This window comes from Mobula hypostoma, chromosome 3, assembly GCF_963921235.1.
Source record: "Mobula hypostoma chromosome 3, sMobHyp1.1, whole genome shotgun sequence".
Classification (NCBI taxonomy): Eukaryota; Metazoa; Chordata; class Chondrichthyes; order Myliobatiformes; family Myliobatidae; genus Mobula; species Mobula hypostoma.
The window spans coordinates 231,356,352-231,837,195 of NC_086099.1; the positions used below are offsets into that span (position 1 = coordinate 231,356,352).

The 480,844-nt window shown below is 45.3% G+C and overlaps 2 protein-coding genes across 6 annotated transcripts; both read right to left on the minus strand.

Annotated features, from left to right (window-relative positions):
• Window positions 1–185,107: 185,107 nt before the first annotated feature.
• On the minus strand, window positions 185,108–399,960 carry mapk15 (mitogen-activated protein kinase 15). 5 transcript variants are annotated; one of them, XR_010017473.1, is made up of 16 exons: window positions 399,870–399,960; window positions 371,912–372,010; window positions 371,300–371,329; window positions 361,809–361,899; window positions 352,246–352,376; window positions 335,694–335,857; window positions 311,301–311,440; window positions 271,196–271,253; window positions 270,977–271,114; window positions 257,644–257,749; window positions 242,598–242,838; window positions 228,905–229,053; window positions 228,538–228,705; window positions 208,005–208,131; window positions 206,887–206,967; window positions 204,176–204,596 (listed from the first exon to the last, which is right to left on the minus strand). XR_010017473.1 is itself a non-coding variant. In XM_063044743.1 (15 exons), exons 1-14 carry the CDS (start codon window positions 399,936–399,938, stop codon window positions 208,012–208,014), a joined length of 1,704 nt encoding a protein of 567 aa, XP_062900813.1. In that variant the 5' UTR covers window positions 399,939–399,960; the 3' UTR covers window positions 204,176–204,596; window positions 208,005–208,011. The 5 variants fall into 5 exon arrangements, 4 of the variants coding, with proteins under 4 accessions (XP_062900811.1, XP_062900812.1, XP_062900813.1 ...); XM_063044743.1 differs by lacking the exon at window positions 206,887–206,967; XM_063044741.1 differs by lacking the exons at window positions 204,176–204,596; window positions 206,887–206,967; window positions 208,005–208,131 and adding an exon at window positions 185,108–191,375.
• Window positions 399,961–401,446: 1,486 nt separating this feature from the next.
• vps28 (VPS28 subunit of ESCRT-I) lies at window positions 401,447–450,910 on the minus strand. Its single transcript, XM_063042446.1, has 10 exons — window positions 450,791–450,910; window positions 441,192–441,250; window positions 431,848–431,876; window positions 431,301–431,338; window positions 430,366–430,455; window positions 412,626–412,731; window positions 412,091–412,192; window positions 407,458–407,511; window positions 404,550–404,641; window positions 401,447–403,222 (listed from the first exon to the last, which is right to left on the minus strand). The coding sequence occupies exons 1-10, from the start codon at window positions 450,862–450,864 to the stop codon at window positions 403,102–403,104; spliced, it is 765 nt and encodes a 254-aa protein (XP_062898516.1). The 5' UTR covers window positions 450,865–450,910; the 3' UTR covers window positions 401,447–403,101.
• Window positions 450,911–480,844: the final 29,934 nt, after the last annotated feature.

The window sequence follows — 480,844 nt, forward strand, 5'->3', positions numbered from 1 at the left end:
TACGAAGATTGGTGGAGGGGCAGGTAGTGTTGAGACAGGTAGGATGCAGAAGGACTTAGACAGATTAGGAGAATGGTCAAGAAAGTGGTAAATGAAATACAATGTTTGGAAAATGCATGGTCATGTACTTTGGTAGTAGAAATAAATGTGCAGATGATGTTCTAAAAGGGGAGAAAATCCAGGAATCTGAAATGCAGAGGGACTTGGAGTACTTGTGCAGAACACCCTGAAGGTTAACTTGCAGGTTGAGTCGGTGGTGAAGAAGGCAAATGCCATCTTACCATTCATTTCAAGAGGTCTAGAATACAAGAGCAGGGATGTGATTCTGAGGCTTTACAAGGCACTGGAGAGGCCTCACCTTGAGTATTGTGAACAGTTTTGGGCTCCTCATCTTAGAAAAGATGTGCTGGCATTGGAGCAGGTCCAGAGGAGGTTCACAAGGATGATTCCAGGAATGAAAGGGTTATCATACGAGTAATGTTTGATGGCTCTGGGTCTGTACTCGTTGGAATTCAGACGGATGAGAGGTGATTCTCATTGAAACCTTTCAAATGTTGAAAGGCCCAGACAGAGTAGATGTGAAAAGGGTGTTTCCCATGGTGGGAGAGCCTAGGACAAGGGGGCACAGCTTCAGGATAGCGGGGCACACTTTCAAAACAGAGATGTGGAGAAATTTCTTCAGCCAAAGGGTGGTAAATTTGTAGAATTTGTTGCCACATGCAGTTGTGGAGGCCAGGTCGTTGGGTGTATTTAAGGCAGAGACTGATAGGTTCTTGATTGGACATGGCATCAAGGGTAAGGGGGGAAGGCTGGGAACTGGGGTGGAGGAGGAGATAAAAGATCTGCCATGATTGAATGGCGAAGCAGACTCGTTGGGCCGGATGGCCTAATTCTGCTCCTATGTCTATGGTCTTTTGGTCTGAAATGCACCCAATGATTTGACCCCCAGAGTTCTCCATGGCAACGAATTCCACAGATTCGCCACCCTCTGACTGAAGGCATTCCTCTGTTTCCATTCCATAGGATGCCCTCCGATCCAAGACTCTCCTACTGACGGAAACATTCTTTCCACATCCACTCTACCCAGACTTTTACATATGAGGTAGGTTTTAATTATATTCTCCATCACCCTTCTGCACCCGCCCACTCCCCCATATGTTAACCTTTTCATTTCTGGGATGATTCTCATTAACCTCCTCAGAACCCTGTCCGATGCCAGCATATCTTTTAGAATGGGGCCAAAAATGCTCACAATACTCCACATGCAGAGTGACTATCATCTCGTAAAGCCTGAGTAGTACGTCCTTGCACTTACGTTGAAGTCCCCTCAAACTTAATTCTAACATTGCATGACCTTAACATATTTTTTATTCCTTACACCATCGGCAAGTTAACCCTGAGGAAATCCTGCTCTAGGATTCACTTCCTTTGCACCTTTGGTTTCTGAATTCTTTCCTTATTTAGAAAATTACTTAGACTAATTTCTTTCTTTGTCTTCTGAATGTGATTTCCTTCCCATAAAGATTCATTGACTGAACACGCCCAGGCGTCCACTCCTTCACCCGTGGCCACGTTTACAGATGACAGAAGGAGAAGGATGGGTGGAGCAGTAGGTAGTGAGGAGGAAGCAGTGAGTCTGCGGATGGACCTGGACAGATTAGGAGAATGGGCAAAGTGGCAGCTGAGAGAGAGTGCAGGGAAGCATATGGTCATGATGCACTTCAGTAGAAGCAATAAAGGTATAGACTATTTTCTAAACAGAGAGCAATTTCAGAAATCAGAGGTCCAAAGGCAATAGAGTCCTAGTGCCGGACTCCCTAAAGACTAACTTGCAATTTGAATCCGTAGTAAGAAAGACACATGCAATGTTAGCATTCATTTTGAGAAGACTGGGATATGCAGGCACGGATGTAATACTGCGACTTGATAAGGCATGTCTTAGAGTAGACATTGCTGCATACACATGGTCCGTAACCCCCACTCACTTGTGCCTGTCCAAATGCCAACTTCATGGAAAGTGTCCTATTGGGATACATTACGGCTTGCTGAGGTAACTGACCTGCAGGTGATGACAAGAAACCTCAGAGAGACGTGGATACAGCTCAGTGCGTCAGAAACCAGCTTCCTCTCCATGAACGCAAACATGAGGAATTCTGCAAATCCTCTCCATGAATTTCTGTTTGTATTTCTCACTGCCTCATTGAAGCAACCAGCATAATCAAAAATCCCACCCAGCCAGACATTCTCCCCTCTCCCTCACATATGAAACCACACCACCTAGCTCAAGGGCAGCTTCTATCTCACCGTCGTAAGGTTGTTGATCAGTCCCAGAGTAGGAAAAGATGAACTCTTGACCTCACAATCAACCCTGCCATGTTTTCTCGTATGAGAATATGGACTTGAGCTCACAAACTACCTCTATTTCATCTTGTTCTTTGTTTTCCTACAGGGCACTTTCTGTAGCTGCTGCACTGTATTCCACATTGCTACCATCTTACCTCAATGCACCGTGTAATGATTCAATCTGTGTACACAGTATGCTTAATAGCAAACCAACTCTCCTTTCCATCTACCATCCCAATCAGTCTCTCAGATTTATTGACTCAACATATACCTGAACCTCAAATATTTTGATAACAGTGGGAGTAATGACATACAATTATGTCTTCACAACATAATTGTATAAGGGCTAAGAGAGTTGTAAAAGAGCGCCTGAAGGCTTTGTGTGTCAATGCAAGGAGCATTCGTAATAAGGTGGATGAATTGAAAGTGCAGATTGTTATTAATGATTATGATATAGTTGGGATCACTGAGACATGGCTCCAGGGTGACCAGGGATGGGAGCTCAACGTTCAGGGATATTCAATATTCAGGAGGGATAGACATGAAGGAAGGGGAGGTGGGGTGGCGTTGCTGGTTAAAGGAGAGATTAACGCAATAGAAAGGAAGGACATAAGCCGGGAAGATGTGGAATCGATATGGGTAGAGCTGTGTAACACTAAGGGGCAGAAGACGCTGGTGGGAGTTGTGTACAGGCCACCTAACAGTAGTAGTGAGGTCGGAGATGGTATTAAACAGGAAATTAGAAATGTGTGCAATAAAGGAACAGCAGTTATAATGGGTGACTTCAATCTACATGTAGATTGGGTGAACAAAATTGGTAAAGGTGCTGAGGAAGAGGATTTCTTGGAATGTATGCGGGATGGTTTTTTGAACCAACATGTCGAGGAACCAACTAGAGAGCAGGCTATTCTGGACTGGGTTTTGAGCAATGAGGAAGGGTTAATTAGCGATCTTGTCGTGAGAGGCCCCTTGGGTAAGAGTGACCATAATATGGTGGATTCTTCATTAAGATGGAGAGTGACATAGTTAATTCAGAAACAAAGGTTCTGAACTTAAAGAGGGGTAACTTTGAAGGTATGAGACGTGAATTAGCTAAGATAGACTGGCAAATGACACTTAAAGGATTGACGGTGGATATGCAATGGCAAGCATTTAAAGGTTGCATGGATGAACTACAACAATCGTTCATCCCAGTTTGGCAAAAGAATAAATCAAGGAAAGTAGTGCACCCGTGGCTGACACGAGAAATTAGGGATAGTATCAATTCCAAAGAAGAAGCATACAAATTAGCCAGAGAAAGTGGCTCACCTGAGAACTGGGAGAAATTCAGAGTTCAGCAGAGGAGGACAAAGGGCTTAATTAGGGAGGGGAAAAAAGATTATGAGAGAAAACTGGCAGGGAACATAAAAACGGACTGTAAAAGCTTTTATAGATATGTAAAAAGGAAAAGACTGGTAAAGACAAATGTAGGTCCCCTGCAGACAGAAACAGGTGAATTGATTATGGGGAGCAAGGACATGGCAGACCAATTGAATAATTACTTTGGTTCTGTCTTCACTAAGGAGGACATAAATAATCTTCCAGAAATAGTAGGGGACAGAGGGTCTAGTGAGATGGAGGAACTGAGCGAAATACATGTTAGTAGGGAAGTGGTGTTAGGTAAATTGAAGGGATTGAAGGCAGATAAATCCCCAGGGCCAGATGGTCTGCATCCTAGAGTGCTTAAGGAAGCAGCCCAAGAAATAGTGGATGCATTAGTGATAATTTTTCAAAACTCGTTAGATTCTGGACTAGTTCCTGAGGATTGGAGGGTGGCTAATGTAACTCCACTTTTTAAAAAAGGAGGGAGAGAGAAACTGGGGAATTATAGACCGGTTAGCCTAACGTCGGTGGTGGGGAAACTGCTGGAGTCAGTTATCAAGGATGTGATAACAGCACATTTGGAAAGCGGTGGAATGATCGGACAAAGTCAGCATGGATTTGTGAAAGGAAAATCATGTCTGACGAATCTCATAGAATTTTTTGAGGATGTAACTAGTAGAGTGGATAGGGGAGAACCAGTGGATGTGGTACATTTGGATTTTCAAAAGGCTTTTGACAAGGTCCCACACAGGAGATTAGTGTGCAAACTTAAAGCACACTGTATTGGGGGTAAGGTACTGGTGTGGGAGGACAATTGGTTAGCAGACAGGAAGCAAAGAGTGGGAATAAACGGGACCTTTTCAGAATGGCAGGCGGTGACTAGTGGGGTACCGCAAGGCTCAGTGCTGGGACCCCAGTTGTTACAATATATATTAATGACTTGGATGAGGGAATTAAATGCAGCATCTCCAAGTTTGCGGATGACACGAAGCTGGGTGGCAGTGTTACCTGTGAGGAGGATGCTAAGAGGATGCAGGGTGACTTGGATAGGTTGGGTGAGTGGGCAAATTCATGGCAGATGCAATTTAATATGGATAAATGTGAAGTTATCCACTTTGGTGGCAAAAATAGGAAAACAGATTATTATCTGAATGGTGGCCGATTAGGAAAAGGGGAGGTGCAACGAGACCTGGGTGTCATTATACACCAGTCATTGAAAGTGGGCATGCAGGTCCAGCAGGCGGTGAAAAAGGCGAATGGTATGCTGGCATTTATAGCGAGAGGATTCGAGTACAGGAGCAGGGAGGTACTACTGCAGTTGTACAAGGCCTTGGTGAGACCACACCTGGAGTATTGTGTGCAGTTTTGGTCCCCTAATCTGAGGAAAGACATCCTTGCCATAGAGGGAGTACAAAGAAGGTTCACCAGATTGATTCCTGGGATGGCGGGACTTTCATATGAAGAAAGACTGGATGAACTGGGCTTGTACTCGTTGGAATTTAGAAGATTGAGGGGGGATCTGATTGAAACGTATAAGATCCTAAAGGGATTGGACAGGCTAGATGCAGGAAGATTGTTCCCGATGTTGGGGAAGTCCAGAACGAGGGGCCACAGTTTGAGGATAGAGGGGAAGCCTTTTAGGACCGAGATTAGGAAAAACTTCTTCACACAGAGAGTGGTGAATCTGTGGAATTCTCTGCCACAGGAAACTGTTGAGGCCAGTTCATTGGCTATATTTAAGAGGGAGTTGGATATGGCCCTTGTGGCTACGGGGGTCAGGGGGTATGGAGGGAATGCTGGGGCGGGGTTCTGAGTTGGATGATCAGCCATGATTATAATAAATGGCGGTGCAGGCTCAAAGGGCCGAATGGCCTACTCCTGTTTTCTATGTTTTCTATTCCATCTATGGGATACTCAGCAGAGCCTTGTGTATTGGAAATCATGTCACACAAATTTATTTGTTTTTCTGATGCAGACCAAGTTATCTTTCAGCAAGAGAATTGACAACATAACTTAATTAGTTTACAAGGCTATTTGCAACGCCCTGAGTTGTAGGCTGGTCTGAACTTTGAGATCATGTGGGATCCAGGATAAGTTAGTCAACTGGACACAAAATTGGCTTGTTGGTGAGAGTTCGAGGGGGATAGTGGAAAACAACACACACAAAATGCTGGAGGAACTCAGCAGGCCAGGCACTATCTATGGAAAAGTGTACAATCAGCTCAGATTTCCAGTGTCTGCACATTTTCTCTTGTTTGTGGTTGGATAGTGGAAGGTTCTTGTTTAGATCAGAGGCCTGTGACCAGTGCTGTGCAGCAAAGATTGATAATACATCAACTTTCTTTGTCATGCATATTAACAATTTGGATGACAATGTTGTTAACATGGCTAGCAAGTTTGCTGATGACACCAAAATTGATAGTGAAGAATGTTATCTGTTTTGTGGAGGTATAGACCACATTAGGAAGTGGGTCAGAGAATGACCAATGGAATTTCATTGGCAGCTGTTTCTCCATTTACATTGGGAGATGTGTGACATTGTAGACTTATTATGGCAGAAGCATTGAGGATCTTGGCACCCATGCCATTATCTGTTTGACCCACGACTGCCAGGAAGGATGTGCATGATAGTAGGACTGGGACTGCCAGACTGGGTAACAGCTTTATCCGTCAGGCTGAGAGATTGATGAATACCCTGTCACCTCTGTGATCTTATCACTAGGACAACAAGCTGCTTACTGTTTATCTGTTCTGCGCACTACTTGCATTTTGAACTATATTTTCACTTAGTGGTAATATTTTTTTGTTTTGTGGGTGCACCTTGATCCGGAGGAATGTCGTTTCGTTTGGTTGAATATACGTACAGTGAGGTGACAATAAACTTGAATGATCATTGTCATACGTGTGTGGATGATAGCAACATGGAAGGCCATGTAGCAGGGAGGGGTTAGATTGATCATACAGTAGGTCAAAATGTTGGCACAACATGGTGGGCCAAAGTGCCTGTAGTGGTCTATAGAGGATATTGATCATCTCCATTTATGCCTCACATAACTTTATAAACTTCCATTGAAATCACTCTTCAAAAAAAAACTGGTGATACGTGCAGACAAGTGCATGATGTTGCACTTTAAGTTAAATAAGGGCAGGGTGTACTTGGTGAAAAACAGGGTCCTGGAGAGCATTGTGGAACTGAGAGACTTTGGGGTACAGGTACATAATTCCTTGAAATGGGACACAGGTAGACATGTTTGGCATGCTTGCCTTTGTTAGTCATGACACTGAGTATGAGTTACAACATATTTGTAATTTGATAATAATGAGACCACACATGGAGTACCCACAGAATTGCCCTACCTACAGAAAGAATGTCATTGAGCTTGAAAGGGTACAGAAAACTTTCACAAGGATTTTGCTGGACTGGAGAGGTTGAGTTACAGAAATCGAATAGACTGGGACTTTTTCCCTGAGTGAAGGATGACTTTAAAGTGGTTTATAAAATCAGAAAGGGAACAGATAAGGTGGCTGGCTAGTCTTTGCCCTGAGTGGGGGAGTCTTAAATGAGAGGGGATTGGCTTAAAGTGAGGGAAACCTGAGGACAGGCTTTTCCAAAAGCAGCTGGTGGGTATGCGGAAGTGGTAGAGGCAGGCACAATTACAGCATTTAAAAGATACTTAAAGTTTTATGGATAGGAATGGTTTAGAGGGAAATGGCCAAATCCAGCCAAATGGGACTTGATCAAGTAGACATCTTGATCGGCACAGATGAGATTGGCCCAAAGGGCATGTTCCCATGCTGTATGACTCAGTGAATCAGTCAATCTCTCTACAGAGAGCAAGCATTGAATTGATGGGCAGAATGGAGTTTTGTTGCGCTTTTGTATAAAGTCTACCAAATACTTATCCCTTAAAGAAACTTGACAGGAAATCAGACAGGGTCCAGCACATAATTCTCTGTAACTTCTGCCATTTCCAACGGGATCCCACCACCAAGCATATCTTTCCCTCTCTTCCCTCCACTTCACAGGGATCACTCTCTACGCAACTCCCTTGCCATTGATTCCACCCCGCTCATCTCCCTCCTGCCACTTATCCTTGCAAGCGGAACAAGTGCGTCACCTGTCCCTACACCTCCTCCCTCATTACCATTCAGGGCCCTAAACAGTCATTTTAGGTGAGGGGACACTTCACCTGTGAGTCTGTTGAGCTCATATTTAGGGTCCAGCGCTCCCGGTGTGGCCTCCTGCATATTGGTGAGCCCCAACGTAGATTGGGAGACCACTTCGCTGTCCCTCCTACTCTCTGTCCGCCTGAAAAAGTGGGATCTCCCAGTGAGCACTCACTTTAATTCCGCTTCCCATTCCCATTCTGCTATGTCAGTCCATGGCCTTCTCTACTGTTGCAACGAGGCCACACTCAGGTTGGAGGAACAACACCTTGTATTCTGGGTATTCACCAACCTGATGGCAAGAACATCAATTCCTCGAACTTCCATTGACGGCCCACCCCCTTTCCTTCACCATTCCCCATCCCCTCTTCCCTCCCTTGCCTGCCCATTGCCTCCCTCTGGTGCTCCTCTCCCCCTTTTCTGCCATGGTCTTCTGTCTTCTCCTATCGGCTTCCCCCTTCTCCACCTCTATCACTCACTAGTCAACTTCCCAGCCCTTTACTTCACCAATCACCTTGTTTCTCCTGCCCCTTCCCTCACCTTTTAACTCCACTCCTCACTTTCTTTTCTCCCATCCTGCTAGAAGGTCTCAGCCCGAAATGTTGACTGTACTATGTGACGAGAATACACATAAAATTAAGATGTTTGCTGGCCTGGGTTAGCATCAGTGACATCAGCAAGTGGTCTGCCACCTGCCCTCAGGGGAAGGAGAGATAAGGAACAATGGAGCAGCGTCTGGAGATGTGTAATGAAGGAACGGGGGAGAGAGAGCTGTCTGGAGTGGCTCCCCCTTTGAACCCTGAACTGTTTGAAGTGGTGGACAGGCGATGCCCCAGTAGGGGGATAAAAAGGGACAGGTTCGCTAAGGCAGGACACACGCCACCCGAGGTAACGAGACCCTGGAAGCGGTGCGCCTCTCACGAGTGGGTGAGAAGTACCAGACAATGACCAGGGTGGAAAGGTACGATCAGCGGGAACCCGGTGTGTGCCCGCCCTTGCCTGGGTGCCGGGTTCACTGCAGAGGATCGACCGCATCTGGAGGAGGGGTCACAGTCGGTGACCTCAGGTGACATCACCAAGGACCCGCCCAAAAGTTGCTTGTGAGCAATATCGCCGGTCTGTGAGTGAAGCCGTTCTGAATGATCAGTTGTTCCTATTCTCTCTCTCTCTTCTCCCACGTTGTCCATCGCCATGGCAACGATTACTGCGAACTGAATTACTAAACTGAACTGAACTTTGAGTCACTTTGAAATTTGGTCATTTACCCCTAGACAACGATAGAGCTTGATTGATGCTGTTATCTTAATTCTGTGCACATGTGTGGTTATCATTGCTGAACTGTTGCATTTATTATCCTTTCGATTACTGTGTTGCTTGGTTCTTTAATAAAACTTTCTTAGTTCTGGTAATCCAGACTCCAACTGAGTGATCCATTTCTGCTGGTTTGGCAACCCAGTTACGGGGTACGTAACAACTATTTTTGGCCTGCTGAGTTCCTCCAGCATTTTGTGTGTTGCTTTGGGATTTCCAGCGTCTGCAGATTTTTCTCTTGTTTAGGGTGGATTATCTGAATATTGCTGAGAGGCAGCTACATAGGTTTCTATGGCCACATTTTTCCACTATATTCCCTGCATTACAAGAGATATCATATCCAGGCAATGCTGGCAGTGGAGTCCCCTTACTTGTGGTGGTGGAAATTCAACCTTTGCTTAGGAATTAAAGAAGGAATGAGGAAGATTGTGCATTACCTGTGGGTATGTGTTCAGTCACAGATGGGCAGAGCCAAGTGGCCGAAACTGAAGACTGCATTGCATGGCAAAGGACTGGCAGTTGAATGGGCAATGTTCTTTAGGTCAGGGCCTAGTATGGCTCAAGCTAGGAATTCTTCATCACTCACCTCCTTGACTACTTGGATTTCTAAATTTGTACCCAAAGGCTTCCTCCCATAATCCTAACAAACATGCAGGTTATGGGATTAACTAGCCACAGTGAATTGCTGCACTTGTCTGAACTCTAGGTTCAAGATTGTTTAATGTTATTTCCAGTACACAAGTGTAAGCAGAATGAAATAGTTATTTCTCTGGATCTAATGCAGCACAGTAATAAAAATACATACGACAAATACACAAGATAGTTTATTGATTGAATGTCCATAAGGTGACACCAGGCTGTACACAAGGTGACTGATAAGACACAATGAGAAACTGGGTGGGGTTTAGAGGAATGCTGCAGAAACTGGAAGACGTGATATTACAGTGACAACGGGTGCTTGATGATTAATATGGAGGTGAGGATCCAAAGGGCTTACTACATTATTAATTTTGCTTTCATGACTATTTGCACAGTGATCACTATCTCTCTGAAGAGCAGGTCCGGACTTTGGACCTGCAATAATCAACAACGATTTATCTGCTTTGACTCCAAACCCACGCCCCAATGGAAGATTACAAACATAAGATGTGTATGATTTTCTCCAGAGTTTGTTCTGCCCAATTTATCACTACTGCTGTCAACCCTCCCTTATCTGAGCCTAGGCTCTGTGCTGTGTTTTCACTGAACATTGATAACACACCTCACCACACCCATTGCCACTTTCATCCCATTCTTGTTTCTAAAGGTAAAGTTCACGATTCCCTGAAAATGACTACATGGGTAGGTAGGGTGGTAAAGAAGGCATGTGGCATGCCAAAAGATCAGGGATAAGAGTCAGGACTTCATGGTCAGAATATTGTGTGCAGTTCTAATGGCCCCGTTACAGGCCACCACTCTCCTAGGATACATCCTCATCAACCTCTTGTGGTTTAGAGGGTATGTGCTGTAAGGAGAGGATGGACAAATGTGGAGTTTTCACTGAAGCACTTGACAAGACCTGATGGATGTTTATAAAATGATAGGGAACATCGACAGAGAGAGAGATAGAGATGAGTTATTAACTTCAAACTTTCTGCATAATCACTCTACGAGTTGAACTGCACGTGCATGTAATGACAGCTGTATAACTCATCTCCTTCTACCTTAGGCCACAAACTTAGCAATCACCCCTGCTGTGGACCACTTCTGGAGGTCCAGGACGCCAACTTCTACAAAGAAGGGATCCGTATGCTCCACGACCACTGGATTAAGTGTGTAAATGTAGGAGGGGACTATGTTGAAAAATAAATGCGCTAGGTTTTCTAAAATTGACTCCTTCTACCTTAGGCCATGAACTTATCAATCACCCCTCGTATATCAATGATTTAGATGATGGAGTAGATAGCTTTGATGCCAAGTTTGCAGACGATACAAAGACTTGTGGAGGGGTAGGTAGTGTTGAGGAAACGGGTAGGATGCAGAAGGACTTAGACAGATTAGGAGAATGGGCAAGAAAGTGGCAAATGAAACACAATGTTGGAAAATGCATGGCCATGCACTTTGGTAGTAGAAATAAATGTGTGGGCTATTTTCTAAACAGGGAGAAAATCCTAAAATCTGAGATGCAAAGGGATTTGGGAGTCCTTGTACAGAACACCCAAATGGTTAACTTGCAGGGAGAGTCAGTGGTGAGGAAGGCAAAAGCCATGTTAACATTCATTTCAAGAGGTCTAGAATACAAGAGCAAGGATGTGATGCTGAGGGTTTATAAGGCACTGGTGAGGCCTCACCTTGAGTATTGTGAACAGTTTTGGGCCCCTCATCTTAGAAAAGATGTGCTGGTATTGGAGAGGACCAGAGGAAGTTCACAAGGATGATTCCAAGAATGAAAGGGTTACCATAGGAGGAACATTTGATGGCTCTGGGTCTGTACTCACTGGAATTTAGAAGGATGAGGGGGGATCTCATTGAAGCCTTTCGAAATTTGAAAGGCCTCAGCAAAGCTGGTGTGGAAAGGATGTTTTCACGGTGGAAGAGTCTAGGACAAGAGCGCACAGCCTCTGGATAAAGGAGCATCCATTTAAAATGGATGTGTGAAATTTCCTTAGCCAGAGGGTGGTGAATTTGTGGAATTTATTACCACAGGTGGTTGTGGAGGCCAGGTCGTTGGGTGTATTTAAGGCAGAGCTTGATGCATTCTTGCTTGGCCATGGAATCAAAGGTTACAGGGAGAAGGACAGAAAGTGGGGCTGGGGAGGGGAGAATAAAGGATCAGCCATGATTGAATGGTGGAGCAGACTTGATGGGCTAAATGGTCTAATTCTGCTCCTATGTTTTATGGCCTTATGGTACAAATGAGATACTTGAGTTGGATAAAAGGTGAAAGAAAGCAATTAAGAAGGAAATCCGGAGGGCTAAAAGAATGCATGCATTTGCTCCATTAGACAAGTGAAAGAGAGTCCCAAGGGATATGAAGGGCAAATGGATATTTAAGGACTAAACCAGTCGTCTAGAAGATCAGAATGATAATCTATGCATGAGTTGGGGAAGATCTTAAATGATTTTTTTTGCATCTTTTAATTACTTGCCGGTAGACTCAGTTTACGGGGGACATGAGCCTCTCAGGGCCCGATGAGGTCCTTTGACCCTGTGGGAGGCTAATGTAGAAATTGCAGGGACCCTAGCAGAGATGCTCACAACTTCCTTTACCACAGGCGATGTGTTGGAGAAATGGAGGATAGCTAATGTTTTTCCATTATTTAAGAAAGTGTCTCAGAATAAGTCGGGGAAATTATAGATCAGTGAGCCTGATATCACAGAGGGTAAATTATTGGAAAGTATTCCAAGAACTGGATATGTATTGGGATAGACTGGGACAGGTTAAGGATAGACAATATGCCCTTTTGCATGGTAAGTCATGTTTAACCAATCTTTTAGAGTTTTTTGAGGAAGTTGCTATGAAAATTGATGGAAAGGCAGTAGATGTTGTCGACATGGATCTTAGCAAGGCCTTTGACAAACTCCTGCATGGGACGTTAGTCAAGAGAGTTCAATCGTGGCATTAAGGTGAAGTATTGGATTAGACATTGGCTTCATCGGAGAAGCCAAGGGTGGTAATAGATGGCTGCCCCTCTGCCTGGAAGCCTGTGACTAGTAGTGTTCAGCAGGGATCAGTGCTGGGTCCATTGTTTTTCTGTCATCTACTGTACATCAATGATCTGGATGATAATGTGGTAAACTGGATCAGCAAATTTGCAGATGACACAAAGGTTCAGGGTGCAGTGGTCATTGAGGACGACTATCAAAGTTTGCAGCGGTATCTGAACCAGCTGGAAAATGGGCTAAAAAATGACAGGTGGAATTTAATGCAGACAAGTATGAGATGTTGCACTTTGAGAGGTCAAACCCAAGTTGGGCTTGCATGGTGAGCAGTAAGGCATTGCAGAGTCGAGTAGAGCAGATGGATCTGACAATATAGTTCCAAAGTTCCCAAGTTCCCTGAAAGTGGCATCACATGTAGATGAGTTGTAAAGAGCGTTTGATAAGTTGGTTTATGAAAGTCAAGATATTAAGCACAGGAGTTAAGATATTATGGTGAGGCTTAATTTGGAGTTTTGTGTCCAGCTTTTGTCACTTGCCTACAGGGAGAATGTAAGTAAGACTGAAGGGATGCTGAGAAAAATTTTAAGGATGTTGTCCGGATTTGAGGACATGACTTGTAGGGGAAGATTGATTAGTTTTGGACTTTATTCCCTAAAGCATGTAGAAGCATGAAGAGAGACATGATAGAGGTGTACAAAATTCTGATGATATAAACAGGGTAACGCAAGCAGTTTTCTCCCCACTGAGTGTGGGTGAGACGAGAACTAGTGGTTATAGTTTGAGGGTGAAAGGGGAACATGAGGGGGAGATTCAATAAGAGGGTGCTGAGAGTAAGGAATGACCTGCCAGTGGAAGTGGTTTAAGAGAAATTTAGATAGGTACTTGGATGGGAGGGGTATGTAGGACTATGATCTGCGTGCAGGTTGACAGGACAGGGCAGAATAATAGTTTGGTATGGACAAGGTGGGCCCAAAGGCCTGTTTCTGTGCAGTAGTATTCTCTGATGTTATAAATCCTCACCCTCTAGGTCAAACTCCCCAGCACCCCTTTGAATATCCCCTTTTCACCTTTAACCTATCCTGTCAACCTCAGCCTCTCATGTCCCAGTGAGAACGAACCTAGACGATCCATGCTCCTGCTCTAGCTATTGCGAATAGAGTAATGTTAGAGTAATACGTCCTGCCTCGTCCCCGTGCCGAAGACGCCGCGCCCCAGCGGCCTCAATTACTACAGACCGGTGGCATTGACCTCCCACATCATGAAGACCCTGGAGAGACTTGTTCTGGAGCTGCTCCTGTCTATGGTCAGGCCACACTTAGATCCCCTCCAGTTCGCCTACCAGCCCCGACTTGGAGTTGAGGATGCCATCGTCTTCCTGCTGAACTGTGTCTACGCCCACCTGGACAAGCCAGCGAGCACTGCGAGGGTCGTGTTTTTTGACTTCCCCAGTGCATTCAACACCATCCGCCCTGCTCTGCTGGGGGAGAAGCTGACAGCGTTGCAGGTGGATGCTTTCCTGGTGTCATGGATTCTTGATTACCTGACTGGCAGACCACAATACGTGTGCTTGCAACACTGTGCGTCCGACAGAGTGATCAGCAGCACTGGGGCTCCACAGGGGACTGTCTGGGCTCCACAGGGGACTGTCTGGGCTCCACAGGGGACTGTCTTGTCTCCCTTTCTCTTCACCATTTACACCTCGGACTTCAACTACTGCACAGAATCTTGTCATCTTCAGAAGTTTTCGGATGACTCTGCCATAGTTAGATGTATTAGCATGGTGTGAGCAGAATTATCTGCAGCTTAATGTGAAAAAGACTAAAGAGCTGGTGGTAGACCTGAGGAGAGCTAAGGTACCGGTGACCCCTGTTTCCATCCAGGGGGTCAGTGTGGACATGGTGGAGGATTACAAATACCTGGGGATACGAATTGACAATAAACTGGACTGGTCAAAGAACACTGAGGCTGTCTACAAGAAGGGTCAGAGCCGTCTCTATTTCCTGAGGAGACTGAGGTCCTTTAACATCTGCCGGACGATGCTGAGGATGTTCTACGAGTCTGTGGTGGCCAGTGCTATCATGTTTGCTGTTGTGTGCTGGGGCAGCAGGCTGAGGGTGGCAGACACCAACAGAATCAACAGACTCATTCGTAAGGCCAGTGATGTTGTGGGGATGGAACTGGACTCTCTGACGGTGATGTCTGAAAAGAGGATGCTGTCCAAGTTGCATGCCATATTGGTCACTGTCTCCCATCCACTACGTAATGTACTGGGTGGGCACAGGAGTACATTCAGCCAGAGACTCATTCCACCGAGATGCAGCACAGAGCGTCATAGGAAGTCATTCCTGCCTGTGGCCATCAAACTTTACAACTCCTCCCTTGGAGGGTCAGACACCCTGAGCCAATAGGCTGGTCCTGGACTTATTTCATAATTTACTGGCATAATTTATATATTACTATTTATGGTTCTATTACTATTTATTATTTATGGCGCAACTGTAATGAAAACCAATTTTCCCCGGGATTAATAAAGTATGACTATGACTATGTTACTCTGAGCGGCCTAACTAACATTTCATGCAGCTGCCTTTGTACTTAGTAATTAACATTCCACAATTTGTCACTTCTCTCCCCAACCCTCCAGCTGATAGATCCCTTCAGAATTTAATGTCATTGGAAAACTGACTAAACGCATCTCATCCAACTCATTTATATACATGAAACAACAATTAAGTTTTCAGCATCAATCCCTGGGGTATAGAATTCCAATCAGGGAAAGAACAGCAGCCTTCCACCACCAATGTAGTAGACAGTGAGGAAGGTTTTCAGAGCCTGCAGAGGGACTTGGACCAGCTGGAAAGATGGGCTGAAAAATGGCAGATGGAGTTTAATACTGACAAGTGTGAGGTATTGCACGTACAGGGTTAATGGTAAGGCACTGAGGAGTGCAGTGGAACAGAGGGATCTGGGGATACAGATACAAAATTCCCTAAAAGTGTCATCACAGGTAGATAGGGTCGTAAAGAGAGCTTTTGGTACATTGGCCTCTATTAATTGAAGTATTGAGTATAAGAGCTGGAATGTTATGATGAGGTTGTATAAGGCATTGGTGAGGCCGAATCTGGAGTATTGTGTTCAGTTTTGGTCACCAAATTACAGGAAGGATATAAATAAGGTTGAAAGAGTGCAGAGAAGGTTTACAAGGATGTTGCAGGGACTTGAGAAACTCAGTTACAGAGAAAGGTTGAATAGGTTAGGACTTTATTCCCTGGAGCATAGAAGAATGAGGGGAGATTTGATAGAGGTATATAAAATTATGATGGGTATAGATAGAGTGAATGCAAGCAGGCTTTTTCCACTGAGGCAAGGGGAGAAAAAAAACCAGAGGACATGGGTTAAGGGTGAGGGGGGAAAAGTTTAAAGGGAACATTAGTGGGGGCTTCTTCACACAGAGAGTGGTGGGAGTATAGAATGAGCTGCCAGACGAGGTGGTAAATGCGGGTTCTTTTTTAACATTTAAGAATAAATTGGACAGGTACATGGATGGGAGGTGTATGGAGGGATATGGTCCGTGTGCAGGTCAGTGGGACTAGGCGGAAAATGGTTCGGCACAGCCAAGAAGGGCCAAAAGGCCTGTTTCTGTGCTGTAGTTTCTATGATTTCTATGGTTTCAATCCCATTTTGGATTCAGATTGCTGACAGCCTGCAACTCGCACCTGGTATAACTTTGCGGACCAGCCTACCACGCGGGACCTGGCCGGAAGCCTTCCTGAAGTCTACATAGACAACATCTACTGCCCCTCATTCATCTTATTTTTAGTGTCCCTCTTCTCAGAGCCAAGACCTGCACGACAGGAAACCACACTAATCAGTCCCCATCTTTTTATGCTGCCTCTCAGGATCTTCTCCAACAAATTCCTGAGCACTGATGTAAGACCCACCAGCTTGCAGTTTCCATGTTTATTTTGACTGCCTTGAAGAAGAGAATGACGTTATCTCTCCTCTTGGCACGACATCTCACACACGACAAGTTGGAGTAAAGCAACATCGACAGTGTCACATCAAACGCTGTCGTGAGGTGGAAGGACAATGGTGTCTCCTGTTTCAAACTTTACATTATGATCTGATTCATTTTTGTAGCTTTACAAAGAGGTGACGTAAGAACACAAGAACCTAAGAAATAGGAGCAGGCGTCGGCCATCCGGCCCATCGAGCCTGCCCCGCCATTCAATAAGATCATGACTGATCTGTCCGTAAACTCAGCTCCATCTACCTGCCTTTTCCCCATAACCCTTAATTCCCTCACTACGTAAAAACCTATCTAACTGTATCTTAAATATATTCAGTGAAGAAGCCTCAACTGTTTCATTGGGCAGAGAATTCCACAGATTCACCACTCTCTGGGAAAAACAGTTTCTCCTCATCTCCGTCCTAAATCTTCTCCCCTGAATCTTGAGGCAATGTCCTGTAGTTCTAGTCTCACCTGCCAATGGAAACAACTTTGCTACTTCTATCTTATCTATCCCTTTCAAAATTTTGTATGTTTCTATAAGATCTCCTCTAATTCTTCTGAACTCCAGAGAGTATAGTCCCAGGTGACTCAATCTCTCCTCATAGGTTAACTCCTTCATCACTGGAATCAACCTGGTGAACCTCCTCTGTACTGCCTCCAAAGCCAGTATATCCTTCCTCAAGTACAGAGACCAGAACTGCACACAGTACTCCAGGTGTGGCCTCACCAGTACCCTGTATAGTTGCAGCATAACCACCCTGCTCTTGAATTCAATCCCTCTAGCAATGAAGGCCAACATTTCTGTTTTTCCCAGAGAGTGGTGAACCTGTGGCATTCTCTGCCCAGGGAAGCAGTTGAGGCTTCTTCACTAAATATATCTAAGAAACAGTTAGATAGGTTTTTACACAGTAGGGAAATTAAGGGTTATGGGGAAAAGGTAGGTAGATGGAACAGGGTTTACGGACAGATCAGACATGATCTTACTGAATGGTGGGGCAGACTCGATGGGCCGGATGGCCTACTCCTGCTCCTGTTTGTTATGTTCTTACGTTATGTAAAAGGGGAGATAAAAGGAGGAAATGATTTTATGCTGTTGGAGTGTTGGAGTGTAGACTAGTCTGAGGAAAATGAAACTTCTGCTTGTATTGGAGCCCATCCTAGCTGTGAGGAGACTAAGTACAGACAGGAGAGTGTGAGACCAAGACCATGTGACGACAAGAATAGGACAAGAATAATGCCATTTGGCCCATCGACACTGCACCACCAATCCATCATGTTTGATTTATTAACCCTTTCAACCACATTCTGCATAAAACTGTGAGATATAGAGAACGAATTAGGCCATTTGGCCCATCGAGTTTGCTCTGCCATTCAATCATAGCTGTTACTTTTCTCCCCCTCTACGGCCCCACTTCCCAGCCTTCTCCGTGTAACCTTTGATGCTGTGTCCAATCAAGAACCTATCAAGCTTTGCCTTCACAGCTGCCTCTGGGAATAAATTCCATAGAATCACCACCACCGTCTGGCTAAAGAAGTTTTTCCACATCTCTGTTTTAAATGGATACCCCTCTGTCCTGAGGCTGTGTCCTTTTGTTCTAGACTCCCCCACCATTAGAAACATCCTTTACACAACTAGTCTGTCTAGGTCTTGCAACATTCGAACAGTTTCAATGAGAGACAGAAACATAGAAAACCTATAGCTCAATACAGGCCCTTCGGCCCACAGAGCTGTGCCGAACATGTCCTTACCGTAGAACTACCTAGGCTTACACATATCCCTCTATTTTTCTAAGCTCCATGTATCCATCCAGGAGTCTCTTAAAAGACCCTATCGTTTCCGCCTCCACCGCCACTGCCGGCAGCCCATTCCATCACCCACCACTCTCTGCATAAAAAACTTACCCCTGACATCTCCTCTGTACCTACTTCTAAGCACCTTAAAAATATGCTCTCTTGTGCTAGCCATTTCAGCCCTGGGAAAAAGCCTCTGAATCCCCTCAGCCTTCTGAATTCCAACAAGTACAGACCCAGAGCTTTCAAATGTTCCTTGTATGATAACCCTTTCATTCCCGAATCATCCTTGTGAATCTCCTCTGATCACTCCCAATGCAAGCGCATCTTTCCTTTGATGAAGAACCCACACCTGTTCACAATACTCAAGGTGAGGCCTCACCAGCGCCTTATAAAGCTTCAGCAACACACTCCTGCTCTTGTATTCTAGACCTCTTGAAATGAATTGCATTTGCCTTCCTCATCACCGACTCAAACTGCAAGTTACATATAGGGTGTTCTGCACAAGGACTCCCAAAGTCCCTTTGCACCTCATTTTTTTCCCAACCAGTGAGGTCAGGCTAACAGGTCTATACTTTCCTTTCTGCTGCCTCCCTCCTTTCTTAAAGAATGGACTGACATTTGCAATTTTCTTGTCCTCTGGCACCATGCCAGTGTCCAATGATTTTTGAAGGAACATTACTAATGTCTCCATAATCCCTACCGCTACCTCTTTCAGAACATTGGAGTGCAGTTCATCTGGTCTGGTTGACTTTTGTAGACTTAGGTCTTTCAGCTTTTTGAGCACGTTCTCCCTTGTAATAGTAATCGCACTCACTACTCTTCCCTCACACCCTTCAACATCTGGCACATTGCTAATGTCTTCCACTGTGAAGACTGGTGCAAAGTACTCATTTAGTTCATCTGCCATCTCCTTGTCCCCATTACTATCTCTCCGGCCTCATTTTCTAGTAGTCCTGTATCCATTCTCACCTCTCTTTTATATTTTTTACGTACTTGAAAAAGCTCTTACTATCCTCTTTGATATTATTTGCTAGCTTGCTTTCATATTTCATCTTTTCCATCCTAATGCTTCTCTTAGTTGCTCTCTGTAAGTTTTTAAAAGCTTCACAATCCTCTGTCTTACCACTAATTTTTTTGCTTTGCTGTATGCCCTCTTTTGTTTTGACTTCCCTTGTCAGCCACAGTTGTACTAGTTTGTTATTCTTTGTTTTTGGAATACACACCATTGCCGCTCTGCTGTCATCCCTGCCAGCATCTCCTTCCAATTTACTTTGGCCAGCTGCTCTCTCATACCACTGTAATTTCCTTTACTCCACTGAAATATTTTCTCCCTGTCAAATTTCAAGCTAAGCTCAATTATATTGTGATCACTGCTTCCTAAGGATTTTTTTTTACCTTAAGCTCTCTGATCACCTCTGGTTTATTACATCTGGTATAGCTGACCCCCGGTAGACTCAGTGGCAAACAGCTCTAAAAAGCCATCTAAGCATTCAACAAACTCTCTCTCCTGAGTTCCATTTCCAACCTAATTTTCCTAACCCACCTGCATGTTGAAATCTCCCGTGTCTACCTTTTGACATGCCTTTTCTATTTTCCGCTGTGATCTACGGACAACATCCCAGCTACTGTTGGGAGGCCTACAGATAAATGCCATCAGGGTCCTTTTACAGTTACAGTTTCTTAGCTCAACCTACAAGGATTCAACATCTTCTGAACCCATATCACAACTTTCTACTGATTTGATGCCATTCTTTAACAGCAGAGCCATAGCACCCCCTCTGCCGACCTTCCTATCTCTCTGCCACAACGTGTAACCTTGGACATTCAGTTCCGAACCACAATTATCCTTCAGCCACGATTCAGTGATGGCCACAACATCATGCCCGACAGTCTGTAAAAGTGTAACAAGATCATCCACCTTATTTCTTAGACTCTGTGTTTTGAGATATAACACTTTTTTGAGTACTGTATTTCCTACCCTTTTTGATTCTGCATCCCTAATGCACTGATATTCACCCGGCTGGCTGCAATTTTGACCTATCATCTAGTTGCCCTTCTGAACAGTCGGACAGGACGCTATCTTTGCTTTTTTACCACCCGTCCCATGCAGAGTCCCATCACTCTGGTTCCCATCCCCCTGTTAAATTAGTTTAAACCCTTCTCAGCAGCTCTAACAAACCTGCCTGTGAGAATATTGGTCCCCCTCGGCTTCAGATGCAACCTGTCACTTTTGAACCGGTCATAGCTTGCCCAGAAGAAATCCCAATGATCCAAGAATCTGAAGCCATGTATTAATCTGCCAAATCATCCTGTTTCTACCCTCACTGGTGCATGGCACAGGCAGGAATCTGGAAATTACTACCTGAGAGGTCCTGCTTCTCAGCTTTCTACCTAGCTCTCTAAATTCTCTTTTCTGGATCTCATTGCATTTCCTTCCTATGTCATTGGTACCAATATGTACCAAGACATCTGGCTGCTTGCCCTCCCTCTTCAAAATGTTGTGGATGCAATCTGAGACATCCCTGACCCTGGCACCAGGGAGGCAATGTACCACTTGGGTATCCAGTTCACATCCACAGAATCTCCTGTCTGTTCCTCTCACTATCGAGTCCCCTATCACTACCACTCTGCTTTTCTCCCTCTTTCCCTTCTGTACCACCAACCCATGCTCAGTGTCAGTAAACTGGTCTCCGTGGCGTTCCCCTGGGAGATCATCCCCCACAACAGTATCCAAAGTGGTTTACTTATCATTGAGTGGAATGGCCACAGGGCTGCTCTGTGCTAACTGCCTATTCACAATTCCATTTCTCCTGACAGTCACCCAGCTACTTCAGGGTGACTTCAGGGTAATTTCAGGGTGACTACTTCCCTGTAACTCTGATGGATTATATCCTCACTCTCCCATATAAGCTGAAGGTCATCCAGCTGCTGCTCCAGATCCCTAACACAGTCTTCAAAGAGCTGCAGCCGGATGCACTTCACACAGATGTAGTTCCCTGAGAGACTCTGGGTCTCCCAGGACTCCAACATCCGGCATGAACAATACACAACAACCATTTCAGCTATTTAAGGATGTTGTTCCCTTATTCAAGAAAGGGAGTAGAGATAGCCTAGGAAATTATAGACCAGTGAATCCTACTTCAGTGGTTGGTAAGTTGGTGAAGTAGATCCTGAGAGGCAGGATTTATGAACATTAGGAGAGGCATAATATGATTAGGAATAATTAGCACGGCTTTGTCAAAGGCAGGTTGTGCCTGATGAGACTGAATTTTTTGAGGATGTGACTAAACACATTGATGAAGGTAGAGCAGTAGATGTAGTGTATATGGATTTCAGCAAGGCACTTGACAAGGTACCCCATGCAAGCCTTATTGAGAAAGTAAGGAGGCATGGGATCCAAGGGTACATTGCTTTGTGGATCCAGAAATGGCTTGCCCACGGAAGGCAAAGAGTGATTGTAGACGGGTCATATTTTGTATGGAGGTTGGTGACCAGTGGTGTGCCCCAGGGATCTGTTCTGGGATCCCTACTCTTTGTGATTTTTATAAATGACTTGGATGAGAAAGTGGAGGGATGAGTTAGTAAATTTGCTGATGACACAAAGGTTGCGGGTGTTGTGGATAGTGTGGAGGGCTGTCAGAGGTTACAGCGGAACATTGATAGGATGCAAAACTGGACTGAGAAGTGGCAGTTGGAGTTCAACCCAGATAAGTGTGAGGTGGTTCATTTTGGTAGGTCAAATATGATGGCAGAATATAGTATTAATGGTAATACTCGTGGCAGTGTGGAAAATCAGAGGGGTCTTGGGGTCCGAGTCAATAGGACACTCAAAGGAGTTGCGCAGGTTGACTCTGTGGTTAAGAAGGCGTACGGTGTGTTGGCCTTCATCAATCGTGGAATTGAATTTAGGAGCCGAGTGTCACGGTCCGGTCCGTTGACTCCTCATTCCAGTTAATTTCCTTTTCCCTGTGTTCTACCAGGCTCCTTGATTAGGGCACCTGATCCTCATCTGAATCGGCAGCATAAAAACTCAGTGCTGGACCGTCACACCGCAGCCCGTGCGGTAATGCATGATCTGGGGCCACCGAGAATGGTGCATTGTAAGTGGCTTCGGTGCCTGGGGTTGCTTCGGGAATTCTGTCTCTTCGTGTTCAGCTAAGTGATTGCCGGCCATTTGCCACTTCATGTGCTACCTGGGTGTCTGCGTTCCACACTTGGGTCCACTTCCTTCACTCCTTGTAACACCGAGAGGTAATGTCGCAGCTATATAGGACTCTGGTCAACCCCACTTGGAGTACTGTGCTCAGTTCGGGTCGCCTCACTACAGGAAGGATGTGGAAACTATAGAAAGGGTGCAGAGGAGATTTACAAGGATGTTGTCTGGATTGGGGAGCATGCCTTCTGAGAATAGGTTGAGTGAACTTGGCCTTTTTTCCTTGGATGGAGGATGAGAGGTGACCTGATAGAGGTGTATCAGATGATGAGAGGTATTGATCATGTGGATAGTGAGAGGTTTTTTTCCCAGGGATGAAATGGCTAGCATGAGAGGGCAAAGTTTTAATGTGCTCGGAAGTAGGTACAGAGGAGATATTAGGTGTAACTTTTTATGCAGAGAGTGGTGAGTGCATGGAATGGGCTGCCGGCGACGGTGGTGGAAAGTGGATACGATTTGGTCTTTTAAGAGACTCCTGGACAGGTACATGGAGCTTAGAAAAATAGAGGGCTATGGGTAACCCTAGGTAATTTCTAAAGTAAGGACATGTTCGGCACAGCTTTGTGGGCCACAGGGACTATATTGTGCTGTAGGTTTTCCATGTTTCTGTGTTTTTATATTATGCTAGGAACCTCTGACACAGTAAGAAAAAAGTGAAGCTTAACAGAAACTTACCCCGACAACTTACTCAGTGTCGATGCTTTTTCAGAGCTGAAGCCTCCTTTGAGCCAAAACCTGAGAGATGCCTGGTCTCCAGAACTCCAACATCCAGCAGGAAGAACACACAACAGCCACTTGCTAAGGTAGGTACAGTGGAGAGAAAAAAAGGAATCTTAACAGAAGCTTTCCCAGAGCCAAGGCATCTTTTCAGCTGAAACCTTCTTTGAGCCAAACCTAGCACTGCTACTCTCATCACTGGCCTACCGCCAGCAATGGCCACCTCACTTGTCCCTTCTGCACTTTTAAACAAGCCTCACTGACCTGTGGGAAACCTTGTCACAGTGGCCTGGTCTTGCCACTGGGCCGCTGGAATTCTCCTGGCTGCTCTCCATATCCTTTGATATCCTGTCTAATCAAGAACCAATCAACCTCTATTTCAAATATACCCAAGACTTGGCCTCCTTGGCTGTCTGTAGGAATGAATTCTAGAGATACACCGTCCTCCAGGTAATGAAATTTCTCCTCATCTCCATTCTTGATGGACTTCCCTATATTATGAGGTATGCTCCCAATCCTGGACTCCTCATGTCTTCTCCACCTCCGCTCTTTCTCAACTTTTCAATATTAGATAGATTTTGATGTGACTCCCCTGTCCCAGACATCCCACCTCTCCCGGAAGTTCCGGGAGTCTCCCGCATATGAATAGTGGCTCCCTGATGCCCGCAAATTATATACAATATCACGGAAATCAATTTTTTTGAGAGTAAGCGAGCGAGAGAAAGCGAGAGCGCGAGCGAGAGAAAGCGAGAGCGCGAGCGAGAGCGCGAGCGAGAGAGCGCCATGGCAGAGTGTTCCAAAAAAATATAAAACGTACGTCAGCCCAGACAACACTAAAGTGTACCCCTGCCTAATAGGGGTCAAAAATAATGACAGTGTTGCTCGCTGCACTGTTTGCAACAGTGACTTTTCTATTGCCCATGGTGGGTTAAGACTGTAAAAGACATGTTGAGGTGAGTTTAACAGGTGTCATTCATTCATTAGCATAGCGAACGTTATTTAAACTAGCTGACTAGCTGCTAAGGAGCTACTCTATTGCAGACATCCCACCTCTCCCGGGAGTCTCCCGCAAATTGATGGTGCTACCTCCCTGAAATCAGTTTTTGCAGGGTGGGATGTCTTTTGTCCCAACCCCCCCCACCCTCTCCTTCTAAACTTCAACGAGTACAGGCCCTGAGCCATCAAATGCTCCTCATATGTTAATACTTTGATTGGCAGAATCGATTTTGCTTATATCTGGACCCACTCTAACACCAGCACGTCTTTTTTTAAGATATGGGGCACAAAACTGCTGGCAATACACCAAGTACAGTCTGCCAATTGCCTTACAAAAGCCTCAGTTTACAATTTTGCTTTTATGTTCTAGTCCTCTTGACATGAATGCTAACACTACATTTGCCTTCCTTAGTACCAGCTCAAGCTACAAGTTAACCTTTAGGGAATCCTGCACTCCCAAATCCCTTTACACCTCTGTGTTTTGAATTTTCTCATTTAGAAAATAGCCTACTCCTTTATTCCTTCTACCAAAGTGCATGGCCACACACTTCCCTACACTACATTGCATCTGCCACTTCTTTGCCCATTTTCCTAATGTGTCTGAGTCCTTCCGCAGGCTCCCTGCTTCCTCAAAACTACCTGCCACTCCAGCTGTCTTGGTATTGTCTGCAAACCTGGCCACAAGGCCATTAATTCTATCATCCCCCCAATCACTGGCATTTAACATGCCAAGAAGCAGTCCCAACACAGCCCAGTGGACCTGAAGAGGGATTATAGGCTGCTAGGTTGAAAGCTGAACAGCAGGACATCCTAGATTGTGCCACAAATCAGTGAGGGTAAGAATAGGACAATGTGTGGCTGAGGAATTGGTGCAGGGGGCAGAGCTTCAATTTCTGGGTCATTGTGATCCGTTCTGGGGAAGTATGACTTGTATAAAAGGGATGGGTTACACCTGAACCCAAAGAGAACCAACATCCTTATGGGCACATTTGCTGGAGCTGTTCTGGAGAGTTTAATCTGATTTAGCAGGGTGACGGGAACCGCAGCGACAGGGGTGAGGATGGGGTAGTTGGTTGGCAAACAGAGGCAGCGGGCAATGAGACTGCCGGCAAGGTGAGGCTGAAGACGGGGCAAAATTGGGGAGGCCACGTGATGTCGTGCCATTGCTCGGGTGTTTCCCTGAGTAACTCCCACACAAACTTTTCTTACAACCTGTTTATAAGGCTCTCGTGTAACCTTAATAAAAGCAATGGTTAAAAGGAGAAATCCTACTGGCGCTGTCGCTGCCGGCCTTGCGCTCCCGGGATCGCGTGGAGTTGAGGGACGCGGGAGAAATGGAGATGAGGTCTGCTCGGCGGATGTTTCCCCTGAGCCTGGGGACGGGGACGGGGACGGGGACGGCGCAGCGCGGTGTCGGCTCGGGCAGTGACCTCGCGGCCGCGATTCACCAGTTGGCCGATGCAGTCCGGACTTTAACCGGTAGGATGGACAAATTCGAGCGTCATTTTGGACCTTATCATGCAGGAATCTAAGGAATGAAACAGACTTTGGAATCTTGAAATTTGCGAACCCAGGATTTAGAAAATAATACGAAGGATGTTGTGAATAGATTACGAAGCCTGGAAAAAGAAAAAAAAGATTCCTGGAGGACTGAGAAATTAAAAATAATGGATAAACTGGACTCCCTTGAAGTAATAAGAAATAATATCTTTCTTTCAAGAATGGATCCCCAAAGTTATGGGGAAAAAGCATTAATTATAGAAGGAGCCCACAGGACTTTAATCCCCCAACCATCTCCAGGGCAGAGGCCGCGCTCTACACTTAGACGCTTTTTGAAGTATCAAGATAAACAAGAAGTATTACGAGCTGCAGCAACAGAGGCCAGAGAGAGAAATGGCCTACTAGAGTTTGAAGGGGGAAAGATATTCTTCTGTCCAGATATTAGTGTGGCCTTGTTAAGAGAAAGGAAAGACTTTGACTTAACAAGGAGGTTATTAAAGAATAAAAGTCTTCAATATTCTTTATTATATCCAACAAAGCTGAGAATTACTCTGTCGGATGGAGGGAGGAAATTTTTTACTAACCCCCAGGAGGCGATAAACTTTATTCAAAAAATATCTGAGACATCGTGATTCGGAATATTCTTCTGGAACAAGAGGCCTAGAAAGATGTATTTTGGACAAAATATATGAAGAAAATTATTTGATTGTCTTCATTAATATAGTTTAATTTTAACAACATTATAATCTTGAACTTTGAATCTATATGATTATGGATGAAGACTATTACGATTTAAAATATTGATTATGGATGGTCTTTTTGAATTATACTACTTAGGAACGATATAGTTCATCTAATTTTGTTATAACTAGTATGAATAGCTTTGATTATATAGATGTCATCTCTTGATATGTTTAATTTTTGGTATGCTGGATATGTATTAAGTTACAATATTTAGGGTTATATTTAGTAAGTTTTTTTTAAATTCTCTTCTTTATTCAGATATATTGCTATATTTACAAAGTAAATGGCAGGATACTTGGTAGTGTGGAGGAGCAGAGGGATCTCAGGGTACATGTCCACAGATCCCTGAAAGCTGCCTCACAGGTGGATAGGGTAGTTAAGAAAGCTTATGGGGTGTTAGCTTTCATAAATCGAGGGATAGGGTTTAAGAGTCGCGATGTAATGATGCAGCTCTATAAAACTCTGGTTAGGCCACACTTGGAGTATTGTGTCCAGTTCTGGTCACCTCACTATAGGAAGGATGTGGAAGCATTGGAAAGGGTACAAAGGAGATTTACCAGGATGCTGCCTGGTTTAGAAAGTATGCATTATGATCAGAGATTAAGGGAGCTAGGGCTTTACTCTTTGGAGAGAAGGAGGATGAGAGGAGACATGATAGAAGTGTACAAGATAATAAGAGGAATAGATAAGAGTGGATAGCCAGCGCCTCTTCCCCAGGGCACCACTGCTCAATACAAGAGGGCATAGCTTTAAGGTAAGGGGTGGGAAGTTCAAGGGGGATATTAGAGGAAGGTTTTTTACTCAGAGAGTGGTTGGTGCGTGGAATGCACTGCCTGAGTCAGTGGTGGAGGCAGATACACTAGTGAAGTTTAAGAGGCTACTATTCAGGTATATGGAGGAATCTAAGGTGGGGGCTTATATGGGTGGCAGGGTTTGAGGGTCGGCACAACATTGTGGGCCGAAGGGCCTGTACTGTGCTGTACTATTCTATGTTCTATATTAATGATACTTTCAATATTATAGCTTATGTTAGATATTTAGTAATAACGGGTGTGGAATATAATTTATTTTTACAGATGTTTAATTGAGTTATTGGGGGAGTGGATAATTTTTTATCTTTTTTTTAAAAAAGATTAATTATGTTACATGTTAAAGAATGTCCATCTTTAGCGCGATGTTTATCGGACCCCACAGTGAAAGGGGTTAAGGCGCCGTGGACTTGGAGCGCCAGTTGGGAGGGTTTTTCTCCCTTTCTTTTTCTTGTTTTTAATTTTTTTTCTTTTATTTTCTTTCCTCTTTGGTTTCCTCTCTATTTTCTATACTCTATTGAGAATGGCACCAAATATCTCAGAGTCACTCAAAGAAGTAGGATTAATTTATACTTTTTTTGTGGGCAGGATTTATCAACCAATAAAATCTTATAACTATGAATAGAGCAATTAAATTTTTAAGTCTTAATGTTAATGGGATAAATGGACCGATAAAAAGGAGAAAGGTCCTGGCATATCTTAAAAATAATCATATTGATATTACCTTTCTTCAAGAAACTCATCTTACAGTGACAGAACATAACAAATTAAAGAGAGGATGGGTTGGTCAAGTAATAGCATCCTCCTTTAATTCAAAAGCCAGAGGAGTGGCGGTATTGATAGGGAAGAATTTGCCAGTGAAGGTGGAGGGTATGATCATAGATCTGGCCAGGAGATTTGTTATGGCTAATTGTTAAATATATTCAGAATCCTGGACACTCTTGAATTTATATGCCCCCAATTATGACGACGAGAAATTTATCCAAAATATTTTTTTTGAAAGTTGTTCAAGGATATAGAAACATAGAAATATAGAAAATAGGTGCAGGAGTAGGCCATTCGGCCCTTCGAGCCTGCACCGCCATTTATTATGATCATGGCTGATCATCCAACTCAGAACCCCGCCCCAGCCTTCCCTCCATACCCCCTGACCCCCGTAGCCACAAGGGCCATATCTAACTCCCTCTTAAATATAGCCAATGAACTGGCCTCAACTGTTTCCTGTGGCAGAGAATTCCACAGATTCACCACTCTCTGTGTGAAGAAGTTTTTCCTAATCTCGGTCCTAAAAGGCTTCCCCTCTATCCTCAAACTGTGGCCCCTCGTTCTGGACTTCCCCAACATCGGGAACAATCTTCCTGCATCTAGCCTGTCCAATCCCTTTAGGATCTTATACGTTTCAATCAGATCCCCCCTCAATCTTCTAAATTCCAACGAGTACAAGCCCAGTTCATCCAGTCTTTCTTCATATGAAAGTCCTGCCATCCCAGGAATCAATCTGGTGAACCTTCTTTGTACTCCCTCTATGGCAAAGATGTCTTTCCTCAGATTAGGGGACCAAAACTGCACACAATACTCCAGGTGTGGTCTCACCAAGGCCTTCTACAACTGCAGTAGTACCTCCCTGCTCCTGTACTCGAATCCTCTCGCTATAAATGCCAGCATACCATTTGCCTTTTTCACCGCCTGCTGTACCTGCATGCCCACTTTCAATGACTGGTGTATAATGACACCCAGGTCTCGTTGCACCTCCCCTTTTCCTAATCGGCCACCATTCAGATAATAATCTGTTTTCCTATTTTTGCCACCAAAGTGGATAACTTCACATTTATCCACATTAAATTGCATCTGCCATGAATTTGCCCACTCACCCAACCTATCCAAGTCACCCTGCATCCTCTTAGCATCCTCCACACTGCTAACACTGCCACCCAGCTTCGTGTCATTCGCAAACTTGGAGATGCTGCATTTAATTCCCTCATCCAAGTCATTAATATATATTGTAAACAACTGGGGTCCCAGCACTGAGCCTTGCGGTACCCCACTAGTCACTGCCTGCCATTCTGAAAGGCTCCCGTTTATTCCCACTCTTTGCTTCCTGTCTGCTAACCAATTGTCCACCCACACCAATACCTTACCCCCAATACCGTGTGCTTTAAGTTTGCACACTAATCTCCTGTGTGGGACCTTGTCAAAAGCCTTTTGAAAATCCAAATATACCACATCCACTGATTCTCCCCTATCCACTCTACTAGTTACATCCTCAAAAAATTCTATGAGATTCGTCAGACATGATTTTCCTTTCACAAATCCATGCGGACTTTGTCCGATCATTTCACCGCTTTCCAAATGTGCTGTTATCACATCCTTGATAACTGACTCCAGCAGTTTCCCCACCACTGACGTTAGGCTAACCGGTCTATAATTCCCCAGTTTCTCTCTCCCTCCTTTTTTAAAAAGTGGGGTTACATTAGCCACCCTCCAATCCTCAGGAACTAGTCCAGAATCTAACGAGTTTTGAAAAATTATCACTAATGCATCCACTATTTCTTGGGCTACTTCCTTAAGCACTCTAGGATGCAGACCATCTGGCCCTGGGGATTTATCTGCCTTCAATCCCTTCAATTTACCTAACACCACTTCCCTACTAACATGTATTTCGCTCAGTTCCTCCATCTCACTGGACCCTCTGTCCCTTACTATTTCTGGAAGATTATTTATGTCCTCCTTAGTGAAGACAGAACCAAAGTAATTATTCAATTGGTCTGCCATGTCCTTGCTCCCCATAATCAATTCACCTGTTTCTGTCTGCAGGGGACCTACATTTGTCTTTACCAGTCTTTTCCTTTTTACATATCTATAAAAGCTTTTACAGTCCGTTTTTATGTTCCCTGCCAGTTTTCTCTCATAATCTTTTTTCCCCTTCCTAATTAAGCCCTTTGTCCTCCTCTGCTGAACTCTGAATTTCTCCCAGTCCTCAGGTGAGCCACTTTCTCTGGCTAATTTGTATGCTTCTTCTTTGGAATTGATACTATCCCTAATTTCTCTTGTCAGCCACGGGTGCACTACCTTCCTTGATTTATTCTTTTGCCAAACTGGGATGAACAATTGTTGTAGTTCATCCATGCAACCTTTAAATGCTTGCCATTGCATATCCACCGTCAATCCTTTAAGTGTCATTTGCCAGTCTATCTTAGCTAGTTCACGTCTCATACCTTCAAAGTTACCCCTCTTTAAGTTCAGAACCTTTGTTTCTGAATTAACTATGTCACTCTCCATCTTAATGAGGAATTCCACCATATTATGGTCACTCTTACCCAAGGGGCCTCTCACGACAAGATTGCTAATTAACCCTTCCTCATTGCTCAAAACCCAGTCCAGAATAGCCTGCTCTCTGGTTGGTTCCTCGACATGTTGATTCAAAAAACCATCCCGCATACATTCCAAGAAATCCTCTTCCTCAGCACCTTTACCAATTTGGTTCACCCAGTCTACATGTAGATTGAAGTCACCCATTATAACTGCTGTTCCTTTATTGCACACATTTCTAATTTCCTGTTTAATACCATCTCCGACCTCACTACTACTGTTAGGTGGCCTGTACACAACTCCCACCAGCGTCTTCTGCCCCTTAGTGTTACGCAGCTCTACCCATATTGAAAATATCTTAATTGGAGGGGATTTCAATTTTTGTCTGGATCCAATTCCAGATAGATCAGTTAAAAAAGTCGGGAAGGTCAGGGCAGCAAAAACCACCCTGGCCTTCATGAAGGACTTGAATAGATGCTTGGAGATGGCAGCACCCAAGGGAAAGAGACTACTCTTTCTATTCAAAACAATATGATTCCTACTCTGGAATTGACTTATTTCTAATGTCAGTTAAATTAGAAAGTAGGATCATTCAAACAGAATATGCCACCAGACTACTATCTGACCACTCACCTTTAATTTTATCAATTGAAATATCTGATAAACAAAAATATAGATGACGTTTTAATCCTTTGCTGTTGAAAAGACCAGAGTTTTGCAGTTTTATTAGAACTCAAATAGAATTGTTCTGTGAGACAAACTCACCCTCTACTGCCAATAATTTCTTATTATGGGACACATTAAAAGCATACTTAAAAGGACAGATAATTGGATATGTTCAGGATATAAAAAATAAATATGTAACAGAATTAAATAAATTGGAGAAAGAAATAACACAATTAGAAAAAGTGTCAGAATTTAACAACAGAGGAAAATCATAATAAATTAATAAATAAAAAATCAGGGTATAACACAAAACAAAGCTATAGAATAGAAAAAATGATACTAAAATCAAAACAACAATATTATGAATTAGGAGAGAGAACCCATAAAGTACTATCTTGGCAATTGAGGGTGGAAGAAACCTCCAGAACAATAAATGCGATTCAAACAGGGGAAGGTAAGATTTCATATAAGCCAAAAGAAATAAATAATACTTTTAAGCAGTTCTATTCAGAACTATATAAATCATAATCAGTGGGTGACTCACTGAAAATTGATGATTTTTTGTCTAATTTACAAGTTCCCAAATTGAGTCAACAAGATCATGAAGAATTGAATGCCCCCTTTTTCTAGGGATGAAACTGAAAGAGCCTTAAGCGTATTACAGGCTAATAAATTGCCGGCAGATCATGGTTTCCCCCCTGAATTTTATAGAGAATTTAAGGATAAATTAATGCCCCTTTTTATGAGGATTGTGACTGAGGCTGAGGAGACCCATACTCTACCGGAATCCCTTTCAACAGCAATTATTACGTTAATTCTTAAGAATGCCATCTTGGACAATGTCTCCCATCCACCACATAATGTACTGGTTGGGCACAGGAGTACATTCAGCCGGAGACTCATTCCACTGAGATGCAACACAGAGCGTCATAGGAAGTCATTCCTGCCTGTGGCCATCAAACTTTACAACTCCTCCCTTGGAGGGTCAGACACCCTGAGCCAATAGGCTGGTCCTGGACTTATTTCCTGGCATAATTTACATATTACTATTTAACTATTTATGGTTTTATTACTATTTATTATTCATGGTGCAACTGTAATGAAAACCAATTTCCCCCGGGATCAATAAAGTATGACTATGACTATGACTATAAGAAGGATAAGGATTCGCTAAAACCAGTATCTTACAGGCCTATCTCACTTTTAAATGCAGACTATAAAATTATAGCAAAGGCATTGGCTAATAGATTAGCTCGATATCTGCCAAAATTGATTAAATCCGATCAAACAGATTTATTACAAATAGACAATTATCTGATAATATTGGCAGACTATTGACTATATTACATTTAGCTAGGATGAAGGTGGACCAGACTGTAGCAGCGGCTTTAGATGCTGAAAAGGCCTTTGATAGACTTGAATGGGATTTTTTATTTAAAACAATGGAAAAACTTGGTCTAGGCCAAGTATTCATAAATTGGATAAGAGCACTTTACCATCAGTCTAAGGCCAAAATAATTACGAACGGGCGGATTTCATCAGTTTTCTCTCTACATAGATCCAGTAGACAAGGTTGCCCACTATCTCCAGCTCTATTTGTTCTGGCAATAGAGCCATTGGCTGAGGCTGTTAGACGGGATCCAGACATAAAGGGTTTTAAAGTGGCCCAGGAAGAATATAAAATTAATTTATTTGCTGATGACATTTTCGTATATTTGGCAGACCCAGCCGGCTCTTTGGTAAGACTGAGGGCCTTGCTGGACAATTATGGTATAGTCTCGGGATATAAAATAAATTGGAATAAAAGTGAAATTTTACCTTTCGATAGAGGAGACTATGCCCATATCAATATGTACTCAGTTTAGATGGGTTAAATTCAACATGAGATATCTGAGGATTAAGTTTAATTGTAATTTGGATGACCTTTATAAACTTAATTATCTCCCCTTGCTGCAGAATGTTGAGGAGGACCTACGTAGGTGGATAAAGCTTCCCATCACACTGATGGGCAGGGTAAACTGTATAAAAATGAAGATAATGCCAAGACTTCAGTATTTTTTTCAGTCTTTACCTATCCCATTATCCAATTATTTTTAAAAGATTCTCAATGGACATATTTGTCTATTTTTATGGTCAGGTAAAATATCTAGGATCTCCATGGAAAAATTGACCTGGAACTATAAATTGGGAGATTTATAGTTCTCCCAATTGGGAGAATTACCAGATTTTAAAAAATATTATTTAGCTGCACAAGCATGTTTTATTGCTTTTTTTGATGAAACAACTATTCCTTCTTGGGTTACAATTGGCTTACATATGGTAGGAGAAGAGATGGCAGAAGAATTTATATATAAATAGGACTGCAAATTAATTAAAAAGAAAACAAACAATCCTCTACTGAGACATGTAATTTATATCTGGGAAAAAATTAAACAATTTATGGGTCTAAAAAAAGGAATATCCTCAAAGATACCTCTATCTCAGAACAGATTAATACCCATGACTCTGAGTAATAAATTTCAAGTCACCTGGTATCAACACGGTATCAGGCGCATTGAAGATTCTTATAATCAGCAGAAGCAATTTATGTCTTTTGAGGGACTTAAGAATAAATATAATTTGTCTAATAACACATTCTTCTGCTATCTCCAATTACAATCTTTTTTGAGGGACTATTTGGGTCTATCACTGGCCCTACCAAGGTGCTCAGACATGGAGATTCTAATTTGAAAGGGGAATACAACTAAACTTATTTCTAATATGTATTCTTTATTCCAAGACCAATGGCCAAAGCTTGGTATATACAGACTGAGGGAGAGATGGGGGTCAGATTTGGGCATTGTAATTGATCATCAATGTTGGTCACATCTATGATTGGATAGTGTTATCACTCTTATCAACTCCAGATACAGAATGATACAACTGATGTAAAAAATTAAAATGTATCTCACACCTGAAAAAATGCATAAAAATAAACTAGAAATTTCTGACAAGTGTTTCGGGTGTGGCACAGATGTTGGTACCTTTTTGCATTCCACCTGGCTGTGCACGAAACTGAGATCTTTTTGGATGGATCTGGAGGAGGTACTGGGAAAGATTCTGGGAATGGATTTCCCTCCAGACCCAGTATTGTTTCTCCTGAGGAACTTATCAGTTTTGAAAGTTAACCTCCCCAGGAATAAATCCAAATTTATTAAAATTGCGTTGTCAGTGGCCAGGAAATGTATAGCTGTAGCATGGAAATCCGATTCCCTTGTACATATTGATCGTTGGAGTAAAGAAATGCTAAGTTGTATACCCCTTGAGAAGATTACTTATACCCTTAGGAATGGCTATATTCATTGAGATTTGGCAACTATATTTGGATTACTTAAATGCCCAGATTGTTTAATCTATTTACTTTAATTTTTTAAAATTAATATATCCCTTATTATAAGCTAGTTTCTTTAATTTGGATTTTAAACTGACTCTGAGAGCTGGATGCCTACTCTTCTTTTTTTTTTCTCTTCATTTTCTTTTTTTTCCTCTTCTTTTTTCTTCTCTCCTTTCTTTCCTCTGTCTTATGTTTTTTTCTCCCTCCTTTTTTCTAAATGCGGGGAGATGGTGTTGGGATAGGTGTTCTTTTTTTTCTCTCTTGGACTTATTGAAAAAATTAATTCAATTACATTAATATGTATAAATTGTATTAATTGAGTCCTTATATTTCTTTAAAAAATTAAAATATTAAAAAAAAAGATAGGGCAAAATTACAGTCCACAGATAACTTACGATGTAAAAGGGGACAAAAATCGAAAAGGATGATGAATGCAGGACTGAAGGTTTTGTATATGAAGGCATGCAGTATATGGAATGAAGTAGATGAACTTGTAGCACAGTTACAGTTTGGAGCTGGGAGAAGATTATAGCTGGGAGCTTAACGTCCAAGGATACACATTGTATTGAAAGGGCTGGTGGGTAGGCAGAAGAGTTGATGTGGCCCTGTTGGTAAAAAAAAATTAAATCTTTACAGCCACACACATCAAAGTTGCTAGTGAACGCAGCAGGCCAGGCAGCATCTCTGAGGAAGAGGTACAGTCAACGTTTCAGGCCGAGACCCTTCGTCAGGACTAACTGAAGGAAGAGTGAGTAAGGGATTTGAAAGTGGGAGGGGAAGGGGGAGGGGGAGATCCAAAATGATAGGAGAAGACAGGAGGGGGAGGGATGGAGCCAAGAGGTGGACAGTTGATTGGCAAAGGGGATATGAGAGGATCATGGGACAGGAGGCCCAGGGAGAAGGAAAAGCGGGAGGGGGGAAAAACCCAGAGGATGGGCAAGGGGTATAGTCAGAGGGACAGAGGGAGAAAAAGGAGAGAGAAAAGGAATGTGTGTATATAAATAAATAACGGATGGAGTACGAGGGGGATGTGGGGCATTAGCGGAAGTTTGAGAAGTCAATGTTCATGCCATCAGGTTGGAGGCTACCCAGACGGAATGTAAGGTGTTGTTCCTCCAACCTGAATGTGGCTTCATCTTTACAGTAGAGGAGGCCGTGGATAGACACATCAGAATGGGAATGGGATGTGGAATTAAAATGTGTGGCCACTGGGAGATCCTGCTTTCTCTGGCAGACAGAGGGTAGGTGTTCAGTGAAACGATCTCCCAGTCTGCGTTGGGTCTCACCAATATATAGAAGGCCACATCGGGAGCACCGGACACAGTATATCACCCCAGCCGACTCACAGGTGAAGTATCGCCTCACCTGGAAGGACTGTCTGGGGCCCTGAATGGTGGTGAGGGAGGAAGTGTAAGGGCATGTGTAGCACTTTTTCCTCTTACAAGGATAAGTGCCAGGAGGGAGATCAGTGGCGAGGGATGGGGGGGACGAATGGACAAGGGAGTCGCGTAGGGAGTGATCTGTGTGGAAAGCAGAGGGGGGGCGGGGAGGGAAAGATGTGCTTAGTGGTGGGATCCCGTTGGAGGTGGCGGAAGTTACGGAGAATTATATGTTGGACCCAGAGGCTGGTGGGGTGGTAGGTGAGGACCAGGGGAACCCTATTCCTAGTGGGGTGGCGGGAGGATGAGGTGAGAGCAGATGTGCGTGAAATGGGGGAGATGCGTTTGAGAGCAGAGTTGATGGTGGAGGAAGGGAAGCCCCTTTCTTTTCCCTTCCTTTCTGGAGACAGCATATCTACTGATGTCTACTGTAAGCCTACTGACTCTCACAGCTATCTGGATTCACCCTGCCCTCAAGTTTACCTGGTCCATTTCTGACACCTCCCTCCCCTTTCTAGATCTTACTGTCTCTATCTCTGGATGCTATCTACCGATGCCTACTATAAGTCTACTGACTCTCACAGCTATCTGGACTATTCCTCTTCTCACCCTGTCTCTTGCAAAAATGCCATCCCCTTCTCGCAATTCCTCCGTCTCCGCCGCATCTGCTCTCAGGATGAGACTTTTCATTCCAGGACGAGGGAGATGTCCTCCTTTTTTAAAGAAAGGGGCTTCCCTTTCTCCACAATCAACTCTGCTCTCAAATGCATCTCCCCCATTTCACGTACATCTGCTCTCACTCCATCCTCCTGCCACCCATAGGAATGGGGTTCCCCTGGTCCTCACCTACCACCCCACCAGCCTCTGGGTCCAACATATTCTCCGTAACTTCCGCCACCTCCAACGGGATCCCACCACTAAGCACATCTTTCCCTCCCCCCCCCCGCTCGGCTTTCCGCAGGGATTGCTCCCTACACGACTCCCTTGTCCATTCGTCCCCCCCATCCCTTCCCACTGACCTCCCTCCTGGCACTTATCCTTGTAAGCGGAACAAGTGCTACACATGCCCTTACACTTCCTCCCTTACCACCATTCAGGGCCCCAAACAGTCCTTCCAGGTGAGGCGACACTTCACCTATGAGTCGGCTGGGGTGATATACTGCATCCGGTGCTCCCGATGTGGCCTTCTATATATTGGCGAGACGAGACGCAGACTGGAGATTGTTTCACTGAACACCTACCCTCTGTCCGCCAGAGAAAGCAGGATCTCCCAGTGGCCACACATTTTAATTCCACATCCCATTCCCATTCTGATGTGTCTATCCACGGCCTCCTCTATTGTAAAGATGAAGCCACACTCAGGTTGGAGGAACAACACCTTATATTCTGTCTGGGTAGCCTCCAACCTGATGGCATGAACATTGACTTCTTAAACTTCTGCTAATGCCCCACCTCCCCCTCGTATCCCATCCGTTATTTATTTATATACACACATTCTTTCTCTCTCTCCTTTTTCTCCCTCTGCCCATCTCACTCTACCCCTTGCCCATCCTCTGGGTTTTCCCCCCTCCCCCTCTTCTTTCTCCCTAGGTCTCCTGTCCCATGATCCTCTCATATCCCTTTGCCAATCACCTGTCCAGCTCTTGGCTCCATCTCCCCGCCCCCCCCCGTCTTCTCCTATCATTTCAGATCTCCCCCTCCCTCTCCCACTTTCAAATCTCTTACTAGCTCTTCCTTCAGTTAGTCCTGATGAAGGGTCTCGGCCTGAAACATCGACTGTACCTCTTCCTAGAGATGCTGCCTGGCCTGCTGCGTTCACCAGCAACTTTGATGTGTGTTGCTTGAAATTCCAGCATCTGTAGATTTCCTCGTGCAGGAGGAAAAGTGTTGTATTTGAATGCACACAGTATGCAGAATACGGTAAATGATCCTCTAGCACAGTTACAGATGACAGGTATGAAGTTGAGGGGATTGCTGAATCGTGGCTGAAGGACCAGAATTGGGAGCTCAATATCTAATGATACACACTGTGTTGACAGGACAGTGCAGGGTACAGCTTATAAAATGATTCATGTAAAAAGGGCAATGTTACAATAGTCATGGGATTTTTAAATTTCCAGGTAGATTGGGAAAATCAGGTTGTGCTGGATCCCAAGAGAATTAATTTGCGGAATAACTATGACTGACTTATTCCAAAGGGAGGATAAAGCAACATAAGAACATAATAAATAAGAGCAGGAGTTGGCCATCTGGCCCATCGAACCTGCTCCACCATTCAATAAGATCATGGCTGATCTGGCCATGGACTCATCTGGCCATGGACTCATCTCCACCTACCTGCTTTTTTCCTATAACTCTTAATTCCCCAACTATGCAAAAATCTATCCAACCTTGCCTTAAACATATTTACTAAGGTAGCCTCCACTGCTTCATTGGTTAGAGAATTCCTTTCATTCTTCTGAATTCCAGTGAGTACAGTCCCAGGCGACTCAATTTCTCCTCACAGTCTAACCCTCTCATCCCTGGAATCAACCTGGTGAACCTCCTCTGCACTGCCTCCAAAGCCAGTATATCCCTACTCAAGTAAGGAGACCAGAACTGCATGCAGTACTCCAGCTGTGGCCTCACCAGTACCCGGTACAGTTGCAGCAAAACCTCCCTGCTCTTAATTTCAATCCCTCTAGCAATGAAGGCCAACATTCCATTTACTTTTGATAGCCTGCTGCACTTGCAAACCAACCTTTTGTGATTCATGCACAAGCACTCCCAAGTCCCTCTGCACAGCAGCATGCTGCAATCTTTTTTTTAATCATTTAATTAATAATCTGCTCTTCCACTTTTCCTGCCCAAGTGGATGACCTCGAATTGACCAACATTGTACTCCATCTGCCAGACCCTTGCCCACTCACTTAACCTATCTCTATCTCTCTGCAGACTCTCTGTATCTTTTGCACAATTTATTTTTCCACTCAATTTAGTGTCATCAGCAAATTTAGATACACTACACTCGGTCCCCTCTTTCAGATCGTTTATGTATATCATGAACAGTTGTGGGCCCAGCACCAACCCCTGAGGCACACCACTCACCACTGAATGCCAAGCGGAGTAACATCCACATACCCCAATTATCTGCTTTCTATTAGTTAACCAATACTCTATGCATGCTAATATATCACCCTCAACTCTATGCATCCTTATCTAATGGATATCTTTTATGTGGTACCTTATCGAATGCCTTCTGGAAATCCAAGTAAAGAACATTCATCTGTTCCCCTCTATCCACTGCACTTGTTATATCCTCAAAGAACTTCGGTAAGTCTGCCTTTGCTGAATCCATGTTGCGTTTGCTTGATGGATTCATTTCTTTCCAGATGCCTTGCTGTTTCTTCTTTAATGATAGCTTCAAGCATTTTCCTAACTACAGATGTTAAACTAACGGGCCTGTAGTTACCTGCCTTTTGCCTGCATCCTGTCTTGAACAGTGGCATGACATTCTAAACCGTCTTCCAATCTGCCGGGACATGCCCTGAGTCCAGCAAATTTTGGTAAATTATCACCAAAGCCTCTACTATAACTTCTGCCATCAGGGCCGGATTAAGCTGGTGCAGGGCCTGTAGCATATGTTGTAAAGGGGCCCTAAATTTAAAAAATGCACATAAGTATTAAAACATAAATTATTTACTTGCATAGTAAAGTAATTCCATTTTTTCATTTGCTATACAGCCAGGTAATACGACAAATGTCTGACACTTCAGTAATAGTATTACTTGCATGTAGGTATCAATTTCAAATGTCAAAAGTTACAAAACTACAATTTAAAAGTTAGATTTTCTAGATTTAGCATGAGCAAATTTGTTGTTGGAAATGTCTATTTCACGCAGAAGTTCATGTTCAATGCTCTTTAGAGTGAGATTGTTCAATCTGTTTTGACCCATAGTGCTCCTTAGTTCTTTTTTAATCCTTTTCAGTTTTGAAAATGAGCGTTCTCCATTGCAATTGGTAACCATGAGTAACAAATAGATGCGCAAGGCATTTTCTACATTTGGAAAACATGACTCCAAAGAATTGTCAGTTATCAAACGGTACAACTGTAACTCTACAAGGTCTTGTTTGGCGCCAATATGAGAAGCAAGATGAGTTTTCAACAGTTCAGTAAACTGCACAAATTCTTCGTTAAGATTTTCTTCCAGATCTTCCGGGTATGATTTAATAAGATTTGATGACCTCTTTACAATCTCTTCAGGTGTAAACGACTGTAACTGATGAAGTAATCTAAAAACACCATTCACCCTTAGATAAGCTTTCTGCCTTTTTGACAGGGCAGAAAGCAAGCTGTCAATAATGGCAAGAAATGTTCGGCTTTTAAACTGAGAAGGTGCTTGAGATTCAATAAGTGGATCAAGAGTGCTGGAACCACTGAAATCATCATACGCACGATTTTGCTTGTGTTTTCTTCGAGTTTGCTGTTGATAATCTTCACACTTAGTCAGATCCTTGGCTTTTTGCTCAATGTTTGAAAAAGTAGATCACATAGCTTGAATACATCTATGCAAGGATTCATATTGTGCACAGGCTGTGTTCAAGTCTTGGCCAGAAGATTGCAAAGAAGCACTGGTCATTTGAAAACGCTGTAATACTTGATCCCACAATATGACCATTATTCCTGTTTCCAACTTTATCAGGTTGAAAGTCGTCCATGAGCCTGTTGTCGACACTCTGCCTTCTGATCATTGTTATTTGAAATGTCATCCAAGACTTGTTTTATTGCAGAAAAGCTGTGTAAAAGTGCTTTTGTTGCATCTGCACAAGCTGACCACCTGGTATCTGACATTCTTTTCACAATGGGCAAATGAGCACCACCATCAGATAATGCAGCAGAAAGGAGATCCCACCGATAAATAAATAAATTAATGATTTAGGTGAAGGGATTAAAAGTAACATTAGCAGATTTGCAGATGACACAAAGCTCGGTGGCAGTGTGAAATGTACGGAGGATGTTGAGATAATGCAGGATGACTTGGACAGGTTGGGTGAGTGGGCAGATGCATGGCAGATGCAGTTTAACATGGATAAATGTGAGGTTATCCACTTTGGTGGCAAGAACAGGAAGGCAGATTACTATTTGAATGGTGTCAAGTTAGGAAAAGGGGAAGTACAACGGGATCTTGGTGTCCTTGTTCATCAGTCACTGAAAGTAAGCATGCAGGTACAGCAGGCAGTGAAGAAAGCTAATGGCATGTTGGCCTTCATAACAAGGAGAGTTGAGTATAGGACCAAAGAGGTCCTTCTGCAGTTGTACAGGGCCCTGGTGAGACCACACCTGGAGTATTACGTACAGTTTTGGTCTCCAAATTTGAGGAAGGACATTCTTGCTATTGAGGGAGTGCAGCGGAGGTTCACGAGGTTAATTCCCGGGATGGCGGGACTGTCATATGTTGAAAGATTGGAGCGACTGGGATTGTATACACTGGAATTTAGAAGGATGAGAGGGGATCTGATTGAAACATATAAGATTATTAAGAGGTTGGACAAGCTAGGGGCAGGAATCATGTTCCTGATGTTGGGGGAGTCCAGAACCAGAGGCCATAATTTGAGAATAAGGGGTAGGCCATTTAGAACGGAGTTGAGGAAAAACCTTTTCACCCAGAGAGTTGTGGATCTGTGGAATGCTCTGCCTCAGAAGGCAGTGGAGGCCAATTCTCTGGATGCTTTCAAGAAAGAGTTAGATAGAGCTCTTAATGATAGTGGAGTCAAGGGTAATGGGGAGAAGGCAGGAACGGGGTACTGATTGTGGATGATCAGCCATGATCACAGTGAATGGTGGTGCTGGCTTGAAGGGCCAAATGGCCTACTCCTGCACCTATTGTCTATTGTTTATTGATAAGTAGATGCAGAAAAAAATGTGTACAGACTTTCTACAAATTGAAAGAAAAATAGTGCTTCTTGACAACATTCAGCAGCACATTTTCCAACCAAATTTAGTGAATGTGCAAAACATGGAATGTAATCCACAAACTCATTCAACTGTTTAATTCATGCTTGTAAGCCATTATACTTGCCACTCATGTTGCTGGCATTGTCATAACTTTGACCATGGCGGTCTTTTATATCAATGTCATTTCCCTTTAAAAAATCAAGTAAACTTTGAGCGAGCTGTTCAGCACTGTGACCTTTTATATCCAAAAACTTCACAAACCTTTCAACTGGTCCAGCAGCAAAACATAGCACACAGTCAAAGTCAGCTGGTCCACATTAGATATATCTGGAGTAGAATCCAATGAAACAGAATAATACATGTATTTCTTCACTTCACTAATAATGTGATCCAGTATGCTGGATCCGATCAGATTAATGAATTCCTCACATGTTGTTTTAGATAGGTATGATTTATGTCCCCTTCCTTGGTTTTCATGAGCATTTATGTGCTCTGCCAGAAAAGGGTCAAACTTGACCAGTAGTTCTGACAACCCCAAGTAATTTCCATTATGAGGAGAGCCGACAGTTTCACCACTACCGTGAGGGAGGAGAAGATGGTGGCGAATTGCAGCTTGCAGCGGCCACTCCAGTGAATGATATCTATTATCTGTCAAGTAGGGTGCCATGCACAATCCTGATTTGATGGAGACAGACGTGACAGCACGGAGGAACATCTGGTGAAACTTCTGAAATGCCTGTTTCGCTGCTGCTGCTACTGTGTGATCCAGAACTCCGGAGGGGAAGGTCCCGAGTCCCCGGCTTTGCTTGTTGCTCAACGGCCAGGGCAGGGTCAAAGCGCTCGGCAGAGATGGTGCTCGGTGCTCGATGCTCGCTGTCGGAGGGCTGGTCAGAGGCTCAAAGTTTTCGGACAAACTCAGCGTCGGCTGCGGTCGGGTGCTTCCAATGCATCAGTAAGTTTGCGGTGCTTAGAGGGGCAGGGAGAGTTTTTCCCTTCTATGCCAGTGATGGGGCTATTGGGAAGAGACTTTTTTTTACCGTGCCCATGGTCTGCTCTTCATCAAATTACGGTATTGCTTTGCACTGTTGTAACTATATGTTATAATTATGTGGTTTTGTCAGTTGTAGTCTTGATTTGTCCTGTGTTTCTGTGATATCTTTCTGGAGGAATATTGTATCATTTTTTAATACATGCATTTCTAAATGACAATAAAGGAGGACTGAGTGCCCTCATAATCTAAAATGAAAGGCCTCGTTCTGCTAAAAAGGTTACTTTAATTATTCGCTCTGGAAGTGTGCGCCAATACTTCTGTTCAGTCTCCATTTCTTTCACAAGGTGGGAATCGACACGTTTAGCTTTGTTTTTGCACATTGACAGTGAAATTAAAGCTTGTCTATTTGAGGAACTTTCTTCATGTCAACTTAATAGATTGCTTGCACTCTTCCAGTCATTAAACCCCTCTTCACTAAACTTTGATGAACATCCTGAAGTCATAACCTTGCATGGGAAACAGTATAGGCTGCCTTTGCTTGCTGAATAGCATAACATGTTGCTTGTTTGTAGGTTTATGAACATATGTAAAATAAGACTTCTGACAGTGCCGGGGTTTCTTTTTATTGTCATACAATCGCATGGATGAAGAGAGGTCACTTTCAGTGTGTTGACGTTCATCACTTCCCTTGGCTATCCAATATTCACGATCTCAATTATCTAGATTGTTTGGCCATTCACCAATATCATTAGAGTACTTGTTCTTTGGCATTCAAAGGGTGCTAGCTGTTGCTGTATCATGCCTTCTGCTGCATTAGTACTAGTTGTTCCTATATTTCCAGCTTCAGCCATTATAGCACCATCACCATCTCCATGAACATCAAAATATTCTGTCAACTTACGTGTTTTTGATGTCACAAGTTCTTCTCTTCTTTCTTCTTCTTCCTTTGCTTTACGTTTTGCACTTCCAGAAGCATAATAATGTCCAATATCTCTGGCTCTATTGCTCATTGCTATCTACATGAAAACAACAGTGTTCCCAGATCGTCATCGTTGTGGCATGGATGAAATCACAGAGCGTTGTGTTGCCGGTAGGTACAAGACAGTTTCTTTATTCGACAAAACAAGGTTACAGCAGGCAGAGACCCCTGACACAACAGGTCTAACTGGCATGTGACTGAGGCTCGATATTTATTTGCTAAACACAAAGGACAGTTCATAGCTACAAGTATAGACAATTCTTTGACGTGTTCACATCTTTTGATTAAATTAATTCTACTAGTGCCAGTATGCCGAAGCTGGCATTCATGGCCTTTAGGAATGCAAGTTAAAATGCATAATATATTCCATTACATGCTAACATAGAGGACAATTCATATTCAAAAAGCATAGATATGGTGTCTTCGCACTACCTGTAAACTTAGCATTCTTGTTTCAGAGGCGCCGCGCCAGAGACGCAATGTTACAAATGAAAGTGGGTTCACAGCTTTTAGGAAATGCATTGTTTTGAAATCAATCCACAGTACTTTGTCAAAGAACACAAGACCAATGGCTGAAGCCATTTGTTTAAGTGTAAATGAATCATCTACCCAAAACTCACTAACTGTCGTGAGAATACGGTGAGATTGGATGCTGATTTCACCAGACTGCAGCTTGCAAGCATTTAGTGCGGGCAGGGCCCTCGAAAATGCAGGGCCCATAGCATATGCTACTTTTGCTACTAGGTTAACCTGGCCCTGCCTGCCATTTCTTTCAGTACTCTGGGATGCATTCCATCAGGACCAGGGGACTTATCTATCTTCAGGCCCACAAGTTTGCTCAGCACTACCTCTTTAGTGATAGCTATTGTATCGAGATAATCACCTCCTATTGCATCCATATTATCTTTCTTCGGCACGTTAGATGTGTCCTCTATTTGAAGACCGACACAAAATAGTCAGTCAAAGCCTCTGTCATTTCCTCATTACCCAATATCAATTCCCTCTTCTCATCCTCCAAGGGACCTACATTCACTTTAGCCACCCTTTTCCGCTTTACATATAATTATGAAAACTTTCACTATCCGTTTTTATATTTTGTGCTTGTTTATTTTCATAATCCGGCTTCCCTTTCTTTATTGCTCGTTTAGTGGTTTTTGTTCTTTTTTAAGGTTTTCCCAATCTTCCAGTTTCCGACTACTCTTGGTGACTTTGTACACACGAGCTGTTAGTTTGATGTCTTCTTTCACTTCCTTAGTTACCCAAGGCTGACTCTCACCACCCTTACTGTCCTTGCTTTTAACTGGAATATATTCTTGTCGAGCACTGTGAAAAATCCATTTGAAAGTTTTCCACTGTTCCTCAAATGTCTCACCATATAGCCTGTGTTGCCAGTCTACACTAACCAAATCCTCCATCATCCCATTGCAGTTTCCATTGTTTCGGCAAAATACCCTGATTTTTGATCAAACTATTGCTCCCTCCATGCAGCATTCCAAAAATGCGTAAAAACAAAAAGAGAAGGCATACAGTACAGTGAAATGAAGTGGGAAGTTCAAGGATTGGGAAGCTTTTAAACCAACAGGTCAACTTAGAAAAACAGTAAGGAGAGAAAAGATGAGATATGAAGGTAAGCTTGCCAACAATATACGGTAAAAGAGGACACTGAAAAGTTTTTTCATACATATGAAGAGAAAAATAGTGTGAGAGTGTATCTATTTCCAAGCACCTTAAAACTCTGCCCTCTCGTGCTAGCCATGTCAGCCCTGGGGAAAAGCCTCTGACTATCCACACGATCAATGCCTCTCATCATCTTATACACCTCTATCGCTCCTAGGACAAAAGGCCGAGTTCACTCAACCCATTCTCATAAGGCATGCTCCCCAATCCAGGCAACATCCTTGTAAATCTCCTCTGCACCCTTTCTAGGGTTTCCACATCCTTCCTGTAGTGAGGAGAACATAACTGCACAGTACTCCAAGTGGGGTCTGACCAGGGTCCTATATAGCTGCAACATTATCTCTCAGCTCTTAACCTCAAACCCATGGTTGATGAAGGCCAATGCACCGTATGCCTTCTTAACCACAGAGTCAACCTGCGTAGCTGCTTGGAGTGTCCTATGGACTCGGACCCCAAGATCCCTCTGATCCTCCACACTGCCAAGAGTCTTACCATTAATACTACATTCTGCCATCATACTTGACCTACCAAAATGAACCACTTCACACTTATCTGGGTTGAATTCCATCTGCCACTTCTCAACCCATTTTTGCATCCTATCAATGTCCCATTGTAACCTCTGACAGCCCTGCACACTATCCACAACACCCCCAACCTTTGTGTCATCAGCAAATTTACTAACCAGATCTTGGGGTCTGAGTCCATAGGACGCTCAAAGCAGCTGCGCAGTGTGACTCTGTGGTTAAGAAGGCATACGGTGTATTGGCCTTCATCAATCGTGGAATTGAACTTAGGAGCCGAAAGATAATGTTGCATCTATATAGGACCCTGGTCAGATCCCACTTGGAGTACTGTGCTCAGTTCTGGTTGCCTCACTACAGGAAGGATGTGGAAACCATAGAAAGGGTGCAGAGGAGGCTTACAAGTATGTTGCCTGGATTGGGGAGCATGTCTTATGAGAATAGGTTGAGTGAACTCGGCCTTTTTTCCTTGGAGCGACGGAGGATGAGAGGTGACCTGATAGAGGTGTATAAGACGATGAGAGGCATTGATCGTGTGGATAGTCAGAGGCTTTTTCCCAGGGCTGAAATGGTTGCCACAAGAGGACACAGGTTTAAGGTGCTGGGAAGTAGGTACAGAGGAGATGTCAGGAGTAAGTTTTTGACACAGAGGGTGGTGAGTACGTGGAATGGGCTGCCGGCAACGGTGGTGGAGGCAGATACAATAGGGTATTTTAAGAGACTTTTGGATTGGTAGCTGGAGTTTAGAAAAATAGATGGCTAGGGGTAATCCTAGTAATTTCTAAGGTAGGGACTTGCTCGGCACAACTTTGTGGGCCGAAGGGCCTGTATTGTACGGTAGGTTTTCTATGTTTCTATGTATCCCATCCCTCCTCTTCCTCATCCAGGTCATTTATAAAAATCACAAAGAGTAAGGGTCCCAGAACAGATCCCTGAGGCACACCATTGGTAACCGGCCTCCATGCAGAGTACGACCCGTCTACAACCACTCTGCCTTCTGTGGGCAAGCCAGTTCTAGGTCCACAAAGCAATGTCCCCTTGGATCCTATGCCTCCTTACTTTCGAAATTAAATTCACGCCCCGCCCCCGTCCTGCCGTCCAACTTGGATTAATTACACACACCATTGATGCTTAACCCGGTTTAACCCAAATCCCACCTCACTTTGCAGAACCGTTACCCTGGATTAATCACTAACGCTCCTTGGCTCTTCTAACAAGATTAATCTCACAGTCCTCTCCCTCCTTCTCAGAGCATGCACTGGCCCAGGTAGTGCTATCCCAGTCGGTCTCACTCTCTGCCTGGCAGACAGATCGACTCGGCGCCTGCTCCTGGGACTGACTTACAGAGTGGGGTCGGAAGAACGGACGGACGGTCGCTCGGTCAGGCTGTCATGGGATTCACAGCAAGTCTGCAGCCGCTCTCATCTCCGGTCTCTGCCTCCTCGTGCACGCAGCGCCTTTTCTAGTGAGCGGCTTCCACACCCTGGCGGTAACAACTGCGGTCAGCACTTGCTTTCCGGAAACTCCGGTAGGCGAGCGGCGCCACACCCAGCCGCCCATCCCCGTCGAGGAATGCAGAACGCTCCCCCTCACCTTAGCCTTAACCCTTAGCCGGCCGGGCCCCACCAACTGGCCTCCACACCCCCGGTTCCTTTTCCAGAGACTCTCTCCAACACATCCCAGCCAGCCAGTCCATTTCTATCCATCCCTCTCTCTCCATTCTCCCAAAATCTCACCCAACTCGTGCCCACTCCTTCTCACATTATCCCAGTACTTCCCAGCTAAGTTCCAGCCTTCACCCGAACTACACCTGATCTTGTCTTCACCCGGCAGCGAAAACGATCCTGGATCACGGGGCAGCAGGGATTCCCCACCCCCCCCCCCCGTACTGATTTCAAGTTTTGCTGTGGTTCATGTATTGATACTGGATGGAAACAAGCTCTTTGGCTCAAATCCTCTAAACCGAACAAAATTCGATCAAGGCGGGGGAATAGCTGACGGCTCCCAGAACGGATACATGGCTGTAGCAGCAGTCAAAATTAATTTCAGTAGCTGTCAAAATTCGATCAAAATTCAATTTACTTGCATTTGTCCCACAATCCTTCAATTTTCTAATTCCATAATCCTCTGATGTCAATACTCTTCTAATTCTACTAAAGCCCGGCTCTAACAACCCTCTCCAGTAACACTCCAACCGCTGACGTTCGGCTCACTGTTCTACACCACGCATACGCAAATGCCGAGGAACTCAGGAGAACTGGCAGCATCTAGGAAAGGAGTACAGTCGACCTTTCAGGCTGAAACCCTTCAACAGGACAGGGCTCTAGCTTGTCATTTGCAGCCCTGAAATCAAGGCACCACGTTACCCAGCCTCTAGTTTTCCGCTACCTCACTTCCGGCACCGATATATCGGCAGGGCGCCGGTAATTCTTCACTTGCTTCCCACGTCCCATGGGGTGTCAGGGAGGGGTAGCACCTCTGGTGGGGGAACATGTCGCGTCCTTTTCAGGGCGGTTAGTCCACCTTTGGTCCCCACTTGGCACTCAGCTCTCACCTGTGGCTCCCCGTAGCTGTTTGCATGTGACAGCGGCCACACCCCGGGCAACGGCTTCGACAAGCCAGCTAAACCAGGTGAGGGTAGCCGACAGGTCTCAAACCCTCGGTGTGATAGGGAGTTGTCTATCCCAGCATGTGAAGACAGGCTCCGGCGGATTGAGCGGACGAGACCAATGGAAGGTCCAACGGTCAAGAAGGCGGTCTCTGCAAGCGTCGTGGAACGTGTAGAGCAGGACAAGACACAGAAGATGTCCTGGTCATCCACTGCGCCTGGTCCCATCTCCAGCCGTCTTGACTCTGTCTTGCCACTGGATCCAGATGGGAATTGGGAAGAGAGAGAGAGGCTGACGCTGCGCAACTCTCCCTCACTTAAATCCAAATCACACGCTAGTCTCGACACTATCATATAATGGTGTCAAGGTCCTCGTCGACGTTGACGATGGACGAACACACTCATGTCACATGTCAACTGGTCAGCTCGGGCCATTATCCAGCTTAATGTGCCTCAAGATCTCATTCTTCGTAGTGTCAATGTGTCAGGCATCTCTGTAATCTTCCTTGAACTGCCTTTCTTCCAGGACCTGATTCGAATATAGAATGCTCCAATCACAAACAAGAGAAAATCTGCAGATGCTGAAAATCCGAGCAACACACGCAAAATGCTGGAGGAACTCAGCAGGTCAGGAAACATCGGTGCGGGAGCAAGGAGTGCTCGAGGTCGACGGACGACTGGAGATTGGAGGATCGCAGGATCAGCCGTTGTAGGTAGGCCGAGGAAGATCGGGACTACCGAGGCATTACCTGAGAAGGAAGGTAAAACTGCGCAGGCGCGGGTGACGTCAGCGGCGAGCGCGGAGTTTAAAAAGAGGCCCACTTTCAGGTGCAGGCAGCGGTGTGCGCGGGAGCAGAGTGCTGGACTTTGGCTCAGTGGGCTTCGGCGTAAGGGGGTCTTCGGTGAGAGGTAATCAGTGAGCCTGAGAACGTGCTTGCTGAGGAAAAAAGGTAAGGTTGGTAGGTACTTTTTCATTTATTCTGATTAATCTGGGATCAGGTAATGGGGGAGATAGAGCAGTGGTGTGCTCCGTATGCAGAGTGTGGGAGGTCAGGGTCAACGCAGTTGTCCCTGATGACCACACCTGCAGAAGGTGCATCCAGCTGCAGCTCCTATCAGAGCGAGTTAGGGAATTGGAGCTGGAGCTGGATGAACTATGGATCATTCGGGAGGCAGAGACAGAGATAGATAAGAGTTATCGGGAGGTAGTCACACCGAAAAGACGGGAGGAAGGCAACTGGGTGACTGTCAGGAGATGGAGGGGGAGCAGGCAGAGAGAGCAGAGCACCCCTGTGGCCATTCCCATCAACAATAAGTATACCGTTTTGGATACTGTTGGTGGGGATGACCTATCAGGAACAAGTTGCAGTGGTCCTGTCTCTGGCACTGAGGTTGGACCCTCGACTCAGAAGGGGAGGAGGGAAGAGAGGACAGCGGTAGTGATAGGGGATTCTATAGTCAGGGGGCAGATAGGAGATTTTGTGGGGGAGATCGGGAGTCTCGGATGGTATGTTGCCTCCCTGGTGCCGGGGTCTGGGACATCTCAGATCGGGTGCAGGTTATTCTGGAGAGGGAGGGCAAGAATCCAGATGTTGTGGTCCATGTAGGGACCAACGACGTGGGTAGGAAGAGTGAGGGGGTCCTGCGTAGTGAGTTCAGGGAGTTAGGTGCGAAGCTGAAGGGCAGGACCTCCAGGGTAACAATCTCAGGATTGCTACCTGTACCACGAGCGAGTGAGGCGAGGAACAGAAGGATTATACAAATCAATACGTGGCTGAGAGGATGGTGCAGGAGGGAGGGCTTCAGGTTTTTAGATAATTGGGCTTTGTTCCAGGGAAGGTGGGATCTGTTCCGATGGGACCGTTTACATCTGAACTGGAGGGGTACTAACATTCTTGCAGAAAAGTTTGCTAGTGCTGCTTGGGGGGTTTTAAACTAAATTTGCAGGGGGCAGGGATCCAGAATGTGAGAGAGGATAGCGAGATGAAGTATAAAGGACAGGTGGGGAGCACATGGTTCCGGAATATTAAGTGTGAAGTAGAGAAAGGTGAGGCGGAACAAGTGATAAGGAGGATACATGCGCGGAGGGATGGTCTGACGGAGCATGGAGTTAAATGTGCAGAAAGAGTAAGTAAATTTAAGAAGGACAACAAAATTCAAGGGGCGTATAGCCCGGTGAGAGTTTGGGGAGCTGGGTTATGCACAATAGGCAGTGATTTAAACAGAGAGAGGAGAAATGGGTTAAAAATTCTATATCTGAATGCGCGAAGTATCAGAAATAAGGCGGATGAACTTGAAGCTCAGGTGCGAATGGGTAACTATGACGTTGTTGGGATAACGGAGACATGGCTGCAGGGGGATCAGACCTGGGAATTGAATGTACAAGGGTATACGTGCTATCGAAGGGACAGAAAGGTGGGCAGAGGGGGTGGGGTGGCCCTGTTGGTGAGGAATGAGATTCAGTCCCTTGCAAGGGGGTACATAGAATCAGGAGAAGTAGAGTCAGTGTGGATAGAACTGAGGAACAGTAAGGGCAAAAAGACCCTAATAGGTGTTATCTACAGGCCCCCAGACAGTAGCATGGATACTGGGTGCAAGTTGAATAGGGAGTTAACAATGGCATAAAGTTGCAGTGAAATCAAAGCAAAAAGTATCAAATACTGGTCTTAAGGTGTTGTACTTAAATGCACGCAGCATAAGGAATAAGTTGGATGATCTTGTTGTACAGCTACAGATTGGCAGGTATGATATTGTGGCCATCACTGAGACCTGGCTAAAGGATGCATGTCTCTGGGAGCTAAACGTCCAAGGATACACGGTGTATCGGAAGGATAGGAAGGTAGACAGAGGGGGAGGCGTGGCTTTATTGGTAAGAAGTGATATTAAATCATTAGAAAGAGGTGATATAGGATCGGAAGGTGCAGAATCTTTATGGGTTGAGCTAAGAAATAGCAGGGGTAAAAGGACCCTGATGGCAGTTATTTATAGGCTTCCAAACAGCTGCAGGGATGTGGACTACAAATTACAACTGGAAATTGAAAAGGCTTGTCAGAAGGGCAGTGTTATGATAATTGTGGGGGATTTTAACATGCGAGTAGATTGGGAAAATCAGGTCAGCACTGGATCTCAAGAGAGAGAATTTGTAGAATGTCTGCGAGATGGCTTTTTAGAACAGATTGTTGTTGAGCCTACTAGGGGATCGGCTGTACTGGATTGGGTATTGTGTAATGAACCGGAGGTGACTGGAGAGATTGAGGTGAAGGAACCCTTAGGAGGCAGTGATCATAACATGATTGAGTTCACTGTGAAATTAGAAAAAGAGAAGCCGAAATCTGAAGATGTCGGTATTTCAGTGGAGTAAAGGAAATTACAGTGGCATGAGAGAGGAACTGGCCAAAGTTGACTGGAAAGAGACACTGGCGGGAAAGACAGCAGAGCAGCAGTGGCTGGAGTTTATGCGAGAAATGAGGAATGTGCAAGACAGGTATATTCCAAAAAAGAAGAAATTTTCGAGTGGAAAAAGGATGCAACCGTGGTTGACAAGAGATGTCAAAGTCAAAGTTAAAGCAAAAGAGAGGGCATACAAGGAAGCAAAAATTAGTGGGAAGACAGAGGATTGGGAAGTTTTTAAAATCTTACAAAAGGAAACCAAGAAGGTCATTAAGAGAGAAAAGATTAACTATGAAAGGAAGCTAGCAAATAATATAGAAGAGGATACTAAAAGCTTTTTCAAGTATATAAAGAGTAAAAGACAGGTGAGAGTAGATACAGGACCGATAGAAAATGATGCTGGAGAAATTGTAATGGGAGATGAGGAGATGGCAGAGGAACTGAACAAGTATTTTGCATCAGTCTTCAATGAGGAAGACAGCAGTATACTGGACACTCAAGGGTGGCAGGGAAGAGAAGTGTGCACAGTCACAATTACAACAGAGAAAGTACTCAGGAAGCTGAATAGGCTAAAGGTAGATAAATCTCCTGGACCAGATGGAATGCACCCTCGTGTTCTGAAGGAAGTAGCTGTGGAGATTGCGGAGGCATTAGCGATGATCTTTCAAAAGTCGATAGATTCTGGCATGGTTCCGGAGGACTGGAAGATTACAAATGTCACTCCGCTATTTAAGAAGGGGGCAAGGAAGCAAAAGGGAAATTATAGACCTGTTAGCTTGACATCCGTGGTTGGGAAGTTGTTGGAGTCAATTGTCAAGGATGAGGTTACAGAGTACCTGGAGGCATATGACAAGATAGGCAGAACTCAGCTTGGATTCCTTAAAGGAAAATCCTGTCTGACAAACCTATTACAATTTTTTGAGGAAATTACCAGTAGGCTAGACAAGGGAGATGCAGTGGATGTTGGATATTTGGATTTTCAGAAGGCCTTTGACAAGGTGCCACACATGAGGCTACTTAACAAGATAAGAGCCCATGGAATTACGGGAAAGTTACATACGTGGATAGAGCATTGGCTGATTGGCAGGAAACAGAGAGTGGGAATAAAGGGATCCTATTCTGGTTGGCTGCCGGTTACCAGTGGTGTTCTGCAGGGATCAGTGTTGGGGCCGCTTCTTTTTACATTGTGCATCAACGATTTAAATAATGGAATAGATGGCTTTGTGGCTAAGTTTGCTGATGATACGAAGATAGGTGGAGGGGCCGGTAGTGCTGAGGAAACGGAGAGTCTGCAGAGAGACTTGGATAGATTGGAAGAATGGGCAGAGAAATGGCAAATGAAGTACAATGTTGGAAAGTGTATGGTTATGCACTTTGGCAGAAAAAATAAACGGGCAGACTATTATTTAAATGGGGAAAGAATTCAAAGTTCTGAGATGCAATGGGACTTGAGAGTCCTCGTACAGGATACCCTTAAAGTTAACCTCCAGGTTGAGTCAGTAGTAAAGAAGGCGAATACAATGTTGGCATTCATTTCTAGAGGAATAGAGTATAGGAGCAGGGATGTGATGTTGAGGCTCTATAAGGAGCTGGTGAGACCTCACTTGGAGTACTGTGGGCAGTTTTGGTCTCCTTATTTAAGAAAGGATGTGCTGATGTTGGAGAGGGTACAGAGAAGATTCACTAGAATGATTCCGGGAATGAGAAGGTTAACATATGAGGAATGTTTGTCCGCTCTTGGACTGTATTCCTTGGAGTTTAGAAGAATGAGGGGAGACCTCATAGAAACATTTTGAATGTTAAAAGGCATGGACACAGTGGATGTGGCAAAGTTGTTTCACATGATGGGGGAGTCTAGTACGAGAGGGCATGACTTAAGGATTGAAGGGCGCCCTTTCAGAACAGAAATGCGAAGAAATTTTTTTAGTCAGAGGGTGGTGAATCTATGGAATTTGTTGCCACGGGCAGCAGTGGAGGCCAAGTCATTGGGTGTATTTAAGGCAGAGATTGATAGGTATCTGAGTAGCCAGGGCATCAAAGGTTATGGTGAGAAGGCAGGGGAGTGGGACTAAATAGGATAAAATGGATCAGCTCATGATAAAATGGCGGAGCAGACTCGATGGGCCAAATGGCCTACTTCTGCTCCTTTGTCTTATGGTCTTATGGCATGTGGCAAAGGAAATGTCGCAGTAGTTATGGGGGATTTCAACATGCAGGTGAACTGGGAAAATCAGGTTGGTGCTGGACCCCAGGATAGGGGTTTGTAGAGTGCCTCCGGCAGCATTTTTGGAGCAGTTTGTACGAGAGCCGGCCAGGCATAAGGCTATTATGGATTTAGTGTTGTGCAATGAACAGGATTTGAAAGCGATCTTGAAGTAAAGGAGCCATTAGGAGGTAGTGACCATAATATGATAAGTTTTTATCTGCAAGATGAGAGGGATAAGGGCAGATCAGAAGTGTCAGTATTGCAGTTGAACAAAGGAGACTATGGAGCCATGAGGGAGGAGCTGGCCAAAGTTGACTGGTCGGATATCCTAGCAGAAAAGACAGTGGAACAGCAATGGCAAGTATTCTTGGGAATAATGCACAAGGTGCAAAATCAGTTCATCCCCCGGAGAAGGAAGGATTCAAAGGGGGGAAAGTGGCCACAGTGGTTGACAAAGGAAGTCAGAGATAGCATAGCATTAAAAAAGAAGTATAGCAGAGCTAAGGTGAGTGGGAGGACGGATGATTGGGAAATTTTTAAGGAGCAACAGAACTTAACTGAAAAGGCAATACGGGGAGAAAAAATGAGGTATGAACGCAAGCTAGCTAGGAATATAAAGGAGGATAGCATAAGTTTTTTTAGGTATGTGAAGAGAAGGAAGATAGTTAAGAACAATGTTGGGCCCTTGAAGAATGAATTGGGAGAAATTGTTATGGGAAACATAGAAATGGCAGACGAATTTAATAAGTACTTTGGATCTGTCTTCACTAGGGAAGACACAAGCAATCTCCCAGATGTATGGATGGGCCAAGGACATAGGGTAACAGAGGAACTGAAACAGATTGACATTTGGAAGGAAACAGTGATGAATGGACTGATGGGACTGAAGGCTAACAAATCCCCAGGTCCAGATGGTCTGCATCCTAGGGTACTAAAGGAGATGGCTCTGGAAATTGCGGATGCATTGGTGATCATTTTCCAGTGTTCCTTAGATTCAGGATCAGTTCCTGAGAATTAGCGAAAGGCTAATGTCATCCCACTTTTTAAGAAAGAAGGGAGGGAGAAAACAGAGAACTATCGCCCTGTTAGCCTAACATCAGTAGTGAGGAAGATGCTAGAGTCCATTATTAAAAATGAAATAGCGGCATATCTTGATAGCAGTGATAGGACTGGGCCGAGCCAGCATGGATTTACCAAGGGCAAATCATGCTTGACTAATCTATTGGAGTTTTTTGAGGATGTAACCAGGAAGATAGACGCAGGAGATCCAGTGGATGTGGTGTACCTTGACTTTCAGAAGGCATTCGATAAGGTACCACGTAGGAGATTGGTGGGTAAAATCAGAGCTCATGGCATTGGGGGGTGGATATTGACATGGATAGTAAACTGGTTACCAGATGGAAAGCAAAGGGTAGCAGTGAATGGGTGTCTCTCGGAATGGCAGGTGGTGACTAGGGGGGTGCCACAGGGCTCGGTATTGGGACCGCAGCTGTTTACGATTTACGTCAATGATTTAGAGGAAGGCATTGTGAATAACATCAGCAAGTTTGCTGATGATACTAAGCTGGGTGGCAGTGTGACATGTGATGAGGATGTTAGGAGAATTCAAGGTGACTTGGATAGGCTGGGTGAGTGGGCAGAAACTTGGCAGATGGTGTTTAATGTGAATAAGTGTGAGGTTATTCACTTTGGGAGCAAAAACAGGAAGGCAGATTATTATCTGAACGGTGTAGAATTAGGTAAGGGAGAAATACAAAGAGATCTAGGAGTACTTGTTCATCAGTCTCTGAAGGTGAATGAGCAAGTGCAGCAGGCAGTGAAGAAGGCTAATGGAATGTTGGCCTTTATTACAAAGGGAATTGAGTACAAGAGCAAGGAAATCCTTTTGCATTTGTACAGGGCCCTGGTGAGACCACACCTGGAGTATTGTGTGCAGTTTTGGTCTCCAGGCTTAAGGAAGGACATCCTGGCTGTGAAGGAGGTGCAGCGTAGGTTCACTAGGTTAATTCCTGGGATGTCCGGACTGTCTTACGCAGAGAGGTTAGAGAGACTGGGCTTGTACACGCTGGAATTAAGGAGATTGAGGGGGGATCTGATTGAGACATATAAGCTTATTAAAAGATTTGACAAGATAGAAGCAGGAAATATGTTCCAGACGCTGGGAAAGTCCAGTACCAGAGGGCATGGTTTAAGAATAAGGGGTAGGTCATTTAGGACAGAGTTGAGGAGGAACTTCTTCTCCCAGAGAGTTGTGGAGGTGTGGGACGCACTGCCTCAGAAGGCAGTGGAGGCCAATTCTCTGGATGCTTTCAAGAAGGAGCTAGATAGGTATCTTATGGAAAGGGGAATCAAGGGTTATGGGGACAAGGCAGGAACCGGATATTGATAGTAGATGATCAGCCATGATCTCAGAATGGCGGTGCAGGCTCGAAGGGCCGAATGGTCTACTTCTGCACCTATTGTCTATTGAAATGAATGATAACATTGCAGTTGCCTTCCTCACCACAGACTCAACCTTGATGGAATCCTGCACAAGGACTCCCAAGTCCCTTTACATCTCAGTTTATTGTATTTTCTCTCCATTTAGAAAATAGCCAACCCTTTCTTCCAAAGAGCATGACCACAGGACACTGAAAACTGCTGCACAAGTTGACAATGCTGTTAAGAAGGCGTATGGTGTGATGGCCCTCATCAGCTATGGGGTTGGGTTCAAGAGCCGTGAGGTAGTGTTACAGCTATATAAGACCTTGGCTGGACTCCACTTGGAGTATTGTGTTCACTACAGGAAAGATGTGGGAACCATAGAAAGGGTGCAGAGGATGTTGCCTGGATTGGAGAGCATGCCTTATGAGAATAGGTTGAGTGAACTTGGCCTTTTCTTCTTGGTGTGACAGAGGATGAGAGGTGACCTGATAGAGGTGTATAAAGTGGTTAGAGGCATTGATCATGTGGATAGTCAGAGACTTCTTCCCAGGGCTGAAATGGCTAACACAAGGGGGCATAGTTGAACAGGTGATGCTTCAAAAAAGTGGCATCCATTGTGAAATGACCCCACCACCCAGGACATGCCCTCTTCTCATTGTTACCATCAAAGTGGAGGTTCAGGACCTGAAGACACACACTCAATGTTTCAGAAACAGCTTCTCCCCCTTCACCAAGAGACTTCCAAATAGACAATGAACCCATGAACACATGCTGTCCTCAAACTATCTATCCGTTTGTTTCACTAACAAGAGAACATCTGCAGGTGCTGGAAATCTGAGCAACACACGCAAAATGCCGCTTGTCCCTAACTCAGTAGGACAGGCAGCATCTATGGAAAAGAGTACAGTCAACATTTGGCGTCGAGATCTTCAGCAGGACCTGTTTGCTCCTTATTTATTTATACCTTTCTTATTGTAACATGGTGCTTTTGACGTATTGCACTGTACTGCAGTTGCATTACAACAACTTTCACAACTTGTGTCCACGATAATAAACCTGATTTTCTGATTTTGAGTTAGGATGCAATGGTGAAGCTTTATAAGATGATGGTGAGGTCGAATTTGAAGTATTGTGCATAGTCTGGTCACCTACCGGCAGGAGAGATATTAATAAACTTGAAAGAGTGCAGAGAAAGTTTACATGGATGTTTCCGGTAGTTGAGGACTTGAGTTAAAGGTTGAATGGGCTAGAACTTTATTCCCTGGAGTGAAGGAAAGTGAGGGAAGATTTGATAGAGGTAATCAAAATTAAGAGGGGTATAGATGGGGTAAATGCAAGCAGGCTTTTTCCACGAGTTAGATGACACTAGAAATAGTTAAGAGACAAAGGTGAAATGTTTAAAGGGAACCTGATGGAGGTCTTCTTCACTTAGAGGGTGGTGAGAGTGTGGAACGAGCTGCTAGTGGTGGATATGGGTTTGATTTCAACCCTGAGAAGTTTGGATAGGTACATTCATGAATGAGAGGGGTATGAAGGGCCATGGTCTGGGTGCAGGCAAGTGGGGACTTGGCAGACTGGGCCAGTATGGACTAGATGGACTGAGGGGACTATTTCTGCATTGTAAGAGTAGATTTTTACTTTCCATGTGAAAACTAGTTTCAAACGAATTCAACAGGCCTCCTTGGACGCGATGGATAATTTATTAACATTTCCATGGTTGCAGAGTTTCGGAAGGTGGAGTGCACTGGGTGGATCGGTACTGTGGCTGGTTCCTGGAGTCCAGAATGAGGGAACTTTAAGGTGTACTTGGACCAGAGAGAACCAGACGCTGTAAACTCTGTCTGTGGCCCGTCTAACGGCACCTACCCCCTCAGGGAGGGGAACAGGAGTAGCCACTGCACCGATACACGGCTTTGAGGTTGTTTGGAGAACTTCTACCCCAATTGTGCATAAAATCTACTCCATCCCTTCAGTGCAGTTCAATCCGCCCTCATTAAAAAGCAGCCCCTGCCCCCCGCCATCTCAGCCACACTGTAAGGTCCGATCCGATCTCCGTGGTGATCTCCACTTCCATCCAGTCCATGAGGGTGTGCTGTTGGTCTGTTATACTCAGTGTCGATGTTGGGTCCGGAGGATCGCGGCCAGTGAGTGAGCAGCCGTGTCTACGCATATTGTTGGCAGAACTTCTGGTAGAAGCACTTGAGTTTGCCGAGGAGGGCCTTCAGTTTGTCCGTCTGGGGCAGGATGGTCATCCTGTGGGTAGGGGAGGTGAAGCGTGGGAGGTCAGAGGGCATTGCTCCTATGTACCATTCCATCCAAGCCCCTCACCCCTCTTCCCAAACTCTCCTGGTCAGCCCTGTCCCTAATCTCAGGGACGACCCCACCCCACCCGCCACCCAGTTTTGAATGTTGCTCCCCAAACTTCAACCCTCACCAAAACTGTGGCACAGCAGTATTAAGGGAGCATCACACTGTGGGAGGGGTGATGCTCAGGGAGGGCCACGCTGTGGTGTGTGAGTTCTGTTTATTTATTTCAGCAATAAACCCTGAAGGACGGTGACGAGGACGGGAAGGTGTAGGAGTGAGGTGTCTCATCTTTGGCAGAGCACTGCAGCAGTTTTCCTCTTGCACGAAGGCTGCTGCACTGGGTTTTGTTGAGTCTGTGCTCAGGCAACAGTGGCTGGCGGTTTGCCAAGGTTCGCGTCTGCAACTTTTACTGGGAGCTGGGAGGAATTTCTCCAGCTGTAACATCGCTAAACCCTCTCCCACCCGGAGTACTTGGCCCGGGATAACTGGTGAAGAGTTTTGCAGTGAATGCTTGGACCGTCGCTCGGATGGAGGAACAGGGGAGTGGCTCGCGTGCACAGTGGGTGAAGTTTCATTGACCAGACTGCCCTGCCTGTCTGGAGGAGATCCCTACCCTTTCTCTCTTCTCGGAACTGTTCTTCAAATGACTGTTAATTCAGTCACAAACCCTTCCTCCGATATAAGCCCCCACCTTAAATTCTTCCATATACCTGTCTAGTAGTCTCTTAAACTTCACTAGTGTATCTGCCTCCACCACTGACTCAGGCAGTGCATTCCACGCACCAACCACTCTCTGAGTAAAAAACCTTCCTCTAATATCCCCCTTGAACTTCCCACCCCTTACCTTAAAGCCATGTCCTCTTGTATTGAGCAGTGGTGCCCTAGGGAAGAGGTGCTGGCTATCCACTCTTATCTATTCCTCTTATTATCTTGTACACCTCTATCATGTCTCCTCTCATCCTCTTTCTCTCCAAAGAGTAAAGCCCTAGCTCCCTTAATCTCTGATCATAATGCATACTTTCTAAACCAGGCAGCATCCTGGTAAATCTCTCCTCTGTACTGTTTCCAATGCTTCCACATCCTTCCTATAGTGAGGTGATCAGAACTGGACACAATACTCCAAGTGTGGCCTAACCAGAGTTTTATAGAGCTGCATCATTACATTGCGACTCTTAAACTCTATCCCTCAACTTATGAAAGCTAACACTCCATAAGCTTTCTTAACTACCCTATCCACCTGTGAGGCAACTTTCAGGGATCTGTGGACATATACCCCGAGATCCCTCTGCTCCTCCACACTACCAAGTATCCTGCCATTTACTTTGTACTCTGCCTTGGAGTTTGTCCTTCCAAAGTGTACCACCTCACACTTCTCCGGGTTGAACACCATCTGCCACTTCTCAGCCCACTTCTGCATCCTATCAATGTCTCTCTGCAATCTTTGACAATCCTCTACACTATCTACAACACCACCAACCTTTGTGTCATCTGCAAACTTGCCAACCCACCCTTCTACCCCAACATCCAGGTCGTTAATAAAAATCACGAAAAGTAGAGGTCCCAGAACAGATCCTTGTGGGACACCACGAGTCACAATCCTCCAATCTGAATGTACTCCCTCCACCACCACCCTCTGCCTTCTGCAGGCAAGCCAATTCTGAATCCACCTGGCCAAACTTCCCTGGATCCCATGCCTTCTAACTTTCTGAATAAGCCTACCGTGCGGAACCTTGTCAATTGCCTTACTAAAATCCATATAGATCACATCCACTGCACTACCCTCATCTATATGCCTGGTCACCTCCTCAAAGAACTCTATCAGGCTTGTTAGACATGATCTGCCCTTCACAAAGCCATGCTGACTGTCCCTGATCAGACCATGATTCTCTAAATGCCTATAGATCCTATCTCTAAGAATCTTTTCCAACAGCTTTCCCACCACAGACGTAAGGCTCACTGGTCTATAATTACCCGGACTATCCCTACTACCTTTTTTGAACAAGGGAACAATATTCGCCTCCCTCCAATCCTCCGGTACCATTCCCGTGGACAACGAGGACATAAAGATCCTAGCCAGAGGCTCAGCAATCTCTTCTCTTGCCTTGTGGAGCAGCCTGGGGAATATTCCGTCAGGCCCCGGGAACTTATCCGTCCTAATGTATTTTAACAACTGCAACACCTCCTCTCCCTTAATATCAGCATGCTCCAGAACATCAACCTCACTTATATTGTCCTCACCATCATCAAGTTCCCTCTCATTGGTGAATACCGAAGTGAAGTATTCATTGAGGACCTCGCTCACTTCCACAGCCTCCAGGCACATCTTCCCAACTTTATCTCTAATCGGTCCTACCTTCACTCCTGTCATCCTTTTTTTCTTCATATAATTGAAGAATGCCTTGGGGTTTTCCTTTACCCTACTCGCCAAGGCCTTCTCATGCCCCCTTCTTGCTCTTCTCAGCACCTAGATGGCCTGGAACATCTTAGAATCGTTTTCCTTCTACAATCCTGCTTGACCTGTCAGGTATTCTTCTGCCGGTACCTTAAATTTTAAACAATCCTCCCTCAATAGAGCTTTTTTGAACTACGCCCCGAACTGGAATTCAAAGCCTATAACTAAAAGAGATGCAAACTCTATTGACACTTACAAAGACCAGTGCAAACACTATTTATGTAATCTTGCTTTTAACTGTAATGTTTTTGTCTTTTATTTTCATGTTTCTTTTTATCTTTTATTTTCATGTTAGTACTTTTATCTCATTGTAAACTACATCGCCTGTATGAAAGGTGCTCTATAAATAAAGTTAGTATTATTATTATGCACCCCAGCTTCCTGCAATCTGGTTGGTATCTGCCTTAAACATGGCCGACATTCGAAGTTGTTTGGCGGATTTTTACTTTATTCGGGCCAGCAGAGTCGATCTGTGGGCAAGGCAGAGAGAGAGAGAGAGAGGGACCGACTGGGATAGCACTACCTGGGACAGTGAATACTCTGAGAAGGAGAGAGAGGAGTGTGAGATTAATCCTGTTTAAAGAGTCAAGAGGGAGAATTAGGTGTGGTCTGAAGGGTTCTTTTCCCGAAGAGATGGGGTGCGATAAAACAAGAGGGTGGAGGTTGAAGGTCAGAGGTGAGGGAATTAGTTTAGTTTAGAGATACAGCACAATAGCAGGCCCAACGAGCCCGCGCCACCAATTACAACCAAAGGACCAATGAATCTTCTGGTACATTTCTGGAATGTCGGAGGAACCCTGGGCATGGGTCTCGGGTAGATTGTACGCGCTCCTTACAGATTACGGCAGAACTGAGCACGGTCGGTGGTGCTGTACCAGCGTTACGCTCACCGTTATGCTACAGTGCCGCCCTTTAACGAGGCATCAGGGGCCTCTTGTTCACACAAAGGATGGTGGGGATTTGGAATAAACTGTCAGAAGATCGGAGTGGTCGCCTATGTGCGGAACCAAAGGAAACGGGGGAGATCTTAAATAGGTTTTTTGCATCTGTATTTACTAAGAAAACTGGCATGAAGTCTATGGAATTAGGGGAAACAAGTAGTGAGATCATGGAAACTGTACAGATCGAAAAGGAGGAGGTCCTTGCTGTCTTGAGGAAAGTTAAAGTGGATAAATCCCCGGGACCTGACAGGGTGTTCCCTCGGACCTTGAAGGAGACTGGTGTTGAAATTGCAGGGGCCCTGGCAGAAATATTTAAAATGTCACTGTCTACAGGTGAGGTGCCGGAGGATTGGAGAGTGGCTCACGTTGTTCTGTAGTTTAAAAAAGGTTCGAAAAGTAATCCGGGAAATTATAGGCCAGTAAGTTTAACATCGGTAGTAGGTAAATTATTGGCGGGAGTACTAAGAGACAGAATCTACAAGCATTTGGATAGACAGGGACTTATTAGGGAGAGTCAACATGGCTTTGTGCGTGGCAGGTCATGTTTGACCAATCTATTGGAGTTTTTCGAGGAGGTTACCAGGAAAGTGGATGAAGGGAAGGCAGTGGATATTGTCTACATGGACTTCAGTAAGGCCATTGACAAGGTCCCGCATGGGAGATTAGTTAGGAAAATTCAGTCGCTAGGTATACATGGAGAGGTGGTAAATTGGATCAGACATTGGCTCAATGGAAGAAGCCAAAGAGTGGTAGTAGAGAATTGCTTCTCCGAGTGGAGGCCTGTGACTAGTGGTGTGCCACAGGGATCAGTGCTGGGTCCATTGTTACTCGTCATCTATATCAATGATCTGGATGATAATGTGGTAAATTAGATCAGCAAATTTGCTGATGATACAAAGATTGGAGGTGTAGTAGACAGCGAGGAAGGTTTTCAGAGCCTGCAGAGGGTCTTGGACCAGCTGGAAAAATGGGCTGAAAAATGGCAGATGGAGTTTAATGCAGACAAGTGTGAGGTATTGCACGTTGGAAGGACAAACCAAGGTAGAACATACAGGGTTAATGGTAAGGCACTGAGGAATGCAGTGGAACAGAGGGATCTGGGAATATAGATACAAAATTCCCTAAAAGTGGCGTCACAGGTAGATAGGGTTGTAAAGAGAGCTTTTGGTACATTGGCCTTTATTAATCGAAGTACTGAGTATAAGAGCTGGAATGTTATGATGAGGTTGTATAAGGCATTGGTGAGGCCGAATCTGGAGTATTGTGTTCAGTTTTGGTCACCAAATTACAGGAAGGATATAAATAAGGTTGAAAGAGTGCAGAGAAGGTTTACAAGGTTGTTGCCGGGACTTGAGAAACTCAGTTACAGAGAAAGGTTGAATAGGTTAGGACTTTATTCCCTGGAGCATAGAAGAATGAGGGGAGATTTGATAGAGGTATATAAAATTATGATGGGTATAGATAGAGTGAATGCAAGCAGGCTTTTTCCACAGAGGCAAGGGGAGAAAAAAACCAGAGGACATGGGTTAAGGGTGAGGGGGGAAAAGTTTAAAGGGAACATTAGGGGGGGCTTCTTCACACAGAGAGAGTGGTGGGAGTATGGAATGAGCTGCTGGACGAGGTGGTAAATGCGGGTTCTTTTTTAACCTTTAAGAATAAATTGGACAGATACATGGATGGGAGGTGTATGGAGGAATATGGTCTGTGTGCAGGTCAGTGGGACTAGGCAGAAAATGGTTCGGCACAGCCAAGAAGGGCCAAAATGTCTGTTTCTGTGCTGTAGTTTCTATGGTTCTATGGCTCTAAATAGGGGTCAGGGTGGGCACAGAGGCTCAAACACGGACAGATGGGAGTAGCTCGCCAGGCAACACAGACTACGTAGACGAGTGGGTCCGCTGCCATCTTGTTTGACTTGCTGAATCAATAACGAAGTGGAAGAAGTCGAGAGAAGTGGACGAACAGACAAATAACTTTGTTATTGTCAGGCGGTGGAAGGCGATCTGTGACGTTGGTTTTGTGGCCACCACGCTGTGAACTGGTTTTCTGAACTAACCACAGCTTGATTAAAGTAATCAACACCTCTCACTGATCTGCTAAATCAGAGATCTTTTCTCCATCAGAAGTTATTCCGATGATGTCCTTTGACGAGGTAGAAGAATGAACGGAAGACAACTCATTGTCCAAACTGAAGTAACCCGGGCCCAGTCTGTGACAGTTGCATCAGGCTGAAACTGGCCTTACTCAGGAAAATGCAGGGGAATGACATCAGAAACTACTCCTCACTGTATCGTCATCGTACCCGTAGCCACGCGAACAAATGAGAGTCAGCCCAACGGAAACAAGGGATAACAGTGCAGAAATGATAGGAAACGATCGTAATAATCCGATGTCAGGTGTCGAACGGCGAGAACTAACGTAAGAAAGGCCACGCACCCCCAACTATCCTTCGAGCAGGCTGAGGAAGATCCATTGCAACGGGAAATAGTGTTGTACATTGGAGCGGAGCTCGGGGTGAGAACCCGAACAAGACGATCACCGCGTTCAGGACCTGCCATCCGGGCCGGGAGCGCCGACTGTACATTCAGGACCTGCCATCCGGGCCAGGAGTGCCGACTGTACATTCAGGACCCGCCGCTCCGGGCCAGGAGCACCGACTATACATTCAGGACCCGCCGCTCCGGGCCAGGAGCACCGACTGTACATTCAGGACCCGCCGCTCCAGGGTGGGAGCATCAAGTGTGTGTGCTTTTTTTTTGTTTGAATGAACAGCAGGTCTTGCGATCCTGTTTTTGAAGCAAAAACTCAGCGTACTCTCCACCGTATCTCCGTATATAAAATTGCGACAGCCTTTGGGGATGTACATCGCATATCTTCCTGAAGCATCCCCCCTCTCATTGGAAATGCTTCTGAAATTGCTACTCTTGGAAGAAGATTCTGACTATCTACCCTAGCAGCGCCTTTCATAACTTTAAATACTTAAATCAGGCCTCTCCTCAGCCTACGATATTCCAGAATAAACAATCCATGTTTGTTACGTGGACGGAGCTGTCAGACGGAAGTGTCCGGGTACAGTTGGAACACTTGAAGGACATTGGTTGGGTTATAGCATATAGAACACACAACAGGACGGCCCACCAATAGGCCTATGACCTACTTGATTTTGCTGAACTATTTGAGCTAACGACAGCTAATTAGATGAATCCTTTCAGTCTGCTTATTACGCTAGAAAGGGGCTCGGTACTGGTGGTAGATTCGAATGCATCGGTAGTGTTTACCAGGCAGTTTATAAACTATACGGATGTGCAGGGAATGCAGGGGTACGGATAACGTGCAAGCAACAGGGAATTATTCACTCAGGAGAGTGTTATGACATCACCATGCCTTCGTGATGAACTTCACCACCATAATACAATCGACCCCCAAACTGGAATTAGAAGACCACATATGCAGAGAGAATGCAATAAGATACCGGATTATATGGTTGTCATAATAGGGGATTTTAACTCTACTAATGTAGACTGCAACCGCCATAGTGCTCAGGGCTTAGATGGGGTGCAATATCTTGTATGCAGGCAGGTTCCTCAGGCTGTACGGGGACATGGGCAAAGCTCGACCTACTCTTGAGTAATGGGGCTGGGTGACTGAGAAGACAGTGGGGGAAGCACCTTGGGACTGATGGTCAAATTTATATTAGTTTTAAATTAGTTGTGGAAAGGGACAGATTTGGGCCACAGGTTCAAGTTCTAAACTAGGCAAGAAATTTGGATGGTGTTGGAAACTTGCACAATCTGATTGAGGATGTGACAGAGTTAATTGAGGAAGGTAGAGCTGTGGATGTTGTCTATGTGGATTTTAGACAGTAGATGAAGCCATGGATGGACATTTCTGGGTGGGAATGGGAAGTGGAATTAAAATGGGTGGCCACTGGGAGATCCTGCTTGTGATGGGAGATGGAGCATAGGTGCTCAGTAAAATGGTCTCCCAATCTACATCGGGTCTCACTGATATACAGGAGTCCACACCAGGAGCACCGGACACAGTGTTGCCTCAGCTGGAAGAACTGTTTAAGGTCCGGATGGTAGCGAGGGAGGAGGTGAAGCACTTGTTCCACTTGCAAGGATAAGTGGCAGGAGGGAGATCAGTGGGGTGGGATGAATGGACGAGGGAGTTGTGTATGGATCGATCCATGTGGATGTGTGGAAAATGATGCTCATGGGGCGGGGAGGGAAAGAAGTGCTCAGTGGTGGGATCCCATTGGAGATGGTGGAAGATGCTGGAGAATTATGTGCTGGACGTGGAGGCTGGTGGGGTGGTAGGTTAGAAATCATATGTATTTTTTTACACACGGAGTGGTTAAAGCCTGGAATGCTCTGCTAGGGGTTATGATGGAATTAGGCAACATTAGGGCTTTCAGGAACCTCATGGATTGGCACATTAATGTGCAATAAATGGAACGTTATTGACATGCCATGGGGAGAATGGATTAGTTTAGGTGACATTCAATTACCAGTTTAATTAGTTCCGCACAGGGTTTGGGCTGAAGAGCATGTTATGTGCTGTGGAATTGTACACCTCTGACCTTAGTTATCCAGATCAGGCTGTCTCATTGCTGATAAGGGAGGCCCAACTGGTCAGCTGATTCCATGAGATGACAGGAATGGGCTGTGCTCAAGCACCAGAACACCAGGGCACTCTTCCATGTGACTATTGTCCATTTTGTTACATGTCGACTTGTTCCACCTCTAACAGCACTCACCAGGGGAAATCATTCCTGTTCATCAGAGAACTGCCTACACTAGATTATCCCTTTCCCTCCCCTGCTGCAGACATTTAGCTCAGTCTCTGTGGCTGACGCCCTGAATAGCCAGGTCACTTTGATCATTCAGCACTCTCACTCCTACCAACCCCTGCTCTCCCAAGAGGAGCCCAGCAGTGAGTGGGCTAGGAGCCACACCTGAAGCAAAGGGCCCTTTTGTCATGAGTCTGAGCTGGGAGCAGGCAGGTGTGGTCGGGTTGTCAGAGGAGAGGGTGTAGAGAGAAGTAACATTCCGCAGAGCAGCTGTGTTCTGGAATGACGTGGGACAAGTGATTCACTTACGAGAGTCAGCCTTGGGCTGATAACCTTCCCTCCTGCTGATACTGCATTTACAATGGTGGGAACTTGATATACGGGGCCGAGTGATTGGCAGGGGATGCAAAAAACTGAAATAATTGCTTGGCAAAAATCCACATATCAGTTGTACCCGATGGTGGTTCCTGATAGAGGATGGCAACAGTAACAGGGGACTCTATAGTCAGGGGGACAGGCAGGCAATTCTATGGACGCAAAAAAGAAACATGAGTGGTAGTTTGCCTCCCAGGTGCCAGGGCCCACGATGTTTCTGATCACGTCCACAATATCCTGAAAAGGGAGGGTGAGCAGCCAGAAATCGTGGTACATATTGGTACCAATGACATAGGTAGAAAAAGGGAGGAGGTCCTGAAAACAGATTACAGGGAGTTAGGAATGAAGCTGAGAAGCAGGACCTCAAGGGTAGTAATCTCAGGATTGCTGCCTGTGCCATGCGACAGCGAGGATAGGAATAGAGTGGGGTGGCAGAAGTGGCTGAAGAATTGGAGCAGCAGGCAGTGATCCAGATTTCTGAGTAATTGGGACCTCTTCTGGGGGAGGTGAGAACTGTACAAAGGGGACAGGTTGCACTTGAATCCGAGGAGGACCAATATATTTGTGGGCAGGTTTAGTAGAGCGGTTGGGAGTGATTTAAACTAATATGGCAGGTTGATGGGAACCAGTATGATAGAGCTGAGGATGAGCCAGCAGGTTTACAATTAGATGATGGGTGTAACATGAAGGTAAAGCCAGTGTTTGGGCACAAATGCAGACAGAGCAAAGAGTTAAATTGTATCACAAATGCAAAATTCAAAAGGGCGAAGAATGTAGAAATGAAGGTGCTGTATTTAAATGCGTGTAGCATTTGGAATAAGGTGGACAAACTTGTGGCGCAATTAAAGATTGCTGAGTATGATGTTGTGGCCATCAGTGAGTCATGGCTAGAAGGCCATAGTTGGAAGCTTAATATCGAAGGATATAGTTTGAATCAAAGGGACAGGCAGGAAGGCATGGGTGTGGTGTGGCTCTTTTGGTAAGAGATGGAATTACATCTTTAGAAAGTGGTAACATAGGATCAGGGAATGTTGAACCTTTGTGGGTGCAATTAAGAAACTGCAAGATTAGAAAGGCCAGTAGAGGGATCATATACAGGCCTTCAAATAGTAGCCAAGATGTGGGGTTGAGATTGCAAAGGGATCTGGATAAGTGTGATGTCACAATTGTAATGGGGGACTCCAATATGCAAGGAGACTGGGACAAATCAGGTTGGTGTCAGATTGCAAGAGAGGGAATTTCTTGAATGCCTACAAGATGACTTTTTCAAGCAGCTTGTGCTTAAGCCTACTCAGGGAAAAGTTATCTTAGGTTGGATGTTGTGCAATAACCCAGATCTTATTAGGGAGTTTAACGTATAGGAACACCCAGGAGGCAGTGATCGTAATGTTATTGAACTCATGCTGCAGTTTGAGAGGGAGAAGCACAAGTCACATAAATCAGTATCACAATGGAGTAAAGGGAATTACAGAGGCATGAGAGAGGAGCTTCACAGGTGATTGGGGAAGGATACTGGTGGGAATGATGGCAGAGCAGAAATGGCCGAAGTTTCTGTGAATAGTTCACAAGGTGCAGGATAGGTATGTCCCACAGAAGAAGTAGGCAACTATGGCTGACAAGGGAAGTTAAGGACTGCATAAAGCCAAGGAAAGGGCATTTAATGTAGCAAAAGTGAATGGGAAGTTGGATGATTGGGAAGCTTTTAAAATCCAACAAAAGGCCACTAAAAATCTAAAAGGGAAAAGATTAAATATGAAGGCAAACTAGCCAATAACATAAATAAGATAATACTACAGTTATATAATGAGTAAAAGGGAGCTGAGAGTTAATATCGAACCACTGGAAAACGATGCTCATGAAGTAGTAATGGGAGACAAAGAAATAGCAGAAGAACTTAATGAGTACTTTGCATCAGTCTTGCTACCACCCAAACTGGACCCCCTACAATTTGCCTACCGGCACAACTGATCGACAGATGACACAACAGCCACTGCTCTACATTCCATCCTTACACATCTGGAGAAGAAGGATGCTTATATGAGAATGCTGTTCTTGGAAAACAGTTCAGCATTCAACACAATAGTTCCATCCAGGCTTGACAGGAAACTCAGAGACCTTGGCCTTCACCCTGCCTCGTGCAGCTGGATCTTGGACTTCCTGTCAGATCGCATGCAGGTTGTAAAAGTGGCCTCCCTCACCTCCACCCCTCTGACTCTCAACACAGGTACCCCTCAGGGCTGCGTACTGAGTTCCCTCCTTTACTCCCTGGCTACCCATGACTGTGTCACCACCCACGGCTCCAATCTGCTAATTAAATTTGTCGACGACACTACATTGATTGTCCTTATCTCAAACAATAACAAGGTGGCCTACAGGGAAGAAGTTATCCCTCTGACACAGTGGTGTCAAGAAAACAACCTCTCCCTCAATGTTGCAAAAACAAAGGAGATGGTTGTAGATTACAGGAGGAATGGAGATGGGCTCACCCCTATTGACATCAATGGATCTGGGGTTGAGAGGGTAAAAAGCTTTAAGTCCCTTGGCATCCACATCACCGAGGACCTCATGTGGTCTGTACGTACCAACTGTGTAGTGAAAAAGGTTAAGGGAGTTTGGTATGGACCCCCAAATCCTAAGAGCTTTCTACAGGGGCACAATTGAGAGCATCCTGACTGGCTGCATCACTGCCTGGTATGGGAACAGTACCACCCTTAATCTGAAGAGAGTGGTGCAGACAGCCCAGTGCATCCGTAGTTGTGAACTTCCCATAATTCAGGACATTTACAGTGATAGGTGTGTAAAAAGAGTCTGCAGGATCACTGGGGACCCAAGCCATCTCAACCACAATCCATTCCAGCTGCTACCATCCGGGAAGTGGTATCGCAGCATAAAAGCCAGGACCAACAGGCTCTGGGACAGCTTCTTCCACCAGGCCGTCAGACTGATGAACTCATGCTGACTTGAGTGTACTCTGTATTACATTGACTGTTCTATTTATTATAAATTACTATGATTGCACATTGCACATTTAGATGGAGATGTAACGTAAAGATTTTTACTGCTCATGTATGTGAAGGATGTAAGAAATAAAGTCAATTCAATTTAAATTCACTGTGGAAGACACTAGCAGTGTGCCAGAGGTCCATGAGTGTAAGGGAGCAGGCGTGAGTACCACCGCTATTAAAACGGGAAAAGTGTTAAGCAAACTCAGAGGTCTTAAGGTGAATAAGACATCTGGGCCAGATGGACTATATCCCAGAGTCCTGAGAGAGGTTGCTGAAGAGATAACCAATGCATTGGTTATGATCTTTCAAGAATCACTTGATTCTGGCATGGTCCCAGAGGACTGGAAAGTTGTAAATGTCACTCCGCTCTTTAAGAAGGGAGGAGGACAAAAGAAATGAAATTATAGGCTAATTAGCCTAATCTCAGTGGTTGGGAAGGTGTTGGAGTCTATTATTAAGGATGAGAGTCCTGGGGTACTTGGAGACTAATGATACAATAAGTCAAAGTCAGCATAGTTTCTGTGAAGGGAAATCTTGCCTGACAAATCTGTTTAAGTTCTTTGAGGAAGTAACAAGCAGGGTGGGTCTCGGCCCGAAACATCGACTGTACCTCTTCCTATAGATGCTGCCTGACCTGCTGTGTTCCACCAGCATTTTGTGTGTGTTGCTTGAATTTCCAGCATCAGCAGATTTCCTCGTGTTTGCATGGACAAAGGAGAGGCAGTGAATGCCATTTACTTGTATTCAGAAGGAATTTGATGAGGTGTCACTCATGAAGGGATTAAAGGCAGATAAATCCCCAGGGCCAGATGGTCTGCATCCCAGAGTGCTTAAGGAAGTAGCCCAAGAAATAGTGGATGCATTAGTGATAATTTTTCAAAACTCTTTAGATTCTGGACTAGTTCCTGAGGATTGGAGGGTGGCTAATGTAACCTCACTTTTTAAAAAAGGAGGCAGAGAGAAACCAGGGAATTATAGACCGGTTAGCCTAACATCGGTGGTGGGGAAACTGCTAGAGTCAGTTATCAAAGATGTGATAACAGCACATTTGGAAAGCGGTGAAGTCATCGGACAAAGTCAGCATGGATTTGTGAAAGGAAAATCATGTCTGACGAATCTCACAGAATTTTTTGAGGATGTAACTAGTAGAGTGGATAGGGGAGAACCAGTGGATGTGGTATATTTGAATTTTCAAAAGGCTTTTGACAAGGTCCCACACAGGAGATTAGTGTGCAAACTTAAAGCACACGGTATTGGGGGTAAGGTATTGATGTGGATAGAGAATTGGTTGGCAGACAGGAAGCAAAGAGTGGGAGTAAACGGGACCTTTTCAGAATGGCAGGCAGTGACTAGTGGGGTACCGCAAGGCTCAGTGCTGGGACCCCAGTTGTTTACAATATATATTAATGACTTGGATGAGGGAATTAAATGCAGCATCTCCAAGTTTGCGGATGACACGAAGCTGGGCGGCAGTGTTAGCTATGAGGAGGATGCTAAGAGGATGCAGGGTGACTTGGATAGGTTGGGTGAGTGGGCAAATTCATGGCAGATGAAATTTAATGTGGATAAATGTGAAGTTATCCACTTTGGTGGCAAAAACAGGAAAACAGATTATTATCTGAATGGTGGCCGATTAGGAAAAGGGGAGGTGCAACGAGACCTGGGTGTCATTATACACCAGTCATTGAAAGTGGGCATGCAGGTACAGCAGGCGGTGAAAAAGGCGAATGGTATGCTGGCATTGATAGCAAGAGGATTCGAATACAGGAGCAGGGAGGTACTACTGCAGTTGTACAAGGCCTTGGTGAGACCACACCTGGAGTATTGTGTGCAGTTTTGGTCCCCTAATCTGAGGAAAGACATCCTTGCCACAGAGGGAGTACAAAGAAGGTTCACCAGATTGATTCCTGGGATGGCAGGACTTTCATATGATGAAAGACTGGATGAACTAGGCTTATACTCGTTGGAATTTAGAAGATTGAGGGGGGGAATCTGATTGAAACGTATAAAATCCTAAAGGGATTGGACAGGCTAGATGCCGGAATATTGTTCCCGATGTTGGGGAAATCCAGAATGAGGGGTCACAGTTTGAGGATAAAGGGGAAGCCTTTTAGGACCGAGATTAGGAAAAACTTCTTCACACAGAGAGTGGTGAATCTGTGGAATTCTCTGCCACAGGAAACAGTTGAGGCCAGTTCATTGGCTATATTTAAGAGGGAGTTAGATATGGCTCTTGTGGCTAAAGGGATCAGGGGGTATGGAGGGAAGGCTGGGGCAGGGTTCTGAGTTGGATGATCAGCCATGATCATACTGAATGGCGGTGCAGGCTCGAAGGGCCGAATGGCCTACTCCTGCACCTATTTTCTATGTTTCTATGTTTCTATGAGGCAGCTTAACAAGTTAAAATCCTACAGCATTCCAGGAAAGATACTGATATGGATAGAAGAATGACTGACAGGCGGGAGGCAGCGAGTGGGAATAAAAGGGGCCTTTTCTGGTTGGCTGCAGTGATTAGTGGTCTTCCTCAGAAGTCAGTATTGGGACCCCTGCTTTTCACATTGTTTGTCATTGATTTAGATAATGGAATAGATGGCTTTGTAGCAAAGTTTGTGGATGATATGAAGATAGGTGGAGAGATCGGTACTGCTGAGGAAGCAGTGCAATTTCAGCAGGACAGATAAATTAAAGAATGTGCAAAAAAAGTTCAGATGGAATACAGTGTTGGGAAATGTATGATAATGCATTTTGGTAAAAGGAACAATAGTGCAGACTGTTTTCTAAATAGGGAGAAGGTTCAAACATCAGAGGGGCAGAGGGACTTAGGAGAGCTTATCCCCGAAGGTTAATTCACAGGTTGAGTCCGTGGTAAAGAAGACAAATGCAATGTTGGCGTTAATTTCAAGGGGAAAAGAATATTAAAAACAAGAGATAATGCTGAGATTTGATAAGACACAGTCAGGCTGCAATTGGGGTATTGTTAACAGTTGTGGGCTCCATAGCTCAGAAAGGATGTGTTTTCATTGGAGAGAGTCCAGAGGAGGTTCACAAGGATGATTCCGGGAATGAAGGGGTTAACATATGAATTGCATTTGGCAAACAACAGGAATTCTGCAGATGCTGGAAATTCAAGCAACACACATCAAAGTTGCTGGTGAACGCAGCAGGCCAGGCAGCATCTATAGGAAGAGGCGCAGTTGACGTTTCAGGCCGAGACCCTTCGTCAGGACTAACTGAAGGAAGAGTGAGTAAGGGATTTGAAAGCTGGAGGGGGAGGGGGAGATGCAAAATGATAGGAGAAGACAGGAGGGGGAGGGATAGAGCCGAGAGCTGGACAGGTGATAGGCAAAAGGGGATACGAGAGGATCATGGGACAGGAGGTCCGGGAAGAAAGACGGGGGGGGGTGACCCAGAGGATGGGCAAGAGGTATATTCAGAGGGACAGAGGGAGAAAAAGGAGAGTGAGAGAAAGAATGTGTGCATAAAAATGAGTAACAGATGGGGTACAAGGGGGAGGTGGGGCCTTAGCGGAAGTTAGAGAAGTCGATGTTCATGCCATCAGGTTGGAGGCTACCCAGACAGACTATAAAGTGTTGTTCCTCCAACCTGAGTGTGGCTTCATCTTTACAGTAGAGGAGGCCGTGGATAGACATGTCAGAATAGGAATGGGATGTGGAATTAAAATGTGTGGCCACTGAGAGATCCTGCTTTCTCTGGCGGACAGAGCGTAGATGTTCAGCAAAGCGGTCTCCCAGTCTGCGTCGGGTCTCGCCAATATATAGAAGGCCACATCGGGAGCACCGGACGCAGTATATCACCCCAGTCGACTCACAGGTGAAGTGTTGCCTCACCTGGAAGGACTGTTTGGGGCCCTGAATGGTGGTAAGGGAGGAAGTGTAAGGGCATGTGTAGCACTTGTTCCACTTACACGGATAAGTACCAGGAGGGAGATCAGTGGGGAGGGATGGGGGGGGACGAATGGACAAGGGAGTCACGTAGGGAGCGATCCCTGCGGAATGCAGAGAGAGGCGGGGAGGGAAAGATGTGCTTAGTGGTGGGATCCCATTGGAGGTGGCGGAAGTTACGGAGAATAATATGTTGGACCCGGAGGCTGGTGGGGTGGTAGGTGAGGACCAGGGGAACCCTATTCCTAGTGGGGTGGCGGGAGGATGGAGTGAGAGCAGATGTACGTGAAATGGGGGAGATGCGTTTAAGAGCAGAATTGATAGTGGAGGAAGGGAAGCCCCTTTCTTTAAAAAATGAAGACATCTCCCTCGTCCTAGAATGAAAAGCCTCATCCTGAGAGCAGATGCGGCGGAGACGGAGGAATTGCGTGAAGGGGATGGCGTTTTTGCAAGAGACAGGGTGAGAAGAGGAATAGTCCAGATAGCTGTGAGAGTCAGTAGGCTTATAGTAGACATCAGTGGATAAGCTGTCTCCAGAGACAGAGACAGAAAGATCTAGAAAGGGGAGGGAGGTGTCGGAAATGGACCAGGTAAACTTGAGGGCAGGGTGAAAGTTGGAGGCAAAGTTAATAAAGTCAACGAGTTCTGCATGCGTGCAGGAAGCAGCGCCAATGCAGTCGTCGATGTAGCGAAGGAAAAGTGGGGGACAGATACCAGAATAGGCACGGTACATAGATTGTTCCACAAACCCAACAAAAAGGCAGGCATAGCTAGGACCCATACGGGTGCCCATAGCTACACCTTTAGTTTGGAGGAAATGGGAGGAGCAAAAGGAGAAATTATTAAGAGTAAGGACTAATTCCGCTAGCCGGGGCAGAGTGGTGGTAGAGGGGAACTGATTAGGTCTGGAATCCAAAAAGAAGCGTAGAGCTTTGAGACCTTCCTGATGGGGGATGGAAGTATATAAGGACTGGACATCCATGGTGAAAATAAAGTGGTGGGGGCCAGGGAACTTAAAATCATCGAAAAGTTTAAGAGCGTGAGAAGTGTCACGAACATAGGTCGGAAGGGATTGAACAAGGGGTGATAAAACAGTGTCGAGGTATGCAGAAACAAGTTCGGTGGGGCAGGAGCAAGCTGAGACAATAGGTCGGCCAGGACAGGCAGGTTTGTGGATCTTGGGTAGGAGGTAGAAACGGGAAGTGCGGGGTGTGGGAACTATAAGGTTGGTAGCAGTGGATGGGAGATCCCCTGAGCGGATAAAGTCGTTGATAGTGTGGGAGACAATGGCCTGGTGCTCCTTAGTGGGGTCACGATCGAGGGGTAAATAAGAGGAGGTATCCGCGAGTTGTCGCTGTGCCTCGGCAAGGTAGAGGTCAGTACGCCAGACTACAACAGCACCCCCTTTATCAGCGGGTTTAATAATAATGTTAGGATTAGTGCGGAGGGAGTGGAGAGCAGAGCGTTCCGAAGGAGTGAGGTTGGAATGGGGACAAGGTGCAGTGAAGTCGAGACGGTTGATGTCCCGTCGGCAGTTGGCAATAAAGAGATCCAGAGCAGGCAGAAGACCAGAGCGGGGTGTCCATGAAGAAGAGGAGGGTTGAAGACGGGAGAAGGGGTCATCGGTGGGGGTGGAAGAGTCCTTGCCGAAGAAGTAGGCTCGGAGACGGAGACGGCGGAAGAAAAGTTCCGCATCGTGGCGAACACGGAACTCGCTGAGGTGTGGGCGAAGGGGGACAAACGTGAGGCCCTTACTGAGAACAGAGCGTTCTGCCTCCGACAGTTGAAGGTCGGAGGGGATGGTAAAGACCCGGCACGGATGAGAGCTGGGATCAGAGGGGGGGATGGGGGAGGCTGGGGGTGTCAATGGAGAGGGGAGGGTTGGGGTGAGAGGAAGATGGAGCCTCTGAGGGCCCAGGAGCTGACGGTGGGATCTGAGGAAGACGGGGCTGCGGAGTGGTGGTGGGGGAAGGGGAGACGGGAGTCACAACAGCAGCACATAAAGACCCGGCCTGGAGTTCAAGGCTGGAGTTGCAGTTGGTGGTTGCGTAATCACTTCGAATGTGTCCATGGTCGTTGCTGGAGTCCGGGTTTTGAATATGTCCTGAGGTGTTGGAGCCGCCGAGATCAATGGCAGGGGCCGCAATTGAAAGTTCATGCCTGCTAGCGTCGGGGCCGGCAGGCTCTGGAGTCCGTAGATGTAAGATCTTGCGATCTTTGCCTAACATGACAAAGTCAAAAAAACGGCGATTGCAGGCGTGGATCCGACGGAGGATGAAATAACGGGTAGGACCATTACAGACGGCGAAGAAAGTGTCCCGAAGGTGTGGAAGGGTCTGGGATAGGGACACCAAGTACCTCCTCATGGCGGAGAGCGTCGCCTTCAGAGCTTGACGGGAGAAGCGGCGAGAGGCAGAGTCAATAAAATGTGAGTACCTGGGATTCTCAGAAGGTCCAAATTGAGAGGCTTGGAAACGAATCCTAAAGCCAACTGGAGTAAGTTGGCGACGGAGGCACGTTCCAAGAAAGGATACATGGCTGTGATAGCGAGTTTGAGTCAAAGTGTGGTCGAAAAGTTGAAGAGCCGAAGAAATTACAGATGGGGAGCAGTGAGAGATGGTTTATCTGCTATCTGGACTATTCCTCTTCTCACCCTGTCTCTTGCAAAAACGCCATCCCCTTCTCGCAATTCCTCCGTCTCCGCCGCATCTGCTTTCAGGATGAGGCTTTTCATTCTAGGACGAGGGAGATGTCTTCATTTTTTAAAGAAAGGGGCTTCCCTTCCTCCACTATCAACTCTGCTCTTAAACGCATCTCCCCCATTTCACGTACATCTGCTCTCACTCCATCCTCCCACCACCCCACTAGGAATAGGGTTCCCCTGGTCCTCACCTACCACCCCACCAGCCTCCGGGTCCAACATATTATTCTCCGTAACTTCCGCCACCTCCAACGGGATCTCACCACTAAGCACATCTTTCCCTCCCCCCCCTCTCTGCATTCCGCAGGGATCGCTCCCTACACAACTCCCTTGTCCATTTGTCCCCCCCATCCCTCCCCACTGATCTCCCTCCTGGCACTTATCCGTGTAAGCGGAACAAGTGCTACACATGCCCTTACACTTCCTCCCTTACCACCATTCAGGGCCCCAAACAGTCCTTCCAGGTGAGGCATCACTTCACCTGTGAGTCGACTGGGGTGATATACTGCGTCCGGTGCTCCCGATGTGGCCTTTTATATATTGGTGAGACCCGACGCAGACTGGGAGACCGCTTTGCTGAACATCTACGCTCTGTCCGCCAGAGAAAGCAGGATCTCCCAGTGGCCACGCATTTTAATTCCACATCCCATTCCCATTCTGACATGTCTATCCACGGCCTCCTCTACTGTAAAGATGAAGCCACACTCAGGTTGGAGGAACAACACCTTATATTCCGTCTGGGTAGCCTCCAACCTGATGGCATGAACATTGACTTCTCTAACTTCCGCTAGGCCCCACCTCCCCCTCGTACCCCAGCTGTTACTCATTTTTATGCACACATTCTTTCTCTCACTCTCCTTTTTCTCCCTCTGTCCCTCTGAATATACCTCTTGCCCATCCTCTGGGTCACCCACCCCCGTCTTTCTTCCCGGACCTCCTGTCCCATGATCCTCTCGTATCCCCTTTTGCCTATCACCTGTCCAGCTCTCGGCTCTATCCCTCCCCCTCCTGTCTTCTCCTATCATTTTGCATCTCCCCCTCCCCCTCCAGCTTTCAAATCCCTTACTCACTCTTCCTTCAGTTAGTCCTGACGAAGAGTCTCGGCCTGAAACGTCAACTGCGCCTCTTCCTATAGATGCTGCCTGGCCTGCTGCGTTCACCAGCAACTTTGATGTGTGTTAATTGCATTTGGCAACTTTGGGCCTGTACTCAGTGAAATTTAGAAGAATGCGGGGAGATCTCATTGAAACCTACTGAATGTTGAAATGACTAGACGAGGTGGATGTGGAGAGGATGTTTCCTATGGTGGGGTTATCCAGAACTAGAGGACACAGTCTCAAAATTGAGGGGTGACCCTTTGGAGCAGGGGTAAGGAGGAATGTTTTTAGCCAGGGAGTAGTGAATTTGTGGGATCCGGGATAAGACCATAAAACCATATGACATAGAAGCAGAATTAGCCCATCGCATCTGCTCCACCATTCCATCATGGCTGATCCTTGATCCCACTCAACCCCGTATACTTGTCTTCTCGCTTATCGTTTGATGCCTTGACCAATCAAGAAATGATCAGCTTCTGCCTTAAATATACCCATGGACTTGACCTCCACCTCAGTCTGTGGCACAACATTCCACAGATTCACTGCTTACTGGCTACAAAAAATCCTCCTCACCTCCTTTCTAAAGGGTTGTCCCTCAGTTTTGAGGCTGTGTCCTCTAGTTCTGGATACCCCCACCATAGGAAACATCCTCTACATATCCACCCTAACTTGTTCTTTCAACATTCAATAGGTTTCAATGAGATCCGCACACATTCTTCTAAATTCCAGTGAGTACAGGCTCAAAGAGGCCAAATGCTCTTCATATTCTAAGCCCTTCATTCCCAGAATCATCTTCGTGAACCTCCTCTGGACTCTCTCCATTGGCGATATATTCTTTCTGAGATTTGGGGCCCAAATTGATTATCAATTCCAGTATCCAATTCATTCACAAACAATGTGAAAAGCAGCATTCCCAATACTGACCCCTGAGGAACGCCACTAGTCACTGGCATCCACTGTCTCTCCTTTGTCCACCCTGCTTGTTATCGAAGAACTCTACCAGATTTGTCAGGCAAGATTTTTCTTCACAGAAACTATGCTGACTTTGACTTACTTTACCATTAGTCTCCAAGTACCTCGATCAGCCATGATGGAGTGGTATGGCAGAATTGATGGACTGAATGGCCTAATTCTTCTCCTATGTCATGTGTGCTTATGGTCTTATTTGTAATTGTCCTTTCTTCATGGTCTGAGCTTGGAGCAGGCAGGTGTTGTCCAGCTGAGGGAGTTGTTGTTCTGGCAAGGAGCAACCTTCCTCAAAGACGTGCAAATAACTTTACTTGTCAGTACTGGTAACCTTTCCGCTGATGTTGCGTTATCACAGGTGAGTACTTGTTAAATGGGGCGGAGTGATCAGTGGAAGCTGCAAAGATCTGAAATATTTACTTAGCAAGAACATGCAAGTCAACCAGGTTTAAAGGGAAACCTGCCTTTGATGTGGTCCTTCTCCGTGAAGCTGAATGACAGAACACTGCAGAACTGACTGCTTCATTGCTGTCAGCCGTAGTCAGGGAGCAGAGCTGCTTTGTGTGAGTTCTTTGCCTCTCAGTGACAGCGGCAGTAATACAACAGTATTGTGCAAATCATAAAAAAAATGTCAGATGTTACAATAAGAAAATAATAACATATGTGATGTGTGGAATCTGAGGTGCAAAACCTCCTGTTGTGTGGATGCCGTGTGATCTGTCCCCGTGACAAATCAGTACCGCGAAATAACAGACAATACACCACATGCAATTAAACATTTTAGCTTTATGATTCTTCATTTGACTGAAGGGTTAGTAAAGTAAAACAAAAAGAAAAGGGCTCATTTTAATGAAACAGTCTAACGTGCACAAGTTGGAGCTGACGGTTTCCCTTCCGTTGGTCCTCCATTGATTTCCCCAGGCTTTGTTGACTCCCGGCCCCACTCCCAGTCCATTCCTTTCTGGTAAATACGACCTCTCCTTTCTGGCATCCTCTCTCCCCATCTTTGGATGAACAAAAGACCCAGATCACCTTGGTCTCAGGCGCACAAGAAAAAAACACTCCCTTCATTGGATGGCGCACATTCCAAAGCTCCCGTTATCTCTAGCCATAACCCAAACACTGCTGTTACAGAAAACCATTACATTAGCAGTGCTACTACAGAAAGACCGTTACATTAGCAGTGAAACCTTTCCCAGGGTGTTACACTCTCCCCCACCAAATTTAGTCATGTCCTCATGACATTGAGATAATTTGCCAACCCTTCATGCAAAGCAGAAAGTCCAACTCAGGTGGAAAAGGCAGTGACATAGCTCCCCAAAATGGTAGGGGTCACACTCTGTCCCCCTAGTGCTACATAGGCCAGCCTATCCAGTGGCCTCCTGATTCTTTGTGACCTCTGTAACCCCTCATCTACTTCTTCATGTTCCGACACTACTGGGATTACTTCTGGTCTACCTGGTGAGGCCTCCCCTGGTCTATCACTGGTGCCCTCCTGCAACTCGGACCCCTCTGTCCCTTGGCTGAGCCCTGTTTTATCCCTTGCAAGGTCCCTCTGAAACCCAGGCTGTCCACAGATAGCACCAACAACCCCCCCCCCCCCCCACCGATTTCACCTGACTCAGTGTAAGAAGTGTTGGGAATCTCTTCCTCAATCAGTGGGGAGTTAGCAAATAGCAGCATATATCAATAAGTCTTAATGAGGTGGTTTGTGTGTTGATGGAGAAGATCCTGAGAGGCAGGACTTATGAACATTTGGAGAGGCATAATATGATTAGGAATAGTCAGCATGGCTTTGTCAAAGGCAGGTCGTGCCTTACGAGCCTGGTTGAATTTTTTGAGAATGTGACTAAACACATTGATGAAGGTAGAGCAATAGATGTGTATATGGATTTCAGCAAGGAATTTGATAAGGTACCCCATGCAAGGCTTATTGACAAAGTAAGGAGGCATGGGATCCAAGGGGACATTGCTGTGTGGATCCAGAACTGGCTTGCCCACAGAAGGCTTTCCAGTCCTCTATCTTCCCACTAATTTTTGATTTGTTGTATGCCCTCTCTTTTGCTTTTACGTCAGCTTTGACCTCCTTTGTCAGCCATAGTTGTACTATTTTACCATTTGAATATTTGTTTTTTCATGAAATACATCTATCCTTCACCTTCCTAATTTCCCCTGAAACTCACACCGTTGCTACTCTGCTGACATCCCTGCCAGCATCTTCTTCCAATTTAATTTGGGAAACTCCTCTCTCATACCACTGTAATATCCTTTACTCCACTGAAATACTGCTACATTGGCATTTAACGTGTACATGTCCAAGTATTTGTTAAATGTTTTTACTGTACTCAGCTCAACCACTTCCTCTGGAGTCTCATCTAATGACTGTCGTCTAGATGAAAAATATGCCCCTCAGGTTCCTATTAATTTTCTCTCCTTCATCACATGCCTAAAGTTCTAGTCTGCCGAACCCTGGGTTAAAAGCTGTACTCATACACTCTATCTCTGCCTCTTGTAACTATTTCTCTATGTGCATCCCCCATTCTGTTATACTCTAATGGATATAGTCCCAATCTGCTCAACCTGTTTGCACAGCTGAGGCCCTTGTAGATCCATAAGAACATAAGACATAGGGACAGAGTTAGTCCATTCAGCCCATCAAGTCTGCTCTGCCAGGCTGATCCTGGATCCCACTCAACCCCATACAACTGCCTTCTCGCCATATCCTTTGATGCCTGACCAATCAGGAAACAAAGAACTTTTGCTTTGAATATACCTGCAGACTTTGCCTCCACCATGGTCGTAGCAGAGCATTCCACAGATTCACCACTCTTTGGCTAAAAGAATTCCTCCTTACTTCTGTTCTAAAAAGGTCGCCCCTCAGTCTTGAGGCTGTTCCTTCTAGTTCTGGATACCCCCACCATAGGAAACATCCTCTCCACATCCACCTTATCCAGTCCTTTCAACATTCAGTAGGTTTCAAGGAGATCCCTGCACATTTTTCTAAGTTCCAGTGAGTACAGGCCCAAAGCTGCCAAACGCTCCTTATATATTAACCCCTTCATTCCCAGAATCATCCACGTAAACCTCCTCTGGATTCTTTCCAGTGACAACACTTGCTTTCTGAGATATGGGGCATCCTTCTGAGATATAGGTACAGTACATCCTTCCTGAGTCTCTCTGCTCTCTCGGCATGTCTGGATGTCTTTAAAGGAATATGTACCTCAATTCCATTTTAAGGCATCCAGTATCTCCTCTGCTGTAATGCAGATTATCTCCATGACCAGCCCTTTAATGGTAAAAACTGAGGACAAATTGTCATTAAGGAACTTGCCTATTTCCTGCAGCTCTATACAAAGATAGCCAAGTTGCTCTTTGAGAGGTGCCATTTTCTGTCTAGATACTCTTGTCGGTGGTGTACAGTGCCAGCTGTAAGACAGGGGTTTGAATTACCGCCATTGTCTACAAGCCGTTTGTATGTTGTCCCCGTGAATGTGTGGGTTTCCTCGGGATGCTTCAGTTTCCTCCAACATTCCAAAGACGCACGGGTGGGATTAGCTGCCTGTGGCCATGCGACGTTGGTGCCAGAAGCATAGTGACACCTGTGGACGGCTCAAATCCTTCTTCAGATTGAATTGACGCAAACGACATATTACACCGTATGTTTGGATGTACATATGACAAATAAAGCTAATCTTTAAAACCTTTAAGACCTTTAGCCTCTTAGGATACTTGTTAATGTTCATCTGCTTTTAGTATTACAGCGGTCTCCACTTTGAAACCAAACGTCTTGTCATCTTCAGAAGTTTTCAGATGACTCTGCCATAGTGGGATGTATCAGCAAGGGAGATGAGGCTGCGTACAGGGCTACGGTAGGAAACTTTGTCACATGGTGTGAGCAGAATTATCTGCAGCTTAATGTGAAAAAGAGTAAGGAGCTGGTGGTAGACCTGAGGAGAGCTAAGGTACTGGTGACCCCTATTTCCATCCAGGGGGTCAGTGTGGACATGGTGGAGGGTTACAAATACCTGGGGATACGAATTGACAATAAACTGGACTGGTCAAAGAACACTGAGGCTGTCTACAAGAAGGGTCAGAGCCGTCTCTATTTCCTGAGGAGACTGAGGTCCTTATAACATCTGCCGGACGATGCTGAGGATGTTCTACGAGTCTGTGGTGGCCAGTGCTATCATGTTTGCTGTCATGTGCTGGGGCAGCAGGCTGAGGGTAGCAGACACCAACAGAATCAACAAACTCATTCGTAAGGCCAGTGATGTTGTGGGGATGGACCTGGACTCTCTCACAGTGGTGTCTGAAAAGAGGATGCTGTCCAAGTTGCATGCCATCTTGGTCAATGTCTCCCATCCACTACATAATGTACTGGGTGGGCACAGGAGTACATTCAGTCAGAGACTCATTCCACCGAGATGCAGCACAGAGCGTCATAGGAAGTCATTCCTGCCTGTGGCCATCAAACTTTACAACTCCTCCCTTGGAGAGTCAGACACCCTGAGCCGATAGGCTGGTCCTGGACTTATTTCATAATTTACTGGCATAATTTACATATTACTATTTAACTATTTATGACTCTATTACTATTTATTATTTATGGTGCAACTGTAATGAAAACCAATTTCCCCGGGATCAATAAAGTATGACTATGACTATGACTATGTCTCACTGGGGTGTTGGTGCCAAGCTGGTGCCAGTGAGCAATGCTCAATATCTTCCAGAAAGCCCACACAAATATCCTTTTCACTTCTTTTATGCCTGTCTTTCACCTTAAATGTGTTTCCGGGATTGTTAGAACTAGGGTCTGATTGGAGATGACTTGAGTGCTCCAGTGCTTTGCTGTCTCTGTGAAACAAACGTGTACTTGGATGGCCTCAATGCAAAGAAACTTTGAGATGGGGCATCAGCCGATGTTCAATTCCATTTCGCCATTTAAAGCATCCATGAGTGGCTGAAGCATATTGAGACATCGAGGCGAAAGAGGAAGCAATTGAGAGTTTCCGCATCAACTGCCTTCGTTTTGATCGCTGCTGGAGAAGGAGTGTAAAGCTGTGTGGCCTTCTGTGACAGGCAGGTAGGCCTCTCGGCCTCATGTAGTGCCCACCTCTTTCGAAGCATGCCGGTGATATTGTAGGCTGCTATCATGCTTCTGCGTTTATGGACTTATGGACTGCAGACTTACGGTTTTCGTATTAATAGCCCATTCCTATTCTGTTCTGCTGTGTGAGGGGAGGGGGACTGGGGGCTGATGATCTGTTACCATAGAACCATAGAAACTACAGCACAGAAACAGGCCTTTTGGCCCTTCTTGGCTGTGTCGAACCATTTTCTGCCTAGTCCCACTGACCTGCTCACGGACCATATCCCTCCATACACCTCCCATCCATGTATCTGTCCAATTTATTCTTAAATGTTAAAAAAGAACCCACATTTACCACCTCGTCTGGCAGCTCATTCCACACTCCCACCACTCTCTGTGTGAAGAAGCCCCCCCTAATGTTCCCTTTAAACTTTTCCCCCCTCACCCTTAACCCATGTCCACTGGGTTTTTTTCTCCCCTTGCCTCAGTGGAAAAAGCCTGCTTGCATTCACTCTATCTACACCCATCATAATTTTATATACCTCTATCAAATCTCCCCTCATTCTTCTACGCTCCAGGGAATAAATTCCTAACCTATTCAACCTTTCTCTGTAACTGAGTTTCTTAAGTCCCGGCAACATCCTTGTAAACCTTCTCTGCACTCTTTCAAACAACAGGAATTCTGCAGATGCTGGAAATTCAAGCAACACACATAAAAGTTGCTGGTGAACGCAGCAGGCCAGGCAGCATCTCTAGGAAGAGCTGCAGTCGACGTTTCAGGCCGACACCCTTCGTCAGGACTAACTGAAGGAAGAGTGAGTAAGGGATTTGAAAGTGGGAGGGGGAGGGGAGATCCAAAAGATAGGAGAAGACAGGAGGGGGAGGGATGGAGCCGAGAGCTGGACAGGTGATTGGCAAAAGGGATACGAGAGGATCATGGGACAGGAGGTCCGGGAAGAAAGACAAGCGGGGGGGGCGGGGGGACCCAGAGGATGGGCAAGGGGTATATTCAGAGGGACAGAGGGAGAAAAAGGAGAGTGAGAGAAAGAATGTGTGTATAAAAATAAGTAACAGATGGGGTACGAGGGGGAGATGGGGCATTAGCGGAAGTTAGAGAAGTCAATGTTCATGCCATTAGGTTGGAGGCTACCCAGGCGGAATACAAGGTGTTGTTCCTCCAACCTGAGTGTGGCTTCATCTTTACAGTAGAAGAGGCCGTGGATAGACATGCCAGAATGGGAATGGGATGTGGAATTAAAATGTGTGGCCACTGGGAGATCCTGCTTTCTCTGGCGGACAGAGCGTAGGTGTTCAGCAAAGCGGTCTCCCAGTCTGCGTCGGGTCTCACCAATATATAAAAGGCCACATCGGGAGCACCGGACGCAGTATATCACCCCAGCAGACTCACAGGTGAAGTGTTGCCTCACCTGGAAGGACTGTTTGGGGCCCTGAATGGTGGTAAGGGAGGAAGTGCAAGGGCATGTGTAGCACTTGTTCCGCTTACACGGATAAGTGCCAGGAGGGAGATCAGTGGGGAGGGATGGGGGGAACGAATGGACAAGGGAGTCGCGTAGGGAGCAATCCCTGCGGAATGCAGCGGGGGGGGGGAGGGATTCGTTTTATGTGTGTTGCTGCACTCTTTCAACCTTATTTATATCCTTCCTGTAATTTGGTGACCAAAACTGAACACAATACTCCAGATTCGGCCTCACCAATGCCTTATACAACCTCATCATAACGTTCCAGCTCTTATACTCAATACTTTGATTAATAAAGGCCAATGTACCAAAAGCTCTCTTTACAACCCTATCTACCTGTGACGCCACTTTTAAGGAATTTTGTATCTGTATTCCCAGATCCCTCTGTTCCACTGCACTCCTCAGTGCCTTACCATTAACCCTGTATGTTCTACCTTGGTTTGACCTTCCAATGTGCAATACCTCATACTTGTCTATATTAAACTCCATCTGCCATTTTTCAGCCCATTTTTCCAGCTGGTCCAAGTCCCTCTGCAGGCTCTGAAAACCTTCCTCACTGTCTACTACTCCTCCAATCTTTGTATCATCAGCAAATTTGCTGATCTAATTTACCACATTATCATCCAGATCATTGATATAGATGACAAATAACAATGGACACCCACACCACTAGGCACAGGCCTCCACTCGGAGAAGCAATTCTCTACTACCACTCTTTGGCTTCTTCCATTGAGCCAATGTCTAATCCAATTTACCACCTCTCCATGTATACCTAGCGACTGAATTTTCCTAACTAACCTCCTACGCGGGACCTTGTCAATGGCCTTACTGACCATGTCCATGTAGACACCACTGCCTTCCCTTCATCCACTTTCCTGGTAACCTCCTCGAAAAACTCCAATAGATTGGTCAAACATGACCTACCACGCACAAAGCCATGTTGACTCTCCCTAATAAGTCCCTGTCTATCCAAATGCTTGTAGATCCTGTCTGTTAGTACTCCATCCAATAACTTACCTACTACCGACGTTAAACTTACTGGCCTATAATTTCCCGGATTACTTTTTGATCCTTTTTTAAACAACGGAACAACATGAGCCACTCTCCAATCCTCCGGCACCTCACCTGTAGACAGCGACATTTTAAATATTTCTGCCAGGGCCCCTGCAATTTCAACACTAGTCTCCTTCAAGGTCCAAGGGAACACCCTGTCAGGTCCCGGGGATTTATCCACTTTAATTTTCCTCAAGACAGCAAGGACCTCCTCCTTTTCGATCTGTACAGTTTCCATGATCTCACTACTTGTTTCCCTTAATTCCATAGACTTCATGCCAGTTTCCTTAGTAAATACAGACACAAAAAACCTATTTAAGATCTCCCCCATTTCCTTTGGTTCCGCACATAGCCGACCACTCTGATCTTCAAGAAGACCAATTTTATCTCTTACAATCCTTTTGTTCTTAATATACCTGTTAAAGCTCTTTGGATTATCCTTCACTTTGACTGCCAAGGCAACCTCATGTCTTCTTTTAGCCCTCCTGATTTCTTTGTTAAGTATTTTCTTGCACTTCTTATACTCCTCAAGCACCTTATTTACTCCCTGCTTCCTATACATGTCATACAACTCCCTCTTCTTCTTTATCAGAGTTGCAATATCCCTTGAGAACCAAGGTTCCTTATTCCTATGCACTTTGCCTTTAATCCTGACAGGAACATACAAATTCTGCACTCTCAAAATTTCCCCTTTGAAGGCTTCCCACCTACTGATCACATCCTTGCCAGAGAACAACCTGTCCCAATCCATGCTTTTTAGATCCTTTCTCATTTCTTCAAATTCGACCTTCTTCTAGTTAAGAACCTCAACCCTAGGACCAGATCTATCCTTGTCCATGATCAAGTTGAAACTAATGGTGTTATGATCACTGGAACCAAAGTGCTCCCCTACACAGACTTCCGTCACTTGTCCTAACTCGTTTCCTAACAGGAGATCCAATATTGCATCCCCTCTAGTTGGTCCCTCTATATATTGATTTAGAAAACTTTCCTGAACACATTTTACAAACTCTAAACCATCTAGACCCCTAACAGTATGGGAGTCCCAATCAATGCATGGAAAATTAAAATCCCCTACCACCACAACTTTATGTTTCCTGCAGTTGCCTGCTATCTCTCTGCAGATTTGCTCTTCCAAGTCTCGTTGACTATTGGGTGGTCTGTAATACAATCCCACTAATGTGGCCATACCTTTCCTGTTTCTCAGCTCCACCCATAAGGACTCAGTAGACAAGCCCTCTAATCTGTCCTGCCTGAGCACTGCTGTAATATTTTCCCTAACAAGCAATGCTACTCCCCCACCTTTCATTCCTCTGCCTCGATCACATCTGAAACATCGGAACCCTAGAATATTAAGCTGCCAGTCCTGTCCCTCCTGTAGCCAAGTTTCACTTGTGTTGTGTTCTGTTAGTTTTTTAAGCAGGGGAGGGTTTCTTTTTTGGGGGACAATGCTCCTGTTTTGTGTGGGGGAAGGTTGTTTTTAGGGTAGGTATGATCGGGATATTGTTTGTTTTTGTATGGGGTGTGGGTTTCATATTTCTCTCTGAATGATGATCATGTTTTTTCTTGTTTTCGTGTCTATCAGGAGAATACAAATTTAAAGTTGTATACCAATCACAAACAAGAGAAAGTCTGCAAATGCTGGAAATCTGAGCAACACACACAAAATGCTGGAGGAACTCAGCAGTCCAGGCAGCATCCATGGAAAATAGCACAGTCAACCGACCACCCCACCAGCCTCCATATCCAGCGGATAATTCTCCACAACTTCCGCCATCTCCAACGTACTCCCACCACCAAGCACATCTTTCCCTCCCAGCACTTTCTGCTTTCCGCAGGGATTGCTCCCTATGCAACTCCCTTGTCCATTTGTCCCTCCCCACTGATCTACCTTCTGGCACGTATCCTTGCAAGTGGAACAAGTACTACATCTCCTCCCTCACTACAAACCAGCACCCTGAACAGTCTTCCAGGTGAGGTGACACTTCACCTGTGAGCCTGTTGGGGTCATATACCGTGTCTGGTGCTCCTAGTGTGGCCTCCTGTATATCGGGGAGACCTGACGCAGATTGGGAGACTGCTTCGCTGAGCACCAACACGCTGTCCAGCAGGGAAAGCAGTATCTCCCAGTGGCCACTCTTTTTAATTCCACTTTCCATTCCCATTCTGATATGTCTGTCCATGGCCTCCTCCACTGTTGTGATGAGGCCACACTCAGGTTGGAGGAAAAACACCTTGTATTCCGTCTGGGTCCCCTCCATCCTAATGGCATGAATATAGATTTCTCAAACTTCTGGTAATGGCCTCCCCTCTCCTTCATCATTCCCCATCCCGTTTTCCTTCCCTCATCTTATCTCCTTGCCTATCCATTGACTCCCTCTGGTGTTCCTCCCTTCTCTTCTTTCCTCCAGGGCCTTTTGTCCTCTTCTATTAGATTCTCCCCTCTCCAGCCCTGTATCTCTTTCATCAATCAACTTCCCAGATCTTGACTTCTCCCCACCCCACCCTTGCCTTCCAGTTTCACCTATCATCTTGTGTTTCTCTCTCCCCTCTCCCACTGTTTAAATCTACTCCTCATCTTTCTTTCTCCAGTCTTGCCACAGGGTCTCAGACTGTATTCTTTTCTAGAGATGTTGCCTGGCCTGCTGAGTTCCTCCAGCATTTTGTGTGTGTTTCAAGTTGTATACATGCTTTAATAATAAATGAACCTTGAACCCTTGTTGAAGCAGATATGTTAAGAACACTTTGAGACCCTTAGATAGGCACATGAATGCAAGAAAAGTCAGGGTTATGTGCTGTGCAGGAGGGAAGGCAAAGACACACAAAATGCTGAAGGAACTCAGCAAGTCAGTAGCATTAATGGAAGAGAATGGCTAGTTGACCTTTCCGGCTGAGACCCTTAATCAGGGATGGAGTGAAAGAGGGCAGATTCATCGTGGGGTAGGTTTGCATAGGTTGATATTATGGATCAATGGGCCTGCACTATGCTCTGCCGCTCAATGGTCCATGTCTAACTCTCAGTGGCTACTTCATGAGGTACGCCTGCACACCTGCTTGATAATGTAATTATCTAATTGGCCAATCACGTGGCAGCATGCAGACACGGTCAAAAGGTTCAGTTGTTGTTCAGACTAACATCAGAATGGGGAAGAAATGTGATCGAAGTGACTTTGACCAGGGAATGGTTGATGGTGCCAGATAGTGTGGCTTGAGAATCTCAGAAATTGCTCTCTCCTGGGATTTACATGCAAAAATACCTAACTAAACGAATCCCTCTGCCTGCACAATGTTTATCCATTCTCTGCAGATTCATGTGTCTACCAAGCAACCTCTTAAGCACCTACATTGTAGCCGCCCCAACCACCATCCCTTGTAGAGCATTCCCATCTCCATCACTCTCTGTATGAAGAAAATCTTGCACCTCATATCTCCTTTGAACTTTTGTCCTCACAACATAAATACATTTCCTCTGGCTTTAGACTTTTCTAACTTGGGGGAAAAAGACATTGGCTGCCAGTCTACGCTTATTGTAATCTTATCAGCTGCAATCTGACACAATGGAGTTGTGGAGTTTTTGCAAGCAATGATTTCAGCTTGGGCGTTTGGTTGTTTGCTGAGCTTGGCAAAATGTTGCAGACTCCCGTGGAAGCCAACAATCTGAGGAGACAACACCCTCAACTGTGCACTGGTGATGGCTTCTCGATTGGAGCCAAACCATCTACAAACACTTTGCCAAGCTCATTAATCACCAAACTTCCAAATAGTCAAACCAAGCTACCAATATTCCTCAATTATTTCACCTCTTTTGAATCCTCTGCTGATCACTCGGCCCTATTTAGCAAATTCTCACCTGTATAAATGCAGCATCAGCAGGAAGAAAGATTATCAGCCCAAGGCTGACTCTGGTAAACAAATCACTTGTCCCACATGTCATGTCAGCACACGTTACTTCTCTCCACACCCTCTCCCCTGACAACCCGACCACGCCTGCCTGCTCCCAGCTCAGACTCATGACAAAAGGGCCCTTTGCTTCAGGTGTGGCTCGTAGCCCACTCACTGCTGGGCTTCTCTCGGGAGAGCAGGGGTTGGTAGGAGTGAGAGTGCTGAATGATCAAAGTGACCTGGCTACTCAGGGCGTCAGCCACAGAGACTGAGCTGAATGTCTGCAGCAGGGTAGGGAAAGGGATGATCTAATGTAGGCAGTTCTCTGATGAACAGGAATGATTTCCCCTGGTGAGTGCTGTTAGAGGTGGAACAAGTCGACATGTAACAAAATGAACAATAGTCTTGGCAAGACTTTTCAGGCGCAGATCCATGGTCTCGCAAGACTAATGGATTGCACCACCAGCACATGGAAGACTGCCTTGGTGTTCTGGGCTGTGACAAGATAAGCCAAAGCCAGCATGGTTTCCTGAAAGGAAAATCCTGTCTGACTAATCTACTGCAATTTTTTGAGGAAATTACAAGCAGTATAGACAAAGGAGATGCAGTAGATGTGGTGTACTTGGATTTTCAGAAGGCCTTTGACAAGGTGCCACACATGAGGCTGCGTAGCAAGATAAGAGCCCATGGAATTACAGGGAAGTTACTAGCATGGGTGGAGCATCGGCTGATTGGCAGAAAACAGAGAGTGGGAATAAAGGGATCCTATTCTGGCTGACTGCCGGTTACCAATGGAGTTCCACTGTTTTTTACAATACTGTATATGCCAATGATTTGGACTATGGGATTAATGGATTTGTAGCTAATTTTGCCAATAATACTTCCTTGCTCATTCTCCTCATCTGTCCAAGTCCTGCTACAGCCTACCTGTTTTCTCAACGCTACCTGCCCCTCCAATAATCTTCATATCACCTGCACCTTGACAAAAAGCAATCTATTCCATCATCTAAAGCATCGATATACTGTACAGCATAAAAAGAAGTGGTCCCAACACTGAATAATGTGAAACACAACCAGTCACTGGCAGCCAACCAGAAAAGAATCCTTTCATTCCCACTCACTGTTTTCTACCAATCAGCCAATACTCTAACCTTGCTAGCAACTTTTGTGTTATACCATGGGCTTTTAACTTGGTAAGCAGCCTCATGTGTGGCACCTTGTCAAAGGCGTTCATTTAGTTTATCTGTCATCTTCTTGTCTCCAGTTATTATTTCTCCGGCCTCATTTTCTAGCAGTTCTATATCCACTCTCATCTCCCTTTCATTTTTTATATACCTGAAAAAGCTTTTTCTATCCACTTTGATATTGTTTGCTAGCTTGCTTTCATATTTCATCTTTTCCCTCTAATGATTCCTTTAGTTGCTCTCTGTAGGTTTTTAAAAGCTTCATAATCCTCTGTCTTCCTGCTAATTGTTGCTTTGTTGTATGTCCTCTCTTTTGCTTTTACATTAGCTTTGACTAAACTTGTCAGCCACGTTTGTACTATTTTCCATTTGAGTATTTCTTTGTTTTTGTGATACATCCATTCTGCACCTTCCTCATTTTTCCCAGAAACTCAATAAGACCATAAGAAATAGGAGTAGACGTAGGCCATTCAGCCCATCGAGTCTGGTCCACCAATCAATCATGTGATGTGACTAAACACATTGATGAAGGTAGAGCTGTGAATGTAGTGTATATGGATTTTAGCAAGGCATTTGATAAGGTACCCCATGCAAGCCTTATTGAGAAAGTAAGGAGGCATGGGATCCAAGGTGACATTGCTTTGTGGATCCAGAACTGGCTTGCCCACAGAAGGCAAAGAATGGTTGTAGACGGGTCACATTCTGCATGGAGGCCGGTGACTAGTGGTGTGCGTTAGGGATCTGTTCTGGGACCACTACTCTTCATGATTTTTATAAATGACCTGGATGAGGAGGTGGAGGGATGGGTTAGTAAATATGCTGATGACACAAAGGTTGGGGGTGTTGTGGATAATGTGGAGGGCTGTCAGAGGTTACAGCGGGACATTGATAGGATGCAAAACTGGGCTGAGAAGTGGCAGATGGAGTTCAACCCAGGTAAGTGTGAGGTGGTACAATTTGGTAGGTCAAATATGGTAGCAGAATGTGGCATTGGTGGTAGGACTCTTGGGAGTGTGGAGGATTAGAGGGATCTTGGGGTCCGCGTCCATAGGATACTCAAAACAGCTACGCAGGTTGACTCTGTGGTTAAGAAGGCATACGGTGTATTGGCCTTCATCAATCGTGGGATTGAGTTTAAGAACCGAGAGGTAATGTTGCAGCTATATAGGACCCTGGTCAGACCCCACTTGGAGCACTGTGCTCAGTTCTAGTCGCCTCACTACAGAAAGGATGTGGAAACCATAGAAAGAGTGCAGAGGGGATTTACAAGGATGTTGCCTGGATTGGGGAGCATGCCTTATGAGAATAGGTTGAGTGAACTCGGCCTTTTCTCCTTGGAGTGGCGGAGGATGAGAGGTGACCTGATAGAGGTGTACAAGATATTGAGAGGCATTGATCGTGTGGATAGACAGAGGCTTTTTCCCAGGGCTGAAATGGCTAGTACGGGAGGGCACAGTTTTAAGGTGCTTGGAAGTAGGTACAGAGGAGATGTCAGGGGTAAGTTTTTTACTCAGAGAGCGGTGAGTGTGTGGAATGGGCTGCCGGCGGCGGTGATGGAGATGGAAACGATAGGGTCTTTTACGAGACTCCTGGATGGATTCATGGAGCTTAGAAAAACAGAGGGCTATGGGTAAAGCCTAGGTAGTTCTAAAGTAGGGACATGTTCGGCACAGCTTTGTGGGCCAAAGGGCCTGCATTGTGTTGTATGTTTTCTATCTTTCTATGTTTCTATGATCCAATTCTTCCAGTCATCCTCACTCCCCTGCCTTCTCCCTATACTCTTTGATACCCTGGCTAATCAAGAACCTATCTATCTCTGCCTTAAATGCACCCAGTGACTTGGCCTCCACAACTGTTCGTGGCAACAACTTCCACAGATTTACCATCCTCTGACTAAAGTAATTTCTATATTCTATACCTCTAGAAATGAACGCCAAGATTGCTTTCGCCTTCTTCATCACTGGCTCCACCTGCAGGTTAACCTTTAGGATATCTTGCATAAGAACACCCAACTCCCTTTGCATCTCTGCATTTTGAATTCTTTCCCCATCTAAATAATAGTCTGCCCGTTTATTTCTTCCACCAAAGTGCATGACCATACAGTTTCCAACATTGTATTTCATTTGCCACTTCTTAGCCCATTCCCCTAAACTATCTAAGTCTCTCTGCAGGCTCTCTGTTTCCTCAACACTAATAACTGCTCCACCTATCTTTGTATCATTGGCAAATTTAGCCACAAATCCATTAATCCCATAGTCCAAATCATTGGCATATGCAGTATTGTAAAAAGCGGTGGTCCCAACACCAACCCCTATGGAACTCCACTGGTAACCGGCAGCCAGCCAGAATAGGATCCCTTTATTCCCACTCTGTTTTCTGCTGATCAGCTAGTGCTCTAACCATGTGTTATACCATGGGTTTACAACTTGGTAAGCAGCCTCATGTGTGGCACCTTGTCAAAAGCCTTCATTTAGTTTATCCGTCATCTTCTTTTCCCCCATTATTATTTCTCCAGCCTCATATTCTAACAGTTCTATATCCACTCTCATCTCTCTCTCATTTTTTATATACCTGAAAAAGCTTTTCCTATCATTTGCTAGTTTGCCTTTATATTTCATCTTTTCTTCCAAGTGATTATTTTAGTTGCTCTCTGTAAGGCAACTTCTGATGGAAATATGACCATTTATATTAATACTCACATATCCAGACCCCAAAATACCTTGCAAAAACTTTACCATCATGATATCAGGCTCACTGGCCTATCATTTCCTGGATTCTTTTTAGAGCCTTTCTGAAAGAGCGGCACAACGTTTGCTCTCCTCCAGTCCTCCCGTTCCTCAGCGGTAGTGATGGTGCTTTAAATATCCCTGCTAGGGCCCCCAGGATGTTCGTACTTGCCTCCCACAGGATCTCTGGTAATAGTTTGTGAGGCCCTGGCGATTTCTCCACCCTAATTTGCCTCAGGACAGCAAACATCCCCTCCTCTGTTGGCTGTGTAGGGTCCATGAAGTTAATGGCGCTATAGCTCACTTCTTTTGTGTCTGTCTCCGTCTCGAGGAAAAGCGAATGCAATAAAAATATTTGAGACAATCCCCATCTCCTTTGGATCTACACATGGATTACCACTCTGATTTTCTAGAGGACCAATCTTGCCCCTTGCAATCCTTTTGCTCTTAACATTTCTGTAGAATCCCTTAGAATTCTCGTTCACATGTTGCTAACGCAACCTCATGCCTTCTTTTAGCTCTCTTGATTCCTTTCTTAAGTGTTCTCTTGCACTTCCGATACTCCATAAGCACCCCATTTGTGCACCTGCCTGTATTTGCTATGCATCTCCTTTAATCCTTAACCAGGGCTTCAATATCTCTTGAAAAACAAGGCTCTTTAAACCTGTGCACGTGAATTCGGACGGGCAAATAGACTTTGCCGCTTCCAATCCCTGTAGCTGGCCACACCCTCTCAGGTTCTCTGGAGTGGCACCACATAAGCATCATTTGCTCCATTCAAATCACTGTCATCTGCTGAAAGGAAAGTTGAAGTGCTGCACCTTTTTTTGGTATCAGATATCAAGAGCTGCCCCACCCGATATGAGAGAGAGCAGTCTTGGCTCCAGGCTTCTTCCCCAAGCAGAGCACACCCTGACATTCAATGCTGATCTCTTCTCTAGGTTACTCTCTGTGCGAACAATCGTTGCTCACACATTACCGGTCTCAGCCCACCCCAGGGCTAATCGTAAACACCAGGAATTCTGCAGATGCTGGAAATTCAAGCAACACACGTCAAAGTTGCTGGTGAATGCAGCAGGCTAGGCAGCATCTCTAGGAAGAGGTACAGTCGACGTTTCAGGCCGAGACCCTTCGTCAGGACTAACTGAAGGAAGAGCTAGTAAGAGATTTGAGAGGGGGAGGGGGAGATCCAAAATGATAGGAGAAGACAGGAGGGGGAGGGATGGAGCCAAGAACTGGCCTCCTGTCCCATGATCCTCTCATATCCCTTTTGCACAATCACCTGTCCAGCTCTTGGAGAGGATAGTTCCTACGGTGGGAGTAACCAGAACTAGAGGGCACAGCCTCAAAATTGAGGGGTGACCTTTTAAAACAGAGGTAAGGAGGATTTTTTTTTAGCCAGAGAGTAGTGAATCTGTGGAATGATCTGCCACAGACTACAGTGGAGGCCAAGTCCGTGGGTATATTTAAGGCGGAAGTTGATAATTTCCTGATCAGTCAGGTCATCAAAGGATATGGTGAGAAGGCAGGCGTATGGGGTTGAATGGGATCCATGATCAGCCTTGATAGAATGGCGGAGCAGACTTGATAGGCTGAATGGTCTAATTCTGCTCCTGTGTCTTGTGGTCTTATGAAGATAATCCCTGGTCAGTTCCTGGCTTTCCAAATGAACTTAAATCCTATATTTTTAGAATTTTCTTTAACAATGCCTGCAATCTGAGGGAATGAACATAGATTTCTCTAGCTTCTGGTAATTTCTGCCCCTCTCAATACCTTCTTTTTGCATTCCCCATTCCATCTCTCCACTCACCTCTTCTCTACCCTTCATTCGCCCATCATCTCTTTCTGGTGACCTGCCTCATTTCTCTTTCGAGCACCTTCCACTGTCCTCTCCTATCAGATTCATTCTCAGAAACATAGAAACATAGAAAATCTACAGCACAATACAGGCTCTTCGGCCCACAGTGCTGTGCTGAGCAAGTAGTTACTTCAAAAATTACTATGGTTACCCATAGCCCTCTATTTTTCTAAGCTCCATGTACCTGTCCAGGAGTCTCTTAAAATACCCTATCGTATCCACCTCCACCACTGTTGCCAGCAGCCCATTCCACGCATTCACCACTCTCTGCGTAAAAAAAAACTCACCCCTGACATCTACTCTGCACCTACTTCCAAGCACTTTAAAACTGTGCCCTCTCGTGCGAGCCATTTCAGCCCTGGGGAAAAGCCTCTGACTATCCACATGATTAATGCCTCTCATCATCTTACACACCGCTATCAGGTCACCTCTCATCCTCCGTCGCTCCAACGAGAAAAGGCCGAGTTTACTCAACCTATTCTCATTAGGCATGCTTGCCAATCCAGGCAACATCCTTGTAAATCTCCTCTGCACCCTTTCTATAGTTTCCACATCCTTCCTTTGTCAGCTGACCAATTCTGAGCACAGTACTCCAAGTGGGGTCTGACCAGGATCCTATACAGCAGTAACATTACCACTCGGCTTTTGATCTCAATCCCATGGTTGATGAAGGCCAATGCACCATATGCCTTCTTAACCACAGAGTCGACCTGCGCAGCAGACTTGAGTCTTGACGAAGGGTCGTGGCCCGAAACATCAACTGTACCTCTTCCTATAGGTGCTGCCTGGCCTGCTGCGTTCACCAGCAATTCTTATGTGTGTTGCTTGAAATTCCAGCATCTGCAGATTTTCTCATGTTTGCAGCTGATTTGAGTGTCCTATGGACTCGGACCCCAAGATCCCTCTGATCCTCCACACTGCCAGGAGTCTTACCAGTACTACTATATTCTGCCATCATATTTGACCTACCAAAGTGAACCACCTTACACTTATCTGGATTGAACTCCAACTGCCACTTCTCAGCCCAGTTTTGCATCCTACTGATGTCCCGCTGTAACCTCAGACAGCCCTCCATACTATCCACAACACCCTCAACCTTTGTGTCATCAGCAAATTTACTAACCCATCCCCACACTTCCTCATTTAGATCATTTATAAAAGTCATGAAGAGAAGGGGTCCCAGAACAGTTCTATGAGGCACACCACTGGTGACCAACCTCCATGCAGAATATGACCCATCTACAATCACTCCTTGTCTTCTGTGGGCAAACAAATTCTGCATCCACAAAACAATGTCCCCTTGGGTTCCATTCCTCCTTACTTTCTCAATAAGCCTTGCGTGAGGTACCTTATCAAATGCCTTGCTGAAATCCATATACACTACATCTACTGCTCTACCTTCATCAATGTGTTTAGTCACATCCTCAAAAAATTCAGTCAGGCTGGTAAGGAACGACCTGCCTTTGACAAAGCCATGCTGACTATTCCTAATCATATTATGCCTCACCAAATGTTGATAAATCTTGCCTCTCAGGATCTTTGCCATCAACTCACCAACCACTGAAGTAAGACTAACTGGTCTATAATTTCCTGGGCTATCTCTACTCCCTTTCTTGAATAAGGGAATAAAACCTGCAACCCTCCAATCCTCTGGAACCTTCTCCATCCCCATTGATGATGCAAAGATCATTGCCAGAGGCTCAGCAATCTCCTCCTTCGCCTCCCACAGTAGCCTGGGGTACATCTCATATGGTCCCAGAGACATATCCTACTTGATGCTTTCTAAAAACTCCAGCACATGCTCTTTCTTAACATCTATATGCTCAAGCTTTTCAATCTGCTGTGAGTTATCCCTGCAGTCACCAGGATCCTGTTCTTTAGTGAATACAAAAGAAAGTATTCGTTAAATCTGCTATCTCCTGTGGTTCCATACACACGTTTCCACTGTCACACTTGATTGGTCCTATTCTGTTATGTCTTATCCTCGTGCTCTTCACATACTTGTAGAATGCCTTGGGGTTTTCCTTAATCCTGCTCACCAAGGCTTTCTCATGGCTCCTTCTGGCTCTCCTAATCTTCCAAATCTCTATCATTACCTAGTTTTTTGACCCTTTCGTAAGCTTTTCTTTTCTTCTTGACTAGATTTTCAACAGCCTTTGTACACCACGGTTCCTTTACCCTATGTTTCCCTGTCTCATTGGAACGTACCTATGCAGAGTGCCTCGCAAGTATCCCCTGAACATTTGCCACATTTAAGACCATAAGATATAGGAGCAGAAGTAGGCCATTCAGCCCATCGAGTCTGCTCTGCCATTCAATCATAGTCTGATCGAATTCCTCCAGTCATCCCCACTCACCAGCCTTCACCCCATACCCTTTGATGCCCTGGGTAATCAAGAACCTATTTATCTCTACCTTAAATACACCCAATGACTTGGCCTCCACAGCCACTCATGGCAACAAATTGCATAGATTTACCACCCTCTGACTAAAGTAATTTCTCCACATCTCAGTTCTAAAAGACACAGGTTTAAGGTGCTGGGGAGTAGGTACAGAGGAGATGTCAGGAGTAAGTTTTTTACTCAGAGAGTGGTGAGTGTGTGGAATGGGCTACCGGCAATGGTGGTGGAGGCAGATACGATAGGGTCTTTTAAGAGACTTTTGGATAGGTACATGGAGCTTAGTAAAATAGAGGGCTATAGGTAAGCCTAGTAATTTCTAAGGTAGGGAGATGCTTGGCACAACTCTGTGGGCCAAAGGGCCTGTACTGTGCTGTAGGTTTTCTGTGTTTCTATATGTAACATCCTTCAATCCTGAAGTTGTGCCCTCTTCTACTAGAATTTCCTACCATGGGAAGTAACTTTGACATATCTAATCTGTTCATGCCTTTTAACATTTGGAATGTTTTTATGAGATCCCCCCTTATTCTCCTGAACTCCAGGGAATACAGCCCAAGAGCTGCCTGACGTTCCTCAATCAGTAACCCTTTCATTCCTGGAATCACTCTCGTGAATCTTCTCTGAACCCTCTGCAATGTCAGTACATCTTTTCTAAAATTAAGAGCCCAAAACTACACACAATACTCCAAGTGTGGTCTCACGAGTGCCTTATAGAGCCTCAACATCACATCTCTGTTCTTATAATCTATACTTCTAGAAATGAGTGTCAACATTGCTTTCGCCTTCTTCGCCGCCAACTCAACCTGGAGGTTAACCTTTAGGGTATCCTTGTTATAGAATAGTACAGCTCAGTAGAGGCCCTTCATCCCACATTGTTGTGCCTACCCTCAAACCTTGCCTCCCATATAACCCCTCCATATACCTATCTAGTAGTCTCTTAAATTTCATTAGTTTCACTAGTATCCTGCACAAGAACTCCCAAGTCCCCTTGCATCTCTGCATTTTGAATTCTCTACCAACCTAAGTAATAGTCGGCCCATTTATTTCTTCCACCAAAGTGCATGACCATACACTTTCCAACATTGTATTTCATTTGCCACTTCTTAGCCCATTCACCTAAACTGTTGAAGTCTCTCTGCAGGCTGTCTGTTTCCTCAACACTACCCACTCCTCCACCTATCTTTGGATCATCGGCAAATTTAGCCACAAATCCATTTATACCATAGTCCAAATCATTAACATACATCGTAAAAAGCTCAATAGCGAGATCTGTGGAACTTCACTGGTAACTGGCAGCCACCCTTTATCCCCACTCTATGTTTTCTGCCAAATAGCCAATGCTCCAGCCACATTAGTAACTTTCCTGTAATTCCACGGGGTCTTATTTTGATAAGCAGCCTCATGTGCGGCACCTTGTCAAAGGTCTTCTGAAAATCCAAGTACACCATGTCTACTGCATCTCCTTTGTCTACCCTGCTTGTAAGTTCCTTAAAGAGTTGCAGTGGGTCTATCAGGCAGGATTTTCTTTTTAGGAAACCATGCTGGCTTTGTCCTATCTTGTCATATGTCTCCATGTAATCTCATCCCTAACAATCGATTCCAACAACTTCCCAACCACTGATGTCAGCCCAATACGTCTATAGTTTCCTTTCTGCTGCCTCCCACCCTTCTTAAATAGTGGAGCAACATTTGCAATTTTCTAATTGTCTGGTACAATGCCAGAATCTATCGATTCTTTAAAGATCATTGTTAATGCCTCCGCAATCTCTCCAGCTACTACCTTCAGAACCCAAGGGTGCATTCCATCAGGTCCGGGAGAGTTATCCACCCTCAGACCATTAAGCTTCCTGAGCACCTTCTCAGTCGTAATTTTCACTGCACAAACTTCACTTCCCTGACATTCTTGAATGTCCGATATACTGCAGACGTCTTCCACTGCGAAGATTAATGCAAAATACACATTCAGTTCCTCTGCCATCTCTGCACCTCTCATTATAATATCTCCAGCATCATTTTGTATTGGTCCTATATCTACCCACGACTCTTTATATACTTAAAAAAGCTTTTAGTATCCTTTGATATTAGTCGCAAACAACAGGAATTCTGCAGATGCTGGAAATTCAAGCAACACACATCAAAGTTGCTGGTGAACGCAGCAGGCCAGGCAGCATCTGTAGGAAGAGGCGCAGTCGACGTTTCAGGCCGAGACCCTTCGTCAGGACTAACTGAAGGAAGAGTGACTCACTCTTCCTTCAGTTAGTCCTGACGAAGGGTCTCGGCCTGAAACGTCGACTGCGCCTCTTCCTACAGATGCTGCCTGGCCTGCTGCGTTCACCAGCAACTTTGATGTGTGTTGTTTGATATTAGTCACCAGCTTCCTCTCAGAATTAATTTTTTCTTCCAGATGACCTTCTTAGTTTCCTTCTGCAAGTTTTTAAAAGCTCCCCAATCCTCTATCTTACCACTAGCTCTGGCTTCCTTGTATACCCTCTCTTTTGCTTTTACTTTGGCTCTGATTTCACTTGTCAGCCACGGTAGTGTCCTTCTTCTATTTGAAAATTTCTTCTTATTTTGAATATATCTGCCTTGCACTTCCCTCATTTTTTGCAGAAACTCCAGCCATTTCCTCTCTGCTGCCTTTCCTGCTAGTGTCCCTTTCCAGTCAACCTTGGCCAGTTCCCCTCTCATGCCATTGTAATTTCCTCTATTGCACTGAAATACTGACACAATGGATTTTATTTTTTCCCTCTCAAATTTCAATGTGAACTCAATCATATTGTGATCTAAGGGTTCCTTAACCTTAAGCTCTCTTATCACCTCTGTATCATTGCACAACACCCAATCCAGCACAGCCGAATCCCTAGAGGGCTCAACGACAAGCTATTCTAAACAGCCCTCCATTAGACATTCTACAAATTCTCTGTCTTGAGGTCCGGTACTGACCTGGTTTTCCCAATCCACTTTCATGTTAAAATCCCCAACGATTATCATGACTTTGCCTTTCTGACACGGCTTTTCTATCTCCTGCTGTAATTTGTAATCCACATCACGGCTGCTGTTTGGAGGCCTGTATACAACTGCCATTAGGGGCCTTTTACCCTTGCCATTTCTTAACTCAACCCATAGAGACTCTACACCTTCCAAACCTATGTCATCTCTTTCCAATGATTTAATATTATTTCTTATACACAAAGCAACAGCACCCCCTCTGCCTACTAACCTATCTTTCCAATATGCCATTTATCCTTGGACGTTCAGCTCCCAATGGCAGCCATCCTTTAGCCAAGTTTCAGAGATAGCCACAACATCATATTTACCAATCTGTAGCTGAATTTCAAGAACATCCATTTTATTCCATTTTACTCTCAGTCCAGTAGTTGTTGCTTTCTGTTTTAACTGCACCACGCCTCTATTTCCCTGTAACTCATGCCACTGGCTGTGATTAAGCCTCATCTCCTGCCTGTTCTTTCTATAATCTCTGTTGCACGCTATCTTTGATTTATTTCTGTTTTCCCCTTCCTCAATCCTGTCACTGAGGTTCCCATCCCCCTGTCAAATTAGTTTAAACCCTCCCTGACAGCTCTATTAAATGTGCCCACGAGGATATTGGACCCCTTTGGGGTCAGGTGTAACCCATCCTTCTTGTACAGGTCGTACCTCCCCCAGAAGAGGCCCCAGTGATCCAGGAGTCTGAAGCCCTGCCCCCTACGCCAGTCTCACAGCCACACATTAATACGCCTGATCATGCTATTCTCGCACACGCTAGCACGTGGCACAGGCAGCAATCCTCAGATTACTACCCTGGAGGTCCTGCTTACAATATCTCCAGCGTCATTTTGTATTGGTCCCATATCTACCCTCGACTCTCTTTTACCCTTTATGTACTTTAAAAAGTTTTCAGTATCTTCTTTGATATTAGTTGCCAGCTTCCTTTCATAATTCTTTTCCTTCCTAATGACCTTCTTAGCTTCCTTCTGCAAGTTATTAAAAGCTTCCCAATCCTCTATCTTCCCACTAGTCTGGTTTCCTTGTACTTTGCTTTTACTTTAGCTCTCACTTCACTTTTCAGCCAAGGTAATATCCTTCTTCCTTCCAAAATTTCTTCTTATTTGGAATATATCTGTCTTGCACTTCCCTCATTTTTCGCAGAAACTCCAGCTATTGCTGCGCTGCTCTCCTTCCTGCTAGTGTCCCTTTCCAGTCAACTTCCGACTGTTGCCCTCTTATGCCATTGTAATTTCCTTTATTCCATTGAAATACTGACCCATCAGATTTTATTTTTTATTTTTTCCCTCTCAATTTTCAATGTGAACTCAATCGTATTGTGATCACTGCCCCTAAGGGTTCCTTAACCTTAAGGTCTCTCAGCACCTCCGGATCATTGCACCACACCCAATCCAGCACAGCCAATTCCCTACTGGGCTCAACAACAAGCTGTTCTAAAAAGCCATCCCTTAGACATTCTACAAATTCTATCTCTTGAGATCCAGTACTGACCTGGTTTTCCCAAATCCACTTTCATGGTAAAATCCCCAACGATTATCATGACATTGCCTTTCTGACACGCCTTTTCTATCTCCTGCTGTAATTTGTAATCCACATCACGGCTGCTGTTTGGAGGCCTGTATACAACTGCCATTAGGGTCCTTTTACCCTTGTCATTTCTTAACTCAACCCATAGAGACTACACCTTCCAATCCTATTGTTTCTAATATTATTATTATTAATATTATTTTTTATACACAGAGCAACACCACCCCCTCTGCCTACTAACCTATCTTTCCGATACACTGTATATCCTTGGACATTCAGCTCCCAACAGCAGCCATCCTTTAGCTAAGTTTCAGAGATGACTACAACATCATATTTGCCAAACTGTCGCTGAATTTCAAGATCATCCATTTTAATCCTTATGCTGTGTGCATTCAAATACAACACTCTCAGTCCAAGATTTGTTGTTTTCTGTTTTAACTGCACCATGACTCTATTGCCCTGTAACTCATGCCACTGGCTGTGATTAAGCCTCATCTCCTGCCTGTTCTTTCTATAATCTCTGTTGCACGCTATCTTTGATTTATTTCTGTTTTCCCCTTCCTCAACCCTGTCACTCAGGTTCCCATCCTCCTGCCAAATTAGTTTAAATCCTCCCTGACAGCTCTATTAAATGTGCCCACGAGGATATTGGACCCCTTTGGGTTCAGGTGTAACGCGTCCTTTTTGTACAGGTCGTACCTCCCCCAGAAGAGGCCCCAGTGATCTAGAATTCTGAAACCCTTCCCCTACACCAGTCTCACAGCCACACGTTCATATGCCTGATCATGGTATTCTTGCACATGCTAGCACGTGGCACAGGCAGCTCGGTGAAGTAGCTCCTAATCTATGTTTGCTCTCACCGATATACAGGCTGCCATACTGGGAGCATTGGACACTGTATGTGACCCCAACAGACTCACGGGGCCCTGAATGGTAGCGAGTGAGGAGGTGTAGGGGCAGGTGTAGCACTTGTTCTGCTTGCAAGGATAAGTACCAGGAGGGCGATCAGTGGGGAGGGGTGAATCGACTTGGAAGTCACGTAGGGACAGAAAGTGGTGGCGAGGAAAAGATGTGTTTGGTGGCGGGATCCTGATGGAGATGACGGAAGTTTTGGAGAATTATGTGCTGGACGTGAAGGCTGGTGTGGTGGTAGCTGAGGACAAGAGGAACCCTATCCCTGGTAAGGTGGCAGGGGGATGGGGTGACAGCGTGAAATGGAAGAGATTTGGTTGAGGGCAGCATCGATGCTGGAGCAAGGAAAGTCCCTTCTTTGAAAATGGAGGACATCTCCTTTGGTGTAGAATGAGGGGAGATGCATGGAGACTGAGGAATTGAGGTAAGGGGATGGCATTTTTATAAGTCACAGGGCGGGAGGAACTACTGTCCAGGTAGCTGTGAGAGTCTGTGGTGTGGGTTTGTAATAGATATTAGTAGACAAACTGTCTGCAGAGACAGACAGAGGGAGATCGAGAAAGGGGAGGGAGGTGTCAGAAATGGACCAGGTAAATTTGAGGAAAGGGTGGAAGCTGGAGGCAAAGTGGATAAAGATGACAAGTTCAGCATGGGTGCAGAGTAGGTCGTCGATGTAGAGTAGGGAAAGTGCGGGATGGTCACCAGTGTAGGCTTGGAACATAGACTGCTCCATGTAGCCAACAAACAGGCAGGCATAGCTGGGCCCATGCGAGTGCCCAGGGCGACACCTTTTGTTTGAAGGAAATGGGAGGAGCCAATAGAAAAATTATTTAGATTGAGGACGAGTTCTGCTAGGCAGAGGAGAGTGGTAGTGGAGGGGAACTGGTTGGGTCTGGTGTCCAGAACGAAACGGAGAGCTTTGAGGCCTTCCTGGTGGGGGATGGGAGTGTATAGGGACTGGACATCCATAGTAAAAATAAGATGATGGAGGTCAGGGAACCCGAAATCCTTGAAAAGATTATAGGAAGGTAGGAAGGGACTGAACTAAGGGGGATAAAACAAAGTCGAGGTATACAGATATGGGTTTCCATTAGTGGAAAGTGGGTGTTTTCTGTGCTGTGTTAAGCTGCGCTGCATCTACAAACTCCTGCTGATTCTTATGCTCAAAGACAGAGCAGTTGTCGTATCAAGATGTGAGGTACTCAGATAGGGTGCAGTGTATGGTGTATCGATAAAACTTGGTCGGGGTCAATGGGTACGTGCCAAATTTCTTTAGCCTCCCGAGGAAGTGGAGGCACCGGTGAGCTTTTGTTTTGCTCATAGAATTAGATTAGAGTAGATTATGAGGACACTCAGTCCTCGTTTATTGTCATTTAGAAATGCATGCACTAAAAAAATGATACAGCGTTTCTCCAGAATGATATCACAAGAAAACACAGGACAAACCAAGACTAAAACTGACAAAACCACATAATGATAACATATAGTTACAACAGTGCAAAGCAATACCATAATTTGATAAAGAGCAGACCATGGGCACGGTAAAAAAAGTCTCAAAGTCCCGATAGCCCCATCATCTCATGCAGACGGTAGAAGGGAGGAACTCTCCCCGCCATGAACCTCCAAGCGCTGCTAACTTGCCGATGCAGCACCATTGGAAGCACCCGACCGCAGCGGGCTCTGAGTCCGTCCGAAAACTTCGAGCCTCCGACCAGCCCCTCTGACACAGCCTCTCCGAGCACCACCTCTGCCGAGCGCTTCGACCCCCCCCCCCCCCGGCCACCGAGCAACAAGCAAAGCTGAGGACTCAGGGCCTTCTCCTCCAGAGATTCTGGACCACACAGTAGCAGCAGCAGTGAAGCAGGCATTTCAGAAGTTTCACCAGATGTTCCTCCATGCTCTCACGTCTGCCTCCATCAAATCAGGATTGTGCACGGCACCCTACAAATAACAGACATCACCACCGGAGTGGCTGCTGCGAGCTGTGTCGCGCCGCCATTTTCCTTTCTGATATGGCCGGAGGTTATTGGTAATGTTAACTCCTGGAAGCTTGATGCTCTCAAACCTGTCTACCTCAGCACTGTTGTTGTAGATTGGAGTATGCATACTTCCACTTGCTGAAGTCGGTTCAGTTTTGCTGATGTTGATGGAAAAAGGGGTTGTTTAGATTACGTGTTAATAAGATTTCCATTTCCTTCATGTACTCTGATTCATTGTTATTTGAAAATCACCCAATTTGGTGGTATCATCTGCAAGGCTGTAGTTTGAATTAGAGCCAAATCTAGCCACACAGCCACGAGTGTACAGGGTCCTGGGGCCGGCACATTGTGGAGAACCAGTGTTTGAAATAATCGTAGCTGAGGTGTTGTTGCCTATCCTTACTGATTACGGTCTGTTGGTCAGGATATCATAGATCAAGCTATCTCACCAAACTGTAGACCATGGTAATCAATGCCTCCCTCTGCAGCTGGGAATTATAGTCTTGAAGGCAGAGCTTCAGGTGTCTTTACCGTCCAGGCACACTGGAAATGAATGCAGGCCAGGGAGAAGGCATCTTCCGAAGACTCTTCTCGGTGGTAGGCAAATTGCAATAGTTCGAGGTTGTCTGGGAGTCGGAGTGAATGTGTGCTACGACCAGCCTCTGAAAGCATTTCATGGTGGCAGATGGCAGCACCACTGGGCAATGGTCGTTTAGAGAGGTTATCTTGTTTTTCTTCAGTACTAAGATTACGGTGGTCTGCTTAGAGCAAGTAGGAACAACAGATTGAAGCATGGAGAGTTCAGAAATGTCTGCAAATACCTGACTAGCTGATCTGCGCAGAATCCGGGTGCATGGCCAATAACACATTGGGGCCAGGTGCTTTCTGCGAGTTCACTCTCTGAAAGACTGATCTTTCACCTGCAATGGTAATTCTAGGTTTAGCTGCGCTAGAGGCTATCAGGGTGGGTGGTGGCATACTAACCTCTTCTGTTCAAAACGTGCAGAGAGTGAGTTAAGAGTATCGGAAAGGATGTGCTGTTGATAGCATGCTTCCTGACTTTGTACTGTAGCCCGTTACGGTCTATAAGCCCTGCCTCATCTGGTGGCTGGTCTGGGACTCAATTTTGGACTGTTAATGTCTCTTAGTGACCCTTACAGCTGTATGGAGGAGATATCTCAATTTTTTTGTAAAGGTCAACATCACCTGATTTGAATGATGCAGATCCAGATTGCAGAAGGTAGTGGCTCTCCCGTTCATCAATGGCTTTAGGTTTGGAAAAGCCCAGACACTGGGCCTTCGACTACCCCAGTGCACTCACAGAGATACGCAGAACTGCAGCTCTGGCCGACGGGCCTCAGCTGGACATCTGATTCGACCCTAGGGCTTGACTGCTGGACGCCTATCACAAACACATGGCCTCGACCTGTGAACTCAATGATAACAGGACCTCAAACACTTATCCTCCAACTCTGACCTCACCGATTCCCAAGTCCAGGACCTCAACCCTTTGGCCCGCAGCCTGACCGAAAACCGACTCTGAAAACTTGCTGACACTGGAAGGGGAAGGGGTGTGGTAGTGACCAGCCTTTGTCCGTGCTGGTCTGCTGGCTCGATATCCAGCCGGACATGCCAGCCCATCCGCAGATATTCAACATCCACTTCACTGGCCTTCAAACGTAGAGTGGAGACATAAAGCTCCGGCCTGTCCTCTAATTATTCTAACTTTCGTTTTTGGTACACAGTCCTTGACATATAGTTCCTGAAGGTAGTGATGTACTGAGAGATCAGTTTTCGATCATAGAGCAGAGTACCGATTCAAAACAGTATCTAGAAGCTCATCTTTTTTCTGAGATCAGCACTGAATTTCTTTCTGCACTGAACTCTCCCGCTTCAGCTTCTGTTAAATAATAGAGACAATCCTATGAATTACAGACCAGCGATTACATCACAAACTAATGAAAGGGCACGAGTTAAAAGCATGTGGAAAAGTATACTTTTATAAGCTTTACTATGTGAGACTTTCAAGAACAAACAAATGATGAAGGCAGAGCAGTGGAAGTGGTATAAATGGATTTAATTAAGGCACCTGACGAGATTCCTCGGAAAGTTACGAGGCATGAGATTCATGGTGGCTGCATGGATTCAAAGTTGGTGAGCTCACAGAAGCAGGGCCTGGTTGCAGACAGAGCAAGGAGACTTGTGACTAATTGAGTTCTGCAGGGTTCCCTGCTCTTTGTGATTTTCATAAATGACTTGGACGAGGAAGTGGAACAGTGGGTTATTAAGTTAGCAGATGACATGAAGGTTAATGGTGTTATGGAGAGTGTGGACAGTTTTCGTATAACGGAACATTAATAGGTTGCAGTTGGGCTGAGAAGTGGCAGATGGAATTCAATCTAGGAGAGTGTAAGGTGATAGTAAAGTAGTAAATGGCCATTGTGTATTCTTCATGTCGGATGTAGGAGTCTTGGGAGACCCAGAGTCTCCCAGGGAACTACACCTGCGTGAAGTGAATCCAGCTGCAGATTCTTGAAGACCGTGTTAGGGATCTGGAGCAGCAGTTGGATGACCTTCAGCTTATACGGGAGCTAGGAGATAGGAGTGAGGAGATAATCGATCCCTGATACAGGGAAATAGTCACCCCGAAGCCGCAGGAGGTGAGTAGCTGGGTGACTGTCAGAAGAAACGGAAATGTGAATAGGCAGTTAGCGCAGAGCACCCCTGTGGCCATTCCATTTGAAAATAAGTATACCATTTTGGACACTTTGTGGAGTATAACCTCCCAGGGGAATGCCACTGAGACAAGGTTACTGGTACCATGGGTCCGTGGAGCAGAAGGGAAAGAGGGAGAAGAGGGGAGTGTTAGTAATAGAGGACTCACTAGTCAGAGGAATAGACAGGAGATTCTGTGGATGTGATTAGGACGCCTGGATAAGATGTTGCCTCCCAGGTGCCAGGGTCAGGGGCGTCTCAGATCGTGTCCACAGCATTTTTGACAGGGAGGGAGAGCAGCCAGATGTCTTGGTACCTATTGGTACCAATGACATCAGAAGCAAAAGCAATGAGGTCCTGAAGAGTGAACTCAGACAGCTCGGCAGAAAGCTGAGAAGCAGGACCTCTAGAGTAGTAATTTCTGGATTGCTACCTGTGACACACACCAGTGAGGGTAGAAACAGGATGATTTGGCAGATAAATCCGTGGCTGACAAGCTGGTGCAGGGGCAGGGCTTTGGGTTCTTGGATCATTGCGATCTCTTCTGCGGGAGGTATGACCTGTACAAAAGTGACGGTTGCACCTGAACCCGAGGGGGACCAATATTCTCGCGGGCAGGTTTGCTTGAGCTGTTGGGGAGGGTTTAAACTAAATTGGCAGTGGGTGGGAACCAGAGTGAAGGGACTCAGGAAAGGACAGATTGTAAAAAAAGCAAAGATAGTGTGCAGTCAGACTGTCAGGAAGGGCAGGCATATGATAGGACATAATTTCTGCCAGCAGGGTGAGTATCAGTGCGTTAGGGATGCAGAGTCAAAAAGGGTAGCAAATACAGTACTCAAGGTGTGATATCTCAATGCAGAGTATAAGAAATCAGGTGGATGATCTTGCTGCACTTTTACAGATTGTCAGGTATGATCGCAAACAAGAAAAAATCTGCAGATGCTGGACATCTGAGCAACACGCACAAAATGCCGGAGGAACTCAGCAGGCCAGGCAGCATCAATGGAAAAAAGTACCATCAAGGTTTTGTGCCAAAACATCGACTGTACTTTTTTCCATTGATGCTGCCCGGCCTGCTGAAATCCTCCAGCATTTTGTGTGTGTTGTCAGGTATGATGTTGTGGCCATCACTGAATTGCGGCTGAAGGGTGGTTGTAGTTGGGAGCTGAGTGTGCAAGGTTACACATTGTTGGGAGGGATAGAAAGGAAGGCAGAGGGGGTGACATGGCTCTGCTGGTAAAGAATGCCCATTAAATCAGGAGAAAGACGTGACATTGGATTGGAAGATTTTGAATCCTTGTGGATTGAGTTAAGAAACTGCAAGGGTTAAAGGACAATAATGGCAATTATATACAGGCCTCCCAACAGTAGCTGGGATGTGGATCACAGATTACAACAGAAAATAGAAAAGGCGTGTCGAAAGGGCAATGTTGTGATAGTCATGGAAGATTTTAACAAGCAGATTAATTGGGAAAATCAGGTTGGTAATGGATCTCAAGCAAGTGAGTTTGTTGAATGCCTATGAGATGGCTTTTTAGAGCAGTTTGTCATTGAGCCTACTAGGAGATCAGCTGTACTGGATTATGTAATGAACTGGAGGCGATTTGGGAGCTTAAGGTAAAAGAGCCCTTGGGAGCCAGTGATCACGATATGATTGAGTTCAACTTGAAATTTGATAGGGAGAAAGTGAAGTCTGATGTAGCAGTATTTCAGTGGAGTAAGGGACATTACAGTGGTAAGAGAGAGGAGTTGGCAAAATTACATTGAAAAGAGATGCCGGCAGGGATGACAGCAGAGCAGCAATGGTGCGATTTTCTGGGAAAAATGAGGAAGGTGCAGGACAGATATATTCCACAAAGGAAGAAATCATCAAATGGTAAAATAGTACAACTGTGGCTGACGAGGGAAGTCAAAGATAACATAAAAGCAAAAGAGAGGGCATACAACAAAGCAAAAATTAGCAGGAAAATAGAGGATTGGGAAGCTTTTAAAAACCTACAGTGAGCAACGAGAAGAATCATTAGAAGGGAAAGATGAAATATGAAAGCAAGCTATCAAACAATGTTAAGGTGGATAGAAAAAGCTTTTTCGAGTATGTAAATAATAAAAGAGACATGAGAGTGGATATAGGGCCACTGGAACATGAGGCTGAAGAAATAATGATGGGGGACAAGGAGGTGGTGGATGAACTAAGTAAGTATTTTGCATCAGTCTTCACTGTGGAAGACACTAGCAGTGTGCCAGATGTTGTTCTGTGTGTGGGAGGAGAGAAGTTAGTGCAGTTACTATCACAAGGGAGAAGGTGCTCAAAAAGCTGAAAGACCTAAGGGTACATAAGGCACCTGGACCAGATGAACTGCACCCGAGGGTTCTGAAAGAGGTGGCTGTAGAGATTCTGGAGGCATTAATAATGATCTTTCAAAAATCACTGGACTCTGACATGATGCTAGAGGACAGAAAAATTGCAAATGTTACTTCACTCTTTAAGAAAGAAGGAAGGCAGCAGAAAGGAAGTTACAGACCAGTTAGCATGACTCGGTGGTTTGGAAGATGTTGGAGTTATTCGTTAAGGATGAGGTGATGGAGCATTTGGTGACAGAGGACAAGATAGTACAAAGTCAGCATGGTTTCCTTAAGGGAAAATCTTGCCCGACAAACCTGTTGGAATTCTGTGAGGAGATTACAAGCAGGATAGATAAAGGGGATGCAGTGGATGTTGTATATTTGTACTTTCAGAAGGCCTTTGACAAAGCACCACACGTGAGGCTACTTACCAAGTTAAGTACCCAAGGTATTACAGGAATATTACTAACATGGTTAGAGCATTGGTTGATTGGTTGGAGGTAGTGAGTGGAAATAAAAGGATCCCTGTCTGGTTGGCTGCCAGTGACAAGTGGTGTTCCATTGGGGTCGGTGTTGGGACCACTTCTTTTGATACTGTATATCAATGGTTTAGATGATGAAATAGATGGCTTTATTGCCAAGTTTGAAGATGATACAAAGATTGCTGGAGGGGCAGGTAGTGTTGAGGAAACAGGTAGGCTGCAGAAGGACTTAGACAGATTAGGAGAATGGGCAAGAAAGTGGTAAATGAAATACAGTGTTGGAAAATGCATGGTTATGCTCTTTGGTAATGGAATAAATGCGTAGAATATTTTCTAAATGGGGAGAAAATCCAAAAATCTGAGATGCAATGGGACTTGGGAATGCTTGTGCAGAACATCCTAAAGGTTCACTTGCAGGGACAGTCTGTGGTGAGGAAGGCAAATGCCATGTTAGCATTCATTTCAAGAGGTCTGGAATACAAGAGCAGGGATGTGATGCTGAGGCTTTATAAGACACTGGTGAGGCCTCACCTTGAGTATTGTGAACAGTTCTGGGCTCCTCATCTATGAAAAGATGTGCTGGCATTGGAGAGGGTTCAGAGGAGGTTCACAAAGATGATATTGAGAATGAATGGGTTATCATATGAGGAACTTCTGATAGCTCTGGGTCTGAACTCGTGAGAATTTAGAAAGATGGGGGTAGAAAATCTCACTGAAACCTTTCGATCTCTGAGGATCTAACCTGGTCCCAACATATCAATGCAGTCATAAAGAAGGCAAGACAGCGGCTATACTTCATTAGGAGTTTGAAGAGATTTGGTATGTCAGCAAATGCACTCAGAAACTTCTATAGATATACCTTGGAGAGCACTTTGACAGGCTGCATCACTGTCTGATATGGGGGGGCGAGGTGTGTTGTGCTATTTCACAGGACTGAAAGAAGCTGCAGAGGGTTGTAAATTTAGTCAGCTCCATTTTGGGTACTAGCTTACAAAGTACCCAGGAATTCTTCACGGAGCAGTGTCTCAGAAAGGCAGTGTCCATTATTAAGGATCTCCAGCACCCAGGGCATGCCCTTTTCTCACTGTCACCATCAGGTAGGAGGTACACACTCAGCGATTCAGGAACAGCTTCTTCCCCCTGCCATCTGATTCCTAAATGGACATTGAATCCTTGGACACTACCTCCCTTTTTAAATTCATATTATTTCTGTTTTTTTGCATGATTTTTAATTTATTGAAAATTCATATACTGTAATTTATTTATTATTATTATTATTTTATTTTGTTATTTTTTTCTTCTATATTATATATTGCATTGAACTGCTGCTGCTAAGTTAACAAATTTCACGTCACATGCCGGTGATAATAAACCTGATTCTGATTCTGAATGTTGAAAGGTCTAAAGCAGTGATTCTCAACTGTTTATTGGCCACGGCCCCCTTAGGAGCTCTTCTCAGGTTCCAGGGCCCCCCTTTCAAACAGAGATACAACATGAACAGATAGACAGAAAATCATTTATTATTGAACACCAAGAAAACTTGAGCATTCCGACAAACTGGACAAAACTTAAAAACAGACTGTATGAAATTAAACATCTATCAGGCCCAATGCGACCCTGGAGCTTGGTGCTTTTCTGCAAGTTTCACGATATCAGGCTCCAAATTAGACAATGACAGTCGGAGGTCACCACTTGTTGCAATATCAATTCTGTTCCTGGATTTTGTCAAGGAAACTACCTTGCAGAATCCGTTCTTAACAAAATATGCTGAGGGAAAGGCAATAAAAAAATCTTTGGGCTTTTTCCCACAGTGTTGTAAATTTACTCGGCAGATCACTCTTGATCCAAAAATCTTTTGGAAACTGACTGAACTGACGACATGCAGTTATATCACTCTGAAGATCAATCAAACTCTCTTGAATTTCTGCCTCAACTTGGGTGGGTTGTACTTCAAATGGATTCAAAATCCAATCCGGGATACCGAGGTTTAACAGGTCATTAAATCTTTCTTGCATATCCTTGTTTATCTGCTTGAGATGTTTCACATAAACGGTAAGGCCATCGTCCTTCAGTGCCTCTGTGATCGTCCTCAGGTTTGGAAATTGTAAAAATTCCCGACGTCCCATATTGTGGCAATGGACTTCGAGTTTCTTAAGGAAAGAAACAATGGCTACCTTACAATATATGAGGTTACTGGTTTTGCCCTGTAAGGTCTTGTTTAATAAATTAAGTATCCGAAAGATATCTGCCAGATAAAATATGTCCGCCTTAGTATCAACGAGTCTTTCTCCATGCTCTTTATCAGACATGAAGGAAACTGTGGTATCTCAGAGTGTAACAGAACATTGAAGACAGTTTCCCTTGGAAAGCCACCTCACCTCGGTATGCAGCAGCAGCGTCCGGAAGTCTTCATCATTTTCTTCACACAGCTGCCGGAAAAGATGATCCTGAAGGGAATGGGATTTGATGAAGTTTACAGCATTTATGACAACTGAAAACGAAAGTTTTTAGCTACTAGGTGCTCCCTGTGAATGACGCAATGAATAGTAAAGATAGAAAGTATAACTGTTTTTAGATGGGTGATGAATCTTTTGTATCGACCAACCATAGAAGCGGCACCTTCAGTTGCACAAACAATTATATTCTCCATTGGAATATTGTTCTTGCTTAAGTAACTTTTTACTTCTTCAAAAATAGACAGTCCCTTAGTATCCGTTTTAATCCTCCTGGCAAACAACATCTCTTCCATCAGTTTGTTTCCATTCCAGAATATCACATAAATCATGAGAAGAGCGTCATTATCTTGTAAAGTAGTTTTGTCTAATTGTAAAGAGAATTTCTTGGATTGTAATGAACTGATCAATCCCTCTTCAATGTCCCATGCCATCTCATCGATTCTTCTGGCAACAGTAGAATTACTCAAAGGAATTGCCTGAATTGTTTCTTTGGCACTCAAATTCATGACATCAGGTATTATTATGGCCACTGAAGGCAGGATAAGCGACTCACTAATGTTGTGAGCATTTCCAGTTTTAGCAATCAGTTTACTAATTTCGTATGATGCAACAAGACCCTTCTCTCATTTCTGTGACGTTTGAGTAAGCATTTGTTTCAGCATTGGCCTTCTCTCGAAATTATCTCAAAGGTTTTTGAATAAATCTGAGTGTTTATCCTTCTTCTTTGGGTGCGAGGTATCCAAATGTTTTTTCAATTTGCTTGGCCTCATGCTTTCATTTGACAATATAGTCATGTCGTTCAAACACATGGGCAAAGATGGGTTTTGCGGAGAGGCGATGAAACCATACGATAATTAGTCCACTGAAAACTGCCGACAGTTTTTTTTCGCCAAGGAACTCATGGGTAGAATTATTTCTGAAAATAATAAGTGCGCGAAATACAGACACGTTTCTGACAAAAAATGCTGTCACCCGGAGCCAGGGATTTTCTTTTTGGTGACTTTCTAAGCAGTAATAAACACTTTTCACAACCTACCTTAACATATAATATATCCAAACACATATACTTTAAGGTTACTAGGCTAAAAAAGGCCTAGCAAGACACTCTGATCTTCGGAGAGTGAAGTATTGCGATAATGGCTGTGAGAAACCTTGATTGAATACATTGACACAATGCAGTCTGATTTGCGACCGACTCTGAAGTGAGGCTGTGTGGGAGGAGCTTAAGCAATGAATTTATCAGGTGCGCAGAATTCAAATGGTGTGTTGGAAAGATATTATAAATAGGAGGGAAACTATTGACTCCAGTGAAGGTTGCTGCTTGGGTATTTCATCGGTTCAGTTACCAGGGCCCCCATAAACCCTTGGGGCTCCCCTTCTCACAGTTTTCAGTTGGTGACCCCCTTCAAAAGTGCCAGGGCCACCAAGGGGCCATATGGCCCCCGTTGAGAATGGCTGCTCTGGATGGTAAATGTGGACAGGATGTTTTCCATGGTGGGAGTGTCTTGGACAAGAGGGCCTAGCCTCTGGATAGAGGGGCATCCATTTAAAACAGATGTGGAGAAATCTCTTTAGCCAAGCGTGGTGAATTTGTGGAATTTGTTGCCACAGGCAACTGTGGAGGCCAGGTTGTTGGGTGTATTTAAGGCACAGCTTAATAGATTCTTGTTTGGACACGGCATCAAATGTTGCGGGGAGAAGGCCGGGGAGAGGGACTGAGCAGGGGAAAAAAGGATCAGCAATGATGGAATGGTGGAATGGATTTGATGGGCTAAATGGCTTTATTCTGCTCTTATGTCTTATGGTCTTTTGGTCATATAAGACCATAACACATAGGAGCAGAATTAGACCCATTCATACAAATGAGACAATTCTGCCATTCCATCATGTCTGATTCCCGGATCCCACACAATCTCATGCACCTGCCTTCTCGCCTTATACTTTCAGGAAATGATCAACTTCCGCCTTAACTATACTCACGGACTTGGCCTCCACCACAATCTGTGGCAGAGCATTCCACAGATTTACTATTTTCTGGCTAAAAAAATTCCCTCTTATTTCTTTTCTAAAGGGTCATCCCTCAATTTTGAAGCTGTGCTCTCTAGTTCTGGATACCCCCGCCATAGGAAACATCCTCTCCAAATCCACCCTATCTGGTCCTTCAACATTCGGTTGGTTTCAATGAGATCACCCACCCCCCCCCCGCATTCTTCTAAATTCTAGTGAGTACAGGCCCAAAGCTGCCAAATGCTCCTTATGTGTTAATTCCTTCATTCCTGGAATTATCCTTCTGAACGTCCTCTGCACTCTCTCCAATGACAACACATCCTTTCTGAGATATGGGGCCCAAAACTGTTAACAGTACTCCAAGTGGTGCCTGACTAGTGTTTCATAAAGGATCAGCATTATCTCCTTGTTTTTATATTCTATTCTCCTTGAAATAAATGCCAACATTGCATTTGCCTTCTTTACCACAGACTTACCCTGTAAATTAACCTTCTGGGAGGCTTACACTTCTAAGTCCCCCTGCGCCTCTGATGTTTGAACCTTCTGCCTATTTATATAATAGTCCGCACTATTCTTCCTTTTACCAAAATGCGTTATCGTACATTTCCTAACACTGTATTCCATCTACCACTTTTTTGCCCATTCTTCCAAATTGTCTAAGTCCTGCTGCAATTGCATTGCTTCCTCAGCACAACCTACCCCTCCACCTATCTTCATATCATCCACAAACTTTGCCACAAGGCCATCAATTCCATTATCCTGTTATGTACCAGCAACAATAGATGTAGAATGGAGTTGTGGAATTAATGCAAAATAACTAAATTTATTAACATTTATGTAGAAATATAGAAAATTAAACAAATGACTCACTTAAACAGAAGTTAACAGTGTTCTGGATACCCCAGTATATAGTCTATAGTTCCCAAACAGTCAAACTTAGAAACAGTTCTTAACAAGTTCTTACTCAAGCACAGTCTTAGAGTGGCAGATTAGGAAGTCCAGGTGATTCATGAAGTAAGTGAGAGGACAGACCTGTATATTCGCGATGCAACAAAGAGACGACCTTGGAGATTCACAATACAGCGGAGAGGCGATCTTGAAGAAGCAGTTACCAGAGTTTGCAGCCGTGGGAGTCCAAGAAGAGCGAGATTTCACAGAGTAGCTGATAGGGAATGTCCCTTTTGCCAAAATGGTTACCACACAGCACCCGAGACCATGCAGGGGTTAACCAAAAGTGATTGCCACAATCCGTGTATGGATTATACAGAATGTCAGTCACATTCAAAATGCACAGAGTGCTGCTGGCTAGCCCAATCCTTTGGGTTTGTTCGAGGCCTGCAGTCTTCACTCTCACTCTCTTCCGGTTGATTTCTTAACATCTCCTTACCGAGCGACTCCCCAATGAGCGACTGCCCACTAAACGACTGCGACTCTTTTGATACTGTCAGTAATATATCATCCCATGACTCTCACAGAAACAAAGTCATGGATTCCCCCATGACGTGGCGCCCCCAGGAATCGAAACTACAAGCTTCCAGCAAAACAAGACTATAGATACATCACCCTTAGTAAGTGAAACTAATATCAGTCATTTCCACAGGAATCGAAACTGTGGACCCATATCAATCCAGATCATTGACAAACAATGTGAAAAGCATTGGTCCCAATACTGACCCCTGAGGAACACCACTAGTTACTGGCGGCCAACCAGAAAAGGCCCTTTTTATTCCCACTCGCTGCCTCCTAACTGTCCGCTATCCATTGCAGTACCTTTCCTGTAACACCACGATATTTGTGTCCCTTCAGTTCCAGTGCTAACCATCTCATATATGGAGGTCCCACCTTCCCTGGAAGAGAGACTAATGATCCAAAAATCTGACACCCTCCCTCCTCGAGCTACTCCTTAGCCACGTGTTAAACTATATGTTCTTGTTTCTTCTCAGCCTCAGTAACTCACGGCGTGGATAGCAATCCTGAGATCATAACCCTGGAGGTTCTGTGGCTTGACTCTATGAATTCACTTTGCAGAACCACATCCCTCTTCACACGCATGTCAATTGTATCTGTATGGACCAGGACCCTCGATTGCTCACCCTCCCACTCAGATCCAGTAAATAGAGACATCATAATAAGAGTAATAGTAATAAAATCAGTAAACTAGTAAACAGATGAGTGATTTGCTGGATTGACTGATAGGTTAATAACAGCCAGAACATGAGTTGTATGTCCCTAGATTGTGGAATCAGTTCAGAGTTGAGGGGAGTGTAGTTATCCAAGCTGATTTGGAAATATTGGATGTCGTGTGTTGTTTTGCTTGCAAAGGAACCTCTTTCAAATGGAACGTTTATAAAGCTGGAATATCTAAAACTTAAACTTTGCATTGTTGCTCTTGGGCTGAAGTGAAATATTTGTGGTGAGAGGAGTATAGAATGCAGTGCTGCACAGCAGGAGGCAAACCCTTTGACCTGAAAGTTGTGCCGAACTAAATAACCTCTAAGTAATGTAAACCCTCTTACCAAACATTAACCATATCACTCACTTCTCCACATCTTCATGTGTCTGTCTAAGCCTCTCTTAATTGCTCACCGGACAGTCTCTGTGTAAGTTAAAACTTGTTTCTTGTAATTCTTCTGATCTTTCTCCTTTGCACTATAAACAGATGCCCTAAAGTACTAGATATTTCAGTTATGAGGAATAGGTAATGGGTATCCTTTTTATCTATGGCTCACATAATTTTATAAAATTATGTTGAATTATGCTTCCATCTCACTGCTTGGGACACAACAGTCACAGCTTGCCCAACATCTCCAATTAGCACAGGCTCCCAAACTGGACAGAACCCAGTAAACCTCTTTTGCACTCTTTCCAAAGCCTCCACATTCTTCCTGTAGTAAAGCAACAAGAAGTAACCACAATCATCGGAATCTGGCCTAACCATATTTTTATGAAGCTATCATATCATTTCATGCCTTTAAGCATTGCCTCAACCAACAAAGGGAGACTTGCCATGTGCCCTCTTTATTGTCTTATCAATCTGTGTTCATCCCATTTCGGAAACCATGGGCCAGGGCACTTAGAACAACTGTCCATTCAGGCTGTTGAGGTTCCTGTGCAATCACTCTTTATTTTGGATCGTCCAAACTACAGCAAGTCACTCTTGTCCAGTTTTTCTGGAGTGCAGGACGCAGGAGTATAATAAAGAAGGAATTGGAAAAATTTGATTGAGGTAGCTTTGCCTGAGGAGGTTATGGTGAATACAGAAGATTTTATACGTATATTGAAAAAATTAAGTAGAGCGAGAACTGGGCCAACCTGAAGATTTCTGCATGGAGCCAAAGGAGATTGGTAACATCTTCAATATATGTATCTCTTTTGTACTTTGCTTTACAGTAGAGAAGGAAACATGGACTTTTGAACATGAGAAAAATAATGGGGAGGTTTAGTGGACCCATTGCAAGAAACTTGTCCCTTTGCAACAGCCGTCCAGAGGATGACATATCAAATAGTATAAATGATAGAAATTGGTAAACAATTTGTGCAAAGGAGGAATAGTGATGTAACATTGATAGGTTCATGGACTAGTGAAAAGTCTGAAGGCAGAGGGATTTCCATGGTGTGACCCAGTCTATTCAAGGACTGTGAGAAACAATAGTGGACATTTATTTCCAGGGGAATAGAATATAAAAGCAAGGAGATAATGCTGAGCCTTTATAAGACCCTAGTCTGGCAGCTGTTGGAGTATTGTCAACAGTTTTAGGCCCATTTCTCAGAAAGGATGAGGGACGGGACTAGATATAGATAGGGTACCACATACCCAATAAAGCAGCACCAGCCCCATTCCCATGGGAGCCAAAGGTATGCCCGATCACCTCATATCCAATAAGTCCCATTCAGAGTCCATGGGACCGCCGTGGGAGTACTGGTCCCATCAACCTAATAGGTGCTCAGCTGAGCACATTTCCTTTGGCCCATAAAACAGCTTCAACTTCCCTTACACCAACAATGGTCAACCTTCTGCAGGATCACATGTAACATCAAGGGTGTGGAATTACTCAAGTTTTAAGACCATAAGACATAGCAGCAGAATTATGCCAATTGGCCCATTGAGTCTGCTCTGCCATTCAGTCATGGCTGATCCTTTTTTCCCCCTTCAGGAAGGCAAAGACGAAGGAACACATACCAATCCTTATAGAGGATCAGAAGTGGAGAGAGTGAGCAGTCTCAAGTTTCTGGGTTTCAAGATCTCTAAGGACCTAACCTGGTCCCAACATATTGATGCAGTTATAAAGAAGGCAAGACAGCGACTATTCTTCATTAGGAGTGTGAAGAGATTTCGTATGTCAACAAAAACACTGAAAAATTTCTATAGATGTACCATGGAGAGCATTCTGACGGGACTGCACAGGACTGACAGAAGCTGTAGAGGGTTGGAAATTTAGTCGGCTCCATCTTGGGCACTAGCCTACAATGTACCCAGGACATCTTGGCCTAATTGGCCCAATTGGCCTAATTCTGCTGCTATGTCTTATGGTCTTATAGTCAGCATGGCTTTGTCAAGGGCAGTCGTGCCTGACAAGCCTGATTGAATTTTTCGAGGATGTGACTGAACACATTGATGAAGGTTGAGCAGTAGATGTAGTGTATATGGTTTTCAATAAGGCATTTGATAAGGTACTCCATGCCAGGCTTATTGAGAAAGTAAGGAGGCATGGGATCCAGGGAACATTGCTTTGTGGATCCAGAACTGGCTTGCCCACAGAAAGCAAAGAGTGGTTGTAGACGGGTCATATTCTGCATGGAGGTCGGTGACCAGTGGTGTGCCTCAGGGATCTGTTCTGGGACACCTACTCTTTGTAATTTTTATAAATGACCTGGATGAGGAAGTGGATGGATGGGCTAGTAAATTTACTGATGACACAAAGGTTGGGGGTGTTGTGGATCGTGTGGAGGATTGTCAGAGGTTACAGTGGGACATCAATAGGATGCAAAACTGGGCTGAAAAGTGGCAGATGGAGTTCAACCCAGATAAGTGTGAGGTGGTTCATTTTGGTAGGCCAAATATGATGGCAGAATGTAGCATTAGTGGTAAGACTCTTTGCAGTGTGGAGGATCAGAGGGATCTTGGAGTCCGAGTCCATAGGACACTCAAAGCAGCTCCGCAGATTGACTCTGTAGTTAAGAAGGCATATGGTGTATTGGCCTTCATCAATCGTGGGATTGAGTTTAAGAGCCAAGAAGTAATGTTGCAGTTATACAGGACCCTGGTCAGACCCCACTTGGAGTACTGTGCTCAATTCTGGTCACCTCTCTGCAAGAAGGACTTGGAAACCATAGAAAGGATGCAGAAGAGATTTACAAGGATGTTGCCTGGATTGGGGAGCATACCTTATGAGAGTAGGTTGAGTGAAATCGGCCTTTTCTCCTTGGAGCGACGGAGGATGGGAGGTGACCTGATAGAGGTGCGCAAGATAATGAGAGGCATTGAGTGTGTGGATAGTCAGAGGCTTTTTCCCAATGGCTAACAAGAGAAGGCATAGTTTTAAGGTGCTTGAAAGTAGGTACAGAGGAGATGTCAGGGGTAAGTTTTTTATGCAGGGAGTGGTGAGTTTGTGGAATGGGCTGCTGGCATCGGTGTTGGAGTTGGAAATGATATGGTGTTTTAAGAGACTCCTGGATGGGTACATCGAACCTAGAAAAATTGAGGGCTATTTATAAGCCTAGGTAGTTCTAAGGTAAGGACATGTTCGGCACAGCTTTGTGGGCCGCAGGGCCTGTATTGTGCTGTAGGTTTTCTATGTTTCTATCTTTAAGGAGTGGTGTCTCAGAAAGGCAGCTTCCATTATTAAGGACCTCCAGCACCCAGGACATGCCCTTTTCTCACTGTTACCATCAGGTAGGAGGTACAGAAGCTTGAAGGCACACACTCAGTGATTCAGGAACAGCTTCTTCCCCTCTGCCATCCGATTCCTAAATGGACTTTGAGTCTTTGGACACTACCTCACTTTTAAAATATATATTATTTCTATTTTTTGCACGATTTTTAATCTATTCAGTTGGCATATGCTGCAATTTATTTATTTATTTATTTATTTATTATTTTCTTTTTTTCCTTCGATATCATGTATTGCATTGAACTGCTGCTGCTAAGTTAACAAACTTCACACCACATGCCAGTGATAATAAACCTGATTCTGATTCTGATGTTGGGATCCTGGAGGTTGGTAGTACGCCCCAGCCCCTCATATATTCTTGTTTTTTTACACACACGCACTCGCACACATGTATATCCACCTTCCCCCCCCCCCCGCCCCCACCGCCCCTCAAGGTTGTCAGTATGATTCCAGAATCTGGAATGAGGAACTGGACTCCGGTTGTAATGCATTGGCTGGATGACATGCCGGCTCACATTTTCTTTACCGTGAGCCCCAAGTTCTTTGGGTGAAAACAACGGGCTCAGGACCAGGGACACATGCAGCCTCATGGTCTCTGCCTCGGGAAACTGAGTCTGAGCGTAGTCAAAGCCACCGTCCAGGCAACCCGCCGCAGCCAGCCTTTCCGGACCGGTGGCCACAATTCTGTTGAAGGCAATTGGCCCAAGCTTGCTCTCATGCTCTACGGCCAGCTTTTGATAATGGTCATCTGAGTCGGGATCACGAAAGGCGGCAGTACAGTGCGATATAGTGGTGACAAGGTGAGTACTTATAAATTCCTCCAGATACCCTTTCCCTTTTATTGGTGTTAATATGTCCTGCCACAGCCAATTTCCTAATGCGAAACCACCTACGTGTCAGGCGTATATTGCTGCCTGACGAGAGGGGAGCCCCACTGTTTGGTACATCATAGTGCGAAGCTAAAGGACCTTCTTATCAGGTAGCTCAAGAAACAAGCCTTTGGGGATGCAGTGGATAATGCCATTCTACTTACAAAGGGCCGCCGGACTAACAGATTGACAAGTAATTTATCAGCAATGGTGAAAGTGACCTCCAGCTATCCACTGTTGGGACCGTTTCTGAACGTTTCAGGAATGCCACAGAAAGCCTTACAGATGATAGGACGATAAGGATATAAGACATAGGAGCAGAAAATAGACCATTTGGCCCATTGAGTCTGCTCTGTCATTCAATCATATCTGACCCCTTTTCCCCTCCTCAGCCCCACTCCCCAGGCTTCTCCCTGTAACCTTTGATGCCCTGTATAACTGATCAAGCTCTGCCTTAATAACCTCCAACAACCCAACAGCCTACCCCCCACTGCTGCCTGTGGTAATCAATTCCACAAATTCACCACCCTCTGGCTAAAGAAATTTCTCTGCATCTCTGTTTCAAATTGACGCCCCTCAATCCTGAGGCTGTGCCCTCTTGTCCTAGACTCTCCCACCATGGGAAACATCTTTTCCACATCTACTCTGTCTGGGCCTTTCAACATTCGAAAGATTTCAATGAGCTCGTTCCTCATCCTTCTGAATTCCACCAAGTACGGGCCCGGAGCCATCAAACATTCCTCGTATGATAACCCCTTCATTCTCGGAATCATCCTTGTGAACCTCCTCTGAACCCTCTTCAATGTCAGCACATCTTTTCTTAGATGAGGAGCTCAAAATTGTTGACAATACTTGAGGTGAGGCCTCACCAGTGCCTCATAAAGCCTCAGCAGAACATCCCTACTCTTCTATTCTAAGCCTCTTAAAATGAATGATTACATTGCATTGCCTTCGTCACCATTGACTCTATATGCAGGTTAATGTTTACAGTGTTTTGCTCAAGGACGCCCAAGTTCCTTTGCATCTCAGAATTTTGGATTTTCTCTCTGTTTAGAAAATAGTCTGTACATTTATTTCTGCTACCAAGGTGCATGACTATGCATTTTCCAAACATTGTATTTCAGTTTATACTTTCTTGCCCATTCTCCTAATCTGTCTAAGTCCTTCTGCAGCCTACCTCTTTCCTCAACACTACTTGATCCTCCACCAATCTTCATATCATCTGAAAACCTAGCAACAAACTATCTATTCCATCATCTAAATTATTGATATACAGCATAAAAAGAAGCGGTCCCAACACTGACCCCAGTGGAACACCACTAGTTACTGGCAGCCAAGCAGAAAAGGATCCTTTTATTCCCACTCATTGCCTCATACTGATCAGCCAATGCTCTATCCATGCCAGCAACTGTCCTGTAATGCCATGGGCGCTTAGCTCGGTAAGAAGCCTCATGTGCGGCAGCTTGTCAAAAGACTTCTGAAAGTCCAAATATACAACATCCACTGCATCCTCATTATCTATCCTACGTGTAATCTCTGCAAAGAATTCCAGCAAGTTTGTCAGGCAGGATTTTCCCTGAAGGAAATCATGCTGACTTTGTACTATCTTGTCCTGTATCACCAAGTACTCCATCACCTCATCCTTAACAATTGACTCTAACACCTTCCCAACCACTGAGGTCAGGCTAACTGGTCTATAATTTCCTTTCTGCTGGCTTCCTTCTTTTAAAGAGTGGAATGACATTTGAAATTTTCCAGTCTTCTGGCATTGTGCTAGAGTCCAATGATTTCTGAAAGATCATTATTAATGCCTCCACAATCTCTACTGCTACCTCTTTCAAAACCCGAGGGTGCAGTTCATCTGGTCCGGGTGGCTTGCGTACCCCTAGGACTTTCAGCTTTTTGAGCACCTTCTGCCTTGTATTAGTAACTACACTCAGTTCTCTTCCCTCGCACCCTTGAACATCTGGCTCACTGTTAGTGCCTTCCACAGTGAACACTGATTGAAAATACTCATTTAGTTCAGCTACCATCTCATTGTCCCCCTCCGGCCTCATTTTCTAGCATATCCACTCTCATCGCTCTTTTCTTACATCAGGGGTCCCCAAACTTTTTTGCATTGCGGACCTGTTTAATATTGACAATATTCTTGCGGACCGGCCGACGGGGTGGCGGGGGGTGTTAATCACGACCAGAATATAGGTGGTAAGTCAACTATGTCACTTATAAGTGGCTAATACACTCAATTTCGTTTCTAAAAGGGTTTATCTAACGAATTTAATATTAAACACACAGCGCATATTTTTCTGGCATGAATATAGTGATAAGTCAATTATAAGTCACTTATATAAGTCACTAGCATCATAACATTTTAAGTAACATTTGGCTATTAAACACACAGTGCATATTTTCCCAGTATGAACATATAAAATAATTGCAACACACCAATATGGCTGAATCAGTGGGAGCCCTGGGCTTGTTCCCCTGCAACAAGACAGTTCCATCGAGGAGTGATGGGAGACAGCGATACTGGAAGGGGGTTCCTTATGTAATGACCTCACGTGCGTTCAAATTCCAACAGTGGGCGTGACAGGGAATGAAGAAAGGTGCAGCTGACTCATATCGTTTCATATTGCCAAATCATCTCGTTTCCGCGCGGCCCAGTAGCACATGCTTTGTGACCCTGTACTGGTCCACAGCCCGGTGGTTGGGGACCAATGTTTTACATCGTTGAAAAAGCTTTTACTATCCACTTTAATATTGTTTGCTAGCTCTGCTTTCATATTTCATTTTTCCCTCCGAATGATTATTTTAGTTGCTCTCTGTAGGTTATTAAACGCTTCCCAATCTTCTGTCTTGCTTTGTTGTATGACCTCTCTTTTGCTTTTATATTAGCTTTGTATTCCCTTGTCATATTATTTTACCACTTTGAGCATTTCTTCATTTTTGGAATACATCAATCCTGCACCTTCCTCAATTTCCCCAGAAATTCAAGCCATTGCTGCTCTGCTGTCATCCTTGTCAGCATCTTCTTCCAATTTGCTTTGGCCAACTCCTCTCTCATACCACTGTAATTTCCTTTACTCCACTGAAATACTGCTATGTCGGACTTTACTTTCTCCCAATTAAATTTCAAGTTGAACTCAATCATACTATGATCACTGCCTTCTCAGGGTTCTTTTACCTTAAGTTCCCTAATGACCCGCTGGTCATTACATAACATCCAACCCAGTATAGCTGATTCACTAGTAGGCTCAATGACAAACCATCATGCAGGCATTCTGCAAACTCACTCTCTTGGGATCAATTTCCAACTTAATTTTCCCAATTGACCTGCATGTTGAAATCTCCCATGACTATGATAACATTGTCATTTTGATATGCATTTTCTATCTCCCATTAAAATCTGTGGTCTGCATCCCAGCGACTGTTGTGAGGCCTGTATATAACTTGCAATTTCTTAACACAGTCCACAAGGATTCAACATCTTCTAATCCTATGTTGCATCTTTCTACTGCTTCGATGCTATTCTTTACCAGCAGAGTCACGCCCTCTGCCGACCTTCCTATCCCTCTGATACAACATCTAACCTTGGGCATTCAGCTCCCAACTGCAACCATCCTTCAGCCAAAATTCAGTGATGGCTGCAACGTCATACCTGATAATCTGTCGCATTGCAACAAGATCATCCACCTTATTGCTTATACTCTGTGCATTGAGATATAACACTGAGTACTGTATTTGTTACCCTTTTTGATTCTGCATTCCTAATGCACTGATACTAACCCTGCTGGCTGCAGTTATGTCCTATCATCTGCCTGCCCTTCCTGACTGTCTGACTGCACAATATCTTTGCTTTTTTACCATTCATCCTATCCTGCGACCCTCCACTCTGGTTCCCACCCTACTGCTAAGTTAGTTTAAGAACTGGCACCTGATTGATTATGTGATCACAAGGTGCCGGGACATCAGGGATGTGATCTTCACCAAAGCGATGAGAGGTGCAGACTGTTGGGCTGACCACATCCTGTTGAAGAGCAAGTTGTCGTTTCAGGCCTCCATGGCACACAGGCGCCAGCAGCCTGTCACTAAGCAGAAGGTGAACATTCAACGGCTCGCTGACCCCAGCATCAAAGAGCTGATCAGCAAACTGGAGGAACAACTTGAGCAACTTCCTGAGACTGTCTTCAGGGTCACCCTGGTTCTTGGGCACCACAGGAGGAAGCATCAGGATTGGTTCAACGAGAACTACTCTGATATTGTCACCCTTATCAAGCAGAAGCAAGAAGCCTTTGCAAGGTGACTCAGTGACAAGCAGTCAACCTCTGGACATGACTGCTTGAAGCGCCTCCGTAGTAAAGTCCAGGCTGAACTGCAGAAGATGAAAGATCAGTAGAGGGAGGCCAAAACAGTCGAGCTTCAGCACTACGCTGACCAGAACAACACAAAGGAAGCTTTTTGATGGTGTAAAGGCAGTGTACGGACTTTCCTCTAACATCATGGCACCAGTCTGCTCCTTGGATGGAGCACTCCTCACTGACAAAAGCGACATTGTCCAACACTGGACAGACCACTTCAACCAGCTGCTGAACAGGCAATCCCAGATAGACAACCAGGCCATAGAAGACAGGCCCCAATGCTTGGACTTGGAGGCCCTTAATGATCCCCGCACATAGCTAGAAGCTAGGAAGGCAGTCAACCAGCTACAGCCAGGTAAGGACCCTACAGCCAGGCAAATCCCTCCTATAGAGGCTGACAGAGCCCATGCAGCATTTCTGGGAGAAAGTCTGTGTACCACAGGGCTTTAGGGATGCAAACATCATCCACCTGTACAAGAACAAGGGGGACAGGGCATCCTGTGACAACCACAGGGGCATGTCTCTCCGAGCACAGCTGAGAAGATCATGGCCCGTATCATACTGATCACGATTACCGCTCACCTCCTTGATGACGTTTTCTCTGAGAGCCAATGTGGTTTCAGATCTAACAGAGGGACAGTGACATGATCTTTGCTGTCAGACAGATCCAGGAGAAGTGCCAGGAACAGAACCAGAATCTCTACATCCTCTTTGTATACCTGACGGAGGCATTTGATACCGTCGGTCACACAAGTGTTTGTCACATCCTTACCAAGTTCGGCTGCCCCACAAGGCTGCTCAGCATTGTCAGATCATTCCATGACAGCACGATGGCCAGGGTAATCGAAAACGGCGGCACCTCTGACCCCTTCCTAGTAACTAATGCAGGGCTGTGTCCTCGCACCTACTCTTTTCAGCATCTCTTAGCCATGATGCTCTTCTCTGCTCTCTCACAGACTGATGTGGGAATAACAATTCGCTACAGGACTGATGGGCACTTCTTTTACCTGCGACGCCTCAAGACCAAGACCAAAGTGCTGGAGCAATAGTACCAGACTTCCTCTTTCAGATGACTGCGCTCTTGCAGCGCACAGTGAAAGGGGCTTGCCGGAGCCGGAGCTCGCTGACTGCCTGGCTGCGGTAGCAGGACAATTCGACCTAAACATCAGACCGGAGAAGACAGAAGTTCTCCTTCAGCCCGCAGTCTACAAAGGCACCAGTATATTCGAAGCACAGCGGCTGAAGGACCTCGATCAAAAGCGCCAAGACCGCAAGAAGAGACGACCCGAACCTTCCTTGGCCGTTACGTCCCGACCTGTGGGCGCGCCTGCGCTTCCCAGTTTGGGGTTGGGGATTCGGTCTCATCAGAGGCGTCACTGACATCATCGTCGTTCCGAGGGACTTTCAAGAAGAAGCCAAATTAGTTTAAACCCTCCCCAACAGCTCTAACAAACCTATCCCCGAGAATATTGGTTACCTCCGGATTCAGGTGCAGCGCGTCACTTTCGAACAGGTCATACCTCCCCCAGAAGAGATCCCAATGATCCATGAACTTGAAGCCCTGCCCCCTGCACCAGCTAAATCATCCTGTTTCTACCCTCACTGGCGCGTGGAACGGGCAGCAATCCAGAAATTACTTCCCGGGAAGTCCTGCTTCTCAGCTTTCTACCTAGCTCTCCAAATTCTCTTTTCAGAACCTCATTGCTTTTCCTTCCATTGTCATTGGTACCAATATGTCCCGAGACATCTGGCTGCTCTCCCACCCTCTCCAAAATTGCTGTAAATACGATCTAAGACGTCCTTGACCCGGGCACCTGAAAGGCAACATACCATTCAGGTGTCCTGTTCACGTCCACAGGATCTCCTGTCTGTTCCCCTGACTATCGAGCCCCCTATCGCTACCGCTCCCCTCTTCTCCCTCTTTCCCTACTGCACTACGGACTCATGCTCAGTGCCAGTAACCCAGTCTTCTGAGAGGGCATTCCCCACAAAAGTATCCAAAGCGGTTTACTTATTTTTGAGGGGAATGGCCACAGGGGTGCTCAGCACTAATTGCCTACTCACATTTCCATTTCTCCTGACAGTCACCCAGATACCCGCCTCCTTCAACTTCGGGGTGACTACTTTCCTGTAGCTCTGACCGATTATCTCCTCACTCTCCCGTACAAGCCGAAGGTCATCCAGCTGCTGCTCCAGATCCCTAACACGGACTTCAAGGAGCTGCAGCCGGATGCAATTTTCTGGGAGACGCTGGGTCTCCCAGGACTTTCAACAACCAGCATGAAGAATACACAACAGCTATTTACTGCACTGGGTGTGTAAGAGGGAAAATGGAATCGTAACAGAAGTTTAATGCAAGGCTTCTTTCGAGCCAATACCTGACACTCCTGATCTCACCACTGACCTACTCCCAGCAATGGCCGTCCGGCTTGTCATCGCCGACCTGCGAGAAACCTCGTCGCTGTGGTGTGGTCACGCTGATCATTGGGCTGTCGGAATAAGCCTGAATGCCCGCGAAGCTCTCCTTTTAAAGGTGGTGTATATTCAATCAGGACAGACGCTCTTTTGTCTCCTACTTCAATTTTCAGGAGATTTAGATTAGATTTAGATTTAGATTATGAGGACACTCAGTCCTCGTTTATTGTCATTTAGAAATGCATGCATTAAAAAATGATACAATGTTCCTCCAGAGAGATATCACAGAAACACAGGACAAACCAAGACTAAAACTGAAAAGAAACCCCACATAATTATAACATATAGTTACAACAGTGCAAAGCAATACCGTAATCTTCTCCGCCATCTTCTCCTTCTTTGGATTCCAAGAGGAATCCAAGAGGGTCCTCTCTTGGATTTTCGGACAGCCTGATCATAGCCGCCTGTATCGTTGTCCCCTCTTGACTGCCCTATTGGGGTCCGAAGGGATTGCGGAGGGTAAAGGGGGTACTCTGTCCAGTATGACTGTGATCTGGGCCCTCTTCCCTGACCCCTACTATCCATCTCCGTGACTGCAGTGCGGCAATCCCTGGACCAATCTCCCCGCTTTCCACACTTTCTGCAAACCCCGCTTCTGCAGTCCTTAGCCGAGTGTCCTCTTCGACCACACCGTCTGCACTGATCCTGCGACCCGCTTGGGTTCTTGGTTGCGACCCAATCTCCGTCTCCTGACGACCGGTTCTCTGCGCATACTGTCCCTTTTCCATGGCCCCTTTAAAAGTCCTTTGCGCTCCATATTAGTCCGAATTTGGGTCACTTGGGGCCAAGTCTGGGTCTGCCAATTAAAGATAGTTAGCTTAAAGGAGCGCGCAATCTCGGGGTCGAGGCAGTTTAGAAAAGTCTGCACTGCCAGCTGGGGTATGCCAACACTGGACTTCCAAGTATCCTTAAAACGAGCTATAAGGTCGCAAGGGATTCTCCTATTTTTTTCTGTAGACATCGGGTAACCTCGCCAAAATCTCCATGCTGTCAGTTTGCAATTAAAGTGGATTTCCTTGCCTCAGCGACCTGCTATTCCATGGCTGGTCTTACATCACTCTCCTCTGGTGGTTCTCGGTCGCCTTCGGGACTCTATCGGGGAAAGGGTAGCCTACTACCTGTCCCTGCACAAGAGGTTCCATATATAACCCCGAGGAGTGTGTGCAAGACTCCGGGCAGGGGCAGGAAAACTTGGCGTCTGTGTGAGCCAATTTTGAAACGCCACTGTTCTTCTTAGCGGTTCAGGGGCATCACTTACATTCCGTGCCTCAGCTGGGGTCCAGGGCTTTAGAATTGGGATGTCTCCCACCATTATTCGGGGAAGATGACTGATATCTCCCCCGGTAGAGCTATCTGCTGTCTTGGCTCTTATTCTCTTGGATTTCGGTGTCTGCTCAGTCTGTTGCCATCTGATGGGTGTGAATTCCGGGAACCGTTCCGTCCCAGCCGCTCCTGGCGCGGAAACAGCAGTGGGCGCAGAACAGTTGGACGGCTGCCGCTACCTCAAGGACCTCTGAGAAGCATTGAGACGGCCCATACGGGGGAGGGGAGGGGCGGGAGCAGCCGGCTACTTTGTGTACCGACCATTGGCGGGTCCCGGAGTCGCGGTCGTCGGTGTCATGGGATTTTGTTAGAAGTAGCTTCTTTCATAGCTTTTGTTTTAGGTTGTTGGTGCCGTTTGGCCATTTCTTCCCATTTATTAAAACAGCACATCATACAATCGAGGACCCAGGTGGGATCCCCGCTACATGAATCAGTCATCTCCTTCCTTTTTTTTTAAACCAGGTCTAACAAACCTTCAAAAGACCAATCCCCTTGACTCCAACCACACAAATCACTACAAAATGTAATAGAGTACCTTCTGTCCCCTCTTTCCAACCAAACCTTATCTGAAGGCGATCCCGGGGAAGGCAGCATTTTCTTTGTACTTTTCAATTTTCTTCACTGTGGTGTCATTTACCGCTATTTTCGTTTTAGGATCACTCGGGCGCAGCTCGCGAGGCACCGTTGTTGTCCGTTTACCTTTAGACAAGGCCGCCAATTTACCGGGACGGTTACCCATCATTTTCCATCTTAAATCTTAGTTAACAGGTGTTAACCTGTTCCCGTGCCCCAGTTATCCTCTTGTATAACCAGCTGATTATGACAGCGAACATCTGGGTCCCCAAAAGGATCAGTTTTATTTTAATACAATTTTAAATTTCAAGGTTCCCTGTCCCTTCTCCCATTTTCCGTTTTGTTCTTACCGAACTCAGGAACACTGGTCACCAGCCGGTCAGGGACAATCTTGTGTGAAACAGGCCCGGTCTCCGGTCTTGAATCCCGTCTTTCAGAGCAATCTCACGGGCAACCTCTTTCCCTTCCAAGGGGCCAATTTCCCGGTCAGGGGTTCGCTGCATCCCATTTAAAGGGACCCCATCCTCGTCGCCAATATTAGACAATAGACAACAGGTGCAGGGGTAGGCCATTCGGCCCTTTGAGCCAGCACCGCCATTCACTGTGATCATGGCTGATCATCCACATTCAGTACCCTGTTCCTGCCTTCACCCCATATCCCTTGACTCCGCTATCTTTAAGAGCTCTATCTAAACCTTTCTTGAAAGAATCCAGAAAATTGGCCTCCACTGCCTTCTGAGGCAGAGCATTCCACAGAACCACAACTCTCCGTGTGAAAAAGTTTTTCCTCAACTCCGTTCTAAATGGTCTACCCCTTATTCTTAAACTGTGGCCTCTGGTTCTGGACTCCCCCAACATTGGGAACATGTTTAGAACATAGAACATAGAATAGTACAACACAGTACAGGCCCTTCGGCCCACAATGTTGTGCCGACCCTCAAACCCTGCCTCTCATATAAGCCCCCACCTTAAATTCCTCCATATACCTGTCTAGTAGTCTCTTAAACTTCACTAGTGTATCTGCCTCCACCACTGACCCAGGCAGTGCATTCCATGCACCAACCACTCTCTGAGTAAAAAACCTTCCTCTAATATCCCCCTTGAACTTCCCACCCCTGACCTTAAAGCCATATCCTCTTGTATTGAGCAGTGGTGCCCTGGGGAAGAGGCACTGGCTATCCACTCTATCTATTCCTCTTATTATCTTGTACACCTCTATCATGTCTCCTCTCATCCTCCTTCTCTCCAAAGAATAAAGCCCTAGCTCCCTTAATCTCTGATCATAATACATACTTTCTAAACCAGGCAGCATCCTAGTAAATCTCCTCTGTACCCTTTCCAGTGCTTCCACATCCTTCCTATAGTGAGGTGACCAGAACTGGACACAATACTCCAAGTGTGGCCTAACCAAAGTTTTATAGAGCTGCATCATTACCTCGCGACTCTTAAACTCTATCCTTCGACTTATGAAAGCTAACACCCCATAAGCTTTCTTAAGTACCCTATCTACCTGTGAGGCAACTTTCAAGGATCTGTGGACATGTACCCCCAGATCCCTCTGCTCCTCCACACTACCAAGTATCCTGCCATTTACCTTGTACTCTGCCTTGGAGTTTGTCCTTCTAAAGTGTACCACCTCACACTTCTCCAGGTTGAACTCCATCTGCCACTTCTCAGCCCACTTCTGCATCCTATCAATGTCTCTCTCCAATCTTTGACAATCCTCTACACTATCTACAACACCACCAACCTTTGTGTCATCTGCAAACTTGCCAACCCACCCTTCTACCCCAACATCCGGGTCGTTAATAAAAATCACGAAAAGTAGAGGTCCCAGAACAGATCCTTGTGGGACACCAGTAGTCACAACCCTCCAATCTGAATGTACTCCCTCCACCATGATCCTCTGCTTTCTGCAGGCAAGCCAATTCTGAATCCACCTGGCCAAACTTCTCTGGATCCCATGCCTTCTCACTTTCTGAATAAGCCTACCGTGTGGAACTTTATCAAATGCCTTACTAAAATCCATATAGATCACATCCACTACACTACCCTCATCTATATGCCTGGTCACCTCCTCAAAGAACTCTATCAGGCTTGTTAGACACGATCTTCCCTTCGCAAAGCCATGCTGACTGTCCCTCATCAGACCCTGATTCCCTAAACACCCATAAATCCTGTCTCTAAGAATCTCTTCCAACAGCTTTCCCACCATAATTACCTGGACTATCCCTACTACCTTTTTTGAACAAGGTGACAACATTCACCTCCCTCCAATGCTCTGGTACCATTCCCGTGAACAACGAGGACATAAAGATCCTCACCAGAGGCTCAGCAATCTCTTCCCTCGCCTCGTAGAGCAGCCTGGGGAATATTCCATCAGGCCCCGGGGATTTATCCATCCTAATGTATTTTAACAACTCCAACACCTCCTCTCCCTTAATATCAACATGCTCCAGAACATCAACCTCACTCATATTGTCCTCATCGTCATCAAGTTCCCTCTCATTGGTGAATACCGAAGAGAAGTATTCATTGAGGACCTCGCTCACTTCCACAGCCTCCAGGCACATCTTCCCACCTTTATCTCTAATCGGTCCTACCTTCACTCCTGTCATCCTTTTGTTCTTCACATAATTGAAGAATGCCTTGGGGTTTTCCTTTACCCTACTCGGTAAGGCCTTCTCATGTTCGCTTCTTGCTCTTCTCAGCCCCTTCTTAAGCTCCTTTCTTGCTTCACTATATTCCTCAGTAGGCCCATCTGATCCTTGCTTCCTCAACCTCATGTATGCTGCCTTCTTCCACCTGACTAGATTTTCCACCTCACTTGTCACCCATAGTTCCTTCACCCTACCATTCTTTATCTTCCTCACTGGGACAAATTTATCCCTAACATCTTGCAAGAGATCTCTAAACATTGACCACATGTCCATAGTACATTTCCCTGCAAAAATATCATCCCAATTCACACCCGCAAGTTCTAGCCTTATAGCCTCATAATTTGCCCTTCCCCAATTAAAAATTTTCCTGTCCTCTCTGATTCTATCCTTTTCCATGATAATGTTAAAGGCCAGGGAGCGGTGGTCACTGTCCCCCAGATGCTCACCCACTGAGAGATCTGTGACCTGACCCGGTTCATTACCTAGTACTAGATCTAGTATGGCATTCCCCCTAGTTGGCCTGTCCACACACTGTGACAGGAATCCGTCCTGGACACACTTAACAAACTCTGCCCCATCTAAACCCTTGGAACGAATCAGGTGCCAATCAATATTAGGGAAGTTAAAGTCACCCATGATAACAACCCTGTTATTTTTGCACCTTTCCAAAATCTGCCTCCCAATCTGCTCCCCTGTATCTCTGCTGCTACCAGGGGGCCTATAGAATACCCTCAATAGAGTAACTGCTCCCTTCCTGTTCCTGACTTCCACCCATACTGACTCAAAAGAGGATCCTGCTACATTACCCACCCTTTCTGTAACTTGATCTTCTCAGTCCACCTGCATATTGAAATCCTCCAGGACTGACATTGTATTGTCTTTTTGATACGGTTTTTCTGTCTGTCGCTCAAAGTTGTAGGCCACATTGTGGATCATAAGAACATAGGAGCAGGAGTCGGCCATCCGGCCCGTCGAGCCTGCCCCACCATTCAATAAGATCATAGCTGATCTGTCCGTAAACTCAGCTCCATCTACCTGCCGTTTCCCCATAACCCTCAATTCCCTTACTATGTAAAAACCTATCTAACTGTATCTTAAGTATATATAGTGAAGAAGCCTCGACTGCTTCCCTGGGCAGAGAATTCCACAGATTCACCACTCTCTGGGAAAAACAGTTTCTCCTCATCTCCGTCCTAAATCTACCATGAATCTTGAGGCAATGTCCCCTAGTTCTAGTCTCACCTACCAAGGGAAACAACTTTCCTACTTCTATCTTATCTATCCCTTTCAAAATTTTGTATGTTTCTATAAGATCTCCTCTCATTCTTCTGAATTCCAGAGAGTATAGTCCCAGGCGACTCAATCTCTCCTCATAGGTTAACCCCTTCATCTCTGGAATCAACCTGGTGAACCTCCCCTGTACTGCCTCCAAAGCCAGTATATCCTTCCTCAAGTATGGAGACCAGAACTGCACACAGTACTCCATGTGTGGCCTCACCAGTACCCTGTATAGTTGCAGTATGACCTCCCTGCTCTTGAATTCAATCCCTCCAGCAATGAAGGCCAACATTCCGTTTGCCTTCTTAATAACATGTTGTACCTGCAAGCCAACTTTCTCTCAACAACAAGTATACCGCATTGGATACTGTTGGGGGAGATGACTTACCTGGGACTAGCTGCAGTAGCCGGATCTCTGGCACTGAGTCTCGCTCTGCAGTGCAGAAGGGAGGGGGGGAAAGAGGAGAGCGGTAGTGATAGGGGACTCGATAGTTAGAGGTGCAGATAGAAGGTTCTGTGGTCATGACAGAGAACCCAGGATGGTTTGTTGCCTCCCGGGTGCCAGCGTCAAGGATGTCTCTGATCGATTGCATGACATTCTGAAGTGGGAGGGTGACCAGCCAGATGTCGTGGTGCACATCGGTACCAATGACATAGCAAGGAAGAGTGAAGAGGTCCTGGACAGTGAGTATAGAGAGCTTGGTAGGAAGTTGAAAAGCAGGACCTCAAGGGTGGTAATCTCAGGATTGCTACCTGTGCTAGGTGCAAGTGAGGGTAGGAATAGGATGCTCTGGAGGAGGAACAAGTGGCTGAGGAACTGGTGTAGGGGGCAGGGTTTCAGATTTCAGGATCATTGGGACCTCTTCTGGGGCAGGTGGGACCTGTACAAGAGAGACGGGTTACACTTGAACCACAGGGGGACCAATATCCTTTCAGGGAGGTTTGTTAGTGCTATTGGGGAGGCTTTAAACTAGATTTGCAGGGGGATGGGAACCAGAGTGCCAGAGCTGATAGTGTGGCTGGGGTGAAAATAAATGATGTTGAAAGTTTAAGCAAATCCGCTGATAGAAAGGTTGTGAGTGGTGGTAAAAATCTTCTGAGGTGTATATATTTCAATGCTAGGAGTATTGCGGGGAAGGTGGATGAGTTGAGGGCGTGGATTGACACGTGGAATTATGATGTTGTAGCAATTAGTGAAACTTGGCTACAGGAGGGGCAGGACTAGCAGCTTAATATTCCAGGGTTCCGATGTTTCAGATGTGATCGAGGCAGAGGAATGAAAGGTGGGGGAGTAGCATTGCTTGTTAGGGAAAATATTACAGCAGTGCTCAGGCAGGACAGATTAGAGGGCTTGTCTACTGAGTCCTTATGGGTGGAGCTGAGAAACAGGAAAGGTATGGCCACATTTGTGGGATTGTATTACAGACCACCCAATAGTCAATGAGACTTGGAAGAGCAAATCTGCAGACAGATAGCAGGCAACTGCAGGAAACATAAAGTTGTGGTGGTAGGGGATTTTAATTTTCCATACATTGATTGGGACTCCCATACTGTTAGGGGTCTAGATGGTTTAGAGTTTGTAAAATGTGTTCAGGAAAGTTTTCGAAATCAATATATAGAGGGACCAACTAGAGGGGATGCAATATTGGATCTCCTGTTAGGAAACGAATTAGGGTAAGTGACTGAAGTCTGTGTAGGGGAGCACTTTGGTTCCAGTGATCCATTAGTTTCAATTTGATCATGGACAAGGCAAGGATAGATCTGGTCCTAGGGTTGAGGTTCTGAACTGGAAGAAGGCCAAATTTGAAGAAATGAGAAAGGATCTAAAAAGCGTGGATTGGGACAGGTTGTTCTCTGGCAAAGATGTGATTGGTAGGTGGGAAACCTTCAAAGGGGAAATTTTGAGAGCGCAGAGTCTGTATGTTCCTGTCAGGATTAAAGGCAAATTGAATAGGAATAAGGAACCTAGGTTCTCAGGGGATATTGCAACTCTGATAAAGAAGAAGAGGGAGTTGTATGAAATGTATAGGAAACAGGGGGTAAATCAGGTGCTTGAGGAGTATAAGAAGTGCAAGAAAATACTTAAGAAAGAAATCAGGAGGGCTAAAAGAAGACATGAGGTTGCCTTGGCAGTCAAAGTGAAGGATAATCCAAAGAGCTTTTACAAGTATATTAAGAGCAAAAGGATTGTAAGGGATAAAATTGGTCCTCTTGAAGATCAGAGTGGTCGGCTTTGTGCGGAACCAAAGGAAATGGGGGAGATCTTAAATAGGTTTTTTGCGTCTGTATTTACTAAGGAAGCTGGCATGAAATCTATGGAATTGAGGGAATCAAGTAGTGAGACCATGGAAACTGTACAGATTGAAAAGGAGGAGGTGCTTACTGTCTTGTGGAAAATTAAAGTGGATAAATCCCCGGGACCTGACAGAGTGTTCCCTCGGACCTTGAAGGAGACTAGTGTTGAAATTGCGGGGGCCCTGGCAGAAATATATAAAATGTCGCTGTCTACGGGTGAAGTGCCGGAGGATTGGAGAGTGGCTCATGTTGTTCCATTGTTTAAAAAAGGATCGAAAAGTAATCCGGGAAATTATAGGCCGGTGAGTTTAACGTCAGTAGTAGATAAGTTATTGGAGGTAGTACTAAGAGACAGAATCTACAAGCATTTGGATAGACAGGGGCTTATTAGGGAGAGTCAACATGGCTTTGTGCGTGGTAGGTCATGTAGGTCAAACGGGGAAACTCCCATTTATACCAACTCTCTACCTTCTATTAGTTAACCAATCCACTATCCATGCCAATACACTTCCTCCAACTCCATGCATCCGTATCTTATTTATAAGTCTCTTGTGCGGCACCTTATCAAACGCCTTCTGAAAATCCAAGTATACGACATCCACCTGTTCCCCTCTATCCACTGGTCTCATTATCTCCTCAAAGAACTCCAGTAAGTTTATCAAACAGGACCTGCCATTTCTGAATCCATGCTGCGTCTGTATAATGGAACCACTGCTTTCTAAATGTTTTGCTATTTCTTTCTTAATGACAGCTTCAAGCATTTTCCCGACTACAGATATTAAGCTAACTGGCCTATAGTTGCCCGTCTTTTGCCTACATCCTTATTTTAAAAAGTGGCGTGACGTTTGCTGTCTTCCAATCAGCCGGGACCTGCCCAGAGCCTAGACCGTGAAGACTGACCCAAAATAGTCATTCAATGCCTCAACCATTTCCTTATCACCCAATATCAATTTCCCTTTCTTGTCTTCCAAGGGACCTACATTAACTTTAGCCACCCTCTTCCGCTTTATAGATTTATAAAAACTTGCTATCTGATTTTATATTTTGTGCTAATTTACTTTCATACTCTATCTTCCTTTCCCTTATTTCTTGTTTAGTTGTTCTCTGTTGCTTTTTAAAGTTTTCCCAATCCTCCAGTCTCCCGCTACTCTTTGCGACTTTGTACACATGAGCTTTTAATTTGATACTAGCTTTTATTTCCTTAGTTATCCAAAGCTGGCTCTCCCCACACTTACCGTTCTTACTTTTGCCTGGAATATACTTTTGTTGAGCACTGTGAAAAATCTCTTTGAAAGTATTCCACTGTAGCAGCAATGTTTGGGTTATGGCTAGAGATAACGGGACTTTGGACTGCAGGGTTTAGCCAATAAGGAGTTTGTTGCCCTGTCTTGTGATTCTGGAAGCAGTTGTTTTCGCGGGCTTTGGTCAGAGGAAGAGAGAGAGAGAGATGAAGAGAGAAGACGCGAATGGAGAGATTTGTTAGACCGCAGGACGGGGTGGACTCGAAGTGGGGGTCCGAAGGTCGGCGAAGCTCGGAGGGAACGGATGGTGGAAGAATGACTACTGAACTACGTGAGCTCCAACTTTTGTGCACAGACTGTTTATTATTAAATCTTATGATTTGGGCCCTTTTTCTTTTATATTTTGTTTTTCTATTAACTATATAGTCAAAGTAAGAGTTATAAAGCTTAATCGTTTAATCACATATTGTGTACTGTTTGTTATTTCGGGGTACTGATTTGTAACGGGACACATTGCGCAGCATCCACCGAAATGAGATTTCTCAAGTTTGGCTGGGCAGGGAGCTATCACCCCCTAGATTAAGCCGCTAGGCGAAGTGAGTGTTACACAACCAATCCTGTTATCCCCATCATGGAGTTCTTATTCTTGCAATTTCTTAACTCGACCATTAAACGTTTTACACCTTCCAGTCATAATCAAGAGGAAATCTGCAGATGCCAGAAATCTGAGCAGCACACACAAAATGCTGGAGTGGCTTAGCAGGCCCTTACTTTTTCATTTCCTTTAAAGTCATTTGGTAAAATAACTCGGTAACGTATGTACAGGTTACTACTTCCCTGGTCTTTGGCAATCCATCCCAACTTTCATGTTCGTAAATTTAAACTTTTGCATTGTTGCCTCCCCCATCCCCCATTACCAAGATTCATAAACAGTGAAACTGTCTGCACATTCCGCAGACATCTTAAATCACGATAATTAAGCTGACAACTACAAAGGTCTGGTGAAACGGTGATGGCTTCTTTCCAGGATTACATTTTGGAACCTTATCTTATTCCAAATTATCCAAGACCTGGCACATTCAACTGTTTAGTTTTGTGATAAAAATTCCTCATTTTGGTTTTAGCCTTGGAACATGGACTGTCCCACATATCCGACAAAATGGTAGGTGTAACTGGGGACCATGCTAATGCCAAATCATTTATTAAGGGCAGAAATAAAGAGAGCACCAAGATCTCAGAACAGCCGTGCTGTGGGTGATGAGATATGAGAAAGGTCGCTTTCTTTCCCAGGCCATCCTTACTGCTGATGCTGCGTTCTCACAGGTGGGAACATGCTAAACGGCAGAATGATCGGCAGACACTGCAAAAACTCTTGGCAAAAATCTACAAGTTAATAAAATTAATGAATCCGCATTCTTGCACAAACCTCACAAGTCCTCACTGATGATAGGGCCTCGAGGGCTCCTGGAAAAGTCTCCATCTGGCTAATCAATAACCGATCTATCTCTGCCTTAAATATACACAATGGCTTGGGCTCCACAGTCTATGCCAACAAATTCTTTACTTTACTTTATTGTCGCCAAACAATTGATACTAGAGCGTACAATCATCACAGCGATGTTTGATTCTGTGCTTCGCGCTCCCTGGAGTACAAATCAATAGTAAATACTAAAAATTTAAATTATAAATCATAAATAGAAATAGAAAAGGGAAAGTAAGGTAGTGCAAAAAAACCGAGAGGCAGGTCCGGTTATTGGGAGGGTATGGCCCAGATCCGGGTCAGGATCCGTTCAGCAGTCTTATCACAGTTGGAAAGAAGCTGTTCCCAAATCTGGCCGTACGAGTCTTCAAGCTCCAGAACCTTCTCCTGGAGGGAAGAGGGACGAAAAGTGTGTTGGCTGGGTGAGTCGTGTCCTTGATTATCCTAGCAGCACTGCTCCGACAGCGTGCGGTGTAAAGTGAGTCCAAGGATAGAAGATTGGTTTGTGTGATGTGCTGCGCCGTGCTCACGATCTTCTGCAGCTTCTTCCGGTCTTGGACAGGACAACTTCCATACCATGTTGTGATGCACCCTAGAAGAATGCTTTCGACGGTGCATCGATAAAAATTAGTGAGGGTTTTAGGGGACAGGCCAAATTTCTTTAGCTTTCTCAGGAAGTAAAGGTGAACTCTGCTTGGTTGGACCAAGTCAGGTCATTTGTGATATTGACCCCGAGGAACTTAAAGCTTTTGACCTGTTCCACTTGCGCACCACTGATGTAAATGGGGTCGTGCGGTCAGCTACTCCTTCTGAAGTTAACAACCAATTCCTTCCTCTTGCTGATGTTGAGGGATAGGTTATTGTCTTCACACCATGCCACCAGGTTCTTAATTTCCTCTCTGTACTCAAACTCATCATTACCCAAGATACAGCCTACAATTGTGGTGTCAGCAAACTTATGTATTGAGTTCAATGGAAACTTGGCTACACAATCATGGGTGTACAGTGAGTACAGCAGGGGGCTGAGTACACAGCCTTGTGGGGCACCGGTGCTCAGAGTGATTGTAGAGGGGAGCTTGTCCCCTATTTTTACAGCCTGGGTCCTGTCTGTGAGGAAGTTAAAGATCCAGCTGCAGATCTGAATGCTAAGGCCCAGGTTCTGGAGCTTAGGAATCAGTTTATTTGGAATGATGGTATTAAAGGCAGAGCTGTAGTCAATGAAAGGAGCCTTAAGTATGCGTCTTTATTCTCCAGGTGTTCTAAGGAGGAATGCAGGGCCAGAAAGATGGCATCTGCCATTGATCTGTTGCTCCGGTAGGCAAATTTCAAAGCATCGAGGTTGGCCCGTAGGCTGATTCTCCACCCTCTGACAAAAGCAATTTCTCTGCATCTCTGTTCTAAATGGACGTCCTTCATTCCTGAAGACTGCCCTTGTGTCCGAGACTCTCCTACCATGGGAAAACACTTTGCCATATCTAATTCATTCAGGTCTTTTAACATTCGGAATGTTTCTATAATATCCCCCCACATTCTCCTGAACTCCAGGAAATAAGCTCAAGAGCTGCCATACGGTAACCCTTTCATTTCTGGAATCATTCTCATGAATTTTCTCTGAACCCTCTCCAATGTCAGTATATCCTTTCTAAAATAGGGAGCCTAAAACTGCACACAATACTCCGTGTGGTCTCAAGAACACCTTACAGAGCCTCAATATCACATCCCTGCTCATATATTCTATACCTCTAGATATGAAAGACTACATTGCATTTGCCTTCTTCACCACTGACTCACACTGGAGGTTAACCTTCAGGGTATCCTGCACAAGGACTCCCAAGCTACACCATCTCTACTTCATCTCCTTTGTCTACAATGCTTGTAATTTCCTCAAAAAATTGCAGTAGGTTAGTCAGGTGACATTTTCCTTTTGGGAAACCATGCTGGATTTGGCCTACCTTATGATCTGCCTCCAGGCACTCCGTAATCTCATCCCTAACAATCGATTCCAGCAACTTCCCAATCACAAATTTCAGGCCAACAGGTCTATAGTTTCATTTCTGCGCCTCGTACCCTTCTTAAATAGCACAGTAATATTTGCAATTTTCCAATCATCCAGTACAATACCAGAATCTATCGATTCCTGAAAGGTCATTGTTAATGCCTCCACAATTTCTCCAGCTACTTCATTCAGAACCTGAGGGTGCATTCCATCAGGTCCAGGTCAAGATCTCTGAGGATCTAACCTGGTCCCAACATATCAATGTATTTATAAAGAAAGCAAGACTGTGGCGACACTTCATTAGGAGTTTAAAGAGATCTGGTATGTCAATGCTCAAAAACTTCTGTAGATGTACCATAGAGAGCAACACTGTCTGGTATGGGGTGGGGGCTACTGCACAGACTGAAAGAAGCTACAGAGGGCTGTAAATCTAGTCAGCTCCACCTTGGATACTGCCTACAAAGTACCCAGGACATCTTCAAGGAGCGGTGTCTCAGAATTGTCTGGGGTAGAGTTTGTTAGGTGTGCTCAGGAAGGTTTCTTGACACAATATATAGATAAGCCTACAAGAGGAGAGACTGTACTTGATCTGGTATTGGGAAATGAACCTGGTCAGGTGTCAGATCTCTCAGTGGGAGAGCATTTTGGAGATGGTGATCATAATTCTATCTCCTTTACAATAGCATTGGAGAGAGATAGGAACAGACAAGTTAGAAAAGCATTTAATTGGAGTGAGGGGATTTATGATGCTATCAGGCAGGAAATTGGAAGCTTAAAATCGGAACAGATTTTCTCAGGGAAAGGTACGGAAGAAATGTGGCAAATGTCCAGGGGATATTTGTGTGGATTTCTGCATAGGTATGTTCCAATGAGACAGGGAAGTTATGGTAGGGTATAGGAACCATGGTGTACAAAGGCTGTAATAAATCTAGTCAAGAAGAAAAGAAAAGAGTACAAAAGGTTCAGAGAGCTAGGTAATGTTAGAGATCTATAAGATTATAAGGCTAATAGGAAGGAGCTTAAGAAGGAAATTAGGAGATCCAGAAGGGGCCATGAGAAGGCCTTGGAAGGTGACTTATGCAACTTGATACTTTCCAAAAGCTCCAGCACATCCTCATTCTTAATATATACATGCTCAAGCTTTTCAGTCTGCTGAAAGTCATCACCAAGATCCTTTTCCATAGTGAATACTGAAGTAAAGTATTCATTAAGTACCTCTGCTATTTCCTCCAGTTCCATACACACTTCCCCACTGTAACACTTGATAGGTCCTATTCTTTCACATCTTGTCCTCTTGCTCTTCACATACTTGTGGAATGCCTTGGGGTTTTCTTTAATCCTGCCTGCCAAGGCCTTCTCATGGCCCCTTCTGGCTCTCCTAATTTCCTTCTTAAGCTCCTTCCTATTAGCCTTATAATCTTATAGATCTCCAACATTACCTAGCTCTCTGAACCTTTTATTCCCCCTTGTTCAATCCCTTCCGACCTATGTTCGTGACACTTCTCACGCTCTTAAACTTTTCGATGATTTTAGGTTCCCTGGCCCCCACCACTTTATTTTCACCATGGATGTCCAGTCCCTATATACTTCCATCCCCCATCAGGAAGGTCTCAAAGCTCTACACTTCTTTTTGGATTCCAGACCTAATCAGTTCCCCGCTACCACCACTCTGCTCCGTCTAGCGGAATTAGTCCTTACTCTTAATAATTTCTCCTTTGGCTCCTCCCACTTCCTCCAAACTAAAGGTGTAGCTATGGGCACCCGCATGGGTCCTAGCTATGCCTGCCTTTTTGTTGGCTTTGTGGAACAATCTATGTTCCGTGCCTATTCTGGTACCTGTCCCCCACTTTTCCTTCGCTACATTGACGACTGCATTGGCGCTGCTTCCTGCACGCATGCAGAGCTCGTTGACTTTATTAACTTTGCCTCCAACTTTCACCCTGCCCTCAAGTTTACCTGGTCCATTTCTGACACCTCCCTCCCCTTTCTAGATCTTTCTGTCTCTGTCTCTGGACACAGCTTATCCACTGATGTCTACTATAAGCCTACTGACTCTCACAGCCATCTGGACTATTCCTCTTCTCACCCTGTCTCTTGCAAAAATGCCATCCCCTTCTCGCAATTCCTCCGTCTCCGCCGCATCTGCTCCCAGGATGAGGCTTTTCATTCTAGGATGAGGGAGATATCTTCCTTTTTTAAAGAAAGGGGCTTCCCTTCCTCCACTATCAACTCTGCTCTTAAACGCATCTCCCCCATTTCACGTACATCTGCTCTCACTCCATCCTCCCGGCACCCCACTAGGAATAGGGTTCCCCTGGTCCTCACCTACCACCCCACCAGCCTCCGGGTCCAACATATTATTCTCCGTAACTTCCGCCACCTCCAACGGGATCCCACCACTAAGCACATCTTTCCCTCCCCGCCTCTCTCTGCATTCCGCAGGGATCGCTCCCTACGCAACTCCCTTGTCCATTCGTCCCCCCATCCCTCCCCACTGATCTCCCTCCTGGCACTTATCCGTGTAAGCGGAACAAGTGCTACACATGCCCTTACACTTCCTCCCTTACCACCATTCAGGGCCCCAAACAGTCCTTCCAGGTGAGGCAACACTTCACCTGTGAGTCGGCTGGGGTGATATACTGTGTCCGGTGCTCCCGTTGTGGCCTTTTATATATTGGCGAGACCCGACGCAGACTGGGAGACCGCTTTGCTGAACATCTACGCTCTGTCTGCCAGAGAAAGCAGGATCTCCCAGTGGCCACACATTTTAATTCCACATCCCATTCCCATTCTGATGTGTCTATCCACAGCCTCCTCTACTGTAAAGATGAAGCCACACTCAGGTTGGAGGAACAACACCTTATATTCCGTCTGGGTAGCCTCCAACCTGATGGCATGAACATTGACTTCTCTAACTTCCGCTAATGCCCCACCTCCCCCTCGTACCCCATCTGTTACTTATTTTTAATACACACATTCTTTCTCTCACTCTCCTTTTTCTCCCTCTGTCCCTCTGAATATACCCCTTGCCCATCCTCTGGGTCCTCCCCCCCCCTTGTTTTTCTTCCTGGACCTGCTGTCCCATGATCCTCTCGTATCCCCTTTTGCCTATCACCTGTCCAGCTCTTGGCTCCATCCCTCCCCCTCCTGTCTTCTCCTATCATTTTGGATCTCCCCCTCCCCTTCCCACTTTCAAATCCCTTACTCACTCTTCCTTCAGTTAGTCCTGACGAAGGGTCTCAGCCTGAAACGTCGACTGCACCTCTTCCTAGAGATGCTGCCTGGCCTGCTGCGTTCACCAGCAACTTTTATGTGTGTTCTCTGAACCTTTTGTAAGCTTTTCTTTTCTTCTTGACTAGATTTATTACAGCCTTGGTACACCTTGGTTCCTGTACACTACCATAACTTCCCTGTCTCAATGGAACTTACCTATGCAGAACTCCACACAAATATCCCCTGAACATTTGCCATATTTCTTCTGTACTTTTCCCTGAGAACATCTGTTTCTAATTTAAGCTTCCAATTTCCTGCCTGATAGCCTCATAATTCCCCTTACTCCAATTAAATGCTTTTCTAACTTGGCTGTTCCTGTCTCTCTGCAATGCTATTGTAAAGGAGACAGAATTATGATCATTATCTCCAAAATGCTCTCCCACTGAGAGATCTGACAACATTGGCACACTGAAAAGAACTTACAAGATACTTTACCTTACCTAAACCTGATCTTGCCTTAGCCTGCTGAGCCAAAGCCCCTGTAAACGTTGGCACTCTGGAAAGAATGGGTGCTTTGCTCACACCTGTGCTATTTTTATTGACATTTTCTGATGAATTCCTCTCACTGATTGGTCCCTCCTCAACTCAGAGTACTCACTGGAGTATAGAAGTATGAGGAGCCATGTCAATAAAACCTACTGAATATTGATTGGCCTGCACAGGGTGGAGATTGGGAGGATAGTTCTTGGATGACTGATGTTATGTTTCATAACCTCAAAGCACAAAACTAATTTAAAGGAAGCTAAAGAATTCTGAGATTGTGGGTCTGACTTCGAGTTCATTTTAAGTGAGGTGCACATGCATCATGTGGTAGCGTGATAATATATGCAGTTAACATATTTTTACCTATAACCCATAAACAACTATTTAAACTTAAAAGAATGAGAGTCTCCCAATATACGAGGGGTGATTGATAAGTTCGTGGCCTAAGGTAGAAGGAGATGAGTTATTAACTTCAAACTTTCTGCATTTTCACTCAAAGAGTTGAACTGCCCTGTGCATGTAACAAGAGCAGTATAACTAAACTCCTTCTACCTTGGGCCACGAATTTATCAATCACCCCTGTTGTGGACCACCTGGAGGTCCAAGATGCTCTTGTTACATGCAATTGCAGCTAAACTCTTTGAGTGATAATGCAGAAAGTTTGAAGTTAATAACTCATCTCCTTCTACTGTAGGCCACGAACTTATCAATCACCCCTGCTGTGGACCACTTCTACAAAGAAGGGATCCGTATACTCCATGACCGCTGGACTAAAGGCAGCCCCCGGTCAATACCCCACTAACCGTGTTTATGTTCCCAACTCAGTCCGCTCACAGGTATTGCAGTGGGGTCATTCTTCCTGGTTATCCTGTCACCCTGGAACCAAGCATACTCAGGCCTTCATCAGTCGGCGGTTCTGGTGGCCCTCCATGGGAGATGACATCCACAACTTCATCTCAGCCTGCTCAGTCTGTGCTCAAGGCAAGAACTCTAACCGGTCACCCGCTGGTCTATTACAACCCCTGTCTATCCCCAAGAGACCCTGGTCCCACATTGCCTTGGATTTTGTCACCGGACTTCCCCCCCACCCCACCACCCGCCCCAACCCCCCAGTCAGATGATAATACCACCATTCTCACAGTAGTTCATAGTTTCTCCAAATCTGTAGACTTCATTCCTTTACCTCAACTTCCCTCGGCCAATGAAACAGCCAAATTACTAGTACTGCACGTTTTTAAATTGCATGGTTTACCTGTAGATGTTGTCAGACAGGGGCTGTCAATTCACATCCAGCTTCTGGAGGGCATTCTGTAATCTTCTGGGTGCCTCTGAGTCTGTCTTCAGGATTCCACCCACAGACCGATGGCCAGACCGAGCGGGCCAACCAACAGCTAGTGACAGTATTGCAGTGTCTGGTCTCCCAGAACCCCTACACATGGAGCCAGCAGCTACCTTGGGCTGAGTACACCATAAACTCTCTTCTGTCCTCATCCACCCATCCGTCCCTTTCGAGTGCTGCCTTGGCTACCAGCCTCCATTGTTTCCTGTGCTGGAGGAGGAGGTTGACAATCCATCCGCTGAGGCATTCAGTGGACATGGAGGCACACACGCTCTGCCTTTCTCAGTGCCTCTGCCAGGGTCAAGCTGCCTGCCATCACTCCAAGGCCCAACGTTACTGCCAGGGACAGCGTGTGTGGCTTTCAACCCAAGACCTGTCCCTCAAGGTGGATTCCTGCAAGCTCGCCCCTCACTTCATCGGCCCCTTTCCCATTGCTAAAGTCATCAGCTCTGCTGCCGTCCATCTCAAGCTCCCCTCCACTCTTTGCCGTAATCATCCCACCTTCCATGTGTCCCGCATTAGCCTTTCATGAGCCACCCCGTGTCCTGTCCCCCAACTTCCCCCTCCCCCACCCCCCGCAAGGCTCATTCATGGGTCAGAGGCATTCATGGTGCGTTAACTGCTGGACATTCGTCACTGGGGCCGTGGCCTCCAGTACCTTGTGGACTGGGAGGGCTACGGTCCTGAGGAGAGGTGCTGGGTCCCCGTCCGTAACATCCTGGACCCCTCTCTCATCAGGGACTTCTATCGCCAGCACCCAGCTCTACCTGTTGTGATACCAGGAGGTGTCCGTAGAGGGGGGCGGGGGTACTGTCAGTATTTCCAGTTGAACTCTGTCTTTTTGTGTGTTTCCCCCTAGCTGTCAGCCTGTGGTTTTGTATTGCCATATGCTCCTGTCCCTGCTCCTGCTCTACTCCGGCCCCTGTATTACTGAGTACTCCGTCTCTCACCTGTTTCTCATTATTACCTGTATTGGTGGCACCTGTGTCTCATTGTGCTCCACCTATCATCTGCCTCTCTGTTTATTGTCAGTGTATTTTAGTCCTGTGTTTGCACCTATTTGTTGCCAGATTGTGCGAGTGAATTTTCCTGAGCCTTTCCAGTATTCGTATCTGTACTCTGTCCGTCTGACTATCAACACACTGTTTCCAGATTCTGGTTTTTGGATTTCTCTGGATGTTTTGACCTCTTCCTGAACTTTGACGCCAACTTTGTTTGCATCTCAGGATTTGTTACTCAATTAATATCACTGTGTGCACAGTACTGGCTCTGCGATTGGATCCCCACTCCAGCACCCTGACACTTCCATCTCGTTTGATTACGGTGGTTACCAATCTGATCTTCCAAAGGAAATTTTGTCTCTTATTCCTTTAGCTCTTAACATATTTGTAGAAATCCTTAGGATTCTCTTTCATGTTTTGTGCTAAGGTAACCTCAGCCTTCCTTTAGTCCTCTAGATTCCTTTTTGAGAGTTCTCTTACTTCCGCTTTCTCCATAACGTGCAGATTTGTTCCTATCTGTCTACACACCACTATCTCCTCAAAATCTAGATTCCTAAAATGGCATATTCAAGCCTTGTCCTCTCCAAATGTCACTTTTTAGGATCTCCCAATTACCAAATACAGTACACCTTTGCCAGAAAAACAACCAGCCTGCCACAATCCACACTTGCCGGATTCTTTCTGTCCTTCAAAATTGGCCTTTCTCCATTTTAGAATCTCAACCAGACTAGACCAGAACTATCTTTTTCAATTCATACTTTGATATTAGTGGCATTATGATCACGAGATGCAAGATGTTTCACTACACTATCTTCTTTCACCTGCCCTGTTCTGTTCCATCATAGCCTTCTTCCCCATAAGCTTTCAGGCCCTGACCAATTAAGACTCTATCAACCTCTGCCTTATATATACATAAAACCCTGGCCTCCACGGCTGCCTCTGGCAAAGAATTCCACAGATTCACCTTTCTCTAGCTAAAGAAATTCTGCCTCATCTGTTCTAAAACTACTCCTCTCTATTCTGAAGCTGTGTCCTCTGGTCTTAAATTGTCCCACCATAGGAAACATCCACTCTGTCAAGGCCTTTCTCCATTCAATAGGCTTCAATGATGTTACCCCCTCATTCCTCTGAATTCTACTGAATAGAGGCCCAGAACAATCAAACACTCTTCATATCACAAGTCATTCAGTCCAGGAAATCATTTTTGTGAACCTCCTTTGAAACCTCTTTAGTTTCAGCACATCCTTTTTAATGTAAGGGGACAAATCTGCTCACAATACACCAAATAAGGCTTCAACGGTGCTTTATAAATCTTCAATATTACATCCTTTCTTTTATATTCTACTCCTCTTGAAATGAATGTTAACATTGCATTTGTCTTCCTCACCACAGCCTCAACCTGCAAATTAATCTTTAGGATATCCTGCACAAGGGCTCTGAAGTCCTTTTGCACCTCAGTTTTTTGTATGTGCTCTATTTTGAAAAATATTTAACCCTTTCATTTCTTTGACCAAACTGCAAGACCATACACTTCCCGGCACTGTGTTCCATCTACCATTTCTTTCCCATCCTTCTGATCTAAGTCCTTCTGTAGCCTCTCTATTTCCTCAAAACAACCTGCCCCTCCACCTATCTTCATATCATCTGCAAACTTTGCAAAAAAAGCCATCAATTCCATCATCTAATTCATTGACATAGAATGTAAAAAGAATCGGTCCCAGCACAGACCTATGTGGAACACCACCGGCAGCCAGCCAGAAAATGCTCCCTTTATTCCCATCTTTGCCTCCTGCCAATCAGCCACTGCTTTATCCATGCTAGAATCTTCCCTGTAATACCATGAGCTCACAGCTTGTTAAACAGCCTCATGTGCACGTCCTTGTGAAAGAACTTCTGAAAATCCAAGTACATATCAACTGATTCTCCTTTGTCTATCCTGCTTGTTATTTCTTCAAATAATTCCAGCAGATTTGTCAGGCAAGATTTTCCTTTGAGGAAACTATACTGAATATGGCCTATTTTATCATGTGCCTGCAAGTATCTTGATCCCTCCTCCTTCTCTGTACTCATTAAGGAAAGTTTCCTGAACACCTTTGACAAATTCTATCCAATCTCAGCCTTTTACATTATGGGAGTTACAGTCAATATGTGGGAGATTAAAATTACCTATTATAACAACCTTGTGTTTCTTGTAACAGCCTGCCATCTCTTTGCAAAGTGGTTCTGCTTAATCCCCAGAACAGTTGGGTGGTCTGTAGAATAGCCTCATTAATGTGGTCTGTATAGGTAAGTGTATGGTGTATAGGTGTGTGGGTATGAAAATTGGCATGACAAGGAAGTGGTTAACAATTAGGAATTTGTGGGCCTGGTATGTTGTTGGGCAGATTGACCCTTGATACTAGATAAGGGGAGAACAATATGTGACTCTGGTCTACCAGATAACATGCCTGAGAGACAGCTAAAAGTGCTGATTTGTGTAAAATTAATTAATCACCTTGTCTCTAAAGAATGATTTTTACATTGTTTGTTTGTAAGATTAATAGGATGCATTGTCCCTGAGGGGGCAAAGGCCGGTTGATAACGGTCACCTGACCGTGGTACTTGCAGTTATGGAGGATGTATGTTGGCTCAATACATGGCCAGGACTTGGATTGGCCCAAGTTAGGGCCGTGTAAGCGTCAGATTGGATGCCTAGCCCCTTCCAGCTGGACTGCGAGGTGGTGATAGTGCTATAAAGGTGGACAAGTTCTTTCTTGGGCAGACCACTCGCCTGGGTCCCACCTTCAGGCTGAGCAGCTGAACAGGTGCCTAGGACCTTCACCCTAGCCAGTCCATGGTCGATCGCCTGCCTCAGGGACCACGCAGACGTTGCTAAGTATACTTGGCGGTGTAGACTACCAGGGGTTGCTTAAGTTAGCCCTACGTGTCAGTGGTGTAGGTAGTGTACAATACAAAGCATTTCTCGCAACTCTCTATTTTCTTCTCTGTATTAACAATAAAGTGAGTCTCGGAGGAACTACCGAGTTTGGGTCCATTTGTTCAAGTGAATCCAAATAGTTGCAGCATCCACCCGTCATGGTTATTCTCATTGGGTATCAGTTTTGTGCAACAGTGCTCATAACTTTCTTATTTCTCATTTCCACCTATAATGCCTCACTGGTCGAGTTCTCCAGTCTGGCCTGATGGATCATTACTGTGACATTTTCCCTGACTAGTAACGCCACCCTCTTCCTTTATTCCCTCCCACTCTGTAACATCTAAACCAAGGGGACCTTAGAATATTGGGCTGCCAGTCCTGCCTCTTCTGCATCCAAGTCCCACTGATGGCTACAATATCATATTTCCATGACTTGATCCATTAAAATATACAGTAAAATAGACATTGCTCAGTTAATTTGTCACACCATGCTCAACCATTTGTTTCCCAACTTTGTTCGATATCTTAACAACATCTGTCCCCACAAACTCTCCATGATCTGTTCAGGGAATGTGGTTCCTATCCCCCTGCTACTCCAGTTTAAACGCACCCCAATCCCCTTAACCCATCTCACCCAATCCATGCAGAACTCCCAAAACTTCCCACTTGGATATGAGTCCCTGTCCAGTTTATGCGTGCAATGTCTCTTGTGTATAGGTCCCACCTTCCCCGGGAGGTAGCTCAATGATCCGAACAGTCTGACATCCTTCCTCCTGCAGCACCTACTTAGCCATATATAATTTTCCTAACTGATCTCAGTAGCATGTCACATGGAGAATAATCCTGGAGTCTTGCTCTTTAACTCAGCACCTAAATCACTTTGCAGAACCTCATCGCTCTTCCTAGTTTGTAATTGGTAATTAAATGGACACAGCCTCTGTCTGTGGATCCTCCCACTGAAGAATGCTGAAGACTCTGTCTGAGACGTCCCGGACCCTGGCACCCAGTAGGCAACACTGATCCTCCTTTTCTGTTCTCCGAACTAATGAATGACCTACCACCACATCTTGTCCCTTCTCCCCTCTTCCCTTGAGGATCACTGAGACAGAAATGATAGAGATGTAGAAATTTGTGGGTGGCCACTGGGAAGTTTCACCTCTTGTGGCAGATGAAGCTAAATTTCTGAATGAAACAGTGCCTGTGTCGAACCACACCAATAGAGAGAGGGCTGCAATGGGAGCCCTGATTACAATAGACAACACTGAACGACTGGCAAGTGACCTTGCCTAACAGAACTGCTTGTCTCCTTCAATGGCGGTGAGGGGGCTTTGTGTAGGGCAGACATAGCTCTTGCCCCCTTGCATATCAGGAGGAAGATCAATGAGCAAAAGGGTGATCTGTAAAAATTGATCCCTTCTGAAAGCAGAGAGTGGTGGAGTTGTGGAAACTTTGCTTGTGGTAATATCCATTTGTAGTTGGAGGAGGTTATGGAGGATGTTGGGCTAAATGTGAGTTTTCTGGAATATTGGGTAAGGACAAGAGGAGATCTATTCCATTTAGTGTAGTGGCTGGATAGAGTATGGTGATGTCGGGAAATGGGGGAGATGAAACATAGAAATATAGAAAACTTACAGCACAATACAGGCCCTTCGGCCCACAAAGCTGTGCCAAACATGTTGTTGCCTTATAAATTGGTTATCCATAGCCCTCTATTTATCTCAGCTCCATGGACCTATCCAGGAGTCTCTTTAGAAAAAACCCTAACATATCTGCTTCCACCACTGTTGCCGACAGCCCATTCCACACACTCGCCTCTGTCAGCATAGTAAAAAAAACAACTTATCCCTGACATCTCCTCTGCACCTTCTTCCAAGCACCTTAAAATTATACCCTCTTGTGCTAGACATTTCAGCCCTGGGAAAAAGCCTCTGACTATCCATACGATCAATGCCTCTCATCATCTTATACACCTCTATCAGGTCACCTCTTATCCTTCGTCGCTCCAAGGAGAAAAGGCCGAGTTCATTCCACCTATTCTCATAAGGCATGCTCCCCAATCCAGGCAATATCCTTGCAAATCTCCTCTGCACCCTTTCTATGGTTTCCACATCCTTCCTGTAGTAAGGCGACCAGAACTGAGCACATTACTCCATGTGGGGTCTGGCCCAGGGTCCTAGACAGCTGCAACATTACCTCTCAGCACCTAAATTCAATCCCACAATTTATGAAGGCTAATACATCATACACCTCTTAACTACACAGTCAACCTGCGTAGCAGCTTTGAGTGACCTATGGACTCGGACCCCAAGATCCCTCTGATCCTCCACACTGCCAAGAGTCTTAACATTAATACTGTATTCTGCCATCATATTTGACCTACCAAAATGAACCACCTCCACACTTATCTGCTTTGAACTCCATCTGCCACTTCTCAGCCCAGTTTTGCATCCTATCAATGTCCCGCTGTAACATCTGACAGCCCTCCACACTATCCACAACACCCCCAACCTTTCTGTTATCAGAAAATTCACTGACCCATCCCTTCACTTCCTCATCCAGGTCATTTATAAAAATCACGAAGAGTAGGGGTCCCAGAACAGATCCCTGAGGCACACCACTGGTCACCAACCTCCATGGAGAGTATGACCTGTCAAAATGACTCTTTCCCTTCTGTGGGCAAGCCAATTCTGGATCCACAAAGTAATGTCCTCTTGAATCCCATGCCTCCTTACTTTCTCAATAAGCCTTGCATGGGGTACACTATCAAATGCTTTGTTGAAATCCATATTCACTGCATCTACTGCTCTACCTTCATCAATGTGTTTAGTCACATCTTCAAAAAATTCAATCAAGTTTGTAAGGCACGACCTGCCTTTGACAAAGCCATGCTGAGTATTCCTAACCATATTATGCCTCCCCAATTGTTCATAAATCCTGCCTCTCAGGATCTTTTCTATCAACTTACCAACCACTGAAGTAAGACTTACTGGTCTATAATTTCCTGGGCTATTTCTACTCCCTTTCTTGAATAAGGGAACAACATCCGTAACCCTCCAATCCTTCGGAACCTCTCTCATCCCCATCGCCAGAGGCTCAACAATATCCTCCCTCGCCTCCCTACAGTAGCCTGGGGTACATCTCATCTGGTCCCGGTGACTTATCTAACTTAATGCTTTCCAAAAGCTCCAGCACATCCTCTTTCTTAATATCTACATGCTCAAGCTTTTCAGTCCACTGTAAGTCATCCCTACAATCGTCAAGATCCTTTTCCATAGTGAATACTGAAGCAAAGTATTCATTAAGTACCTCTGCTATCTCCTCCGGTTCCATACACACTTTTCCACTGTCACTCTTGATTAGTCCTATTCTCTCATAGAAACCATAGAGAAACTACAGCACAGAAACAGGTCTTTTGGCCCTTCTTGGCTGTGCCGAACCATTTTCTGCCTAGTCCCACTGACCTGCACACGGACCATATCCCTCCAAACACCTCCCATCCAGGTATCTGTCCAATTTATTCTTAAATGTTAAGAAAGAACCCACACTCCCACCACTCTGTGTGAAAAAGCTCCCCCTCAATGTTCCCTTTAAACTTTTCCCCCCTCACCCTTAACCCATGTCCTCTGGTTTTTTTCTCCCCTTGCCTCAGTGGAAAAAGCCTGCTTGCATTCACTCTATCTATATCCATCATAATTTTATATACCTCTATCAAATCTCCCCTCATTCTTCTACGCTCCAGGGAATAAAGTCCTAACCTATTTAACCTTACTCTGTAACTGAGTTACATATCTTATCCTCTTGCTCTTCATATACTTGTAGAATGCCATGGGGTTTTCCTTAGTCCTGTCCGCCAAGGCCTTCTCATGGCCCCTTCTGGCTCTCCTCATTTCATTCTTAAGCTCCTTCTTGCTGGCCTTGTAATCTTCTTGACCTCTGTCATTGCCTAGATTTACAACAGTCTTTGTACACCACAGTTCCTGTACCTTACCATCCTTTCTGTCTCATTGGAACATACTTATGCAGAACAGCATGTAAATATCCCCTGAACATTTAGACCATAAGACAAAGGAGCAGAAGTAGGCCATTCGGCCCATCGAGTCTGCTCTGCCATTTGCCACATTTCTGCTGTACATTTGCCTGAGAACATCTGTTCCCAATTTATGCTTCCAAGTTCCTGCCTGATAGCCTCATATTTCCCCTTATTCCAATTAAATGTCTGTTCCTATCCCTCTCCAATGCTATTGTAAAGGAGATTGAATTGTGATCACCATCTCCAAAATTCTCTCCCACTGAGAAATGAAGGTGAGTGCAGACTGATGGTAGAATCAGAGAAACACAAGTACTTACAGAGATATGCTCTAGAGTGGGAACACTATCCTTGTCGTATCGAAATGGGATTTAGACGTAATGGCAGACCTGTGGGATATGGAGGAGATACATTTGAGGGCTGAATTGCCAGTAGTGGAGGGGGAGAACTGTTTTATTTAACATAAAAATGGGACGTGGACTTGGATGTGATTTCTGGGTTGTTTCAGATAATGAAATGCATTGGTGTTCTTTTGTTAAAGATGCGATTGGTGGTGTCTGGGTATCATGAAAGACAGTGGAAGTTAAATCCCATAAAAACTCCCAGCTCATGCAAGAAATCTCAAAGTCGAGGGCACAATCAGCAGGTCAGCCACATCAGTGGCAAGACTAAGAGTTGATGGTGTAGGCTTGGAACTTGTACTGTTCCATGTAGCCAATAAAAACGAGACATAACCCAGGGACAATGTGCCTGAACAAAACACAGACAGATCATCCAGTTCTCAGAACAGTCTTCCCAGGTGCCATGAGCTATGTGACGGCTCACTGTGTCACCCAGAACATCGCTACTGCTGATGCTGCATCTCACAGCTGGGGACACGATAAACTCGGCAGAGTGATCAGCAAACGATGCAGACAGATGAGATAATATTTTGGCAAGTGTCTACAAGTTAATTAAGGTTAATGATTCCCTGCTCATTTGCACACAAAGCACACAAGGGCTCAATCATGACAGGCGCTCCAGGGCTCCTGGAATAATCTCTATCTGACCTCCAACCTCAATGCTTTGTAAGAAGATAGAGAGGGAGGTGAAAGGTCAGACAGTTGTAATACTATGAAGGGGCAAAGTCACAGAGGAACACAAGGGAGATGTAATGAATTTATCGACTGAGTCTACTTGAAAATAGGATGAACTTGGTTTTTGTTTCCGCTGGAACAGTGTAGGCTGAAGAGGTCCAGAAGATAATGAGAGGCAATGATGGAGTAGAGAGGCAGTATCTCTTTCACAGGATTGAAGTGTCTTGTACCAGAGGGCAGGTGTTTAGGGTGGGAGGTAGTAGATTCAAGGCAGATGTGGTGGGCAGGTTTATTACACAAAATCTGCATGGAGGGGCAGGTCGTGTTCAAGAAGCAGGGAGTCTGCAGAAAGTCTTAGACAAATTGGGATCATGGGCAAACACGTGGCAGGTGGAATAGAACAGAGAATGGTACAGCACAGGAACAGGTATTTCAGCCCACAACGTTGTAAGGAACCAGCTAAAAAACAAATCAAAATCATCCACACAGTAATCCCTCCTACCTACACCATCCCTCCATCTTCCAGACATTCATGGGCTTATCCCAACATCTCTTAAAAGCCTCCATGTATTTGCCTCTCCCACCATACGAGGCACCACATCCCAGGCACCCACCATTCTCTGAGTTAAGAACTTACCCCTCACATCCCCTTTGAACCTACCCCATAAGATCATAAGACCATAAGACATAGGAGCAGAATTAGGCCATTCAGCCCATCGAGTCTGTCTGCCATTCCATCATGACTATCCCAGATCCTACTCAACCACATACACATGCCTTCTGCCCATATCCTTTCATGCCCTGACTGATCAGGAAATGATCAACTTCCCCCTTAAAAAAGCACAGGGCCTCCACCACAGTCTGTGGCAGAGCTTTCCACAGATTTAACATTCTCTGGCTAAAAAAATTCCTTCTTACCTCTGTTCTAAAAGGTCATCCCTCAATTTTGAGACTGTGCCCTCTACTTCTGGATACCCACACCATTGGAAATATCCTTTTCACCATCCACCCTATCTAGTCCTTTAAACATTCGGTAGGTTTCAATGAGATCCCGCTGCATTTTTTAAAATTGCAGTGAGTACAGGCCCAAAGCTGCTAAATGCTCCTCTTATGTTATCACTTCATTCTCGGAATCATCCTTGTGAACCTCCTCTGGATTCTCTGCATTAACAACACATCCTTTATGAGATATAGGTCTTGCATGAGGATTCCTAAGTCCCTCTGCACCTTTGTTGTTTGAAACTTCTCTCCATTTAGATAATAGTCCGCACTGTTGTTCCTTTTACCAAAATGCATCATCATACATTTCCCAACACTGTATTCCATCTGCCGCTTTTTTGCCCATTCTTCCAATTTCTCTAAGTCCTGCTGTAATCACATTGCTTCCTCAGCACCACCTACCCCTCCACCTATCTTAGTATCATCCACAAACTTTGCCACAAACCCATCAGTTCCATTATCTTAATTATTCTTCCCTTGCCTACCCCTGCCATTTGAGAACTTCTCCCTCTGTGGGACATAACTATCCTGTGCCTTGAGAACTATTTCCAGAAACTTCTGCCATCAGTCTCTTCAGTATCCCCTTCCAATCTCCCTGGGAAAGCTCCTCTCTCTCAACCTCTGTAATTCCCTTTATTCCATTGTGATACTGATCCATCTGACTTGTGCTTCTCCCTCTCAAATTGCAGTGTGTATTCAATCATATTATGATCACTGTCTCCTAAGGTTTCCTTTATATTAAGCTCCCTAATAAGATCTGGGTTATTGCACCACACCCAATCTAAGACAACCTTTCCCCGAGTAGGCTCAAGCACAAGCTTCTCCAAAAAGCCATCTTGTAGGCATTCAACAAAATCTCTCTCTTGCGATCTGATGCCAACCTGATTTTCCCAATTCCCTTGCATATTGAAGTCTGCCAATAAATTGTGGCATTACCCTTATTGAATGCCTTTTCCAGCACCCCTTGCAATTTCAACTCCACATCTTGGCTACTATTTGGAGGCCTACATATAATTCCCATAATGTTTTTTTCTCCCTTGCAGTTTCTTAACTCCACTAACAAAGATTCAACATTCTCTAACCCTATGTCACATCTTTCTAAAGATAATTCCATCTCTGACCAACACAGCCACAGCACCGGCTATGCCTTCCTGCCTGTCCTTCTGATACAAAGTATATCCTTTGATGTTAAGCTCCCAACTATGGCCTTCTTTCAGCCACGACTCAGTGATGACAACATCGCCATACCGACCAATGTCTAATCGTGCCACAAATTTGTCCACCTTATTCTGAATGCTATCTGCATTTAAATACAGCACCTTCAGTACTGCATTCTTTGCCCTTTTGAATTTTGAATTCTGCCTCTGTGGTACAATTTAACTCTTTGCTCTGTCTGCATTTGTACCCAATCATTGGCTTGTCCTTCCTTACATTCATGTTACACCCATCATCTACTTGTAAACCTGCTGACTCATCCACAGCTCTATCATACTGGTTCCGATCACCCTGTCATGTTAGTTTAAACCGCTCCCAACAGCTCTCGTAAACCTGCCTGCACCTCAGTGCATGCCCTCATGTATTAGACATTTCAACCCAGAAAGATACATACTCTCTGTCTGCCTCTCATAATCTTGGAAACCTCTATCAGATCTCCCGTCAGCCTCCGGTGCTCCAGAGAAAACAACCCAAGTTATCCGGCCTCTTGTGACAGAACATGCCCTCTAAACCAGGAAGCATCCTGGTAAGCCTCATCTCCAAAGCCTAAGCATCCTTCCTACAGAGGGGCAACCAGATCTATCAGCAATACTCCAGATGTGGCCTAAATAAAGTTCTTGCCTTTTGCACTCAATGCCTCAGCTAATAAAAGCAGGCATAGAAACATAGAAACATAGAAACATAGAAAATAGGTGCAGGAGTAGGCCATTCGGCCCTTCGAGCCTGCACCACCATTTATTATGATCATGGCTGATCATCCAACTCAGAACCCCGCCCCAGCCTTCCCTCCATACCCCCGACCCCTGTAGCCACAAGGGCCATATCTAACTCCCTCTTAAACATAGCCAATGAACTGGCCTCAACTGTTTGCTGTGGCAGAGAATTCCACAGATTCACCACTCTCTGTGTGAAGAAGTTTTTCCTAATCTCGGTCCTAAAAGGCTTCCCCTCTATCCTCAAACTGTGACCCCTCGTTCTGGACTTCCCCAACATCGGGAACAATCTTCCTGCATCCAGCCTGTCCAATCCCTTTAGGATCTTATACGTTTCAATCAGATCCCCCCTCAATCTTCTAAGCCTTCTTCACCACCGTATCGACCTGTGTTGCCACTTTCAAGGAGCTATGAACTTAGGTCCCAAGATATCTCTGCAGTTGAGGATCTCTCAGTCCATATCTGCAAATTGAATCAAATTGAATTGACTCTATTTCTTACAAACTTAACATATACGATGAGTATAAATCTTTATGTTACGTCTTGTCTGAATGTGTATTGTGAACTTTATAGTAATTTGTAATAAATATTATGTACAGTAAGATAAACAACAGAAGAGTCAATAGAGCTTAGAAATACTATTGTGTCAGCATGAATTAATCAGTCTGCTGGCCTGGTGGAAGAAGCTCTCCTGGAGCCTGTTGGTCCTGGCTTAAAGGCTGTGGTACTGGTTCCCGGATGGTAGCAGCTGGAATAGATTATGGTTGGGGTGACTCAGGTCCCCAGTGATCCTTCAGGCCCTTTTTACACACCTGTCACTGTAAATGTCCTGAATAATGGGAAGTTCACATTCACAGACGTGCTGGGCTGTCCACACCACTCTCTGCAGAGTCCTGCGATTGAGGGAGGTACAGTTCCCATACCAGGCAGTAATGTAGCCAGTCAGGATGCTCTTAATTGTGCCCCTGTAGAAAGTCCTTAGGGTTTGGGGACTCATGCTGAACTTCATGATTCAAGACAAGATAGTACAAGTCAGTATGGTTTCCTTCAGGGAAAATCCTGTCTGACGAACATCTTGGAATTCTTTGAGGAGATTACAAGTAGGATAGATAAAGGGGATGCAGTGCATCTTGTATATTTGGACTTTCAGAAGGCCTTTTACAAGGTGCCACACATGAGGCTGCTTACCAAGTTAATAACCCATGGTTTATCAGAAAAGTTACTAATATGGTTAGAGCATTGACTGATTGGTAGGAGGCAGCAAGTGGGAATAAAAGGATCCTTTTCTGGTTGGCTTCCAGTGACTAGTGGTGTTCCACAGGGATCGGTGTTGGGACCACTTCTTTTTATGCTGTAGGTAAATGATTTAGATGATGGAATAGATGCATTTGTAGACAAGTTTTCAGATGATACGAAGATTGGTGGAGGGGCAGGTAATGTTGAGGAAACAGGTAGGATGCAGAAGGACAGATTAGGACAAGAAAGTGGCAAATTAAATACAATGTTAGAAAATGCATGGTCATGCACTTTGGTAGTAACACTAAATGTGCGGGATATTTTGTAAATGGGGAGAAAACCCAGGAATCTGAAATGCAGAGAGACTTGGGAGTTCTTGTGCAAAAGACCCTGAAGGCTCAGTCAGTGGTGAGGAAGGCAAAAGCCATGTTAGCATTCATTTAAAGAGGTCTAGAATACAAGAGCAAGCATGCGATGCTGAGGCTTTATAAAGCACTGGTGAGGCCTCACCTTGAGTATTGTGAACAGTTTTGGGCACCTCATCTGGAAAAGATGTGCTGGCATTGGAGAGGGTCCAGAGGAGGTTCACAAGGATTATTCCAGGAATGAAAGGGTTATCAGACATGGAATGTTTGATGGCTCATCTCCTTCTACCTTAGGCCACGAGCTTATCAATCACCCCTGAAGAGTTATTAACTTCAAACTTTCTGCACAATCAGTCAAGGAGTTGAACTGCATGTGCATGTAACGACAGCTGTATAACGAGGGCAGGTATGGATTCTCAATATTCCTGGATTTCAGTGCTTTAAAAGGGATAGAGAAGGCGGAAAAAGGGGAGGAGGGGTGGCATTACTGGTCAGGGATACTATTACAGCTACAGAAAGGGTGGGTAATGTAGCAGGATCCTCTTTTGAGTCAGTATGGGTGGAAGTCAGGCACAGGAAGGGAGCAGTTACTCTATTGGGGGTATTCTATAGGCCCTCTGGTAGCAGCGGAGATACAGAGGAGCAGATTGGGAAGCAGATTTTGGAAAGATGCAAAAATAACAGGGTTGTTATCATGGGTGACTTTAACTTCCCTAATATTGATTAGCACCTGATTCGTTCCAAGGGTTTAGACGGGGCAGAGTTTGTTAAGTGTGTCCAGGACAGATTCCTGTCACAGTATGTTGACAGGCCAACCTGGGGGAATGCCATACCAGATCTAGTACTAGGTAATGAACCGGGTCAGGTCACAGATCTCTCAGTGGGTGAGCATCTGGGGAACAGTGACCACCGCTCCCTGGCCTTTAGCATTATCATGGAAAAGGATAGAATCAGAGAGGACAGGAGAGAAGGTAGATGAGGGGAGACATGATAGAGGTATACAAGATATTAAAGGGAATAGATAGAGTGGACAGCCAGCGCCTCTTCCCCAGGGCACCACTGCTCAATACAAGAGGACGTGGCTTTAAGGTAAGGGGTGGGAAGATCAAAGGGGATATTAGAGGAAGGTTTTTTACTCCGAGAGTCGTTGGTGTGTGGAATGCACTGCCTGAGTCAGTGGTAGAGGCAGATACACTAATGAAATTTAAGAGACTACTAGACAGGTATATGGAGGAATTTAAGGTGGGGGGTTATATGGGAGGCAGTGTTTGAGAGTTGGCACAACATTGTGGGCCGAAGGGCCTGTACTGTGCTGTACTATTCTATTCTAAGGAGGTAGCCACCCCTGGACAGCAGGAGACAGGTAACTGGGTGACTGTCAGGAGAAACAGGGAAACAGCCAGCAAGTGCAGAACACACTTGCGCCCATTCCCCTCAATAATAAATACACATCTTTAGATATGATTGAGGTGCGACCAGGACAACCGAGACAGTGACTAGATATCTGGCACTGAGTCTGGCACTGTGGCTCGGAGGAGCAGAGAGGTGAAGAGGAGTTCAGTGTCGACAGGAGATTCTGTAGCCTGAGGAACAGAGACGAGGTTCTGTGGGTGTGATAGAGGCACTCAGATGGCATGTTGCATTCCTGGTGCCAGGATCAAGGATGTCTTGTATCAGGCCTGTGGTATTCTCAAGGGTGAGGAAGAGCACTGATGATGTAAGTAGACAGGGTCAGGATGTCCAGAAGAGAGATGGGAGGGAAGTAGGTAGAAAGCTGAGAAACGAGGACCTCCCTGTCTGCAAATGGAGTAGCAGTAATTTTGTGCTGCTCTTCGTTTTCTTTCTCTCCCCCTAGTTTAAGCTTTGAATTTAAAATTTTTACTTGCTGATTCTTGAGGGGGAACAATATGCCTATGGCTACGATGAAGTGGGAAGAACTTACCTGAACCTAGTGACAAAGGTAAGGGGAAAGGAAAGGTGCAAAAGGAAAGATCTGATGAAATGCCACCATGTGCTGAAGATATCGTTCGGACACTGAATGCAATTAAAGATCAGAATGGATCAATTAAAGACCAACTGGAAAAGAATAGTAATGAAATGAAGTCATTTCTGGGAAAACTTAAAGACCTGGAAACTCAAGTTATTACACATGAAGAGGAATTGAAGATAACTAAGCAAAAGTTGTCTGAAGCTGCAACTCGTTTGGAAAGATATCAAAATAAGATTATAGACCTGGAAACTAGTTCTTGACGAAAGAATATACGAATTGTTGGGCTGCAAGAAGGAGCTAAAGACGGAGATTTAACTCTTACTTTGGTAAGCTTTTCCATAGTTTATTTCCTAACATTTTATTAAAGCCACCTGCTATAGAAAGGGCACACAGGGCGTTTACTTCAAAATTGAAGGACTCTAGTAAACCAAGATCTGTTCTGGTTTGCTACCATCACTTGAAAATTAAAGATCAAATAATGCGACAGGCATGAAAACAGTTTTTAGATTTATGGAATCTGGGCTCCGTTTTTACGAAGATTACCCAAGAGAGATAATGGAACAAAGATCAAAATTTGCCCTGGTAATGAAACAGGCATATGATAAAAACCTCTTTCCCTCTTTGAGGTACCCAACAAGACTTACAGTTTTTCCTGCTAATTCTCCTCCTCGTACTTTCTTTGATCCAAAAGCTGCACTACACTTTGTTCAGGCTATACCCACCGCTGCTGAATGATCCATCTGAAAGGTTGTTTCGCTATCTGTATATTATACTTTATACTTTATACTTTATTGTCACCAAACAATTGATACTAGAACGTACAATCATCACAGCGATATTTGATTCTGCGCTTCCCGCTCCCTGGATTACAAATATTAAATATTAAAGATAGTAAAAATTAGTAAATATTAAAAATTTAAATTATAAATCATAAATAGAAAATAGAAAAATGGAAAGTAAGGTAGTACAAAAAAATCGAGAGGCAGTCCAGATATTTGGAGGGTACGGCCCAGATCCAGGTCAGGATCTGTTCAGCAGTCTTATCACAGTTGGAAAGAAGCTGTTCCCAAATCTGGCCATACGAGTCTTCAATCTCCTGAGCCTTCTCCCAGAGAGAAGAGGGACGAAAAGTGTGTTGGCTGGGTGGGTCGTGTCCTTGATTATCCTGGCAGCACTGCTCCGACAGCGTGCGGTGTAAAGTGAGTCCAAGGACGGAAGATTGGTTTGTGTGATGTGCTGCGCTGTGTTCACGATCTTCTGCAGCTTCTTCCGGTCTTGGACAGGACAACTTCCATACCAGATTGTGATGCACCCTAGAAGAATGCTTTCGACGGTGCATCTATAAAAATTAGTGAGGGTTTTAGGGGACAGGCCAAATTTCTTTAGTTTTCTCAGGAAGTAAAGGCGCTGGTGGGCCTTCTTGGCAGTGAACTCTGCTTGGTTGGACCAAGTCAGGTCATTTGTGATATTGACCCCGAGGAACTTAAAGCTTTTGACCTGTTCCACTTGCGCACCACTGATGTAAATTGGGTCGTGCGGTCCGCTACTCCTTCTGAAGTCAATAACCAATTCCTTCGTCTTGCTGACGTTGAGGGATAGGTTATTATCTTCGCACCATGCCACCAGGTTCTTAATTTCCTCTCTGTACTCAAACTCATCATTACCTGAGATACGGCCTACAATTCTTGTGTCATCAGCAAACTTATATATTGAGTTTGATGGAAACTTGGCTACACAATCATGGGTGTACAGTGAATACAGCAGGGGGCTGAGTACACAGCCTTGTGGGGCACCGGTGCTCAGAGTGATTGTAGAGGAGAGCTTGTCCCCTATTTTTACAGCCTGGGTCCTGTCTGTGAGGAAGTTGAAGATCCAGCTGCAGATCTAAGTGCTAAGGCCCAGGTTCTGGAGCTTAGGAATCAGTTTATTTGGAATGATGGTATTAAAGGCAGAGCTATAGTCAATGACGTTGCTGGATCTTGAGCAGCAGTTCAATGCAATACATAATACAGAAGAGAAAAATAATCATAATAATAATAAATAAATAAATAAATATGTAAATCAATTACAGAATATGTATATTGAATAGATTTAAAAAATGTGCAAAAACAGAAATACTTTATATTTTAAAAAGTGAGGTAGTGTTCACGGGTTCAATGTCCATGTAGGAATCGGATGGCAGAGGAGATGAAGCTGTTCCTGAATCGCTGAGTGTGTGCCTTCAGGCTTCTGTATCTCCTACCTGATGGTAACAGTGAGAAAAGGGCATGCCTTGGGTACTGGGTGTCCTTAATAATGGACACTGCCTTTCTGAGACACCGCTCCCTGAAGATGTGCTGGGTACTTTGTAGGCTAGTGCCCAAGATGGAGCTGACTAGATTTACAATCCTCCGCAGCTTCTTTCGGTCCTGTGCAGTAGCCTCCCGCCCCCTCACCATACCAGACAGTGATGCAGCCTGCCAGAATGCTCTTTTATCAAAGTATGTATATGTAACACTCACTTTGCCGAGTGGCATGATCTTGGGGATGGTGCCCCACCGCCTCCGCCCGGCCAAATTTAGAACTCTCGTTTGGGTGGATGCTGCCTGATGTGTCCCCTGTGTCAGACCAGTACCCCGAAATAACAAACAGTACATAATATGCGGTTAGACAAGTAAGATTTTATAACTCTTACTTTGACTATGAGACTAATACAGAAATAAAATATAAAATAAAAGGCGCTAATAATCTTATTAAACAGTCCAGTGCACAAATCGTTGGAGCTCACGCATTTTCCTTCGCTATCTTCCTTCAATCGTCGTTGACCTCTGGGCTCCCGCCCAGAGCCCAGAGGGTCGGGCAACCCACCAAACCTCAAGTCGCGTATTCTCTCTTCATCCTCCTCACGCCTTCTCCCTGAAGCCTGCGCAAGCTAACAGCTTTCACACAGACAAGAAAGAATAACATCTCTTCCATTGGTTAGCACTGAATTCCAAACTCCCGTTATTTCTACATATTAGCCTTAGCAGTTAACATAAAAGAGAAACCCTTACATATAAACTATGTAACCTTGAGATTCATCTGCTCAAGAGGCATAACTTGTTATAAGGGTTGATAAAGGAGATGCAGTAGACGTGGTGTAATTGGATTTTCAGAAGGCCTTTGACAAGGTGCCACACATGAGACTGCTTAGCAAGATAAGAGTCCATGGAATTACAGGGAAGTTACTAGCATGGCTGATTGGCAGCAAACAGAGTGGGAATAAAGGGATCCCTTACTAGCTGGTTGCCAGTTACCAGCGGAGTTCCACAGGGACTGGTGTTGGGATCACTGCTTTTTCTTTTATATGTCAATAATGTGGACTATAGGATTAATAGATTTGTGGCTAAATTTTCCGATAATACAAAGATAGGTGAAGGAGCGGGTAGTGTTGAGGAAACATAGAGCCTGCACAGAGACTTAGATAGTTTAGGGGAATGGGCAAAGGAGTGGCAAACGAAATGCAATGTTGGAAAGTGTGTGGTCATGAACTTTGGTGGAAGAAATAAAGGAGCAGACTATTATGTAGATGAGTAGGAAATTCAAAATGCAGAGATGCAAATGGACTTGGGAGTCCTTGTGCAGGATACCCTATAGGTTAACCTCCAGGCTGAGTCAGTGGTGAAGAAGGTGAATGAAATGTTGGCATTCATTTCTCGAGGTATAGAATATAAGAACAGAGTGATCTACAAGGCACTTGTGAGACCACACTTGGAGAATTGTGTGCAGTTTTGGGCTCCTTATCTTAGAAAGGATATACCGAGATTGGAGAGGGTTCAGAGAAAATTTACAAGAAAGATTCCAGGAATGAAAGGGTTACTGTATGAGGAATGTCTGGCAGCTCTCGGGCTGTATTCCCTGGAGTTCAGGAGAATGAGGGGGGATATCATAGAAACATTTCGAATATTAAAAGACCTGAGCAGATTAGATATGGCGAAGCTATTTCCCATGGTAGGGGAGTCTAGGACAAGAGGGCAGCTTCAGGAATGAAGGACGTCCATTTAGAACAGAGATGCGGAGAAATGACTTTAGTCAGAGGGTGGTAAATCTGTGGAATTTGTTGCCATGAGAGGCTGTGGAGGCCAACTGTATTTAAGGCAGATCTAGATAGGTTATTGATTAGCCAGATGCAGATTTTTCCAGTTGTCCTCGAGGCCCTACCATTCATGAGGACTTGTGGGGTTTGTGCAAAAATGTGGATTCATTAATCTTATTAACTTGTACATTTTTGCCAAGAGTTTTTGCAGTGTCTGCTGATTATTCTCCTGGCATTTTGTCGGATATGTTGGACAGTCCATGTTCCAAGGCTAAAGCCAGAATGAGAAATTTTAATCGAAAGACTAAACAGCTGAACAGGCAGAGTCTTGGATAATTTGGAATAAGATAAGGTTCCAAAATATAACCCTGGAAAGAAGCCATCACCGTTTCACCAGACCTCTGTAGTTGTCAACTTAATTACCGTGATTTAAGATGTCTGCGGAATGTGCAGACAGTTTCACTGTTTATGAATCTTGGTAATGGGGCATGGGGGCAAAGAGGCAACAAAGAAAAAGTTTAAATTTACAAACATAAAAGTTGGGATGGATTGATAAAGACCAGGGAAGTAGTAACCTGTACGTACGTTACCGAGTTATTTTACCAAATGACTTTAAAGGAAATGAAAAGGTAAGGGACTAGCTTCCGTGCATCCAGTTTGAGTTACATAGAAACATATAAAACCTACAGCACAATACAGGCCTTTCAGCCCACAAAGTTGTGCCGAACATGTCCCTATCTTAAAAATTACCAGGCTTACCCATAGCCCTCTATTTTTCTAAGCTCCGTGTACCTATCCAAAAGTTTCTTAAAAGACCCTATTGTATCCGCCTCCACCACCGTTGCCGGCAGCCCATTCCACACACTCACCACTCTCTGCATAAAAAAACTTACCCCTGACATCTCCTCTGTACCTACTCCTCAGCAACTTAAACCTGTGTCCTCTTGTGGCAACCATTTCAGCCCTGGGAAAAAGCCTCTGACTATCCACACGATCAATGCCTCTCATCATCTTATACACCTCTGACAGGTCACCTCTCATCCTCTGTCGCTCCAAGGAGAAAAGGCCGAGTTCACTCAACCTGTTTTCGTAAGGCATGCTCCCCAATCCAGGCAACATCCTTGTAAATCTCCTCTGCACTCTCTACACCAACTGCGACTCTAGCCTTGAACTCCAGGCCGGGTCTTTATGTGCTGCTATTGTGACTCTCGTCTCCCCTTCCCCCACCAGCACTCTGCAACCCTGTCTCCCTCAGATCTCACCGTCAACTCCTGGGCCCTCAGAGGCTCCATCTTCCTCTCACCTCAACCCTCCCCTCTCCATTGACACCCCCAGCCTCCCCCATCCCCCCTCTGATCCCAGCTCTCATCCGTGCCGGGTCTTTAACATCCCCTCTGACCTCAACTGTCTGAGGCAAAGCGCTCTGTCCTCAGTAAGGGCCTCACCTTTGTCCCCCTTCGCCCACACCTCAGCGAGTTCCGTGTTCGCCATGACGCCGAACTCTTCTTCTGCCGGCTCCGTCTTCGAGCCTACTTCTTCGGCAAGGACTCTCCCACCACCACTGATGACCCCTTCCCCCACCTTCAACCCTCCTCCTCTTCATGGACACCCTGCTCTGGTCTTCTGCCTGCTCTGGATCTCTTTATTGCTAACTGCCAACAGGACATCAACCATCTTGAGTTCACCGCACCTTATTCCAATTCCAACCTCACTCCTTCCGAACGCTCTGCTCTCCATTCCCTCTGCACTAATCCTAACCTTACTATAAAACCCGCTGATACGGTGGGTGCCGTTGTCATCTGGTGTACTGACCTCTACCTTGCCGAGGCACAGCGACAACTCGTGGATACCTCCTCTTATTTACCCCTCGATTGTGACCCCACTAAGGAGCACCAGGCCATTGTCTCCTACACCATCACCAACTTTAGCCGCTCAGGGGATCTCCCATCCACTGCTACCAACCTTATAGTTCCCACACCTCGCACTTCCCGTTTCTACCTCTTACCAAAGATCCACAAACCTGCCTGTCCTGGCAGACCTATTGTCTCAGCTTGCTCCTGCCCCACCGGACTCGTTTCTGCATACCTCGACACGGTTTTATCCCCCCTTGTTCAATCCCTTCCTACCTATGTTCGTGACACTTCTCACGCTCTTAAACTTTTCGATGATTTTAAGTTCCCTGGCCACCACCGCTTTATTTTTACCATGGATGTCCAGTCCCTATATACTTACATCCCCCACCAGGAAGGTCTCAAAGCTCTCCACTTCTTTTTGGATTCTAGACCTAATCAGTTCCCCTCTACCACCACTCTGCTCCGTCTAGCGGAATTAGTCCTTACTCTTAATAATTTCTCCTTTGGCTCCTCCCACTTCCTCCAAACTAAAGGTGTAGCCATGGGCCCCCGTATGGGTCCCAGCTATGCCTGCCTTTTTGTTGGCTTTGTGGAACAATCCATGTTCCAAACCTATTCTCGTATCTGTCCCCCACTTTTCCTTCGCTACATCGACGACTGCATTGGCGCTGCTTCCTGCACGCATGCAGAGCTCGTTGACTTTATTAACTTTGCCTCTAACTTTCACCCTGCCCTCAAGTTTACCTGGTCCATTTCCGACACCTCCCTCCCCTTTCTAGATCTTTCTGTGTCTATCACTGGAGACAGCTTATCTACTGATGTCTACTATAAGCCTACGGACTCTCACAGCTATCTGGACTATTCCTCTTCCCACCCTGTCTCTTGCAAAAATGCCATCCCCCTTCTTGCAATTCCTCCATCTCCGCCGCATCTGCTCTCAGGATGAGGCTTTTCATTCCAGGATGAGGGAGATGTCCTCCTTTTTTAAAGAAAGGGGCTTCCCTTCCTCCACTATCAACTCTGCTCTCAAACTCATCTCCCCCATTCCCCCATTTCACGTACATCTGCTCTCACTCCATCCTCCCGCCACCCCACTAGGAACAGGGTTCCCCTGGTCCTCACCTACCACCCCACCAGCCTCCGAGTCCAACATATTATTCTCCTTAACTTCCGCCACATCCAACGGGATCCCACCATTCAGCACATCTTTCCCTCCCCCCCCCTGCTTTCCGCAGGGATCACTCCCTACACAACTCCCTTGTCCATTCGTCCCCCCATCCCTCCCCACCAATCTCCCCCCTATCCTTGTAAGCAGAACAAGTGCTACACATGCCCTTACACTTCCTTCCTTACCACCATTCAGGGCCCCAGACAGTCCTTCCAGGTGAGCTGACACTTCACCTGTGAGTCGGCTGGGGTGATATACTGCGTCCGGTGCTCCCGATGTGGCCTTCTATATATTGGCGAGACCCGATGCAGACTGGGAGACCATTTTGCTGAACACCTACGCTCTGTCTGCCAGAGAAAGCAGGATCTCCCAGTGGCCACACATTTTAATTCCACATCCCATTCCCATTCTGATATGTCTATCCACGGCCTCCTCTACTGTAAAGATGAAGCCACACTCAGGTTGGAGGAACAACACCTTATATTCCGTCTGGGTAGCCTCCAACCTGATGGCATGAACATTGACTTCTCTAACTTCCATTAATGCCCCACCTCCCCCTCGTACCCCATCTGTTATTTATTTATTTTATATATATATATTCTTTCTCTCCTTTTTCTCCCTCTGTCCCTCTCACTGTACTCCTTGCCCATCCTCTGGTCCTCTGGGCTTCACCCCTCCCCCTTTTCTTTCTCCCTGGGCCTCCTGTCCCATGATCCTCTCATATCCCTTTTGCCAATCACCTGTCCAGCTCTTGGCTCCATCCCTCCCCCTCCTGTCTTCTCCTATCATTTTGGATCTCCCCCTCCCCCTCCCACTTTCGAGTCTCTTACTAACTCTTCCTTCAGTTAGTCCTGACGAAGGGTCTCGGCCTGAAACATCGACCATACCTCTTCCTAGAGATGCTGCCTGGCCTGCTGCGTTCACCAGCAACTTTTATGTGTGCTGCACCCTTTCTATGGTTTCCACATCCTTCCTGTAGTAAGGCAACCAGAACTGAGCACAGTACTCCAAGAGTGGTCCAACCAGGGTCCTATATAGCTGCAACATTACCTATCGGCTCCTAAATTCAGTTCCATGATTGATGAAGGCCAATACACCATGAGCCTTCTTAACCACAGAGTCAACCTGCGCAGCTGCTTTGAGTGTCCTATGGACTCGGACCCCAAGATTCCTTTGGTCCTCCACACTGCCAAGAGTCTTATCATTAATACTATATTCTGCCATCATATTTGACCTACCAAAATGAACCACCTCACACTTATCCTGGTTAAACTCCATCTGCTACTTCTCAGCCCAGTTTTGCATCCTATCAATGTCCTGCTGTAACCTCTGACAGCCCTCCACACTATCCACAACACCTCCAACTTTTGTGTCATCCCTCCACTTCCTCATCCAGGTCTTTTATAAAAATCATGAGGCGTAGGGCCCAGAACAGAACCCTGAGGCACACCACTGGTCACCGGCCTCCATGTAGAATATGACCCGTCTACAACCACCATTTGCCTTCAGTGGGCAAGCCAGTTCTGGATCCACAAAGCAATATCCCCTTGGATCCCATGCCTCCTTCCTTTCTCAATGAGCCTTGCATGGGGTAACTTATCAAGTGCCTTGCTGAAATCCATATACACTACATCTACTGCACTTCCTTCATCAATGTGTTTAGTCAAGAAGAAATCACAGACTACTTCTCTGAATGAAACCCTTTGGCGTGAAATGTTGACTGTAAATTTTTCCATAGATGCTGCCTGGCCTGCAGAATTCCTCCAACATTTTGTTTGTGTTGCTCAGATTTCCGGCAACTGCAGATTTTCTCTTGTTTATGACTGGAAGATGTAAAAGGCTTGATGGTCGAGTTAAGAAATTGCAAGAATAAGAACTCCATGATGGAAATAACAGGATCCATAATGTCGTCTACAAATTAGAATGAGAGATAGAAAAAAGCATATCAAGAAGACAATACAATATTTGTCCTGGGGGATTTCAATATGCAGCTAAAATGAGAAGATCAAGTTGATGATGGATTCTGAGAGGTAGTTTGTGGAATGCCTGTCAATAGCTTTTTGGACCATCACGTGGTTGTTTCCACAAGGGAATCAACAATTCTGTAATGAGTCAGAGCTTAAGTTAAAGAACTTTTAGGAAGCAGTGATCATAATATGATAGAATTTGCCCTGCAATTTGAGAGGGAGAAGCTACAGTCAGAAATACCGGTCCTTCAGTGGAGCAAAGGGAATTAAGAAGCATGAGAGAGGAGATGACCACCGTTGATTGTTAGGGGATGCTCGCAGGGATGATGGCATACAGCAATGGCTGGAGTTTCTAGGAGAGTTTCAGAAAGCGCAAATTAGATACATCCCAAGGAAGAGGACATATTCTAAAAGCAGGACAATACAACCATGGCTGACAAGGGATGTCAAAGCAAATATAGTAGGAAGAGCGAAAATTGGGAAATATTTTAATGGGAACTGAAAAGCATAATAGGAGAAAAGTGAAATATAAAAGTAAACTACCAACACACACAATCACATAGTGAAAGAGAGTTGATTGTAGATATTGGATTGCTGGAAAATAACAGTGGAATGATAGTAATGGGGTATAAGGAAATGATGGACAAACTGAATAAGTATTTTGCATCAGACTTCATTGTGGACTACACCAGAAGTGTGCTGGAGGTTCAAGGATGTCATAGGGAAGATGCAATTAATAGTGAAATGGTGCTTGGGAAACTGAAAGGTTCCTGTAGACTACAACCCAGGGTTCTTAAAAAGGTAGTTAAATGGATTGTGGAGGCTTTAGTAATGAACTTTCATGAATCAAAATATTCTGGCATGGCTTCAGAGGACTGGAAAATTGCAAATGTCACTCCACACTTCAAGAAAGGAGGGGGAAAGAAAAAAGGAAATTTATAGGCTATTTAGTCAGATCTCAGGTGTTCAGAAGATTTTGGAGTCAATTGTTGAGGATCACTTTTGGAGTACTTTGAGGAGCATGACAAAATAGACTGACTGAAGTCAGCATGGCTTCTTTAAGATAAAATCTTGCCTGTCAAATCTGTCAGAATTCTTTAAAGAAGTAACAAGCAGAATAGACAAAGCAGAACCATTAGTTTCAATAGGTACATTTAATGTCAGAGTAATGTATACAATATACATCCTGAAATTCTTTAGTGTATGTTGTGTATTTGGATTTTCAAAAGGCCTTTGACAAGGTGCCTCACAGGAGGCTGCTACAGAAGATAAGAGCTCAGTGTATTCCAGGAAAGATACGAACATGGATGGAGCATTGGCTGATTGGAAGGAGGCAAATAGTGGGAATAATGGGGTCTTTTCAGATTGGCTGCCCGGGAATAGTCTGTGTTGAGACAGCTGGTAAATATTTGGATGATGAAATTGGTGGCTTTGTGGCCACCCAGGCCGATGATATGAAGGTAGGAGGAGGTGCAGGTAGAGTTGAGGAAGCAGAGAAGCTACAAAAGGTCAGGAGAAGGGCAAAGAGGAGGCAGATGGATTATAGCTTCATGCACTTTGATAGAAGGAATAAAAGCATAGCCTGTTTTCTAAATGGGGAAAAAATTCAAAATTCTGAGGTCAAAATCAGGATCAGGATCAGGTTTATTGTCACCGGTGTGTGACGTGAAATTTGTTAACTTAGCAGCAGCAGTTCAATGCAATACGTAATAGAGAAGAGGAAGAAAATAAAACAATAATCAGAAATACATAGTGAATCAATTTACAGTATATGCATATTGATTATACTAAAATCATGCAAAAAAATCCAGAAATAATTTTATATTAAAAAAGTGAGATAGTGTCCACAGGTTCAATGTCCATTTAGGAAACGGATGGCAGAGGGGAAGAAGCTGTTCTTGAATTGTTAACTGTGTGCCTTCAGGCTTCTGTACCTCCTGCCTGATGGTAACGGTGAGAAAAGGGCATGTCCTGGTTGTGAGAGGTCCTTATTAATGAATGTTGCCTTTCTGGGACACTGCCCCTTGAAGATATCCCAGGTTATTTGGATGCTAGTACCCAAGATGGATCTGACTAAATTTATAACCCACTGCAGCTTCTTTCAGTCCTGTGCAGTAGCCCCCTCCCCCTCCCCCTACCAGAGAGTGAGGCAGCCTGTCAGAATGCTCTCCACAGTACATCTATAGAAGATTCTAGTGTATTTGTTGACATACCAGATCTCTTAAAACTCCTAATGAAGTATAGTCGCTGCCTTACCTTCTTTATGACTGCATAGATATGTTGGGACCAAGTTAGGTCCTCAGAGATCTTGACACCCCGGAACTTGAAACTGCTCGCTCTCTCCACTTCTCATCCCTCTGTGAGGATTGGTTCACAATCAGCTCTTTCATCTTACTGACATTGAGTGCAAGGTTGTTTGTATTGTCCAGGTGCTCTGAGGCTGTGTGAAGAGCCATTGAGATTGCGCTTGCCGTTGACCTATTGTGATGATACACAAATTGCAATGGGTCCAGGTCCTTGCTGAGGCAGGAGTTCAGTCTAGTCATGACCAACCTCTCAAAGCATTTCATCACTGTCAATGTGAGTGCTACCGGGTGATAGTCATTAAGGCAGCTCACATTATTCTTCTTAGACACTGGTGTAAGTGTTGCCTTTTTGAAGCAAGTGGGAACTTCCGACCGTAGCAGTGAGAGTTTGAAAATGTCTTTGAATACTCCCACCAGTTGGTTGGCACAGGTTTTCAGAGCCTTACTTGGTATTCCATTGGGACCTTCCGTCTTGTGAGGGTTCACTCTTTTTAAAGACAACCTAACATCGGCCTCTGCGACAGAGATCACAGGGTTACCGGGTGAAGCCGGGATCTTCACAGCTCTAGTTGTGTTCTCCCTTTCAAAGCGTGCATAGAAGGCATTGAGTTCATCTGGTAGTGAAGCATCGCTGCCATTCATGCTATTGGATTTCACCTTGTAGGAAATAATGTCTTGCAAACCCTGCCAGAGTTGTCATATATCTGATGTCATCCCCAACCTTGTTTGAAATTGTCTCTTCACCCTTGCAATAGTGCTCCGCAAATCATACCTGGTTTTCTGGTACAGACCTGGGTCGCCAAAATTGAATGTCACAGATCTAGTGTTCAGCAGACAACGTACCTCCTGGTTCCTCCATGGCTTTTGGTTTGGGAATGTACAGTAAGTCACACACTCATCTACACAGGTTCTATGAAATTGGTAACAACTGCAGCATCCTCATCCAGATTTGAAGATGAATCCCTGAATACAGTCCAGTCCACTGATTCAAAGCAGTCCTGTAGGTGCTCCTGTGCTTCCCTTGTCCACACTTTCTTGGTCCTCACTACTGGTGCTGCAGTCTTCAGTCTCTGCCTATACTCAGGGAGTAGAAGTACATATGGGTGATCAGACTTCCCGAAGTGAGGGCGTGGAATAGCATGGTAGGGATTCTTGATGGTGGTGTAGCAATGGTCCAGTGTGTTGGTTCCTCTGGTATTGCAAGTGATCTGTTGATGGTAGTTGCTTAGTGATTTTTTTCAGACTGGCCTGGTTAAAATTCCCCAAAATGATGGTGAAGGCGTTAGGGTGTGTTGTTTCATGCACATTGATCACATTGCTCAGATCATCTAAAGCCTGATTGACATTGGCCTGAGGTGCAATGTACACCGCTATCAAAATGATCCCAGAAATCTTCTGTGGTAGGTAAAAAGGACGGCACTTAACTGCTAGATATTCCAGGTCTGGTGAGCAGAATTGGGACAGCACTGATGCATTTGTGTACCAAGAGGAGTTGATCATGAAACACCTCGACTTTTGAGAGACTCTATAGATCTATCCTGATGGTGTATAGTAAACCTGTTGATCTGAATCACTGCATCTAGCAAGAAAGGGGGTTAACCAGGATACCATGAAATAAAGGACATATGCGGTCCTGATGCCCCTCTGATTCAGCACACCAGCTCTGAGATCATCGATTTTATTCCCCAGAGACTGCACGTTTGCCAGCTGGATAGTCGGTATTGGGAGTTTGAAACCCCATTTCCTTAAACACAGTTGTATCCTTGACCTGCAGCCACATTTCTCGCATGGAATCCGTCCCTAATCGCATTGTTTTCATCAGTTCTAAGCATCAATATTTTGTCTAAACGCATTCAGACATCTTTGTTGACTGTACTGACTTTGGAAGCAGTTGTGCTTTTCAGCTGTATCAGGCTGAAACTAGAATATTTATTCATATTCATCGAGAATTCTGCTGCCACACAAGTTGCCTCGAGGCGACTGGGAGGTGCAAGTGTACTTGGGAGTCCTTGTGCAGGATTCCCCAAAGGGTAACTTGCAGGTTGAGCCTCTGCTGAATCTGTGGAATTCTTTGCCATAGGCTGCTGTGGAGATCATTGAGTGTTTTTGAAATGGATGTTGATAGATTCTTGATAATTCAGGGCGTGAAATGATAAGGGAAGATCGCAGATAAATGTTGAGGTATCGCACTCCGGTAGGACCTACCAGGATAGGTCCTACACAGTGAGTGGTTGGGCTCTGAGGAGTGCGGTAGAACAAAGGGATATGAGAATGCAGGTCCATAATTCATTGAAAGTGGTGTCACAAGTTGATGGGGTCGTAAAGAAAGCCTTTGGCATATTGGCCTTCAAAAATTAAAATACTGAGTACAGGAAATAGGATGCTATGTTGCAAACAACAGGAATTCTGCAGATGCTGGAAATTCAAGCAACACACATCAAAGTTGCTGGTGAACGCAGCAGGCCAAGCAGCATCTGTAGGAAGAGGTGCAGTCGACGTTTCAGGCCGAGACCCTTCGTCAGGACTAACTGAAGGAAGAGTGAGTAAGGGATTTGAAAGTTGGAGGGGGAGGGGGAGATGCAAAATGATAGGGGAAGACAGGACAGGTGATAGGCAAAAGGGGATACAAGAGGATCATGGGACAGGAGGTCCGGGAAGAAAGACAAGGAGGTGGGGGGGGACCCAGAGGATGGGCAAGAGGTATATTCAGAGGGACAGAGGGAGAAAAAGGAGAGTGAGAGAAAGAATGTGTGCATAAAAATGAGTAACAGATGGGGTACAAGGGGGAGGTGGGGCCTTAGCGGAAGTTAGAGAAGTCGATGTTCATGCCATCAGGTTGGAGGCTACCCAGACGGAATATAAAGTGTTGTTCCTCCAACCTGAGTGTGGCTTCATCTTTACAGTAGAGGAGGCCGTGGATAGACATGTCAGAATAGGAATGGGATGTGGAATTAAAATGTGTGGCCACTGAGAGATCCTGCTTTCTCTGGCGGACAGAGCGTAGATGTTCAGCAAAGCGGTCTCCCAGTCTGCGTCGGGTCTCGCCAATATATAGAAGGCCACATCGGGAGCACCGGACGCAGTATATCACTCCAGTCGACTCACAGGTGAAGTGTTGCCTCACCTGGAAGGACTGTTTGGGGCCCTGAATGGTGGTAAGGGAGGAAGTGTAAGGGCATGTGTAGCACTTGTTCCACTTACACGGATAAGTACCAGGAGGGAGATCAGTGGGGAGGGATGGGGGGGGACGAATGGACAAGGGAGTCACGTAGGGAGCGATCCCTGCGGAATGCAGAGAGGGGGGGGAGGGAAAGATGTGCTTAGTGGTGGGATCCCATTGGAGGTGGCGGAAGTTACGGAGAATAATATGTTGGACCCGGAGGCTGGTGGGGTGGTAGGTGAGGACCAGGGGAACCCTATTCCTAGTGGGGTGGCGGGAGGATGGAGTGAGAGCAGATGTACGTGAAATGGGGGAGATGCGTTTAAGAGCAGAGTTGATAGTGGAGGAAGGGAAGCCCCTTTCTTTATGTTCCGTGCCTATTCTGGTATCTGTTCCCCACTTTTCCTATGCTACATCGACGACTGCATTGGCGCTGCTTCCTGCATGCATGCAGAACTCGTTGACTTTATTAACTTTGCCTCCAACTTTCACCCTGCCCTCAAGTTTACCTGGTCCATTTCTGACACCTCCCTCCCCTTTCTAGATCTTTCTGTCTCTGTCTCTGGAGACAGCTTATCCACTGATGTCTACTATAAGCCTACTGACTCTCACAGCTATCTGGACTATTCCTCTTCTCACCCTGTCTTTTGCAAAAACGCCATCCCCTTCTCGCAATTCCTCTGTCTCCGCCGCATCTGCTCTCAGGATGAGGCTTTTCATTCTAGGACGAGGGAGATGTCTTCCTTTTTTAAAGAAAGGGGCTTCCCTTCCTCCACTATCAACTCTGCTCTTAAACGCATCTCCCCCATTTCACGTACATCTGCTCTCACTCCATCCTCCCGCCACCCCACTAGGAATAGGGTTCCCCTGGTCCTCACCTACCACCCCACCAGCCTCCGGGTCCAACATATTATTCTCCGTAACTTCCGCCACCTCCAATGGGATCCCACCACTAAGCACATCTTTCCCTCCCCCCCTCTCTCTGCATTCCGCAGGGATCGCTCCCTACGTGACTCCCTTGTCCATTCGTCCCCCCCATCCCTCCCCACTGATCTCCCTCCTGGCACTTATCCGTGTAAGCGGAACAAGTGCTACACATGCCCTTACACTTCCTCCCTTACCACCATTCAGGGCCCCAAACAGTCCTTCCAGGTGAGGCAACACTTCACCTGTGAGTCGACTGGGGTGATATACTGCGTCTGGTGCTCCCAATGTGGCCTTTTATATATTGGCGAGACCCGACGCAGACTGGGAGACCGCTTTGCTGAACATCTACACTCTGTCCGCCAGAGAAAACAGGATCTCCCAGTGGCCACAAATTTTAATTCCACATCCCATTCCCATTCTGACATGTCTATCCATGGCCTCCTCTACTGTAAAGATGAAGCCACACTCAGGTTGGAGGAATAACACCTTATATTCCGTCTGGGTAGCCTCCAACCTGATGGCATGAACATTGACTTCTCTAACTTCCGCTAGGCCCCACCTTCCCCTCGTACCCCATCTGTTACTTATTTTTATGCACACATTCTTTCTCTCACTCTCCTTTTTCTCCCTCTGTCCCTCTGAATATACCTCTTGCCCATCCTCTGGGTCCCCCCCCACCTCCTTGTCTTTCTTCCCGGACCTCCTGTCCCATGATCCTCTCGTATCCCCTTTTGCCAATCACCTGTCCAGCTCTTGGCTCTATCCCTCCCCCTCCTGTCTTCTCCTATCTTTTGGATCTCCCCCTCCAACTTTCAAATCCCTGCACACTCTTCCTTCAGTTAGTCCTGACGAAGGGTCTCGGCCTGAAACGTCGACTGCACCTCTTCCTACAGATGCTGCTTGGCCTGCTGCGTTCACCAGCAACTTTGATGTGTGATGCTATGTTGTAGTTGTTTTGGCCAGATTTGAAGGATTGTGATCACCTACCAACAGAAAAGACGTAAATGAGGTTGAAAGAGTACAGTGCAAATTTACAAGGATGTTGCCGGGTCTGGAGGACCCGAGTTATATGGAAAGGTTGATAGGTTAGGACATTACTCCTTGGAAGTTGAAAGAAGATTTTACAGCATTACACAAAATTATGAGGGATATTGATGAGGTAAATCCTAGCAGTCTTTTTCCACTGAGGTTGGATGCAACCACAACCAGAGGTCCTGATTTAAGGGTGAAAGATGAAAACTTTAAGGGGACGTGAGGGGAACCTTCTTTATTCGGTGGGTCATGAGAATGTGGAGCAAGCTGCCAGCACAAGTAGTGCATGCAAGCTCAAAGTTTAAAAGAAGTTCCCATAGGTACAAGGATGGTAGGTGTTTGAAGGTCTATGGTTCTAATGCAGGTCAATGGGAGTAGGCAGTCTAAGTATCTCATCAAGGCTCAGCACAGACTAGATGGGCCGCAGGGCCTGTTTTGATGCTGTACTTTTCTATGATTCTATGACTCTATAACTGCTCACCACTGAAAGGTTTGTCACTTTGCCAGGTTCATTGCCCAACACAGATCCAGTACAGATCGTATTCTTGTTGGACTATCTACGTATTGATTTAAGAAACCTACCTGGATTCTCCAAGCAAGTTCTGCCTCATTTAAACATCTTGCACTGAGATGTTCCCAGTTCATATTCATGTTGAATCCTTCACGACAATATTGCTATTGTCTTCAAACCTTTCCTTAATCTACCTGCATATCCATTCGTCAATGTCCTGGTGATGATTGAGGGGTCTGTGGTATGATCAATCGGAGTTCTTGATTCCTTGCTATTTTTGTGTTCTACCCATGTAGAAATAACTTCACAATGCTTCCTCTGAGGGCAGCCGTGATATTGTCCATGATTATCTGTGCAACACCCTCCCCCCACCCATCTCTTTCCAACCTTCCTGAAACAACCAGAATGGAGGTCAGATGGAAACTTTTCCAGGAGCCCTCGAGGCCCTATCATCAGCGAGGACTTGTGAGGTTTGTGCAAGAATGCAGATTCATTAATTTTATTAACTTGTAGATTTTTGCCAAGAGTTTTTGCAGTGTCTGCCGATCATTCTGCCGTTTAGCATGTTCCCACCTGTGAGAACGCAGCATCAGCAGTAAGGACGGCCTGGGAAAGACAGCGACCTTTCTCATATCTCATCACCCACAGCACTGCTGTTCTGAGAACTTGGTGCTCTCTTTATTTCTGCCCTTAATAAATGATTTGGCATTAGCATGGTCCCCAGTTACGCCTGGCATTTTGTCAGATACGTGGGACAGTCCAAGTTCCAAGGCAGAAACCATAACGAGGAATGATATTCACAAAACTAAACAGTTGAATGTGCAAGATCTTGGATAATGTGTATTAAGATAAGGATCCAAAATGTAACCCTGGAAAGAAGCCATCACCCGTTTCACCAGACCTCTGTATTTGTCAACTTAATTACCGTGATTTAAGAGGTCTGCGGAATGTGCAGACAGTTTCACTGCTTATGAATCTTGGTAATGGGGGATGGGGGCAAAGAGGCAACAATGCAAAGGTTTCAATTTACAAACATGAAAGAAGGGATGATTTGCCAACGATCAGGGAAGTTGTAACCTGTATGTACATTACCGAGTTATTTTACCAAATGACTCTAAAGGAAATAAAAAAGTAAGGAACTAGCTTCCATGAGCCAAGGTTGAGTTGAAGCTGCAACACACACAAAATGCTGAGGAACTCAGCAGGCCAGGCAGCATCTATGGAAAAAAGTACAGGTAACATCTTGGGCTGAAACCCTTTGGCATGAAATGTTAACTGTCAATTTTTCCATAGATGCTGCCTAGCCTGCTGAGTTCCTCCAGCATTTTGTTTATGTTGCTCGGATTTTTGGCACCTGCGGATTTCCTCTTCTTGAGTTGAAGATCTTCAGTTCAAAGCCAGACCCACTGATTCAGAAATATGTGTTGGGGGAGTATCGGCATATAAGGAGTGCAGAGGGTCAGAGGATTCTTCGTGCAAGACTCCCAGAAGGTTAATTTACAGGTTGAGTCTGTGGTAAAGAAGGCAATTGCAATGTTGGCATTTATTTCAAGGGGGACAGAATACAAAAGCAAGGAGATAATGCTGAGTCTTTATAAGACACTAGTCAGGGTGTATTTGGAATACTGTCAACAGGTTTGGGCCCCAGTTCTCAGAAAGGATGAGTTGTCATTGGAAAGAGTCCAGAGGAGGTTCATGAAGATAATTCCGGGAATTAAGGTGTTTACATATGAGGAGAGTTTGGTAGATTTGGGCCTGTACTCACTGGAATTTAAAAGAATACAGTTGGGGGGCGGGGCAGCAGGGGAATCTTTATACTTTATTGTTGCCAAACAATTGATACTAGAACGTACAATCATCACAGTGATACTTGTTTCTGCGCTTCCCACTCCCTGGATTACAATTATTAAATATTAAAAATATTAAAAATAGTACAAACTGTAAATATTAAAAATTTAAATTATAAATCATAAATAGAAAATAGAAAAATGGAAAGTAAGGTAGTGCAAAAAAACCCAAGAGGCAGGTCCGGATATTTGGAGGGTACGGCCCAGATCCGGGTCAGGATCCGTTCAGCAGTCTTATCAAGTTGGAAAGAAGCTGTTCCCAAATCTGGCCATACAAGTCTTCAAGCTCCTGAGCCTTCTCCCAGAGGGAAGAGGGACAAAAAGTGTGTTGGCTGGGTGGGTCACGTCCTTGATTATCCTGGCAGCACTGCTCTGACAGCGTGTGGTGTAAAGTGAGTCCACAGATGGAAGATTGTTTTGTGTGACATGCTGCACCGTGTTCACGATCTTCTGCAGCTTCTTTCAGTCTTGGACAGGACAACTTCCATACCAGGTTGTGATGCACCCTAGAAGAATGCTTTCTACGGTGCATCTATAAAAATTAGTGAGGGTTTTAGGGGACAGGCCAAATTTCTTCAGTTTCCTCAGGAAGTAAAGGTGCTGTTGGGCCTTCTTGGCAGTGAACTCTGCTTGGTTGGACCAAGTCAGGTGATCTGTGATATTGACCCCGAGGAACTGAAAGCTTTTGACATGTTCCACTTTCTTGCTGACGTTGAGGGATAGGTTATAGTCTTTGCACCAGGCCACCAGGTACTTAATTTCCTCTCTGTGCTCAAACTCATCATTACCTGAGATACATCCATAAGGCCATGAGATATAGAGCAGAATTAGGCCATTCAGCCCATCGAGTCTGCTCTGCCATTCCATCATGGCTCATTCCGAAACCAACTCAACCCCATAACCTGTCTTCTCACCATATTCTTTGATGCCCTGACCAATCAGGAAACTATCATCTTCCACTTTAAATATACCCACAGACTTAGCTTCCACCAGAATCTGTGGCACAGTATTCCACAGATTCACTACTCTCTGGATAAAAAAATGCTCCTTACCGCTGTTCTAAAAGGTCACCCGCCAGTTTTGAGACTGTGCCCTCTAGTACTGGATACCCTCACTTTAGGAAACATCCTCTCCACATCCACCTTATGTAGTCCTTTCAACATTCGGTAGGTTTCAATGGGATTCCACCCTCCCACCCCGTGCATTCTTCTAAATTCCAGTGAGTACAGGCCCAAAGCTGCCAAACACTTTTCATGTGTTAATTCCCTTCATTCCCAGAATCACCCTCGCGAACATCCTCTGGAGTCTCCCCAATGACAACACACTCTTTCTGAGATATGGGGCCCAAAACTGTTGACAATACTCCATGTTTAGCCTGGCTAATGTCGTATAAAACCTTAGCATTATCTCCTTGCTTTTATATTCTATTCCCCTTGAAGTAAATGTCAACATTACATTTTCCTTCTTTATCTCAGAGTCAACCTGTCAAGTCTTGAATGAGTACTCCCAAGTCCCTCTGCCCCTCTGATGTTTGAATTTTCTTTCCATTTAGATAATAGTCTGCACTACTGTTCCTTTTACCAAAATGCATTATCATACTTTTCTGAACACTGCATTCCATCTACTAATTTTTTGCCCATTCTTCCAATTTGTCTAAGTCCTACACCTATCTGTGCAGCATCTGCAAACTTTGCCACAAAGCTATCAATTCCATCATCCAAATCATTGACAAACAATGTGAAAAGTAGAGGTCTCAATACTGACCCCTCAGGAACATCACTAGTCACTGGAAGCAAACCATAAAAGGCCCCCCTTATTCCCACTTGCTGCCTCCTGCCTGTCATCCATTCCTCTATCCATGCTTGTATCTTTGCTGTAAAGCTATAGGATTTTATCCTGTTAAGCAGCCTCATGCATGGCACCTTATCAAATGCCTACTGAAAATCTGAGTAAATGACATCCACTGCCTCTCTAATGTCCACCCTGCTTGTTATTTCCACAAACGTCACGTACCTCTGGCACACTGCTAGTGTCTTCCACAGTGAAGACAGATACAAAGAACCTATTATGTTCATCTGAGACTTCTTTGTCCCCTTTTACTAACACACCAGCTTTATTTTGCTGTGGTCCAATATCAACTTTCACCTCCCTTTTATTCTTTATATAACGGAAAAAACATTTAGATTCCTGCTTTATATTATTGGCTAGTTAGCCCTCATATTTCATCTTTTACCTTCTTATAGCTTATTTAGTTCCCTTATGGATTTTAAAAGCTTCCCAAATTCCCACTCACTTTTGCTACCTTATGTGCCCTTTCCTTAGCTTTTATGTAGCCCTTAACTTCCCTTTATCAGCCATGGTTGCCAAACTCTTTCATTTGAGAACTACTTCTGTGGGATATACAGTGCTTATAGAAAGAATTTTCACCCCCCCACACCCCATGGAAGTGTTCGTGTTTTATTGGTTTACAACAGTGAACCACAGTAGATTTAATTTGACTTTATTTTACACTGATCTACAGAAAAAAAACACTTTTGTGTCAAAATGAAAACAGATCTTGGCAAAGTGATCTAAATTAATTACAAATATAAAACTTAAATTAATTGATTGTATAAGTATTCACCCCTTTCTAGTCAGTATTTTGTAGATGCACCTTTGGCAGCAATTACAGCCTTGAGTCTATGTGGATAGGTCTCTATCAGCTTTGCACATCTGGACACTGCAATTTTTTTTCCAAATTCTTCTTTGCAAAACTGCTCAAGCTCTGTAGATTGCATCGCGATTGTGAATAAACCACCCTTGTCAATTCCAGCCACAAATACTCATTTGGGCTGAAGTCTGCATGACTTGGCCACTTCAGGACATTAGTTTTGTTGTTCTTAAGCCATTTCTGTGTGGCTTTGGTTTTGTGCTTGGGGCCATTGTCTTGCTGGAGAATAAATCTTCTCCCAAGTTGCATTTCTCTTGCAGACTGCATCAGGTTTTCCTCCAGGATTTCCCTGTATTTTGTTGCATTCATTTTATCCTGTACCTTCACAAGCCTTCCAGGGCCTGCTGCGGTGAAGTATCCCACTGTATGATGCAGCCACCACCATGCTTCACAGTAGGAATGGTGTGCTTTTGATGATGTGTGGTGTTTGGCTTATACCAAACATAGCATTTACTCTGATGGCAAAAAAGCTCAATTTTGGTTTCATCAGATCATAGAACCTTTTTCCAGCTGTCTTCAGAGTCTCCCATATGCCTTCAGGCAAATTCTGGCTGAGAATTCTTGCAAGTATTTTTCAACGGTGGCTTTCTCTTTGCCATGCTCCCATAAAGCTGCAGCTGAACAGTTGTATGGCGCACTCCCCCATCTCAGCCACTGAAGCTTGTAACTCCTCTGGAGTTATCATAGGTCTCTTTGTGGTCTCCCTCACTAGTCCACTTCTTGCATGGTCACTCAATTTCTGAGAACAGTCTGCTCTAGCAAATTTACAGCTGTGCCATATTCTTTCCATTTCTTGATAATTGTACTCCAAGGGATATTCATTGAAAATTCCAATATTCATTGGAAAATTTCTTGTATCCATCTCCTGACGAGTACTTTTCAATAACCTTTTTGCAGTGTTGCTTGGAGAGTTCTTTTGTCTTCATGGTGTAGTTTTGCCAGGATATTGACACACCAGCAGTTGGACCTTTCAGATACAGATGCATTTTTACTACAATGAATTGAAACACATTAACTGCATAAAGGTCCCCAAAAACAGATCTCCATTTAACTAATTAGGTGACTTCTAAAACTAATTGACTGCACAAGTGATGATTTGGTTTGTTATAATAAAGGGGGATGAATACTCATGTAATAGATTATTTTGTGTTTTATATTTGTAATTCATTTAGATGACTTTGTAGAGATCTGTTTTCACTTCGACGCGAAAGAGTCCTTTTCTGTTGATCAGTGTCAAAATAAGCCAAATTAAATTTAGTGTGATTCAATGTTGTAAAACAATAAAACATGAAAACTTCCAAGGTGGGGGGGGGGGGGGTCAATATTTTTTACAGGAACTGTATCAATCCTGCACTTTGTGAACTATTCCCAGAAACTTTAGCCACCTCTGTACTGCTGTCACCATCCTCCAATCCACTTGGTAAGCTCCTCTCTCATGCCTCTGTTATTCCCTTTATTCCATTCTGATACTGATACATTTAACTTGTGCTTCTCCCTCTCAAATTGCAGTATGAATTCAATCATATTATGATCACTGCCTCCTAAAGGTTCCTTTATGTTAAGCTCCCAAATAAGATCTGGGTTATTACTTAACACGCAATCTAAGATTACCTTTCCCCATGTAGGCTCAAGCACAAGCTGCTCTAAAAAGCCTTCTCTTAGACATTCAACAAATTTCCCCTCCCGTGATCTGACATCAACCTGATTTTCCCAATCTACTTGCATATTGCCCCATTACAGTTGTGACATTACCCTTATTACACGCCCTTTCCAGCTCCCTTTGCAATCTCAACCCCATATCTTGGCTACTATGTGGAGGCCTATATAGAATTCCCATAATGGTTTTTCACCCTTGCAGTTTCTTAACTCCACCGACAAAGCCATCGCTTACTAACAGACCCACACCACCACCTATATCTTCCTGCCTACACCCTTTCGATACAAAGTATATCCTTTGATGTTAAACTCCGAACTATGCTCTTCTTTCAGCCACGACTCAGTGATGTGCTGCACATTATACCAACCAACCTCTAACTGCGCCACAAGTTCATGCACCTTATTCTGAATGCTACGTATAGGTAAATACAACACGTTCAGTCCTGCATTCTTCACCCTTTTGAATTTTGCCTCTGTGGTACAATTTAACTCTTTGCTCTGTCTGCATTTGTACACAATCACTGGCTTGTCCTTCCTTACTTTCATGTTGGATCCATGTAAACCTTCTGGTTCATCTTCAGTTCTATCATCCTGGTTCTCATCCCCCTGCCATATTACTTTAAACCACTCTTAACAGGTCGAGTAAGAATATTGGTCCCCCTCAGATTCAAGTGCAACGTGTCCCTTTGGTACAGCTCACACCTGCCCCAAAAGAGGCAATGATCCATAAATCTGAATCCCTGCCCCCTGTTCCAATTCTTCAGCACACACATTTATCTGCCACCTCATTCTATTCCTATCCTCACTGTTGCCTGGCACAGGGCATCAATCCGAGATTACTATGCTTGAGGTCCTGCTTCTCAGCTTCCTTCCTAACTCCTTGTATTCTGTTTTCAGGACCTCCTCCCTTTTTCTACCTATATCGTTGGTGTCAATATGTACCACGGCTTCTGGCTGCTCATCCTTCCTTTTCAGGATATTGTTGGCACGTTCAGAAATGTCGTGGATCCTGGCACATGGAAGGCAAACTACTATTCATGTTTCTTTTTCGCGTCCACAAAATTGCCCATCTGTCCCCCTAGCTGAGTCCCCTATTACTGCTGCCATCCTCTTCACTTCCCTACTTTTCTGAGCCACAGGGCCAGACTCAGTGTCTGAGGCATGGCTACTGTTGCTTCCCCCAGATAGACCCCCTCCCCTCAACAGTATTCAAAATGGAGTACTTATTGTTGAGAGGGTGGCCACGAGGGTGCTCTCCACTATCTGATGTTCTCCCTTCCCTCTCCTGACAGTCACCCCTTGCGGTCACTACTCCCTGTAGCTCCTGTCTATCACTGCTTCAGTTTCCCTAACAAAACAAAGGTCATCGAGCTGCAGCTCCAGTTCCTTAACACAGACTCCAAGACGATGCATCTTGATGCACCTGGCGCAGATGTGGCCACTGGGGAGGCTGGTAGTCTCTCGGAAATCCCACATCTGACACCCAGAACGGAATACTGGCCCTGTAGACATACCCCCTATTCTCTCAAGAATTAAATAAGTAAAAAGAAATAAGAAATAAGTAATGAACTTACCTACCTACCTTGCCTCCGTCTTTCTGCGCCAAAGCCCGGTTCAGCCAATGCCGTATCACTCTGACTCAGACCACTCAGACAATGACCACTCCCATGATGACCGCTCCACTAGACAGTACCACTCCTTTATGGAGTCTGGGTTTTTAAAGCTTTTTGCCAGACTTGCACAGGAATGTTTCCACTGTGCCTGCAGTTCTACCTATTTATTTCTTCCTTGCACCCATCTTATATTTGCAATTTATAATAATTTTATAACTACACTGTACTTCTGCCATAACACAATACATTTCACATCTAAGTCAGTGAAAATACACCCAGATTCTGATCTGCGTTAGTTGGCTGGTGATAAGACCTGTGCTGTGGGATCTCAGCATAGAGGCAGGCAATGTGGGAAAAGGGCTCAGGAACGGAGTTGGGGGGGGGAACCCCATCACAGAACAGGAGGAAAGGGTAGGTCCACAGTCAGCAAAGAGGGTCAGATTGCATAAAATGCATGGGTAGAAGATTCTGCAGAGGATGATGGTTATGTAGAAGTTATGAGAAGATTATCAGTGGTCATAGAGGTGGATTTGGTGGTTAGGGTGGGTTTAGATATGGAGGTGGAATCACTTAACTAGTTTGCTTCCATGAAGTGAGTAAATTGTTGAGTTTTATTAAACATCAACTATCAACAACACGGTCCAGGCATATCCAGACAATGTGCCAGTCCAATTACTATATATTTACAAGAACCAATCCCTTAGTAGACCCCAGAATCATCTCATTGGCCACAGCAGGAGGTAAGCAATTGGAGAAGAAGATGGTGAACATCTGCACACACTAACCCTTTCTGGGAACTGCATCAGTGCTGGCACTGCAACCCCCTTGGGTTGGGGATCCCTTTGCCTTAGAACTTCATGGATCATTTGCTGGGCTGTCCCAAAGTCCCAGAACTGTCACTGGAGAATAGCACGAAACTTCACTAACAAAAGAAAATCTGCAGATGCTGGAAATCAACTTCATGAAGGATCTTGGCCCAAAACGTTGATTGACTACTCTTTTCCAGAGATGCTCCCTGGCTTGCTGAGTTCCCCCAGCATTCTGCGTGTGTCACCAAACTTCACAAGCCCAGCAGGGAAGGACAATCTCCTTGTGGCACTAAACCAGAACTGTCAGTAAACACAAGGGAACAAAACTCAGTACAATATACAAAACCTGCCCCCTGAGATCAGAGAGGCTACACTCACATGGCAATACACATAATGCTGGAGGAATTCAGCGGGTCAGGCAGCATCTATGGAGATGAATGAACAGTCGACATTTTGGGCTGAGAACCCTCATCAGGACAGTTTATTCATTTTCATCAATCTGCCTGACCTAGTTAGCACCTCCAGCATTTTGTGTGTGTTGCTCTGGATTTCTAGCATCTGCAGAGTCTCTTGTGTAACTGAAGTTACATGAGAGAGTTGAAGCTATTTGGACGCAGCCCTATGTGACCTGGTGTACACTCCTTCCAGTGTCTGCAGACACCATCCTTCATCCCCCTATGCCCTCCTGTCTGGTCCTTGTGTATGTTGTGCATTTGGCAAACACAGTTGAACCCATCCCATCCTTCCTGTCCTGTGTAGGTGTCCATCACTGCCCAACAATTCCCATCTCTCCTGTAGCATGTACATTCTGTATCTGACATCTGTCCAATACAGCCCAACCTGTCTCAGCCCTCCTTATGACATACGTTGTGTAACTGTCCTACACTGCCCAACCCTTCCCAACCTTCCTGTACCGTGTGTTATGTCTCTGCCTGACAGGGCCCAATCCATCCAGCCCTCCTGTACTGGGTTATGTATCTGTCTAACACTGCCCAAACTATCCCAGCCCTCCTGTCCTGTGTGTTATGTATCTGTCCTACACTGTCCAACCCATCCCAGCCCTCCTGTCCCGTGTGTAATGTATCTGTCCTACATTGTCCAACCTATCCCAGCCCTCCTGTCCCGTGTGTAATATATCTGTCCGACATTGTCCAACCCATCCCAGCTCTCCTGTCCCGTGTGTAATATATCTGTCCTACATTGTCCAACCCATCCCAGCCCTCCTGTCCCGTGTGTAATATATCTGTCCTAAACTGTCCACCCTATCCCAGCCCTCCTGTCCCGTGTGTAATATATCTGTCCTACATTGTCCAACCCATCCCAGCCCTCCTGTCCCGTGTAATATATCTGTCCTACATTGTCCAACCCATCCCAGCCCTCCTGTCCCGTGTGTAATATATCTGTCCTACATTGTCCAACCCATCCCAGCCCTCCTGTCCCGTGTGTAATATATCTGTCCTAAACTGTCCACCCTATCCCAGCCCTCCTGTCCCGTGTGTAATATATCTGTCCTACATTGTCCAACCCATCCCAGCCCTCCTGTCCCGTGTGTAATATATCTGTCCTACATTGTCCAACCCATCCCAGCCCTCCTGTCCCGTGTGTAATATATCTGTCCTAAACTGTCCACCCTATCCCAGCCCTCCTGTCCCGTGTGTAATATATCTGTCCTACATTGTCCAACCCATCCCAGCCCTCCTGGTCCATTTGCTGTCCATCCTGTGATCCTCCTCCTGCCCATCTGAGCTGTGGTTTTCTTATCCTGCACTGACACCCAGTCCCAAGACCCTGCGGTCGATGCCTCCTACGGCTTGTTTTGCCTCTGAAAGTTACGAAGGTTTTCCAGCCCTGTCTGACTGATGACTCCGTATGTCTGTGAGTAACTGCCCCAGGCAGCTTTTGGGTTCCCTGCCGCCTCCATGTTTGATGTCATCTGGAACATCTTCTTCACAGGACGGTTCTCTCGGCTTTGCGACTGTGGCCTTGGGTTCTATAAAATAGAGCAGAAATGTTGGAGGCAGTGCCATCATACCATTCAGTCAGATACTGTCTCTCCTCATGCCTCTGCTGACTCTCTGGGTACTATCTTCTGCACAATTATTCAGTACATTTGTAACGCCCTAGTTAAGATTTTACTGCTAATGCTGTGGGATATTTCATCTAATATCTAAGCAGTGTGTTCTGCTGGCAGTGTTTGGGTTAATGGGTTGTGATGTTCAGCTTAGGAATGTCGGGTCAGTCAGGAATGATGGAATTAGGAGAAGGTTCTAGAGAAAGCTAGGCAGAGAGGTTTTGTGATGTACATGAAAGATGTCAAGGTCCTTTTCTGCAGGAGATGGAGATAGAAGATCGAGAGAACTGACGGTAGGATTCGATCCAACCAGAATGTGTGATTTGATGGAGTCCAAGATGGACAGTTCTCTCAGTGATTGATGAATAGGAGTTGGTGTCATGCGTATATGGACACCAACCTGTGCACGCTTGACTGTTTTAGTTATAAAGGGCCTGTTTATCATTTTTCCCCTTTCTTCTTTAATAACCATTTCATTAAGTGACATTTACACATCACCAAGGATCTCACGTGGTCTGTACGTACCAGCTGTATAGTGAAAAAAGCACAACAGCACCTCTTTCACCTCAGACAGTTGAAGAAGATTGGTATGAGCCCACAAGTCCCAAGAACTTTCTACAGGGGCACAACTGAGAGCATCCTGACTGGCTGAATCACTGCGTGATATGGTAACTGTACTTCCCTCAATCACAGGACTCTGCAGAGAGTGGTGCAGACAGCCAGGCGCATCTGTAGATGTGAACATTCCACTATTCAGGACATTTACAAAGACAGGTATGTAAAAAGGGCCCGAAGGATCATTGGGGACCCGAGTCACCCCAACCACAAACTGTTCCAGCTGCTACCATCCGGGAAACGATACCGCTGCATAAAAGCCAGGACTAGAAGGTCTGGGACAGCTTCTTCCACCAGGCCATCAGACTGATTAATTCATGCTGATACATTTGTATTTCTATGTTATACTGACTATCCTACTATTTATTATACAGTACTTTAAATTGTACATTTAGACGGAGACATAATGTAAAGAATTTTACTCCTCATGTATATGAAGGATGTAAGCAATAAAATCAATTCAATCGGGCTTCGGCGATAACGGGTCGAGGCGAGGTAGGTTACCTGTGAGGAATAGAAACAGGAAGCATGTCTGTGAGACTGGTGTCCTGTACTGGGTGTTAGATGTGGAAAGTCCGGGAGACTCCCAGGCTCCCGGATGGCCACATCTGCACCAGGTGCGGCGAGCTGCAGCTCCTTAGGGTCAGGGAAAGTGAGGAGGTGATAGAGAGGAACTATAGGCAGGTAGTCACACCGGGGCCTCAGGAGTCAGATAAGTGGGTAACAGTAAGGAGAGGGAACGGCAGGAGTCAGATATCAGAGAGTACCCTTGTGGATGTCCCCCTTAACAATAAGTACTCCTGTCTGAGTTCAGTTGGGGGGGTGGGGGGCGGCTGACCTGGGGGAAGCAACAGTGGCCGTGCCTCTGGCACAGGGTCTGGCCCTGTAGCTCAGAAGGGTAGGGAAAGGAAGAGGAAGGCAGCAGTAATAGGGGACTCTATAGTCAGGGGGTCAGACAGGTGATTCTGTGGATGCAGGAAAGAAACATGAATGGTAGTTTGCCTCCCAGGTGCCAGGGTCCAGGATGTTTCTGATCGTGTCCATGATATGCTGAAGTGGGAAGGTGAACAGCCAGAGGACATGGTACATATTGGTACCAATGACATAGGTAGAAAAAGGGAGGTACTCCTGAAAACAGCCTACAGGGAGTTAGGAAGGAAGTTGAGAAGCAGGACGTCAAAGGTAGTGATCTCAGGATTACTGCCTGTGCCATGCAACAGTGAGTATAAGAATAGAGTGAGCTGGAGGATAAATGTGTGGCTGAGGGATTGGAGCAGGGGGCAGGGATTCAGATTTCTGAATCACTGGGACCTCTTTTTGAACAGGTGTGACCTGTACAAAAAGGACAGGTTGCACTTGAATCCGAGGGGGATCAACATCCTGGCAGGGAGGTGTGCTAAAGCTAACGGAGAGAGTTTAAACTAGAATTGCTAGGGAATGGGAACCGAACTGAACAGACGGAGGAAGGGGCGGTTGGCTCACAAATAGAGAAAGCATGGAGACAGTGTGAGAGGGAGGATTGGCGGGTGATAGAGAAGGGATACGCTGAGATCAATGGTTTGAGATGTGTCCATTTTAATGCAAGGAGTATTATGAACAAAGCGGATGAGCTTAGAGTGTGGATCAGCACTTGCAGCTCTGAAGCTGAGACCATTAAAGAGACTTCAATGGCTTGGGGCAGCAATGGTTAATGGAGTGCCAGGCTTTATAAGTTTTGGAAAGGACATGAGGGAGGCAAAGGAGGTGGGGGCGTGGCACTGTTAATCAGAGATAGTGTCACAGCTGCAGAAAAGGAGGAGGTCATGGAGGGATTGTCTACTGAGTCTCTGTGGGTGGAAGTTAGAAACAGGAAGGGGTCAATAACTCTACTGGGTGTATTTTTTATAGACCACCCATTAATAACAGGGACATCAAGGAGCAGATAAGGAGGCAGATTCTGGAAAGGTGTAATAACAACAGGGTTGTCATGGTGGGAGATTGTAACTTCCCCAATATTGACTGGCATTTCCCTAGAGCAAGGGGTGCAGAGGGGTGAAGTTTGTTAGGTGTGTTCAGGAAGGTATCCTGACTCAATATGTAGATAAGCCTACAAGAGAAGAGGCTGTACTTGATCTGGTATTGGGAAATGAACCTGGTTGGGTGTCAGATCTCTCAGTGGGAGAGCATTTTGGAGATAGTGATCACAATTCTATCTGCTTTACTATACCACTGGAGAACGATAGGAACAGACAAGTTAGGGAAGTGTTTAATTGAAGTAAGGGCAAACATGAAGCTATTAAGGTAGGAACTTGGAAGCATAAATTGGGAACAGATGTTAGACCATAAGACAAAGGAGCAAAAGTCGGCCATTTGGCCCATCGAGTCTGCTCCGCCATTTTATCATGAGCTGATCCATTCTCCCATTTAGTCCCACTCCCCCGCCTTCTCACAATAACCTTTCATGCCGTGGCTACTCAGATACCTATCAATCTCTGCCTTAAATACACCCAATGACTTGGCCTCCACTGCTGCCCGTGGCAACAAATTCCATAGATTCACCACCCTCTGGCTAAAAAAATTTCTTCGCATTTCTGTCCTGAATGGGTGCACTTCAATCCTTAAGTCATGCCCTCTCGTACTAGACTCCCCCACCATGGGAAACAACTTTGCCACATCCACTCTGTCCATGCCTTTCAACATTCGAAATGTTGTTATGAGGTCTCCCCTCGTTCTTCTAAACTCCAAGGAATACAGTCCAAGAGCGGACAAATGTTCTTCATATATTAACCCTCTCATTCCTGGAATTATTCTAGTGAATCTTCTCTGTACCCTCTCCAACGTCAGCACATCCTTTCTTAAATAAGGAGACCAAAACTGTCTACAGTACTCCAAGTGAGGTCTCACCAGCACCTTATAGAGCCTCAACATCACATCCCTGCTCCTATACTCTATTCCTCTAGAAATGAATGCCAACATTGCATTTGCCTTCTTCATCACCAACTCAACCTGGAGGTTAACCTTAAGGGTATCCTATACAAGGACTCCCAAGTCCCGTTGCATCTCAGAACTTTGAATTCTCTCCCGATTTAAATATTAGTCTGCCCGTTTATTTCTTCTGCCAAAGTGCATAACTTTCCAACATTGTATTTCATTTGCCACTTCTTTGCCCATTCTTCCAATCTATCCAAGTCTCTCTGCAGACACTCTGTTTCCTCAGCACTACTGGCTCCTCCACCTATCTTCGTATTGTCAGCAAACTTAGCCACAAAGCCATCTATTCCATAATCCATCTATTCCAGTGTATGTTCTCAGAGAAATGCACAGAAGAAATGTGGCAAATGTTCAGGGGATATTTGCGTGGGGTTCTGCATACTGTAGGTATGTTCCAATGAGACAGGAAAGGATGGTAGGGTACAGGAACCGTGGTGTACAAAGGCTGTTGAAAATCTTGTCAAGAAGAAAAGCTTACGAAAGGTTCAAAAAATAGGTAATGATAGAGATTTGGAGGATTATAAGGCTAGCAGGAAGGAGTTTAAGAATGAAATTCTGCGAGCCAGAAGAGGCCATGAGAAGGGCTTGGCGAGCAGGATTAAAGAAAACCCCAAGGCATTCTACGAGTATGTGAAGAACATGAGAATAAGATGTGAGAGAGTAGGATCAATCAAGAGTGACAGTGGAAAAGTGTGCATGGAACCAGAGGAGATAGCAGAGGTACTTAATGAATACTTTGCTTCAGTATTCACTACGGAAAAGGATTTTGGTGATTGCAGGGATGACTTACAGTGGATTGAAAACCTTGAGCATATACACATTAAGAAAGAGGATGTACTGGAGCTTTTGGAAAGCATCAAGTCAGATAAGTCTCCGGGACCAGATGAAATGGTTGGGAGGAGGAGGAGAAGATGGTGGCGCAATGTGGCCTCTCCAGTGATGATATCTGTTATCTGTCAAGTAGGATGCCGTGCACAATTCTGATTTGATGGAGGCAGACGTGAGAGCACAGAGGAACATCTGGTGAAACTTCTGAAATGCCTGTTTCGCTGCCGCCGCTACTGTGTGATACGAAATCTCCAGAGGGGAAGGCCCCGAATCCTTGGCTTTGCTTGTTGCTCGGCAGCCGAGGCCAGGATCGAAGTGGTCGGCAGAGATGGTGCTCAGTGCTTGGTGTTGGAGGGCTGGTTAGAGGCTCGAAGTTTTCAGACGGACTCACAGTCGGTCTGGGGTCGGGTGCTTCCAGGATGCTGCATCGGCAAGTTTGCGGTGCTGGAGGTTCATGGCAGGGAGAGCTTTTCTCTCCTTCTACCATCTGTGTGAGATGATGGGGCTATCGGGACTTTGAGGCTTCTTTTTACCGTGCCTATGGTCTGCTCTTATCAAATTACAGTATTGCTTTGCACTATTGTAACGATGTGTTATAATTATGTGGTTTTTGTCAGTTTTAGTCTTGGTCTGTCTTGTGTTTCTGTGATATCATACTGGAGGAACATTGCATCATTTTTTAATGCATGCATATCTAAATGACATTAAACGAGGACTGAGTGTCCTCATAATCTAATCTAAATGTACCCCAGGCTACTGTGGGAGGCAAGGGAAGAGCCTCTGGCAATGACCTGTGCATCATCAATGGGGACGGGAGAGGTTCCAAAAGATCGGAGGGTTGTAGATATTGATCTCTTATTCAAGAAAGGGAGTAGAGATAGGAAATTATAGACTAGTGAGTCTTACTTCAGTGGTTGGTAAGTTGATGGAAAAGATCCTGAGAGGCAGGATTTATGAACATCTGGGGAGGCATAATATGGTTAGAAAATAGCTTTGTCAAATGCAGGTCGTACCTTATGAGCCTGATTGAATTTTTTCAAAACACGTTGAAGATACAGCAGTAGGTGTTGTGTATATGGATTTCAGCAAGGCATTTGATAAGGTACCCCATGCAAGGCTTATTGAGAAAGTAAGGAGGCATGGAATTCAAGGGGACCTTGCTTTGCGAATCCAGAATTGGCTTGCCCACAGAAGGCAAAGAGTGGTTGTAGATGGGTCATATTCTGCGTGGAGGTCAGTGACCTGTGGTGTGCCTCAGGGATCTGTTCTGGGACCCTTACTCTTTGTGATTTTTATAAATGACCTGGATGAGGAAGTGGAGGGATGGGTTAGTAAGTTTGCTGATGACACAAAGTTTGGGGGTGTTGTGGATAGTGTGGAGGGCTGTCAAGAGGTTACAGCGGGACATTGATAGAATGCAAAACTGGGCTAAGAAGTGGCAGGTGGAGTTCAACCCAGATAAGCGTGAGGTGGTTCATTTTGGTAGGTCAAATATGATGGCAGAATATAGTATTAATGGCAAGACTCTTGGCAGTGTGGAGGATCAGAAGGATCTTGGGGTCCAAGTCCATAGGACACTGAAAGCTTCTGCGCAGGTTGACTCTGTTGACTCTGGTGCATTGGCCTTCATCAACTGTGGGATTTGAGTTCAAGAGCTGAGAGGTAATGTTACAGCTATATAGGACTCTGGTCACACCCCATGAGTACTGTGCTCATTTCTGGTCATCTTACTACGGAAGGATGTGGAAACTATAGAAAGGGTGCAGAGGATATTTACAAGGATGTTGCCTGGATTGGGGAGCATGCCTTATGAGAATAGGTTGAGTGAACTCGGCCTTTTCTCCTTGAAGTGGCAGAGGATGAGAGGTGACCTGATAGAGGTGTACAAGATGATGAGAGGCATTGATCGTGTGGATAGTCAGAGGCTTTTTCCCAGGGCTGAAATGGCTAACATGAGAGGGCACAGTTTTAAGGTGCTTGGAAGTATGTACAGAGGAGATGGCAGGGTTAAATTTTTTTTACACAGAGAGTGGTGAGTGCGTGGAATGGGCTGCCAGTGACGGTGGTGGAGGCGGATATGATAGGGTCTTTTATGAGACTCCTGGATAGGTACATGGAGCTTAGAAAAATAGAGGGCTATGGGTAACCCTAGGTAATTTCTAAAGTAAGTACTTGTTCGACACAGTATTGTGGGCCAAAGGGCCTGTATTGTGCTGTAGGTTTTCTATGTTTTTATGTTTCTAATTTATAAATATACTTCCTTATAATTGTACGTAGTGTATGACCTGTTATTTCTTCCTGACAGGTAATTGTATGTGGGCTGCATTTACACAGTATTCACTCAGATTGGGGTGCAGGTGGCTGAAATATCCTGGCTCTCCCAGTCTGGTAGGACCCAAGTCATATCGACCCTAGATGTACATTGTTCCAAAAAGTCTATTGGCCTGTTAGTGAGGGGTTAACCAGCCATTTTCGGGAGATGCCCGGTTAAAAGGGGTTTCATTGTGGGGGCTATCGTCCGTGATCTGATTCGCTAATACTGTGTATTTGTTGTAAGAATTGATTAAGTGGGTTGTGTGTTTAAGACTGTGTTTAAACTAGTGCCCAGAAAAAATTAAGATACTTGATTATGGACCCCACAGGGAATAAGCCTTTTTCTTTATTTAGTGCAATCGTGAACAACGGCCAAATCAGAAATGCTGATCAAGTCAACTAGTTCCCAAAGAGAACTCTGATAGGTCAATCAGATGGTTCACTGCTGCTCAGCGATAGAACACAGAAAACAGGCACAAGGACCACTAGCATGAGGAAATCTGCAGATGCTGGAATTTCAAGCAACACACAAAAATTGCTGGTGAATGCAGCAGGACAGGCAGCATCTATAGGAAGAGGTACAGTTGACATTTCGGGCCGAGATTTTTTAACAGGACTAACTGAAAGAAGAGATAGTAAGAGATTTGAAAGTGGGAGGGGGAGGGGAGAAGCAAAATGATAGGAGAAGACAGGAGGGGGAGGGATGGAGCTAAGAGCTGGAAAGTTGATTGGCAAAAGGGATAGACCATAAGACCATAAGACAAAGGAGTAGAAGTCGGCCACTTGGCTCATCGAGTCTGCTCCGCCAGTTTATCATGAGCTGACCCATTCTCCCATTTAGTCCCACTCCCCCGCCTTCTCACCATAACCTTTGATGCCCTGGCTACTCAGATACCTATCAATCTCTGCCTTAAATACACCCAATGACTTGGCCTCCACTGCTGCCTGTGGCAACAAATTCCATAGATTCACCACCCTCTGGCTAAAAAAATTCCTTCGCATCTCTGTTCGGAATGGGCACACTTCAATCCTTAAGTCATGCCCTCTTGTACTAGACTGCCCCACCATGGGAAACAATTTTGCCACATCCACTCTGTCCACGCCTTTCAACATTCGAAATGTTTCTGTGAGGTCCCCCCCCTCATTCTTCTAAACTCCAAGGAATACAGTCCAAGAGCAGACAGACGTTCCTCATATGTTAACCCTCTCATTCCCAGAATCATTCTAGTGAATCTTCTCTGTACCCTCTCCAACGTCAGCACATCCTTTCTTAAATAAGGAACCCAAACCTGCCCACAGTACTCCACGTGAGGTCTTACCAGTGCCTTATAGAGCCTCAACATCACATCCCTGCTCCTATACTCTACTCCTCTAGAAATGAATGCCAACATTGCATTCGCCTTCTTCACCACTGACTCAACCTGGAGGTTAACCTTAAGGGTATCCTGCACGAGGGCTCCCAAGTCCCGTTGCATTTCAGAACTTTGAATTCTCTCCCCATTTAAGTAATAGTCTGCCCGTTTATTTCTTCTGCCAAAGTGCATAACCATACACTTTCCAACATTGTATTTCATTTGCCACTTCTTTGCCCATTCTTCCAATCTATCCAAGTCTCTCTGCAGACTCTCTGTTTCCTCAGCACTACCGGCCCCTCCACCTATCTTTGTATCATCAGCAAACTTAGCCACAAAGCCATCTATTTCACAATCCAAATCGTTGATATACAACGTAAGAAGAAGTGGCCCCAACACAGACCCCTGTGGAACACCACTGGTAACCAGCAGCCAACCAGAATAGGATCCCTTTATTCCCACTCTCTGTTTCCTGCCAATCAGCCAACGTTCTATCCACATGTGTAACTTTCCTGTAATTCTATGGGCTCTAACCTTGTTAAGCAGTCTAATGTGTGGCACCTTGTCAAAGGCCTTCTGAAAATCCAAACATACATCATCTACGGCATCTCCCTTGTCTAGCCTACTTGTAATTTCCTCAAAAAATTGCAATAGGTTTGTCAGACAGGATTTTCCTTTACGGTAACCATGCTGAGTTTTGTCTATCTTGTCATATGCCTCCAGGTACTCTGTAACCTCATCCTTGACAATTGACTCCAACAACTTCCCAACCACCGATGTCAAGCTAACAGGTCTATAATTTCCTTTTTGCTTCCTTGCCCCCTTCTTAAATAGCGGAGTGACATTTGCAATCTTCCAGTCCTCTGGAACCACGCCAGAACCTATTGACTTTTGAAAGATCACTGCTAATGCCTCCGCAATCCCCACAGCTACTTCCTTCAGAACATGCAGGTGCATTCCATCTGGAGCGGGAGATTTATCTACCCTTAGACTATTCAGCTTCCTGAGTACTTTCTCTGTCGTAATTGTGACTGCGCACACTTCTCTTCCCTGACACCCTTGAGTGTTCGGTATACTGCTGATGTCTTCCTCAGTGAAGACTGATGCAAAATACTCGTTCAGTTCCTCTGCCACCTCCTTATCTCCCATTACAATTTCTCCAGCATCATTTTCTATTGGTCCTATATCTACTCTCATCTGTCTTTTACTCTTTATATACTTGAAAAAGCTTTTAGTATCCTCTTTGATATTATTTGCTAGCTTCGTTTCATAGTTCACCTTTTCCCTCTTAATGACCTTCTTAGTTTCCTTCTGTAAGCTTTTAAAAACTTCCCAATACTCTGTCTTCCCACTAATTTTTGCTTCCTTGTATGCCCTCTCCTTTGCTTTAACGGATATAAGAGGATCATGGGATGGGAGGCCTACGGAAGGAGGGAAGCCCAGAGGATGGACAAAGAGTATAGTGAGAGGGACCGAGGGATGTGGCCTTCTATATATTGGCGAGGCCCAATGCAGGCTGGCAGACCGTTTCTCTGAACACCTACACTCTGTCCGCCAGAGAGAGCAGGATCTCCCAGTGGCCACACAGTTTAATTCCACATCCCATTCCCATTTTGATATGTCTATCCACAGCCTCCTCTACTGTCAAGATGAAGCCACAGTCAGGTTGGAGGAACAACATCTTATATTCTGTCTGGGTAGCCTCTAACCTGATGGCATGAACATTGACTTCTCTAACTTCCGTTAATGCCCCACCTCCCCCTCATACCCCATCCGTTATTTATTTATTATTATTAATTTTCTCTCTCTCTCCTTTTTCTCCCTCTGTCCCTCTCACTATACTCCTTGCCCATCCTCTGGGCTTCCCCCCTCCCCCTTGTCTTTCTCCCCAGACCTCCTGTCCCATGATCCTCTCATACCCCTTTTGCCAATCAACTTTCCAGCTCTTAGCTCCATCCCTCCCCCTCCTGTCTTCTCCTATCATTTCAGATCTCCCTCTCCCACTCCCCCTCCCACTTTAAAATCTCTTACTAGCTCTTCTTTCAGTTAGTCCTGACGAAGGGTCTCGGACCAAAATGTCGACTGTATCTCTTCCTATAGATGCTGCCTGGCCTGCTGCATTCACCAGCAATTTTTATGTGTGTTACAAGGGTCGCTAGCCCCTGTACCCCTGAAACACACCTGAGCAGTGCGGTGAAGATCTGTGCTATGCATGACCTCATCTGAAAGCATCATGTTGACTCATAACAGATGGTTTTCACGGTGGAACAGCTTAGTCAAGGATGGGGTGATCAGCACAGAGGGACTAATTATACCTCCACTACCCCACTTGGTGCGATTTAAAGAGATTACCTGCAACAAATATTTGTGTTCTGAATGGGGTGGATATCCACAGCCCAGGTGAATTGGTGTTGGGGGTTTTAAGTATTGTTAAAATATTAGGGAAAGTTACCCTTGTTGAATGCCTTTTCATAAAAAAGGGGTTTCACATTTATTTTCACCAGGAGTGAGGCCCAAGGGCAGCACAGGTGTGCCTACAGGATTGCTTTGGATCAGTGGAATGGATTCAGGGATTCATTTTTGAGTGTGAATGAGTAGTCCACAGCTGTTACTGACCATTAAAATCTACTGCATCTGGATGAGTATGTGCCTACAAGAACATATTGTATATACCCAAATTAAAAGCCATGGAGATTCGTAGTCTGCTGAGGGCTCCATCTGTGGCATTCAAGTATGGCAACCCAAGTACTGTATAACTTGCAGAGGGTATTTCAAGAATAAAGGAACAATTCTGAACAAGGTTAGAGGTGGAATCAGATGCATATCAACTCTGGCAGGGTTTGCAGGCGGGAGGAGAAGAAAGCGGCGTGATGCAGCTCGCAGGGGCCACTCCGGTGGTGATGTCTGTTATTTGTCAAGTAGGGCGCCGTGCACAATCCTGATTTGATGGAGACAGACGTGAGAGCACAGAGGAACATCCGGTGAAACTTCTGAAATGCCTGCTTCGCTCCTGCTGCTACTGTGTGGCCCAGAATCTCCGGAGGAGAAGGCCCTGAGTCCTCGGCTTTGCTTGTTGCTCAGCGGCCGGGGCGAGGTCGAAGCGCTCGGCAGAGGACGGTGCTCGGAGAGGCTGTGTTGGAGGGGCTGGTCGGAGGCTCGAAGTTTTTGGACGGACTCAGAGCCCGCTGCGGTCGGGTGCTTCCAATGGTGCTGCATCAGCAAGTTGGCGACGCTTGGAGGTTCATGGCGGGGAGAGTTCCTCCCTTCTGCTGCCTGCATGAGATGATGAGGCTATCGGGACTTTGAGACTTTTTTTTTACCGTGCCCATGGTCTGCTCTTTATCAAATTACGGTATTGCTTTGCACTGTTGTAACTATATGTTATAATATGCGGTTTTGTTAGTTTTAGTCTTGGTTTGTCCTGTGTTTTCTTGTGATATCATTCTGGAGGAACGTTGTATCATTTTTTAATGCATGCATTTCTAAATGACAATAAACGAGGACTGAGTGTCCTCATAATATAATAACTTCCTACAAAGCTAAGCCTAACATCATGAATAGCTGTGATGCTTCACTCCCAGATGAGTTCAATGCTCTTCATGCACATTTTGAAAGGGAGAATAAAACTTCAGCTATTAGGATCTCTGCAGCATCTAGTGACCCTGTGATCCCTGTCTCGGAGGTTGACGTCAGGGTGTCTTTCAACCTTGCAAGGCGACAGGCCCCTGGTAGGGCTTTGAAAACCTGTACCATCTGGTGGGGGTGCTCAAAGACATTTTCAATCTCTTATTGCTGCAGGTGGAAGTTCCCAACTGCTTCAAAAGGGCAACAATTCTATCAGAGCCCAAGAAGAGAAGGTTGAGCTGCCTTAACTATTATCGTCCAGCAACACTCACATCTATGGTGATGAAGTCCTTTGAGAAGTTGGTTATGGCTAGAATTAACTTCTGTCTCAGCAAGGATCTGGACCCACTGCAATTTGCCTATGCCACAATAGGACTAAGGGTACGTCCACACTATGCCGGATAATTTTGAAAATGAAACTTTTTCTCTTCGTTTTGCCCTCCCATCCACACTGAGCCGGCGTTTTCAGCCCCCGAAAACGGAGATTTTCGAAAACACTCTCCAGAGTGAATAAATCTGAAAACGCTTAATATCCGGCGTAGTGTGTACGGGGTAAACGGAGAGATTTTAAAACGTTGTCATGACAACACCACAACAACAATGCTTCTTTCTGCTTCTGCTTGATACTGTGCAAGCTGTTATAACACGCAGTCGGTGTGAACGGCGTGAGAGTTAAATTGTAAAGTGAGCTTTTTTTGACTATTTAAAAACGCTGTCATGACGTGCCGGAACAGATGTTCGTTGTTTTCTTGAACACCACCACCTAACAATTTCAGAACAGACGGATGAGACTGAAGCCAGAAGGGTTAGAAATGTACTCACCAAGTACTTTGACCCGTAGCTTACTGAATAAATAAGTATACTCACTTCGCCCTGTTTTCTGTCCTTGCTTGTATGAAGGTGGTTTACCTATTTATGCAAGTACTTCTCTGACAATAGATGTGTAACAGCCTAATGTAACATTGTATGGAAATACAAGATAATGCTGATGCAGACGTTTTATACACTTAACAAGGTGCTTTATTAATGCAACAGAGTTGGTCAGTTTTTCAATGTTCGTCGTCAGCTGGGTCATACTGTCCGTGAACTCCCTGTCGGTTGCCTCCATACGCTCCAGTATTTGTTTTTTTTAAGTTTTAAGTCCTCCTGCGCGAGAGCCAAGAGCAATTCCTTTAAAGTTTTTCTACTCTGTAACTGGAGAAACACGCACTAAGTATACCGTTTCCTCTTCGCTTGTTTTCTGTGTCCAGCGCATGCCCAGTAGGAGGAGATTCGCCCAAATATCCGCCTAATGTGGACGGACATATTTTGAAAAACACTTAGTGTGGACGCCTGTCGTTTTTACTCGAAACCGGCATTTTCAAAATTATCCAGCGTAGTGTGGACGTAGCCTAAGGGAGATGAGATCTCACTGGCTCTTCACATGGCTTAGGATCATCTGGACAATACAAATACCTGTGTCAGGATGCTGTTTATTGATTACAGCTCAACATAGAAACATAGAAACATAGAAAATAGGTGCAGGAGTAGGCCATTTGGCCCTTCGAGCCTGCACCGCCATTTATTATGATCATGGCTGATCATCCAACTCAGAACCCCGCCCCAGCCTTCCCTCCATACCCCCTGACCCCCGTAGCCACAAGGGCCATATCTAACTCCCTCTTAAATATAGCCAATGAACTGGCCTCAACTGTTTCCTGTGGCAGAGAATTCCACAGATTCACCACTCTCTGTGTGAAGAAGTTTTTCCTAATCTCGGTCCTAAAAGGCTTCCCCTTTATCCTCAAACCGTGACCCCTCGTTCTGGACTTCCCCAACATCGGGAACAATCTTCCTGAATCGAGCCTGTCCAATCCCTTTAGGATCTTATACCTTTCAATCAGATCCCCCCTCAATCTTCTAAATTCCAACGAGTACAAGCCCAGTTCATCCAGTCTTTCTTCATATGAAAGTCCTGCCATCCCAGGAATCAATCTGGTGAACCTTCTTTGTACTCCCTCTATGGCAAAGATGTCTTTCCTCAGATTAGGGGACCAAAACTGCACACAATACTCCAGGTGTGGTCTCACCAAGGCCTTGTACAACTGCAGTAGTACCTCCCTGCTCCTGTACTCGAATCCTCTCGCTATAAATGCCAGCATACCATTCGCCTTTTTCACCGCCTGCTGTACCTGCATGCCCACTTTCAATGACTGGTGTATAATGACACCCAGGTCTCGTTGCACCTCCCCTTTTCCTAATCGGCCACCATTCAGATAATCACATCAAAGTTGCTGGTGAACGCAGCAGGCCAAGCAGCATCTATAGGAAGAGGCGCAGTCGACGTTTCAGGCCGAGACCCTTCGTCAGGACTAACTGAAGGAAGAGTGAGTAAGGGATTTGAAAGTTGGAGGGGGAGGGGGAGATGCAAAATGATAGGAGAAGACAGGAGGGGGAGGGATAGAGCTGAGAGCTGGACAGGTGATAGGCAAAAGGGGATACGAGAGGATCATGGGACAGGAGGTCCGGGAAGAAAGACAGGGGGGGGGTGACCCAGAGGATGGGCAAGAGGTATATTCAGAGGGACAGAGGGAGAAAAAGGAGAGTGAGAGAAAGAATGTGTGCATAAAAATGAGTAACAGATGGGGTACGAGGGGGAGGTGGGGCCTAGCGGAAGTTAGAGAAGTCAATGTTCATGCCATCAGGTTGGAGGCTACCCAGACGGAATATAAGGTGTTGTTCCTCCAACCTGAGTGTGGCTTCATCTTTACAGTAGAGGAGACCGTGGATAGACATGTCAGAATGGGAATGGGATGTGGAATTAAAATGTGTGGCCACTGGGAGATCCTGCTTTCTCTGGCGGACAGAGCGTAGATGTTCAGCAAAGCGGTCTCCCAGTCTGCGTCGGGTCTCACCAATATATAAAAGGCCACATCGGGAGCACCGGACGCAGTATATCACCCCAGTCGACTCACAGGTGAAGTGATGCCTCACCTGGAAGGACTGTTTGGGGCCCTGAATGGTGGTAAAGGAGGAAGTGTAAGGGCATGTGTAGCACTTGTTCCGCTTACACGGATAAGTGCCAGGAGGGAGATCAGTGGGGAGGGTACGAATGGACAAGGGAGTTGTGTAGGGAGCGATCCCTGCGGAATGCAGAGAGAGGCGGGGAGGGAAAGATGTGCTTAGTGGTGGGATCCCGTTGGAGGTGGCGGAAGTTACGGAGAATAATATGTTGGACCCGGAGGCAGGTGGGGTGGTAGGTGAGGACCAGGGGAACCCTATTCCTAGTGGGGTGGTGGGAGGATGGAGTGAGAGCAGATGTACGTGAAATGGGGGAGATGCGTTTAAGAGCAGAATAAGTCCTGACGAAGGGTCTCGGCCTGAAACGTCGACTGCACCTCTTCCTATAGATGCTGCCTGGCCTGCTGCGTTCACCAGCAACTTTGATGTGTGTTGCTTGAATTTCCAGCATCTGCAGAATTCCTGTTGTTTGCGAACCCTATTCTAGTGTAGTATTCCGCTAGACGGAGCAGAGTGGTGGTAGAGGGGAACTGATTAGGTCAGAACTCGTTGACTTTATTAACTTTGCCTCCAACTTTCACCCTGCCCTCAAGTTTACCTGGTCCATTTCCGACACCTCCCTCCTCTTTCTAGATCTTTCTGTCTCTGTCTCTGGAGACAGCTTATCCACTGATGTCTACTATAAGCCTACTGACTCTCACAGCTATCTGGACTATTCCTCTTCTCACCTGTCTCTTGCAAAAACGCCATCCCCTTCTCGCAATTCCTCCGTCTCCGCCGCATCTGCTCTCAGGATGAGGCTTTTCATTCTAGGACGAGGGAGATGTCTTCATTTTTTAAAGAAAGGGGCTTCCCTTCCTCCACTATCAATTCTGCTCTTAAACGCATCTCCCCCATTTCACGTACATCTGCTCTCACTCCATCCTCCCACCACCCCACTAGGAATAGGGTTCCCCTGGTCCTCACCTACCACCCCACCTGCCTCCGGGTCCAACATATTATTCTCCGTAACTTCCGCCACCTCCAACGGGATCCCACCACTAAGCACATCTTTCCCTCCCCCCTTCTCTCTGCATTCCGCAGGGATCGCTCCCTACACAACTCCCTTGTCCATTCGTTCCCCCCATCCCTCCCCACTGATCTCCCTCCTGGCACTTATCCGTGTAAGCGGAACAAGTGCTACACATGCCCTTACACTTCCTCCCTTACCACCATTCAGGGCCCCAAACAGTCCTTCCAGGTGAGGCATCACTTCACCTGTGAGTCGACTGGGGTGATATACTGCGTCCGGTGCTCCCGATGTGGCCTTTTATATATTGGTGAGACCCGACGCAGACTGGGAGACCGCTTTGCTGAACATCTACGCTCTGTCCGCCAGAGAAAGCAGGATCTCCCAGTGGCCACACATTTTAATTCCACATCCCATTCCCATTCTGACATGTCTATCCACGGCCTCCTCTACTGTAAAGATGAAGCCACACTCAGGTTGGAGGAACAACACCTTAATTTCCGTCTGGGTAGCCTCCAACCTGATGGCATGAACATTGACTTCTCTAACTTCCGCTAGGCCCCACCTCCCCCTCGTACCCCATCTGTTACTCATTTTTATGCACACATTCTTTCTCTCACTCTCCTTTTTCTCCCTCTGTCCCTCTGAATATACCTCTTGCCCATCCTCTGGGTCACCCCCCCCCGTCTTTCTTCCTGGACCTCCTGTCCCATGATCCTCTCGTATCCCCTTTTGCCTATCACCTGTCCAGCTCTCAGCTCTATCCCTCCCCCTCCTGTCTTCTCCTATCATTTTGCATCTCCCCCTCCCCCTCCAACTTTCAAATCCCTTACTCACTCTTCCTTCAGTTAGTCCTGACGAAGGTTCTCGGCCTGAAACGTCGACTGCGCCTCTTCCTATAGATGCTGCTTGGCCTGCTGCGTTCACCAGCAACTTTGATGTGTGTTGCTTGAATTTCCAGCATCTGCAGAATTCCTGTTGTTACCATTCAGATAATAATCTGTTTTCCCATTTTTGCCACCAAAGTGGATAACTTCACATTTATCCACATTAAATTGCATCTGCCATGAATTTGCCCACTTACCCAACCTATCCAAGTCACCCTGCATCCTCTTAGCATCCTCCTCACTGCTAACACTGCCACCCAGCTTCGTGTCATCCGCAAACTTGGAGATGCTGCATTTAATTCCCTCATCCAAGTCATTAATATATATTGTAAACAACTGGGGTCCCAGCACTGAGCCTTGCGGTACCCCACTAGTCACCGCCTGCCATTCTGAAAAGGTCCCGTTTATTCCCACTCTTTGCTTCCTGTCTGCTAACCAATTCTCCACCCACACCAATACCTTACCCCCAATACCGTGTGCTTTAAGTTTGCACACTAATCTCCTGTGTGGGACCTTGTCGAAAGCCTTTTGAAAATCCAAATATACCACATCCACTGGTTCTCCCCTATCCACTCTACTAGTTACATCCTCAAAAAATTCTATGAGATTTGTCAGACATGATTTTCCTTTCACAAATCCATGCTGACTTTGTCCAATCATTTCACCGCTTTCCAAATGTGCTGTTATCACATCCTTGATAACTGACTCCAGCAGTTTCCCCACCACCGACGTTAGGCTAACCGGTCTATAATTCCCCGGTTTCTCTCTCCCTCCTTTTTTAAAAAGTGGGGTTACATTAGCCACCCTCCAATCCTCAGGAACTAGTCCAGAATCTAACGAGTTTTGAAAACTTATCACTAATGCATCCACTATTTCTTGGACTACTTCTTTAGGCACTCTAGGATGCAGACCATCTGGCCCTGGGGATTTATCTGCCTTCAATCCCTTCAATTTACCTAACACCACTTCCCTACTAACATGTATTTCGCTCAGTTCCTCCATCTCACTGGACCCTCTGTCCCTTACTATTTCTGGAAGATTATTTATGTCCTCCTTAGTGAAGACAGAACCAAAGTAATTATTCAATTGGTCTGCCATGTCCTTGCTCCCCATAATCAATTCACCTGTTTCTGTCTGCAGGGGACCTACATTTGTCTTTACCAGTCTTTTCCTTTTTACATATCTATAAAAGCTTTTACAGTCTGTTTTTATGTTCCCTGCCAGTTTTCTCTCATAATCTTTTTTCCCCTTCCTAATTAAGCCCTTTGTTCTCCTCTGCTGAACTCTGAATTTCTCCCAGTCCTCAGGTGAGCCACTTTCTCTGGCTAATTTGTATGCTTCTTCTTTGGAATTGATACTATCCCTAATTTCTCTTGTCAGCCACGGGTGCACTACCTTCCTTGATTTATTCTTTTGCCAAACTGGGATGAACAATTGTTGTAGTTCATCCATGCAACCTTTAAATGCTTGCCATTGCATATCCACCGTCAATCCTTTAAGTGTCATTTGCCAGTCTATCTTAGCTAATTCACGTCTCATACCTTCAAAGTTACCCCTCTTTAAGTTCAGAACCTTTGTTTCTGAATTAACTATGTCACTCTCCATCTTAATGAAGAATTCCACCATATTATGGTCACTCTTACCCAAGGGGCCTCTCACGACAAGATCGCTAATTAACCCTTCCTCATTGCTCAAAACCCAGTCCAGAATAGCCTGCTCTCTAGTTGGTTCCTCGACATGTTGGTTCAAAAAACCATCCCGCGTACATTCCAAGAAATCCTCTTCCTCAGCACCTTTACCAGTTTGGTTCACCCAGTCTACATGTAGATTGAAGTCACCCATTATAACTGCTGTTCCTTTATTGCACACATTTCTAATTTCCTGTTTAATACCATCTCCGACCTCACTACTACTGTTAGGTGGCCTGTACACAACTCCCACCAGCGTCTTCTGCCCCTTAGTGTTACGCAGCTCTACCCATATCGATTCCACATCTTTCCGGCTTATGTCCTTCCTTTCTATTGCGTTAATCTCTTCTTTAACCAGCAACGCCACCCCACCTCCCCTTCCTTCATGTCTATCCCTTCTGAATATTGAATATCCCTGAACGTTGAGCTCCCATCCCTGGTCACCCTGGAGCCATGTCTCTGTGATCCCAACTATATCATAATCATTAATAACAATCTGCACTTTCAATTCATCCACCTTATTACGAATGCTCCTTGCATTGACACATAAAGCCTTCAGGCGCTCTTTTACAACTCTCTTAGCCCTTATATAATTATGTTGAAAAGTGGCCATTTTTAATGCTTGCCCTGGATTTGTTGGCCTGCCACTTTTACTTTTCTCCTTAGTACTTTTTGCTTCTACCCTCACTTTACACCCCTCTGTCTCTCTGCACTGGTTCCCATCCCCCTGTTGTGAACTAACCTCCTCACGCCTAGCCTCTTTAATTTGATTCCCACCCCCCAACCATTCTAGTTTAAAGTCTCCCTGCCAGGATATTGGTCCCCCTAGGATTCAAGTGTAACTCGTCCTTTTTGTACAGGTCACGCCTGCGCCAAAAGAGGTCCCAATGATCCAAAAACTTGAATCCCTGCCCCCCACTCCAATCCCTCAGCCACGCATTTATCCTCCACCTCATCGCATTCCTACTCTCACTGTCGCGTGGCACAGGCAGTAATCCCGAGATTACTACCTTTGCGGTCCTTTTTCTCAACTCCCTTCCTAGCTCCCTATATTCTCCTTTCAGGACCTCATCCCTTTTCCTACCTATGTCATTGGCACCTATATGTACCACGACCTCTGGCTCCTCACCCTCCCACTTCAGGATATCTTGGACACGATCAGAAATATCCCGGACCCTGGCACCAGGGAGGCAAACTACCATCCGGGTCTCTGGACCGCGTCCACAGAATCGCCTATCTGACCCCCTTACTATTGAGTCCCCTATCACAACTGCCCTCCTCTTCCTTGCCCTACCCTTCTGAGCTACAGGGCCAGACTCTGTGCCGGAGGCACGGCCACTGTCGCTTCCCCCAGGTAAGCTGTCCCCCCCAACAGTACTCAAACAGGAGTACCTGTTGTTAAGGGGCACAGCCACCGGGGTACTCCCCATCACCTGACTTTTCCCCTTCCCCTTCCTAACCGTGACCCACTTGTCTGCCTCCCGTGGCCCTGGCGTGACCACCTGCCTTCCACTCCTCTCTATCACGTCCTCACTCTCCCTGACCAGACGAAGGTCATCGAGCTGCAGCTCCAGTTCCGTAACGTGGTCCCTTAGGAGCTGCATCTCGATGCACTTGGCGCAGATGTAGACGTCCGGGAGGCTTGGAGACTCCAGGGCCTCCCACATCCGACACCGAGAACAGCAAACTGCCCTCTCACTCATAATGCCCCTCTCCTCAAATAACAACAGAAAATGAATGTCAAACCTTCCTCGCCTCGCCCGCTTCCGCCTAAGCCCGGTGAGCCGAAGCCCTTAAGTCTTCACACTGCTCCCGGCTCACTCCGCCGCCCGCAAACTACGCTGCCCGCTCTATGAGGCTTTGTTCCTTTTAAATCTGCCGCGCTGCACAGCTCGACGTCACACGCCTGCGCAGTACCGCCTCTCAGAACGCCGTTGGAGAAAAAAAATAACGAAAATTTCAAAAATGTCTTTCTCGGCACTCCCACTCAGACTCTCAGACTCCTTCTTCGAATCAAACCTGAAGCAGGATGTCTGCCCTTTTAAATCTGCCGAGACTTTTAACACTGTTGGCCAGAAGAAACTTCAGTCTGATCACGGACAGGGGAAGCAGACAAACTAGTTGTCTTTGTTTTCCCCTTTTCTGTAGACTCTAAACTGAGGCTATGTCCACACTATGCCAGATAATTTTGAAAATGCTGGTTTCGGGTAAAAATGACAGGCGTCCACACTAAGCGTTTTTCAAAATATCTCCGTCCACATTAGGCGGATATTTGGGCGAATCTCCTCCTACTGGGCATGCGCTGGACACAGAAAACAAGCGAAGAGGAAACGGTATACTTAGTGCGTGTTTCTCCAGTTACAGAGTAGAAAAACTTTAAAGGAATTGCTCTTGGCTCTCGCGCAGGAGGACTTAAAACTTTAAAAAAACCAGATACTGGAGCGTATGGAGGCATCCGACAGGGAGTTCACGGACAGTATGACCCAGCTGACGACGAACATTGAAAAACTGACTAACTCTGTTGCATTAATAAAGCACCTTGTTAAATGTATAAAACGTCTGTATCAGTGTTATCTTGTATTTCCATACAATGTTACATTAGGCTGTTACACATCTATTGTCAGAGAAGTACTTGCATAAATAGGTAAACCACCTTCATACAAGCAAGGACAGAAAACAGGGCGAAGTGAGTATACTTATTTATTCAGTAAGCTATGGGTCAAAGTATTTGGTGAGCCATTTCTAACCCTTCTGGCTTCAGTCTCGTCCGTCTGTTCTGAAATTGTTAGGTGGTGGCGTTCAAGAAAACAACGAACATCTGTTCCGGCTTGTCATGTCAGCGTTTTTAAATAGTCAAAAAAAGCTTACTTTACAATTTAACCCTCACGCTGTTCACACCGACTGCGCGTTATAACAGCTTGCACAGTACCAAGCAGAAGCAGAAAAAGGCATTGTTGTTGTGGTGTTGTCATGACAACGTTTTAAAATATCTCCGTTTATCCCGTACACACTACACCGGATATTAAGAGTTTTCAGATTTATTCACTCTGGAGAGTGTTTTCGAAAATCTCCGTTTTCGGGGGCTGAAAACGCCGGCTCAGTGTGGACGGGAGGGCAAAACGAAGAGAAAAGGCTTCGTTTTCAAAATTATCCAGCGTAGTGTGGACGTATCCTGATTCTTGCTCTTGGATAACCTAATCAGAGCAACTGAATGCACAGGAAGCTTCAGGTAATGATCTGCTAAACTTGAGGCCATTCTCAAACAGGTAGCCATTTGTTATGTAAAGGGAATGGACTCTGAACTGATTCTTGCTCTGGGGCAATCTAATCAGAGCAATAAATGCGATGAGTCAGCATACAGAGAGGAGGTGCAGCGGCAAACGGACTGGTGCAGAGCCAACAACCTGTCTCTGAACATGAACAAAACAAAGGAGATGGTTGTTGACTTCAGGAGGACACGGAGTGACCACTCTCCACTGAACATCAACAACTCCTCTGTAGAGATCGTTAAGAGCACAAATTTCTTGGTGTCCACCTGGCAGAGATTCTCACCTAGTCCCTCAACACCAGCTCCATAGCAAAGACAGCCCAGCAGCGTCTCTACTTTCGGCGAAGGCTGAGAAAAGTCCATCTCCCACCCTCCCGCCATCCTCACCACATTCTACAGAGGTTGTATTGAGAGCATCCTGAGCAGCTACATCATGGCCTGGTTCGGAAATTGCACCATCTCGGATCACAAGACCCTGCAGCGGATAGTGAGGTCTGCTGAGAAGATCTTCGGGGTCTCTCTTCCCGCTATTACAGACATTTGCACCACACGCTGCATCCGTAAAGCAAACAGCATTATGAAGGACCCCACACACCCCTCATATAAACTCTTCTCCCTTCTGCCATCTGGAAAAAGACACCAAAGCATTTGGGCTCTCACGACCAGACTATGTAACAGTTTCTTCCCCCAAGCCATCAGACTCAATACCCAGAGCCTGGACTGACACCAACCTACTGTCCTCTACTGTGTCTATTGTCTTGTTTATTATTTATTATTATTTATTGTAATGCCTGCACTGTTTTGTGCACTTTATGCAGTCCTGGATAGGCCTGTAGTCTAGTGCAGTTTTTGTGTTTTTTCTTACGTAGTTCAGTGTAGTTTTTGTATTGTTTCATGGTCCTGGAAAACACTGTCTCGTTTTTACTATGTTCTGTCCGAGCAGTTATGGTTGAAATAACAATAAAAAGTGACTTGACTTGACAAAACCTGAGACCATTCCCAGAGGAGTAGCTACTTGTTACGTAAAATGCCAGACCTGCAATTGGTAATCTCGTTAGACTCTGACTGGGTTGTCTCATTTAACTGGTTTGGATCAGTCAGAGTGTAAAGACACAAATACACAAGGCTGGGGTGGGCAGAGCCATGAAACAATATTGGTTGCAGCCCTGTACAATGACCAGTAAAAAAGTGACCCAGGTAGGTCAGGTGACCTTGAGCCAATGGGATGGAGATCGAATGGTCCAATTGATGAGGAACAGTACAAGACTCAGCAGCTGCAAATACGCAGGGGCGATAACTCTCCAGCAGGCACAGACCAACCATTGCACACAACGAGGACCCCACGTTGAGACTGAGAGCCCAAGGAATGCCTGGCCAGTGCAGACTCCTTTCCCGGTTACACACATCAAAGTTGCTGGTGAACGCAGCAGGCCAGGCAGCATCTCTAGGAAGAGGTACAGTCGACGTTTCAGGCCAAGACCCTTCTCGACTTCACCACACCTTGTTCCCGTTCCAACCTTTTAAGGGTCTCGGACTGAACCGTCGACTGTACCTCTTCCTAGAGATGCTGCCTGGTGTGCTGCGTTCACCAGCAACTTTGATGTGTGTTGCTTGAATTTCTAACATCTGCAGAATTCCTTGTGTTTGCGTCCTTTCCCGATTAATACCTTTTCTCTTCACTGACTGTTCATGGAGGGTCAGGGATTTCAGTAGGGTGCACACGGAGCCAGTTTGTGAACCCACGTGCTTTTAGTGGAAACAATAGAAGTTACTTGTCGATAAATACATATTATATGTGTCTCACTTCGTTATTACAAGGGGTGATTCTTGTGACAACACAGTGATGATTGAAAAGGTACAGAACCTAGGACTCTGTACCTCTCTCTGCAAATAGATCCTTGACTTCCTAACTGGAAGACCACAGTCTGTGCAGATCAGAAAGAACATGTCCACATCGCTGACAGTCATTGCCAGCACACCTCAGGGATGTGTGCTTACTCCACTAATCTACTCTCTCAAGCCCATGACTGTGTACACTGCTCAAATGCCATCTATAAATTTGCTGATGATACAACTACTGTTGGGAGAATTCAGATGGTGTCAAGACGGCGTACAGGAGTGAGATATATCAGCTAGTTGAGTGGTGTCGCTACAAAACCCTTTCATTCAACATCAGTAATACCAAAGAAATGATTGTGGACTGCAGAAAAGGAAATATGAGGGAAGGCACACCAGTCCTCACAGAGAGATCAGAAGTGGAAAGAGTGAGCAATTTCAAGTTCTTAGGTGTCAATATCTCTGAAGATCTATCTCAGGCCCAAATAATCGGTGCAACATGAAGAAGGCACGACAGCAGCTATATTTCATTAGGAGCTTGAGGAGATTTGGTGCGTCACTAAAAACACTTGCAAATTTCTATAGATGTACCGTGGAAAGAATTCGAACTAGCTGCTTCACTATCTGGTATGGGGGGGTGGGGGCGCTACTGCAAAGGATCGGAATAAGCTACAGAGAATTGTCAACTTAGTAGGCTCCATCATGGGCACTAGCGCCCATAGCATCCAGGTCATCTTCAAGGAATGATGCCTGAAAAAGGCAGCATCCACGTCAACCAGGACATGCCTTGTACTCATTGCTGTCATTAGGGAGGAGGTGCAGAAGCCTGAAGGCACACTCTCGGTGATTCAGACAGCTTGTTTCCCTCTGCCGTTTGATCTCTGAATCTGTGAACACTACCTCACCAGTTTTTAATTTTTACTTTTGCGCTACTTATTTAACTATTCAATATATATACATACTTACTGTAGTTCATATTTTTCTATTTTTATGTATTGCGTTGTATCCACAAACACTACAAATTTCATGACCTATGCCAACGATCTGGCCATGGCACAGTTGTAGCGGCTAGCACAATGCTTTACAGTATAGGAAACCAGAGTTCAATTCCTGCCTGCTGCCTGTAAGGAGTTAATATGTTCTCTCTGGACGTTTCATTTTCCTCCCACAGTCCAAGGATGTACCAGTTGGGAGGCTAATTGGTCATTGTAAATGGTTCTGTGATTAGGCTAGGATTAAACATGCCAGTGAGGGTAGAAACAGGATGATTTAGCAGATAAATGCGAGGCTGAGAAGCTGGTGCAAGGGGCAGGGCTTCAGGTTCTTGAATAACTGGGATCTCTTCAGGGGAAGGTATGACCTGTTCAAAAGTGACGGGTGGCACCTGAGCCCGAGGGGAACCAATATTCTCGCGGGCAGGCTCGTTAGAGCTGATGGGGAGGGTTTAAACTAACTTGGCAGGGTGGTGGGAACCGGAGAGAAGAGACTCAGGATAGGAAGGATGGTAAAAGAGTAAAGACAGCGTGCAGTCAGATTGTCAGGAAGGGCAGGCAGGTGATGGGACTTAGTTGCAGCTAACAGGCTGAGTATCAAATCATTAGGGATGCAGAATCAGAAAGGATAGCAAATACGGTACTCAAGGTATTGTATCTAAATGTATCTAAAAGGTATTGTATAAGAAATAAGGTGGATGATCTTGTTGCAATATTAGAGGTTGCCAGGTAGATGTTGTGGCCATAAGTGATTCGTGGCTGAAGGATGGTTGTAGTTGGGAGCTGAATGTCCAAGGTTACACGTTAGATCGGAGGGATAGGAAGGTAGGCAGAGGGGGTGGTGTGGCTCCACTGGTACTGGAAGATGTTGAATCCTTGTCAGTTGAGTTAAGAAAATGCAAGGGTAAAAGGACGTTGATTGCAGTTATATACTGGCTTCCCAACATTGGCCTTCATCAACCGTACGATTGAGTTAAAGAGCTGAGAGGTAATGTTACAACTGCATAGGACTCTGGTCAGACCCTACTTGGAGTTCTGTGCTCAGTTCTGGTCACTTCACTACAGGAAGGATGTGGAAGCCATAGAAAGGGTGCAGGGGAGATTTACAAGGATGTTGCCTGGATTGGGGAGCATGTCTTATGAGTGAACTCGGCCTTTTCTCCATGGAGCGTCGGAAGATGAGAGGTGACCTGATAGAGGTGTATAAGATGATGAGAGGCATTGATCATGTGGATAGTCAACCATTTCCCAGAGCTGAAATGGTTGCCACAAGAGGACACAGGTTTAAGGTGCTGGGGAGCAGGTACAGAGGAAATGTCAGGGTTAAGTTTTTTACTCAGAGAGTGCTGAGTGCGTGGAATGGGCTGCCAGCAACGGTGGTGGAGGCGGATACGATAGGGTCTTTTAAGAGACTTTTGGATGGGTACATGGAGCTTAGTAATATAGAGGGCTATACGTAAGCCTAGTAATTTCTAAGGTAGGGAGATGTTTGGCACAACTCTGTGGGCCGAAGGGCCTGTATGGCGTAGTTTTTCTATGTTTCTACTCTCTGAAATTCAGAAGAATAAGAGGGGATCTTATAAAACATACAAAATTTCGAAAAGGATAGTTAAGATAGAAGTAGGAAAGTTGTTTCCATTGGTAGGTGAGACTAGAACTAGGGGACATTGCCTCAAGATTCAGGGGAGAAGATTTAGGATGGAGATGAGGAGAAACTGTTTTTCCCCAGAGAGTGATGAATCTGTGGAATTCTCTGCCCAGGGAAGCAGCTGAGGCTTCTTCACTAAATATATTTAAGATACAGTTAGATAGATTTTAACATAGTAGGGGAATTAAGGGTTATGGGGAAAAGGCAGGTAGATAGAGCCGAGTTTACGGACAGATCAGCCATGATCTTATTGAATGGTGGGCAGGCTCGATGGGCCGGATGACCTACTCCTGCCGTTATTTCTTATGTTCTTATCTAAAGGTATACAGGTCACTGGGACCAGATGAACTGCAACCTAATATCCTGAATGAGGTAGCATTAGAGATTGTGGTGCTATTAGAAATAATCTTTCAAAAATCATTGACCTCTGGCATGGTGCCAGATGACTACAAAATTGCAGTCCTCTTTAAGAAAGGAGGAAGGAAGCAGAAAGGATATTATTGACCATTTAGCCAGACCTCAGTGGTTGGGAAGATGTTGGAGTCAATTGTTAAGGATGAGGTGATGGAGTACTTGGTGACACAGGACAAGATAGTACAAAATCAGCATGGTTTGCCTCAGGGAAAATCCTGCCTGACAAACCTGGCGGAATTCCTTGAGGATAGATAAAGGGGATGTAGTGGATGTTGTATATTTAGACTTTCAGAAGGCTTTTGACAAGGTGCCTGACATGAGGCTGCTTACTAAGTTAGGGGCTATGGCATTACAGAAAAGTTATTAACATAGTCAGAGCATTGGCTGATTGGTAGGAGGCAGTGAGTAGGAATAAAAAGATACTTTTCTGGTTGGCTGTCAGTGACTAGTGGTGTTCCGCAGGAGTCAGTGTTGGGACTACTTCTTTTCATGCTGTGTATAAATGATTTAGATGATGGAATAGATGGCTTTGTTGCCAAGTTTGCAGATCATACAAAGATTGGAGGAGAGACAGGTAGTGTTGAGGAAACAGGTAGGATGCAGAAGGACTAAGACAGATTTGGGGAATGAGGAAGAAAGTGGCAAATGAAATACAATGTTGGAAAATGCATGGTCATGCACTTTGGTAGTAGAAATAAATGTGTGGACTACTTTCTAAACAGGGAATCTCAAATGCAGAGGGACTTGGGAGTCCTTGTACAGAACACCCAGGGTAAACTTGCAAGTTGAGTCGGTGGTGAGGAAGGCAAGTGCCACGTTAGCATTCATTTAAGAGGTCTAGAATACAAGAGCAAGGATGTGATACAGAGGCTTTATAAAGGTATTGGTGAGGCCTCACTATGAGTATTGTGAACAGTTTTAGGCCTCTCATCTTAGAAACATAGAAAACGTACAGCACAATATAGGCCCTTCGGCCCACGAAGCTGTGCTGAACATGTACTTACCTTAGAAATCACCTAGGTTTACCCATAGCCCTCTATTTTTCTGAGGTCCATGTACCTGTCCAGGAGTACCTCTCTTAAAAGACCCTATCATGGACTTCCGGGTCATCAAGGGAATGGCGGCATAAGGAAAAGGTCTCTCGACAAAAAAGAAGGTAAACTGCCCCAAAATCGAATTTAGACAAATACTTAATATTGCATAACTATATTAATAAAAGGGGCAAGGATGATGTCTAAGAACAAGAATAAAAAGTCCGCTTCGAAGGCTGATAAACATAAAGAGATGCAGCAAGGCGAAGGGCCTAGCTCTCCCACGGCAAGCCAGGACGAAGATAATGAGGGGGAATCGGTGACTCTGCCTTTGATTCTCGGAGAGATTCGCGAGTTCCGACAAGATAACAGCAAACAGCTGAAAGATATTAAAGGAGAAATAGTAAAAACTAACTCGCGGATAGATGAAGCCGAAGCGAGGATTGTTGGAATTGAAGAGAAGCTACAAAACGCCGAGGAAGTGATAGCAGAAATGCTGAAGCTACAAGACCAACTCCAGTGGAAACTAATAGATCAAGAAGGCCGCTCGAGAAGGGAAAATGTGAGGATCTACGGAGTTCCCGAAGGAACCGAAGGTAAACCGGGATTGATGATTCCCTTCGTGGAGAAGCTGCTTAGAGAGAACCTTGATATACCGGCCGCAAAAGACCTACAGATAGAAAGGGCTCACCGCGCGTTGGCACCACAGCCTCCGGCAGGCGCCCAGCCCAGATCGATTCTGATCAGATTTCTCAGTTACAGAACGAAGGAAGAGGTGCTTAAAAGAGCATGGCAAAAGAAAGGTTTCATGTGGAACAACTGCAAAATCAGTTTAGACCACGACTACGCACCGGGGATTCTTGCCAGACGGAAGGAATATACGGAAACACAGAGAGTCCTGAAGGAAAACAACATCAGATTCCAGACCCTGTATCCAGCTCGGCTGAGAGTTTTTTTACGACGAAGGGACAAAAACTTACGCTATGGTGGAGGAGGCAACGTCGGAACTGGCGGACCGGGGACTACCTATTAAAGTTATCACCCAACCGGAGTCGCTACTGGAGAGGATTCGGCAGAAGTCGTGGCAGATAGTGGGGCGAGGACGCTCCACTCGAACCAGAGTGTCAAACTACAAGGAAAAGCTGCAAATATTCAGATGCGAATGTACAGAGAATACAGATTAATTAAGAGAAATGACTGAAAAGAGTAAATCGCACTTAAAAGTAAAATGAAAACTGGTAACTGAACATAAACTAGGCGGAATAACTTGAATGATAGCAATATGGTCGAGACATAAATAGGAGAAAATTCTCTATGATTATTCAAACTGCTGAGGGCCCTCTAACACAGGGTGAAGATAGAGGTTATCCCTCTGAACTGAGGTGGGTCGGTGCTCAGGCCTCACTGTGGGAAGTCGGGAAAAATTTTCAAATGTTATACGTTCAGAAATGTCTAGGGTGTGGTTATATGTCTTGGTTTACTGTTGAGAAGGGATTGCTTACTGTTTGGTTAGAAAAGGAGAGTGCTTTTTTTCTACTAGAGAAAAATGCAAACTGAATTGGTAAAAATAATTTCCTATAATGTTAATGGGGTTTTGAATCCAATTAAAAGAAATAAGATTATGTCTAAATTGAAAAAAGAGAGGGCACAAATAGCTTTCCTCCAGGAAACACATATGAGCCAATCTGAACATGGAAAATTAAAAAGAATGGGCTTTAAGCATGTATTTTATTCATCATATAAATTGAGTCACAAAAGAGGGGTAGCTACTTTAATATCAAGTACTCTAAATTATGAACATATTTCGGAGACTAGAGACAAAGAAGGACGGTTTGTAAAAATCACAGGAAGAATAGAAGGTACAGAAATAACATTGCTGAACGTTTATGCTCCTCCAGGTAGTGAATGGTCATTTTATAGACACATTTTTGACCTAATGGTCAGTTCTCGAGGGGTAGTAATTTGTGGAGGGGATTTTAATATTAGATTAAATCCTATATTAGATTCTTCAAGAATAGTTACTCAGAATAAACCTCTGACTCGGAAAGCGAATTCATTGATGGAGGAGTTGGGAATTATAGATGTCTGGAGGGAATTACACCCTACTAGTAAAGATTATACATATTACTCTTTCCCTCATTCAGCCTATTCAAGGATAGACTATTTCTTTATCTTTAATACAGATAGACTCAGGATAAAAAACTGTAATATTGCAACAATTGATCTGTCGGATCATAGCCCAGTCTCTATGTCTCTAATCCTGGAAAGGAAAATGAGGAAAACACTATGGAGGCTAAACTCACATATACTTAATAACCCAAAAGTAATGGAGAGATTAAGGGGAGAAATCAAAGAATATCTAGACCTTAATGACACGGGAGAAACATCACCAGTGATTTTATGGGATACATTGAAAGCAGTACTGAGAGGGAAAATTATTTCCATTACTACTCACATGAAAAAAATCAATGCACAAAAATTAGCAGACCTTCAAGGAAAATTAAAACAACTTCAAGTTGTAGATAGCAACAAAAGTAATTCAAATCGAAAACAGGAAATTAGGAAATTGCAAAGTGAAATTGATTATATTTATACGTTGGAAACTCAAAGAAATTTTCTTTACCTGAGACAAAAGAATTATGAAGTAGGAGGTAAATCAGCTAGATTATTAGCATATAAATTACGAAAACAACAAGCAGACAATACAATTCATAAAATAAAGAATCCAAAGACAAAGTTTGTGGAGAGTACAATAGGGAAAATTCAAGAGAGTTTTGAAACGTATTATTGAGAGCTGTACTCCCAACCCCGGGCCCCCAGTGAGCCCTATATAGACAGTGTATTGAATTTTTTAGATCTACCTAAACTTACAGATTTACAAAATGAAAGTTTATTAGAACCAGTAACTGTCAAAGAACTGAACGTGGCCATCTCTAGGTTAAAGGCTGGAAAGTCCCCGGGTTCTGATGGGTTTACCTCAGAGTGGTACAAGTCCCCGAAGACACAGTTAGCCCCATTACTACTTAACACCTTTAATTGGATCTTGCAGAGAGGAGAAACTCCACCTTCCTGGAGAGAAGCGATTATTTCAGTTATTCCTAAAGAGGGTAAAGATAAACTAGAATGTGGCAATTATCGGCCAATTAGTGTTCTTAATTTAGATTACAAACTATTTACATCTATATTAGCGCGCAGATTGGAAAAGCTTTTACCTGGCCTAATCCATTTAGACCAGACTGGATTTATTCAACAAAGACAAACACAGGACAACATAAGGAGAACTCTGCACATATTAGAACAGGTTAATAAGAACGAGACAGAGACAATGGTAGTAGGATTGGACGCTGAGAAAGCTTTTGATTCGGTTAGTTGGGCATTCCTATACAGAGTGTTAGGAAGATTCGGCTTTCAAGAAAGGTTTATTAAAGTAATTCAGACTCTATATGACAGCCCAACAGCCCGAATTAAGATAAATGGGGACCTCTCTGACTCCATTTTAGAGAGAGGCACTAGACAGGGATGCCCAATTTCTCCTCTCCTTTTTGCGCTATATATTGAACCACTTGCCCAACTAATAAGACAGAGCGAAATCGTAAAAGGTATCAAGGTGGCAGGGATTGAACAGAAAGTGGCGTTATTCGCAGATGATGTTTTGGTCTATCTGAGTGAACCAGAAAAATCATTTATAGGATTGTTTACACTGTTGGATGACTTTGGGAAAATATCAGGTTATAAAATAAATGTAAAGAAAACGCAGGTTATGTCCCTAAATTATACACTATCCAAAAAATTGCAGGATACATACGATCTTAAGTGGGAAGCTAAATCATTAAAATATTTAGGAATAACCCTGCCGAAGGATCTTTCAACACTGTCACAGGTAAATTATGGGCCATTAATCTCAGAGATAAAAGCAGATATGCATAGATGGAATCTTATCCCCTTTTTAAGTTTAAATTCAAGGATAAATACTATAAAAATGAATATTCTTCCTCGGTTATTATATCTTTTCCGTACTTTACCAGTGGAGGTGGATGATAATCAATTCAGGGAATGGGACAAATGGATTTCCCGCTTCATTTGGCAAGGAAGGAAACCTAGAATTCGATGTAACACCTTACAGTTAGGGAAGGAAAGAGGAGGTATGGTTCTTCCTTGCCTGAGAAATTATTTTTATGCCTCACAGATAACCCCTCTGTTATATTGGTGTAATAGGGAATATAAGGCTAGGTGGAAGGAAATAGAATTTGGATTAGTTGACAGTTTTCCTCTTCAGGCCTCAATAGCTGACAAAGGATTGATGGCCCAGTTGGAAAAATTTAATAATGCTTGGATAAATCTTACATTAAAAGTATGGCAGAAGGTGGTTAATTCATGTGGAATTAATAACATGCTAAAACTCTTTAGATGGTGTGCATATGATACCGAATTCCTTCCCAACAGAGGAGATAAAAGATTTGAGCTATGGATAAAGAAAGGTCTTACAACCTACCTCTCATTTATAGATAAAAGAGTATTACAAAGTTTCCAAATCCTGCAGGACAAACATGGCCTAGAACATAATGACTTTTTTAGGTACCTTCAAATACGAAACTATGTTAACCAGAGTTGTAGATATACAGACCTATCAACAGTAGAATTAGAATTTTTCAAGATTCTGAATTCGGCTTGCAGTTCAATACCTAGTAAATCAGTTTCTCGCCTATATAATGCACTCTCCCATGCTAAAAATGTAAATACACTGTATATTAAAGAGAAGTGGGAGAAAGAAGCGGGGTTGGTACTTTCAGAGGAGGCTTGGGGGAAAATCTGCAGCTTTCAATGGTCCTCGACTAATTCTTTGACTTGGAGAGAACATTGTTGGAAAAACATTATAAGATACTTCAAGACCCCATATCAGGAAAAATATAAAGATACAAATGTGATGTGTTGGAGAAGGTGCGGCTCCAAGGAGGCAAACCATTTTCATATTTTCTGGGATTGCCCTAAATTAAGTCTATTTTGGGAAGGTATTCATAGAACATTAGTTAAGGTACTTAGGTCCCAGATACCTCTGAACTTTGAGACGCTCTATATGGGGCATGTATTGTTCCTTGAACAGAAGGAAGATATAAAGTTGCTGCAGGCCCTCTTAGCGGCAAGTAAGAAATCAATCACTAGAAAATGGCTAAATCCAATACCACCTACATTAGAAGATTGGTACGAAATTATCTTGGAAATATTTAAAATGGAAAAGTTGACTTACTCCCTGAGAACTCAAAAAGAAACATTTTATCAAATCTGGAATAAATGGATTGAATATATAACCCCAATGCGAGCAGACTTTAGATGACTCTCCTAATGATTTATATTGCTCTTCTCATCAACACAGTAATATTGCTAACGTAAGCACCCCTAGTCTAAATGTTTGTTGTTTTTTTTTGGAAAATAGAGAATTAACATAAGTAAAGGGAAAGATTTGGGAAAGGGATAAAAAAAAATGAAAAAATTAAGTAAATAAGTACATAGGGATTGGATAATTATGTCTGCGGGCAGGAACAAGCACGAACAAATTGGGATATAAACACCTACAATGGTTGGTATATAGGCTTGTATGCAACATTTTGGACCAGTGGAAATAGTCCAGAAGGGTTGTATGGAAACTATTATTACCATTTTTCTTAACAACTAATTTCATTACTTAGCCTAATAGGTTAGATTTACCACAGTACATAATTATCTATTTAAATGTTTATTTTCCTTTTATATCATCTCAATGTGTACTTAAGAATGTATAAATAATTGTAGTTTTATACATATAAAAAAATGGAAAAGGTTATATGTGTGAAAAAAGTACATGATAATTGTGAATTCCTTATCCAAATAAAAATAAAATTAAAAAAAAAAGACCCTATCATATCCACCTCCACCACCGTTGCCGGCTGCCCATTCCACGCACTCACTACTCTCTGTATAAAGAGCTGACATCTCCTCTACATCTACTTCCAAACATCTTAAAACTGTGCCCTCTCATGCTAGCCATTTCAGGCCTGGGAAAAAGCCTCCGAATATCCATAGGATCAATGCCTTTCATCATCTTATACACCTCTATCAGGTCACTTCTCATCCTCCGCCGCTTCAAGGAGAAAAGGCCGAGTTGACTCAACCTGTTCTCAAAAGGCATGCTCCCCAATCCAGACAACATCCTTATAAATCTCCTCTGCACCCTTTCTATAGTTTCCATATCCTTCCTGTAGTGAGATAACCAGAAATGAGCGCAGTACTCCAAGTGGGGTCTGACCAGGCTCCAATATAACTGTAACATTACCTCTTGGCTCCTAAACTCAATCCCACAATTGACGAAGGCCAATGCACCATATACTTTCGTAACCACAGAGTCAACCTGCGCAGCTGCTTTGAGTGTCCTATGGACTTGGACCCCAAGATCCCTCTGATCCTCCACACTGCCAAGAGTCTTACCATTAATACTATATTCTGCCATCATATTTGACCTACCACAATGCACCACTTCACACTTATCTGGGTTGAACTCCATCTGCCACTTCTCAGCCCAGTTTTCCATCCTATCAATGTCCCGCTGTAACCTCTGACATCCCTCTACACTATCCACAACACCCCCAACCTTTCTGTCATCAGCAAACTTACTAACCCAGCCCTCCACTTCCTCATCCAGGTCATTTATAAAAGTCACAAAGAGTAGGGGTCCCAGAACAGATCGCTGAGGCACACCACTGGTGATTAACCTCCATTCAGAATATGACCTGTCTACAACCACTCTTTGCCTTCTGTGGGCAAGCCAGTTCTGGATCCACAAAGCAATGTCCCCTTGGATCCTATGCCTCCTTACTTTCTCAATAAGCCTTGCATGGGGTACCTTATCAAATACCTAATTTCATTGAATTTCATTTTTTCCCAACAGAGTCACACCATCCCCTCTGTATCAAAAGGATTGGCAAGAAGACAATGTGAATCCTTGAACATTAAGCTTCCAGCTCTTGTCTTCTTTCAGCCATGATTCTGTGATGCCTACAACATGGTACTTGCCAATCTGTAACTGTACAAGTTCATCAGCCTCATTCCATATACAGTGCACATTCAAATGTATCACCTTTAATCTTGTATTCACCCTTTTCAATTTTGCCTGACTTTTATGCAGCAACTCATCCTGTTGACTGTAATTTTGTTCCATCATCAGTCTTAGTACATATTGGCACAGGTGACAAAGATAGACAAGGTGAGGAGGTCCTACAGAGAGATTTTAGAGAGTTAGGTGTAAAGCTAAGAAACAGGACTTCCATGGTTGTAATCTCTGGACTGCTGCCTGTGCTAGTGAGAATAAGCACAGGATGATTTGGCATTGCCTAAAGGACTTGTGTGGGGGCAGGACTTCAGCTTTATGGATCATTGGGATCTCTTCTGGGGAAGGTATGATGTATACAAAAGGGACAGGTTACACCTGAACCAGAGGTGGTCCATTATCCCTGCAGGCAGATTGGCAGATACGTATGGCTGAGTTTAAACTAATTTGGAGCGATTGTGCTGAGGATGACATAGTTAAACGGAGGGAAGACGTAGTCAGACTCCTAGCAAGGAGTGGCTGATGATAGGGCAAAATTGCAGTCACCAGTACGATTTGCAATATTAAGGTAGACAAACTCGAAAAAGGTGAACAAAGGATTAAAGGTGTTATACTTGAATGCGCGCAGTATACGGAATAAGGTAGATGAACTTTTAGCACAGTTATAGACTGGCATATATGATGTTGTAGGTATCACTGAATCATGGCTGAAAGATTATAACTGGGAGCTTAATGTCGAAGGTTAGACATTGTATCGAAAGGATAAGGAGGAAGATAGAGGGGGTGGCATGGCTCTGTTGATAAAAAATGAAATTAGTTCATTAGAAAGAGGTAACATAGGGTTGGAAGGTGTTGAACCATTGTGAATAGAGCTAAGGAACTGCTAGGGTAAAAAGACCCTGATGGGCGTTAGATACATATGCTCAAACAGTAGTAAGGATGTTGTTTACAAGCTACATTGGGAAATTGCATGCCAAAAGGGCAATGTCAAAACAGTCGGCGGGGGGAGCTTCAGTATGCAGGTAGATTGGGAAAATCAGGTTCGTGCGGGATTCCAAGAGAGGGAATTTCTAGAATGCCTACAAGATAGCTCTGTGGAGCAGCTTGTGGTTGAGCCCTTTAGCAGGGTCAACTATTCTGGATTGGGTGTTGTGCAATGAACCAGAATTGATTAGAGAGCTTAAGGTAAAAGGACCCTCAGGGGAAAGTGATCATAATTCACCTTGAAATTTGGGAAAGAGAAGCTAAAGTCAGATGTATCAGTATAACAGTGGAACAAAGGAAGTTACAGAGGCATGAGTGAAAAATTGGTCAGAATTGATTGGAACCAACTACTAAGGTCAGATTAACTGGCCTATAATTTCCTTTCTGCTGTTTTCCTCCTTCCTTAAAGAGTGAAGTGACATTTGCAATTTTCTAGACGTCTGCCACCATGCCAGAGACCAATGATTTTTGAAAATTCATTACTAATGCTTCCACATTCTCTACTGCTACCTCTCTCAGAACCCTTGGATACAGTTCATCTAGTCTGGGTAACTTATGTACCAACAGAAAACAACTCAAAAACTCATTAAGAAGGCAAAGATGGAATATGAAAGTAAGATAGCCAATGATAATAAAAAGGATACCACACATTTCTTCAGATACATAAAATGTAAAAGAGAGGCAAGACTGGATATTGGACCACTGGAAAACAATGCTGGAGAGGTAGTAATGGGGACGAGGAAGTGGAAGATGAACTTAATATGTATTTTGCATCAGTCTTCACTGTGGAAGACATTAGCAGTATGCCAGATGGTCCATGTGTCAGGGATCAAGAAGTGTGTGATGTTACCATTACTAGGGCGAAGGTTCTCGGGGAAACTGAAAGGTTTGAAGATAACTAAGTCACCTGGACCAGATGCAGTACATCCAAAAGTTCTGAAAGAGGTGGCTGAAATGATTGTGGAGGCATTAGTAATGATCTTTCAAGAATCACTAGATTCTGGAATGGTTCAGAAGACTGGAAAATTGCAAATGTCACTCCACTCTTCAAGAAGGGAGAGAGGCAGAAGAACGGAAATTATAGGCCAGTTCGTCTAACCTCAGTGGCTGGAGAAGTTGCCCCTCAGGTCCTTAGTAAATCTCCCCCCTTCTCATATTTCAAGAGGACATGGCTTTAAGGTAAGGGGTGGGAAGTTCGAGGGGGATATTAGAGGAAGGTTTTTTACTCAGAGAGTAGTTGGTGTGTGGAATGCACTGCCTGAGTCAGCGGTGGAGGCAGATACACTAGTGAAGTTTAAGAGACTACTAGACAGGTATATGGAGGAATTTAAGGTGGGGGCTTATATGGGAGGCAGGGTTTGAGGGTCGGCACAACAGTGTGGGCCGAAGGGCCTGTACTGTGCTGTACTATTCTATGCTCTATGTTCTATGTTCAACCTAAACCTGTGCCAATCCTGGGGAAAAGCCTGTCTGCATTCACCCAATCTACGCCCCTCTGCATCATCGTCTCACGACCTACTCTGAGCACGAGCTGAGATACTCACCAGCGGAGCACAGGATATGGCCATTCCCATCTCTTGATGTCCAGCTTCCTCCTTGGTCAGGATGCTGTGGACAGCTGTGCGACGGTGATGGGAGACAGGACGGACCCTGGGCACAGTAGCTGATTTGGTTCTGTGCGCCTCGGTGTATGAAGGACCCTGTGGTGCCTGCTAGGTAGAAGCAGAGGATAATGGTGATAATCACACTGGACACAGTGATTTTCCCAATCACAAAGTACAAGGAGACCGGGAAATCAGAGGAGCAGTGGGTTTGGACTTTGGTGAGGAAGGAGGTAGGTGAGATGTTACGGAAGGGTGGTGGAAGAGTGGGGGGGGGGAGGGAGAAGTGTGTCAGGGTGCAGATACTCACAGCAGTCATCTGCTGAACATCAGGATGCTGGTACTGTGCTCTGCAGTGCTCCTGTGCTCCATGGGTATCACCTCCCTGGTTCGCTCTGGGTGCCCACTGAGGAGGGGCAGTGCTGCCGCAATGGGTCTGTCTCCTCGAAATCACATCATCTGGAGAAAGAGAAAGAGGGAGGGAGGGGGAGGTGAACATGAGGAGAGATACTTGAGAATCTATCAAAAGAGAAGGATATTCGGCCCCACAGGCTTGTTCACAGAATTCTGCAGCATGGAAGTATGTCCTTCTGCTCAACCGGTCCATGCTGACAATAATTCCCATCAAAGCTTGTCCCATATCAAACAATATGTAAATGATGACAAATTATTCAAATAAAAATATAAAAAAGCAGTTCTGAGAACATGAATCCTTGAAAGTGAGTCTGTAGGTTTTGCGATCAGTTCAGTTGTAAAGGATGAATTTAACTATGTTTGTTCAGGAGCATGATGGTTGAAAGGATATAACTGTTCCTGAACCTGGTGCTATGAGACCTAAGATTTCTGCAGCTTCTGCCTGATGGTAGTTGCGACAGGACAGCATGGCCTGGATGATGGGGATCCAGCTTTCCTGTGGCAGCGCTCTTTGAAAATGTATTCAGTGGCTGGAGAGGATATTACCTCCTATGGACAGGACTGCATCCATCAATTTCTGTAAACTTTTCCGTTCCTAGGCTTTGGTGCCTCTATACAAGGCTGTAATGCAACCAGTTATTGCCTGACAAATCTGTCAGAATTCTTTGAAGAGATAACAGGCAGAATAGACAAAGCAGAATCAGTAGATGTCGTGAACTTGGATTTTCAGAAGGCCTTTGACAAGGTACCACACACAAGGCTGCTTAACAAGCTAACAGCCCATGGTATTACAGGAAAGATTCGACCATGGATAAAGTGGCTGACTGGCAGGAGGCAAAGAGTGTGAATAAAGCACTGGCTGCCAGTGACTAGTGGTGTTCCACAGAGGTGGGTGTTGGGACCAATTCTTTTTACATTACATGTCAACAATTTGGATGATGGAATTGAAGCCTTTGTTGCAAAGTTTGCAGACGATATAAAGATAGGTGGAGGAGCAGGTAGTTTTGAGGAAGTAGAGAGGCTACAGAAGGACTGAGGCAGATTAGGAGAATGGAATGCAGTGTCAGGAAGGATAAGGTCATGCGCTTAGGTAGAAGAAATGAAAGGGTTGACTATTTTTTTAAGTGGAGAGAAAATACAAAAAAAATGAGGTGCAAGGGGACTTGGGAGTCATTGTGCAGGATTCCTCAAAAGATAATTTGCAGGTTGACTCTATGGTGTGGAAGGCAAATGTGATGTCAGCATTCATTTCAAGAGAACTAGAAAATAAAAACAAGGATGTAATGATGTAATGTTCAGTCTTTATAAAGAACAGGTGAGACCTCACTTGGAATATTGTGAACAATTTTGGGCCCCTTACCTTAGAAAGGATGTGCTGAAATTGGAGAGGGTTCAAAGGAGGTTCATGAAAATGATTCCAGGATTGAACGACCTATCATACGAAGAGCATGTGGTGGCTCTGGGCCTGTATTCACTAATATTCAGAAGAATGAGGGGTAACCTCATAGAAACCTGTCCACAAGTGAAAGGCCTTGATAGAGTGGATGTGGAGAGGCTGTTTCCCATGATTAGAGAGTCTAAGTCCAGAGGACACAGTCTCAGAATAGAGGAATGTCCTTTTAGGATGGAGATGAGGAGGAATTTCTTTAGCCAAAGAGTGGTGAATCTGTGGAATTCTTTGCCACATGCAGCTTTGGAGGCCAAGTCTTTATGTATACTTAAGGCAGAAGTAGATACGATTCTTGATTGCTCAGGGCATGAAGGGACACTGGGGGAGCTCAGGAGATTGGGGCTGAGAAGAAAATTTCATCAGCCATGATGAAATGGTGGGGCTGACTTGATAGGCCATGGGCTATAATATCTGTTCTTATATCTTATGAACACATATTCCTAGGACACATCATGCAGAAAGATGAACTAGAAAAACTCATACTCTCTGGAAAGATTGAGGGGAGTAAACCTAGAGGAAGACCTCGGCTTACGTACATCAAAAGCATAGCCAGGTGGCTACACATCGAGGAAATGGAAGTCATCCAAAAATGAAGGATAGATCTATATGGAAAACGATGGTCACCAAAGTCCGCATTGGATATTGTACTTAGACAGACAGACATATCTTATGAACTTATGATGGAGGATCTGTGGATGTTGTTGACATGGATTCTAGTAAGGTGTTTAATAAGGTTCCCTGTGGGAGGAACATACAAAAAATTAAGATGTATGGGATCCATGGTGAATAGGCTGCTTGGATTTAGAACTGGCTTGCCCATAGAAGATGGTTGAAGGGAGTTATTCTTACTGGAGATCTGGTATTAGTGGTGTTTCACAGGGATCTGTACTGGTATGTCTACATTTGTGCAGAGGGATTGGTATGGAGACTGATGAGGGCTGTGGGGAGAGAGGGGGGCACTGGAAATAGCGCAGGACATATACAGGGCTGTGGGGACATTGGGATTAGTTTTAACCATTGCTACTGTCTACTGGCATGCTACCATCCTCCCTTCCTCATCAACACACACAAAATGCTGCATCTGCAGATTTTCTCATGTTTTCCCTCCATTCCTCAGTTGTCCACAAGATTTTACAATTACATTTGTCCTAGACTTCCCAGTCTTCACAAAGTGCATCTACTTCACACTTGCTCAGATTAAATTGTGTCTCGTTACGCTGTTCACCTTCCCAACTGATCTATATTATCCTGTATGTTACAGCTATCCTCCTCACTATCAACCTCACCCATTTTAATCTCATCTGCCAATTTACCTTTTACATTCACAAGCAGATAGTTAATGGATCTAGCACTAGAGTCTCAGCACCATTCACTGGGCAACCAGTGCAGAGAGACTGGGGTAATGGGACCACTCCCTAGAGCATCCCTATGGGTATTCACCTCAATAATAAGTATACCACTTTAGATATTAATGGGGATGATCTGCTGGTGGGAGCCACGGTGACCAGGTCACTGAGTCTGGAGCTATGGTTCAGAAGAGAAGAGAAGTGATAGGAGATTCCATAGCCGGAAAAACAGAGACGAGGTTCTTTAGACATGAGAGAGACACTCAGATAGCATGTTCCTTCCCAGGTACCAGGTCAGAGATGTCTCAGATTGGGATAATGGCATTCTAATGGGGAAGTCTTGGTAAAATTGGCACCAATAACACAGGTAGGAAAGGTGATGAGGTCCTGAAGAGAGACTTTAGGGAACCAGGCAGAAAGCTTAAAAACAGGATCACCAGCGTAGTAATAGACCATAAGACATAGGAGTAGAGTTAGGCCATTCAGCCCATCGAGTCTTCTCCATCATTCCATGATGGCTGATCCCAGATCCCACTCAAAACCATACATCTGCCTTCTCGCCATATCCTTTGATGCCCCGAACTCTCAACTTCTGCCTTAAATATATGTACTTGGTCTCCACCACAGTCTGTGGCAGAGCATTCCACAAATTGATTACTCTCTGGCTAAAAAAAAAAATCCTCCTTACCTCTGTTCTAAAGGGTCGCCCTTCAGATTTGATGCTGTGGCCTCTAGTTCTGGATACCCCCCACCATCCTCTCCACATTCACCCTATCTAGTCCTTTCAACATTCAGTAAGTTTCAATGAGATCCCCCTGAATTCTTCTAAATTCTAGTGAGTACAGGCTCAAAGCTGCCAAATGCTCCTCATATGTTAACCACTTCATTGCTGGAATCATCCTTGTGAACCTCCTCTGGACTCTCTCCAAAGACATTATATCCTTTCTGAGATATGGGACCCAAAACTGTTGACAATACTCCAAATGCAGTCTGACTAGTGGCTTATAAAGCCCTAGTATCATCTCCTTGCTATATATTCTATTCCTCTTGAAATAAATGCCAACATTGCATTTGCCTTCTTTACCACAGACTCAATCTGTAAATAACAAGCAGGGTGGATAAAGGAAAGGCAGTGGATGTCACTTATTTGGATTTTCAGAAGTCATTTGATAAAGTGCCACAAGAGGCTGCTTAACAAGATAAAATTGTGTGGTATTACAGGAAAGATACTGGCATGGATAGTGGAGTGGCTGACGGGCAAGAGGCAGTGAGTGGGAATAAAGGGGGCCTTTTCTGGTTGGCTGCCGGTGACTAGTGATGTTCCTCAGGGGTCAGTATTGGGCCTGCTGCATTGTCAATGATTTAGATAATGGAATTGATGGCTTTGTGGCAAAGTTTGTGGATAAAACAAAGATAGATGGAGGGGTAGGTAGTGCTGAGGAAGCAGTGCCATTGCAGCAGGACTTAGGAAAATTGGAACAATGGGCAAAAATGGCAGAAATGTATGATGCATATTGGTAAAAGGATCAATAGTGCGGTCTATTATCCAAATGAAGTCCAAACATCAGAGGTGCAGAGGGACTTGGAAGTCCTCATACAAGGCTCCCACAAGGTTAATTCACAGGTTAAGTCTGTGGTAAAGAAGGCAAGTGCAAGGTTGGCATTTATTTCAAAGGAAATAGAATATAAAACTAAGGTGAAAACGCTGAACCTTTATAAGACACTAGTCAGGCCACACTTGGAGTACTGGTAACTGTTTTGGGCCCCATATCTCAGAAAGGATGTGCTGTCATTGGAGAGAGTCCAGAAGAGGTTCACGAGGATGATTCCAGGAATGAAGGGGTTAACATATGAGGAGTGTTTGGTAGATTTGGGTCTGTACTCACTGGAATTTAGAAGAATGTGGGGGGATCTCATTGAAACCTATTGAATGTTAAAAGGATTAGTTGGGTGAATGTGGAGAGGGTAGTGGGGGTATCCAAAACTAGAGGGCACAGTCTTCTAAAGGGTGACCCTTCATAACACTGGTAAGGAGGAATTTTTTTTAGCTGAGGGTACACAAGTCACCCGGACCAGATGAAATGCTCCTCAAGGTTCTGAGAGGCAGCAATAGAGATCTTTCAAAATTCATTGAACTCTGGCACAGTGTCAGAGGACTGGAAAATTGCAAATGTCAATCCACTCTTCAAGAAAGGAGGAAAGCAACAGAAAGGAAATTATAGACCACTTAGCCTGATCTCAGTGGTTCGGCAGATATTGGAGCCAATTGTTAAGATGAGGTAATAGAAGATATTGTGACATAGAACAAGGTAGGACAAAATCAGGCAACACACATAAATCTTCCTACAGATGCTGCCTGGCCTGCTGCGTTCACCAACAACTTTTATGTGTGTTGCTTGAAATTCCAGCATCTGCAGATTTCCTCGTGTTTGCGTAGGACAAAATCAGCATAGTTTTCTTAAGGGAAAATCTTGCCTGATGAACCTATTGGAATTTTTTGAGGAGATTACACATAGGATAGGCAAAGGGATTGAAATGCCCTAATTCTGCAATGGTCTTATGGAGAATCACCCTTGACAAAATTGTTAGAATTCTTTGCAGAAATAACAAGCAGGATAGGCAAAGGTGGGTGTAGTATCCCCGGATTTTCAGAAGGCTTTTGACAAGGAGCCACACGTAACAAGTTAAGAGCCTATGGTATTGCAGGAAAGATTCTAGCATGAATAAAGCATTGGTTGATTGGTACAAGGTAAAGAATAGGAATAAAGGGAGTATTTTCAGGTTGTATTATTGGTGTTCCAAGGGGTCTGTGTTGGGACCGCTTCTTTTCACATTGTATGTCATGGACTTGGATGATGGAACTGATAGCTTTGTGGCCAAGTTTGCGGATGATATAAATATAGGTAGAAGGGCAGGTAGTTTTTCAGAAGTTGAAAGGCTACAGAAGGACTTAGACAGATTCAGAGAATGGGCAAAGAAGTGGCAGATGGAGTACAGTGATGGGAATTATATGGTCATGCACTTTGGTAGAAGAAATTAAATGGTTGACTATTTTCTAAATGTACAGGAAATCCAAAAACCTGAGACACAGAGTGACTTGGGAGTCCCTAAAGGTTAATTTGCAAGTTGAGTCTGTGGTGAGGAAGGCAAATGCGAGTGGAATGCCCTGGTTAAGATTTCTACTGCTATACTATGAGGTAGCTTACATTAGCAGTTTTCTGTAAAAGCAGTGTGTTTTGGTTTCGGCTAAGATAAGGACACATGTTGTCCAATTTAGGAATGTGAGTTAGCCAATCAGGCTGGTTTGGAGGCTTTTGGTGGGAGCTGCAGAGTGGGTCAGAGGGGAAGATGCAGCAGAATGCCGTTGGAAGCAGAGTCCCCATTGCATGAAGTGCTTTGTGCAGCTGAATGGCTCCAAGGAAGAAGGGCCAATACAGCTGCGAGAGAGCCAGTTCGTTTGAGTTAGACTACGAGGGAAGTTTGGAATGTGGTGTGCATTTTCATGCAGACTGTGGATCCAGCGTATGAGTAAAATACAACTCCAGTATGAGCTCCAACAGTCCTGCGCACATTGGACTGGTTCAGCTGTAGTGGGCCCTTTTATCTCTTTTCTTTTTTTCCGATTAACTGTTTGATAAAGCAGAAATTTGTAAGTTTACTTCCTTTATAATTTTTATGCAGCGTATGATCTGTTATTTCTGGCCGACAGACAATTCCTGTTTGATTGAACCCCTATTCATATAGACCATAGAAGTATATTGTTTTGAAAGGTGGCCTTATGACTGCCGAGTCCTGTGGCTGCTAGCTGGCAAGCCAAGTTTGTATACGAGCCCAGTGAGAGGGTTACACAATATTAGCATTCATTTCAAGAAGACTAGAATATAAAAGCAAAGATGTAATATTGAGACTTCATAAATCACTGGTGAGGCCTCACTTGGAGTACTGTGAGTAGTTTGGGCCCCTCACCTTAGAAAGGATGTACTGAAACTGGAGAGGGCTCAAAGGAGGTTCACAAAAATGATTCTAGGATTGTACAGCTTGTCATATGAAGAGCATTTGATGACTCTGGGTGATGGAGATGGATACAATAGGGTCTTTTAAGAGATTCCTGGATAGGTACATGGAGCTTAGAAAAATAGAGGGCTATGGGTAATTTCTAAACTAAGTACATGTTTGGCATAGCATTGTGGCATTTGGCACTGTATTGTGCTGTAGGTGTTCTATGTTTCTATGAATGGTGAAAGACTTTGATCAAGTGGATCTGGAGAGGATGTTTCCTATGGTGGGAGAGTCTAGGACCAGAGGACACTGCCTCAGAATAGAGGGATGTCCTTTTTGAACAGGGATGAGGAGGAACTATTTTAGCCAGAGAGTGGTGAATCTGTAGAAGTCTTTGCCACAGGCAGCTGTGGAGGCCAAGTCTTTATGTACATTTAATACAGATGTTGATAAATTCTTGATCGGTCAGGGCAGGAACATAGAAACATAGAAACATAGAAAATAGGTGCAGGAGTAGGCCATTCGGCCCTTCGAGCCTGCACCACCATTTATTATGATCATGGCTGATCCTCCAACTCAGAACCCCGCCCCAGCCTTCCCTCCATACCCCCTGACCCCCGTAGCCACAAGGGCCATATCTAACTCCCTCTTAAATATAGCCAATGAACTGGCCTCAACTGTTTCCTGTGGCAGAGAATTCCACAGATTCACCACTCTCTGTGTGAAGAAGTTTTTCCTAATCTCGGTCCTAAAAGGCTTCCCCTCTATCCTCAAACTGTGACCCCTCGTTCTGGACTTCCCCAACATCGGGAACAATCTTCCTGCATCTAGCCTGTCCAATCCCTTTAGGATTTTATACGTTTCAATCAGATCCCCCCTCAATCTTCTAAATTCCAACGAGTACAAGCCCAGTTCATCCAGTCTTTCTTCATATGAAAGTCCAGCCATCCCAGGAATCAATCTGGTGAACCTTCTTTGTACTCCCTCTATGGCAAGGATGTCTTTCCTCAGATTAGGGGACCAAAACTGCACACAATACTCCAGGTGTGGTCTCACCAAGGCCTTGTACAACTGCAGTAGTAGCTCCCTGCTCCTGTACTCGAATCCTCTCGCTATAAATGCCAGCATACCATTCGCCCTTTTCACCGCCTGCTGTACCTGCATGCACACTTTCAATGACTGATGTATAACGACACCCAGGTCTCGTTGCACCTCCCCTTTTCCTAATCGGCCACCATTCAGATAATCATCTGTTTTCCTATTTTTGCCACCAAAGTGGATAACTTCACATTTATCCATATTAAATTGCATCTGCCATGAGTTTGCCCACTCACCCAACCTATCCAAGTCACCCTGCATCCTCTTAGCATCCTCCTCACAGCTAACACTGCCACCCAGCTTCATGTCATCCGCAAACTTGGAGATGCTGCATTTAATTCCCTCATCCAAGTCATTAATATATATTGTAAACAACTGGGGTCCCAGCACTGAGCCTTGCGGTACCCCACTAGTCACCGCCTGCCATTCTGAAAAGGTCCCGTTTATTCCCACTCTTTGCTTCCTGTCTGCTAACCAATTCTCCACCCACACCAATACCGTACCCCCAATACCGTGTGCTTTAAGTTTGCACACTAATCTCCTGTGTGGGACCTTGTCAAAAGCCTTTTGAAAATCCAAATATACCACATCCACTGGTTCTCCCCTATCCACTCTACTAGTTACATCCTCAAAAAATTCTATGAAATTCGTCAGACATGATTTTCCTTTCACAAATCCATGCTGACTTTGTCCGATCATTTCACCGCTTTCCAAATGTGCTGTTATCACATCCTTGATAACTGACTCCAGCAGTTTCCCCACCACCGACGTTAGGCTAACCGGTCTATAATTCCCCGGTTTCTCTCTCCCTCCTTTTTTAAAAAGTGGAGTTACATTAGCCACCCTCCAATCCTCAGGAACTAGTCCAGAACGAATATGGGGAGAAGGCGGGAAAATGGGGCTGAGAGGAAAATTGGATCTGCCATCATAAAATGGCAGAGCAGACTCGATGGCCAAATAGCCTAATTCTACTCTTATATTGCATGGTCTTATGCTCATACACTTCCCAGCACTGTATTTTATCTGTCTCTACTTTGCCCATTCTGCTAACCTGCCCAAGTTCTTCTGTGGCCTCTCTACTTTCTCAAAGCTATCTGCCCCTCTTCCTATCTTCAAATCGTTTGCAAACTTTGCAACAAAGCCATCACTTCTATCATGCAAATCATCGAAACATAACAAAAAGAATCGGTCCCATCACAGACCCCTGTGGAACACCACTAAGCACTGGCAACCAACCAGAAAAGGCTTCCTTTTTACCCACTCTTTGCCTCCTGCCAATCAGTCTCTGCTTTATCCATTTTTCCTGTAATACTATGAGCTTGTAGCTTGTTGGAGCTTGTGTTGGCATGTAGCCAAGTGGTTAAGGTGTCGGTCTAGTGATCTGAAGGTCGCTAGTTCGAGCCTCAGCTGAGTGTTGTGTCCTCGAGCAAGGCACTTAACCACACATTGCTCTGCGATGACACCGGTGCCAAGCTGTATCGGCCCTAGTGCCCTTCCCTTGGACAACATCGGTGGCGTGGAGAGTGGAGACTTGCAGCATGGGCAACTGAAAATCTAAGTACACAACATCAACTGATTCTCTTTTGTCTATCCTGCTTGTTATTTCTGCAAAGATTTCCAACAGATTTGTGAAGTAAGATTTTCCCTTGAGGAAACCATGCTGTCTATAGCTTATTTTATCATGTGCCTCCAAGCACTCTGAGACCTCATTCATAATAATTGACTCCAATATCTTTTCAACTACTGAGGTCAGACTTACAGGCCTATGGTCTGCAGATGCTAGAAATCCAAGCAACACACACATAATACTGGAGAAACTCAGCAGGCCAGGCAGCATCTATGGAAAAAGTACAGTTGACATTTCGGGCTGAGACCTTTTGGCAGGTCAGTCAATAGATGCTGCCTGGCTTGCTGAGTTCTTCCAGCATTTTGTGTGTGTTGTTAGTAGTGTTAATCATAGTTTCTTTCTTACTGACATAAATTGTATTTTTCACAATATGTTGTGTTTTACCCCCACTTGCTGGCAGAACGTGGTGTTGCAGTTACACGATGGTTTACTCAGCCTTTTTCATGTTTTAATTGGCTAAGTGTTAGCATTTTATACACAATTATAACACTTAGCCAATTAAAAAAATGAAACAAAGGATGATAAACCATCATGTAACTGCTATACTGTGTTCTGCCACCAAGTGGAAGTAAAACACCACATACTGTGAAAAATACACTTTATGTCGTGTTATAATTGTGTGGCCTTTTAATTAGTGTATCTTTACCTAAGGAATTTCTGTTAGCTGGAGTATAAAGGTGATAGATTTTTAAAAAGTGCCGTATTGAATATTCTTTAATTTCTTGTATCTCATCCGCTTCTTATCACCTTTACTTTGTCTGTTTAGTGTCTGTCCTTTGTTTAAACTTTAAAATAAATGATCATGAAGAACCAAAGTTTGTCACCCATTCCTGAACTCCTTAAAGAACTCAGGGATCAAAAGATACCAAGATCCAACATCACCCACTGTGAATATAGAACATAGAAACATAGAAAATAGGTGCAGGAGTAGGCCATTCAGCCCTTCGAGCCTGCACCGCCATTCAATATAATCATGGCTGATCATCCAACTCAGAACCCTGTACCAGCCTTCCCTCCATACCCCCTGATCCCTTTAGCCACAAGGGCCATATCTAACTCCCTCTTAAATATAGCCAATGACCTGGCCTCAACTGTTTCCTGTGGCAGAGAATTCCACAGATTCACCACTCTCTGTGTGAAGAAGTTTTTCCTAATCTCGGTCCTAAAAGGCTTCCCCTTTATCCTCAAACCGTGACCCCTCGTTCTGGACTTCCCCAACATCGGGAACAATCTTCCTGCATCTAGCCTGTCCAATCTCTTTAGGATCTTATACGTTTCAATAAGATCCCCCCTCAATCTTCTAAATTCCAATGAGTATAAGCCTAGTCGATCCAGTCTTTCATCATATGAAAGTCCTGCCATCCCAGGAATTAATCTGGTGAACCTTCTTTGTACTCCCTCTACGGCAAGAATGTCTTTCCTCAGATTAGGGGACAGTATAGATCATAGCACAGTATGCATAGGTCTTTCAGCCTGTGATGTTGTCACGATATTTTAACCTACTTGAAGGTTAATCCCAACAACCCCATTTCCCCAGAGCATTCTCCATCAACTTCTGAGCCAACACCCTTCTGAAGAATTTTACTGATTGTGCCTCCACCACCCCTACAGGCAGCCCATTCCAGGCGCCTCTCTACATGAAATCCTCACATTCACTCTTGTACCCTTTGTGAGCACTTGTAGTTGTGCACCTTCCTGTGTGTGGATCATCCACGAATGGGGAATATTTCCCTTCACCATCCCAATTTAAATTACCTGTATAGCCTTGTCCACCTGTATTGAACGTCCTCTTGACATCCAGCAGAGCAACAAACCCTTCAGCCACACGTCTGTGCCAACCATGATCCAAACATAACTCAACTGTCTGCATGTGATCCATGCCTCCAGTCCCTGCCTGTTCCTGTGCTTGACTAAATGCCTTTTCAAAGAAACATAGAAAACCTACAGCACAATACAGGCCCTTCGGCCCACAAAGTTGTGTCGAACATGTCCTGACCTTATAATTACCTAGGGTTACCCATAGCCCTCTATTTTTCTAAGCTCCATGTACCTATCTAAATGTCTCTTAAAAGACCCTATCATATCCGCCTCCACCACCGTTGCCGGCAGCCCATTCCACGCACTCACCACTCTCTGCGTAAAAAACTTACCCCAGACATCTCCTCTGTACCTACTTCCCAGCACCTTAAACCTGTATCCTCTTGTGGCAACCATTTCAGCCCTGGGAAAAAGTCTCTGACTATTCACACGATCAATGCCTCTCATCATTTTATACACCTCTATCAAGTCACCTCTCATCCTCCGTCGCTCCAAGGAGAAAAGGCCGAGTTCACTCAACCTGTTTTCATAAGGCATACTCCCCAATCCAGTCAACATCCTTGTAAATCCCCTCTGCACTCTTTCTATGGTTTCCACATCCTTCCTGTAGTGAGGCGACCAGAACTGAGCACAGTATTCCAAGTGGGGTCTGACCAGGGTCCTATATAGCTGCAACATTACCTCTCAGCTCCTAAATTCAATTCCACGATTGATGAAGGCCAATGCACCGTATGCCTTCTTAACCACAGAGTCAACCTGCGCAGCTGCTTTGAGTGTCCTATGAACTCAGACCCAAAGATCCCTCTGATCCTCCACACTGCCAAGAGTTTTAGCATTAATACTATATTCTGTCATCATATTTGACCTACCAAAATGAACCACCTCACACTTCACTCTGGGTTGAACGCCATCTGCCACTTCTCAGCCCAGTTTTTCATCCTATCAATGTCCTGCTGTAACCTCTGACAGTCCTCCACACTATCCACAACACCACACTTTCAACATAATTGCTTTTTATAAATTTATTTTATAACTTATCGTCACTTTTATGAAATATCTTGCAATGACCGCTGACACATAGCAACAAATTTCATGTTATATCAGAGATATAATCCTGATTTTGGTTGCCCTTTGAACTTTTCCCATTTCATCGTTAACCTATACGCTCTAGTATTTCATATTTTCACGTTGGTGGGGGAAACTGACTACAAACCTCTTATAATTTTATAGAGTCAGAGATTACAGAAACATGTGCTTCAGTCCAACTCATCCATACTAACCAAGATCCTGATCTAAGCTTGCCGCATTTGTCTGTGCTTGGCTCAATTTCCATAAGATCATTTAGCCCTCCTGATACTGCAGAGTTTCGATCCAAAACATTCCTCCCCCGCCCCCCCTCACAGAAGCTCTTGTCCTGCCAGGCTCCCCCAGCATATTGGTTGTTATTCTAGATTCCTGCAGCCTCCTGATTCTCTGTTCGTTTTTTCCTGCTATCTTTATATTTCTGAAAGACCTTAGCCTCCTTCATGCCAAGGAGAATCAGCTCAATTTCTCCAGTGGAAACCTGCAGCTGAAGTCATCGCTCCTTGGCACTGCCGAAGAACCAGCCAGTTTCTCTAGTCAAACACTGCAGCTGAAATCTTTCCTCCCTAGCGCTCCAGGAAGTTTTGTCAGCATCCTTTCTTTGAGCTTCCCATCTTTGTGAGATTAGGTGATCGCTCACTCAGCATCCAGCTGTGTAAGGGTTTCCTTTCAATAGCAATAATAACTTAGTTATGAAGCAAAGCAGTGGTCAAAAGCCAGAAACACAACAGATGCTGGAAATCCAGGGCAATACACACAAAATACTGGAGGAACTCCGCAGATCAGGCAATATCTATGGAGAAGAATAAGCAGTCGATGTTTCGGGCTGAGATCCTTCATCAAAACTGGAACGGAAGGGGCAAGATGCCAGAATAATAAGCTGGGGGAAGGGAGGGAGGATAGGTAGAAAGTGATAGGTGAAGCTGGGTGGATGAAAAGCAAGACTTGTGAATTACCATTGTAGTGCTCCGTAGAGGCCAAAGGCTGATGCAGGGAGCATTTAATATTAAGCACCTGGAATGGGAATGTATGTAATAAAGTATAGGACTGACAGGATGGTGACAAATCTCAGGCAGTGACATCGGGTGAAGATCTAGAATGAAAGGTTAGAAACCCAGAGCCCATATAACAGTGGTAATCTGGGCTGTTGCCATTATCCAGTACTCACTTGGAGCAGCAGCATATATTAATGGGCTGTGAGTGATTGGATTATACAAGGTGACATTTGTTGTGAGGTGGCTCAACCCCTTCTCCTTGTGAGCAGAAATCCCAGAGTCCGCAATTGCTGGGATACAGGAAATGGCTGAAGTCCCTTCTTTCGGTTCCACAACTAGAGGCGATTGAAGTAGCTCTGGTTCCTTCATCAGCTGCCTCTGCAGGCGAGCATTTGCCTTCCTCTCCAGGATCATCTGACCAAGTGGGAGAGAAAAACCATCAAATGTATAAGGGCCTGCTCACATAGCCACTTCCGCCGACACTCCCTCCCAGCCAACCAAAACAGTTACTGCCGAGAGCCCACAACTCTCTGCCTAGTGTCCCAACAGCTCATCGCTCTACAAAAACATACACAGACTGCTCAGCCACTGTACAACATTCAAAAACCACTCACAGCATCCTGGACCACCCACCGATAACATCCCGGACCACCCACCCATAACATCCCGGACCACCCACCCGCTGTACATCACCCACGGACTGCTCACCCGCTGTACATCACCCACGGACCGCCCACCCGCTGTACATCACCCAGAGACCACCCACCCGCTGTACATCACCCAGAGACCACCAACCCGCTGTACATCACCCAGAGACCGCCCACCCGCTGTACATCACCCAGGGACCGCCCACCCGCTGTACATCACCCACGGACCGCACACCCGCTGTACATCACCCACGGACTGCACACCCGCTGTACATCACCCAGAGACCGCCCACCCGCTGTACATCACCCAGAGACCGCCCACCCGCTGTACATCACCCACGGACCGCACACCCGCTGTACATCACCCAGGGACCGCTCACCCGCTGTACATCACCCAGAGACCGCCCACCCGCTGTACATCACCTACGGACCGCCCACCCGCTGTACATCACCCAGAGACCTCCTACCCGCTGTACATCACCCACGGACCGCCCACCCGCTGTACATCACCCAGGGACCGCCGACCCGCTGTACATCACCCAGGGACCGCTCACCCGCTGTACATCACCCAGAGACTGCCCACCCGCTGTACATCACCCACGGACCACCCCACCCGCTGTATATCACCCACGGACCACTGACCCACTGTACATCACCCACAGACCACCCACCCACTGTACATCACCCACCGACAACCCACACAAGGTAGAACACCCAAGGACAATAATCGAGAATCCAAAAGGGACCAATATTCTTGTGGGTCAGTTTACCAGAGCTGTTGGAAGTGGTTTAAACAAATAAGGCAGGGCGACGGGAACCAGGATGATCAAGTTGATGGTGAGCCAGCAGGTTTACAAGTAGATGATGGGTGTAACAGAAATGTAAGGAAGGACAAGCCAATGATTGGATACAAATGCAGACAGAGCAAAGAGTTAAATTGTACCACAGAGGCAAAATTCAAAAGGGCGAAGAATGCAGGACTGAAGCTGCTACATGATCTTCTGCACATCAGGAAGACAGCATTTATGTCTACACTGGGAGGCCCTGCTTACATGATCCGTGAGATGCTCATTTTATTACACTGCCGCCGGAGGCAAAGGAGAAGGGCTGGTGCCCTGGTGAGGTTGTGACGGCTGCTTCCTCACATACTCCTGGCTAACATTCAGTCCCTGGACAATAAGCTGTGCAAATCGAGAGCCAGAATCTCCTCTCAGTGGGAAAGAAAGGAATATAATGTTTTGTGCTTCGTGGAGACCCGACTGACAGAGGAGATATCGGATCAGACCATTGAGTCCTCTGGGTTCTCCCTGTTCCAGGTGGACAGGTCTAAAAACCTCTCTGGGAAGAGTAAAGGAGGTGAGGTATGCTTCATGGTCAATTATGCTTGGCGCAATCCCCAGAATGTGCATGCCCTCAACTCCTTCTGTTCCCTAGACCAGGCGTACCTTGTGCTGCCATGTAGATCTTTTTTGGCTGCCTAGAGAGTTCACAGCTGTGTATATTCTGTTGCAGGCTGATACTGACCTGGCTCTCAAAGAACTATGAAACCATCAGCACCCTGGAGACTATACACCCGGAGGCTGCCTTCATTGTCGCCGGAAACTTTAATCGAACCTCACTGACTAAAATCTTTCCAAAGTTTTGTCAACACATCCAGGAGAGCACATGGGAGATAGGATACTCAACCACTGCTACTCTCCCTTCTGCAATGCTTACAAAGCACTCCTCCGTCTGCAGCTGGGGAAGTTTGATCACTCCTCCATCTTGCTGAAACAAGAGGCGGCCATAGTTAAAACCGTCCACTCTTGGTCCGACTAATCAGTCTCCATGCTACAGGTCTGCTTTGATGTCATCAACTGGAATGTTTTTCATGATGAGGATGTCTCCAAGTTCATGGAAGGGGTGATGAGCTTCATTCAAGAGGACGTTGTTCTGCAAAAATCGGTCAAGGTCTATCCAAACCAGAAACTCTGGATCAACAGTTCTGTGCATGCTGCGCTTACCGCATGAGACAGAGCTTACATTGCCAGTAACCAAGAGGAACTCACGAAATGTAGCTACAATCTACGCAAAGTCATCAAGGCAGCGAAACAACAATACGGGGACAAGATTCAGACACAACTCTCAACCAACAACACATGCAGCTTATGGCAAGGTTTGCACATGATTGCAGACTTCAAAGCTAAGTGTAACGGTGCTGCCAACATCGCTGTCTCTCTCCCAGATGAGCTAAACCTTTTTTACACTTGGTTCGATGTCCCCAACACTGACCCTCAAGGAGAGCCGCCGATGTGACCTGCACCTTGGTCATCTCTGACGCTGAAGTATTCAGGTGTCTCCAATGAGTGGGCAGCCACAAGGACGGCATCCAAGGGTGGGTACTGAGAATGTGCAATGGTGTGTTTGCAGACATTTTTAATCTCTCCCTATCCCAGTGTAGAGTGCCCTCCTGTATCAAAACATCCACCATTGTTCCTATACCTAAAAAAAGCAGGGTAACATGTCTGAACGACTGGCGTCCTGTCACACTCACCTCAATAACAAGCAAATGCTTTGAGAGGCTGGTCAGGGGGGACTTCCGGTAGCGCTCATGGAGTGAAGTCGCGTTCTTGACTCGCTCCATTACCTCTGAGTTTTTTTTCTCTATGGTCAGCTATACTTTAATTAACCATTAAGGCATCAACTCTTACAATACTTTGAATTAAACTGAATTCTCCGACAACTGGATGGAACTTAGATCTGCTATGTCTAAGAACGAGAAAGACGGCAAGGATGGTAAACCTCCGGTTAAACCGAAAGCTACGGATCTCCCTCCGACTGAATCACCGGTGACTTTGAAAGCGATAGCGGAGTTAATTCAGAGGGAAATTTCAACCTCTGTTAGGGAGATGATTCGTACGGAAATTGCAGGCTTTGTTAAAGACCTGATTCATACGGAAATCTCAACTAATTTCCAGAAAATTGCCGATTTAATTGATAAGATGCAAACATGTATTGCGGAACATCAGTCGGCTATATCTGATCTTCAAAAATTCGCGCAACAAAGTGAGCTTAAGATGGGGAAAATCGAAGAAACAATTAATGTAATGAAGAAGAAACTTGACTTTTTGACTTTTAAAAACTCTGACTTGGAATCTAGAATGCGACGGCAGAATTTACGAATGATTGGCGTGAGGGAAGCCGTTGAAGGTAACAACCCCATGAAATATTTCTCCCAATTTTTAAAAGATGCATTCCCTACTGTATTTCCTGACCAACCACCGCTACTGGATCGTGTTCACAGAATCCCATCATACTCGTCTAGGTCAGATAGACCTAGGCATGTTATCTTACGTTTTCATTACTTTCAAGACAAGGAGAGACTGTTTCGATTCGCTCGATCTAAAGGTTTCATTGATTTTTCGGATCTTAAGTTCCGATTCGTGGAAGATTTCAGTAAACCAATCTGGGACCAACGGGTCCGTTACAGATCCGTGATGTCGGAATTCTATAAGAGGGATTTAAGACCAGCGCTGCTGTACCCTGCACGTCTAAGGATTCGTATGTCAGATGGAGCCCTTCGTTTTTTTGATTCTCCATCGGATGCCCAGAGTTATCTGGATCAACTTTCATCTCCAACATCTTAATTGCTTTCTTTTTAATTTTCTCCGTCGATCGGAGGCTGTGAATTGGTTGGTTTTAACTTTTCTGTGCCCTATTTGGGCAGAAAAGTTTACTTTCGATTTCTTAATATGGCTACTAAACTTTCTTTTTAACTGCGTCATTTCTTTCTTTTCCCAGGGGATTCTGGGTGGTTACTTCCCTTTTGTCATCTTACGTATTTCCTGTGCGGCCTTAAATTTTGTAGTTTTTGTTTAAATTTTATTCTGTTTTGCTTTTTATAATCACTTTATGTTAATAATCCTATTTTTTTTGTTGCTGTGTCTATTCATGAGTTTGAGGTTTATTGTGGTTTTTTTTTAATATATATTTTCCGGCTTTTGTTCTGTTCTGTGTGTATTCTAATTGAGCTAACTTTTTTTTACTTATTTTTTTACTGTTTTACAATTAGCTGATCCTTTTCATATTTATACCTTTTTTTTAGGGAGCGTATACCGGAAGTCATGGGGGTAGTTTTAGCGCTTGCTTCTTTCTGGCGGGTCTGCTTTAGATTTTGCCTTGGGGTCTTGGGCTGGGGGGTGGCGGGAGGGGCTTCACGTTTTAGTTTGTTTTTCTTTGGGCTATATACATTATTGAAGTACTGGTTGCGTCCTTTTCCCCGGTATCTTTTGTATGTTCTGTTTCCTCTCCGGGTTTGTGGGTCGCGCCTATTGTCAATCCTCCTTGCTGTGGGTTGACTTTAGGATTTATGGAGTCTATTATTAATTTTGTCTCCTGGAATACTAATGGTCTTAATCATCCTATTAAAAGAAAAAAAGTTTTTAAAGTGTTCTGGAGACTTAAAGCACAAATTTTATTTTTACAAGAGACCCATGTACGGAGGGGGGACAGACTACGTTTTTTCAAATTCTGGAAGGGACAACAATTTCATTCGAACTCCAATGCTAAGATTCGAGGCGTCTCTATTTTTATAGATTCCTCAGTTACTTTTATACAACAGGATATTATCTCTGATCCGAATGGTAGATTTTTATTGGTTAGTGGTTTACTATTTAATAAAAAAGTAGTTTTGGTTAATGTTTATGCTCCTAATATGGATTGTCCGGAATTTTATAAATCATTGTTTGATCAGTTTCCGAATTTGAACGAGTTTTCATTGATTTGGGGCGGAGATCTTAATACCTGTTTATCTCCAGCTTTGGACCGTTCGGCTCCTTTATGGACTTTACCTAATAAATCTGCAAATTTGATTAATTTTTTCCTTTCTGATTCTGGGTCGACGGATATTTGGCGTTTTCTGCATCCTCAGGAAAAAGATTTTTCCTTTTTTTCACATGTTCATCATTCCTATTCAAGAATTGATTATTTTTTTATTGATTCTCGTCTCATTCCTTCAGTGATTAAATGTGATTATGATTCTATAACCATTTCGGATCATGCTCCACTTAAGCTTTCTATTAAAATTATGGCCAATATACCAAACAATAGACAATGGCGTTTTAATTCGCTGTTGCTTCAGGACTCGGACTTTGTTAATTTTATGAATGAACAGATTGAGCTTTTTTTTATAATTAACCATACAGAAGATATTTCGGTTAACACTCTTTGGGACACTTTTAAAGCCTATATTCGGGGTCAGATTATTTCGTATTCCGTTGCTTTGAGGAAGAAACAGAAGCAGGAGGAGATGGCAATTGTGGACAAGATTAAAGAAATTGATAAGAAATATGTTATGGCTCCTTCTGAGGAGCTATACAAACAAAGAACTGAACTTCAAATGGAACACAGTTTACTACTCTCGTCCTCGATTGTAAACCAATTAAAGAAAACAAGAAGTGATTTTTATGTTCACAGTGATAAAATTGGCAAGCTGCTGGCTAATCAATTGAAATCTAATTATGTTAAATCTCAAATCAATCAGATTTATAACCAAAATGATCGATTGATATTGGATCATGTGGGGATTAATCAAACCTTTTGTGATTTTTATTCTTCTTTATATCAATCAGAGTCTCCTCGAGATTCTAAATATATGAATGATTTTTTAGATAAGTTAGACTTTCCTCAGATTTCACAGGATATGTCTTCTTTATTAGATACTTCCATTACAATGGATGAGATTAAGAATGTTATTTTTTCTATGAATCTGGGGAAAGCTCCTGGCCCTGATGGGTTTACCGTTGAATTTTATAAATGTTTTGCTTCTTTATTGATTCCTTGGCTCTATAAGGTTTTTGAGGCTTCTTTGAAACTTGGTAAACTTCCGGAATCTTTTAATAGAGCATCAATTTCTTTAATACTAAAGAAGGATAAAGACCCTGCTCAATGTGCATCTTATAGACCAATATCTTTATTAAATGTTGATTCTAAAGTTTTTTCTAAGTTATTAGCAAATAGACTAGAAAAAGTACTTCCTTCTATTATTTCGGAAGACCAAACGGGTTTTATTAAAGGTCGTTACTCTTTTTATAATATTCGTACATTGTTAAATATCGTTTATACTCCCTCACAAAATGTTCCTGAGTGTGTTATTTCTTTAGATGCCGAGAAAGCTTTTGATAGAGTAGAATGGCCTTATTTATTTAAGGTGCTTGAAATGTTTAATTTTAGCCTGAAATTTATATCCTGGATTAAACTGTTATATCACTTCCCTGTAGCCTCGGTTCGTACTAACTCTTTAAACTCACCTTTTTTTCCTCTCTTTCGTGGTACTCGACAAGGCTGTCCTCTTAGTCCCCTATTATTTGATATTGCATTAGAACCTCTTGCAATTGCTATTCGAGAATCTTCAAATATTACTGGGATAACTCGGGGATTAAAGTCCCATAAATTATCACTCTATGCTGATGATTTACTTTTATATATTTCTAATCCTGAGAGATCTATTCCTGCTGTTTTAGAGTTATTAGCACAATTTGGTCTTTTCTCAGGTTATAAATTAAATCTTAGTAAGAGTGAACTTTTTCCGATTAATAAACATCTTCCCTTATATTATAAATTTCCATTTAAATTGATTAATAATTACCTTTCATATCTTGGGATTAAAATTACTTGTAAACATAAAGATTTATTTAAGACTAACTTTTTACCATTAATAGACCATATTACTCAACTTTCATCTAAATGGTTTCCTTTATATTTAACTTTGATTGGTCGTATTAATGCAGTTAAGATGTTTTTTTTGCCAAAATTTTTATATGTGTTTCAGGCATTACCAATTTTCGTTCCTAAATCTTTTTTTGATAAAGTCGACTCTAAAATTTCTTCATTTATTTGGCAGAATAAGAATCCGAGACTGGGTAAAATACATTTACAGAAAGCTAAGAGAGATGGAGGTTTAGCATTACCTAACTTTAGATTTTATTATTGGGCTATTAATATTCGACATATGAAATTTTGGTTACTTGACCGGGATATACTATCTATTCCTAAATGGGTAGCATTGGAATTACAATCTGTTCAGGGTTATACACTTGGTTCTATTTTAGGTTTATCTCTTCCTTTTGATTCGAAACGCCTTAAGCAGGTCTCTAACCCGATCGTTAAATATGCTTTGCGTATTTGGTTTCAATTCAGAAAATTTTTTGATCTTAATCAATTCGGGTTAGCGATTCCTATTTTAGGTAACATATTTTTTCCTCCCTCTTTTACGGATCGCGCTTTTCAAACTTGGAAGACTAAGGGTATTTTACGGTTTTTGGATTTATTTTTAGATGGTTCCCTTATGTCTTTTGAACAATTATCTAATAAATATAACCTATCAAGAATACATTTTTTTAGATATTTACAAGTTAGAAATTTTCTAAGTACTATACTTCCTTCCTTTCCAATGCTTCCTCCTATATATATTTTAGATTCGATAATTAACCTTAATCCATGTCAGAAAGGTGCATCGGCTATGATTTATAATATTATTATGAAACTCAGGAAAGCTCCATTTGATAAGATTAGGGTAGATTGGGAACAGGAATTGGGGCTTACCATTTCTGTGGATGATTGGGGGCAGATTTTACAATTAGTTAATACTTCCTCTATTTGTGCTAAACATTCCCTAATTCAATTTAAAGTGGTGCATAGAGCACATATGTCCAAAGATAAGTTAGCGCGTTTTTACTCGCATATTAATCCTTTCTGTGATAGATGTTCGGGGCAGATAGCCTCTTTAACTCATATGTTTTGGTCTTGCCCTACTTTGGAAACTTTTTGGAGAGATATTTTCAATATTATTTCTAAGGTATTAAATATAGATATCTCTCCTCACCCTATTACTGCTATCTTTGGACTACCTAAAATTTCTAGTAATCTTTCCCCTTCAGCCCGTAGAATGATTGCATTTCTTACTTTAATGGCGAAAAGATGTATTTTACAACATTGGAAAGAGCTTAATGCTCCAACTACCTTTTTTTGGTTTTCTCAGACGATTTTATGTTTGAATCTGGAGAAAATTAGAAGTAACCTTTATGATTCTTCATTTAAATTTGAACAGATTTGGGGACCTTTTATTCGATATTTTCATTTAATGTAATATTTACCCTTCTTGTTTTTTTTTCACTGTTTTAATGGAGGTCGGGATTGAGGACGTGATTTTAAGTTTAACTCTGTTTGGTTTCAAGTTAGCCCATTGCTTTGCTTTGCTTTTAGTTAGTTGCACGGTGGGTTTTTTTTTGGGGTTTTTTTTTTTCTTTTTTTCCATTGATATATATAAAATCTAGTATACTATTATGTTATTTTGGTTTCTTATGTTTAAATTACATTGTTTGTAGTATTTTCTTTTTGGTATTGTTATCTTTTGGAATTTTATTATACTTTAACATTGTATTAATGTTTATATGGCTTACCTTTTTTGTATACTTACTCAATAAAAAGATTTAAAAAGAAAGAAAGAGAGGCTGGTCAAAGACGACATCCACAGCATGCTACCACCCACACTAGAACCTCTGCAATATACCTACTGACACAACCGATCAACAGATGATGCAATAGCCACAGATCAATACATCATCCTCACACATCTGGAGAAGAAGGATGCTCATGTGAAAATGGGGTTCTTGGATTCAGTTCAGCATTCAACACAATAATTCCCTCCAAGCTTGACAAGAAGCTCAGAGGCCTCGGCCTTCACCCTGCCTCGTGCAGCTATATCCTGGACTTCCTGTCAGACCGCCACAGTGGTAAGAGTGGGCTCCCTCACTTCTGCCCCTCTGACCCTCAACACAGGAGCCCCTCAGGGCTGTATCCTAAGCCCCTCCTTTACTCTCTGTACACCCATGACAGGTTTGCCACCCACAGCTCCAATCTCTTAATTAAATTTGCTGACGATACCACATTGATTAGCCTTATCTCAAATTCTAACTATGCAGCCTACAGAGAAGAAGTCATCACCCTGACACAGTAGTGTCAAGAAAAAAACCTCTCCCTCAATGTCACAAAAACAAAGGAGCTGGTTGTGGACTATAGGAGTAAAAGAGACAGGCTAACCCCTATAGACATCAATGGATCTGGGGTTGAGAGGATGAACAGCTTTAAGTTCCTCGGTGTACACATCATTGAGGATCTCACTTGGTCTGTACATACCAGCTATGTGGTGAAAAAGCATAACAGCACTTCTTTCACCTCAGACGATTGAAGAAGTTCGGCATGAGTCCCCAAATCCTAAGGACTTTCTACAGGGGCACAATTGAGAGCATCCTGACTGGCTGCATCACTGCCTGGTATGAGATCTGTACCTCCTCAATTGCAGGACACTGCACAGAGTGGTACAGACAGCCCAACACATCTGTGGATGTAAACTTCCCACTATTCAGGATATTTACAAAGACAGGTGTGTAAAAAGGGCCTGAAGGATCACTGGGGACCTGAGTCACCTCAACCACAAACTGTTCCAGTTGCTACGATCCAGGAAACGGTACCGCAGCATTAAAGCTAGGACCAACAGGCTCCGGGACAGCTTCTTCCACCAGGCCATCAGACTGATTAATTTACGCTGACACAACTGTAGTTCTAAGCTGTACATACTATTTATTACAAATTACTATAGTTTGCACTTCGCACATTCAGAAGGGGATGTAACATAAAAGATTATTACTCTTCATGTGTGTGAAGGATGTAAGAAATAAAGACAATTCAATTCAATTTAAATGTACATAGCATTCGGAATAAGGTGGATGAACTCGTGGCGCAATTAGAGATTAGCCGGTATGACATTGTGGGTAGTGGTCCGTGAGTGCCAGGGAGCAGGACTGAGTGCCATTTCTATTACAAAGGCAAAAGTGCTAGGTAAACTCAACCTTCTTAAAGTGGATAAGTCAGCTGGACCACCTCTCAAAGTCCTGAGAGACATTGCTGAAGAGATAATGGATACATTGGTCATGATCTTTCTCACTTGATTCTGACATTGTTCTGGAGGACTGGAAGATTGCAAATGTCTCTCCACTCTTAAAGAAGGGAGGAAGGCAAAAGAAAGCAAATTATAGGCCAGTTAGCCTAACCTCAGTGGTTGGAGTCAATTATTCAGGATGAAGTTTCAGGGTGCTTGGAGACTAATGACAAAATACCGTACGTCAAAGTCAGCATGGTTTCTGTCAAGGAAAGTCTTGCTTGATAAAACTGTTGGAGTTCTTTGAGGAAGTAGCATGCAGGGTGGATGAAGGAGAGGCAGTGGATGTCATTTACTTGGATTTTCAGAAGGCGTTTGAAAAGGGGCCACACATGAGGGTAATAAAACCAGATAAAATCCAGTGGTGTTACAGGAAAGATACTGGCATGGATAGTGGAGTGGCTGACAGACAGGAGGCAGTATCTGGGAATAAAAGGGGCCTTCTCTGTTAGCTGCCAGTGACTAGTAGTGATCCTTGCGGATCAGCATTGGGACTGCTACTTTTCACATTGCTTATCAAGGACTTGGATAATGGACTCGATGGCTTTATGGCAAAGTTTGCAGATCATATGAAGATAGGTAGAGGTGCTGCGTGCTGAGGAAGCAATACAATTGCAGCAGGAATTAGGCAAATTGTAAGAATGGGCAAAAAGTGGCAAATGAAATAGTGTTGAGAAATGTATAATTATGCATTTTGGTAAAAGGAACAATAGTGTGGTCTATTATCTGAATGGGGAGAAGGTTCAAACATCAGAGGTACAGAGGGACTTAAGAGGCCTCGTGCAAGACTCCCAGAAGGTTAATTTACAAGTTGAGTCTGTGGTAGAGGGAAATGCAATGTTGGCATTAATTTCAAGGGGAATAGAATATAAAAGCAAGGAAATAATGCTGAGCCTTTATAAGACACTAGTCAGACTGCACTTGAAATATTTTCAACAGTTGGGGGCCCATTATCTCAGAAAGAATGTGTTGTCATTGGCGATAGTCCAGAGGAGGTTCACAAGGATGATTCCAGGAATGAAGGGGTTAGCATAGAAATTTACAGCACATTACAGGCCCTTCGGCCCATAATGCTGTTCCGACCATGTAACCTACTCTAGAAACTACCTAGAATTTCCACATAGCCCTCTATTTTTTTAAGCTCTATGTACCTATCTAAGTATCTCTTAAAACTCTGTTGTATCTGCCTCTACCACTGTTGCTGGCAGTGCATTCCACGTATCACTCTGCGTGAAAAACTTACCTCTGACATCCCCCTTGTACATACTTTCAAGCACATTAAAACTACACTCCCTTGTGTTAACCATTGCAGCTGTGGGGAAAACGATATGACTATCCACACGATGAATGCCCCTCATCATCTTATACACCTATATCAGGTCACCTCTCATCCTCCGTCGCTCCAAGAAGAAAAAGCCAAGTTCACTCAACCTATTCCAGGCTTTAGATGTTTCAGAAAGGACAGGGAAGGAGGCAGGAGAGGTGGGGGCATTGCACTGTTGATCAGGGATAGTGTCACGGCTGCAGAAAAGGAAAAAAATCATGGAGGGGTTGTCTACGGAGTCTCTACAGGTGGAAGTTAGAAACAGGAAGGGGTCAATAACTCTACTGGGTGTTTTTTTATAGACCACCCAATAGTAACAGGGACATCAAGGAGCAGATAGGGAGACAAATTCTGCAAAGGTTTAATAACAGGGTTCTTGTGGTGGGAGGTTTTAATTTCCCAAATATTCATTGGCATCTCCCTAGAGTGAGGGGTTTAGATGGGGTGGAGTTTGTTAGGTGTGTTCAGAAAGGTTTCTTGACACAATATGTAAATAAGCCTACAAGAGAAGAGGCTGTCCCTGATCTGGTATTGGGAAATGAACCTGATCAGGTGTCAGGTCTCCCAGTGAGAGAACATTTTGGAGATAGTGATCACAATCCTTTCTCCTTTACTATAGCACTGGAGAGAGATAGGAACAGACAAGTTAGGGAAACGTTTAATTGGAGTAAGGGGAAATATGAGGCTATCAGGCAGGAACTTGGAAGCATAAATTGGAAACAGATGTTCTCAGGGAAACGTACGGAAGAAATGTGGCAAATGTCCAGGGGATACTTGCATGGGGTTCTGCACAGGTACATTCCAATGAGACAGTGAAAGGATGGTAGGGTACAGGGACTGTAGTGTACAAAGGCTATTGTAAATCTAGTCAAGAAGAAAAGAAGAGTTTATGAAAGGTTCAAAAAACTAGGTAATGATAGAGATCTAGAAGATTAGAAGGCTAGCAGGAAGGAGCTTAAGAATGAAATTAGGAGAGCCAGAAGGGGCCATGAGAAGGGCTTGGCAGACAGGATTAAGGAAAACCCCAAGGCATTCTACAAGTATGTGAGGAGCAAGAGGATAAGACGTGAAAGAATAGGACCAACCAAGTGTGACAGTGGAAAAGTGTGTATGGAACCGGAGGAGACAGCAGAGCTACTTAATGAATACTTTGCTTCAGTATTCACTAAGGAAAAGGACCTTGGTGATTGTAAGGATGACGCGCAGCGAACTGAAAAGCTTGAGCACATAGATATTAAGGAAGAGGATGTGCTAGGGATTTTGGAAAGCATCAAGTTGGATAAGTCACTGGACCTGACAGGATGTATCCCAGGCTACTGTGGGAAGCGAGGGAGGAGATTGCTGAGCCTCTGGCAATGATCTTTGCATCATCAATGAGGATGGGAGAGGTTCTGGAGGATTGGGGGGTTGAAGATGTTGTTGACTTATTCAAGAAAGGGAGTAGAGATAGCCCAAGAAATTATAGGCCAGTGAGTCTTGCTTCAGTGGTTGGTTAATTGATAGAGAAGATCCTGAGAGGCAGGAATTTCTGAACATTCGGAGCGACGGAGGATGAGAGGTGACCTGATAGAGGTGTATAAGATGATGAGAGGCATTGATCGTGTGGATAGTCAGAGGGTTTTTCCCAGGGCTGAAATGGTTGCCACAAGAGGACACAGGTTTAAGGTGATTGGGAGTAGGTACAGAGGAGATGTCTGGGGTAAGTTTTTTTTACGCAGAGAGTGGTGAGTTTGTGGAATGGGCCGCCAGCAACGGTGGTGGAAAGGGATACGATAGGGTCTTTTAAGAGCATTTTGGATAGGTACATGGAGCTCAGAAAAATAGAGGGCTATGGGTAACCCTAGTAACTTCTAAGGTAGGGACATGTTTGGTACAACTTTGTGGGCTGAAGGGCCTGTATTGTGCTGTGGGTTTTCTATGTTTCTATGAAAAGGCATTCAGTCAATGAGAGGCATTGATCATGTGGATAGTCAAAGGTTTTTTCCCCAGGGCTGAAATAGCTGCCACAGGTTTAAGATGATTGAGAGTAGGTACAGAGGAGATGTCAGGGGTAATTTTTTTAAATAAAATGCAGAGAGTGGTGAGTACATGGAATGGGCTGCTGGCAGCAATGGTGGAGGCGGAAACAATAGGTTCTTTTAAGAGCCTCCTGGATAGGTACATGGAGCTTAGAAAAACACAGGTTTATAGGTAAGCCTAAGTAGTTCTAATGTAATGACATGTCTGGCACAGCTTCATGGGCCGAAGGGCCTGTATTGTGCTGTAGTTTTTCTATGCTCTATGTTCTCAGAAGGGATGATCTCCAATCCAGGCAACATTCTTGTAAATTTCCTCTGCACTTGCTCTATAGTATCCACATCCTTCCTGTTGCAAGGTGACCAGAACTGAGCACAGTATTCCAAGCGGTGTCTAACTGAAGTCTTATTATAGCTTTAACATTACCTTACACCTCTTGAACTCAATCCTATGGTTGATAAATGCCATCACACCATGTTATATGCCTTCTTAACAACACTGCCAACCTGCGCAGCAGCTTTTGAGTGTCCTATGGACATGGACCCCTTAACGCATGAGGGGCATTTGGCAGCTTTGAGCCTGTCCTCACTGGAATTTAGAAGAATGCGTGGGGATCTCATTGAAACCTACCGAATGTTGAAAGGACTAGATAGGGTAGATTTGGAGAGGATGTTTCCTATGTGTGGGGTATCCATCACTAGAGGGCACAGCCTCAAAATTGGGGGGGGGGGTGACCCTTTAGAACGGAGGTAAGGAGGAATTTTTTTTAAGCAGAGAACAGTGAAATTGTGGAATGCTCTGCCACAAATTGCAGTGGAGGCCAAGTCTGTGCGTATATTTAAGGCACAAGTTGATTGTTTCTTGATAGGTCAGGGCATCAATGGATATGGCGAGAAAGCAGGTTTATGGGGTTGAGAGGCATCCGGGATCAGTTATGATAGAATGGCTGAGCGGACTCATTGGCAACTGAATGGCCTAATTTGGCTCCTACGTCTTATGGTCTAACACACACGGACCACTCACTTAATGTACAACACCCAGGGACTACCCACCCAATGTACAACACCAACCGACCACTTGGCCACTGTATACACACCCATACACTGTACAACTGCTCAATTTCACATACCCACAACCTCATCACATCACAGACCACCCATTGCTCCATCAACTCTCATGTCACAGAGACAGTCTAGGCCCAACATCCACTATAAACACCCACAGACTTCCCACTGCTCCACATCCTGATTTTCTACCTGGTACAACTTGTTGCGATACTCAGCCACAGACAGCTGTGTGTCATCGTCTACGGGCAGGACAATGTCATAATCCAGCTTGGGCTCCTTGGATGGGTTGTGAAACCTGTATGAATACACAAGGTGATCTGGGTATCAAAACATCTACACACTCACATCAGTGAAGCAGGACACATCAGCCTGTCATCAGTGAGGGCAGCAGATACCAAAGCATAAATGTCACTGGGGTCAAGGACAGCCTCTAGCCCCACTTTAGAACAAGATTACTGAATGGCTCCCTGGTATGATAAATTCAATTCTTGACTTCAAAATCTACCTAATTATGACCTTGCACCTTATTGTTTTCCTACACTGCACTTTCTCTGTAGCTGCTAACTTTATTCTGCACTGCTGTTTTCCCTTGTTCTCCAATGCACTGTGTAATGAAATTATCTGTTATGCTTGGCAAAATTCAGTACATTAATTATTTGTTTGTTTATTGAGGTACAACACAGAGTAGGCCCTACGGGCTCTTCGAGCTGTGCTTCCAATAATCCCCTAGCCTAATCACAGAACAATTTAACCCACTAATCAATTGGTCTTCAGACTGTGGGAGGAAACCAAAGCACCCAGAGGAAACCCACGCGGTCACGGGGAGAACATACAAAATCACTACAAGCAGCAGTGGGAATGTGACAATAATAAACCAAACAACTAATTTTAATTCTGGTTCCTGCTGTTCAGCCAACTTCTCGGCTTCCTTATTAGTTTGCCTTCAACAGTATTAACTCTGAAGGATATTATTATCCTCAACCATTCAGAATGCCATTGTGTTCAAGGGGACAGAATAGAAAATGTGAAGAGTACAACACAGGAACAGGCTATTTGGCCAGTTCTATCTACACTGACAACGATGACAAATTAACTGATCTCACCTGCCTGCACATGGTCCATCTTGCCCCATATTCATGTGTCTGTCTAAATTCCTCTTAAATGTTAGTGTTGTATCTGCTTCCAATATCACCTCTGGGGGCACATTTCAGGCCTACCACACTGTAAAAAAATGTGAATACGTACATACAGGAACTCTCCGTATTTATGAACTTACCTGTACATCTCCTTTGTAGTCCCCTCCCTCTCCTAGCCTTAAACCTATGCCTACAGGAATTTGATATTTCTAACTAGGGAAAAAACTAAACTAAACATCCCATAATTTCATTTATTTTTTAATTTATTTAGAGATAATAGACAATAAACAATAGACAATACGTACAGGAGTACGCTATTCAGCCCTTCGAGCCAGCACTGCCATTCACTCTGATCATGGCTGATCATCCACTATCAGTATCCAGTTCCTGCCTTGTCCCCATAACCTTTGATTCCGTTATCTTTAAGAGCTCTATCCATCTCTTTCTTGAAAGCATCCAGAGACTTGGCCTCCACTGCCTTCTGGGGCAGAGCATTAAACATATCCACCACTCTCTGGGTGAAAAGGTTTTTCCTCAACTCCATCCTAAATGGCCGACCCTTTATTCTTAAACTGTGGCCTTTGGTTCTGGACTCACCCTTCAGCGGGAGCATGCTTCCTGCCTCCAGTGTGTACAATCCCTTAATAATCTTATATGTTTCAATCAGATCCCCTCTCATCCTTCTAAATTCCAGTGTATACAAGCCCAGTCGCTCCAATCTTTCATCATATGACAGTCCCGCCATTCCGGGAATTAACCTTGTGAATCTATGCTGCACTCCCTCAATAGCAAGAATGTCTTTCCTCAAATTTGGAGACCAAAACTGTACACAATACTCCAGGTGTGGTCTCACCAGGGCCCTGTACAGCTGCAGAAGGACCTCTTTGTTCCTATGCTCAATTCCCCTTGTTATGAAGGCCAGTATACCATTAGCTTTCTTTACTGCCTGCTGTACCTATATGCTTGCTTTCAGTGACTGATGTACAAGAACACCTAGATCTCGTTGTACTTCCCCTTTTCCTAACTTGGGTTGGGGATGGCATTAAACAGGAAATTAGAAATGCTTGCAATAAAGGAACAGCAGTTATAATGGGTGATTTCAATCTACATATAGATTGGGTGAACCAAATTGGTAAGGGTGCTAAGGAAGAGGATTTCTTGGAATGTATACGGGATGGTTTTTTGAACCAACGTGTCGAGGAACCAACTAGAGAGAAGGCCATTCTAGATTGGGTATTGAGCAATGAGGAAGGGTTAATTAGCAATCTTGTCGTGAGAGGCCCCTTGGGTAAGAGTGACCATAATATGGTGGAATTCTTCATTAAGATGGAGAGTGACATAGTTAATTCAGAAACAAAGGTTCTGAACTTAAAGAGGGGTAACTTTGAAGGTATGAGACATGAATTAGCTAAGATAGACTGGCAAATGATACTTAAAGGGTTGATGGTGGACATGCAATGGCAAGCATTTAAAGATCGCATGGATGAACTACAACAATTGTTCATCCCAGTTTGGCAAAAGAATAAATCAGGGAAGGTAGTGCACCCATGGCTGACAAGGGAAATTAGGGATAGTATCAATTCCAAAGAAGAAACATACAAATTAGCCAGAAAAAGCGGCTCACCTGAGGACTGGGAGAAATTCAGAATCCAACAGAGGAGGACAAAGGGCTTAATTAGGAAAGGGAAAAGAGATTATGAGAGAAAACTGGCAGGGAACATAAAAACTGACTGTAAAAGCTTTTATAGATATGTGAAAAGAAAAAGATTGATTAAGACAAATGTAGGTCCCTTACCGACAGAAACAGGTGAATTGATTATGGGGAACAAGGACATGGCAGACCAATTGAATAACTACTTTGGTTCTGTCTTCACTAAGGAGGACATAAATAATCTTCCGGAAATAGTAGGGGACAGAGGGTCTAGTGAGATGGAGGAACTGAGGGAAATACATGTTTGTAGGGAAGTGGTGTTAGGTAAATTGAAGGAATTGAAGGCAGATAAATCCCCAGGGCCAGATGGTCTGCATCCCAGAGTGCTTAAGGAAGTAGCCCAAGAAATATTGGATGCATTAGTGATAATTTTTCAAAACTCTTTAGATTCTGGACTAGTTCCTGAGGATTGGAGGGCGGCTAATGTAACCCCGCCTTTTAAAAAAGGAGGGAGAGAGAAACCGGGGAATTATAGACCGGTTAGCCTAACATCGGTGGTGGGGAAAATGCTAGAGTCAGTTATCAAAGATGTGATAACAGCACATTTGGAAAGCGGTGAAATCATTGGACAAAGTCAGCATGGATTTGTGAAAGGAAAATCATGTCTGACGAATCTCATAGAATTTTTTGAGGATGTAACTAGTAGAGTGGATACGGGAGAACCAGTGGATGTGGTATATTTGGATTTTCAAATGGCTTTTGACAAGGTCCCACACAGGAGATTAGTGTGTAAACTTAAAGCACACAGTATTGGGGGTATGGTATTGATGTGGATAGAGAATTGGTTGGCAGACAGGAAGCAAAGAGTGGGAATAAACGGAACCTTTTCAGAATGGCAGGCAGTGACTAGTGGGGTACCGCAAGGCTCAGTGCTGGGACCCCAGTTGTTTACAATATATATATTAATGACTTGGATGAGGGAATTAAATGCAGCATCTCCAAGTTTGCGGATGACACGAAGCTGGGTGGCAGTGTTAGCAGTGAGGAGGATGCTAAGAGGATGCAAGGTGACTTGGATAGGTTGGGTGAATGGGCAAATTCATGGCAGATGCAATTTAATGTGGATAAATGTGAGGTTATCCACTTTGGTGGCAAAAACGGGAAAACAGATTATTATCTGAATGGTGGCCGATTAGGAAAAGGGGAGGTGCAACGAGACCTGGGTGTCATTATACACCAGTCATTGAAAGTGGGCATGCAGGTACAGCAGGCGGTGAAAAAGACAAATGGTATGCTGGCATTTATAGCAAGAGGATTCGAGTACAGGAGCAGGGAGGTACTACTGCAGTTGTATAAGGCCTTGGTGAGACCACACCTGGAGTATTGTGTGCAGTTTTGGTCCCCTAATCTGAGGAAAGACATTCTTGCCATAGAGGGAGTACAAAGAGGGTTCACCAGATTGATTCCTGGGATGGCAGGACTTTCATATGATGAAAGACTGAATTGGCTAGGCTTATACTCGTTGGAATTTAGAAGATTGAGGGGGGATCTGATTGAAACGTATAAAATCCTAAAGGGATTGGACAGGCTAGATGCAGGAAGATTGTTCCTGATGTTGGGGAAGTCCAGAACGAGGGGTCACAGTTTGAGGATAAAGGGGAAGCCTTTTAGGACCGAGATTAGGAAAAACTTCTTCACACAGAGAGTGGTGAATCTGTGGAATTCTCTGCCACAGGAAACAGTTGAGGCCAGTTCATTGACTATATTTAAGAGGAAGTTAGATATGGACCTTGTGGCTAAAGGGATCGGGGGTATGGAGGGAAAGCAGGTACAGGGTTCTGAGTTGGATGATCAGCCATGATCATACTGCACGGCGGTGCAGACTTGAAGGGCCGAATGGCCTACTCCTGCACCTATTTTCTATGTTTCTATCTTTCACCCAGCCTGTCCAAGTCACCCTGCATTCTCATAACATCCTCCTCACATTTCACACTGCCACCCAGCTTTGTGTCATCTGCAAATTTGCTAATGTTACTTTTAATCCCTTCATCTAAATCATTAATGTATATTGTAAACAGCTGTGGTCCCAGCACTGAACCCTGCAGTACCCCACTGGTCACCGCCTGGCATTCCGAAAGGGACCCGTTAATCGCTACTCTTTGTTTCCTGTCAGTACTCTGCCCCCAATACCATGTGCCCTAATTTTGCCCACTAATCTCCTATGTGGGACTTTATCAAAGGCTTTCTGAAAGTTCAGGTACACTACATCCACTGGCTCTCCCTTGTCCATTTTCATAGTTACATCCTCAAAAAATTCCAGAAGATTAGTCAAGCACGATTTCCCCTTCGTAAATCCATGCTGACTGGAGCGATCCTGTTACTGCTATCCAAATGTGTCATAATTTCATCTTTTATAATTGACTCCAGCATCTTTCCCACCACTGACGTCAGGCTAACCCACTGACTCACCTGCTCCACTGACTTCTCCCAGCAGTCTGTCTGATCCTGACCGACCCACTGACTTCTCCCTGCAGTCTGTCTGATGGCTGACCCACTGACTTCTCCCAGCAGTTTGTCTGATCCCCTGACACACTGACTTCTCCCAGCAGTTTGTCTGATCCCCTGACACACTGACTTCTCCCAGCAGTCTGTCTGATCCCCTGACACACTGACTTCTCCCAGCAGTCTGTCTGATCCCTGACACACTGACTTCTGCCAGCAGTCTGTCTGATCCGAGTTGCTAATTTCCCCAGCACTTTGTCAATTACCCCAACCCCCCGAGTTCCCCAGCAGTTTGTCTGATCCCCTGCCCCACTGACCTCTCCCAGCAGTTTGTCAGTTATGCTGACCCACTGAGTTCCCCAGCAGTTTGTTACCTCGACCTACTGAGTGCCCCAGCAATTTGTCTGAGTCCTTAGGACACTCAAAGCTGCTACGCAGGTTGATTCTGTGGTTAAGAAGGCATACGGTGTATTGGCCTTCATCAACCGTGGGATTGAATTTAGGAGCCGAGAGGTAATGTTGCAGTTATATCGGATCCTGGTCAGACTCCAATTGGAGTACTGTGCTCCATTCTGGTCACCTCACTACAGGAAGGATGTGGAAGCCATAGAAAGGGTGCAGAGGAGATTTACAAGGATGTTGGCTGGATCGGGGAGCATGCCTTATGAGAATAGATTGAGTGGCCTCGGCCTTTTCTCCTTGGAGCAACGGAGGATGAGAGGTGACCTGACAGAGGTGTACAAGGTAATGAGAGGCATTGATCATGTGGATAGTCAGAGGCATTTTCCCCAGGGCTGAAATGGCTGCCACAGGTTTAAGATGATTGGGAGTAGGTACAGATATGTCAGGGGTAATTTTTTTTAAAAACGCAGAGAGTGGTGAGTACCTGGAATGGGCTGCCGGCGGCAGCGGTGGAGGCGGAAACAATAGGTTCTTTTAAGAGCCTCCTGGATAGGTACATAGAGCTTAGAAAAACAGAGGTTTATAGGTAAGCCTCGGTAGTTCTAATGTAAGGACATGTTCGGCACAACTTCATGGGCCAAAGGGCCTATATTGTGCTGTAGTTTTTCTATGTTCTATGTTCTCATAAGGGATGCTCTCCAATCCAGGCAAATCCAGGTAAATTTCCTCTGTACTCTCTCTATAGCATCCACATCCTTCCTGGTGCAAGGTGACCAGAACTGAGCACAGTATTCCAAGCGGTGTCTAACTAAGGTCTTATATAGCTTTAACATTACCTTACACCACTTGAACTCAATCCTATAGTTGAGGTAGGCCATCACACCATGTTATATGCCTTCGTAACAACACTGTCAACCTGTGCAGCAGCTTTTGAGTGTCCTATGGACATGGACCCCTTAATGCATGAGGGGCATTTGGCAGCTTTGAGCCTGTACTCACTGGAATTTAGAAGAATGTGTGGGGATCTCATTGAAACCTACCGAATGTTGAAAGGACTAGATAGGGTGGATGTGGAGAGGATGTTTCCTATGTTTAGGGTATCCAGAACTAGAGGGCACAGCCTCAAAATTGGAGGGGTGCAACCCTTTAGAACAGAGTTAAGGAGGAATTGTTTTAAGCAGAGAGCAGTGAATTTGTGGAATGCTCTGCCACAGTTTGTGGTGGAGGCCAAGTCTGTGCGTATATTTAAGGCACAAGTTGATTGTTTCTTGATCGGTCAGGGCATCAATGGATATGGCGAGAAGGCAGGTATATGGGGTTGAGAGGCATCTGGGATTATTTATGGTAGAATGGCTGAACGGACTCATTGGCAGCTGAATGGCCTAATTCGGCTCCTATGTCTTATGGTCTAACACAAACGGACCACTCACCTAATGTACAACACCCAGGGACTACCCACCCAACGTACAACACCAACCGACCACTTGGCCACTGACCTCTCCCAGCAGTTTGTCAGTTATGCTGACCCCAAGTTCCCCAGCAGTTTGCCTGATATCCCGACCCACTGAGTTCCTCAGCAGTTTGTTACCTCGACCTACTGAGTGGCCCAGCAATTTGTCTGTCACCCCTATCTGTTGAGTTCCACAGCAGTTTGTCTGTTACCCTGACCTACTGAGTTCCCCAGCAGGTTCTCTGTTCCTCTGACCCACTGAGTGGCCCAGCAATTTGTCTGTTACTGTTACACAGAGTTCCCTCACTGCTTGTCTATTATCCTGACCCACCGAGTTCCCCATCAGTTTTGTTTGTTACACTGACCCGCTGAGATCCCCCAGCAGTTTGTCTGTTACACTGATCTGCTGTTCCCCAGCAGTTTCTCGATTATACTGAACTCCTGAGTTGCTCAGCACTTTGTCTGATACTGTCACACATCGAGTCCTCCTGCAGTTTGATGTTACACTAATCTGCAGAATTCCCCAGCAGCTGTATATTACTCTCAACACCTGAGTTTCCCAGTAGTTTGTCGGTGATCTGTCTAGCCTACCTAAATGGTTGTTCCTCCAACCTAAGTGTAGCCTCATCACGACAGTGGAGGTGTCCGTGGATAGACATATTGAAATGGGAATGGGAAGTGGAATTAAAATGGGTGGCCACTGGGAGGCCCTGCTTTTCCTGGCAGATGGAGTGTAGGTGCTCAGCAAAGCGGTCTCTCAATCCACGTCAGGAGGCTGCACCGGGAGCACCGGACACAGAAAATGACCCAACAGACTAATTGATGAAATGTCACCTTACCTGGAAGGTTGGAGAAAACACTGATTTCTCGAACTTCCGGTAATGCCCCCACCTCCTTTCTTCTTCACCATTTCCCATCCCCTTTTCCCTCTCTACCTTATCTCCTTGCCCGCCCATCGCCTCCCTCTGGTGCTCCTCCCCCTTTTTCTTTCTTCCATGGCCTTCTGTCTCTTTCACCAATAAATTTCCCAGCTCTTTACTACATCCTTCTCCCTTCATGTTTCACCTATCACTTTGTGTTTCTCTTTCCCCTCCCTCCAGCTTTTAAATCTACTCCTCAGCTTTTATCTCCAGTCCTGCCGAAGGGTTTTGGCCCGAAACATCGACTGTATTCTTTTCCATAAATGCTGCCTGACCTGCTGAGTTCCTCCACCATTTTATATGTGTGTTGCTTGGATTTCCAGCATTTGCAGATTTTCTCTTGTTTGTGATTGGGTCTATATGCACTGGAATTTAGAAGAATGCTGGGGGGGGGGGCGCGGGAGTTCTCATTGAAACCTACCGAATGTTGAAAGGACTAGATAGGGTGGATGTGGAGAGGATGTTTCCTATGGCGAGGGTATCCAGAACTAGAGAGCACCGCCTCAGAATTGAGAGGTGACCCTTTAGAACAGAGATAAGGAGAAATTTTTTTAAACAGAGAATAATAAATCTGTGGAAATGCTCTGCCGCAGACTGTGGAGGAGGCCAAGTCCGTGCATATATTTAAGGCAGAAGTTGATCGTTTCCTGATCGGCCAGGGCATCAAAGGATATGGCAAGAAGGCAGGTGTGTGGGGTTGAGTGGGACGCAAGATCAGCCATAATGGAATGGCAGAGCAGTCTTTTAAGGGCTGAATGGCTTAATTTGGTGACTAGATCTTGTGGTTTTACGGACCCACTGAGTTTCCCAGCATTTTGTTTGTTACTCTTACCCACTGAGGTCCCTCACAGTTTGTCTGTTACCCTGATCTGTTGCATCTGTTGTAACCCGACCCACTGAGCTCCCCCAGTAGTTTTCAATTACTCTGACCAAATGAGTTCCCCAGCAGTTTGTTTCCCCATCCCAGTTCTCCTGCAGTTTGTCTATTACCCTGACTCACTGAGTTCTCCTAGTAGTTTGTCTGTTCACTTGATCTGCTGAATTCCCCAGCAGTTTGTGGGGTACTCTCTCCTGCTGATTTCCTCCCCAGCAGTGTTTTTGTTTCTACAGATTCCAGTGGCTGATTGCTGGCAACAATGGCCACTCCCTGGTATACTGCTTCAACTGGCCAGGTAATGGTTTCCAGCAGGTCTCAGACCTCAGTGATCCTATCCTAACATGTAAAGTCATCTCCGGTAGATGAGATCTAGTCAGATCCAATGGCCAGGAAGGGAGATCTGCAAATCTCCATAAGACCAAAAGATGTAAGAGCACGAATAGGCCATTTGGCGCATTATATTTTTTCCACTTCATCATGGCTGTTCTTTTCCCTCTCAGCTCTAATTTCCTGCCTTCTGCCTGTATCCCTTCATGCCCTGATTAATCAATAATCTATCAACCTCTGCCATAAATATACCCAATGACTTGGCCTACACAGTTACCTGTGGCAAGGAATTCCACAGATCCACCACTCTTTGGCTAAAGAAGTTCCTCCTCATCTCTGGTCTAAAAGGACGTCCCTCTATTTTGAGGCTGTGTCCTCTGGCCCTAGACTCTCCCACCATAGGAAATATCCTCTCCACATCTACTCTATCAAGGCCTTTCAATATTCGATAGGTTTCAATGAGATATACCCTCATTCATCGGAACTCCAGTGAGTACAGGCCCACAGCCATTAAGTGTTCTTCATATGATAAGACAGAATCATTTTTGTGAACCTCCTTTGAGACCTCACCAATGTCAGCACGTCTTTCCTTCAATAAGGGGCCTGAAACTGCTTGCAGCAATTCATCGATGAGCATGACAACCACCTACTGTCACTATCTGAGAGGGAGGCCTTAAGTAGACTTTTCCCATTTGTATTTATCCGACATGGACAGAGTCTATGGAAGTGAGGCAAAGCAGCAGCCATGTCGTGGACCCTATACAGATTACAGAAGAGGAGGTGTTTTCTTTCCAAGGCAAGTTAGGCTGGATAAATCTCTAGGGCCTGACAAGGTGTTCTCTTGGACTCTGTGGGAGGCCAGTGCAAAACCTGCAGAAGCCCTGGCAGAGATATCTGAAAGATCCATAACAACAGGTGAAGTATCGGAGGATTGGAGGATAGCTAATGTTCCAGTGTTTAAGAAAGGCTTTAAAAATAAACCAGGGAATTATAAACTGATGAGCTTATCAGTGGGAAGTGGGAAGCTTATTGGAATGTGTTCTATGAAACCAGTGTAATACCCTGGGAAAGGTTTCACTGCTAATGTAATGGTCTTTAGAACCACGGCTAATGTAATGGTCTTTCTGTAGCAACAGTGTTGGGTTATGGTTAGAGATAACGGGTGCTATGGAATATGAGCCTCCCAAAGAGGAGAGTATTTTTTCTGGCTGTGTGCCTGACACAGAGGGAATCTGGGTCTTTTGTTCGGCGGAAGATGGAGGTAGAAGATGCCAGAAAGGAGAGGTTGTAGAAAACCAGAAAGGAGTGTACTTGGAGTGGGACCGATAGTCGACAAAGCCTGGGGAAACTGATGGACGACCAGCAGAAGGGAAACGGTGAGCTCCAACATGTGCACATTAGACTGTTTCATTAAAATGAACCCTTTACTTTTTGTTTTACTTTACTAACCCTTTAGTCAAATGAAGAATTATAAAGCTAAATCGTTTAATTGAATGTGGTATATTATCTGTTATTTCATGGTTGTGATTTGTAACAGGGTAACACATCACACAGCATCTACACAAACAGGAGGTTTTGCATCTCAATCTCATAGGTTTGGTGGGGCCAGAGACTGACTTCCCTAGACTTACTGTATGCAGCCGACAGAACCTTAGGTTACACCTGATATATGATTATTTGGATAGACATCATCAGTGTGGCTTAGTGCCCGGTAGGTCGTGTGTGGCATGTGTAACCAACCTGAGAGCTTTTCGAGGAAGTTACCAGGAAAGTTGATGAAGGCAATGCAGTGGATGTTGTCCACATGGACCCTAACTAGGTCCCACAAGGCAGGTTGGTTAACAAGATTCATTTGCTCAGCATTCAAGATGAGGTAGTAAATTGTTTTAGAAGTTGGTCAGAGAGTGATAATGGATGTTGCCTCTGACTAGTGGCATGTGACTAATGGTGCGTCACAGTTATCAGTTCTGGGTCCGTTGTTTGTCATCTATATTAAAGATCCTGATGGTAATATAGTAAACCAGATCAGCAAATTTGCTGATGACAGCAAAAGTGGAGGTGTAGTAGACAGTGAGGAAGACTATCAAAGCTTACAGCAGGATCTGAACTATCCAGATAAATGGGATGAAAAATGGCAGATGGAATTTATTGCAGACAATTATGAGATGTTGCACTTTGGGAGGATCACCCAGGGTAGAACTTTCATAGTGAGCGATAGGGCATTGAGGAGTGCAGTAGAATAGAGGGATCTGGGAATTCCTTGAAAGTATGCCACAGGTAAGTAATGTTTTAAAGAAAGCTTTTGGCACTTGGGAGTCCTTTGTAGATTTCCCTAAAGGCAGACATCCCACCTCTCCCGAAGTTCCAGGAGTCTCCCGCATATTGATAGCGGCTCCCTGATGCCCGCAAATTATATACAATATCCTGGAAGTCAATTTTTTTGAGAGCGAGTAAGAGAAAGCGCGCACGCGCGAGAAAGTGAGCGCAAGAGCGAGAGAGTGCGAGAGTGAGAGTGCAAGAGCGAGAGAGAGCGCAAGAGGGAGAGAAAGACAGAGCAAGCACCGTGGCAGAGTGTTCCAAAAAAAAAATAGAAAATGTACTTCACCCCAGACTACACTAAACAGTACCCCTGCTTAATAGGGATCAAAAATGTTGCTCGCTGCACTATTTGCAACAGTGACTTTTCTATTGCCCATGGCGGGTTAAGACTGTAAAAGACATGTTGAGGTGAGTTTAACAGATGTCATTCATTCACTAGCATAGCTAACGTTATTTAAACTAGCTGGCTAGCAGCTAAGGAGCTACTCTATTGCAGACATCCCACCTTTCCCGGAAGTTCCTGGAGTCTCCCGCAAATTGATGGCGCTACCTCCCTGAAATTAGTTTTTGCAGGGTGGGATGTCTGTAAAGGTTAATTTGCAGGTTGAGTCTGTGGTGAGGAAGGCAACTGCAATGTTCATATTCATTTCAAGAGGACTAGAATGTAAATACAAGGATGTAATGTTGAGACTTTATAAAGCATTGGTGAGGCCTCATGGAGAACTGTGAGCAGTTTCAGGCTCCTTATTTTAGAAAGGATGTGCCAACACTGAAGAGGCTTCAAAGGAGGTTCACAAAAATGATTCCAGGATTGAACAACTTGGCATATGAAAAGTGTTTGATGGCTCTGTGCCTGTAATCTCTAGAATTCAGAAGAATGAGGCGTGACCTTGTTGAAACTTACTGAATGGTGAAAGGTTTTGATAGAGTGGATGTGGACAGGATAGTTCCTATGGTGGGAGAGTCGAAGACCAGAGGATACAGCCTCAGAATAGAGGGACGTCCCTTAGAATGGAGGTGTCTAGAAATTTCCTTAGCCAGGGAATGGTGGATCTGTGGAATTCGTTGCCATAGGCAGCTGTGAAGGCCATGTCATTATATATATTTAAGGCAGAAGTTGATAGATTCTTGACTGGTCAAGGCATGAAGGGATATGAGGGAAGGCAAGAGACTGGGGCTGAGAGGATCAGCCAGGATAAATGGCAAAGCATACTCGATGGGCCAAATGGCCTAATTCTGCACCTGTAGCTTATGGTATTATGGTATAGATACAGTAAATGCAACCAGGCTTTTTCCACTGAACTTGGGTAGGACTACAACCACAGCCCATGGGTTAAGGGTGAAAGGTGAAAAGTTTAAGAGGAACAAGAGGGGCAATTTCTTCACTCAGAGGGTTGTGAGAGTAAGGAAGAAGCTGCCAGTGCCAGTGGTAGATGCAGGTTTGATTTCAACATTTTAGAGAAATATGTGATAAGTACCTGAATGTGAGGAGTATGGAGGGCTATGGTCTGGCTGCAGGGCAAAGGGACCAGGCCGATTAATGTTTCGGTATGGACTAGATGGGCTGAAGGGCCATTTTCTGTGCTCTAGTGTTTTAAAACTCTATGATTCCTTGACAAGGTACAGAGAAGTCATGGGGATCCACTGCAACCAAGGAAGACCCCAGTGTGATGATACTCGTAGTACTGGACCTAGACTTCCAAAGGTTGAGAGAGTGGAACTGCCCAAGTGCAACAGCTTTTCCACTTTAAAAATTCTCCCACACAGGTTCCCTATTATGTTGTATATGACAGACAAGCATCACACATTCCATCTTCTGCAGTCCCTGGTGTCTTTGCACCCTGTTGGCATTAGTGCATAAGTTTACCCGTTGATGTCCGGGTGTATTACGAGAACCCCACTGTATTGGTCCCTGAAGTACAAGCTTTTTGTTTTTACCTGCTGAGGTACGGATGTCCAAGGGCCTGCTCTGCAGTGAGCCGATAATCTGGATTGAAGATCAGTAACTTGTTCAGGAGGTCCAGAGCATCTGGTGGTGTGCTGCTCGGTAGGAGTTGATCAATCGAGGTTCTGGGCCTGTGAATGAGAGGTCTTGTCACAGCACTAAGCAAGTTTTCCAGTGGGAGGCTCTCACTTTGGAGGGAAGTACCAACTCACCTGGTCAAAACTTTCCGCACAACGGAAGCTCCATAATCCGAGTTAATGGACTGCACATCTGTGAAGAGACAGAATAGCTTCACCATTGAGCCCTGCCTCTGATACTTGAGCTGTACTGATACAAGAACTGTCCCATCATACCACTACACCACACCAGAATCAGCCACCTCCTCCCATACTTCAAACCACTGTGCCCACAACTATCAACACACATCAAAGTTGCTGGTGAATGCGGCAGGCCAGGCAGCATCTCTAGGAAGAGGTACAGTTGTCGTTTCAGGCCGAGACCCTTCATCAGTCCTGACGAAGGGTCTCGGCCTGAAATGTCGACTGTACCTCTTCCTAGAGATGCTGCCTGGCCTGCTGCATTCACCAGCAACTTTGATGTGTGTTGCTTGAATTCCCAGCATCTGCAGAATTCCTGTTGTGTGCCCACAACTATGACAGGACTGCCTGCCGGTCATTTGACACAAGTGGTTATTGGGGCTGTAGGGGATGGGATTTGTTTGTAACAAAGAACAATACAACACAGGGGGAGGTCCTTCTGACCAGAAATACAGGAGATTCTACAGACTGGAAATCTTGAGCAACACACACAAAATTTAATCGTATCCATTGAGAGTATTGCTGCTACTTGAGTTGTGCCTAGGCGTCCCGGAAGTCCTGCAGAAACTCAAGAAGTCAAGCAGTATCTATGGAAGGGAATATACAGTCAATATTTCAGCACTGGAAAGGAAAGGAGAAAATAAGATGGGGGGAAGGGAATTGATACAACCTGGCAGGTGATGGGTGAGATCACGAGAGGGAGAGAATGAAGTAAAAATGTTTGAAGTGTCAGATGGAAGGTAAAAGGTTGAAGGAGGAATCTGATAGGAGAGGAGAATGGACCATGGGAGAAAGGGAGGGAGATACCAGAGGATGTGATGGGTAGGTGAGGAGAAGATGGATACCAGAATGGACAATGGAAAAATAGAGAACAGGAAGGTGGGAGAAATTACTGGAAGTTAGGGAAATCTATGTCAATTCCATCAGGATAAAGGGTATCCAGATTGAGAGTAGAGTGGCTTCATCGTGACAGTAGAGAAGTCTATGGGCCAACATGCTGGAATGGGAATAGGAAGTCAAATTGAAATGGTGTGGTGGCATACGAAGAAAAGGTGCTCGATAAAGCAGTCCCCGAATTTGCATCACGTCTCACCGATGTAGATGATGCTGCACAGGGAGTACTGGATGCAGTAGGTGACCACAGCAGACTCACATGTGAAGTGTTGCCTCACCTGGAAAGACTCTCTTGGGCCCTGAATGGTGGTGAGGAAGGAGGTGTAAAGACAGATGTAGCACTTTTTCTGCTTGCAGGGATAAATGCCAGGAGAGAGATCAGTGTGGAGGGACAAGTGGAAAAGGTAATGACATAGCAAACTTTGTGGAATGCGAAGAGTGAGGGGGAGGAAAATGATATGTTTAATAGTGGGATCCCATTGAAGATGACGGAAGTCCAGGTTGAACTAATTAAACTTATGATGCCTAATTAGGGGTGCCACAGTAGCAGAACAGACAGCAGGATACTATACAGCTCTGGGCATCAAAGTTCAATCCCTGGGTCCTCAGTAAGGCATTTGTATGTACATCTTCCCCATGGAATGCATGGGGTTCCTCCCAGAGTCCAAAGACCTGTTAGTAGAAGAATTGTTCATTATCAATTGTTCCATGAACGGAAGGATCTGATCAGAAGGTAGACGTCAGGGGAAGTATTGAAAGGCAAAATTGAAATAAGAAGTATGATGGGTCCTGACAAAAGGTCTCGGCCCGAAACATCGACTGTACCTCTTCCTAGAGATGCTGCCTGGCCTACTGCATTCACCAGCAACCTTTACGTGTGTTGTTTAAAATTCCAGCATCTGCAGATTTCCTCGTGTTTATGATGGGTTGGATAGTTTGTAGTGTATATATTTTAATGCTAGGAATATTATGGGTAAGGGTGATGAACTTACAGCATGGATCTGTACACGGAACTACAATGTTGTAGCCATTACTGAAACTTGGTTGAGAGAGGGGCAGGAATGGGTGATTAATGTACCAGGTTTTCAACATTTTAGAGAAGATAAAGGAGGAGGTAAAAGTGAGCGAGAGCAGGGGAATTGCACTACTAATCAGGGACAATATCATAGCTGCACATCTTTGAGGGGTCAGACACTGACTCCATTTGGGTAGAATTCAGGAATAGGAAGGGTGCAATCACACTGATGGGATTGTACTACAGACCCCCGAATAGTCACTGGGACATTGAGAAACAGATATGTAATCAGATTAAGGAAATGTGTAAAAATAATAGGGTTATTGTCGTGGGGGATTTCAACTTCCCCAATATAAACTAGAAGCTTCTTTGTGCAATGAGCTTAGATGGAGCAGAATTTGTTAACTGTATCCAGGAAGGTTTCTTAAATCAATATGTGGATGGTCCAACAGAGGAGGGGCCATAACAGATCTAGTGCTGGGTAATGAGCCTTATCAGGTGATTGACGTTTCAGTGAGTGAACAGTTAGGGAAAAGTGACTACAATTCTTTAACTTTCAAGATAGCTATAGATAAGGATAGGTATAGTCCTGTGGGAGAGTTTTAAATTGGAGTAAGCATTAGGCTGGAACTAAGAAGTGTTAATTTGGGACACCTTTTTACTGGCAACTCCACATCAGAGATGGAGGTTGTTTAAAGATCAATTGCACAGAGTATAGGAAAGTTATATTTCTGTACCTCTTCCTAGAGATGCTGCCTGGCCTGCTGCGTTCACCAGCAACTTTGATGTGTGTTGCTTATATTTCTGTTAGTATTAAGGACAGGGTATGGAAAGATAAGAGAACCTTGGATGTCCAGATAGTTGATGAATTTAGTCAAGAAGAAAAAGTATGTAAAGCTTTGGAAGTTAAGATCAAATGAAGCACATGAGGACCACAAGGAAGCCAGAAAAGAACTAAAGAAAGGAATTTGGAAAGCCAAGAGGGGCCGTGAAACATCCTTGGCAAGTAGGATTAAAATGAACCCCAAGGCTTTCTTTACAGGCATCAAGAGTAAGAGGATAACTAGGGAGGGCGTGGGGTACTCAAGGATAAATGTGGTAACATTTGCTTGGATGCAAACAATGTGGCTGAGGTACTTAGTGCGTACTTTACCTCAGTATTTACCAAGGAAAAGGATATGAAACACCAAGAGGTCATTGCTGAATGCATAAATATCTTAGTGCGTTTACAGGTCAAGAAGGAGGAAGTGTTAGATTTTCTACTGAGTATTAAGGAGGATAAGTCCCCAGGGTTGATGGGATTCATGTCAGGTCATTGAAGGACTCAGGAGACGAGATTGCTGGGCCCTTGACCATTATCTTCATATCTTCTCCAGCCACAGGCGAGGTCCTGGAGGACTGGAAAGTGGCAAATGCATACCTGCTTAAGAAGGGAACAATCCCCAGGTGATTTGGAGGAGGATACTGGTGTGGATGATGGCAGAGCAGAGATGGCTGAGGTTTCTGGGGATAGACATGTCCCACAGAAGAAATGGTTCTCAAATGGAAGAAGAAGGCAACTGTGGCTGACAAAGGAAGTTAAGGACTGCATAAAAGCCAAAGAAAGGGCATGTAAGGTAGCTAAAATGAGTGGGAAGTTGAATGATTGGTTTCTGTGAAGGGAAATCTTGCCTGACAAATCTGTTAGAGTTCTTCAAGGAAGTAACAAGCAGAGTGGACAAAGGAAAGGCAGTAGACGTAATTTACCCGGATTTTAGAAGGCATTTCCAACACATAAGGCTGCTTAACAAGATAAGCAAAGCTGTGGATGAACCAGGAGGTACGCTGTCTAATAAAAATTAGATCTGTAGCATTCAAGTCTGGCAACCTAGGCTAAGTATGATTTTCAGAGGGCTATTTCAAAGGTGAAGAGACAATTTCAAATGAGGTTGGAGGCGACATCAGAAATATGATAACTCTGGCAGGGTTTGCAAGACATTACTTCCTACTAGGTGAAACCCAATAGCATGAATGGCAATGATACTTCACTACCACATGAACTCAACGTCTTTTATGCCCCCTTTGAAAGGGAGAATATGACTACAGCTGTGAAGATCCCTGCTGCACCTGATGGCCCTGTGATCTCTGTCTCAGAGGCCAATGTTAGGCTGTCTTTAAAGAGCGGCATCCTCGCAAGGCGGAAGGTCCAGATGGAGTACCTAGTAAGGTTCTGAAAACCTGTGCCAACCAACTGAACCAAACAACTGACGAAGGGTCTCAGCCTGAAACGTCGACTGCGCCTCTTCCTATAGATGCTGCTTGGCCTGCTGCGTTCACCAGCAACTTTGATGTGTGTTGTCAACTGAACATTTGTCACATTTCTGCCGTGGGGTCAGTATTGGGATCGCTGTTTTTCACATCGTTTCTCAATAATTTAGATAATAGAAATGGTGGCTTGTGGCAGAGTTTGCAGATGATACGAAGATAGGTGGAGGTGTAGGTAGTGCTGAGGAAGCAATGCGAATACAGCAGGACTTAGACAAATTGGAAGAATGGACAAAAAATGCAGATGGAATACAGTGTTGGAAAATGTATGATAATGCACTTTGGTAAAAGGAACAATAGTGCAGACTATTATCTGAATGGGGAGAAGGTTCAAACATCAGAGGTGCAGAAGGACTTAGAAGTCCTTGTGTAAAACTCCCAGAACACAAATGCAATGTTGGCATTTATTTCAAGGGGCATATAATATAAAAGCAAGGACATTAGTACCAACGACATAGGTAGGAAAATGGAGGAAAACAGACGACAGGGAGTTAGGAAGGAAATAGAAACGTAGAAACATAGAAAACATACACCACAATACAGGCCTTTTGGTCACAAAGCTGCGCCAAACATGTCCCTACCTTAGAACTACCTAGGCTTTACCCATAGCCCTCTATTTTTCTAAGCTCCATGTATCCATTCAGGAGTCTCTTAAAAGACCCTATTGTCTCCGCCTCCACTGCCGCCGCTGGCAGCCCATTCCACGCACTCACCACTCTTTGCGTAAAAAACTTACCCCTGACATCTCCTCTGTACCTACTTCCAAGCACCTTAAAACTGTGCCCTCTCATGCTAGCCATTTCAGACCTCGGGAAAAGCCTCTGACTATCCATACGATCAATGCCTCATTATCTTGTACACGTCTATCAAGTCACTTCTCATCCTCTGAAACTCCAAGGAGAAGAAGTCAAATTCACTCAACCTATTCTCATAAGGCATGCTCCCCAATCCAGGCAACATCTTTGTAAATCTCCTCTGCACCCTTTCTATGGTTTCCACGTCCTTCCAAAAGTGAGCCGACCAGAATTGAGCACAGTACTCCAAGTGGGGTCTGACCAGGGTCCTATATAGCTGCAACATTACCTCTCGGCTCTTAAACTCAATCCCATGATTGATACAGGCCAATGCACGAAATGCCTTCTTAACCACAGAGTCAACCTGCGTAGCAGCTTTGAGTGTCCAATGGACTAGGACCCCAAGATCCCTTTGATCTTCCACGCTGCCAAGAGTCTTACCATGAATGCTATATTCTTCCATCATAATTGACCTACCAAAATGAACCACCTCACACTTATCTGGGTTGAACTCCATCTGCCACTTCTCAGCCCAGTTTTGCATCCTATCAATATCTCATTGTAACCTCTGACAGCTCTCCACACTATCTACAACACCCCCAACCTTTGCGTCATCAGCAAATTTACTAACCCATCCCTCCACTTCCTCATCCAGGTCATTTATAAAAATCACAAGGAGTAGGGGTCCCAAAACAGATCCCTGAGGCACACCACTGGTTACAGACCTCCATGCAGAATATGACCCGTCTACAACCGCTTTTTGCCTTCTGTGGGCAAGCCAGTTCTCTTGTCCCCTTGGATCCCATGCCTCCTTACTTTTTCAATAAGCCTTGCATAGGGTACCTTATCAAATGCCTTGCTGAAATCCATATACACTACATCTACTGCTCTTCCTTCATCATTGTGTTTAATCACATCCTCAAAAAATTCAATCAGGCTCGTAAGGCACGACCTGCCTTTGACGAAGCCATGCTGACTATTCCTGATCATATTATGCCTCTCCAAATATTCATAGATCCTGGAAGTTGAGAAGGAGGACCTCAAAGATTGTAATCTTGGGATTACGGTCTATGCCTTGCAACAGTGGGTATAGGAATAGAGTGAGGTGGAGGATAAATGCACAGCTGAGGAACTGGAGTGGGGGCAGGGATTCAGATTTCTGGATCATTGGGACTTCTTTTGGGGCAGTCATAACCTGTACAAAAAGGACGGGTTGCACTTAGAATCTGAGGGGGACCAATATCATGGCAGCAAGGTTTGCTCAGGCTATCGGGGAGAGTTTAAACTGGAATTGCTGGGCGATGGGAACCAAACTGAAGGAAGGGGCGGTTGGCTCACAAATCCATAAAGCTTGTAGACAGTGTGAGAGGTAGGACAGGCAGGTGATAGAGAAGGGATGTACTTAGACTGATGGCTTGAGATGTCCCTATGTTAATGCAAGAAGCATCATGAACAAAGCGGACGAGCTTAGAACATGGAGCTACGATGTTGTGGCCATTACAGAGACTTGGATGGCTCAGGGGCAGGAATGGCAGAGTGCCAGGCATTACATGTTTCAGAAAGGACAGGGAGGGAGGCAAAAGAGGTGGGGGCATGCCATTGCTGATCAGAGATAGTGTCTCAGCTGCAGAAAAGGAGGATGTCATGGAGGGATTGTCTACTGATTCTCTGTTAGAAAACAGGAAGGGGTCAATATCTCTACTGGGTGTTTTCTATAGACCACCCAATAGTAACAGGGACATCAAGGAGTAGATAGGGAGACAGATTCTGGAAAGATGCAATAATAACAGGGTTGTCGTGGTGGGAGATTTTAATTTCCCAAATATTGATTGGCATCTCCCTAGAGCAAGGGGTTTAGATAGAGTGGAGTTTGTTATATGTATTCAGGAAGGTGTCCTGAAACAATATGTAGATAAGTCTACAAGAAGAGAGGCTGTACTTGATCTGCTATTGGGAAATGAACCTGGTCAGGTCTCTCAGTGGAAGAGCACTTTGGAGATAGTGATAACAATTCTATCTCCTTTACCATAGCATTGGAGAGGGATAGGAACAGACAAGTTAGGAAAGTGTTTATTTGGAGTAAGGGGAAATATGAAGCTATCAGGCAGGAACTTGGAAGCATAAACTGGGAATAGATGTTCTCAGGGAAATGTACAGCAGAAATGTGGTGTTCTGAATAGGTACGTTCCAATGCCACAGGGAAAGGATGGTAGGGTACCATGGTGTACAAAAGGTTCAAAAAAGCAGGTAATGATAGAGATCTAGAAAATTATAAGGCTAGCAGGAAGGAGCTTAAGAATGAAAATAGGAGAGCCAGAAGGGGTCAGAGAAGGCCTTGGCGGGCAGGATTAAGGAAAACCCCAAGGCATTCTACAAGTATGGTGAACAACAAGAGGATAAGATATGATAGAATAGGACCTATCAAGTGTGACAGTGAGAAAGTGTGTATGGAACTGGAGGAAATAGCAGAGGTACTTAATGACTATTTTACTTCAGTATTCACTATGGAAAAGGAGCTTGGTGATTGACCAGATTAAGAAAGAGGAGTGCTGGAGCTTTTGGAAAGCATCAAGTTGATAAGTCACCAGGACTGGATGAGAGGTACCCCAGGCTACTGTGGGAGGCGAGAGGGAGGAGATTGTTGAGCCTCTGGCGATGATCTTTGCATCATCAATGGGGATGGGAGAGGTTCCGGAAGATTGGAGGGTTAAGGATGTTGTTCCCTTATTCAAGGCCAAGAGTAAAGGACCAAGCAGTATGCAGCTCACTACTGCATGAGGCTTTGCTCCCCTCAGTGCTGTACTAACTCTGCAGCTGTGGGCTGCAGACATCAGGTTCCTGGACTGGCTGCAGTGCTGATCTGGCTCCACGGCTGTAGATTAATTAACATTTGGGGACTTTGCACTTCACATTCTGTGTATTATTTGTTTTCTTTTGTTATTGTTTGCACAATTTGTTCTTTTTTTTTGCATGTTGGACGTTTGACGGTCTTTGTTGTGCGGGTTTTTATTAATGAGTTCTATTATGTTTTTGTTTTGTGGCTACCAGCAAGAAGAATCTCAAGGTTGTATATGATGTACATACTTTGATAGTAACTGTACTTTGAACTTTGATTCCACCATCTGTTGGGGCTGCATGTCATATGTCAACCACTCTATATAAAAACCTTACTACTAGATTCCTTTTAAATTATGCTATTATATTATTGGCTTCAAACTATTGGTCCCAGAGGGTTGGAGAATAGCCAATGTTCAATGAACTCTTCTCAGACTTCCAGCCGGATACAGGTATCGATCATAACCAACATATCAATGACAAATTCTGCTGTCTTCTTCAGGGATGATGTTTGGGCATGTTAGGAACAGTGGTATTTATACCCCCATAATCCATGCCTCCTGATTGGTTAGTACTTATCCAATCAAGTTTCTGCAGTCCCAACTTGCTTACAATTGAATTACAGTTTTTACTTAGACCATAATAAGACTATAAGATATAGGAGCAGAATTAGGCCATTTGGCCCATCGAGTCTGCTCCACCATTTCATCATGGCTGATCCAATTTTCCCTTAGCCCCAATCTCCTGCTTTCTCCTAATATCCCTTCATGCCCTGACCAATCAATAATCTATCAATCTCTGCCTTAAATATATACATAAAGATTTAGCCTCCACAACTGCATGTGACAAAGAATTCCACAGATTCAAATTTCTCAGCTCTGTTTTAAAAGGATGCCCGTCTATTCTGAGGCTGCCTCTTGTCATAGACTCTCTCACCATATAGTCCATGAGCCAGGACCCCAAATTTGGGCCACCGGTACCATCTGGGGGGAATAATTCTTATAGTGATTTTTGGCAAGGTATGCACCCCTAGTGCTAGACAATATGTGATAGCATTGCAGCGGTGGTAGCTTTCTGTGAGGGGGACTGAGAGTTGCATCTCCATGCTATAAGAACCATGATCCTATGGTGCTTTGCCTATGATAAGATGAATTATGCCAGGTACCTGTCCCCTTACTTTGCTCAGATGATGAACCTCCCAGAGAAGAATCCTTCTGTGTATGAGGCCTTCAAGACAGGCCAATTCTCAGTGCAGCTGTCAAGTAACAACCCCTTTGGGCAGATCCCTGTGGACCAGGCTATTGAAGCCACAGTGAACAAAGACACACAGACTCCTGGAGGCACATCACGGTTCAGCCTGAATGCTGGAGCTATCAAGCGTTACTACATAACAGCTGAGCACCGCAGTGCATTCCTGGGACAGTTAAGGGAGATGGTGCAAGACAACAAATCAGAGCTTTATCATGCGGAACTACAGCGGCCAAGAATCCAGAAAGATGAGGAGGCAGTTTCAGCAGTGGGTAGCCTCATACATGAATGGGTCAACCCATTTGCAGAGAAGCAGGATCTCATTAGCATCTCTACAGCAAAGGCAGCCCCCAAGGACATTGCCTCCGACCTGATGAAGGCATATGAGATTGGTGAGCAATGCTATGCAACCTTCAAAGATAAGAGAAGAGAGGAAGACCCACCAGCAAAGAAATTCCATGACCCAATGAAAACCAACAAGCTGAAAACATTCAGTGATATGTGTAAGAAGAGAGAAGTGAAATCAAATGGGAGGGTGATCATCTTGAAAGCAGACAGGTCTTTGTTTGGACGCATCTTAGCGATGGCACAAGGGCGCAGTCTACGTATGGAGGATATCCTTTCTCATCCCCTTGGACCATTGCCCTGAGCCCTCTCCACACCAGAACGATTGCTGAGAAAGACAAATAAAGCTACTTTAGCCACAACCTTGCAGAAAAATGTAGCAATAGAAGAGCAACTCCCAGGAAACTCTGCTACAGTGGTTGATGGAATGAACTTTGTCCAAAGAATAAAAGGTGATCAGTTACTTTCAGCAATGTTGCCACAACATTTCTGGGTATGGCTCTGAGGGAAGGCAGTCAGAGTAGCAGAATAGATGCTGTGTTCGACACATACAAGGAGAACTCTATAAGAATAGTGAAAGATCTCTACGGAGTGAAGAGACTGGTCATGAGTTGCAAGGTATCACAGGCACACAGATGGTGAGGCAGTGGAGGAGCTTCCTGACCAAAGTCAGTAACAATAATAGTCTCATTAGCTTCATAGTCCATGAATGGAGGAAGGGGGAGTACAGAGAAAAGCTACAGGAGAAGATTCTGTGTGCAACTGTGAATGACAAATGTTACAGAATCACATCTCAAGACAGTGAAGAGGTGACAGCTCTTCAGCGTCAACAAGAAGCAGATGGCCACCTACTTCCCAATGCTGCCCATGCCACAAGAGAGGGATACCAATCTGTAGTGATCTGCTCAGAAGACACAGATGTCTTCATCATGTCTTTAGCATTTTGTGACAAGATTGAGGCCCCATTGTTCCAGAGGTGTGGCACTAGAACCAGTGCAAGGCTTGTAGACATCAGGAACATTGCTGCCACTGTTGGCATAGAGGTTTGTAGGGCTCTCCTCGGGTTACACGCATATGACGTCGGGCAGTGCAGCGCGGCAGATTTAAAAGGGCAGACATCCTGCTTCGGGTTTGATTCGAAGAAGGAGTCTGAGAGTCTGAGTGGGAGTGCCGAGAAAGATATTTTTGAAATTTTCGTTATTTTTTTTCCTCCAACGGCTTTCTGAGAGGCGGTACTGCGCAGGCGTGTGACGTCGGGCTGTGCAGCGTGGCAGATTTAAAAGGAACAAAGCCTCATAGAGCGGGCAGCATAGTTTGCGGGCGGCGGAGTGAGCCGGGAGCAGAGTGAAGGCTTAAGGGCTTCGGCTCACCGGGCTTAGGCGGAAGTGGGCGAGGCGAGGAAGGTTTGACATTCATTTTCTGTTGTTATTTGAGGAGAGGGCATTATGAGTGAGAGGGCAGTTTGCTGTTCTCGGTGTCGGATGTGGGAGGCCCTGGAGTCTCCAAGCCTCCTGGACGTCTACATCTGCACCAAGTACATCGAGATGCAGCTCCTAAGGGACCACGTTACGGAACTGGAGCTGCAGCTCGATGACCTTCGTCTGATCAGGGAGAGTGAGGACGTGATAGAGAGGAGTGGAAGGCAGGTGGTCACGCCGGGGCCACGGGAGGCAGACAAGTGGGTCACAGTTAGGAGGGGGAAGGGGAAAAGTCAGGTGATGGGGAGTACCCCGGTGGCTGTGCCCCTTAACAACAGGTACTCCTGTTTGAGTACTGTTGGGGGGGACAGCTTACCTGGGGGAAGCGACAGTGGCCGTGCCTCCGGCACAGAGTCTGGCCCTGTAGCTCAGAAGGGTAGGGCAAGGAAGAGGAGGGCAGTTGTGATAGGGGACTCGATAGTAAGGGGGTCAGATAGGCGATTCTGTGGACGCAGTCCAGAGACCCGGATGGTAGTTTGCCTCCCTGGTGCCAGGGTCCGGGATATTTCTGATCGTGTCCAAGATATCCTGAAGTGGGAGGGTGAGGAGCCAGAGGTCGTGGTACATATAGGTACCAATGACATAGGTAGGAAAAGGGATGAGGTCCTGAAAGGAGAATATAGGGAGCTAGGAAGGGAGTTGAGAAAAAGGACCGCAAAGGTAGTAATCTCGGGATTACTGCCTGTGCCACGCGACAGTGAGAGTAGGAATGCGATGAGGTGGAGGATAAATGCGTGGCTGAGGGATTGGAGCAGGGGGCAGGGATTCAAGTTTTTGGATCATTGGGACCTCTTTTGGCGCAGGCGTGACCTGTACAAAAAGGACGGGTTACACTTGAATCCTAGGGGGACCAATATCCTGGCAGGGAGATTAGCGGAGGCTACTGAGGTGACTTTAAACTAGAATGGTTGTGGGGTGGGAATCAAATTAAAGAGGCTAGGCGTGAGGAGGTTAGTTCACAACAGAGGGATGGGAACCAGTGCAGAGAGACAGAGGGGTGTAAAGTGAGGGTAGAAGCAAAAAGTACTAAGGAGAAAAGTAAAAGTGGCAGGCCGACAAATCCAGGGCAAGCATTAAAAAGGGCCACTTTTCAACATAATTGTATAAGGGCAAAGAGAGTTGTAAAAGAGCGCCTGAAGGCTTTATGTGTCAATGCAAGGAGCATTCGTAATAAGGTGGATGAATTGAAAGTGCAGATTGTTATTAATGATTATGATATAGTTGGGATCACAGAGACATGGCTCCAGGGTGACCAGGGATGGGAGCTCAACGTTCAGGGATATTCAATATTCAGGAGGGATAGACATGAAGGAAGGGGAGGTGGGGTGGCGTTGCTGGTTAAAGAAGAGATTAACGCAATAGAAAGGAAGGACATAAGCCGGGAAGATGTGGAATCGAAATGGGTAGAGCTGCATAACACCAAGGGGCAGAAGACGCTGGTGGGAGTTGTGTACAGGCCACCTAACAGTAGTAGTGAGGTCGGAGATGGTATTAAACAGGAAGTTAGAAATGTGTGCAATAAAGGAACAGCAGTTATAATGGGTGACTTCAATCTACATGTAGACTGGGTGAACCAAATTGGTAAAGGTGCTGAGGAAGAGGATTTCTTGGAATGTATGCGGGATGGTTTTTTGAACCAACATGTCAAGGAACCAACGAGAGAGCAGGCTATTCTGGACTGGGTTTTGAGCAATGAGGAAGGGTTAATTAGCGATCTTGTCGTGAGAGGCCCCTTGGGTAAGAGTGACCATAATATGGTGGAATTCTTCATTAAGATGGAGAGTGACATAGTTAATTCAAAAACAAAGGTTCTGAACTTAAAGAGGGGTGACTTTGAAGGTATGAGACGTGAATTAGCTAAGATAGACTGGCAAATAGCATTTAAAGGATTGACGGTGGATATGCAATGGCAAGCATTTAAAGGTTGCATGGATGAACTACAACAATTGTTCATCCCAGTTTGGCAAAAGAATAAATCAAGGAAGGTAGTGCACCCGTGGCTGACAAGAGAAATTAGGGATAGTATCAATTCCAAAGAAGAAGCATACAAATTAGCCAGAGAAAGTGGCTCACCTGAGGACTGGGAGAAATTCAGAGTTCAGCAGAGGAGGACAAAGGGCTTAATTAGGAAGGGGAAAAAAGATTATGAGAGAAAACTGGCAGGTAACATAAAAACGGACTGTAAAAGCTTTTATAGATATGTAAAAAGGAAAAGACTGGTAAAGACAAATGTAGGTCCCCTGCAGACAGAAACAGGTGAATTGATTATGGGGAGCAAGGACATGGCAGACCAATTGAATAATTACTTTGGTTCTGTCTTCACTAAGGAGGACATAAATAATCTTCCAGAAATAGTAAGGGACAGAGGGTCCAGTGAGATGGAGGAACTGAGCGAAATACATGTTAGTAGGGAAGTGGTGTTAGGTAAATTGAAGGGATTGAAGGCAGATAAATCCCCAGGGCCAGATGGTCTGCATCCTAGAGTGCTTAAAGAAGTAGCCCAAGAAATAGTGGATGCATTAATGATAATTTTTCAAAACTCGTTAGATTCTGGACTAGTTCCTGAGGATTGGAGGGTGGCTAATGTAACCCCACTTTTTAAAAAAGGAGGGAGAGAGAAACCGGGGAATTATAGACCGGTTAGCCTAACGTCGGTGGTGGGGCAACTGCTGGAGTCAGTTATCAAGGATGTGATAACAGCACATTTGGAAAGCGGTGAAATGATCGGACAAAGTCAGCATGGATTTGTGAAAGGAAAATCATGTCTGACGAATCTCATAGAATTTTTTGAGGATGTAACTAGTAGAGTGGATAGGGGAGAACCAGTGGATGTGGTATATTTGGATTTTCAAAAGGCTTTTGACAAGGTCCCACACAGGAGATTAGTGTGCAAACTTAAAGCACACGGTATTGGGGGTAAGGTATTGGTGTGGGTGGAGAATTGGTTAGCAGACAGGAAGCAAAGAGTGGGAATAAACGGGACCTTTTCAGAATGGCAGGCGGTGACTAGTGAGGTACCACAAGGCTCAGTGCTGGGACCCCAGTTGTTTACAATATATATTAATGACTTGGATGAGGGAATTAAATGCAGCATCTCCAAGTTTGCGGATGACACGAAGCTGGGTGGCAGTGTTAGCAGTGAGGAGGATGCTAAGAGGATGCAGGGTGACTTGGATAGGTTGGGTGAGTGGGCAAATTCATGGCAGATGCAATTTAATGTGGATAAATGTGAAGTTATCCACTTTGGTGGCAAAAATAGGAAAACAGATGATTATCTGAATGGTGGCCGATTAGGAAAAGGGGAGGTGCAACGAGACCTGGGTGTCATTATAAACCAGTCATTGAAAGTGGGCATGCAGGTACAGCAGGCGGTGAAAAAGGCGAATGGTATGCTGGCATTTATAGCGAGAGGATTCGAGTACAGGAGCAGGGAGGTACTACTGCAGTTGTAGAAGGCCTTGGTGAGACCACACCTGGAGTATTGTGTGCAGTTTTGGTCCCCTAATCTGAGGAAAGACATCTTTGCCATAGAGGGAGTACAAAGAAGGTTCACCAGATTGATTCCTGGGATGGCTGGACTTTCATATGAAGAAAGACTGGATGAATTGGGCTTGTACTCGTTGGAATTTAGAAGATTGAGGGGGGATCTGATTGAAACGTATAAGATCCTAAAGGGATTGGACAGGCTAGATGCAGGAAGATTGTTCCCGATGTTGGGGAAGTCCAGAACGAGGGGTCACAGTTTGAGGATAGAGGGGAAGCCTTTTAGGACCGAGATTAGGAAAAACTTCTTCACACAGAGAGTGGTGAATCTATGGAATTCTCTGCCGCAGGAAACAGTTGAGGCCGGTTCATTGGCTATATTTAAGAGGGAGTTAGATATGGCCCTTGTGGCTACGGGGGTCAGGGGGTATGGAGGGAGGGCTGGGGCGGGGTTCTGAGTTGGATGATCAGCCATGATCATAATAAATGGCGGTGCAGGCTCGAAGGGCCGAATGGCCTACTCCTGCACCTATTTTCTATGTTTCTATATACAGGATGTGACATTATAGGCGCTTTTGCAGGCCAAGGGAAGACAAGTGCTCTAAAACTTCTGACCAGCAACAGGGAAACTCAGGACACATTCTCAGAGCTGGGTCAGGAATGGGACCTCTCCCCAGAACTGACGGACAAACTGGAGGCATTTACATGTCTCCTGTATGCCCCAAAAGCATCGACCACCAAGGTCAATGAACTCAGGTATCACTTTTCTGTGCCAAAAAGGGTGAAATCGAAAGTCACCAACTCCCACCATGCAGGGACTGCTTAACAAAACATGCACGCAAGCCAACTACCAGGCTGGTATACGGAGAAGATGTTTGGAGAAGGACCCACGTGCCAAGCCCTGTTGGCACAGGATGGAAGATGAAGGGAGAAGAGGAAGCTGAACAGTTGGTGGTGCACTGGATGGAAGGCCAGCCAGCACCCGATGCCGTCCTGGATCTACTGGCCTGTAACTGTCCAAAAAAATGTTCACTCCCAAGTTGTATGTGTGTTGCAAATGGCCTCAGGTGTACTGACATGTGTAGACTGGCAGACTGTGAGAACCAGGCATCCACCTCAAAGAGTGTGGAAAGTTCAGATGAAGATGTGGAAAATGTGGAAGACTTGGAAAATTATTATGATTATTAATATGTTATGAAAGTATGGAAATCAGTCTTGGATTAAATATTTTCATTTTACAACCAAATGGGGCCTGGATTATGGCCGTGTGGAACCCCACATTTTGAATTATTGTACTGTGATTGTATATGCTATGACAAAAGCTTAAGATTGTCTTGATTTGACAGAACAATATGGAAAATATCATGACATTGATAAGCCTCCAGAACTTTCTCCGAAAGAGGTTTTTTACCTTTTGGGGGGGGGGGGGTAACATTTTCTGCTGTACTGATATTAAATATGGAATATATACAAAAAGTGATTACTTATTTGAATTCCTGAATAAATTTTCTACAAATATGTGTCCTAGGGTTTTTATTGACTTTTCCAAAATAAACAACAAACAAATATTTTTCTAAAAAATAAAATGATTCACTCTACCGAAATTGGGCACTGTACTGTGAGTGCCACCAATGACAGAGTTTTCAACGTACAATTTTATAACAACATTTGATGAAAAGTGCTTGAACTCAGCTATCATTGTGAGAAATTTCAAAGTTGAGGGATCACTGATGACAAAATACCACTAGATTGAATATATATGTTGTACTTTACATTGGCCATTTTTCAGAAATGCTTATTTTAGGGTAGTGTTATAAAATGCATGATAGCACACATAAAGCTACCACTGGTACAATGCTATCACATATTTTCTAACTCTAGAGATGTATCATCATCAACATCAGGTGCCATGCCCAGTTTGAGCTTTGACTGCCGTGGCCCACACACTCCTGTTTCAGGTCAAGTGGATCAATTCACTGGTATTCATTTCCAGTTCTCTGGCTGCTGCCTCCATCATTTTTCTTTGCCTTCCTCTTGCTTTCTTCCCTTCAGTCTTTCCCATAATTACCGTGCATTCTAACTCCTCTTTCCTAATCACATGTCCAATGAAGTCACGTTGCCTTTTCATGATCTCATACATTATTTCTCTTTTTGTGCTAGCTCTGTTCAACATCCTCATTAGATATTCGCTTCATCCATGATATTCTTTGCATCCTCCTCAAAAACCACATCTCTGCAGCTTCAATTCGTTTCCTCATGTTACTAGATATTGTCCAACATTCTGAGCCATATAACTGGATAAACGTAACATTTCAGTGCTCTGAGGCGGGTTGTCATGCCTAGTTTAGTGTTGGTCAGTATACTCTTCATTCTCGTAAAGGTGTCATCCCTATTCTTCTTTCGATGTCCATGTCACACCTGCCATCTGATGTCACCCAGCTTCCTAAGTAGCAAAAGTTCTGTACTTGTTTTATGTCTTCCCTGTTTATTCTCAGCCTGCAGATAGGATTCTCCTTCTTTTTGGATATCACCATACATTCTGTCTTTTTGCAATTGATAGATAGACCCATTTTTGCACTTTCTTCAACAACTATATCAATTAAGTTTTGTAGTTCTTCCTCCGTACTTGCAATTAACACAGTGTCATCCGCAGATCTAAAATTATTGATGTTTTCACCACCAACTTTGATTCCCAAAATGTCTCTTATTTTTTGTAATATTGTTTCACTGTACACATTAAACAAATCAGGGGAAAAAACACACTCTTGTCTAATGCCTCTCTTGATTTTTGTAAACTGACTCACTTCTCCACCTTTTCTTACAGCGGCAGTTTGTTCCCAGTACAGATTTCTGATTAGGCGGAGGTCTTTCAAATCTAGATCTAGATTTTTCTGTACTATTTCAAATAACTTATTGTGCTTCACTTTATCAAATGCTTTTGTGTAGTCCATAAAACTTCTATAGTTGTACTGTGGAGAGCATTCTGACAGGCTGCATCACTGTCTGGTATGGAGGGGCTACTGCACAGGACCAACAGAAGCTGCAGAAGGTTGTAAATTTAGTCAGCTCCATCTTGGACATGAGCCTACAAAGTACTCAGGACATCTTTAGGGAGTGGTGTCTCAGAAAGGCAGCATCCATTAGGCAGAAAGGTGTCTCAGAAAGGCAGCACCCAGGGTATACCCTTTTCTCACTGTTATCATCAGGTAGGAGGTACAGAAGCCTGAAGGCACACACTCAGCAATTCAGGAACAGCTTCTTCCCCTCTGCCATCCGTTTCCTAAATGGACATTGAACCTGTGGACACTACCTCACTTTTTTAATATATACTACAGGTCGATCTTCACTAATCCGACTACCTGTAATCCGGTTCCTTCGATAATCCAGCAATGATCATGCTCAATGTGATCCTTCTGTAATTCGGCATTTTCACTAATCTGGCACTCCTCGGGTCCCAATGGTGCCGGATTAGTGAAGGTCGACCTGTACTTCTATTTATTGCACAATTTTAATCTATTCAATATATGTATACTGTAAATTGATTTACTTTTTATTTTTTTTATTCTTTTATATTATGTATTGCATTGAACTGCTGCTGCTGTTAACAAATTTCACAACATATGCGGTGATAATAAACCTGATTCTGATTCAAAACTGAAATCATTTTTGTGAACCTGCTTTGATCAAATCCAATTTCAGCACATCCTTTCAAAGATAAGGGGTCCAAAACTGCTCACAATACTCCAAGTAAGGCCTCACCGGTGCTTTATAAAGTCTCAACGTGCTTTTATATTCTAGTCCTCTTTTAATGAATACAAATATTGCATTTGCCTTCCTCACCACAGACTCAAGCTGCAAATTAACCTTTAGGGAATCTTGTACAAGGACTCCCCTGTGCCTCAGTTTTTTGTATTTTCTCTCCATTTAGAAAATAGTCAAACCTTCCATTTCTTCTACCAAAGTGCATTACCATACCCTTCCTGACACTGTATTCCATCTACCATTTCTCAGAATATTCTCCGAATCTGTGTAAATCCTTCTGTGGCCTCTCTATTTCCTCAAAGTTACCAGCCCCTCCACCTATCTTCATATCATTGTCTGCAAACTTTGCAACAAAGCCTTCAATTCCATCATCCAAGTCATTGACACACGATGTAAAAAGAATTAGTCCCAACACAGACCCTTGTGGAACACCACTAGTCACTGGCAGCCAATCAGAAAAGGCTCCCTTTATTCCTACTTGCCCTACTGACACATGGCACAGCCAGCAATCCAGAGATTACTACCCAGGAGGTCCTGTTTCTCAGCTTTCTACCAAGTTCCTTAAAATCTCTCTTCAGGAACTTGCTACCTTGTCTACGAATGTCAATGGTGCCAATATGCACCAAGACTTCTGGTTGCGCAACCTGGCCTTTGAGACACCCCTGATCTTGGCACCAGGGAGGCAACATACCATCTGGATCTTCTACGTTCAAAGGTCAAACTGACTCAGTCTTTTCTTATAACTTAGGTCCTCCAAAGCTGACAACATCCTTGTAAATTTCTCCGTACTCTTTCAACCTTATTTACATCTTCCGTGTAGGTGTCAGGTCAGGGCCTTGCCTTGCTACGGGTACCACGTAGCCCAGTACTGCCTGTCTCGGGTCAGGTTGTTGGCGACTCAATCGGCACACCCCCTGGTGCACATCGGTTAACCAGGGAGCAGGGTGTGCCGGCACTCAGCAGGACTAAAAACAAAACCTGTCAAAGGGCAGATAAACTCTTTGTGAGTCAACGGCCACCTACTGTCTGTGTGAGGAGTGGCGTGCCACACAGTCTTCCGTTTCGTGCCTTGTAAGGCATTATGATGACAGACAAGCCAATAAACCCTATACTTCCAGAGCCAGGAGTGCTCCAGAACTCTGCAGAATGCCCAGACCCTGGCCTAGACAGGCAGAATGAAGATGCAACCTCAAACCCCACAGGGAGGGTTGAGTCCGACAGGGGTGCCGAGCGAACTGCGCCTCTTTTGCGTTGCAAGGTAAAAACGATCATCTCAACCTTCAACGCAAACACCATCTGCCTCTTGCCTTGATGCACAGAGTTGGCATCACAGGCAAGCAGATACGAGATCTCCATCCTGGGGATCCAAGAACACTGTCATGTACACCCTGACAAAGAGATGAGGTTCACAGAGGTAGAGGGGATGCACCTCATCACCTTGTCTGCATGGAGAGAGCCGACAACGATGTCAGCACAAGGTGGAGTAGGGCTGATGTTGAACCGCAAGGCAAAAAAGGCACTGAGGGGCGTAGTCTCAGTCAGTGACAGAATCCTTACTGCGAAATTCAGCGGAAACCCGGCGACCTCTGTCATCATCTGTTACTCCCCGCTCAACTGCAGCGAGGAGGAGGAGGTGGAGGCCTTCTATAGTTAACTTCACAACGCTGTCACTTCAATACCAGCACATAACTTCCTGGCTGTGCTCAGCGATTTTAATGCCCAGGTCGGACTGGAAGATGTTCCATACTCATACCAAGACTTTACCAACAGAAATGGACAATATCTAGTTGATTTCGTCCAGGAACACAGTCTCTTTGCCGCCAACACACAACTCAAGAAGCGAGCTGGTAAACTGTGGACATAGGAAAACAGAGCCTCCATCTGCAGCAAACAGCTCGACTACATCCTCGTAAGAACAAAATGTCGTAATTGTGTGATCAACACAGAAGCCTACAGCACCTTCGACTTGGTCAGTTCTGACCACAGAGTAGTATCAATGCAAGTGAGACTGAGCCTGCGGCAACCCAAAGCCACAGGTCCCAAGGAGAAGGCAGACTGGAAGGCATTCTCCTCACAACCTATTCTTCAAGCCCAGTACACAGTGGAGGTGAGAAATCGCTTCGGCCCACTGGAAAAGGGAGAGGAAGAGACCGCCACCGACCGTTATTAACGGCTCATAGACGCACACACAGATGCAACAAAGAGTTTGCCTACTGTGAAGCGAATCAAGAAAAGCTGGATCTCGAAACATCCTGACGTCGTCGCAGCAAGAAGTGTGGTCAATGCTTGTCATGCTGAACTTAGAAGGAGCGAAACAGAAGAGTTAAGAGGCAAGTTCAAGATAGCAAAGAAGAATCTCTTTGCCACCTACGACCAACTGAAGGAAGAGGAACTAGCTGAGAGGATTAGAGAGATAGAGGCTGCTAATGAAGACATGCAGCACGGAGAAGCACGGCGCCTAGTCAATGAGATCAGAAGACAGAAGAAGTCCCCATCAGGCCAGATAAGTGGTAAAACAGCAGATGACTGTGTCCAGACATGGTGTACCCACTTTAAGAACCTGCTGGGAAGCCCTCTAACGATCACAGAAGAAGAGGACATACTCACGATACTAACGCAAGTTGACATCGATGACAGCCTATTCACCATTGAGGAACTGAAGAAGGCCAAATATGCACTCAAACAGGGCAGGAGCACTGGACCAGATGGGATACCACCAGATGTCCTGAAGAACTGCGACCTAGACGACATCTTGCTGGACATATGTAATACGGCACTGATGAAAGGCGACAAACCAGAACAGTGGTCACTCTCAAACATTATCCCAGTCTCCAAGTCTGGATCCCTCACGAAGACAGATAACTACCACAGTATCAGCTTGACCTGCATCTTAACAAAGTTATATAATCGGATGATCTTGAACAGGATTCGCACCGCCATTGACCCTAAGCTAAGATTCAATCAGAATGGTTTTCAGCATAAGCGCACAACAGTAATGCAAATACTTGCTCTCCATAGGATCATCAAGGAAGTCAAGAAGAACAACCTACCAGCCGTGCTTACTTGCATCGATTTTCACAAAGCTTTTGACTCCATTCACTGAGGCAAAATGCTGAAGATCCTGAAAGCTTACGGAGTGCCAGACCATCTACTGAGAGCAATAGAGTCCAGCTATACCAAAACCATGGCGAAAGTTGTATCACCAGACGGAGAAACAGCAGTGTACGAGCTCTTAGCTGGTGTGCTGCAAGGAGACACTCTGGCACCCTACATCTTTATAATCGTCCTTGATTACGCTCTGCGTCAAGCTACCAAAGATCATGACAAGCTTGGTTTTACATAAAACCAGGAGGAACCAAAAGGGTCAGACCAGTTACGCTCACAGATCTCGATTTTGCAGATGACATAGTCCTGCTCTCTGACCAGATGGAGGAAGCACAGCAGCTACTGACAAAAGTGGAAATTGAATGCAATAAAGTTGGACTTCACCTAAACGCTAAAAAGACAGAGTACATGGCGTTTAACTGCGACAAAGGTACTCTCAAGACTATAAAGAATGATACCATTAAATAAGTCTTTGACTTCAAATACCTCGGGTCAAGAATGAGTTCGGAGAAGGACATAAAGATACGGGAGGCGCTGGCGTGGAGGTCTATGAACGAAATAAAGGAAATCTGGAAGTCGAACCTGACCAGAGGGCTTAAAAAGAGGATTTTTATAGCAGTCATAGAGTTCATTCTCATGTACGGATGTGAGACATGGACACTCACCAAGACTATGCAAAAGTCTCTAGATGGTTGCTATACACCAATGCTCCGGATGGCTCTTGACGTGTGTTGGCAACAGCACATGATGAATGTCGAGCTCTATAACGACCACCAATGCTCACCACTAAAATCGAGGTGAGAAGACTGCAACTAACAGGGCACTGTCTACACCACCCCGAGCTACCTGCCAGCCCAGTCAAGATATGGGAGCCCAAGCATGGGACGATGAACCCTGGGCGCCCTCCCAAGACTATGGTCAACACGCTCCTAGAAGACAGCGGCGCAGCTAAAATAGATGAACTGAACACACTGATGAGGGAGAGGGAGAAGTGGAGAGTCTGTCATCGTGCCCGACGCTGGCCCCCTAGGCCTGAGTCGACGTAGTAGTAATTGTAGGTAGGTTACCAAAACTGCAAACAATACTCCAAATTAGGCCTCACCAACTTCTTACACAACTTCAACATAACATTTTAGATATTATTCTATAGATCTGTTGAGGATGCCCGCAAAAAAATTAATCTCAGGATTGTAAATGGTGACATATATGTACTTTGATTATAAAATTTACTTTGAACTTTATTATTCATTTCCGCTATAACTCCACATAGTACAAACTAACCAAAGATTGATATAGCTGCAGTATGACTACAGTTGAAGTCAGAAGTTTACATACACCTTAGCCAAATACATTTAAACTCAGCTTTTCACAATTCCTGACCTTTCATCCCAGAAAACATTCCCTGTCTTAGATCAGTTAGGATCACTACTTTATTTTAAGAATGTGAAATGTCAGAATAATAGCAGAGAGAATGATTTATTTCAGCTTTTATTTCTTTCATCACTTTCCCAGTAGGTCAGAAGTTTACATACACTTTGTTGGTATTTGGTAGCATTGCCTTTAAATTGTTTAACTTGGGTCAAACATTTTGGATTGCCTTCCACAAGCTTCTCACAGTAAGTTGCTGGAATTTCATTCCATTCCTCCAGACTGAATTGGTGTAACTGAGTCAGGTTTGTAGGTCTCCTTGCTCGCACACGCTTTTTCAGTTCTGCCCACAAATTTTCTATCGGATTGAGGTCAGGGCTTTGTGATGGCCACTCCAATACCTTGATTTTGTTGTCCTTAAGCAATCTTGCCACAACTTTGGAGGTATGCTTGGGGTCATTGTCTATTTGGAAGACCCATTTGCAACCGAGCTTTAACTTTCTGGCTGATGTCTTGAGATGTTGCTTCAATATAGCCACATAATTTTCATTCCTCATGATGCCATCTATTTTGTGAAGTGCGCCAGTCCCTCCTGCAGCAAAGCATCCCCAGAACATGATGCTGCCACCCCCATGCTTCACGGTTGGGATGGTGTTGTTCGGCTTGCAAGCCTCACCCTTTTTCCTCCAAACATAACGATGGTCATTATGGCCAAACAGTTCAATTTTTGTTTAATCAGACCAGAGGACATCTCTCCAAAAAGTAAGATCTTTGTCCCCATGTGCACTTGCAAACTGTAGTCTGGCTTTTTTATGGTGATTTTGGAGCAATGGCTTCTTCCTTGCTGAGCAGCCTTTCAGGTTACGTCGATATAGGACTCGTTTTACTGTGGATATAGATACTTGTCTACCTGTTTCCTCCAGCATCTTCACAAGGTCCCTTGCTGTTGTTCTGGGATTGATTTGCACTTTTCGCACCAAAGTATGTTCATCTCTAGGAGACAGAATGCGTCTGCTTCCTGAGCAGTATGAGGGCTGCGTGATCCCATGGTGTTTATATTGTTTGTACAGATGAATGTGGTACTTTCAGGAAATCGCTCCCAAGGCTGAACCAGACTTGACATCATTTTCTGACCTCAATCTGATAGAAAATTTGTGGGCAGAACTGAAAAAGTGTGTGCGAGCAAGGAGGCCTACAAACCTGACTCAGTTACACCAGTTCTGTCTGGAGGAATGGAACAAAATTCCAGCAACTTACTGTGAGAAGCTTGTGGAAGGCTACCCAAAACGTTTGACCCAAGTTAAACAATTTAAAGGCAATGCTACCAAATACTGACAAAGTGTATGTAATCTTCTGACTCACTGGGAAAGCGATGAAAGAAATAAAAGCTGAAATAAATCATTCCCTCTACTATTATTCTGGCATTTCACATTCTTAAAATAAAGTAGTGATCCTAACTGACCTAAGACAGGCAACAGGAATTCTGCAGATGCTGGAAATTCAAGCAACACACATCAAAGTTGCTGGTGAACGCAGCAGGCCAAGCAGCATCTATAGGAAGAGGCGCAGTCGACGTTTCAGGCCGAGACCCTTCGTCAGGACTAACTGAAGGAAGAGTGAGTAAGGGATTTGAAAGTTGGAGGGGGAGGGGGAGATGCAAAATGATAGGAGAAGACAGGAGGGGGAGGGATAGAGCCGAGAGCTGGACAGGTGATAGGCAAAAGGGGATACGAGAGGATCATGGGACAGGAGGTCCGGGAAGAAAGACGGGGGGGGGGGTGACCCAGAGGATGGGCAAGAGGTATATTCAGAGGGACAGAGGGAGAAAAAGGAGAGTGAGAGAAAGAATGTGTGCATAAAAAAGAGTAACAGATGGGGTACGAGGGGGAGGTGGGGCCTAGCGGAAGTTAGAGAAGTCAATGTTCATGCCATCAGGTTGGAGGCTACCCATACGGAATATAAGGTGTTGTTCCTCCAACCTGAGTGTGGCTTCATCTTTACAGTAGAGGAGGCCGTGGATAGACATGTCAGAATGGGAATGGGATGTAGAATTAAAATGTGTGGCCACTGGGAGATCCTGCTTTCTCTGGCGGACAGAGCGTAGATGTTCAGCAAAGCGGTCTCCCAGAATTTCCCTACCACATAGCCCTTTATTTTTCTAAGCTCCGTGTACCTAAGAGTCTCTTAAAAGACCTAATTGTATTTGCCTCTACCATCTTCCTTGGCAATGCATTCCATGTACCCACCATCCTCTGACATCCCCCTTGTACCTATTCCTAAGCACCTTAAAACTATACCCACTCGTGTTAGCTATTTCAGCCCTGCCATATGCTTTCTTTGACATTTTTGGGGAGCTATGTTCTGGACCCCAAGATTCCTCTGGTACAAAAGTTTCTTTAGATACGTAAAATGTAAAAGAGAGGCGTGAGTGCATATAGGAGCAATGGAAAAGAATGCTGGAGAGGTAGTTATGGGGGACAAGGAAATGGCAGAAGAACTGAATAAGTATTTTGCATCAGTCTTCACTGTAGAAGATACTAGCAGGATGGTAGAAGTTCCAAAGTGTCGGGAGTGAGAAGGGTGTGAACTTGCCATTACCAAGCAAAAGGTTCTTGGGAAAATGAAAGATCTGAAGGTAGATAAGTCACCTGGACCAGATGGTGTACACCCCAGGGTTCTGAAAGAGGTGGCTGAAGAAATTGTGGAGGCATTACTAATGATTTTTCAAGAATCACTAGGTCCTGAGGCTTAATCTCTTCAAAGCTTCTTAGAAGAGAGGCTTCAGCCAGAGAAAGCAAAGAAAAGTAAGCTCCAAGCTAAGGTTTTTTCTTCCTTCCTTTCTCTATATCTACTCAGCTCGGACAGTAGAGATGCCAGGAATGAGAGTTCAATGGTCCTCTTCCAGGATGTGGGAAGACAGGGAGACCTCCAGTGTCCCTGGCAAGTAAAACTGAGAGAAGTGCACCCAGCAGCAGCTTCCAACAATCTGGAACTGGATGAATTCTGGATCGTTCAGGAGGCAGAAAGGTTGATAGATAGGACATATGGAGAGGTGGTTACACCAAAGATGCAGGACACAAGAAACTGGGTGATAATCAGAAGAAAGAGGTAAAGGATCGAATGCAGAGTACCTCTGTGGCCATCTCCCTCAACAAAAGGGATACCACTCTGGATAGTGTCAGGGGTTGACCTAACAGAAGAAAGTCACAGTGGCCATGTCTCTCTGGTGTCTGGCACTGAGTCTGCCTCTCTGATTCACAAGGGAAAGGGGGGAAAGAGGAGGCACGCTGGGATGACAGAGGATTTGTTTGTTAGGAAAACGGGCAGGGGGGTTCTGTAGGCGAGAATGAGATTCCTGAATGGTATGTTGCCTCACAGGTACAGTGTTTGGGACATCACGGAACAACTCTTCAGCATTCTTAAGTGGGAAGGTGAATAGCTAGAAGTCGTCATCCATATCATTATCAATCACATGTCACTCTACTCTTTAAGAAAGGAGGAAGGCAGCAGAAAGGAAATTATAGACCCGTTAGCCTGACTGCAGTAGCTCGGAAGATGCTGGAGTCAATTGTTAAGGATGAGGTTATGTAGTACGTGGTGACACAGGGCAAGATAGCACAAAGTCAGCATGATTTCCTTCAGGAAAAGTCCTGCCTGACGAACCTGTTGGAATTCTTTTAGGAGATTACAAGTAGGATAGATAAAGGGGATGTTGCATATTTGAATTTTCAGAAGGCCTTTGACAAGGTGCCACACGAGGCTGCTTACCAAGTTAAGAGCCCATGGTATTACAAGAAGGTTACCGGCATGGTTAGAGCATTAGCTGATTGGCTGATTGGTAGGAGGCAATGAGTTGGAACAAAACGATCCTTTTCTGGTTGGCTGCCAGTGACTAGTGACATTCCGCTGGGGTTGGTGTTGGGACCACTTCTTTTTTATACTTATACTTTATACCTTATTGTTGCCAAACAACTGGTACTAGAACGTACAATCATCACAGCGATATTTGATTCTGCGCTTCGCACTCCCTGGATTACAAATATTAAATATTAAAAATGTTTTAAATTAGTAAATATTAAAAATTTAAATTATAAATAGAAAATAGAGAAATGGGAAGTAAGGTAGTGCAAAAAAACTGAGAGGCACGTCCGGATATTTGGAGGGTAAGGCCCAGATCCGGGTCAGGATCTGTTCAGCAGTCTTATCACAGTTGGAAAGAAGCTGTTCCCAAATCTGGCTGTACGAGTCTTCAAGCTCCTGAACCTTCTCCCAGAGGGAATAGGGACGAAAAGTCTGTTGGCTGGGTGGGTCGTGTCCTTGATTATCCTGGCAGCACTGCTCCGACAGTGTGTGGTGTAAAGTGAGTCCACGGATGGAAGATTGGTTTGTGTGATGTGTTGCGCCATGTTCACGATCTTCTGCAGCTTCTTTCGGTCTTGGACAGGACAACTTCCATACCAGGTTGTGATGCACCCTAGAAGAATGCTTTCTACGGTGCATCTATAAAAATTAGTGAGGGTTTTAGGGGACAGGCCAAATTGCTTTAGTTTTCTCAAGAAGTAAAGGCGCTGGTGGGCCTTCTTGGCAGTGAACTCTGCTTGGTTGGACCAAGTCAGGTCATTTGTGATATTGACCCCAAGGAACTTAAAGCTTGTGACCTGTTCCACTTGCGCACCACTGATGTAAATTGATGTAAATAAATATATATATTACATATCATTAATTTAGATGATGGAATAGATGGCTTTGTTGCCAAGTTTACAAATGATATCAAGATTGGTGGAGGGGCAGGTTGGACCAAATGGCCTAATTCTGCTCCTATGTCTTATGGTCTTATGGGGAGTTCAAAGAGTAAGGTGCTAAGTTAAAGGGCAGGACCACCAGGGTTCTGATTGCAAGATTGCTACCCATGCCGCATGCTAGTGAGGCCAGAACGAGGAAGATTATACAATTTAATATCTGACCAAGGAGTAAGAGATTTGGATTATTGGGCACTCTTCCAGCCAGGGAAGGTAGGACCTGTACAGAAGAGTCTGTTTGCACCTGATCTGTAGGGGAACTAATGTCCTAGCAGGATGGTTTCTTAATGCCACACGGTGGGGTTTTAACAAGAGTTGCAGGGGGATGGGAACCAGAATGCCAGTACAGTGAGTGGAAAGGTTGTGGACACAGATGTTGGTAAGTCCTCCGACAAAGTTAGGAACCAAACGGTTGAGCATGGTGTGACTAGTGTCCTGATCTGTATACAAGACTATAAGACATAGGAGTGGAATTAGGCCATTTGGCCCATCGAGTCTGCTCTGTCATTCAATCATGGCTGATCCTCTTTTCCCCTCCCCAGCCCCACACCCTGGCTTTCTCCCCCTGACCTCTGATGCCAGGTCCAATCAAGAACCTATCAAGTTCTGCTTTAAATACATCCAACGACAAGGCTTCCACAGCAGCCTGTGGTAATAAATTCCACAAATTTATCACTCTCTGGCTAAAGAAATTTCTCCGCATCTCTGATTTTAAATAGATGCCCTCTATCCTGAGGCAGTGCCCTCTTGTCCTAGACTCCCCCACCATGAAAAACATCCTTTCCACATCTATTCTGTCTAGACCTTTCAACAGTTGAAAGGTTTCATTGAGATCCTCCCACCGTCCTTCTAAATTGCAGCGAGTACAGACCAAGAGCTATCAAATGTTCCTCATATGATAACCTTTTCATTCCCAGAATCATCCTTGTGAACCTCTGAACCCTCTCTAATGCCACCACATCTTTTCTTAGATGAGGACCTCAAAACTGTTCATGATATTCGAGGTGAGGCCTCACCAGTGCCTTATAAAGCCTCAGCATCATATCCCTGCTGGACCTCTTGAAATGAATGCTAACACTGCACTTCACACAAAATGCTGGAGGAACTCAGCAGGCCAGACAGCATCTATGGAAAAAAGTACAGTTAACGTTTCTGGCCGAAACCCTTCAGCAGGACTCAAATGCTGAGTTCCTCCAGCATTTTGTGTTTGTTGCTCAGATTTCCAGCATCTGCAAATTTTCTCTTGTTTTTGATCTGACATTGCATCTGCCTTCCTCACCACCAACTCTATCTGCAACTTAGGGTGTTCTGCACAAGGACTCCCAAGTCCCTTTGCACCTCAGCTTTTTGGATTTTCCCCATTTAGAAAAGTGTCTGCACATTTATTTCTTCTACCAAAGCGTATGATCATGCATTTTCCAACATTTAATTTCATTTTGCTACTTTCTTTCCCATTCTCCTAATCTGTTGAAGTCCTTCTGCAGCATTCCTGTTTCTTCAACACTACCAGCCCCTCCACCAATCTTCCTATCATCTGCAAACTTGCAACAAAGCCAATCTAAATCATTGATATAGAGCACAAAAAGAAGCAGTCCCAACAACGACCCCTGCAGAACATCACTAGCCACTGGCAGCCAACCACAAAAGCATCCTTTCATTCCCACTTGCTGCCTCCTACCAATCAGCCAATGCCCTAACCATGCCAGCAACTTTCCTATGATACCATGGACTCTTAACTTGGTAAGCAGACTTATGTGTGGCACCTTGTCAAAGGCTTTCTGAAAGTCAAAATATACAACATCCACAGCATCCCTTTTATGTATCCTACTTGTAATCTCCACAAAGAATTCCAACAGGTTCGTTAGGGAAGATTTCCCCTCAAGGAAACCATGCTGACTCTGGCTTATCTTGTCCTGTGTCACCAAGTACTCCATCACCTCAACCTTAACAATTGACTCTAAAATCTTCTCAACCACTGAGGTCAAGCTAACTGGTCTATAAATTCCTTTCTGCTGCCTTCCTCCTTTCTTAAAGAGTGGAGTGACATTTGCAATTTTCCAGTCCTCTGGCATCATGCCAGAGCCCAATGATTTTAGAAAGATCATTACTAATGCCTCCACAATCTCTACCGCTACCTCTTTCAGAACACTATGGTGCATGGTGCAGTTAGGTCTTTCAGTTTTTTGAGCAACGTCTCCCTTGAAAAGTAACTGCACTCAGTTCTCTTCCCTTACACCCTTCAACATCTGTGACACTGCTAGTGAAGACAGATTCAAAATACTCATTTAGTTCATCTGCCATCTCCTTGTCCCCTGTTATAATTTCTCCAGCCTCATTTTCTAGTGATCCTATATCCACTTTCATCTCACTTTATTTACATATTTGAAAAAGCTTTTACTATCCACTTTGATATTGTTTGCCAGCTTGCTTTCATATTTCATCTTTTCCCTCCTAATGATTCTTTTAGTTGTTCTCTGTAGATTTTTAAAAGCTTCCCAATCCCATGTCTTCCTGCTAATTTTTGCTTGTTGTATGCCTTCTCTTACACTTTTACATTAGCTTTGACTTCTCTTGTCAGCCATGGTTGTACTATTTTGCCATTTAAGTATTTTTCGATTTTGGAATACGTCTATCCTGCACCTTCCTCTTTTTTCATAAAAACACACACCATTGCTGCTCTGCTGTCATCCCTGCCAGTATCTCCTTCCAATTTACTTTGGCCAACTCCTCTCTCATACCACTGTAGTTTCCTTTAGAAATAGACAATAGACAATAGGTGCAGAAGTAGACCATTCGGCCCTTCGAGCCTGCACCGCCATTCTGAGATCATGGCTGATCATCTACTATCAATACCCGGTTCCTGCCTTGTCCCCAGAACCCTTGATTCCCCTATCCATAAGATACCTATCTAGCTCCTTCTTGAAAGCATCCAGAGAATTGGCCTCCACTGCCTTCTGAAGCAGCGCGTTCCACACCTCCACAACTCTCTGGGAGAGGAAGTTCCTCCTCAACTCTGTCCTAAATGACCTACTCCTTTTTCTTAAACCATGCCCTCTGGTACTGGACCCTCCCAGTATCTGGAACATATTTCCTGCATCTATCTTGTCCAATCCCTTAATAATCTTATATGTCTCAATCAGATCCCCCCCTCAATCTCCTTAATTCCAGCGTGGACAAGCCCAGTCTCTCTAACCTCTCTGCGTAAGACAGTCCGGACATCCCAGGAATTAACCTAGTGAACCTACGCTGCACCTCCTCCACAGCCAGGATGTCCTTCCTTAACCCTGGAGACCAAAACTGCACACAATACTCCAGGTGTGGTCTCATCAGGGCCCTGTACAAATGCAAAAGGATTTCCTCGCTCTTGTACTCAATTCCCTTTGTAATAAAGGCCAACATTCCATTAGCCTTCTTCACTACCTGCTGCACTTGCTCATTCACCTTCAGAGACTGATGAACAAGTACTCCTAGATCTCTTTGTATTTCTCCCTTACCTAACTCCACACCATTCAGATAATAATCTGCCTTCCTGTTCTTACTCCCAAAGTGAATAACCTCACACTTATTCACATTAAACACCATCTGCCAAGTTTCTGCCCACTCACCTAGCCTATCCAAGTCATTTTGAATTCTCCTAACATCCCCATCACATATCACACTGCCACCCAGCTTAGTATCATCAGCAAACTTGCTGATGTTATTCACAATGCCTTCCTCTAAATCATTGACGTAAATCGTAAACAGCTGTGGTCCCAATACCGAGCCCTGTGGCACCCCAAATACTACTACATCAGACTTTATTTTCTCCCTATCAAATTTCAAGTTGAACTCAATCATATTGTGATCATCGTCTCCTATGGGTTCCTTTATATCAAGTTCCCTAATCATCTCTGGTTCATTACATAACACCAAATCCAGCATAGCAGATCCCCTCATACATTCAATGACAAACTGCTCTAAAAAGCCATCTCGTAGGCATTCAACAAACTTACTCTCTTGAGATCCAATACCAACCTGATTTTCTCAATCAACCTGCATGTTAAAATCTCTATCATAAAATTTCCCTTTTGACACGGCTCTTCTCTTTCCCATTATAACCTGTAGTCTACAATCCAGCTCCTGTTTGTGGGCCTGTATATAACTGCCATCAGAGTCCTTTTACCTTTGCAGTTTCTTAACTGAACCCACAAGGATTCAACGTCTTCCTATCCTATGTCACATCTTTCCACTGATTTGATGCCATTCTTTACCAGAAGTAATGTATTACTTTCTTGAGCCACAGGTACATTTATATTTCAATGTACCAGCAGCTATATTGCAATATATGAAATATATTAGTATTATATTTCAGTGCAAGAAGTATCATAGCAAAGGTGGATGATAGTGCTGAAGATGAAGTAGCTGGTTTACAAATAGAGGCAATGTGTAGTTAGGACAACCTGCTGATAGGGTAAAATTGCAGTCAACAGCAATGTAAAATTCAGACAAAATCAAAAAGGCAAATACAGGACTAAAGGTTTTGTATTTGAATGTATCCTTTCTCTCTGGCTATCCATCCCATAGGATGATGATGGTTCCCTTCAGTCAGTTAGTGGGGTTTGATATAGGATACACCACTCCTCAGAAAGAAACAGCATGTGTGTGAGTGGATTTTAGGTGAGTAGGGGGTTGCACAGGTCCAGACCCACCCTCTCGACATCCCCTCCCAGATCCAGCAGCATGGTAGGGTCCAAGATGGCTGGGGGAAGTTCTGTTGCAGTGAATGGCCAGACCAAGCTTTGATGCCAGGGATGCCCTTTCCACGCTTCACGGCACGTGTTTGTTGGATGGCCGTTCACCCTACAAGAGGGTCCTGCAGGGTGTCTAGCCACCCTCCTCACCAGGCAAGCCTGGCGGGGAGCTGGTTTAGTCGCCGACCACCCGACCATGCAATAGGTAGTACTGGGTTACATGGTACCAGTAGCACTCAGACAAGTGACCTGAATGTACCCAGTATGTGCAAGGCAGGTGAACTTGCATCACAGTTGCAGATTGGCAGTGTGATGTTGTAGGTATCACTGAATCATCGCTAAAAAAGATTATACCTGCATGTCCAAGGATACCTAATGTATCAAAATGAGAAGCAGGAAAGCAGAGGGGGCAGCTTTGCTCTTTTGGTAAAACACGAAGTCAAGTCATTAGAAAGAGGTGACAAAGTGGCAGAAGCTACTGAATCATTGTGGACCGAGCTAAGGAACTGCAATGGTAAAAAGACCCTGATGGGAGTTGTACATAGCCCCCCAAACAGTAGTAAGGATGTAGTCTGCAAATTACAACAGAAGATAGAAAAGGGCAATGTTACAATAGTCGTGAGGGATTTCAATATGCACGTAGATTGGGAAAATCAGTTTTGGTGCTGGGTTATAAGAGGGGAAATTTCTAAAGTGCCTATGAAATGGCTTTTTAGAGCAGCTCGTGTTTGAGACCGTTAGGGGATCAGCTATTTTTATTGGATGTTGTGTGATTAAGCAAAACTGACTGGAGAGCTTAAGGTAAAAGAACCCTTAGGGTCAAGTGATCATAATATGATTAAATTCACCCTGAAATTTGAGAAAGAGAAGCTGATGGCAGATGTATCAGTATTACAGTGGTATAATTAGAATTACAGAGCCACAAGAGAGGAGTAAGCCAGGATTGATTAGAAAAGAACACAGGCAGGGGTAACAGCAGAGCAACAATAGCTGGAATTACTGGAACCAATTTGGAAGACACAAGATATATACATCCCAAAGAAGAAGGATTCTAAAAGATGACATAACTGTGGCAAACAAGAGAAGTTGAAGCCTACATAAAAGCCAAAGAAAGGGCATAAAATAGAGCAAAAATTAGTGAGACGCAAGAGAATTGGGATGCTTTTAAAGACTAACAGAAGGTATCTTCTGCAGTTCAATGACCTTCGTCTAGTCAGGGAAAGTGAGGTGATAGAGAGGAGCTATAGGCAAGTAGTCACACCAGGGCTTCGAGACTCAGATAACTGGGTAACAGTCATGAGATGGAAGGGCAAGGGTAAGATACAAGAGAGTAAACTGCGGTTGTCCCCCTTAACAGTAAGCACTCCTGTTTGAGTACTGTTGGGGGGGACAGCCTACCTGGGGGAAGCAACAGTGGCCATGCCTCTGGCACAGAGTCTGGCCCTGTGGCTCAGAAGGGTAGGGAAAGGAAGAAGGCAGCAGTGATAGGGGACTCTATAGTTAGGGGTTCAGACAGGCAGTTCCGTGGACGCAGAAACGAAACACGGATGGTAGTTTGCCTCCCAGGTGCCAGAGTCCGGGATGTTTCTGATCACATCCATGATATTCTGAAGTGGGAAGGTGAACAGCAGAGGACATGGTACATATTGGTACCAATGAAACAGGCAGCAAAAGAGAGCAGGTCCTGAAAACAGACTACCGGGAGTTAGGAAGGAAGTTGAGAAGCAGGACCTCAAAGGTAGTAATCTCGAGATTACTGCCTATGCCACGCAATAGTGAGTATAGGAATAGAGTGAGGTAGAGGATAAATGTGTGGCTGAGGGATTGGAGCAAGGGGCAGGGATTCAGATTTCTGGATCACTGGGACCTCTTTTGGGGCAGTCGTGACCTGTACAAAAAGAACAGTCTACACTTGAACCCGAGGGGGACCAATATCCTGGCAGGGAGGTTTGCTTAGGCTATTGGGGAGAGTTTAAACTTGAATTGCTGGGGGTTGGGAACCGAACTGAAGAGACGGAGCAAGGGGATGTTGGTTCATGAATACAGAAAGCTTGGAGACAGTGCGAGAGGGGGCATACCAGCTGATAGAGAAGGGATGTGCTCAGACTGACGGTTTGAGATATAAATTTTAATGCAAGAAGCATCATGAACGAAGAGGATGAGCTTAGAGTGTGGATCAGTATTTGAAGCTATGATGTTGTGGCCATTACAGAGACTTGGATGGCTCAGGGACAGGAAATGGTTATTTAGAGTCCCAGGCTTTAGATGTTTCAGAAAGGACAGGGAGGGAGGCAAAAGAGGTGGGGGCATGGCACTGTTGATCAGAGATAGTGTCACAGCTGTAGTAAAGGAGGAAGTCATGAAGGGATTGTCTACTGAGTCTCCGTGGATGGAAGTTAGAAACAGGAAGGGGTCAATAACTAACTGGGTGTTTTTTCATAGACCACCCAATAGCAACAGGGACATTGAGGAGCATATAGGGAGACAGATTCTGGAAAGATGTAATAATAACAGGTTTGTCGCGGTGGGAGATTTTAATTTCACAAATATTCTTTGGCACCTCCTTAGATCAAGGGGATTAGATGGGCTGGAGTTTGTTAGGTGTGTTCAGGAAGGTTTCCTGACATAATATGTACGTTTGTAGATAAGCCTACAAGAGGAGAGGCTGTCCTTGATCTGGTATTGGGAAATGAACCTGGTCAGGTGTCAGATCTCTCAGTGGGACAGCATTTTGGAGATAGTGATCACAATTCTATCTATTGGAGAGGGATAGGAACAGACAAGTTCGGAAAGCGTTTAATTGGAGTAAGGGGAAATATGAAGCTATCAGGCAGGAACTTGGAAGCATATATTGGGAACAGATGTTCTCAGGGAAATGTATGGCAGAAATGTGGCGAATGTTCAGGGGATATTTGTGTTGGAGTTCTGCATAGATATGTTCCAATGAGACAAGGAAAGGATCGTAGGGTACAGGAACTGTGGTGTACAAAGGCAGTTGAAAATCTAGTCAAGAAGAAAAGAAAAGCTTACGAAAGGTTCAAAAAACCAGGTAATGATAGAGATCTAGAAGATTATAAGGCTACCAGGAAGAGGCTTAAGAATGAAATTAGGAGAGCCAGAAGGGGCCATGAGAAGGCCTTGGCAAGCAGGCTTAAAGAAAAACCCAAGGCATTCTACAAGTATGTGAAGAACAAGAGGATAAGACGTGAGAGAATAGGACTAATCAAATGTGACAGTAGAAAAGTGTGTATGGAACCGGAGGAGATAGCAGAGAAACTTAATGACTACTTTGCTTCAGTATTTACTACAGAAAAGGATCCTGGCAATTGTAAGGATGACTTACAGCGGATTGAAAAGCTTGAGCATATAGATATTAAGAAAGAAGATGTGCTGGAGCTTTTGGAAAGCATCAAGTTGGATAAGTCGCTGGGACCAGATGAGATGTACCCCAAGCTACTGTGGGAGGTGAGGGAGGAGATTGTTGAGTCTCTGGCGATGATCTTTGTATCATAAATGAGGAAGGGAGAGGTTCCAGAGGATTGGAGGGTTGCAGATGTTGTTCCTTTATTCAAGAAAGGGAGTAGAGATAGCCCAGGAAATTATAGACCAGCAAGTCTTACTTCAGTGGTTAGTAAGCTGATGGAGAAGATCCTGAGAGGCAGGATTTATGAACATTTGGAGAGGCATCATTTGATTAGCAATAGTCAGAATGGCTTTGTCAAAGGCAGATTGTGCCTTACGAGCCTGATTGAAAATTTTGAGGATGTGACTCAACACATTGATGAAGGAAGAGCAGTAGATGCAGTGTATATGGATTTCAGCAAGGCATTTGATAAAGTACCCCATATTGAGAAAGTAAGGAGGCATGGGATCCAAGAGGACCTTGCTTTATCCATCCAGAATTGGTTTGCTCACAGAAGGCAGGTTGTAGACAGGTCATATTCTGCATGGAGGTCGGTGGCCGGTGGTGTGCTTCAGGGATCTGTTCTGGGACCCCCTTCTCTTCATGATTTTTATAAATGACCTAGATGAGGAAGTGGAGGGATGGGTTAGTAAATTTGCTGATGACACAAAGACTGGGAGTGTTGTGGATAGTGTGGAAGTCTGTCAGAGGTTACAGCAGGACATTGATAGGATGCAGAACTGGGCTGAGAAGTGACAGATGGAGTTCAATCCAGATAAGTGTTAGGTGGTTAATTTTGGTAGATCGAATATGATGGCAGAATATACTATTAATGGTAAGACTCTTGGCAGTGTGGAGGATCAGAGGGATCTTGGTGTCCGAGTCCATAGAACACTCAAAGCCACTACGTAAGTTGACTCTGTGGTTAAGGAGCATACGGTGCATTAGCCTTCATCAATCGTGGGATTGAGTTTAAGAGCTGAGAGGTAATATTACAGCTATATAAGACCCTGTTCAGACCTCACTTGGAGTACTGTGCTCAGATCTGGTCACCTCACTACAGGAAGGGCGTGGAACCTATAGAAAGGGTGCAGAGGAGATTTACAAGGACGTTGCCTGGATTGAGGAGCATGCCTTATGAGAATAGGTTGAGTGAACTCAGCCTTTTCTCCTTGGAGCGGCAGAGGATGAGAAGTGACCTGATAGAGGTGTATAAGATGATGAGAGGCATTGATCAGGTTTTTTCCCAGGGCTGAAATGACTAACACGAGGGCACAGTTTTAAGGTGCTTGGAAGTAGGTACAGAGGAGATGTCAGGGTTAAGTTTTTTTTATGCAGAGAGTGGTGAGTGTGTGGAATGGGTTGCCGGCAATGGTAGTGGAGGCAGATATGATAAGGTCATTTAAGAGACTCCTGGATAGGTACACAGAGCTTCGATAAATAGAGAACTATGGGTAACCTTAGGTAATTTCTAAAGTAAGCACATGTTTGGCACAGCATTGTGGGCCGAAGGGCCTGTATTGTGCTGTAGGTTTTCAACGATTCTATGTTTCTATCTTCATAAGTCATTAACAATGTGAAGATGGAATATGAAAGTAAGGTAGCCAATAATGTGAAAGAGGACTCCAAAAGGTATTTCAGATATATGAAGTGTAAAAGAAAGGTAAAAGTGGAATTTAGACCGCTGGAAACTGACGCTGGATAGGTAGTAATGAGGGTCAAATAAATAGCAAATGAATTGAATAAGTATTTTGCTTTAGTCTTTACTGTGGAAGGCACTAGCAGTATGGTGGAAGTTCCAGGTGTCAAGGGTTATAAAGTGTGTGAAGTTACCATTACTAGAGAGAAGGTTCTTGGGAACCTGAAAGGTCCAAAGGCAACAAATCACCTGGACCAGATAGTTTACAGCCCAGGTTTGTGAAAGAGTTGGCTGAAGAGATTGTGGAGCCATTAGAAATGATCTTTCAAGAATCACTTAATTCTGCAATGGTTCCGCATGACTGGAAAATTGCAAATGTCACTCCACTATTCAAGATGGGAGAGAGGCAGAAGAAAAGGCCAATTAGCCTGACCTCAATAGCTAGAAAGATGTTGGATTCGACTATTAAGGATGAGGTCTCAGAGTACTTGGGGGGCACATGATAAAATAGGTCAAAGTCAGAATGTTATCCTTAAGAGAAAATCTTGCCTGACAAATCTTTTGGAATTCTTCGAAGAAATAACAAGCAGGATAGACAAAGAAGAATCATTTGATATTGTGTATTTTGGATTTTCAGAAAGCCTGTTACAAGGTGCCTCACATGAGGCTGCTTAACAAGCTATGAGCCCACAGTATTACACAAGTATTCTAGCCTGGATAAAGGTGTGGTTGACTGGCAGGAGGCAAAGAGTGGGAATAATGGGAGCCATTTCAGGTTGGCTGCCAGTGACTAGTGGTGCTCCACAGGGGTCTGTGTTGGGGACACATATTTTTACATTATATGTCAATGAGTTGAATGATAGAATTGATAGCTTTGTTGCAAAGTTTGTAGATGATACAAAGTTAGGTGGAGAGGCAGGTAATTTTGAGAAAGTAGAGAGGTCACAGAAGCTCTTAGACAGATTAGGAGAATGGGCAAAGAAATGGTAGATGAAATACAGTGTCGGGAACTGTATGGTAATGCACTGTGGTAGAAGAAATGAAAGGGTTGACAATTTTCCAAATGGAGAGAAAATAAAAATACAGAGGCAAAAAGGGACTTGGGAGTCTTTGTGCAGGTTTCTCTGAAAGTTATTTTGCAGCCTTTGTCTGTGGTGAGGAAGGCAAATGCGATGTTAGCCTTCATTGCAGGAGGACTAGAATATAAAAGCAAGGACGTAATGTTGAAACCTTATAATGCACTGATGGGGGCTCACCTGGAGTATTGTCAGCAGTTTTGGGCCCCATATCTTCAAAAGGATATGCTGATATTGAAGAGGGTTCAAAAGAGGTTCATGAAAATGAATAGATTGTCATATGAAGAGTATCTGATGTCTCTGTAAAAATACACCTCTATCTGGAAGATTCAACTGCTGGTGAGTCAGTATCCTGGCAAAAAACTACACTATGAAGACAAAAGAGCTCTCCACGCAACTCTGCAAAAAAGGTTATTTAAAAGCACAAGACACGAGATGGATACAAAAAAAAAATTTCTAAGTCACTGAATACCTTGGAGTACAGCTAAATCAGTCCTCAAGAAATGGAAAGAATATGGCACAGTTGTAAATCAGACTAGAGCAGGCCATCCTCCAAAACTGAGTGACTGTGCAAGGAGGAGACTAGTGAGGCAGGTCACCAAAAGACCTCCCTCACAATGTCTGGAGGAGTTATAAGCTTCAGTGACTGAGATGGGAGACACTGCACATATAACTGTTGACTAGGTGCTTCACCAGTCACAGCTTTTGGGAGAGTGGCAAAGAGAAAGCCACTGTTGAAAAAACTCAAATGAAATCTCAGCTAGAGTTTGTCAGAAGACACGTGTGAGACTCTGAAGTCAGCTGGAAGAAGGTTCTATGGTCTGATGAAACTAAAATTGAGCTTTTTGGCTATCAGACTAAATGCCATGTCTGGCATAAGCCAAACACCACACAACATCAAAAACACACCATCCCAAACGTGAAGCATGGTGCTGGTTGCATCATGCTGTGGGGATGCTTCCCTGCAGTAGGCCCTGGAAGGCCTATGAAGGTAGGGGGTAAAATGAATGCAGCAAAATTCTGGGAATTCCTGGAGGAAAACCTGTTGCAGTCTGCAAGAGAACTGCAAATTGGCAAAAGATTTGTCTTCCAGCACGACAATGAACCCAAGCATAAAGCCAAACCTACACAGGAATGGCTTAAAATCAACAAAGTTGAAGTCCTGGCATTACCAAGTCAAAGTACAGACCTTGTGAGAATTTGTGGCTGGATTGAACAGGGCTGTTCATTCACAATCCTCATGTGATCTGACAGTGCTTGAGCACTTTTGTAAAGGAGGATGAGGAAAAACTGCAGTGTCCAGATGTGCAAAGTAGATAGAGACTTAGCCACACAGACTCAAGGCTATAATTGCTCCCAAAGGTACATCTATTAAATACTTACTTGAAGAGGGTGAGTAATTATGCAATCAATTATTTTGTGTAACTAATTGTAATAAATTTAGACCAATTGATCGAAAATTATTTTCATTTTGACACAAATGAGTCTTTTCTGTTGATCAGTGTCAAAAAACCTAAATTAAATTCACTGCGATTCAATGTTGTAAAACAATAAAACATGAAAACTTCTAGAGGGGCTGAATACTTTTTAGAGGCACTGTACATTGTTGTTCAAGTTACGTATATATGAACCACAAACAAAGGTGCCAGCACTGATCCCTGTGGACCTTCAGCCAGACTGATGAGTGCATCTGAGTGCAGCATCATTACATGAGGAATGTACCTTCATTTGAGGGGGCTGGAATTACACTCATGATTCTTTCAATCTGATTTATTGAGGAAGTTCCTGGAAAGAGCGGTTTCCCGAGCAGCATCTCTCCTAAAATACACCCAACACTCCACATGTCCACGCCTTTGGTATATCTGTATAAAGAGATATATTTCACTTAGTTTTGAGACCCCTAAATGCTTTCCATCAAAGTAACTAAATACCAGTGTACAAATGTCCACAGCACCAGACCAAATGTCAAGATCCCACTGCCTCCCAGTATCACCTGCTCTCCATCCTCCTGATTTCCTCAACCAGTTTTTTCTTCCCTCGCTCTCTCTGAGCCCTAACCTAAACTTTTGCCTTTGCCTCCACAGATGCTGCCTGACCCACTGAGTTCCTTCAGCAGGTCGTTTTTTCACTCTGGACTCCACTATCTGCAGTCATGTATCACCAGTTTATAACCAGATTTCACCTATGCTATTCCAACATTACCTTCATGCTAATGGATCTGTTTTTATCTATGGTGTTGTGAAACCAATTATCCCACTGCTATTCTGCCCTGACTTTAAACCCATAGTAAACTGATCACACTCCTTGTGATCATTTGCACTGTATTTTCATCAGTGATTCAGGTTTGCTTCCAACATTTGTTTCTGAACCTTATCTACCTCTCACATTGTGTATAAGTATGGACTTTGCTATCATCCTTATTGTGCTATTTTGATAACCTTCCCAAGGCCACCAGCCTTGTTATTGGATTAAAGTCCCTTCTCTTCCAGACAGTCAGCATCTCACTAGGGTGTGTCAGAAGAGAAAGATCAAGGAAAGTAAGGGTGGGGAGAGCCAACCTTGGATAACTAAGGAAATAAAAGAAGGCATCAAACTAAAAGGTCATGCAAGTCGCCAAGAGTAGTGGGAAACGGGAAGAATGGAAAATTTTAAAAAGCAACAAAGTACCACTAAGTGAGCAATAAAGAAAGGGAAAACAACAGGAATTCTGCAGATGCTGGAAATTTAAGCAACACACATAAACGTTGCTGGTGAATGCAGCAGGCCAGGCAGCATCTGTAGGAAGAGGTGCAGTCGACGTTTCAGGCCGAGACCCTTCGTCAGGACTAATAAAGAAAGGGAAGCCGGATTATGAAAATAAACCAGCACAAAATATAAAAATGGATGGTGAAAGTTTTAGACCATAAGACAAAGGAGCAGAAGTAGGCCATTCGGCCCATCGAGTTTGCTCCGCCATTTTATCGTGAGCTGATCCATTTTCTCCTATTTAGTCCCACTCCCCCGCCTTCTCACCATAACCTTTGATGCCCTGGCTACTCAGATAACTATCAATCTCTGCCTTAAATACACCCAATGACTTGGCCTCCACTGCTGCCCGTGGCAACAAATTCCATAGATTCACCACCCTCTGACTAAAAAAATTACTTTGCATTTCTGTTCTGAAAGGGCGCCCTTCAATCCTTAAGTCATGCCCTCTCGTACTAGACTGCCCCATCATGGGAAACAACTTTGCCACATCCACTCTGTCCATACCTTTTAACATTCGAAATGTTTCTATGAGGTCTCCCCTCATTCTTCTAAACTCCAAGGAATACAGTCCAAGAGCAGACAAACGTTCCTCATATGTTAACCCTCTCATTCCCGGAATCATTCTAGTGAATCTTCTCTGTACCCTCTCCAACGTCAGCACATCCTTTCTTAAATAAGGAGACCAAGACTGCTTATATAATTATATAAAGCAGACAAGGGTAGTTAAAGTGAAAGTAGGTCCCTAGGGAATTGGAGGAAGAGGGAAATTGATATTTGGTAATGAGGAAGTGGCCGAAGCTTTGAATGACTATTTTGTGTCGGTCTTCATGCTGGAGGACACACCTAACAGGCCAATGAGAGATGTTATGTATGCAATGGGAGGTAAGGACCTTAATACAATAGCTATCACTAAAGAGGGTAGTGCTGAGCAAACTTGTGGGCCTGAAGATAGATGAGTCCCCTGGTCCTGATGGGATGCATCCCAGGGTACTGAAAGCAATGGCAGAAGTTATAGTAGAGGCTTTGGTGATAATTTACCAAAATTCTCTGGACTCTGGGCAGGTCCAGGTGGATTGGAAGACAATGAATGTTATACCACTGTTCAAAAAAGGATGTAGGCAAAAGGCAGGTAACTATAGGCCAGTTAGTTTAACATCTGCAGTTGGGAAAGTGCTTGAAGCTATCATTAAAGAAGAAACACTGAGGCATCTGGAAAGAAATGGATCCACCAAGCAGACACAGCATGGATTCAGCAAAGGTTTCAAAGGAAGGTCCTGTTTGACAAACTTACTGGAATTGCTTGAGGATATAATGAGAGCAGCGGATAGAGAGGGACAGATGGACGTTATTTACTTGGATTTCCAGAAGGCATTCGATAAAGTGCCACATAAAAGACTTATCCATTAGATAAGGACGTATACAGTTGGGGGTGATGCATTTGCACGGATAAAGGATTGGTTAACTAATAGAAAACAGAAAGTAGGGATACATGGGTGCTACTCTGGTTGGCAGTCAGTGACGAGTGGTGAGACGCAGGAGACGATGCTTGGCCCACAACTGTTCATGACATAAATTAAATATCAGCAAGAGGGGACTGAGTGTAGTCATCTATGTTTGCTGATAATACTGAATTGAGTGGAAAAGCAAATTGTGCAAAAGATTTGGAGAGACTGCACAGAGATATAGATAAGCTAAATGAGGGCAAAGGTCTGGCAGATGGAATACAATGTGAGGTCATCCACTTTGGAAGGAAAAATGAAAGAGCAGATTATTATTTAAATGGTAAAAAATTGCAGCATGCTGCTGTGCAGAAAGACTTGGGGATGCTTGTGCATGAATCACAAAAGGTTGATTTGCAGGTGCAGCAGGCTATCAAGAAGGCAAATGGAATGTTGGTCGTCTTTGCTCGAGGGATTGAAATTAAGAGCAGGGAGGTAATGCTGCAACTGTACAGGGTACTGGTGAGGCCACACCTGGAGTACTGCGCTCAGTTCTGGTCTCCTTACTTGAGGAAGGATATACTAGCTTTGGAGGCAGTGCAGAGGAGGTTCACCAGGTTAATTCCAGAGATGAGGGAGTTAGACTATGAGGAGAGATTGAGTCACCTGGGACTGTACTCACTGGAATTCAAAAGAATGAGAGGCGATCTTATAGAAACATATAGAATTATGAAAGGGATAGATAAGATAGAGACTGGAAAGTTGTTTCCATTGGTAGGTGAAACCAAAACTGGGGGACATAGCCTCAAGATTCAGGGGAGTAGATTTAGGACGGAGATGAGGTGGAACTGCTTTTCCCAGAGAATGGTGAATCTGTGGAATTTTCTGCCCAATGAAACAGTGCAGGCTACTTCAGTAAATATATTTAAGATAAGGTTGGATAGATTTTTGCATATTAGGGGAATTAATAGTTATGGGGAAAAGGCAGGTAGGTGGAGATGAGTCCATGGCCAGATCAGCCGTGATCTTATCGAATGGCAGAGCAGATTTAATGGGCCAGATGGCCAACTCCTGCTCTTATTTCTTATGCTCTTATGTGAATCAATGTACATGCCTCCAAGCTTTGGCAAGCACATCACTGCAAGCACTGGGTTACTACCCCTACTGAGCCTGTGATCACTTATTGATTCACACTGAGGTGCAGTCAACCCTTTCAAACATCACTTGTTTAATTTTACAGAAGTAAACAATAAACAATTATAATAGCCCATCCTGAGGTTTTACAAGGCATTGGGCAGAGCGCATATGGAGTATTGTGAGCAGTGTTGGGTCCAATATCTACAAAAGGATGTGCTGGCATTGGCAAGGGTACAGAGCATGTTTACGAGAATTATTCTCACAATGAAAGGGTTACCTTATGAGAAGTGTTTGATGGCTCTGGGCCTGCACTAGCTGGTGTTTAGTAAAATGAGTGTGGATCTCATTGAAACCTAATGAATATTGACAGGCCAAGATAAAGTGAATATGGAGAGGATATTTCCTATGGGACTAGAGAGCACAACCTCAAAACAGAAATACATCCGTTTGGAACAGAGATGAGGAGGAATTTCTTGAGTCAGAAAGTGGATTCAAGGAATTCCTGTTGGTAAAGAGCACCCTGATGCATACATCTTTATCAAATACAGCTCGGCATTCAATAAAAACTAACAATAAAATCATCAACTCAAAACTAGTCAATAAGCTTCAAGACCTTGTTCTCAATACATCTTTGTGCAATTAGATCCTTGATTTCCTCACATGCAGACCCCAGTCAGTTCGCATTGGCAACAGCATCTCCTCCATGATTTCCATCAGTGCAGGTGCACCACGAGACTGTGTGCTTAGCCCCCTGCTCTACTCACTTTAGACTTATGACTTCTTGGCAAGCATAGCTCAAATTAAATATTCAACTTTGCTAATGACAGTAGGGCAAAGCAAAGCTAGTGACAAATCACCATATAAGAGAAAGATTGAAAATCTGATTAAGTGGTGCCATAACAACAACCTCTTAATGTCATCAAGACCAAGGAGATGTATATAGACTTCAGGGAAAGGAAACAAGAGGTCCATGAATGGAGAGGGTCAGCAACTTTAAATCCTTTGAAGAAAACAAAAGAAATGAATCTCAGGGTTGTATATGGCGACATATATGTACTTTGATAATAAATTTACTTTGGTTTGAACTTTAGTGGATTTGTGGAATTCATCACTACAGACAGCTGTACAGGCCAAGTCACTGGGTGTATCTGAAGCAGAGGTTGAGATGTTCTTGGTTAGCAAGGACATCACAGGTTATGCGGAGAAGGCAGGAGAATGCAGTTGAAAAGGAAAATATATCAGACCTGATTCAATGGCAGCGGAAATTCAATGGAATCTGGACACTTCACATCTAGTCATCACAATGCCACTAGTTTCAAAGTAAGTATGCATAAAGATAGTTCTGGTCCGTGGGTTGAGATTGCAAATTGGACAAAGGCCAATTTTGTTGATATTGGAAAGATCTGAAAAATGAGGATTCGGACAGGCTGTTTTCTGGCAAAGGTATACTTGGTAAGTAGGAGGCCTTCAAAACTGAAATCTTGAGAGTACAAAGCTTGTATGTGCCTGTCAGAATAAAAGATAAAGTTAACAGTTGTAGGGAATCTTCATTTTCAAGAGATATTGAGGCCCTGGTAAAGAAAAAAAAGGAGGTGAATTGCAGGTATAGGCAGGAAGAAGCAAGTGAAGGGCTTAAGGAGTACAAGAAATGCAACAGAACACTTAAGAAAGAAATCAGGAGATGGACATAGAAGGAAGACAAAATGGCATCAATTTTATGGACTCTGTACAGATTACATCGGAGGTGTTTGCTGTCTAAAGGCAAGTGGACAGGTGTGAGGTGTTGCATTTTGGAAGGACAAATCAAGGTAGGACATACACAGTAAATGGTAGGGCACTGAGGAGTGCAGAGGAACAAAGGGATCTGGGAGTTCAGATACATAATTCCCTGAAAGTGGCGTCACAGGTAGACAGGGTTGTAAAGAAGGTTTTTAGCATCCTGGCGTTCATAAATCAAAGTATTGAGTATAGGAGTTGGGATGTTATGGGGAGGTTAAGACATTGGTGAGGCCAAATTTGGAGTATTGTGTACAGTTCTGGTCACCTAACTATAGGAAGGATATCAGTAAGATTGAAAGTGTGCAGAGAAGATTTACTAGGATATTGCCGGATCTTCAGGAGTTGAGTTACAGGAAAAGATTGAACAGGTTAGGACTTTATTCCTTGGAGCGTAGAAAAATGAGAGACGATTTGATAGAGGTTTACAAAATTATGAGGGGTATCGGTCTGTCTGTCTAGGTACCATATCCGATGAAGACTTTGGTGACCATGGTTTTCCATATAGATCTATCCTTCGTTTTTTGGATGACTTCCATTTCCTCGATGTGTAGCCACCTGGCTATGCTTTTGATGTACGTAAGCCGAAGTCTTCCTCCAGGTTTACTCCCCTCAATCTTTCCAGAGAGTATGAGTTTTTCTAGTTCATCTTTCCACATGATGTGTCCTAAGAATCTGAGTTGTCTTTCTCTTATTGTTGGTATGAGTGATTGAACTGCTTGGGCTCTTCTGAGAACTTCTTCATTTGATGTGTGTGTGGTTCATGATATTTTTAACATTCTCCTGTAGAACCATAATTCAGCTGCTTCCAGTCCCTTTTCCATTGCTGGGGAAATGGTCCGGCATTCACTTCCTTAAGTCAGGATAGAATAAATGTAGCACTGCAGTATTCTGTTTTTAGTGTACGTGCTCATCTTTCTGTCTGTTAATATGGTCTTCATTTTTTGGAAAGCTTCTTTCGCCATTGCTATTCTGTATTTGATATCTGTGTCGCACCTGCCATTACTTGTTATTACGCTGCCAAGATATCTGAATTTGTTGACTTGTTTGATGTTTGTATTTCCGATCTTGATCACACATTGTGGGATGTTTGTCTTTCTGGAGATGACCACGCTTTCTGTCATCTTGGTGTTGATTGAGAGGCCTCTGCGATTACTTTCTGCGGCCACTGTAGTGAGTAGTTCTTGAAGTTTTGTTTCTGAGTCAGCTATTAGTACGATGTCATCAGCATATCTGATGTTATTTATATTATGCCCTCCAATTGTGAATCCTTTGATGTCTTTGATACTTCTCAAGATATTTTCACGATACCAGGTTGAGTAAGTCTGGCGAAAAGACACAACCTTGCCTGACTCCTCTCATGATATTCACATACTCACTCACTTCTCCTATTCTGATGGATGCTGTCTGGTCCCAGTATAAGTTTCTTAAGAAACATATATCTTTCCCATCTATGTCAAGATCTTGAAGCATTTCCAGAAGATCTTGCTGTCTGACAGTGTCAAAAGCTCTTGTATAGTCAATGAAACATAGGTAGATGTCTTTTTGTACCTGGATTGCTCGTTCACAGATCATCCGTAGCATGAAAATTGCATTTCTGGTTCCAGTGTTTTCCACAAAGCTGTATTGTTCTTTACTGATTTCTGGTTTTATACAGAGTCTTGCTCTCATCATGATTACTCTGAGAATAATTTTTGCCACGTGGCTCATCAGGCTTATTGTACGATGTAACTCACATTCTGTCGCTCCTTCTTTCTTTGGAACTGTGATGAACACTGTTTTACTTAAATCATCAGGTATCTCTCCATGATCATAGATTTCATTTGCTATTTCTGTTATTTTCTCTATTCCAAAATCTTCTAAGGCCAGTATCATTTCAACAGCAATGTTGTCTGGACCAGTTGCTCTATTTATGTTTTGTTTTATTTACAGATGCTCGAATTTCTGATTTTAGAATGCTAGGTCCTTCAAGATTCTTCTTTATGTTCGGTTTTTCTCCTCTTTGGTCTTCAAAAAGTTCTCTTATATATTCTGTCCATCTGTTTAGGATTACCTCTTTGTTCATAATTAAGCTGCCATTTTTTACTTGCTGAGCAAAGTAATTTCCCCAACACACATCAAAGTTGCTGGTGAACGCAGCAGGCCAGGCAGCATCTGTAGGAAGAGGTGCAGTCGACGTTTCAGGCCGAGACCCTTCGTCAGGACTAACTGAAGGAAGAGTGAGTAAGGGATTTGAAAGCTGGAGGGGGAGGGGGAGATCCAAAATGATAGGAGAAGACAGGAGAGGGAGGGATAGAGCCAAGAGCTGGGCAGGTGATAGGCAAAAGGGGATACGAGAGGATCATGGGACAGGAGGTCCGGGAAGAGAGACAAGGGGGGGGGGACCCAGAGGATGGGCAAAAGGTATATTCAGAGGGACAGAGGGAGAAAAAGGAGAGTGAGAGAAAGAATGTGTGCATAAAAATAAGTAACAGATGGGGTACAAGGGGGAGGTGGGGCCTTAGCGGAAGTTAGAGAAGTCGATGTTCATGCCATCAGGTTGGAGGCTACCCAGACGGAATACAAGGTGTTGTTCCTCCAACCTGAGTGTGGCTTCATCTTTACAGTTGAGGAGGCCGTGGATAGACATGTCAGAATGGGAATGGGATGTGGAATTAAAATGTGTGGCCACTGGGAAATCCTGCTTTCTCTGGCGGACAGAGCGTAGATGTTCAGCAAAGCGGTCTCCCAGTCTGCGTCGGGTCTCGCCAATATATAAAAGGCCACATCGGGAGCACTGGACGCAGTATATCACCCCAGTCGACTCACAGGTGAAGTGTTGCCTCACCTGGAAGGACTGTTTGGGGCCCTGAATGGTGGTAAGGGAGGAAGTGTAAGGGCATGTGTAGCACTTGTCCCGCTTACACGGATAAGTGCCAGGAGGGAGATCAGTGGGGAGGGATGGGGGGAACGAATGGACAAGGGAGTTGCGTAGGGAGCGATCCCTGCGGAATGCAGAGAGAGGCGGGAAGGGAAAGATGTGCTTAGTGGTGGGATCCCGTTGGAGGTGGCGGAAGTTACGGAGAATAATATGTTGGACCCGGAGGCTGGTGGGGTGGTAGGTGAGGACCAGGGGAACCCTATTCCTAGTGGGGTGGCGGGAGGATGGAGTGAGAGCAGATGTACGTGAAATGGGGGAGATGCGTTTAAGAGCAGAGTTGATAGTGGAGGAAGGGAAGCCCCTTTCTTTAAAAAATGAAGACATCTCCCTCGTCCTAGAATGAAAAGCCTCATCCTGAGAGCAGATGCGGCGGAGATGGAGGAATTGCGAGAAGGGGATGGCGTTTTTGCAAGAGACAGGGTGAGAAGAGGAATAGTCCAGATAGCTGTGAGAGTCAGTAGGCTTATAGTAGACATCAGTGGATAAGCTGTCTCCACAGACAGAGACAGAAAGATCTAGAAAGGGGAGGAAGGTGTCGGAAATGGACCAGGTAAACTTGAGGGCAGGGTGAAAGTTGGAGGCAAAGTTAATAAAGTCAACGAGTTCTGCATGTGTGCAGGAAGCAGCGCCAATGCAGTCGTCGATGTAGCGAAGGAAAAGTGGGGGACAGATACCAGAATAGGCACGGAACATAGATTGTTCCACAAAGCCAACAAAAAGGCAGGCATAGCTAGGACCCATACGGGTGCCCATAGCTACACCTTTAGTTTGGAGGAAGTGGGAGGAGCCAAAGGAGAAATTATTAAGAGTAAGGACTAATTCCGCTAGACGGAGCAGAGTGCTGGTAGAGGGGAACTGATTAGGTCTGGAATCCAAAAAGCGTAGAGCTTTGAGACCTTCCTGATGGGGGATGGAGGATGGGGGATAAGGACTGGACATCCATGGTGAAAATCCATGGTTAAACGCATCTCCCCCATTTCACGTACATCTGCTCTCACTCCATCCTCCCACCACCCCACTAGGAATAGGGTTTCCCTGGTCCTCACCTACCACCCACCAGCCTCCGGGTCCAACATATTATTCTCCGTAACTTCCGCCACCTCCAACGGGATCCCACCACTAAGCACATCTTTCCCTCCCTGCCTCTCTCTGCATTCCACAGGGATCGCTCCCTACGCAACTCCCTTGTCCATTCGTTCCCCCCATCCCTCCCCACTGATCTCCCTCCTGGCACTTATCCGTGTAAGCGGGACAAGTGCTACACATGCCCTTACACTTCCTCCCTTACCACCATTCAGGGCCCCAAACAGTCCTTCCAGGTGAGGCAACACTTCACCTGTGAGTCGACTGGGGTGATATACTGCGTCCGGTGCTCCTGATGTGGCCTTTTATATATTGGCGAGACCCGACGCAGACTGGGAGACCGCTTTGCTGAACACCTACCCTCTGTCCGCCAGAGAAAGCAGGATCTCCCAGTGGCCACACATTTTAATTCCACATCCCATTCCCATTCTGACATGTCTATCCACGGCCTCCTCTACTGTAAAGATGAAGCCACACTCAGGTTGGAGGAACAACACCTTATATTCCGTCTGGGTAGCCTCCAACCTGATGGCATGCACATCGACTTCTCTAACTTCCGCTAAGGCCCCACCTCCCCCTCGTACCCCATCTGTTACTTATTTTTATGCACACATTCTTTCTCTCACTTTTTTTCTCCCTCTGTCCCTCTGAATATACCTCTTGCCCATCCTCTGGGTCCCCCCCCCGTCTTTCTTCCCAGACCTCCTGTCCCATGATCCTCTCGTATCCCCTTTTGCCTATCACCTGTCCAGCTCTTGGCTCTATCCTTCCCCCTCCTATCTTCTCCTATCATTTTGGATCTCCCCCTCCCCCTCCAACTTTCAAATCCCTTACTCACTCTTCCTTCAGTTAGTCCTGATGAAGGGTCTCGGCCTGAACCGTCGACTACACCTCTTCCTACAGATGCTGCCTGGCCTGCTGCGTTCACCAGCAACTTTGATGTGTGTTGCTTGAATTTCCAGCATCTGCAGAATTCCTGTTGTTTGGGTTGTTATCATGGGTGACTTTAACTTCCCTAATATTGATTGGCACCTGATTAGTTCCAAGGGTTTAAATGGGGCAGAGTTTGTTAAGTGTGTCCAGGATGGATTCCTGTCACAGTATGTGGACAGGCCGACCAGGGGGAATGCCATACTAGATCTGGTACTAGGTAATGAACCCGGTCAGGTCACAGATCTCTCAGTGGGTGAGCATCTGGGGGACAGTGACCACTGCTCCCTGGCCTTTATAATTATCATGGAAACGGATAGAATCAAAGAGGACAGGAAAATTTTTAATTGGGGAAAGGCAAATTATGAGGCTATAAGGCTAGAACTTGCGGGTGTGAATTGGGATGATGTTTTTGCAGGGAAATGTACTATGGACATGTGGTTGGTGTTTCGAGATCTCTTGCGGGATGTAAGGGATAAATTTGTCCCTGTGAGGAAGATAAAGAATGGTAGGGTGAAGGAACCATGGGTGACAAGTGAGGTGGAAAATCTAGTCAGGTGGAAGAAGGCAGCATACAGGAGGTTTAGGAAGCAAGAATCAGATGGGTCTATTGAAGAATATAGGGAAGCAAGAAAGGAGCTTAAGAAGGGGCTGAGAAGAGCAAGAAGGGGGCATGAGAAGGCCTTGGCGAGTAGGGTAAAGGAAAACCCCAAGGCATTCTTCAATTATGTGAAGAAAAAAAGGATGACAGGAGTGAAGGTAGGACCGATTAGAGATAAAGGTGGGAAGATGTGCCTGGAGGCTGTGGAAGTGAGCGAGGTCCTCAATGAATACTTCTCTTCAGTATTCACCAATGAGAGGGAACTTGATGATGGTGAGGACAATATGAGTGAGGTTGATGTTCTGGAGCATGTTGATATTAAGGGAGAGGAGGTGTTGGAGTTGTTAAAATATATTAGGACAGATAAGTCCCCGGGGCCTGACGGAATATTTCCCAGGCTGCTCCATGAGGCAAGAGAAGAGATTGCTGAGCCTCTGGCTAGGATCTTTATGTCCTCGTTGTCCACGGGAATGGTACCGGAGGATTGGAGGGAGGCGAATGTTGTTCCCTTGTTCAAAAAAGGTAGTAGGGATAGTCCGGGTAATTATAGACCAGTGAGCCTTACGTCTGTGGTGGGAAAGCTGTTGGAAAAGATTCTTAGAGATAGGATCTATAGGCATTTAGAGAATCATGGTCTGATCAGGGACAGTCAGCATGGCTTTGTGAAGGGCAGATCGTGTCTAACAAGCCTGATAGAGTTCTTTGAGGAGGTGACCAGGCATATAGATGAGGGTAGTGCAGTGGATGTGATCTATATGGATTTTAGTAAGGCATTTGACAAGGTTCCACACGGTAGGCTTATTCAGAAAATTAGAAGGCATGGGATCCAGGGAAGTTTGGCCAGGTGGATTCCGAATTGGCTTGCCTGCAGAAGGCAAAGGGTGGTGGTGGAGGGAGTACATTCAGATTGGAGGATTGTGACTAGTGGTGTCCCACAAGGATCTGTTCTGGGACCTCTACTTTTCGTGATTTTTATTAACGACCTGGATGTGGGGGTAGAAGGCTGGGTTGGCAAGTTTGCAGACGACACAAAGGTTGGTGGTGTTGTAGATAGTGTAGAGGATTGTCAAAAATTGCAGAGAGACATTGATAGGATGCAGAAGTGGGCTGAGAAGTGGCAGATGGAGTTCAACCCAGAGAAGTGTGAGGTGGTACACTTTGGAAGGACAAACTCCAAGGCAGAGTACAAAGTAAATGGCAGGATACTTGGTAGTGTGGAGGAGCAGAGGGATCTCAGGGTACATGTCCACAGATCCCTGAAAGTTGCCTCACAGGTGGATAGGGTAGTTAAGAAAGCTTATGGGGTGTTAGCTTTCATAAGTCGAGGGATAGGGTTTAAGAGTCTCAATGTAATGATGCAGCTCTATAAAACTCTGGTTAGGCCACACTTGGAGTACTGTGTCCAGTTCTGGTCACCTCACTATAGGAAGGATGTGGAAGCATTGGAAAGGGTACAGAGGAGATTCACCAGGATGCTGCCTGGTTTAGAAAGTATTGTTACGAGAATACACATAAAATTAAGATGTTTGCTGGCCTGGGCTAGCATCAGTGGCATCAGCAGTTGGTCTGCCACCTGCCCTCAGGGGAAGGAGAGATAAGGAACAATGGAGCAGCGTCTGGAGATGTGTAATGAAGGGATGTGGGAGAGAGAGCTGTCTGGAGCAGCTCCCCCCTTTGAACCCTGAACTGTTTGAAGTGATGGACAGGCGATACCCCAGCAGGGGGATAAAAAGGGACAGGTTCGCTAAGACAGACACACACGCCACCCGAGGTAACGAGACCCTGGAAGCGGTGCGCCTCTCACGAGTGGGTGAGAAGCATCAGACAACGACAAGGGTGGAAAGGTACGATCAGTGGGAACCCGGTGTGTGTCCGCCCTTGCCTGGGTGCCGGGTTCACTGCAGAGGATCGACCGCATCTGGAGGAGGGGTCACAGTCGGTGACCTCAGGTGACATCACCAAGGACCCGCCCAAAAGTTGCTTGTGAGCCATCTCGCTGGTCTGTGAGTGAAGCCGTTCTGAATGATCAGTTGTTCCTGTTCTCTCTGTCTCTCTTCCCCCACCTTGTCCATCGCCATGGCAACGATTACTGCGAACTGAACTACTAACTGGACTGAACTTTGAGTCATTTTGAAATTGGTCATTTCAACGATAGACAACGATAGAGCTTGATTGATGCTGTTATCTTAATTCTGTGCACATGTGCGTTTATCATCGCTGAACTGTTGCATTTATTATCCTTTCGATTAATGTGTTGCTTGTTTCTTTAATAAAACTTTCTTAGTTCTAGTACTCCAGACTCCAACTGAGTGATCCATTTCTGCTGGTTTGGCAACCCAGTTACGGGGTACGTAACATAAGTGGGGTTCTCGTCCGCGATTTTGAACACTAAATTTGGGACGGAGTAAATTGATTGGGTTAAAATTCCCGAAAGAAAGAAAAGACAAACAGCAGAAATGGAGGTTGAGGAATTTATAAAGGCGCCGATCTTGGAGGCATTAGAGGATGCCAGGAAATCGGAATTGATAGCTGTGGCCAAACGGGTGAATCTTGCCAAGGTGAAGTCGACAATGAGGAGAGAGGAGATACACAGAGCTATTGTAGAGCACTATGTATCTAAAGGTGTGTTTCCCCAAGGTGAGCTGGGGGTGGTGTCTATTGAAAAACCTGCTGGAGACGCGGTACAGGTACAGCTTGAAAAACTGAGACTCGAGCACGAGTTCCGGGTACGGCAGTTAGAACACGAAGAGAAGCAGTTAGAAAGGCAGGAGAAAGAGAGAGAGTTAGAAAGGCGGGAGAGAGAGAGAGAGGTAGAAAGGCAAGAGAGAGAGAAAGAGGTAGAAAGGCAAGAGAGAGAAAGACAGTTGGAGAGAGAGGAGAAACAGAGGGAAAGAGAATTTGAGCTGGAGAAGTTAAAGATAAGGGCCGAGCAGGGGCTCGTGCCGAACCAAGGTGGAGGGTTCCGGGCGACCCAGGAGGTAAGGCTGGTTCCCCCTTTTGACGATACCGATGTGGATCGGTACTTTCTCCATTTCGAAAAAGTGGCTATAAGTCAGGACTGGCCGAGGGATAAGTGGGTTGTTTTACTTCAGAGTGTACTGAAAGGGAAGGCCCAAGAAGCTTACTCCGCTTTATCCGCGGAAGATGCCCAGAAGTATGAGGTGGTGAAGGAGGCCATCCTCAGGATTTATGAGTTGGTCCCGGAGGCATACCGGCAGAGGTTCCGGAATGCGAGGAAGCGGTGGGACCGCACGTATTTGGAGTTTGCTCGTGAGATGCAAACATATTGTGAGCGTTGGTGCGCCTCGAAAGGGGTAGAGGGGGATTATGACAGACTGCTGCAACTGATTCTGATTGAGCAGTTTAAAGGTTGTGTCCCTGAGGGTATGAGACCCTACCTCGATGAGAAAGAGGCAGCCACGTTAGCCGCAACTGCTAAGTTAGCGGATGAGTATGCGTTGACGCATAAAATGAAGGTTGCCCCGAGTAAAGGCTACCAGAAGGGTAGTCAGGACGGCGGGGAGAGTCCGCCGGAAAAGTCAGAAAGTAAGCCGGGGACTAGTGGAAAGGATAAAGTAGACCGGGAGCAGTCTGGTAGGAAGTCTCCTGGGGTCGTCTGTTATAATTGTGGGAAAGTCGGACACTTTGCGTCCAGGTGCTTTGCCCCAAGGAAGGAGACGGGGAAAGGAAAAGCGGAAATTTTGAATGGCTGTATTGAGCTGTTAAGCGAACCGCTAGGGAAGGACAGGTCTGAAAAAGTCCAGGAAGGGCGCGAGAGGTTTATCTCGGCCGGACTGGTGTCAGTGAAGGAGGGGTTAAAACCAGTTCCAGTGCGGATCTGGAGAGACACGGGAGCGTGTCAGTCACTAATACTGAAGAGTGTATTAGAGTTTAGCTCAGAGACCCAGACTGGGGAGGTAGAGGTCAAAGGTGTTGGGGAAGGGACAGAGTCAGTCCCTTTGCACCAGATACACTTACAGAGCAACCTGGTCTCTGGACTAGTCACGATCGGGGTGAGGTCCGAATTACCGATGAAAGACGTGGAAGTCTTGCTCGGTAATGACATCGCCGGAGGAATCGTGTTCCCAGTCGTGAGATTGACGGGTCAGCCTGCCAGCATGGAGGCCCCGCCCGCGATGGTGAATTTGGCTGAAACATTTCTGCCAACCTTGTATGAGACAGGGTGTAGTGAGATAAGAGGTAGTGAGGGAGCTGGGACGGACGTAGCAGTAGCCAGGAAAGAATTTGTGCAGACGCAGGAGCGAGGCGAGGGGCTGATGGGTTTTGCAGAGACAGCTCTCTCTGACACAGCCTTGACAAGGGAACTAGTAGGCTATTGTGCGGATGAGGAAGTGCTAAGGAAGAAAGGGAAATCAAGGACAGTATCCGCAGATGAGGAGTGGGGGGTGGTGCAAAAGAGTTATGGGGATGAGGTTTTTAACATGGCCCACGAGGTACCCCCCGGTGGACATTTTGCGGTGCTGGAGGAAACAGTTGGTGGAATCATGAAAGAGAGTTACCGGCTGCCCAGGGGGAAAAATGTTATTGATCATGACCGACGCGAACTGAGACGGTCACCGGCTTTTGATATGCTAACAAACCTAGTCGGTGTTAGCGTGGACATCAATGAAGCTAGGGGCCCCCTGATAAGAGGAAAAAACCATTTTGAAAAGATTAGGATGGGATCGGTCAGATGGGAGAAGGCTATTCTTTTGGCCAGGTCTACTGATAAGGTCTCTCCCTTAATCCCCGAAGGAGTAATTAAACGACTCGCACCCATGTGTTTGATTGTCCCGAGGAAATGCAAAGAACTGGGACGTTGGGTGATTGTGGTTACAATAGGGCAGCCAAGTAAACAACACCCATATTTTTCGAGTAATTCAGTGACTAAAGGTCTGATGAACACAGAAGTGTGTATTGGCAATTTAACACGGCTGTCTGAAGCCAGTTTGATAGTGAACCTTGAAAAAAATGAATTCGGCCACACGAGGGTCACTTACCTGGGAATTGTGGTGACACAGGGGCAGCTGGCAGTGATGCAAGCTACAGTGCAGGCTATCGCTGACCTCCCAACCCCGACAGACAAGAGGGCCCTCAGAAGGCTCTTGGAGATGGTGGGGTACTGCAGGAAGTTTTGCAATAACTCTGCGGTCAATACCCGTCCCCCTCCTACTAAGCCCTTGCGAGAGAAAATTGAGTCGGAATGGGACGACCCTTGTTATTGTGGTCCGGGACAAAACCAAATGAGAGGTTACATTGGTCGCAATTCATCAGTGTTTTTGGCCACTATGAAGTTTGCTGAGTTGGAGCCTGGTCTAAGGGATTATTAATAACACGTGTAAAAGGAACAGAAAATGTGATGACTGTCTGTCAAGGTGTTGACAGCTTCAAATTCTCTGTATTAGCTAAATAACTGTTAAAGATGTATATTGTGTATGTATCAGATAATGTAGGCATGTTTGTAATTTTTACCTCCCGGTAAAAATCCTTAAAGGGGGGAAGTGTTACGAGAATACACATAAAATTAAGATGTTTGCTGGCCTGGGCTAGCATCAGTGGCATCAGCAGTTGGTCTGCCACCTGCCCTCAGGGGAAGGAGAGATAAGGAACAATGGAGCAGCGTCTGGAGATGTGTAATGAAGGGATGTGGGAGAGAGAGCTGTCTGGAGCGGCTCCCCCCTTTGAACCCTGAACTGTTTGAAGTGATGGACAGGCGATACCCCAGCAGGGGGATAAAAAGGGACAGGTTCGCTAAGACAGACACACACGCCACCCGAGGTAACGAGACCCTGGAAGCGGTGCGCCTCTCACGAGTGGGTGAGAAGCATCAGACAACGACAAGGGTGGAAAGGTACGATCAGCGGGAACCCGGTGTGTGTCCGCCCTTGCCTGGGTGCCGGGTTCACTGCAGAGGATCGACCGCATCTGGAGGAGGGGTCACAGTCGGTGACCTCAGGTGACATCACCAAGGACCCGCCCAAAAGTTGCTTGTGAGCCATCTCGCTGGTCTGTGAGTGAAGCCGTTCTGAATGATCAGTTGTTCCTGTTCTCTCTGTCTCTCTTCCCCCACCTTGTCCATCGCCATGGCAACGATTACTGCGAACTGAACTACTAACTGGACTGAACTTTGAGTCATTTTGAAATTGGTCATTTCAACGATAGACAACGATAGAGCTTGATTGATGCTGTTATCTTAATTCTGTGCACATGTGCGTTTATCATCGCTGAACTGTTGCATTTATTATCCTTTCGATTAATGTGTTGCTTGTTTCTTTAATAAAACTTTCTTAGTTCTAGTACTCCAGACTCCAACTGAGTGATCCATTTCTGCTGGTTTGGCAACCCAGTTACGGGGTACGTAACAGTATGCATTGTGATCAGAGATTAAGGGAGCTGGTACACTTTAGAAGGACAAACTCCAAGGCAGAGTACAAGGTAAATGGCAGGATACTTGGTAGTGTGGAGGAGCAGAGGGATCTGGGGGTACATGTCCACAGATCCTTGAAAGTTGCCTCACAGGTAGATAGGGTACTTAAGAAAGCTTATGGGGTGTTAGCTTTCATAAGTCGAAGGATAGAGTTTAAGAGTCGCGAGGTAATGATGCAGCTCTATAAAACTTTGGTTAGGCCACACTTGGAGTATTGTGTCCAGTTCTGGTCACCTCACTATAGGAAGGATGTGGAAGCACTGGAAAGGGTACAGAGGAGATTTACTGGATGCTGCCTGGTTTAGAAAGTATGTATTATGATCAGAGATTAAGGGAGCTAGGGCTTTATTCTTTGGAGAGAAGGAGGATGAGAGGAGACATGATAGAGGTGTACAAGATAATAAGAGGAATAGATAGAGTGGATAGCCAGTGCCTCTTCCCCAGGGCACCACTGCTCAATACAAGAGGACATGGCTTTAAGGTAAGGGGTGGGAAGTTCAAGGGGGATATTAGAGGAAGGTTTTTTACTCAGAAAGTGGTTCGTAAGTGGAATGCACTGCCTGAGTCAGTGGTGGAGGTAGATACACTACTGACGTTTAAGAGACTACTAGACAGGTAGATGGAGGAATCTAAGGTGGGGGCTTATATGGGAGGCAGGGTTTGAGGGTCGGCACAACATTGTGGGCCAAAGGGCCTGTACTGTGCTGTACTATTCTATGTTCTATGTTCTATGTTATCAAGTTGTTTTTATTCTTCGCTGTCTCTTAGTTTGATGGTCTGTTTTTGTTGCATCAATTGTATTATATGTTCAGTTATCCATTTCTTCTTACTTTTCCGTTCTTTTCGTGGGATGGTTTCATTTGCAGCTACAACCATGTTTCCATGAAGGAAGCATTCCTTCAGTATGTCCCAGGAAGATTTGCCTCCTTCATCCTGCAGCAATTGAAGACGTTTTCTCACCTTGATTGTGTATTCTGTTTTCAGCTGAGGGTTGTTTTGTAGTTGTTGATAATCCAGTGGTTCTGATCTTTTTGGTTTCTTTAATTTTCACATCTTTATTTTCATTTTGCAAATGACTGGTATGTGGTCGCTTCCACAGTCTGTTCCAGGGTAGCTTTTAGATTGAGTTATCGAGTTTTTGAATCTGTTATTGATTGTTATGTAGTCGATTTGATTTTTGTTGTTCCCATCTGGGCTTCTCCATGTCCATTTCCTTCTTGGATGTTGTTTAAACAAAGTGCTGGTGATTAACTGATTGTTTGTTTAACACCACGATATAAGCTTTTCTCCCCTTTCATTTCTTTCTCCCAATCCCTGGTCTCCAACAATATGGTCTTCTCTTCCCTCACCAACTTTTGCATTGAAGTCGCCCATGACTATGATGGCTTCTTGTGATTTGCATTCTTCTAGTGCTTTGTCTAGGGAGTGTAGAAGGCATCAATTTCTTCCTCTGAGCTTTCCATTGTGGGTGCATATACTTGGATGAATGAGATGTTGTTTTATTGTCCTTTTAGTTTGATTAGCATCATTCTGACTGAGATATGCCAGTATCCTAGCAGGCTCTTGGATGTATCTTTGTCTAAGATGATTGCAACACCCTTTTCATGTTTATCTCCACCAGAGTATATCATCCTGTAGTCGTCTGATTGGAATACTCCAGTGCCTTTCCATCTTACTTCACTTAGGCCTAGGATGCTGACTTCTAGCGTTCTTCATTTCTAATTTTACATTTTCTAGCTTACCAGCTTGGTGCAGGGTCCGAACATTCCAAGTGGCGATTCGCAGTCTCTTGTTCTTGTATGACGATACGGGCTCACCTGTCTGTTTACATGATATCCCGTACCGAGCGAGGTGTCTGCACTATTTGGAAGTGGGCTGTCATTTACGCTGTTGCCTTTTACATTTGTGTATGTATTAATCATGGTTGTACTAGGAATAAAATTCAAGAAGCAGCTTCCCCTTGCTTGCTTCCGATGCAGTGTCTTTACAAGACGGGTGCCCTGACCATTGTCCTATTAGACGGATCTACTGCTCAGCGTCAGAGAAGCAGGAACCATCGATTGTGTTACTCATAACTTGCCTTCTGCTTCATCCACCACCTGCATTCCGTGGCTTCACTGTAACCCAACTAGGGAGGCTAACAGGTGCTACACCTTGCCTAAGAGTAACCTGCAGTTAGCTGTGATTAATGGTAACCCCATTACCCAAAGCAAATGCTCCACAGCCGGATGTAGTTTATCCTTATACCCAGGAGAGATGACGGGTATAGACAGAGCAAATGTGAATAGGCTCTTTCCACTTATATTAGGAGAGATAAATACGAGAGGACATGGCTTTAGGGTGAAAGGGGAAAGGTTTAGGGAGAACATTAGGGAGAACTTCTTCACTCGCATAGTGGTGGGAGTGTGGAACGAGCTGACATCTGACGTGGTAAATGCGGGCTCATTCTTAAGTTTTAAGAATAAATTGGATAGGTACATGGATGGGAGAGATCTGGAGGACTATGGACTGGATGCAGATCAATGGGACTAGCGGAATAATGTTTCGGCACAGACTAGAAGGGCCGAATGGCCTGTTTTCTGTGCTGTAGTGTTCTATGGTTCTAAATTAGGGTGGATAAATCCCCAAGGCCTTTGGAAACTATAGGAGGCGAGTGCAGAAATTCCTGGGTCCCTAGCAGAGATATTTAAAACATCCTCAGACAAAGTGCTGGAGGATTGGAGGATAGCCAAGGTTGTTCCACCGTCTAAAAATAAACCAGGAAATTACAGGCCAGTGAGCCTGACATCAGTAGTGAGAAACTCATTGGAAGATATTCTAGGGACCAGATATATGAGCATTTGGATAGACGTGGACTGATTAAGGATGGTCAGCAGGGCTTCGTATGTGGCAGGTAGTATCTAACCAATCTTATAGAGTGTTTTGAGCAAGTTACTATGTCTACATGGACTTTAGCAAGGCATTTGACAAGGTCCTGCATAGGAGGTTGGTCAGGAAGGTTCAGTTATTTGGCATGAAGTATAAATTGAATTAGACATTGGCTTTGTGGGAGAAACCAGAGAGTGGTAATAGATCGTTGCCTCTCTAACTGGAGGCCTGTGACTAGTGGAGTGCCACAGGGATCGGTGCTGGGTCTGTTGTTGGCTGTTGGCTGTTGATAATATGGTTGGCTGGATTAGCAAGTTTGCAGAAGGCACCAAGATTGGGGGTGAAGAGGACAGCGATGAGGACTATCATGGCTTGCAGCAGGATCTTGACTAGCTGGAAAAATGGGCTGAAAAATGGCAGATTGAATTTAATGCAGACAAGTGCGTCAGTAGGACCAATCTGGTAGGTCTGACACAATGAATGATAGGGCACTGAGGAGTGCTGTAAAACAAACGGATCTGGGAATACAGGTCCATTATTCATTGAAAGCAGCGTCACTGGTTGATAGGGTAGTAAAGAAAGCTTTAGGTACATTGGTTTTCATAAATCGAAGTATTGAGTGTAGGAGATGGGATGTTATATTGAAGTTGTAAAAGACTTTGGTGAGATCTAATTTGGAGTATTGTGTGCAGTTTTGATCACCTCCTTACAAGAAAGATGTAAATAAGTTTGAAAAAGTACAGAGAAAATTTACAAGAATGTTGCTGGGTCTGGAGGACCTGAACTATAAGGAAAGATTGAATAGGTTCATACTTTATTCCTTTGAACATAGAGATTGAGAGGTGATTTGAAAGAGGTATACAAAATTATGAAAGATAGAGATATGATACATGCAAGCAGGCTTTTCCTGTTGAGGTTGGGTGGGATAACAACCAGAGGTCATGGGTTAAGGGTGAAAGGTGAAAAGTTAAGGGAATATGAGGGGAAACTTCTTCACTCAGAGGGTCATGAGAATGTGGAATGAGCTGCCAGCGCAAGCGGTGCACGCGAGCTGGATTCCAACGTTCAAGAAAAGTTTGGATTGGTACATGGATGGTAGGGGTATGGAGGGCTATAGTCCCAGTGTAGGTCGATGGGATTAGGTAGCTTAAATAGTTCGGCACAGACTAGATGGGCCGAAGGCCTACTTCTGTACCGTACTTTTCTATGACTCTATGACCATCTCACAACCCCCACCCCATTCTCCCACATTTTTCTTAAGATTAAGGAAAATCCCAAAGCATTCTATAGACCAGGAGCAAGAAGGCAGCCAGGGAAAGAGTGGGCCCCCTTCGGGACCAAAGGGATGATCTGTGGTGGAGCTAGGGATGTGGGCAAGGTCTCACTTCCCTCTTATTCACTGGAAGGCATGTAACATAGTGAGTTCAGGGAGGGATCATCTGCAACAGGCTGATATTAAGGAGCAGATGTTAGATCATGCAGGATACTTAAATGTTGATAATTCCCAAAAGCCAGACAAGATCAGCCCCAGGATGCTATGGAAAACCAGCCAGGAGGTACTGGGCCCTAATGGAGATTTTCAGTACCAGAACACTGGGCCATAGCTAATACTGTTCCTCTATTTCAGACCGCACCAATGAACCAGGAAACTACACAATGGTGAGTTTTACATCAGTAGCTGGGAAATTATTGTGGAAAATCCCAGGGAATTAACTTTAATACTCAATGACAGGCATTTATGATAAAAGGGGTAAATTCAAAGATGATGTGGAAGGCAGAATGCACAACAGTGTTATAGATAAGCAACACACATAAAAAAATTGCTGGTGAACACAGCAGGCCAAGCAGCATCTATAGGAAGAGGTACAGTCACGTTTCGGGCCGAGACAGTCCGCTCTTTCCCTGGCTGCCTTCTTGCTCCTGGTCTATAGAATGCTTTGGGATTTTCCTTAATCTTAAGGAAAATGTGGGAGAATGGGGTGGGGGTTGTGAGATGGTCACAGAGTCATAGATAAGTACAGTACAGAAGTAGGCCTTTGGCCCATCTAGTCTGTTGCAATTCCAGCATCTGCAGATTTCCTGGTGTTTGAGTGTTATAGATAAATACAATAGAGATATACAAGAGGCTCTTAGATGAGCAGGCAAATGAGCAGAGAATGTACGAGTTTAGGCGTTGTGTGGGCAGAAGGGATTAGTTTATTTAGGCCATAGCTCAGTTTATTCGTTTGGTACTATGCTGTGGGCCGAGGGGCCTGTTCCTAACACTGAGTGATGCACACTGTAAAACCAAGGGCAGGTCAGGAATAATTACATCGCTGTACAAGAGAAATACACTACTGATTTGGTTCCATTTTTGTTGAGAAACGAAGATCAAAAAGACAGGACATATATGGACATTGACAAGATCCCACATGGGTGACTGGTTCAGAAGGTGAAAATACACCTGATTAATTGGATCCAAAATTGACAATGAAGAAGGTTCTTAAGATTTACATAGGGATCTTGAGCAGCTGGAAATGTGGGCTAAGGAATGGCAAATGGAGTTTAAAATCAGATAAGTGCAGGGTGTTGCTTCTTGAGGTGACAAATGACGGTGGGATTTTCACTGCGAATTGTAGGGCCCTGGGGTGTGTTGAAGAACAGAGACATCTTATTCCTCAGATATATGATTCCCTGAAAGTGCTTCACAGGTAGACAGGGTGGTGAAGGAGGTTTTTGGCATGCTGGCCATTAGTCAGGGTAATTATTTGGAAATTGGGATATTACATTGCAGTTGCAAAAGGCGTTAATGTGGCTGCATTTGGAATATTGTGCTCAGTTTTGGTCACCTTACTATAGGAAAGATGCCACTAAACCGGACAGAGTTCAGAGGAGATTTACAAGGACGATGTCAGGACTTCAGAGATGGATTTATGGTGAGAGTTTGGGCAGGTTGGCACTGTTTTTGCTGCAGGATAACAGAATGAGGTATAATCTCCTAGCCACAAACAAGAAAAAATCTGTACAGGCTGAAAATCCAAGCAACACACACAAAATGCTCGAGGAACTCAGCAGGCCAGGCAGCATCTATGGAGTACAGTTGATGTTTAGGGCTGAGACCCTTCAGCAGAACCGATCTTCTTGCGCAGTCTTTTCTCAGTGTTAGGAATAGAGACCTGAGGGCATAAGTTTAAGTAGACGGGGAGAGATTTAGTAAGTACCTGATATTTAGTAGGGTAAATGGAATGAGCTGCCAGAGGAAGTGGTTGTGGCAGGAGCAATCACGACATTTAAAAGATACTTGGATTAGAAAGGTTTAAAGGGATGTGGGCCAAACAAATGCTGGTAAATAGGACTCACTTAGATGAAGCATGAAGCAGTAGGACTGAATGGCCTGTTCTCATAGTTTATGACTCTTTGCAAAACACTAGTTAGACTGCATAGAGTATTATGTGCATATCTGGTCTCCACACCATAGAAAGGATGTGGTAATGTTGAAGAACACATGCAGCAGATTCACCTGGACTTCAGTTATGGGAAGAGATTACTTTGTTTTCCCTGGAGTGAAAGAAGCTGAATGGTGATCTAAATGTGGTATTTAAAATCACAGGGCAGACAATCAGAATCTCCTGACCATGGTTGGGGTATCAAAAACAAAAGGGCATTGGTTGACGATAACTCCACCCTAGATGGTCCCAAGCCCAGCGGCACTGGGCATAGGGCCAGCAACCCCATCCTTTAAAACCCCAGTGCTACACAACAGAAGCTCTCTGGGAGAGGAACGATACACCAAGAAGATGGGTAACGAAAGACTGGCCCAGCGCAATGGACTCTGGTAAGCTACTGTCACAGACTATGCCCCAATAGGGATGATGGTGCTTAAAAAGAAGAAAAATAGGTTGATGATGAAAAGAAACAGTTTTAAAGGGACTTTGAGATGCAAGTTGTTTACAAAGAGTGAATGATACCTGGATTTCGCTGCTGGATGGTATGGTTATCTTGCCTTAAATTAGCAAGCTATTGAAATTTACAGCTGGAAGCAGGACAAAAGGTCAGAACGGAAGCAGAGGGCTGAAGGGCCTGTTCCAGTGCTGTACAACTCTGTGATTCTGAGCTGCTAAAGCTGCCTGCTCACCACCACAATCAGGGCAGGACAATAAATGCTCAGATTCCAAAAATCAATCAATAAGAAAAGCAAACAGCCGACCTGGGAGATGCGAGGAGGATTTCCGGTGCTCGATACCATCGAGTAGCCACGTACTCCGTCAGTGCTGGGTTCCCCTGCTCCTCTTGTATCTGGTTGATGCAGCGAGCCAGTCCAAAATCACACATTTTGACAAAGCAGTCTGCATCCAGGAGAATGTTTGAAGGCTGGGAGGGAGGTGACAACAGAGCCCAGGGTTAGTGCACACGGTGCAGGAGCAGAGGTGAGTGTTAAAGTCACAGCTGGAAACAGAACAAAGATAGTGTACAGTGACAGGACAGGAGCTGAAAATGGAGCAGGAAGAATTATATTTATTTATTCAAGTTACAGCGTGGACATGCCCTTCCAGCCTAACGAGCCGCACTGCCCAGAAACCCACCTATTTAACCCTGACCTAATCATGGGAAAATTAACAACGTCCACTTACCCTACTAACCCCAAAGTCTTTGAAATGTGGGAGGAAATCGGAGCATCCGGAGAAAACCCACATGCTCGTGGGCATGGGGGTGGTAGTGTAGGGTAATGTATATGGGTGAAATGTACATAATTCGTTACCACCTACATTGAGCTGGGGTTTCGCTTTAAAAGGCTGGTCTGACATGATGACATTATTACGCAAGGATTTTTAGCACACTTTGGTGGTGTAGGTTTCGGAATTCAATAAAATGTGTTACGGGTCTTGTTAAACACTAGCCAGCGGGGTGACCCATTGGGGCACCCTTTGAAAGAAGGGTAGTGCAGTCTGATGTGACCAAAATGAACATTAAATTTTCCTGACTGCTATTGGTATCACTTTGCTTTGGAAACTGAAGTAGAATACCTCAGTTTATTAAAGAAGAACAACGTGTAGCAAAGCAAATATGGCTCCTCCTCGTTTAATGAAAGACACTCTAGATGGCATCATTTCTGGTTTATCTGCCACCCTCGTGCCTCTCGTTGTCATTCTGGAGATGTGCAGTCCTTTCATCCCCTGTCTTTTCATCTCTTCTGCTGTTTGTTCTTTGTCTCTGATCCTGGAGACGTGCATTTCTCAGCTCCTTTGTCTCTTCCTCTCTCCTCCTTCTGTGCCTGTTTTTATCATTCTGGAGACTTGCAGCACTTTCATCCCCCGTCTTTTCATCTTTTCTGCTGTTTGTTCTTTGTCTCTGATCCTGGAGACGTGCATGCCTCTCCTCTTCTGTCTCTTCTCTTATCTTTTTTTGTCCTGACCCTTTGATCCTGGAGTCGTGCAGCCCTGGCCTCATCCAATTTTTGTTCTCTCCCTCTCCTTGCCGCTTCCCGACGATGTTTGGCGTCATCTCTCGACCATAATGTCCCCCTTCCCTTTCCACACGGCATAATTAGGCTGACCATTTTTTTTACCCTAAAATTGGATAGAAGATATGAAGCACTAACACCAAAGGATGCTGATTATTCTTGATGAAGTGGTTAGTGCTTTCCTAAATGGACATGATATAGTCACCGCCGTCCTTTGACTGGTGCAAAGGGTTTTATGGGTATCTCAAAGTACAAACGTAGGTCATTACAATAAGACTTAATTATCTCTTATTGATGGGTGGCAGTTAGATCTGTCCCAATCCTGCACATGCTGACGGTGATTAGCAGAATGTGACCCCTCGAAATAGAGCTGCCCTGCCCTTTTGCTCCAGTAGGTGTCGCTGCTGAGGCTGGCCGTGCACATGCGTCAGGCTATCATGTCCCGATTTCCATCATGGCCGATCGGGTCTTGGGTGAAAGCCAGCCTGTTGATTTTTGGCGAATGAGAAATTTTATACGAATACCGAACCCTGAACTTTGCCTGCATTCTGTAAGTTAGCACATTTTAATTCGATTTAGCCAAAAAAAGTGCTGCTGTAATGCACTGTTTACGTTAATTGGAGGTCACAAACAGACAAACAGACAGACTGAGCATGAGAGTTTTAGTAGTACTGTATATAGATAAAACGCTTCACTTTGTTATATTGGCATAAACCTATGGAACCCTCAGGGTCAGCCAGGGGAAGACAGCCTCTGGCCCAGCCAGACTGAGAAATCTCGTTCATGTGGATGCTGCATGATGTGTTGCCCGGTTACAAATCCATACCGCAAAATATCAGACAGTAGACCATGTGCAATTAAATGACTGAACTTTATAAATCCTAATCTGACTATAGGGTTTGTAAAGAAGATAAAAAGAAAAAGGGCCCATTTTAATGAAACAGTGTAAGGTGCAGGTTGGAGCTCACGTTTCCTTCAATTCGTTCCCCATTGACCTCCTCCGAGCGTTGCTGACCCCCGAACCCTCGCTCCAAGTCCACTCTGTCCGGCAGTCTACCAGCTCTCTCCACTCACATCCTCTCTCTCCATCTCTCGCCAACAAAAGACCACAAAATCCCTTCTCTCAGACCGACAAGAAAGAACAGGAGGGAAGGAAAAGGAGTGGGAGAGCTATAGTGATAGGAGATTCAATTGTAAGGGGAATAGATAGGTGTTTCTGCGGCCGCAAATGAGACTCCAGGAGGGTATGTTGCCTCCCTGGTGCAAGAGTCAAGGATGTCTCTGAGCGGCTGTAGGACATTCTGGAGTGGGAGAGTGAACAGCCAGTGGTCGTGGTGCACATAGGAACCAACGATATAGGTAAAAAATGATAGAGGTCCTACAAGGTGAATTTAGGGAGTTAGGCGATAAACTAAAAAGTAGGATCACAAAGGTAATAACCTCTGGATTACTACCAGTGCCATGTGCTAGTCAGAGTAGAACTAGGAGGATATTTCAGATGAATACGTGGCTTGAAAAATGGTGCAAGGGGGAGGGATTCAAATTTCTGGGGCATTGGAACCAGTTCTGGAGGAGGTGGGACCAGTACAAACAGGACGGTCTGCACCTGGGCTGGGCTGGACTGGAACCAATGTCTTAGGGGGAGCGTTTGCTACTGTTGTTCAGGAGGAGTTAAACTAACGTGGCAGGGGGATGAGAACAACTGCAGAGAGACAGAGGGGTGTAAAATGAGGGTAGAAGCAAAAAGTAGTAAGGTGAAAAGCAAAAGAGACAGGCCGGCAAATGCAGGGCAAAAATCAAAAAGGGCCACTTTTCAACATAATTGTATAAGGGTTAAGAGTGTTGTAAAAGCAAGCCTGAAGGCTTTGTGTGTCAATGCAAGGAGCATTCGTAACAAGGTAGATGAATTAAATGTGCAGATAGTTATTAATGAATATGATATAGTTGGGATCACAGAGACATGGCTCCAGGGTGACCAAGGATGGGAGCTCAACATTCAGGAATATTCAATATTCAGGAGGGATAGACATGAAAGAAAAGGAGGTGGGGTAGCATTGCTGGTTAGAGAGGAGATTAACGCATTAGAAAGGAAGGACATTAGCTGGGAGGATGTGGAATCGATATGGATAGAGCTGCATAACAATAAGGGGCAGAAAACGCTGGTGGGAGTTGTGTACAGGCCACCTAACAATAGTAGTGAGGTTGGGGATGGTATTAAACAGGAAATTAGAAATGCGTGCAATAAAGGAACAGCAGTTATAATGGGCGACTTCAATCTACATATAGATTAGGTGAACCAAATTGGTAAGGGTGCTGAGGAAGAGGATTTCTTGGAATGTATGCGGGATAATTTTCTGAATCAACATGTCGAGAGCAGGTCATTCTAGATTGGGTATTGAGCAATGAGGAAGGGTTAGTTAGCAATCTTGTCGTGCGAGGCCCCTTAGGTAAGAGTGACCATAATATGGTGGAATTCTTCATTAAGATGGAGAGCGATATAATTAATTCAGTAACAAAGGTTCTGAACTTAAAGAAGGGTAACTTTGAAGGTATGAGACGTGAATTAGCTAAGATAGACTGGCAAATGATACTTAAAAGGTTGACGGTGGATATGCCATGGCAAGCATTTAAAGATCACATGGATGAACTACAACAATTGTTCATCCCAGTTTGGCAAAAGAATAAACCAGGGAAGATAGTGAACCCGTGGCTGACAAGGGAAATTAGGGATAGTATCAATTCCAAAGAAGAAACATACAAATTAGCCAGAAAAGGCGGCACACCTGAGGACTGGGAGAAATTCAGAGTCCAGCAGAAGAGGACAAAGGGCTTAATTAGGAAAGGGAAAAAAGATTATGAGAGAAAGTTGGCAGAGAACATAAAAACTGACTGTAAAAGCTTTTATAGATATGTGAAAAGAAAAAGACTGATTAAGACAAATGTAGATCCGTTACAGTCAGAAACAGGTGAATTGATCATGGGGAACAAGGACATGGCAGACCAATTGAATAACTACTTTGGTTCTGTCTTCACTAAGGAGGACATAAATAATCTTCCGGAAATAGTAGGGGACCGAGGGTCTAGTGAGATGGAGGAACTGAGGGAAATACATGTTAGTAGGGAAGTGGTGTTAGGTAAATTGAAGGGATTAAAGGCAGATAAATCCCCAGGGCCAGATGGTCTGCATCCCAGAGTGCTTAAGGAAGTAGCCCAAGAAATAGTGGATGCATTAGTGATAAATTTTCAAAACTCTTTCGATTCTGGATTAGTTCCTGCGGATTGGAGGGTGGCTAATGTAACCCCGCTTTTTAAAAAAGGAGGGAGAGAGAAACCGGGGAATTATAGACCGGTAAGCCTTACATCGCTGATGGGGAAAGTGCTAGAGTCAGTTGTCAAAGATGTGATAACAGCACATTGGGAAAGCGGTGAAATCATCGGACAAAGTCAGCATGGATTTGTGAAAGGAAAATCATGTCTGATGAATCTCATAGAATTTTTTGAGGATGTAACTAGTAGAGTGGATAGCGGAGAACCAGTGGATGTGGTATATTTGAATTTTCAAAAGGCTTTTGACAAGGTCCCACACAGGAGATTAGTGTGCAAACTTAAAGCACAAGGTATTGGGGGTATGGTATTGATGTGGACAGAGAATTGGTTGGCAGACACGAAGCAAAGAGTGGGAATAAACAGGACCTTTTCAAAATGGCAGGCAATGACTAGTGGGGTACCGCAAGGCTCAGTGCTGGGACCCCAGTTGTTTACAATATATATTAATGACTTAGACGAGGGAATTAAATGCAACATCTCCAAGTTTGCGGATGACACGAAGCTGGGCGGCTGTGTTAGCTGTGAAGAGGATGCAGGGTGACTTGGATAGGTTAGGTGAGTGGGCAAGTTCATGGCAGATGCAATTTAATGTGGATAAATGTGAGGTTATCCACTTTGGTGGCAAGAACAGGAAAACAGATTATCTGAATGGTGGCCGATTAGGAAAAGGGGAGGTGCAACGAGACCTGGGTGTCATTGTACACCAGTCATTGAAAGTGGGCATGCAGGTACAGCAGGGGGTGAAAAAGACAAATGGTATGCTGGCATTCATAGCAAGAGGATTCGAGTACAGGAGCAGGGAGGTACTACTGCAGTTGTAGAAGGCCTTGGTGAGACCACACCTGGAGTGTTGTGTGCAGTTTTGGTCCCCTAATCTGAGGAAAGACATTCTTGCCATAGAGGGAGTACAAAGAAGATTCACCAGATTGATTCCTGGGATGGCAGGACTTTCATATGATGAAGGACTGGATCCAATAGGCTTATACTTGCTGGAATTTAGAAGATCGAGGGGGGATCTTATTGAAACGTATAAAATTCTAAAGGGAGTGGACAGGCTAGATGCAGGAAGATTGTTCCCAACGTTGGGGAAGTCCAGAACGAGGGGTCACAGTTTGAGGATAAAGGAGAATTCTTTTAGGACCGAGATGAGGAAAAACTTCTTCACACAGAGAGTGGTGAATCTGTGGAATTCTCTGTCACAGGAAACAGTTTGAGGCCAGTTCATTGGTTATATTTAAGAGCGAGTTAGATATGGCCCTTGTGGCTAAAGGGATCGGGGGTATGGAGAGAAGGCAGGTATAGGGTTCTGAGTTGGATGATCAGCCATGATCATACCAAATGGCGGTGCATGCTCGAAGGGCTGAATGGCCTACTCCTGCACCTATTTTCTATGTTTCTATGTTTCTATCTCTAGTTATAACTGAGACATTGCTGCTACAGAGAAACCATTACATTAGCAGTGAAACATTATGGTGCGTTACTCTCCCCCCACCAAATTTAGTCATGTCCTTATGATGTTGAGATAATTTGCCAACCCTTCCTGCAAATCACAAAGTCCAACTCAGGGGTAAAAGACAGTGACATAGCTCCCCAAAACGATAGGGGTCACACTCTGTTTCCCCGGTGTTACGTAGGCCAGCCTATCCGGTGGTCTCCTAGTTCTCTGAGACCTCCCCCTCACCTAACTCTTCAGGTTCAGACATTACCGGGGATACTTCTGATACTTCTGGTCTACCTGGCGAGGTCTTCCCCAGCCAATCATTCGTGCCCACCTGCTACTCGGACCCCTCTGTCTCATGGCAAAGCCCTGCTTCATCCCTTGCAGGGTCCCACTGCAACCCAGGCTGTCCATGTTCAGAGTTAGCACCCCTCCCCGACACTTCACTTGACTCAGCAGGAGAATGCCTGGAAGTCTCTTCACCAATCAATGGGGGGGTTAGCAAAACGCACCATATTGAGCAGATTGGGAGGCAGATTTTGGAAAGGTGCAAAAATAAGAGGGTTGTTATCATGGGTGACTTTAACTTCCCTAATATTGATTGGCACCTGATTAGTTCCAAGGATTTAGATGGGGCAGAGTTTTGTTAAGTGTGTCCAGGATGGATTCCTGTCACAGTATGTGGACAGGCCGACCAGGGGGAATGCCATACTAGATCTGGTACTAGGTAATGAACCCGGTCAGGTCACAGATCTCTCAGTGGGTGAGCATCTGGGGGACAGTGACCACCGCTCCCTGGCCTTTATAATTATCATGGAAAAGGATAGAATCAAAGAGGACAGGAAAATTTTAATTGGGGAAAGGCAAATTATGAGGCTATAAGGCTAGAACTTGCGGGTGTGAATTGGGATGATGTTTTTGCAGGGAAATGTACTATGGACATGTGGTCGGTGTTTCGAGATCTCTTGTAGGATGTAAGGGATAAATTTGTCCCTGTGAGAAAGATAAAGAATGGTAGGGTGAAGGAACTATGGGTGACAAGTGAGGTGGAAAATCTAGTCAGGTGGAAGAAGGCAGCATACAGGAGGTTTAGGAAGCAAGAATCAGATGGGTCTATTGAAGAATATAGGGAAGCAAGAAAGGAGCTTAAGAAGGGGCTGAGAAGAGCAAGAAGGGGGCATGAGAAGGCCTTGGCGAGTAGGGTAAAGGAAAACCCCAAGGCATTCTTCAATTATGTGAAGAAAAAAAGGATGACAGGAGTGAAGGTAGGACCGATTAGAGATAAAGGTGGGAAGATGTGCCTGGAGGCTGTGGAAGTGAGCAAGGTCCTCAGTGAATACTTCTCTTCGGTATTCACCAATGAGAGGGAACTTGATGATGGTGAGGACAATATGAGTGAGGTTGATGTTCTGGAGCATGTTGATATTAAGGGAGAGGAGGTGTTAGAGTTGTTAAAATACATTAGGACAGATAAGTCCCCGGGGCCTGACGGAATATTCCCCAGGCTGCTCCACGAGGCAAGAGAAGAGATTGCTGAGCCTCTGGCTAGGATCTTTATGTCCTCGTTGTCCACGGGAATGGTACCAGAGGATTGGAGGGAGGCGAATGTTGTTCCCTTGTTCAAAAAAGGTAGTAGGGATAGTCCGGGTAATTATAGACCAGTGAGCCTTACGTCTGTGGTGGGAAAGCTGTTGGAAAAGATTCTTAGAGATAGGATCTATAGGCATTTAGAGAATCATGGTCTGATCAGGGACAGTCAGCATGGCTTTGTGAAGGGCAGATCGTGTCTAACAAGCCTGATAGAGTTCTTTGAGGAGGTGACCAGGCATATAGATGAGGGTAGTGCAGTGGATGTGATCTATATGGATTTTAGTAAGGCACTTGACAAGGTTCCACACGGTAGGCTTATTCAGAAAGTCAGAAGGCATGGGATCCAGGGAAGTTTGGCCAGGTGGATTCAGAATTGGCTTGCCTGCAGAAGGCAGAGGGTGGTGGTGGAGGGAGTACATTCAGATTGGAGGATTGTGACTAGTGGTGTCCCACAAGGATCTGTTCTGGGACCTCTACTTTTCGTGATTTTTATTAACGACCTGGATGTTGGGGTAGAAGGCTGGGTTGGCAAGTTTGCAGACGACACAAAGGTTGGTGGTGTTGTAGATAGTGTAGAGGATTGTCAAAGATTGCAGAGAGACATCGATAGGATGCAGAAGTGGGCTGAGAAGTGGCAGATGGAGTTCAACCCGGAGAAGTGTGAGATGGTACACTTTGGAAGGACAAACTCCAAGGCAGAGTACACAGTAAGTGGCAGGATACTTGGTAGTGTGGAGGAGCAGAGGGATCTCGGGGTACATGTCCACAGATCCCTGAAAGTTGCCTCACAGGTGGATAGGGTAGTTAAGAAAGCTTATGGGGTGTTAGCTTTGATAAGTCAAGGGATAGAGTTTAAGAGTCGCAATGTAATGATGCAGCTCTATAAAACTCTGGTTAGGCCACACTTGGAGTACTGTGTCCAGTTCTGGTCACCTCACTATAGGAAGGATGTGGAAGCATTGGAAAGGGTACAGAGGAGATTTACCAGGATGCTGCCTGGTTTAGAAAGTATGCATTGTGATCAGAGATTAAGGGAGCTAGGGCTTTACTCTTTGGAGAGGAGGAGAATGAGAGGAGACATGATAGAGGTGTACAAGATAATAAGAGGAATAAATAGAGTGGATAGCCAGCACCTCTTCCCCAGGGCACCACTGCTCAATACAAAAGGACATGGCTTTAAGGTAAGGGGTGAGAAGTTCAAGGGGGATATTAGAGGAAGGTTTTTTACTCAGAGAGTGGTTAGTGCGTGGAATGCACTGCCTGAGTCAGTGGTGGAGGCAGATACACTAGTGAAGTTTAAGAGACTACTAGACAGGTATATGGAGGAATTTAAGGTGGGGGCTTATATGGGAGGCAGGGTTTGAGGGTCGGCACAACATTGTGGGCCGAAGGGCCTGTACTGTGCTGTACTATTCTATGTTCTATGTTCTATATACCACATATCCAGGTCTTCATCCTCCGAATCAGTATCCCTCTCAGGGGTGGGGTGGGGGCCAGTCTAACCTCTCCTGCTGTGGGCCCTGCAGTCGCCCCACGTTTCTGCAGAGTTATCTTACTAGGTGTAGGCTCCAAGTCGGGCCCTGAGTCTACCTGCACCTCTTGTCCCAGCGCAGAAGGTGGTTCCAATGGAGAATCTTGACAGGCCCATTCCCATCCTCTGGTTTCACCCAGCAAACTGGTAGGTTTGGCATCTGAACTCTCCACCACTTAGGGTATATCCGCCCAACGGTAAGACAATTTATGTTTCCCAGGTAGCCCCAAATTTCTTGAGGACTTGGTCTCCCGGCAAGAGTTGGGAGAACCTCACCGTTTCATCATAGCAACACACATCAAAGTTACTGGTGAACGCAGCAGGCCAGGCAGCATCTCTAGGAAGAGGTACAGTCGACGTAACAGGCCGAGACCCTTCGTCAGGACTGACTGAAGGAAGAGTTAGTAAGAGTTGTTTCCGTTTGATCGTACCTCTTTTTATTTCCTTGATTTTGCTTGGCAGCTGCAACCCCAGCTAATTCATAAGCCTTTTTCAGCTCCCTTCTCCTATCAGACACATCAGATAAATCTTCAGTGGTAAGTCGCCCTTGTCAATCCCGAAACAAAGGCCAATAGGCAACGTCGCCTTGCGCCCAAACATCAGATAGTTTGGCGAGTACCCAGTAGCTTCATTTCGTGTACAGTTGTAACTGTGAACCAGATGTCCAATATGTTGACTGCACCTGCTCTTCTTGCTGACTTCCAGGGTCACGAGCATGTCTAGCAAGGTCCCATTAAACCTCTCAGGCTGGGGATCGCCCTGCAAGTGATAAGCCGTAGTCATCGTCTTCGCGACTCCAAACACGCCCAGTAACTCATGGATGAGTCTGCTGTCGAAATCCCGTCCCTGATCACTGTGTATCTGCCTGAAAAGCCATGATAAATGAAATACTTCTCCCATAACACTTTAGTCATGGTAAACGCCCTCTGGTCCTTGATAGGAAAAGCCTGAGCATATCTGGTGTGGTGGTCCATGATGACTAAGACATTTGCCGTGTCACTGGCAATGGGTTCTATTGACAGGGTATCCATACACACCAGGTCCAGGGGACCCACACACTGCAAGTGGGACAAGGGAGTTGCCCGCGTAGGCAGCATCTTCCGCCGTATCCATCGAATGCATGACTTGCAGTATTCTTTTACCTCCGACTTCATTCAGGACGAGTAAAACTGGTCTCTGAGCAACCCATAGGTCTTTTCAACCCCCAAATGTCCAGAAACTTCATGAACTGACTTCAACGCAATCCTCCGATACTTCTCTGGCAGAACCAACTGGCAACGCTGAGGTCGGTCCAGGGGTGACATGACCCCGGTGTAGGATCTGGTTCTGCAACTCCAGCCGACGCCATTCTCTCAGTAATAGAGACACTACTACATGTTTCCTCTCTCTGCCTGAGCTATCTCTCCCTTTTCGACCTCTGACCAAATGGTGCCGATGCCAGGGTCATCTCGCTGAGCAGCTGCCACTTCCCCAGACAGCCAGGGCATCAAGGGGGATGGGGTGAAGGCAGGGGGATGGGGATGACTGGAAGAATAAGATCAGCCCATGATTAAATGGCAGAGCAGACTTGATGGGCCGAATGACCTACTTCTGCTCCTATATTTTATGGTCTTATAGTCAAACTCAATTGCGGCAGCTGATTTGTCTTCAGCGCAGTCAGGTTGCAGTAAATTTTGGGTATGTCGTCATCAGAAGCTCCCAATTGATCCACTGTTTGAACCTACCCTTCCTTTCCCTCTGCCTTCACGGTGATGGCAAACTGACACATGGCCTTTAACCTTGGGGCAGGGACACTCTCCCACTCCTTGTCCCTGTCCAGTCTCTCGTGTGCCCGTTGGGACAAAGCATCAGCATCAATGTTCCTGCTTCCTGGCCGGTTCTTCAGGCTGAAATCATAGGCAGACAATGCCGCCAGCCACCGATAGCCTGTGGCATCCAGTTTTGCTGAGGTCAGGATATAAGTTAGGGGGTTGTTGTCCGTTCTCACCTCAAACTTGGCCCCATAGAAGTAGTCACTCGGCTTATCCATCAGCACCTATTTCAATGCCAGAAATTCCAACTTATGCGTGGGATAGCTTTTCTCAGAGGGCGACAGATTCCAGTTGACAAACGCAACAGGTGTCAAGCCGGTGCCCCGATCCTGATACAGGATGCCCCCCAAGCCCTCTCGTCTGGTATCCATATGCAGTACATACGGCAATCGGGGGTCCGCAAAAGCCAGCACCGGCACCAGGGTCAGCAGCTCCTTCAGCAAATGAAAGGCCTCCTCACATTTTGGGTTCCACCTTGGTCCAAAGGGCTCCAATAGGCTAAGATACTCTCCACCTTCCTGTCCTTTTTTCCCCTTCCCTTTCTTCCCCAAGGGAGGGTAACCACACAGAAGCTGATTCAATGGGTGACTCACTTTCGCATAACCCTTTACGAACCTCCGGTAGTAACCATAGAACCAAAGGATCGAACGCAGAGCACTCACAGTCTGGGGTTTTGGCCAAGTGGTCACCACCTCTATCTTAGCCGGATGTAGCTACTCCAATCTGTGAGACTATGTGCCCAACATAGCTGACAGACTTTTTGCAGATCTGGCACTTGTCCCAGGAAAGTTTTAACCCTTCAGCTTTCAGGCAGCCCAGCACCTTCACTAGCCTCGCTTCATGTTCTTCCAAGGTGAATCCAAACACTATGAGGTCATCCAGATACACCAATACCTCAAGCAAGTTCATATCCCCCACTGGCTTCTCCATGATCTGCTGGAAGGTTGCAGGGGCTCCTGATATGCCCTGGGGCATCCTTTCGAACTAGATGAATCCCAGGGAACATATAAATGCCATCTCCTCTTTGTCAGCCTCAGTCATGGGGCTCTGGTAATAGTTACTCCTCAAATCCAGCACGCTGAACCACTTCGCAACACTCAGACAGGCCAGTGTGTCTTCAATCCTCGGGCCCGTATATTGGTCAGGGACAGCACGCCTGTTCAGAGTCCTATAGCCCACACACACCCATACCTTCCCATTCTTCTTTCAGGCCACTACTATTGGGGACGCATAGGGGCTTTGGGACTCGGTGATGATCCCAGCCTCCTTCAACTTACACAAATGCTGATGAATGTCTTCCACGTCTGCAGGGCCAATCTCTGCAAACTCTCTCTAAATGGGGTGTCCTCCATCATCCAGATAGTGTAACAAGTGCTCCTGGAACAACCCACATCAAACTCGTCAGTGGAAAAGACACCTTCCAGCTTCAACATCTTCCCTACAAAGCTCCTCTTCCAACCCGCAGGAACTGGGAAGTCCCCGAAGTTGAATGACTTAGCGGTCAACTTTCCCCCTTTTTCCAACAGTTTCTCCCTGGCTTGTCTCAAAGGGACATTGGACAATACCGTCACCAGGAACAGATGTGCCAGGGGCATCCCCCACTTGAAAGTGACCTCTTTCTTCGTAGTGTTCCTGACAATCACTGCCAACCTGCTCGCCAGTACAATCAAGGGCTTCTGCAGTTCGAGACTCACCAGTACCCCAGCACAAAATCCTAACTCCCCTTTGTGGTCTTCCAGAGCATCCACTAAGAGGGCCTCGTCCCCAGGCACTCCGGGAAATTTGGGTGTCCCTATCACTCTCGCTACTTCCCCAGGCAGCACCACCATCGACTTCAACCGGGTGAACCACACAACCCTTTGTCTAAATTTGGTATCCAATCCAATGCAACCACACACTTCCTCAAAAGCAGCTTGAAACACCGGGTGCACGGACAATGTTCCCAGGAACCTCTCACCAGCATTCTCCTGGCAGGCCCCCATGAGCTTCCTCACAAGAGGGGTGTTGGTCCCCTCCAGAAATGAAACGCTGCCCTTCTCAAGGGGGTCTGGACAAACCAGCACTAATGTACCAAGAACCTCAGACACTCCCACATTGGCCTCCGAGAACTCCGAGTTTGTTGTAAAACAAACAGTACAACAATGTGACCTGCGACCCGGTATCAAGTATGGCTTTAGCATAAATACCCTCTATCCATAGTGACACACTGGAGCATGGTCCCACTAAGTCTTCAAGAATTGGGTCTTTCGCTTTCAGGGTTACCTTGATATATTGTCGGGAACGTGTTCTCCCAGAGACACCAGGCAGTTCCCTCACTCAGTCTCCTCTAAGTTTTCCGACACCTCTCTCTCTTAGGTACCTGAGGACTCACTCTCCGAGGGGCTTCCCACCACTCACACTCCTGCCTGAAGTATCTCTCTTCAGCACAGTTATAACAGACAATACCAGCTGCCCCCCTCCTCGTGGAACCCCAGTGAACCGCAGCCCTCCACGTAGTCTGTCCCCTTAGGGGGTCCGCCTTTCTACCAGTCCTATTATACGGGGGCTCTACACCTGCTGTTATCACCCGGGATATCTCAGTTCTCAACTCTGCCACAATCTCCTTTACCATCCCCCGGGTTGGGCTAGCCGCGGTCACTTCACCACAGGGGACCACTGCTGACGGAGCCCTCCCGCGCTTCTGACGTGTTCTCCTACTCCCGTACCTCACTGATCAGCTCAACAAAAGAGGGAAGGGGGCACGTCTTACGAGACCGTTGGAGACCCCAAGCAATCAGGTCCTGGGACTGGGCACCCTTGGCTATCTGGTCCATTCTTAACTGATCCACCTCAGCCGCCTGAATGACCCCTCTGCGCTGCAAGCAATTTAGCTGCCTCTCTAGCCGAAAAACATAAGCAGAAAGCTTCTCCCCCTTCTCCTGCAGCATGTTCTGAAACCCCACCATGAGCTCCAGTGGGCTCCCTGTCATGCCAAAGGCGGTCTCCAATGCTCCCAGATAATCGGCAGTGTTGGCTAGGGGTTGCCGTGTTTTCACAGCTCTCACGTCAGCAGCCAACCCCCTCAAACTCTCAACCAATCTCTGTCTCTTTACATCATCAGAGCACCGCCACTCATCTAACAACTGAGAGGTCTGTTCCGCCCAAGTCTCATACTCCTCTTCCCCTCGGCGGTGGGTGTTATTCCAGAGAATATTCTTAGCTTCCAGTGGGGACCCTCAGCCTGTGCACTGGGCCACTTATTCGCCAGAGAGGTGAGGGCTGATGCCAACTCAGAACTCTCACCCTTCACTGGGGGATGAGGACTAATTGGACATTACAAATCCGGCCACTCCTTCCCTTTGCTCTCCTTACTCAGTCTCAGAGATAATAGCCTTTGAAGCTCATGGACCACATGCTGTCTCTCCTGGAAAATCACCATCGTTGTTTCATTTAAAAATCTCTTCATGCAGCAAATGCCTGATCCACTTCGCATAGCCCTAGCTAATGCACCTGTGATTAGGAGCTTGCTAGGATGGCTGATAATCTACAGTCAGCCAGGCAGTGGTGCATCATTCCTCATCTTTTCTCTATCTCAATAAGCCCAGTCATGAAGGCCACATGCAGCTGCAAAACAGACGATGCCAGGCCTGTGTTTTTACCATGCTCGCTTTGGTAGGAACACCCAGAGATGCCAACCACCTGGCAGCTTCAACAGTGCCAGTGCATCGGGTCATCACAGGTCTGTGAACACTGTGCGTTCCATTTGCCAGGGTCGGCTACTATACATAACGGATGCCCTTTCAGGGCAACGGTTCCTGTGTAACACAGGTGCTCAAGTGGGCGTACTACCAGCATTCGCCTATTGATGAGAAGGCAAAGAGTGACAAAACCCGAATGGAGTTTGCCAACGACATCGCAATGCTCTGCTTCAGTGGGTGATGTTACACATGGGACTTCGTCCTGGCTAAAGTGGCTAGACTCTGCTCGGTGCAGATTCCCTGTGTGCCCAAGGACTGTTGGTCGGTCTTAAGAACTGCTGGCTAATGGATGTCAAAGACTGTGGGTCATTACCCTGCTCCCCTAGTAAGTTCCTCACTACAACTCCGTCAAGTGCATGCGCCTCTGTGTGTGAGTTCACTTGACTGCTGGGTGAATTCCCAAGCTCACATTGTCCACTACAGTTGCAAGACATGGGGTCGAACACCACATTCCTACAACTGGCTGCCAGTCCAGCTTCTCGGTCTCTATCTGGCTGTTTTTTTCTAGAGGGTCACCATTTCACATCGTTTATTGACCACAAACCCTTCATGCATGCTATGGACAAAATATCAGATGCTTGTTCTGCATGGCAGTAACACTACGGGGCCTACATATCCAAGTTCACAACTGATATATAGCATATCATGGGAAAAAGTAATGCTGTGGCCGATTCTCTCTCACAGCCAGCCATTGATAGGGGTTGGTTATGCCGGCATGGCAGCTGACCAAAGTTATTGATCCAGAGGTCCAGGCTTACCATACAGCAGTCACAGGCCTGAGGTTGGCTGACATTAAGTTCAGGGAAGCTGGGGTTTCTCTCCTGTGCGATGTCTCAGCTGGTTGTCCTCGCCCCATCGTACCTGTTGTCGACTCCATACATGGCCTCTCGCATCCAGGCCGCAAGGCTTTGCAGAAACTGGTTGCACTGAAGTTTGTTTGGCACGGCCTCAGGAAGGACACAAGTGATTGGACTGCAGCTTGTGTGGAAGTCCAGTGGGGGAAAAAAACTAACCATTGGCACCTTTTGAGGTCCTTAAGCAACAGTTTGACCTTGTTGGTCTTCTTCCCCACCCCCCCGCAGTTTCACACACCTTATGACCATGGTGGAGCACAATACCAGGTGGCCAGAGGTCATCCCTCTAGCATCAACGACGGCCGCAGACGTGGCTTGGCTCCTCAGTTTGGCACTCCATCTGATATTTTCTCTGACCAGAGTCTCAAATTCATTTCAGACCTCTGGGCTGCGGTGGTCCAGGATCTCGGTGTTAGAATACCTCACACCACAGCATATCCCCTGCAGTCCAATGGCCTATGCAAGCAGCTTCACCACTCCTTAAAAGCTGCTCGGAGGGCTTCCCTGATGACTGTTGGCATGATTGGCTCCCGTGGGTCCTGCTGGCCCTCAGTACTGCTCCAAATCTGCAGCTGAGTTGGTATACGGCAGATGTTACGAATGCCAGGTGATTTCTTTCCTGATGCCATGGCCACCTGGTCTTCCTCTCAACAGCACTCCACCCTCCTCAGTAAATTCCAATACCTTTTCACTTGTCCCTACCTCCCACCATGGCGTACAGCACTCTTGGCTTGTATAGGTAACGTAATTGGGAGAAATGTGCGTAATTCACAAGCATCGACATGGAGTTGGAGTTTCACTTTAAGAGGCTGATCTGGCATGATGTTGTTACATAAGGATTTTTAGCGCACTTTGGCGGTGTAGGTTTTGGAGTTCAATAAAGTGCGTTCAGGGTTTTCTTAAACATAAAATGCCTCACTTTGTTTTATGTACATAAACCCACAGGGGCAGCTGCAGCAGGCAGCCTGATTAGAGAGGAGAGTGAGAATGGAGTCAGTTCCAGTTAGTACCTTCTGATCCCGGTGGATGACATTCCCTGAGTGGATGTACTTGGTGGCCTTAAGCAGTTGGTAAAGGATGTAGCGGATGTGAATGTCTTTCAGGAGGTTTCCTTTCCTTATCACTGCATGCAAATCCGTCTCTGTAAAAAGAAAAGGATAGGCCAGTGTCTCTCAGAAAGGCAAAAACATCAGAGACTGCAGACAACAGGAATTCTGCAGATGCTGGAAATTCAAGCAACACACATCAAAATTGCTGGTGAACGCAGCAGGCCTAGCAGCATCTCTAGGAAGAGGTACAGTTGACGTTTCAGGCAGAGACTCTTCATCAGGACTAACTGAAGGAATGCCCCACCTCCCCCTCGTACCCCATCCGTTATCCATTTTTATACACACATTCGTTCTCTCACTCTCCCTCTGACTATACCCCTTGCCCATCCCCTGGTCTTTCCCCCCCGCCTTGTCTTTCTCCCCGGACCTCCTGTCCCATGACTGCAGACGCTGACATTTGGAAAATAAACAAGCAGCTGGAGCAACTCAGCAGGTCAAGCAGCGTCTGTGGAAAGAAATGGACAGTCGATGTTTGGGGTCAATGCCCTTCTTAAAACATCGATTGTCTATCTCCCTCCACAGATACTGCCTGACCTGCTTAACTGACGCAGCATTCTGTGTGTCATTCAGATAGAAACCTATCGAGTTTCCGGAATCCACTTTTATCTACACCCACTGGACAGGAGCTCCATCTTAACACATGACAATCCACCTATCCCCTCCCCCACTACAGACACTTCCCTTCTCCCACCACCAACACACCAACCCTAACAGAAACCCCCTCCCTTTATCTCCCACGACACAGACACTTCCCTTCCTCCCACTCTTGACACACCTACCAGACAGAGATGATTCTCCCCACCCCCAATACACATTGCCCCTCCTCCCACCCCCGATACACCAACTCTGACAGCGACCCTCCCCAGCCTATTACACAGACATTTCCTCTCCTCCCACCCCTGAAACACCAACTGTGATAGAGACACTCCAACCCCCATCCCAATACAGACACTTCCCCTCCTGCCACCCCCGACACACCAACCCTGACAAGAGACACCTCTCCCCCTACGCCCACATAGACTTCGCCTCCTCCCACCAACCCTGAGAAACCCCTTCCCCCACCACCACTACACAAACACTTCCCCTCTCACCCCCGACACAGCAACCCTGAAGACACCCCTTTCCCTTACCACCAATACAGACACTTTCCCTCCTCCCACCCCAACACACCAACCGTGATAGAGAACACCCTCCCAGCCCAATACACTTTCCCTCCTCCCATCCCTGACACAACCCTAACTTAAAACCCCCCCACCCCTACCCCAATACAAACACTTCCCATCCCCAATACAGCAACCCTGACAGAGACACTCCCCCTACGCCCAGCACAGACACTTCCCTCCTCCCACATTGTAAGGTGAACAGTCCACACATTGTAATTGTATCCTGGTCTACCATTGTCTGTCGATTGTAATTGTACCCAGTTCTACCACTGCCAATACATTGTAATTTACCCAGGTCAACCACTGTCCACACATTGTAATTGCACCCAGGTCTACCACTGCCAACATTGTAATATACCCAGTCGACGACTGTCAAAACATTGTAATTGTACCCCACGTCTACCACTGTCCATACATTGTAATTTTACCCCAGTCTACCACTGCCAACACATTGTAATTTATCCAGGTCAACCAATGTCCACACATTATAATTGCATCTGGTATGACTATAAGACATAGGAGCAGAATTAGGCCATTTGGCCCATCAGGTCTGTTCTGCCATTCAATAATGGCTGATCCTGTTTTCCCTACTCAGCTCAGCCCCTTCTCCCTGTAACCTTTGATGTAATGTCCAAACAAGAACTAATCAAGCTCTGCCTTAAATATACCCAATGACCTGGCTTCCACAGTTGCCTATAGTAGTAACTTCAAAAATTCACTACACTCTGGCGAAGGAAATTATTCTGCATCACTGTTTCAAATGGATGCCCCTCTATCCTGGACCTGTGCCCTCTAGTCGTAGACTACCCCACACCATGGGAAACATCCTTTCCACATCTACTCTGTCTAGGCCTTTCAACATTCAAAATGTTTCACGGAGATCCCACTCATCATTATAATTCCAGCAAGTACAGACCCAAACCTATCAAACGTCCCTTTCATTCCTGAAATCAGTCTTGTGTACCCTTTACAAACAAGCACATCTTTTCTTAGATGAGGAGGCCAAAACTTAACTATAAAAGATTCAGAGAACTAGGTAATGTTAGAGATCTAGAAGATTATAAGGCTAACAGGAAGGAGCTTAAGAAGGAAATTAGGAGAGCCAGAAGGGGCCATGAGAAGGCCCTGGCGGGCAGGATTAAGGAAAACCCCAAGGCATTCTACAAGTATGTGAAGAGCAAGAGGATAAGATGTGAAAGAATAGGACCTATCAAGTGTGACAGTGGGGAAGTGTGTATGGAACCGGAGGAAATAGCAAAGGTACTTAATGAATACTTTACTTCAGTATTCACTATGGAAAAGGATCTTGGGGATTGTAGCGATGACTTGCAGCGGACTGAAAAGCTTGAGCATGTAGATATTAAGAAAGAGGATGTGCTGGAGCTTTTTGAAAGCATCAAGTTGGATAAGTCGCCAGGACCGAATGAGATATACACCAGGCTACTGTGGGAGGCGAAGGAGGAGATTGTGGCCATGATCTTTGTATCAGCAATGGGTCGGGAGAGGTTCCGGAGGATTGAAGGGTTGCGAATGTTGTTCCTTTATTCAAGAAAGGGAGTAGATATAGCCCAGGAAATTATAGACCAGTGAGTCTTACCTCAGTGTTGGTAAGTTGATAGAGAAGACCCTGACAGGCAGGATTTATGAACATTTGGAAAGGTATAATACGATCAGGAATAGTCAGCATGGCTTTGTCAAGGGCAGGTCATGCCTTACGAGCCTGATTGAATTTTTTGAGGATGTGACTAAACACATTGATGAAGGAAGAGCAGTAGATGTAGTGTATATGGATTTCAGCAAGGCATTTGATAAGGTACCCATGCAAGGCTTATTGAGAAAGTAAGGAGGCATGGGATCCAAGGTGACATGCTTTGTGGATCCAGAACTGGCTCGCCCACAGAAGGCAAAGAGTGGTTGTAGACGGGTCATATCCTGCATGGAGGTCGGTCACCAGTGGAGTGCCTCAGGGATCTGTTCTGTGACCCTTACTCTTCGTGATTTTATAAATGACCTGGATGAGGAAGTGGAGGGATGGGTTAGTAAGTTTGCTAATGAAAAGGTTGGGGGTGTTGTGGATAGTGTGGAGGGCTGTCAGAGGTTACAGCGGGACATTGATAGGATGTAAAACTGGGCTGAGAAGTGGCAGATGAAGTTCAACCCAGATAAGTATGAAGTGGTTCATTTTGGTAGGTCAAATATGATGGTAGAATATAGTATTAATGGTAAGACTCTTGGCAGTGTGGAAGAGCAGAGGGATTTTGGGGTCCGAGTCCATAGTACGCTCAAAGCAACTGCGCAGGTTGACTCTGTGGTTAAGAAGGCTCATGGTGTATTGGCCTTCATCAATCATGGAATTCAATTTAGGATCCGAGAGGTAATGTTGCAGCTATATAGAGTGGCATGCAAAAGTTTGAACACCCCTGGTCAAAACTTCTGTTACTGTGAATAGCTAAGTGAGTAAAAGATGACCTGATTTCCAAAAGGCATAAAGTTAAAGAAGACACATTTCTTTAATGTTTTAAGCAAGATAACTTTTTTTATTTCCATCTTTTACAGTTTCAAAATAACAAAAAAGTTAAAGGGCCTGAAGCAAAAGTTTGAGCACCCTGCATGGTCAGTACTTAGTAAAACCCCATCTGGCAAGTATCACAGCTTGTAAATGCTTTTTGTAGCCAGCTAACAGTCTTTCCAACTCCTGTTTGGGGGACTTTTGCCCATTCTTCCTTGCAAAAGGCTTCTAGTTCTGTGAGATTCTTGGGCCAAATTGCTCTTTTGAGGTCTATCCACAGATTTTCGATGATGTTTAGGTCAGCTGTGGCGCAATGACATCACCGCTGGACTCCGGAACGGAGGTTCCCGGATTCGAATCCAGTCGGGCGCCGCTCTCGAGTACGCTTTCCATCCGTGCCGGGTTGAGTGTTGAGCTTGCAACTCAACCTCGTGAAGATAAAGAAAAATACTGTGAAACATCTGTGCGAGGAGTGACACCCCGCACAGCCTTCCCATCTGCACCTTGTAAGGCATGAAAATGCTCGACGCTGGCCTCTCAGGCCTGAGTCGCCATCATCATCAATAGGACGGGGGACTGTGACGGCCATAGCAAAAGAGGCTTATGCCTCTTGAGGTAGTCCACTGTGGATTTTGAGGTGTGCTTACGATCATTATCCTGTTGTAGAAGCCATCCTCTTTCATCGTCAGCTTTTTTACACACAGTGTAATGTTTGCTTCCAGAATTTGCTGGTATTTAATCAAATTCGTTCTTCCCTCTACCAGTAAAATGTTCCCCGTGCCACTGGCTGCAACAGAAGCCCAAAGAATGATCAATTCACCCCCATGCTTAACAGTTAGAGAGGTGTTCTTTTCATGAAATTCTGCACCCTTTTTTCTCCAAACATATCTTTGCTCATTGCGGCCAAAATTCAGCATCAGAAGTTTGCAAAGGAACATCTAAACAAGCCTGATGCATTTTGGAAACAAGTCCTATGGACTGATGAAGTTAAAATAGAACTTCTTGGCATGCAAGACAGCCCAAGAATCTCACAACACTAGAAGCCTTTTGCAAGGAAGAATGGGCGAAAATCCCCCAAACAGGAGTTGAAAGACTCTTACCTAGCTACAAAAAGTATTTACAAGCTGTGATTCCTTCCAAGGGGGGGGGGGGGTTACTAAGTACTGACCATACAGGGTGCCCAGACTTTTGCTTCAGGCCCTTTTCCTTCTTTGTTATTTTGAAACTGTAAAAGATGAAAATAAAAAAGTAATCTTGCTTAAAACATTAAAGAAATATGTCATCTTTAACTTCATGCCTTTTGGAAATCAGGTCATCTTTTACTCACTTAGCTATTCACAGTAACAGAAATTTTGACCGGGGTGCCCAAACTTTTGCATGCCACTGTAAGACCCTGGTCAGACCCCACTTGGAGTACTGTGCTCAGTTCTGGTCGCCTCACTACAGGAAGGATGTGGAAGCCATAGAAAGGGTGCAGAGGAGATTTACAAGGATGTTGCCTGGATTGGGAAGCATGCCTTATGAGAATAGGTTGAGTGAACTCGGCCTTTTCTGCTTGGAGCAACGGAGGATGAGAAGTGACCCAATAAAAGTGTATAAGATGACGAGAGCAATTGATCATGTGGATAGTCAGAGGCTTTTTTCCAGGGCTGAAATGGTTGCCACAAGAGGACACAGGTTTAAGGTGCTAGGGAGTAGGTACAGAGATGTCAGGGGTAGGTTTTTTACTCAGAGAGTGGTGAGTGCGTGGAATGGGCTGCTGGCAACGGTGCTGGATGGGGTCTTTTAAGAGACTTTTGGACAGGTACATGGAGCTTAGAAAAATAGAGGGCTATGGGTGAGCCTAGTAATTTCTAAGGTAGGGACATGTTTGGCACAACTTTGTGGGCCGAAGGGCCTGTATTGTGCTGTAGGTTTTCTATGTTTCTCCCAACTCATGCCAGGAGACCGAGTCCTCATAAGGAATTTGAGGCTACCTGGGAAGCATAAGTTGGCTGACCACTGGGCAGCTACACCCTATGTAGTGGTGAGTCAGATGCCAAATGTACCAGTTTTCCAAGTAAAACCAGAGGATGGGAATGGGCCTGCCAAGATTCTCCTTCGGAGCCACCTTCTGCCTCTGGGAAAGGAGGTGTGGGTTGACCCAGAGCCCCACCTGGAGCCTACACCTAGTAAGATGACTCTGCAGTGACATGCGGCAACTGAAGGACCAGCAGCAGGAAATTAGACTGGCCCCTGGCTCTGAATGGGATACTGATTTGGAGGATGAGGAAATGGGGGTGTGGTATATGCCACCTTTTGCTAACTCCCCACTGATTGAGGAAGAGATTCCCAACACTTCTTACACTGAGTCAGGTGAAATCGGTGGGGGGGGGGGTGGGGATGGGGGTGCTATCTGTGGACAGCCTGGGTTTCAGCGGGACCTTGCAAGGGATGAAACAGGGCTCAGCCAAGGGACAGAGGGGTCCAAGTTGCAGGAGGGCACGAGTGATAGACCGGGGGAGGCCTCACCAGGTAGACCAGAAGTATCCCCAGTAGTGTCAGAACATGAAGAAGTAGATGAGAGGGTATGGAGGTCGCAAAGAATCAGGAGGCCACTGGATAGGCTGGCCTATGTAGCACTAGGGGGACAGAGTGTGACCCCTACCATTTTGGGGAGCTATGTCACTGCCTTTTCCACCTGAGTTGGACTTTCTGCTTTGCATGAAGGGTTGGCAAATTATCTCAATGTCATGAGGACATGACTAAATTTGGTGGGGGAGAGTGTAACACCCTGGGAAAGGTTTCACTGCTAATGTAACGGTCTTTCTGTAGTAGCACTGCTAATGTAATGGTTTTCTGTAACAGCAGTGTTTGGGTTATGGCTAGAGATAACGGGAGCTTTGGAATGTGCGCCATCCAATGAAGGGAGTGTTTTTTTCTTGTGCGCCTGAGACCAAGGTGATCTGGGTCTTTTGTTCATCCAAAGATGGGGAGAGAGGATGCCAGAAAGGAGAGGTCGTATTTACCAGAAAGGAGTGTACTTAAGAGTGGGGCCGGGAGTCGACGAAGCCTGGGGAAATCAATGGAGGACCAACGGAAGGGAAACCGTGAGCTCCAACTTGTGCACGTTAGACTGTTTCATTAAAATGAGCCCTTTTCTTTTTGTTTTACTTTACTAACCCTTTAGCCAAATTAAGAATTATAAAGCTAAATTGTTTAATTGAATGTGGCATATTGTCAGTTATTTCGTGGTACTGATTTGAAACAAGGTAACACATCACACAGCATCCACACATCAGGAGGTTTTGCACTTCAATCTCATAGGTTTGCTGGGGCCAGAGATTGTCTTCTCTAGACCTACCGTATGCAGCCGGCAGAACCTTAGGTTACACCTAGAAACTCACACCATTGCTGCTCTCCCATACCACTGTAATTTCCTTTACTCTACTGAAATACTGCTATGTCAGACTTTACTTTCTCCCTATTAAATTTTAATTTGAACTCAATCATATTGTGATCACTGACTCCTAAGCATTCTTTTTCCTTAAGCTCCCTAAACACCTCTGGTTCATTACATAACACCCAATCCAGTATACCTGATCCCCTAGTAAGTTCACCGACCAACTGCTCTAAAAAACTATCTTGTAGGCATTCAACTAACTCATTCTCTTGAGATCCATTTCCAACCCAGTTTTCCCAATCGACCTGCATGTTGAAACCTCTCACGACTATCCTAACATTGCCCTTTTGATACAACTTTTCAACTTCCACCCACCCCCAAAACACCAACCCTGACTGAGACCCTCCCCTATCCCCCACAACACAGACACTTTCCCAAACATGAGAAAATTTGTAGATGCTGGAAATCCAAGGAACACACACAAACTACTGGTGGAAGTCAGCAGGCCAGGCAGCATCTATGGAAGAGAGTATGGTCGACATTTCGGACCGAGACACTTGATCAGGACAGGAGAAAAATGATGAGGAGTCAGATTTAGAAGATGGAGGGAAAAAAAAACATGAGGAGATAGGTGAAACTAACAGGTGGGATGGGGGGGTGAAGTAAAGAGCTGGGAAGTTGATTGGTGAAAGAGATACAGGCTGGAGAAGAGGGAATCTCATAGAAAAGGAAAGAAGGCTGTGTAAGAAAGAAAAGGGGAAGGAGATGGGCAGTTAAAGAGATAAGGTGAGAGAGGGAAAATGGAATGGGGAATGGTAAAGGTGGAGGTGGGGGGGGCGTTACCAGCTCTGAGAAATCGATGTTATTACCATCAGGTTGGAGGCTACCCAGATGGAATATAAGGTATTGCTCCTCCAACTGAGCGTGGCCTCATTGTGACAGTAAAGGAGGCCATGGACTGACATGCTGGAATGAAATGGGAAGTATAATTAAAATGGATGGCCACTGGGAGATCACCTTTGTTTTGGTGGACTGAGTATAAGTACCCAGCAAAGTGGCCTCCCAATCTACATCAGGTTTCATCAATTTACTGGTGGCCACACCAGGAGCACCAGATATAGTAGATGATCCCAACAGACTCACAGGTGAAGTGTCACCTCACTGGAAGGTCAGTTTGGGGCCCTGAATGGTAGTGACGGAGGAGGTGTAGGGACAGGTGTAGCACTTGTTCTGCTTGCAAGAATAAGTGTCAGGATGGATATAAGTGGGGAGGGATGAACGGACAAGGGAGTAGAGTAGGGAGCGAATCTTGCGGAAAGCAGAAAGTTGCGGGGGGGAGGGAAAGCTGTGCTTGGGGTGGGATCCTGTTCAAGATATTGGAAGTTACAGAGAATTATGTTGTGGATACCGAGGTTGGTGGGGTGGTGGGTGAGGACAAGAGGAACCCTTTCCCTGCTAAGGTGGCGGGAGGATGCAGTGAGGGCAGACGTGCGTGAACTGGAAGAGATACGGTTGAGGGCAGCACTGATGGTGGAGGAAGGGAATCCCCTTTCTTTGAAGAAGGATATCATCGCCTTCGTTTTGGAATGAAAACCCTCATCCTGAGAGCAGATGTGGCGGAGATGGCGGAATTGAGAGAAAGGAATGGCATTTTTACAAGTAACAGCGTGGGAAGAGGTGTACTCTAGGTAGCTCTGAGAGTCAGTGTGTTTATAATAGGTATCAGTCTATTATAATAGACATGAGGCCCTTACTGAGGACAGAACGTTCTACCTCAGAGAGGGGAAGGTCAGAGGGGATGGTGAAGACCCGGCACAGATAAGAGCTGGGATCAGAGGAAGGAAGGGGGTTGGTAATGTCAGAGGAGAGGGGAGAGTCGGGCGTTCAAGGAAGGTGAGCTGAGAGGAAGATGGAGTGTCTGTGGACCCAAGAGCTGGCAGTGGAACCTGAGAGATACGGGATTGCAGAGTGGTGGTGGGGGAACAGGAGACAGGGGTTCCAGCTGCAGCATGTGAAGTCCCAGCCTGGAGGTGCCATTGGTTAAGGCTGGAGTTGAAGTTGGAGGTTGTGCAATCTGTACTTTGAAGGTGTCCAAGGTTGTTGGAACCCAAATTGACAGCGGTGGTCCAGGTTTTGAACCTGCTCAAGATCTTTAGAACTGTTGAGGTCGGCAGCAGGATCACAGTCTGGAGACGCTCGTGCCTACCGGCGGAAGAAACGGCAGGTGCTATAGTCTGTGAACAGGCGATTCCCACCCCAACACACAAATCCACTCACTCCCTCTGATCTGGAATCCTTCTCTCTGCCCCCACCTCACCAACACATAAACCCTCCCTAACTCTGCTCCTCTCCAACAGCTCTCCATCAGCCAGTTCTTCCCCTGAGCCTGTCCCACGGCTCTGCACCTTACCCATGAACTCAAAGATCAGGTAGATGTCTCTGTCATTTGCTGCTCGGATGACATTAAGCAGTTTGATGACATTGTCATGATTTCCAAATTCCTAGGAGACAAAGACAGAATTTAATGGAGTAGGTACAGGGAGAATGAAATATTGCCAGCAATCACATGGAACACACAGCAGCATAGCACACGAACAGACCATTCAGCCCACTGTGTCTGTGCTGACCACATTATTCCATTTATTTATTTAGAGGTACAGCACTCTGACAGGCTCTTCTGGCTCAATGAGCCCGTGCTGCCTAATTATGCCCATGTGACTAATTAACCTGCTAAACAGTAGAACGTGGGAGGAAACTGAAATACTCAGAGGAAACCCAGGCAGTCAGGGGAGTATGTACAAACACTTAAAGTCAGCATCAAGAATTGAACCCAGGTCGCTGGCTCTGCATTGGCATTATACGAACCACTACACTATCACTGTATCCCTAATAAATGCCACTGTATCCCTAATAAATTCCATCTGCCCACATATGGTCTGCACCCTTTCATACCATCTCGGTCCAAATGTTGTTTAAACTTTACTATGGCATCTACCACCACTACCTCCCTTGGTAGCAAGCTCCAAGCACCTCCCAATCTCTGCTTTAAAAATAACTTGTCCTATAGATCTTCTTTAACCTTTCCCCCTCCATCTCTGTGAAGCCACTATATGTTAATAGACCTGAGTTATCAAGGCTCTAATGTGTGTGACTCCGTCTCTGAGACATTGCCCCTGAATTTAGCACACAGTTAGTGGGCTTTGGTGCGTGCTTCTCCCTCTCCAAGACTTTGCTCCCTCTCTGAGACCGATCTCTCTGTCTCAGTGAAGGTATGTTGGTACACAGTTAGTGTGTTCTGGTGTGTGTGACTCCCTCTCTGAGACCGATCTCTCTGTCTCAGTTGAAGGTATGTTGGTACACAGTTAGTGTGTTCTGGTGTGTGTGACTCCCTCTCTGAGACCGATCTCTCTGTCTCAGTTGAAGGTATGTTGGTACACAGTTAGTGTGTTCTGGTGTGTGTGACTCCCTCTCTGAGACCGATCTCTCTGTCTCAGTGAAGGTATGTTGGTACACAGTTAGTGTGTTCTGGTGTGTGTGACTCCCTCTCTGAGACCGATCTCTCTGTCTCAGTTGAAGGTATGTTGGTACACAGTTAGTGGGTTCTGGTGTGTGTGACTCCCTCACTGAGACCGATCTCTCTGTCTCAGTTGAAGGTATGTTGGTACACAGTTAGTGGGTTCTGGTGTGTGTGACTCCCTCTCTGAGACCGATCTCTCTGTCTCAGTTGAAGGTATGTTGGTACACAGTTAGTGGGTTCTGGTGTGTGTGACTCCCTCTCTGAGACCGATCTCTCTGTCTCAGTTGAAGGTATGTTGGTACACAGTTAGTGGGTTCTGGTGTGTGTGACTCCCTCTCTGAGACCGATCTCTCTGTCTCAGTTGAAGGTATTTTGGTACACAGTTAGTGGGTTCTGGTGTGTGTGACTCCCTCTCTGAGACCGATCTCTCTGTCTCAGTGAAGGTATGTTGGTACACAGTTGGTGGGTTCTGGTGTGTGTGACTCCCTCTCTGAGACCGATCTCTCTGTCTCAGTGAAGGTATGTTGGTACACAGTTAGTGTGTTCTGGTGTGTGTGACTCCCTCTCTGAGACCGATCTCTCTGTCTCAGTGAAGGTATGTTGGTACACAGTTAGTGTGTTCTGGTGTGTGTGACTCCCTCTCTGAGACCGATCTCTCTGTCTCAGTGAAGGTATGTTGGTACACAGTTGGTGGGTTCTGGTGTGTGTGACTCCCTCTCTGAGACCGATCTCTCTGTCTCAGTGAAGGTATGTTGGTACACAGTTAGTGTGTTCTGGTGTGTGTGACTCCCTCTCTGAGACCGATCTCTCTGTCTCAGTGAAGGTATGTTGGTACACAGTTAGTGTGTTCTGGTGTGTGTGACTCCCTCTCTGAGACCGATCTCTCTGTCTCAGTGAAGGTATGTTGGTACACAGTTAGTGTGTTCTGGTGTGTGTGACTCCCTCTCTGAGACCGATCTCTCTGTCTCAGTGAAGGTATGTTGGTACACAGTTAATGGGTTCTGGTGTGTGTGACTCCCTCTCTGAGACCGATCTCTCTGTCTCAGTGAAGGTATGTTGGTACACAGTTGGTGGGTTCTGGTGTGTGTGACTCCCTCTCTGAGACCGATCTCTCTGTCTCAGTGAAGGTATGTTGGTACACAGTTAGTGTGTTCTGGTGTGTGTGACTCCCTCTCTGAGACCGATCTCTCTGTCTCAGTGAAGGTATGTTGGTACACAGTTAGTGTGTTCTGGTGTGTGTGACTCCCTCTCTGAGACCGATCTCTCTGTCTCAGTGAAGGTATGTTGGTACACAGTTAATGGGTTCTGGTGTGTGTGACTCCCTCTCTGAGACCGATCTCTCTGTCTCAGTGAAGGTATGTTGGTACACAATTAGTGGGTTCTGGTGTGTGTGACTCCCTCTCTGAGACCGATCTCTCTGTCTCAGTTGAAGGTATGTTGGTACACAGTTAGTGGGTTCTGGTGTGTGTGACTCCCTCTCTGAGACCGATCTCTCTGTCTCAGTTGAAGGTATGTTGGTACACAGTTAGTGGGTTCTGGTGATTGCTCAGCAGTCACACAGGACTAATTCCTGTTGATGTTCCGCCCACATATGCAATAACAGGAGCAGCACAGTGGGGGGAGGGGCTTGGCACCCAACCACACACATACAGTGCCAAGGCAAGAACAGAAACATCTGCGGCTTTGGGACAGAGCCAAATTGAAGGCTTGAGGCTCCCACTCATCACGTTCCCTCCCTGCACTCCCAGCATATTCAATCGCCCATCCACAGCCCAGCCCTCCACTCACTCAGACTGAACCAATGTCAAGTGCGGATCTGGCAGAAATGACCAAGCAGACTGCAGAGGTCTCTTCCTGCTCCCCTCACTTGTAGTCAGTATTTACCCCAACACCTCCTCCTGTGCAGAAACCCTGTCAATCAAACCCCAAATACACTGCATCTATTGCTTCTCCAATACCCATCCTGCTTGTGCCAACGAACTGGCGGGTGTATTCAAGGATATTTTCACCCTCTCACCGCTATGGGTATAGGTAACCCCAGGTAATTTCTGAAGTACATGTTTGGCACAGCATTGTGGGCCGAAGGATCTGTATTGTGCTGTAGGTTTTCTACGTTTCTCTATGTTTCTACAGGCAGAAGTTCCCACTTGCTTCAAAAAGACAACCATTATACCAGTGCCGACAAACAATAATGTGAGCTACTTCAATGACTATCACCCGGTAGCACTCACATCTACAGTGATGAAATGCTTTGAGAGGTTGGTCATGACAAAACTGAACTCCTGCCTCAGCAAGGACTTGGACACACTGCAATTTGCCTATCGCCACAATAGATCAACGCCAGATGCCATCTCAATGGCTCTTCACACAGCCTTAGACCTCCTGGACAATACAAACACCTATGTCAGGAGGCTGTTCATTGACCATAACTCAGCATTTAACACCATCATTCCCAGAATCCTGATTGAGAAGTTACAGAGCCTGGGCCTCTGTACCTCCCTCTGCAATTGGATCCTCGACTTCCTAACCGGAAGACCACAATCTGTGTGGATTGGTGATAATATCATCTCCTCGCTGACGATCAACACTGGTGCACCTCAGGGGTGTGTGCTTAGCCCACTGCTCTACTCTCTCTCTACCCATAACTGTGTGGCTAGGCATAGCTCAAATCCCATCTATAAATTTGCTGATGATACAACTGTTGTTGGTAGAATCTCAGATGGAGATAAGAGGGCACACAGGAGCGAGATATACCAATTAGGGGAGTTGTGTCGCAGCAACAATCTTGCACTCAACATCAGTAAGAGCTGATTGTGGACTTCAGGAAGGGTAAGATGAAGGAACACATACCAATTCTCACTGAGGGAATAAAAATGGAGAAAGTGAGTAGTTTCAAGCAGTGTCAAGATCTCTGAACACGTAACCTGGTCCTAACGTATCGATACAGCTATACAGAAGGCAAGCCAGCAACTATACTTCACTAGGAAACAACAGGAATTCTGCAGATGCTGGAAATTCAAGCAACACACATCAAAGTTGCTGGTGAACGCAGCAGGCCAGGCAGCATCTATAGGAAGAGGCGCAGTCGACGTTTCAGGCCGAGACCCTTCGTCAGGACTAACTGAAGGAAGAGTGAGTAAGGGATTTGAAAGCTGGAGGGGGAGGGGGAGATGCAAAATGATAGGAGAAGACAGGAGGGGGAGGGATGGAGCCGAGAGCTGGACAGGTGATAGGCAGAAGGGGATACGAGAGGATCATGGGACAGGAGGTCGGGGAAGAAAGACGGAGGGGGGTGACCCAGAGGATGGGCAAGAGGTATATTCAGAGGGACAGAGGGAGAAAAAGGAGAGTGAGAGAAAGAATGTGTGCATAAAAAAGAGTAACAGATGGGGTACGAGGGGGAGGTGGGGCCTAGCGGAAGTTAGAGAAGTCAATGTTCATGCCATCAGGTTGGAGGCTACCCATACGGAATATAAGGTGTTGTTCCTCCAACCTGAGTGTGGCTTCATCTTTACAGTAGAGGAGGCCGTGGATAGACATGTCAGAATGGGAATGGGATGTGGAATTAAAATGCGTGGCCACTGGGAGATCCTGCTTTCTCTGGCGGACAGAGCGTAGATGTTCAGCGAAGCGGTCTCCCAGTCTGCGTCGGGTCTCACCAATATACAAAAGGCCACATCGGGAGCACCGGACGCAGTATATCACCCCAGTCGACTCACAGGTGAAGTGATGCCTCACCTGGAAGGACTGTTTGGGGCCCTGAATGGTGGTAAGGGAGGAAGTGTAAGGGCATGTGTAGCACTTGTTCCGCTTACACGGATAAGTGCCAGGAGGGAGATCAGTGGGGAGGGATGGGGGGGACGAATGGACAAGGGAGTTGTGTAGGGAGCGATCCCTGCGGAATGCAGGGGGGGGGGAGGGAAAGATATGCTTAGTGGTGGGATCCCGTTGGAGGTGGCGGAAGTTACGGAGAATAATATGTTGGACCCGGAGGCTGGTGGGGTGGTAGGTGAGGACCAGGGGAACCCTATTCCTAGTGGGGTGGTGGGAGGATGGAGTGAGAGCAGATGTACGTGAAATGGGGGAGATGCGTTTAAGAGCAGAGTTGATAGTGGAGGAAGGGAAGCCCCTTTCTTTAAAAAATGAAGACATCTCCCTCGTCCTAGAATGAAAAGCCTCATCCTGAGAGCAGATGCGGCGGAGACGGAGGAATTGCGAGAAGGGGATGGCGTTTTTGCAAGAGACAGGGTGAGAAGAGGAATAGTCCAGATAGCTGTGAGAGTCAGTAGGCTTATAGTAGACATCAGTGGATAAGCTGTCTCCAGAGACAGAGACAGAAAGATCTAGAAAGGGGAGGGAGGTGTCGGAAATGGACCAGGTAAACTTGAGGGCAGGGTGAAAGTTGGAGGCAGAAAGTCAACTTTCACCCTGCCCTCAAGTTTACCTGGTCCATTTCCGACACCTCCCTCCCCTTTCTAGATCTTTCTGTCTCTGTCTCTGGAGACAGCTTATCCACTGATGTCTACTATAAGCCTACTGACTCTCACAGCTATCTGGACTATTCCTCTTCTCACCCTGTCTCTTGCAAAAACGCCATCCCCTTCTCGCAATTCCTCCGTCTCCGCCGCATCTGCTCTCAGGATGAGGCTTTTCATTCTAGGACGAGGGAGATGTCTTCATTTTTTAAAGAAAGGGGCTTCCCTTCCTCCACTATCAACTCTGCTCTTAAACGCATCTCCCCCATTTCACGTACATCTGCTCTCACTCCATCCTCCCACCACCCCACTAGGAATAGGGTTCCCCTGGTCCTCACCTACCACCCCACCAGCCTCCGGGTCCAACATATTATTCTCCGTAACTTCCGCCACCTCCAACGGGATCCCACCACTAAGCATATCTTTCCCTCCCCCCCTCTCTCTGCATTCCGCAGGGATCGCTCCCTACACAACTCCCTTGTCCATTCGTCCCCCCCATCCCTCCCCACTGATCTCCCTCCTGGCACTTATCCGTGTAAGCGGAACAAGTGCTACACATGCCCTTACACTTCCTCCCTTACCACCATTCAGGGCCCCAAACAGTCCTTCCAGGTGAGGCATCACTTCACCTGTGAGTCGACTGGGGTGATATACTGCGTCCGGTGCTCCCGATGTGGCCTTTTATATATTGGTGAGACCCGACGCAGACTGGGAGACCGCTTCGCTGAACATCTACGCTCTGTCCGCCAGAGAAAGCAGGATCTCCCAGTGGCCACACATTTTAATTCCACATCCCATTCCCATTGTGACATGTCTATCCACGGCCTCCTCTACTGTAAAGATGAAGCCACACTCAGGTTGGAGGAACAACACCTTATATTCCGTATGGGTAGCCTCCAACCTGATGGCATGAACATTGACTTCTCTAACTTCCGCTAGGCCCCACCTCCCCCTCGTACCCCATCTGTTACTCTTTTTTATGCACACATTCTTTCTCTCACTCTCCTTTTTCTCCCTCTGTCCCTCTGAATATACCTCTTGCCCATCCTCTGGGTCACCCCCCCCCGTCTTTCTTCCCCGACCTCCTGTCCCATGATCCTCTCGTATCCCCTTCTGCCTATCACCTGTCCAGCTCTCGGCTCCATTCCTCCCCCTCCTGTCTTCTCCTATCATTGTGCATCTCCCCCTCCCCCTCCAGCTTTCAAATCCCTTACTCACTCTTCCTTCAGTTAGTCCTGACGAAGGGTCTCGGCCTGAAACGTCGACTGCGCCTCTTCCTATAGATGCTGCCTGGCCTGCTGCGTTCACCAGCAACTTTGATGTGTGATACTTCATTAGGAGTTTGAAGAGATTTGATATGTCAAGAAAAACTTCCAAAAACTTCCATAGATGTACCGTGGAGAGCATTCTGATAGGCTGCATCACTGTCTAGTATGGGGGGGGGGAGGGGGGGCTACTGCACAGGGGCAAAAGAAGCTGCAGAGGGCTATAAATTTAGTCAGTTCCATCTTGAGTACTACCCTACAAAGAACCCAGGACATCTTCAAGGAGCAGTGTCTCAGAAAGGCAGCATCCATTATTAAGGACCCCCAGCACCCAAGGCATGCCCTTTTCTCATTGTTACCATCAGGTAGGAGGTGCAGAAGCCGGAAGACACACACTCAGCAATTCAGGAACAGCTTCTTCCCCTCTGCCATCTGATTCATAAATGGAAATTGAAACCATGAACACTACCTCACTTTTTTAACATATATTATTTCTGTTTTGCATGATTTTTAATCTATTCAATCAATATACATATACTCCAATGATTTACTTATTTATTTACTTTTACTTTTTTTTCTTCTATATTATGTACTGCATTGAACGAAGTTAACAAATTTCACGACACATGCCAGTGATAATAAGCCTGATTCTGATTCATCGTGAATGACTACAGGATCTCCTCCTGCTCCCCTCCCTTGTTGTCTGTGCAGGAACCTGATTCTCCTATACCCACCCTGCTTATCAAATCCTCAATAATCTTCAGTAGCTTTGCCAAGCCAAAATTTCCCACTCATACTGACTTTATTTACTTTTATTTTATTTCATGATACAGCACGGAAAAAGCCCTTCTGGCCCATCATGTGCACTGCCCAACAACTCACTGATTTAACCCTAGCCTTTTAATCACAGGACAATTTACAGTGACCAATGATCCTACTAACTGGTGTGTCCTTGGACTGTGGGAAGAGATCAGAGCACCAAAAGGAAATCCATGTGTTCTCAGGGAGACTCCTTACGGATGACGACAGAATTGAACAAACTCTGATGCTTAGAGCTGTAATTGTGTCACGCTAACCACTACACTACCATGGCACCCTAATGGTTTTCTGATTTTCTGTCTGTTTCTCCCTTACTAATGGCTTCTAGAGACTTTTACAGATGTTTCACGAGCAAACCCACCTTTCCCTGCTCTCTGCCTTCCTTGTTTGTTGAACACAGATATTATAGTACACTTAACATGAAACATCAGACAGCATAAAGCTGGAACACAGAATTTGCTCTGTGCTGACTGTGATGCCAATGGACCATATCCATCCATTCCTTATCTGTTCATGTGCCAATGACTCTGAACATATACCATATGTGAAGGTTTATTCTTCTCGGCCAACTAATGAGGTGAACTCTTGCGGTTAATTAAAGACATCCTAAAATTTTCATGGGTCCCTGGAATGTGCAGCCAGGGTGATACTGGAGGCAAATATAATAGATGCCTTCCAGACAGGCACACAAATGTGCAGAGAATGGAGGGGTTTGTTTAGTTGGTTATTTATGGACTTGTTTCATTCATTCAGCACAACATCATAAGCCAAGGAGCCTGTTGCTGTTCTACATTCTGTACCGATGCAAGCAAGGAGATAAGTTGAGAGAGAGAGAGAATGGGATGGGAAATGGTGAAGGGGTGAGGGGGCATGGGGGGGCATTACCGGAAGTTTGAGAAATTGATGTTCATGCCCATCCATCACCTCCCTCTGGCGCTCCTCCCTCCTTTTCTTTCTTCCATGGCCTTCTGTCTCTTTCACCAATCAACTTCCCAGTTCTTTTCTTCATCCTTCTCCCTCCAGCTTTCACCTATCACTTTGTGTTTGCTCTCTCCCCTTCTTCCACCTTTTAAATCTACTCAACTTTTGCTCCAGTCCTGCCGAAGGGTTTCAGCCCGAAACGTCGACTGTATTCTTTTCCTCAATGCTGGCTAGCCTGCTAAGTTCCTTCAGCATTTTGAGTGTGTTGTTGAGAGCTACTGGGATTGCTCCACTGGGAGCCAGAATAGAGCTGAAAGGCCTCCTTTGTAACATAATGCAGCTCTATAAAACTCTGGTTAGGCCACACTTTGAGTACTGTGTCCAGTTCTGGTCACCTCTCTACAGGAAGGATGTGGAAGCATTGGAAAGGGTACAGAGGAGATTTACCAGGATGCTGCCTGGTTTAGAGAGCGTGCATTATGATCAGAGATTAAGGGAGCTAGGGCTTTACTCTTTGGAGAGAAGGTGGATGAGAGGAGACATGATAGAGGTATATAAGATATTAGAGGAATAGATAGAGTGGATAGCCAGCGTCGCTTCCCCAGGGCACCACTGCTCAATACAAGAGGACATGGCTTTACGGTAAGGGGTGGGAAGTTCAAGGGGGATATTAGAGGAAGGTTTTTTACTCAGAGAGTGGTTGGTGCGTGGAATACACTGCCTGAGTCAGTGGTGGAGGCAGATGCACCAGTGAAGTTTAAGAGACTACTAGACAGGTATATGGAGGAATTTAAGGTGGGGGGTTATATGGGAGGCAGGGTTTGAGGGTCAGCACAACAATGTGGGCTGAAGGGCCTGTACTGTGCTGTACTATTCTATGTTTTATGTTCTATAAGAAACTCACCTGAAGTAACAAAATTTCACGAAACGTCCTCTGAAAAATAAAAAGTACGTCAGACAGTGATCAGACAGGGCAGGACAAACCCCACTTCCCACACCACAGAACCAGCATATCAAGGGACAACCTAAATGGGATGGGGACAGGAAAGGACTCCTACCTTTTGAAGCAAAGGCATGCTCTCCTGAACCTCAAGGAGGAAATGGAGAGAAACTGTCTCTACCTTTCATGACAAAACAGAGGGACAATCAATGAGGTTGAGGAGGAGGCATCCTCTTTAGGTTTGGATTGGAAAAAGACAAACCCACCTGGCAGGAATTGGAGTACCCCAAACCATCATTGAAAAATGAAGCCCCCTTCCAACCCTGAAGCAGGATTGGGGAGGGAAGATCCACACAGTGGCATGATTGTGAAGATGTACCCTCAGTTTAGCAGAAAATCAGGACCCTAACCAGCAAGCAGTTGGGAATGGGAAGCAGGAGTGCAGAACAAGCAACTGCTCTGGCACCCAACTGTGACTAGGACTAGGAAGAGGACTTCCACTTTTGGGGATACAGCAACTAGTACTGTGATCTCCACAATGAACACAGAACAACCCCTACCCCTGCCCCAAGGTACCTGAGCATCTGTCCGGTTTCTGAAGGCATCGAAGATTTTCTTCACAGCCACCACCTCTCCCGTTTGTCGATCGATCGCTTTCCACACTATTCCATAAGCCTGGAAATAAGATATATGGATGTGTTTGATGGGACTGAATTATTGTATCTGTGCCCTGCACTACAATTTCCTTGCCCAAAACACTGTGAATCTTTGACAATATCTTGCCCAGAGAGTCACTGACTATGTCAGGATCAATATAGGTCTGGGAAGTCACAGTCACAGAAACACAGCGTGGAAAGAGAACAATCCACCCAGGAATTATGAGCACCTGGAGAATCATAGGTCATAAAATATTACAACAAAATACAGCACCTTCAGCCCACAATCTTTTAATCTGCTCTACAATCAATCTAACCCTACCTTTCAACATAACCGTCTATTTATCTATTATTTATGTGCCAATCTAAGAGTCTCTTTAATGTCCCCAGATGCATTTGCCTCTACTGTCAACTCTGGCAGAGCATTCTATGCACCTACCACCCTGTGAAAAAAAACCTGCCTCTGACATCTCCCCAACAGAGTCAAAGAGTCATAGAACATTACAGCACAGAAACTGGCCCTTTGGCTCATCTAGTCTGTGCTAAACCATTATTCTGCCTCGTCCCATTGACCTGCACCAGACCAGATACCCCTCCCATCCATATACTTATTCAAATTTCTCTTAAATGTTGAAATCGAGCTCACATCCATCACTTGCGCTGGCTCACCCTCATCACCCTCTGAAAAAAGAAATACCCCCTTATGTTCCCCTTAAACTTTTAACTTTCACCCTTAACCCATGACCTCTAGTTGTAGACTCACCCAATCTCAGTGGAAAAAGCATGCTTGCATTTAATTTATCAACACCCTTCATAATTTTGTATACCTCTATCAAATCTACCTTCATGCTTCTATGTTCTAGGGAATAAAGTCCTAACCTATTCAACCTTGCCCTATAACTCAGGTCCTCAAATTCCAGCAACATCCTTGTCAATTTTCTCTGCATTCTTTCAGACATATTTACATCTTTTCTGTAAGTAGGTGACCAGAACTAGACACTACTCCAAATTAGGCCTCACCAATATCTTATACAACTTGAACATAACATCACCATTCCTGTACTCAGTACTTTGATTTATGAAGGCTAATGTGCCAAAAGCTTTCTTTACGACCATACCTACCTGTGACATTACTTTAAAAGAATTATGCATCTGTAATTCCATATCCTTCAAGTCGAACACACTCTTCTGTGCCCTACTACTCACCATACAAGTTCTACCCTGGTTTGTCCTCCCAAATGCAACACCTCACACTTACCTGCATTAAGTTCCATCTGCCATTTTTCAGCCCATTTTTCCAGCTGGTCCAGATCCCGCTACAAGCTTTGATAGTCTTGGTGTCATCTACAAATTTGCTGATCCATATTATCATCCAGATCATTGATATAAAATGCTTTAAAAAAGTATTCAGCCCCCAAACCCTCGTTCACAGAAATGAGTATAACAACCAGGGATTTGGATCAATTTAACTGATCATTTTTACTTGTAAATCACATGCTTCTTTTTTCATAGAACCCCAAAATCAGGTAAAACTGTAAAGAATGAAAGGCATAAAAATTCAAAAATTTAAATGTCATCAGATCAAAAGTATTCATCTCTCTTTGCTCAGTACCTAGTTGAACCATCTTTTGCAGCTATTACAGCTTGTAGTCTTTGGATTAATCAAGAAACATAGAAAACCTACAGCACAATACAGGCCTTTCGGCCCACAATACTGTGCCAAACATGTACTTACTTAGAAATTACCTAGGGTTACCCATAGCCCTCTATTTTTCTAAGCTCCTTGTACCTATCCAAGAGTCCCTTAAAAGACTATCATATCCACCTCCACCAGCATCGCCGGCAGCCCATTCCATGCACTCACCACTCTCTGAGTAAAAAACTTAGCCCTGGCATCACTTCCATACCTACTTCCAAACACCTTAAAACTGTGCCCTCTCGTGTTAACCATTTCAGCCCTGGGAAAAAGCCTCTGACTATCCACACGATCAATGACTCTCATCTGTATTAACTTTGCAGGTGATGAAGAAAGATTTGCCCATTCCTCCTTGGAGAATTGCTCAAAATGTGCCAGGTTCATTGGGGAGTGCTGGTGAACAACAGTTTGAGATTTTGCCAGAGATGTTTGATCAGTTTAAGGTCAGGACTAATTGGACAACTCAAGCACATCAATTTTTCTCATTTGTAGTCATTCTGGCAGGGTACTTTGGGGTTGTTGCTGAAAGATGAACATTGGCCCCAGTTTAAGCTTTCTGGCAGAGGCTAGCAAGTTTTTATCCAGGATCTCTGTGTATTTAGCAGCATTCATCTTCCCATCAATCTTGATCAGATTTCCATAACACCATAAGACATAGGAGCAGAATTAGGCCATTCAGCCCATCGAGACATTCCATCATGGCCGATCCTGGGTCCCACTCAACACTATACACCTGCCTTCTCGCAATATCCTTTGATGACCTGACCGATCAGGAAACGATCAATTTCCACCTCCACCATAGTCTGTAGCAGACCATTCCACAGATTCGCTACTCTGGCTAAAAAAGAATTCCTCTTTACCTCTGTTCTAAAAGGTCGCTCTTCAATTTTGAGGCTGTGCCCTCTAGTTCTGGATACCCCCACCATAGGGAACATGATCTCCACATACACCCTAACTAGTCCTTTCAACATTTAGTAGTTTTCAATTCGATCCCCCCCCCCCCCATTCTTCTAAGTTCCAGTGAGTACAGGCCCAAAGTTGCCAAATGCTCCTCCTATGTTAACCCCTTCATTCCCGGAATCATCCTCATGTACCTCCCCTAGACTCTCTCCAATGACAGCTCATCTTTTCTGAGACACGGGGCTCATAATTGTTGACAATTTTCAACTGCGGACTGACTAGTGTCTTATAAAGGCTCAGCATTATCTCCTTGCTTTTATATTTTATTTCCCTTGAAATAAATGGCAACATTGCATTTGCCTTCTTTACCACAGACTCATCCTGTAAATTAACCTTCTTGAAGTATTGCAGGAGAACTCCTAAATTCCTCTGCACCTCTGATGTTTGAACCTTCTCTCTACTTAGATAATAATCTGCATTATTGTTCCTTTTACCAATATGCGTCATACATTTCTGAACACTGTATTCCATCTGTCACCTTTTGTCCATTCTTCCAATTTGTCTAAGTCCTGCTGCAATAGCATTGCTTCCTCAGCACTATCTACCTCTCCACCTAACCATATCATCCACAAACTTTGCCAAAGCCATTATCTAAATCATTGACAAACAATGTGACTCCTGAGGAACACAACTGGTCACTGGCAGCCAGCCAGAAAAGGCCCCTTTTATTCCCACTCATTGCCTCCTGCCTGTCAGCCATTCCGCTATCCATGCCAGTTTGTTTCCTCTAACGCCATTGGACTTTATCCTGTTAAGCAGCCTCATGTGTAGCACCTTTATCAAACGCCTTCTGAAAATCCAAGTAAATGACATCCACTTCCTCTCCTTTGTCCTGCTTGTTACTTCCTTGAAGAAATCTAACCAATTTGTCAGGCAAGATTTCCTTTTACAAAAACCATGCTCACTTTGACTTATTTTATCATTAGTCTCCAAGTTCCTCGAAACTTCATCCTTAATAATAGACTCTAACATTTTCCTAACCACTGAGGTTAGGCCAACTGGCCTATAATTTCCTTTCTTTTGCCCTCCTCCCTTCTTAAAGAGTGAAGGGACATTTGCAATCTTCCAGTCCTCCAGGCCTATGCCAGAATCAAGTTATTCTTGAAAGACCATTACCAATGCATCCATTATCTCTTCAGCAACTTCTCTCAGGACTCTGGGATGTAGTCCATCTGGTCCAGGTTACTTATCCACCTTAAGATTTTTCAGTTCGCCTAACACTTTTTCCTTTGTCACAGCAATGGCGCTCACTCCTGCTCCCTAATACTCATGGACCACTGGTACACTGCTATGTCTTCCACAGTGAAGACAGATGCAAAGTACCCATTAAGTTCATCTGCCATTTCCTTGTCCCCCATTACCTCCTCACCAGCAGCATTTTCCAGTGGTCCAATATCAACTCTCACCTCCCTTTTACTCTTTACATAACAGAAAAACCTTCAGGAATCCTGCTTTATATTTCTGGCTAGTCTGCCCTCATATTTCATCACTTCCCTTCTTAGTGCTTTTTTAGTTGCCTTTTGTTGGATTTTAAAAGCCTCCCAATCATCCAACTACCCACTCACTTTTGCTACCCTATATGTCCTTTCTTCCTCTGTGGGACATATCTATAGTGCACGTTGTGAACTATTCCCAGAAACTTCAGCCATCTCTGCTCTGCCATCATCCCCGCCAGTGTCCTCTTCCAATCTACCTGGGCAAGCTTTTCTCTCATGCCTCTGTAATTCTCTTTATTCCATTGTGATTCAGAAACATGTTTCTTTCTCTCAAACAGCAGTATGAATTCAATCATATTACGATCACTACCTCTTTAAAGTTCATTGACATTAAGCTAATAATATCTGGGTTATTACATGTAATGTCCTGGTTCATTTTTTTTTACAGTTATGCTGTTCTGTACTTCCTTTTGTGCTGTTCTGTGCAAGCTGATTGTTTGGGTTACTGTTGAAGATAAGAGATAGGAGAATTGTGTGCCATCCAATTAGGATGGTTGGATTAAGGGGAGGTTTCTCTGGTGAGGGACACAAGTTTAAGCTTGAGGCATTTGTTAAGGAGATGAAGAGAGAAGACGTGGGAGAGAAGAGGTCATACGATTTGACTCGGAATGGGGCCTTGATTCGATGAAGCCCCAGGCTGAGATCAAAGGAGGATTGGCAAAGGGGAAACCGTGAGCTCCAACTTGTGCACATTAGACTGTTGCATTAAAATGGGCCCTTTTGTTTTTCTTGTTCTTTCTGTACTAACCCTTTAGTCAAATTAAGAATTCAGCAGACAGAACCAGAGTGTTTCATTGTGGGATATTGTCTAGGAGCGATTTTGTTGGATGCTGTGTGATTGCCCTGAGCATTGATCCAGTGGGTTGTGTGTTTAAGTCTATGCTAAACTAACATGAGAAGGCACCTTAAAACTGTGCCTTCTCGTGTTAGCCATTTCAGCCCTGGGAAAAAGCCTCTGACTATCCACACGATCAATGCCTCTTGTGGGATATGGGAAGGCAGGGAGACCTCCAATGTCCTGAACACTGTATCTGCAAGAAGTGCATCCAGCTGCAGCTTCTAACAATCCACATGAGGGAGCTGGAGCTGAAACTAGATCGGGGTCCCTAACCTTTCTTGCACTGTGGACCGGTTTAATATTGACAATATTCTTGCGGACCACACGGGCACATGGCAATCCTGAGATAACAACCCTGGATGTCCTGCTCTTTAACTTAGCAGCTAAAGGGCAAGCCTAAGTTCCCTATGTAGAGCCTCACCACTCATGCTACTCATGTCATTAGTACATACATGGACCGCGAATTCTGGCTGTTCACCCTCTCACTTAGGAATCCTGAAGACTCAATCCGAGATGAACCACACCTTGGCACCCAGAAGACAACATACCATCGGGGAATCTCGTTCTCGTTCACAGAACCTCTTTTCTGTTCCCCTAACAAACCCCTTATTACCATAGCGTACCTCTTCTCCTCCTTCCCCTTCTGAGTCAGAGTCAGACTCAGTGCCAGAGACCTGAACACCATGCCTTTCCTCTGCTAGGTCATTCCCACTCAATAGTATCCAAAGTGGCATTATCTGTTGTTGAGGGCGATGGCCACAGAGGTACTCTCTACTGGCTGTTTAATCACTTTCCCCTTCCTGACTGTCACACAGTTTCCTGCACCTTAGGAGTAATTACTTCTCTATATGTCTTATCACTGACCCGAACGATCGGAGTTCATCTAGTTCAGCGGTCCCCAACCACTGGGCCGTGGACCGGTACCGGGCCTTGCACCTTTCCTCATTCCCTGTCACACCCACTGTTGAGCTCAAGCGAGGTCATGACCTGTGCGTCATCCATGTCAGCGTGGGAAGGAGATCAACTCCTCGAGCTTGCAAATGACGGCGGGCTGAAAAGTATGTTTGACATAACATCTCTGCCGGCATTCTGGATCAAAGTCAAGGTTGAATATCCTGAGATAGCCACGAAAGCACTGAAAACGTTGCTTCCATTTCCAACATATCTCTACAAAGAATGCAACGAAAACTAAACTGCGGAATAGACTGGACATAAGGAACTCCCTTCGAGTATCACTGTCTCCCGTCAACCCTCGACGGGACCTTGTTGTTGCAGGAAAACAAGCCCAGGGTTCCCACTGATTCAGCGATATTGGTGTGTTGCAATGATTTTGTATGTTCATACGGGGAAAGTATGCGCTGTGCGTTTAATATCCAAACATTACTTAAAATGTTATGATGCTGTTGACTTTTAAGTGACTTATATCACCATATTACAATTACAGCACGGAAACAGGCCATCTCTGCCCTTCTAGTCCGTGCCGAACGCTACTGTCACCTAGTCCCTCCGAACTGCACTCAGCCCATAACCCTCCATTCCTTTCCTGTATCGTAGGAAGGACAGATGAGCTCAGAGCATGGATCGACACCTGGAACTATGATATTGTAGCCATTGTGAGACTTGTTGCAGGATGGGCAGGATTGTCAGCCCAGTATTCTGGGGTTCTAATTTTTTAGACGTGACAGAGCGAGAAGGATTAAAAGAGGAAGAGAGGTGTCACTAGTCAGGGAAAATGTCACAGCAGTGCTCAGTCACGGCAGACTGGAGAACTCAACTAATGAGGTGTTTATAGATGGAACTGAGAATTAAGAAAGGTATGACCACATCAGTGGGGCTATATAACAGACCAACAAACAGTCCGAGGGATTTAGAGGGACAAATTTATAGAGAGATCACAGACTGTTGCAAGAAACATAAGGTTGTTACAGTAGGGTATTTTAACTTTCCACACATTGACTGGGACTCCCATACTATAAAAAGAATAGATGGAATAGGGTTTGTCAAATGTGTTCATGAAAGTTCAGTAAACCAGGTGAAATAAGGTGGATGATCTTGTTACACTTTTACAAATTGTTGGGTACGAAGTTGTCACCATCAATGAATCGAGGCTGAAGGATGATTGTAGTGGGGGCTGAATGTCCAAAGTTACAAACTGTATCGGAGGGAAAGGAAAGTAGACAGAGGGTGTGGCGTGGCTCTGGTGGCAAAGAATGGCATCAAATCAGTAGAAAGATGTGACACAGGATCGGAAGATGGTGAATCCTCATGGGTTGAGTAAAGAAACTGCAAGGGTAAAAGTAGCCTGGTGACAGGCCTCCCAAAACTAGCTGGAATGTGGACCACAGACTGTAAAAGGAAATAGAAAAGGTGTGTCAAAAGGGCAACGTTATGATAGTCACTGGAGATTTTAACATGCAGGTCGATTGGGAAATTCAGGTTGGAAATGGATCCCAAGAGAGAGAGTTTGTTGAATGCCTTTTGGCAAAATGGCTTTTTCAAACTGTTTGTCATTGAGCTACCAGGGGATCAGCGAGACTGCACTGGGTGTTATGTAATGAACCGGAGGTAATTAGGGAGATTAAGGTAAAAGAACCCTTACGAGGCAGTCATCACAACGTGATTGAACTCAGCTTGAAATCTGATAGGGAGAAAGTAAAAGTCTGATGTAGCAATATTTCAGGGGCATAATGGAAATTGCAGTATGAGAAAGGAGTTAGCTAAAGTAAATTAGAGGGAAATGCTGGCAGGGATGACAACAAAAGCAGCAATGGCATGAGGTTCTGAGAAAAATGAGGAAGGTGCAGGTATAGTCTTGTCATCTTCAAAAGTTTTCGGATGACTCTGCCATAGTTGGATGCATCAGCAAGGGAGATGAGGTTGAGTACAGGGCTACTGTAGGAAACTTTGTCACATGGTGTGAACAGAATTATCTGCAGCTTAATGTGAAAAAGACTAAGGAGCTGGTGGTAGACCTGAGGAGAGCTAAGGCACTGGTGACCCCTGTTTCCATCCAGGGGGTCAGTGTGGACATGGTGGAGGATTACAAATACCTGGGGATACGAATTGACAATAAACTGGACTGGTCAAAGAACACTGAGGCTGTCTACAAGAAGGGTCAGAGCCGTCTCTATTTCCTGAGGAGACTGAGGTCCTTTAACATCTGCCGGACGATGCTGAGGATGTTCTACGAGTCTGTGATGGCCAGTGCTATCATGTCTGCTGTTGTGTGCTGGGGCAGCAGCTGAGGGTAGCAGATACCAACAGAATCAACAAACTTATTCGTAAGGCCAGTGATGTTGTGGGGATGGAACTGGACTCTCACACAGTGGTGTCTGAAAAGAGGATGCTGTCTAAGTTGCACACCATCTTGGTCAATGTCTCCCATCCACTGCATAATGTACTGGGTGGGCACAGGAGTACATTCAGCCAGAGACTCATTCCTCCAAGATGCAGCACAGAGCGTCATAGGAAGTCATTCCTGCCTGTGGCCATCAAACTTTACAACTCCTCCCTTGGAGGGTCAGACACCCTGTGCCGATAGGCTGGTCCTGGACTTATTTCATAATTTACTGGCATAATTTACATATTACTATTTAACTATTTATGGTTCTATTACTATTTATTATTTATGGTGCAACTGTAACAAAAACCAATTTCCCCCTGGGATCAATAAAGTATGACTATGACTATGATAGATGTATTCCAAAAACAAAGACATACTTAAATGGCAAAACAGTACAACTGTGGCTAACAAGGGATGTCAAAGCTAATGTAAAAGCAAATGACTGGGCATACAACAAAGCAACATTAGTGAGAAGACAGAGAATTGGGAAGCTTTTAAAACCCTACAGAGAGCAACTTAAAGAATCATTAGGAGGAAAAAGATGAAATATTAAAGCAATCTAGCAAACAATATCAAAGTGGAATGAAAAAGTATTTTTAATTATGTAAAAAAGAGATGAGAGTGGATATAGGACCACTAGAAAACGAGACCAGAGAAATAATAACAGGGGACAAAGAAAAGCAAGATGAACTAAATGAATATTTTAGGCGGAAGACACTAGCAGTGGGCTCGACGTTGATGGGTGCGAGGGAAGAGAAGTGAGTAAAGCTGGAAGATCGAAGGGTATGTAAGTCACCCGCATCAGATGAACTGCACTCTAGGGTTTTCAAAGAGGTAGTGATAAAGATTCTGGAGGCATTAGTAATGTTCTTTCAAAAGTCATTGGACTCTAGCATGGTGCCAGAGGACTAAAAAATTGCAAATATCACCCCATTCTTTAAGAAAGGAGGAAGGCAGCAGAAAAGATATTATAGACCGGTTAGCCTGACCTTTATGGTTGAGAAGATGTTGGGAGTCAATTGTTAAGGCTGAGGTTATGGAGTACTTCGTGACACAGGCCAAGATAGGACAAAGTCACCCTACTTTCCTTAAGGGAATATCTTGCCTGATGAACCTGTTGGAATTCTTTGAGGTGAATACTCATAGGGTAGATAAAGGGGATGTAGTGGATGTTGTATATTTGGATTTTCAGAAGGCCTTTGACAAGATGCCACACATGAGGCTGCTTACCAAGTTAAGAGCCCATGGTACTACATGGAAGTTACTGGTATGGTTAGCGCATTGGCTGATTGGTAGGAGGTAGAGAGTGGGAATAAAAGGATCCTTTTCTAGCTGGCTGTCAATGACTAGAGATGTAGTACAGGGGTCAGTGCTGGGACTACTTCTTTTTATACTGTATATCAATGACTTAGGAGATGGAATAGATGGCTTTCTTGCCAAGTTTGCAGATGATATGAAGATTGGTGGAGGGGCAGGTAGTGTTGAGGAAACAGGAAGGCTTCAAAAGGACTTAGACAGAACAGATCCCTGAGGCACACCACTGGTCACTGACCTGCATGCAGAATATGACCCGTCTACAACCACTCTTTGCCTTCTGTGGGCAAGCCAATTCTGAATCCTCAAAGCAAGGTCCCTTTGGATCCCATGCCTCCTTACTTGCTCAATAAGCCTTGCATGGGGCACCTTACCAAATGCCTTGCTGAAATCCATATACACTACATTTACTGCTCTACCTTCACCAATGTGTTTAGTCACATCTTCAAAAAATTCAATCAGGCTCGTAAGGTATGACCTGCCTTTGACAAAGCCATGCTGACTATTCTTAACCATATTATGCCTCTCCAAATGTGGATTATCCTGCCTCTCAGGATCTTCTCCATCAACTTACCAACAACTGAGGTAAGACTCACTGGTCTATAGTTTCCTGGGCTACCTTTACTCCCTTTCTTGAATAAGGGAACAACATCTGCAACCCTCCAATCCTCCAGAACCTCTCCTGTCCCCATTGATGATGCAAAGATCATTGCTAGAGGCTCAGCAATCTCCTCCCTCACCTCCCACAATAGCCTGGGGTATATCTCACCCAGTCCCGGTGACATATCAAACTTGATGCTTTCCAAAAGCTCCAGCACATCTTTTTCTTAATGTCTATATGCTCAAGCTTTTCAGTCCACTGTAAGCCATCCCTACAATTGCCAAGGTCTTTTCCCGTAGTGAATACTGAAGCAAAATATTCATTAAGTACCTTCGCTATCTCCTCCGGTTCCATACAGACTTTTCCACTGTCACACTTGATTGGTCCTATTCTCCACGTCTTATCCTCTTGCTCTTCACATACTTGTAGAATGCCTTGGGTTTTCCTTAATCCTGCTCGCAAAGGCCTTCTCATGGCCCCTTCTGGCTCTCCTAATTTCATTCTTAAATTCCTTCCTGCTAGCCATATAATTTTCGAGATCTCTATCGATAATTACCTAGTTTTTTTGAACTTTTTGTAAGCTTTTCATTTCTTCTTGATTAGATTTTGAACAGCTTTTGTAAACCATGGTTCCTGTACCCTACCATCCTTTCCCTGTCTCATTGGAACATACCTATACAGAACACCACGCAAATATCCCCTGAACATTTGCCACATTTCTGCCATACATTTTCCGAGAACATTTTTTCCCAGTTTATGCTTCCATGTTCCTGCCTGATAGCTTCATACTTCCTCTTACTCCAATTAAAACCTTTCCTAACTTGTCTCTTCCTATCCATCTCCAATGCTATGGTAAAGGATCTTGAAGTGTGGAGAGACATTTACAATTTTTCAGTCTTCCGGAACAATTCCAGAATCTAGTGATTCTCAAAAGATCATTAGTAATGTCCTCCACGATCTCTTCAGCCACCTCTTTTAGAACTCTGAGGTGTACACCATCTTGTCCAGGTGATATATCTACCTTCAAACCTTTCAGTTTCCCCAGAACCTTCTCTCTAGCTATGGTAACTTCACACATTTCATGACCCGACACCTGGAACTTCCACTGTGAAGACTGATGTTAAAATACTTATTCAGATCATCCGTTATTTCCTTGTCCCCCATGGCTACCTCTCTGGCATATTTTTCTAGCAGCCCAATCTCCACTCTCGTCTCTCTTTTGCTCTTTATGTATCTGAAGAAACTTTTGTAATGCTCTGCAACGCTTACAAAACTCTTCTTCGCCCAGCTTTTGGAAAATCAGATCACTCTTCGATCCTGCTTTGCCAATGTACAGGCAGAAGCTGAGACAAGAGGCGGCCATAGTTAAAACCGTCCACTGTTGGTCTGACCAATTGGCCTCCATGCAGCAGGACTACTTCAATGATGTCGACTGGAATGTCTTCCATGATGACGATGTCTCTGAGATCACGGATGGAGTCACATGCTTCATCCATCTAAGATGTTGTCCCCCAGAAGTGAGTCAGGGTCTTCCTGAACCAGAACGCTTGGATCAATTGTTCCGTGCGAGCAGCACTTCCCGCACGACATAAAGCTTACATTGCCGGCAATCAGCAGGAGCTCAAGAAAAGTAGCTACGATCAAGGCTATCAAGGCTGTTAAACAACAATACAGGGACACGATTAAGTCAAGATTCACAACGAATAGCATACATGACTTGTGGCGACGGTTGCATACCACCGCAGACTTCAAAGCCAAACATAGTGGTGCCGCCAACATCGCGGCCTCTCTCCCAGGTGAGCTCAATCGCTTTTATGCTCGGTTCGATGTCGCTAACTCTGAGCCTTCGCGAAAAGCCACCGCTACAATCTGCAACCTGGTCATCTCTGAGGGTGAGGTATGCAGATGTTTCCAATGAGTGGACAGTCGCAAGGCTGCGGGACCAGATGACATCCCAGGGCAAGTACTCAGGATGTGCGCAGCACAACTGGCAGGTGTGTTTACAGACATTTTTAATCACTCCCTCTCCCAGCACAGAGTGCCCTCCTGCTTCAAATCATCCACCATTGTCCCTGTACCAAAAAAGACCAAAGTAACATGCCTGAATGACTGGCGTCCTGTCGCACTAATCTCAATCATAAGCAAATGTTTTGAGAGGCTGGTCAAAGGTTCCATCTGCAGCTTGCTACTCCTCATGTATGTGAAGGATGTAAGAAATAAAAGTCAATTCAATTCAATGTATCCTCTTAAATATCATTTGCTAGTTAACTTTCATATTCCATATTTACCTTCTTAATAACTTTTTTAGTTGCTTCTGGTGGTATTTAAAAGTTTCCCAATCCTCTAACTTCCCACAAGCTGTAATCTTCTTTTGACTATGATTCAGTAATGCCTACAACATCATACCTGCCAATCTGCAATTGTGCTGCAAGTTCATCTAACTTATGACATATACTGCGCACATTCAGATACAACACCTTCAGTCCTGTATTCTCCTTTTTTGATCCTGTCTGCATTTAAGCTGCAATTCATCCTGTTGACTCCAATTTTGCCCTATCAACAGCCTCTCCTCTGCTTGTAAACCAGCTACCTCATCTTCAGCACTGTTATCCATCTTTGCTACAATATCCTTGCACTGAAATTTGGGCAGCTCAGGACACCGGTTGCACCATGTTCAACCTTTTGATTTCTAACTTGGTCTGAGGTCTTACCAACCTCTGCCTCCACAACCTCTCCACTAACTTTTCTAGCACTGGTTCCCATCCCAACTCCAGTTTAAACCCCACCGTGCAGCAATAACAAATTTTCCCACTAGGATATCAGTCCCCCAATTGTCCCTTCTGTACAGGTCCCACCTTCCCTGGGAGAGAGCCCAATGATCCAAAAATCTTATGCCCTCCTTCCTACATCAACTCCTTAGCCACGTATTAAACTGTGTAATCTTCCTAGTTCTAGCCTCAGCAGTACGTGGCATGGGTAATAATCCTGAGATCACAACCCTGAAGGTCCTGCCCTTCACCCTACACCTAACTCCGTGAATTCCTTATGCAGAAGCTTGTTTTCTCGTCCTACCCATGTCATTGGTACCTATATGGACCACAATTTCTGGCTGTTCACTCTCCCACTTAAGAATGCTGAGAACTTTATCCGAGATCATTTTGAGTATTTTGCATCAGTCTTCACTGTGGAAGACATTAGCAGTATGCCTGATGATGTGGTGTGTGAAGGAAGAGAAGTGGGATAGTTATTGTTACGAGAGACAAGGTGCTCAAAAAGCTGAAAGATCTAAAGGTACATAAGTCACCCAGACCAAAGGAACTGCACCCCAGGATTCCGAAAGAGGTAGCATTAGAAACATAGAAAACCTACAGCACAATACAGGCACTTCAGCCTACAAAGCTGTGCTGAACATGTACTTACCTTAGAAATTACCTAGGGTTACCCATAGCCCTCTATTTTACTAAGCTCTTTGTACCTATCCAGGAGTCTCTTAAAAGTCCCTATCGTATCCACTTCCACCATTGTCGCCAGCAGCCCATCCCACACACTCACCACTCTCTGAGTAAAAAACATACCCTGACATCTCCTCTGTACCTACTTCCAATCACCTTAAAACTATGCCTTCTCATGCTAGCCATTTCAGCCCCGGGAAAAAGCCTCTGACTATTCACACAATCAATGCCTCTCATTATCTTCTACACCTCTATCAGGTCACCTCCAATCCTCCATCTCTCCAAGGAGAAAAAGCCAAGTTCACTCAACCTATTCTCATAAGGCATGTTCCCCAATCCAGGCAACATCCTTGTAAATCTCCTCTGCACCCTTTCTATGGTTTCCACATCCTTCGTGTAGTGAGGCGACCAGAACTGAGCACAGTACTCCAAGTGGGGTCTGACCAGAATCCTATATAGCTGCAACATTACCTCTCGGCTCCTAAGCTCAATCCCACGATTGATGAAGGCTAATGCACTGTATGCCTTCTTAACCACAGAGTCAACCTGCGTTAGAGACTGTGGTGGCATTAGAAATGATCTTTCAAAAATCATTGGACTCTGGCATGGTGCCAAAGGACTGGAAAATTGCAAATGTTACTCCACTCTTTAAGAAAGGAGGAAGGCCTTTCTTCAATGACCTGGATGAGGAAGTGGAGGGATGGGTTAGTAAGTTTGCTGATGACACAAAGGTTGGAGGTGTAGTGGATAGTGTGGAGGGCTGTCAGAGGTTACAGTGGAACATTGATAGGATGCAAAACTAGGCTGAGAAGTGGCAGATGGAGTTCAACCCAAATAAGTGTGAAGTGGTTCATTTTGGTAGGTCAAATATGATGGCAGAATATAGTATTAATGGTAAGACTCTTGGCAGTGTGGAGGATCAAAGGGATCTTGGGGTCCGAGTCCATAGGACTTTCAAAGCAGCTGCACAGGTTAACGCTGTGGTTACGAAGGCGTACAGTGTATTGGCCTTCATTAATCGTAGAACTGAATTTAGGAACCAAAACGTAATGTTGCAGCTATATAGGACCCTGATCAGACCCCACTTGGAGTACTGTACAGTTCTGGTCACCTCACTACAGGAAGGATATGGAAGCCATAGGAGGGTGCAGAGGAGATTTACAAAGATGTTGCCTGGATTGGGGAGCATGCCTTATGAGAACAGGTTGAGTGAACTCGGCCTTTTCTCCTTGGAGCGACGGAGGATGAGAGGTGACCTGATAGAGGTGTATAAGATGATGAGAGGCATTGATTGTGTGGATAGTCAGAGGCTTTTTCCCAGGGCTGAAATGGTTGCCACAAGAGGACACAGGTTTAAGGTGCTGGGAAGTAAGTAGAGAGGAGATGTCAGGGTAAGTTTTTAACTCAGAGAGTGGTGAGTGTGTGGAATGGGCTGCCAGCAGTGGTGGTGGAGGCGGATACGATAGGGTCTTTTAAGAGACTTTTAGATAGGTACATGGAGCTTAGAAAAATAGAGGGCTATGGGGAAGCCTAGTAATTTCTAAGATGGGGACATGTTCGGCACAACTTTGTGGGCCGAAGGGTCTGTAACGTGCTGCAGGTTTTGATGTTTCTATGTTTCTAAGGCAGCGGAAAGGATATTATAGACCAGTTAGCCTGGCCTCAGTGGTTGGGAAGATGTTAAAGAGTGAACTGTTCAGGTTGAGGTGATGGTGTACTTGGTGACACAGGACAAGATAGTAGAAAGTCAGCATGGTTTCCTTCAGGGAAATCCTGCCTGATGAACCTGTTGGAATTCTTTGAGGAGATTACAAGTAAGATAGATAAAGGGGATGCAGTGGATGTTGTATTTGTACTTTCAGAAGGCCCTTGACAAGCTGCCTACCAAGTTAAGAGCCCATGGTATTACAGGAAAGTTACTAACATGGTTACAGAATTGGCTGATTGGTAGGAGATAGCGAGTGGGAATAAAAGGATCCTTTTCTGGTTGGCTGCCAGTAACTAGTGGTGTTCCATAGGGATCAGTATTGGGACCACTTCTTTTTATGCTGTATATCAATGATTTAGATGATGGAATAGATGGCTTTATTGCCAAGTTTGCAGATGATACGAAGATTGCTGGAGGGGCAGGTAGGGTTGAAGAAACAGGCAGGATGCAGAAGGACTTAGACAGATTAGAAGAATGGGCAAGAAAGTGGCAAATGAAATACAATGTTGGAAAATGCATGGTCATGCACTTTGGAAGTAGAAATAAAAGTGCAGACTATTTTCTAAACGGCGAGAAAATACAGGAATCTAAGATGCAGAGGGATTTGGAAGTCCTTGTGCAGAACACCCTGAAGGTTAACTTGCAGGTTGAGTCGGTGGTGAGGAAGGCAAATGCCATGTTACATTCATTTCAAGAGGTCTAGAATACAAGAGCAAGGATGTGATACTGAGGCTTTATAAAGCACTGGTGAGGCCTCACTGTGAGCATTGTGAACAGTTTTGGGCCCCTCATCTCAGAAAAGAAGTGCTGGCATTGGGGAGGGTCCAGAGGAGGTTCACAAGGATGACTCCAGGAATGAAAGGGTTATCATACGAGGAATGTTTGATGGCTCTGGGTCTGTACTCGCTGGAATTCAGAAGGATGAGGGGGGATCTCATTGAAACCTTCTGAATGTTGAAAGGCATAGACAGAGTAGATGTGGAAAGGATATTTCCCATAGTAGGAGAGTCTAGGACAGGATGGCAAAGCCTCAGGATCGAGGGGTGCCCTTTCAAAACAGATGCGGAGAAATTTCTTTAGCCAAAGGATGGTGAATTTGTGGAACACTCATGTCCCCATCTACATTAATGGAACTGTAGTGGAGCGTGTATCAAGCTTCAAATTCCTTAGTGTCCACATTTCTGAGGATCTCACCTGGTTCCTGAACTCCTCCATCCTGATCAAAAAGGCACAACAGCGCCTTTATTTCCTGCGGAGCATCAAGAAAGCTCACCTCTTTCCCAGGGTACTGACGGACTTTTACCGCTGTACCATTGAGAGCATACTCACCAACTGCATCTCAGTGTGGTATGGCAATTGTCCCCTATCGGACTGCAAAGCACTCCAGCGTGTGGTGAAAACTGCCCAGCGGATTATTGGCACCCAATTGCCCACTATTGAGAACATCTACCATAAACGCTGCCTGGGCGGGGTGAAAAGCACTATCGAGGATGCATCTCACCCTAACCATGGACTTTTTGCTCTTCTCCCATCCGGTAGGCGCTACAGGAGCTTCTGCTCCCGCACCAGCAGGCACAGGAAGAGCTTCTTCCCTGAGGCTGTGACCCTGCTGAACCTCACATCACAGTGCTAAGCAGTATTGCACCCAAATTGTACTGTCTCAGTACTTTTATATTTGTGTGCTGTAGCACTTACTTTTTATTTGTAGTTACTTTGTAAATAACAGTATTCTTTGCATTTATGGTCAGATGCTAACTGCATTTCATTGGCTTTGTATCCGTACTCGGCACAATGACAATAAAGTTGAATCTAATCTAATCTAAAACTTGTTGCCACATGCATTTCTGGAGGCCAAGTTGTTGGGTGTGTTTAAGGCAGAGATTGATAAATTCTTGATTGGACTGGTATCAAAGGTTATGGGGAGAAGCCCGGGAACTTGGCTTGAGGAGGAGATAGAATCAGAATCAGGATCAGAATCAGAATCCTTTATTATCGCCAAGTATGTGGACACATACAGGGAATTTGATGCCGGTTTCCCTGAGCTCTCGCTGAACAGAATCAAAAAGCAAACAAAACAATAGTGCAAATAATCATGAACTATATACAATGTGTATGCACAGGTGGACTTGGTTTATAATAGACTAAAATTCAAGTGTTCATAAGACTGGTGGCATACGGAAAGAAATGGTTCTTGTACCTATTTGTCCTGGCATACAGTGATCTAAAGCGCCTACCAGAAGGAAGGAGTTGGAACAAGTGATGTCCAGGGTGTGATGGGTCTACAATGATGTTGCTTGCTCGCTTCCCGACTCCAGATGCATATAAGTCCTGGATCCAGGGCAGCTTCACACCAATAATCCTTTCCGCAGCCCTGACAGTTCTTTGGAGTCTATTCTTGTTTTGTTTGGTAGCTGATCCAAACCAGTGATGGACGAACAGAGAACAGACTGGATTATTTATAACAGACCTGAATAGAATTGAATCAGAAATTGAGGCAGGTTGTACTTCCTGAGTTGACGTAGGAAATACAACCTCTGCTCAGCCTTTTTAATAAGAGTGTCCGCGTTGGTGTCCACTTCAGGTCCTGGGAGATTATGACACCCAGAAACCTGAAGGTCTCCACAGCAGACACAATACTCTTGAGTATAGTGAGTGGGGGGAGCATTGGGGGGTACCTCCTGAAGTTCACTGTCATCTCCACAGTCTTGAGCGTATTTAGCTCCAGATTGTTGACCACACCAGAGGGCCAGCTGTTCCACCACCCGTCTGTATGCAGACTCATCACCGTCTCGGATAAGGCCTATGACAGTTGTGTCTGTCATGGTCTGGTCTGTGAAGTCCGCATTCCAGTTCACGGTCCGGTCCATTGACCCTTGCTCCAGGTTTTCCTGTCTACACTGTTTCTGTTCCTGTTGAGCCCTAACTGAGGCAGCTGATTCTCATTGGGGCTGGCTGCATAAATACCTCCAGAGACCAGGGTGTGGCTGCTGGATTGTTTTTTGTCCTTACTCCTTGTATCCCTTCCCCTGCCTTCTGTTTCCTCGCCTGAAGCCTTGCCTTGTCTTGCCGGTAACTCTCGCCTCGCCCGAAGTTCTTGTCTCGCCTTGCATTGCCTGAAGCCTTGCCTTGTCTTGCTGGTAATTCTCGCCTCATCTCGCCTGAAGTCTTGTCCTGGAGCCACCCTGTACCTAGCTCCCTTCCTGTCCCTTGCCTCCGCTGGGTAAGTCAGGCCGTCTTGCCATTACCCTGCGATTGGTTCTATCCCTTCCGGTCCCTTGCCTCCGTTGGGTAAGCCAGGCTGTATTGCCGTTATCCTGCGGTTGGTTCTGTCCCTTCCTATCCCTTGCCTCTGTCGGGTGGAGATCTGCACCCTGCCCAGGAGTACCGCGCTCTGCCCAGGAGGAGCTTCAAGACCCCAAGCCAAGCTTCAAGACCCCAAGGCCCAGGTCTCCAGCCTCGCCCCAGGTCTCCGGACTCAAGCCTTGCCTCCAGTCCTGTTCCGGGTTCCCGGTTTTTGTGTTCATGTCCTAGCCCTCACTCTGTATCCTAGTCCTGTCCCTAGTACTTCAGTGTCTGTGTCTTGCACTTGGGTCTGTTCCCAGCCACCCCCTTATGACAGTGTCGTCTGCAAACTTCAGGAGTTTAACAGATGGATCTAGGACAGTCTAGAAAAAAAGACTGAACGGCAGAGCAGACTCTATGGGTCAGATAGCCTAGTTTTGCTCCTATTTCTATGGTCTTATGGAGATATCCTGGACCCTAGCACCCAGGAGGCAACATACCATTGGGGAATCTCATTCTCACCCACAAAACAGTCTGTCCATTTTGCTAACTAATGAATCCCCTATCACCATAGCAGGCCTCTTTTCCCACCTTTCCATCTGAGTCATAGAGGCAGACTCAGGGCCAGAGACCTGACCACTATTACTTCTCTCCTGTTAGGTCATCTCCTCTACAGTATCCAAAGTCTTATACCTGTTCTTGAGGGGAATGGCTACAGGGGAACTCTGCACTGGCTCTTTAATCCCTTTCCCTTTCCTGACTGTCACCCAGCTTCCTGTGTCCTTCACCTTGGGTGTAACTATCTCTTTATATGTCCTATCTATCACCACTTCAGCCTCCTGAAAGATTCAGACTTCATCCACATCCAGTTCCAGCTCCAGCTCCAGCTCCTCAACGTTCTTTGATAGAAGCTGCAGCTGGATGCATTTCTTGCAGTTGCCGTCATTAGGGACACTAGAGGTCTCCCTGCCTTCCCACATCCTGCAAGAGAAGCATAAATACACTAGACCTGGTTTACACTAACATACCGGGTGCCTATACAGCACCCACATTGGACTCTCAGATCACTTATCTGTAATGTTAATTCCAGTGAACAAACAGGTCAAACCAGTTCTAAAGGCAGTGAAAACCTGGCCTGAGGGTGCAATTTCTGCACTGCAGGACTGCTTTGATAATACAAACAGGAGAATATTCAGAGACATCACACACAAAAATTGCTGGTGAACGCAGCAGGCCAAGCAGCATCTCTAGGAAGAGGTACAGTTGACGTTTTGGGCCGAGACCCTTCGTCATACGTCCTGCTGATAGAGGTGCTGACAGATATATTTAACATCTCTCTGGTACAATCCGTTGTCCCCTCAGTTTTCAAGGTGGCAACTATCATTCCAGTGCCAAAATAAGCCACAGTGTCCTGCTTAAATGACCATCATCCGGAGGCATTAACCTCAACCATTATGAAATGCTTTGAGCGGCTGGTCATGGAGCACTTTAAAGTCTTTCCTCTGACTACAGTGGACCCCTTCCAATTTGCTTATCACTCAAATCGATCCACTGATGATGCAATAGCCTCTGCCCTCCACTCTATCCTGTCATACCCAATTTCCCTCGGGATCAATAAAGTATATCTATCTATCTATCTAAATGGAGTCTCATATACACACAAAAAATGCTGGTGAACACAGCAGACCAGGCAGCATCTATAGGAAGAGGTACAGTCAATGTTTCGGGCCGAGACCCTTTGTCAGGATTAACAGAAAGAAGAGATAATAAGAGATTTGAAAGTGGGAGGGGGAGGGGAGATCCGAAAAGATAAGGCGAAGACAGGACGGGGAGGGATGGAGCTAAGAGCTGGAAAGTTGATTAGCAAAAGGGATTCAAGGCTGGAGAATGGAGAAGATCATGGGATGGAAAGCCTAGGGAGAAAGAAAGGGGGAGGGGAGCCCAGAGGATAGACAGCAGGCAAGGAGTTATAGTGAGAGGGACAGAGGGAGAAAAAACAGAGAGAGAAAAAGAGGGAAAAAGTAATAAATAAATAGATAGATAGATAGATAAGGGATGGGGTCCGAAGGGGAGGACGGGCATTAACGGAAGTTGGGGAAGTCAATGTTCATGCCATCAGGTTGGAGGCTACCCAGACGGAATATAAGGTGTTGTTCCTCCAACCTGAGTGTGGCTTCATCTTGGCAGGAGAGGAGGCCGTGGATAGACCGCAAAGCGGTCTCCCAGTCTGCGCCGGGTCTCGCCAATATATAAAAGGCCGCATCGGGAGCACCAGACGCAGTATATCACAAACAACAGGAATTCTGCAGATGCTGGAAATTCAAGCAACACACATAAAAGTTGCTGGTGAATGCAGCAGGCCAGGCAGCATCTCTAGGAAGAGGTGCAGTCGACGTTTCAGGCCGAGACCCTTCGTATATCATCCCAGTCGACTCACAGGTGAAGTGTCGCCTCACCTGGAAGGACTGTCTGGGGCCCTGAATGGTGGTGAGGGAGGAGGTGTAAGGGCATGTGTAGCACTTGTTCCGCTTACAAGGATAAGTGCCGGGAGGGAGATCGGTGGGAAGGGATGGGATGACGAATGGACAAGGGAGTCACGTAGGGAGCGATCCCTGCGGAAAGCAGGGGGGGGGAGGGAAAGATGTGCTTAGTGGTGGGATCCGTTGGAGGTGGCGGAAGTTACGGAGAATTATATGTCGGACCCGGAGGCTGGTGGGGTGGTAGGTGAGGACCAGGGGAACCCTATTCCTAGTGGGGTGGTAGGAGAATGGGGTGAGAGCAGATGTGCGTGAAATGGGAGAGATGCATTTGACAGTTGAGTTGATGGTGGAGGAAGGGAAGCCCCTTTCTTTAAAAAAGGACGACATCTCCTTCATCCTGGAATGAAAGGCCTCATCCTGAGAGCAGATGCGGCAGGGAAGGAGGAATTGCGAGAAGGGGATGGCATTTTTGCAAGAGAAAGGGTGGGAAGAGGAATAGTCCAGGTAGCTGTGAGAGTCCGTAGGCTTATAGTAGACATCAGTAGATAAGCTGTCTCCAGAGATAGAGACAGAAAGATCAGGAAGGGGGAGGGAGGTGTCAGAAATGGACCAGCTAAACTTGAGGGCAGGGTGAAAGTTGGAGGCAAAGTTAACGAAGTCAACGAGCTCAGCATGCGTGCAGGAAGCAGCGCCAATGCAGTCGTCAATGTAGCGAAGGAAAGTGGGGGACAGATACCAGTATAGGCTTGGAACATGGATTGTTCCACAAAGCCAACAAAAAGGCAGGCATAGCTGGGACCCATACGGGTGCCCATGGCTACACCTTTAGTTTGGAGGAAGTGGGAGGAGCCAAATGAGAAATTATTAAGAGTAAGGACTAATCCTGCTAGATGGAGGAGAGTGGTGGTAGAGGGGAACTGGTTAGGTCTGGAATCCAAAAAGAAGCGGAGAGCTTTGAGACCTTCCTGGTGGGGGATGCAGGTATATAGGGACTGGACATCCATGGTGAAAATAAAGCAGTGGGGGCCAGGGAACTTAAAATCATTGAAAAAATTCAGAGCGTGGGAAGTGTTACGAACGTAGGTGGGAAGGGATTGAACAAGGGGGGACAAAACAGTGTCGAGGTATGTAGAAATGAGTTTTGTGGGGCAGGAGCAAGCTGAGACAATGGGTCTACCTGGACAGGCAGGTTTGTGGACTGCTGTTCAGTGTTCAACACCATCATACCCCAGAAACTGGTGGGGAAACTATCCTCATTGAGGAGAAGAGGAGACGGAGGAGAGGAGAGGAAAGGTGCATGTCGGCACAAATGACCTCGGGAAGAAGATGAGAGACATTTTGCAGCATGACTTCAGAGAACTCGGAAGAAGGCTGAAAAGCAGGACCTCCAGGGTTGTTATCTCGGGTTTGCGTACAGTTCCTTGTGCTAGAGAGGACAGGAACAGGGAGATAGGGGATCTGAATGTGTGGCTGAGGAGCTGGTGCGGGAAGCAGGGATTTAGATTCCTGGACCACTGGGATCTGTTTTGAGGTAAGGATGAATTGTACAGAAGGGACAGGTTGCACCTTAACAGACGGGGGACCAGCACTCTGGAAGGCAGGTTTGCCACTGCTACACGGGTGTGTTTAAACTAAGTAGTGGGGGGGAGGGGATGAACTGGAAATATAAGAATGGAGTTAAAGGGAAAGTGAGAATAAGAAAAGTTAAACCATCATTCCTCACCAACAAGCCACCATCTTCTCGACTCCTCCAACATCGGGAACATGTTTCCTGCCTCTAGCGTGTCCAATCCCTTAATAAACTTATATGTTTCAATCAGATACCCTCTCATCCTTCTAAATTCCAGTGTATACAAGCCCAGTCGCTCCAATCTTTCAACATATGACAGTCCCGCCATCCCGGGAATTAACCTCGGGAACCTACGCTGTACTCCCTCAATAGCTAGAATGTCCTTCCTCAAATTTGGAGACCAAAACTGCACACAATACTCCAGGTGTGGTCTCACCAGAGCCCTGTACAACTGCAGAAAGACCTCTTTGCTCCTATACTCAACTCCCCTTGTTATGAAGGCCAACATGCCATTAGCTTTCTTCACTGCCTGCTGTACCTGCATGCTTACTTTCAGTGACTGATGAACAAGGACACCTAGATCTCGTTGTACTTCCCCTTTTCCTAACTTTACACTATTCAGATAGTAATCTGCCTTCCTGTGCTTCCTACCAAAGTGGATAACCTTACATTTATCCACATTAAGATGCATCTGCCATGCATCTGCCCACTCACCCAACCTGTCCAAGTCATCCTGCATTCTCATAACATCCTCCTCACATTTCACACTGCCACCCAGCTTTGTGTCATCTGAAAATTTGCTAATGTTACTTTTAATCCCTTCATCTAAATCATTAATGTATATTGTAAATAGCTGTGGTCCCAGCACCGAGCCTTGCGGTACCCCACTAGTCATTGCCTGCCATTCTGAAAAGGACCCATTAATCCCTACTCTTTGTTTCCTGTCTGCCAACCAATTTTCAATCCATGTCAGTACCCTACCCCCAATACCATTTGCTCTAATTTTGCACACTAACCTCCTATGTGGGACCTTATCAAAGGCTTTCTGAAAGTCCAGGTACACTATATCCACTGGCTTTCCCATGTCCATTTCATAGTTACATTCTCAAAAAATTCCAGAAGATTAGTCAAGCATGATTTCCCCTTCATAAATCCATGTTGACTCGGACCTATCCAAATATGCCACTATTTCATTTTTTATAATTGATTCCAGCATCTTCCCCACCACTGATGTCAGACTAACTGGTCTATAATTGCCTGTTTTCTCTCTCCCTCCTTTCTTAAAAAGTGGGATAACATTAGCTACCCTCCAATCCGCAGGAACTGATCCTGAATCTATAGAACATTGGAAAATGATTACCAATGCGTCCACGATTTCTAAAGCCACCTCCTTAAGTATCCTGGGATGCAGATCATCAGGGTCTTGGGGATTTATCAGCCTTCAGACCCAACAGTTTACCCAACACCATTTTCTGCCTGATGTGAATTTCCTTCAGTTCCTCTGTTACCCTAGGTCCTCCGTCCACTATTACATCTGGGAGATTGTTTGTGTCTTCCCTAGTGAAGACAGATCCAAAGTACCTGTTCAGCTCGTCTGCCATTTCCTTGTTTCCCATAATAATTTCACCCGTTTCTGTCTTCAAGGGCCCAACTTTGGTCTTAACTAATTTTTTCCTCTTCACATACCTAAAGAAGCTTTTACTATCCTCCTTTATATTCTTCGCCAGCTTACCTTTGTACCTCATCTTTTCCCCCGTATTGCCTTTTTAGTTATCTTCTGTTGCTCCTTAAAAGTCTCCCAATCCTCTGGCTTCCCACTCATCCTTGCTATGTTATACTTCCTCTCCTTTATTTTTATACTGTCCTTGACTTCCCTTGACATCCATGGTCGCCCCTTACTCCCCTTAGAATCTTTCTTCCTCTTTGGATTGAACTGATCCTGCACCTTCTGTATTATTCCCAGAAATACCTGCCATTGTTGTTCCACTGTCATCCCTGCTAGGGTATCTTTCCAGTCAACTTTGGCTAACTCCTCCCTCATGGGTCTATAGTCCCCTTTGTTCAACTGTAATACTGACACTTCCGATCTTCCCTTCTCCCTCTCAAATTGTAGATTAAAACTTATCATATTATGGTCACTACCTCCTAATGGCTCCTTTACCTCAAGTTCCCTTATCAAATCTGGCTCATTACACAACACTAAATCCAGAATTGCCTTCTCCCTGGTAGGCTCTAATAGAAGCTACTCTAAGAATCCATCTCGGAGGCACTCCACAAACTCTCTTTCTTGGGGTCCAGTACCAACTTGATTTTCCCAGTCTACCTGCATGTTGAAATCCCCCATAACAACCGCAGAATTACCTTTGCCACATGCCAATTTTAACTCTTGATTTAACTTGCACCCTATATCCAGGCTACTGTTTGGGGGCCTGTAGATAACTCCCATCAGGGTCTTTTTGCCCTTACAGTTTCTTAGTTCTATCCATACTGACTCTACATCTCCTGATTCTATGTCCCCCCTCGCAAGTGACTGAATTTCATGGACAATAAAGAGTAGACAATTTAGAACCGAGTTGAGGAAAAACTTTTTCACACAGAGGGTTGTGGTTCTGTGGAATGCTCTGCCTCAGAAGGCAGTGGAGGTCAATTCTCTGGATTCTTTCAAGAACGAGTTAGATAGAGCTCTTAAAGATAGCGGAGTAGAGGGGTATGGGGATAAGGAAGGATCAGGGTACTGCTTGTGAATGATCAGCCATGATCACAGTGAATGGTGGTGCTGGCTCGAAGGGCTGAATGGCCTACTCCTGCACCTATTGTCTATGGTCCCTTAACACTGAGCATTGGCATTCCCCAAGGATCCAGCTCAAACTGTGTCATCAAGTTTGTGGATAACACAACAATGGTTGGCCTCATCAATAACGATGATGAGACGGAGTATAGAGAGGATGTGAACCAGCTGGTAGATTAGTGTAAGAAGAACACCTACGCCTGAATGTGAGAAGACAAAGGAATTCATTGTGGACTTCAGGAAGTTGCAGACAAACCATCCCCCTCTGTTAATACATGGCTCCTCTGTAGAAAATGTTAAGAGCACCAAGTTCCTGGGAGTGTTAAGTACACCAATTTCCTGGGAGTTCACATCACAGGTGATCTCACCTGGTTCCTTATTATCATCCCTCTGAAGGAGGCAGCAGAGTAGCACCTCCACTTCCTAAGAAGATTGAGGCAAGCAAGGCTCCCACTAACCACCCCCCTCCACCTTAACAGTAGCACCAGTGAGAGCATCCTGACAAGTTGCATCTCCATCTGGTATGGTGAACAGCTGAGAGGATCACAGGGGTCTCCCGACCATCCATCGGGGACATTTACCAGGAGCGCTGCATATCAGGATCCCACCCATCCAGCAGTGCGCGCGGCCACTTCGGTGATGATGTCTGTAATCTGTCAAGTAAGGAACCATGCACAATCCTGATTTGACGGAGACAGACGTGAGAGCACAGCGGAACATCTGGAAAACTTCTGAAATGCCCGCTTCGCTGCCGCTGCTACTGTGTGGTAACCGGAATCTCCGGAGCTGAAGGCCCCGAAATCCATGGCTTTGCGTGTTTCAGCGGCTGGGGAGAAGTCGAAGGCGCTCAGGAGGCTGTATCGGAGAGGCTGCTCAAAAGCTTGGAGTTTTCAGACGGATGGACTCAGGGTCAGCTGCTTCCAAGGTATCAGCAAGTTGATGGTGCCTGGAGGTTTATGGCAGGGAGTTTCTTCCTATTGCCGTCTGCTATCGGGGACTCGGGAGTCGATCGACTCGGGACTTTGAGACTTTTTTTTTACTGTGCTCATGGTCTGTTCTTTATCAAATTATGGTATTGCTTTGCACTGCTGTAACTATGTTGTAATTATGTGGTTCTGTCAGTGTTAGTCCTTGGTCTGTCCTGTTTTTTGTGATATCACTCCAGAGAAACATTGTATCATTTCTTAATGCATGTATGCATTTCTAAATGACAATAAAAGAGGACTGAGTGTTCCCATAATCTAATCCATCCAGCATTCTCTTTTACGTTCTACCATCTGGCAGGAGACTACACTGCATAAAAACAAGAACAGGAATTCTGCAGATGCTGGAAATTCAAGCAACACACATAAAAGTTGCTGGTGAACGCAGCAGGCCAGGCAGCATCTCTAGGAAGAGGTGCAGTCGACGTTTCAGGCCGAGACCCTTCGTCAGGAGTTAGTCCTGACGAAGGGTCTCGGCCTGAAACGTCGACTGCACCTCTTCCTAGAGATGCTGCCTGGCCTGCTGCGTTCACCAGCAACTTTTATGTGTGTTGCATAAAAACAAGAATGGTTTGGATGGGAAATAGTTTCTTCCTGCAGGCACAATCAGGCTTCTGAACTCTCGGCTGATTCATATTAGAAGTACCACTGGTTAATCTGTTCCTTACCTTACAATATTTAAATGAACACAGTTTTGTTTATTACTCATGTGTGATTCATCTGTAGATTTTATCCTTACCATAAGTTATCGGTGTTATGTGTATTCTGTACTTTACACCTTGGTTCAAGAAACACTATCTCATTTCTATATACTTTATATACATGTATGTCGTTAAATGGCAATAAACTTCACTTGACACTTGATTTCACTATCCTGCCTGGCACTCTACTGTTGTAGCTGAACAGATATAAATAAGAGAATGAAAAAACTTCAGGTTTTCTTTCCTTTGCTTTTTCTGAGTGAAGCCTCTTCAAGCTAAACGTTAATATCACCACTCCGACTCTGTCCACTCGGACGATGGCCGCTGGGCTTGCACCTGCCTTCCTTTAGCTTGCTCTCACTAATCGATCCCAGGTACCGAATGGTCGCTGGCCAAATCTCTCTCACGCTGCCGCGACCCGCTCCTGCCTTTTTTCCTCGGGCAGTGGACCTGATTGAAGTCCACTCCTCTCCAAACTTCCGCAATCCCGTGTGGCCGCTGGTCAAAGTTCGATTACGCTACCGCGAAATGGGCCAAATTAGACGGGCGTTTTAGTCGGCATGGACCCGTTTGTACGCTGCGTAGCGACCCCTGCCCTCGCCCCGGGCCCCGGACCCCGGACCCCGGACCCCATCCGCAATGATCACCGCCACAAGCCGCACTCACCCCCTTCCCCAGACGCCGCTTCAGCTGATATTTGCGGCTGATCTTCTCGTCCACCTCAGCCGCGCTCATCGCATCCGTTCAAACGCTGGGCCTGGTTACCGAGGCAACGGCGGGGGCGGGGCGGCGCCTGCGCAGCCGGACCGACGGACGCCACTTCACGTGATGGCGGGAAGGTCGAAGCGTGCGGCAGGGCAGGCAGATCGTCGGGTGGTCGATATGGCGGAACCCGGCGGCCGGGTCCGACCTGGTAGCTTGTCCCCGGTGCCGTGGGCGTCAGGTGTACGGGGTGGGGGACCCAGCGCCCCGGGCAACTGGTGATGTGGGCGGGTTCCGAGGAACAGAACAAACCTCTGACAGGTAGTGGCCGGTGCACAAACGGTCAGCTCCGTGGCTGGTCCCCAGTCTCGGCCCCACAGTCACCACAGCAGAGGGCTAATTTATGCCTAACACCCGGCATTTCAGTGCTTGTACTCGCTGGAGTTTCATAGAATGACCTGGATGAGGAGGTGGAGGGATAGGTTAGTAAATTTGCTGTTGACACAAAGGTTGTTGTGTTGTGGATAGTGTGGAGGGTTGTCAGAGGTTACAGCGGGACATTGATAGATGCAAAACTTCTCAAGTGACAGATGGAGTTCAACCCAGATAAGTGCGAGGTGGTTGTTAAATATGTGGAGGGTCAAATATGATGGCAGAATATAGTATTAATGATAAGACTCTTGGCAGTGTGGAGGATCAGAGGGATCTTGGGGTCAGAGTCCATAGGATACTCGAAGCTGCTGCGCAGGTTGACTGGTTAAGAAGGCATACGGTGTATTGGCCTTCATCAACCGTGGGATTGAGTTTAAGAGCCGAGAGGTAATGTTGCAGCTACATAGGACCCTGGTCAGACCCCACTTGGAGTACTGTGCTCAGTTCTGGTCACCTCACTACAGGAAGGATGTGAAAGCCATAAAAAGGGTGCAGAGGAGATTTACAAGGATGTTGCCTGGATTGGGGAGCATGCCTTATGAGAATGGGTTGAGTGAACTCGGCCTTTTCTCCTTGGAGTGACAGAGGGTGAGAGGTGACCTGATAGAGGTATATAAGATGATGAGAAGCACTGATCATGTGGATAGTCAGAGGCTTTTTCCCAGGGCTGAAATAGCTAGCATGAGAGGGCAGTTTTATGGTGCTTGGAAGTAAGTGTAGAGGAGATGCCGGGGTAAGTTTTTATACGCAGACTTGTGAGTGCGTGGAATAGGCTGCCGCTGACAGTGGTGGAGGGGGATACAATAGGGTCTTTTAAGAGACTCCTGGACAGGTACATGGAGCTTAGAAAAATAGAGGGCTATGTGTAATCCTAGGTTAATTTCTGAAGTAAGTACATGTTCAGCACCGCATTGTGGGCCAAAGGGCCTGTATTGTGCTGTAGGTTTTTCTAAGTTTCTAGTGAGGGGAATCACTGAAACCCATTTATACCCTGTGTAGTACTGGTCCTATCTCTTGTGACTGGGCACCACCCTCAGAAGAATCAAATTACATAGTACTACACTAGGTGCTGGTCAGTCATCAGGAGCTTTAGATATCGGAAGGAGGCAGTGAATAGAAAACACACATCACATCAGGAGGTAAGTTTTTATTTTAAAAATAGCAAGATATACAAAATATTTACATGTGTAAGGACAATTCAAAATTCCAACATCCTGTTTTGGTTCCAAATCTCATATCAACAAAAAACAAATTTCTATTTAGTTAAAATCAGCAATATTCATTAGAATAACTTTTATTGCTCCAATTCCTCTAATTATATCTAATGTTACTCCCTATTAGAAAGATTACAGACTAAACTTTGCTTTCAATTTATCCTTATTAATTGGAAAACTAATTGAATTCCTATTTTTAAGTATTATGGTTAATTTCAATTCCAGTCAGTATGTCTACAAATTCAGTTTCAAAGTTTATATTATAGCTTAACTCTTTTCAAGACAATTCTCCAACATCGCAACTTTTAAAGTAAATCTTAGTCAGTAATTTATCAAAGCCTTTGCAAAAATAATCAGTTCTTGCAGAAAATCAAATTCAGATCCTTTGAATGAAAATAATCTTATACATTCTACCGTCGTTATTAAACATTTCGTTCCCAAGCTGGTTCTTTGATCTTGGGTGGCTCGCAATCTTGTTTGTTTCGTTGAATGAAATAGTTGATCATCCGCAGAAAGTTGATTCACAAACTTATACAAAAACAAAATCCCTTGGTGTGATTTAACAGAACTAATTCCGGTTACCTGGTAGAGATCATGGATATTCGTCTCTGCCGATATTGTCTCATTACAGCTGCTGCTTGTTATTGTCGGAGCTTCAATGGATCTTTTATTGCTATCGTCTCTCCTCCAGGGGTTTCACCCTGAGGTTTTCAAGTAGGGTAGAGATACCCACTACTAATTCCACTTCTAATGGTTTATATCTTTTGTTTCTAAGTTTGCTGCATTTCTCTTTCTTTCCCGCACCTGCGTCAACCACACCTTGTTCTTACATAGTTTCCCCAAATTCTTTTTGTTAAATTCAGTAAACTTCATTTTCACCCCTCCACAGGTAGAGCTTTCTAACATTACGTCTTTGGGTTTAATTAACCTGATTTACACACTGGATATTGAGAGTCTAAAGAATGGATGCAGAGAGAATGGTGGAGTACAGGACCAAAGAGCACAGCCTCAGACTGGAGGGAAATCCATTTAGAAGAGACGAGAATTAATTTCTTTAGCCAAAGGATGGTGAATCCGTGGAATGCATTGCCACAGGCAGCTGTGGAGATTAAATCACTGGGTATATTTAAAGGGAAGGCTGTTAGGTTCTTGATTAGTCAGGATATCAAAGGTTATTGGGAGAAGGGAGGAGAATGGAGTTGAAAGGGATAATAAATCAGCCATGATAGAATGGCAGAGCAGACTCAATGGGCCAAATGGCTAAATTCTGCTCCCATGTCTTATGGTAACAGGCAGTCAGCCTGAGTTATGGTCGTTGGATGAGTCAACTGTAGCACAACACCAGGATCATTGTTTTTCTTAAACCGGTTTATTTAAAGAAAATGGTGTCTCAAACAAAAACTCGAGAAAGGAGGATCCAATGAACCCGGGGACAGACCAGACATACACAGTGACAGTAGGAAGTACAGAGAAAGCAGAAGGAACCTATTTCAGTGAACCAATACCAGTCCCCATTGGTGGGCACAAAAATCTCTGCATAACCAGATGCTTCAGGACGCGTGGAGGAACCTGTTGAACGAGTTGTAGGCAGATTCGAGATCAAACAGCATCTGACGAACCTGCACGTCATCCAATTCATCAGAAGCCAACATGGCACTGAGCTTCTGAAGCCTGGAACAGAGAGGGTGCAGATTACAGTCTGCTCCACAGATCACTGACTGACTGCAGGTGCCCAGAGTATCCAGAGCGAGATTATGGATTCCACTATCCCCACAGCCTGTAATCATTCCCCAAACTAATCACAGTGACCCACTCTCTCCACAAAACCCTGGACAAGTCCAACACTAATGTCACTGCCCTGTGCTCCCCCACAGCCCTGTATCAGACCCACAATAATCCCACTGCCCCACTCTCTCCCCACAGCCCTTCATCAGTCCCCACACTAATCCCACTGTCCCACTCTCTCCCCACAGTCCGGTATCAGTCCCCACACTAATCCCACTGTCCCACTCTCTCCCCACAGTCCGGTATCAGTCCCCACACTAATCCCACTGTCCCACTCTCTCCCCACAGTCCGGTATCAGTCCCCACACTAATCCCACTGTCCCACTCTCTCCCCACAGTCCTGTATCAATCCCCACACTAATCCCACTGTCCTACTCTCTCCCCACAGTCCGGTATCAGTCCCCACACTAATCCCACTGTCCCACTCTCTCCCCACAGTCCTGTATCAATCCCTACACTAATCCCACTGTCCCACTCTCTCCCCACAGTCCGGTATCAGTCCCCACACTAATCCCACTGTCCCACTCTCTCCCCACAGTCCTGTATCAATCCCCACACTAATCCCACTGTCCCACTCTCTCCTCACAGTCCTGTGTCAGACCCCACACTAATCCCACCGCCCCACTCTCCCCAGTCCTGTATCAGTCCCCACACTAATCCCACTGTCCCACTCTCTCCCGACAGTCCTGTATCAGTCCCCACACTAATCCCACTGTCCCACTCTCTCCTCACAGTCCTGTGTCAGACCCCACACTAATCCCACCGCCCCACTCTCTCCCCACAGCCCTGTGTCAGTCCCCACACTAATCCCACTGTCCCACTCTCTCCCCACAGTCCTGTATTAGTCCCCACACTACTCCCACTGTCTCACTCTCCCCACAGTCCTGGATCAGTCCCAACACTAATCCCACTGTCCCACTCTCTCCCCACAGTCCTGTATGTCCCCACACTAATCCCACTGACCCACTCTCTCCCCACAGCCCTATGTCAGTCCCCACACTAATCCCACTGCCCCACTCTCTCCTCACAGTCCTGTATCAGTCCCCACACTAATCCCACTGTCCCACTCTCTCCTCACAGTCCTGTGTCAGACCCCACACTAATCCCACTGTCCCACTCTCTCCCCACAGTCCTGTATCAGTCACACACTGATCCCACCACCCCACTCTCTCCCCCTACCTTTTCACTCTGACCACACTGCACAACCACTCACCACTGGTCAACTTTCTCCTTTCCTTCAAAATCTGGTGGCAGGTTACTCATCCGATTCATGGTCTCCATCAGCTCTCGCAGGTCAGGTTGGATCTAAGGAAACAATTATTAAGACGTGGAACGTGATGCTGTATTGAGCTCACAGAGGTTCTGAAAACCTCAGGTCATGTTCCAGATTCCAGCTACCTCTGGGGAAAAAGCATTGGAGTTTACTAGGAGGGTGGATGAGGGTAGGGCGGTGGATGTTGTCTATATGGACAACACACTAAGGCCTTTGACAAGGTCCCTTATGGCAGGCTGCTTGGGAAGGTTAGATTGCATGAGGTTAAGGGGAGATAGTGGAATATTCCAATCCAGGCAATATCTTGGTGAATTATTTCTGCATCCTCTCAAACACATCCACATTCTTCCTAAAGTGTAGTGATGGGAAATGAACACCATACTAGGACTGCAGCTTGAACATTGTTTTATAAAGTTGTAACATGACATCCCTGCCCTGGTTAATGAAGAAAAGTATGATCTTCTCTTAAAGTATCCTGTACACCTTCAATGCTCCATCCACCTGTACTGCCACTGCCAGGGTCCTTTGGACCTACATCCTTACTGAACTATAAGGTAGTTACAGAATTGCACAAAACCTGGAACACCCCAGTCCTGTGTATTGCCATCGCAGTGTAACACAGCATCACAATACTTAGACTCAGCTGATGAAGGCAAGCATGTCATATCCCTTGCATCTCCTTTGAACTTACCCCCCTTACCCTAAATGCATACCCTTTGGTATTAGACACTTCCACCCTGGGAAGGCCAAGCTTTTATGTATATTTGAGGCAGAGGTTGATAGATTCCTAATAGGTCAGGGCATGAAGGGATATGGGGAGAAGGCAGGAGATTAGGGCTGAGGGCTATAGTCTGGAATGAAAAGTCTCATTCGCGCACGTCTAGCCTCACCCCATCCTCTCGCTACCGCACCAGGGATAGGGTTCCTCTTGTCCTCAGCTACCACCACACAAGCTTCCGCATCCAGCACATAAATTCTCTGTTACTTCCGCCATCTCCAACGGGATCCCACCGCCAAGCACATCTTTCACTCCCCCCCACTTACTGCTTTCAAAACATGACTCCCTTGTCCATTCGTCCCTCCCCTCTGATCTTCCTCCTGGCACTTATCCTTGCAAGTGGAACAAGAGCTACACCTGCCCTCACCTCCTTCATTATCATTCAGTCCTTCCAGGTGAGGCAACGCTTCACCTGTGAGTCTGCTGGACTCATCTATATCCGGTGCTCCCGGTGTGGCCTTATGTATATCAGTGAGACCTGACGTAGATTGGGAGACCGTTTCGCCAGACACCTACACTCCATCCGCCACAAAAAGTGGGCTCCCAGTGGCCACCTGTTTTTCATTCTATTTCCCATTCCCATTCCAGCATGTCAGTTCATGGCCTCCGAAACTGCCGTGATGAGGCCACACTCAGGTTGGAGGAACAACACATTATATTCCGTCTGGATAGCCTCCAATCTGACATCATGAACATCATTTTCTCAAACTTCCAGTCATGCCCTCCCGTCCCCCGCCCTCTCTTTCACCATTCCCCATCCCCATATCCCACTCTCACTTTATCTCCTTCCCTGCCCATCACCTCCCTCTGGTGCTCCTCACCTTCCCTTTCTTCCATGGCCTTCTGTCCTCTCCTATTGGATTGTCCCTTCTCCAGCCCAATCAAATTCCCAGCTCTTTATTTCACCTTGTATTTCTTCCTCCCCTCTCCCCATCTTCCTACTCTGATTTCTCATCGTTCTTCTTCAGTACTGATGAAGCGACTCGGCCCTTAACATTGACTGTTTATTCTTTCTCATAGATGCTGCCTGGCCTGTTGAGTTCCTCCAGCATTTTGTGTGTGCTGCTTGGATTTCCGGCATCTACAGATTTTCTTTTGTTGGTGATAAGACATGGTATAGCTGGAGGATATCTGTCAAGAAGAGCTGAGTTACATGAGAGCGACCATGGTGTTGCCTGAGAACACAAGCGGCAGCTGCAAAAGGACAGACTGAACAACTGAAAGACCTAACTGCCAATCACAGCCACAGCTTACTCTTGCCCACACCACACCAGAATATGTGGACCCTGGATAAATCTCTACAGCCAGAGGACCCTCCAATAGACAACCCAGTTCCCAAACTGGGGTCCACGGAGCTCTTGCTTAATGGTATTGGTCCATGGCACACAAAAAGGTTGGGGGCCCCCTGCTTGAACCCTTTCTTATCCATGTTTAGTCATAGTCATGTAACGCTAGAGCATAGAAACGTGCCTCTCAGCCCATCTAGTCTATACAAACTGTTAATCTGCCTCATCCCATTGACCTGTACCCGAAATGCAGCCCTCCATACCCCTCACATCCATTTAGCTATTCAAATTTCTCTGAAATTGAACCCACATCGACTACTTGCACTGGCTTTCCAGGCTTATACTCAGAGCCTTTCTTAGCATAACAATATTAGCTATACTCTAATCCTCTGGTACCTCACCTGTCCAAGTGATTTTACTATAGGCAGGATGTGGTTAGGTTGGAAAGGGTACAGAAAAGATCCACAGAGACGGTGTCCAGAGAACAGGGCTTGAGTTACGAGGAGAGTTTCCATGGGCAACGCCAACACTGATCACTGATGTGCAGATAGAATAACACCCCTACCACATCACCATCTACTGAAACTAATTTAGTCCTTAGTTCAGGGCCCAGGGCACATTTAAAGCTGTACGAAAACAAACAGGAAGTGTGGATTTGTTCTGTGATGATCCAGAAATCAGTACCTTTTACATGCTGGAAACATTAACCTGGGGTTTCACTACAGCCTCCAGGAGCTACGTATGGCAGGCACTGGCCACACGCTGCAATGATTCACCTACTCACCTCATCCATGGCTCTGATCTCCAGACGCAGCTTGTCCATCACCGTGATGAAGAGCTGTGGAGAGACACAAATGGTCAAGGAGTAAAAACCATGGTAACGGAGCACTGTGGGAGAGGTCACGGGGTCAAATGGTCACAGCATAGACACTAGACCTACTGCCCAACTCATGTGACTGATTCCCATCTATCCTCATTCCGTTTGCCCTGTATCCCTCTAAAGCTTACCTATCTATATACCTGCCCAAGTACTTTTTCAGTATTACCCGCCTCAATCATTTCCTCTGGCAGCTCATTCCATATATTGACCATCCTCAGTGTTACCCCTCAGAGTCCTATTAAATCTCTCCCTCTCAACTTCAACCTGTGCCCTCTAGTTCTTGATCAACCCTGGGGAAAACAACTGAGTGCATTCACCCAATTTCTATCCCTCATGATTTTACACACCTCTATTAGATCACCCGTCACTCTCCTACGCTTAAATGTGAAAGTCCCAACCTGCTTGACCTCTCTCCATAACTCAGTCCCGAGTGAGTCCTGACAAAGTCCTAGTATATTTTTTCTGTGCTCTGTCCAGCTTCATGGCACCGTTCCTAAGGCTGAACAAATGCAGCCTCACCAACGTAACATCCCAGTGCCCAGACTGATGAAGGCCAGTGTGCCAAAATTCTTCTTCATCACAACTTTCAGTGTACTCCTAGATCCCTGTTCTACATTTCCCAGGACTCAGCCATTCACTGTGAAAGCTCTTTCATCATTTCTCTTTGCATGGCCATGAGTGGAACCACAAGAATTGGGAGAAATTCTTAAAGAAATTTCTTTCTATTGTGGAGTAAATGACAGAAGTTAAGGCTATTTCCTGGATGACTATTTTCTGAAGATGCTGCAGTCGATTGTTAAGGATGAGATCTCATGGTACTTGGAGGCACATGATAAAATAGGCCATAGTCAGCATGGTTTCCTTGAGAGAAAATCTTGCCTGACAAATCTCTTTCAGGAATTAACAAGCAGGATAAACAAGGAATTGTGGATATTGTGTACTTGGATTTTCAGAAGGCCTTTGACAAGGTCATAGAGTCATAGCAAAGTACAGTACCAAAACAGGTCCTTTGGCTCATCTAGTCCATGTTGAACCATTTAAACTGCCTACTTCCATCGACCTGAAGCTGGACCATAGCCCTGCATACCCTGACCATCCATGTACCTAATCAAACATCGCTAGAACATTGAAATCAAAATCACATCCACCCCTTACACTGGCATCTCATTCCACCCTCTGAGTGGAAAAGATTTCCCTTTGTGTTCCCCTTAAACATTTCACCTTTCAGCCTTAACTCGCGACCTCCAGTTGTAGTCTCGCCCACCTCAATGGAAAAAGCCTGCTTGCACTTACCCCATCTGTATCCCACATAATTTTATATACCCCTGACAAATCTCCCCTCAATCTTCTATGTTCTAGGGAATTAGGTTCTAACCCATTCAAACTTCCCAAGGGCAACATGGTAGTCTAGTGCCTAACACAATGCTTTACAGTACTGGTGACCAGGCTCATTTCCCAACAGTTGTCTGGGAGAAGTTTATACACTCTCCCAGACACCGCGTGAGTTTCCTCTGGGTGCTTCGGTTTCCTCCCACAGTCCAAACACAAACAGATCAGTAGGTTAGCAGGACCTCGAGGGTGGTAATCTCAGCATTGCTGCCTGTGCTACGTGCCAGTGAGGGTAGGAATAGAATGCTCTGGAGGATGAACAAGTGGCTGAGGAACTGGTGTAGGGGGCAGGGTTTCAGATTTCAGGATAATTGGGACCTCTTCTGGGGCAGGTGGGACCTGTACAAGAGAGACGGGTTACACTTGAACTACAGGGGGACCAATATCCTTTCAGGGAGGTTTGTTAGTGCTATTGGGAAGGCTTTAAACTAGATTTGCAGGGGGATGGGAACCAGAGTGCCAGAGCTGACAGTGTACGGGAGGTGATCACGTGTGGTGTGTGAGTACGGGAGGTGAGCACGTGTGGTGTGTGTCGGTACGGGAGGTGATCACGTGTGGTGTGTGAGAGTACGGGAGGTGATCACGTGTGTGTGTCGGTACGGGAGGTGAGCACATGTGATGTGTGTCGGTACGGGAGGTGATCACGTGTGGTGTGTGTGTGAATACGGAAGGTGATCACGTGTGGTGTGTGTCGGTACGGGAGGTGATCACATGTGGTGTGTGTCGGTACTGGAGGTGATCACGTGTGGTGTGTGATTACGGGAGGTGATCACGTGTGGTGTGTGTCAGATGGGTCACTGCTGTAATCTTTATAATTCAGAATCAGGTTGTGAAATTTGTTCTTTTGTAGCAGCAGTACTGTGCAAACAAAAAGATTACTGTATGGTACAGTGAAAAATGTATGTTAAAAAATTGCAAAAATACAGCAAAATAGTGAGATGCTGTTCATGGACCGTTGAGAAATCTGATGGCGGAGGCAAAGAAGCTGTTCCTGAAACATTGAGTGTGTGTCTTCAGGCTTGTGTAACTCCTTGATGATAGGGAATGGGGGAGATCTTAAATAGGTTTTTTGCGTCTGTATTTACTAAGGAAGCTGGCATGAAATCTTTGGAATTCAGGGAATCAAGTAGTGAGACCATGGAAACTGTACAGATTAAAAGGGAGGAGGTGCTTGCTGTCTTGAGGAAAATTAAAGTGGATAAATCCCCGGGACCTGACAGAGTGTTCCCTCGGACCTTGAAGGAGACTAGTGTTGAAATTGCGGGGGCCCTGGCAGAAATATTTAAAATGTCGCTGTCTACGGGTGAAGTGCCGGAGGATTGGAGAGTGGCTCATGTTGTTCCGTTGTTTAAAAAAGGATCGAAAAGTAATCTGGGAAATTATAGGCCGGTGAGTTTAACGTCAGTAGTAGGTAAGTTATTGGAGGGAGTACTAAGAGACAGAATCTACAAGCATTTGGATAGACAGGGGCTTATTAGGGAGAGTCAACATGGCTTTGTGCATGGTAGGTCATGTTTGACCAATCTGTTGGAGTTTTTCGAGGAGGTTACCAGGAAAGTGGATGAAGGGAAGGCAATGGATATTGTCTACATGGACTTCAGTAAGGCCTTTGACAAGGTCCCGCATGGGAGGTTAGTTAGGAAAATTCAGTCGCTAGGTATACATGGAGAGATGGTAAATTGGATTAGACATTGGCTCGATGGAAGAAGCCATAGAGTGGTGGTAGAGAATTGCTTCTCTGAGTGGAGGCCTGTGACTAGTGGTGTGCCAGAGGGATCAGTGCTGGGTCCATTGTTATTTGTCATCTATATCAATGATCTGGATGATAATGTGGTAAATTGGGTCAGCAAGTTTGCTGATGATACAAAGATTGGAGGTGTAGTAGACAGTGAGGAAGGTTTTCAGAGCCTGCAGAGGGACTTGGACCAGCTGGAAAAATGGGCTGAAAAATGGCAGATGGAGTTTAATACTGGCAAGTGTGAGGTATTGCACGTTGGAAGGACAAACCAACTTAGAACATACAGGGTTAATGGTAAGGCACTGAGGAGTGCAGTGGAACAGAGGGATCTGGGAATACAGATACAAAATTCCCTAAAAGTGGCGTTACAGGTAGATAGGGTCGTAAAGAGAGCTTTTGGTACATTGGCCTTTATTAATCAAAGTATTGAGTATAAGAGCTGGAATGTTATGATGAGGTTGTATAAGGCATTGGTGAGGCCGAATCTGGAGTATTGTGTTCAGTTTTGGTCACCAAATTACAGGAAGGATATAAATAAGGTTGAAAGAGTGCAGAGAAGGTTTACAAGGATGTTGCCGGGACTTGAGAAACTCAGTTACAGAGAAAGGTTGAATAGGTTAGGACTTTATTCCCTGGAGCGTAGAAGAATGAGGGGAGATTTGATAGAGGTATATAAAATTATGATGGGTATAGATAGAGTGAATGCAAGCAGGCTTTTTCCACTGAGGCAAGGGGAGAAAAAAACCAGAGGACATGGGTTAAGGGTGAGGGGGGAAAAGTTTAAAGGGAACATTAGGGGGGGCTTCTTCACACAGAGAGAGTGGTGGGAGTATGGAATGAGCTGCCAGATGAGGTGGTAAATGCGGGTTCTTTTTTAACATTTAAGAATAAATTGGACAGATACATGGATGGGAGGTGTATGGTGGGATATGGTCCGTGTGCAGGTCAGTGGGACTAGGCGGAAAATGGTTCGGCACAGCCAAGAAGGGCCAAAAGGCCTGTTTCTGTGCTGTAGTTTCTATGGTTAACCGGTCGTTGTAAATTGTCTCCTGATTCGGCTCAGATTAAATCAGGGGACTGCTGGGTGGCATGGCTTGAAGGGCCAGAAGAGCCTTTTCCACACCATCTCAATAAATTAATGAATAACTCGGGTCAAGTCACAGCAAAATCCTCATAAATTTTCTCTGTACTCTCAGTCTTATTTATATCTTTTCTGTTGGTAGGTAACATAAACTGCACACAATATTCCAAATTAGGCTCACCAAGAAACACCTTATACAACTTCAGCATAACAACCCTGGAAACCACCGGGTGGAAGCATTGTCCATGGGGGGTGGGGGAGGATACTGTCACTGAGACAATGTCGGTAATACTGGTTCAGACAGGACGGAGTGTGACCCTGACACTCACCGAAACAATGTCAGCAATGCAGCGATTCAGGTTTCCTTTGTCATCCTTGATGGTAATGGGACGGTCTTCCTTAATCCTCTCCATGGCCAGCGGACAGTCCAGCTGAGGGATGAGACACCGTGAAATCAGCACAGTGCTGCCCCAAAAAAACACACTGTACGTACCCTTCCCAGTTCACACCCCACCTTTCCACAAAATCTGCTCCCCTCCCCACAGGTCAACCTCTCCCCAAACCCTCCCTCTATCACTCTCACACCCTCTCCACCAGTCACCCTCACACCATCCCCGTAACCTCTTCCCAGCACCCTCACACCCTCCCACATCACGCTTCAGCCCCTCGCCCATCACCCTTCTCCATCCCAAGCCTCGATGTATCCTGTGACGCCTGCAGAACTCGTCAATGGAGATGATGTCCACTCCCTCATCTCCCTCCCCCAGCCCAAGGCCTTATGTACCCTGTAACGCCTGCAGAACTCATCGATGGAGATGATTTCCACTCCCTCATCACCCTTCCCTACCCTGAGGACTGACATACCCTGTAACGCCTGCAGAACTCATCGATGGAGGTGACGTCCGTTCCCTGCACTTGTCTGAACGCCGCTTTGTACTGAACCAGTAGGCGGGAGCAGGCAGCTGTGTATCTGGAACATCAACCCGTGTCAGTGAGAGAGCAACAGCCTGGGTCTGCACAGTGAGAAGGGTTGCGGGTGAACATGACTGGCCTCCCTGCCTCACTCTGTATCCCCACGATTCCCCAACACCCTACATTGCCCCATCGGGAGTAGCTCCGGGGTTGAGGATGAATATTGCCAGCCACCCTCCCTGCCTCACTCTGTATCCCCAAGTGATTCCCCAACACCCTATGCTGCCCCATCAGGGGAGCCTCAGCCCATCTCACATCTCACGGCAGTCAAGGAAATGTAGCACTTAGCACAATGCTGTTACAGCTCGAGGCAATCCAGAGTTCAATCCCAGCATACTCTGTAAGCAAGTTTGTACATTCCTTCATTCCTCCTGTGTGCACGTGCTCCAGTTTCCAACCACATTCCAAAGATGTATTAGATAGGTGAACTGGGTATTGTAAATTGTCTCGTGATTAGGTTTGGGTTAATTGGGTTTGTTGGCGGTTGCCAGGGTGGCATAGCTCGAAGGGATAGAAGGCGTACTCCATGCTGTATCCCAAAATAAATCCAATCTCGGGAACCTTCTCTGCATTGCCCCCCATATAAGCGGCTCTCTCCTTCAGAAACCAGAATCCGGGTATTCCCCAACAACAGTCAGACCTTTCACTCCATCAGCTATTACAAATACTCCAGCCTCATGCCATCAGGACGCACAGAGGACATCATTTTAAGCTGAACAGAGTCCAGATCAAGGGTCTCGGCTCATGACATCAGCTCTTTATTGCTTTCCACAGATGCTGCTTAATCTGCTGAGTTCCTCCAGCATTTTGTGTGTGTGATGCTTTGGATTTCCAGAATCTCTTGTGCTTACAATATTCTAGGTGTGGTCTAACCAGAGTTTTATAGAGCTGCAACATTATTGCTCAACTTAAACTCAGTCGCTGACTAATGAAACCCAATACACCATATCTCTTGTTAACCACATTATCAACTTGCGTGGCAACTTTGAGCAACCTATCATTTTGACTAGGAGCACGTCAACAAAGACATTCACAAATTTCTACAGATGCTTTCTAACTGGTTTCATCACCGTCTGGTATGAAGTGGCCACTGCACAGGATAGGAAAGTGCTGCATGAAGTTGTAAACTTTCATGTACAACAGCCTCAAGGGCATCTTCAAAAGGCAATGCCTCAAAAAAGTAGCATCCACTATTAAGGACCCTCATCACCCAGAACATGCCCTCTTCTCGTTGTTTCGATCTAAGAGTGGGTACAGGAAGTAGCCCAAGAAATAGTGGATGCATTAGTGATAATTTTTCAAAACTCGTTAGATTCTGGACTAGCTCCTGAGGATTGGTGGGTGGCTAATGTAACCCCACTTTTTAAAAAAGGAGGGAGAGAGAAACTGGGGAATTATAGACCGGTTAGCCTAACGTCGGTGGTGGGGAAACTGCTGGAGTCAGTTATCAAGGATGTGATAACAGCACATTTGGAAAGCGGTGAAATGATCGGACAAAGTCAGCATGGATTTGTGAAAGGAAAATCATGTCTGACGAATCTCATAGAATTTTTTGAGGATGTAACTAGTAGAGTGGATAGGGGAGAACCAGTGGATGTGGTATATTTGGATTTTCAAAAGGCTTTTGACAAGGTCCCACACAGGAGATTAGTGTGCAAACTTAAAGCACACGGTATTGGGGGTAAGGTATTGGTGTGGGTGGAGAATTGGTTAGCAGACAGGAAGCAAAGAGTGGGAATAAACGGGACCTTTTCAGAATGGCAGGCGGTGACTAGTGGGGTACCGCAAGGTTCAGTGCTGGGACCCCAGTTGTTTACAATATATATTAATGACTTGGACGAGGGAATTAAATGCAGCATCTCCAAGTTTGCGGATGACACGAAGCTGGGTGGCAGTGTTAGCAGTGAGGAGGATGCTAAGAGGATGCAGGGTGACTTGGATAGGTTGGGTGAGTGGGCAAATTCATGGCAGATGCAATTTAATGTGGATAAATGTGAAGTTATCCACTTTGGTGGCAAAAATAGGAAAACAGATTATTATCTGAATGGTGGCCGATTAGGAAAAGGGGAGGTGCAACGAAACCTGGGTGTCATTATACACCAGTCATTGAAAGTGGGCATGCAGGTACAGCAGGCGGTGAAAAAGGCGAATGGTATGCTGGCATTTATAGCGAGAGGATTCGAGTACAGGAGCAGGGAGGTACTACTGCAGTTGTACAAGGCCTTGGTGAGACCACACCTGGAGTATTGTGTGCAGTTTTGGTCCCCTAATCTGAGGAAAGACATCCTTGCCATAGAGGGAGTACAAAGAAGGTTCACCACATTGATTCCTGGGATGGCAGGACTTTCATATGAAGAAAGACTGGATGAACTGGGCTTGTACTCGTTGGAATTTAGAAGATTGAGGGGCGATCTGATTGAAACGTATAAGATCCTAAAGGGATTGGACAGGCTAGATGCAGGAAGATTGTTCCCGATGTTGGGGAAGTCCAGAACGAGGGGCCACAGTTTGAGGATAGAGGGGAAGCCTTTTAGGACCGAGATTAGGAAAAACTTCTTCACACAGAGAGTGGTGAATCTGTGGAATTCTCTGCCACAGGAAACAGTTGAGGCCAGTTCATTAGCTATATTTAAGAGGGAATTAGATATGGCCCTTGTAGCTACGGGGGTCAGGGGGTATGGAGGGAAGGCTGGGGTGGGGTTCTGAGTTGGATGATCAGCCATGATCATAATAAATGACGGTGCAGGCTCGAAGGGCCGAATGGCCTACTCCTGCACCTATTTTCTATGTTATGACCAGAAGACATTGGAACAGAATTAGACCATCCAGCCCATCGGGTCTGCTCCACCATTTCATCATGGCTGATTCATCTCCCACTCAAACCCACTCTCCTGCCTTCTCCCCATAATCTTTGACACCCTCCCCAATCAAGAACCTATCAACCTCCACTTTAAATATACTGAATGATTGGCCTCCACAGCCATCCATGACAATCAATTTCAAATTCACTACCCTCTAGCTAAAGAAATTCCTCTAATCTCTGTTTTGAATGGACATTCCCATTTCTGAGGTTGTGCTCCCGGCTCTTGATTCTTCCACTAGAAACCAACCTCTCCACATCCACTCTATCTAGGCCTTTCAATATTCAATAGGTTTCAAAGAGATCTGCTTATTCTTCTCAACTCCAGTGAATGCAGGCCCACAAGTCTTCAAACACCCCTCATACATTAACCTTTTCATCCTGGAATCATTCTACCCTCCGAATAACCGGACCTGCCTCTCAGTTTCTTTGCACTACCTTACTTTCCCTTTTTCTATTTTCTACTTATGATTTATAATTTAAATTTTTAATATTTACTATCGATTTGTACTCCAGGAGTGCGAAGCGCAGAATCAAATATCACTGTGATGATTGTACATTCTAGTACCAATTGTTTGGCGACAATAAAGCCTTCCTTACCAACAACTGAACCTCCAAGCTAACCTTTAGGGAATCCTACATGAGGACTCCCAAGTCACTTGGCACCTCGGATTTTTAAATTTTCTCCCCATTTACATCCTATCCCTCTGCCTACTTGCCTGTCCTTTCGACACGATGTGTATCTTTGCACATTAAGCTTCCAGCTATAAGCTTCTTTCAGCTACGATTCTGTGATGCCCACAACATCATACATGCCCATCTGTAACTGTGCTACAAGTTCATCTACCTTATTCTGTAAACTGCGAGCACTCAAATATAACACCTTCAGTCCTGTATTCACACTTCTGGATTTTGAGTGTCTTTTACGTTGCAACTCATCCTGCTGACTTCAATTTTGCCCTCTCATCGGGCTCTCCTTGCTGGGAGTCTCAGCACACAATGCCCTTATTTGTAAACCAACTACCCCATCCTCAGCATTATCACTCTGGTTCCTATCCCCCTGCCAAATTAGTTTAAACCTCCCAAAGAGCTCTCGCAAACCTGCCGGCAAGGATATTGGTCCCCCTCAGGTTAAGGGGTTCAGCTGTACGGCATGTACAAAACACTGCTCAGGTTTTGACAAGGACAGGGTAGTACATGTGCTCAGCAAAGCTTTTGTCAAGTGACGTTGGTCCAGGACGTTTGGTGGGACTCAGGGTGAGCTGGACAAGTGAATAGAAAATGGCTTGGTGATATGGGTCAGAGGATGGTAGTGGAGGCCTGGAGGCTGATGTACAGTGCTGTGTCAGGGATCGGTGCTGGGTCCACTTTGTTCGTCATTTACATTTACTGCTTGTATAAGAATGTTGGTGATGTGGTAAGTCTGTGGATGGTGGTCGTAGTGGACATTGAAGAGCTTGTCCAGAGTTTCAACAGGGTCTCAATCACCTGGGGAAGTGGGCAAAGGGATGGCTAATGGAATTTAACTGAGGAACACGCCCTTCAGCTCACAATGCCTATGCTGAACACAATGCAAGTTAGAGTCAATCTCTTCTGCCTGTATGTAATCCATATCTCTCCATTCCCTCAACACTCAGGGTTTCCACCAGCACCTGTACCCTCTGTGTGAAAAACACCTGTCCCCACTACAATAAACATAGGAGAGTTACACACACACACACACACACAAAACGCTGGAGAAACTCAGCAGGTCAGGCAGCATCTATGGAAAGGAATAAACAGTCGATGTTTCATACTGAGACCCTTCATCAGGACTGGAAAGGATGGGAGAAGAAGCCAAAATAATAAGGTGGCGGGAGGGAAGAAGGACAAGCTAGCAGGTGGAAGGTGAGGCCAGATGAGGGGGAAGGTGGATGGGTGGGGGAAGGGAGGATAAAGTGAGAAGCTGGGAGGTAACAGGTGCAAGAGGTGATAAAGAATCATTTGATTCTACCATGTTCCTGGAGGAGTGCAACATTGCAAATGTCACTCCACTCAAAAAAGGGAGGAAAACAAAAGAAAGGAAATTATAGGGCAGTTATCCTAACCTCAATGGTTGGGAAAGTATTGGGGTCCATTATAAAAGAAATTTCGGGGTACTTGGAGACTAATGATAAAACAAGTCACAGTCAGCATGGTTTCATGTAAAAGGAAATCTTGCCTGACAGGTCTGTTAGAATTATTCGAGGAAGTAACAAGCAGCGTGGACAAAGGAGAAGCAGTGGATGGCATTTACTTGGATTTTCAGAAGGCATTCGATAAGTTGCCTCACAAGGCTGCTTAACATGATAAAATCCTATGGTGTTACAAGAAATAAGCTGGCATGGATAGAGGAATGGCTGACAGGCAGGAGGCAGTGACTGGGAATAAAGGGGGCTTTTTCTGGTTGGCTGCCAGTGTTCCTCAGGAGTCAGTTTTGAGACCGCTACTTTTTACATTGTTTGTCAATGATTAGATAATGGAACTGATGGCTTTGTAGCCAAGTTTGCGGATGATACGGTTAGGTGGAGGGGTAGCTAGTGCTGAGAAAGCAATGCAATTGCAGCAGGATTTAGACAACTGGAAGAATGGGCAGAAAAGTGGCAGACAGAATAGTGTTCAGAAATGTACGATAATGTGTTGTGGCAAGAGGAACAAAAGTGCAGATTATTATCTAAATGGGGAGAAAGTCCAAACATCAGAGGTGCAGAGGGACTTAGGAGTCCTCACACAAGACTCCCAGAAGGTTAATTCAGTTTGAGTCTGAAAGGAATAGAAAGGAAATGCAATGTTAGCATTTATTTTAAGGGGAATAGAATATAGATATTCTATTGGACATAAACATTGGAAAGGGTACAGAAGGAGATTTACCAGGATGCTGCCTGGTTTAGAGAGTATGCATTATGATCAGAGATTAAGGGAGCTAGGGCTTTACTCTTTGGAGAGGAGGAGGATGAGAGGAGACATGATAGAGACGTACAAGATAATAAGAGGAATAGACAGAGTGGATAGCCAGCGCCTCTTCCCCAGGGCACCACTGCTCAATACGAGAGGACATGGCTTTAAGGTAAGGGGTGGGAAGTTCAAGGGGGATATTAGAGGAAGGTTTTTTACTCAGAAAGTGGTTCGTAAGTGGAATGCACTGCCTGAGTCAGTGGTGGAGGTAGATACACTGCTGAAGTTTAAGAGACTACTAGACAGGTATATGGAGGAATTTAAGGTGGGGGCTTATATGGGAGGCAGGGTTTGAGGGTCGGCACAACATTGTGGGCCAGGGGGCCTGTACTGTGCTGTACTATTCTATGTTCTATTAAATATGAGGAGATAATGCTGAGCACTATATAAGTCGAATAAGGCACTATTTAAGTCGCACTTGGATTATTGTCAAGTTTTAGGGCCTTTATCTCAGAAAGGATGTATTGTCATTAGAGAGGGTCCAGAGGAGGTTCACGAAGATTATTCCGGGAATGGAGGGATTAACATATGAGGAACATTTGGAGGCTTTGGGCCTGTACTCACTGGAATTTACAAGAATGTGTGGGAATTTCATTGAAACCTACTGACTATTGAAAGGTGGATATAGAAACATAGAAAATAGGTGCAGGAGTAGGCCATTCGGCCCTTTGAGCCTGCACCGCCATTTATTATGATCATGGCTGATCATCCAACTCAGAACCCAGCCTTCCCTCCATACCCCCTGACCCCTGTAGCCACAAGGGCCATATCTAACTTCCTTTTAAACATAGCTAATGAACTGGCCTCAACAGTTTGCTGTGGCAGAGAATTCCACAGATTCACCACTCTCTGTGTGAAGAAGTTTTTCCTAATCTCGGTCCTAAAAGGCTTCCCCTCTATCCTCAAACTGTGACCCCTCGTTCTGGACCTCCCCAACATCGGGAACTATCTTCCCGCATCTAGCCTGTCCAATCCCTTTAGGATCTTATACGTTTCAATCAGATCCCCCCTCAATCTTCTAAATTCCAACGAGTACAAGCCCAGTTCATCCAGTCTTTCTTCATATGAAAGACCTGCCATCCCAGGAATCAATCTGGTGAACCTTCTTTGTACTCCCTCTATGGCAAAGATGTCTTTCCTCAGATTAGGGGACCAAAACTGCACACAATACTCCAGGTGTGGTCTCACCAAGGCCTTGTACAACTGCAGTAGTACCTCCCTGCTCCTGTACTCGAATCCTCTCGCTATAAATGCCAGCATACCGTTCGCCTTTTTCACCGCCTGCTGTACCTGCATGCCCACTTTCAATGACTGGTGTATAATGACACCCAGGTCTCGTTGCACCTCCCCTTTTCCTAATCGGCCACCATTCAGATAATAATCTGTTTTCCTATTTTTGCCACCAAAGTGGATAACTTCACATTTATCCACATTAAATTGCATCTGCCATGAGTTTGCCCACTCACCCAACCTATCCAAGTCACCCTGCATCCTCTTAGCATCCTATATGAAGAGGATGTTTCCTCTAGTGGACGAGAGGACTAGAGGACAGCCTCAAAATTGAGGGATGAACTATTAGAACAGAAGTAAAGATGAATTTTTTTTTTTTTGGCCAGGGTGGTGAATCTGTGGAATACTCTGCCATAGACTGCAGTGGAGGCCAAAACCATGGGTGTATTCAAAGCAGAAGTTGATATGTTCCTGATTAGTCGGGGCATCAAGGGATATGGTGGGAATACAAGTGTACGGATTGAATGGGATCCAGGATCAGCCATGATGGAATGGCAGAGCAGACTCGATGGGCTGAGTGGCCAAATTCCACTATCATGTCTTGTCGTCTACCTCCGGATCATTCGGGAGGCTGAGGGGGTGATAGATATGACAATTAGAGAGGTAGTTACATCCAAGGTGCAGGACACAGAAAACTGGGTGACAGTCAGGAAGGGGAAAGGGGTTAAGGAGCCACTGCAGAGTACCCCTGTGTCCGTCCCCCTAAACAACAGGTATAACACTTTAGATGCTGTCGGGGTGAATGACCTAACAGGGAAGAGTCACAGTGATCGGGACTCTAGCACTGAGTCTGCCTCTGTGACTCAGAAGGGAAGTGGCAAGAAGAGTCATGCTGTGGTGACAGGGAATTCATTAGTTAGGAGAACAGACAGGAGATTCTGTGGGCAACAACGAGATTCCTGGATGGTGTGTCACCTCCCGGGTGCCAAGGTCTGGGATATCTCAAACCAAGTCCTCAGCATTCTTAAGTGGGAGGGTGTAGGTACCAATGACATGGCTAGGACCAGTGACAAGGTTCTTCAAGGTGAATTCAGGGAGTTAGGTGCTAAATTAAAGGACAGGACCTCCAGCTTTGGGATCTTGGGATTGCTACTCGTGCCACATATTAGTGAGGCCAGGACTAGGAAGATTATACAGTTTAATATTTGGCTAAGGATTTAGTGAAGGAGGGAAGGCACAAGGTTTTTTTGGATCATCGGGCCTTCTTCCAGGGAAGGTGGGACAGTTTGCACTGTCCTAGCAGGAAGGTTTGTTAATGTTGCATGGTGGGATTTAAACTAGAGTTGCAGAGGGATGGGCACCAGAATGCCAAACAGAGGTTGTGGAGTCAGATATTGATAAGACCCAAAAGGTTGAGCACGGTGCGACTAGTGTCCTGACTTGAGTATATTTCAATGCAAGAAATATTGTAGGAAAGGCAGATAATAGTGCTGAAGATTAGGTAGCTGGTTTATAAATAGAGGCAATGTGTAGAGACAGTTGATACGGCAAAATTGCAGTCAACAGGATGAGTTGCAATGTAAAAGGTACACAGAATCCAAAAGGGTGAATACAGGACTGAAGGAGTTATATTTGAATGTGCACAGTATACGGTATAAGGTAGATGAACCTGTAGCACAGTTACAGATTGGCATGATATTGTAGGCATCACTGAATCACGGCTGAAAGAAGATGATAGCTGTGAACTTAAAGTAAAAGTAAAGTAAAGGCATCCGTTAGTCTTGCGAGACCATGGATCTGCGCTTGGAAAGTCTTCACTCTCCAGGGCGCAGGCCTGGGCAAGGTTGTATGGAAGACCAGTAGTTGCCCATGCTGCAAGTCTCCCCTCTCCATGACACCAATGTTGTCCAAGGGAAGGGCATTAGGACCCATACAGCTTGGCACCAGTGTCGTCGCAGAGCAATGTGTGATTAAGAGCCTTGCTCAAGGACACAACATGTTCCCTCAGCTGGGGCTCAAACTCACGACCTTCAGATCGCTAGTCCAATGCCTTAACTACTTGGCCACGTGCCCACACAGCTGGGAACTTAATGTCCAAGGATACACACTGTATCGAAAGGACAGACAAGGCGGCAGAGGGGGCAACATTGCTCTGTTGGTAAAAATTTAAATCAAATCATTAGAACGAGATGACATAGGGTTGAGATGTTGAATCGTTTTGGGCAGAGCTAAGGAAATATAAGGGTAAAAAGACACTGATGGGAATTGTACACAAACCTCCAAACGGTAGTAAGGATGTGGCCTACAAATTACAAAGGGAGATGGAAAATGCATGCTAAAAGGGCAATGTTACAATCATTATGGGACAAGCAGGTAGATTGGGAACCCAGGACATCTTCAGGGAGCGGTGACTCAGAAAGGCAGCATCCATTATTAAGGATCCCCAGCACCCAGGGCATGTCCTTTTCTCATTGTTACCATCAGGTAGGAGGTACAGAAGGCTGAAGGCACACACTCAGCAATTCAGGAACAGCTTCATCTCCTCTGCCATCCGATTCCTAAATAGAAATTGAACCCTTGGACACCACCTCACTTTTAAAAAAATATATAGTATTTCTGTACTTTGCACAAATTTTAATCTATTCAATATACGTATACTGTAATTGACATTTATTTATTAATTTTTTTCTTCTATATTATGTATTGCATTGAACTGTTGCTGCTAAGTTAAAAAATTTCACGCCACATGCCGGTGATAATAAACCTGATTCTGAAAATGAGATTGGTGCTGGGAATTTCACAAGTGCCTACAAGATGGCTTTTTAGACCAGATAGTTGAGTTCACTGCAAGATCAGCTATTCTAGATTGGGGCAACACACATAAAAGTTGCTGGTGAACGCAGCAGGCCAGGCAGCATCTCTAGGAAGAGGTGCAGTCAACGTTTCAGGCCGAGACCCTTCGTCAGGACTCATTCCAGATTGGGTGTTCTGTAATGAACCAGAATTGGTTAGAGAGCTTAAGGTAAAAGAACCCTAAGGGGAGAGTGATTGAATTCATGCTGAAATTTGAGAAGGAGAACACTGGCAGGGTTGACAGCAGAGCAGCAATGGTTGGAATTTCTGGAAGCAATTCGGAAGGCAAAGAGCAAATACATCCCAAACAGGACAAAGTACTCTAAAGGAAAAATGAGACAACAAGGCTAACAAGGGGAAAATGGCTAACGGGAAGTCAAAGCCAACATAAAAGCCAAAGAGAGGGCATATAATAGAGCAAAAATTAGTGGGAAGTTAGACAATTGGGAAACTTTTAAAAACCAACAGATGGCAACTAAAAAAGTAATTAAGGTAAAGATGGAATACAAAAGTACGCAAGCCAATAATATTAAAGATACCAAAAGTTGCTCAGTGTAAAAGACGGAAAACAATGCTGGATTGGTAGCAATAGGGGATAACAAAATGGCAGACAAACTGAATAAGTACTTTGCATCAGTCTTCATGGTAGAATTTCCAGGTGTCAGGGGTCATGAGGTGTGTGGTTACTATAACTAGAGAGATGGCTCTTGAGAAACTAAAAGGACTGAAGGTAGATAAGTCACCTGGACCAGATGGTGTAAACCCCAGAGTTCTGAAAGAGGCGGCTGAAGAGATCGTGGAGGCATTAAAAATTATCTTTCAAGTATCAATAGATTCTGGAATGGTTCCGGAAGACTGGAAAAGTGCCAATGTCACTCCACTCTCCAATAAGGGAGAGAGGCAGAAGAAAGGAAACTATAGGCCAGTTAGTCCGACGTGTGGTTGAAAAGAGTTGATTATTAAGGATGAGGTCTCAGGGTACTGAGAGGCACATGATAAAATAGGGCGTGGTCAGCATGGTTTCCTCAGGGAAAAATCTTACCTGACAAACCTGTTGAAATTCTTTAAAGAAATAACAAGCAGGATAGACAAAGGAGAACTGGCTGATATTGTATACTTGGATTTTCAGAAGGCCTTTGACAAGGTGCCACATGAGGCTGCTTAACGAGCTGCGAGACCATGGTATTACAGGAAGGATCCTCTCAAGGATAAATCAGTGGCTAATTGGTAAGAGGCGAAGATTGGGAATAAAGGGACTCTTTTCCGGCTGGCTGCAGGTGACTACTGGTGTTCCCCGAGGCGTGTGTTGGGACCAAATTCTTTTTATGTTTGTCAATGATTTGGATGATAGAACTGATGACTTTGTTGCAAAGTTTGCAGATAAGAATACAAGTGCAAGGGCATGTAGTTTTAAGGAAGTAGAGAGGCTACAGAAGGACTTAGATTAGGAGAATGGGCAAAAAATGGCAGATGGGACACGGTGTATGGTCATACACTTCAGAAGAAATGAAAGGGTTGACTATTTTCTAAATAGAATGAAAATACAAAAATCTGAGGTGCAAACGGACTTGGTGGTCCGTGTGCAGGATTTCCTAAAGGTTAATTTGCAGGTTGAGTTTGTGGTGAGGAAGGCAATGTTAACATTCATTTCAAGAGGACTAGAATATAAAAGCGAGGATGTAATGTTGAGACTTCATAAAGCACCAGTGAGACCTCACTTGGAGTATTGCGAGCAGGTTTGAGCCCCTTATCTTAGGAAGAATGTGCTGAAACTGGAGAGGGTTCAAAGGAGGTTCACGAAATCATATCAAAAGCATTTGATGGCTCTGAGCCTGCATTCACCAAAATTCAGAAGAATCAGGGGTGACCTCATTGAAAACAATCAAACGGTGAACGGCCTTGATAAAGTGGATGTGGAAGGGATGTTTCCGATGGTGGGAGAGTCTAAGCCCAGAGGATACAGCCTCAGAATGAAAGTGTGTCCTTTTCGAACGGAGATGAGGAGGGATTTCTTCAGCCAGAGAGTGGTGAATATGCGGTATGCTTTGCCACAGGCTGCTGAGTGGCCTCATCTTTATGTATTCTTAAGGCAGCAGTTGATAGACTCTTGATCAGTCAGGGTATGAAGGGATACATAGAAACATATAGAAACATAGAAAATAGGTGCAGGAGTAGGCCATTCGGCCCTTCAAGCCTGCACCACCATTCAGTATGATCATGGCTGATCATCCAATGCAGAACCCTGTACCTGCCTTCTCTCCATACCCCCTGATCCCTTTAGCCACAAGGACCATATCTAACTTGCTCTTAAATATAGCCAATGAACTGGCCTCAACTGTTTCCTGTGGCAGAGAATTCCACAGATTCACCACTCTCTGTATGAAGAAGTTTTTCCTCATCTAGGTCCTAAATGGCTTTCCCTTTATCCTCAAACTGTGACCCCCCGTTCTGGACTTCCCCAACATCGGGAACAATCTTCCTGCATCTAGCCTGTCCAATCCCTTTAGGATTTAATACATTTCAATAAGATCCCCCCTCAATCTTCTAAATTCCAATGAGTATAAGCCTAGTCAGTCCAGTCTTTCATCATATGAAAGTCCTGCCATCCCAGGAATCAATCTGGTGAACCCACTTTGTACTCCCTCTATGGCAAGAATGTCTTTCCTCAGATTAGGGGACCAAAACTGCACACAATACTCCAGGTGTGGTCTCACCAAGGCCTTGTACAACTGCAGTAGTACCTCCCTGCTCCTGTACTCGAATCCTCTTGCTATGAATGCCAGCATACCATTTGCCTTTTTCACCGCCTGCTGTACCTGCATGCTTACTTTCAATGACTGGTGTATAATGACACCCAGGTCTCGTTGCACCTTCCCTTTTCCAAATCGGCCACCATTCAGATAATAATCTGTTTTCCTGTTTTTGCCACCAAAGTGGATAACCTCACATTTATCCACATTACATTGCATCTGCCATGAACTTGCCTACTCACCTAACCTATCCAAGTCACCCTGCATCCTCTTAGCATCCTCCTCACAGCTAACACTGCCGCCCAGCTTCGTGTCATCCGCAAACTTGGAGATGCTGCATTTAATTCCCTCATCTAAGTCATTAATATATATTGTAAACAACTGGGGTCCCAACACTGAGCCTTGTGGTACCCCACTAGTCACTGCCTGCCATTCTGAAAAGGTCCCGTTTATTCCCACTCTTTGCTTCTTGTCTGCCAACCAATTCTCTATCCACATCAATACCATACCCCCAATACCGTGTGCTTTAAGTTTGCACACTAATCTCCTGTGTGGGACCTTGTCAAAAGCCTTTTGAAAATCCAAATATACCACATCCACTGGTTCTCCCCTATCCACTCTACTAGTTACATCCTCAAAAAATTCTATGAGATTCGTCAGACATGATTTTCCTTTCACAAGTCCATGCTGACTTTGTCCGGTGATTTCACTGCTTTCCAAATGTGCTGTTATCACATCTTTGATAACTGACTCTAGCATTTTCCCCACCACCGATGTCCAGCTAACCGGTCTATAATTTGCCGGTTTCTCTCTCCCTCCTTTTTTAAAAAGCGGGGTTACATTAGCCACCCTCCAATCCGCAGGAACTAATCCAGAATCGAAAGAGTTTTGAAAAATTATCACTAATGCATCCACTATTTCTTGGGCTACTTCCTTAAGCACTCTGGGATGCAGACCATCCGGCCCTGGGGATTTATCTGCCTTTAATCCCTTCAATTTACCTAACACCACTTCCCTACTAACATGTATTTCCCTCAGTTCCTCCACCTTACTGGACCCTCTGTCCCCTACTATTTCCGGAAGATTATTTATGTCCTCCTTAGTGAAGACAGAACCAAAGTAATTATTCAATTGGTCTGCCATGTCCTTGTTCCCCATAATCAATTCACCTGTTTCTGTCTGTAAGGGACCTACATTTGTCTTAATCAATCTTTTTCTTTTCACATATCTATAAAAGCTTTTACAGTCAGTTTTTATGTTCCCTGCCAGTTTTCTCTCATAATCTTTTTTCCCTTTCCTAATTAAGCCCTTTGTCCTCCTCTGCTGGACTCTGAATTTCTCCCAGTCCTCAGGTGAGCCGTTTTTTCTGGCTAATTTGTATGTTTCTTCTTTGGAATTGATACTATCCCTAATTTCCCTTGTCAGTCACGGGTGCACTACCTTCCCTGATTTATTCTTTTGCCAAACTGGGATGAACAATTGTTGTAGTTCATCCATGCGATCTTTAAATGCTTGCCATTGCATATCCACCGTCAATCCTTTAAGTATCATTTGCCAGTCTATCTTAGCTAATTCACGTCTCATACCTTCAAAGTTACCCTTCTTTAAGTTCAGAACCTTTGTTTCTGAATTAACTATGTCACTTTCCACCTTAATGAAGAGTTCCATCATATTATGGTCACTCTTACCCAAGGGGCCTCTCACGACAAGATTGCTAATTAACCCTTCCTCATTGCTCAATACCCAGTCTAGAATGGCCTTCTCTCTAGTTGGTTCCTCGACATGTTGGTTCAAAAAACCATCCCGCATACATTCCAAGAAATCCTCTTCCTCAGCACCCTTACCAATTTGGTTCACCCAATCTATATGTAGATCGAAGTCACCCATTATAACTGCTGTTCCTTTATTGCACGCATTTCTAATTTCCTGTTTAATGCCATCCCCAACCTCACTACTACTGTTAGGTGGCCTGTACACAACTCCCACAAGCGTTTTCTGCCCCTTAGTGTTATGCAGCTCTACGCATATCGATTCCACATCCTCCCGGCTAATGTCCTTCCTTTCTATTGTGTTAATCTCCTCTCTAACCAGCAATGCTACCCCACCTCCTTTTCTTTCATGTCTGTCCCTCCTGAATATTGAATATCCCTGAATGTTGAGCTCCCATCCTTGGTCACCCTGGAGCCATGTCTCTGTGATACAGGGACAAGGCCGGAGATTGAGACTGAGAGGAAAATTTAATCAGGCGTGATGAAATGGCGGTGCAGACTCTATGGGCAAAGTGGCCTAATTTTGCTCCTATAACTGATGGTCTTATGATATGAGAGGAGAATGGGCCATAGGAGGAAGGGAAAGAGGAGGGGCACCAGAGGGAGAGCAGAAAGGGGTAAAAGTGGAGACAGAACAGGAAACAGAAAAGAGACAACAGGTAATGGGGACAAATTACCGGAAGAAGGGAAATTTGATGTTGATGCTGTCAGTTAGGAAGCTGCCCAGACAAAATATGAGCTGTTGCTTCTCCATCCAGAGAGTGGCCTCATCATGGCAGCAGAGGAGTTCTTGGACCAGCAAATAAGAATGGGATTGGGAAGTCAAAGTCAAATGTTTGGCCACTGGGAAATCCTCTCTATTGTGGACAAGTGAAAGTATTCTACAAAGCAGACCCCAATCTATGTCAGGTCTCACTGCTGCAGAGGAGGCCGCATCGTAAATACCAGATATTGCAGATGACGCAGATAGACTGACAGGTGAATTGTTACTCACCTGGAAGGAGTGCTTGGGGCCCTAAACAGTACAAGATTGACCCACAATCTCCTCTAAACTTTGCCTCTCTCATCTTAAATCTACATCGTGTAGTACTTGGCATATCTACCCTGGCTAAAACTTTCTCACCATCTACCCTATTAATGTCATCATTTTAAAAAACACCATTTAGTGATTTGATTTCTACTTCTTCATATTTTAACTCTTCAAATTAAGTGGTGGGATGTCAAACCAGGAGAGGACTGACACATATAGGGCCCTGCAAAGTGGTGACGTACAGAAACCTCAGGGTACAGGGACACACAGTGGTGAAGAACAGAAACCTCAGGGTATAGGGACACAGTTCTGAGAGTGGTGACGTACAGAAATCTCGGGGCACAGGGACACAGTTCCAAGAGTGATGACACAGGGTGGTGAAGAACAGAAACCTCGGGGAACAGGGACACAGTTCTGAGAGTGATGACACAGGGTGGTGAAGAACAGAAACCTCGGGGTTCAGGGACACAGTTCTGAGAGTGATGACACAGGGTGGTGACGTATAGAAACCTCAGGGAACAGGGACACAGTTCTGAGAGTGGTGACACAGGGTGGTGAAGAACAGAAACCTCAGGGAACAGGGACACAGTTCTGAGAGTAATGACACAGGGTGGTGAAGAACAGAAACCTCGGGGTACAGGGACACAGTTCCGAGAGTGGTGACACAGGGTGGTGAAGAACAGAAACCTCGGGGTACAGGGACACAGTTCTGAGAGTGGTTACACAGGGTGGTGAAGAACAGAAACCTCGGGGTACAGGGACACAGTTCTGAGAGTGATGACACAGGGTGGTGAAGAACAGAAACCTCAGGGTACAGGGACACAGTTCTGAGAGTGGTGACACAGGGTGGTGAAGAACAGAAACCTCGGGGTACAGGGACACAGTTCTGAGAGTGGTGACACAGGGTGGTGAAGAACAGAAACCTCGGGGTTCAGGGACACAGTTCTGAGAGTGGTGAAGAACAGAAACCTCGGGGTTCAGGGACACAGTTCTGAGAGCGATGACACAGGGTGGTGATGTATAGAAACCTCAGGGAACAGGGACACAGTTCTGAGAGTGATGACACAGGGTGGTGAAGAACAGAAACCTCAGGGTACAGGGACACAGTTCTGAGAGTGATGACACAGGGTGGTGAAGAACAGAAACCTCGGGGTACAGGGACACAGTTCTGAGAGTGATGACACAGGGTGGTGAAGAACAGAAACCTCGGGGTTCAGGGACACAGTTCCGAGAGTGGTGACACAGGGTGGTGAAGAACAGAAACCTCAGGGTTCAGGGACACAGTTCTGAGAGTGATGACACAGTGAGAGAGGGTGGAGAAGGCAGCATTTTACAAAAGTGCCATCATTGATCAGGTCACCAACCAATCAGACCGCGTGACCCTACAGAGGGCAACAGAAACTGCCAAGATGATCACCAGGGTCTTCTTCCTCACTACTATGATATTTACCAGGAGCATCGCAGAACATTGTTGAGGATCCCTAACGCCTATCCCACAATCGTTTTGACCCACTGTAAGGAAGGAGGTACAGGAGTATCTCGACTAGGACTGCCGGACTGGGTAACAGTTCCTTCCCTCAGACTATGAGACAAATGAATACCCTGCCAGCACTGAGACCTCATCACCAAGATAGCGAGCTGTTAACTGTACTGTTTACCTGTGCTGTGCATTACATCCACTTGGAGCTCTACTTTGTTAATTTATTTATGGTAATATTTTGTTATATGTGCTGTGGAGGCTCCATGGTCTGGAGGAACTTTGGTTCATTTGAGTGTATATCTGTACAGTCAGGTGATAAACTTGACGCTAAGTGTCGCCGTAGGAATGTCATGTGACACAGTAATTGCATGAGATGTTGGTGAGGCCACACTTGCAGATGTGTGTTCAGTTCTGCTTATCCAGATGTCAGGAGGCTGTAGAGGGAGCAGAAATGATCACCATGATTTTACTGGGTTTGGGAGGCCTGATTGCAAAGAAGATAGATCTCAGGCTCAGGCCGAGGGGGACCTGATTCAGGGACAGAAAACCATGATAGATAAATGGTACAGTTACTTTCCCAGCAACTGGGAGTCCAAACATGACAAGATAGATAAATGAACTGTTCCAAATCTGTGACGGACCCTTGCCCACCCACTCCATCACCTGTCCACAGAATGAGACACTCACTCAGTTGGAGTGACACAGTCCTTGATGTAGGTTTTCTCCAAAGCCTGAAGAGTCTTTACAACAGCAAACAGTTCCGCCATGTTGTCATATCTGGGGTTCGAGAACAGCATCAGGTAGGGTTCCATTACATCCTGCCCCCACCCCCAACACCCAGCCCTCCATTCCCCTGGAACACTCACCCCTCCCTACATATCCCCCACTGCCCAACCCCTCCGCCTCCGATCACCCTCACCCCCACCAGACCATTCACCCATCCCTACACATCCTCCACCACCCAACCCTCCTCCATTGACCACCCCCTCACCCAGGAACCAACCTTCCCCCACCACCCATCCCCCCCCAGACCACTCACCCGTCCCTACACATCCCCCACAATCCACCCCCTCCCCCACCGACCAACCGTCCCACTCCCCCTCCCTACACATCCCCCACCCCCTCATCCCCTCCCCCCAGACCACTCACCCCTCTCTACACATTCCCCACCACCCATCCCCTTCCCCACCGACCAACTGTCCCACTCCCCCTCATCCCCTCCCCCACCAACTGAGCCCTCCTTACACATCCCCCACCATTAAACCCTCCCTCACAGAGCACCCTCCCTCACTGACCAATCCTCCTCCATGATCACTCAGCCCTTCCTACTCTTCTCCCACCACCTACCAGCCACCCCTACCCCCTCCCTATCCATTCACCAACCACCTGCCCTCTGGCCCTACCCCGCACCCTGATTCTCTGAAATTTCTCCCACACCAGCCCTTCCTCGGTCCTTCATCACAGCCCTCCACATCCATTCCTTGCTACAGCACCATTCGTCACTTATACCCCCATTCCTCCCTTTGTCTTCCCCCACCTTCCTATACCCAAACTCCCTCCTCACTGAGGACCCTTGACCTCCCTCCCTCCATCCCTGTAGGAAGCCACACATCCTCACTCACTTCTCTCGCTCTCGGGCATTTTTGTACAGCTTCACCTCCTGAAACACAAGCAGCCATCAGTCAGTGCAGAGCCAGACTCCATGCAAAGAAACTCCTGCCCTTGCCTCCGCCACCCTCCCCAAAACCCTACCTTCCACATTCCCCTCACCTCGTTCCTTCCCTCAGCACCACCTCCCTCCCCTCAGCCCCTCCTCCAGCTTCCCTGCTCCTCCTCCTTTGGAAAAACCCCTCTCTTCCTCATTCCTCTCACCTTGCTCCTTCTCTAAGCACCACCTTCCTACCCTCAGTCCCTCCTCCAGCTCCCTCACCACTCCCTTCTGCCTCTCATCCAGCTACCCCTGCCCTTCCCCTAGGTCCCTCCTCCAGCTCCAAGAGCATTTCCCCCTGCCCCTCCCTCCAGCTCCCCCGCCACTCCCTTCTGCCTCTTATCCAGCTATCCCTGCCCTTCCCCTAGGTCCCTCCTCCAGCTCCAACAGCATCTCCCCTCGGCCCCTACTCCAGCTCCCCCACCCCTCCCTCCAGCTCCCCTGCCCCATTCATTTCTCACCTCATAAAGTTCCGGCTTGTTGCCTTGTGCTGTAATATCCAAAAGGAATAGTTAGCACCGATTCACTGCTGGCAATGACGTGAGGGACAGGGTCTCTCATTCACTCACACATTTCCCAGCTGCTCAAATGGCAAGCCCACCACCCCCAATTCCCTTTGCCACCACAGCCACCTGTACCTGACCCCAGTGGCCTTGGGTCAAACAAGGAGCTGAGCTCTATAACGGAGAAATTGCATTTGACAGCAAGGTGGCATTCACCTGTACATTTGAAACAAGACCATCACATTTGTTTCCAGCACTTGCCCTGGCAGCACACTCAGGCACCCACAGTCTCTGTGTAAAGAAAACATTCCTACCCTGGGAAAAAGACTGTCTACCCTGTTTGTGGCTCTCATAATTTTATAAACCTCCATCAGACCTCCCCACCTCTGCTGCTCCAGAGAAAACAAACCAAGTTTGCCCACCCTCTCTAGCACATGCTCTCTAATTCAGGCAGCATCCTGCTGAAGCTCTTCTGCACCCTCTCCAAAGCTTTCACCAGGAGGTTATTGTTGCAACCGTGTTAATTCATTACAAGACCATCAGTCATTGGAGCAGAATTAGGCCATTCAGCCCATTGGGTTTGCTCCGCCATTCCATTATGGCTGATTCATTATCCTTCTCAACCCTATTCTGTTGCTTTCTCCCCATAACCTTTGATGCCCTGACAAATCAACTTAGCAATTTATTCCTATATCAATTTACTTTTATGTAAATAATTAGGATGTGAATGTACAAGGCCTGATCAGTAATTGCCAATGGCACGAAATTAGATGTTGATAATGAAGAAGATTACAAGGGAATCTTGATCAGTTATGAAGTGGGCTGGGGTGTGTTAAATGGATTTCAATAGAGATAAGTGTGAGGCAAACCAGCATATGACTTGCACTGAATAGTAGGGCATGAGGCAATGGAGGGCAACAGGAGACCTAGGAGCACAAATGTATTGTCTGTTGAAAGCAGTATCATAAGTACACAGGGTGGTGGAAGAAGTGTTTAACACCGACCTTCGTCAGCAATTCACCCGATGTGCTGGAGGAGCTCAACAGGGAAGGCAGCATCTATGGTTGGGAATAAGCAGTTGACATTTCAGGTTGAGACTTTTCATCAATACAGGAGTTGGGACATTCTGTTAGTCTGGTACAGTTGTCCAAGTCATTGGTGAGGACACACTTGGAGTATTGTGTACAATTTGGGTAGTCTTATGAGCAGCAGCAAAACAGAGATCAGAAACCTGAGAAGACGTACTTCACTCAACTTCGTCAACTAAGCAGAAAAGGCAATGACTCACGGCAGTTAGAAGCTTTGAGCAGCAGCCAGTCAACATTCTGGATTGACTGGCAAGAACAAATTAAAGTAAGGCAGGGGCAAGCAAGGTGGCCATTGTCGTAGCGGTCATCGTTGGAGTGACCATAAGACATTGGAGCAGAATTAGGCCATTCAGCCCATCAAATCTGCTCCACCATTTCATCATGGCTGATCCCCAATCCCACTCAACACCGTACACCTGCCTTCTCACCATATCCTTTGAAGTCCTGACCGATCAGAAAACTATCAATTTCCATTTAAAATATACAGTGGAATGCAAATGTTTGGGCACCCCGGTCAAAATTTCTGTTACTGTGAATAGCTAAGCAAGTAAAAGATACCCTGATTTCCAAAAGGCATAAAGTTAAAGATGACACATTTCTTTAATATCTTAAGCAAGATTACTTTTTTTATTTTCATCTTTTACAGTTTCAAAATAACAAAAAAGGAAAAGGGCCTGAAGCAAAGGTTTGGGCACCCTGCATGGTCAGTACTTAGTAACACTCCCTTTGGCAAGTATCACAGCTTGTAACCGCTTTCTGTAGCCTGCTAAGAGTCTTTCAATTCTTGTTCGGGGGATTTTCACCCATTCTTCCTTGCAAAAGGCTTCTAGTTCTGTGAGATTCTTGGGCTGTCTTGCATGCACTGCTCTTTTGAGGTCTATCCACAGATTTTCGATGATGTTTAGGTCAGGGGACTGTGAGGGCCATGGCAAAACCTTCAGCTTGCGCCTCTTGAGGTAGTCCATTGTGGATTTTGAGGGGCATTTAGGATCATTATCCTGTTGTAGAAGCCATCCTCTTTTCATCATCAGCTCTTTTACAGACGGTGTGATGTTTGCTTCCAGAATTTGCTGGTATTTATTTGAATTCATTCTTCCCTCTACCAGTGAAATGTTCCCCGTGCCACTGGCTGCAACACAAGCCCAAAGCATGATCGATCCACCCCCGTGCTTAACATTTGGAGAGGGGTTCTTTTCATGAAATTCTGCAACCTTTTTGCTCCAAACATACCTTTTACTCATTGCGGCCAAAAAGTCCTATTTTAACTTCATCGGTCCATAGGACTTGTTTCCAAAATGCATCAAGCTTGTTTAGATGTTCCTTTGCAAACTTCTGACACTGAATTTTGTGGTGGTGACGCAAGGAAGGTTTTCTTCTGATGACTCTTCCATGAAGGTCATATTTGTGCAGGTGCCGCTGCACAGTAGAACAGTGCACCACCACTCCAGAGTCTGCTAAATCTTCCTGAAGGTCTTTTGCAGTCAAATAGGGGTTTTGATTTGCCTTTCTAGCAATCCTATGAGCAGTTCTCTCGGAAGGTTTTCTTGGTCTTCCAGACCTCCACTTGACCTCCACCGTTCCTGTTTACTGCCATTTCTTAATTACATTACGAACTGAGGAAATGGCTACCTGAGAACGCTTTGCTATCTTCTCCTTCTCCTGCTTTGTGGGCATCATTTATTTTAATTTTCAGAGTGCTAGGCAGCTGCTTAGAGGAACCCATAGCTGTTGATTGTTGGGACAAGGTTTAAGGAGTCAGGGTATTTATAAAGCTTTGAAATTTGCATCACCAGGCTTTTCCTAACAATGACTGTGAACAAGCCATAGCCCTAACAAGCTAATTAAGGTCTGAGACCTTGGTAAAAGTTATCTGAGAGCTCAAATAAGAAGATTATACAGTTCAATACACGGCGAAGGAATTGGTGTAGGAGGAAGGGCATAAGATTTTTGGATCATTGGGCTCTCTTCCAGGGAAGGTGGGACCTGTACAGAAGAGACGGCTTGCACCTGAATTGGAAGGGGACAAATATCCTAGTGGAAAGGTTTGCTCATGCTGCACGATGGGGTTTAAACTAGAATAGGAGGGAGGATAGGAACCAGAGTGCCAGAACAGTCCGTGGAGAGTTTTCTTTCTTTATTTATTGAAATACCGTGGGGAGTAGGCACTTCCAGCCCTTCTGGCCACACCGCCCAGCCACACCTGATTTAACCCTAGCCCAATCACGGGGCAATTTAGAATGACAAATTAACCTACCAACTATAACATCCTTGGACTGTGGGAAGAAGCCAGAGCACCCGAAGGAAATCCTTGCAGTCATAGGCAGAATGTGCAAACTCCCTACAGCCAGTGACCAGAATTGCTCAGCTCAGTCGCTGGTATCATAAAAGAATGTACAAACCACTCATTATTATCATCATCATGGCTTGGCTTCGCGAACGAAGATTTAGGAAGGGGGCTGACCACGTCTGCTGCAGTCTCGCTGGTGGCTGACAAGGCCAATACAGGACAGGCAGGCCTGGCCGCAGCGACTGCAAGGGAAAATCTGTTCTGGGTTTGGTGCTGCTGTGTCACGGTTCTTCCTCCTTCTCCTTTTGTCCTTAATGCCAGCCCTGCGTGCGTTCTCGAAGGAGGAGACAGACTGGTGAATGGTGTGTCACCAGGCCTCGCGATCGGAGGCTGGATTAGACCACTGGTGATGGTCAGTGTGACAGGCACCAAAGGATTTCTTCAGAAAGTCCTTGCACCTCCTCTTCGGTGCCCCTCTGTCACGGTGGCCAGTGGGGAGTTCGCCATACAGCACAACCTTGGGCAGGCGATGATCCTCCATCCTGGAGCCGTGCCCTGCCCAGCGCAGCTGCGTCTTCAACAGCATGGCCTCAATGCTGATGGCCTCCGCCTGTTGGAGGACTTCGATGCTGGTGATGAAGTCACCAGTGGATGTTGAGGATGGCAGCACTGATGGAAACACTCAAGGAGTCGTAGGTGGTGACGGTAGGTGACCCATGACTCGGAGCCGTACAGGAGGGTGAGTACAACGGCTCTGTACACACTGATCTTTGTGCCTTTCTTCAAATGCTTGTTGTTCCAGACTCTTTTGTACAGCCTGCCGAATGCGCTGTTTGCCTTTGCCAGTCTGTTGTCAATCTCTTTATCAATCTTGGCATCTGACGAGATGGTGCACCCCAGGTAGATGAACTGGTGGACTGTCTTCAGCTCTACCTCACCGATGGTGAAGCGGGGAGGGTGGTAATCTTCCTGAGGTGCGGGCTAATGGAGAACTTCTGTCTTCTTCAAGCTGATTTCCAGTCTGAAGATCTCGGCAGCCTCTGCGAAGCAGAGTGTTATATGCTGCAGGCTGTTTCTGTGTGGGCAACAAGGGCAGCATCATCTGCGAAGAGTAGCTCTCGGATGAGTTGCTCCAATATCTTGGTGTGGGACTGTAGTCGCCTCAGGTTGAACAGGCTGCCATCGGTGCAGTATCGGATGTAAACACCGTCCTCATCATCAAGGTCTTCTGTGACCCTTTCAACCCTCATGCTGAAGAAGATGGTGAAGAGAGTCGGCGCGAAGACGCAGCCTTGCTTTACTCTGCTGCCTATTGGGAAGGGTTCTGAGAGGTCGTTGTTGTGACTGACTTGGCCACTCTGATCTTCATGTAGCTGGATGACCATGCTGAGGAACTTTGGGGGGCATCCCAGTCGTTCCACGATTTGCCACAGACCTTCCCTGCTCACGGTGTCGAACGCTTTGGTAAGGTCGACAAATGTCACGTACGATCCCTTGTTCTGTTCCCTACATTTCTCTTGGAGCTGCCTGAGAACAGATACCATGTTGGTGGTGCTCCTGTTGGTTCTGAAGCCACACTGGCTCTCTGGGAGGTGTTCTTCTGCAATGATGGGCACCAATCTGTTCAAGAGTACTCTTGCCAGGATTTTCCCTGCGATAGAGAGCAGAGTTATCTGCCGGTAGTTGGAGCAGTCGGACTTTTCCCCCTTGTTCTTATACAGGGCGATGATGACTGCATCACGGAGGTCCTGTGGTAGTTTACCTTGTTCCCAGCAGCAGACAAAGAACTCGTGGAGTTTGGTGTGTAACGCTGGGCCCCCATGCTTCCAAATCTCAGGTGGGATTCCATCAACTCCCGCTGCCTTGCCATTTTTCAGCTGCTCTACGGCCTTGACTGTCTCTTCTAGGGTTGGAATCTTGTCCAGTTCTGCTTTCTCTGGCTGTTGTGGGATGCGATGAATTGCTGAGTCTTGGACCATGCGGTTGGTGCTGAAGAGAGTCTGGAAATGTTCTGACCACAGGTTCAGGATGGACGCCTTGTCGGTGAAGAGCGTCTGACCGTCTGCACTGCGCAAGGGGCTCTGGACCTGGTGCGAAGAGCCGTACACCGCTCTCAGGGCTTCATAAAACCCTTTGTATCAGGACAAGACAGCTGAGCAAGGTGCGTCTGGTGGGCGGATTTCTTCTGCGCCAGCAATTCTTGGATCTCCTAGTTGTTTTCATCGAACCAGTCCTTGTTCCTCTTTGTGGAACACCCTAGGACTCCTTCAGAGGTTTGCAGGATGGTGGTTTTTAGGTGTTCCCAAAGCATTTCTGGAGAGGAGTCTGTGGGGTAACTGGTAAAGCAGTGAGGAGCGCGGTCGAACAAAGGGATTTGAGAATACAGGTCCATAATCTTTTGAAAGTGATGTCACAGGCAGATGGGGTAGTAAAGAAAGCTTTTGGCACATTGGCCTTCATAAATCAAAGTACTGAATATAGGAGATGTGATGTTATGTTAAGATTGGATAAGACGTTGACGAGGACTAATTAGGAGTATTGTGTGCAGCTTTGGTCACCTATGTACAGGAAAGATGTAAAGAAGGTTGAAAGAGTACAGAGAAAATCTGCAAGGATGTTGCCCAGTCCGGAGGACCTGAGTTATTGGGAAAGTTTGAATAGGTTAGGACTTTACTCCTTGGAATGTAGAAGATTGAGAGGAGATATGATAGAAATATACAAAATTATGAGCGACACAGATAGGGTAAATGCAAGCAGTCTTCTTTCCACTGAAGTTGGATGGGACAACAACAAGAAGTTCTGGGTTAAGAGTGAAAGGTGTAAAGTTTAAGGGAACATGAGGGAACACTTCTTCACTCACAGGGTGGTGAGAGTGTGGAACGAGCCACCAGCACAAGTGGCGTATGCGAGCTCCATTTCAAAGTTCAATGGAAGTCTGAAAGGGACATGGATGGCTGTGGTTCTCGTGAGTTCGATGTGAGTAGGCACTTTAAATAGTTCAGCATCGACTAGAGGGGCCAAAAGGCCTGTTTCTGTACTGTACTTTTATACGAGTCTATAGGCACCAGCCTCCCCACCATTGAGGATGAATTCACGAGGCAGATCTCAAACAAGTGGCATCTATCATCAAGGTCCCCCAAAGCCTAGGACAAGGCCTCTTCTCATAACTATCATAGAAACCATAGAAACTACAGCACAGAAACAGGCCTTTTGGCCCTTCTTGGCTGTGCCCAACCATTTTCTGCCTAGTCCCACTGACCTGCCCACGGACCATATCTCTCCATACACCTCCCATCCATGTCTCTGTCCAATTTATTCTTAAATGTTAAAAAAGAACCCGCATTTACCACCTCGTCTGGCAGCTCATTCCATACTCCCACCACTCTGTGTGAAGAAGCCCCCGCTATTGTTCCCTTTAAACTTTTCCCCCCTCACCCTTAACCCATGTCCTCTGGTTTTTTTCTCCCCTTGGAAAAAGCCTGCTTGCATTCACTCTATCTATACCCATCATAATTTTATATACCTCTATCAAATCTCCCCTCATTCTTCTACGCTCCAGGGAATAAAGTCCTAACCTATTCAACCTTTCTCTGTAACTGAGTTTCTCAAGTCCCGGCAACATCCTTGTAAACCTTCTCTGCACTCTTTCAACCTTATTTATATCCTTCCTGTAATTTGGTGACCAAAACTGAACACAATACTCCAGATTCGGCCTCACCAATGCCTTATACAACCTCATCATAACATTCCAGCTCTTATACTCAATACTTTGATTAATAAAGGCCAATGTACCAAAAGCTCTCTTTACGACCCTATCTACCTGTAACGCCACTTTTAGGGAATTTTGTATCTGTATTCCCAGATCCCTCTGTTCCACTGCACTCCTCAGTGCCTTACCATTAACCCTGTATGTTCTAAGTTGGTTTGTCCTTCCAACGTGCAATACCTCACACTTGCCAGTATTAAACTCCATCTGCCATTTTTCAGCCCATTTTTCCAGCTGGTCCAAGTCCCTCTGCAGGCTCTGAAAACCTTCCTCACTGTCTACTACACCTCCAATCTTTGTATCATCAGCAAACTTGCTGACCCAATTTACCACATTATCATCCAGATCATTGATATAGATGACAAATAACAATGGACCCAGCACTGATCCCTCTGGCACACCACTAGTCACAGGCCTCCACTCAGAGAAGCAATTCTCTACCACCACTCTATGGCTTCTTCCATCGAGCCAATGTCTAATCCAATTTACCATCTCTCCATGTATACCTAGCGACTGAATTTTCCTAACTAACCTCCCATGCGGGACCTTGTCAAAGGCCTTACTGAAGTCCATGTAGACAATATCCATTGCCTTCCCTTCATCCACTTTCCTGGTAACCTCCTCGAAAAACTCCAACAGATTGGTCAAACATGACCTACCATGCACAAAGCCATGTTGACTCTCCCTAATAAGCCCCTGTCTATCCAAATGCTTGTAGATTCTGTCTCTTAGTACTCCCTCCAATAACTTACCTACTACTGACGTTAAACTCACCGGCCTATAATTTCCCAGATTACTTTTCGATCCTTTTTTAAACAACGGAACAACATGAGCCACTCTTCAATCCTCCGGCACTTCACCCGTAGACAGCGACATTTTAAATATTTCTGCCAGGGCCCCCGCAATTTCAACACTAGTCTCCTTCAAGGTCCGAGGGAACACTCTGTCAGGTCCCGGGGATTTATCCACTTTAATTTTCCTCAAGACAGCAAGCACCTCCTCCCTTTTAATCTGTACAGTTTCCATGGTCTCACTACTTGATTCCCTGAATTCCATAGATTTCATGCCAGCTTCCTTAGTAAATACAGACGCAAAAAACCTATTTAAGATCTCCCCCATTCCCTATCATCAAGGAGTTACACAAGCCTGAAGACACACACTCAATGTTTCAGGAACAGCTTCTTTGCCTCCGCCATCAGATTTCTCAACGGTCCATGAACAGCATCTCACTATTTTGCTGTATTTTTGCAATTTTTTAACATACATTTTTCACTGTACCATACAGTAATCTTTTTGTTTGCACAGTACTGCTGCTACAAAAGAACAAATTTCACAACCTGATTCTGAATTATAAAGATTACAGCAGTGACCCGTCTGACACACACCACACGTGATCACCTCCCGTAATCACACACCACACGTGATCACCTCCAGTACCGACACACACGTGATCACCTCCCGTACCGACACACACCACACGTGATCACCTTCCGTATTCACACACACACCACACGTGATCACCTTCCGTATTCACACACACCACACGTGATCACCTCCCGTACCGACACACACCACACGTGATAACCTCCCGTACCAACACACATCACATGTGCTCACCTCCCGTACCGACACACACACGTGATCACCTCCCGTACTCTCACACACCACACGTGATCACCTCCCGTACCCACACACACCACACGTGCTCACCTCCCGTACTCACACACCACACGTGATCACCTCCTGTACTGACACACACCACACGTGATCACCTCCCGTACTCACCTCCCATACTCACACACCACACGTGATCACCTCCTGTACGGACACACCACACGTGATCACCCCCCGTACTGACACACACCACACGTGGTCACCTCCCGTACTGACAGACACCACACGTGATCACCTCCCGTACTGACAGACACCACACGTGATCACCTCCCGTACTGACACACACCACACGTGATCACCTCCCGTACTGACACACACCACACGTGATCACCTCCCGTACTCACACACCACACGTGATCACCTCCTGTACGGACACACCACACGTGATCACCCCCCGTACTGACACACACCAAACGTGATCACCTCCTGTACTGACAGACACCACACGTGATCACCCCCCGTACTCACACACACCACACGTGCTCACCTCCCGTACTGGCTGCAATACCCTGGAACATCCTGACGAGAGACACCTTCACGGAATCCCTGCCAACAGATGAACAGGGTCAAATGTGAGGTCAGGGGAGAAGAGAACTCCTACCAAGAGAGGAACAGGGTCAAATCCGGGGCCAGTGGTGGCAATGGGGACTGGGGGAAGGGCGGATGGAGTGGTTTGTAGGGGGTATTAAATTCCATCTACCAACTTTTTTGCCCATTTTTCCTGCTGATGCAAATCTCTCTGTAAGCCATGACAGCCTTCGTTACTGTCCACTACACTCACAATCGTGGTGTCATCTGCAACTTTGCTGATCCAGTTAACCACATCAATCATCCAGATCATTGATTAGGGGAGAAAGGACCCTGCAGCACTCCACTAGTCACAAGCCTCCAAGTCAGAGAGGTAACCCTCTACTACTGCTCTGACTTCTCTCACAAAGCCAATGTCTCATCCAATCTGCTACATCATCTTCAATGCCAAGCGACTGAACCTTATTGATCAGCCTTCCATGTGAGACCCTGTCAAAGGCCTTACTAAATTACACGTAGACAGCATCCACCACCTTGCCTTTATCAACTTTCCTGGTAACTTCCTCGAAAAACTCCGTAAGATTGGCTAGACACGACCTACTACGCATGAAGCCACAATGACTATCATTAATCAGTCCCTGTCTATCCAGATATTCATGTGTCCGGTCTCAGAATACCTTCCAATCACTTCCCCACGAATGATGTCAGGCTCACTGGCCTATAATTTCCTGGTTTATTTTTACAGCCTTTCTTAAACAGTGGAACAACATTGGCTATCCTCCAATCCTATGGTAACACACTGTCATTATGATTTAAATGTTCCTGCTTGGGCCCTGGTAATTTCCACACTTGTCTCCCACAGGATCCGAGTGACATACCTTGTCCTGCCCCAGGGATTTATCCACCCTAATTTGCCTCAGGGTAGAAAACACCTCCTCCTCTCTAATTTCTATAGGGTCCCATGAAGTCGATGCCACTTTGCCTGACTTCTGTAGGCTCTGTGTTGTCTCCTGAGTAAATACAGATGCAGAGAATCTCCATTTAATACCTTCTCTATTTGTTTAGGCTCCACACATACATTACCATTCTGATCTTCCAGAGAACCAATTCTGTGCATTGCAATCCTTTTGTTCTTAACACATCTGAATTCTCCTTTGCCTTGACTACTTGGGCAACCTCATGCCTCTGGATTTCTTTCTAAAGTGTTCCCTTGCATTTTTCCATAAGCACCACATTTTTTTTTCCCTGGGCCTCGATATCTGACAGGCACATACAACCTTTGTACTCAGAAAACGGCACTTTTAAAGTCCTCCTGTTTAGCAATTACACCTTGCCAGTAAACAGTCTGTCTGTATCCACACTTTCCAGATCATTTCTAACACTATCAAAGTATCAACCCAAGGACAAGACCTATCTTTTTGCATACTTACTTTGAAAGTAATAGCATTACGATCACTAACTTCTGTCATCTGACCTGTCTCATTTCCTTACTGCAGATCACTCTCTCTCATTGAGCTTCTACGGACTAATTAAGGAAACTTTCCTGAACACATTTGACAAGCTCTATCCCGTGTAGACCTTTTACAGAATGGGAGTCCCTGTTAGTAAACGCAAAGTTAAAACCACCTACTTTAACAACCTTGTGTTTCTTGCAACAATCTGCGATTCCCTCCAAATTTGTTTCGTTAAGTCCACTGAACCATTGGGTGGTCTGTAATATAGCCCCATTAATGCAGTCATACCTTTCTTATTTCTCAGTTCCACCCATAAAGCCTCACCAGTCCAATTCTCCAGTCTGTTCTGACACAGCATTGCTGTGATATTTTCCCAGACCAGTAACACCACCCCTCCTTTAATCCCTCCTGCTCTGTCACCCCAGAATATTGATCTGCCAGTCCTGCCCCTCGTGCAACCAAGTCTCACTAATGGCCACAATATCATAATTCCAGGTGTTGACCACGCCCTGAGCCTATCTGCCTTTCCTATGATACTTCTTGCATTGAAATATACACATCTCAGGATATTAGTCACACCATGCTCAACCTCTGATTCCTGACTCTGGCTGAGGTCATGAACATCTGCCTCCACAACCTCTCCATTAACTGCTCTGGCACTCCAGTTCCATAGAACCATAGAACATTACAGCACAGAAACAGGCTTTTCGGCCTTTCTTGGCTGTGCCGAACCATTTTTCTGCCTAGTCCCCCTGACCTGCACCTGGACCATATCCCTCCATACACCTCCCATCCATGTACCTCTCCAAGCTTTTATTAAATGTTAAAAGTGAGCCCGCATTTACCACTTCATCTGGCAGCTCATTCCACACTCCCACCACTCTCTGTGTGAAGAAGCCCCCCATAAAATTCCCTTTAAACTTTCCCCCCTTCACCCTTAACCCATGTCCTCTGGTTTTTTTCTCCTCTAGCCTCAGTGGAAAAAGCCTGCTTGCATTCACTCTATCTATACCCATCATAATTTTATAGAATATAGAATAGTACAGCACAGTACAGGCCCTTCAGCCCACAATGTTGTGCCGACCCTCAAACACTGCCTCCCATATAACCTCCCCCACTTTAAATTCCTCCATATACCTGTCTAGTAGTCTCTTAAATTTCACCAGTGTATCTGCCTCTACCACTGACTCAGGCAGTGCATTCCACGCACCAACCACTCTCCGAATAAAAAACCTTCCTCTAAAATCCCCCTTGAACTACCCACCCCTTACCTTAAAGCCATGTCCTCTTGTACTGAGCAGTGGTGCCCTGGGGAAGAGGCGCTGGCTGTCAACTCTATTTATTCCTCTTATTATCTTGTACACCTCTATCATGTCTCCTCTCATCCTCCTTCTCTCCAAAGAGTAAAGCCCCAGCTCCCTTAATCTCTGATCACAATGCATACTTTCTAAACCAGGCAGCATCCTGGTAAATCTCCTCTGTACCCTTTCCAATGCTTCCACATCCTTCCTATAGTGAGGTGACCAGAACTGGACACAATACTCCAAGTGTGGCCTAACCAGAGTTTTATAGAGCTGCATCATTACATCGCGACTCTTAAACTCTATCCCTCGACTTATGAAAGCTAACACCCCATAAGCTTTCTTTAACTACCCTATCCACCTGTGAGGCAACTTTCAGGGATCTGTGGACATGTACCCCGAGATCCCTCTGCTCCTCCACACTACCAAGTATCCTGCCATTTACTTTGTACTCTGCCTTGGAGTTTGTCCTTCCAAAGTGTACCACCTCACACTTCTCTGGGTTGAACTCCATCTGCCACTTCTCAGCCCACTTCTGCATCCTATCAATGTCTCTCTGCAATCTTTGACAATCCTCTACACTATCTACAACACCACCAACCTTTGTGTCGTCTGCAAACTTGCCAACCCAGCCTTCTACCCCCACATCCAAGTCATTAATAAAAATCACGAAAAGTACAGGTCCCAGAACAGATCCTTGTGGGACACCACTAGTCACAATCCTCCAATCTGAATGTACTCCCTCCACCACAACCCTCTGCCTTCTGCAGGCAAGCCAATTCTGAATCCACCTGGCCAAACTTCCCTGGATCCCATGCCTTCTAACTTTCTAAATAAGCCTACCGTGTGGATCCTTGTCAAATGCCTTACTAAAATCCATATAGATCACATCCACTGCAGTACCCTCATCTATCTGCCTGGTCACCTCCTCAAAGAACTCTATCAAGCTTGTTAGACACGATCTGCCCTTCACAAAGCCATGCTGACTGTCCCTGATCAGACCATGATTCTCTAAATGTCTATAGATCCTATCTCTAAGAATCTTTTCCAACAGCTTTCCCACCACAGACATAAGGATCACTGGTCTATAATTACCCGGACTATCCCTACTACCTTTTTTGAACAAGGGGACAACATTTGCCTCCCTCCAATCCTCCGGTACCATTTCCGTGGACAACGAGGACATAAAGATCCTAGCCAGAGGCTCAGCAATCTCTTCTCTCGCCTCGTGGAGCAGCCTGGGGAATATTCTGTCAGGCCCCGGGGACTTATCTGTCCTAATGTATTTTAACAACTCCAACACCTCCTCTCCCTTAATATCAACATGCTCCAGAACATCAACGTCACTCATATTGTCCACACCATCAAGTTCCCTCTCATTGGTGAATACCGAAGAGAATTATTCATTGAGGACCTCGCTCACTTCCACAGCCTCCAGGCACATCTTCCCACCTTTATCTCTAATCGGTCCTACTTTCACTCCTGTCATCCTTTTGCTCTTCACATATTTGAAGAATGCCTTGGGGTTTTCCTTTACCCTGCCTTTTCATGCCTCCTTCTTGCTCTTCTCAGCCCCTTCTTAAGCTCCTTTCTTGCTTCCCTATATTCCTCAATAGACCCATCTGATCCTTGCTTCCTAAACCTCATGTATGCTGCCTTCTTCCACCTGACTAGATTTTCCATCTCACTTATCACCCATGGTTCCTTCACCCTACCATTCTTTATCTTTCTCACAGGGACAAATTTATCCCTAAAATCCTGCAAGAGATCTCTAAACATTGACCACATGTCCATAGTACATTTCCCTGCAAAAACATCATCCCAATTCACACTCGCAAGTTCTAGCCTTATAGCCTCATAATTTGCCCTTCCCCAATTAAAATTTTCCTGTCCTCTCTGATTCTATCCTTTTCCATGATAATGCTAAAGACCACGGAGCGGTGGTCACTGTCCCCCAGATGTTCACCCACTGAGAGATCTGTGACGTGACCCGGTTCATTACCTAGTACTAGATCGAGTATGGCATTTCCCCTAGTCGGCCTGTCAACATACTGTGACAGGAATCCATCCTGGACACACTTAACAATCTAAACCCTTGGAACTAATCAGGTGCCAATCAATATTAGGGAAGTTAAAGTCACCCATGATAACAACCCTGTTATCTTTGCACTTTTCCAAAATCTGCCTCCCAATCTGCTCCTCGGTATCTCTGCAACACACATAAAAGTTGCTGGTGAACGCAGCAGGCCAGGCAGCATCTCTAGGAAGAGGTGCAGTCGACGTTTCAGGCCAAGACCCTTCGTCAGGACTAACTGAAGGAAGAGTGAGTAAGGGATTTGAAAGTTGGAGGAGGAGGGGGAGATCCAAAATGTAGTGGCTCCTCGGTATCTCTGCTGCTACCAGGGGGCCTATAGAATACCCCCAATAGAGTAACTGCTCCCTTCCCGTTCCTGACTTCCACCCATACTGACTCAAAAGAGGATCCGGCTACATTACCCACCCTTTCTGTAGCTGTAATGGTATCCCTGACCAGTAATGCCACGCCTCCTCCCCTTTCTCCCCATCTCTCTATCCCTTTTAAAGCACTGAAATACTTCTCTCAAATCACCCCTCATTCTTCTATGCTCCAGGGAATAACTACTACGTAGACTCAGGCCTAGGTGGCCGGCGTCGGGCACGATGACGGACTCTCCACTTCTCCCTCTCCCTCACCAGTGTGTTCAGTTCACCTACATTAGCCGCACCGCTGTCTTCTAGGAGCGTGTTGACCATAGTCTTGGGAGGGCGCCCAGGGTTCATCGTCCCATGCTTGGGCTCCCATATGATGACTAGGCTGGCAGGTAGCTCGGGGTGGCGTAGACAGTGTCCCGCTAATTGCAGTCTTCTCGCCTCGATTTTAGTGGAGAGCATCAGTAGGTGGTCATAGAGCTCGATGTTCGTCATGTGCTGTTGCCAACTCATGTCAAGAGCCATCCGGAGCATTCGTGTATAGCAACCATCTAGAGACTTTCGCATAGTCTTGGTGAGTGTCCACATCTCGCATCCGTACGTGAGAATGGACTCTGTGACTGCTATGAAGATCCTCTTTTTAAGCCCTCTGGTCAGGTTTGACTTCCAGTTTTCCTTCATGTCATTCATAGCCCTCCACGCCAGCACCTCCCGTATCTTTATGTCCTTCTCTGAACTCATCATTCTTGACCCGAGGTACTTCTAGTCAAAGACTAGATTAGCAATAAAGTCCTAACCTATTCAACCTCTCTCTGTAACTGAGTTTCTCAAGTCCCAGCAACATCCTTGTAAACCTTCTCTGCACACTTTCCACCTTATTTATATCCTTCCTGTAATTTGGTGACCAACTGAACACAATACTCCAGATTCGGCCTCACCAATGCCTTATACAACCTCACCATAGCATTCCAGCTCTTATACTCAATACTTTGATTAATAAAGGCCAATGTACCAAAAGCTCTCTTTACGACCCTATCTACCTGTGACGCCACTTGCAGGGAATTTTGTATCTGTATTCCCAGATCCCTCTGTTCTACTGCACTCCTCAGTGCCTTACCATTTACCCTGTATGTTCTACCTTGGTTTGTCCTTCCAAAGTGCCTCACACTTGTCTATATTAAACTCCATCTGCTATTTTTCAGCCTTTTTTTCCAGCTGGTCTAAATCCCTTTGCAAGCTTTGAAAACCTTCCTCACTGTCCACTACACCTCCAGTCTTTGTATCATCAGCAAATTTGCTAATCCAATTTACCATATTATCATCCAGATCATTAATATAGATGACAAATAACAATGGACCCAGCACTGACCCCAGTGGCACACCACTAGTCACAGGCCTCCACTCGGAGAAGCAATCCTCAACTACCACTCTCTGGCTTCTCCCATTGAGCCAATGTCTAATCCAATTTACCACCTCTCCATGTATACCTAGCGACTGAATCTTCCTAACTAACCTCCCATGCGGGACCTTGTCAAAGGTCTTACTGAAGTCCATGAAGACAATATCCACTGCCTTCCCTTCATCCACTTTCCTGGTAACCTCCCCTAAAAACTCTAACAGATTGGTTAAACATGACCTACCACGCACAAGGCCATGTTGACTCTCTCAAATAAGTCCCCGTCTATCCAAATACTTGTAGATCCTATCTCTCGGTACTCCTTCTAATAATTTACCCACTGCCGACATCAAACTTACCAGCCTATAATTTCCCGGATTACTTTTCGATCCTTTTTTAAACAACGAAACAACATGACCCACTCTCCAATCCTCCGGCACCTCACCCGTAGACAGCGACATTTTAAATATTTCTGCCAGGGCCTCCGCAATTTCAACACTAGTCTCCTTCAAGGTCCGAGGGAATACCCTGTCAAGTCTTGGGGGCTTATCTACTCTGATTTGCCTCAAGATAGCAAGCACCTCCTCCTCCTCAATCTGTATAGGTTGCATGATCTCACTACTTGTTTACCTTATTTCCATTGACTCCATGCCAGTTTCCTTAGTAAATACAGATGCAAAAAACTCATTTAAGATCTCCATTTCTTTTGGTTCCATACATAGCCGACCACTTTGATCTTCAAGAGGACCAATTTTATCCCTTACTATCCTTTTTGCTCTTAATATACCTGTCGGAGCTCTTTGGATTATCCTTCACTTTGACTGCCAAGGCAACCTCATGTCTTCTTTAGCCCTTCTGATTTCTTTAAGTTTTTTTTGCACTTTTTATACTCCTCAAGCATCTTATTTACTCCCTGTTTCCTATACATGTCATACAACTCTCTCTTCTTCTTTATCAGAGTTGCAATATCCCTTGAGAACCAATATTCCTATTCACCTTGTCTTTAATCCTGACAGGAACATACAAGCTCTGCACTCTCAAAATTTCTCCTTTGAAGGCTTCCCACTTACCGATCACATCCTTGCCAGAGAACAACCTGTACCAATCCACGCTTTTTAGATCCTTTCTCATTTCTTCAAATGTGGCCTTTTTCCAGTTCAGAACCTCAACCCTAGGACCAGATCTATCTTTATCCATGATCAAGTTGAAACTAATGGTGTTATGATCACTGGAACCAAAGTGTTCCCCTACACACACTTCCGTCACCTGTCCTAACTCGTTTCCTAATAGGAGATTTGATATTGCATCCTCTCTAGTTGGTACCTCTATATATTGATTTAGAAAACTTTCCTGAACACATTTTACAAACTCTAACCCATCTAGACTTTTAACAGTATGAGAATCGCAATCAATATGTGGAAAATTAAAATCCCCTACTATCACAACTTTATGTTTCCTGCAGTTGTCTGCTATCTCTCTGCAGATTTGCTCCTCCAATTCTCATTGACTATTGGGTGGTCTGTAATACAATCCCACTAATGTGGTCATACCTTTCCTGTTTCTCAGCTCCACCCATATGGCCTCAGTAGACAAGCCCTCTAATCTGTCCTGCCTGAGCACTGCTGTAACATTTTCCCTGACTAGCAATGCCACCCCCCACCCTTCAGTCCTCTGCCTCTATCACGTCTGAAAATTCGGAACCCTGGAACATTAAACTTCCTATCTCCCTGCAACTCCAGTTTAATTCCCACCACGCAGCACTAGGAAATCTTCCCACTCTGATATTAGAGCAATCCACCCCCCCCCCCAAGTTCAGGTACAAACAGTCCCTTCTGTACAGTTCACCTTCCTGGAAGAGAGCCTAATGATCCAAAAATCGTATGCCTGCCCTCCTACACAGACTCTTTAGCCAATGTTAAACCATATAATCTTCCAAATTCTGGCCTCACTAGCACCTGGCATGGGTAGCAATCCTGAGATCACAACTCTAGAGGTGCTCCCTTTTAACTTAGCACCTAACTCCCTGAATTCCCTCTGCAGAACCTCATCATTCGTCCTACCCATGTCATTGGTACCTGCATGGACTATGACCTCTGGCTGTTCTCCCTCCCACTTAAGGATGCTGAAGACTTGATCTGAGATATTCTGGGCCCTGGGACCTGCGAGGCAACATACCATCAAAGGGTCTCGGCCCAAAACGTCGACTGTACCGCTTCCTATAGATGCTGCCTGGCCTGCTGCGTTCACCAGCATTTTGTGTGTGTTTGTACCATCAGGGAATCTCGTTTTTACCCACAGAGTCTCCTGCTCCATACTTTAATGAACGAATCCCCTTTCACCACAGCGGGCCTCTTCCCACTTCCCTTCTGAGACCCAGAGCCACACTCAGTGTCAGAGTCCCGACCACTGTGACTTTCCTCTGCTGGATCATACACCTCCCCTTTCCCCCCACCACACCCAACACTATCCAAAGTGATATACATGCTGCTGACGGACCAAACCCACATTATCCAAAGGGATATACATGCTGCTGACGGACCAAACCCACACTATCCAAAGTGATATACATGCTACTGACGGAGATGTTAACTGGGGTACTCTGCACTGGCTCCTTTCTGACTGTCAAACAGTTTCCTGCGCCTTGGATATAACTACCACTCGAAATGTCCTATATATGAGCCCTTCAGCCTCCCAAATGATCCGGAGTTCACCCAGCTCCAGCTCTAAGTCCTTAGTGCGAGCGCTGGGAGCCTCAGCTGGATGCACCGGCCAGGTGCCGGTGGAGGAGGAAGGTGTTAATGGGAGACGGGAGGGAGGGGTCGGAGGGCGTGGTGAGCGGTGCCGGGGGTGATGGAGAATGCCGGAAGACCAGGGCTGCGAACGACTGCTCAGTGTTTCCGATCGGCCCCGGCGCAGTTACCGGCCCGCATCTTCCTCCCTCCCAGTACCGTAATCTTACCAAATCCGTCCGCACTCTTCGAGCCGCAGACCCCACTCTACTTCCGTGTTAGACCGGAAAGTGCTGAAGAGCATAACTTCCTTCAGCAGCGCCACCTCTCGTACCGGAGTGACAGCACAACCTCCCTCCAATCGTCGCCTGCCAGACCAGTCAGCGCGCAGCCTCCTGCAGCGCCACCTCTCGTACCGGAGTGACAGCACAACCAGTGACTGCCTCCACCAGTTATCTCATATGGCCCGGAGAACTCCCTTCCACTGTTACCATGCTCGCCTCTACCTCCTACCCCAGATCCACAACATTGACTGTCTGGGCAGGCCTATTGTCTCTGTCCGCTCCTGCCCACTAAACTCATGTCCTCATACCTCGGTTCCGTTTATCCCCCTGGTTCAGTCCCTTCCCACCAACATCACCACACCTCTTATGTCCTGAATCTCCTTAGTAGCTTTCAGTGACCTGGTCCTGACCAACTCATTTTCACCTTGGATACTTAGTCCTAACATAGATCGATTCCCCATTAAAAAAGGTCTCAAAGCTCTCTGCTTCTTTCTTTACAACATTTTCTCTCCAGTACCACCCTCCTCTGGCAGAACTGGTCCTCCCCATCAATTTTCCCTTTGGCTCCAGACATCAGGAGTAGCCATCAGCACCAGCTATGCCTGCCTCTTTCTTGCTTATGTAGAACAGTCCATGTTCTAAGCCTTCCCAAGTTAAGCTCCCCAACTCTTCCTCCGCTACAGTGACAACTGCATTGTTGCATGCACCCCTGCTGAGCTCATCAATTTCATCAACTTTTCCTCTAACTTCCACCCTTCCATTATATTCACAGTCCATTTCTGAACCTCCATCCTCGTTCCTAATCTCTCTGCCTCCATCGCTGGAGACAGACACTCCACCAACATCTTTTCTAGAGCTACCAGTTCCCAGGCTATACCTCTTCCCACCTGTCTCCTGTAAAAATGCTATTGCCTTTTCTCAGTTTCTCTGTCTCCATCATGTCTGTTAAAACATAGAACATAGTACAGCACAGTACAGGCCCTTCGGCCCACAATGTTGTGCCGACTCTCAAACCCTGCCTCCCATATAAGCCCCCACCTTAAATTCCTCCACATACCTGTCTAGTAGTCTCTTAAACTTCACTAGTGTATCTGCCTCCACCACTGACCCAGGCAGTGCATTCCATGCACCAACCACTCTCTGAATAAAAAACCTTCCTCTAATATCCCCCTTGAACTTCCCACCCCTTACCTTAAAGCCATGTCCTCTTGTGTTGGGCAGTGGTGCCCTGGGGAGGAGGCCCTATCCGCCTGTGAGGCAACTTTCAGGCATCTGTGGACATGTACGCCGAGATCCCTCTACTCCTCCACACTACCAAGTATCCTGCCAGTTACTTTGTACTCTGCCTTGGAGTTTGTCCTTCCAAAGTGTACCATCTCACACTTCTCCGGGTTGAACTCCATCTGCCACTTCTCAGCCCACTTCTGCATTCTATCCATGTCTCTCTGCAAGCTTTGACAATCCTCTACACTATCTACAACACCACCAACCTTTGTGTCGTCTGCAAACTTGCCAACCCACCCTTCTACCCTGACATCCAGATCGTTAATAAAAATCACGAAAAGTAGAGGTCCCAGAACAGATCCTTGTGGGACACCACTAGTCACAATCCTCCAATCTGAATGTACTCCCTCCACCACCACCCTCTGCCTTCTGCAGGCAAGCCAATTCTGAATCCACCTGGCCAAACTTCCCTGCATCCCACGCCTTCTAACTTTCTGAATAAGCCTACCGTGTGGAACCTTGTCAAAAGCCTTACTAACATCCATACAGATCACATCCACTGCACTACCCTCATCTATATGCCTGGTCACCTCCTCAAAGAACTCTATCAGGCTTGTTAGACACGATCTGCCCTTCACAAAGCCATGCTGACTGTCCCTGATCAGACCATGATTCTCTAAATGTCTATAGATCCTATCTCTAAGAATCTTTTCCAACAGCTTTCCCACCACAGACGTAAGGCTCACTAGTCTATAATTACCCGGACTATCCCTACTACCTTTTTTGAACAAGGGGACAACATTCGCATCCCTCCAATCCTCCGGTACCATTCCCGTGGACAACGAGGACATAAAGATCCTAGCCAGAGGCTCAGCAATCTCTTCTCTCGCCTCGTGGAGCAGCCTGGGGAATATCCCGTCAGGTCCCGGGGACTTATCTGTCTTAATGTATTTTAACAACTCCAACACCTCCTCTCCCTTAATATCAACATGCTCCAAAACATCGACCTCACCATCATCAAGTTCCCTCTCATTGGTGAATACCGAAGAGAAGTATTCATTGAGGACCTCGCTCACTTCCACAGCCTCCAGGCACATCTTCCCACCTTTATCTCTAATCGGTCCTACCTTCACTCCTGTCATCCTTTTTTTCTTCACATAATTGAAGAATGCCTTGGGGTTTTCCTTTACCCTACTCGCCAAGGCCTTCTCATGCCCCCTTCTTGCTCTTCTCAGCCCCTTCTTAAGCTCCTTTCTTGCTTCCCTATATTCCTCAATAGACCCATCTGATCCTTGCTTCCTAAACCTCCTGTATGCTGCCTTCTTCCACCTGACTAGATTTTCCACCTCACTTGTCACCCACGGTTCCTTCACCCTACCATTCTTTATCTTCCTCACCGGGACAAATTTATCCCTTACATCTCGCAAGAGATCTCTAAACATCGACCACATGTCCATAGTACATTTCCCTGCAAAACCATCATCCCAATTCACACCCGCAAATTCTAGCCTTATAGCCTCATAATTTGCCTTTCCCCAGTTAAAAATTTTCCCGTCCTCTCTGATTCTATCCTTTTCCATGATAATGCTAAAGGCCAGGGAGCGGTGGTCACTGTCCCCCAGATGCTCACCCACTGAGAGATCTGTGACCTGACCGGGTTCATTACCTCGTACTAGATCTAGTATGGTATTCCCCCTGGTCGGCCTGTCAACATACTGTGACAGGAATCCATCCTGGACACACTTAACAATCTAAACCCTTGGAACTAATCAGGTGCCAATCAATATTAGGGAAGTTAAAGTCACCCATGATAACAACCCTGTTATTTTTGCACCTTTCCAAAATCTGCCTCCCAATCTGCTCCACTGTATCTCTGCTGCTACTAGGGGGCCTATAGAATAACCCCAGTAGAGTAACTGCTCCCTTCCTGTTCCTGACTTCCACCCATATTGACTCAAAAGAGGATCCTGCTACATTACCCACCCTTTCTGTAGCTGTAATAGTATCCCTGACCAGTAATGCCACCCCTCCTCCCCTTTTTCCACCCTCTCTATCCCTTTTAAAGCACTGAAATCCAGGAATATTGAGAATCCATTCCTGCCCTGGTGCCAGCCAAGTCTCTGTAATGGCCATTACATCATAATTCCATGTATGTATCCAAGCTCTCAGTTCATCACCTTTGTTCCTGATGCTTCTTGCATTGAGGTACACACATTTCAGCCCTTCTACCTTACTGTCTTTACACCATTTATTCTGCTTCTCTTTCCTCAAAGCCTCTCTGTATGTTAGATCTGGCTTTACTCCATGCACTTCTTTCACTGCTCTATTGCTCTGGGTCCCATCCCCCTCGCAAGTTAGTTTAAACCCTCCCGAACCATGCTAGCAAAGCTACCTGCAAGGATATTGCTCCCCCTCGAGTTCACGTGCAACCCATCCAATCTGTACAGGTCCCACCTTCCCCAGAAGAGATCCCAATGATCTAAAAATCTAAAACCCTGCTCCCTGCGCCAACTCCTCAGCCACGCATTCAACTGCCATCTCCTCCAATTCTTACCATCACTGTCACATAGCACTGGCAGCAATCCTGAGAATGTCACCCTTGAGGTCCTGTTCTTCAGCCTTCTGCCTAATTCCCGAAACTCACATTTCAGGACCTCATCCCTCTTCCTGCCTATGTCGTTGGTCCCAACATGTATCACGACTTCTGGTTGTTTCCCTCTCGTACCAGGATGTCGTGCACCCGGTCAGAGACATCCCGGACCCTGGCACCCGGGAGGCAACAAACCATCATACGGGTGTCCTTCTCACGTCCACAAAATCTCCTGTCTGCTCCCCTGACTATAGAGTCTCCAATGACGACAGCTCTCCTCTTCTCCGTCCCACCCTTCTGCACCATAGGGTCAGACTCAGTGCCGGAGGCCCTGCCACAGTGGCTCACACCTGGTCGGTCGTCCTTGCCAACAGTATCCAGGACGGTAAACTTATTATTCAGGAGAATGGCTACAGGGGTGCTGTGCACTACCTGTCTGCTCACCTTCGCTTTCCCCCCTCTGACTGTCACCCAACGACCTGCTTCCGACAGCCTAGGTGTGACTACCTCCCTGTAACTCTCATCTATAACTGCCTCATTCTCCCTTATGAGTCAACGGTCATCCAGCTGCTGCTCCAGATTCCTTACACGGTCTTCCAGATCGCCCAGCCGTGTGCACTTCTGGCAGATGTGACTCTGTGGGAGAGGGGAGTTCCCCCAAGACTGCCACATCTCACATGAGAGGCACATCACCGTCTCAGGAGACATTGTAAAAACTAACTGCGAGCTAACTTGCCCTCCGCCTCTTCTCGTCGAAGCCTCTCGAGTCAAAGCCTCAAAGCTCCACTCCTTCACTGGCCCACTCACGCACTGGCCGCTTCACTTGAGCTATCCCTGCATTTACCTGTTTGAGCTTTTCAAAATGTTTGGTCACCTGACCTTGACTGCCCAATCAGCTGCTTTCTGCTGAGTCTGAGCTATTCAAATCTTGATTGTCTAATCAACGGCTTTCTGCTGATCTATTCAAATCTGTTCCCAGAGCATCAGAGAGTACTTCCTTCTTGAAAGTACGGGGTTTCCCTACTTCACTGCTGATACTGCCTTCATCGCAACTCTTCCATTTCCCATAGATCCATCTTCCCAATAGTGATAGTTTCCATTTCCTCTATTTCCCATAGATCCACTTTCCCGCCACCTCAACAGTGATAGAGTTTCTCTTGCCCTTACCTACCATCAGCTGAGACTACGCACCCAATACATCATCTTCCACAATTTAGATTAGATTATGAGGACACTCAGTCCTCGTTTATTGTCATTTAGAAATGCATGCATTAAAAAATGATGCAACGTTCCTCCAGAATGATATCACAAGAACGCGCAGGACAAACTAAGACTAAAACTGACAAAACCACATAATTATAACATATAGTTACAACAGTGCAAAGCAATACTGTAATTTGATAAAGAGCAGACCATGGGCACGGTAAAAAAAAGTCTCAAAGTCCCGATAGCCTCATCATCTCATGCAGACGGTAGAAGGGAGAAACTCTCCCCGCCATGAACCTCCAAGCGCCGCCAACTTGCCGATGCCGCACCATTGGAAGCACCCGACCGCAGCCGACTCTGAGTCCGTCCAAAAACTTCAAGCCTCCGACCAGCCCCTCCGACACAGTCCCTCCGAGCACCACCTCTGCCGAGCGCTTCGACCCCGCCCCGGCTGCTGAGCAACAAGCAAAGCCGAGGACTCAGGGCCTTCCCCTCCAGAGATTCTGGGCTACACAGTAGCAGCAGCAGCGAAGCAGACATTTCAGAAGTTTCACCGGATGTTCCTCCATGCTCTCACGTCTGCCTCCATCAAATCAGGAAACAACAGGAATTCTGCAGATGCTGGAAATTCAAGCAACACACATCAAAGTTGCTGGTGAACGCAGCAGGCCAGGCAGCATCTATAGGAAGAGGCTGCCTGGCCTGCTGCGTTCACCAGCAACTTTGATGTGTGTTCCATCAAATCAGGGTTGTGCACGGAGGAACAAATAACAGAGATCACCACCGGAGTGGTCGCTGCGAGCTGCGTCGTGCCGCCATCTTCTCCTTCCACCATCTGCAAAGGGATACCACCAACTAACACATCCTTACCTCCCCTCACTCCGGCCCTCACTGCTTTTCTCAGGGATCACTACTTCTGGCATTCCTTGTCCACACATGTCTCCATTCGCCACTCTGGCCTTCTGCTCCGGAGGAGGACAATGTCAGAGCAGAGGTGGCTGAAGCTTCTGGGAATAGTTCACAAGGTGCAAGATAGAAATGTCCCACAGAGGAAGATATTATCAAATGGCAAGGGTAGGTAACGGTTGCTGACAAGGGATGTTAAGGACTGTATAAAAGAAAGGGGATATAAGGTAGCAAAACTGAGTGGGAGGTTGGATGATTGGGAAGCTTTTAAAATTGAATAAAAGGCAACTAAAGAAGCTATAAGAAGGGAAGCAATGAAATATGAGGATGGACTAGCCAATAACGCGCAGGACAAACCAAGCCAATATCAATTCCAAAGAAGAAGCATACAAATTAGCCAGAAAAAGTGGCTCACCTGAGGACTGGGAGAAATTCAGAGTTCAGCAGAGGAGGACAAAGGGCTTAATTAGGAAGGGGAAAAGAGATTATGAGAGAAAACTGGCAGGGAACATAAAAACGGACTGTAAAAGCTTTTATAGATATGTAAAAAGGAAAAGACTGGTAAAGACAAATGTAGGTCCCCTGCAGACAGAAACAGGTGAATTGATTATGGGGAGCAAGGACATGGCAGACCAATTGAATAATTACTTTGGTTCTGTCTTCACTAAGGAGGACATAAATAATCTTCCAGAAATAGTAAGGGACAGAGGGTCCAGTGAGATGGAGGAACTGAGCGAAATACATGTTAGTAGGGAAGTGGTGTTAGGTAAATTGAAGGGATTGAAGGCAGATAAATCCCCAGGGCCAGATGGTCTGCATCCTAGAGTGCTTAAGGAAGTAGCCCAAGAAATAGTGCATGCATTAGTGATAATTTTTCAAAACTCATTAGATTCTGGACTAGTTCCTGAGGATTGGAGGGTGGCTAATGTAACCCCACTTTTTAAAAAAGGAGGGAGAGAGAAATCGGGGAATTATAGACCGGTTAGCCTAACGTCGGTGGTGGGGAAACTGCTGGAGTCAGTTATCAAGGATGTGATAACAGCACATTTGGAAAGCGGTGAAATGATCGGACAAAGTCAGCATGGATTTGTGAAAGGAAAATCATGTCTGACGAATCTCATAGAATTTTTTGAGGATGTAACTAGTAGAGTGGATAGGGGAGAACCAGTGGATGTGGTATATTTGGATTTTCAAAAGGCTTTTGACAAGGTCCCACACAGGAGATTAGTGTGCAAACTTAAAGCACACGGTATTGGGGGTAAGGTATTGGTATGGGTGGAGAATTGGTTAGCAGACAGGAAGCAAAGAGTGGGAATAAACGGGACCTTTTCAGAATGGCAGGCGGTGACTAGTGGGGTACCGCAAGGCTCAGTGCTGGGACCCCAGTTGTTTACAATATATATTAATGACTTGGATGAGGGAATTGAATGCAGCATCTCCAAGTTTGCGGATGACACGAAGCTGGGTGGCAGTGTTAGCTGTGAGGAGGATGCTAAGAGGATGCAGGGTGACTTGGATAGGTTGGGTGAGTGGGCAAATTCATGGCAGATGCAATTTAATGTGGATAAATGTGAAGTTATCCACTTTGGTGGCAAAAATAGGAAAACAGATTATTATCTGAATGGTGGCCGATTAGGAAAAGGGGAGGTGCAACGAGACCTGGGTGTCATTATACACCAGTCATTGAAAGTGGGCATGCAGGTACAGCAGGCGGTGAAAAAGGCGAATGGTATGCTGGCATTTATAGCGAGAGGATTCGAGTACAGGAGCAGGGAGGTACTACTGCAGTTGTACAAGGCCTTGGTGAGACCACACCTGGAGTATTGTGTGCAGTTTTGGTCCCCTAATCTGAGGAAAGACATCCTTGCCATAGAGGGAGTACAAAGAAGGTTCACCACATTGATTCCTGGGATGGCAGGACTTTCATATGAAGAAAGACTGGATGAACTGGGCTTGTACTCGTTGGAATTTAGAAGATTGAGGGGCGATCTGATTGAAACGTATAAGATCCTAAAGGGATTGGACAGGCTAGATGCAGGAAGATTGTTCCCGATGTTGGGGAAGTCCAGAACGAGGGGCCACAGTTTGAGGATAGAGGGGAAGCCTTTTAGGACCGAGATTAGGAAAAACTTCTTCACACAGAGAGTGGTGAATCTGTGGAATTCTCTGCCACAGGAAACAGTTGAGGCCAGTTCATTAGCTATATTTAAGAGGGAATTAGATATGGCCCTTGTAGCTACGGGGGTCAGGGGGTATGGAGGGAAGGCTGGGGTGGGGTTCTGAGTTGGATGATCAGCCATGATCATAATAAATGACGGTGCAGGCTCGAAGGGCCGAATGGCCTACTCCTGCACCTATTTTCTATGTTTCTATGTTTCTATAATATAAAGCAGGATACCAAAAGTTTTTTCAGTTATATAAAGAGTTGATATTGGACCACTAGAAAATGCTGCTGGTGAGGAAGTAATGGGGGACAAAGGAAAGGCAGATGAACATTATGGATACTTTGCATCAGTCTTCACTGTGCCACTGGTCTCTGAGTGTCAGCGAGTGAGTGCCATTGCCATTACAAAGGAGAAAGTTCGAGGCAAGATTTCCCTTTACAGAAACCATGCTGACTTTGACTTATTTTTATCATTAGTCTACAAGTACCTCGAAACCTAATTCCTAATAATAGACTGCAACACTTTCCCGACTACTGAGGTTAGGCTAACTGGCCTATAATTTCCTTCCTTTTGGTATCTTCCCTTCTTAAAGAGTGGAGTGACATTTGCAATCTTCCAGTCCTTTGGGACATGCCAGAATCAAGTGATTCTTGAAAGATCATGACCAATGCATCTGTTATCTCTTCAGCAACCTCCCTCAGGACTCTGGGATGTAGTCCATCTGGGTCAGGTGACTTATCCACCTTAAGAGCTTCAATTTTACCTTGCACTTTTCCCTTTGGAATAGCAATGGCACTCACTGCTGCTCCCTGGCACTCATGGACCTCTGGCACACTGCTAGTGTCTTCCACAGTGAAGACAGATGCAAAGTACCCATGAAATTTATCTGCCATTTCTTTCTCCCTCATTACTACCTCATTAGCATCATTTTCCAGTGGTCCAATATCAACTCTCACCTCCCCTTCACTCTTTATATCCCCCTCCAATCCACCTGGGCAAGCTCCTCTCTCTCTGTTATGTAATACCAAACCCTCCCACCCCGCCTCGTCTTCCCGGGCTGGTGTCACACCACTCCCTCCCAGAAGGGAACCACACATTACCACCCCCTCCCTATCACCCCCTTCTGGATCAGAGACACACCACACCCTCCCACCTCTTCACGCCCTCCCTCCCGGACTGGAACCACACAGTACCCCACTCCCTATCACCCCCTCCTGGACCAGAGACACATCACACCCTCCCTCCTCATCACTCCGCCCGGACCAGAGTCACACTTCACCTCCCTCCCCATTGTTGACTAACGGACCAGAACACACTGCACCCTCTCTGCCCAATTCCCATTTCCCTCCTGGGCCAGCATCACATCAGAGCCTCCCTCCTCATCACCCCCTCCCGAATAGGAGTCATACAACGCCCTCCCTCCACATTGCCCCCTCCTGGACCAGAGTCACACCACACCCTCCCTCCACATCGCCCCCTCCTGGACTGGAGACACACAACACTCTCCCTCCACATCGCCCCCTCCTGGACCAGAGTCACACCGCACCCTCCCTCCACATTGCCCCCTCCTGGACCAGAGTCACGCTGCACCCTCCCTCCACATCGCACCCCCCTTCCTGGACCAGAGTCACACCACACCCTCCCTTCACATCGCCCTCTCCTGGACCAGAGTCACACTGCACCCTCCCTCCACATCGCCCCCTCCTGGACCAGAGTCACGCTGCACCCTCCCTCCACATCGCCCCCCCCCTTCCTGGACCAGAGTCACACTGCACCCTCCCTCCACATCGCCCCCTCCTGGACTAGAGTCACACCACACCCTCACTCCACATTGCACCCTCCTGGACCAGAGTCACACCGCACCCTCCTTCCACATCGCCCCCTCCTGGACCAGAGTCACACCACACCCTCCCTTCACATCGCCCCCTCCTGGACCAGAGTCACACTGCACCCTCCCTCCACATTGCCCCCTCCTGGACCAGAGTCACACCACACCCTCCCTCCACATTGCACCCTCCTGGACCAGAGTCACACCGCACCCTCTCTGCCTGTTTCCCTTTCCTCGCCTGGACTGGAGACAGGCAGACTCTCCCTGCCCATCACCTTCTCTTGGACCCGAGTCACACAGAACCTTGCTCCCTATCACAGTGGCCTGGACGAGTAACTCCACTCCCTTCTGGACGGAAGTCAAACTGCATCCTCCCACCCCAGCGCCCCTTCCCAGACAGGAGACACACCACACCCGACCTTCCCATCACCCATCCCAACCGGACTTGCACCACATACTCCTTGCTCATTGCCCCCGCCGTACCATATATACATTCCACTTCCTTTCCCCACCGCCCCATCCTGTATACTCCCTCGCCATTTCCGATCCCTGGACCAGAGTCATCCTCCCTCCTGATGTCTCTCTGGGACTGGAGTCACATCGCAGCCACCCTCTCCATTTCCCTCTGGGACCAGAGTCATACTACACCCTTCCTCCTCATATCCCTCCCAGACCGGAGTCACACCTCGCCCTCCCTCCTCATCACTCCCTCCCAGACCGGAGTCACACCTCACCCTCCCTCCTGGACTGGAGTGACAGCATACTCTCCTTCCCTATTGTCCCCGTCCCGAGTCACTCACACTTCACACCCCCCATCCGCTCCTCCCTCTCTTTTGTTTTTACATTAGTTTTGACTTCCTTTGTCAGCCACAGTTGTACTATTTTACCATTTGAGTATTTCTTCATTTCTTCATTCAGCAGCTCCTTCCAATTTACTTTGGCCAACTCTTCTCTCATACCACTGTAATTTCCCTTGCCTCGATGAAATACTGCAACATCAAACTTTACTTTCTCCCTATGAAATTTCAATTTGAACACTATCATATTGTGATCACTGGTTCCAAAGGTTTTTTTTTACCTTAAGCACCCTAATCGCCTCCGGTTCATTACATAACACCCAATCCAGTCCAACTGATCCCCTGGTATGTTCAACAACAAACTGCTCTAAAAAGCTATCTCTTATACTCTCAACAAACTCACTGTTTTGAGATCCATTACCAACCTGATGACAAGTATGTCATCTCGCTGAACAAAGATTTTTAATACAGAGCTCATCAGCCATTGAAAAGTCCAAACAGCATGCACAGAAGCTCAGAAAGACCAAATGGGGTTATCACAGCTGGTTTGGGAATGTCCTCTGAGCATGCACGCACCTGATACTTTTATACTTTATACTTTATTGTCACCGAATGTACAATCATCACAGCGATATTTCATTCTGCGCTTCACACTCCCTGGATTACAAATATTAAATATTAAAAATATCAAAAATAGTTAAAATTAGTAAATATTAAAAATTTAAATTATAAATCATAAATAGAAAATAGAAAAATGGAAAGCAAGGTCGTGCAAAAAAACCGAGAGGCAGGTCCGGATATTTGGAGGGTACGGCCCAGATCCGGGTCAGGATCTGTTCAGCAGTCTTATCACAGTTGGAAAGAAGTTGTTCCCAAATCTGACCGTATGAGTCTTCAAGCTCCTGAGCCTTCTCCCGGAGGGAAGAGGGACGAAAAGTGTGTTGGCTGGGTGGGTGGTGTCCTTGATTATCCTGGCAGCACTTCTCCAACACTAGCCCCTTGCTCGACTGACTCTGGAAAAAATTAACTTTCTGGATGAATGTGCTGAGAAGTGTTGAATGCGTGGGACCAGGTAACTGTCGGGCTGGTGACCTTGTTAAGGTGTCAGTAATCACCACATGGGTAGCAAACGTCATCAGACTTGGAGACCACATGGAGGGGCGAAGCCCAGGGAGTGTTCAACAGCATACAACTCTGAATCTTTCCATGTTGCGTTGCCAGCTTTTCTGGGTCCGGTCTACGTGTGGCCATGGACTGGCGGGCCATTTGTGGGAATGTGGTGCTCGATCCCGCGGTTTGTGACTGTAGTGGAGAACTGTGCCCGAGTAAACTCAGATGCAGTGTTGCATGCACTTGACGGAGTTGTGGGGGAATTTACTGAGGGAGCAGGGTAATGACCCAAAGCCCTTGACATCCAGTTCTGGAGATTGACTAACAGTCCTTGGGCACACAGGGAATCTGCGTTGAGGACAGTCTAGCCAATTTAACCAGGATTAAGTCCCATGTGTAACGTCAGCCACTGAAGCAAAGCATCACCCGTTGTGTCCCGTAGGTGTCGCTGGCGAACTCCAGTGAGGCCATTAAATGAAGTGCGGCGTTTTATGATTTTAAAAACTCGTAACACATTTTATTGAGCTCCAAAACCTACACGACAAAAACACCATGAAAACCTTTTACACAATAATGAAATCATACCAGACCAGACTCTTAAAGCAAAGCCCCAACTTGTGAAGTATGTACACTTCTTCCATTTCTGTTAACCTCCAACTGCATCAATGAGAAGTGTGACAGAGCTGGATAAGCAGCAGAGCGGATTCACCAAGATGGAGCAACCTTTCCCTTGGAACAGATGAGGCAGAGGGGACCCTGATCCAGGTCTATGAAAGCAAGAGGTCATTGATGGTTAGCGACCTATCCCTTCACAGAAGGGCCGAGGAGTGAAGTGAGGATGACGAGGTGATGAGGGAATCTCAGGGAGGATAATTTCCCCCAGAGAGGAGTAGGAAACTGGAAGGGCCCGGGGTAAACAAAAGGGCCCAGGGGTAAAGTGAGGCTTATGAGGTGATGACGGAATCTCAGAGGATAAATCCTCTTACAAAGGAGTAGGAAACTGGAAGACACGACCTTACGGGGTGGAAGATACAGAGACTTTTACACATCCAAGAAGACTCTGGAATGCACTTGAATCCTGAACACAGAGAGAGGTTTACAGGCCCAGATGGGATTGTGCTTGATAGGCTGAATGGCCAACTCCTGTGCTCAGATAAAGCTGTTTAAGATACACACGTAAATGTGCAGAGAATGCCAAAATATGGACATTGTGTAGGCGGAAGGGAGTTTAACTGGATTTTTTATTTCCAGTTTAGTATTTGAGCCAAAAGCCTGTTACTGTATTGTATCATTCTACATGGTAGAGAGGTCAGGGTGATTTGACCCCAATCCAACGTGCTGGAGTTAACAAGCAAAGCCTGGGCTGCCTCTCCCTGGCTTTCAGCACAGCCAAGGCAATGATTACTGAGTCATCTGCGAAGTGAATCAGCATGAGGACTGCTCCCTCATGAATCCAGGAGCTCCCATGGCAAAGGTCAATAAGCCAGCTCATCACCCTTGGAACAATCTCTGCTCATCGACACATCAGGCAGGTACTTAACGCCTTCCAGCACTGAGTGAATGAGTCAACGCCATTCTCCTGCCTTCCCCCCGTACCGCTGATGCATTGACTAATCCAGGACCTATCAGCCTCCACTTTCAATATACCCAGTCACTTGGCCTCCACAGACTCTGGCTAAAGAAATTGCTCCACGTCTCTGTTCTGTGCTGTCTCTCGATTCTGAGGCTGTGCCCTCAGCTCTGAGACAAGCTCACTGTGAGAAACCCCCTGTTCTGCTGAGACCCTGTCCTCTTCCCTGCAACGATGAAACTTGGTGCTGGGGCTCTGGGTGATGCCCGCCCTCTCCTCTGTCATGGGGAGATCGCGCTGGGCAGTGAGCACGTTCCTGTTTACCTCTGCATGCATTTTCATTGATATTGTACAAACTTACTTATGGCAATATTTGTTTTAGTGGCTGTATGTGCTACGTTTTGAATGTGAACCATGGTCCAGAGGAAAATTATTTTATCTGGGTGTATATATGTACAGTCAGATGATGATAAAGTTGAACTCGTGTCAGGACCTGCAACACAGAACAAACCACTAGAGGAACCAGTCCTGATGAAGGGTCTCGGCCTGAAACGTCGACTGTACCTCTTCCTAGAGATGCTGCCTGGCCTGCTGCGTTCACCAGCAACTTTGATGTGTGTTGCTTGGATTTCCAGCATCTGCAGAATTCCTCTTGTTACTGGAGGAACCTAGTGGGTCAAGCACCTGCTGTGATAGGGTGAAGATGTGCATGAGAGGAGGAATTGTCAATGTTTCGGTCCTGGTACAGGGTTTAGCCCCAGGACTTTGACAGTTCCTTACTGCCTGACCTGCTGTTCCTGGGGAGCAGATACGTCAGTGCTGAAACTCACTGCGAGCCTGCTACCCCAGCAGCAGGCCCATCTGCAAGCAGCTAGCTGAGCAGCGGAGAGATCTCAGAGGCACTCCCTCCACAGAGTTCTCCAGAGTCCCGGGGAGGAGAGGCAGTCCGGTGATAGTCTCCTGTCCAGAGCAAGTGCCCTCCACCGAGGATCCTACTGAGATATCAGACATATCTCGTGTTCTGCTGGCTTCCCAGCTTCTGGCACCGTTGTTGGCCACACACAACTGCAGTCTGCAAATCGGTGAATTTAAATGAATCAAGGATGGCGGAAGCAGACGGGCCCATTGCCCTTGCTCTTGCCAAGAGGAAGGAGAAGCAGGTTGCCATTTTCTGAAGAATTCTCCATTTTGCTTGGCTTGATTAGTGTTTTAAAGTTGACACAATGATGCCTCAGGTAATCTGCTGCACTGGAGATCATTTCCAAATAGGAGTTATTTGAGAGGTCTTCTTTGATCAGATATAACATACATGTTTGTGAATGCTGGTCTGTGTGATTCAAGCTGGTTGCTCTTTGAGAACAAAGAGCCATAAATTACCAGTTGTCACTTGCATTTATGAGGGCAATAAATGGATGCTGGCTTGGAGCAGAGCCAATAACAAGGAGTTAAAGGTCAGACACATGACCTGCAGCGAACCACACCAGAATGCTACTTTTGAATTGGTAAGAAATGAACGTAAAAGCAGACACTTCATGTGTGCTGGCAGCAGTAACTCTGTAGGAGACCAACTGTCACGGCCATGAGGTGCCCCACAGACACATTGAGATTCAAAATGAGACCATGAGGAACATGCTGAGGGAAACTTAGCTGCTGTGCACACAGCTATTGGCTGAGTAAGTTCCCAGTGACCCTACACATAATGAGGCACGGGTACTTAGGAAAATGATCACAGCATGGGAGAAGGAAGTGCAGGAGCTAGATTTTAATTTTAGGAATACTCCAGAGGCCGCTGAAGTCTTTTCCGTTCAAGAAAATATACAGGACGTCGTGTGGGGAAATGCAGTTCAGGACAGAAGCCAGCAGAGAGATTTTAGAAGGGAAGTAACACCGTGCTGGAATGTAGCTTTGCCCAATCAGGGAGGCTGTACGGTACTCAAATCTGCTGACTCAGATGTGGTGACGTGGGTCATTGTGTTCGGAGCTGTACAGCAGACACTTCACATAATTTAAATCCTCACAAAAATCAGAGATCAGAAATCAGAAGGGTCAGAATATGTTGGAATTTCAGTGAATCTGGGACTTCATGCTTTAAACTTGTTGAATGTTGTTTACTTGTGCATGATGAATAACTTCCAACATTTTGTTTTAAAGGCTTAGAGTAAGACATTTCCTCAATATTATCAGATTGATACTGAATATTTTGGCAACTGGTTAACCCTTAGGAACAAGAGATTTCCTGAAATAGTTTAAACTGTGAATGTTTGTATGTTTTAATTGTTTAAAATGTGGTCATGTGTGAGTTCACTTGAAAGAATGTCTGTGAGACAGTTCAAAGGCTGTTTTAAGAGGTTGCATTAATGTGTTAATATGTCGGGGGGCCCCACCCAGCAGTTTTTTTTACTTTTCCTTAGTTCTTTGGAAAATGTGTAATAGTTTTTCATGGTGGAAATTAACCATTTGTTCTAAGTTTAGAAGTTACTTGTGGAAGGTTCTGAAGGAAGAATGGTGCAAGCATAGATTTTTGTGTTTTGTTTTGTTTTAAGTTTTGGTTTGAGTTTCTTTGTTTTCCATAGAACTGATTTTAGGGAAACTCGAATTCCACACTGGCCAGGTGTAATCTGGGTTAGGAATGAAATCTGTTAATTTCTAAAATTAGTACATGTTCGGCACAGCATTGTGGGCCAAAGGGCCTGTATTGTGCTGTAGGTTTTCTATGTTTCCACGTCTCTATCTTTATTCCAGATATGAGATACTCACATTTCTGAGGAAGTTGCTCATTGGTAGACATTTGAAATTTGGAATTTGAGGTTAACATTTTGGGAAGATTGGAACATTTGGGGAGAAATCCTAAAAGTTGTTTTTACTAACAAAACTGCTTCCTTTTACAAAATATAAAATATGTTGCTCAAAACTTTTGACATATTGATTTTGACTTTGAGATCCCTTGGAAAAGTAGTTTTGAAGCAACCAGTGGTTTGTTATGTAACACACATAAAAGTTGCTGGTGTTAACGCAGCAGGCCAGGCAGCATCTCTAGGAAGAGGTACAGTCGACATTTCAGGCCGAGACCCTTCGTCAGGACTAACCGAAGGAAGAGCTAGGAAGAGATTTGATAGTGGGAGGGGGAGGGGGAGATCCAAAATGATAGGAGAAGACAGGAGGGGGAGGGATGGAGCCAAGAGCTGGACAGGTGATTGGCAAAAGGGATACGAGAGGATCATGGGACAGGAGGCCCAGGGAGAAGGAAAAGGGGGAGGGGGGAAAAGCCCAGAGGATGGGCAAGGGGTATAGTCAGAGGGACAGAGGGAGAAAAAGGAGAGAGAGAGAGAGAGAGAAAGAATGTGTGTATATAAATAAATAACGGATGGGGTACAAGGGGGAGGTGGGGCATTAGCGGAAGTTTGAGAAGTCAACTTACTAACTCTTCTTTCAGTTAGTCCTGACGAAGGGTCTCGGCCTGAAACGTCAACTGCACCTCTTCCTAGAGATGCTGCCTGGCCTGCTGTGTTCACCAGCAACTTTTAAGTGTGTTGCTTGAAATTCCAGCATCTGCAGATTTCCTCGTGCTTGTATTTGTTATGCAAAGTGCAAATGGAAGTTCAACTTAAACATTGGACTGGTCCAAACAGCATTTCAGTGTTTATCTAGCTACTGCTGGATGGTTGAATTAAAATGCCTTGGTCAGGCGGCCTTGGTACTGCAGGGTTGAGATGTAGCTGTTGAAGGGTATGAAAGTTTCCACCTTCCTTGCAGCTGATCTTTATCGTGCTGGAGAACCACACGGGCATCAGGATATGATAGCAGATGAACCCAAGGAACCATTTATATCTAAATGACAAGGTGGGAGGTGGAAGGAGATTAGAAAGCAATATCCGAGAACAGAGACACAGAGAAAGGGAAAACACAAAGGAAAAGCCCAGTCTTACAATGTCTGTAGATGGCTGCTCATCAGTACAGATGGGTGAGAGGAGAGTGAGGTGTGGTATATATGTAGAGGATGAAGGTGGTCAGGACGGGCATAAAGTTACCCAACACCATGAGTGCACAGGGAGCAGAATTGGCAGCTGTAGCATGTGGTTAGCCACCCAGAATGTTTTCCACCTGGATCAGTCATGCACGCTGATAGTATGTACATTTGTAATAGTCTTACCGAACATTTGCCTCTGTGGCAGGCAAGAAGGTTTTTTTCAGCCTGCAGAAACCCCCTCCCATCTGCTGCTCTGTTGCGGTGTATATTTGAAGAAGCAAAGGGGAAAGAATAGAGTCATAAAGGTGAAAGCTCACTCAAAATTGACTCCTGAGAGGAATAGGAAGGCTGATGAGTTAGTGAGGCAGGGTGCTTTAAATGGGCAGGAACAGCAGCCGCGGATTGGGGAGATGAGGAGGCAGAAGGAACAACAGGTTAAGGTTCTGGATCTAACCAAGGAGTGGAAGGAAGATACAGAATTAAAAGAAATGTTATTTCTTCAGCCGTTTGAACGGGGCACGACTGCGCAGGCACATGGACGTCAGCCAGTGATAACAGCGAGAAGAGTTTAAAAAGAAGATAGATTTATACAGCAGGCGTCAGTAGAGGGAGACAGAGTAAGAAGGCTTTGGCTCAATGGGACTTCGGTGATAACGGGTCAAGGTGAGGTAGGTTATCTGTGTATAATACAGACAGAAAGTATGTGTGTGAGGCCGGTTTTCTGTGCTCGGTGTCAGATGTGGAAGGTGTCAGATGTAGACCAATCAAGTGTGTGTTACGAGAATACACATAAAATTAAGATGTTTGCTGGCCTGGGTTAGCATCAGTGGCATCAGCAGTTGGTCTGCCACCTGCCCTCAGGGGAAGGAGAGATAAGGAACAATGGAGCAGCGTCTGGAGATGTGTAATGAAGGGATGTGGGAGAGAGAGCTGTCTGGAGCGGCTCCCCCCTTTGAACCCTGAACTGTTTGAAGTGATGGACAGGCGATACCCCAGCAGGGGGATAAAAAGGGACAGGTTCGCTAAGACAGGGACACACGCCACCCGAGGTAACGAGACCCTGGAAGCGGTGCGCCTCTCACGAGTGGGTGAGAAGTATCAGACAACGACAAGGGTGGAAAGGTACGATCAGCGGGAACCCGGTGTGTGTCCGCCCTTGCCTGGGTGCCGGGTTCACTGCAGAGGATCGACCGCATCTGGAGGAGGGGTCACAGTCGGTGACCTCAGGTGACATCACCAAGGACCCGCCCAAAAGCTGTTTGTGAGCCATCTCGCCGGTCTGTGAGTGAAGCTGTGCTGAATGATCAGTTGTTCCTGTTCTCTCTGTCTCTTCCCCCACGTTGTCCATCGCCATGGCAACGATTACTGCGCACTGAACTTTGAGTCATTTTGAAATTTGGTCATTTACCCCTAGACAACGATAGAGCTTGATTGATGCTGTTATCTTAATTCTGTGCACATGTGTGTTTATCATCACTGAACTGTTGCATTTATTATCCTTTCGATTACTGCGTTGCTTGTTTCTTTAATAAAACTTTCTTAGTTCTAGTACTCCAGACTCCAACTGAGTGATCCATTTCTGCTGGTTTGGCAACCCAGTTACGGGGTACGTAACATAAGTGGGGTTCTCGTCCGCGATTTTGAACGCTAAATTTGGGACGGAGTAAATTGATTGGGTTAAAATTCCCGAAAGAAAGAAAAGACAAACAGCAGAAATGGAGGCTGAGGAATTTATAAAGGCGCCGACCTTGGAGGCATTAGAGGATGCCAGGAAATCGGAATTGTTAGCTGTGGCCAAACGGTTGAATCTTGCTAAGGTGAAGTCGACAATGAGGAGAGAGGAGATACACAGAGCTATTGTAGAGCACTATGTATCTAAAGGTGTGTTTCCCCAAGGTGAGCTGGAGGTGGTGTCTATTGGAAAACCTGCTGGAGACGCGGTACAGGTGCAGCTTGAAAAACTGAGACTCGAGCACGAGTTCCGGGTACGGCAGTTAGAACACGAAGAGAAGCAGTTAGAAAGGCAGGAGAGAGAGTTAGAAAGACGGGAGAAAGAGAAAGAGGTAGAAAGGCAAGAGAGAGAAAGACAGTTGGAGAGAGAAGAGAAAGAGAGAGAGAGACAGTTAGAGAGAGAGGAGAAAGAGAGGCAATGGGAGCGAGAAGAGAGAGAGAAACAGAGGGAAAGGGAATTTGAGCTGGAGAAGTTAAGGATAAGGGCCGAGCAGGGGCTCGTGCCGAACCAAGGTGGAGGGTTCCGGGCGACCCAGGAGGTAAGGCTGGTTCCCCCTTTTGACGATACCGACGTGAATCGGTACTTTCTCCATTTCGAAAAAGTGGCTATAAGTCAGGACTGGCCGAGGGATAAGTGGGTTGTTTTACTTCAGAGTGTACTGAAAGGGAAGGCCCAAGAAGCTTACTCAGCTTTGTCCGCGGAAGATGCCCAGAGGTATGAGGTGGTGAAAGAGGCCATCCTCAGGATTTATGAGTTGGTCCCGGAGGCATACCGGCAGAGGTTCAGGAATGCGAGGAAGCGGTGGGACCGCACGTATTTGGAGTTTGCTCGTGAGATGCAAACATATTGTGAGCGTTGGTGCGCCTCGAAAGGGGTAGAGGGGGATTATGACAGACTGCTGCAGCTGATTCTGATTGAGCAGTTTAAAGGTTGTGTCCCTGAGGGTATGAGACCCTACCTCGATGAGAAAGAGGCAGCCACGTTAGCCGCAACTGCTAAGTTAGCGGATGAGTATGCGTTGACGCATAAAATGAAGTTTGCCCCGAGTAAAGGCTACCAGAAGGGTAGTCAGGACGGAGGGGAGAGTCCGCCGGAAAAGTCAGAAAGTAAGCCGGGGACTAGTGAAAAGGATAAGGTAGACCGGGAGCAGCCTGGTAGGAAGTCTCCTGGGGTCGTCTGTTATAATTGTGGGAAAGCCGGACACTTTGCGTCCAGGTGCTTTGCCCCAAGGAAGGAGACGGGGAAAGGAAAAGCGGAAATTTTGAATGGCTGTATCGAGCTGTTAAGCGAACCGCTAGGGAAGGACAGGTCTGAAAGAGTCCAGGAAGGGCGCGAGAGGTTTATCTCGGCCGGACTGGTGTCAGTGAAGGAGAGGTTAAAACCAGTTCCAGTGCAGATCTGGAGAGACACGGGAGCGTGTCAGTCACTAATACTGAAGAGTGTATTAGAGTTTAGCTCAGAGACCCAGACTGGGGAGGTAGAGGTCAAAGGTGTTGGGAAAGGGACAGAGTCAGTCCCTTTGCACCAGATACACTTACAGAGCAACCTGGTCTCTGGACTAGTCACGATCGGGGTGAGGTCCGAATTACCGATGAAAGACGTGGAAGTCTTGCTCGGTAATGACATCGCCGGAGGAATCGTGTTCCCAGTCGTGAGATTGACAGGTCAGCCTGCCAGCATTGAGGCCCCGCCCGCGATAGTGAATTTAGCTGAAACATTTTTGCCAACCTTGTATGAGACAGGGTGTAGTGAGATAAGAGGTAGTGAAGGAGCTGGGACGGACGTAGCAGTAGCCAGGAAAGAATTTGTGCAGACGCAGGAGCGAGACGAGGGGCTGATGGTTTTTGCCGAGACCGCTCTCTCTGACACAGCCTTGACAAGCTATTGTGCGGATGAGGAAGTGCTAAGGAAGAAAGGGAAATCAAGTACAGCATCCGCAGATGAGGAGTGGGGGGTGGTGCAAAAGAGCTATGGGGATGAGGTTTTTAACATGGCCCACGAGGTACCCCCCGGTGGACATTTTGCGGTGCTGGAGGAAACAGTTGGTGGAATCATGAAAGAGATTTACCGGCTGCCCAGGGGGAAAAATGTTATTGATCATGACCGACGCGAACTGAGACGGTCACCGGCTTTTGATATGCTAACAAACCTAGTCGGTGTTAGCGTGGAAATCAATGAAGCTAGGGGCCCCCTGATAAGAGGAAAAAACCATTTTGAAAAGATTAGGATGGGATCGGTCAGATGGGAGAAGGCTATTGTTTTGGCCAGGTCTACTGATAAGGTCTCTCCCTTAATCCCCGAACAAAGCGAATCTTTAGAAGGAGTAATTAAACGACTCGCACCTATGTGTTTGATTGTCCCGAGGAAATGCAAAGAACTGGGACGTTGGGTTATGTCTGTTACAATAGGGTAGCCCAGTAAAGAACACTCATATATATTGAGTAATTCAGTGACTAAAGGGCTGATGACCACAGAGGTGTGTATTGGCAATTTAATACGGCTGTCTGAAGCCAGCTTGATAGTGAACCTTGAAAAAAATGAATTCGGCCACACGAGGGTCACTTACCTGGAAATTGTGGTGACACAGGGGCAGCTGGCAGCGATGCAAGCTACACTGCAGGCTATCGCTGACCTCCCAACCCCGACAGACAAGAGGGCCCTCAGAAGGCTTTTGGAGATGGTGGGGTACTGCAGGAAGTTTTGCAATAACTCTGCGGTCAATACCCGTTCCCCTCCTACTAAGCCCTTGCGAGAGAAAACTGAGTCGGAATGGGACGACCCTTGTTATTGTGGTCCGGGACAAAACCAAATGAGAGGTTACATTGGTCGCAATTCATCAGTGTTTTTGGCCACTATGAAGTTTGCTGAGTTGGAGCCTGGTCTAAGGGATTATTAATAACACGTGTAAAAGGAACAGAAAATGTGATGACTGTCTGTCAAGGTGTTGACAGCTTCAAACTCGCTGTGTTAGCCAAATAGCTGATAAAGATGTATATTGTGTATGTATCAAATAATGTAGTCATGTTTGTAATTTTTACCTCCCGGTAAAAATCCTTAAAGGGGGGAAGTGTTACGAGAATACACATAAAATTAAGATGTTTGCTGGCCTGGGCTAGCATCAGTGGCATCAGCAGTTGGTCTGCCACCTGCCCTCAGGGGAAGGAGAGATAAGGAACAATGGAGCAGCGCCTGGAGATGTGTAATGAAGGGATGTGGGAGAGAGAGCTGTCTGGAGCGGCTCCCCCCTTTGAACCCTGAACTGTTTGAAGTGATGGACAGGCGATACCCCAGCAGGGGGATAAAAAGGGACAGGTTCGCTAAGACAGGACACACGCCACCCGAGGTAACGAGACCCTGGAAGCGGTGCGCCTCTCACGAGTGGGTGAGAAGTATCAGACAACGACAAGGGTGGAAAGGTACGATCAACGGGAACCCGGTGTGTGTCCGCCCTTGCCTGGGTGCCGGGTTCACTGCAGAGGATCGACCGCATCTGGAGGAGGGGTCACAGTCGGTGACCTCAGGTGACATCACCAAGGACCCGCCCAAAAGCTGTTTGTGAGCCATCTCGCCGGTCTGTGAGTGAAGCTGTGCTGAATGATCAGTTGTTCCTGTTCTCTCTGTCTCTTCCCCCACGTTGTCCATCGCCATGGCAACGATTACTGCGAACTGAACTTTGAGTCATTTTGAAATTTGATCATTTACCCCTAGACAACGATAGAGCTTGATTGATGCTGTTATCTTAATTCTGTGCACATGTGTGTTTATCATCACTGAACTGTTGCATTTATTATCCTTTCGATTACTGCGTTTCTTTAATAAAACTTTCTTAGTTCTAGTACTCCAGACTCCAACTGAGTGATCCATTTCTGCTGGTTTGGCAACCCAGTTACGGGGTACGTAACATGTGACAGTGGAAAAGTGTGTATGGAACCAGAGGAGACAGCAGAGATACTTAGTGAATACTTTGCTGCAGTATTCACTACGGAAAAGGATCTTGGCGTTTGTAGGGATGACTTGCAGTGGACTGAAAAGCTCGAGCATGTAGATATTAAGGAAGAGGATGTGCTGGAGCTTTTGGAAAGCATCAAGTTTGATAAGTCACCTGGATGAGATGTACCCCAGGCTACTGTGGGAGGCGAGGGAGGAGATTGCTGAGCCTCTGGCGATGATCTTTGCATCATCAATTGGGACGGGAGAGGTTCCAAAGAATTGGAGCATTGTAGATATTGTTCCCTTATTCAAGAAAGAGAGTGGAGATAGCTCAGGAAATTATAGGCCAGTGAGTCTTACGTCAGTGGTTGGTAAGTTGATGGAGAAGGTCCTGAGAGGTAGGATTTGTGAACATTTGGAGAGACATAATATGATTAGGAATAGTCAGCATGACTTTGTCAAAAGCAGGTCGTGCCTTACGAGCCTGATAGAATTTTTGGAGGATGTGATTAATCACATTGATGAAGGTAGAGCTGTAGATGTAGTGTATATGGATTTCAGCAAGACATTTGATAACATACTCCATGCAAGGCTTATTGAGAAAGTAAGGAGGCATGGGATCCAAGGGGACCTTGCTTTGTGGATCCAGAACTGGCTTTCCCACAGAATGCAAAGAGTGGTTGTAGATGGGTCATATTCTGCATGGAGGTCGGTGACCAGTGGTGTACTTCAGGAATCTGTTCTTGGACCCTTACTCTTTGTGAGTTGTATAAATGACCTGAATGAGGAAGTGGAAGGATGGATTAGTAAATTTGCTGATGACACAAAGGTTGGGGGTGTTGTGGATAGGATGGAGGGATGTCAGAGGTTACAGCAGGATATTGATAGGATGCAAAACTGGGCTGAGAAGTGGCAGATGGAGTTTATTTTGGTAGGTCATATATGATGGTAGAATATAGCATTAATGGTAATACTCTTGGCAGTGTGGAGGATTAGAGGGATCTTGGAGTCTGAGTCTATAGGACACTCAAAGCTGCTATGCAGGTTTACTCTGTGGTTAAGAAGGCATACAGTGCATTGGCCTTCATCAACCGTGGGATTGAGTTCAAGAGCCAAGAGGTAATGTTACAGCTATACTGTATAGGACCTTGGTTAGACCCCACTTGGAGTACTGTGCTCAGTTCTGGTCGCCTCACTACAGAAAGGATGTGGAAACCATAGAAAGGGTGCAGAGGAGACTTACAAGGATGTTGCCTGGATTGGGGAGTATGCCTTATGAGAATAGGTTGAGTGAACTCGGCCTTTTCTCTTTGGAGCGACAGAGGACGAGAGGTGACCTGATAGAGGTGTATAAGATGATGAGAGGCATTGATCGTGTGGACAGTCAGAGGCTTTTTTACAGGGCTGAAATGCACAAGAGGCATAGTTTTAAGGTGCTTGGAAGTAGGTACAGAGATGATGTCAGGGGTAAGTTTTTTACACAGAGAGTGGTGAATGCGTGAAATGGGCTCCCGGCAATGGTGGTGGAGACGGAAACGATAGGGTCTTTTCAGAGACTCCTGGATAGGTACATGTTGCTGATAAAAATAGAGGGCTATGTGTAAGCCTAGGTAGTTCTAGGGTAGGGACATGTCCGGCACAGCTTTGTGGGCCGAAGGGCCTGTATGGTACTGTAGGTTTTCTATGTTTCTATGTAAAGAAAAAAGGATCTGACATACCAGACCAGTGGGAGGGTCTTGGAACTTGCAGATATATTATGCTGGACGTTTATCACCCTCCCCAGGAGGGTACAAGTATCTTGCCTTGGTAGATACTTTCATTAAGTGGGTGGAAACGTTTGTGATTAAGATGAACATGGCCAAAGCCACTGTAAAAATCTTATTGGAAAGGGTCTTCTCTCACTGAGGATTACCTCAGAGTATAGAGTCAGATGAAGGCACACGTACTCTAGCTCAGATAATGCAAGATGTCATGACACTTCTCGGGATTAAGCAGAGATTTCATATACCCTATAGACCACAGTCTGGTGGAATTGCGGAAAGGTTGAATCAAATATTTTTTAAAAAAGCAAAAATGGTGCAGCAACATAGCAGGTAGTTTTGCCTTGCGCACTGATGATAATAAGGTGCTTTATAAAAGTTTAAAAGTTTCAACATTACATCTTTGCTTTTATTTTGTAGGCTTCTTGATATGAATACTAACATCACATTTGCCTCCATCACCACAGATGCAATCTGCAAATTAACCTTTAGGGAATCCTGCACAAGGTCTCCTAAGTCCCTTTGCGTACTCTTCCCGTGACTGTATTCCATCAGCCACTTCTTTGCCCATTCTCCTAATATGTCTGAATCCTTATGTAGCCTGTCTGCTTCCTCAAAACCACCTGTTCCTCCCAGAGCCTGTCAGCCAGTCAGAAAAGGCTCCCTTTATTCCCATTCTTTGCATCCTGCCAAGCAGCCACTGCTTTATCGATACTAGATTCTTTCCTGTAAGACCATGTGCTCATTAAGGGTTATGGGGAAAAGGCAGGTAGGTGGAGATGAATCCATGGCCAGATCAGCCATGATCTTATTGAATGACGGAGCAGGCTTGACGGGCCAGATGGCCGACTCCTGCTCCTATTTCTTATCTTCTCATAGCTTGTTAGCAGCCTCATATGTGGCACCTTGTCAAAGAGCTTCTGAAAAGTTAAGTCCACAACATCACCTGATTCTCCTTTGTCTATCCTGCTTGTTTCTTCTTCAAATAATTCCAACAGATTTGTCAGCCAAGATTTTGCCTCGAGGAAACCATGCTGATTATGGCCTGTTTATTTCTGTGTCTCCAAGTATCCTGCGACCTTATTCTTAATAATCAAGATCTTCCCAACTACTGAGGTCAGGGGTCAATTTCCCTTCTTCTGTTTTCTCTCCCTTCTTAAGCAGTAGAGTGACATTTGCAATTTTCCAGTCTTCCCAAACCATTCCAGACCCCAGTGATTCTTGAATGGTCATTAGTAATGCCTCCATGATCTCTTCAGCCACCTCTTTCAAAACCCTGTGATGTCTATCATCTGGTCCTGATGATTTATCTACCTTCAGACCTTTCAGTTTTCCAAGAACCTTCTCTCTAATTCTGGTAATTTCAAACACTTCGTGCCCCCGACACATGGAACTTCCACCATACTACTAGTGCCTTCCACAGTGAAGACAAATGCAAAATACTTATTCAGTTCATCAGCCATTTCATTGTTCCCCATTACTACCTCTCCAGCATCATTTTCCAGTGGTCCAATATCCACTCTTGCCTCTCTTTTGCACTTTATGTATCAGAAGGCATTGAGAAAAAGTTATTGAGATCAGACAACAGACTAGTCAAATTGATTGGAGTACATCACAGGTAACTCTGGATTCAGTTAAATTTCTGAAGCCCCTTCACGGTACTATGAATTTTTATAATCGACTGCATAGCCCTCATATATGAGTGAACACACAACGCTGAGATCTGTGCTACATATACTAGTTGGTTGCTCCCCATGACTGAGACAAGTACCAAATTGGGTATCAGATGAACAACTAAAACAAGGGGTTGTGGAAAAGTGCCCTTGTGTCTTATCAGAAGGCTTACACTAACCAATAGAGTACTGGATACATGCAATTATGGTAGAGGAAGTTTTTAGGTCAGTGTGGTATTTTATATTCCCCCACATGGAAATAATTTAAACTACTCTTTGAAAAAGTTCACAAAATGGGCAAATGTCATGAGAAGACTTGGATATTCTGATGTAACCCACCAACACATGCTATACAGTAGTTATAAATGGTACCGGGAAACAGAAAGATTTATCAAGATGTCATACAAGTGGAATCCACTGGTTTTGTCCAGAAGAGATGACAAGACAGAAACTTCTTGATTGTGCTCTCAGTACTTATGAGATTTGTTTATCGTATGTTCTGCCTGCAAATAATGAGTATTTTAGCAACAGCAGACATGAGTTATACCAAGGGATAGAAAAAATGTCCTTTGGAAAATCATAACTTTGCAATTGGGAGTGTGATTTTAGATTTCAGTTTTGATGACGAACTGTGTCTCAGCTAGCAGTAGGAGCATCAAGAAGAGGAAGAGAGGCAAAACTACTGTCTGCAAATCAGTGAATTTGAATGAATCAAGGAAAGCAGAAGCAGACAGAGGGAGGAGATGGTGGCTCCATTTTATGTTCTCCATTTCGGAGCAGAATTAGGCTATCTGGCCCATTGAGTCTGATCCACCATTCAATCAATCATGGCTGATCCTTTTTTCTCTATCTCCTCCTCAATCCCAGTTCCCCGACCTTCTCCCCATAACCTTTGATGCCATGTCCAATCCAGAACCTATCAATCTCTGAGCTAAAGTCACTTGGCATGATCGTTTTTAAAGGTGACATAATGATGCCTCAGGTAATCTGCTGTACTAGAGATCTTTTCCAAATAGGAAGTTATTCAGGAGCAAATAAAAGTAAATCAGGGTCAAAGCACAGTGGCTTTTGTAGTGGTTGAATAAAAAGTCACTAAATTACAGCTAATTAAATAAAGTAGGGATGATGCAGGATCAGGTGATGTGCTGTAGCTGCATGATGTGGGAGCTGGTGGACCCCATTGTGGTTCCTGGTGACCACATCTGCAGCAAGTGTTGATGTTTGAGGAACTCAGGCTCAAAGTCAGGTTCTTCAGAGACTGAAGACTGCAGCACCAGCAGTGAGGACCAAGAAGGTTTGGACAAGGGAAGCACAGGAGCGCCTACAGGAATGCTTTAAATCGCTGGACTGGACTGTATTCAGGGATTCATCTTCAAACCTGGATGAGTATGCTGCAGTTGTTACCGACTTCATCAAGGCTTGTGTGGACGAGTGTGTGCTGACAAATCTTACTGCACATTCTGAAACCGAAAGCCGTGGATGAACCAGGAGGTACGTCATCTGCTGAAGGTTAGATCTGTGCATTCAAGTCTGGCGACCCAGGTCTGCACCAGAAAACCAGGTATGATTTGCGGAGGGCTATTTCAAGGGCGAAGAGACAATTTCAAACGAGGTTGGAGGCAACATTGGATGTACGACAACTCTGACAGGGTTTGCAAGGTATGACTTCTTACAAAGCGAAACCCAATAACATGAATGGCAGTGATGCTTCACTACCAGATGAACTCAATGCCTTCTATGCCCACTTTGAGAGGGAGAATATAACTACAGCTGTGAAGATCCCTACTGCACCTGATGACCCTGTGATCTCTGTTTTAGAGACCGATGTTAGGGTGTCTTTAAAGAGAGTGAACCCTCGCAAGGCGGAAGGTCCCGATGGAGTATCTGGTAAGGCTCTGAAAACCTGTGCCAACTAACTAGCGAGGATATTCAAGGACATTTTCAACCTCTCACTGCTACTGGTGGAAGTTCCCACTTGCTTCAAAAAGGCAACAATTTACCAGTGCCCAAGAAGAATAATATGATCTGCCTTAATGACTATTGCCCAGTAGCCCTGACATCTACAGTGATGAAGTGCGTTGAGAGGTTGGCTATGACTAGACTGACCTCCTGCCTCAGCAAGGACCTGGACCCATTGCAATTTGCCTATCGTCACAATAGGTCAATGGAAGATGCAATCTCAATGGCTCTTCACACGGCTTTAGACCACCTGGACAACACAAATACCTATGTCAGGATGCTGTTCATCGACTATAGCTCATCATTTGATACCATCATTTCCACAATCCTGATTGAGAAATTGCAGAACCTGGGCCTTTGTACCTCCCTCTGCAATTGGATCTTCAACTTCCTAATCAGAAGACCACAGCCTATGGTGAGGACATATCCTCCTCACTGACGATTAACACTGGCGCACCTCAGGGGTGTGTGCTTAGCCGACTGCTCTACTCTCTCTATACCCATGACTGTGTGGTTAGGCATAGCTCAAATACCATTTATAAATTTGCTGATGATACAACCATTGTTGGTAGAATCTCAGGTGGTGACGAGAGGGCGTACAGGAGCGAGAAATGCCAACTAGTGGAGTGGTGTCACAGCAACAAGCTGGCACTCAACATTAATAAGACAAAAGAGCTGATTGTGAACTTCAGGAATGGTACGATGAAGGAACACATACCAATCCTCATAGAGCGATCAGAACTGGAGAGAGTGAGCAGTTTGAAGTTCCTGGGTGTCAAGATCTCTGAAGATCTAACCTGGTCCCAACATATCAATGCAGTTATAAAGAAGGCAAGACAGCGGCTATACTTCATTAGGAGTTTGAAGAGATTTGGTATGTCAACAAATACACCCAAAAACTTCTGTAGATGTACCATGGAGAGCATTCTGACAGGCTGCATCACTGTCTGGTATGGGGGGCAGGGGGCTACTTCACAGGACCGAGAGAAACGGCAGAGGGCTGTAAATTTACTCAGCTACATCTTGGGTACTAGCTTACAAAGTACATCTTCTCTGTGGATTGTCACCTTGTCGTGGTGGAGAAGCTTGTGTGGTCCTGTGATCCTGAGAGCAATGCTGTCTGGAGCTATACTCCTGGTAGGGTCACCCATGGCGGTAAGGTCGAGGGTGAGGTCCCTGACAAAGAACAATCCAACCAAGACCTCAACAGTGGAACAGGCAGACTAAGTTACTTCGAACTCATCGGCTGTGAAGGCGGATGAAGGCTGCAACAAATCTATCAGCTCCAATCGTCGTGGTTTCCATGCCATTAGAATCAGTTGGTTGATTTGTGAAGTATCGTGTGCTTCTTGGAGTGCAACATCAAGTGCACGTTAAACAAATACACGCACAGGTGTCTTCACTCTGTGAGCCACTTCTTCAGAATGAAGACAATCATCCTCGACCTCAAGGGATAGCCACAACGATGACGACAAAGTACCCAGGACATCTTCAAGGAGCTGTGTCTCAGAAAGGCAGCATCCATTATTAAGGATCCCCAGCACCCAGGGCATGCCCTTTTCTCACTGTTACCATCAGGAAGG

Coding starts and splice junctions, on each gene's coding strand:
- vps28 (XM_063042446.1), bottom strand. CDS start 450,864: ATGCTCTTCAGCACTTTCCGGTCTAACACGGAAGTAGAGTGGGGTCTG. Junction 441,251..450,790: donor GAAGAGTGCGGACGGATTTG/GTAAGATTACGG, acceptor ATCTGTTGGCAG/GGATTCCGTGAAGGTGTCTC. Junction 412,732..430,365: donor GACTGTGTCACTCCAACTGA/GTGAGTGTCTCA, acceptor TTGATGTTCCAG/ATACACAGCTGCCTGCTCCC.
- mapk15 (XM_063044741.1), bottom strand. CDS start 399,938: ATGAGCGCGGCTGAGGTGGACGAGAAGATCAGCCGCAAATATCAGCTG. Junction 229,054..242,597: donor AATATATGCTGCTGCTCCAA/GTGAGTACTGGA, acceptor CTCTTTCTCCAG/ATGATGTGATTTCGAGGAGA. Junction 228,706..228,904: donor ATGTTCAGCAGATGACTGCT/GTGAGTATCTGC, acceptor GCTTCTACCTAG/CAGGCACCACAGGGTCCTTC.